General features: G+C 36.8%; 1 protein-coding gene across 1 annotated transcript; it reads right to left on the bottom strand.

Annotated features, from left to right (window-relative positions):
• Positions 1-186,964: 186,964 nt before the first annotated feature.
• Positions 186,965-560,414, bottom strand: KCNH8 (potassium voltage-gated channel subfamily H member 8). Its single transcript, XM_055295551.2, has 16 exons — positions 560,103-560,414; positions 462,917-463,150; positions 435,627-435,758; positions 372,382-372,509; positions 367,123-367,363; positions 332,759-332,916; positions 327,777-327,984; positions 282,866-283,063; positions 269,082-269,281; positions 267,976-268,225; positions 262,412-262,626; positions 214,504-214,542; positions 209,609-209,964; positions 207,515-207,621; positions 204,862-204,938; positions 186,965-189,287 (listed from the first exon to the last, which is right to left on the bottom strand). Exons 1-16 carry the CDS (start codon positions 560,176-560,178, stop codon positions 188,580-188,582), a joined length of 3,327 nt encoding a protein of 1,108 aa, XP_055151526.1. The 5' UTR covers positions 560,179-560,414; the 3' UTR covers positions 186,965-188,579.
• Between the last annotated feature and the right edge of the window lie 16,302 nt (positions 560,415-576,716).

Here is a 576,716-nt window from a genome sequence, read left to right as displayed (position 1 = left end):
TTTCCATGACCTCAAGATGGGACAAGCCCAGAGAACTTAAAGTTATAGTCCAGGAACTGACAGAAACTATATTTTCTCCTTGTGCTTTGTGTGCCTCTTCTAGATACAGAAGAAACAGAACATTCCATGTTCTCACTTGAGAATGCTGTCCTTAGTACCGAAGATAGGAAGCTTACAACGCTGGGAAAGAATGGAGTCAAAATGTCTGAGTTGGAATCTAGACCTTCCAATTTACTATTCATAGGGCATTACATAAATTATTTACTTCTGAATCAGTTTTCTTATATGCAAAATGAAGGAAACAATAGTGCCAACTCCATAGAGTTCCAGTGATGATTAAAGAAAGTGGTACACATAAAAGATTTTTAACATTATTCTTGGAAGACTGTAAATATTAGCATTTATTATTATCACCAGTCACTAGATTGGGCCTTAGCAACACACGGTTTCTATTGGCAATTACCTGTGCCCATTTAACAACCTCTATTGATAACAGCAGGCACTGCTCTAGACATCATGGGTATAATGATGAATACAAGAAGTTCCTTCTCTCAAATTACTCTCTGTTTTGCAGTAGAAATGGGATCATGTACAATAAATTTTAATATGACATAGTTGATTGTGTTCTAAGGTATAAAGCAAGAGTATGGAGGGACTGCATCATGTTCTTTTCCACCAAATTATGGGTTTGGGTGAAGGAAGTGTGTAAAGTGGGAACTTACCCCCACTGAGCAAAAAACCTGTAAGGTTCAGACTTGCTAGGACAGAAGGGTAAATGAGTGAAAGAATGCCCTGCGCATGCTGTGCATGAAGTCATAGCCTCATCATCAAAGGATATACTCTTTTCTTTAAGGTTCGGAATTATATATGCAATTCTCCCAAACTTGATACAGGAAGAGATTTATAAGAAGCTTTAATTTGGGTTGAATGGCTTATTCTTAAACCCAAAAGGCTGAGTAAGTAATTGGATTGATGTGTGAATGTAAGTGTGTCCTTGAGATACAAGTAAAATTTGGGGAGGGGACCTGAGTAGTGGATTCCGTTAATTCAGTTTATTTATTAAATAAATTATTTTCTGTTTTAAAAAGACATTGAGGAATATTTTAGGCAAAATTTTCTTACATGATGTCAATGAATCATAGGAACATTTCTTATGTTTAGAAGTTTTTTGTCAAGGCCAGGTGTGGTCGGCCTGTGTGTAATCATAGCACTTGGGAGGCGGAGGCGGGAGGAATGCTTGAGGCCACGAGTAAGAGACCAGCCTAGGCAACACAGTGAGACCCCATCTCTACAAAAAATAAAAAATTAGCCAAGATTAGAGGCACGTGCCTATATTCCCAGTTTCTTGGAAGGCTGAGGTGGGGGAATCACTTAAGCCCAGGAGGTTGAGGCTGCAGTGAACTATTGAAGAGTGAGACCCTGTCTCTAACAACAACAATAAATCAAGTGAAAAAAAGAGAAGGTTTTTTTTTTTTTGGTTGTTGTTGTTTTTTCATTTCAAAAGGAAGGAGGAGTCATAAAGTAGATTCAAAACCTTTCAGAAAAAAGAAAATAATTTACTGAATGAACATTATTATAATTAAATAATAATGGAAATTTTATAAAAGAAAAATTCTCTTCAACAAATGATCTTTATTTTCAATAATTTCTATCGTTTCTATCACTTTTGCCCATTTATACGGTGTCATTTATGTAGTTTCAACTATAGAATAGGATATAATGTTTTTCTTTCTCTATAATATCTTGGAAAGAAATAATATCTTTCCAAGTAATACATTCAAAGATCTCATATCATGTAGATTCAATTTATGAATTTGTCAAATGCTTTGGTTTTGTGAAGAGATCTATCCTTATCCATAAACAGTACCATTGAACTGTATTTAGTAGATAAAGGCATGTTCAATTTGTTATCTATTCTAGCAAGCCTAGGCTCCTAAAAGTAACAGTAGTTTGACTGATATTTACCAGATTTTGATTTCTACTTGTCAAGTCTTATTTGAAATTCACATCAATCAGAAAGAAAAGTTGTACATGATCTATATATTTTACTTTTTTGTTGCTTTCTTAAGCTGTCATTCACTAAATGATAGAACAAAAGCAATGTTGCTAGTTGAAGCCTTGGTGAAAAGCCCATGCTCTTGGAGAAGAGCTTTGGGTGAAATAAAGGTGTGGAAGAATTACTACTACATTGATGGTAGTGCGATCAGTATAAGAACCCTGGAGTTTCAATGATCAGGGTTCAAAACCTACCTCTGCTGCTTGCAAATTGCATGATTTTAAACAAATTAGATAGATCCTCTGAATATGTTTTTTTAATGTCAATATGGGCCATTTTTAGTATTATTTCTTACATAGTGAAAAGTTGGCATTTAACATTCTTAAGACACAGTCTCTTATCAAGGTCCAGATAATGGGTTCTGAGTCATACTGCCTCAATTGCTGCATGAATTTGCATTGATTTCTTAATTTCGATTCACTTCAATTTCCATATCAATAAAATGGGGATAATAATGTTATACACTTCATTTTATCCTTATAAGGGTTAAGTGAAATAATTCATGTAAAATAATTTAGTATAATACTCAGCCTTTAGTAGAACCTCAATAAATATTTTAATTTTCTAGTAGTGTGATATAATTTTAACCACTTTATTCTCGAAAGGCTCTAATTACTTGGCTTCCCTAAGAGGAAACCCTCCTGTGCCTCCTACCACCCTAGTGACCAATTCTTTTTCAATTTCTTTCAAGGAATCCCATCTTTTACTCTGTAAATGTTGGTCGTTCCTAGCAGTCTGTCTTTGGGCTGCCTCTTATTACTGTATGTATTACATATAATCTCCTCATCACTTTATTCATGAGCTATACTCCAATTAAACAAGAATTTATAACTTTTATGCCTGAGTTTTTCTGCAGGCTTTAGTCTTATACATATCCAACTGCCTTACCCAAATCTTCTCCTGGATATTTGAGCCAACATATTATTGGCTTCAATTTTTCACCCTTGTCTGTGTCCACACCCTTGCCATAGTCTCTTTGTGGGTAAAAGGTATTTTGACTTTGAACTTGGCTGTGTGTCTTGCTTTGGCTATTGGAATATGGAGGGAAGTGATAGCATACCGGTTTTGAGCCTAGGCCTTAAGAGGCTTTGTGTGTTTCTGCCTGCTCTCTCCCACCTCTGCTATCTTTATGGAAAAAAAAAAACAAAAACAAAACCCAAACATGTCTTGAATAGCTCATTGGTTCAAGGAAAATGAATAAAAGATGGAACAGAACTTTCCCATCCAACCCAAGACTTGTGGTGAGAAGCAGACCCACCCATCACATCCTAAATCAAAGGTGCCCATCTGAACCCAGCCTAGATCAGCCAAACTCCAGTCAGTCCACAGATATGTGAATGATGATAAGTAATCTTTTTTTAACTACTGAGTTTTGGCATTGTTTATTTTGCATCAATAGCTAGCCAATATAATGTTTTACAGCATCTAAAATTTAAGTTGCCTAAAATTAAACTCCCTTTCTACCACCCACCATAAACCTATTCCTTTGTCCTGTATTTCTTTTAATGGTTGATGGAGTCACCATTCATCACTCAGCCAGACATTAGGATATCATTCTTGACTTTAGCATCTTCCTTACTCTCTACATCCCACAAATCTGCAAATTCAGTCAATTTCATTTTCTAACACGTTCTAAAACCTGTTTTTTTTTTTTTCTTTTAAATACCCATCTTCAATGTTACCGTCAGGGTTTGTGGTGTAATAGTTATTCACCTGGGCTATTGGTCTAATGGGTCTTCCTGCTTCCATTATGTCTGATCCGTGATCCTCCACATGGTAACCAGAGTGATAGAAAATTTACCATGTTATTTTGCTGTTCAAATCTTTCTCTAGCCCTCAACATCAACAGATGTCTGAGGTGCTTAGCATGACTCCAGACTTTATCATCTAGTATTCATCTGCCTATCCAAATTCATTTCACACTTTCCTCCCATTACGTTTATTATCTATTTATTTAAAAACTATGTTAATTTCTCTCAAATATAGCATGGAGCTGCCTACTTGTGTGCCTTTGCAAATTATGTGGCCCTTAGAATGCTCTTCCTCCCTTCTCCATAGGAAAATCCCCTGTTCATCCTTTAAAATACATCTTAGGCATCAACTCCTCTTGGAAGCTTTGCTGGTTGCCTTACACAGAGTTAATCATCTCTTCTGTTACTTGAAAATGTTTACCACTAAACTTATCACACTGAATTATGATTATAATTGTCTATCTCTTCCACAAAACTCTGAGTACCATCTGGGCAAGGTCAGTGCCTGTAATTTGTAGTTTTTAGCACAGAGCTTAATGTGTAAGAGAATAGACAGTAAATACACATTTTCTTGGCTAAACAAATAGTGTTGTGGAAATGATGTCACTTTATTCAACTCTAGGGAGATAAGGAGGGCTGACAAGTTGGATCAGGCAGCTCCCCATGAGCGTCACATCCAGAGCCAGAAACAACACTCCCTGCCCCAGAGGCCAGCTGTGTGCAATCAGGATGGTTGTGAATGTGGAGCAGGCTTTTGGAAAGGAGGAGGGTATGAGGCGACTTAGAGAAGAAGGAAACCTGGGTGGTGACGGATGTGATCTCTTTCCGTTATTCCTCAAGCTTTAAAAGCCCAAGTTAAAGTTCCAAAAGCATGAGTGTGACTGGATTTTTTGGGTGTTAACTACTAAAGGGACAAGTTGTATCTACTCTACAAGAAAAGGTCTTACTGGGGTGTCACTCCCAGATGAAGGAGCTAAGGTTTTGAAGAAGTAAAGTTGGGAGTCACAGGAGTTTTGGAGTGTGTATTAAGATTTGCATAGGCTGTGAAAGAGCTGTTTCAAGCCTCTAAACTGAAATCTCTGAGGTGCAAATAGGCTCAAGTCAGATCTAGATTACAATGTTTTTCTCATAGAGTTGACGGTTAGAGAAAATATTCCAAAGTACCTAGCACAGGGCATGACATTTAGTACTTATCAGTAAAAGTAAATTTTCTTTCTTCCTAAACTTTCTTTCAGAAGAAAGAAAAAGACAAACCACTTTAGTTTCCTCTTTAACTATCTCAATATAAACCTAATTTATCTACCTAGGTTTTTTATGGTTTAATTTCTGTTAAAATGTAAATGTCCTGTTTATAGGGTGATATCTTAAATGTAACAATACAAATTGACAATTTACTATTTAACAAGTTCTTGAAAGTAAAAATGAAGAGAACTCCTACTGTTGAAATGCTTGCTGACAGGTGTAGTTGACATATCTTGTACCCTTCCTCACACCCCCTGGGCACACAATTTACCCCAGCTGTTCCTGGAGTGACCAGCTTTGTGCCAGTGTAACCTCACCTCGGCAGAATTTTCTTACTCTGTTTGTTACCTGTGAAGTTGTGGGAGTTCACCTAGTATTTGCATAAGGATAATCTGCAAATGCACTGGTGTTAGCATCCCCGGGATAACTCTTGATCAATGGGCATAGTAGCCAGGGAATAAATGTCTCCTCTTCTGTCCCTGAGGTGTTCAATTCTGAGGCGTGTTCCACATGGCTTTTCAGAATATCTCAGCAGGACTGAGGCCTAGGTGCCCACAGCAGTGACCAAGCCAAGACTGCACACTTACATTGACTTTCTCTCCTTTTCTGTTTCACGCTCACTGGGTCTTCAATTCTGTTGCTTAGAATCACTTCCCAAAATAACTACCTGTGTCAGACTGCTTTTTGAGAGAAAACTCAGGTTAAGAAAATAAGCCCCTGTAGTTTCCCAACTCATAAATAACCAGTTAAATTTTTGTGCCTTTTCTTAATTTTTAATTATGCAAGCATTCGTGCATGTATATACATGCAGGATCACATGTATAATTCCGTTCTGGAACTCTCCACCCACTTTTCATCCACTGAAAGTCTCCTCAGCCCTCAAAATCAGCTCTTTCAGAACCTCTTTGATGAGTTTCTCTAATTTTTCATGTTAGATATTTTCAGACACATTATATTTTGCGTTGTAATACAGTTTTATTTTTGTTTATAGGTACTTATTTTCCCAATTATAAACTTCTAGTCTAGAGGACAGAGTTCATTTCCAGTTAGTCTTTGAAATATCGTATTACCTGACTGAAGTAGTAAATTAATATTCAATAATTGAAGAAATACACAATACCGCCTATGCTTGTTTTTTAACACCATCATCACACTATTATTTCTTCCACATAATTATTTTATTACATACTTTTCTCCTTTATGAACCATTTCATCTATACTTGTCTCATTTTACCAATTAGATTGTAAAATTTCCAAAGGGAAGGACTTTTGCTTATATTTCTTTGTGTTCCCCATGGCATTTGTCACATTTTAAATTACAGAGCAGGTATCTGGCAAACCTTGGTTGATTCTCCACTGATACAGCCTAGCCATCAGATGCTGAGTATTTTTTTCCCCTAACCACTTCAAAAGCAGATCAAGTCTAAGTTTAGAATATGATTAGAATCTATATCTGTGATAATCCATGGCAACTAAAAGGGGCTTGTCCATGAATGTCTGAGAATGGTTGCAACTTATTTCTGATGATCAATCACTCCTATTGAGAAAAATAATCAAATGTTTACAGACACTCAGTAACTCCAGAGAAGTCAGCTTTTGAGAAAGTGTAGTTTCCACTGTTAAATGTCAGAACTTTTCAATATGGCACAATTGTTTGTTGATTTCTAAACATCAAAATTCACTTGTCAGAGAGAAAACACTTAACAAATTCAATATTTGAACAATGCAATTAGCAACAGCACTAACTTTCTCCAAAATGAGATATGGCATGGGAAGGTACATTCTGTAGTGGGTGCTGCCCCTCTCCCCATGAGTGGCATGAACATTTTTAAAGATATTACCATGAAAATTTTGAGTTAGCCCTGGTTCTACTTCCAGGTTGTCCATTTGCATCATGTGCAACCTTAGACAAGCCACTTACTCTCTGTATGCCTTGGTTTTCTTTTCTGTGTTACATAGGTAACACTGCTATGATCCGAATGTGTCCCCCAAATTCATGTGTTGGAAATTTGATTCCCAGGGCAGCGGTGCTGGGAGGTGGGGCCTTTGGGAGGTGTTTAGGTCATGGAGGTTCTGCCTTCATAAATGGATTAATGCTGATATAATAGGAGCTTGTGTAAGTAGGTCTTCCCTCTTTCACTCTTCTGCCATAGGAGGACACAGAATTTATGTCTTGCCCTTCTGACTTCCACTGTGTAAGGACACAGGAAGAAGGCTGCCATCAGATCCTGGTGTCTTGATCTTGCCTTTCTCAGCCTCCAGAACTGGGAGAATAAATTTCTGTTATTTATATAAATTACCCAGTCTATGACAGTCTGTTATAGCACTACAAATGGACTAAGACATCTACCTTATAAGATTGTTAAAAGATTAAGAATAAGGTAATCCATGTAAAGGACAGAAATATGACAATCTGTTACTAGTTTAATAAGTAGCTTTTACTGCTTATATTACTTTCTTTTCAAATTGTTAAAAACGAAATAATTTGGCACTCATTAATATTAAATTGAGCATTTTTTATTATCAGATTCAGTGTGCATGTCTCTCTTTTTTTTTTTTTTTTGGCCTTTTTCCCATTTTCCCTGTTTATGACTTTGCTATAGCACAGTAACTATAGCCACTTTCACTGGGGTTCTTAGGGTTGAAGAGGCTGCTGCCCCTCTTTGAATGAATCCTCATTAAACATGGCAAATATTAATTACTGACATTAGAAGTAGAAGGGCTGTGAAGTAGATAAAAGAGCATATTAGGGCAGTTAGCTTGATACAGTTTTTTTCTTCTGAGAAAATGTGAGCAAATGACAGGTATCATAAACTCATTAATTGTTCTAACATGGGACAGGCTCACAGGTCTTGAGCATGAAAACACTTGTATTAAAATTGGCAAAACAACTTGATTAAATGGTATTGTATACACAGATGTGAAAGGTAAATTTCATTAATAATTATTATTATGAATAAGAAGAACAATTCAACTCCAGACTCATTTTCTTTTCTTTTTTTTTTCTGAGATAGAAGTCACTCTGTCACCCAGGCTGGAGTGCACTGGTGTGATCTTGGCTCAGTGCAACCTCCGCCTCCTGGGTTCAAGCAATTCTCGTGCCTCAGCCTCCTGAGTAAGGGGAATTACAAGCACGCACCACCACACCCAGCTATTTTTTGTATTTTTAGTAGAGACTGGGTTTGCCATGTTGTCCAGGATGGTCTTGAACTCCTGGCCTCAAGTGATCCACCTGCCTTAACCTCTCAAATTGCTGGGATTACAGACGTGAGCCACTATGCCAGGCCTGGACTCATTTTCTATGAGAAAAGGTGAAAAATTAAGAACAAGTTGTGTAAAAATAAAACAATATTTAAATCTGTATGCACTTCCATTTAGTTAATAATAGAAGTAGACAAGCTAATAAGTGCAGTGTTATAAAGACAAGTGAATGCGTACTGACTTTGATGAGAGAAAATGCTCAGTTTAATACTAATGAATGCTAACTTTTCTTTTTTTGAGAGTTTAAAAAAGTCTTGTCTCCGTGCTGCAATGAAGCTCACTGATTCTGTCTTCAAATGCTTTTAAAAAATGTAAAAAAATTTTGCCTCATAGAGAAGACAATGCAGATGACTATTAAGATTTTTTTTAAACTCCCCTGATTCATGCTCTTTTTAAGAGAGGTACATGATAGCTCCTGCTTCCCACTTCTTATCAAATAATTGGCTGACCCTATTTTTGTTCTCTTTAATCTGCTTACCTCTGCAGAGCATTCCAGAATTTGTTCTGATTGGGAAGATCCTTTTACCCAAGGGGTTTAATTAAACAAAGTACAATGTTCACAGTCAGCAATGCAGAAACAGATGATGTGTAATATGTGAATAATACTGCCCAGGAACACTAACTGTAGGACTTGGAGGCCCTTCTCACCACTACCCACTGTGTACAGATATAGATAGTCAAGTTGCTGATCAAGTATTAGGCTTATATGTGAAGCTCAACAGGTGGCTTCAATTCCTGATGTGTTTCCCAGGAAACAAGTCATATACATAGATAAGCATACCTACTTCTCTGAATGAAGAGATACTTTTAATTGTTTGTCTTCTGTCACCTTCTATCTTCATCACTGCATGTATCTTCATCACTGCGCCTCTGACAGTTCGTGGCTCATGATGAAAGAAACGGCAGAATGGCTAATGGGTGCTGGGCTTAATACCTGGGTGATGGAATAATCTGTGCACTAAACCGCCATGGTGCATGTTTACCTATATAACAAACCTGCATGCACATCCTGCACATGTATCCCTGAACTTAGAAGTTGAAAAAAAAAAAAAAACAAAATGATTGAAAACTTAAAAAAAAAAAGAGAAAGAAATGGAGAGTTCTTTTTTTTTTTTTAAGTTTTGCTTTTAGGTGACCAAAACTCATTATCCCTTTTCTAAAGATATAGTGCTTACTGTTCACAATAGCAAAGACTTGGAACCAATCCAATTGCCCATCAATGATAGACTGGATAAAGAAACTGTGGCACATATACATCATGGAATACTATGCAGCCATAAAAGAGGATGAGTTCATGTCCTTTGCAGGGACATGAATGAAGCTGGAAACCATCATTCTCAGCAAACTAACACAAGAACAGAAAACCAAACACTGCATGTTCTCACTCATAACTGGGAGTTGAACAATGGGAACACATGGACACGGGGAGGGGGTGGGGCATCACACACTAGGGCCTGTTGGGGTGTGGGGGAGCTGGGGGAGGGATAGCATTAGGAGAAATATCTAATGTAGATGAACGGTTGATGGGTGCAGCAAACTACCATGGCATGTGTATACTTATGTAACAAACCTGCACATTGTGCACATGTACCCCAGAACTTAAAGTATAATAATAATAATAAAAAAAGATATGGTGCCTAAACTTTGGCATCCATCAGAATCCCCTGGTGAGCTTTTTCACAGGACACACAGTAGGGGTCCTTCTTTACCCTACTGAATCAGTAGTTGGGATTAGGCATGTGGCTTATGAAAAAAAGTCTCCAGGTGGTTTCCACGTATACCAAAGTAGAAAATCATCTGTTGATTTGGACAGATGATGCTGCATAAAGGTTTATGCTGCATAAACCTTGGACGATGTTGCTGCATAAACAACAGGAGTTTTCAGCTGCGTCTGCATAATGGAGCCACCTGGAAACTTTGAAAAACTGATGCTGGATTCCACCCCCAGAGATTCTGATTTAATTGGATATTGGGCTTTGAGAGTTATGAAAGCTCCCCAAGTGATTTCAGTGTTCAGCCAGTGTTGTAGACCTGTGATCTAACTACCTACCCAGCCCAGGTGAGAAGCATTTTGACCATTCAAAGTGCCCTATTTCATATGAATATATATTATCATTGTCTCTCACATTTCCCTTGATAGAACTGCTATATTGGAAGTGTTACATATAGGACTGCTATTTAACACTAGCAGGACAACCTATATTCATTTGTTAATTTGTTCATTTATTCATTTACACATTCATCACATATAGGTCCTACCATGTGCTGTGGCTCGTCCTAGGGATTGCAGCGGTGGACAAACAATACATAGTCATTGCTTTCATGGCGATTAATATAACCATGTGTTTTGAGTTCTCTTCATTGACTGGCTTCTAGGTTTGTTTATATCTTCTTCTTTTGACCTTCTATTACATGTTCCAGATACTCCATTTTTACTAAACTTGTGCTTTCCTGAAGGAATAACTGTTTCTCATCCTTCTTGTCTCTGTTGTCATCTTTCTGTCTGATGTCCCTTCCTCTTCCTCCTTAACTAGCTAGCTTCCACCCATCTTTCCACAATCGTTTTGGCTATCATCTCTTTTGGGAGTCTCTCTGGACTGGGGTAGATGTCTTTCCTTCACTCCCCACAGTCCCTTACACTGGTAGAACTGATCAAAAAAGAAATCTATTATATAAGAGGAAGAAAGCATATTGCATTTGATATCAAAACAATATATTAAATCAGTGAATTCTGGGTGGTCATTTGGAGAAAGAAAGATGATATGGGTAAGATTATTGAGTGCTTACAATTTTGTGGCCATACACATTAGATGAGCCAACTGCAGCATTGCATTCAACCTAAGGGGGCAGAGAATCTAAAAGGGGCTGAAATTTATAGGTTTCCCTCCTAGTTGCTCTAGGTCCTCCTCATTTTATGATATACTGAGAAAAGCTAAATGCAAACAATTCTAATAAGAGGCTGAAAAAGCAATGCTCTGACTAGCTCTATGTAATTAACAGAAGTAATTTTTGAGGGTTTTAAGCAATGCACAAAGGATAAGTCAAAGAGGAATGTTTCTTGCGTGTTAAGTAAATGGTTGAATAAAGCGTGTGAACTGGGAAATTTTAGAACTATTGCAGATCTCTTTTTTTTCCTGCTGTTGTTATAACCAGAATAAATAAATTAAATGTTTGTGAATTTTCATTGTCTCTTCTGTTCCAACTTGTGCCATCACTAGATGGGAGAAAACATAAGAACAGGGAAAGAATCAAGTCCATTGCCTCGATTGTATTCTTTATTCTCTTCTGCTACTGAGGAAGGTTGAACCCTTCCCAAGGGATTAGGATAGGCAGAAGATGAAGTCTCTACTCTTTGCTTTTCAGTGTTTTCACCGTCTATTACAATTGTTAGTTTGTTTCTTCTGTCCCCTACCCTAGATGTACATTTCTTGAAAGCCATCACCACGACCTTAACTTAATCTTGCTTGCCTGTTATGAGAACTAACATAGAGCAGGCATTCAGAAACATACATTGGTCGATATGGTCCTATTGCTATAGTGTTCATTAAAAGTTTTGCCATTTTGAAATATCTTGAGCAAAGTAAGTAGAGCACAAGGAGAATTTAAAAACCTAAACATAGTCTCTTTGTTGCTACTTCTTAAAACTTTATTTTTAACCTCTGGAGGCCAGCCTCTAGAGATCTTTATGATTTATACCTTGCTATTACTGAGGGACTTTCTGATTTTTTAAAACAGCCTATTCTTAGGCTGTTGTTCAGTGCCTGAGGGAGGTCCCTCAGGTTTTTCAACAGACAAGTGTAGGTGAATTTCTACCTTGGAGAGGAAGTGGATGGTGGTGTAATAGGCACACTGACATTTCCTTCTTTGAACATATTTATTTGTCTGTGAGATGGGAAGGGGAGTCAAAACAGTGAAGTGCCTCTCAAATGACTTAGATAGAAATAAAGGGACTAATACATAGACCTGGGAGAGTAAAACGATAACTTTGGATGGTGACTCAGTGGATCCCTCTAGAAATACATGAAATAAATTTAATAAAATTGTATGGGTTGGGGGTGGTGGCTTATGCCTGTAATTCCAGCACTTTGGGAGGCCGAGGCAGGCAGATCATTTGAAGCCAGGAGTTTAAGACCAGCTTGGCTAACATGGTGAAGCCCCATCTGTACTAAAAATTCAAAAATTAGCCAGGCATGAAGGCCTGCACCTGTAATCCCAGCTACTCCAGAGGCTGATGAGAGAGGATTGCTTGAACCCTGGAGGTTGCAGTGAGCTGAGATAGCCACTGCACTCCAACCTGAGTGACAAAATGAGACTCTGTCTCAAAAAAAAAAGAAAAAAAATTAAAATAGCCCATAGGTTATGAGTCTTGACTGAAAGTGCTTGCATATTTTCAACAAAGGTAACAAAGAGAAGTGGCTGGTCAACTTGGTTAATTAGGAAAGGAGGATCTGAGAGGTACTCTATCCATGCAAATAATCTCTAGGGTTAAAAAAAAACAAAACACCGTATCTTGGCAACTGACATGACCACTTGGTACCAAATGTATGTATGCTTCTTTTGTGAAAAATGGATACTTTGGATTACAATTTGGTAATAACCAAAGAATCATACAATTAATTTCTCTACCTTGGTCCCACACTCATCAAGAAATCGTCTATCTGTAACTTGCCTTTTCTTGGAACTCTACATATTGAAAGAAAATGTGCTTATTATATGAATACTGTATTGATATTCTAGGCTGAATAAAAATAATGCACATTGTTGTAAATGTAATAATTGATATCCTGTTTGTCCATCACTCTTTTTTGACTCTACTTTGATATTTACCTTCCTTTACATTCTGGTTTTTGTGTCATGTACCAAGAAGCATTGAACATGAATTAACCTGATGCAAAAAACTAGTGTGCAATCGCCATATATCCAGTACACATTTTTAGAGCTGACCATTCTGTTCCTCTCAAAAAGTTTGTTGTACCTTTTGTGTCCAGAATTGGTGGGTTCTTGGTCTCACTGACTTCAAGAATGAAGCCGTGGACCCTCGCGGTGAGTGTTACAGTTCTTAAAGGTGGCATGTCCAGAGTTTGTCCCTTCTGATGTTCGGATGTACTCGGAGTTTCTTCCTGCTGGTGGGTTCGTGGTCTTGCTGGCCTTAGAAGTAAAGCTGCAGACCTTTGCAGTATGTGTTACAGCTCATAAAGGCAGTGTGGACTCAAAGAGTGAGCAGCAGCAAGATTTATTGCAAAGACTGAAAGAACAAAGCTTCCACAGTGTGGAACGTGACCCAAGAGAGTTGTCAGAGCTTGCATGGGCAGCCTGCTTTTATTCCCTTATCTGGCCCCACCCACATCTTGCTGATTGGTCCATTTTACAGAGAGCTGATTGGTCTGTTTTACAGAGAGCTGATTGGTGTGTTTACAATTCCTGAGCTAAACATAAAGGTTCTCCAAGTCTCCACTAGATTAGCTAGACAGAGAGCACTGATTGGTGCATTTACAAACCTTGAACTAGACACAGGGTGTGATTGGAGTGTTTACAAACCTTGAGCTAGACACAGAGTGCTGATTGGTGTGTTTACAATCATTTAGCTAGATATAAAGGTTCTCCAAGTCCCCACTAGATTAGCTAGATACAGAGTGCTGATTGATGCCTTTACAAACCTTGAGCTAGACACAGAGTGCTGCTTGGTGTGTTTACAATCCCTTAGCTAGACATAAAGGTTTTCCAAGTCCCCACCATACTCAGGAGCCCAGCTGGCTTCACCTAGTGGATCCTGCACCAGGGCTGCAGGCGGAGCTGCCCGCCAGTCCCGCGCCGTGCATGCGCACTCCTCAGCCCTTGGGCGGTGGAAGGGACTGGGCGCCACGGAGCAGGGGGCGGCGCTCGTAGGTTAGGTTCCGGCCGCGCAGGAGCCCACAGCAGGAGGGAGGCTCAGGCATGGCGGGCTGCAGGTCCCAAGCCCTGCCTCTCGGGTAGGCAGCTGAGACCCGGCTAGAATTAGAGCGCAGCGCCGGCGCTCCGGCACCGCTGGGGAAGCCGGCGCACCCTCCACAGGGCCGGCCGGCCGCTCCGACTGCGGGCCGCCAAGCCCACGCCCACCCGGAACTCGCGCTGGCCCGCGAGCACCCGCGCGCAGCCCGGGTTCCCGCCCGCGCCTCTCACTCCACACCTCCCCGCAAGCAGAGGGAGCCGGCTCTGGCTTCGGCCAGCCCAGTGAGGGGCTCCCAAAGTGCAGTGGCAGGCTGAAGGCCTCCTCAAGCGCAGCCAGAGTGGGCACCGAGGCTGAGGAGGCACCGAGAGCAAGGGCTGCCGGCACGCTGTCACCTCTCACTTTCATGGGTCTCCATATTTTAAAAAGCTAAAGAAAGGACTTCAATTATGTCTCCAGGTTTGTAAAGCTCTTAAGCATTTATTCTCTCATTGGCTCCTCATAACAGCTCACGAATGTAGCTGGAACTAATTTTTATTTTTCCATTAGGTTTTGAGGTGGTGGTGGTTGTTCAGAGTCACGGGACTTTGTATTGTATAAGCAGAAGTTGAAAGCAAATTTATGTATCTTAAGCCAATAAAATGTCCACATCTCAAGTGTGAAAGAAAAATAAAATATCGACCCCAGACTCACTATGCCAAAGGGAAAATTAATCTTAGGAGCTGAATCTGCAAAAACTGCCTTCCTTTTGTTGCCAGATAGCTGTAATTTCACGTATTTACTTTATCTATGTATATTAAACTTTAGATGTTGACTTTTTCCGTCACTCCTCTCTTCACGTGTGAAATGTAGATTCAGTGGGCACTAATCAGAGCGTCACATGAATGTAACACTTGCCTCACCTTCTACTCCACTCTTTTCTTTTTCACCCTCTCCTTTTCCTCCTGCCCACTGTTTCTCTTTTAAATATTAAAGTCCTCAAAACCCTCTTTTGAAAAACAGGCCACAGATCCTACAGTAACTTGTATTTATTTTTCCTACGTGTATCCTTAACCTTGGCAAAATACACCTCTAAATCAATTAAGGTCTGTCTCAGTCAATTCTTGGTTTATGCAAATAACGTATCAGATTGGGGAACGGCGTAAACATTTCTCCACATTAGTCTCAATGAAGGATTCCATTGAATACTTTCTGTGATCATTCTAATAACTTTTGAAGAATCATTCTTCTATTATAATATTCTCCGTTCCTAGCCTTATTTTGTTTATTTGGTTCACTTCCAATTTATGTATTTATATACTTGCCTAACGAGAAGAAATCACTATTTAAAATCAGAAATTTTGAGGAGAGAGGATCATTGTAGAGGAAACCTTACGGCTTCTACTAGTCTTAATGCTGCCAAAACAGACTTGCCATTTGTTAACTCCTGATCAACTAGGGATTCATCCAATATAAAGCAGACTTAGCGGTACATTTAGAAATAGTAGCCAGAGAGAACTAAAATACGCTAAGTAAATAGAGAACTAAAATACTCTAAGAAAAATTGTTGGATTATAGGGGCATTTTAAGAAGGATTGGGGAAAGAGAAATAAGAAGAGAGGTGTTTAAAAAATTGGTAGAGTCTGGGGCATGAGCTAGAGAATGACAGAGGGTGAGCAATCTGTAGTAGTAAAGTCAACCCAAGAACTTTAGGAAGATTTTCCTTATAATCAATTTTAACTTTTTTTGTATTACTGTGCTACTTAAATACCTCTTTTTCTGCCCATCTCTCTAAAGCTTCAGTAAAGTCAGTTCTACACTTTTTTTTTTTCATCAGGAGAAATCAAGAGAAGAGTCCCAAGTTTTAAGTCTGGATCAGTACAATATTGGAAAAAGGTAAGAATATGAGTGTCATGGTAAAATTATTCATAAATTAAGCTACTTTTGAAGAAGCAGATAATGGGACACCTAGATGACCATAAGAACCTAGGCTCCCAGGCCATTTGCAGGAATCTTGAAGAGATTTGAACTTCCCACTGCTAGGGCATGAGGTTTAGTTCTTGTCTTGATTTTAACAGGTAGGGTGACCCTAGCTGGCTTCTAGATTACTTTAAAAACATTATTCTCATGATTAGCATAGCTCTTCCATAATCTTATTTGATTCACATTTTATTACCTTTTGGCCAAAAGCTGTGCATTAAAAATTTATCATTCAAACATAAAGGATTAATTTGTGCAGGGTTATGGCACGTTGTACAGTAAAGGCAATAGGGAGAAGTGATTATTTAATAAAGGAAGCCATGGACTTGGTCAGAAGCAGATCATGCTAGTATAAACTATTTTTCATACTATTTACTTGGAGTATTTTAGTTCTCCCTGGCTACTATTTCTAAATTTAGAACTCATCATCAATACAGTAAGCAGTTTTGGATTTCTTTTAGAGGTGAAATATATCTGTTAAATTATACTTGCAAATTGACACTAGTACATCTTTTTATACTGATTACCCTTCGCATTAAAAAAGCAGAAGTATAAATATGAAAAAGGTGAAACACCTAGGAATGCTGATTAGAAATATCAAATCCATGTGACGATACTATATATAACTACTACAACGAAACATTTACTATATACTGGGTCAGGGTTACAATTTTTAACATGTATCTCATTTAATTTTTGAAGCTTGGTAGAGAAGAGAATTATTAGTATTAAATTAATGAAGAAACAAAGGTTTGGAGAGATTAATAACTTGCCAAGGTCACGTAAGTAGAAAGTGTTAGAGTTTGGACTTGAACTTAGGTCTATTTCATTCTAAAACTTGTATATGCTAATGAATCCTGGCAAGGATCCAGATGAGACCACTTTAACAAATTCATATCACTTGGCATATATCAAAGGGTTACCACATGCTGCTAACTTCTATCATTCTGAATAAGCATCTATTTAGGAAACAAAGTAATCACCATCAACCTAGCCTTTGGAAAGCTGCCAATCTTAGCAAAAAATTAATGTTCCCCTTCTTTCTCTTGTATTCCATGAACCCTAAATTACATACTATTCTTTCAAATGTATATTCCTAGAAATTTGATCAGGTTAGGTAAACCTCTTCACATGTCATGTCTTAAATGCTTTCTAATCTTTGTCTCAGTTTGTTTACCCATGATGTCCTGCTTCTTGTTCTCTAAACTTTTCTTATCAATCAACCAATAGATACTGAGCGCCTATTTCATGCAAGGCACTGGAGGTGATAAAAAGAGGTATAAAATTTTTGAGGTGGATCCAGAAATTTGAGTGGAAAAAGAAAAAAGTAAAGGAGACAGAAAGGCAGAGGATAGACTGGGAAACGTAGGGAACAATTAAACAGTGTTGCCTAACATAAAGACTTAACAGATAATATTTTAATGAATGAATGAATGAATGAATGAACAAATGAGTGGATAGTCACATGAGTGAGTAGATAAATGAATGGATGGATGGAATAAATTGATTTGAAAAAGATGGATTTGGAAAAGGTGATTACAACAAACATACATTGCCTGTATGGACTGTGCCCTTTTAAGGATAGTCTGCTAACAGATTTGGCAATGGTTCTAATCATTTTAAAAGGACACAAAATTACGGATCTTGACTCATGGTCTTCCCTGTTGTTCAGGTTTAAACAAGTCAGAAGACACTTGGGTACTAGGTGGTAGAGTAAACAGGCTCTTCAGTGTTTATCTAAACACTAAAGGTTGTTACCTTGCAGGAAATGTTATAGAGATGATCAGATACAATTTGTTTTCAAATTGATATAGAAAACCTATGTTTTTAACTAAACTCTACTAGTATATATACTCCGATATTTAAAAAAATAGTGCTGAATAGAAAGAAGAAAGATGTTTACACAAAACACTCTTGACCCCAGATGAGAGAAAGAGGCAAGGATAGATACACACCTTAGCAAGGAAGAAGCTTATGGCTTTGGAGCTGGAAAACAGAACAAACTGTGTCTTGCCTCTGCTATACCAGCACTTTGCATCTCTATTAGTAACAGAAGATTACCCACTGGGGTGCTCTGCCAATCTTCTAGGCCCAACTAACTATGCAGAATTTTTCTTCTTCTTTTTTTCCTTCCCTGCTGTGCCAGTTTTAGAATGAATATTGTCTATAGTCAGATCTATGCAGATTTTTGAAATACGGTTCTTTTTATGTCATTGTCTTTTCTTAGACAACGATTGCTAATTTGAACATTGATTAAATATCATGTGGTATAGTAGAAAGAGATCTTTTATGATCTTGGGTAAGTTACTGAGCCTTTTTCCTCATCTATTTTATGAGAGTGATGAGACCTGACTCATAATGACGTTTTAAGCATTACATCAGATAACCCTGGTAAAAACCACTCATTTTCTAGACTTACTGTGACAACTTCATGAAATTCTATGGTCCTGTACAATTATATTAAGTCCTGTATCTTGAGGCTGGGTCTATCAGATAGATTTGCCTACTAGTTCATTGTGTAGCTGGAGACAGTAAATCACTTACCGGAACATGTTTTTATTTTATTTTTTTCTTTTTAATTTTATTGTGATAAGAACATTTGACATGAGATCTACCCTCTTAACAAATTTTTAAATGTGCAATACAGTATCGCTGACTGTAGTTATGTTGTTGTACATCTTTTGATCTTTAGAATTTATTCATCTTGCCTAACTGAAACTTCATGCCTGTTGATTAGTAACTCGCCATTTCCCCCTGTCCCTAGTCCCTGGAAACCACCATTCCACAGTTTGATTTTATGAATGTGACTATTTTAGATACCTCATATAGGTGAGATCATGCAGTATTTGTCTTTCTGTGACTGGCCTATTTCACTTGGCATAATGTCCTCAAGGCTCATTCATCTTGTCACATTTTAGAATTTCTTTTAAAAGAATCTGAATAGTATGGACATTGAACTTGTTTCCACAATTGATTTTTGTGAATAGTGCTGCAATGAACATAAGAGTACTAATATCTCTTCAAGATCTTGATTTCAGTTCTTTTGGAAAAGTACCAAAAAGTGGAATTGCTGCATCATATGGCAGTTCTATTTTTAATTTTTGGGGAAAACCCCATGCTCTTTTCTATAGCAGCTATACCATTTTGCATTCCTACTAACAGTGTACAAGGGTTCTAATTTCCCCACTTCCTTACTAATACTCGATGTCTTTTTGAAAAAATAATAGTCATCCTGACAGGTGTGAGATGGCTTTGATTTGCATTTCTCTGATGATTAGTGATGTCAAATATTTTTTTGATACACTTGTGGGCCATTTGTATGTCTTCTTTGGAGAAATGTCTGTTCAAGTCCTTAGCCCATTTTTAAGTTGGGTTATATTTTTTTTACTACTAAATTGTAAGGGTTTTACATATTTTACACTATTTTACATAGTGGTTTTTCTAGTTACATATGTTTTGGAGTTTAACCCTTTATTAGGTGTGTCTTAGGCTATTCTTGCATTGCCATAAAGAAGTACCTGAGACTGGGTAATTTATAAAGAAAAGAGGCTTAATTGACTCATGCATGGTTCTGAAGACTTAACAGGAAACATAGTGCTGGCATCTGTTTGGTTTCTGGTGAAGCCTCAGGGAGATTTCAATCATGATAGAAGGTGAAGGGAGAGCAGGCACATTACAAGCCAAAAGCAGGAACAAGTGAGAGAGTGTGGACTTAAAAAAAAAACAACAGATCTCACAAGAACTCACTCACTCATTACTAAGGGGATGGGCACTAAGCCATTCATAAGGGATATACTGGCATGATCCAAACACCTCCCACCAGGTCCTACCTGTAATACTGGGGATAACATTTCAACATGAGATTTGGTAGGGACACAGATCCAAGCTATATTAAGGTATATGGTTTACAAATATTTTCTCCCATTATACTTAAGTTGTCTTTTCACTCTATTGATTGTTTTCTTTGTTGTGCAGCAGCTTTTTAGTTTGATGTAGTCCCATTTGTTTACTTTTGGTTTTGTTGCCTATGCATTTGATGACATATTCATGAGATTATTGCCAAGAACAATGTGTCATAAAGCTTTCCCCCTATATTTTTTTCTAGGAGTCTTAGAGTTCCAGGTCTTAACATTTGTTTTTAATCAATTTTCAGTTGATTTTTTGCATAAGGTGTAAGATAAAGGTCCAGTTTCATATTTTGCAAGTATATATTGTCTTCCCAAAACCATTTGTTGAAGGAAACTGTTTTTTCCCCATTGTGTATTCTTGGTACCCTTTTTGAAGATCAGTACTATATATGTGTGAATTTTTTTCTGAGCTCTCAATTCTGTTCCATTCGTCTATATGTCTGTCTTTATGCCAGTACCATACTTTTAAAATCACTGTAGTTTTGTAATGTATTTTGAAATCAGAAAGTGCAAGGCCTTAAAATTTGTTTTTTTTCCTTGGGATTGCTTTGGATATTGTGATCTTTTATGGTTCTATTTGAATCAACTGTTTTTTTATATATCTGTAAAAATGTTAATGGGATTTTGATAGAAATTGCACTGAATTTGTAGATTGTTTTGGGTAATATAGGCATTTTTAAAAGTATTAAATCTTCTAGTCCATGAACATGAGATGTCTTTCCATTTGTGTCTTGTAGTTTTCAGTATAAAAGTATTTCACCCTCTTAGTTAAGTTTATCCCTAATTATTTTATTCTTTTGGGTGCTATTACAAATGGAATTCTTAATTTTTTTTAGATAGTTTCTTGTTAGTGTATAAAAATACAGGCCGAGCGCAGTGGCTCACGCCTGTAATCCCAGCACTTTGGGAGGCCAAGGCAGGCGGATCACGAGGTCAGGAGATGGAGACCATCCTAGCTAATACCGTGAAACCACGTCTCTACTAAAAATACAAAAAATTAGCCTGGCGTGGTGGTGCACGTCTGTAGTCCCAGCTCAGGATGCTGAGGCAGGAGAATCGCTTGAACCCAGGAGGTGTAGGTTGCAGTGAGCCGAGATCGCGCTACTGCACTCCAGCCCGGGTGATGGAGCAAGACTCGGTCTCAAAAAAACAAAAAACAACGGATTTTCGTCTGTTAATTTTATATCCTGCAATTTTACAAATTCATTTATGTTTTAGTAGTTTGTTTTTGAGTTTTTACAGTTATGCCATCCGCAAACAGCAACAATCTTACTTCTTCCTTTCTCATTTGTATGCCTTTCATTTCTTTTTATTACCTAATTATTCCGGCCAAAATTCCAAATACTGTGTTTCACAAAAGTGGAAAGAGTGGGCATCCTTACTTTGTTCCTGATCTTAGAGGAACAGTTTTCAATTTTTTTGCCATTGAATATGATGTTAGCTGCTTTTCACATATGGAATTTATTATTTTAAGATAATTCCTTCTATTTCTATTTTATTGAGAGTTTTTATTATGAAAGAGTGTCAGATTTTGTCAAGTGCTTTCTCCACCTCTATGGAGATAATCATGTAATTTTTATCATTTTTTCTGTTAATGTGGCATATCACATTTATAGATTTGCATATGTTGAAATGTCCTTGCATACCAGAGATAAATCCCACTTGGTCATACTGTATGATTGTTTTAATGTAGTGTTGAATATATTTTTATTTGGTTTGTTAGTGTTTTGTCAAGGACTTTTACTTCTGTATTCCTCAAGGACATTGGCATGTAGCTTTCTTTTGTTATAGCATCTTTGTGTGGTTTATGCTGACCTCATAAAAACTTTGGAAGCATTCCTTCTTCTCCAGTTTTTTGGGAAGAATTTGAAAAGAATTGGCATTATAGCTTCTTTAAATGTTTGGTAGAAATCATCAGTGAAGTTATCCAATATCAAGCTTTTCCTTATGGAGAAGATTTTATTACTGAGTCAATCTTCATACTTCTTTATACTTTTTTTTTATTTCCATAGGTTATTGGGGAACAGGTGGTATTTGGTTACATAAGTTGTCAGTGGTGATTTGTGAGATTTTGGTATACCCATCGCCTGAGAAGTATACACTGCACCCTATTTGTAGTCTTTTATCCTTCACCACCTTCTCATCCTTTCCCTCTGAGTCCTCAAAGTCCATTGTATCATTCTTATGCTTTTGCATCGTTATAGCTTAGCTCCCACTTATGAGTGAGAACATAGGATGTTTGGTTTTCCATTCATGAGTAATAATATTCTCCAATCTCATTCAGGTCGCTGTGAATGCCATTAATTCGTTCCTTCTTATGGCTGCATAGTATTCCATCATATGCATATATATATATGTTTTATATATATAAAATATTTTATATATATAAAATATATATATCACATGTATATATCACAGTTTCTTTATCCATTCATTGATTGATGGGCATATGGGTTGGTTCCACGTTTTTGCAATTACGAATTGTGCTGCTATAAACGTGTGTGCAAGTATCTTTTTTTGTACAATTACTTCTTTTCTTCTGGGTAGATACTCGGTAGTGGGATTGGTGGATCAAATGGTAGTTCTACTTTTGGTTCTTTAAGAAATCTCTATACTATTTTACATAGTGGTTTTTCTAGTTACATTTCCACCAACAGTGTAGAAGTGTTCCCTGTTCACTGCATCCACACCAACATCTACTGTTTTTTTTTTTATTATGGCCATTCTTGCAGGAGTAAGGTGGTATCACATTGTGGTTTTGATTTGCATTTCCTTGATCATTAGTGATGTTGAGCATTTTTTCATATGTTTGTTGGCCATTTGTATATCTTCTTTTGAGAATTGTCTATTCATGTCTTTAGCCCACTTTTTGATGGGATTGTTTATTTTTTTCTTGCTGATTTGTTTGAGTTTGTTGTAGATTCTGGATATTAATCCTTTGTTGGATGTTTAGATTGTGAAGATTTTCTCCTACTCTGTGGGTTGTTTGTTTACTCTGCTGACTGTTCCTTTAGCCATGCAAAACCTCTTTAGTTTAGTTAAGTCCCATCTATCCATTTTTGTTTTTATTGCATTTGTTTTTGGGTTCTTGGTCATGAAATCCTTGCCTAGGCCAATGTCTAGAAGGTTTTTTTTCAAAGTTATCTTCTAGAATTTTTGTAGTTTTGGGTCTTAGATTTAAGTTCTTTTATTTATTTATTTATTTATTTATTTTTGAGACGGAGTCTCGCTCTGTTCAAGTTCTTAGTCCACTTTGAGTTGATTTTTGTATAAGGTGATAGAGGAGGATTCAGTTTCATTCTTCTGCATGTGGCTAGCCAATTATCCTAGCACCATTTGTTGAGTAGAGTGTCCTTTCCCCATTTTATGTTTTTGTTTGCTTTGTCAAAGAGCAGTGGCTGTAAGTAGTTGGGTTTATTTGTAAGTTCTCTATTCTGTTCCATTGGTCTATGTGCCTGTTTTCTAGGTAAACAATCATATCATCTATCATATCATCAGCAAACAGTGACAGTTTGACTTCCTCTTTACCAATTTGGATGCCCTTGATTTCTTTCTTTCTAGTATCATGCTGTTTTGGTGACTATGGCCTTATAGTATAGTTTGAAATCAGGGAATGGGTTGCCTCCAGATTTGTTCTTTTTGCTTAGTCTTGCTTTGGCTATGTGGGCTCTTTTTGGTTCCATATTAATTTTAGAATTTTTTTTTTCTAATTCTGTGAAGCATGATTTTTTTTTTTTTTGACAGTCTTGCTGTGTCTCCCAGGCTGGAGTGCAGTGGCATGATCTTGGTTCACTGCAACCTCTGCCTCCTGGGTTCAAGGGATTCTCCTGCCTCAGCCTCTCAAGTAGCTGGGACTAAAGGCATGTGCCACCATGCCTTACTAATTTTTATATTTTTAGTAAAGATGGGGTTTCGCCATGTTGGCCAGGCTGGTCTCAAACTCCTGACCTCAAGTGATCCACGCACCTCAGCCTCGCAAAGTGCTGGAATTACAGGCGTGAGCCACCATGCCCAGCCTGCTGGTAATATTTTGATGGGAATTAAATTGAATTGTAGATTGCTTTTAGCAGTGTGGTCATTTTCACAATATTGATCCTACCCATCCATGGGCATGGGATGTGTTTCCATTTGTTTGTGTTGCCTATGATTTCTTTTAGTAGTGTTTTCTAGTTTTCCTTGTAGAAGTCTTTCACCTCCTTGGTTAGGTATATTCCTAAGTATTTTATTTTTTTTGCAGCTATTGTAAAAGGGCTTGATATCTTGATTCGATTCTCCACTTGGTCGCTGTTGGTGTATAGAAGAGCTACTGATTTATGTGTATTAATTTTTTATCTGGAAACATTGCTGAATTATTTAATCAGTTCTAGGAGCTTTCTGAAGGAATCTTAAGGGTTTTCTAGGTAAATAATTATATCATCAGCAAACAGTGACACTTTGACTTCCTCTTTACCAATTTGGATACCCTAAATTTCTTTCTCTCCTTTGATTGGTCTGGCTAGGCCTTCCAGTACTATGTTGAACAAAAGCGATGAGAGTGGACATCTTTGTCTTGTTCCAGTTCTCACAGGGAATACTTTTAAACTTTTCCCCATTCGGTATTGTATTCACTGTGAGTTTGTCATAGATGACTTTTATTATATTGAGGTGTGTCCCTTGTTTGCTGATTTTGCTGAGAGTTTTAATCATAAAGGGATGCTGGATTTTGTCTAATGCTTTTTCTGCATGTATTGAGATGATCATGTGATTTTTGTTTTTAATTCTGTTTATGTGGTGTATCACATTTATTGACTTGCATATGTTAAACCATCCCTGCGTCTCTTACGAAACCTGCTTGATCATAGTGAATTAACTTTTTGGTATGTTGTTGGATTTGGTTAGCTAGTATTTTGTTAAGGACTTTAGCGCCTATGTTAATCAGGGATGTTGGTCTGTAGTTTTTGTTTTTGGTTATGTCTTTTCCTGGTTTTGGTATTAGGGTGATATTGGCTTCGTAGAATGATTTAGGGAGGGTTCCGTTTTCCCCATCTTGTGGAGTAGTGTCGATAGAATTGGTACCAAATCTTTGAATGTCTGGAAGAATTCTGCTGTGAATCTGTCTGGTCCTGGCCTTTTTTTTTTTTTTTTTTTTTTTTTTGTAATTTTTAAATTACCATTTCAACCTCGCTGCTTGTTATTGCTCTGTTCAGGGTATCTAATTCTTCCTAATTTAAGCTAGGAGGGTTGTATCTTTCCAGGAACATATACATGTTTTCTAGGTTTTATAGTTTATGCATGTAAAGGTGTTCATAGTAGCCTTAAATGGTCTTTTGTATTTCAGTGGTGTCAGTTGTAATATCTCCCATTTCACTATTTATAGAGCTTATTTGAATTTTCTCTCTTCTTGGTTAGTCCTGCTAATGGTCTATCAATTTTAGTTATCTTTTCAAAGGACCAGCTTTTTGTTTAATTTATCTTTTGTATTTTTTTTTGGTTTCAGTTTCATTTAGTTCTGCTCTGATCTTGGTAATTTCTTTTCTTCTGTTGGGTTTGGGTTTGGTTTGTTCTTTTTTCTCTAGTTCCTTGAGGTGTGACTTTAGAATGTCAGTTTGGGCTCTTTCAGTTTTTTTGATGTAGGTGCTTAGGGCTATGAACTTTCCTCTTGGCACCACCTTTGCTGTGTCTGAAAGGTTTTGACAGGTTGTGTCGTTATTGTCCTTCAGTTTGAAGAATTTTTAAATTTTCATCTTGATTTTGTTTTTGACCCAATGCTCATTCAGGAGCAGATAAGTTAATTTCCGTATATTTGCATGGTTCTGAAGTTTCCTTTTGGAGTTGATTTCCAGCTTTATTCCACTGTGGTCTGAGAGACTGCTTGACATAATTTCAATTTTTAAAAATTTATTGAGGCTCGTTTTATGGCTTATCATATGGTCTATCTTGGAGAAAGTTCCATGTGCTGTTGAATAGAATGTGTATTCTGTGGTTGTTGGATGAAATGTTCTGTATACATCTGTTAAGTCCATTTGTTCCAAGGTATAGTTTAAATCCATTGTTTCTTTGTTGACTTTCTGTCTTGATGACCTGTCTAGTGCTGTCAGTGGAGTATTGAAGTTCTTCACTATTATTATGTTGCTGTCTACCTCATTTCTTAGGTCTATTTGTAATTGTTTTATAAATTTGGGAGCTCCAGTGTTAGGTACGTATATGTTTAGCATTGTGATATTTTCCTGTTGGACAAGGCCTTTTACCATTGTATAATGTCCCTCTTTGTCTCTTTTAACTGCTGTTGCTTTAAAATTTTTTTGTCTGATGTAAGAATAGCTACCCCTGCTCACTTTTGGTGTCCATTTGCATGAAATGCCTTTTTCCACCCCTTTACTTTAAGTATATGTGAGTCCTTATGTGTTAGGTGAGTCTCCTGAAGGCAGCAGATAGTTGGTTGGTGAGTTCTTATCCATTCTGTGGTTCTATATCTCTTAAGTGGAGCATTTAGGGCATTTACATTCAATGTTAGTATTGAAATGTGAGGTACCATTGCATTCATTGTGCTCTTTGTTGCCTGTGTACTTTGTTTTTTTGTTTGTTTTTGCTTTTTAACATGTATTATAGGTCCTGTGTGATTTATGCTTTAAAGAGTTTTGAATGTGTTTTGTGCTTTAAAGAGTTTTGACGTGTTTACAGGATTTGTTTCAAGATTTAGGGCTCCTTTTAGCAGTCTTTGTAGTGATGGCTTGGTAGTGGCAAATTCTCTCAGCATTTCTTTGTCTGAAAAAGACTGTATCTTTCCTTTATAGATGAAGCTTGGTTTTGCTGGATACAAAATTCTTGGCTGATAATTGTTTTGTTTGAGAAGGCTGAAGATCTGGCCCCCCAATCCTTTCTAGCTTGTAGGGTTTCTGCTGAGAAATCTGCTGTGAATCTGATAGGTTTTCCTTTATAGGTTACCTGGTGCTTTTGCCTCACAGCTCTTAAGATTCTTTCCTTTGTCTTAACTTTAGATAACCTGATGACAGTATGCCTAGGTGATGGTCTTTTTATGACAGATTTTCAAGTGTTCTTTATACTTCTTGTGTTTGGATGTCTCGGTCTCTAGCAAGGCCAGGGAATTTTACCTTGATTATTCCCCCATATATGTTTTCCAAACTTTTGTATTTCTCTTCTTCCCCAGGAACACTGATCATTCTTAGGTTTGGTCATTGAACATAATCCCAGACTTCTTGGAGGCTTTGTTCATATTTTTAAAATTCTTTTGCTTTTGTCTTTGTTGGATTGGGTTAATTGAAGACCTTGTCTTCAAGCTCTAAATTTCTTTCTTCTTGTTCAGTTCTATTGCTGAGACTTTCCAGATAATTTTGCATTTCTGTAAGTGTGTCCATTTTTCCTGAAGTTTTGATTACTTTTTATTCATGCTATCTATTTTCTTGAATATTTCTCCCTTCACTACTTGTATCGTTTTTTTGGATTTCCTTACAATGGGCTTCGCCTTTCTCTGGTGCCTCCCTGATTAGCTTAATAAGTAACCTTCTGAATTCTTTTGCATGTAAATCAGGGATTTTGGTTTGGGTCCATTGCTGGTGAGCTAGTGTAATTTTTTGGGGGGTGTTAAAGAATCTTGTTTTGTCATATTACCAGAGTAGGTTTTCTGTTTCCTTCTCGTTTGGGTAGGCTCTGGTAGAGGGAAGATCTGGGGCTGAACAGGATCTAGGGCTAGAACCTGTTCAGATTCTTTTGTCCCATGGGGTGTTCCCTTGATGTAGTACTCTTCCCCTTTTCCTATGGATGTGGCTTCCTGAGGGCCGAGCTGTAGTGATTGTTATCTCTCTCTGGATCTAGCCACCCAGCAAGTCTATCAGGCTCTGGGCTAGTACTGGGGGTTGTCTGCACAGAGTTCTGTGATGTGAACCATCTGTGGGTCTCTCAGCCATGGATACCAGCTCCTGTTCTGGTAGAGGTGGCAGGGGTGTGAAATGGACTCTGTGAAGGTTATTAGTGTTGGTGATTTAATGCACTGTTTTTGTGCTGTTTGGCTTCCTACCAGTAGGTGGTGCTTTCCAGGGAGCATCAGCTGTGGTACTATGGGGAGGAACAGGCGATGGGCAGGGACCTAGAACTCCCAAGAGTATATGCCCTTTGTGTTCAGTTACCAGGGTGGGTATGTAAGAAACAGTGGGTGGGAGCAGGGCTAGGTGTGTTTGAGCTCAGACTCTCCTTGGGTGGGTCTTGCTGCAGCTGCTATGGGGGTTAGGGGTGAGGTTCCCAGGTCAGCAGGGTTACATTCGTAGGAGGATTATGATGTTCTTTACTGTGTCATGTAGGTTGTCAAGGAAGTGGGAGAAAGCTGGTAGTCCCAGGCCTTACCCAGCTCCCACACAATCTGAAGGGTGGGTCTCACTCCCACCATGACCCCACCCAACAGCACTGAGTCTGTTTCCAGGTAGTGGGTGAGCAGGGCTGAGAACTTGCCCCAGGCTACCCACCTCCCAGCTGTGAAAGCAAATATGGCTTTTTTTTCTTCTCCCACCTGTGGAGTCTGCACACCAGATTCATGCCCACCCTTGAGTTCTGGCTAGGAGGCTTCTCAGTCACTTCAAATTGTTACGAAGTTCAGCTGGACATTTCCTTCTCCCTGTGGCCTTTTCCCAGTGCCTCTGTCTGCCCTCCCAAAAGACCCCTGTGAGGCCAGGCAAAAACGGCTTATTAGGGGACCCAGTGAGCTCCCAGGGCTTTTCCTGCTGCTTCCCCTAACCCTGTATGTTTCTTGGCTCTCTAAATTCATTCAGCTCCAGGTAAGGTCAAAATCGTCTCCCGTAATCTAGGCCTTCAGTTTCCCCAGTGGGAGTGTGTGTTTGGGAGTGGACAATTTCCCTTTCCCAGTTTCATAGTTTGGGTACTCAGAGTATTTGAGGTGTCTCCTGGGTCCTGAAGGAGCAATCTGCTTTCTTCAGGGGGTCTGTGGGTCCCCTCAAGTTTCCTGATTTATTACTGCAGTCATTCTGGAGCAAAAATTCATGATGCAAGACTCCACACACTGCTCTATCTGTCCGAGTTGGAGCTGCAATCTAGTCCTGCCTCCTGTCTGCCATGATTCCCTGATATTTCCAATCTCCATAGTTCTTATAGGTCTGCTTAACGTTTCCGTTTCTTCAATACCATTTGACCCAGCAATCCCATTTCTGGGTATATACCCAAAGGATTATAAATCATGATACTATAAAGACACATGCACATATATGTTTATTGTGGCACTATTCACAATAGCAAAGACTTGGAACCAACCCAAATGTCCATCAATAATAGATTGGATAAAGAAAATGTGGCACATTACACCGTGGAATACTATGCAGCCATAAAAAGGGATGAGTTCATGTCCGTTGCAGAGACAAGGATGAAGCTGGAAACCGTCATTATCAGCAAAATATCACAAGAACAGAAAATCAAACACCACATGTTCTCACTCATAAGTGGGAGTTGAACAATGAGAACACATGGACACAGGAAGGGGGACATCACTCACTGGGGCTTGTTGGGGAGTGGGGGGCCGGGGGAGGGATAGCGTTAGGAGAAATACCTAATGGAAATGACGAGTTGATGAGTGCAGCAAACCAACATGGCATGTGTATACCTATGTAACAAACCTGCAAGTTGTGCACAGGTACCCTAGAACTTAAAGTATAATAATTAAAACCTTTCTTCTATTTCTTCATGATTTAGTCTTGGTAGAGCATAGTTTTTAGAAATTTATTCATTTATTCTAGATAATTAGTTTGTTGGTGTATGATTATTTCTAGTAGCCTCTTATGATCTTTTATTTGTGTGCACTAGTTGTAATGTCTCCTCTTTATTAATTTTATTTATTTTTGTCTTTTCTCTTTCTCCTGGTTAGCCTAAGAATTATCCATTTATTTTCTCTTTTCAAAAAACAAACTCTTAATTTTGTTCATTTTTTTTTTAAATCTCTGTTCTATTTCATTTATTTCTGCTCTAATCTTTGGTATTTCTTTCCTTCTGCTAACTTTGGGCTCCCATTTCTTGAGATGTAAAGTTAGTTAGGTTTTTTATTTGAGATCTTCTTTTTTAAAAAATGTAGGTGTTTAATATGAGCTTCCCTGTTTGTACTACTTTTGCTGCATCCCATAACTTATGCTATGTTGTTTTCTTTTTCATTTGTCTTGAGGTATTTTCTAATTAAATTTTTTTTCCTTTGATTCAACGGTTGTCCAAGAGTGTGTTGTTGACCGGGTGCCGTGGCTCATGCCTGTAATGTCAACTACTTGGAAGGCTGAGAATTGCTTGAACCCAGGAGGCAAAGGTTGCAGTGAACCGAGATTGTGCCACTGTACTCCAGCGTGGGTGACAGAGAGAGACTGTGTCTCAAAAAAGAAAAAAAGAAGTGTATTGTTTAATTTATGCATGTTTGTGAATTTCATTTTCTTTCTCTTACTGATTTCTGTTTTTATTCCATTATGGTCAGAAATGATACTTGGTATGACTTCAGTCTTTTTAGATTTGTTAAGACTTGTTTTGGCAGTTAACATGTGATTTGTCCTGGAGAAAGATTCCTGTGTGCTTGAGAAGAATGTGCATTCTGCTGCTGCTGGGTGGAGGATTTTACATATGTCTGAATTTTAGGTCTGTTTAGTCTACAGTGTTATTTAGGTCCTCTATTTCCTTTTTGATCTTCTCTCTAAATGTTCTTTCTATTGTCAAAAGTGGGATACTGAAGTCTCTTACTGTTATGTTTTTATTTCTCCATTCATATATGCCAATGCTTATATATTTAGGTACTCTAATATTAAATGCTTATATAATTATACTTTTTGTATCTTCTTGGTGGAACAACACTTTTATCATAAAATGTTCTTTTTGTCCTTTGTGACAGTTTTTGACTTAAAGTCTATTTTGTGTTAAGTATAGCCATCTCTACTTTTCTTTCATTACCATTTGCACAGAATATCTTTTTCTATTCCTTCACTTTTAGCCTATGTGTATCCTTAAGTCTAAAGTGAATTTCTAATAGATGGTATATAGTTGGGTCTTGTTTTTTAATTCATTTAGATTCCCTGTATGTTTCAACTGGGTTTTTAAAAATACATTTACATTTAAAGTAATTATTGACAGTGAAGGATTTACTGTTGCCATTTTGTTAGTTGTTCTTGGTTGGTCTTGTGGTTGTTTTGTTTTTCTTTTCCTCTCTTGCTGTATTCTTTTGTGTTTTATCGAATTTTCTTGTGTGTGTACTTACCTTGGGGCTATATAAAATACTTTACAATTATAACAGTCTATTTTAAGTTAATAACAACTTAAGTTCAATTACACACAAAGACTCTACATTTTGACCACTCCCTGTCCCTACACTTTATGTTGTTATTGTCATAGTTTATATCTATTCATATTGTGTATCCTTTAATAATTTTTCAGTTAGAATTATTTTTAATAATTTTGTCTTTTAATATTTATTCTAAAATTAAAAATGATTTAGCCCACACATTACACAAATACATTGTTCTGTATTTGCCTATATATTTACCTTAATGAGTTTCATATATTATTCTGTGCTGTTTAGCATTCTCTTGCTTCAACTTGAAAAACTCCATTTAGCGCTTCTTATAAGGCAGGCCTGGTGATGATGAAGTCCCTCACTTTTATTTGTCTGGGAAATCCTTTATCTTGCCTTCATTTCTGAGGGAGCATTTTGCTGGTTATAGTATATTGTTCTCATGCCTCTCTAGCAACATTTTGATATAATTATTGTGTCCTTTATTTTCATGATTTCTGTTTGGTACTTTTAAATATTTTCTGACTTTGTTAAAGTTTTACCTTGTTTATGCTTTGTTTTCTTGACCTTGTTGAACATCTTCATGAGAGTTATTTTTAATTCTCCACCAGGTAAATCATATGACTCTGTTTCATTAAGGTCAGTTTTTGATTTATCTTGTTCCTTTGTTTGGTCTGTTTTTGCCTAATTTTTCATTTTCCTTGACTCTCTGTGTTGGTGACTACACGTTAGACAATGCAGGCACCTCTCTGTGTCCTTAGGGACTGGCCTCATACAGGAGGAAATCTCCACTAATCAGCCCATTCAGAGATTCTGGGGATCTTTGCCAAAACTTTTGCTCCCTAGAGAGAAGTAGACATCTGTGGTTGTTCACTTTCTTTGTGCTGAGATGAAGTTGGCAGGTGGCTAGGACTGGGGGGTTATGGCATCTATAGATGCTGACATCCAAGATGCTGCCTTAGTTCTCCCTAAGTTAGATAGAATGCGGCAGGCCTGCTAGAGATCAGAATTAGTGAGCTGGATATTCTTGTCTACTTGCTCAGTGTTGAGCAGGTGAGAGGATTAATAGCATCTCCTAGGCCAAGCGGTTACCTCCAGTCTCCCTCATGTGGCTAGACTGTGGCAGAACAATCAGGGCTTCAAGATGGGTAAGACAGAAGCCAGTCTGCTTGGGAGTCTCCTTGCAAAGTTGCAAACCAGCTTTGCAATCCAGAAGGGTTGGATGCACAAACCAAGCCCTTCCCTCTCGTGGGTAAAACTGGGAGCTGGGGAGTCTCTTTCTCATTATATGGCACTGCACTGGGGGCAGGGTCTCTGGCAGTGTCAGTGTCCCAAATCTCTCTATTGACTTCAGTGAGTCTGGTTTCATATTCTTCTGGGATGCAGGAGCCTTTCAATTAGTTTCTGATGTATTACAAAGGAAATATGCCCATGAGTTGTCTCTGAATCAGTATGTGAGGGGAAGAAGTGTCCAGGGCTTTCCATTTCACCATCTTGCTGACATCATTTCTCCCCAAAACTTTCTTTGCTTTTAGAATATGTAGTGTTTCCTCTTAGATATGTAATTGTAAGGACAATAGGTCCTTTCTGTAGCAGATCAAAGGCTGAAGAAGGTCACAAGTGCTAGGGTCATGGAGCCTCTGTAAGCAAAATTTCAAGGTCAAGACAATTTTTTTAATAGAAATAAACTAATAGATTAAGAGGATCTTTACTTGAAGACTCACTGGAATAAAATACACAATGAGAAAAGGGAATCGGCAATCATCACCCAATTTTAGTGCTAAGACTTTTGAGGGTTTAAGATTGGTATATGGTTGGCCAGGTGTTACAATGAAGTTAGGGTTTGGCTCAAAGTTTAAGAGATTATCCTTTATCATACTGGGAGATGAGAGTGAGACAACCAGAGTCTTCCTGTACTTTCTGTAATCTCAAAAAATTTAAGGGTGGGACAGACATAAAAAATAAGCAAAATGATTTTCTGATAATATGACGTGAAGCCCAAATACTTTACATGGATATAAAAAAGGGATAATTTTTCAAAAAAATCAAGTCTGAATCTGATCAAGCCTCTAGATCCACAGGCAATATAGAAATTAGTATAAATTTATAGGAAACATAGAGGCATAGGAATATGTTACATGACAATGCAGGATTATAATCAGGAAAATGTCAATAATGACAAGCTCTATGATACGGTTTGGCTGAGTCCCCACCCAAATTTCACCTTGAATTGTAATAATCCTGATATGTCAATGGCAGGGACAGGTAGAGATAATTGAATCATGGGGGTGGTTTCCCCCATACTGTTCTCATGGTAGTGAGTAAGTCTTACAAGATCTGATGGTTTTATAAATGGGAGTTCCCCTGCACATGCTCTCTTGCCTTCCACCATGTAAGACATGACATTGCTCCTCATTTGCCTTCTGCCATGATTGTGAGGCCTCCCCAGCCATGTGGAACTGTGAGTCAATTAAACCTCTCTCATTTGTAAATTACCCAGCCTTAGGTATATCTTTATTAGTAGCATGAAAACAGATTAATGCACTCTACAAGATGAACAACCTGGTTTCCACAATAAATAAATTGAAATGAGAATCAGAGTGAAAGAAAAGCTGAAAAGAGACCGTGAAGGGACATAGTAATCTGTTGAGTTGGCCTGTGGTAACATACAAACCTTTTGGATCCTGATTTGAACACAAACTGAAAAATGGATAGAATGGAGGAAGAGTGAAGAGAGTCTGAATAGTTATTAGATATTTACTTTTATTAAGAAATTAGGGATTTTCAGCAAGATGGCTGAATAGGAAGAGCTCTGGTCTTCAGCTCCCAGTGAGATCGACTCAGAAGACAGGTGATTTCTGCATTTCCAACCTGGTTGTCTTGCTGGGGCTGGTTGGACAGTGGATGCAGCCCCTGGAGGGCAAGCCGAAGCACAGTGGGGTGTTGCCTCACCTGGGAAGCGCAAGGGGTTGAGGGATTTCCCTTTCCTAGCCAAGGGAAGCCATGAGAGACTGTACTGGGAGGAATGGTACACTCCTGCCCAGATACTCCCACGGTCTTCGCAACTGGCAGATCAGGAGATTCCCTCCAGTGCCTGGCTCGGCAGGTCCCACGCCCAGGGAGCCCATTGGCTTGAAATTCTCGCTGCTAGCGCAGCAGTCTGAGATCGAACTGGGACGCTGGAGCTGGGTGGGGAGAGGGGCATCTACCATTGCTGAGGCTTGAGTAGGCAGTTTTATTTTCACAGTGTAAAGAAAGCCACAGGGAAGTTTGAACTGGGCAGAGCCCACTGCAGCTCAGCAAGTCCGACTGCCTCCCTAGATTCCACGTCTGTGGGCAGGGCATCTCTAAACAAAAGGCAGCAACCCCAGTCAGGGACTTACAGATAAATCCCCCATCTCCCTGGGACAGAGCACCTGGGGAAAGGGGCAGCTGTGGGCACAGCTTCAGCAGACTTAAACGTCCCTGCCTGGCAGCTCTGAAGAGAGCAGTGGTTCTCCCAGCACAGTGTTTGGGCTCTGATAATGGACAGACTGCCTCCTCAAGTGGGTCCCTGACACCCGTGTAGCCTGACTGGGAGACAACTCCCAGTGGGGATCGACAGACACCTCATACAGGAGAGCTCTGGCTGGCATCTGGAGGGTGCCGCTCTGGGATGAAGCTTCCAGAGGAAGGATCAGGCAGCAGTATTTGCTCTTCCGCAGCCTCCTCTGGTGATACTCAGGCAAACAGGGTCTGGAGTGGACCTCCAGCAAACTCCAACAGACCTGCAGCTGAGGGGCCTATTAGAAGGAATACTAACAGAAAGGAATAGCATCAACATCAGGAGAAAAGATGTCCACACCAAAATCCCATCTGTAGGTCACCAACATCAAAGACCAAAGGTAGGTAAAACCACAAAGATGGGGAGAAACCAGCACAGAAATGCTGAACATTCCAAAAACCAGAATGCTTCTTCACCCCCAGAGGATCACAACTGCTCGCCAGCAAGGGAATAAAACTGGATGGAAAATAAGTTTGATGAATTGACCGAAGTAGGCTTCAGAAGGTGGGTAATAATAAACTCCTCAGAGCTAAAGGAGCATGTTCTAACCCAATGCAAGGAAGCTAAGAACCTTGAAAAAAGGTTAGATGAATTGCTAACTAGAATAACCACTGTAGAGAATAACATAAATGACCTGATGGAGCTGAAAAACTCAGCACAAGAACTTCGTAAAGCATACATAAGCTTCAATAGCCAAATCGATCAAGTGGAAGAAAGGATATCAGAGATTGAAGATCAGATTAAAGAAATAACATGAGAAGACATGATTAGAGAAAAAAGAGTGAAAAGAAACAAAAAAAGCCTCCAAGAAATATGGGACTATGTGAAAAGACCAAATCTACGTTTGATTGGTGTACTTGAAAGTGACTGGGAGAATGGAACCAAGTTGGAAAGTACTCTTCAGGATATTATCCAGAAGAACTTTCCCAACCTAGCAAGGCAGGCCAACATTCAAATTCAGGAAATACAGACAACATCACAAAGATACTCCTCGAGAAGGGCAACCCCAAGACACATAATTGTCAGATTCACCAAGGTTGAAATAAAGGAAGAAATATTAAGGGCAGCCAGAGAGAAAGGTCGGGTTACCCACAAAGGGAAGCCCATCAGACTAACAGCAGAACTCTCTGCAGAAACCCTACAAGCCAGAAGAGAGTGGGGGCCAGTATTCAACATTCTTAAAGAAGAGACTTTTCTACTGAGAATCTCATATCCAGCCAAACTAAGCTTCATAAGTGAAGGATAAATAAAATCCTTTACAGACAAGCAAATGCTGAGAGATTTTGTCACCACCAGGCCTGCCCTAAAAGAGCTCCTGAAGGAAGCACTAAACATTGACAGGAACAACCGGTACCAGCCACTGCAGAAACATGCCAAATTGTAAAGACCATTCACGCTATGAAGAAACTGCATCAACTAACTGGCAAAATAACCAGCTAGGATCATAATAACAGGATCAAATTCATACATAACAATATTAATCTTAAATGTAAATGGGCTAAATGCTCCGATTATAAAACACAGACTGGCAAATTGGATAAAGAGTCAAGACCCATCACTGTGCTGTATTCGGGAGACCCATCTCGCATGCAAAGACACACATAGGCTCAAAATAAAGGGATGGAGGAAGATCTACCAAGCAAATGGAAAACAAAAGAAAGGAGGGGTTGGAATCCTAGTCGTTGATAAACCAGACCTTAAACCAACACAGATCAAAAGAGACAAAGAAGGGCATTACATAATGGTAAAGGGATCAATTCAACAAGAAGAGCTAACTATCCTAAATATACATGCACCCAATACAGGAGCACCCAGATTCATAAAGCAAGTCCTTAGAGACCTACAAAGAGACTTGGGCTCACACACGTTAATAGTGGGAGACTTTAACACCTTACTGTCAATATTAGATCAACAAGACAGAAAATTAACAAGGATATCCAGGACTGGAACTCAGCTCTGCACCAAGTGGACCTTCTGGATAATAGACACCTACAGAACTCTCCACACCAAATCAACAGAACATATATTCTTCTCAGCACCACATTGCACTTATTCTAAAATTGACCACATAATTGGAAGTAAAACACTGCTCAGCAAATGTAAAAGAACAGAAATCACAACAAACCGTCTCTCAGACCACAGTGCAATCAAATTGGAACTCAGGATTAAGAAACCCACTCAAAACCGCACAACCACATGGAAACTGAACAACCTGCTCCTGAATGATCACTAGGTAAATAATGAAATGAAGGTGGAAATAAAGATGTTCTTTGAAACCAATGAGAACAAAGACACAATGTACCAGAATGTCTGGGACACATTTAAAGCAGTGTGGAGAGGGAAATTTATAGCACTAAATGCCCACAAGAGAAAGCAGGAAAGAACTAACATTGACCCCCTAACATCACAATTAAAAGAACTAGAGAAGCAAGAACAGACAAATTTAAAAGCTAGCAGAAGACAAGAAATAACTAAGATCAGAGCAGAACTGAAGGAGACAGAGACACAAAAAATGCTTCAAAAAATCAATGAATCCAGGAGCTGGTTTTTTGAAAAGATCAACAAAATAGACTGCTAGACAGACTAATAAAGAAGAAAAGAGAGAAGACTCAAATAGGTGCAATTAAAAAATGATAAAGAGGATATCACCACCGATCCCACAGAAATACAAGCTACCATCAGAGAATGCTATAAACACCTCTATGCAACTAAACCAGAACATCTAGAAGAAATGGATAAATTCCTTGACACATACACCCTCCCAAGGCTAAACCAGGGAGAAGTCAAATCTCTGAATAGACCAATAACAGGTTCTGAAATTGAGGCAATAATTAATAGCCTACCCATGAAAAAAAAGTTCAGAACCAGACAGATTCACAGCCAAATTCTACCAGGGGTACAAAGAGGAGCTGGTATCATTCCTTCTGAAACTATTCCAATCAATAGAAAAAGAGGGAATCCTCCCTATTTCATTTCATTAGGCCAGCATCATCCTGATACCAAAACCTGGTGGAGACACAACAAAAAAAAGAAAATTTTAGGCCAATATCCCTGATGAACATCAATGCGAAAATCCTCAATAAAATAGTGGCAAACTGAATCCAGCAGCACATCAAAAAGCTTATCCACCGTGATCAAGTCAGCTTCATCCCTAGGATGCAAGGCTGGTTCAACAAAAGCAAATCAATAAACGTAATCCATCACATAAACAGAACCAACAACAGAAACCACATGATTATCTCAATAGATGCAAAAAAGGCCTTCAACAGAATTCAGCAGCCTTTGTGCTAAAAACTCTCCATAAAATAGGTATTGATGGAACTTATCTCAAAATAATAAGAGCTATTCATGACAAATCCACCGCCAATATCATACTGAATGGGCAAAAACTGGAAGCATTCCCTTTGAAAACCAACACAAGACAAGAATGCCCTGTCTCACCACTCCTATTCAATATATATTGAATATTGGAAGTTCTGACTAGGGCAATCAGGAAAGAGAAAGAGACAAAGGGTATTTAATTAGGAAAAGAGGAAGTCAGATTGTCTCTGTTTGCAGATGACATGATTGTATATTTAGAAAACCCCATCATCTCAGGCCAAAATCCCCTTAAGCTGAATAGCAACTTCAGCAAAGTCTCTGGATACAAAATCAATGTGCAAAAATCACAAGCATTCCTATACACCAATAACAGACAGAGAGCCAAATCATAAGTGAACTCCCATTCACAACTGCTACAAAGAGAATAAATTACCTAGGAATCCAACTTACAAGGGATATGAAGGACCTCTTCAAGGAGAACTACAAACCACTGCTCAACGAAATAAAAGAGGACAAAAACAAATCGAAGAACATTCCATGCTCATGGATAGGAAGAATCAACATTGTGAAAATGGCCATACTGCCCAAGGTAATTTATAGATTCAATGCTATCCCCATCAAGCTACCAGTGACTTTCTTCACAGAATTGGGAAAAAACTACTTTAAATTTCATATGGAACCGAAAGAGAGCCTGCATAGCCAAGACAATCCTAAGCAAAAAGAACAGAGCTGGAGGCATCACACTACCTGACTTCAAACTGTGTTACAAGGCCACAGTAACCAAAACAGCATGGCACTGTTACCAAAACAGATATATAGACCAATGGAACAGAACAGAGGCCTCAGAAATAACACCATACATCTACAACCATCTGATCTTTGACAAACCTGACAAAAACAAGAAATGAAGAAAGCATTCCCTATTTAATAAATGGTGCTGGGAAAACTGGCTAGCCATATGCAGAAAGCTGAAACTGGATCCCTTCCTTACATGTTATACGAAAATTAATTCAAGGTGGATTAAAGACTTAAATGTTAGACCTAAAACCATAGAAACCCTAGAAGAAAACCTAGTCAGTACTATTCAGGACATAGGCATGGTCAAAGACTTCATGACTAAAACACTAAAAGGAAGGGCAATAAAAGCCAAAATTGACAAATGGGATCTCATTAAACTAAAGAGCTTCTGCACAGCAAAAGAAGCTATCATCAGAGTGAAGAGGAAACCTAGAGAATGGGAAAAAAATTTTGCCATCTATCCATGTGACAAAGGGATAATATCCAGAATCTACAAGAAACTTGAACAAATTTACAAGAAAAAAACGAACAACCCCATCAAAAAGTGGGTGAAGGTTATGAACAGATACTTTTTAAAAAGAAGACATTTATGCAGCCAACAAACTCATGAAAAAATGCTCATCATCACTGGTCATTAGAGAAATGCAAATCAAAACCACAGTGAGATACCATCTCATGCCAGTTAGAATGGCAATCATTAAAAAGTCAGCAAACAACAGATGCTGGAGATGATGTGGAGAAATAGGAATGCTTTTACACTGTTGGTGGGAGTGTAAATTAGTTCAACCGTTGTGGAAGACAGTCTGGTGACTCCTCAAGGATCTAGAACTAGAAATACCATTTGATCCAGCAATCGCATTTCTGGGTATATACCCAAAGGATCATAAATCATTCTACTCTAAAGACACATGCACACGTATGTTTATTGTACCACTGTTCACAATAGCAAAGTCTTGGAACCAACGCAAATGCCCATCAATGATAGACTGGATTAAGAAAATGTGGCACATATATACCATGGAATACTATGCAGCCATTAAAAAAGGATGAGTTCATGTCCTTTGCAGGGACATGAATGAAGCTGGAAACCATCATTCTCAGCAAAGTAACACCAAAAAGAGAAAACCAAACACGGCATGTTCTCACTCAGAAGTGGGATTTGAACAATGAGAACACGTGGACACAGGGAGGGGAACTTCACACACTGGGGTCTCTTAGGGCGTGGGGACCTGGGGGTGGGATAACATTAGGAGAAATACCAAATGTAAATGACGAGTTGGTGGGTGCAGCAAACCAACATGGCACATGTATACCTATGTAACAAACCTGCACGTTGTGTACATGTACCCCAGAACTTAAAGTATAATAATAATAAAAAGAAATTAATGCTAATTTCTTTTTCTTTCTTACTGCCTCTATAATTGCATAAAATGTTAATTTTTAACTTGACGGTATTATTGTGATTCTTAAAGGAGTCTTTATCATTTAAGCTATAAATATTTAACACTTATATACTTAAATATTATTGAATGAAGTGATGAGACATAGTTGAGTAAGACAGCATGTCTTACTGGCACCCCAAGCTAGTATAGCAGGCAATGTATATGGCACAAAGAGATCACTAGAAAGAATTGTAGTTTCTTCCTCCAGGTATAGCAAGGTAGATACTCTTGAATTCCTTTTCTGAATGTCTCTTTCTTTACAATATCAAAAGTTTATTCCTAATGCATAATTTTCTGTGTTTCAGATATTATAATTGATTTCACTTGGTATCCAAATACTTTCTCCAGAAATGAGGTTATCTAGAGTTAGTTAGGGTTAGAAGGAGCAAACATTTTTGTTTACCATTATGCAGGAGGCAGAATGTGGTACAAATGCTAATGGCATGCATATCACTATTAGTGTTTATTTGTACTGCACCAAGCTTTTCAGTGGCTTCTTGTATTGGTTACAGTGTTTCTGCAACAGCATGAGCTCGGCCAGTGAAATGCAGCTGGGATAACTTTGGATTTGGTAAAAGATATATTCCTGTCGAGTCGTTCATGGATTCTAACGACTGTATGAGGCTCTCTGTTTTAGCTCTGAAGCATAAAGGAAATATTAAGTTTTTAATCTTTTCCCAGATACCGTTCTCTAATGCAAACTGTAGCTATTTTCCGTAATGGAAAAAGCAGCCTGGCTCGGATTCATCAAATCCATCCATCCACTCATTGAATTCGCACATCCGTTCATTCATACATACATACATAGATATTTCTTATTTATCTACTTCTTACCTACATATCTTCTGTGTAATTTGTTTGAGAATTTGATGTGACAAATTGAGTTTTATGCGATATGTCACAATGATTGATTATTAACATCATTATTTTGGGGGACATCTTCATATTTCAGTGGAAAAAGTTAGGTAAGGAGGAATCTGAGTAATCTTAAATATTAACTCGCTATATAACCTCAGAAAATCATAATTTTTTCTGTGCTTAATGTTCTATATCTATAAATCATTAATATAATACTTTTTTGGGAAAAATCTTTCTCAGGAAATAATTACTAATTTTTAAAAAAATTAAAATTTTTTTTGAGATAGGGTCTTACTCTGTCACTTAGGCTGACATGCAGTGACACAATCACTGCTTACTGCAGTCTCAATCTCTTGGGCTGAAGCAATCCTCCTACCTCAGCTTCCCAAGTAGCTGGAACTACAGGCAGGCACTACCCTGCCCAACTAATTTTTGTATTTTTGTAGAGGGCATTTTGCCATATTGCCCAGGCAGGTCTTGAAGTCCTGGGCTCAAGCGATCCTCCAGCCTTGGCCTCTCAAAGTGTTGGAATTACAGGCGTAAGCCACTGTGCCCAGCCTGATTATTTTACATCATGTTCCAAAGACTATTTAAAGAGATAGGATATTATGATAAAATGTTAAATTGAAAAAAATACTCTTCCAGCATTATCTCAAGTTTGTAATATATAGAATAAAAAATCCTGGCTGCAAATACATCAAAATTGGTATATTTCCCTAATATCTAAACTTGCTATAATTAAACTACACTTACTTGTCACACGGAAAGAAGATGTTCTAGGAAAAGAATCTTGAAGATATAATGAGGCTACAAGTGTGAAAACCTGAAGAGCCAACATAATGTAATTGTTTGCAAGTCTTGTTTTATTTAGCAAGCTGCTGAAGATTAGAGAAGGGTAATCCAGAGGGAGATAACATAGATAAATAATATTATTCTATTGTAGCCTTTCTAACTATATTAAGTTCAGCAATTACCTATTAAGGATTTTCCATGCATAAGACAGTAGGCTAGGTCCAACAAATGTTATTCAAATGAGTAAAGGTAAATTAAAGGAATGAGTTTGGTTTTCAGGTGGGTTATTTGAGATTAAAAAGAGATTAATTAGAAGAGATGCTTTTATAAGAAAACCCAAGTGTGAAATATGAGCCCTCGAAAAAGATCTAGAGTATCTAATCCAGCACCCATAATTAACGCAGAGGAAAAAAGACAGTATATACATGCTTGCTTAAATGCATACAGACAATGTCAGACTTAGGACTCAAACATAGATTTAAAGGCAAGATTCTATTCAGTGGCATTTTAACAGAAATCTATAGGCATTTAAAAATAAAGGGTATAATTAATTTTTTTTCTTCCAAAAACAATAAGAAATTTTGAGACAGATGGTTTAGGGATGGGAGTGGAGTTCCCTGATGCCATCAAAAAAACAGACTCCTTCACCTTCAGTTTCATGGAAGATGAAGAGATAGCACACTTCTGCTTACATTTAATTGGCCAACACTGAATCTGTATGGCCTCTTTAACCACAAGAGAATCTGCAAGGTTGAACTTTTAGCCTTCCATCTACTGTAGTTGAGAAAGGAATATAAAAGGAGTGTGAAATAGATGTTGAGTGAGCCAACCTTAAGTATCAGCTTTCCTGATTTTGGATACAGGGCTCTTCATTGACCCTTTATGTCTTACACTGAGCTTTGTTCTAAGGGACTGATAAAATACCAGAGTCTTAAAAAATGGATGAGGAAAGAAGGGCCTACTAACTTTCCTCAAATACTAAAAGTGTTGCTCAATATGATGGTATTTGAAGATGGGACCTGTGGGATATAATTAGGTTTAGATGAGGTCATGAGTGTGGGGCCCTCATGATGGAATTAGTGCCCTTATAAAAAGAGACACCAGAGAGGGTGCTCTCTCTCTCTGTTACATGAGAACACAGTGAGAGGGCAGTCATCTGCAAACCAGGAAGAGAGCCTCTGCAAGAACCTGACCATGCTGGCACTGTAATCTCAGATTTTCAGCCTCTAAAATTGTGATAAATAAGCTTCTATTGTTTAAGCCACTCAGTTGATGGTATTTTGTTATGGGAGCCTGAACTGACTAATACAGATTTTGGTACTGAGAAGTGGGGTGCTGTTGTAAAAAATACATGTGGAAGTGGCTTTGAAACTGAGTAATGGGTAGCAGGTGGAATAGTTTTGAGGTACATGCTAGAAATATGAACATTAAGAGTGATTCTTGTGAAGTCTAAGAATGAAGAATATGTTATTGGAATCTTGGGGAAAGGTGATTCTTGTTCTGAAGTGGCAAAGAACTTCAGTGAACTGTGTTACAGTGTTTTGTGTACGGTAGAAACTGTGAGTGATGAAACTGAATATTTAGCTGAGGAGATTTCTAGGCAAAGTGTGCGTTAGTCCATTTTTATGTTGCTATAAAGAAATACCTGAGATTGGATAATTTATTTTCAGCAAAGAGATTTAATTGGCTTACAGTTCTTCAGACAGTACATGAGGCATAGTGCCAGCATCTGCTTCTGGTGAGAGTCTCAGGAAGCTTCCAGTCATGGTGGAAGGTGAAGGGGAGCCATCATGTCACATGGCAAGAGCAGGATCAAGAGTGAGAGAGAAAGGGGAAGTCCAGACTCTTTTAAACAACCAGAGCTTGTATAAACTAACTGAGAACTCACTTATCATCAAGAGGATGATGCTAAACCTTTCATGAGGGATCTGCCCTCATGATCCATTCACCTCCCACCAGGCCCCACCTCCAACATTTCAACATGAGATTTGGAGGCAACAAACATCCAAACCATATCAGACTGCCTTGGGTCCTCCTGTGTTTTGGTTAAAAGACATTTTAACTGGGGTGAGATGATATCTCACTGTAGTTTTTGTGTGCATTTCTATGATGATCAGTGATGTTGAGCACTTTTCCATATACCCGTTTGCCATTTGCATGTCTTTTGAGAAATGTCTATTTGGACCTTTTGCCTATTTAAAAATCAAATTATTACATTTTAAAATAGAATTGTTTGAGCTCCTTATATATTCTGATTATTAAACCCCTGTCAGATGGATAGTTTGCAAATATTTTCTCCCATTCTGTTTGCTGTCTCTTCATTTTGTTGATTGTCTCTTTTGCTGTGCAGAAGCTTTTAAACTTGATATGATCCCATTTGTCCAGTTTTACTTTGGTTGCCTGTACTTGTGGGGTATTACCAATGAAACTATTGCTCACTCCAATGTCCTGGAGAATTTCCCCAATGTTTTCTTGTAGTAGTTTCACAGATTAAGGTCTTAGATTTAATTCTTTAATCTATATTGATTTGATTTTTCTTTTTTTTTTTTCTTTTTTTTGAGACGGAGTCTCGCTCTGTCGCCCAGGCTGGAGTGCAGTGGCACAATCTCGGCTCACTGCAAGCTCCGCCTCCCGGGTTCACGCCATTCTCCTGCCTCAGCCTCTCCGAGTAGCTGGGACTACAGGCGCCTGCCACCATGCCCGGCTAATTTTTTGTATTTTTTTTAGTAGAGACGGGGTCACCGTGGTCCCGATCTCCTGACCTCGTGATCCGCCCACCTCGGCCTCCCAAAGTGCTGGGTTTACAAGCGTGAGCCACCGCGCCCGGCCGATTTGATTTTTCTATATGATGAGAGGGGTCTGTTCTCTTTCTTCTGCATATGAATTTCCAGTTTTCCCAGCGCCATTTATTGAAGAATCTGTCCTTTCCCCAATGTATGTTCTTGGTACCATTGTCAAAAATGAGTTCACTGCAGAGTATGGATTTGTTTTGGCCTTTTCTATTCTGTTCCACTGGTCTATGCCAGTACCATGCTGTTGTGTTTATGCCAGTACCATGCTGTTGTGTTTATGCCAGTACCATGCTGTTTCAAATTATAGTACAGAGCTATATTAAGCAAAACAACTGAAGAGATGAGGGGACAACCAGCTGCAGAGAGGAGCCACCCAGTCTGCTGAGAGCTGAACACTCATTGGGACACCCTGGCTATGAAAAGGAGCTACCCACTGCCCACTGCTGGTCTCCTCTGAGCTGTTCTATTGCTCAACAAAACTCTTTGTCTTGCTTACCCTCCACTTGTCTGCATACTTCATTCTTTCTAGTCACAGGACAAGAACTTGGGACCTGCTGAATGATGACGCTAAAAGAGCTGTAACACAAACAGGGCTGAAACATGCCCCCTTGCTCACCACATTGAGGGCAAAGAGAAGGAGAGAAGACCTGCAGCCCTTCAGGAAGCCCAGACCTGGAGCTTCCCTGAGCCAGGGCTGTGACTCCCTCTTTGGAGCCCTGTGATTCCTGGCATCTTCAAGCTTCCAGGAGCCACCTCATTCTCCAGTGCCAGCTGAGGAAGTTGCTAGTGGTGCACCTGGTCCAGCTACAGCCTCACAGAGAGCCAGTGCCCATGCCAGCACCTAGAGCTGCCTACCCAGCAGCCAATGTGTCTGTATGCAGTGGCTGGACTCCATGCTCACTCACACCCCTGTACCACCATGCCACACTTGATTTGCAGTCTCCCTTGGAGGCATGGGATCCGGGTTGGTAGCATGAGCTGAGTGCAGCCTGTCAGACTGAGAGTGTGGAATGAGCCCAGCAGGCCCAAGCAAAACTCGGGCAAAGGCACCACTGGACACAGAGGTTCCTGGTCAGAAAAGTAACACCCCCAAAATCCCGTAACACTAGGACTTCCAGTATTATGTTGAATCACAGTGATGACAGTGGGCATCCTTTTCATTTTCCAGATCTTAGAGGAAAGGCTTTCTATTTTTTTCCATTCAGTAGGATACTAGCTGTGGATCTGTCATACATGACTTTTATTTTGTTGAGATATGATCCATCTATACTCAGTTTTTTGAGGGGTTTGATCCTGCAGGGATGTTGAATTTTATCAAATGTTTTTCAGCATCCATTGAAATAATCATATGATTTTTCTTCTTCTTTCTGTTGAAATGATGTATCACATTGACTGATTTGTGTATGTTGAATCATCCTTCCATTTCAGGGATAAACCCCACTTGGTCATGATGAAAGAAGAGAAATGTCTATTTGAGGTTACCATGAAGTCTGCAAATACTATCTTATAACTCATTATTTTAAGCTGATAACAACTTAACACTGCTTGCACAAACAAATGAGAAAAAAAAAGCTGATAAAATTGCTGTTCTGTAACTTCATCTGTCAACTTTTTAACTTTTTGTTATTTCTATTTATAGCTTATTGTACCATCTGTCTTGAGTAGTTGTTGTAGTTATTATTTTTGTTTGGTTTATTATTTAGTCTTTTTAAATGATAGTAGTTTACACACTACAGTTATAGTCCTATAATCTGTTTTTCTGTGTACTTACTATTACTAATGAGTTTTATACCTTCAGATGATTATTTATTGCTCATTAATGTCCTTTTCTTTTCAGTCGACGTTCTCCCATTAGCATTTCTTGTCAGACAGGTCTGGTGTTGAGGAAACTTTTCAGCTTTTTTTTTTTTTTTTGCATGAGAAAGTCCTTATTTCTTCTTCCTTTTTGAATAATTTTTGACTGGATATACTATTCTAGGGTAAACATGTTTTTCCCTTAAATACTTGAACTAGGTCATACCACTGTCTCTTGGCCTGTAAGGTTTCCACTGAAATGTCTGCTGTGAAAAGCATTGGAACTCTATTGTATATTATTTGTTTATTTTCTCTCGCTGCTCTTAGGAGCCTTATGTATCCTTGACCTTTTGGAGTTTTGATGCTATTTTCTAGATCTTATAGTCATGCTTCATTCCTTCAAGCTCTAATTCTTTCTTCTGCTTGATTCATTCTATAATTAAGAGACTCTGACGCATTCTTCAGTATGTCCATTGCATTTTTTTAGCTCCAGAATTTCTGCTTGATTCTTTTTAGTTATTTCAATCTCTTTGTTAAATTTATCTAATAGAATTCCGAATTCCTTCTCTGTGTTATCTTGAATTTCTTTGAGTTTCCTCAAAAAAGTTAATTTGAACTCTCTATCTGAAAAGTCACATAGCTCCATTTCACCAGATTTGGTCCCTGGTACCTTATGTAGTTCATTTGGTAAGGTTTTGGTTTTCTGGATGATCTTGATGCTTGTAGATGTTCATCAGGGTCTGAGCATTGAAGAGTTAGGCATTTATTGTAGTCTTCACTGTCTGCACTTCTTTGCACCCATCCTCCATGTGAAGGCTTTCCAGGTATTCAAGAGGACTTTAGTGTTGTGATCTAAGCTATATCTGCATTAGGGAGGACACCAAGCCCAGTAATGCTGTGGTTCTTGTAGAGTCTCAGATAAGATTCGGAAGAATTATCTGGATTACTAGGCAGAGACACTTGTTCTTTTCACCAAACAAATGAAGTCTCTCTCTCTGTCTCTGTGCTGAACCACTTGGAGCTGGGAGTGGCGTGACACAAGTAGCTCTGTGGCTACCACCACTGAGACTGTGCTGGGTCAGACCTGAAGCCAGCATAGAACTGGGTATCACCCAAGGCTCGCTTTAACCACTACCTGGTTACTGTAGTTTGCTCAAGGACCTAGGGCTCTATAATCAGGAGGTAATGAAGCACATCAGGCTTGTATCCTTCCCTTCAGGTGGTGAGTTCCCCCAGTCCCTGGGCAGGTCCAGAGATGCCATCCAGGAACCAGAAAACTTAGAAACCTAACTGATGTTCTATTCTACTGTAGCTGAGCTTGCATTCAAACCACATGACACAGTTCTTCCCAGTCTTCCTTGCCCTCTCCATGGGCAGAAGAATCTTACCCTGTGGTTACCACCATTACAGGCCCATGAGGAGTACTGCCAGATTACTTCCAACATTCACTTAAGGCCCAAGGGCTCTTCAGTCAGCTTATGATTGCTGTCAGGCCTGGGACTCACCCTTCAGGGCAGTGAGCTCCCTTCTCACCTAGGGCAGGTCCAGTAATGCTGTCTAAGAGTCAAGGCCTGGAATCAGGGACTCCAAGAGCCTGCTTGGTGCTCTTCTCCACTGTGGCCCAACTGGTACCTGTGGTGCAAGACAAAGTCCCCTTTAGTTTTCTGTCTGCTTTTCTCAAGCAGAAGGAGTCCTCGTCTGCAGCCATCAGAGTATGGGAGTATGGGAATATGTTGGTTCTTACCTGAAGCCAACATGTCTCAGAATCTCACCCAAGGCCAAGGCATACTACTTCAGTATCACTGCTGGTTCTTAGGGCCCAGGGGCTCTTTTGTCAGTAGGTGATAAACTCTGCCAGGATGGGTCCTTCCCTTCAAGGCAGCAGATTGCTTTCTGTCCCAGAGTTTGTCTAGAAATGCTGTCCAGTAGCTTAGGTCCTGGAATGGGAGCCTCATGATCCTGACTGGTGTCCTATACTTCTGTGGCTGAGCTGGTACCCAAGATGCAAGAGAAAATTCTGCTTACTCCTCATTCTCGTCTCCTCAAACAGAAGGAAGGGGTCTATTTTGGAGCTGCAAGCTATATAACTTTGGGTTAGGGGATGGGTGGTCCAAGCATTCCCTTTTTTTTTTTTTTAATCTTTATATATATATATTTTTTTTTTCTTTTTTTATTATTATACTTTGGGTTTTAGGGTACATGTGCACAATGTGCAGGTTTGTTACATATGTATGCATGTGCCATGTTGTTTTGCTGCACCCATTAACTCGTCATTTAGCATTAGGTGTATCTCCTAATGCTGTCCCTCCCCCCTCCCCCCACCCCACAACAGTCCCCGGAGTGTGATGTTCCCCTTCCTGTGTCCATGAGTTCTCATTGTTCAGTTCCCACCTATGAGTGAGAACATGCGGTGTTTGGTTTTTTGTCCTTTCGATAGTTTACTGAGAATGATGTTTTCCAGTTTCATCCATGTCCCTACAAAGGACATGAACTCATCTTTTTTATGGCTGCGTAGTATTCCATGGTGTATATGTGCCACATTTTCTTAATCCAGTCTATCGTTGTTGGACATTTGGGTTGGTTCCAAGTCTTTGCTATTGTGAATAGTGCCACAATAAACATATGTGTGCATGTGTCTTTATAGCAGCATGATTTATAGTCCTTTGGGTATATACCCAGTAATGGGATGGCTGGGTCAAATGGTATTTCTAGTTCTAGATCCCTGAGGAATCGCCACACTGGCTTCCACAATGGTTCAACTAGTTTACAGTCCCACCAACAGTGTAAAAGTGTTCCTATTTCTCCACATCCTCTCCAGCACCTGTTGTTTCCTGACTTTTTAATGATGGCCATTCTAACTGGTGTGAGATGGTATCTCATTGTGGTTTTGATTTGCATTTCTCTGATGGCCAGTGATGATGAGCATTTTTTCATGTGTTTTTTGGCTGCATAAATGTCTTCTTTTGAGAAGTGTCTGTTCATGTCCTTTGCCCACTTTTTGATGGAGTTGTTTGTTGTTTTCTGGTAAATTTGTTTGAGTTCATTGTAGATTCTGGATATTAGCCCTTTGTCAGATAAGTAGGTTGCAAAAATTTTCTCCCATTCTGTAGATTGCCTGTTCACTCTGATGGTAGTTTCTTTGCTGTGCAGAAGCTCTTTAGTTTAATTAGATCCCATTTGTCAATTTTGGCTTTTGTTGCCATTGCTTTTGGTGTTTTAGACATGAAGTCCTTGCCCACGCCTATGTCCTGAATGGTATTGCCTAGGTTTTCTTGTAGGGTTCAAGCATTCCCTTAGCTGTCTCTGCTGATGTCTCAGTAGCTTGAGTGCCCCGAAAGCCCACTGGCTTTGAGCCGAGCTCAGTACTTTAACTTGCCTAGGAATTGCAGTCCTTGTGGCCTAGACTGCCCCTCAAGTTCAATTAGGACCACAGAGCCCTTCAGCCTAAAGTGGCAAGGCTTGCTGGAACTCAGGCTCCCCAAGGGGATGGCCCTCTGGCTGGAGCTAGTCCAAATGCTCCCTCTATGGGTGGGTGTCAGCTGCATTCAGCCTTGTTTTGCTTTGTATTGTAACAGGGCAGCACTGAATTCAATGCTAAGACATTGACTTGTCTATCTCTTACTGAATCTCTATTTGGGTAGTGGCCAGATTAACATGGTACTTAGGTAAATTGTTAAAGGTAGCTGTCGAGTTGCTATATCTACATCTTTGCCTTCTAAAAAGTTCACCTGGACTACACAATTCAGAGATGAATGAATGATCACTTCCTGATTTGGAGTGCTGTGGAATGGTTGGTGAGGTGGGGCAAAGTCTTCCTTTGAAATCATTGCTCTCTCCCTTTCCCAAGTGCATGGATTCTTCATGCCATATGGCCATTGCCAGAGGACAAGGAAAGGGTGGTATCAGTAATTCAAGACTATATTTCCTGTCCTCTTCAGTCCCCTTTTCAGTGATATGAATTCAAGCCAGGCACTGTGAGTGTTCATCTGATTTTTAGTTCCTATGAAGGTGCTCCCTTTGTATAGACAATTGCAAAATTGGTGTTCTTGCTTGGAGGGATGATTGGTGGAGCCCTCTACTTAGCCATCTTGTTCTGCCCCTCTCTCATCTTTTATTGTTGTACATTTATTTTATATTCATAAAGATTTAATTTCTCAGTAAGCTGCACACAGCTGAGTCTACAACAATTAATTTAAAACTAAGCAAGGAAATACCACCTTTTCAATATTATGAATGAAATTTAATTCATAAATGAAATTTAAGCATATAATCCTAATGTTTATACATTCTATTAGACTATATCAGTTAACCGTTGTTTCATAAAAAATAACCACAAAATCTCAGTGTCCAATAACGAGCATTATTTTTCTAGTGCACCTGCAGATTAGCTGAGAGTATAGGAGTCAGCTGACGATTCAGGCTGGGATTGATCAGCTTGCTTTGTGGATCTTGACTGGACTCACTCATGTGTCTGTGGGTGCTGGTCTGTTGATCTAGGCTGGTTGATTGGAGCAGCTTGACTGAGTGGATTTGCTTCACATGTGCATCATCTCTTGGGACTAGTGAGCAAGCTCAGGCATACATTTTTCACAGAGATGGCAGGAACACAATAATGCAAACAGAAAAACACAAGGTGTTTTAAGACTTAGGCTGGAAATGAAATGAAATTTTATTTTTATCTAATTTATCTACTAACCAAAGCAAGTTACATTTTTAGTTCAAGTAACTGTAAAGTCACATGGCAAAACGAGTGGATATGGGGGACAAATGTGAAGAATTGGGGCTAAAGATGCTATTTACCATAAAGACTATCTGATCCAAGATTATTTAATATAATTAACTTTCTCAGTTTTCTATTTAAACCCAACAGTGATATTTCTTTGCAAAGTATTTACCAGAGCTGGTGTCTTCTGCAGAACATTTAGAATTTTATTTTCCTAATGTATTCTGAAACCCTATCTACTTTATCATGAGCAAGTTAGGAAAAAAGCTTTAATTCTAGAGTATTTGTATTCTTTTGCAAAAAATGCTGTTCAAAATGCTTTATTTCTTTGACCTCACTTTAGTACGTGCAAATAAGACTTTGTAATTTTAGAAATATACAAGTACAATAATTACAGACACATTAAACTGTAAGAATATTGCAGTTGAGAGGCAACACACCTGGGTCTTCACTAAACTTCATTAATTACATCATAAAAGCAAAAAACAACTAAAATTATTTTAAAGTAGCAGTCCAAAATTTAGCACTAGATTCACAAGAAGAATTTTCCTAGCTGACAGTTATATGAACTCTAAGAATAACCCCAGAGTTAAACTTCCTAGTGAAAGAGAATAAGGGGCTGCATATACCAGTGTTTCTATTTTTATAAAATCCATGGTCCAGGTGCTTTGATTTTTTGTTTTGTGGCAGAAAAATTTATACACACACACACTATATATATATATATATATACACATCTATATTCCTTTGTCTATATATCTGTATATATCTCTCTCAGTGTGTGTATTTTGTGTTTGTGTGTGTATCACATTTGGTGTATATGGGTATCACATTTTCTGTATCATCTATATCTATCATCCATCTATCTATATCTATCTATCTATCTATCTATATCTATCTATCTATCTATCTATCTATCTATCTATCTATCTATCTATCTATCTCTATCCTCTATCTATCCAATCTATATATGCATGTCTAGGGCAATGTAAATAGTTTGGTAAGCTGGACAAAAAGATAAATATAGTTGACTGCAAAGGTCAGTAAGAGCTAGTTTATGACAGATCTTGACTTTGCAGCAGAACCAAGGTTGTGCTCACTCTAAATTAAGATGTGTTCAGGGCTTCCTGGAAGGGCAGAGAGGGGGCTTACCAGGAGCCTATTTGTATGAATAATAATAGTGCTCCTGGGGAAGAATCTTTCTGGAAAGGTACAGCATGTTGAGAAAAACTGTACGTTGCTATGATAACAATCCCCAAGCATTAGTAGGGAGAAGGCAATTTAAAATCCTCAGGTACCATCTGCATATATTGAGCTGAGTCTTAGAGGCAGTGGCTACTAATGAGACTGAAAGTTAAGGTTCCCCAAGCTTCTTTTTTTGATCACATTCTAAATCTTTTTTTTTATTTCAACTTTTATTTTAGATTCAGAGGGTACATACGCATGTTTGTTATGTGGGTATATTGTGTGATGCTGAGGTTTGGGGTATGATTAATCCCATCACCCAGGTAATAAACGTAGTACTCAATAGTTCATTTTTCTTTTTCTTTTTTTTTTTTTTTTTTTTTATGAGACGGAGTCTTGCTCTGTCACCCAGGCTGGCGTGCAGTGGCGTGATCTCGGCTCACTGCAAGCTCCGCCTCCCGGGTTCACGCCATTCTCCTGCCTCAGCCTCGCCGAGTAGCTGGGACTACAGGCACCCGCCACTACGCCCGGCTAATTTTTTGTATTTTTTTTAGTAGAGACGGGGTTTCACTGTGGTCTCGATCTCCTGACCTCGTCATCCGCCCACCTTGGCCTCCCAAAGTGCTGGGATTACAAGCGTGAGCCACCACGCCCGGCCAATAGTTCATTTTTCAATCCTTGCCCCCCTTTCTCCTCCCTCACCCTTCTAGTAGTCCCTAGTGTCTATTGTTGACATCTTTATGTCTATGTGTACATGATATTTAGCTTCCACTTATAAGCAGTTTTCTGTTCTGTGTTAATTGCTTAGCATAATGGTCTCCAGCAGTATCCATGTTTCTGCAAAGGAAATGATTTCATTTTTTATGTCTGCATAGTATTCCATGGTGTATATGTGCTACATTTTCTTAATTCAGTCTATCGTTGTTGGACATTTGGGTTGGTTCCAAGTCTTTGCTATTGTGAATAGTGCCACAATAAACATACGTGTGTATGTGTCTTTATAGCAGCATGATTTATAGTCCTTTGGGTATATACTCAGTAATGGGATTTATGGGTTGTATAATAGTTCTGGTTTAAGTTCTTTGACAGTTTGAGAAATCTCCAAACTGCTTTCCACAGTGGCTGAACTAATTTACACTCCCACCAACAATGTATAAGCGTTCCCTTTTCTCTGCAGCCTCCCCAGGATCTGTTGTTTTTTGACTTTTTAATAATTGCCATGCTGACTGGTGTGGGAGGGTAGTTCATTGTGGTTTTGATTTGCATTTCTCTCATGATTCTGGCTGATATCCAGAATGGTATTTCCTAGCTTTCCTCCTAGAATTCTTGTAGTTTTAGGTCTTACATTTAAGTCTTTAATGCATCTTGAATTAATTTTTGTGTTTGATTAAAGGTAGGTGTATTTGTCCATTCTCACATTGCTATGAAGAACTGCCTGAACCTTGGTAACTTATAAAAGAAAGAAGTTTAAATTGACTCACAGTTTAGTATGGCTGGGTAGGTTTCAGGAAACTTACAATCATGGGGGAAGGTGAAGGAGAAGCAAGGCGCCTTCTTTACAAGGCATAAGGAAGGAGAATGAAAGCGGGAGGAACTACCAAACATTTATAAAACCATCATATCTGTGAAAACTCACTCACTATCATGAGACCAGCATGGGGGAAACTGTCCCCATGATACAATTACCTCCACCTTGTCTCTTTCTTGAAACATGGGAATTACGGAGATTACAATTCAAGGTAAGATTTTGTGTGGGGACACAGCCAAACTGTATCTGTAGGGATCCAGTTTTATTCTTCTGCATATTGCTAACCAGCTATCCCAGAAGGACTCCCTATTAAATAGAGGGAGTCCTTTCCCCATTGCCTATTTGTGTTGACTTTGTCAAAGATCAGATGGCTGTATGTGTGTGGCTTTATTTCTAGGTTATACATTCTGTTCTATTAGTCTATGTGTCTGTTTTTGTACCAGTACTATGCTGTTTTAGTTACTGTAGCTTTATACTATAGTTTGAAGTTATATAATGTGATGCCTCCAGCTTTGCTCTTTTTGCTTAGGGTTGATTTGGCTATTTGGGCTCTTTCATGGTTTCATATACATTTTAGAATTTTTTTTTCTAATTCTGTGAAAAATAACACTGGTAATTTATAAGAACAGTGTTGAGTCTGTAGATTGCTTTGAGCAGTATGAGTATTTTAATGATATTGATTTTTCAAATCCATGAGGATGGAATGTTTTTCCATTTGTTTATGTCATCTATAATTTCTTTTAGCACTGTTATGTAGTTCTCCTTGTAGAGATCTTTCACCTTCTGAGTTAGATATAGTCCTAGGTATTTTATATCTTTTGTAGTTTCCCCACGATACTAAGTGACATTGAAAGCACAGGTATTTACTCTTTTGAAACATGTAAGCGTAAACATATGTGCCTCATTCCTCAGGTTCCTGCTTCAGTACATAATGAGTTTAAGGACTGAGTGAACTTTTGTTCCTCAAGCCCTTTTGGAAATGTAGAGAAATACTTGTTTTACTTACTTCTACTAAGGTGGGGGTGGTTAAGTAAAGTAGCTAATTTGTTAGGCAGGATTTTGTTCACTGAGATTTGTCTATCAGAGGGAAGGGTATTCACATATGACATGCCTTCTCTACTCTTCCAGTTACTAGCATTTTTTGTCTCCTTGTGCTTTGCCTGGGAAGGGTCCACAGCCTGTCTTATGAAGAAGGTCTTGTGTGTTCGACCAGACACAAAAGGGGGTCTAGATTTGGGATTAGCAGAGATGACTTCTTTAATTGGTCCAACATTACTGTTACTTTGATTTACTGTGGTCTCAGCAAATAACATAAAAAAGATACATGATATTAAGGATGCCTGAAGATACACATAAAGGAAGCTCCCTAATGCATCCTTGATCCTCATGGAAGCATAGCTGAAGTTTTGTCTTAGTAAAGAATCCTCCAGTAAGAGAAGGGAAGGGTAGGAGGGAGATGGGCAAGTCAAACTACCTAAAATGAATGTTTTGATGTGCTATACATACAGACTCTCTCAGTTTATTTCTTGCTATATCTTTGGGAAAAGCTTTCATTCAGCAGTCTTAGTCATAATTGGCTTCACATCATCATTCTTCAAGCTCTCTCTGTTCTGCATGTAACTGGGTGTTTAAGGCAGGCCTGTTTGTGTAAGTGATATGGAGTCAGGTTTGAAGACGCTGTTTATGCCTCTGTGTGCATACCTGAGCATACAAGCTCTAAGATTTTTGTGTAGAATAGGAGGTAGGAGGCTCAGCTTGGGTCCCTCATCTTGCTTTCCAACTATAGTTTCCAACCATGCTTATCCAAAGGCGCAGCATTTTGCAGATTCCCATGTAAATAAACCAGTACTTTATTTTTTATTTGTCTTGCATGTGTTGCAGCTTTCATAACTGCTAACAAGGTACATTTAGCAGAGAACTACACAGGTGAGACCATCTGTTTTCTCCACTGTGACTGCAGCTGAGAATATAGAATGCCAGTGCTCTATTGAGGGCACTGGGCTATCAGCAAGGGAGGGCACCAGCCATATTGGAATTTTGGCAGCTTCAGCAAAGCACCACATGAGCACAGCATGACTTCAGCAGACCTTGACAGAAGATCTCATCAGAGGCAGCATCAGTGAAATCGCACATTCATCAGGCTTCACAGAGATTGGGATATAGCTCACATGGAGCCAGAGATGAAGTCACTGCAAGAATGAAGGAAGTGGTCACTAAGCCTCACACATCAATACCAGTGGGAACTCTTCAGGGGACATGCAGGAATGCTTGCAGGAAATTTTAAAGAGCATCTGGAAGATATTCAATAATAAGTGAGAGAAGAATTAGGAAACTACTGTGTTTCTATAAATATGACTCCCGTCACTCCCAAACTGGTAGAGCCTAAGGAAACATAGGTGCGAAAGAGTGTGAACAGGGGTTTTGCATATCTTTTCCTTAACTCTAGTCATAACTAATCTGATAATCAACTTGGGTGCTTAAATGAACTCTTGATTGGTTTGATAATATTATTTTCTTTTCTTTTTATTGTTGGCTGTGAATGGGGAGCCTTAACATCTATGTTCAGCATTTTGACAGCTTCTGCATTACTGATTTCTAAATCTGTCAATTAAAATTTTATTGGTTGCTATGTCTGCACTCTGTGTATATGTGACAGGAGAGGATGATGGGTGATAAATATGTATGCAGAGAAAGTGATATAGGCACAGGTGGAGGGGATTAACATAACACAGGAATTTCAAGTTTACCGTATTAGGTTATAAACCCCACAAAGACTTTTTTTTTTTCATTAACATTGTATTTTCAACTCCCATCACAGTGCATGGCATGCAGTATAGAAACTGTATTTTTGATGAGTAAAGATTTACTACATCTGTTAATTATTATATATGCAACATTCAAGAGAAACAGTCCAGTTGTGCTTGAGGGGACAGAGAGGAAACAGAACCAGGAAAAGGCAGAGAAAAAATTGAAGACAAAGTGGTTTGAAGAGGGAGCATGACATGAATCTGTCATTTTAAACCCTAAGTCTACCATCAATCAATTTAGCTGCTTTTCTTGGGTTTTTCTCTGTGTTGATTGCTTCCTCTTCAAACAGGAAAAACTGCATTTATTTTCTGGGAATGTTTATTCAAGAAAAGTAATTCAATCATAAGACAGAACAGACTCTTGGCTGCATATGAACAATTTGTTTCTAAAAATCAGATCTAAATGTTTTTGTATGTGATAAAATGAAGACATTTACAGGAGCTTTCATATTAAGGCCAGGATCTTCCCAGCCTTTTATGTCAACTCACATTGCTTCATCATAATGGATAGCCCTGTCTCATTTGTTAAGGCCATCAACTATGGGATGGGGAGAGAAGAGAAGGTGCTGAAATGGCACCTACACATTTTTGTGCCCCTATAGTCACCTCAGATAGCAGAGTGCCTACAGGTGCCATCAGAGTCATTGTAAGAATTCTGAATATTAAAAAAAAACTATCCTTTTTTGGAATGAAGAGCAACAGAAACCCTTGAAAAGGGACACAGCTATGGGCAGCCTGATGTATATTTTCAAGCTGAAATTGGGTTAGTATTTTTTTTCCCTTAAAAATAGACTTTTGTAGGAAGGCACGGTGGCTCATGCCTGTAATCCCAGCACTTTGGGAGGCCAAGGTGGGTGGATCACCTGAGGCTAGGAGTTTGAAACCAGCCTGGCCAGAATGGTGAAACCCCATCTCTACTAAAAACACAAAAAATTAGCCGGACATGGTGGTGGACACTTGTAATCCCAGCTGCTTGGGAGGCTGAGGCAGAAGAATCATTTGAACCTGGGAGGTGGAGGTTGCAGTGAGCTGATATTGTGCCACTGCACTCCAACCTGGGCAACAAGAGCGAAATTCTGTCTCCAAAAAAAAAAAAAAAAAAGTAGACCTTTGTCATAAGATAAAATGCTGCAACCAATTGTCAGTTTCACTGTTATAACTTGTTTAGTTCCTTGAAATTAAAATTTTGATTAAAACTTGAAGCAGACATGCTTTAATTTAAAAAAATGAAAGTATAAAATTGATAGAAGAAAGAATCTTCCTTTTCTTCTTGCCCAACAATCCTGGAGTGACAACAATGACAGTACATTTCTAAGAAATGAAAGGGTATATTTTGTTACCTTCATATGCTCAAAAGATACATTTTGTTTTTTGTGATGTGCTTCTCACAAATTCTTCTCATAGATGTTTTTTTCTTTGAGAACATGTTATGAAACTGTCACAATAAAGATGTGTTTATGTTGTTAAATTTTTTTTTTTTTTTAAAGATGGGGTCTCCCTATATCACCCAGGCTGGTCTTGAGCTTCTGGGCTCAAGCGGTCCTCCCACCTTGGCTTCCAAAAGTGCTGGGATTACAGGTGTGAGCCGCTGCACCTGGTCAAGATATGTTTACCTTCTTCTTGAATTATTTCATTGATGGTTTCCTGCTCTCCATTTTCTCTAATCTTTTTTTCTGGACATATTGGATGGATTGATCATTTAATGACTTCTCTTTTTTCCCCTATTTTCTATTTCTGTTTCTTTGTCTTTTAACATAATGTCCTTGACATTATATTTCAAGCTCTCTCTTGACTTTTTAATTTCTGTTATCATCTTTTTCATCCCTGAGGTTTCCTTATTATTCCCCGAATGCTACTTTTTGCTATTAAAAGTAATGGCAAAAACTGCAATTAGCTTTGCACCAACCTAATAGCATCCTGTTCTTATTTCATGTGTTCAATTTATTCTCTCTTAGAGTATATTGGTATGTGTATGTGTGAGAACCTTTCTTCTCTCAGCAATTATGTTTTTCTTGAATTTTCTTTTGTTTTCTATTTATTTGTTGTAATCCCTATCTTTCGTGTTAGAGACTTTCCTTGGATTTTTGTTTGCCAACACTTATTAGGTGTCAGCGACAAAAATGCTGATTAGATGCTCTGCAGACATATGTAGGCCTTGTTGATTGTGCACTGCAATATACAGTAATACAGTTGGAAGTTTCTCGGGAAGCTCATAATATGAGTATCTTTGCTTTTTCCCCTAGACTCTCAGATTCTATAGAGATTTTTCAGTTTCCTGCCTGGGTAGCAAATGTGGTTTCTGCATCTTATATTTACAGAAAAAACTGCACATTAAAGTTCGTAGCAGTTTTATTCATGATAGTCAAAAACTGGAAACAATCCAAATGTTCTTCAGTGAGTAAAATGCCTAAATAAAAGGTACATCCATACCACAGAATACCACTCAGCAATATAAAGGAATGAACTATAGATGCACGCATCCACTTTGTGGGATTTCAAAGGAATTATGTAGAACGAAAAAAGCCAGTGCAGTTTTCTGCATTTACTACCCAGGCAGGAGACAAAAATTCCAAGAGTCTTGTGGGGAAAGAGATTGGCTTTTTTTTCTCCACTCATCATAATTCTCTTAAAATCATCAAAGTTTTTGTATCATTAGGCTGTATAAATGAAATTATACAGTGTGTAACATTTTGAGATTGGCTTTTTCACTCCACATCATCCCTTTGAGATCCATCAAAGTGGTTGCATGTATCTACAGTTCATTCTTTTATATTGCTGAGTAGTATTCTGTGGTATGGATGTACTACATTTTACTTAAGCATTTTATTCATTGAAGGACGTTTGGATTGTTTCCTGTTTTTGACTATTATGAATAAAGCTGCTATGAACTGTAATGTGTAGTTTTTTTGTGTAAATATAAATTTCATTTCCTTAGTACAAGTGCCCAGAAGTGTGATTGCTGGGTAACATAGTAAGTGTATGTTTAGTTTCAAAAGAAACTGCTGAGCTATTTTTTAGAGCATGGTGGTATTTTGCATTTCCACTAGTAATGTATGAGTGACCAGGTTTTCCTGCAAATTTTCTAGAATTTGGTGTCTGTTCACTTTTAAAAAGTGCAATATCAATTTAATTTACTGGGATGCAATGATGATACTCAAAATTCTGGAGGTTTCATAGTTAAATACATTCATGTCACCATCACCCCAAATTATTACCATCTCAATTCCATGCAGCTCTTTTCCAGTCATCTTTCTCAACTTTAAAATATTGCATTGCCATAGTTTAGTTTTGTCCATTTTTGATTTATTTCTTTTTCTTCAACTTTTATTTTAAATTCTAGGGTACATGTGCAGGATGTGTAAGTTTGTTACTTAGGTTAATGTGTGCCATGGTGGTTTGCTGCACCAAACAACCCATCACCCAGGTATTAAGCCCAGCATCCATTAGCTATTCTTCCTGAGGCTTTCCCTCCCTGTGTGCCCCGCAGTAGCCCCCAGTGTATGTTGTTCCTTCCACCCATGTGTCCATGTGTTCTCATCATTCAGTTCCCACTTATAAGTGAGAACAGGCAGTCTTTGGTTTTCTGTTCCTCTGTTAGTTTGCTGAGGATAATAGCTTCCAACTCCATCCATGTCACTGCAAAGGATATGATCTCATTCCTTTTTGAGCCCTCTTGCTGGTGGGGACTCTGCAGATTTCCAAGGCAATACAAGGCATCACATGGCAAAGGGGCTGAGCATGGTGGCTGAGGTTTCTTTCTCTTCTTATAAAGCTGCCAGTTCTACTCCATGATAATCCGTTAATCTGTTAATTCATTAATACACGAATGGCTCTGCCTTTATAACCCAATTACCTCTTAAGGGTACTACCTCTCAATACTGCCACACTGAGGATTACATTTAAACGTAAGTTTTGGGGGGGACAAATATTTAAACCATACCAGTTAGTCTAACTAAGGGATTGTAAATTTTCTTTAGCTTTTTAAAGAAATAACTCTGTTTGTTTGATGTTTTCTCTATAGTTTTTCTCATCTCTACTTTTACATTTCTGCTTTGAAATAAATTTTATTGTTATTTCCTTCCTTTTGCTAGCTTTGGGATTTTTTTTGTTCTAGTTCCTAAAGGTGTAATGTTAGGTGTTTATTTAAGATCTTTATTCTTTTTTGGTATAAACAATTATATAAAATTTCCTCTTAAAACTGCTATTGCCGCTTCCCATAACTTTTCTATGTTGTGTTTTTATTTTCCTTTGTCTCAAGATATTTTTTAAGTTTTAAAAAATTTATTCTTTGAGCCAATAATTATTCAAGAACATGTTGCTTAATTTCTACACATTTGTTAATTTTCTATTCCTCTTGTAACAATTTCTAGTTTTGTACCATTGTGACTAGAAAATATACTTGATATGATTTTAAAATTCTTAAATTTGTTAAGACTTATTTTGTGGCCTAACATATAATCTATTGTGGATACTGTTTTCTATGAACTTGAGAAGAATGTGCATTCTTTTGTGGTTGGATAAAATACTCTATTAATATGTTTGGTAGGTCTATTTGGTCTAGAGTGTAGTTGAAGTTTAGTGTTTCCTTATTAATTTTCTGCGTGGATGATCTGTCTCTTATTGAAAGTCAAGTATTGAAATCCTCTATTACTATTGTATTGCAGTCTATGTCTCTCCTCACATATTTTAATGTGTTTTATACATTTAGCTACTCCAATGTTGGGTGGATATATATTTACAATGTTATATCCTCTTGATGAATTGACCCCCTTATCACTGTGTGATATTCTTTTTCTCTTATAGTTTTTGACCTAAGGTTTATTTTATTTAATATAAATATAGCTACCCCTGCTCACTTTTGATTTCCATTTGCATGAAACCTTTTTCTATCCCTTGACTTTGAGTCTATGAGTGTCCTTTAAGGTTAAGTCTTTTATAGGCAGCATGTAGTTGGGTCTTGTTTTTTTATTCAACCACTATATGCCTTTTGATTGGAGAATTTAATCCATTTACATTTAAAGTAATTATTAATAGGTAAGAACTTACCATTGCCATTTTGTTCATTGTTTACTCGTTTTTCAAGTCCTTTCTTCCTCTCTTGATTCCTTTCTTTGTGGTTTGATGGTTTTCTGTAGTGGTATGTTTTAGATCTTATTTTTTATCTTTTGTGGGCCTATTATTGACTTTGGCTTTGTGGTTACTATGAGGCTTAAATAAAACATCTTATAACAGGTAATTTTAAGTTGATAAAAGCTTAATTTTGATGGCATACACAAACTCTATGCTTTTACTCTCCTCTCACATTTTATGTTTTTGATGTCATAATTTACATCTTTTTTATAATTGGTATTCCTAACAAATTATTGTAGCTTTCATTGTTTTTAAGTTTTTTCTTTTGACCTGTACAGTAGAGATATAATTTATTTACCCACTACCATTACAGCATTAGTGTTTTGGATTTGACAATGTACTTACTTTTACCAGTGAAATTTTATATGTTTGTGTGTTTTCATGTTACTAATTTGTATTCTCTTCCTTCACCTTGAAGAACTCTCTCTCTATTACACTTTTTAGTTTGATTATAGTATTCTTTAGCTCTATGATTTCTGTTTGGTGCTTTTATATACTTTCTACCTCTTTGTTGAAAATTTCATTTTGTTCTTGCATTGCTCTCTTGACCTTGTTAAATTCTCATAAAGTGAGCATCTTTATAACCATTTTGAGGTCCCTGTTGGGTAAATCACATACTCCATTTCACTAGGATTGGTTTTTGGAGATTTTTGTTCTTTTATTTGGTGATACGGTTTGGGTCTGTGTCCCCCTCAAATTTCATCTTGAGTTATAATCCCCATGTGTTGAGGGAGGAACCTGGTGAGAGGTGACTGGGTGATGGGGACAGTCTCCCTCATGCTGTACTCATGATAATGAGTGAGTTCTCATGAGATCAGATCATTTAAAAATGGCAGTTTCCCCTGTGCTCTCTCTCTCTTCTGCTGCCGTGTAAGAAGCGCCTCGTTTCCCCTTCATCTTCTGCAATGATTGTTAAGTTTTCTGAGGCCTGTCTAGCTATGCAGAATTGTGAGTCAATTAAACATTTTTTCTTTATAAATTACCCAGTCTCAGGTTGTATCTTTATAGCAGTGTGCAAATGGACTAATACAGAGAATTGGCATCAGATGGGTGGGGTACTGCTATAAAGATAACCTGAAAATGTGGAAGTGACTTTCAAACTGGATAATGGGCAGAGGTTGGAACAATTTGGAGGCCTCAGAAGAAGACAGGAAAATGTGGGAAAGTTTGGAACTTTCTAGAGACTTGTTAAATGATTTTGACCAAAATGCAGATAGTGATATGGACAATGACATTCAGGCTGAGGTGGTCTCAGATGGGGATGAAGAACTTAATGGGAACTGAAGCAAAGGTCACTCTTGCTATGCTTTAGCAAAGCAACTTGTGGCATTTTGCCCCTGCCCCAGAGATCTGTGGTCTTTGAACCTGAGAGAGATGATTTAGGGTATCTGGCGGAAGAAATGTCTAAGCAACAAAGCATTTGAGAGGTGACCTGGCTTTTCCTGAAATCGTACAATGATATGTACTCAAAAAGAGATTGAAATTGGAACTTATGTTTAAAGGGGAAGCAGAGCATAGAAATTTGGAAAATTTGCAGCCTGGCCATGTGGTAGAAAAGAAACACCCATTTTACTGGAGAGAAATTCAAGCCAGCTGTAGAAATTTGCCTAAGTAACAAGGAGCTGAATGCTAATTACCAAGACAATGAGGAAAATGTCTCCAGGGCATTTCAGAGAGCTTCAAGGGAGCCCCTCCCATCACAGGCCCAGAGGCCTAGAAGGGAAAAATGATTTTTTGGGCCCTGCTCAGGGCCCCACTGCTCTGTACAGCCTCAGGACATGGTGCCCTGTGACCCAGCCACTCCAGCTCCAGCCATGGCTAAAAGAAGCCAAAGTATAGCTCAGGCCATGGCTTCAGAGCGTGCAAGCCCCAAGCCTTGGCAGCTTCCATGTGGTGTTGGACCTGCAGTGTGCAGAAGGCAAGAATTGAGGTCTGGGAATCTTTGCCTAGATTTCAGAGGATGTATGAAAATGCCTGGATTTCCACACAGAAGTCAGCTGCAGGGGTGGAGCCCACATGGCGAACCTCTACTAGGGAAGTGTGGAAGGAATGGAGCCCCCACACAGAGTACCTCCACTGGGGCACTGCCTAGTGGAGTGGTGAGAAGAGGGCCACTGTCCTTCAGACCCCAGAAAGGTAGATCCACTGACAGCTTGCACTGTGCACCTGGAAAAGCCACAGGCACTCAAAGCCAGCCTGTGAAAAAAGCCATGGAGCCTGCACCTTGCAGAGTCACAGGAGTGGACTTACCCAAGGCCTTGGGAGCCCACCCTTTGAATCAGCATGTCTTGAATGTGAGACATGGAGTCAAAGGAGATTATTTTGGTACTTTAAGATTTAATGAGTGCCCTGCCGGGTTTTAAACTTGCATGGGGCCTGTGGCCCCTTTGTTTTGCCAATTTCTCCCATTTGGAATGGGAGCATTTATCCAATGCCTGTACCCCCATTGTATCTTTTTTTTGAGACAGAGTCTCACTCTGTAGGCCAGGCTCAAGCAATTCCCCTACCTCAGCCTCCTGAGTAGCTGCAATTACAGGTGTGTGCCACCACACCTGGCTAATTCATTTTTTTTAATTATTTTTATTTTTTGTATTTTTAGTAGAGACTGGGTTTGACCATGTTGGCCAGGCTGGTCTTGAACTCCTGACCTCAGGTAATCCGCCCACCTCAGCTTCCCAAAGTGCTGAGATTACTAGTGTGAGCCACTGCATCCAGCCCCAGATTGTATCTTGGAAGTAACAAATTCACTTTTGATTTTACAGACTCCTAGGTGGAAGGGACTTGCCTTGTCTCAGATGAGACTTTGGACTTGGACTTTGGAGTTAATACTAGAATGAGTTAAGACTTTGGGAGACTGTTGGGAAGGCATGATTAGTTTTGAAATGTGGAAAGAACATGAGATTTAGGAGGGGCCTGGGGTGGAATAATATGGTTGGCTCTGTGTTCCCACCCAAATCTCATCTTGAATTGTAATCCCCATGTGTCGAGGGAGGGACCCGATGGGAAGTGACTGGATCATGAGGCAGTTTCCCCCATGCTTTTCTCATAATAGCAAGTGAGTTCTCATGAGATCTGATGGTTTAAAAGTGGCACTTCCCCCTTTACTCTCTCTTCTGCCACCTTGTGAAGAAGGTACTTGCTTCTCCTTCACCTTCTGTCATGATTGTGTTTCCCGAGGCCTCCTGAGCCATGCAGAACTGTGAGTCAATTAGACTTCTTAACTTTGTAAATTACCCAGTCTCAGGTATTCTTTATAGCAGTGTGAAAATGGACTAACCCAATTTGGAATATATTTCCTTTTTACTTCACTTTTCTTGACTCTCTGTGTTGGTTTCTGTGCATTTGATAAGACTACTGCCTCTCCCGGTTTTATCGGACTGGTCTTTTTCAAAAGAAGGATCTCACCAGTACCTGCAGCCAGACATTTTTAGATGCCTCTCAAATTTTTGTTTGTCCAAACTACTGTATCTGTTTTTAGTGGCTCTCTGGAGATTAGAACATGCCATGTCCTGTTAGTGCCCTGAGATTGGTAAGGCTGAAGCCGGACCCTCCAGATGGAGCTAGAAATATGAGGGTGTCAGATGGCTGTTCCAGTTTATTCTAGTCTTACAGTAAGGCTGACTACAGGAATTTCTCTCCTACTGTCTCTGCACTAAGCTAGGAGTTTGTGACAAGTTGCTGCACTCCCATTCAGATTGCACCCTCTGATCCTGAAGAGATAGCTTCTAGAAGTGGATCCATTGTATGTCTACTTATTTGTTTTCTGTGGTCCTTGGAGATGCAGGAATGCAAAACCCCATCAACTCCTAGAGCTAGGTTGTTAAAGAGATGGGAGCTATGGATAGGAGCTATAGAAGTTGTGAGACTTGGTGTATAAACAAATTTCCTTCCAGGAAAAATAGGTAGACCTGGATTTATCAGTAGGGTGAGCCAAAGGAAATGCTTGGGAAATGCCAAGCTCATGCTTAGGCTGCTGGAAGTCTACTGTTTGTCTGTCTCTGTTAACTCCTTAATGCAAGTTAGTTAAAAGCCAGGCCATAAAGTAGCCACTGGAAGATTATGCAGTAAACCCCTTCCAGAGAGAAAATGGAAGTTCTGTATTCCAGTCTCTTTTCTGAACTACTCCCAGATGGTGTGGTCTGTAGCTGTATTTGGACACTTATTTAAAACCACCTCTTTGTTCTGTGATCTAGGGAGACAGGCATATGCCTAATTCTCCCTGCTCTCAGAGCTAGAGGTATAGAATGCATCTCTTTAGGTTGAAGCTATAAAAGTTGTGGCTTTCAATGTGTGGACAAATTCCTTTCAGGAGGGATTAGTAGAACTGACATCCTGGGGTGAGCTGCGGGGGCGGGGGGATGGAGGGGAAGCTTGGGAAGTGCTAATCTGCATTTCAGCTGCCAGCAGGCTGTTTGCACCTTTGACTCTCCAATGTAAGTTAGTCAGAAGCCAGGTCATCATGTACCCACTGGAAAAGGAACAGCAAGCTGCATTTTCAAGCCCCTTTTCTGTACTACTCCCAGGTGATGAAGCCCCTAGATGTACTTGCATGCTCACATAAAATTGCTACAGAGACTTGTGTATGCCTAATCCCCGCTGCTCCCATTGGTGAATTAACAGCCAAACTGTGCATGACCTTAGAGTTAGGGAACTATATGTGTGGCCAAAACCCTTCTCTCCACAGAGAGAAGTTGGGCATTGAGGATTCCTTCTTAGTTTTATGGTGCAGTGCCCAGAGAGGGGATCTATGCCTGAGTGTGCCTCAGCAATTCCTGCCCATTCAATGTGGATATTTTCTCAGTTGCTCAGTGGGTGGGAGTCTCTTTACTGTTTTTCTGACTTCCTCACAGATGAAATTGATTCATAAATAGATGTTTATTCAGTGTGTCCCTGAGTGGAGGGAGAGCCAGGAGCCTCCTGTTCTGCCAAGTGGCTGACACCACACTTCTTAATAGTCTGTTTACCTTTAATTAGGTTGTTTGCTTTCTGATTACTGAGTTTTGAGAGTTCTTTACATATTCTAGATACAAATTATTTTTTTTGAGTTGGCACTTCATATTTTTAAATTAATTGATTTTTTAAAAATTACACTTTAAGTTCTGGGATACATGTGAAGAATGTGCAGGTCTGTTACATAGGTATACATGTGCCATGGTGGTTTGCTGCACTCATCAAGCCGTCATCTACATTAGGTATTTCTCCTGATGCTATCCCTCCCCTTGGCCCCGCAATCCCTGACAGGCGCCAGTGTGTGATGTTCCCCTCCCTTTGCCCATATGTTCTCATTGTTCAATTCCCACTTCTGAGTGAGAACATGTAGTGTTTGGTTTTCTGTTCCTGTGTTAGTTTGCTGAGAATGATGGCTTCCAGCTTCATCCATGTCCCTTCAAAGGACATGAACTCATTCCTTTTTATGGCTGCATAGTATTCCATGGTGTACATGTGCCACATTTTCTTTATCCAGTCTATCATAGATGAGCATTTGTGTTGGTTCCAAGTCTTTGCTGTTGTGAATAGTGCTGCAGTAAACATATGTGTGCATGTGTATTTACAGTAGAATAATTTATAATCCTTTGGGTATATGCTCAGTAATGGGATTGCTGGGTCAAATGGTATTTCTAATTCTAGATCCTTGAGGAGTCACCACACTGTCCTCAACAATGGATGAACTAATTTACACCCCACCAACAGTATAAAAGCATTCCTATTTCTCCACCTCCTCTCCAGCATCTGTTGTTTCCTGGCTTTTTAATGATCACCATTCTAACTGGTATGAGATGGTGTCTCATTGTGGTTTTGATTTGCATTTCTCTAATGACCAGTGGATGATGAGCTTTTTTTCATGTTTGTTGGCCACATAAATGTCTTCTTTTGAGAAGTGTCTGTTCATATCCTTTGCCCACTTTTTGATGGGGTTGTTTTTTTCTTGTAAATTTGTTTAACATCTTTGTAGATTCTGGATATTAGCCCTTTGCCAGTTGGATAGATTGCAAAAATTTTCTCCCATTCTGTAGGTTGCCTGTTCACTCTGATAGTTTCTTTTGCTGTGCAGAAGCTCTTTAGTTTAATCAGATTCCATTTGTCGATTTTGGCTTTTGTTGCCATTGCTTTTGGTGTTTTATTCATGAAGTCTTTGTTCATGCCTGTGTCCTGAATGGTATTGCCTAGGTTTTCTTCTTGGGTTTTTTTATGGTTTTAACTCTTACATTAAGTCTTTAATCCATCTTGAGTTAATTTTTGTATAAGGCTTATGGAAGGGGTCCAGTTTCAGTTTTCTGTATATGGCTAGCCAATTTTCCCAACACCATTTATTAAACAGGGAATCCTTTCCCCAGTGCTTGTTTTTGTTAGGTTTGTCAAAGATGATTGTAGATGTATGGTGTTATTTTTGAAGCCTTCGTTCTGTTCCATTGGTCTATATATCTGTTTTGGTACCAGTACTATGCTGTTTTGGTTATTGTAGCCTTGTAGTATAGTTTGAAGTCAGGTAGCATGATGCCTCCAGCTTTGTTCTTTTTGCTTAAGATTGTCTTGCCTTTGCGGGCCCTTTTTTGTTTCCATATGAAATTTAAAGTAGTTTTTTCCAGTTTTGTGAAGAAAGTCAGTGGTAGTTTTATGGGGACAGCATTGAATCTGTCAATTACTTTGGGCAGTATGGCCATTTTCATGATATTGATTCTTCTTATCTATGAGCATGGAATGTTTTTCCATTTGTTTATTTCCTCTTTTATTTCGTTGAGCAGTGGTTTGTAGTTCTCCTTGAAGCAGGAAGCATTCCCTTTGAAATCTGGCACAAGACAAGGATGCCCTCTCTGACCACTCCTATTCAACATAGTATTGGAAGTTCTGGCCAGGGCAGTCTGGCAACAGAAAGAAATAAAAGGTATTCAAATAGGAGGAGAGGGAGTCAAATTATCTCTCTTGCAAATGACATGATTTAGAAAAGCTCATTGTCTCAACCCAAAAACTCCTTAGGCTGATAAGCAACTTCAGCAAAGTCTCAGGATATAAAATGAATGTGCAAAAATCGCAAGCATTCCTATGCAACAATAAAACAGAGAACCAAATCATGAGCAAATTCCCATTCACAATTGCTACAATGAGAATAAAATACCAGGAATGTAATTTACAAGGGATATGGATGACTTCTACAAATTATTTTTTATAATAATTTCAATTTTTATTTTAGATTCAAGGAGTATATATATGCAGGTTTGTTACATGGGTTTATTACATAATGCTGAGGTTTTGGAATGATTGTGGATACGTATTCTTTCTCAGATATTATTTCCAAATATTTTCTCCTAGTCCATGGCTTGTCTTTTCATTCTCTTAACAATGTATTTTACAGAGGAAAGGTTTTTGATTTTGATGAACTCCAATTTATCGATATTTTTATTAATGAGCTGTGCTTTTGGTGACTTCTCTATGAGTAACTTAACCTAGGGTCACAAAAATTTTACCTTGCTTTCCCCCAGAAATTTTAAAGCTTTAAGTTTTGCATATATCTTTGACCCATTTTGAATTAATTTTTATATGTATTACAAGATATGGGTCTCTTTTTTTTACATGTGGATATTGAATTTCTTCAGCACAATGTTAAAAAGACAATTCCTTCTTTCTGGAGTTTTATCTTATATCTGTAAAAAATCAATTTACCATGTTTTTGAGGGTCTATTTCTAGATTACTTTTTTCCATTGATTTATATATTCTTTTGCAAATACCACAGCTTTATAGTAAGCCTGAAGTCAGGTGGTGTGAATCTTACAAATTTGTACTTCTTTTAAAAAATTGTGACTATTTTATTTCCTTCACTTTTCCATACACATTTTAAAATCAGCTTGTCAATATATACAAAAAATCCTGCTAAGATTTTGATTGAAATAGCAATGAAGCTGTAGACCACTGGGGGAGAATTTATATCCTAACAATATTGAATCTTCTAATCCCTGAACATGGTATATTGGTTTCATTTTTTGAGGTCTGTTATGATTTCATCAGTGTTTTATAGTTTTCAGCATGTAAGTCTTGCAAATATTTTTCTATATTTGTATCAAAGTATTTCTTATCTATGGTGCTATCATAAGTGGCTGTGACATTTATCATCATAGCTCAGGTGATTTTTTTTTTTTAGCTTTTAATCCTCAGTGGTGAGGACATTGTCTAGTATAGACTAAGAACTCATTAAATATTTGTTGATTACTGGCCTTAATGTTAGAAAATTTGAGTTCTATTCCAGGCTCTACTCTACTCATTGTGGTATGTTAGGTAAGACACCCAATTTCCCTGAGCCTTATTTTACCCATCTGAAAATAATGCAGTGGGTCTAGATGATGTCTAAGATTATTTGACGCCTACTTATTCTGTGAGTCTATAACTAAGCCAATATGACATACGTTGCCAAAAGCATGTCTTCTTCGCTTCTTATTTGGAATGACTGATCTGAGACAGAAGAATTAGCAGAAGATGAGGGTGGGGTAAAGGGAAAACTTACCAAAGTTTTTCTTAACCCATTCCATAATTTAGCTGAATTGAATACTCTTAGCATTAAATGTTCAAAATTTTAAAAATGTGTGTTTATTGGGATTAGTGGGTTGAAATAGAAAGAGTAGAGAGTCATGATAACACCTGTTTATTTTCTTCTTCATCTCACAATTCTTGGAGAATAATTTAGGGTGACACATTCTCATAGTCTGGGCATTCTCCAAGATGTACATGACTGGTGTTAAATGATCTGATAGTGATTACTCCTAGGTTATAAAGTTGATTATGCATGATAATCTTTATATCTAAAAGAGTCAGGTTGGTCTCATGGGCTCATGCAAAGTAGAAAGTTGTGGCAAACATAATTTTAATGACTTTCTCTCCTCTCTCTTCCATCTAAACTAGTACCTATTTTATTACTCACTGGTGACTCATTGTCTCAGGTTGTTACAGCAGAAGAAGGGACTTAATTTTCATTGGCTATTTATCCCTAAGAATATGTCAGAGAAGTGGTGGCCTAATTATTGTGGGCTTAAATATTTAACCTTACTTAAGGGGAGAAACAAGATTTGATAATATTGGAATTTAATCACTCTTGTGGGCTAGTCTCACTAGCCAGTACAGATAGTTATCTCTTTTTATTTACTCAAATTATTGTGTCTTAAATTAGAGCTGAGTATAACTGTCACACTTTTCCAAAGTCAAAATAATCACAATATTTTCTAAGAAAAAAATCTTTTTTTTAAATTGTCATATTCACTACTAGTACTTCTTCTCTACTTCTTTAAGATTGCATATCTACCATTCAGTGAAAACTGTTTTTGTAAAAGCTATCTGTAACTCTGTTTTTGTTTTCCTTTACTCTTAGATGCCTCTGAGTCATTTAAAGTCACTGGCCACAATTTCCTTGGCATTTTCTCCTCCCTTGGTTTCCATAACATTTATTGAAGTCATTTCTTTTACCTCTGTGGCTTTTTTTGTTACTTCTTTGCAAGTTTTGCCAGAACTGAAGAGACCTTGCAATTGTGAAGAGAAAAATGCAGCAGTGAGTTGGAACTGACGACCAGAGACCAGTTGGGAGGGCAGTCATGCTGGATGTCAGCAGGGCAATGATGACAACCCCAACACCTTGTCACAATGTAGCCCTTCTGGGACTGTGGCCACAAGTGAAACTGAAGTGGGCGGGGGAAACCTGAATCAACTGAGATTAATTTTTCACACCTAGGGAAACGGGAACTCAAAATTAAATTTAGTTATGAAAACAATTAAGTCGTATCTTAGCAAATCTCAGATTATGCTCTAAGATCTATGTGTACCCCATATAGCATTTTTAAATAGCTCTCTCTTATCATTGAACCCTGATAATGTTATTAAGAGGAGTCAATTATGGTTGCTCTCCACTCAGTTAAGCGACTTTTCCAAAGTCCATAAAATTCAATACTAATAAGGCAGGAATTGGATATCAGAACCTCTGATCCACAATGCCATGACCTTTCCATTGGATCATACAGACTTAAGAGTTAATCTTGTTATTTAATAATTGCAGAAAAAAATGTAATGATCCATCATCAACGGCACCAATCTCAAGTCAGATCCAAAAAGAAAGATGTCGTCCTCTGTAGCAATAGAAACTATGCTTATATGAAATACTTTCACGTCAAACCAGTTGACATAGCAATCAATAGAGCTGATTGCTCTTCAGTATATATTGAGTCATCCTACTTTGTCACTTTGGTGTTTAGAAAGATTGCTGTAGGTTTCAAAATAAAGAAATAGTATTTTAGAGTTGGATTTAGCCTCTTTTGCAGCTTCTTTCATTTCACAGGTGAGAAAAGAGGTCCAGGAATGTTACAATTTTTGCAAGGTAAGACGGTTAGTGATTAAAACATAGCCAGGACTAGGGTTTAATTTTCCTTCACACTATCTCACCTTTTCAAAAACTGAAATGATAGAATTATTTTTATTTTAGCTTATCTATACAGGCTGAGGAAGTACAAGACTTCTGCAAATTGGATTTACTGTGTCCCAAGATTCCTGAGCTAGATGTTCCTCCCTGCATTCTGCTGTCCATTATCAGAGTATTTTAGTAAGCTTAATAGAGGGTATTTGTATTATTAAAGTAATAACCTTTCCTTGGAAAATATAAATATTTTTACTTCTAAAAGTAGGGCTTATCTCAGAGTACTTGCTTAGGGTGTGGTGGGTGGTAAATGTATCTTCAGTCCATTAGCTACCAGCTTTCATAGTCATTTTAAAAATAGTTTTCTTTAAGAGAGTTGAAGTTCATGCATTTTTTTTTGCCAGACGTATAAGGCATCCAGATCTTAGATTCTTATTTTATTTTACTGTGGGATGGTCATGTAAATTGCTTTGTTTCCCATTTGCTTATTACTCTCTTTAATTTTTTTCTTTTCCTAGTGCTTTTCATTACTTTTTATCTCAATGGGATTATGTTTCCCTCTTTCTCCTCACACCAACCCCTATAACTTGGACAGCAAGTGTACTTCATTCCAAACATGGATACTGTCTTAATTCATCAACCATGTGGTCAATTAATTAGCCTAAATTCTTGAGCACCTGTTAAGTCTTGCTGAGTTGGCAGGTCCTTTTCCTTCCTTACTTTCATTTTATGCTTTGTCTTTTTGACTAGTCATTTGGTTCCCGTGATGAATCATGTGGTTTTGCTGCTTGTTAGAGTGTTTTTAAGTGGAAATATGAACCTATGGTCTTTTTCTACACCATACACAACATATTTAACCACAATTTGTCTATTTTTACTCAGTAATATACATAGTTTCCCATGAGTCAATGTGAATTACTGAAGTGTTAGGGGGCTGGATTATGGCTATTACTGCTGAAACCCAGGCACTTGTCAACCCTAAATGAGACTACTACATTAGCCTCCTAACTGGTCATCTTAAATCCTTTTTATGTCTGAGGATTACTTCTTCTCTGATCCTCCAAGTTTCTTATACTCCAGTATATTAAGACACTGAAAGGATAGAATTGTATGATTTTTCCCAAGAATGCTTCAGTGCATTCTTTTCCCCATTCTACCAACATTAAATGCTCACACCTTTTTCACCTATTGGACATTAAATGCATGAAGTCTTGCTACTCCCTGCTATTTACATTGGCTTCCTAGAAGCACAGCCTGAGGCAGAAATCCAGGTGCACATGATTTATGGTAGAGGTGCTCTTAGAAGGAACCCATAAGTGAGTGAGGAAAGTAGGATGGTGTATTAGTCCGTTATCACTTTGCTGTAAAGAACTACCTGAGACTGGTAATTTATAAAGAAAAGAGGTTTAATTGCCTCACAGTTCCACAGGCTGTACAGGAAGCATGGCTGGGGAGGCCTCAGGAAAGTTACAGTCATGGCGGGAGGTGAAGGGGAAGCAGCACAATCTTCACATGGCGGAACAGGAGAGAGAAAGTGAAAGGGGAAGTGCCACACACTTTAACAACCAGATTTTATGAGAACTCACTATCACAGCAAGAGAACAGCAAGGGGGAAATGCGTCCCCATAATCCAATCACTTCGCACCAGGTCCCTCCCCCCAGCATTGGTAATTACAATTCTACATGAGATTTGGGTGGGGACACAGAGCCAAACCATATCAGGTGGTAAAGGGGAAAGAGCCTAACAGAAAAGTCACACACCTTGACCTGACCCACTGGTGGTGGATGGCTGCCTCTAGAGCACAAATCACACCACAAAACTTTCTTTCTATAAGACAAGGGGTCCAGTCTTTTGTACCCCCACATCAACTAGTTCCGACTATGGACTGACTTGGTGGTTGATTGATAAACTTCCCAGCCATGTGGCTCTCATCAATAGAGGAGTATCTTTTTAACAACGGGGTATCAACTTTAAATAATCAAAAAGGTCAGAATCTAGCTTAAAGAGAGTTTATTAAAGTACAGAGGTTGAGGATAGGATCACCTGGAAAGCATAGATTTCAAGGAATGGAAATCAGTGTTCTAAAGTGTAGATGTTTGGGATTGCTTATACAGACAAAACTGAGGTAAGTTTCACAGAATTTCAGTATCTTTCTATGTAAGTCTTGATGCACAGTTGCAACTAGTGTGATTAGTCAAGGTGGTCTTTGCCTTTTGGAAAAGGTATATTTAATGTTCCACATGGAAGATGTCATTGTTATGGAGTGTTGTGTGCCATCTTGTCTGAGTTAGATATAACACAAAGAAGGAGGCAGTTAATCAATGACAAAGATCAGTGATTGAAAAGGGGAAGGTCTGCTCTTTCCTTGTCATTTACAGACGAAGAACAATGAGAAAGAAAGTTGAACTATAACCTAAAAAGCAGAATTGCAAACATGCTATGTGACTTAGTCTCCAGGGCTTAACTTCCCCTTTGACATAATAAATTTAGAGGGTCTTGAAGTTTTGTTTTCTTTTACAGGGATATTTGTGAGCTCTTTGCAGCTAAAACTTAGAGCAGCTGGGACCCAGTAAATGTAACAGAGAGTGCCCCCAACAGCATCTAAAACATCAACTAAATTGGAATTTTTTACATCTTCTTCTGTGTTTATACCCTATATGATTATTACTTGCTTCAACTATCATATGCCTCCTAAATTTCTGGTAAGTTGGAAGTATTCAGTGGCACCCAGAACAGTTTACTCTTATGTTAATATAACTTCCAAAGGTTTCAACACTAAAATCTTAGCTCAGATTTTAGAAAAAAATGCCTTTGATTGAGTTCTTCAGTTTGCAATGTGAATATAAATAAAAGCCAAGGTTTAAAATTTGTGACACTTGGGCTAAGAATATGAATAAGCAGCCCACAGGAAGTAACAGAAATAGCCTAAAAGCATGTGAAAAATTATTAGCTTAATGAATAATCAAAGTAATACAATTTTTAATAAAGGTAACAGCCACAAAATTGATAAATAGTACAAAAGATCCTAATATCCAGTGTTAGTATAAATGTGGAGAAATAAACCCTTTTGTGCATTGCTAATAGCTGTCTCAATTGGTGGTCTTTTTTGCGGGAGTGCCAACTTAGCTGTGTGCATCAAAGTGTATACTCTTCATTATAGTGGTTTCACTTTCTGGAATTCAACCTAAAGAAATACTTGAAAAGTACCCAAAGAAAACATTTTAATGACTAAAATACTTATTTTAGTATTGTTTATAAGAGTGGAAATTTGCAAACATTTTAAAATAAGTGATTAAGTAATCTGATATATTTATACACTAGAAATCTATTTAGCCTTTGAAATGATGTCAATGTGTTTATTGACATAGAAAGATACTCAGAAAAACACCAAGTTTAAAAATCAGGTTATTAAACAATAGATAATTGCCTTCTATCATTTAAATAGGACTCCCTGGCACTATAGCAGGACAATGGACTGGGTAAAGGAAGAATATGAATATATATTCATAGCAATGATGTTACATTAGATAATTACTTAGCTTTTCTGAGAATCAGTTTTCTCAACTGCAAAACTTCAATACTATATGATTTGCAAAGATATAAGAATTGGAGAAAATGTACTTAAAATACCTAGTGCAATGCTTGGTGCTTAGCAAACTTGCAGTAAGTGGGAAAAGCCATCATGACCACCACCATCGCTACCACCACCTCTATGCCAGTATCGAACAGGAGGGTGGTACACTTATAGACAGAGCTATTTGCAGGTAATTGTGGAATGGGGGCTACTCAGCACATACGCATTTTTACACATTTCATATCAGGCTAAATCAGAAACTCATGGAGTGTTCCTGCTGGAAGAGATATTAAAATTCACCTGACTAATCTGCTAAAAGTATAAATGAGCCTCACAAAGTTTAGATTATTTCTACATGATTTGTCAGGGTCAGAGCCAGGAGCAAACTCAAACCTTAAGGTTCCTATCCTGCACTCTGCTACAAACATAGGTGCTTTGCTCAAAAGGGAAAAGATGCTCCCAGAGATGCACATTGAGGAGTGCTCGGGGCACTGGAATTCTTTCTCTGCCCAATCCCTGAATTCTTCTGTCCTATGCACAATTGAGCGCCTGCTGTTTTTATTTCTCCAGAATCCCCTCACCTCTTCTCTTTGTTCTTTGGTAAACTGTTCCTTTCTCTCTAATCCTGGAGGGGGCCACCAATAATAGTATTCTGCAGCTCCTGGCCACAGAGTGTGGGGCATGTACTAAGCCTGGCCATTCATAGCATCTGTTTTCCTTTGTCACAGCCTTAAGGCTTAGTCACACTAAGAATTGGGTCATTAAGAATCCTTCCTTGTCATTCCAAAGTCTTGCTATCCCTGTCTACTGCATGAATGGCCTTCTCAGTTTTATGAACCAAATTCTCTCTCTCTCTCTCTGTTCTTAAACTACTTTGAGCTGAGGTTTTACCATTGTGAAACCACTAGCTGCCATCTATACTGCTAGCACATCACATTTAGTCCCTTCTCTGTTCTCAGTTATTAGCCAAGGCACAGGAGGTATCTTGAATCCCTCGTTTACCTCCTGTCCTTGTCTTTTGGCTACTCATGCTTTATTGAGGTGAGCTATTTGGAGGGGAGACTGGAAATCTGTTAGAGGAGTTATCTTTGATTTTCATCTCTTCCTCACCAACACTTCTTCCATTTCACACAGGTAGAGATTTTAGGGGTTAATTAATTTAGCTCCATTATTTTATCAATGATAAATCATGTTTTTAGAGGTGTTTACTAAGGTTAGAGGCAGACAATGACTCAAGGGCCACCTTTACTGTGTTGTCCGGGAGTCTTTTCACTACTGTATCCTTTATCCTTTCGTTCCTTGCTTATGAAGGACAGGTCCCTATCCTCCAACCTCAATGGAGTCATCCCCCTCTCCTGGAATCTTGTGAAAGTTCACTGCTGCCTTGGTTTTAGTTAGTGAAGGAAGAATTCACACCATATTTACAAAATAGACCAGTCCCCCTACATTCATATATTTAACCTATTTACACAAACTACACGTTCTGTAAAACTAATGTGAATGAGTGTGGGATATTTCACAAAGTCTGTATTAGTTTCATTTGTCAGTTTATCCAAAAACACTCAAAGAATAGAATATTTTTAGTATTTTTATGATTCTAAAAGTAAAAATGAACCAAGAATTAACTATCTCCCTCAATTTCCAAAGGGCTATTACTTTCTGAATATTCCACCTTTTAGTTCCAATGTAAACATTAATATTACAATGAATCTTTTTCTCTTACAAAGGGTCTGCTTATCAACTGCAACCAATAACACAGATTACAGACCTGAAAAATATATTGTTAAAATAACAAGTTAATTTGTTAGCAACATTAAAAGATTTCAAATCCACCACAAAATCTTTGTTAGGAAGTAAATTGGGATGGGCCTCATCCTTGCAGCACACATTGTAATATATTTTGACATCAAGAGCAGATTAATTTTCCACTTAAACCTGGGGAGCAGTGAACAAAGTTATTTATCCTTTCCTTTCATCCTCAGAAATAAATGGTCCTCTTATTCACATTTTTTCATGTATAAACTTCCCACATCATCAACTCTGTCTAATCTCATTCTTTTTATAATGTCCTTTTTGTTCCTTGCTTTATGAAGGACAGGTCCAATAAAAGAACTCTGGTGGGATAGTCAGTATCTTAATCTGTTTTCTGCTTCTATGACAGAATACCACAGACTGAGTAATGTATAAAAAAAGAGATTTATTTGCCTTATAATTCTAGAGGCTGAGAAGTCCAAGATCAAGGGACTGCTTTGTTAAGGGCCAAACTTATCCTTTTATCAGGAGCCCATTTTTATAATAACTCACCTACTTCCAAGTTAGTGGCATTAATTTATTCATGAGGGTGGAGCCTTCATGGCCGAATCACCTCTTAAAGGTCCCATCTCTTAATAGTGTTACAGTGGCAATTAAGTTTCTAGTACATGAACTTTTGGGGGACACATTCAAACTATAGCAGTCAGGGAGGGACCTAATCATCTTTTTTGTTAGAAAGTCTACGTGAGCAAGAAAGGCAAATCCTCTGAAGTCTTCATGTGAATTACCTGGAAATTCCTGAGGGAGGGAACAAACAACAAAATGTTACACTTTTTTCTAATAAAAACCTTTAGTTCTTAATCTCTGGAAAGGACAAAAATCATATCTTAGATATTCAGTTACAAACAACTTATGTGTTTGTAACTGAAACACAATTTAAAAAAAGTTTGTAACTTCCCAAAATATAGAAAGCTATATTTTCTATAGCTTGGGAAGATGCAGCTGTATAAGCTTGGAATATGGAAATCTAGACTGTCCTTTGATGCATATTAACTGCATGACAGAGGATGAACTAATACTTCAGGTCTTTAGATTACGCTCCCTCAAAGTACCCTTGTAATTGTAATATCTCATGACTATTCTAATAATGAATTGGGACTATGGAAGCCTGTCAGAGGCATATCTGTGGATGTATATACTATACAGAGCAAGTAGGCTCAATAATCTTTCTATGTGGTTAGCTCATTTCCACCTCCTCCATGTATTCCCATAGAGGAATAAGGACTCATCAGGACTCTGCTAAGTACCTGCAAAAGGATTTATGTATGTTTTTTAGAGACCATTCTACTATAGTCTTTGGTATTTAATTGGAAAGATTACTCCTTTCTGAGTCATTTTTGCTGATTTCAAACAGTGGCATTTTTCAGATTTTATCCCTTGAAACACCATTAACAAATGTTCCTCATTAAAAAAAATCTGTAATGAAATAGATTTCACAGACCCCATATCCTGTGATTGCCTTGGCAATTCACATTGTTCTTTAGATACTAGAAGGTAATGGAAGTTCTGCTGGCGAGGTCCCTGTTTAATTTCATTTAAAATAGCATGGTAGGCAAAAGAGTTCCCAAAGCTACCTATGTTCTAATCCTCAGAACCTGTGAATATGCTATGTTACATGACAAGGCAACTAAGTTGCAGATAGAATTAAGGTTACTAATCAGCTGACCTTGAGATGGAGAGATTATCCTGGATTATTTGGGTGGAGCCAATGTAATCACAAGAGTCTTTAAAAGCAGAAGAAGGAAGCAGAAGAGTCAGTTTTAGAGCTGGACAGAGATAAACTTGACTGGCTGTTGCTGACTTTGAAGACAGAGAGAGAAGTCCTCTACAAGCTGAAAAAGGCAAGAAAATGATTCCTCCCTAGATGCCTTCAGAAAGGAATGCAGCCCTTCTGACATCTTTATTTTTTTATTTTATTTTTTTTCAGTTTTAGTACCTTTTTTATTTTTTTTTGTTATACTTTAAGTTCTAGGGTATACATGTGCACAATGTGCAGATTTGTTACATATGTATACATGTGCTACATTGGTGCGCTGCACCCATGAACTTGTCATTAACATTAGGTGTTTCTCCTAATGCTATTCCTCCTCCCTCCCCCACCCCACAACAGGCCCCGGTGTGTGATATTCCCTGCCCTGGGTCCAAGTGTTCTCATTGTTCAATTCCCACCTATGAGTGAGAACATGCAGTGTTTGGTTTTCTGTTCTTGTGATAGTTTGCTGAGAATGATGGTTTCCAGCTTCATCCATGTGCCTCCAAAGGACATGAACTCATCCTTTTTTATGGCTGCATAGTATTCCATGGTGTATATGTGCCACATTTTCTTAATCCAGTCTATCATTGGTGGACATTTGGGTTGGTTCCAAATCTTTGCTATTGTGATAGTGCCACAATAAACATGTGTCCATGTGCCTTTATAATAGCATGATTTATAATCCTTTGGGTATATACCTAGTAATGGGATCACTGGGTCGAATGGTATTTCTAGTTCTAGATTCTTGAGGAATCACCACACTGTCTTCCACAGTGTGTTTACAGTCCCACCAACAGTGTAAAAGTGTTCCTATTTCTCCACATCCTCCCCAGCACCTGTTGTTCCCTGACTTTTTAATGATCGCCATTCTAACTGGTATGAGATGGTATCTCATTGTGGTTTTGATTTGCATTTCTATGATGACCAGTGATGATTAGCATTTTTTCATGTGCCTGTTGGCTGCATAAATGTCTTCTTTTGAGAAGTGTCTGTTCATATCCTTTGCCCACTTTTGGATAGGGTTGTTTGATTTTTTCTTGTAAATTTGTTTAAGTTCTTTGTAGATTCTGGATATTAGCCCTTTGTCAGATAGGTAGATTGCAAAAATTTTCTCCCATTCTGTAGGTTGCCTGTTCACTCTGATGGTAGTTTGTTTTGCTGTGTAGAAGCTCTTTAGTTTAATTAGATCCCATTTGTTTATTTTGGCATTTGTTGCCATTGCTTTTGGTGTTTTAGTCATGAAGTCCTTGCCCATGCCTATGTCCTGAATGGTATTGCCGAGGTTTCCCTTTGGGTTTTTATGGTTTTAGGTCTAACATTTAAGTCTCTAATCCATCTTGAATTAATTTTTGTATAAGGTGTAAGGAAGGGATCCAGTTTCAGCTTTCTACATATGGCTAGCCAGTTTTCCCAGCACCATTTATTAAATAGGGAATCCTTTCCCCATTTCTTGTTCTTGTCAGGTTTGTCAAAGATCAGATGGTTGTAGATGTATGGTGTTATTTCTGAGGCCTCTGTTCTGTTCCATTGGTCTATATCTCTGTTTTGGTACCAGTACCATGCTGTTTTGGTTACTGTAGCCTTGTAGTATAGTTTGAAGTCAGGTAGCGTGATGCCTCCAGCTTTGTTCTTTTGGCTTAGGATTGTCTTGGCAAATCGGGCTCTTTTTTGGTTCCATATGAACTTTAAAGTAATTTTTTTTTCCAATTATGTGAAGAAAGTCATTGGTAACTTGATGGGGATGGCATTGAATCTATAAATTACCTTGGGCAGTATGGCCATTTTCATGATGTTGATTCTTCCTATCCATGAGCATGGAATGTTCTTCCAGTTGTTTGTGTCCTCTTTTATTTCGTTGAGCAGTGGTTTGTAGTTCTTCTTGAAGAGGTCCTTCACATCCCTTGTAAGTTGGATTCCTAGGTATTTTATTCTCTTTGTGGCAATTGTGAATGGGAGTTCACTCATGATTTGGCTCTCTGTTTGTCTGTGATTGGTGTACAAGAATGCTTGTGATTTTTGCACATTGATTTTGTATCCTGAGACTTTGCTGAAGCTGCTTATCAGCTTAAGGAGATTTTGGGCTGAGACAGTGGGGTTTTCTAGATAAACAATCATGTCATCTGCAAACAGGGACAATTTGACTTCCTCTTTTCCTAATTGAATACCTTTATTTCTTTCTCTTGCCTCATTGTCCTGGCCAGAATTTCCAACACTGTGTTGAATAGGAGTGCTGAGAGGGCATCCCTGACTTGTTCCAGTTTTCAAAGGGAATGCTTCCAGTTTTTGCCCATTCAGTTTGATATTGGCTGTGAGACAAAGAACGCCTTTACGTAATAGTAAAGGGATCAACTCAACACGAAGAGTTAACTATCCTAAATATATGTGCACCCAATACAGGAGCACCCTGGTTCATAAAGCAAGTCCTTAGAGACTTACAGAGAGACTTAGACTCCCACACAATAATAATGGGAGACTTTAATACCCTACTGTCAATATTAGACAGATCAACGAGACAGAAGATTAAAAAGGATATCCAGGACTTGAACTCAGCTCTGCACCAAGCAGACCTAGTAGACATCTACAGAACTCTCCACCCCAAATCAACAGAATATACATTCTTCTCAGCACCACATCACATTTATTCCAAAACTGACCACATAGTTGGAAGTAAAGCACTCCTCAGTAAATGAAAAAGAACAGAAATTATAACAAACTGTTTCTCAGACCACAGTGCAATCAAATTAGAACTCAGGATTAAGAAACTCACTCAAAACCACACAACTACATGGATACTGAACAGCCTGCTCCTGAATGACTACTGGGTACATAACGAAATGAAGGCAGAAATAAAGATGTTCTTTGAAACCAATGAGAACAAAGACACAACGTACCAGAATCTCTGGGACACATTCAAAGCAGTGTGTAGAGGGAAATTTATAGCACTAAATGCCCATAAGATAAAGCAGAAAAGATCTAAAATTGACACCCTAACATCACAATTAAAAGAACTAGAGAAGCAAGAGCAAACACATTCAAAAGCTAGCAGAAAACAAGAAATAACTAAGATCAGAGAAGAACTGAAAGAGATAGAGACACAAACAACCCTTCAAAAAATCAATGAATGCAGGAGCTGGTTTTTTGAAAAGGTCAACAAAATAGACCGGTAGCAAGACTAATAAAGAAGGAAAGAGAGAAGAATCAAATAGACACAATAAAAAGTGATAAAGGGGTTATCACCACCAATCCCACAGAAATACAAACTACCATCAGAGAATACTATAAACACTTCTATGCAAATAAACTAGAAAATCTAGAAGAAATGGATAAATTCCTGGACACATAACCCCCCCAAGACTAAACCAGGAAGAAGTTGAATCCCTGAATAAACCAATAACAGGCACTGAAATTGAGGCAATAATTAAGAGCCTACGAACCAAAAAAAGTCCAGGACCAGATGGATTCACAGCCGAATGCTACCAGAGGTACAAAGAGGAGCTGGTACCATTCCTTCTGAAACTATTCCAATCAACAGAAAAAGAGGGAATCCTCCCTAACTCATTTTATGAGGCCAGCATCATCCTGATACCAAAGCCTGGCAGAGATACAGCAAAAAAGAATTTTAGACCAATATCCCTGATGAACATTGATGAGAAAATCCTCAATAAAATACTGGCAAACCGAATCCAGCAGCACATCAAAAAGCTTATTCACCACGATCAAGTTGGCTTCATCCCTGGGATACAAGGCTGGTTCAACATATGCAAATCAATAAATGTAATCCATCACATAAAGAGAACCAAAGACAAAAACCACATGATTATCGCAATAGATGCAGAAAATGCCTTTGACAAAATTCAACAGCCTTCATGCTAAAAACTCTCAATAAACTAGGTATTGATGGGACGTATCTCAAAATAATAAGAGCTATTTAAGATATCTTTATTTTTAACCCAGAGTAACTCTATTCTGACTTCTGACCATGAGAACTAAAAATAATAAATAATATATTTGTAACAAATATTTATTATTATTTGTTATATATATAACAAATAATAAATTTGTGTTGTTTTAAGCCATCAAGGTTATAGTAATTTGTTATAGTAGCCATACGACGTTAATATACACAATATTTTTCAAAAGTTATATGACATAACTTTTGGAAAATATTGGAAAATCATTTTCTTGCCTTTTTGAGCTTATAGAGGCCTCTTCCTAGTATCTAGTAGGTGATACTATCACCACTAGTGGCCATAATATCCCCTTCTAGTGTCTCCTGGATCTAGTGTCCTGGAGGACATTTGAGGAGAATGCTGATCTCAACCCATCTTTCTTCTCTAAATTATCACTATCCAATAGAACTTTCTGCAGTGATGAAAGTGTTCTATATGTATGTTGTCCAATATGGTAACCACTAGCTACAGGTAGCACTGAGCACTTGCAATGTGGCTGGTGCAACTGAGGAATGAAAATTTAAACTTTACTTCATATTACTTTAAGTTTGAATAGCTACATGTGGCTAGTGGTTACTGTAAAGGATAGCAGAGCTTTAGATCAAAGTTTCCAAATTCAGTTGCCTACAGGAGCTCTGTAGGACATGAAAATATGAGAAGTAGATAAAAGGTAAACAAGTCAGCAGTGAAAGAGTTATGATAAATGGTACTGACTCTTAGACTTCAGTGTTTCAGAGACTATAAGGAATAGTGGAGAATGTGAGGAGAGGTGTTCTTTACAGGATATGCCTTAGCTACAAGGTGTAGAGCTACTCTGCTCCAGCGTCTTATTTCAATGAGAAAACAAAGACTGAGTATAATCACAGCTCATATTTCAAAAGAAGCTAGAAATTTGGATTTTTGGCTCAATTACTCTGATTGTTCAAAGTTTTAGACAAAAGCAAGCATAGCTATGGGGCACGTCCACGTAAGACTTCTGGTTTAGAATTCCTGAACAAGAATAATGCAGAAATTTTTCCTTTATTTTGATTCTGAAATCCTGGTCTAAGGGAGAGCATTCAAGGTAGAGCTGTTGATGGTTGCATAGACTGGCATTGCACAAGAGCACACATCATGAGTCACCATTCACATTACATACAAAAGGTGTTTATATTTACCAATTTTTTGACAGATAGCAGTAAAGTATTTCACTCTAAGAAAGCCAGCTTGTTTTGATGATTTTCCAATAGATGGAAGTAAATTGCCTTGAAGAGAGGAAGTGTTTTGTTTGTCTTTCAATTTGCACAGTTGCGGTGTGGGCTAGTGGCAACTTTGATGAAAGGAAATATGAGTTCAAAGAATATCCAGGAAGGCTGCAAATCAGATAATATACCGCTTAAAAGCTGGGCTTTAGTAGTACAAATGAACCCATTGTTTTGAAACTGCTGAGCTGCCTTTTTTCTTATACACTTATTAAAAGAAAAGATCTGTATCTTTTCTCAAAGGGTACCAGATCCCTTATATATACTAAGCTGGGAATTCTTGCTCTGTCCTTCTTCCCAGAGAGTACTCAATTTTCATATCACTACTGTTCATTGAAATGGCTTATTTAATTGATTTGTCTTTATAGTCCAAGTGCCTGCTAATGCAGAGACCTCACATGGAATCTGCTCAATAGATCCTTGTTGAAGAAATATTCTTTCATATTTACCTGTTGCCCATTACAAGTGTTCATTTCCTTTCTAGTTCTATCTGTTTTGTTTTTTCAGCTCTCTCTATCTTTGCCTCTCTCCATCACTGTTTGCCTTGGACTCTTTCTCACTCTCCTTCTGCCTTCATCTTTATATCTCCGGTCTCCTCATTCCTCCTCTTACATTGTGCCTTCATTACCCACTGAACTGCTTTCACCTCTCTTTCACTTTTTCATTTTTCTCTCTCACTTAACTCTGCTTCACTAATTTCTAGCTCTGTTGGTCTGTCTTTGATTGCTTGTTTCTTCCAAGCAGGGATTTAGAATCCACAAAATTGACATAGCAAAAGATGTGACAACATCGGCCTTAATTTTCCAATTGTTTCTTTATCAGACATTTTCAGGCTTTCCCTCTTTCCAAGGGATAACGCCAGGTTGGAGAAGTGAGTGGCAGCTGCTTCCAACTATGAAAATCTTTCTTAAAAGCATCAGGGTAAGGCCATTTATAAAGTCATTGACCTTTTGCAGCAGGAGCCCCTGGTGGCAGCTTCCCTTTTCTCATTCCTTTAAAAAAAAAAATCTTAGAAAATACGTTGGTAGCATCAAAGTGGAATTTCCTGCTTTAAATGAGACTCAAACACCTGCTTATTTCAGTTTCCATGGAGCTGGCTCCTCTTAGTCCGGAAGAGGTAGAGAGCCAAGCATTCAGGGAGATGAGTCTGGCTGTACCATCAAACCAGCACCATGGGGGGAAGATAGCTGGGCTGAGGAGGTGAAAATGAAGACAGAACATTGGCTGGGCCTTGTATTCTTTCAGCCTTGCTTTCAGATGCTCAGCTGTGAAGAAACTGAGCTTTTGTCTTACCTGACACAAACTACTTTGCTTTAAATCATTCTTCACTGGGTCACAAGAGCCAGTAACAGGCGTTCAAACGAAAGGCTTACTTGGTTTCTCTAAGGGCTGTTTGAGATTTTAGAGGGATTTTTGTAAAGGCAAAATTTTTCCAGTTTCAATTCAGCATGCATGATCCTGGCATCAGATTTACATAGAGTAAACCTACATATTTATACCTGGTAGAACCTCCTAGTTCTACTAAGTCCCCTTTCTCTCATGAAGTAAGTGGAAATCAGCTAGTCATAGCAACTGACTTCAGAAGGAAGTTTGTTTGCATGGTGTGGGTACAGTAAAGTCTTGCTTTTCCATAAATGACAAAAGGAATCAGTTCATGAACCAGCAATGAGACATCTTATTTAAATTGTAACTGAGTTCAGCAAGAATCTTCCAGTTGGCCACCTCCTCATGTATGTTTCAATGATTTCCTTATAACCAGTCAAAATGACTTTTTTCCTTAGTTAATTAGTACTCTTGCCTTGACATACATTTGACCGAGCAAAGCTGGTGATTCAGAGAGTAAATGCATGCGCTCTCTTTTGGCCTTGCTTTTTTTATTCTCTTGAATTTGCCACACTTCTTCCTGCCACTGGAGCTTTGAACAGGTGATTTATTATTTGTGGACTGCTCCCTCTTATGTTCTTCTACTGCTTCATCTCTGTTCATCTCTTAGGTCCTCTCAGGTACTACTCCCTCAGAGAAACTTTCACTGACTTCCTGACTATTATTTATTTATTTATTTATTTTATTATTATACTTTAGGTTTTAGGGTACATGTGCACAATGTGCAGGTTTGTTACATATGTATCCATGTGCCATGTTGTTTTGCTGCACCCATTAACTCGTCATTTAGCATTAGGTATATCTCCTAATGCTGTCCCTCCCCCGTCCCTCCACCCCACAACAGTCCCTGGAGTGTGATGTTCCCCTTCCTGTGTCCATGAGTTCTCATTGTTCAGTTCCCACCTATGAGTGAGAACATGCGGTGTTTGGTTTTTTGTCCTTGTGATAGTTTACTGAGAATGATGGTCTCCAGCCTCATCCATGTCCCCACAGAGGACATGAACTCATCATTTTTTCTGGCTGCATAGTATTCCATGGTATATATGTGCCACATTTTCTTAATACAGTCTATCGTTGTTGGACATTTGGGTTGGTTCCAAGAGTTTGCTATTGTGAATAGTGCTGCAATAAACATACGTGTGCATGTGTCTTTATAGCAGCATGATTTATAGTCCTTTGGGTATATACCCAGTAATGGGATGGCTGGGTCAAATGGTGTTTCTAGTTCTAGATCCCTGAGGAATTGCCACACTGACTTCTACAATGGTTGAACTAGTTTACAGTCCCACCAACAGTGTAAAAGTGTTCCTATTTCTCCACATCCTCTCCAGCACCTGTTGTTTCCTGACTTTTTAATGATGGCCATTCTAACTGGTGTGAGATGGTATCTCACTGTGGTTTTGATTTGCATTTCTCTGATGGCCAGTGATGATGAGCATTTTTTCATGTGTTTTTTGCCTGCATAAATGTCTTCTTTTGAGAAGTGTCTGTTCATGTCCTTTGCCCACTTTTTGATGGGGTTGTTTGTTTTTTTCTTGTAAATTTGTTTGAGTTCATTGTAGATTCTGGATATTAGCCCTTTGTCAGATGAGTAGGTTGCAAAAATTTTCTCCCATTCTGTAGGTTGTCTGTTCACTCTGATGGTAGTTTCTTTTGCTGTGCAGAAGCTCTTTAGTTTAATTAGATCCCATTTGTCAATTTTGGCTTTTGTTGCCATTGCTTTTGGTGTTTTAGACATGAAGTCCTTGCCCACGCCTATGTCCTGAATGGTATGGCCTAGATTTTCTTGTAGGATTTTAATGGTTTTAGGTCTAACATGTAAGTCTTTAATCCATCTTGAATTAATTTTTGTATAAGGTGTGAGGAAGGGATCCAGTTTCAGCTTTCTCCATATGGCTAGCCAGTTTTCCCAGCACCATTTATTAAATAGGGAATCCTTTCCCCATTTCTTGTTTTTGTCAGGTTTGTCAAAGATCAGATAGTTGTAGATATGCGGCATTGCTTCTGAGGGCTCTGTTCTGTTCCATTGATCTATATCTCTGTTGTGGTACCAGTGCCATGCTGTTTTCGTTACTGTAGCCTTGTAGTATAGTTTGAAGTCAGGTAGCATGATGCCTCCAGCTTTGTTCTTTTGGGTTAGGATTGACATGGCGATGCGGGCTCTTTTTTGGTTCCATATGAACTTTAAAGTAGTTTTTTCCAGTTCTGTGAAGAAAGTCATTGGTAGCTTGATGGGGATGGCATTGAATCTATAAATTACCTTGGGCAGTATGGCCATTTTCACGATATTGATTCTTCCAACCCATGAGCATGGAATGTTCTTCCATTTGTTTGTATCGTCTTTTATTTCACTGAGCAGTGGTTTGTAGTTCTCCTTGAATAGGTCCTTCACATCCCTTCTAAGTTGGATTCCTGGGTATTTTATGCTGTTTGAAGCAATTGTGAATGGGAGTTCACTCATGATTTGGCTCTCTGTTTGTCTGTGATTGGTGTACAAGAATGCTTGTGATTTTTGTACATTGATTTTGTATCCTGAGACTTTGCTGAAGTTGCTAATCAGCTTGAGGAGATTTTCGGCTGAGACAATGGGGTTTTCTAGATATACAATCATGTCATCTGCAAACAGGGACAATTTGACTTCCTCTTTTCCTAATTGAATACCCTTTATTTCCTTCTCCTGCCTGATTGCCCTGGCCAGAACTTCCAGCACTATGTTGAATAGGAGTAGTGAGAGAGGACATCCCTGTCTTGTTCCAGTTTTCAAAGGGAATGCTTCCAGTTTTTGCCCATTCAGTATGATATTGGCTGTGGGCTTTTCATAAATAGCTTTTATTATTTTAAGATACATCCCATCAATACCTAATTTATTGAGAGTTTTTAGCATGAAGCGTTGTTGAATTTTGTCAAATGCCTTTTCTGCATCTATTGAGATAATCATGTGGTTTTTGTCTTTGGTTCTGTTTATGTGCTGGATTACATTTGTGGATTTGTGTATGTTGAACCAGCCTTGCATCCCAGGGATGAAGCCCACTTGGTCATGGTGGATAAGCTTTTTGATGTGCTGCTGGATTCAGTTTGCCAGTATTTTATTGAGGATTTTTGCATCAATGTTCATCAAGGATATTGGTCTAAAATTCTCTTTTTTTGTTGTGTCTCTGCCAGGCTTTGGTATCAGGATGATGCTGGCCTCATAAAATGTGTTAGGGAGGGTTCCCTCTTTTTCTATCGATTGGAATAGTTTCAGAAGGAATGGTACCAGTTCCTCCTTATACCTCTGGTAGAATTCGGCTGTGAATCCATCAGGTCCTGGACCCTTTTTGGTTGGTAAGCTATTGATTATTGCCACAATTTCAGAGCCTGTTATTGGTCTGTTCAGAGATTCAACTTCTTCCTGGTTTAGTCTTGGGAGAGAGTATGTGTCGAGGAATTTATCCATTTCTTCTAGATTTTCTAGTGTATTTGCGTAGAGGTGTTTGTAGTATTCTCTGATGGTAGATTGTATTTGTGTGGGATCGGTGGTGATATCCCCTTTATCATTTTTTATTGCATCTATTTGATTCTTCTCTTTTTTCCTCTTTATTAGTCTTGCTAGCAGCCTATTAGTTTTGTTGATCTTTTCCAAAAACCAGTTCCTGGATTCATTAATGTTTTGAAGGGTTTTTTGTGTCTCTATTTCCTTCAGTTCTGCTCTGATTTTAGTTATTTCTAGCCTTCTGCTAGCTTTTGAATGTGTTTGCTGTTGCTTTTCTTGTTCTTTTAATTGTGATGTTAGGGTGTCAATTTTGGATCTTTCCTGCTTTCTCTTGTGGGCATTTAGTGCTATAAATTTCCCTCTACACACTGCTTTAATGTGTCCCAGAGATTCTGGTATGTTGTGTTTTTGTTCTCGTCAGTTTCAAAGAACATCTTTATTTCTGCCTTCATTTCATTATGTACCCAATAGTCATTCAGGAGCAGGTTGTTCAGTTTCCATGTAGTTGAGCGGTTTTGAGTGAGTTTCCCAATCCTGAGTTCTAGTTTGATTGCACTGTGGTCTGAGAGACAGTTTGTTATAATTTCTGTTCTTTTACATTTGCTGAAGAGAGCTTTACTTCCAACTATGTGGTCAATTTTGGAATAGGTGTGGTGTGGTGCTGAAAAAAATGTATATTCTGTTGATTTGGGGTGGAGAGTTCTGTAGATGTCTATTAGGTCCACTTTGTGCAGAGCTGCATTCAATTCCTGGATATGCTTGCTAACTTTCTGTCTCGTTGATCTGTCTAATGTTGACAGTGGGGTGTTAAAATCTCCCATTATTATTGTGTGTTAGTTTAAGTCCCTTTGTAGGTCACTCAGGACTTGCTTTATGAATCTGGGTGCTCCTGTGTTGGGTGCATATATATTAAGGATAGTTAGCTCTTCTTGTTGAATTGATCCCTTTACCATTATGTAATGGCCTTCTTTGTCTCTTTTGATCTTTGTTGGTTTAAAGTCTATTTTATCAGAGACTAGGATTGCAACTCCTGCCTTTTTTTGTTTTCCATTTGCTTGATAGATCTTCCTCCATCCCTTTATTTTGAGTCTATGTGTGTCTCTGCACGTGAGATGGGTTTCCTGAATACAGCACACTGATGGGTCTTGACTCATTATCCAGTTTGCCAGTCTGTGTCTTTTAATTGGAGTATTTAGCCCATTTACATTTAAAGTTAATATTGTTATGTGTGAATTTGATCCTGTCGTTATGATGTTAGTTGGTTATTTTGCTCGTTAGTTGATGCAGTTTCTTCCTAGCCTCGATGGTCTTTACAATTTGGCATGTTTTTGCAGGGGCTTGTACCGGTTTTTCCTTTCCATGTTTAGTGCTTCCTTCAGGAGCTCTTTTAGGGCAGGCCTGGTGGTGACAAAATCACCCAGCATTTGCTTGTCTGTAAAGTATTTTATTTCTCCTTCACTTATGAAGCTTAGTTTGGCTGGATATGAAATTCTGGGTTGAAAATTCTTTAAGAATGTTGAATATCGGCCCCCACTCTCTTCTGGCTTGTAGAGTTTCTGCCGAGAGATCAGCTGTTAGTCTGATGGGCTTCCCTTTGTGGGTAACCTGACCTTTCTCTCTGGCTGCCCTTAACATTTTTTCCTTCATTTCAACTTTGGTGAATCTGACGATTATGTGTCTTGGAGTTGCCCTTCTCGAGGAGTATCTTTGTGGCGTTCTCTGTATTTCCTGAATCTGAATGTTGGCCTGCCTTGCTAGATTGGGGAAGTTCTCCTGGATAATATCTTGCAGAGTGTTTTCCAACTTGGTTCCATTCTCCCCGTCATTTTCAGGTACACCAATCAGACGTAGGTTTGGTCTTTTCACATAGTCCCAAATTTTTTGGAGACTTTGTTCGTTCCTTTTTAGTCTTTTTTCTGTAAACTTCCCTTCTCGCTTCATTTCATTCATTTCGTCTTCCATCGCTGATACCCTTTCTTTCAGTTGATCGCATTGGCTACCGAGGCTTCTGCAATCTTTGCGTAGTTCTCGATACTTGACTTTCAGCTCCATCAGCTCCTTTAAGCCCTTCTCTCCATTGGTTATTCTAGTTATCCATTCTTCTAATTTTTTTTGAAAGTTTTTAACTTCTTTGCTGTTGCTTTGAATTTCCTCCTGTAGCTCGGAGTAGTTTGATCGTCTGAAGCCTTCTTCTCTCAACTCATCAAAGTCATCCTCCGTCCAGCTTTCTTCCGTTGCTGGTGAGGAACTGCATTCCTTTGGAGGAGGAGAGGCGCTCTGCTTTTTAGAGTTTCCAGTTTTTCTGCTCTGTTTTTTCCCCATCTTTGTGTTTTTATCTACTTTTGTTCTTTGATGATGGTGATGTACAGATGGGTTTTTGGTGTGGATGTCCTTTCTGTTTGTTAGTTTTCCTTCTACCAGACAGGACCCTCAGCTGCAGGTCTGTTGGAGTTTACTAGAGGTCCACTTCAGACCCTGTTTGGCTGGGTGTCAGCAGCGGTGGCTGCAGAACAGCGGATTTTCGTGAGACCACAAATTCAGCTGTCTGATAGTTCCTCTGGAAGTTTTGTCTCGGAGGAGTACCCGACTGAGTGAGGTGTCAGTCTGTCCCTACTGGGAGGTGCCTCCCAGTTAGGCTGCTCAGGGGTGAGGGACCCACTTTAGGAGGCAGTCTGTCTGTTCTCAGATCTCCAGCTGCATGCTGGGAGAACCACTACTCTCTTCAAAGCTTAAACAGAGATGCAGAAATCACCCGTCTTCTGTGTTGCTCAGGCTGGTAGCTGCAGATAGGAGCTTTTCCTATTCGGCCATCTTGGCTCCACCCTTCAAAAGTCCTGACTATTATTTATAATAAGCCTTCTAAATGTAGGATTTCACATGATATGTATTCTTTATATATTTTTCCCTTATACAATTTAATATTACTTTCTGTGATTATTTGATTAATGTCTGTCTTGCCAGAGTATGTGCTGCACAAGTACAGGGGCTCGGTTTACTCACTTTGCTTCTGTAGTGTTTGGTGCTAAGCTTAGCATGGTGCACACTCAATACATGTTTTTTGAGTGAATGAATGGACCACAGGCCTAGAGCACTGCAATGCTATTACAGTGAATCAGTTTAGCCACTAGAAGAAGACTTAAAAAGACAGAAGAATGGATCAAGGGTCATCTGAGAATAAATCAAGGATAATCTGACAACATCCAAGGCTTCCCGCATTCTATGTGCATGTGCTAGTAAGTGCAAGTAAAATCTATTATTGCTTGCAGCTAGGGAATGATGGAAAATCACAATGAGATAGGAAAATGTTCATAATCTGGGGTCAAGTATCCAGGGTGAAACAAAAGTGCCCAATAATTGTGACCCCAACAGCTTCATTGTAATCAGACTGTTCCTATAATACAGTATTAGCCTGAAAAGAAATTTCCCTCAGTTCTTAAAATAGTTCTTAACTATTTTCTGAGTCTGGTTTTTCTGTCTTCCCATTGACTGTGTACTCTCTTCCTAATAACTTTCCTGATAATCTTCCAACAAATTATTTATCAAATCCTAATGCTTGCAAACAAGATATCTTGGACTTCTGTATGAAATGTGAGACAAAATGTCAGGAAAATGCTTTGTCTAATGAACCCCCTGAACAAAAACCAAGCAACCCAAATCTAGTATCCTACAATGGCCACAGGTGAGAAAGTGTGGATTCTCTTGGCAGATCAGTGAAGTCTTGGCAAGAAGAAATTCCAGAAGAAGCCCCTTGTGGTGCACGGTTTCCTCCATGGCATTTGAATTCTCTTGGAGATAAGTCTTCATGAGATCTATCTCTCTGACCACCAGACTGACTGCTGGAGCCTAAACACTCTTGGTTCCCAGAGTTGTAAGGGATAATCTAATTTAGTAATTTTCAACTGAGGCAATTATCCTTCTCCCCCGTCCAGACACATCTGGCAATGTCTGGAGATATTTTTGATGTCACAACAGGGGAAGAGGGTTGCCACTGGCATCTAATGAGTAGGGGCCAAGAATGCTGCTAAGCACCCTACAATACACAGGACAGCACACAATCAGGACTTATTCACCAAAATGTTAGTATATTGAGAAACTCTCATCTAAATAATTGTGCCTGAAACTCTTTCTTCTTAGTAAGATCTTGGATTGGAAAGCCTACACTTAGAGTTTTCTTTGATAATTTTTAAAGAAAAATGTTAATTTAGCATTCGAGGTAGTATCTGGAACTGCATTGTCTGATAGACACGTATTGCTATGGAGCACTTGAAATATGACTAGTTTAAATTGAGATGTAAGGCATGTGTAAAATACACTCTGGGTTTCTTAGCCTAAAAATAATATAAAATACTCATTGGCAATTATAAAATATTGATAACATGTTGATATTATAATTTTGAAATATCAAAATAAATAGATAATTCAAATTAATATCACATTTAAAAAAACTTTAATATGGTTACTAGAAAATTTAAAGTCACATATGTGGCTCACATTATATTTCCATTCGATAGCTTTGGCCTAGAAAAGGAGAAAATGGTGAATTAGAGATTTTGGACCTAAAATATTCTGCTCATACTGAAAAGAACAAGAGCTGAAAGAGTCTATCATTTATTCTTGAATTTCTTCATCTAGTAGACATTTTTGAACATATGCTATGTGCTGATCATTGGGTTTATTAAAGATAGGTAACTTTTCCTTTGTGAAGAACTCATAGTCTATTGAAGAAGTCAGAGTTAAAAAAGGGGTTGCAGAAAAAAAAACAAAACGTGTGTATAGTGTTTATCAAGAAAAGGTAATTAGCTTCTTGGATGAGACTGGGAACATGCCCACAGAGAAGGGTGTTGAAGTTGGACTGGAATCTATCTCTCCATTCTTTGAGTATGATCTTATCATTTCCGCCTCCTGGGGTTACCATCTGGAATGTGGTCTTCACTTCTGCCTGTCAACTAACATCCTGCCTATGTTGGGCTAAATGACTGAAGCATATCCGGACCACTGTAGTCCAAAGTGATTGAACTTCTTTGAGGTCTTGACTTGTTGACTTCAATAGGTACTTATTAATATAGTTTTTGTCAAGACTCTCCTGTTATATTGTAAAGTACATGAAGTACTGAAACAAAATTATGCAAATACATTTGGTGAAGGCAAGAAAGACCATTTCTAGAAGATTTCATTCCATTAACTCTTACTTGTAATTCATTCTTGAATTTGCAGGAAAATACAATAATACACAGTCAGTGTATAGATTTTTGCACTAAATGATCCCACTGTGTTCTCTCTCTCCTATATTCCCTTTGCAATTTTCTGTATTTCCTTTGACTGCACATGCCCTGTTTAGCCTTTAGGTCTCAACCATATCCTCCAGTAAGCCTTTTTTGACCACTACTACCTTAAAGTATTATGTACTTTTTCTCCCAAAGTACATAATCTCCTGAGAGAATGCTTCTCATATTTTACACTAATGTTCATTCGATTTTCATCTTCTTCATTGGACTGTGAGTTTTAAGCAGCACTGTCCGTGTCTGATTTGTTTTTCTTTATATTCTTAGCATCCAGCCCCAAGTCTGACACATGGTATGTTTTCTGCTCCAGGAGCAGACACCATGGTGAGGAAATGTGTGTAGATGACTTCCCAAGAAAGTGTTTGCAGGGGAAAGAGAGTTGGAGGAGCAGGAAGGGCAGGGGAAGGAAGCCAAGCAAAGGTGCAATTTCAGGTCATGTCGTAGCCTCACCCTGATCCCATTGAGAGCTCTGGAGTCTTATGCCCCTGAGTTGTTCCCAGTTGAAGTCAAGGGAGTTAGCAATCCACTGCTCAGTCATTAGAAATGAGCCATTCCTGGGGGACATAAACTCTTACACTTTGCAGGAAAAGCAGGTAAAGTGGCTCTGGTAAGCACAGTGAAGTTTTCTGAAGAGGATAGCAGGGGCAAGACATAAAAATCAAACACACAGATGTTGGAAGAAGTCTGGACAGAAACTGTGAAGGGAATCTGAAAGATCCAGCAGCAGCAGAGATAGTGTCCACTACATAGTAAATGATAAATAAATATTTGTTGTGTGAATAATCTAAAAATTCTCTATCAGGTTGACTGGCAGCAGCAAAGTTAATCCAAGTAGTTATGTAGATATTCATGCATAATATAATTGACAAAACTGGCAAATATGAAATTGTACCTTGTCAATTTTGGAATTAAAAAATTTTCTGTTATATTTTATAGAATGTGTGATCAGCAACTGATTAATCTACCTGAAAACAATTGTATGAAAAGTTTGGATAAACTAATTAGTTATAAATCCACAGTATGTTTTCCAGGGGAAAGTCAAGATCTTTCAAAGCATTTGTCCAATACTTTTAACTGATTTTAAAGAGAGAAACTACAATATCCATTTACAACTTTTCTTAATACTATAGTTATAGAAATATTTTGTTTGCTGAACCAGTAGCCTTACCTATTATGGCATTACTTACAGATACACCCGTTATAGACAAACACACAGAATGGCAATACTTGTAATTGTGGTAATTGTAAAAGAAAGTGATATGGCAGTTTACTCTGACTGCAGAGCTGAACAGAAAAATCTGCTGCCTGAAATCTTTGATCAGTATTTTTTAATGATTATGGCAACCATAATGCTTCCCTTGAATTTATGAGGTTGTGTGGCACCTGGTAGAGGAATCATTATTTATTATGAAAACAGTTTAGTCTCACCAGGATGACTTCTGACAGTGTTTATACTCCCAGAGTTTGCCTTTATACCAGAGTGCCTGGCAAAATATAAATAATGTGATGTTTACTACAGAAAAAAGAAGGGAGTGATCAATGTAATGGAGATTACAGGATAAATGGTTTCAGATCAAATGTGTGATTCTTCCTGTAGCAGGAATCTTATTTTTTTAATAGTTTTCATAGATGTCAAAATTGTGTGAGATTATTTACAGCTGTAGTGGCTCTAACTTCTCATTTCATTTATTTTAGCAACATAGACTTCATTAGAAAAAATAAAATTCAATACAAGGATAAATTAAGGAGAATGTTATTTCATCTGGAAGAAACCATTGATGTCACCTAAGATTTTGTCTTTATTCTTTTGAATGAGAGCAGTACTGACTTCCTTGTTAATGAATGAAAAAGCTGTTTTATCAGAAGAGTACTAGAGAAGACATAATAATAAACATATTTCTGTTTTCTGCAATGTACTATTATTAACCTTGTTATAAAGAAAAATTGCCAATAATAAAAATGTTTACTCATTCCAGAAAAAAATTAATGTTACAGATCTATGTGATAAGACATTAAAATTTGTATATTTATTGTGATGGGGTCCTTCAATTAAAAAGACGAGAAATCACAGGTAATATGAAAAAGAATTACATATATAGAAAAGGAACTAGTAAATGTTAAAAATAAACTCAATCAGTCAAACAAACTCTAGGCTGAACACAGATAAAGAATTACAGGCCACGTGCAGTGGCTCACACCTGTAATGCCAGCACTTTGGGAGGCCGAGGTGGGCGGATCACAAGGTCAGAAGATCGAGACCATCCTGGCTAACACGGTGAAACCCCATTTCTACTAAAAATGCAAAAAAAATTAGCCAAGCATGGTGGCGGGCACCTGTAGTCCCAGCTGCTCGGGAGGCTGAGGCAGGAGAATGGCATAAACCCGGGAGGTGGAGCTTACAGTGAGCCGAGATTGCGCCACTGCACTCCAGCATGGGTGACAGAGTGAGACTCCATCTCAAAAAAAAAAAAAGAAAAAAAAAAGAATTATAGAAACAGAAAGGAGTTCTGAGTGTTTCACTTTGAATGCAATAGAGAGAGGCAGATATCATGTATGAAAGAGCAGTTGAAAGATATAGAAAATAAATTGAGAACTTCCAACATATGCCTGCTAGGATTTCTGAAGAGAATGAAGAGAGTTTTAGATAAATAAGATTTGAAGCACTAATGAAAGAATTGAAGACAGACACAAGTACTTAGGAAGAAACTCACTTGTTGGGCAGAGCAAGATGGTGGAATAGAACACTCTGCTAGTCATCCTCCTAGCAAGGATACCAATTTAACAACTATCTACATAGAAAAAAACACCTTCAGAAGAACCAAAAATCAGGTGAACCCTCATAATACCTGGTTTTAACATCATATCAGTATAAGAAGCACTGAAGAAGAAATTAAAAGAAAAAACAGTCTTAAATTGCCAATGCCACCCCTCCTCCACCTCACAGCAGCTGCAGTAGGAAGAGCAGCTCTGGGCGCTAGAAGAGGGAGAACACAGCAATTGTGAGGCGTTGCACTCAGTGCTGTACTGTTAAAGCAGAAAGAAAAAATGGGCCAAACTCAGCTGATGCTCACCTGTGGTGGGAGCATTTAAGCCAGCCTTAGACTGAGGGGAACCATTAATCATAGCAGTCAGAACTAGAGTTCCTGCAAACCTCAGCACCGTAGGCTAACTTTCTTTGGGTCTCTAAATAAACTTGAAAGGCAGTCTAGGACACAAGAATTGCAACTCTTTGATGAGTCCTAGTGCTAAACTGGGCCCAGAGACAGTGGACTGGGGGGGGGGATATGAAACCTACTGAGACACCACCTTGGGTGGCTTATTGAGCACTACCATCACCCCTTTCCTAACTCCAGGCTGCACAGCTTATGGCTACAAAAGAGATCCCTTCCTTCTGTTTGAGGAGAGTGGAAGGAAGAGTGGGAAAGACTTTGTCTTACATCTTGAACACCAGCTAAGCCACAGCAGGACAGAGCATTGGTTAGAGTCATGAGGCCCTTGTTGCAGGCCCTGTCTCCTGGACAACATTTCTAGATGCACCCTGAACCAGAAGCGAACCCAGTCCTGGTTCAGGGGAGGACCCAGTCCTGGCAACATTTATCACCTGCTAACTGAAAAGTCCCTGGGAGTACTTCAGTGAGAAAGAAAAGGACACTGTTGAGCAATAAGCAATCTCCTAAACATACAAAACTCATTGGTAATAGTAAGTACACAGAAAAACACAGAATATCATAACACTGTAACTGTGTTGTGTAAACTACTCTTATCCTAAGTAGACAGACTAAATGATAAACCAGTAAAAGAAATAATAACTACAATAACTTTCCAGGACATAGTACAATAAAATATAAGTAGAAATAATAAAAAGTTAAAAAGTGGGGGGGAACAATGTTAAGGTTTAGACTTATTAGTTTTCTTTTTGCATGCTTGTTTGTTTATACAAAAAGTCTTAAGTTGTTACCAGGTTAAGATGATGGGTTGAAAGACAGTATTTGCAAGCTCCGTAGTAATCTCAAACCAAAAAAAATACAATGGATACATAAAAATTAAAAGCAAGATACTAAATCGTATCACCAGAGAAAATAACCCTCACTAAAGGAAGACAGGAAGGAAAGAAGAGAAGACCACAAAACAACCAGAAAACAAATAACAAAATGGCAGAAGTCCTCACTTATTAATAATAACATTGAATGTAACTGGACTAAACTCTCCAATCAAAAGACATACAAGGCTGACTGGGTGAAAAGTTAAGATCTCTTGATCTGTTGCCTATAAGAAATGCACTTCACCTATAAAGAAACCCACAGACTAAAAATAAAGGGATGGAACAAGATATTCCATGCCAGTGGAAACCAAAAAAGAGCAGGAGTAGTTATACTTATATCAGGCAAAATAGATTTTGAGACAAACACCAAGAAGAGGCAAAGAAGGTCACTATATAATAATAAAGATGTCAATTCATTAAGAGGATATAACAATTATGAATAAATATATATGCATCCAACACCAGACACCAAGATATATAAAACGAATATTAGAACCCAAAGAGAGAAATAAGTCCCAATACAATAATAGCTGGAGACTTCAACACGACTTTCAGCACTGGACAGATCTTTCAGACAGAAAATCAACAAAGAATCGTTAGACTTAATCTAGACCTAATGGACCTAATAGATGTTTACAGGACATTTCATCCAACGGCTATAGAATATACATTCTTCTCATCAGCACATGGATCACTCTCAAGGGTAAACCATATGTTAGGTTACAAAACAAGTCTTAAAACATTCAAAAATTGAAACAATATCAAGCATCTTCTCTGACCACAATGGAATAAAATTAGAAATTAATAACAGGAATTTAAGAAACTATACAAATGTGTGGAGAGTAAACAATATGCGCCTGAGTGACCAGTGGGACAATGGAGACATTAAGAAAAAAATTGAAAAATTTCTTGAAAAAAATGTTAATGGAAACACAACATACCCAAACCTATGGGATACAGCAAAAGCAGTACTCAAAGGGAAGTTTATAGCTATGAATGCCTATGTTAAAAAAGAAGAAAAATTTCAAGTAAACAATCTAATGATGCATCTTAAAGAATTAGAAAATCAAGAGCAAACCAAACCCAAAATTAGAACATAACAAATAATAAAGATCAGAACACAAATAAATGAAATTGAAGTGAAAAAAATACAAATGATCAATGAGTTAAAAAGTTGTGTTTTTTTTTGAAAATTGAAACAAATTGACAAACCTTTATCCAGGCTAAATAAGAAAAAAGAGGGAAGATCAAAATAAAATCAGAAATGAAAAAGGAGACGCTCCAACTGATACTGCAGAATTTCAAAGGATCATTAGTGGTTATTATAAACAACTATATGTCAATAAATTGGAAAATCTACCAGAAATGAACAAATTTCTAGACACATACAACCTACCAAGATTGAACCAGGAATAAGTCCAAAACCTGAACAGACCAATGACAAATAGCAATAAAGAAGCCATACTAAAAACTCTCCCAGTAAAGAAAAGCCTAGGACTTGATGGCGTCACTGCTGAATTCTACCAAACATTTAAAGAACTAATACTAACCCTACTCACACTATTTCAAAATATAGAGGCAAAGGGAATACTTTGAAACTCTTTCTATGAGTCCAGTCTTACCTTGATACCAAAACCACACAAAGCAGATTAAAAAAACACACAAAAACCAAAAACTACAGGCCAACATCTCCGATCAATATTGATGAAAAATTCTCAACAAAATACTGCAAACTTAATTAGAAAATATATTAGAAAGATCATTTAACATGACCAAGTGGGATTTATCCCTAAGATAGAAGGATAATTCAGCATACACAAATCAATCAGTGTCATACATCATATCAACAGCATGAAGGATAAAAACCATATAATCATTTCGGATACTGAAAAAGCATTTGATAAAATTCAACACCCCTTCGTGATAAAAGCCCTAAAAAACTGTGTATAAAAGGAACATATCTCAACATAATAAAAGCCATATATGGCAGACCCACAGCTAGTATCCTAATGACTGGGAAGAAACTGAAACTCTCCTCCAAGGATGATGAAGAAGACAAGAATGTCCACTGTCACCACTGTTGATTCAATATAGTACTGGAAGTCCTAACTAGAGCAATCGGACAAGAGAAACAAATAAAGGCATCCAAATTGGAAAGGAAGAAGTCAAATTACCTGACTTCAGGTCATACTACAGAGCTATAGTAAACAAAACAGCATGGTACTTGCATAAACGCAGACACATAGAACAATGGAACAACATAGAGAACCCAGAAACAAATCCACAAACCTACAGTGAACTCATTTTCCACAAAGTTGCTGAGAACACACACTGGGGAAAAGATAGTCTCTTCAATAATGGTGCTGGGAAAACTGGATGTCCATATGCTGAAGAATGAAACTAGGCCCCTATCTCTTGCTGTATACAAAAATCAAATAAAAACGAATTAAAATCTTAAATCTAAGTCTTTTAAATTAAATGCTTTATTGATGCCAATATTAATCCAAGTTAATGATGTAAATCTTAAAAACTTAAATCTAACGAGGCTAGTCTTTAACTTTACCGTAGTCTTAATTCTAACTTAGTCTTTAAGTCTTTCATAGTGTAAACCTCAAACTATGAAAATACTGGAAGAAAATATTGGGGAAAATCTCCAGGACATTGGTCTGGGCAAAAAATTTCTTGAGCAATACCCCACAAGCACCAGCAACCAAAGCAAAAATAGAAAAATGATATCACATCAAGTTAAAAAGCTTCTGTGCAGCAAAACATGCACCAACAAAGTGAAGAGACAACCCACAGAATGGGAGAAAATATTTGCAAACTACAAAATGGCCTTGCTGCTTTGTGCAGGTGCCCTGCTTGGGTGCTGCTTGGGACTTGGTGCCCTGCATCCCAGCTATGACTGAAAGGGGCCATACAGCTCAGGCCATTGCTTCAGAGGGTGAGAGCCTCAAGCCTTGGTGGCTTACACGTGGTGTAGGTGCACAGAAGTCAAGAATTGATATTTGGAAACCTCCACCTAGATTTCAGAAGATGTATGGAAATGCCTGGATGTCCAGGCAGAGGTTTGCTGCGGGAGTGGAGCCCTCATGGAGAACCTCTGCTAGGGCAGTGCAGAAGGGAAATGTGGGGTTGAAGCCCGCACACAGAGTTGCCATTGGGGCACTGCCTAGTGGAGCTGTGAGAAGAGGACCACCATCCTCCAGCCCCCAGAATGATAGATCCACCAACAGCTTGCACTGCGTGCCTGGAAAAGCCACAGACACTCAATGCCAGCCTGTGAAAGCAGCTGGGACAGGGTCTGTGCCTTGCAAAGTCACAGGGGCAGAGCTGCCCAAGACCATGGGAGCCTACCCTTTGTATCAGTGTGACTCGGATTTGAGACATGAAGTCAAAGGAGGTCATTTAGGGGTTTTAAAATTTTATTGCCCTGCTGAATTCCAGATTTTCATGGGGCCTGTCACCCTTTAATTTTGGCCAATTTCTCCCATTTGGAACAGGGGTATTTATCCAATGCCTGTACCCCCGTTGTATCTAGGAAGTAACTAACTTGATTTTGATTTTACAGGCTCATAGGCAGAAGGATCTTGTCTTATTTCAGATGAGACTTTGGACTTGGACTTTGGATTATGCTAGAATGAATTAAAACTTTGGGAGACAATAGGGAAGGCATGATTGGTTTTGAAATGAAAAATGGACATGAGATTTGGGAGGGGTCAGGGGCAGAATGATATGGTTAGGCTTTGTGTCCCCACCCTAATCTCATCTTGAATTTTAATCCCCATTATTCCCATAGTCCCCACATGGCAAGGGAGAGACCAGGTGTAAATAATTGATTCATGGGGGCTGTTTCTCCCATGCTGTTTTCATGATAGCAAGGGAGTTCTCATGAGATCTGATGATTTTATAAGGGGTCTTCTCACTTCGCTCAACACTTCTCCTTCCTGCCAACTTGTGAAGAAGGTGCCTTGCTTCCCCTTCAGCTTCCACCATGATTGTAAGTTTCCTGAGGCCTTCCCAGCCATGATGAACTGTGAATCAATTAAACCTCTTTCCTTTATAAATTATCCAGTCTCAGGTAGTTCTTTATATCAGTATGAGAACAGACTAATATACTACCCATCTGACAAGGGGGTAATAACCAGAATATATAAGGAGTACCAACAAATCTATAGGAAATAAATCTAATAATACCATTTAAAAATGGATAAAATATCTGAATAGACATTTCTCAAAAGAAGACACACAAATGGGAAATAGACATATGAAAAGGTGTTCAACATCATTATCCAAAAAATGCAAATGAAAACCACAATGAGATATCATTATACCATAGTTAAAATGGCTTTTATCAAAAAAAATCAGGCATTAACAAATGCTGGCAAGAATGTGCTGAAAAGGGAAAAAACCTTTGTACATTGTTGGTGGGAATGTAAATTAGTAAAGTCATTATGGAGAAAAGTTTGGAGATTCTTCAAAAAACTAGAAGTAGAGCTATCATATGATCCAGCCATCCCACTGCTGGGTATATAACCAAAAGAATGGAAATCATTATATCAAAGAGATACCTGTTCTTTTATGTTTGTGGCAGCACTGTTCATGACAGCTAAGATTTGGAAGGCACCTAAGTGTCTATCAACAGATGAATGGATAGAGAAAATGTGGTGTATTTATACAGCCATAAAAAGAATGAGATTCTGTCATTTGCAACAACATGGATGGACCAAGAGATCATTATGCTAAGTGAAATAAGCCAGGAAGAGAAAGACAAACATCACATATTCTCACTTATTTGTGGGATGTAAAGATCGAAACAATTGAATTCATGGACACAGAGTAGGAGGATGGCTACCACAGGCTGGGAAAGGTAGTGTCAGGCTTGAGGGAGGGTAGTGGGGATGGTTAATGTGTATCAAAAAATAGAAAGAATGAACAAGACCTACTATTTGATAGCACAACAGGGTGCTATAGTCAATAATAACTTAATTGTACATTTTAAAATAACTAAAAGAGTGTAACTGGATTGTTTGTATGCTTTAGAGTTTGGATACCACATTCTTTGTGATGTGATTATTTAATATTGCGTGTCTATATCGAAATGTCTCATGTACCCCATAAATATGTATAACTACTATGTACCCACAAAAATTAAAAATAAAAAAGGAAAGACATGCTAAATTTTGGCCAGTTAAAAACCCAATACCAAATGCTTGGTAGTGAAACTGCAGAACATAAATAATTAAAAAGAAGTTCTTAAAAGCTACCTCAGAGAATAGATGGACCACCTAGAATGTCAGTTAATGAGACAACAGACCCATTATGAACAGGATTATGAACAAGAGATGTCAAAAACAATCATAAAATATCTTCAAAGTAGTGAAGGAAAATAACTTATGACTTAAATTTTTACATCCATATAGATTATCATGAAAGAGTGAAGAGAGGGTAAAAAAAAGACATTTCTGACATACAAAGACTAAGAGAGTTTACTAGGCATAGTTTTTCATTTAAAAAGATACTGTGGTCCCCATTTACCTTCAGTTTTGCTTTCCACTGTTTCAGTTACCCAAAGTCAACTGCAGTTGGAAAATAGCTGGGCACACAATAGCACAATAAAATGTTTTGAGAGCAAAAGAGAGAGAAAAAGACCAGAATCACATAACTTATATTACAGAATATTATAATGGTTCTATTTTATTAGTAGTTATTGTTTTAAATCTGTTGCTGTGCCCAATTTATAAATTAAATTCTAACATTGCTATGTACTTTCTGGGAAAAATATAGTATACATAGGGTTTGGTACCACCTATGGTTTCGGGCATTCACTGGGGGTCTTGAAACATGTGCCTCTCACATAAGGAGGGACTACTGTATTGAATAGTTTATCAAGAAGAAAAATAAACACTAAGGGGCGTAAGCTACAAGGAATTGAATATTGATATGATTTGACTAGTTCCCAATCTTGTCTTATCTTGAATTGTAGTTCTTATCTAGAATTGTAGTTCCCATATTCCCATGTGTCATGGGAGGGAGCTGGTGGGAGGTGATTGAAACATGAGTACAGTTTCCCCCATGCCATTCTTGTGATAGTAAGTTCTCACAAGATATGATGGTTTTATAAGGAGCTTCCCACTTCATTCAGCTCTCATTATACTTTTCCTGCAGCCATGTGAAGAAGGATGTGTTTGCTTCCCCTTTCGCCATGATTTTAAGTTTCCTGAGGCTTCCTCAGTCATGCAGAACTGTAAGTCAATTAAACCTCTTTTCTTTATAAATGACCTTGTCTTGAGTAGGTCCTTCTAGCAGTGTGAGAATGGATTAATATAGTAAATTGGTACTGCAGGGAGTGGGGTGCTGCTATGAGGATACCCAAAAATGTGGAAGTGACTTTGGAGCTGGGTAACAGGCAGAGGTTGGAACAGTTTGGAGGGCTCAGAAGAAGATAGCAAAATGTGGGAAAATTTGGAACTTCCTAGAGATTTGAAGGGCTCAGAAGACAGGAAGATGTGGGAAAGTTTGGAACAAATGGCTTGACTAAAATGCTGATAGTGATATGGACAATGAAGTCCAGGCTGAGTTGGTCTCAGATGGAGATGAGGAACTTGTTAGGAACTGGAATAAGGGTTATTTTTACTATGCTTTACCAAAGAGACTGGCAGCATTTTGCCCCTGCTCTGTAGAACTGTGGAATTTTGAACTTCAAAGAGATGATTTAAGGTATCTGGTGGGAGATATTTCTAAGTGCAAAGTATTCAACAGGAAGCAGAGCATAAAAGTTTGAAAATTTTGCAGGCTGACGATGAAATAGAAAATAAAAACCCGTTTTCTGGGGAGAGATTCAAGCTGGCTGCAGAAATTTGTATAAGTAAGGAGGAGCCCAAAGTTAATCACCAAGACAATGGGGAAAATGACTCCAGGGCATGTCAGACACCTTCAGAGCAGCTCCTCCTATCACAGGCCCAGAGGCCTAGGAGGAAAAACTGGTTTCAAGTACTGGGCCCAGGGCTCCCCTGCTGTGTGCAACCTAAGGACTTGGTGCCCTGTGTCCCAGCAACTCCAGCTGTGGCTAAAAGGGGCCAACATACAGCTTGGGCAGTTGCTTCAGAGGGGGCAAGCCCAAGCCTTGGCAGCTTCCATGTGGTGTTGAGCCTGCAGGTGCACGGAAGTCAAGAATTGAGGTTTGGGAACCTCTGCCTAGATTTCACAGGATGTATGGAAATGCCTGGATGTCCAGGCAGAAGTTTGCTGCAGGGGCAGGGCCCTCATGGAGCACCTCTGCCAGGGCAGTGTGAAAGGGAAATGCGAGGCTGGAGCTCCCACATAGAGTCCCCAGTGGGGCACTGCCTAGTGGAGCTTTGAGAAGAGGGCCACTATCTTTCAGACCCCAGAATGGTAGATACAATAATAGCTTGCACTGTGCACCTGGAAAAGCCACAGACACTCAATGCCAACTCATTAAAGCAACTGGGAGGGAAGCTGTACCCTGCAAAGCCACAGGGGGTGAAGCTGTCCAAGCCCGTGGAAGCCCACCTCTTACATCAGTGTGACCTGAGTGTGAGACATGGAGTCAAAGGAGTTCATTTCAGAGCTTTAAGATTTAATTACTGGCTCATTGGATTTTGAACTTGCATGGGGCCTGCAGCCCCTTTGTTTGGCCAACTTCTTCCTTTGGAATGGCTGTATTTACCCAATGCCTGTACCCTCATTGTATTTGGGAAGTAACTAACTTGCTTTTGATTTTACAAGCTCATAGACAGAAGGGACTTGCCTTGTCTCAAATCAGACTTTGGACTTGGACTTTTGGGTTAATGCTGGAATGAGTTAAGACTTTGGGGGACTGTTGGAAACACATGTTTGTGTTCTGACATGTGAAAATGTGATATTTGGGAGGGGCCGGGGTGGAATGATATAATTTGACTGTGTCTCCACACAAATCTGTTCTTGAATTATAGTTCTCATAATCCTCACATGTGGTGGGAGGGACCTGGTGCAAGGTAGTTGAATCATAGGTGCAGTTTCCCTCATGCCATTCTCGTGATAATAAGTTTTCACCAGATGTGATGGTTTTTTTTTTTTTTTTTGAGACGGAGTCTTGCTCTGTCACCCAGGCTGGAGTGCAGTGGCGCGATCTCGGCTCACTGCAAGCTCCGCCTCCCCGGTTCACGCCATTCTCCTGCCTCAGCCTCTCCGAGTAGCTGGGACTACAGGCGCCCGCCACCACACCCGGCTAATTTTTTGTATTTTTGGTAGAGACGGGGTTTCACCGTGGTCTTGATCTCCTGACCTCGTGATCCGCCCGCCTCGGCCTCCCAAAGTGCTGGGATTACAAGCGTGAGCCACCGCACCCGGCCGATGTGATGGTTTTATAAGGGGTTTCCCCCTTTGCTAGGCTCTCATTCCTCTCTTCTGCTGCCATATGAAGAAGGATGTGTTTGCTTTCCCTTCCATCGTAATTGTAAGTTTCCTGAGGCCTCCTCAGCAGTGCAGAACTGTGAGTCAATTAAACCTCTTTCCTTTATAAATTACCTAGTCTCTGGTATGCCCTTATAGCAGCATGAGAACAGACTAATACAGATATATATGGTGCAGAAACTAAATCTAAAAAAAATAGTTTTAATTAACTACTGGAAGTAAAAATAATGCAGAAGAAATATGTATGAATAAAGTGAAAAGACTAATATCATAGGTCACAGTGACACCGTGGGTACAACACAGGTCATAGTGACAACATGGGTACAGTGTAGGTCCCAGTGACAACATGGGTACTTTGTTCTGTGGAGAGTTAACTGGTAATAAGACCAATGTCATTTTCAGGAGGAAGAAAGGAATCTTAAATTGCTTCAAACTTAGAAAAACAAAGACCTAAATGAGCGTATTAGAAAATTTAAGAGTAACCCCTACTTTTCTCCAGTGGAAGGGCACAGGGAAAGGAAGTATCTTAAAGTTCATTAATCTAGCAAATTGTGGCACAAGAGCAAAATATGATGATAGAAATAAAAAGGTAGTTCACCTCATGATACCTGCTGATTCCTCTTGTGGCAGCTTCAGTCCTTCCCAGTTTTATAAGATCAGGTGATCCCACATAGCATTATGTTCTTAACCTGGTAGTTCTTCCTGACTTCAGTTCCTGGCTAGGGAATGCTCTGGCATCTCCCTATAGTCCTACTAAGGGATTCACAGTCAGTTTTGACCTCTCAAATGAATATGAAATTAAGACTAGAGAACTTCATGGAAGCTTTATATTGGTCTTCTTCCACATTTTTTTTTTTGCCATCTTCCACCTCTCTCACTGGGATATGCAATCAAGTTCCCAGGAAAGCTAATCCAATTTACATCCCTTAGGGGACACATGTTTTGAACCCCAAATCATATCACATGATCTGATTAGTGCTGATTTCTATATGGGACTATGAGATCAAGTATTTATAGTAGAGGTGAGCACAGATCACTACTTAGACATATGGTCATTATAAATTACAGGAAGAAAATAAATAAAAGAACATTATGCTTTTAATATGGAAGAAGGACAAAACATACCTGATCTGCAAGATGATCAATAAACTTGTTGAACCATTGGGAAACTGGTTATCCAGCCCACTACACTACATATTATTGAAATATATTTTCTCACATGTATAACTTTCATCTCATCATAGTATTTACTGTTATATTACTTGATTGAAAAATGAATCTCCTTTTAAACTAGCAAATTTTAAATCATTGTGTTTTGGTAGAAAATATAGATAGATCAGAAAAGTTTAGTAAAAATACTACTCAAGACAATCACTATTAATTAACATTTTGGTATATTTTTATTTCAGTCTTTTAAGTATTTGAAAAAAATGTTGGCTCCCCTTTTCTTAAAACAAATTCAATATATAGTGGGTTTCTGTATTATACTTGGTGTCCCCACTGGCAAGCATATGGCAATCACTCAATGAATAATTGGATGGATGTAGAAATGAATGAAATGATGAATACATGAATAGATACATGCATAAAATTAATCAGGGTGAAAACCATGTATTCAAATTTAGGGCTAGTTACAGAGACCCTAGTACACAAAGAATAAAGAGAATAAATTGTAAAGGTAGGTTATGGATAGAGAATCCAAATGTCAGGGAATAACAGATCCCATTTTACTCTAAATATGACAGCCATAAATCTCAAATACAGAATTCATGTTTTGGGGGGAAAAATGAGTGATTTTCATATAAGTAATAATGACATCTATTTCATCTTCCTGAATTTCAGTCTGTGGAATTACAGATAACATATGCCAGCAAATGTGGCTATAAATAGGGAGGCTCCTCATTTTGTGCTACTATGGTTCATTTTGTATTCTATAATGACATCATTATACATCACATAAAGGACATCTGGGCTTTTCAGATTTTTTTGCCTACAGCTTCAGACTGTAGGTAAAAGAAATTTCTGTATGAAATTTCTCCTGCTGGTCTTAATATTATTTGGTCAATGTTTTTCCTATAGGTCTACAAATTATACATATCAAAGCTTGGCTTCTTGTGCGTGAGATTAATTTTGGAAATTCTTTTGCTTACCGATGAAATATCATCAGTCAGTTTTGAAAATATACAAATAGAAGGAAATTGCAAGCACTTTAGTTTTCAAACTTTATCTCTCTTTTAAACTAAACTTCTTTGCTGAGAAAACATGATTTAGATATTTGTTTTATTTCCATTGTCATTATTTAGTTTTCAAATATTTCTGTACAATTGAATAATAAGTATTAACATTTAGTAATAAACATCACCATTTATTGAGTGCCTACTATGTGTCAAGCACTGTATTAGGCACTGAATACTTCATATTAAATTTTTACCATAACTTTTGAAGTTCATGACAATTAAGTAGATTGAAAGTTACTGGTTGTTTGAGTTGGAATTCAGAAATGGATCTGTCTCTATCTACAGATCCTTGCTACAGAAGCCTTGCTGCAAATAAAGATAAAACACAGAAACACATTTCCTGATATCTGCCCTTGATTGATATCAATTCAGTATTCATAGACCATGTAAGAATTCAAGAGATAGCTCATTGGCTTCTCTCCTCAAAAGGCATTGTGTTATTATGAGAAGCCTCTGAAACAGGATTGAGGAGAAAAGCATTCCAGCACTGACTCTCTGAAAAAATATTTAATAAGAAGCATAATAATAATAGCCATAAGAATAATGTTGCTAATAGAGCTTTTAGTATGAATAAATTACATGGTATTGTTGGTGGTTGAATCCTTCCAGCTCAATGTGTATAGATTATTGTACTTATGCTAAGGGCCTAGAACACTACTGTGAAATCATAACATAAGTGATTTAATAAATGAGTATCTCTAGTCTCATGTCACAGCCACAGTCCTATGTTCTTCTCCCTGTCATTACTGCTATTAGAAAGAAAATTACATTAAGATATGTTTGGCCTCTAAACCAGCATTGCTGGTGATATAAATTGTGTGTAGGTACCATCAGTGTTGAATAAATCAAAAATTGAAATGATCACAAGACATTAGACTATGGGCCAATGTGAGCTACATGAAATTTAATTTTAAAACGTTACCATTAGTGATTAAAACAAATCATTATGTAATTTGATATGAAATTATTAAACATAAAAAATAACAACAAACCAAAAAACCTTAACATTAGAGGAAACTATCAGCAGTATAATCCAAAGGTGGCCTAGGGTAGACTTGACAATTCATGTAAAAGACTTGTGGGTTTTACAAATCACCTGGTCACTACAAGCTAATATTATGTTTTGACTGTGGAAAAGCTAACATGTTCTTAGGAAATAGAAATATCATGCCAAATCAGAGAGTATATATAGGACTTGCTTTATCTCAATCTAAAGAGAAACATCTGAATTGCTGGTGATGTCCAGTTTGGAATGCAATAACACCTCTAGAGGCAGGGAGCTACCTGCTACTGGTGGGATTCAAGGCAAGCCAGGAAGACCATATAAGAAGCATGAAGTTTACTTAGGAGGAAGGTTGAATTAGGTGAACCGAAGGACTGTTTCAATTCTAAAATTATATATTTGAATGGAAATTCCTTGAGCTTCAGTTTATCTGTAAAATGAGGGGTTTTTCAGAACATTTAAGGTACATGTACATAATATTTTGTAGAAAAATAGTGAACATGCTTAGGCAAGTTCAAAATGATAGAGCAAAATCCATGGTTTATCATAATGAACAATTTTCCAAATTATGCCATTGTTTTGATTTTTTCTTTTTTAATTATTGAACTTTGTACAGAGTGACATAGAATTTGTCAGAATACTAATGGAGCTTTAGGGGTTCAGAAAAAATAAGGGCTACTCTGTTGTTTTGTTTTAGAAAAAAGGGAGCTAAATTTGTCTTATTTGTTTTTTCTATATTTTGATAATATTCCTCATAGTGTCAGTCAAGTAGGGAACCCCAATTTCAGTCGTAAGCTAGATTCTACAAGGAAAGCTGAAACAGAAAACATTCAGCCCTTCTAAAGAGGCTATAGTTTTTTTTTCCTCCTTCAGAGTGGTCCAACTAAATAGGGCTGGAATTCTCTAGAATAGCAATTCTCAAAATGTGGTTCATGGGTTCCTGGGGTACTCAAGACACTTTTGGGACGTCTATTAAGTCATAACTATTTTTATAATATAATAATACTGAGGTGAGATTTATCTTTTGCATTCTGTTTACGTTTGTTCTGATGGTGCAAAAGCTGTGGTGTGCAACACTTCTGGCACATGAATCAAGGCAGTTTCGCTAACTCTATTAGTAGGTATGGTATTCCTCATTGCCACTGATATGGTTTGACTCTGTGTCACCAGCCAAATTTTACCTTGAATTGTAATAATCCCCCCATGTCATGGGAGGAATCTGGTGGGAGTTAATTTAATAATGGGGGCTGTTTCCCCCATACTGTTCTCCTGGTAATGAATAAGACTTATGAGATCTGATGATTTTATTTTATGTTATTTTATTTTTTGAGACGGAGTCTCACTCTGTCGCCCAGGCTGGAGTGCAGTGGTGTGATCTCATCTCACTGCAACCTCCACCTCCCGGATTCAAGCAGTTCTTCTCTCTCAGTCTCCTGACTAGCTGGGATTACAGGCATGTACCACCATGCCCAGCTAATTTTTGTATTTTTAGTAGAGACAGAGTTTCACCATGTTGGTCAGGCTGTCTCGAACTCCTGACCTCGTGATCAGCCCACCTCGGCTTCCGAAAGTGCAGGTATTACAGGCGTGAGCCACAGCGCCCAGTGATCTGGTAGTTTTATAAATGGGAGTTGCCCTGCACAAGCTCACTTGCCTGCCACCATGTAAGATGCGACTTTGCTCCTCATGCCTTCTGCCATGATTGTGAGGACTCCCCAGCCATGTGGAACTGTTAGTCAATTAAACCTCTTTCCTTTATAAATTAGCCAGTCTCGGATATGTCTTTATTATCAGTGTGAGAACAGACTAATACAACCACACATTTTCAAAAATGTCAGTTTTACATTCCTTATGAATGTTCCTTATGAAGCAGTAAAATTGCCAGTTTTATTAACTCATCCTACGTACACCTTTTTAGATATTTGGAGTAACAAAATGGGATGGAATGATGTTTAAAGCATTTGTGTGTGCTTTGAGTTGAAAGCTATAGGTTGGTGTAAAAGTTATTGCAGTTTTTGCCATTACTTTTAATGCCATTACTTTGGCCATTACTTTTAATGCCATTACTTTTGCCATTAAAAATAATGGCAAAAACCACAATTACTTTTGCACAAACCTAGTAACATAGCCACTTTTTCATGAAATTTAAAATTTCCATTTTGAAAGATCAACTGACAAACTATGGTTCTTCAAACTTGGATATTTGACAGATATTTTCTCAAAAACAAATGAGTTGTCACTCAAGCTTTCAAGTGAAAATTAGAAGAATTTTTAAAAACTGCCATCATCAGATATGTGATCTTGATTTTTCTAAAACTTAATAGACCTTTGTGATGAGATCAGTGGTGATATTTTTTGATATTATATAATAAAATCTGCCAACATTTTGAAGACCTGCATAACTCAGTGAAGCAGTGTTTTCCAAATGATCATCTCATGATGTTACAAAATCATTCATGTGTAAAAGATCCATTTAGAGTGCAAGAAAAGCCCAATGGATTTTAACGTTACAGAGTATGCAAAATTAATTGATATGTTTTCAGATTACTTATTGCAACTTAGCTTTATGAAACTACAATTTGAGTTTTGATGTAGTGTCAAAGGAAGAAATCCACAAATATATAAAAATGCTATTAAAATACTCCTGTCTTTCCTACTACATATTTGTGTGAGCCCTGATTTTCTTCATATACTTCAACCAAAGAAACACATGCCATTTGATTGAATGCAGAAGCCAATATGAGAATTCAGTGTCTCTTATTAAATTGGATGTTAAACGGATTTGCAAAAATGTAAAATGATACTACTTGTCTCTTTTTTGGGGGAAATATAGTTATTTCTGTAAAATATGTTATTTATGCTAACATGCAATATATTTTTAAATGAAAAATATTTTAAATATTTCTCAGTTTTAATTTGTGCTACTGTAAATATAGATAGATATAACCTAAAAAAAGAAGCTTTTTAGAATTTCCTCAATAATTTTAGGTGTAAAGAAGCCAGAGGCCAAAAAGTGTGAGAACTGCTGCTCAAGAATACCCTGGAGCTGCAAATAGGCAATTCTATCAGCACCTTTTTTTTTTAAAGCATTGACTCTGCTTGCCCTGATGCAGCCTTTTCTTGACTTTGTTCCTGGCCTTAAAATGAGATGTTAAAGTTGAGGGTCTTGATCACCATTAAAGCTTTTCTAAGTTGCCTTCAGATCCATGAACTTTACTGCCCTGACTAAATCCCTCTTGGGAAATTACAGCTTGTGGGATTTGGAAAGTCCTTTCAGCTTCCCTTGGACTTGAAGTAGTTCACTTCAGCAGTTGCATTTCCATCTGGTGTGAAATGATCCCTACATTGGACCCCTACTGTGGGAGTCATTACCAACCTGGAGCTGGAAAACAAAGCCAAAAATAGGGTACAAATGTGCTCTCAAAAAAAAAAAATTACACAAAAACTCAAACCTGAATAAGCCATCTTTTAAAATGACTGTCTTCAGAAAGACCCAAACTTAAAATGAATATTCAGATTTTCAAAAGTCATAAACAATTAACGAGCCATTAGTAATGGTTTCAAGTTTTTGAAATTACAATGTAAATCAAGGGGATAATATTATTGATTTATAGTAATTAGATTGATAGGTAACTTTCTTTGGAAATTTCTTTACTGCACAGTGATTTACACGTAAAAGTGTAATACAAACTGGATCCAGTGTCTTTAGCCATTGACAATGACTTAAACACGATGTTGCTGGAAATGAGTTATCTGGAAATCAAAATGATTCCACACATATTGGAAATTTCATTAGAGTATAAATTTTGGAGAAAATTTAATATCTTTCTCTTGAGAATTTATTTGAATGCTCACGAATATTAGTGCTAATGGGTAACTAAAAGTCAAAGTAATGAACGAAGTTGTGGTGAAGCATACTATCAGATTTATTTGGAATTAATTCAGGTACCACATATGGAGACATGTTTATTATTTGTGATCTCCAGCTTTTGATTAAGATGTTATTGTACTGCCCCAAAATTAATAAAAATAGGTAGCATTGATTACTTGCTATATATCAAATAGGTAATGTACTACTCTAAGCATTAAACAGATAATGTCTTATTTAATTCTTTCAACAAACACTGTGAAGCATGTACTACTGGTACATCCTTTTTAGAGACGAAAAAGCAGGAATTTTTTGTTTTGTTTTTTTTTTTGAGACGGAGCCTTGCTCTGTCATCAAGGCTGGAGTGCAGTGGCGCGATCTCAGCTCACTGCAATCTCCGTTTCCCAGGTTCAAGCAATTCTCCTACCTCAGCCTCCTGAGTAGCTGTGACTACAGGGGCCTGCCACCATGACCGGCAGGTTTTTGTAATTTTAGTAGAGGCAGGGTTTCACCATGTTGGCCAGGCTGGTCTCGAACTCCTGACCTCAAGTGATCCGCCCACCCTGGCCTCCCAAAGTGCTAGGATTTCAGGTGTGAGCCACAGTGCCCGGCAGAAGCAGGATTTTAAAGGCCCGGACAAAACCAATAAATTACAAAGTCAGGATTAGGACATAAAACCAGTAAGTTACAAAGTCAGGATTAGGACCCAAACAACCTACCTACACAGTCAATACTTTTAATCTGTATTGAGCAAGTTGTCTATGTGGCAGGATATGAGGAGAGATATACAGGCATATCTCATTCTTATTTTATTGCACTTTGCTTTATTGTGCTTCACAGATATTCTTTTTTATTTTTTTACGAATTGAAGGTTTGCCGCAACTATGCATTGAGCAAGTCTGTCAGTGCCATTTTTCCAACAGCATTTGCTCATTTCGTGTCCCTTTGTCCCATCTTGGTAACTCTCACTGCATTTCAAACTTTTTTATTATTATTATATTTATTATGGTAATTTGCAACCAGTGATCTTTGATGTTACTATTGGAATTATTTTGGGGTGTCATGAAGCATGACAATGATGGTGAATGTAACTGATAACGGTTGTGTATGTTCTGACTGCTCCACTGATTGGCAGTTTGCTGATCTCTCTCCATCTCTTCAGGCCTTCCTATTCCCTGAGACATAACAATATTGAAAGTAGGCCAGTAAATCAACCTACAATGGGCTCCAGGTGTTCAAGTGAAATGAAGACTCACATATCTCTCACTTTAAATCAAAAGCTAGAAATAATGAAGCTTAGTAAGGCATGTTGGAAGCCAAGATGGGTGGAAAGCTAGGCCTTTTGCACCAAACAGGTAGCCAAATTATGAATGTAAAATTAAAGTTTTTAAAAGAAATTAAAAGTGTTACTCCAGTGAACACATAAATGATGAGAAAGCAAAACATCCCTGTTGCTGATAGGGAGAAACATTTAGTGGTCTGGATAGAAGATTAAACAAGTCAAAACATTCCCTTAAACCAAAGCCTAATCCAGAATAAGTCCCTAACTCTCTTTAATTCTATGAAGGCTTAGAGAGGTGAGAAAGTGGCAGAGGAAAAGTTGGAAGCTGGCAGAGGTTGGTTCATGAGGTTTAAAGAAAGAAGCTGTTTTCATAACATTAAAGCTCTAGGTGAAGCAGCAAGTGCTGATGGAGAAGCTGCAGCAAGTTATTCAGAAGATCTAGCTAAGCTCATTGATGGAGATGGCTGAACAACAGATATTCCCTGAAATGAAATGGCCTTCCATTGGGAAAAAATGCCAACTAAAACTTTCCTAACTAGAGAGGAGAAGTCAATTTCTGGCTTCAAAGCTTAAAATGACAGACTGACTCTTGTTAGGGGCTAATGTAGCTGGTGACTTTAAATGGAAGCCAATGCTTATTTTCCATTCTGAAAATCCTGGAGCCCTTAAGAAGTATGCCAAATCCACTATGCCTATTCTCTATCAGCAGAACAATAAAACATGGGTGACAGCACATCTGTTTACAGTATGATTTACTGAATATTTTAAGCCCACTGTTGATTCATACTGCTCAGAAAAAAAGACTCCTTTCAAAATATTACTATTCACTGACAATGGACATGGTCACCCAAGAGCTCTGATGGAGATGTACGTGGCGATTAATGTTGTTTTCATGCTTGCTAGCACAACATTCATTCTGAAGCTATGGATCAAGAAGTACATTAGAATTTCAAGTCCTATTATTGAAGAAATATATTTGGTAAGGCTATAGCTGCTGTAGATAGTGATTCCTCTGATGGATCTGGGCAAATTAAATTGAAACTTTCTGGAAAAATTTCAGCATTCTAGAGGCCACTAAGCATACGTGTGATTCTTGGGAGGATGTCCAAACATCAACATTAACAGGATTTTGGAAGAAGTTTACTCCAACCGACGGGGATGACTGTGAGGAGTTGAAGACTTCAGCAAAGGAAGTCACTGCAGATGACTTGGTGGAAATAGCAAGAGAACTACAATTAGAAGTAGAGCTCCAAGATGTAATTAAGTTTCTATAATCTCATAGTAAAACTTTAACCTATGAGGAGTTGCCCCTTATGGATGAACACAGTGGTTTCTGGAGGTGAAATCTACTCCTGATAAAGGTGCTGTGAATATTGGTAAAATGACAACAAAGGATTTGGAGTATTACTAAACTTAGTTTAAAAGGAAGTGGCAGTGTATGAGAGGATTGACTACAATTTGGAAAGAAGCTCTGCTGTGGATCAAATGCCATCAAACAGCTTCGCATGCTATAAAGAAATCTTTCATCAAAGGAATCAATCAGTGCAGCACATTTCATTATTGTGTTTTTTAAAATTGATATATATCTTATTTGCACTTATTTTGGGAGAACATGTGATATTCTGACACCTGTGTACCAAAATATTTTGACATATGTAGCAAAATCTTGTGTAATGATTAAATCAGGGTAATTGGGAAATCCATCAACTCAAAGTTTTATTTTTTGTATGTGTGTGAGGAACATTACTAATCTTCTAGCTATTTTGAAATATACAGTAAATTATTAGCTATAATTTCCCTACTCTAATATAGAATACTAGAACTTATTCCTTCTATTTTACTGTATTTTTGTACCTCTTAACCAACTTATCTTCATCCCGCAATCCTCATCCCTTTCCCTTCCCAGCCTCTGGTAAACATCATTCTGCTATCTACCTCCATGAGGTCTACTTTCTAGTTCCCACATGTGAGAACATGCAATATTTGTCTTTCTGTGGCTGGATTCTCTTAGCATAATAACCTCTAGTCTAGTTCCATCTGTGTTGCTAAAAATGACAGGATTTTATTCATTTTGTGGCTGAATAGGCTTCCATTCTGTTTATCTGTCACATTTTCTTTTTTCATAAAAGTTTTTAATTTTTGTGGATACGTAGTAGGTATATATATTTATGATGTACATGAGATGTTTTTGATACAGGCATACAATGCATAATAATCACATCATGGAGAATGGGGTATCCATCCCTTCAAGCATTTATCCTTGTGTTACAAACAATCCAATTATTTTCTTTTAGTTATTTCAAAATATACCATTAAATTAATATTGACAATAGTCATTCTATTGTTCTATCAAATAGTAGGTCTTATTCATTCTAATGATTTTTTTGGTACCCATTAACCATCCCCACCTGCTCCCCACGCCATTACCCTTCCCTGTCACATTTTCTTTGGCCCTTCATCCATTGATAGACGCTTGGTTGATTCCATATTTTGGCTATTGTGAATAGTGCTGCAATAAACATGGGAGTGCAGATATCTCTTTGATACACTGATTTTCTTTCTTTTGGATATACATTCCTCAGTGAGATTGCTTAATTATACGGTAGCTCTAATTTTAGTTTATCGAGGAACGTCCATACTGTTTTGCATAATGGCTGTAATATTTTGCATCCCTGTCAACAATGTATGAGCCTTCCCCTTTCTCTGCATCCTTGCCAACATTTGTTGTTTTTTGTATGTTTGATAATGGCCACTGTAACTGGAATGAGATGATATCTCATTGTGGTTTTGACTGGCATTTCCTTGATGATTAATGGTGTTGAACATTTTTTTTCATATGCTTATTAGCCCTTCATATGTATTCTTTTGAGAAACGTCAATTGAAGCCTTTTGTCATTTTAAAATCAGATTATTTATTTCTATTGAATTGTCTGAATTCCTTAAGTGTTCTGGTTATTAATCCCTTGTTGGATGGACAGTTTGCAAATATTTTCTCCCATTCGGTAGGTTGTCTCTTCAGTTTGCTGATTGTTTCTTTTGCTATGCAGAAGGTTTCTAGCTTAATGTAATTCTGTTTGTCTATTTTTGATTTTGTTGCCTGTGCTTTTGAGGTCTTTCCCAAAATATCTTTGCCCAGACCAATGTCCTATAGCATTTCCCCAACGTTTTCTTTTAGTAGCTTCATAGCTGCAAGTCTTACATTTGTCTTAATCCGTTCTGCATGTATTTTTGTATGTGGTGAAAGACAAGGATCTCCTTTCATTCTTTTGTGTATAGATACGCGGTTACCCAGCACCATTTATTAAAGAGACTGTCCTTTCCTCACTGTATGTTCTTGGCATCTTTGTGAAAAATAAGTTAGATGTAAGTGAGTAAATTTACTTTTGGGTTATTTATTCTGTTTCATTGGTCTGTTTTTTATGCCATTATGATGCTGTTTTGATTACTGTAGCTTTGTAGTATAATTTGAAATCAGGCAGTGTAATGGACACCTTCAGCTTTGTTTTTTGGCTCAGGGTTGCTTTAGCTATTTGAGGTCTTTTGTGTTTCCATATAAATTTTAGGATATCTTTTCTCTTTCTGTGAAGAATGTCATTGGTATTTTGATAAACATTGCATTGAATCTATAGATCACTTGTGGTAGTACAGACATTTAACAATATTAATTCATCCAATTCATGAAAATGATATATCTTTCTATTTTTTTTTGTTCCTCAATTTTCTTCAGCAGTGTTTTATAATTTTTCTTGTAGAGATCTTTTACTCCTTTGGTTAAATTAAGTCTTAATTATTTTATTTTGTTTCTTCATAGCTATTATAAGAGGGCTTGCTTTCTTTTTTAAAAAATATGTTTATTTTTAATTTTCGTGGGTACATAGTAGGTGTATATATTTATGGGGTACATGAGATATTTTGGTACATGTATGCAATGCATAATAATCACATCATGGACAATTGGATATCCATCTGGTAAAGTATTTATCCTTGCTGTTACAAATAATGCAATTATACCCTTTTAGTTATTTTAAAATGTACAATAGATTATTATTGATTATAGTCCCCCTGTGGTGGTGTCAAATACTAGATCTTATTCTTTCTTTTAATTATTATTTTTGTATCCATTAACTATCCCCACCTTCCCCCACCCCCTACTACCCTTCCCAGCCTCTGGTAACCATTCTTCTATTCTCTATCTCCATGAGTTCAATTGTTTTGATTTTTACATCAAAGTAAGTGAGAACATGTGATGTTTGTCTTTTTGTGCCTGGCTTATTTTGATTAACATAAAGACTTCCACTTCTATCCATGTTTTTGTAAATGACAGTATCTTATTCTTTTTATGACTGAATAGTACTCCGCTGTGTATATGTACCACATTTTCTTTATCCATTCATCTGTTGATGGACACTTAGGTGGCTTCCAAATCTTAGCTATTGTGAACAGTGTTGCAACAAACATAAGAGTGCAGATATCTCTTTGATATAATGACTTTCTTTTCTTTTTTTTTTTTTTTTTTTTTGAGAGAGAGTCTCACTCTGTCGCCAGGCTGGAGTGCAGTGGCACGGTCTCAGCTCACTTCAACCTCCGACTCCCTCAAGCCGCTCTCCTGCTTCAGCCTCCCAAGTAGCTGGGATTACAGGCACGTGCCGCCATGCCGAGCTAATTTTTGTATTTTTAGTACAGATGGGGTTTCACCATGTTGGCCAGCATAGTCTCAATCTCCTGATCTCGTGATCCACCCACCTCCGTCTCCCAAAGTGCTAGGATTACAGGTGTGAGCCACCACACCCAGCCATGACTTCCTTTCTTTTGGGTATATACCTAGCAATGGGATTACTAAATCATAGGGTGGCTTTATTTTTATGTTTTTGAGGAATCTCCAAATTGTTCTCCATAGTAGTGGTACTAATTTACATTCTCATCAACAGTGTACAAATTTTTCCTTTTCTTCACATCCTCACCAACATTTATTATTGCCTTTTGGATGAAGGACATTTTAACTGGAATAAGATGATATCTCATTGTAGTTTTGATTTGCATTTATTTCATGATCAGTGATGTTGAGCAACTTTTTATGTACCTGCGTCCCATTTATATGTCTTCTTTTGAGAAGTATCTGTTCAAATCTTTTGCCCATTTTTATAATCAGATTATTAGATTTTTTTCCTATACAGTTGTTTGAGCTCCTTATACATACTGATTATTAATCTCTTGGCAGATGGACAGTTTGCACGTCTTTTCTCCCATTTTGTGGGTTGTTCCATCACTTCGTTGATTGTTTCCTTTGCTGTGCAGAAGCTTTTTAACTTGATGTGATCCCCTTTGTCCATTTTTGCTTTGGTGGCCTGTGCTTGTGGGACATGACTCAAAGAAATCTTTGCCTGGCCCAATGTTCTGCAGAGTTTCCCCAGTGTTTTCTTGTAGTAGTTTCATCATTTTGGGTCTTAGTTTTAAGTCTTTAATCCACTTTGATTTTGATTTTACTATATGGTGAGAGATAGGGATCTAGGTTCATTCTTCTGTGTATGGATATCCAGTTTTTGTGGCATCATTTATTTTAGACACTGTCTTTTCCCCAATGCATGTTCTTGGTACCTTTGTCAAAAATGAGTTCACTGTAGGTGAAATTACATTAATTATAGGGCCCCCTCTGGATCTGCTTTGGAACAGAGATCAGCAAGCTCATTAGAGAGTCTCAGACTCCAAGGCTGCAAGATATGGGTGAGTCTTCCTCTGGATTCTTGTGTGAGCAGCTCTGAGCTGGGACCCCAGTTGAGGGGGGCTGGTGCCAAGCTATAGGGCAACTTTCAGGTTCACTGCTGAGACCAATGGTAGTGGGCAAATGAGCCTTTTTGCCAAAGTACTAGCGTGCACAATTCTTTCTGGACCTCTTGGCAGATGGTTTTGGTTACAGGCTCAGGGCCAAACAGGGCTGTAACTAAGCCTCTCATAGGACTGGGCCTTTTCTGGGCTTGAACCCAGGAGAAAGCTCAGTGAATCGGCCAACTAAGTTTCAGTTTGCACTCTCAAAATGACACTCCAAGGTCTTAGGCTTCACTGGAGTTTCACAAACTCCTACTTGAATCCTGAGGCTCTCAGAGAGACATTTTTGATTGTAGATGGTTGCAGAGTTCTTGTTTTTATAAAGGGATATGAACAGGTTACTTTCTATTCTGCTATTTTGGTGATGTGGCATTGTTGTCTTAATTTAAGAAATTGCCCCAGCCACTCTAACCTTCAGCGACTACTCACCTTGATCAGTCAGCAGACATCAACATGGAAGCAAGGCCCTCCTTAGTAATAAAGTATTTTTGATTAAGACATATACATTGTTTTTTAGACATAATGCTATTTTACACTTAATAGACTATAGTGTAATATAAACATAACTTTTATGTGCACCAGGAAACCCAAAAACTTGTGTGACTTGTTTTATTGCAAAATTCATTTTATTGTAGTGGTCTGGAGTTAGACTGAAAATATCTCTGAGGCATGTCTCTAATATGACCCATATTTACTGTTTGTGTCTTTCTCTCTCTCTCTCTCTCCCTGTTTTTACAACAAGTTGAACTTTCATCCATCCTCTTATTTCAAATGCCATATTTTCAGTCTTCAATGTTGTCTTTTTCTCTTCCTTGTCTTTCTGTAATTGCTTTTTTATATCTTTTTAGTGAGAAATGTAACCTAGATGTGGGTTTACTTTGTGTGCCACTCTGTTTTCCTTTTAGGCTAACCTTAAGTAGTAGGTCTCCAGATTGCTTGGTTTCCTCTCTTGGCTCGTCTCTTACTACCACAATGTAGGAATCATAAAGCATAAAGTAACATAACATCGGCCGGGTGCGGTGACTCACGCTTGTAATCCCAGCACTTTGGAAGGCCGAGGCGGGCGGATCACGAGGTTAGGAGATCGAGACCACGGTGAAACCCCGTCTCTACTAAAAATAGAAAAAATTAGCCGGGCGTGGTGGCGGGCGCCTGTAGTCCCAGCTACTCGGAGAGGCTGAGGCAGGAGAATGGCGTGAACCCGGGAGGCGGAGCTTGCAGTGAGCCGAGATTGCGCCACTGCGCTCCAGCCTGGGCGACAGAGCGAGACTCTGTCTCAAAAAAAAAAAAAGTAACATAACATTTAGTAACCATTTCATGGTGCTAAACTACTTTCTGCTCTATAATACAAACCTCCACTGAAGTATGGGTATAATCCTGGAGCAGGGAGAGAAAATTACATTAATTGTATGTTAAGATATTATTCTACCACTCTGCATAGAGTACATGCTCAACATGTGATTTAATAGAATTTAATTTAATAGAATTTAATAGAGTTTAATTGATCTTATAAATATGTCTTAGAAATTTGGTCTGATCCAACATCATACTGCCTGGGCAAAAGCTAAAGCCGTTCCCTTTGAGCACTGGAACAACACAAGGAAGCCTACTCTCACCACTTCTATTCAACATAGTACTGGAAGTTGTAGCCAGAACGATCAGCCAAGAGAAAGAAGAAAAGGCATCCAGATAGGAAAAGAAGTCAAACTATCTCTGTTTGCTGATGATATAATTCTATACCTAGAAAATCCTCAAGACTATGCCAAAAGGCTCCTAGAACTGAAAAACTACTTCAGTAAAGTTTCAGGATACAAAATCAATCTACAAAAATTAGTCATTTCTTTACACAAAAAGGTTCTAGCTGACAGCCAAATCAAGAACACAATCACATTTATAATAGCCACAAAAAATGAAGTACCTAAGAATGCAGCTAATCAAGAAGCTAAAAGATCTCTACAAGGAAAACTGCAAAACACTGCTGAAAGAAATCAGAGATTACACAAATAAATGGAAAAATATCCCATGCTCATGGATTGGAAGACTCAATATTGTTAAAATGGCCAGACTGTGCAAATCAATTTACAGATTCAACACGATTCCTATCAAACTACCAACATCGTTTTTCACAGAACTAGAAAAAACTATTCTAAATTTTATATAGAACCGAAAAAGAATCTGAATAGCCAACGTAATCCTAAGCAAAAATAATGAGGCCAGAGACATCATATTATTTGATATCAAATTATACTACAAGGCTACAGTAACCAAAACAGCATAGTACTGGTACAAAAACAGACACATAGATCAATGGAACAGAATAGAGAACAGACAAAGCCACACACCTACAGTCATCTGATCTTTGACAAAGTCAACAAAAATAAGCAAATGGGAAAAGGTTCCCTAGTCAATAAATGGTGCTGGGATAACTGGCTAGTCATATGCAGAAGAATGAAACTGGACCCCTATCTTTCACCATATACAAAAATTAACTCAGGATCAACTAACACTTTAAATGCGGAGTCTCAAACAAAAAAATCCTAGAAGAAAATCTGGGAAATACCCTCTTCAACATTGCCTTTGGCAAATATTTTGTGACTAAGTCCCCAAAAGCAATTGCAACAAAAACAAAAATTGGGCATGGGACCTAATTAAATTAAAGAGCTTCTGCACAGCAAAAGAAATTGTAAATGAGTAAACAGACAGCCTATAGAATGGAAAAAAAATATTTGCAAGCTATGAATCTGACAAAGGTCTGATATCCAGAATGTATAAGAAACAAATCAGTAAGCAAAAACCAAATAATATCCAATTAAAAATGGGCAAAGGACATGAGCAGACACTTTTAAAAATAAGACATACAAGTGGCCAACAAACATATGAAAAAGTATTCATCATCACTAATTATTAGAGAAATGCAAATCAAAACCACAATCAGAGATACATCTCACACTACTCAGAATGACAATCATTAAGAAGTCAAAAAATAACAGATGCTGGGGAGGCTGCAGAGGAAAGGAAATGCTTATACACTGTGAGTGGGAATGCAAATTAGTTCAGCCACTGTGGAAAGCAATCTGGAAACTTCTCAAAGAACTTAAAAAAGAACTACTATTCAACCCAGAAATCTTATTACTGACTATATACCCAAAGGAATATAAATTATTCTACCCAAAAAGACACATGCTCTTGTATGTTCATCACAGCACTATTCACAATAGCAAAGACATAGATTAAACCTAACTGCCCATCAACAGTGGTTTGGAATCAGAAAATGTGTTATCTGTACACCATGGAATACTACATAGTCATAAAAAAGAACAAAATCATGTCTTTTGCAGCAACATGGATGCAGCTGGAGGCTATTATCCTAAGCAAATTAATATAGAAACAGAAAACCAAATGCTTCATATTCTCATTTATAAGTGGGAGCTAGAAACTGAGTACACATAGCAGTAAAGATGGCAACAATAGACACTGAGGTCTACCAGAGAAGAAAGAAAGAGAAGGGGGCATGGGCTGGAAAACTACCTATTGGGTATTGTGCTCACTACCTGGGTTATGGGATCATCTGTGCTCTATGCCTCAGCAAACCATGTAACTCAATATACTCATGTAAAAAACCTACACATGTATGCTCTGAATCCAAAATAAAGGTTGGAAAAAAATAAATTTGGTCTGAGATATAAATTTTAAAATTATTTTAATTTTAGTATGTAAGTAATGTGAATATGTCCTCACTATAAAAACTTAGGAAAAAGACCAATAACGTCCTTTGATTATCTTTTCTATCTTTGTTCTTATTATTTCTTTTCTTGCCTTATTATATTAGGCAAAAACTCAACTACAGTGTTGAATAGTAGCACTGATACTTGATATCTGACATCCTCTTATGGATGCCAACTTAATGAGCATTGTCCTAAAATTTCATCAAGATGTTGAAGTAGCTTTTGATTGGATATATTCTTGATTAAATTTGTTAAAGTTATAATAAATGAGTGTTATATTTTAATTAAATGTACTTTTTCATGTATTGCTATAATTAGTATTTTTTGGTTAATTTGTTAATATAGTAAATTATAATAAATTTTCTAATTTATCCCTTCTTCACATTTCTATGTGAAATCCTACCTTGACACAATGAATTATTCAATTATATACTTCTGAATTTAGCTGGAAAGTTGAAGAGTTAAAATTTTCCTGCTGTTGCTTAACTAGCCCCATAATTGTGTAAGGTCAAATCTTTATAATAAATCTCTTATTATGTATGTCTCCTAGGAGGTCTGCTTCTCTGATTATTCTCTGAGTGATACAGTTATTCTCCATGTGTCTTTATACAATACCCCACTGAAGAAAGGAATGCAATCATTATGCTCCGTATCACTCGCAAAACAGTGATTTTGTTGGAGTCACAGCCCTGGTAATTTATGTAGCTAGGACTCAAGTCCACTATTTCTGAGTCTGTGTTCTTTCGGCAGGATTATGTTGTTTTCTTTAAATTGTGGGAAATCAGAGCTGTCTCAGTTCATTAAAATGCCTTTCCTAAACATTTCCTTCCATGAAGTGCTAATGGTAATAACTATTTTAGCAATGACATAGTTTCTGAGTCAGCCACAAAGTATTTTTATTTTTCAGGTTGCCCAGATGACCTAACTGTTGTTTAGTGCCATCATAGCCATGCCAAAAATGGCCGATATGGAAGCAAAATGAACACTTTGTCCTGCCCCCATCATAAATAAAGATGAATATTATGTCTCAGAATGAGATAAACCAATAATAACAGGGTCACCCTGTGTAATTTTGCTCCCTAAAATAAATAAAACCTTGGGCATTTTCTCTAAATTACTCAATCTCTAGCAGAATAAGTGTAACCCAGACTTTTGCAAAGTTGATTTCTGAAGATATGTAACATCCTTTATGGATATGATAATTATGTGAGAAAGTTGTTGTTTATCTACTACAAATAGATTGGTGTAAACTATGTAACCTTGGTTATTTCACAGTTTTTCCCCCTTACATTTATGTTGTGATTTTTATTTGACAAGCTACTCTTTCTGAAGTCTGACTCCCCTGCCAACATTTTTGAAAGCAAGTCTCTTTTCTAAATGCTTTGATCTCTGAGTCTTCATCTCATACCAATATGTTTTTGTGTTTCCTAGGAGGGAAATGCTCATGATAGTGGGAGAAGTAAAAATGATAGCAGTGTTTTTCATTACGTTGAGTCCATATATCACAGAATGATATGCGAATTTGTCTACCGACAATATATAATCCATAAGCAGATGCAGACTAGGGAATTCATATTCTAACATGAATTTGGTGGGGGTATGAGGAGGAAAGATGGGACCAGGATGAAATCTGAAATGTTTGGTTTATTGCATATCCCTTTACAGTGTTTAAATTGAGACCAGCCTGGGCAACATGGCAAAATCCCATCTCTACAAAACATACAACAATTAGCCCAGCATGGTGGCACATGCCTGTAGTCTCAACTGCCCAGGAAGCTGAGGTGGGAGGATAACTTGAGCCCAGGTAGTCGAGGCTGCAGTGAGCCATGATTGTGCCACTGCAGTCCAGCCTGGGTGACAGAGCAAGACCCTGTTTCAAAAAAAATGTAGTTTTTGTTGTCATATTGCCTGAGTTTAAATGTGAACTTTCCAACTTAGTATCTGTAAGATTTTATATAATAAAAAGTTATTTAAATGTTCTATGACTCAGTTTACTTGTCTACCAACCAGGGAAAGTAACAGTACCTTCTTTCCAGTCTTGCAGTGAAGATGAAATGAAATAATGTAAACATTCAGGGTAGCACAGAGCCTGATATATAATAAATGCTCATTAAATTTTATTTATAATTATTAAGTTTTCTGATATTTTGGAAATAATTTCAGACTGGTTGGACTTATTCCTTGGAAAGGGGTGAAGATCCGTCTAGTTAATAGACCAGAAGTGTTAACCAGACAGCTACTGCCAGAGGTTAAAATTCAGGAGGCCAAATTAAGAACATCCTTAACTAAATTTGCCTTCAGGAAGAAGAGTTTGAGGATGTGTCAAGTGACAGAAAAATCTTCAGGGATATTAGAAAGTAAAATGCTGTGGAAAACAAGCATGAAATCCTAGTCCAATGGGCCAGAGGCAGGATCAAATTTGAGATGGCAAACAAGCTAGTGAATCAGATAGTCATGGGTTCGAAAAGAGAGTTGATTGGGGAAAAAGAAAGGAGGATGTGTAGAAAATATCTGAGATCAGTCTATCTTTTGCCTTTATTGGATGATGGTGTATGATTTGTGAATTGTCCAGCTGCTTTGTGAGGTAGAGGCAGTATAGTAGAGGCAATGTAGATTGAAACTAGTTTGGAGAAGTCTTTTTTTTTTTCAACTTTTATTTTAGATTCAGGAGGTACACATGCAGGTTTGTTACCTGGGTATATTGCAAAATGCCGAGGTTTGGGGTACAAATGATCTCATTGCCCAGGTACTAAGAAGAGCACCCAACAGTTAGTTTTTAACCCTTGTCTCCCTCCCTCCTCCATCTAGTAGTCCCTCGTGTCAACTGTTGCCATCTTTATGTCTATGAGTACCCAGTGTTTAGCTCTCATTTGTAAGTGAGAATACTTGGAATTTGGTTTTCTTTTTCTATTCACTGAAGATAATGGTCTCCAGCTGCATTCATGTTGCTGCAAAGGACATGATTTTGTTCTTTTTAATAGCTGTGTAGTATTCCATTGTGTATATGTACCACATTTTCTGTATCCAGTCTGCCATTGCTGGGCACCTAGGTTGACTCCATGTCTTTTCTATTTGAACAGTGCTGCAGTGAACATGCAAGTGCATGTGTCTTTTTGGTAGAAAGATTTCTTTTTCTTTTGGAAATACACCCAGTAGAGGAATTGCTGGGTTGAATGATATTTTTTTAAGTTCTTTGAGAAATCTCCATCATTTGGAGAATTCTTGTATGGGTGATGGAAATCCTCACATTGATAGTACATAGTAAGAAATTAGTACTGAGCAGCTGTACTTTACATAAAGTATTTCATCTTTATTACAAACTTATCTATTAAATATTTGTATTCTCAATTTCACAGATGAAAAAAACCATGGCTTAATGGAGGGAAATGTGTTAGTCATGGCTTTTTTAATTTATCTGACCAAAACACAGCTTGAACTTATTTAGGAAAGATGGGGAACTGGTTGTCATAACAATTGGTTTTCATGACAAACCATAATTGGTTTCCATGACACCCAAGCCATGGAAAGGAAAGGGACAACTCTTGTATCTGGGGTTTCTGAAACAGAATAGAGTAGTGATAACAGACCCCATTCTCTTACTGGCTCTCCCTGCATTTTTCTGCATATCATCTTCATTCCATTTCATTGATTTTGCCATATGGCTGGAGACATGGTCCCTGGAAGCTCTTTCTGTCACAGTTTTGCAATCCAAGAGACATAGGCAATAACTCTGAGTAGTCTGGTATGGGCCATATGCCCACTCCTGGACCACTGAAAGGCAGGGAATTGGGTACTAACACTGGTTGCCTCCACTATAGCAGCAAGTTTCAAGTGAGAAGAGAAAGGGTCTCCTCCCTCCCCTTAATGATTTCAATTTGAAAAGGGTGGAAAGGCTGGGAAAACAAAACCCATACTTAATAATTTACCCAATTAATCTGGGTAAATTATTCAAGGGCTCACACACTCTGTAAATGATGGAACTGGGATTAAAACCAGTTCTGCCTGTCACTGTTTACAAAGCCTTTGCTTTTTTTTGATCTGCCTCCATTGATCTAGTTTAATGCCCAGCATATGCAAGGTGTTTCAGGATTCTGGGTGAGGTGTTGAGGGGATAGTAATATAATCTTCATACTATGGTTTTTACCATCAAAAATGGTTTTCCTTCCCTCCAACTTCTGTAAAAATGATGCTGCATCTGTGTTACTTCTGTAATACTTGTCACTTATTACTCTCTGTTATTTATTTACAATGCAGTGTGCATTAATTGGTTGTGAGTCCTTCCTCTCTCTTTTATTGAATGGAAAGCTCCTGGAGGAGGGGGGATTCTGTCACATAGCACCCAGCATAGCCCTCTGCTCTTATTTAGTGCATCATAAATATTTTCTGTTAGATTAGTCTTCCCAAAACAGGTGGAATAGTGATTTCAGGTAGCTATCATTTACTTATTTGCTTTTACTGAAATATAATGTACATACAGAAGAGTGCACAAATTATAACTATACAGCTCAATGTAGTCTCACAAATTGGAAAACATCCATGTAGCCAGCCCAGACTTAAAAGAAACATAGCTAGTACCTCCAGAAACCCCTTCATACCTTTTGCTATTATTATTGTCTCCAGGAGTAGTGATTATAAGATGCTTATTGTTTTAAATAACTTCTAACAAGGATACCGTGTCTTTTAAATATGTTCTCTAAAAAATATAAAATCCCTATGACAATGCTCTCAAAAGACCCTCATCATGTAACCTTTTCATGCTTTGTCTCACAAGAATCTAAAACTGTTACAGGGTAGAATCTAGCAAGAAATAAAAACCTAATGAGATGTTCAGCTACAGATGCTCTTGTGAAAGGATTTTAAAGTTGCACAGATCATCTAACTCCTGGAATGGGCTTTCACACAGACTAAGCATTTACTTGTCTGTTTCTCAGGTCAGTAGTGGCCCGAAGAAAAGCATTTGCCTATGTTTTTTCTGATCGGATAAACTTTTATCATTTTATTTTTTGGTGTCTTCCTATGATACCTGATTTTCTTTGTTTTAGCAAATACTTTTTTTGGGTAAGATTGCTTATGGGGTATCTGGTACTTTCTGTACAAAATAGCATCTGGATCTTTTTATCTTCAGCTTTTCTGTCTTCGGCAAGCCACCCGGGCAGCTTACTTTCTCATTTAGCTATCCCTGAAAATATTGATTTTTGTTTATACATTATACATACTTCTTTTGTCATTAGGTTGAGATTAGATAATTCTTCATAATCCATAGTTCCAGTGTAACCAGAAAGGCCAAATATTATCTGATATTTTTTGTATTTTATTTTATTTTGTCTTCAAGTTAATAGGACCCTCAGTTCTTACTTAATGTTTGCCTAGTATTTGGTTTTGAATATTGTGTTCTGGATAATTTGATGGTTATTTTATTATTTATTTATTTATTTATTTTATTATACTTTAAGTTTTAGGGTACATGTGCACAGCGTGCAGGTTTGTTACATATGTATACATGTGCCACGTTGGTGTGCTGCATCCATTAACTCTTCATTTAACATTAGGTATATCTCCTAATGTTATCCCTCCCCCCTCCCCCCACTCCACAACAGGCCCTGGTGTGATGTTCCCCTTCCTGTGTCCATGTGTTCTCATTGTTCAATTCCCACCTATGAGTGAGAACACTCGGTGTTTGGTTTTTTGTCCTTGTGATGGTTTGCTGAGAATGATGGTTTCCAGCTTCATCCATGTCCCTACAAAGCACATGAACTCATTTTTTATGGCGGCATAGTATTCCATGGTGTATATGTGCTACATTTTCTTAATCCAGTCTATCATTATTGGACATTTGGGTTGGTTCCAGGTCTTTGCTATTGTGAATAATGCCACAATAAACATACGTGTGCATGTGTCTTTATAGCAGCATGATTTATAATCCTTTGGGTACATACCCAGTAATGGGATGGCTGGGTCAAATGGTATTTCTAGTTCTAGATCCCTGAGGAATCGCCACACTGACTTCCACAATGGTTGAACTAGTTTACAGTCCCACCAACAGTGTAAAAGTGTTACTATTTCTCCACATCCTCTCCAGCACCTGTTGTTTCCTGACTTTTTAATGATCGCCATTCAAACTGGTGTGAGATGGTATCTCGTTGTGGTTTTAATTTGCATTTCTTTAATGGCCAGTGATGGTGAGCATTTTTTCTTGTGTCTTTTGGCTGCATAAATGTCTTCTTTTGAGAAGTGTCTGTTCATATCCTTCGTCCACTTTTTGATGGGGTTGTTTGTTTTTTCTTGTAAATTTGTTTGAGTTCATTGTAGATTCTGGATATTAGCCCTTTGTCAGATGAATAGATTGCAAAAATTTTCTCCCATTCTGTAGGTTGCCTGTTCACTCTGATGGTAGTTTGTTTTGCTGTGCAGAAGCTCTTTAGTTTAATTAGATCTCATTTGTCAATTTTCGCATTTGTTGCCGTTGCTTTTGGTGTTTTAGACATGAAGTCCTTGCCCATGCCTATGTCCTGAATGGTGTTGTCTAGCTTTTCTTCTAGGGTTTTGATGGTTTTAGGTCTAACATGTAAGTCTTTAATCCATCTTGAATTAATTTTTGTATAAGGTGTAAGGAAGGGATCCAGTTTCAGCTTTCTCCATATGGCTAGCCAGTTTTCCCAGCACCATTTATTAAATAGGGAATCCTTTCCCCATTTCTTGTTTTTGTCAGGTTTGTCAAAGATCAGATAGTTGTAGATATGCGGCATTATTTCTGAGGGCTCTGTTCTGTTCCATTGATCTATATCTCTGTTTTGGTACCAGTACCATGCTGTTTTGGTTACTGTAGCCTTGTAGTATAGTTTGAAGTCAGGAGCGTGATGCCTCCAGCTTTGTTCTTTTGGCTTAGGATTGACTTGGCAACTCAGGGTCTTTTTTGGTTCCATATGAACTTCAAAGTATTTTTTTCCAATTCTGTGAAGAAAGTCATTGGTAGCTTGATGGGGATGTCATTGAATCTATAAATTACTTTGGGCAGTATGGCCATTTTCACGATATTGATTCTTCCAACCCATGAGCATGGAATGTTCTTCCATTTGTTTTTGTCCTCTTTTATTTCATTGAGCAGTGGTTTGTAGTTCTCCTTGAAGAGGTCCTTCGCGTCCCTTGTAAGTTGGATTCCTAGGTATTTTATTCTCTTTGAAGCAACTGTGAATGGGAGTTCACTCATGATTTGGCTCTTTGTTATTGGTGTATAAGAATGCTTGTGATTTTTGCATATTGATTTTGTATCCTGTAACTTTGCTGAAGTTGCTCATCAGCCTAAGGAGATTTTGGGCTGAGACGATGGGGTTTTCTAGATATACAATCATGTCATCTGCAAACAGGGACAATTTGACTTCCTCTTTTCCTAATTGAATACCCTTTATTTCCTTCTCCTGCCTGATTGCCCTGGCCAGAACTTCCAACACTATGTTGAATAGGAGTGGTGAGAGAGGGCATCCCTGTCTTGTGCCAGTTTTCAAAGGGAATGCTTCCAGTTTTTGCCCATTCAGTATGATATTGGCGGTGGGTTTGTCATATATAGTTCTCATTATTTTGAGATACGTCCCGTGAATACCTAATTTATTGAGAGTTTTTAGCATGAAGGGCTGTTGAACTTTGTCAAAAGCCTTTTCTGCGTCTATTGAGATAATCATGTGGTTTTTGTCATTGGTTCTGTTTATATGCTGGATTACATTTATTGATTTGCGTACGTTGAACCAGCCTTGCATCCCAGGGATGAAGCTGACTTGATCATGGTGGGTAAGCTTTTAGATGTGCTGCTGGATTCAGTTTGCCAGTATTTTATTGAGGATTTTTGCATTGATATTCATCTGGGATATTGGTCTAAAATTCTCTTTTTTTGTTGTGTCTCTGCCAGGCTTTGGTATCAGGACGATGCCGGCCTCATAAAATGAGTTAGGGAGGATTCCCTCTTTTTCTGTTAATTGGAATAGTTTCAGAAGGAATGGTACCAGCTCCTCCTTGTACCTCTGGTAGAATTCAGCTGTGAATCCATCAGGTCCTGGACTTTTTTTGGTTGGTAAGCTATTAATTATTGCCTCAATTTCAGAGCCTGTTAGTGGTCTATTCAGAGATTCAACTTCTTCCTGGTTTAGTCTTGGGAGAGTGTACGTGTCGCTGAATTTATCCATTTCTTCTAGATTATCTAGTTTATATGCATAGAGGTGTTTATAGTATTCTCTGATGGTAGTTTGTATTTCTGTGGGATCAGTGGTATTATCCCCTTTATCATGTTTTATTGCATCTATTTGATTCTCCTCTCATTTCTTCTTTATTAGTCTTGCTAGTGGTCTGTCAATTTTGTTGATCTTTTCAAAAAACCAGCTCCTGGATTCATTGATTTTTTTGCAGGGTTTTTTTGTGTCTCTATTTCCTTCAGTTCTGCTCTGATCTTAGTTATTTCTTGCCTTCTGCTAGCTTTTGAATGTGTTTGCTCTTGCTTCTCTAGTTCTTTTAATTGTGATGTTAGGGTGTCAATTTTAGATCTTTCCTGCTTTCTCTTGTGGGCCTTTAGTGCTAAAAATTTCCCTCTACACACTGCTTTGAATGTGTCCCAGAGATTCTGGTATGTTGTGTCTTTGTTGTCGTTGGTTTCAAAGAACATCTTTATTTCTGCCTTCATTTCATTATGTACCCAGTAGTCATTCAGGAGCAGCTTGTTCAGTTTCCATGTAGTTGAGTGGTTTTGAGTGAGTTTCTTAATCTTGAGTGCTAGTTTGATTGCACTGTGGTCTGAGAGACAGTTTGTTATAATTTCTGTTCTTTTGCATTTGCTGAGGAGTGCTTTACTTCCAACTATGTGGTCCATTTTCGAATAGGTGTGGTGTGGTGCTGAAAAGAATGTGTATTCTCTTGATTTGGGGTGGAGAGTTCTGTAGATGACAATTTGATTTTTAAAAAGTAGCCTTATGTTTGTTTGGTTTGTGCATCACTGTTGCCTCATGCAAATTCACTAGTGAGGACCCCAAATGATGGGAACTATGAACCTTAGAAAATGTGTTCCAGATTCTCATGGCTTCAGAGATGAATTTGACATTGTGTTACATTCTTACTTCCAGAAAAGATAAATCTAAAGACATTAGACATTTTATGTTGAGTTATTTTGTATAGCTTACTTCCTGTGCATTGGGCTTTACAGTTGCTCCTATAAAACATCTTGAATGGAATTCTTTACTTTTTGCTTCAATTTGTCCCCATATGTCTCCCCAGTTTTAATAATGAGTCTTTTACCTTAGCTGTTGTGATGGTTAATTTTAGGTGTCAACTCGACTGGATTAAGAAATACCTAGAGAACTGATAAAGCATTATTTTCTGGTGTGTCTATGAGGGCGTTTCCAGTGGAGATTGGCATGTGAATCTGATTATGCTAAGGGAGATTTTCTCTCAGTGTGTGGGGGCACCATGTAATTGTCTGGGGGCTAGAATAAAAACAAAGGAAAGGTGAATTATTCTCTCTTTCTTTCTCCTGGAGCTGTGATACACTAGTTCTTACTTTCCATGTGTACTAACTGGTTATTACAGTAGCTACTAGGATGTTGCTCATATGAATCAGAGTTCAAGAGGCTGAGGTACACTTGCATCAACTTAGGCTCCCCATGTCTGCACTGATGTGTTCAATCCCAACTCATCTACTCATTTTGCCCTTTCCCATAGCACAACCATGATCACCTTTTTCTTTTCCTTGGTCCTGATTCATTTCACCAGAAATAAAATTTGGGTAGTTCCTTGGGTCTGTGATAATGTCTACGAAAATCAGTAGTTCTTGGTTATAAATAGTGGTGTGCTGGTAAACATTCAATAGTTGATTCTGAAAAGCAATTTGATTTGTAGCATTTGCCAGTTTTCTTGGTGTAAATGCTTTCATCATAGCTGATTTCAAGCTACCAACTTCACTATACTGAGTATGAGGGTGGGAGAAATATGTATAGTAGACTCTCCAAGCCAGTGATAGACAGCTACTATCCTCTGTTCCTAGACTTGAACCATGCACTTCTCATTCTGTAGGCCATGTTCTATGTTCCTGATGGAGAACTCACTATCAAAGGAACTACATAGGAACTAAAGACAAATCAGTTCTAATGGCTCTTTGACCTGAATCCATACTATTTCTTTGTAGGGTATATTCTTCAGGGTGGAGATATAACTCACTAGTGAACTGGAAGTCCAAGTGAGTAGATTGTGTCTATAATTTAACTCTGAATTTGGACTCTGTATAATCTTATCTTCTTTGTAGCATATGTCAGTCTTTGAGGCTTTGAATCCATAAAAATTGTATTAGTTACCTTTTGATGCATGACAACTTACCTGAAAACTGAGCAGCTTAAAACAACATTTATTATGTCACAGTTTCCAAGGTCTGGGAGTCAAGTGTAGCTTAGCTGGATGCCTCTGACTTAGCATCTGCCTTCGAGCTGCAATCAGGTGTCAGCCAAGCTGCAGTCCTTAGGCTTAAGTGGAGGAAAATCTGTTTTCCAACTTTCTCACATGGCTATATCAGCCAAGCTGCAGTCCTTAAGCTTAAGTGGAGGAAAATCTGTTTCCCAACTTCCTCACATGGCTATGGGCAGACCTCTGGTCTTCCCTGGATGTTGACTGGAGACAGCAATTCCTCATCATGTAGGACTCATCATAAAGCTGTTCATAAAATGGCAGCCGGCTTCCCATAGAGCAAGTGAACACAAGAGTAAGAGAGGCTTCCCAAGATGGAAGCCATTGTCTTTTTGTAACCCAACTTCAAAATTGACATCACGTTACTTTGTCATATTCTATTCAGTGGAAGGGAGTCCCTAGGCTCAGTCCATACTCAAGGAGAGAACATTACACAAGGATACAAAGAAAGCAGGGATCATGGGCTTGTTATTGGCCCTATGACATTTTCTAACCATACCTGAAAGTGTTTTTCTCTAATTTCTGGTAGACAGTAGACTGGGTCTGTAATTCAAAAGTCTCCTTAATTGTAAATAAAAAACAAGGTCAAAATATCAGGTCTTAGTATGCTCAGAAGGGTAAAAGATTGGATCCAAGTCCCAGGATATCTGCACTTACTCCCTCAATTCTTCCGGAAAAACAAAACTAAACCAAAATCGTAAGAAATAGAGAGATCATTACATGTAGGTTAAAAACCAGTTTCCAGGAGGTGATTTCATAAGCAAGTTTTTAGATTTCCTAAATTTAGAGGATTTATATAATGCTGCCTACATCTGATTTTCTGCCTAGAACATACAATTTATAATGGTATTTTTCCCCAACTTGTCCCTCTGGGTTTGCAATGATATTCAAAGAACAACATTTGGTGCCTTGTGACTCATTGACACCATTCTCCTAGGAGTTGAGTTGGCATGGAGGGTGCAACACTACTGGGCTTGGATTTTTGTTATTGCTTTCTTCACGGGGCAGACAAGCTCCATGCTTAAGTTCATACAACCTGCACAGTAGCCACCAATATATAACCAATATAATCCCAGCCACCTGATGATTCAAGTTGCATTCAAAAATACCTTTCCACTGTTATACGCTTTAAAGAATAGTGTCAATATTTATTGTAGGTTCAAGGGGCAGTATAGCATTTTTATCCAATACAGCAAGCATTGTATAAATATATAACAAAAATTGAAAAAAAATACTCCATAGATGATTCTCTGTCCTTGTGTATGTTTTTTCTGCTTATGGCAACAGGTGAAAACGTTTTACTTATACTTTCATTCTTATTGCCCTGTCAGCACCTCCCAGCATCCTACTGACTTCCTCTTCCCCAGTTGCATACCACATGCAACACAATCTCCCAGAATAGCTGCGTGTGACCTTTGAGAAGATGGTCCTGTTCCCTGCTCTGCTGGCCTTTTTGAAACAATCAGGCACCAACTTGACCTTGGCATAGTAATTAATAAAATTCGCTATCACTATTTAAAGGGTGGTCATGAAGAAACTGAAGTTTGGATTTTGGTGTCTTTCTCCTTTGATTCCTTTCTCCCAAACTCAAATAAGAAGGAAGTGGCCAGTGTTAGGAGTTACAAAAGGACTTTGGAGATGTGATATTTATTCTAAGAACCAGCCTTAAATTCTTCATGTTGGAAGTTCTAAGTTGTTCTCCCCACTTCCCACCTCCTTCCATTGATCATTAAATTTTTAAAAATCAACAATTTTTAATGTTCAAATCACATAAAGTTATATTTAATATCATTTTTCCATACTACCTATGTGATATAGTTTGGCTGTGTCCCTAGTGAAAATCTCCTCTTGAATTATAATCCCCATAATCCTCACATGTTGTGGGAGGGACCTGGTGGGAGGTAATTGAATCATGGAGCTGGGTTTCCCCCAGGCCGTTGTCGTGATAGCAAGTGAGTTCTTATGAGATTTGATGCTTTTGTTTTTGCCTGCTGGCACTCGTTCTCTCTTCTGCTGCCATGTGAAGAAGGACATGTTTGCTTCCCCTTCCACCATGATTGCAAGTTTCCTGATGCCTTCCCAGCCATGTGGAACTCTGAGTCAACCAAACCCCTTTCCTTTATAAATTACCCAGTCTCCAGCAGTTCTTTATGGTAGCATGAGAACAGGCTAATACACTATGATTTTGTATTTGTGTTGCTTCTGAATAAAGAAGCTTAATAGATATTTTGGTCAAAATTTCAGCTATAAAGTCAGTCACAGCTGAGTTTGCTGAAAAAAGAAGAAAGACAATAAGAATGGACCCTTTCAAATGTTTTCTTTCATTCTATAGAAAGCATAGAGTGAAAATAAGAGAAAACAATACAGAAAGTATCAGGATTATTTTTTTCTTCTCATCTGGGTCTGAGTACTTATAGAGACTTACAGACTGGTTAGTAACCAAGTGTATTGCCCCTCAAATTTAAAAGCTATGATTTGTATCTGTATTTAGGGATTGTGCACATTTGCTTTTAATTTAGTATGTTTAGCTTTCTCACTTGTTTTTGACTTGCTTCCCTGCCTACATAGCAGCAGGTGTTTGGGTGATAACAACATTTAAAATAATTCTAGGAAAATGTGCAAATTGGCTGGAATGCAGTAGAAGCTATCATAATCTCCCCACCCCCATAATTTACTTCAACTAATCAAGTTGTAGCACCAATGCTGTTAAGTGCCTGGGACATGGAAGTCTTTGGTGCAAAATTGTGTGGGTGTTTTAACTGCAATGAGACCTATATAGAAAAGTTTTGAAGTTTGTGAGGGCTAGTGTGTATTCTAGAGGTGCCCACTACCAAAGATGACCCCAGTATAATAAGAATTGAGAGAAGAGCTTTTAATTCACAAAATTTGAACTATAAGATACATAACTAGTATTAATATTCATATCAGTAAGGAATGTATTCAGCCATAAATAGATAAAAATTCAGTGATGTTGTGATGTCGTTAAGACTCAGATTTCTTCCACTTTCCTACTCTACTATCCTTAGTGTGTGGGTCTCTGAATGGTTCTGTACCTCCAAGCATCAGGTTCATATCCTAGCCTGAATGAAAATAGAAACAGGAAAGAGGAAGGGGCAGGAACTATTATAGGAGTGTGAAAAACTCATGGAGAAATTTCTGTCAGATTCCCAATTATGTTTCCTTTGTCAGAACTGGGTCACAGGATCGTCTACAGCTACAAGAATGGCTGGAAAAGGAAGATTTTTAGTTGGACAAATTGGCACTCCACCAAAATTAAGGTTTTGGCTAATAAAGGAGAAGGGAGATTTGACATTTAGTAGGTAATTAGAGAGCCATGCAAAATCCCTTTTCTAAGAATAATCTCTCTCTCGTCTGTGTATGTATATATGTATATGCAGAAACATATGTTTGTGTGTGTGTGTATATCTCCTGAGCATGTTTGAGACTGTGGCCTTTGGCATCTGACAGAACTGAGTTTCGATTCTTTCCTACTATTTACTAGATGTGAGAGTTCAGGGAAGTTGTTTCACTAAGTCTCATATTCCTGAGATTACAATTGTATTTAATTCATGAAATATTTTTGTGATCATTAAGTAAGAAAATATATGTGAAGCTCTTAGCACAGTGATTGGTATGGTACATAGTAAGCTTCCAATAACAGGTATTGCTTTTATTATAAATATTGCTCTTACTGCTATTATTATTAACCTCCAGGTTTTCTGAACTGGCAGGAATTTGAGAAGCTAGGTAGGAGCCTGGATAGGGACTGCCCACCCTCCTGTGAAGGACAGTCAGAAGTGTGTGGTTCGATTGCCAGGAACATGAAGGTGTGGCAAATTCATATCCAAGGGAGATGGAGTAGAACACACATTCCTCCTCCCTGTTGGCATTTATAAGGTATGCCCACTGCAAGTGATGGTAAATCAACGGACGACACCCATGTGCAATTTGTGGTAAGGCAGATTGTATGGTTCAAGAGGTACTTTCCTCACTATAAAAAAAAATCCACCCAATACAGAACTGGTCTAGTCTAGAGCTCATTCTGCCATCCCACTCTTCCACCACCTGGAGCCATTTTTGTACATTTGCAGGGTAGTTGTACTAACTCCTAAGGAGGGGCATTAGCATGTCTACCTGCTCCCCATCATGTTCAAAGCTTCTTCTATGAAAGCTTACACTGCAGATCTCTTGCTGGAATCATTACCCAAAATATCACACAAGTGACCCTCTTATCACATCGATAAGCTCTTGCTGCTCAACGTCTACTGACCATGTTACCTCTCACTCATAGAGCTTTTACTTGCTGATATACTATCTCATTATTATTTAGAAGACCTATGCATTATTCTTGACTTCAGTTTTGCTGCCTACATTACCTATACCTGTCCACCTGTCTGCCCTGCAGTAGAATCATATCTCAGGCTGATACCCTGAACAAATGTTCTACTTGTAAGATGAATGCCAGTAAATTCCATAATTGAAGCTATAGAGCCCAAGATCTCACCAAGTCCCCATTTTCTGAAACTACATCTAAGTTCCCAAAATTCCATAGATATACAAACATAATAACTGAAAGAATGATGGACTAAATATGTTGAGATTATGCCAGTCTCATCTCAATCATCATTCAAGAAATCCACTATCAAGCTTCCTGACAAACTTGGTGGAACAAATGACTTCATGAAGCTAGATCAGGAGTGTGACTAAAACCTTTTCTATGTAGTCCAGTGACCCTGAATTAAAGAAGTTTCTTCCAAATGGAGACAAGCCTAGTCACGAAGTATTATTATTTTGGCCTACACAGTGACTCCACCATCTCCCAGTGGGTAACGAATAAAGGAAATTAAGCACAACTATCCTCCATATTGATAATATGCTCATGTACTTGATAAATGCAACCTCATGTAGACCTCTGGTTTGAGTATCTCTGTAGCAAGAATGATAGAACTACCGGGGTATCAACCTTGAGAAATTAACTTTGGATGCCAAAAAATGAAATACCTAGGCCATGTTCAGTCTATTCAACTTGTCTGCATGATGCCAAAAGGGTATTGGAAGTTTTTGAGTGTTCTTTATTGCATACAGATGGTCCCTGGCTTATGATGGCTCGACTTATGACCTTTTGACTTTACGATGGTGTGGAAGTGATATATATTTAGTAGAAACTGTATTTCAAGCACCCCTACAACCATCCTGTTTATTACTTTCAGTATAATATTCAATAAATTACACAAGATAACTCAATACTTCATTATAAAATAAGCTTTGTAGTGGATGGTTTTGCCAAACTGTAGGAAATGTAAGTGTTCTGAGCACGTTTAAGGTAGACAAGGCTGAATTATGATGTTTGGTAGGTTAGGCATATTAAATGCGTTTTCACCTTACAGTATTTTCAATTTCCAATGGGTTTATCATGAATTACAATGAGTTTATCACAACTTAACTCCATTGTAAGTTGAGGAGGATCTAGATTTGATGGGTTCCTGAAATAAGCAGTTAGGTGTCTTGTTTCCCAGGCTGCATTATTTGGGAATGAGTTAGGCAGTCTTGCCCAGGAAGGTCTCTAGTGAGCATTCATCCAGGTGCTCATGAATACCAGTGCCTGACTAAGATTCAGAGCCACATAGAGATGGTCTTAGGAGACATGTATGTGTACAGCTTCTTCCTTCATTGCTATAGCTTTGTTGCTGCCACCCCAAAGGGGTATGTCTATCCATTCAACATTAATATAATCCACAGAAACTTTTGATGGTTCACAACCAACATGATAGCTCTAGCATTTCTTGTATGACTCTTAACCATACGTTACAGACAAACTCAGCAGGCCAGAGGGTGCTCTGAACTCGCGCTAGACTCCTTAATCTCGTTGAAACAGTATCACAATAAATTTTATTTTATAGCCATGACATCATCCCGGAGACAGTGGACATTCACCAAGATTCTGTACACCATTCTCTGCTTTGCATTCTCCATTTGTATGAGCCACTTTCATCCTGTTTACATAAAGCATTTATCTCATTTTAATAATATAATTTTGACAGATTGTATTTGGATCTCCAGAAGGCATATGAGGAAGTTTTGTCTCAGATTGAGTTCTAGTATTTGCCCTCATGATCACCCCCACAATCTCCTTTATATTGGTTTGCATTACTGGGATTCTGAATCCTGGGTTTTCATCTTCCTTTCTTTTTTATTTTGCTTCTGAATCTTTATCCATCTTTTATTTCTTGTACTATCCCTGATAAATGAAAGTCTCTCCCGGTTATAAGATGGATATGAAATATTGGGTTCACGTAGCAGCTTGAGAAAAAAATAATAAAATAAAATTCTACTCAATGACATGACAATCAATTTGGTATATCCAGAAAATAATCCTGAAAGATAACAGCATTATAACCTTTTAGACATTACGTACAGTCATGCTTGATTGCTCAGCCCTCATTCTTGCTGAAGCATTATGACTCTTTATCCCCATTCCTTTTGTTTTCCTAGCTGCTTTGAGCAATGACAGTCATATTGAAGGTAAAGAATAAAGAAAGGTAAATAAATGCTAAAAATATGACTATCTGTCTGAATGTCAGTGACTATTTACAACCACTGGAGACACAGCCACCCTGACTGCATTTGAAATTTCAGACTTAATGTGGCCTCTGGCTAATGGAATTGGTGCTGACAATCTTTCTGCACAGTAGAAGAGGCGCCTTGGAACTAAGTCTCTGATTTTTTCTAACACCTAATTATCTGCTAGGTCCCATAGCTGTGGAAACCACATAAATGGCATAATACATTTCACTTAACCATGGCAGAGGTAAGAGTTCCTATGATTTCAGACCAGTGGGAAGTATTTTAAAATTGAGTTATATTTAATAGTAGAATATAAATTTGATGTCAGAATATTCCATATAATGTAAATGTAGTATGTGTAAACCCACTAGAAATGTTTATATAAATTTGGCTTAAACCATAACTAGTATTTGTATAAGTATCGGCTCAATTTATTTAATCAGGAGTGTTTTAATAATAATAGGCCTGGAAATTAGTGTGGACACAGAGAATAATAATTGATTCAGCTGAAAATCACATGCTTTAGAAAACTGATCTTATGTCAATTTATTCACTTACGACTCTACAACCATTTGCTTCTACAACCACTAAAATTTCAGTCTTATTAAATATGAGTCTAATGTAATGAAACTTTGGAAATGCAGGCAGAAAATAAAGAATCCATGCCAAATAAAAATAAAACAGAAAATTGATAACTTTGAGGGTTTCTATTATTATTACCTTTAGCTGGCACCAAAGCTATAAGTTAATACAGACTTCTACTTAATTTGGCTTGACTACCACCACTAATTCAGTGACTCTGTTTCTGTGTATGTGTGTGTGTGTGTGTGTGTGTGTGTGTGTGTGCATGAATGAATACAGGGCATTATGAAATGTTGGCTCAGTTACTAAAAGTTACTTCATAATGGTCATTGATGGCTGTCTTAAACATTCCTACTAGATATTTGAAAGTAGAAATTATACCATTATGTTTGCTATTACTTCTTTTTAATTTGATTGATGTCTACAGAAAATTGTTCCTGACAATAATCTCTATTGGATGATGTCTAGAAAGATAGTTGAATTAGGAAAAGCACCAGTAGATTTTCCCTTCCAATTTCTCAAGGAAAAGCATAGGCAATCATTTATCCAGAAAAAAATTACTTCACTGGTAAAAATATTTGCAATAGCTAACCTGCTGCTCTCCAGCCCCAAACTTGGTACTGCTTGACTAAAACATAGGTATGAGAAGGTTGCTGCTGGCTAAAGCTGAAGATCCTTACTTGGCCTCTTGTTAATCTGATGTCCTCCTGTGCTGGGAGTTGAATTATATCCTTTAAAAGGAAGTTGAAATCCTAACGTTTTGTACTTGTGAATATGACCTTACTTAGAAATAAGATCTTTGCAGATGATCAAGTTAAGATGAAGTTGTTAGGGTGGACTCTAATCCAATAGGACCGGTGTCCTAGTAAAAGGGGAAATTGAACATAGAGATAGACGTGCAGACAGAATTCTAGGTGAATATGAAAGCGGAGCTCAGGGTGATAAATCTACAAGCCAAGGCGGTCAAAAACTTCTAGCAAACCACCAGGAGCTAAGGAAGAGGCACGGAACAGAGTTCTCCTTCACAGCTCTCAAAAGGAATCAATCCTGCTGATACCTTGATCTCAGATTTCTGGCCTCTAGAAGAGTGAGAAACGATTTTTTCATGTTTAAGCCACCCAGTTTGTGGAACCTTTTTGTTAACCCTAGCAAACGAATACAACTCCAAACCTAACAGTGCTGGTCAGCTTTGCTTTGCTAACACACACCCCTAGATCTCAGTGGCTCCAGGCTGTTCTCTGCCCCTGGCTATAGTTCTGTTCCACATGTCTTTTTCTGGATTCCAGGCTGAAGGAGCAGCACCTGTCTGGGATGTACCATTCTCATGGTGGACAGCAGAGGTGAGGGAATGGTGGAGACTTACAAGGCCTTTTACAACTTCTGCCCAGTCATGGTGTATGAGAGTCACTGAGCACATTTCATTGGCCAAAGTAAGTCACATGGCAATGGCAAGGATGTGGAAACTTCTTATAGGAAATATGGTGGGAGAGTGAATAATTGTGAAATGTCAAACAAACACATTACTTCTTCCTCAATGGAGAAAGAATTGAGGGCAGGCCCATCAAAACTCTGGCTCTGAAATTCTGTGTATAAACCTGGTATTGCATGATGGGATGGGATAAATCATTCCAATGCCTAATCTGTAGATAAAACATAGAAGTGGTTAGGACTTAAACTTGATTTTCAGCACTGAGAGTGTGCCTATCCTTCAGTGACATGCCCACTGAATTAAATTTAATTGAAATAAAAATAGTAACCTTATAATAATGCATACAAGATGTATACAAGAGAAAATGATCAGCCTCTTTGTTTGCTTATTTTCCTCTTTTCCTTTCTCATTTGTATTTATTTATGACTGGAACGAGATAATTGACTTTTTTTTTGTTTCCTTATATTTCCTGAGATAATTTTCCTAATATTCAGATAACAAGACTTGAAATGGATTTTGTGCAGGAGAGACTCATAATGGTTTTTAGAAAATAACAGCTATCTATTTTCTTTGATAAAAGAGAATATGAGTATTGTGGAAGAAAAAGGTAGAATTCTGCTGTTGACCAATTCACATAATTTCTGAAAACAGTAGACAGCAAATTCAATGCTGCAGAAAGTCAGACTGGTGGAACATGGTGGGACATAAGAAAAGAACTGAAAGATGAAAGGGAATGTGAGAGATGTCAGAGCAGACATGGAAAATAGAAGTTTCTGAATAACAAAACAGACTATTAATCAATGGCATATAAGATAAAGAAATACAGATGTTAAAAAATAGCTGAGGTAGGAGACAACAATGTCTCACTTTATTTCAGATAAATAAAAGAAGCAAAAACACTCTATAAGATATACTCTGGCTATTTTATATCTTTCATAGTATAGAAATTTTCTTTTGCTCTTCTCATCTCAAAATTAAAAATAAATTATCAAAGGAATTAAAATCTGGGTAACTCCTATTTCTTTATCATACTATCACAGTCAAAAGATAGCAGAGCAGTATTTGAAATGTTTTCTAGGAAGAAGATGTGATGCAGGTATGTCACACCCAGTTGAAATGCTATTACTATGTGAAATACAGCCTAGTATATTTCAGATTTGTCTTCCAAAAACTTTAGCTTTAGTGATGATGATATTCAGATTTTCAATGATTGATTTTTTAAAAGGGTTGAATTTTGTAGCTATTGTGGAAAATACATATAAAGATATTGGAATCACTTACCCAATTTACAAATAAGTAAATAATTCTGTGAATTTGATTATAAAATAAGAGTGGTACAATTAGGATTAAGGGTAGAAAGAAGACATTTGCTTTTTCTAATTATACTAAAAATACAAAAGACAATGGAAATAGAAAAAGAAAAAGGAAATGTACTTCTCCAAAAAAGGCATAAGGCAGATACAAGTAACATAAATATTTGATATTCATACATAAAACACACAGAATCTTAGACTGTTTTTTATTTAAAAGGCCTAGTGATTTGTTGCTCTGAGGATATCTGCTGAAAGTAGACCAAAAGATAAAATGAGTTAGCAAAAATGGCAGAGTAAAATTAAAAGAAAAGATACTATGAGTGAAGAGGATCATGACAATATGATAAAATGTATAAATTATAATGAGTATATAACACTGATAATCTTACATGTACAAAATAACAGCAACAAAATGATGTGAAATACACAGAAAGGAAAAAATTAGAAGACTTTTAACTCACCTTAATGTATTACACACTTAATAGAAAAAATTAAATACATGGAAAAATAAACATTACATTAAGCAAAGTAAAAGATAATGTTATACGGATCATTTTGGGAACTTGAAGCTTCTAAAAATATATTTTCTATAGAGAAAATGTGCTATCAGGTTTCTTTTATTATTATTATTATTATTATTATTATTATTATACTTTAAGTTTTAGGGTACATGTGCACAATGTGCAGGTTTGTTACATATGTATCCATGTGCCATGTTGGTGGGCTGCACCCATTAACTCATCATTTAGCATTAGGTATATCTCCTAATGCTATCCCTCCTCGCTTCCCCCACCCCACAACAGGCCCCGGTGTGTGATGTTCCCTTTCCTGTGTCCATGTGTTCTCATTGTTCAATTCCCACCTATGAGTGAGAACATGCGGTGTTTGGTTTTTTGTCCTTGCGATAGTTTACTGAGAATGATGGTTTCCAGTTTCATCCATGTCCCTACAAAGGACACGAACTCATCACTTTTATGGCTGCATAGTATTCCATAGTATATATGTGCCACATTTTCTTAATCCAGTCTATCGTTGTTAGACATTTGGGTTGGTTCCAAGTCTTTGCTATTGTGAATAGTGCCGCAACAAACATACGTGTGCATGTGTCTTTATAGAAGCATGATTTATAGTCCTTTGGGTATATACCCAGTAATGGGATGGCTGGGTCAAATGGAATTTCTAGTTCTAGATCCCTGAGGAATCGCCACACTGACTTCCACAATGGTTGAACTAGTTTACAGTCCCACCAACAGTGTAAAAGTGTTCCTATTTCTCCGCATCCTCTCCAGCACCTGTTGTTTCCTGACTTTTTAATGATCGCCATTCTAACTGGTGTGAGATGGTATCTCATTGTGGTTTTGATTTGCATTTCTCTGATGGCCAGTGATGATGAGCATTTTTTCGTGTGTTTTTTGGCTGCATAAATGTCTTCTTTTGAGAAGTGTCTGTTCATGTCCTTCGCCCAATTTTTGATGGGGTTGTTTGTTTTTTTCTTGTAAATTTGAGTTCATTGTAGATTCTGGATATTAGCCCATTGTCAGATGAGTAGGTTGCAAAAATTTTCTCCCATTTTGTAGGTTGCCTGTTCACTCTGATGGTATTTTCTTTTGCTGTGCAGAAGCTCTTTAGTTTAATTAGATCCCATTTGCCAATTTTGGCTTTTGTTGCCATTGCTTTTGATGTTTTAGACATGAAGCCCTTGCCCATGCCTATGTCCTGAATGGTAATGCCTAGGTTTTCTTCTAGAGTTTTTATGGTTTTAGGTCTAACATGTAAGTCTTTAATCCATCTTGAATTAATTTTTGTATAAGGTGTAAGGAAGGGATCCAGTTTCAGCTTTCTACATGTGGCTAGCCAGTTTTCCCAGCACCATTTATTAAATAGGGAATCCTTTCCCCATTGCTTGTTTTTGTCAGGTTTGTCAAAGATCAGATAGTTGTAGATATGCGGCATTATTTCTGAGGGCTCTGTTCTGTTCCATTGATCTATGTCTCTGTTTTGGTACCAGTACCATGCTGTTTTGGTTACTGTAGCCTTGTAGTATAGTTTGAAGTCAGGTAGCATGATGCCTCCAGCTTTGTTCTTTTGGCTTAGGATTGACTTGGCGATGAGGGCTCTTTTTTGATTCCATATGAATTTTAAAATAGCTTTTTCCAATTCTGTGAAAAAAGTCATTGGTAGCTTGATGGGGATGGCATTGAATCTATAAATTACCTTGGGCAGTATGGCCATTTTTACGATATTGATTCTTCCAACCCATGAGCATGGAATGTTCTTCCATTTGTTTGTGTCCTCTTTTATTTCATTGAGCAGTGGTTTGTAGTTCTTGAAGAGGTCCTTCACATCCCTTGTAAGTTGGATTCCTAGGTATTTTATTCTCTTTGAAGCAATTGTGAATGGGAGTTTACTCATGATTTGGCTCTCTGTTTGTCTGTTATTGGTATACAAGAATGCTTGTGATTTTTGTACATTGATTTTGTATCCTGAGACTTTGCTGAAGTTGCTTATCAGCTTGAGGAGATTTTGGGCTGAGACAATGGGGTTTTCTAGATATACAATCATGTCATCTGCAAACAGGGACAGTTTGACTTCCTTTTTTCCTAATTGAATACCCTTTATTTCTTTCTCCTGCCTGATTTCCCTGGCCAGAACTTCCATAACACTATGTTGAACAGGAGTGGTGAGAGAGGGCATCCCTGTCTTGTGCCAGTTTTCAAAGGGAATGCTTCCAGTGTTTTCCCTTTCAGTATGATATTGGTTGTGGGTTTGTCATAGATAGCTCTTATTATTTTGAGATACGTCCCATCAATACCTAATTTATTGAGAGTTTTTAGCATGAAGGTTGTTGAATTTTGTCAAAGGCCTTTTCTGCATCTATGGAGATAATCATATGGTTATTGTCTTTGGTTCTGTTTATATGCTGGATTATGTTTATTGATTTGCGTATGTTGAACCAGCCTTGCATCCCAGGGATGAAGCCCACTTGATCATGGTGGATAAGCTTTTTGATGTGCTGCTGGATTCGGTTTGCCAGTATTTTATTGAGTATTTTTGCATCAACGTTCATCAAGGATATTGGTCTAAAATTCTCTTTTTTTGTTGTGTCTCTGCCAGGCTTTGGTATCAGGATGATGCTGGCCTCATAAAATGTGTTAGGGAGGATTCCCTCTTTTTCTATTGATTGGAATAGTTTCAGAAGGAATGGTACCAGTTCCTCCTTATACCTCTGGTAGAATTCGGCTGTGAATCCATCAGGTCCTGGACTCTTTTTGGTTGGTAAGCTATTGATTATTGCCACAATTTCAGAGCCTGTTATTGGTCTATTCAGAGATTCAACTTCTTCCTGGTTTAGTCTTGGGAGGGTGTATGTGTTGAGGAATTTATCCATTTCTTCTAGATTTTCTAGTTTATTTGCGTAGAGGTGTTTGTAGTATTCTCTGATGGTAGATTGTATTTCTGTGGGATCGGTGGTGATATCCCCTTTTTCATTTTTTATTGCATCTATTTGATTCTTCTCTCTTTTCTTCTTTATTAGTCTTGCTAGCAGTCTCTCAATTTTGTTGATCTTTTCAAAAAAACCAGCTCCTGGATTCATTAATTTTTTGAAGGGTTTTTTGTGCCTCCATTTCCTTCAGTTCTGCTCTGATTTTAGTTGTTTCTAGCCTTCTGCTAGCTTTTGAATGTGTTTGCTCTTGCTTTTCTAGTTCTTTTAATTGTGATATTAGGGTGTCAATTTTGGATCTTTCCTGCTTTGTCTTGTGGGCATTTAGTGCTATAAATTTCCCTCTACACACTGCTTTGAATGTGTCCCAGAGATTCTGGTATGTTGTGTTTTTGTTCTCATTGGTTTCAAAGAACATCTTTATTTCTGCCTTCATTTCTTTATGTACCCAATAGTCATTCAGGAGCAGGTTGTTGAGTTTCCATGTAGTTGAGCGGTTTCGAGTGAGTTTCTTAATCCTGAGTTCTAGTTTGATTGCACTGTGGTCTGAGAGACAGTTTGTTATAATTTCTGTTCTTTTACATTTGCTGAAGAGAGCTTTACTTCCAACTATGTGGTCAATTTTGGAATAGGTGTGGTGTGGTGCTGAAAAAAATGTGTATTCTGTTGATTTGGAGTGGAGAGTTCTGTAGATGTCTGTTAGGTCTGCTTGGTGCAGAGCTGAGTTCACTTCCTGGGTATCCTTGTTAACTTTCTGTCTCGTTGATCTGTCTAATGTTGACAGTGGGGTGTTAAAATCTCCCATTATTATTGTGTAGGAGTCTAAATCTCTTTGTAGGTCACTCAGGACTTGCTTTGTGAATCTGCGTGCTCCTGTATTGGGTGCATATATATTTAGGATAGTTAGCTCTTCTTGTTGAATTGATCCCTTTACCATTATGTAATGGCCTTCTTTGTCTCTTTTGATCTTTGTTGATTGAAAGTCTGTTTTATCAGAGACTAATATTGCAACCCCTGCCTTTTTTTGTTTTCCATTTGCTTGGTAGATCTTCCTCCATCCCTTTATTTTGAGTCTATGTGTGTCTCTGCACGTGAGTTGGGTTTCCTGAATACAGCACACTGATGGGTCTTGACTCCTTATCCAATTTGCCAGTCTATGTCTTTTAATTGGAGTATTTAGCCCATTTACATTTAAAGTTAGTATGGTTATGTGTGAATTTGATCCTGTCATTATGATGTTAGCTGGTTATTTTGCTCTTTAGTTGATGCAGTTTCTTCCTAGCCTCGATGGTCTTTACAATTTGGCATGTTTTTGCAGTGGCTGGTACCGGTGGTTCCTTTGCATGTTTAGTGCTTCCTTCAGGAGCTCTTTTAGGGCAGGCCTGGTGGTGACAAAATCACCCAGCATTTGCTTGTTTGTAAAGCATTTTATTTCTGCTTCACTTATGAAGCTTAGTTTGGCTAGATATGAAATTCTGGGTTGAAAATTCTTTTCTTTAAGAATGTTGGATATTGGCCGCTACTCTCTTCTGGCTTGTAGAGGTTCTGCCTAGAGATCAGCTGTTAGTCTGATGGGCTTTCCTTTGTGGGTAACCCGACCTTTCTCTCTGGCCGTCCTTAACATTTTTTCTGTCATTTCAACTTTGATGAATCTGACAATTTTGTGTCTTGGAGTTGCTCTTCTCGAGGAATATCTTTGTGGCGTTCTCTGTATTTCCTGAATCTGAATATTGGCCTGCCTTGCTAGATTGGGGAAGTTCTCCTGGATAATATCTTGCAGAGTGTTTTCCAACTTGGTTCCATTCTCCCCGTGACTTTCAGGTACACCAATGAGATGTAGGTTTGGTCTTTTCACATAGTCCCATATTTCTTGGAGGCTTTGTTCGTTTCTTTTTATTCTTTTTTCTCTAAACTTCCTTTCTCGCTTCATTTAATTCATTTCATTTTCCATCACTGATACCCTTTCTTCCAGTTGATCGCGTCGTCTACTGAGGCTTCTGCAGTCTTCACATAGTTCTTGAAACTTGGCTTTCAGCCCATCAGCTCCTTTAAGCACTTGTCTGCATTGGTTATTTTAGTTAAACATTCGTCTAATTTTTTTTCAAAGTTTTTAACTTCTTTGCCATTGATTTGAATTTCCTCCTGTAGCTCGAAGTAGTTTGATCGTCTGAAGCCTTCTTCTCTCAACTCGTCAAAGTCATTCTCCATCCAGCTTTGTTGTGTTGCTGGTGAGGAACTGCATTCCTTTGGAGGAGGAGAGGCGCTCTGCTTTTCAGAGTTTCCAGTTTTTCTGCTCTGTTTTCTTCCCATCTTTGTAGTTTTTTCTACTTTTAGTCTTTGATGATGGTGATGTACAGACAGGTTTTTGGTGTGGGTGTCCTTTCTGTTTGTTAGTTTTCCTTCTACCAGACAGGACCCTCAGCTGCAGGTCTGTTCGAGTTTGCTAGAGGTCCACTTCAGACCCTGTTTGGCTGGGTGTCAGCCGTGGTGGCTGCAGAACAGTGGATTTTCGTGAACCGCAAATTCAGCTGTCTGATCGTTCCTCTGGAAGTTTTGTCTCAGAGGCGTACCCGGCCGAATGCGGTGTCAGTGTGTCCCTACTTGGGGGGTGCCTCCCAGTTAGGCTTCTCGGGGGTCAGGGTCCCACTTTAGGAGGCAGTCTGCCCATTCTCTGATCTCCAGCTGTGTGCTGGGAGAACCACTACTCTCTCCAAAGCTGTCAGACAGGGACATTTAAGTCTGCAGAGGTTCCTGCTGACTTTTTGTTTGTCTGTGCCCTGCCCCCAGAGGTGGAGCCTACAGAGGCAGGCAGGCCTCCTTGAGCTGTGGTGGGCTCCCCCCAGTTCGAGCTTCCAGGCTGCTTTGTTTACCTAAGCGAGCCTGGGCAATGGTGGGCTCCCCTCCCCCAGCCTCGCTGTCACCTTGCAGTTTGATCTCAGACTGCTGTGCTAGCAATCAGCGAGACTCCGTGGGCGTAGGACCCTCTGAGCCAGGTGCAGGACACAATCTCCTGGTGTGCCGTTTTCCAAGCCCATTGGAAAAGCGCAGTATTAGGGTGGGAGTGACCCGATTTTCCAGGTGCCGTCTGTCACCCCTTTCTTTGACTAGGAAAGGGAACTCCCTGACCCCTTGCACTTCCCGAGTGAGGCAATGCCTCGCCCTGCTTCGGCTCACGCATGGTGCACTGCACCGACTGTCCTGCACCCACTGTTTGGCACTCCCTAGTGAGATGAACCCAGTACCTCAGATGAAAATGCAGAAATCACCCATCTTCTGAGTCGCTCAGGCTGGGAGCTGTAGACAGGAGCTCTTCCTATTTGGCCATCTTGGCTCCACCCCGCTATCAGGTTTCTAACCAGATAAATATCATGGTGCAGGAATTAAAAAGGGGGGTATGTAAAATTAATGGAAATAGTTAAGAAAGTGACTAGAAAAATTTTGTATGAATGTAAGTATAAATATATACACAGATATACATGTAATTACATTATATACACACAAAAATCAATTGTGTTCAATAACAATGAAAACTAGATACCTTACAAAGTCACAGTGAAGAACATGAATTTGTACATTACCTTGCTCTGATAAGCATTTAAAGTTCTTTTTAAAAAAATAACAAATATGTGAAATGGTAAAATAAAACAGAAAATTCCAATATGTAAAAAATGAGTATTTTTCAAAGAGGTAAATTTTGTAGAATCTTTGAAAAGGAAATAAAAAAACATTTTTGACATATTTAAAAGATGTGAATAAAGAAATATAGCTGGTTCCTGGGACTCTCCCCTCCTTGATCTTTAACAACATATATTATGTATTTTTGACTGTATGCAGTTTTAAGAATACAGAAAAGTGTGAAGAATGATGGTTAATACTCATATGCACAAAGCCAACATTTGTTTGTGGGTGAAGTATAGACATTCTTTTTAAATTCAAGAACAAAATAATAGTGATATATACTATCACTTTTCCTATTTACAATTGCATTTTATGCTAAAAACAGAGAAAAGGTCTGTAAAGTCTGCACCAAATTAGAAGCAACTAATTAGTTGTTCTTTTTTTTTTTTTTTTTTTTTTTGAGACGGAGTCTCGCTCTGTTGCCCAGGCTGGAGTGCAGTGGTGCGATTTTGGCTCACTGCAAGTTCCACCTCACAGGTTCACACCATTCTCCTGCCTCGGCCTCCCAAGTAGAGCTGAGATCGCACCACTACACTCCAGCCTGGGCGACAGAGCGAGACTCTGTCTCAAAACAAAAACAACAACAACAAAAAAGAAAACCAACAAACAAAAACAATAAAAAATAAATGAGCTATTAAGCCACTGAAATACATGAAGGAACGTTAAAAGCATATTGCAAAGTTAAAGAAACCAATCCAGAAAGGCTACATATTCATACTGTGTGAGCCAACTATATCACATTTTGGAAAAAGCAAGACTATAGAGACAATAAATAGGTGAGTAGTTGCCAGGGGTTTGAGGAGAGGGAGAGAGTGATAGATGTGTAGTGAAAGTGATGGAGAGAGGGAGTGGTAGGCAGAGTACCACAGATTTTTTTTTTTTTTTTTTTTTTTTTTGAGTTGGAGTCTCGGAGTCTAGCTCTGTCGCCCAGGCTGGAGTGCAGTGGCGCCATCTCGGCTCATTGCAAGTTCTGCCTCTGGGGTCTACGCCATGCTCCTGCCTCAGCATCCGAGTAGCTGGGACTACAGGCACCTGCCACCGTGCCCAACTAGTACTGGGGATTTTTAGGGCAGTGAAACTGAGAGGTGAAGCTGGCTGGGCTTCTGGTTCGGGTGGGGACTTGGAGAACTTTTCTGTCTAGCTTAAGGATTGTAAATGCACCAATCAGTGCTCTGTGTCTAGCTAAAGGTTTGTAAACGCACCAATCAGCACTCTGTAAAAACGGACCAATCAGCATTCTGTAAAATGGACCAATCAGCACTCTGTAAAATGGATCCATCAGCTCTCTGCAAAATGGACCAATCTGCACTCTGTAAAATGGATTCATCAGCTCTCTGCAAAATGGACCAATCAGGAGGATGTGATGGGGCCAAATATGGGAATAAAAGCAGGCCACCGGAGCCAGCAGCAGCAACCTACTGGGGCCCTCTTCGGCACTGTAGAAGCTTTGTTCTTTCGCTCTTCGCAATGAATCTTGTTGCTCTTTGGGTCTGCACTGCGTTTATGAGCTGTAACACTCACCGCAAAGGTCTGCAGCTTCACTCCTGAAGCCAGCGAGACCACGAACCAACCTGGAGGAACGAACAACTCTGGACGTGCTGCCTTTATGAGCTGTAACACTGACTGCGAAGGTCTGCAGCTTCACTCTTGAAGTCAGCGAGACCACGAACCCACCAGAAGGAAGAAACACTGGACACATCTGAATTTCTGAAGGAACAAACTCTGGACACACCATCTTTAACAACTTTAACACTCACCACGAGGGTCCGCGGCTTCATTCTTGAAGTCAGCCAGTCCAAGAACCCACCGGAAGGAACCAATTCCGGACACAAAATCATTTTGTGTTAGACTGTATTGGTAGATACATGACATTATGCGTTTCTCAAAATCTATAGAACTGTATAATACAAACAGTGAGCCCTGATATAAATGATGGACTTTAATTATATTGGTTCATTAATTGTACCAAATGTGCTGCACTAATGAAAGATGTTAGTAATAGGGGAAACTGTATGTTGGGATAGAGGGGAAGGGAAACAGTACATGAAAATTCCCTGTACTTTATATTCGCTTTTCTGTCAAACTAAAATTGTGCTGATAAAGTCCATTAATTTAAAAATCAGAAAAAGAATGATATAGGAAAAGAATAACTGACATATAATTATTTGTAAAAAAGTATTTTTAAATTTCTCCATTTTTTGTGTATAGTATTCTATATGATGCTATAGTTTTTGTAACGACAGTTAAATTTTTTTAATAAATTAGATTTATTCCTACAAATTTTATCTTATTTACTCCCCATTTTCTGGTTAGGAGCTGATTAAGTATTTAAATATTTTAATATAGTTATATTGTCTAGCTTTTCTAAATGTTTGAAGCACAATAGTCAGTTTTGCATAGTAACTCAATGTGCCGTATGAATTGTAAGTTCTCCAAGTTTAAACTTATTTTTAATTGACAAAAATTGTATGTATTGTACACAACATGTTGTTTTGAAATATTCATACGTTGTGGCATCCAAGTTTTTAAAAAGTATATTTGAAAGTATTTCTATCAAAATCTCAAAAGAAATTTTAAGAATTTTGATAAAAAAAACTTCTAAATCACTGGAAAAGTCAACAGGTAAAAAAAAATCAAGACGAATACATTAAGGAACAGCAATAGAGAGAAAAATACCTGCTATATATTGAAACCTATAATAAAGCAATAATATTTAAGACATTTTGATATTGGTAAAAAATAAAAATATAATGGGGTAGCATCAAGTAGGTATAAATACACCTCACAAAGATGGATACATTTACTAAACATGGGAGGGAAAAGGAAAAATTATTAAGTATATCACATTGGAATAATTGGTTAGCATTTTGAAATATTAAAAATCACATTATACTAATCACCAAAATATACTCTATTTGAATAAGGGCAGTGTATTAGTCTGTTCTTGTGTTGCTATAAAAAAATACTAGAGACTAAGGAATTTATAAAGAAAAGCAGTTTAATTGGCTCACGGTTCTGCGGGTTGTACAGCAAACATGGTACCATCATCTGCCTGGCTTCTGGAGAGGCCTCAGGAAGTTTACAATCATGGCAGAAGGCAAACAGGGAGCAAGCATGTCTCATGACTAGGGCAGGAGCAAGAAAGAAGGCGAGGAGGTGGGTGCTACACATTTTTAAACAACCAGATCTCCTAAGCACTCATTCACTATCGTGAGAACAGCACCAAGAGGATGGGGCTAAACCATTTATGAGAAATCCACATCCACGATCCAATCACCTTTCAGCAAGCCGCACTTCCAGAGGTGGATATTGCAATTCAAGATGAGATTTGGGCAGGGACACAGACCCAAACCACATCAGGCAGTGATTGCCATTTGGGTAGAGATGGGTGGGAGAGTGGGTGGTGAGGTGTGGAGTAATAGTAAGTGTTGTTTGCAGAATGATGCTGCATTCTTCATTAGGTGTAAGAAAAAGGAGTAGCTTTACAGCTATTATGCCAGTGAGAGTGGGAATTGTAATTTTATCTGTTTCTGCTTATGTGCTGAAGGAGAATGAAATGTCTAGATCGCATCAAATTGGAGAGTTAATTATAAAATATCAAATTGTAGAAGAACTGGCACAAGATAAAATAGTTTATGGAGAAATAACTTTTTCAACATCTAAGTAATAATAGGAAGAATGAAAATATGTTCATATATACAAGTTTAAAATATCCTTATGATGAAAATAGTAATGAAATAAGATCAACCACAACATGTTTACATCAAGTATGATACATTTTAATTTGATACTTATAAAATATTAAGGATGCATTCAAGTTATGAGAAAAATACTGAGACTGCAAAAGATAAGCAGGCAAGTGACATGAGCTGACAATTCAATAGGGGAAATGCAATTGGAAAATGATAATAATGAAATTGTTCATACTATCTAGTGATAACAATTCAAAATAGAGCAATATTAAGCAGAAAATTAAAAAAATTGATAGCTTCCTGTGCTGTTAAAGTTGGAGTAAAATTGCTACGTATATTTTAAATTGAAACAGTGTAATTTAAAAGTAAAGTAATTGGGTTGACAGTAGGTGCTCCTTACATCTCAAAAATACTTGCCTTTTCTGAGAGTTTAATTATTGAAAAATAAATTTGTAAATGGACAACAAATATATCAGTATTTTTAATTTACCTGAGAGAGTGGATTATAGCTTTATTTGAAGTCTTTATTAGTATGTATAAAGCTGCCACAGAGCAAATAATTCTTTGTATGATCAAACAGAGAATATAACAAAGGAAGGTAGTCATGGCAGCACGTAAGAATGGTCTTGTCTATTTGGAATATTTGCATCTTTATAGCTGTGTATGTTTGTGCAAATTATTTAATTTCTCAGAAAATGCAGATAAGGGTTTCTGTCATTACAGGAACCAGCATAATGATCAGGGAAAGATTGCAACAAACCCCAGAATCCGATGTCTCTGATTTGTGGTTGGAATTGTCCCTGAAGTCAGCTGAGGTTAAATCGTAAGGTTGTGCCTCCACCTGTGATGTTTTAACACCCCTCTTCTTGACTCCACTGTTGCTCTAGATTAGAATTCCTAGGATAATTAATCCTTCCATGAACTGACAAAGGGGTTCATATGGTTGGTGCTGATTTTTAAAGCCTTGGGTGGATATTTTAACAGGATTTCTAGCTAGAGAATCAGTAGAACAAAGGCTATATTTCCTGAGTTACCAAAGGTAACTCAGGTGAAAGCTAATCAAGGATTTTTCATTTCTTGTGTAGCTTTCTATCCTCTGTGTGCCTAGAAAAACTTGAGCAATCCTCTCAAGCTGTTATATCTGCTGAAGATGTTTGTTGTCTGGAACATAGCATATATTTTTAATTCTGAACATTTATAAAAGCTGTTTCTTGGATAATTGGACAGTTGTAAGTGGCATCTTTTTTTAGTGAGTTGTAAAAAGTTCCCTGTATTATTACCTTTGTTTCAGATGAGACTACTCTAATGAATCTCTTTTGTTACTAATAACTTGGAAGATGAGTGTGCCATTATAACTGGCTTATCAATCATTTGAGAAAAACTACCACCTAAACAACTTCTGCTACATCACTTTTTCTCACTTATTTGCTAGTGGAGTGAGAAACATTTTTAAAGTGATTAACTGGAAATTTTAGGAAATGCGGGTGACCGACTTTAATGGGTTTCAGCATTGCTGTAGTCCTAGAAGATATCTGTACCTCAAACTTCACATATTTTTTGAAATTCTGTTGCTCTTCTCTTTGAAGTAAAATGATATTAACTAACTTGGAAGTATAGGTTGCCTCTTTCTCTTCCTAGCACATTCTTGGTGACATTTTTTCAATAAAAATTTTTTCAAGATAGATTAATCATAAATCTTTTCAACAACCATATGACTCTTTCCAGAGTGACGTTAAATTCCCACCCATAATAAATAATTAAGCCTCTCACTTAATGAACAAATTTGATGAAACAATTTTATATGCCAATAGGATACCATAATGTTGTTATGTATAAAATATATTCTTGTACATAACCTTCTAAGAAGAAAAAAATTACAGTGTTCATATTTGCCACTTGCATATTGCACTCTCTTTTGAATGAATAGAAACAAAAGGGTTTGGTATAATTCTTTATGGGGTGTGTGTTGTTTTTCATGCCACAGTTTGTGAATTGTAATTGTGGTTTCCTATTTCATTGTCATAACTGGGCAGAAATTTTTTTTAAAAATCAATAAAAATACAAAGAAATGTTTAAGCAAAAAAATGATTATATGTACTTGGTTGAGAATATTTGTAGAAGTAAAATCTTTATCAGATTATATTTGTATGCATTTTAAAATTTGCCAGATGTTGCCAAATTGCCCTTTAAGAAGGTAATACCAATTTAACCTAGACTGACAGATGTTTATTAGCTACATGAACTACTTATCCTTGTTCTTTGTCAATTTTTCCATGGAATAACTTATCTCTTACTTTAATTTTTATATTTTTTCATGTATTAAGGAAATTAGCACTTTGTCCTTGGTTGCCCATATTCTCTTGACTGTTAACTTTGTTAATGGTATTATTTTTAGTTAAAAAATTTTCATTTTTATGAATCTCTTTATGGTTTCAATCTTTTTTAATTTTTAAGATATTAGGTTTTGTGTTCTGATTGGAATAAAATTCTTGGGCCAGATGTGTTGGCTCATACTTGTAATCCCAGCACTTTGGGAGGCCGAGGCAGGTAGGTCATTTGAGGCCAGGAATTCAAGAGCAGCCTGGGCAACATGGCAAAACTCCATCTCTACAAAAAAATACAAAAAAAATTAGCTGAGTATGGAGGTACATGCCTGTAATTGCACCTACTCGGGAGGCTGAGACACGAGACTTGTGTCAACCTGGGAGGCAGAGGTTGCAGTGAGCCGAGATTGTGCCACTGCACTCCAGCCTGGGTGACAGAGTGACACTCTGTCTTAAAAAAAAATAATTTACTCAAGGATTTTATGAGAGAGAGAAAAAGAGAGAGAGAGAGTGTGTTTCATACCTAAATCTTTGATTCTTCTGGGATTTGTATCTTGGTTGAAGAGGTGAGTTAGAATCCAGCTTACTTTTTAAAAGCTGGTTGTTTTAGTATTATTTATTGTCTATTGATATGAAACACTAGCTTATAATATACCTAATTTTCACCCATATTTGTTTATAAATCTAGCTTATTTTATATCATTAAGCTGTATATTCCATCTGTAGTACCAAGCTGCTTTAATGGCTATAATGTGCTTTCATACCTGGCAGAGCTCATTCTCATTCATTATTGATAATATGCATGTATATGGGAGATGAGGTGGGGCCTTAGTAAATCTGAGGAGAGTTTTATTGTACAATAAACTGTAAATCCTAAAACCTAGTTTTCATTTTGAAAAGGGCTGCTTTTGGTAACTAGTCCCTAAACCTCTTTTGTGATGGCACACCTCAAATGTTGTTTTGGCTCTTCATTTTTTCTTATAACATTGTGTGACTATTAACCCTTTTGGAAAATGGGTTTCTGGGATATTGGGACTGCTGTCACCTAGATAACCTCCGATCCCTGCTCCGAGACACAAATTTAAAAAGCTAGAGTCAAGATAAGCTGTATTTTTAGAATTCATGTGAGCATCCAGATTTTTCCCGTAGAGGAGGGGACACTAAGGAATGCCCATGGCTATGTTGGGATATAAGAACAACACCCATATTAGAGGCTTTTTACACTGACTGAGCATGGTTCTATGATTTCATGGTGCATTATATGAACTATAAGCTAGCTGTATTCACGATATCAAGAGTGCCAAATAAGCTTTATAGTGAATAAATTTGTACAGGTGACTCTCAGATATATTCAGGTATCCTGTCATATTTTGTTGAAATCTTATCAGTCTTTCAAGGCCAAATTTGAAGCCAGCTTTTTCCTGAAGGATTCACTGATCCTTTGCTCAGATAATATCACCTTTCCCTCCTCCCACCTTTCTCATCATCACTGTAGCTTTTCTGTTTTCAGATAGTTCCGATCTCTTCTTCCCTGTGTTCCAGCATCTGCTTCCTTCCTTTGAGTATGAATAACTTAAGCTAGGTTTTCCCCATGGTCTTGTTCATAATACTAACTCAAAAAATCTTTGATTGAGTGGAATTTATAAAATTTTAAATGTTTGGGATTTAATTAAAACTATTGTACTAGTGTCTGTGACTACTATAATAAATTACCACAAACTTGGTGAGTTAAAAGAAGAGAAATTTATTCCCTCACAGTTCTGGAAGCCTGAAGTCCAAAATCAGTATCAGTGGCCCCAAATCAAGCTGGGCTGCATTCTTTCTGGAAGTCCTAGGGGAGAATCCTTTTCTTCCTGCTTCCAGCTTCTGTGGCTGCCAGAATTCCTTGGCTTGTGGCTTCATCACTCCAATCTGTCTGCCTCTGCCTTCGCATTTTCTGTGTGTAATCTCCTTTTTCCTCTTTCTTATAAGGACTCTTATTGCATTTTAGGTCCCACCTGAATAGTCCAGGATAAGACCCTTAATCACAACTGCAAATATCCTTTTTCCATTTGCAACTTCCTGGGATTAGATGTGGTATGTTTGAGGATATTATCCTACCAACTATAGGTAACTAGCATCTATCTGAGGAACCACATACTAGGGAACTTCACAATTTTTTTTTAAACATTGAATCTGTTTCCCTATTTGAAAGTGAGGTCCAGGGTAAAAGATAGTCTCTGTGTTGACAGGATTCAGTAGTAAGAAATGAAGAATATATATATAAAATCACATAGTATATATTTAAAGTAATATATATTATTTTAAAAATCATATTTATTGAGATATAATTTATATACAATAAAGTGCAATCCTTTTAAGTGTTTTGATAAATTTTGGTAAATTTATTCCCATATAAACACCATTGCGATCAATATACAGAACATTTTATCATGCCACAAAAGTCCCTTGTGTTTGTCCCTAGTCAGTCCTCTCCTCTCTTTACCTTGGTTCCAGGCAATCACTGATCTGCTTTTTGTCTTTATAGATTAGATTTGTTTTTTTCTAGAGTTTTATGTAAGTGTCATCACATAGTATGCTTCTTCCACTCAGCATAATGCTTTTATGATCCATCTATGTTGTTGCATATATTAATAGATTATTTCTTTTATTGCTGAACAGTATTTTGTTCATCCATTCCTCTGCTTATGGGTATGTAGGATGTTTCCAGTTTGAGACTGTGATGAATAAAGCTATGATGAGCATTTGTATACAATTTTTATGTGTGGACATATTTTTTGTTTGACATATGTTCCTTCTTTAGAATCCATCTCCCCGTTTAATTTTCCGTGACTTTAGAGAGCCATCCCTTAAAATGTACAGACATGAGCAAACTTGGCAATAAATGTGGTGACAGTTTTTGTAGGACTTCCTGCCTTTCCTGTTTCTATAATAGAGACAGAGCAGCCACTTGAAAGACTCCTACTTTTCTTTCAGTTAGGATTTAATCCTTTCAACTAACCAAGCAGACAGTAATTCCATTGAGAAAACAAAAGAAATTGGAAGGGATGTGAGAGCTTGGAAGTATAAGCAAGTAATTATCTGATTCAATCAGAGGAAGAACCAGTCTTAATGGGGGTATTGCTTGCTAAATTAAACTGCAGGGAATCAAATGTGAATCTAACTTGAAATGTAACCAACTTTCTAAGCCGCAGAAAGTTCAGGCTCCATTAGTGTGCTTTGTTCTCTCTTGCCATGGAACTCTTAGAAGAGCCCCTTGACAGATGATATTAATATGGAACCATTGATCAATCATATGATTGTTTCTTTTTCTCATGACACAGGTGATTTTACAATGATTTGGAATATCAACAGTCAATGAATTCACACATATGCTGTATCTCAGTGGTTGTGAGAGTATCTGAGGTTAATTCTAACCTAGCTCCTAACTTTTGTTCTAACCCAGAGAAAGATACTGAATACATTAAGGTTCCTTTGAGAAGAGAAAGGTAGAACTGAGTATTTTAGCGCTGTGGCAACAGGTGCCATTTACATCTGGTAGTTTTATTCTCAGAGAAAAGAAAACTGAGCAGAACTAAAACTGAGAAATGAAACTCAGTCACAGAAATGGGAACAAGATAGAAGGAGGGAAGTAAAATATGTGGTCCCAAGACCTCTGGCTCAACCTCTGTGCAGAGGATTTAATAGCAATAAAGCCAGAATTCCCAGTATGGGGAATTTACATTCCCATCATTAATTATATCTGCATACTGAGCTACAGCTAAGAAATTTTGAGGTATTCTAAAACAGTGTTCTGATTCAATTTCCCCTAACAGATAAAAGATAGAAATTTATATTAAATGTAAACACCAGGTATCTTTCTATGTTCCCAATAGTAACATATTGGACTGTGAGAGTTAATACAACTGTCTCAATAGATCACTATTAAAAACACAGAATTTGAGAAATGGGTTATAATTCTTTGGTAACTGTGTAAATACATAACTTATTATTTTTCTTATTTCAAATGGCTGTGTCAAAAAATCAATGCTTTCTTCTATTGCCTTTCTCCTTTCATTTCCCACCACTTTCTGCATTTACTTTTTTCCTTTGTGTTCAAGTATGGCTGAACACTGGGTCCAAAACTGCTTTCAGGTTTTGGGGAAACTTTGATTCTATGTACATCATTTCAAGCTCTTTAGATAAGAAGTCTAGAAGTTCTGGATATTGATAATGGTCCTTTAGTCCATTCTGCTGAGTCAGAACCTGGAGAGTCAGAGGAAACTAGAGATTGGATCTCCTTTACCTAGCACAGCAGGTCCAGACAGATTTCAGATGGCCTTGCAGAATTCAAAGTTAACCCTGAGTTCTACTGGAAGATATATTATCTTACAAAGTAGTAAATATGGCAAATATAGAGAACATAATTTAGAGATTGGTTTGGTGTCAACAAAATTTCTGAATCTTACAGTTCCTATGATACAAAACATCTGATCCCAGCTTTTTATTCATTGATGTGTTCATTCCCTCATTTATTCACTTGTTTAACCACACAAATATTTAGTAATTTCTATGTTCTTTATGGATATAATAGTGAGAAAAATAGACAAAGTGCCTGCTCTCAAAGAGTTTACAGTGTGATAAAAAAAGAAACATTGATTGATAAAATAAGTAGTTACATTTTTAATTTAAATCCTTTGAAAAAAGCTCACAGTGTTGTAAGAGTATAAATCTTAAATGGTGACATTTGGGCTGGGACCTGAAGGCTGAATTGCCAGATGTATCTTATTAAAATTTCCAGTTTCATATTGAAATTGTAGTAGAATCTAGTCTGCACCCAGGTTGTGAAAAATAATAATTTTATGCAGAAGAGAATAAAGAAGGATTATAGTACCTACCTTTTGATATCTAAACTTAAGAGGGCATCCCAGCAGTTCTTACATCTTTTAAGATTCAATGCCATCCCCATCAAGCAACCAATGACTTTCTTCACAGAATTGGAAAAAACTACTTTAAAGTTCATATGAAACCAAAAAAGAGCCCGCATCGCCAAGTCAATCCTAAGCCAAAAGACCAAAGCCGGAGGCATCATGCTACCTGACTTCAAACTATACTACAAGGCTACAGTAATCAAAACAGCATGGTACTGGTACCAAAACAGAGATATAGATCAATGGAACAGAACAGAGCCCTCAGAAATAATGCCGCATATCTACAGCCATCTGATCTTTGACAAACTTGACAAAAACAGGAAATGGGGAAAGGATTCACTATTTAATAAATGGTGCTGGGAAAACTGGCTAGCCGATATGGAGAAAGCTGAAACTGAATCCCTTCCTTACATCTTATACAAAAATTAATTCAAGATGGATTAAAATCTTAAATGTTAGACCTAAAACCATAAAAACTCTAGAAGAAAACCTAGGCAGTACCATCAGGACATAGGCATGGCAAGGACTTCATGTCTAAAACACCAAAAACAATGGCAACAAAAGCCAAAATTGACAAATGGGATCTAATTAAACTAAAGAGCTTCTGCACAGCAAAAGAAACTACCATCAGAGTGAACAGGCAGCCTACAGAATGGGAGAAAATTTTTGCAATCTACTCATCTGACAAAGGGCTAATATCCAGAATCGACGAAGAACTCAAACAAATTTACCCCATCAACAAGTGGGTGAAGGATATGAACAGACACTTCTCAAAAGAAGACATTTATGCAGCCAAAAGACATATGAAAAAATGCTCATCATCACTGGCCATCAGAGAAATGCAAATCAAAACCACAATGAGATACCATCTCACACCAGTTAGAATGGTGATCATTAAAAAGTCAGGAAACAACAGGTGCTGGAGAGGATGTGGAGAAATAGGAACACTTTTACACTGTTGTTGGGACTGTAAACTAGTTCAACCCTTGTGGAAGTCAGTGTGGCGATTCCTCAGGGATCTAGAACTAGAAATACCATTTGACCCAGCCATCCCATTACTGGGTATATACCCAAAGGATTATAAAACATGCTGCTATAAAGACATATGCGAACGTATGTTTATCGCGGCACTATTCACAATAGCAAAGACCTGGAACCAACCCAAATGTCCAACAATGATAGACTGGATTAAGAAAATGTGGCACATATACACTGTGGAATACTATGCAGCCATAAAAAGGATGAGTTCATGTCCTTTGTAGGGACATGGATGAAGCTGGAAACCATCATTCTCAGCAAACTATCACAAGGACAAAAAACCAAACACCACATGTTCTCACTCATAGGTGGGAATTGAACAATGAGAACACATGGTCACAGGAAGGGGAACATCACACACTGGGGCCTGTTGTAGGGTGTGGGGAGGGGGAAGGGATAGCATTAGGAGATATACCTAATGTTAAATGACGAGTTAATGGGTGCAGCAAAACAACATGGCACATGTATACATATGTAACAAACCTGCACATTGTGCACATGTACCCTAAAACTTAAAGTATAATAATAAAAAAAAAAGAAAATTACTTATTGGGTACAATGCTCACTACTCAGGTGATGGGTGCCCTAAAAGTCCAGATTTAAAAAAAAGAAAGAAAGAAAAGCATTAAAACTTAAAACTTTGTACTTCATATAAGAAATAAATCTTTGCCACCTGCGTAAGAAATCATTGAAAAGAGTTCAGGAGATCTTGAAGATAAGGATGAAAATTTGACCTGGGTAGGGTTATAAAGCTGTCTCTAAGGTAGTAAATCACCAACAGGCTTCTTACTAGGCTCCTCTCTGGTTTTCAGGTAAGCCTGGCACCTGTTAAGTGTCCCAGCCCAAAGGCATTAATAATGTGAAAAGATATGTGAACCTTTTAAATTCTTTTGGAGACAGGGTCTTGTTCTGTTGCCCCGGCTGGAGTGTAGTGGCATGATCGTAGCTCACTGCAGCCCTAATCTCCTGGGCTCAAGTGATCCTTCTGTCTCAGTCTCTCAAGTAGCTGGACTGCAGGAACATATCACCATGATTGGCTAATTTTTAATTTTTTTTTTTAAGATAGGGTCTTGCTATGTTGCCCAGGCTGTCTTGAACTCCTGTGCTCAAGCAATCCTCTCACCTCATCCTCCCAAAATGCTGGGATTACAGGTGTTAGCTCCCATTCCCAGCCAAGATGTTTGAACTTTAGATAAGAACACAGTTTCATATAATAAATCTAGAAGCTATTTTTCTCTAGTACAGAAAAAAATCAGGAACTAATAAGAAAAACAAGTAAAGACAGTCAAGGACAATTTATTTCTTTTTGGAAATAAACATATGTTTATTATCACATGGCCTGAGGTGGAAAGACTGGTATCAGAACAGGCCTGGGAAGAGTCTTTCTGATTCTATACATGAAATCTCAGCAAGGAGGAGTGAACTCAGAAGAGGGCACACATCAAGAAATAAATTTAGTCACAGAACATCTGATTCATAATCATCTTTGGACATAATTTTGGGATGTTTTCAGGGGATGCAGCACTTCCTAAAGGCAGAAGAGCTCATGGAATGGATAGCAGATCACATGAGGGCCAATGTTCACATTAACTTGGGATTTAATATCACCATCACCAATTGTCCCACTGCCACAACAGCCATGAAATAACTAATATCTAACGTGTGTAGTGTTATTTAATGATGATGCTAAATGATACTGTAACACTAACAAAGAAACAAGACAGGAGAAACCAACTTCTGGAAGGAATTTATAGGTTTTAAGCATTTAAAAAACATACCCAGGACAGAGCAAGATGGTGGAATAGAAGCCTATATTATTTGTCGCCCCCTCAGGAGCAACAAATTTTAACAACAATCTACACATAGAAAAGCACCCTCATAAGAACCAAAAAATCAGTTGAGCAATCACAGTACCTGGTTTTAACTTACAGGCAATGGCTGAGTGGCACGGGGAGTCTGTGGACTTGGAGGAGGGAATGCTTGGTGACTGGGGGATTTTATATCGAATTCAGTGCTGCCTTGTGATAGCGAGAACAAAAGCCATACTGGGCTCAGTCAGCTCCTGCACACAGAGGGAGCAGTTGGACTAGCTCTAGCCAGAGGAGAATAGACCATGCCAATAGTTGGAACTTGAGTTTCTTGGCAAACCTCACCACCATGGGCCAAAGTGCTTTGGGGGCCTAGGTAAACTTGAAAGTCTGTCTAGGACCCATGGACTACAATTTCTAGACAACTCCTAGTGCTGGGTTGGGCTTACAGCCCATGGACTAGGGTGGCACATGACCTAGAGAAACACCAGCTGGGGTGGCTAAGGTAGTGCTTATACTATTCCTTCCCCCAACTCCAGGCAGTGCAGCTTACAGCAGTGAAAGTGACTCCTTCCTTCTGCTTGAGGGGAGGAGAATAAAGAGTAGAGAGAACTTTGTCTTGCATTTTGGATACCAGCTCAGCCACAGTAGGATAGGGCACTGGGTAGAGTTGTGAGTCCTCATTCCAGGCCATAGCTGCTAGATGATGGATGACATATCTAGACACATCCTGGGCTAAAAGAGAACCCACTGCCTTGAAGGGAAAGACCTAGGATTCATCACCCACTGTCTAAAGAACCCTTGGGCTCTGAATAACTAGCAGTGATATGCAGGTAGTATGCCATGAGCCTTGGACTCTGAGATGTGCTGGCATCAGGTGTGACCCAGTACATTCTCAGCTACGGTGGCTATGGTGAAAGACTCTTTCTGTTTGAGACAAGCAGAGGCAAAAATAAAGAGGACCTTGTTTTTCACCTTAGGTATCAGCATGGCCACAGTAGGGTACAACAACAAGCAGACAGTTGGGGTCCCCGAGTACAGGCCTAGGCTTTTGGACAGCATTTGTGGACCTGCCTGCCCTGGGCCAGAGTGGAGCCTGCTGCCCTGAAGGTTGAGTCCCAGGCCTGGGAGCATTCACAACAAGCTGATGGAAGAGACCTTAGGCTTTAAGGGAACATCAGTGGTGGCCTAGCAGAACTCTCCATAGGCTGGTGGTGGTGGCGGCTACAGGGAGAGGTTCTTCTGCCTGTGGAAAGGGGAGGGAAGAGTAGGAATGACTTTATGTTGTGGTTTGAGTGCCGGCGTAGCCACAGCAGAATAGAATAGAATAGCATCTATGGACTTCCCTGGGGCTTGAGGAAAATTGCTGCCCTAAAGAGAAGAATGCAAACCTGGCTGGCCTTGCCACCTGCCAATTGTAGAGCCTTAGGTCCTTGAGTGAACATAGTGGGTAGCTAGGTAGTGGTTACAGTGGGCCATGGGCAAGACTCACTGTTGTGCTGGCTTTAGGTCTGATCCAGTACAGTCCCAGTGGTGGTGGCCACAGGGGTCCTTGCATCACCACACCACCAGTTTCAAGTAGCTTAGTAAAGAGATAGAGACTCAGTTTGTTTGGGGTAGAGTAAGTTAAAAAGAAAAAGTGTCTCTGCCTGGTAATCCACAGAATTGTTCTGGATCTTATCCAAGACCACCAAAGCAGCACTTCCACAAGTCTGAACAAACCAAAGAACTATTGGGCCTGTGGCCCAACTTCTTTTGAATACTAGGAAAACCTTCCCAAAAAGGATGAGCACTATCAAGCCCAGACTATGAAGACTACAACAAGGACCTAACTCTTCTGTGCCCAGACACCAATGAACATCTATGACCATCAAGACCATCCAAAAACAAAACAAAATAAAACAACAAAAAAATGACCTTGCCAAATGAACTAAGTAAGGCACTAGAGACCAATCCTGGAGAAACAGAGATATGTGACCTTTCAGACACAGAAAACTGAAAGCAATTCAAGATAACGTAGAAAAAGAATTCTGAATTCTATCAGATAAATTTAACAAAAATATTGCAATAATTTAAAAGAATCAAGCAGAAATTCTAGAGCTGAAAAATGCAATTGACATAATGAAGAATTCATCAGTCTCCTGATAGCAGAATTGAACAAATGGGCTTTGGGCAAGACCCAGTGTTGTGCTGGCTTTAGGTCTGATCCACTGAAAGAATTAATGAGCTTGAAGACAGGCTGTTTGAAAATACATGATCAGAGTAGACAAAAGAAACAAAAAGGAAGCACACCACAATATCTAGAGAATAGTCTTAAAAGGACAAATCTAAGAGTCATTGGCTATAAAATGAAGGTAGAGAAAGAGATAGAAGTTGAAAATTTATTCAAAGGGATAGTATCAGAGAACTTTCCAAACCTAGAGAAAGACATCAACATTCAAGTGTTAGAAGGTTACAGAACGTGAAGCAGATTTAACCCAAAGAAGACTACCTCAAGGCATTTAATAATCAAACTCCCAAAGTCAAGGATAAAGAAAGGATCCTAAAAGCAGCAAGAAAAACACAACAAATAACATACAATGAAGCTCCAATACATTTGGCAGCAGAGTTGTCAGTGGGAATCTTACAGGCCAGAAGAGAATGGAATGACATAAAGTATGAGATATTTAACAAGCCAAAGGGGGAAAAAAAACACCTTTTACTCTAGAACAGTGTATTTGGTGAAAATATTCCTCAAGCACAAAGGGGAAATAAAGACATTCCCAGACAAACAAAAGCTGAAGGATTTTATTAACATAGACCTATCCTAAAAGAAATGCAAAACAGAGTTCTTCAATTTGAAAGAAAAGGATGTTGGCCAGGCACGGTGGCTCATGCCTGTAATCCTAGCACTTTGGGAGGCCGATGCAGATAGATCGCCTGAGGTCAGGAGTTCAAGACCAGCTTGACCAACATGGAGAAACCCTGACTCTACCAAAAATACAAAATTAGCTGGGCATGATGGTGCATGCTTGTAATCCCAGCTACTTGGGAGGCTGAGGCAGGAGAATCGCTTGAATCTGGGAGGCGGAGGTTGTGGTGAGCTGAGATTGCGACATTGTACTCCAGCCTGGGCAACAAGAGTGAACCTCTGTCTCAAAAAAAAGAAAAAAAAAAGTTTGTTAATGAGCTGGAAGAAACCATCTGAAGGTACAAAATTCCATCGTAATAGTAAGTACATAGAAAAACATAAAATTTTATAACCCTGTAATTGTGGTGTATACAGTACTTTTATCTTCAGTAGAATGACTAAATGATGAACCAATCAAACATATAATAATAACTACAACAACTTTTCAAGACAGAGAGAATAAAATAAGATGTGAAGAGAAACAACAAAAAGTTAAAAAGCAAGGGGACAAAGTTAAAGTGTAGAGTTTTTGTTTAATTTTTGTATATTTGTTTGTTTATGTAATAAGTGTTAAGTGTCATCAACTTAATAGGTTATAGGATAGTATTTTCAAGGCCTCAAATCAAAAAACATACAATGGATACACAATAAAAAGCAAGAAATTAAAGCATACCAGCAGAGAAAACCACTTTCACTAAAAGGAAGATAGGAAGAAAGGAAAGAAGAGAGAGAAGACTGCAAAACAACCAGAAAACAAATGACGAGAGGCAGGAGTAAGTCCTTACTTATCAATAATAACATTGAATTTAAATGGAATAAATTCACTAATCAAAAGACATAGAGTAGCTGAATGGATGAAAAAATAAGACACAGTGACCTGTTGCCTACCAGAAACACACTTTACCTATAAAGATACACATAGACTGAAAATAAAGGTATTAAAAAAGATATTCCATGGGCCAATGGAAACCAAAAAAGAGCAGGAGTAAGACAAAAACTGTAAGAAGAGACAAAGAAGTTTATTTTATAATGATAAAGGGGTGAACTTAACAAGGGGCTATAATGATTGTAAATGTATGTGTACCCAACATTGAAGCACCCAGATTTGTAAAGGAAATATCATTAAAGCTAAAGAAAGAAATAGACCTCAATACAATATTAGCTGGAGACTTCAAGATTCCACTTTCACATTGGATACATCTCCCAGATAGACAATCAACAAAGAAACATCAGACTTAATGTGTACTATAGACCAAATGGACCTAATCAATATTTACAGAACATTTCATCCAGTGGCTGCAAAATACACATTTTTTCTCAGCACAAGGATCATTCTCAAGGATAGACCATATGTTAGGTCACAAAACAAGTCTAAAAACATTCAAAAAAATTGAAATAGTATCAGACATCTTCTCTGACCACAATGGAATAAGACTAGAAATCAATAACAAGAGGAATTTTGGAAACTATAGAAACACCTGGAAATTAAACATTATATCTGAATGATTAGCGGGTTATTGAAGAAAATAAGAAGGAAATTGAGAAATTTCTTGAAACAAATGATAATTGAAACACAACATACCAAAACCTATGGGATGCAGCAAAAACAGTACTCAGAAGTTTATAGCTATAAGCGCCTATGTTTAAAAGGAGGAAAACGTCAAGTAAACAATTTAATGATGCATCTTAAAGAATTAGAAAAGCAAGAGCTAACTAAACCCAAAATTAGTAGAAAAAAAGAAATGATCAGAGTGAAAATAAATGAATTTGAAATGAAGAAAAATAAGCAAAAGATCAATGAAACCAAAAGCTGTTTTTTTGAAAAGACAAACAAAATTGACAAATATTTAGCTACACAGATGAAGAAAAAAAGGGAGAAGACTCAGATAAAAATGAATAAAGAGACATTACACTGATATCACAGAAATTCAAAGGATCTTTTTTTTTTTTTTTTTTTCGAGACGGAGTCTCGCTCTGTCGCCCAGGCTGGAGTGCAGTGGCACAATCTCGGCTCACTGCAAGCTCCGCCTCCCGGGTTCACGCCATTCTCCTGCCTCAGCCTCTCCGAGTAGCTGGGACTACAGGCGCCCACCACCATGCCCGGCTAATTTTTTTGTATTTTTAGTAGAGACGGGGTTTCACTCGATCTCCTGACCTCATGTTCTGCCCACCTCGGCCTCCCAAAGTGCTGGGATTACAAGCGTGAGCCACCGAAATTCAAAGGATCTTAAGTGAGCAACTGTATGACAATAAATTGGAAAATCTAGGGGAAAGAAATTCCTAGACACAACCTACCAAGTTTAAACCGTGAAGAGATCCAAAACCTTAACAGACCAATAACAAGTAACAAGATCAAAATTGTCATATAAAGTGTCCCAGTAAATAAATACCTGGGACCCAATTGCCCCAATGCTGTATTCTGCCAAACCTTTAAATAACTCACCTGTAATCCCCAAAATTTGGGAAGCTGAAGCAGGAGAATCACTTGAGTCCAGGAGTTCGAGACTAGTCTGGGCAACATGGCAAGACCCCATCTCTACAAAAAGTACAAAAATTAGCCAGGCTTGGTGGTACATGCCTGTTGTCCTAGCTACTGGGGAGGCTGGGGTAGGGAGATAGCTTGAGACAGGGAGTTTGAGGTTGCAGTGAGCCATGATTGCACCACTGCACTCCAGCTTGGGTGGAAGAGTAAGACCCTATCTCAAAAAAAAAAAAAAAAAAAGAAAAAAGAATATCTAATACAAATCCTACTCAAACTATTCTGAGAAATAGAGGAGGGAGTGCTTCTGAACACATTTTATGAGGTTAGTATTACCCTGATACCAAAACCAGACAAAAACACATCACAAAAGGAAACTATGGGCCAACATCTTTGATTAATATTCATGAAAAATCCTCAACAAAAAGTAGAAAACTGCATTAAACAATACATTAAACAGATCATTCATCATGACCAAATGAGATTTATCCCAGGGACACAAGGATGTTTCAAAATATGTGAATCTTTCAATGTTATACATCATATCAACAGAATGGAGGACAAAATCATATGATCATTTCAATGGAGGCTGAAAAAGCATTTGATAAAATTCAACATCCTTCATGATTAAAAAAAAAAAAACCTTTGAAAAACTGAGTATAGAAGAAACATAATACCACATAATAAAAGTTGTATATGACAGACCCACAGCTAGTATCATACTGAATCATAGAACCAGAATTGAAACTCAGGTATGTTAGACTTCAAAATCCTTGCCTTTCTAAGCTTTAAAAAAAGGCAAGAAAGAATGTTTGGGAAAGATTCTCAGGTACTGGATTCTGAGATTTTAACATGCTAGGGTAAAAGATCAGAAGGAATTTCTGGGGGGTCAGGGACCATAAACCCAAGAAGATAAGAGATTAGTATTACGTACAAGATGTTAGTGCAGAAATTGGTAGAAACAGGAGCTATGAGCACAATTCAGTGTATGTCTTGAAATTTATTTTATATTTCTACAAAGAATTGAGAAGGAATGGTATTGAGAAGTTGGGTGATCCAAGGGAAGATCCTTTGATACTAGATTCTATTATTGGTTCTTCCACTTGTATGTAATATGACCTCTCTCAGACTTCCTTATGAATAAAGTGGAGCTAATAATACTGTAGTTACTGGGGTAAAAATGAGATGGAAACTATGAAATCAGTGTAAGATGGACAGTGGAACCATTTGACAAGAGGCTTGGAAACCATGCAGACCAATCAGCATGGTTGGAGGGTTGCAGATACTGAGATAACTATGGGAAATAGAAACCTCGTCAATTATATTGTAATAGGATGGTCTGGCTGAAAGTGGCAAAAAAAACTCAGAAAAGTTTTCCAGTCCTGTCCATCAGAGGGAACATTGCTTTTTAGTCTTTTCTTAGACTAAGAGCCGTTCAGCTCTGGATGACATATCTTTTAAGGCCGCTGTATTCCTTTTTACCTGTGTCATGCTCACCAAGCAATCCTATGCCCATAACGGATTTTTTCCTTTTTTCTTGTTTTTTTTTTTTTTTTGTTTTGTGCTACTTTTATGCTGAGAAGGGATGTTTTGATTTCTGCTCAATTTAAAGGCATATCCCTGCCATTCTTATTGTATTAGTTATCTACTTGCTGTATAACAAATTATACTGAAATTTAGCAGTATAAAGCAACACATATTTATTATTTTACAGATTGTGTGGGTCTGGAATTTGAGCACAGCTTGACTAGATCCTCTGTCAGGGTTTCACAGGCTGCCATTAAGATATAAGCAGGGACTTTATTGCGCAGCTTGTGACTATAGTTAATAACAATGTATTATAGTCTTGAAATTTGTTAATAAAGTAGATTTCAAGTAACCTCACCACAAATAAAATACAAGTATTTGAGGTAATACGTATGTTATTCTACAATGTGTACATATTTCAAAACATCATGTTGTATACCACAAATATGTATAGCTTTTGTGTATCGACTTTAAAAATTAAAAAAAATATAGTCAGTGGCTTCAAGGTTGAACTCAAGGGCCAAGTGGAGAAGGATCAGCCCCAGGCTCACTCAGTGGTTGTTGATAAGACTCAATTCTCTTCCGTCTATTGGGATGAAGGCCTCAGTTCCTTACTGGACGTTGGCCAGAGGCTGTCCTCAGTCCTTTGCCTTGTGTTGCTTTCTATCACAGTAACTGAGAAGAACCTGAGAGAGAAAATAGCAGCAAGAGAGAAGTCACAGTCTTTTGTTACCTAATAATGGAAGTGATATCACATTATATTTGCTGTATTCTATATGTTAGAAGAAAGTCATTAGGTTCAGCCTACACTCAAGGGGAGAGGATTTCACAAGAGTGTGCACACCAGGAAGTAAGGATCATTGGGGCTATGCCAGAAGCTACTTATTGCACTTAGCTATCTACAACTGTTGTAGGAAAGGGAGGAGTCATGACTATTGAAACTAATGCAGATGGTTACTTAGAAAAAAATCTGAAGCCCCCTTTACTCTGTCAAATATCCTCTCTGTAAATGAAAAATTGAGCTGTGTGTTTCTCAATAAATGTATCACAGCAAGTGAATCACCCCTTCTGATTTGATTCAGAGCAATAAAAAAGCAATCACACTATACCTTTGCTTTTACTGTGGTGTCTGATATAGCCCTCTCTTTGAGTAGCCTACTTCTGATAAGACCCAAGTGAATAATGTAAGCCAAGGTCCCTTGACATATGGTTTTTAGAGTATATTTACACTCCATGTGAGTCAACAACCTTGATATTTGGCAGAAGTCTCTTGAGCAGATGATGGAAATATTTTATCTCACATTTAAGCCAACTCCCTTGTGTTGATATTTCAAGTATAGGCATGAATTGAAGAGAGAAAGGGAAGAGGGCAACAAGGAAGGAATGGGAGGAGGGGCGGCAAAGAAGGGCAGAGAAATTTTCTGTTTAGTTTCAAGCTTTATAAATAACAAGGGTTTGGTTCTAAAAGAAAGCTTCAGTGGCAAACCTAAGAATTTGGGACCTCCATAAAAAATTTATATTTAAACCAGAAATAGTTCAAGTGGGGACAACAAGAGTCACATTTAACCTGTGCCTGCTTTAATGAGAGACTGAGGAGAAAGGGGTCTGCCTATCTTGGATGTTTGTCTGTGAATGCCTTGCCATTTTGGCTTAGACAGAGGAATAGAGCCTTTTGTGTGTGTGTTTTTTTTTTCCTATTTACCACCAGCAGTCAATAGTCAGAGCTATTGACTTTAAGCATTCAGAGACCTTAAGCCTTAAGAAAAGATGCCATTTCCTTTGACTTCATTTTTTTTTTTTAAATAAGGATAGTAATGCTATGTACTCAGGTTATTTATTTGCTAGATGATTCACACTCTAAGGTATACAGATGCTCAGAAGCTTCTTCAAAGAGAGCTATTTTAAGGAAAGGGGTTCATAATGGTTAAAGAGATGCTAAGTAGAGATTCTGCTTGTCTCTGGGTACCAGTTTGAAACACAGATATTGCACAGATTTTCATTCTACCTTTGCTGCACAGTTGGTGGAAGATCTGGAAGCACAAAAGTAGATCTTTTGGAGTGGTTAATTTGAGTTCCATTTTAGTTATTTAGTTTAAATGCTTACTGTGTTATGGGAAGCTTTACAATGGCAAGTTTTTTATTAATCCCCATATAGGTCTAGATTTTATGGCCTATCAGTCACATTTTCTCAGTAGCCATTTTGCATCAGCCTCTGTCGTGGTTGTTGTGTGGGGATTAGAAATATATTGAAAGACTTTGGCCATCTTGGAAAGCCTTATAACCTAAAGAGGCACATGAGCAATAGATAAGCACAAAACTAGAATACAGTACAAGGCTAAGAGCAAGAGTTCTGAAACAAATATAATTGGGTTGGAATTCTAACTCAGCTACTTACTAGGAGTATGGTTTTGGATAGATTATTTAACTTATTTTATCCTCGGTTTCCTCAGCTATGAAATGAATATAATAGCAGTAACTACCTGACAGGATTATTGTTAGAACAAAATGAATTGATATCTAAAGCTTCAAGTATAGTGCCTGTTACTTTATAAGTACCCATTAAATATTAGCTATTTTCATGTCTTTCCAGTTTAGACTCTTTGTTTAATCTTACCTCAATATCCTCCTCTATAGAATAAGCCTCATTTTATATTTTATGCTCTGATGATACTACAGGTGTATCAGGAGACAAATAAAAACACTCACACTTTTAAGGCGCTTTGCAGATGTATGTGCTTTTCCAAGATTTGTTTACTAAGTTTGGGTTCAGGGCAGGGTAGAGTATGTACTTACAAACATCCAGAAGAGTCAGAGAGCGATCTGGTGACACCGTGGAGTTGTGCTGAGTATGGTTTTTGGAATCTAGAGGCACCGTGCTTCCTATTTGCTGCGGAAAATTGCATAGTTTCTCAGCCTCTGCTTTCTCATTCATGACAGAGCAATAACAAAGCATGTTTTATGGAGTTGTTGGGAAGATTAAATGTGACCGCATATCTAAAGTACCTGGCATATAGTAGACAGTCAATAAACATCCTTGTATTTTGATATGAAAAGAAGAGGAAAGGGTAAAATATGGAAGACCATGGAGGAAGATCACTGAACCCCAATATAGAGGCCCATTCCCACAAACCTCGATGGTTCAGCTCACATCTCCCCAGAGCTGTGGACATCCTGGGTGCATGAGGTGGGCATATTTCTCAAGTATACTACTTTTCATCTCTATTTACCTTTTATCTGCCTGCTGTCTCTTCCACAGCCCTTCTGTTTAACACCAGAAAGAGTCAGGTGAAGTAACTGATCCGGAGTCAGTCGTAGTATCAGAAGGATGTAGGGATTCAACTTTTATCTTTGTTAGTTCTAGATGCTGGGTTTGTTTTAGCTTCGAGAGATGGGGCATGAGCTACTTGACTATTTACTATCCAAATGGTTTCTCACTTTTGTGACCAGATAATCACCTTCTCTGTATGGACGATCAGTTTTAATTTTGGTTACGTCTGAGTAGAGTCCAAGTCATACATGAAAGTTTTTCTTAGACTTGCCTCTCTCTCCTTTTCCCAATGATTGGAACATCTCAAGCCAGAAAACATTTCAGAAACCACCTGGCCGAATGTAATTCATCCCATACATTACCTCCACAATGAACTTGACCAATGTTTATCTAGCCATCTTTGACTATTTTGTTACATTTATCTTTGAAATGCCACTTACTTTGACATGTACACAACTCTTAAAACAGAAATTGTGTTTCTATCCATGGTTACCTCTTGTCTTTTTGTTTCTGTGCCTGTCTGTTATGCTGTACTATTACATCCCTTTGATAGCCTTTGAAACTTCATGAAATAAACAGAAGGGAGAACAAAGGATGTTCTGACCTATCAGCACACCTGACAACAGATTGGTTTTCTATTTCTAAGAGTTGTAAGTGACTATGAACATCATTGGTAACTGAAAGGAAACAATAAATTAATAGCCAGAAGCACATTGATGGGTCAAGAGATTAATTCATTTAGAGGATAGGTTAATTGGATAGGTATGTGATAAAGACCTCTCAAGGAGATATTTTAATTGACATATCACTAGTGAGGAGAATAAGAGAGAAGAGTGTGATAAATTAGAGGATTTCAACTCAATTTTTTTTTTTGTAATTCCCCAAATAATTTTTTTTTATTATTATACTTTAAGTTCTAGGGTACATGTGCCCAATGCGCAGGTTTGTTACATAGGTATACGTGTGCCATGTTCGTTTGCTGCACCCATCAACTAGTCATTTACATTAGGTATTTCTCCTAATGCTATCCCTCCGCCAACCCCCGACTCCGCGACAGGCCCCAGTGTGTGATGTTCCCCGCCCCATGTCCATGTGTTCTCGTTGTTCACCTCCCACCTATGAGTGAGAACATGCGGTGTTTGGTTTTCTGTCCTTGTGATAGTTTGCTTAGAATGGGGGTTTCCAGCTTCATAATGTTTTTTTTTTTTTTCTTTTTGCACTGATCTGACTCTGTGCTAACTAGGGTGAGAGAAAAAGATGCGGTTTCCTGAAGAGTTTTGAGAGAGAGAAGCAAGGACAGTCCAACTGCCCAGTAATAGCTTTTTCATTTTGTACATAAACCATTTTCCTCACTTTTTCCATTGTCTATCAAAATTTTCTGTAAAAGAAATAAAAATATGCTAGAGCCTTTGTATTCTGTGGATTAAAATAAATATATTGCACTTATCATTAACTGTAGAAGAAAGACTTGATCCCCATTAAAGGAATTTTAGGCCATGAAAAATGTTTATGGATATGGGAGTCAATCTATGACATTTTTACAGAGAAGAAAACCTTGTTTAAAAGACCATATGCTAAAGATAGCTTTAAAAAATAATCAACCATGTTAGTGAAAAACATAGTTTTATTATAAATAGTAATTCCGATTATGTTTTTGCATACAAACACTCATTTAAAAAATACTATTAGGTTAGTGCGAAAGTAATTGAGTTTTTTTACATTAAAAGTAATGTCTTTTAAAACCGCAATTACTTTCACACCAAGTGTATCAAGGAGAATGCTATGGTTTGGCTATGGCTTGAGTTTGTGCCCACCAAAACTGATGTTGAAATTTTTGGCTCCCAGTGTGGAGGCATTGGAGGTGGGGCTTAGTGGGAAGTGTTTGGGTCACAGTGGTGGATCCCTCATAAATGGTTTGGCGAGTTCTCACTCAGGCAAGATGAGATTCGGATTCGTTCTCATGGGAATGCCTTAGTTCCTGCAGAGTGGGTTGTTATAAAGCCAGGATGTGCCGGCCCTCAGGTTATGCATCTTTGCTTCTCTGCTTCCCCTTTGACTTTCTCCCATGTTATGAGGCAGCAGGAAAACCTCCACCAGAAACTGAGAGAATGCCACTGCCATGCTTCTTGTATTTTCCCACTTGCAAAATCACAAGATAGACTTATTTTCTTTATAAATTACTCAGCTTCAGATATTCTGTCACAGAAACACTAAACAGACTAACACAGAGAACTTTACTGTTTAAAAAGTAATTTTAATACATGTTATTCCATTTACTTCATATTGAATGATCTTAGGTAAATAGTATTTCCTTGTGTCAGTAGTCAGAATCTGCCCTTCATTGCTCTGCTTGTGATACTGAACTGGATCTTGTAAATATTTCCTCTTTGTCAGTAGAGGGTGCTGGAGAGACACTGCAGAGGAAAGGGCTCTCTTCGTGGGTTCTGTGTCCTGCTTCTTTGGTTGGCTCATATGGTACAGAGTGACCAGTGGTGTGTTGAACACCAGAGCCATTTCTCACACCAGCCTTGGTCCGCTTGAACCTCTGGATGGATTTGCTGTTTGCCCAGCATGCATTTCCCTCTGGCCTCAGTCCAGTGATAATGGACCACTTCTTATCTAGGCAACCCAGCAAACCTCTCATTGGGCTATGTCTACCCCTTTTTCAGAAAGTCTGTATCCTAGCCTTGGAAACTTTCCAAATTTATTCCTTCCTTGGGTACCCTGTCTCCACCACAGGATGTTCTTTTATCTTTTCTTAGAAACCTATCTTCTATAATAATAATTATTTATTTTAAGCACTTCCTGTTCAAGTTACTGTGTGGTTTCTGGCTTTTGACTGGACCTGATACATACATACTTCATTTAGCAGATGCTTTTTGTGCTCTTCTCATATACACTCACAGTTCCAGGCTCTGCCTAAGACATTCTACTGCAAATTCCTGGGACTCTCTGCTAATGTTTTGTCTTTATATTTGCATAAGGACAGGCCAGATGTATAGTTAACATCTCTGGGTGCAGCCTTTAGCCATTGGGACAGATGGGACTTGGAGGATGAATAATCCAGCCTCTTCCTCGTTAGATCGTGCAACTCATAAGTCATGTTCTGTAATGTCGTCTGGAGGTCCTTAGAGTGATTGAACCTTAGTTGCTCACAATGGTTACCTGCTCAATAATACATCACTTTCTAGCTTCCTTCTTTCAGTCTCATCTTCCCATTCCCTAATCAGTGTTTCCTGAGTTCATCCTCCAAATAAACTATTTCACTAAAATTTTTATATCAGGATATGCTTCTAGGAGAAGTCATATGGAAATATCCCAGTCTCAGAGAAAAGGGAATGAAGAGTCTGAGAATTTGTTTTGTTCAAAGCCAAATAGTTAAGCAGTGAAGAACTCAGTTTATCTCAGCCCAAGTCTCACTCTTTATATTTACTTCAGAAAATGTCTTTATAAAGACAGTGTTAACTACGTGTTAGATAAATGCAGACCTATTATTGTAGTCTAAGTACATAAACCCTAGAGTACAGGTGCTGTACATATAAAAATAAATTTAACTTGTTTAAAAGTGAAACTCTGTAAAGGGTTGTCACATCAGCCACCTAGGCAGCAGCATTAAGACATAGAAACAGTTTCTAATAACAGAAAACTTTCTTTTTTCATTATTTCATGTACCTTATTTTATTGTCAGTAGATACCACCTCTCCACAGTCAGATAGTAGATTATCAGTTATTTTTTATCAATGTGGTTAAAACAGCACAGTGCTGCTCTTATGGCTTATATATGGAGCTGGTTTTGTGTTGCAATATAAAGCTCTGATTTCTGAACACAACAACCATGTTTAATCAAAATGAGGAAAAACATTAGGTTGTTTTTCCATGGGACACATTGTCTGTAGTCTTGAGGGAGGAACTTCTGTCTCAGCTCATGGTTCACAAGACCTACAATTGTGATCTCTTCTTGTAACCAACAGTTATTCTTTTCCCAAGCTCAGACTCATGAAACTGAGATGTGCCAGTGATATCTGAGGAATAAAATCCTTCACAATGATATCTCTAAGCTAAACTAGAAATGATAGAATAGACGGCATTATGGGGAGCCTATTCTAATCAGAAAGTGATATGTCCATCAACTAGTATGGTTTTAAAACATAGAGGAGTATTTGAAGTGGAAAGAAGATAATGAGTCTCCAGGAGGAAGGTTGATATTGATACACATCTTGTTATACACCTTATAACTATATGCACATTCCTTCCTGCTTAAACCCTACTTCAGCTGATGCTGGGTCCTTTGTCGACTAGACTAGAGCAGTAGTTCTCGAACTTTAGCTGGTATCAGAAGCACCACAGGTTGCTGGGCCCTACGCCCAGAGTTTCTGATTCTGTATGTCCAGGGTGGAGTATGAATTTGCATGTCTAACAAGTTCCTGGTGATGCTGGTCGCTGCTGGTTAATCCACCACATTTTGAAAACTACTGTTCTAAAGCAGTGTTTTCTTCAACCCTGGGTGTATACTGAATTAATGTAAACATTACCAATACTTAGGTACCACCCACACAAACTAAATCAACCCTTTGTGGTTAGAGCCAGGAATCCGTTTTTTAAAAGCAACATAGGTAATTCTAATGGGTAGCCAGAGTCAAGAACCAGTGTTTGTCTGGGTACTTCTTTTTTTCTTTTTTCTTTCTTTTTTTTTTTTAGATGGAGTCTTGCCCTGTCTCCAGGCTGGAGTGCAGTGGCATGATCTCTGCTCACTGCAATCTCTGCCTCCCGGGTTTAAACGATTCTCCTGACTCAGCCTCCCGAGTAGCTGGGACTACAGGCGCCCATGCCTGGTTAATTTTTGTATTTTTAGTAGAGACGGGGTTTCAGCATGTTAGCCAGGATGGTCTCCATCTCTTGACCTCGTGATACGCCCACCTCAGCCTCCCGAAGTGCTGGGATTACAGGTGTGAGCCACTGTGCACGGCCTTGTCCGGGTATTTCTAAGCCTTTAACATGTGCACAAATTACCTGAGAATCTTGTCAAAATGTAGATTCTGATTCGCTGCTCTGGGATGGGGTCCAAGATTTTGCATTTTTAACAAGCTTCTAGATGAAGCTGCTGCTGTTGTCCCGCAAACCACACCTTGAGAACCAAGAGTCAGAAATGTTGTCTTCTTTACCCGTTTTCTGTAGACGTGGTTTTTGTGTAAGTTAACAAGAGATATGCTAAGTGATCTAGGCCCAGGGCTCAAATACCTTTGGAGTACTAGAAGCCAGAGTTGACAATTAGATTTGGTTCCACAGGTTGTCTGATTATCGCAGGAGGAATTCTTATGACTCATTTTGTTCTATAAGTTATCATGGCAACTTTCGGAAATCTGTGTTTCCATGTGAGGGCTTCTGGACATCACTGCCAATCATAGCAAGAGGCCCCGAAGATGCTGAGTGTTGGCCATGTGGCTACAGCTACCCAGAGGGCTCTGTGTTCCCCAAAAGATGTGGCTGAGTTTGAGCCCCTTCCATAGTAGCATTTAATACTGACCCCCATGCAGAGTTCAGAAATAATTCTCTCTCAGGACAAATAAACCATAGTGAAGAATAAAGCTACAGGGGTAGCATAAAGTTCAGAGTCAGCACTGGTTAAAAAAAATTACCATTGCAAGTAAAAGTGCCAAGGCAAAAGGGTACTCTTTACCCTGGAGGAAATTCTTAAATGAAAATGGTCCCTTCAACTTAGTATATTAGTTCTTTACAAAAATAAAAAGCACAGACACACTTTTAAGTCTCACTTCCTCTTATTTTATTCTTTGTTGTACTCAAATATATCACATATGTATGTTCTATTTTTATCAAGCCAACTGTGAAAAAAAAACCCAGAAGCTTAGCTTCAGTGTCAGATTCCATCCCATTTCCAGCTTCTTATCTCCATAAAGGAAAAACCCAAGTTAAAAGGAAATAGCTTAAGAAGGCATAGTTTTGCCCTTTGGACACATTTTTCCCACCAGCTGTTTTTTTTCTGGAATGAACAGCTTATTTAATTACCTGCAATGACAGGTATGGAGGTGCTGGTCTATCTCTGCCTCACTGTGCTGTCCTCGTGTCTTTTATACTGTTTATTCAGGGCTCTGTTGAATGACACAACCCAAGGAATAGGTTCTTTCAGGACACAAGCTGCAGGGAGTAACATTTAGCTTATTCCCTCTGATGAGACCTACTCACACGATGGGCTACCAAGGGAAGCTTTGAAGGCATCTGTGTGAAGTGGCAGACATTTCATAAGCTCTGCTTCTAGTCAGAGGAACTGTGGGCAAGAGGGCAACAACATTTGCCACAGAGAAAGCTCTGAGGCTTTTGGTTGATAGTGCTCAGGTCTTCTGTGGCCAGGGATGGTGGTTGTGACATATATGTGTGTGATTTCTAAAGCAACAGCAAATCTCTATAGAAAAACTTTATGGGGAAAACATGGTATGTGTTTGTAGAATATATTTGTGTTAGTGAATAAACTTCCTGTATCTTTCTGTAATTAAAGAGTTCAAAATAAAACTTCACTGAAATTCAGATAGACATATTAGAAGCTACACGGGTTGGGGATAAGGTGGCTGGGGGCAGAAACCACACGTTTTTCTGCCCTGGTGGCTCTTTAACAACTTTTTTTAAAAAGGTAAATGTTGACTTGATTGTTAACACTGTGATGAATAGACTGTAGGGGACATATTATGAAAGCTACTTTGTGACCTAAGCAGAGAAAATGTCAAAGAGAGGACTCATTTTCCAGAAGGTGGCCTGGAACACTGAGCGAGAGGGAAAAGGAGGAAGCATGAGGAAGGGCCAAGGGGAGAGGAGGGAGCAGGAAAGAGCAAATGGAGAGGATGTAAGTGGGAGGAGGCTGGAGATAAAGGGAGAGCCAGGAAGAAGTTGGGGAAGAGGAGGGTGGGGGCAAGGAAAGGTGAAAAAATCAGGAAGGGGAGGGAAGAAGGAGATGAGGGGAGGAGGGGGAAATAGGAAAGGAACCAGGGGATGAAAGGTCAGGAAGATAAAGTGACATTTGTTTAGCGTTTATTGTACGTCAGGTAGTGTGCCTTCACAAAAATTACTTCATTAATTCTCACGAAGACTCTGAAAATTGGATATATTTTATTCTTCAAGTTTTAGATGAAGGAATTGAGGCTCAGATGTCTTAAATAACTTGTCCAGATCACAGAGCAAGAAACAATGGTTGGAGGCAAACACTCCTTTGTGTTCTTCCAAAACTTCTGCTCCTTTCTCAGCTGTTACTTATTTAAACCATTTGCCTTGGTATAAAGTGAAATAAATAGGCAAAAGAAAGCCTTTTGGAAGAGCCTTTAATAGAGCCTATGCCTGCACATGTACCCAAGCTCTATTTTCGGTGATGATGGTATCTACGAGAAGACTACATTTGAAACACTATATACTTAAAAAAGAAGACATAAAAGCAATGTCTTAAAAAAGATGACCTTAGAAAATAAGCTATATATGCCATGAGAATAAGTAGCTTTAGCAAGAACTATTTGGTGCAGGCTGTTTTCATTGTTATGAATAAAATCACAATCTTAACATTAGCAATTCCGTTTCACATAGGGGACATCCACAGCAACTGTCATCTGCTGACCAAATAGTTATCTTGCTTCACATACAAGTATGATTCCTATCAGATAACTGACCAATTTTTGAAACTTCAGAAGGTATTTTCACTTCTCTTTTTTCTTCTAGAAAATCTAAATGAAACAAGAAAACAAAGATCTGCAACAAATCAAGAGGTATAAGTGGTGCAAGACACATAGTAGACAATCATTTTTCATTGAAGTAATTGATGGGTGTTCAAAGCTCTCTTGGCGAAAAGATATCAATTACTTTGATAAAAAAAAGGTCATTGATGTATTTGGAACTGTAGAGAAAGAAACTTGTCAGTTTTAATTGGTTTGATTCTAGTTGGTCCATCTTCCACAGAACCAGCTCATTATAAAACGAAAGGTTGTACTTCTTAGGACAATGTTTTCAGAGTTTATTTCTTGGAACATATATACTAGAATCACTTGGGGACCTAGCTCATGTCTAAGGAGTTGGAGCCCTGAAATCTCTCTTTTAATAAGATCTCCCAGAAATACATTATTTGAACTAAAGTTGGAGGACTACTGATTTAGGAGTTAATCAGCCTTTTTTATTATACAGTTACAGACTCTGGACTGTCCTTAATAGAATTTCAGTGGTTGTCTACTTACATACAGATTAGCTAGGACTCAAACTTGTACTTCTATAGATTCTAGACCAATACTTCTCAGCCTTTAGTGTATTTGAGTCACCCAGGAAGTTTACCAAATTGTAGTTTTTCAGGTCCCATTGAAAGCAGCTGGCTTGAAGCTAGATTATCTGCATTTCAAATATATACCCCATGTGGTTGTGATGTAGGCATTCTGCTAACTTCACATCTAATGCACAGCCCTTCTGGAAACACTATTCCTGTCAAATACTCATGCAGCCTCTGAGAGGACACTTTGTCTATTGGGGATAAATGATAAACTCCATTTGTAAGTAGCTGGAATTATTAGGAATTTCTTCTTATATTGAATTAATATGAAGTTTTGCATAATCTTATCTGGTTTTAATTAGAATTGCATAGAAAATATTTATTCTCAATATAATTTTAAAGAAAATTACCTTGACCAAGAAAATAAGTGCTTTTGTTGCCTCTGGGTTCCTGGGGCTTTCCTTCAGCAGAGTGAGTAGGTGAAGAAAATGTAGGAGCTCAAAAATGCATCCCTGATAAGAAGACAAGGACCTTTGCTATTTGTGTAGCTACAATGCTTAGACAATTAAACATCTAAGAAAACTTGAAATTCTCACTTTCTAGAATATTGTTAGCACATACTTAAACAAAATAGAACTAAACTGTATCATCCTGAGCTGCCCTGGATATGGGAGAGTCCTATTTGTCAGAGTAGATGGGGGAAAGGGTTGATAAGGAATAAAATGCGGATGATTTGGATGAGGCAGAGGTCCTCATGGAAGAAATGCATGGGAGCCCTCCCTCCTTCCAGGTGCTTGCTCACTTTTGTCCAGCTGCAGCTCCATGCAGGTCAGGGAGCTTGTTCTCATGCCTGGTAAAGTCAGATGTTGAGTAAATACAGAGAAGGTGACTGGATAGAAAATATGGGCTTGTTTCCAGCCAATTCGCGGGTACATCCCCAAATCCCAAGAACTTAGCTAATTCATCCTATTTGTTTACTTGCATTGCAAAAATAACTCAGTTTATTCACTGATTTTGAAAAAGTTGTAGTTGACCCTTGAACAACATGGGTTTGAATTGCACGATCCACTCATATGTGGATTTTCTTCAGCTTCTGCTACCCCTGAGACAGCAAGACTCCTCCTCTTCCTCCTCCTCTTCAGCTTATTCAATGTTAAGACTATAACAATGAACACCTTTATGATGTTCCACTTCCAGTTAATGAATAGTAAATGTATTTTCTCTTCATGATTTTCTTAATACAATTTTCTTTTCTCTAGCTTTTTTTTATTGTGAGAATACAGTATATAATACATATAATATACAAAATATATGTAAATCAACTGTTTATGTTATCAGTAAGGCTTCCAGTCAACAATAGGCTATTAGAAGTTAAATTTTTGGAGAGTCAAAAGTTATATATGAATTTTTAATTGTGTGTAGGGCCAGCCCCCTTGCCCCTCATTGTTCAGTGGTCAATTGTAATTATTAGTAAAGTTTCAAAGATCAACAAGCATGCGTGTGAACATGAAGAGAGGGGTACTTAGAGGAGCCATGAGTCTATCAATCATTTAAAATAATGTGACTGGGGAAGTTAAAAAAAATCTGTGTCTCAATTGTTCACTTGTAAAATAGGGATAATAATAACAAATAAGTAACTGTTAGCATTGTTTGATTAATACACGAGGAAGTATAATGTGTATTAATTCCTAAAAATTGGCTGGTAGAAAGTCAGTATTCAAGAAACAGAATGCCAGTTATTCTTGTTAACATTAGTAATAGCAGTGTAATTTGCCAGAAGGACACTTGTGAGCCAACACCAGTTAGCTCTTTTTCAACTGCACTTAAAATGATTGATTACATAGGTCAAGAAGAGCAAAAGGGAGAATGCAAATGAATACATGAAATCTAGAATGTTACCTTTGTCTCAGTTTTCCCTTTAACTTAGGGAGAGACTGAATTTTGGAGAGGGGGAAAGTAGAAGGCATTGAGCCCTGAGTGACCTGCCTTATAAACATGTCCTGTGTTCGTTTTTCTTAGCAAAGATAAGATATCTTTTCTCCCTGCTGCTCTAGCCAGTTTTAAGGTGCAAGATTCATACAACATCAGAAGTCTTGGTGTGTTTAGATACTTTTAATTATACAATTCTCAGATTGTTTATTTTTTTGTGGTGGAAAATAAACAGAAATCCAGAATGTGAACCCAATATATCTTCCCAAAATGTCCAAGACAATTAGACTGTAACTGTTCTAAAACATAAAATAAAACTTAAGTGAAGGTGCTTAAATCATTGCCAATCCCAGCATCTGAATTTGCCTGTTAGTGTGAGATGTAGGGAGCATTATGGATTCTAGACTGTGTCAGCATCCTATGTAATCTCTGAGGCTTCCCCTGAGATTTATTAAAAATAGGAATGAAAACAACTGCACTGTATAGCATTGTTGGGAGCCTTAAAGAAAAAAGGTAAAGTGCTGACCCATTGCAAGCTGGTATTACTCCCACAAGTTATAGCTCAGAAGTCTTGGTTCCATTTGAGGATTTCCACTGGTCTACTACCTCTTGTAAGAGAAAAGCACTGGGAAAGGACACACCCAGGTTTTCTCCCTCACTCTGAGCCCAAAATTGCCCTATGTCCACAGACCCATTTTGGATTCTTGAGCAACAAAATACGATACCTAGAGGAGAGACATTTCTGCTGTCACAACGACCTTAAATCAGGTCATTGACATGAGTTGGCAGAGCCTAGATGGAGCCTCTCTACCCCCATGCCAAAGCTCATGTAGTTGATACTCAGTCCATGTTTTTATTTCATTAACAAAATATGACTTCACTTTTCTTTTATAATCCAGAAGCATGAGAATACATTTGTTGCAAACTGCATGCAGAAAAAATGGGGGATTCCTTTGGAAACTACATCCTCTTAGTAATAAATAATTTTTGATCTACTATACACAATAGTAGTGCATTTCTTGTTAAAACAGCAAGCTTTTTTTTTACCAAAATGAAAACATTCATTTCTTTATAAATATTTAAATAGTTTAAATACATATTTCATACCAAGGATATAAAAATAGCCTCTGTGTTTTTTTGATAAATAAAGACGTTTTCATTTACATGGCAAATAACGTGCGAATAGCTAACCACTGGCCACCAGCTCTATTTGACTGATTGTCTAGGAGATGACATGCAGTGATAATTGTCCCTTTGCCTTCACAAAAATAAAAATACATCAGCAGGAGCTGTGCACTCCTGAGGCCAACAGTGCTATGGATATTGTTCAGGAATGACAATCAGGCACTCATGAAAAACCTTTGCCATACTTCACAAAAGCCACCTGGGACAAAAGTCATCCACAAATTCTTTGTCTAGGACTTCTAGCTGCTCAGACCCTCAGGGTCTTTGGATTGTTACCAAAGTCTGTCAAACAGACCAGTAGTTTAATACCTGTACAGAAAAATGTTTCTATTATGCTTCTAGTATCTTGAAATTGTTTGCTACAGCATGGAGGTGGTTCTGCCTTTCCCTGGCTCCTCACACTCTTTACTGCAGGATTCCCAGCTTTGCTCAGTCTTCATGCCCACCAGAGGCAAAAAAGGCAAACTAGAACTGTCATGCAGTGGTAGGTTTGAAATTAGCTGCTGCATCATGGGCACTAATATCATACATTTATGGCTTTGTTATCTTTCACTTCTGCTGTGCTTGTGACAACTTCCAGTGGAAAGTTCTCCAAAGGTTTTGTAGAAGCTGATGCCATTCCTTCCTGGTTCCAAGATCCTGGTAAGTTTTCCAGACTGAAGGAACTCACAGTTCCCTGACTGAAGCTGCCCTCCTCTGATCTGCTTGGGAGAACTAGGTGCAAAGATGTTTCCGAAGAGGAGCAGACAGAAGATGATGAGAGAGTTGCTGAAATGGACTGCAGAGGCGTCAACGTAGAATCTGAATGTGGAGAGATGCACCTTAAAAATTGCAAATGACCTTCTTGGACAACCTGGCAGTGGGAAGGTGAATAATCAAGGCTTGGAGAATGATAAAGTTCACTGTCTGCAGGATTTTGCTCATGAGCTCCAGTTTGTTGGGGGCTGCTCCCCACAGAGGAGGGATCCACACTCCTAATGTCTGAGGTGATATTACTGCTACAAAGTTGTGCTTGGGTATAAGCAGCCCCGCCTGTTTGCAAGTGTAGGCAAGGCTGGTGCGCACTCCAGCTCATTCTGGTCTGTAAGCTCTCCCTGGAGGGACACACAGAGGTGCTGTGCACAGAGCAAAACCGTGAGGGCTGCTGAGGTGACAGAACGTTTTCCAGAAGGTGGATCACATTTCTCATGTCTTTACCCAGCTGAGAAACTTCCTGAGTCAATGTTGTTACCTATGTCGATAGAGAAAAGTGAAAGACCATAGTTAGAGGTGCATAGTAGTGACCACATTTCAGAGAAATGAAGCAGGGAAGTGATATTTCTTTTGGTTTTCTTTTATTCCTACTTATTTATTCTTAAATATTTTAGCATTTGCTTGGTGAAAAAGAAATTTCTTTTTTGAGACAGAGTCTCACACTCTTGCCCAGGCTGGAGTGCAGTGGCACGATCTCAGCACACTGCAAGCTCTGCCTCCCAGGTTCACGCCATGCTCCTGCCTCAGCCTCCTGAGTAGCTGGGACTACAGGTGCCCGCCACAACGCCCGGCTAATTTTTTGTATTTTTAGTAGAGACGGGGTTTCACCATGTTAGCCAGGATGGTCTCAATCTCCTGACCTCGTGATCTGCCCTCCTCGGCCTCCCAAAGTGCTGGGATTTCAGGCGTGAGCCATGAAAAAGAAATTTCTTAATAAGAAAGCCTGAAAGGCCGCTCCAACTCCAACCAAACCCAAGGGGTGAATGGGTAGGTTAGGCATTTGAATGAACATACATCCTGATCTAAAGACATCCTTATTCTGAAAGAGCCTAGAGAGGCATAAGTAGTCTGGGGATCTTAATCAGTGATTTGGGATTCTTAAACAGAATGAGAGATACAGATCCATCATCTCTTAAGTACTGATGATATCTTTTGGTTCCCCTGGGTGAATGGGATGCACGATAGTGCACAAAAATCACTGGACACTTCAAAACAATGTGGAGTGGCAGATATTGCATGTAAAGCACTCAGCACACTAAGCACTACTACCTATTTGGAGTAGACACCTGGTGAATGGTAGGTCTCACTCTTGCCATTTCTGTTTGAAGCCTATGCTTATTATAGGCCAGAGACAAAGTGGCCGTCAGTAACGGTGAGGATGCTACAAAAGAACTCATACCAGATTTGCTACAGAGAAAGTTTGCAGAAAAAGGGAAAGCTATGGAATGAGAGTTGGAAAGAAATAAAAAGACCTGCAAGATGGGTAAGTAGAGATAAGCACTGCAGGGCATCTGAGAGTCCTGGAACCCATCAGTGAACCCGAAACCCCATGGAATTATAAAACAACCAATTGTGTTGTAGGTGCTTCATTCAGTTTTCTAGGTGAGACATTTAGCTTTCATGGCCCCCAAACACTTAAGAATCATTGAAGAGTCTTCATTTTATACTTAAAATGCATATAACATTCATTAGAGAATTTATTTTCCTAACGACCACATCAGTATTTTAATCATGGAAGACCACCAGAAAATTGAATTTCACTTAAACGTAGCTTTTCTAAAAGATTTGTATTCTTCAAATTGAGGAAAACATATTTCAGAAAGCAGGACACACACATATATTTTCTAGTCTTTGGTTAGGTTCATAATACTAACATAATGTAATATTTTGCCTTCATTGCTATAATACTTTGTATTTTATAAAGGACTTTCGATGACTTTATTTTACTATAGCGAACCACAAAATGCTAATAGAAGCAGCTGAACCTATGGGCTCTATATAATCAGGAAACAAAAAGGTAGTTCAACTTCATTGACCTGAAGATTCATTCAAGACTGCTGTTTTGGGCAGACATTCTTCAACATTTAAGTACATATTCCTAATTCATCCAGCAACTTAATTCAGTCTACTTACTGTGAGTGCATTCTGAAACTAATTCTCCCTGGCAGGTCCATCAGGAGATAACACTGTTCAAAGTCAGGCATTTAAAAAGGCCAGAAGGAGGTTTTTCCATGGTTTGGGCAACCAACTGGTAACACCTGCCTTGAAATTGCCAGGCCAACACTATTTCTGCCCTACTGCTGGCATGAAACTCAAGGGATTCAACTGAATACTCGTCCAGGCTTTTCAGCAGATCTAAAACTTCTGAAGACAACAACATCTCTCAGACTCACATTTAAGAAGTGAAACAATGAATATGAGAAAAATTCAATATGCTTTGAAATCTTCACTACAGGTTGTCAATTTCATTACATGCCAAGCTTCAATTCTAAAGCACATGAGTCACACTTAAATCATTACCCCAGGATCTTTGCACTACCTACATTCACAAGGGTTCCATCTCAAAGTGATTAACTCTTGTATCATAATTTCAGAAGACAAGGCTGCCACTAAATGAGATGGTTAAAGAGGTATATTAGCCATCCATTCATATATGTTGCCCAAGCTAAATTCCTGTATGAAACTCACCAGGGCTACATTAGTTCATTTCCCAATAAAAATGCTTTGAATTGACCTTTTATTGAGAATTAAATAAAGGCACAGTCTCTGAAGAATAAGTTTGAATTTTAGGCACATCATCAATTATGTTATTCAATAAACGTTTGTATGTTTGTAAATTTATACAATGTGCTTTCAGGAACATTTTCCCTATTGGATCTACAAACAGTGCTAAGAAAGGCAGGGATGTATTATTATTTCTCAACTTGTAAAATGGGAGCCATAAGACTCAGAGGTGAAAGGACATTTTTAAGGTCACTTATTTCATGAATGACAGTCTTCAGTCTAGAATTTAGGACTTCTAAGTTTGGTATTCATTCTGCCATAGAATATTATCATGTGGAAAAAGAAATATTGCTTAAGAAAGCATTGAGAGATTTTTCCTAATGTAGTCAGAACATGTAAAGAGCACAATGACACAGAAAGGTAGCCTCATGAGTAAAAAGCTGTGTGAAATGTTAATTCAGCATTAAGTAAATAGCGTCATCTCTAAAAATATAGGAGACTGATTAAACACCGTAAAATATCTTCATAGCAAACTATATGAATGCAAAAATAGTTTGCCTCAGGGTAAGAACTGGAAACAGATATGTTAATAGACATATTTCTGATGAACTATTTTTCTAGTTTTCAAAATAAACATGTTTTTCCATGATTGAAATACCTTTGCATAGACACATTCTTTTTTTACTGATATATATTAATAATACATATTTATAGGATGCATGTGATATTTTATATATGAATACAGTGTGTAATGATCAAATCAGGATAATTAGTATAACCACTATCTCAAATATTTATCAATTTGTGTTGGGAATATTTCAAATTTTCTCTTCTAGATATTTTGAAATATACAATAAGTTATTGTTAATTATAGTCACTCTACTATGCTGTCAAACAGTGGCACTTACTCCTTTAATCTAACAGTATTTCTGTGCCCATTAACCAAGCTGTCTTCATCCTAACCTCTCCCTTCCCAGCCTCTGGTAATCATCATTCTACTCTCTACCTCCATGAAATACATTTCTAGCTCCCACATATGAGTGAGGACATGCAATATTTGTCTTTCTGTGCCTGGTTTACCATGCATTTGCCACAACTTTGAGGCCATGAACTTAGAATGGGAATCCAGAGTCTTGACAGGATCCAGGAACATAAACAAGCACTAACATTTTCAGAAAACAAATTACTATCCTAGCTTGAACTAAAAGGAGCAAGTAACTCAAGGTAACAGAGGTTTCTTTAACTCTAGAGGGAAATAATCAATTTGTGTTAGGGAAGATTCCTGTCACTGTGTCTCTGGGGATACACCCCTGAACCTTATTAAAGTTGCATGAGGGAATTAATTGTGTTAAGTAAGGGATCTCTCTTTTTACCATGACAAAGCCAGCTGTCACAGAAGAGATGGCATTTCCTAGAAGTAGAGACTGTGGTGACAGTAAAGGTGACAACATACTGCCACAGAAAATGCCATCGAGTTTTACTGCATTTTTGTTTACTGCTTCCTGCTGTGCTTGCTATCAAAATTTATTCTAAAACAGGAAAGACCTCAGTCTTGATCAAATGTTGAAGGCAAAGAATGCAGTGTTTCTACTATCTGAGGGTGGTGGCTCAAGTACTTCTCCATAGCATGGTAAGAAGACACGCATTTGCTAAAAAAGGATTGTTGGGGCTACTTTGTGAACAAGCTCTGTCCACTCAAGAAGACATGTATACATATGTAACAAACCTGCACGTTGTGCACATGTACCCTAGAACTTAAAGTATAATTAAAAAAAAAGAAGATACGTCTTCAAAATACAACTTAACTGCAAAGAGATATGTCAATTAAAACAAACAAAATCGTTCTGATCAAATGAGCCAAAGTTTTCCCCCTTACCTCAACAGCAGCATAAAATATTTAAATGTTTCTGACACTCATATTAGAAAATACAATCTTTTTGAGCAGGTAATACAAAGCCCTTCACAAGCCCCACTTTATTTTTTAATGGCTCTATGTCCTGCATTTTCTCCCTTGCACACCATCAGATACAGTGACCTTTACCCCTCACTGCCCTGGTGCATGCTGTTCCTTCTGACTGCGGGCTCTTCTCCTCTGCCCTTCTCTGTCTGGCAAGAAAATCTTCTCCTTCAAACTTCTTTTAATACTTAATTTTCTCAGCAGAGCATTTCTTTGGCTTATTGACACTCACATAGCAGTTTTAGCCCTGACCACTTTGCATCACATGAGACTGTACCAACCAGTCTTTGAGTTTCTTGAGGGTAGAAACTGTTATCTCAGTATCTCCTGGTCTCAAGGCAGTGCCTAGAATACAGCATGCACTCACCAAATCTTGAATGTAAAAATAAATACAATACCTCCATTTTGAAGGACTTTTGGTTGTTATATTGCCTTTGATTCTGATATTATTTTATATCATGATTTTACCGTAAATATTTTAGGGGAAAGTTGCCTGATATAAAATTGTATTGGAAAAGCTGTAACTGGCTATCTTCATTCCAAGTATATATACTAAAAGTAGGTATGACTGTTAGAATTCATATATACAACTTTCCTAAACCAAAGCCTTGACTATCCCTTCATTTTAAGTGCAGGTGGTATTTCTACTGTTAAGAATCTCTTTTCCCTTATTGTGTTTCCTTCATAATTGTAGAAATATGTCTCTGTTGGCCAAGGTTTCTACTGGATTTCACTTGTCTTATTGCTTTGTCATCTGTCCCAGCATAAACTTGATTTCCATGTGTAGTTTTAATTCTCTGGGAAATTTCCCCCAATGACTGATTCCTAGATCTCATAACTACATTATGAATGCCAAGTGACGAATTCCATTAAGTCATTAAAAGTTGTTAATCAACTGAAATTTGGCAAACATTTTGCATCCCTGATTGCTTCTCTGGATAGCTATTGTAGATGTGGCCTTCAGATTCTTTCTATTTATAAAGACAGTGCATAAAAGAAACATAACAATATACATTCTTATTTGTTTATTAATTTACATTTTCTTTATCCACTTTCCCCTCTTCCTCTTTTTTCTTCCCCTTTCTCCTTCTTATTCTTCCATGGATAAGAATCCATCAGCCTGGAATTTAAAAGTGTTGGCTAAACCAGTTTACCATCACCATCTGCATAACCAGTTGTTCACATCCAAGATTTCTCTATCTCTTCCAGAATCCCAACTGTTAAAAACAAGAAGTGATGAAAACACCATCTGTGCTTCCAAGTGGTACAGTTTTGTATCCAAAACTTTGAAGCACCTAAAGATTCCTCCCTTGTCTATTCTCCCAGCATCATGCATTAACCACACAAATCATTAGATGTTTTGCAGGCAATGCATTTGCTCTTGTTAAACATCTCCTGTCATGAATAAAAACCTACGTGACAACTGACTTGCCAACTGGCCATGATAATCCACACACTGATCCTTCCATACCCCTGAGAAGGGAATCATTGACTACCACAGCTTTTCTATTTCTGCTGTATCCAGGTTTCCTCAGAACTTCTGTTGGTTTAGAAATAGTCATTGTTGCCGGGCACGGTGGCTCACACTTGTAATCCCGGCACTTTGGGAGGCCGAGGCGGGCGGATCACGAGGTCAGGAGATCGAGACCACAGTGAAACCCCGTCTCTACTAAAAATACAAAAAATTAGCTGGGTGTAGTGGCGGGCGCCTGTAGTCCCAGCTACTCGGAGAAGCCGAGGCAGGAGAATGGCGTGAACCCGGGAGGCGGAGCTTGCAGTGAGCCGAGATCGCGCCACTGCCCTCCAGCCTGGGCGACAGAGCAAGACTCTGTCTCAAAAAAAAAAAAAAAAAAAAAAAAAAAAGAGTCATTGTTGCCCTACATTTCCAGAGTATCTGGTTTACTCCTCTCATGTTTAATCAGCTTTATTGGTGTAATGCTACTTCTCACCCTCCTCTGTGTCATATTTCCATAAGGGCCTTGTTGTGAGGATTAAATAATATAACAGATATAAAACTTCAGTCCCCATGTAACTGGTATCTTGTCAGAATTCCAGGTGGCTCAATTTGATAGTGGATTTGTGACACAGGCACTAAGCTTGGTAGAGAACTTCTGCAAGGCAGGGAATCCTAATCCAGAAAGTATTTAGCTTAAAGAAAATAGAAACTACCGTTATCTCTGTAACTATTTTTCTGCCTTAGCATGGAGAGATAAGCCATTCCTTGTAACAATTTTACATAACTAATATCAGAAGAAAAAGTCGAATTTTTAGCATTGCTTTGCATGGATTGTTGCAGTAGCAAGTAGAAACAGCAATAATTGATGCCATTGGAAATTGTAGATTAAGATTCTGTATTCCAAGTCCAAAGTTTGAGCAACTGCATTCAGATGGATTAAAAATTCTCTGTAAAGGATGTGTGAGCCAAAATGTAGGGATGTGCAGCCTGGTTTTGATCAGAATTGAATAAGGACCAATGTGGAGCTGGGGGGCAGGTAGGGCAGCTACTACATGTATTTATTGCTCTTCACAGTAGTCAAGCTCCTGTAAAAATCCTGCCACATAATAGAACTCTACAAATCTTTGTTGATTCATGAATAATTCAATGAATAATGAATTGCATGGTGAATTTCTTATGACTTTTTGTTATTTTCAATTGAACTTAAGTAACTCATTTTCATCAATCGCCCCTAAATATCACTGAAAGATAAAGAAGTATCAGTATATCTCTAGCAGGTAAGAATGTTGTTTCATATAATATCCACGTCTCATGGAAGTCCCAGCACTTCAAAATGGGAGCTTTCAAAACATTGTGTTACTAAATGGCTTAAATAATCTATCTGCGGTACTGGTGACCTATTATTCCAATAACACCATGTGTTGTCAGTGTCCACAGTTAGATTGTGTGCTTTTTGGTGTAAACACAGATTTACTGTTCTGGTGTGTGGTTAGATTGTGCCTTTTGGGAATAGAAGTATGAGTTTCTAATGCAGACCAGAGAAAAAGTGTCTGTGACAATACCTTTCATTTCACATAAAATGACATATAATATCATATAAAATAGCTTTACTTCATTTTACATACGTTTTATATTTCTCCATCTTGGCTATTGGCGTGATGGGTGTGAAATTCTTGCGCTTTGAGTATAACTGGAACTTCCGTTGATAGGCAGAGAAAAAATGTGATTTCCATTTTTGTGCATTCAGTGAGCAGATGGGGAATGCATCTGTTGACATAATCTTCTTAGCTTGAAGAGTTCTTGACTCGTCACTCAATTTTTGCCAAACATGTAGACATTTTCCTGCTAGACACAATTTTCCTAAGGTGTCCTAATTATACCAACCCTCCCCTGCCCCACTACTAATACATATACATTTTTACAAGCTATGATTTGGCAAATTAAATGGTTTTTCGTTTAATCCTTTGTTATGTTGCATATTTATCATAAGATTCAGACATGTTCAAACAAACTCCATAAGCAGTCAAAACAAAAAAGACGATTGGCATAAATTTCATTCTTGTGTCTTTTGCTTTACAAAGCATTCAAAACAAGTGATAGTCTTTTTATCTGTCAGCTAAAATAATAATCATACTCAACACTTGCATACATTTCATCCATATGAGGACCTCAATCCCATTACTAATAGAAGTTGTAAATCTTTGTCTACAGCTGGAGAGACTAGAATGTTGGAAGGTGAAGTGGCTTGTTCTAGGTCACACAGGACTACTAACCAGGGTTTTACTTTTGCAGGTGCAGCCGATGTCTCTTAAATTATAATTAGGGAAGAATTACAAGTCTAGCATTACCAATACAAAATGACCAATTAGAGTCTTGAAAGTGATTCAATGGCTTCGTTGAGTTTCTGCAAGCTCAGGCCTTTGGACATTACTTCAGCTGTACCATGGTAATCTATTATTTATCAACCCTTTGACTGCTTTTGTCATCTGTTTTCCTGGTTTCTGTAACAAAGTTTGATTAGTATTCAAATTGCTGTCTGGCTAAGGGATCTTTACTGCTATCAGTAAACACCAAATGAAAGTTTGTCTGCTCTCAGAATACTGGTTGTATACAACAGTGCTTGTCAAACTTTAATGTGTATAGGAATCACCTGGGGATTTAGACAAAGCGTATACTCAGATGCAGTAGGTCTTGGGCGGGGCCTGAGATTCTGCATTTCTAATAAGCTCAAGTTGATGCCAATGCTGCTAGTTCATGCTCTACAGACAGATCCTTAGCCCCAATATATTTTTAAATTTCTTTTTTATTTTGATTTTTTAAATTGATAAAAATTATATATATGTTATATTACTTGATGTTTTGATATATGTATACATTGTGGAATGACTAAGTTGAGCTTATTAGCATATCTGTTACCTCACATCCTTACCACTTTTTCTGTGGTAAGATCTACTCTTTTAGCAATTTTCAGATATACAATACATTGTTATTAACTGTAGTCACTATGTCACTACAAAACAAAAGAGCACAGCTTCTGACAACTGACCTTTTCCACCTAGCCTTCTCTAACTCATGTTTCTGTAACTGCTCTCTACTCTGGCCCCTTCTGACCTACGACTTGTGGTGAACTTCTGTTGTTATTATCGAGAGGGGTGGTTCTACCCCTTATACTCCACTAACTTCTTTGTAAATAACCTTTTAATTCAACATGCTAAAATTGCCCATTTGGAATGCAACATTGGTTTTTACTTGGGCCCTTACTGACATATCCATTTAGTCCTTTTATTCAAAGATGAGAAGAGTCCTATCTATAAGCAATCACAGGCAAAGAGGACGAAAACAACCAGTCTCCAAAAGTTACATGCATTTTAAATCCACACCTCACAGGAGAAGCTTTCTGAATGGCATACATTTTTTTTTCTTTTGAGAGATCCACATTGTTATTTAGAATTTTTTAAAGTCAGTAAAATTCTCATGAGAGTTATAAATCTGCCTATTTATACAGGCTTAAGAACTGGAAAATAACCAAAAGGAGTTCTATAAAGCATAAATTAGTTGGAAGCATTCCAGGTTAAAAACCTATGTCCACAAAACCTAGTATTAACATCAATAACACATATCTAAAAATTAAAGGAAAAACTGTTGGTTTTGCCAGCAGTTAAATGAATTTTGTCGTTCTAGGTCAAAAAGTGAATGTACAGTCTTTGTTTATGTTTTGCTTTGAAAATTGATGATCAAGAACTATATATGATCAGGATGAAGAAGAAAAAAGCCTATATAGATAAATCTTGGAATGACCTGACAATTCTGTCAGTGTGTTTCAGCTGACTCAATTGTCAATGAAAAGATATAATGGCAACACTAATTCAGAGGACTAAAGAATCAACTTTACCATAAGATATTACTCATGCAGGTTTCCTTATGTGAAATATTAGTAGTATCCTGTTTCTGTAGCCATTTAGAAAAGTAGTAAAGCAACTCTTAAATAAAAAACAGCCTCTCTTACTATTCCATCTCTTTGACTCAAGGAGATTTCATTAATCTATTAGCTTTGTCAAGTATAACCTAGACAACACTGAGATTCTTTCTCTGTTTTCCAGTGGAAGGCCTTTCATTGCTGGTATTTTTTTACTTTGATAATATATAATACACTTAATTGGGGGATATTTGGAATTGAATTTTGAGCAAAATTAAATGAGAAACAAAATTTTCCTATTAGCTTTTAGGTGCTATGGTAGATATTATTAGTGTTTGCCAGTATCCAGCTTTCTATTTCTTTTGGGATATACAAAAGCTTACACTTTCTCTTCCCATTGAAATTAACTGTGCCCATGGAATTAGTTCTGGTTAATAAAATACCGACAGAAATGATGTGTTTATCTTTCAAACCGAACAATTGTGCTCCACACTTCAAATGGAAAACAGCCAAGCAGTGACATTCCAGATGGTGCAGCCCCTTCTGCTGACCTGTGTTAGGCATTTTGCTTGAACGAGAAATAAATTTTAATCAATTTGGAGTTTGTTACCTCAGTATAATTTATCTTATAACAGTGCTTATCTGATAATGGTGGGACTCTTCAATATGTTAGAAACAGTAACTGGACTTTTTGAGGAGTTGAAAATGAGAAAATAAAGCTAAAAGATCCTGATATTACAAAATTAAGTTTGAAATCTAACCTTTAGGTTGTAGTGATGATATAAAATAATTTTCTCTAAAGCCTTAGAATAATAGTGCATATAAGGACATTTCTGTAATATGTATTTTTAAAGTATATGACTGACCTATTATCCAATTATGAAATGTAATGCAAACACAGTCATTCCTAAAAAAAGAGGCCTTTCTTTTGGACTCAATAGCAATAAGAGCTTGGTCTCTAAAATGCTAGAGCCCAAGTTGATAGGAATGGGCTTCTCATATCACTTAAAGTTAACAACGTGCTAATGTGTCATAGGAAACAACCCCATTATCACTCAGATTCCCAGCAAAGTAGTGAGCCTCAGTAATTGAACTCAGCTCTCTCAAATATTGGTTCTCATCACACATATACATATATATGTATAACTTACACTATACCAAGTTGTAAAGGGTAAAACTGAAATACTTTCTAAATGCTGGAGTTTGAGAAAGTGTTTATCTCCCAAAGAAAACCATGACAAATCTTTTGCTATGGGAAAATTTAAAAAAAATTTTAGATTCAATCAGAGCCTAAAAAGAATTATTATATCGCTAAAGGGGAAAATAATTATTCCCATCAAAGCAGTTTAGACATTGAAACAGGCCAATGACTTCAACTGTAAAGGAAGCCACTGGACTGACAAACGGAAGACATTTGTTGGATGTGATAGTAAATTTTGTATGCCAGCTTGACTGGGTCATGGGGTGCCCAGATGTTTGGTAGATTATTCTGGGTGTGTCTTTGAGTGTGTTTCTGGATGAGATTAGCATTTGAATCAGTAGACTGAATATAGCATACTGCCCTCCCTAATGTGGGTGGGCCTCATCCAATCAGTTGAAGGTCTGAATAGAACAAAAAGTCTAGGTAAATGGAAACTCCTCCTGCCTGACTGAGCTAAAACATTGGTCTTTCCCTAGCTTTGGACTTGAACTGAAAAAAAAAAAATCAGCTCTTTTTGAGTCCCAATCCTTTTGGCTTTTGAAATGGAACTGACACTACTGGCTCTCCTGGTTTTTAGGACTTCAGAATCAGAATGGAACTACACCATCAGATCTCTTGGTTCTCCAGTTTGCCAACTGCAGATTGTGAGACCTCTCATCCTCAATAATCAATTAATCCAAGTTGCTATGTTTCTACAAAGCTTTTTTTTTTTTGTTTAGGCATGTTACACATTTTATTCTCCTTAGTATGTTTAAGATTCAAGATGGATTAAAATCACCTAATATTAACTCTGACCCCTTTACATATACACAAAATAAAATGATAAAATACAGCAAGTAGAGTATTTAAATCAAAGCACGCTTGGGTGAGTAAGGATGAATTAACAAGCTACCTGTTTTCTCTCATTTTATAAATGCAGATATGGCTATGCTTACCTTTCTGTTAAGCTTGGCAGGTTGTTTTTCGTCTGGTTTTCATTATCATTCTGCCAATTATATGTTTATTGTAATATCAGGTAATGGTTAAACATTGTTAAACTAGTATATGAATCTATTTGCTACTCAATCCATAAGTCTTACAGAATAAGTGTTTTTTTAAAATAATACAGTAGCACAATTACAATCAAACTAGTTAAGATGCTTTGAAATATCATTAATCTGCCATTTTGTTTTCTATTCTAATTTCATATTGAGTATGTTTATAGCAAAAAGAAAGTCTCAGGTGAAAATAGTGATTTTCATAACCAAATATGTTCTTCTTAGGTCCATTCATTTTCATTTTATTCTATAAACATTGATCCTCTCTCACTTATTACTCTACTAGGCACTGTTAGGTAGAAAGAGGGTGCTTATATGAGAGTCACCGTTTGTTGAATCAAAGCATAACCTTGTATGAGGATGGAATCAACATTTATTGACCACTTACTAAGGGAAGATATTGTGCTCAGGGCTTTACATATGATACTAACTTCTCACAACAATCCTCGATTACAGGTTCTATTATTATCATTTAATAGAGGACAAATCTAAGCTTAGGAAAAGTAAACACCTTGTTGAAATCACAGAATAGGAATCTAAATATTTGTCTCTTTCCAAAGTGAATTCTCTGTCTTCCATAGTTTGTTTTATGCCTTCTGCCTGCTGTGCCAGAGCACAGTCTCCCTTGGTAAGCTTTGCCTCTGTATCTTTCTGGGTCAGCCAGATTTCAGAAATGAGAATGCACTCTAACCTTCACCTACAAACCTTTTCAGAAGTGGAGCATTTGACTTACACAGCCCATGGCCCCTATCATGACATTTTTGTAATTTTCAAAGAGTTTCCTTAGAGTCACACTATTTCATACTATGCTGTAAAGCAATGGCAGTGTGGTCAAAGCGTTCTAATATTAGCAGCTGCCCCACATCTTTTAAACTCTCCTAACTATTCTGTGAATGTAGGTAATTACCAATATTATTCCTTTTCAGATTTTAGTTCTGTATTTAGCTTGCAGATTATGATTATGAAATGTACACACTGATGAACAGTTTCTTTATGTCTTAAGTCTTTAAACAAATATCAGAATGGAGATTCTGCAGCACTCTGACACCTCACACAAAGCCCCACAGTCTGCGTGGCATGTGTCACACATATTTTGGGTTGTCTTTTTGGTGGCAGAGTTTTTTTCATGCAGTGCATCCCACATTTATTATCAATTCTTCTCTTGCTTGCTATTAACCAAATAATAGCAAAAACAAAGAATAAAGCAATCAAATGATGACATATGTTGTAGTAGAAAATAGGGAAAATGGTAAAATTAGGCTTGGACTTTTAAAAAGTTTTTTTCTATATAAACTATCATTTTACAGGAAAGATGAGGAAGAGAAAAATAGGTTAGAAGAGGGATAATTTTACAGTTTGAAGTCCATTTGTATTTTTATTCTGCCCATCTTACTGGGTTTTTATGCACTATCCAAAGGGTCAAAACTGTGTATAAATTATGTGTGAAGGATAAGATTTTTCTACTTAAGCTTCAACCATGAATAAATCAGGTATTTTCCTTTATGGAAAACCTAATTCTTTGGAAAACAATAGTTGGACCTTGATATTTTATCTTTCCCTTTTTATTTAAATGTTTGACAAGATAAAAAGATGTATGTCATCTCGGGGGGCTAGGGGAGGGACAGCATTAGGAGAAATACCTAATGTAGATGACGGGTTGATAGGTACAGCAAACCACCATGGCACGTGTATACCTATGTAACAAACATGCACGTTCTGCACATGTACCACAGAACTTAAAGTATAATTAAAAAAAAATCGTGAATACAGGATCATACTGGGAAGATATTTTGTTTTTAAAATGGTAATTTTTTTTTTGTTAATGGATCTACCCCTGATTCACATTGTCAAAGGAAAATAACGAACTGTGTGGATTTACAGCCCTAACTTGGAAAAATTATCTACATTCCTAAAGGTGAACATATAGACATTTTTTCTCAGAAGAATCACTAAGTCTAATATTTGAACTAAGATGTAGGTCAGTCAGTTTTTAAAATTATTAAATGCCCTTCTCAAATATGAGAGGAAAGAATTCAAATGGTATTGATGGGTGGTGTTAGCTAAGAGCAGTATTTGAAGGGAAACTGTTCAACAGAAGGTTAACATCCAGTTCTCCAGCAGGGAGTTGGATTAGTTTTGTTTTGGGTTTCGGTGTTTTTTTTTGTTTTGTTTTTTTGTTTTAACGAGAGGTTATTTGGGTGATCCGGTGCATGGCTGAGTCTTTGTGATTTAAGTATTTTCAAGCCAGTTAGTGGACCATCTAGTTTTCCTTTTCTGCCTTGTTAGTCTGTCCTTCAGCTCTCTTACTTCTTATTAGCAACAATCTCAGCTCCAGAGAGGGCAGGTGCAGAAGGGAGATGGTAGTAAAACATAAATCTCCACGAAGCTGAAGAAACACAGGTTTAAGAGAAACCTGCAGATTTTATGACAAGCTACTCAGTCTGCCATTATTACAGATAACTGGAAGCTGATTATATGAACTTCATTTTTCATAAATCTCATCAGTACCATCACGTGATTACATTTTCCCCAAGGTGTGATCAAATCAACTATTAATAAGACTTTACTTCTAGAAAAGGATTCTATTGCACTGTCTGTCCCTGCCCACATGCCCTTGCCTGGGTCTACCCTGGTCACCAAAGACAGGCACAGGTTTTGCTGCATATTCTCGCCTGAGCAATTTTTTTTTCTTCGGGCCTGCCTGAAGAGCCTCAACTCCACTTTTCCTTGCTCCTTGGTTGAGTAATTCTGAGTTATCCTACATAGTCTCTCAGAGGTCTCCAGTGGGATTGAGCCCCAGTTGTTTACAAGTTTAACTGTCTCACTAACACATCCTTCTGTTTTGCTTTCCATCCTTTTCTGTCTTACTTCTCTATTCTTTAATTATACTTCCTGTATCACTTTCCAAATAAACTATTTGCACCCATATAGTCTCAGAACTTGTTTTATTACATTTTTATGAGAGGCCCCAATTAAGACAGTAATCAAGAAACTATCTTATTTTTGTATTTATTTCTACAAAATTGCCAGAAAAGGCAGATTTATAGAAATAAAAAGTAGATAAGTAGTTGCCTAGGGCTGGACATAAGAATAGAGATTAACTGTAAAATGAGTATAAGAGATCTTATTGGGGGAAGAAAATATATCCTAAAACTGATACATAGATGATGGATTCAATAAAGTTACTAAAACTCACTGGATTGTATTGGTGAAATGCACAAATTTTACGATACATAAATATACCTCAATAAAACTGTCAAAAATGAACAGATAGTAAGATTTAGAGAGGTAAAGTACCCAAGGTGACACAAGCAAATACAAGTCAGAGGAAAGAACAGAGTTCAGGCCATTTGACTACACTGAGAAACAGCATTCTTCTGTGAACTTGTGACCTTGCTTTAACTCATTAAAAATGGAAGGTCACAAAAAAGTTTAAAACTTACCAATTAAACCAGATATGCATATATCTAAGACACTTTATGCTAAATGATTGACCTAGATTATTTTATTTAATTTCACAAGGGGCCATAAGGCAGGTATTATTATTCTTCCCTTCTTACACATGGGGAAGTGGAGCTTGAGAGAAGGTAAGTGACTTGTCAGAGGTCACACAACTTACATGAGGCAGAGCAGGGATTCACCCATGGTGGTCTCATTCTGGAATGCATGCTTGTAACTACTGTATTACACTGCTTCTGCGAGTAACTAGGATTTATATCTCCTCTTACTATTTAAGCATGACCAAAGAAAGAGCTCCATACCTCACTGTTGAGTTTGTTTATCTGCTGCTTGGTCTCCTCTGCTTTGATGAAGAGAACAGCAGCTCCAATCTCTGGATCTGAAAAGTGACACACACACACAATGAGTCCTTCAGGAATAAACCTCATATTTGAGGATTGAGGCAATTAGAATATGAAAGAACGTACACGCTATCACTTTTAACCTTTTCTGATGTCTGTGCACTGTACTGTCTTTTGGGGATCAGGCAAGCTTTTTGTATTCCTCTGGATGGCACCAGATATACTCTCTGGGCACACATCATGGTGGTGATTGCACCCACAGCGACTGGATGTGTCCATTGTAAACACCCCATTTCCCCGAGTACAGTCACCACCATGTTCCAAGATGGCACATTTTCTTTTCTTTGACCATTGTTTAAAACTGTATCATAGTCAGTGCTAAAGCCATAGAAAAGGGATATTATTTTTCTTCTCTTGTTCCATTCTAAACATTGATTCCTGTGCCCACGAGCATATTTGCCTCCCACATATATATCAGATACTAATATCCACTGCAGGTTGCCTTTCTCTTTCTGCATCATTCTAAAGGGTAATTTCTCCCAGTTTTTAGTTCTTCTTCTCCACTTTTTCTCTACTTTGCTCTTCCAAATATATTTATTTCTGTCAGGGACAAGAGTACAGGTGAGTCAGTGCCAGCTTGAGTGGAAAAGATTTGACAGATAAGACCATCCTAATTCTGGTCAATTATGAGGAGAAAATTTGTTGGTGGGGGAAGAAAAGTAATTCAAAACAGTCTGAAATAGAGTAATAAGAAATTGTTTTGCAGACATATCTTGCAGAGATAATCCATTCATTCAAGGAATGATTGAAGGTCATATACAATAGGCCAGCCCTCTTTTAGAGTAGATAGCAACCAATAAAGAAAATATGTTGACACTCATGGAGCTTAGAATCGAGCAGGAAAAATAAACATTTAAAAAGTAGGCCAGGCGTGGTGGCTCATGCTTGTAATCCCAGCATTTTGTGAGGTTGAGACAGGAGGATTCTTTGAGCCCAGGAGTTCAAGACTAGCCTGGGCAACATAGGGAGATCCATCTCTACTAAAAAAGTAAAATAACTTATATATAGTAATTATGCAATAGGTTTGAATTTCATACTAAGGGCAATAGAAAGCCATATTAGGGTTTTAAGCATAGGAATAGAGTAATACAAATAAATTTGAATTAATAAAATTCACTTTGCATGGAAAACAGTGTGAGGTCAAAGAAAAGACTTTGGTAGCAATGTAAGCAAGAGATAGATATAGCTAGAGAAGGAATGGTAGCAGTAATGGTAGAAAGTCTTAGAGAGAACTAAAAGATATTTTGGAAGTTGCTTCTAGAAAACTTGTTGCTTGAATGCGTAAGCATAGGGGTCGGTGATAGGCTAAGGAAGAGGAGGAAGCTAAGACAGTGGTAGGACTAGAAATATGTGGATGAAATGGTGAGTTTCTCTGCATTGTCTCTAGTTGAACCAAAAAGGTAAACATCCTGGGGTGTCGACAGGCTTTTATTGCAAATATACCAGTTTGATGATAACTATGATTTCTTCGCTCCTTGGTCCAAGCACAGTAATATCAACATATGTAAGTCAATTAAATCAATAAATCAAGACTGTACTCCTTATGCTTTTGCATTCTCCTCACTTCACACTCCCAATCAAGGAATTTCACAAGTATCCCTTAGTTTCCCAAGAAGATGATGAGTGCTGGAAAGAATTACTGATTCAGATGAAATGCTGGTATTCTACCAGAGAAACATCTCCAGAACTGTACATTCAAATGTCTTTCTTGGGCTTGGCTTTGTTCATAAAGGGATTTGCTAATTACCAAGACATTCTAATACAAGGATTTTAGAACTTGGTGGGAAGGGAAGGGGAGGTTGGGTGAGGATTGCTGGCCTTGCATTAGGTAGTTTGCTGGTAATTGTTTTGGATTGTCTCTGCCTATTCAACACATGTTCACTATTCTCTTTTTATCATATACAGGTGTGTCTTCTTTAGAGTTTATTTGTCATTTTATTTGTCTTGTTGACAGAATCCCTCTTACGAGCAACAAACTCAAGATTGAAAAGTAAAGAGAGGGATTTGGGCTAGAGTTGGAGGTACCTTCACATTAATTCACCATCACTAAAGGTTAGCACATCACATAGTTCTCCATCATTTCCAACATGCTTATATCTTTCCGAAGTTGTTTATCCTCTGGAAAACTGCAAGTATATAACCTCACACTGAATAAATTGGTTAAATATAACCAATGTTTTTTCCAGTGCACAATCAACATAGCATTTCCTCTAGATAATGTTTTTATGGATTAATCTAAATTTATAATAGTAAAACATGACTGTCCTCTGATGAATAGCAGAAGTTTGAGTCTCCTGGCATATCAGTTACCTTGGCTGCTAAATGGCAGCTCATCCAATCTGGACAGAGAAATGATCACAAATGACATCTTAACTTGGAAGTGGCATAAACTCATGTCAAATTATTCAATGGTATTGGTAAGGTTCTATGACAGGGAGAATATTCTAAGGACAGGAAAGCAAAAAAAAAAAAAAAAAAAAAAATGCCCATAGCAAACATTTACAAGTTAATAAGAAATATTATACCTTAGGAGAAGACTAAATATAGATCTTACCTCCAAGAGGAGGAGAAATTCTGGGCTCTGATCTGATTCGTTCAGAGCCAAAATCAAAAGTCTGACTTTCTTCACTGCTGTTTCCATCTTCAATTCCATCAACAATCCTACTTAAAATAAAGGAAATTGACTGGCTGTGGATTCATATTCATGGATTCTAGTATTTTTAAAGAGTTAAAAGATATTATGTTAAATTTCTAAATTCTAGATACTCTAGAGCTGAGCTATTCAGTATAGTAACCATTAGCCTTATATTGCTATTGAGTACCTGAAATGTGGTTTGTGCAAATTGAGATGTGCTGTAAGAATAAAATGCACACTGGATTTTGAAGAATATGGTTAAAAAATGTAAATTATTTCACTATTTTTATATTCAAATTTAGAATAATATTTGGAACATATTCAGTCAAATAAAATATATTATTAAAATTTCACTTTTATCACGCTTAAAAATGTAGCTGTTAGAGAATTTAAAAGTATATATGTAGCTCACAATTTTATATCACATTATATTTTTTATCACACACTACTGTTGTAGACAGAGGCTCTTTTACTTATTCTCAGATTCAAAACTTTAAGGTACGGTACAAAAGTCCTCTTACCTAAATTCATGTTAAATCATTACTCTCCAGCTTTTAACCCTTAGCATCACAGAAAATAAATTTGATTACACCTCTCCTCTAGACTTAGAGAAAACTCTAAATGTCAGAGTTAATTATATTTAAATCAGTATTTAGTCTTCTTTTCATGGTAAATAGTATCTAACCCACTCATTATTTTAAAAAAATACAAGTCTATTGTAGAAAATTTAAACATAAAGGTAACAAAAAAACAGAAAATAAAAATCACCTGTAATCTACTACTACAGTCAATATTTTGATGTATGTCCTCAAAATATTATTTTCTCTGTAAAGGAACATAAAATCTTTTTATAAATGTATGATTATGTTGTATATAAACCTTTCTTTCTCAGCTCCAGTACAGTCTCTTCCTATTTATAATTTATTATGTTTAATTTTAGTATAAACTTAGGAAGAAGAGTTAAGCAATATTTTCAAATTACTATCTCCAACTGAATTCTTGAAAATATATCATCCGCCTACTTTTTGCTAAACCTATTTTGTTTATCTTTTCCTTAATATTTTATCTTAATGAAAAAGAATGTTCAAATAAATAATAAAAATAAAGTATTTGAGAACGGTCACTGGCTTTATAAGTAGAAAAACAAACTTTGAATTCACCTTTCAATACTTAATATCTCTGAGATCTTCGATAAAATATTTACCCTTTGAGTTTCACTTCTTACAACTTTATAATAGAGATAACACAAACTACTTTATAGGATTCTGAGAAGATTAAATGCAATTGTGAATGTGAAATTATCTAGCAAAGTACATGAAACATAAAAAGTAATACATATTTTTTTCATGCTTTTATTTATTATTATTCAGCTATTATGTAATTTTGATGATGGCTATTGCTTTTCTACACCATGGCCTACCCCTGAACATCTTTGGAATCAGGATTTTTCATGCTTTCAATCACCTTTAGTGGATTCTAAAGTGATTTTTAAGAAATTAAAAATGGAACCATGCTATGTTACTTATTGAAGAGACCAGAAATAAAACTAAGTTTTAGCCACCCTTGATAATAAGGCAAGAATAGTATGAAAAATAAAAATCTGCATTTCATTTTCTTCCTAATTTCAACTCGTTGCTTATGAAACTTTTGGTAATATCAAGCATTGAGGGGATAACATTGATGGAGTTTGTTCCATTTCTTTTATTTTCACTATAAATCATAAAATCACAATGTAGGAATATACATTTAACATAATATGTAGTGCAAAATGAATAAAAGGAGTAAAGAAGGATTTATGAACATTTAGTATTTTGAGAACATACTTTGCCCATCCTGCATGCACACACACACTTGCACATACACTCAAAAAATTGCCCACAAAACTCAGAAAAACTGAGGATTCCAGGCTAGGAATCTGTGGAGTAGAAAGGCTCAGAAGGCTGAAGGCAGGTACTACTCTGTATAAAAGGCAGCCACGTTCACGTGAGAAAGTTATGTAATATGAACTCTTACCTTGGACTGAGGTCTGGGGGTCCAGCATTATTCAAAGTTGAAAGTTGCAATTTCAAGTTCTTCTCTTTCCTTTTATTATGGTTGGGGGGGTCAATTTCCTGCTGGGTTTTGGGGGAATTTGACCTGGAGACTCTGATAGGCGAGTGAAAGGGCACCGTTCCCGAGGCCAGTTGCTTTAAGCTTAAGCCCAGGTAGGTTTTATTGCTTCCAACCTTCTTGTTGCATGAAGAAGATCCCCTTGTGCAGATGGGAGAGAGGGAGACTGCCTCTTCTTCCTCCCCCTCCTCCTCCTCTTCCTCATCTTCCACAATGGATGGGAGTCGCTTGTTGATGCTGCCATTTCCCTTGGGCTCTGACTAAATCAGTGGATAATATAAATTAGTACAGACTGCAAAAACCGCAGAAAAGGTATATCATTAATGCTGGAGGTCTCATTTGAACAAAGTCAAATCTCTTAGAGACTTACTTTTCATTAAAACTGAAGTTTTTGCAGATTTTGTTATTATTTTATCAGGTGTTAAAGGTCTTCCCGCTTCTGCTCTTCTCCAGGTTTACTCTCTATGCTTTCTTGATTTTTAACCCCTGATTCTAACCCTTCTCTTGGTCTTTTAAACTGTCTTCATGGGGAGCCACGTGAAAGGTGCATTATACCAGGTTTGCAACTAGATTTTAATCAGCCTGTCATTTGTAATAGTATATGATGGCATGCTCTTAGAAATAAACACATTTTCCATTTTAATGGAGGGTCTTAGGCCTTGTTATTTAAAATTACATGGTCTGTACTGGAACTTTACATGGAGATTAACCAGCAAAATTGCATTATTCTTGAGAATAAAAAGCTTTCCTATTTTGGATCACATGAATGGAAGAAGATCAGAAGTATTCTCAGCTACTCTGCTTCCTGCTGTCCTTGTTCTTTCCAGTCACTAGCAAGAAAAGAAGCAAACCACCTGGTCTGCTTCCTTTGAAAAGCCTTGGAAAAGGAAGGAAAAATATTCTTGCCAAAACCCATCCTGTAACTACTGGACTCTTGACTGGGATCATTCAACTGTGTAGACTAAGAAGAGGAAAGAAAGAGTGTGGGAAAAGACAATTGAGGTTATGATGGAAGGGCCAGGGCAGTCAATGCAGCAAAGGCTAACTAGTGGCCTTCAACAGAGTCACTGTAATAGTGTGTGCTTCTTGCTTTGCCCCATACATGGCTTCTCTGCTCACTTTTCTGTGCCTCTGTCTTTTTTGAAAATTGAATCCCTTATATCAGATCATCAATAATTTATAATAAAAATAAGACAAAGAACTGAAAATCCCTAAGATTACTATTCAAACTCTGGGCTGTCATGTTTATTGACTTAAATTAATAGTTGTTTTTTTGGTGTATATGGATTTTGGTGTATATGGATTTTTTGGTGTATATGGTGTATATATTACAGGTATAATAACAGATCTAACATTGCAGTGACTTATAGGCAATAGCCCGTTCAGTTTAGGCCATAGGTGCTGAGTGAAATGTATAGTTTACTTATGAAGTTCTTGTACTTTAATCTTATTGGCTCAAAATTTCTTGAAGAAATGGCATTCTTAGACTCATCTTTCCAAATACGTATGGTTATTTTATTTTATTTATTTTTTTTTTTGCTGGGATAGTCATGATGTTACTCTTGTTTGTTTTCCACAGCATTTAAAACTCTGTGTTTTTAACAAAAATTGGGCCTACGTGGAATTACAGGGGAACATTTGTACACTAGCATCGTTGGATAGAAAAATTAGTTTACCCAGCTAAAGACACAACAGGGCAAACTTAATCTAAGAAATGAGAAACAATGAGCGCATTCTCTAATTAGAATTCTGTTTACATTTGCATTGGCAAGTTAATCATTCCTTTGTTTCAAGAAGCCTCTATTGGCTCTAATTGAATTCTCTGACTAATAACCTGTCAAGTATTTGTACTTCTACAAGTTTGTGGAAATTTCATACTTCCATTTTGTCATGGAGACTTGGTGTCTTGGACAAGTTGCTTAGATACTGACTCACAATCAGGGCAGCCGACATTACTTATACCGATAATCAATTATCTCACCTGCCATCACTGCAGACAGGACCTAAGTTTATTATATTATTAAATATTCAGTCTCACATTAGTCTCCGTGCAGGAGTATGAGTTTACTTTCTTCAGGCCATCTATATAGAAACAGCTGCTTTCCACATGTAGCTGGATTCACCTGTTATACACTGCCAAGAAGTTCAACCACAGATCTCTTCCTTCTCAACTGATGTATCTTTTCATTTTCTTCCTGGGAAATGCTTTATAATGAGGGCACTAGGGTTTTTATACTCATAGTTAAACAAATCTAGAATTTGGCTCATGATACTTGGCTGGGATAGCCACTTCAAAGTTACAAATGACTAGATTCCATCAAACCTGTCTTGACTAAAGGGGAAGCAGAACAAAGTCTAGTGGTTGAAATGCATGAACTTTCAGTTACACAGTCCTAAAAAAAGTCCTGTGACTTACTAGCTGTAACCTTGCTCAAACAATATAATCATTAAATTCTTGGTTTCTCCATGTGTAAATTAGGAATGGGGTGAGGAAAACACTAGATATTAGATAATGAAAATCAAGCACTTAGGAATGTGCAAAGAGTTTATAAATGCTTGCCTACACAATGCTGATGATCATAAAGAAAATGAAAACATTTATATTGTGGCAAGTGCTACAAAGGGTTCTGGTTACCTCCTTTTATGCACTATCCTCCCTTCTTTCTTAGTTAACGGAACTCTCAGCAGTGCACCCTACACAAAGATTACCTTTCTCAGGTTCCCTTGCCACTTGGTTTGGCCATAAGGCTAAGTTATGAGATGGTAGCATATAAGTGAACAGGTTTTAAGAAATTTTTAGAAAGGCTCCTAGAAACACGGTAACATCTGTCTTACTCTTGCACATTTCTTTTGTTTCTACTCTGAAATATGGATGAAGTGAATGTGTGTTCAGCAGCCACCTTGGAGAATGAGGACATCTTGGAGAAGGAAACCATATTTTGAGAATGATGAAGCAAAAATAATAAATAATACATCCTGGCACCTTATTGACATATGGGAGCTTTTATATTTTCCATTTCTGGACTTGTCTACGAGAGGGAAACACCACCAGTTATTCTGGTAGTTTTAACATTACAAATTAACTTTAGCCTAAATTATACAGGAGGATTTTGTTGTTGTTTAAAGTTTAGGATGTTGTAGTCTTGGGACAGATCTGCATTTTCACAGTTATATGAAAGGGAGAGGAATTCAAATTGAAAAATACAAAAAAAGGCTAATTAATTTTTTTCATAAGAAAGGGAATATAGAAAGGTCTGGGGTGAAAGCAGTGCAGTAGAAAGGAAAAGCTGTCTGATGAGAAGAGTTAAGACAAAGACATGTATGGACCATAAAGGCCATTTTTCTTGTTGCTGAGGAGGATTTTGTAGAAATGAGAGAAAAAAGACAACTAGTGCGAGGAGAAACTTGAATGAAAGCACTGAAATGCTTTAAGAGCTTCTAAGAAGTTTCCCAATGTAATACTAAAAGTGGGCCTGTAATGCTAGCACTTTGGGAGGCCAAGGCAGGCAGATCACTTGAAGTCAGGAGTTCAAAACCAGGCTGGCCAACATGGTGAAACCCGTTTCTACTAAAAATACCAAAAAAATTAGTGGTGTCTGGTGGTGCATGTCTGTAATCCCAGCTACTCGGGAGGTGGAGGCAGGAGAATCACTTGAACCCAGGAGGCAGAGGTTGCAGTAAGCTGAGATCATGCCACTGCAATCTAGCCTGGGCAACAGAGGGAGACTCATTCTATGATAAAGACACATGCACACATATGTTTATTGTGGCACTATTCACAATAGCAAAGACTTGGAACCAATCCAAATGCTCATCAATGATAGACTGGATTAAGAAAATCTGGCACATATACACCATGGAATACTATGCAGCCATAAAAAAGGATGAGTTCATGTCCTTTGAAGGGACAAGGATGAAGCTGGAAACCACCATTCTCAGCAAACTATCACAAGATCAGAAAACCAAACACCACATGTTCTCACTCATACATGCGAGTTGAACAGTGAGAACACATGGACACAGGGAGGGGAACATTACACACCGGTGCCTGTGAGGGGTCGGGGGTGTGGGGCTAGGGGAGGGATAACATTAGGAGAAATACCTAATGTAGGTGATGGATTGATGGGTGCGGCAAACCACCAGGGCACATGTATACCTATGTAACAAAACTGCACGTTCTGCACATGTAACCCAGAACTTAGAAAGTATAATTAAAATAAAAAGTAAACCCTATTTGACCCTTCTCCACCATCATCTTCAGTAAATTCTTCATGTCTTCATAATGCATTATGTAATTTGATCTATTTGCGTGCCTCTGTGTCACAGGATTATTGGTAATAAAAGTCCAGCTAATAATCTTAACAAATTAGTTTTTTCGGGAAACTTTCCTTGAAATTAGAGAGTTCTTAAAAGTTGAAACTGTTTTAAAAGCTGACTGAATCATAAAACATGGTTCCAGAATATCTCTCAACCATATTTTTAGCATTATGGAAACTTACAAGAAAAAATTTGCCAATTTTAAATTCAATGAAAGTACTTTTAAGATTAACACCTTAGGACTTTACATTTGGCATGTTTTGGTAACAAACTGCTTTATAACAATAACTATAAAATGCTCCCATAGAAATAGGAGTTTCAATTCTCCTCTATACTCAAACTTAAGCAAGTCAGTTGCCACATCTCTCATTGGGAAGTCAAGTAGGGAAAGTAAAATACATGAAATTCTGAAGAGAAAGACAGATTTATTGGTAATCCTCCAGATTTTAGATAAATATTTTGCTCTGTAGCAAAAGTCATACCTGTGAGACCGTAGATTTGTTTGATAGTCTTGATATCACCTGAAAGAACAAACAGAAGTATTAATCATTTTATATCTCCTGGTGGTTTGGGACTGGGTGAAATGCAGCAGGCAGAGGAAAGAGAAATTTGTACAGAGTTTGCGGGAGGGAAGGAGCACAGGAAGGGGTGTGGATCTACCTGTGCAGGCCAGAGAAGAGAAAACGCCTTCTACAATGTGCCAAAAACAACTGCCTCATCCTACCCTCTAGGACCACTACTGATCAGTGTGTGTAATGAGAAAAGGAGCACCAAGTTGAATGTCCACCACAGGATACCACACCTAGAAAATAATGATCACAATAGTGGGCTTATTGGCTGTATTTTCCATCTTGATGCTTCATTCTCTCTCCTTTTTTTTTTTTCCTCTATCTCCCTATTCTTCTTTCTTGCTACTTTGCTAAATTTACTCATCTTCCTTGATTTTTCTTTCTGGCTCTGTGGAAACAGAAATCTATGAAATCGTTTCTTATTTAATCTCATTACTTCTATTTATTCACCTCTCTTTTTGCCTGAACGCTCATGGGCATGAGCTATCCTTTCTGTTCCACTTGTTTTCCACTATCTCACTGTGGTAATCCCTGTGGACTAGGTTTCAGTTTACTGGGAATCCTAATCCCCTAATTGAATCAAATATTCCATTGATTACAAAAAAAGAAGAAAAACTGCTGCCAATCAGTGTTGATATACCATCAATTCTAAGACAGATTTAAATTTCAGAGATGCTAAAATGTGGGGAAAAGTATATATCTTATACACTTAGGCTTGAATCTCAGGACACATTTTGTATAAAATCAAACTATGGCACTATAGAGGAATATATTAAAAACATGCACCTTCCATGATGTACAAAGAAGCTCTGGAAATTATGACATGTCCTGGAAACATGCTTCTGATATTATCTACATTGTTTTTTGCTCAAATACACTTCTTTCATTTTAATGTGGTAATAGATGCTATTAATTAACATGATTTTATTCACACGAAAAAAAAATTTGTACTTGTAAATGATCTGCCTAGTAAGCCAGACAAATTTGGTAATTCTGTCACCCTCTCCTCATTTTTTTCCCTAGATGATTAGGGAAATAGATCTGTTATATTTATACAAATGCCAGGATCATTATTGCTGTGCAAATATATGTTTCATCAGTATTTAATTTTGTGATAGCAGTCAACTGATTCTACATCTGCTTAGCCAGCTAAATATGCATTAATCAGATGCATTTTAGACATACGTTTTGTAATAATTCCCTAAATGGTGACAAATAAAACAGCTGAATAATTAAAAATGTGAAAAATAAAATAAAATTATGGTGTTCTTGCTACTGTGGTAGATGTGAAAACATGTTTGTAAAAAGCCTTTCATTTATAGGTTGGATTACAGAAGGACATCACAATGGGATTCAAGAAGCCTGAACACCTCCAATCACAGATACCGTTAGAGATATAAGAGAAAGATGCTGGCCTTAGCGTCTTCTGATTTGAGTATGCTTCCAGCTGTGTGGTTTACCACTAGATGAGTTCTGTCAAGTTGCTGAATCCCAGAGTCATTTTTCTATACTAGTGCTTTTCAAACATATATGTGCACATGAATTACTTAGGGATCTCATTAAAATGCAGATTCTGACATGGGAGGTCTGAGGTGGGGCCTGAAATTCCTAATTTCTAGTTAGCTCCTAGGTAATACTGGTACTGCTGGCCCTGGAGACACATTTTGAGTAGTAAGAGCTCCTGATCAACATCACAGTTATTATCATCCTATTTCCTATCAATTATTTATTCATCATGTGATAAGCACCCTGATAAGTGTTTCCCAGACATTATGCCCATTAATTCCCACTGTGATCCTATAATATAGGTATTTTTAGTCTCTATTCTGCAGAAGAGGAAACAAAAGGACCAAATTAGAGTTAAGTGATTTGGTGATGACTGCAAAGTAATAACTGACTAAGCAGAGAAATGGACACCAGATTGGCTGTTATTAAGGTTAAATGCAATACTATATTTAAGTGTTCGGCATGCAATATATTTTTCTTCCTCCTACTTTTTGATACCTTTGATTACCTAAGGTAACCTTATCTCATCTTTTACCAAATGTACTGATGGTCAAGAGTCGAGCAGAATAAGCCTAGTACCAAAATCTGGAATAGACACAATGAAAACAGAAAACTTCAGGCCAATATCCTTGATGAATATAGACATAAAAATCCTCAACAAAATACTAGCAAACTGAATCCAGCAGCACATCAAAAACTTCATACAGCATGATCAAGTAGGCTTTATTCCTGGGATGCAAGGCTGGTTTGACATACAAAATTCAATAAATGTGATTCACCACATGAACAGAATTAAAAGCAAAACCCGAATGATCATCTAAATAGATGCAAATAAAATCAACTTCCCTTCATGATAATAACCCAGATTAGTCATCAGAGGAATATACCCGAAAATATTAAGAGCCATCTTTTGGGAAGGTAGCAGTTCCGTGTTTTTCTGGGACGGTGCTCCCACAGAGGCAAGCCCCATTTTTGCTGTCTTGCAGCCCTTGCCCCTGTTGCCTTCAGGCTTCCAGAAGGTGCGTGGTGACAAGGGACTGGTGCAGATCCCCAGCACAATGCAGCTTCCCTGTGGAAAAAGCAGCCAGACCTTTTTCCACACAGGTCTCCATTCCTGTTTCTCCTTACTGGGTGGCCCTTGTGACCTGGGACTCCAACACAACTACCCTGTCCCCACCTGAACATGTCAGTTGGAGGTGGCTCTGCAGTTCTCTAAGCAGGAACTCCCAGAGAAAACCCACAATCCCTCTGCCATTGCAGCTGCAGTGGTACTGCCCTAACTGCTCTGGGGCTGGAGAAGGAACAAAGGGCCTAGTCACTATGCTGGCCCCTTCAGCACACTACACACCATAAGGAGAGGAATCCAGACCCTTTTCCCTGTGAGTCCAGGCCCCCTACTCTTCATGAGGCAGGGCTTCTGGCTCCAGACCACAGATCAGCCTCCTCATCATAGCTGAGCACACCCACTGGTACTGGCTCTGAGGTTCCCTGGTGAGGGCTCCCAGAGGCAATCAACAGCCCTCCGTCATTGCCACAGCAGTGGTTCTGCTCCTGCTGCCCTTGGTATAGGGAAGAAACAGTCTGAGGGCTTCACCTGTGCTCCAGGCACACCACAGCCACCACACAGAGAGGAGCTCAGTCTCTCCTCCTTGTAAGCTCTCGAACCTCCATTCTTCACCAAGCAGGGCCCCCAGCTCAGGCCAGCAGTGCGTTTGTCTCATCCCCTGGCTGAACATTTCCAGTGGCAGGGGCGCTGTGTTTCTCTGAGGCAGACGTCCCAGAGACAACTGAAGGCCCACTCCCATGGCCACTGCAGGGTGGTACTGCTCTTGCTGCCCTTGGACTGGGGAAGGCAAAAAGACTGTGAGTGCTTTAATCACACTCCTAGGAAGCTGCAGTTGCCCTAAGGAGAAGAGGCCGGTCTGTCTACCCTGTGACCTACGTACCCTCCCTGTTTGTTATCAGGTAGGGCGTCCCCAGTGCAGCCACCCCAACCTTGACTGATTATACTGATTGGTAGCAACTCTGCATTTCTCTGGAGTGGAGCCCCCAGAGACGAGAGAAAGGCCCTCTGTCACAGTCACTGCTAAGGTCCTTGGCCTTGCCACCTCCAAGCTGAGGAGGCCACATAAAGCCTGAGCTTACCCCAGAATTGCAGTGTGCAGCCCAGGAGAGCCAAACCGAGATCTGCAGCCAGCACTCAAGTGGGAGAGGAGCCTACACCGTCAGAGCGCTGAGAGGGAGCACAGCTGCAATCATGAGGAAATACAGAGGAGCCACATGGCCAAGCAAGTGCCTACCTACTGGCCATTTCACTTAAGCACCACCTACTAAATCACAGCACAAACTTCAGCACCAAAAATACTTTTGGTAATATACTCCTCTGTGAAACCAAAGATGAGCTCAGCTAAAAATAAAGGCCCTGCACAAAGCCTCGGCCCTCTGAAAACATCCAGAAATGAAACCTACTGATTATACCCAAATTACACCACAGTTAAAGGAACACCAGCCCACACAGATGAGAAAGAACCAGCGTAAGAACTCTGGGAGCTCAAAAAGCCAGAGTGGCCTCTTTCCTCCAAACAACCACACTAGTTCCCCAGCAAGGGTTCCTAACTGGGTTGAAATCACTGAAATGCCAGAAATAGAATTCAGAATATGGATGGGAACATAGACCATCGAGATTCAGGAGAAAGTCAGTACCTAATACGAGGAATCTAATGAGTACCATAAAATGATTCAGGAGCTGATGGATGAAATAGCCATTATAAAACAGAAGCAAATAGCTGAAAAACACACTACAAGAATTTTACAATGCAACCTCAAGTATTAAGAGCACAATAAACCAAGCTGAGGAAAGAATCTCAGAGTTCGAAAACTGGCTCTCTAAAATAACTCAGTAAAACAGAAAATACATAAAAAAGAATGAACAAAACCTCTGAGAAATATGAGGTTATGTAAAGAGACCAAAATCTATGAATCATTGGGGTCCCTGAAAGAGCTAGGGAGAAAGCAAGCAACTTGGAAAACATATTTCAGAATATCATCCATGCAAACCTTCCCATCCTGTCTAGACAGGCCAACATTCAAATTCAGAAAATGCAGAGAACTCCGGTGAGATACTAAAGAGGAAGACATCCCCAAGACACATAATCATCAGATCTTCCAAGGTTGAAATGTAAGAAAAAATGTTAAAGGCAGCTAAAGAGAAGGGATAGGTCACCTACAAAGGGAACCCCATGAGGTTAACAGCAGACCTTTCAGTATAAACTCAACAAGCCAGAAGAAATTGGGGGCCTATATCAACATTCTTTTTTAAAAAAAACTTAAGTTCAAGGGTACATGTGCACGTTTATTATATAGGTAAACTTGTGTCACGGGGGTTTGATATACAGATTATTTCATCCCCCATGTACTAAGCCTAGTACCTATTACTTATATTTTCTGATCCTCTCCCTCCTCCAACCCTTCACCCTCTGGTAGGTCTCAGTGTCTGTTGTTCCCCTTTTGGTGTCCATGTGTTTTCACCATTTAGTTCCCACTTATAAGTGAGAAAATGTGGCATTTGGTTTTCTGTTCCTGCATTAGTTTGCTTAGGATAATGGCCTCCAGCTCCATCCATGTTCATTTAGAGAACATGATCTCATTCTCTTTTACGGCGGTGTAGTATTCCATGGGGTGTGTGTGTGTGTGTGTGTATACATATATAGAGATTGTATGTGTATATATATATATATCTATATATACGTATACAGAGATTGTATGTGTATATATATATAGTGTATATATATACACATACGTATATATAATACATATAAATGTGGGATATATATGTGTGTGTGTGTGTATATATATATATATATATATATCTCATTTTCTTTTATCCAGTCTATCATCAATGGGCTTGTAGATTGATTCCATATCTTTGCTATTGTGAATAGTGCTGCAATGAACATATGTGTGCATGTGTCTTTATGGTAGAACAATGTATATTCATTTGGGTATATACCCAGTAATGTGATTGTTGAGTTGAATGGTAGTTCTGTTTTTAGCTCTTTGAGGAATCGGCACACTGCTTTCCACAACAGTTGAACTAATTTACACTCCCACCAACAGTGCATTCTTCCTTTTTCTCTGCATCTTTCCAGCATCTGTTATTTTCTGACTTTTTAATAATAGACATTCTAACTGGTGTGAGATGGTATCTCATGGTTTTGATTTGCATTTCTCTAATGATCAGTGATACTGAGCTTTTTTTCATGTGACTGTTGGCCACTTGTAGGTCTTTTTTTGAAAAGTGTCTGTTCATGGCCTTTACCCACCTTTTAGTGGAGTTGTTTGTGTTTTGCTTGTAAATTTGTTTAAGTTCTTTATGGATGCGGAATATTAGACCTTTGTCAGATGCATGGTTTGCAAAAATTTTCTACCACTCTGTAGGCTGTTTGTTGATAGTGTCTTTTGTTGTGCAGAAGCTCTTTAATTAGATCCCACTCATTAATTTTTGCTTTTATTGCTTTCAGCATCTTTATCATGAAATCTTTGCCAGGTCCTATGTCCAGAATGGTGTTTCCCTAGGTTGTCTTCCAGGGTTTTTATAGTTGTGGGTTTTACATATAAGTCTTTAATCCATCTTGAGTTGACTTTTATATATGGTGAAAGAAAGGGGTCCAGTTTCAATCTTCTGCATATGGCTAGCCAGTTATCCCAGAACTATTTATTGAATAAGGAGTCCTTTCCCCATTGCTGGTTTTTGTCAGCTTTGTTGAAGATCAGATGGTTGTAGGTGTGTGGCCTTATTTCTAGACTCTCAATTCTGTTCCATTGACTTATGTGTCTGTTTTTATACAGTATCCCAGCATTCTTAAAGAAAATAATTTTCAAACAAGCATTTTATATCCAGCCAAACTAAGCTTCATAAGTGGAGGAGAAATAAGATCCTTTTCAGACAAGTAAACGCTGAGGGAATTCATTACCACCAGGCCTGCCTTACAAGAGGTCCTGCAAGGAGCACTAAACATGGAAAGAAAAACAAACAAACAAACATACCAGCCACTACAAAAACACACTTAAGTACACAGACCAGTGACACCATAAAGCAACCATACGAACAAATCTATATAATAGCAAGCTAACAACATAAGAGGATCAAATCCACACATATAAATGTTAACTTGGAATGTAAATGGGCTAAATGCTCCATTTAAAAGTAACAGAGTGGCAACATGGAGAAAGAAGCAATATCCCCTGGTATGCCATCTTCAAGAGATCCATGTCACATGCAATGACAATCACAGGCTCAAAATAAAGGGATAAAGAAAAATCTACCAAGCAAATGGAAAACAGGAAAAGGCATTTTCCTTTTTTCAATTTCTTTGAATTTCAGCTTCTGATACCAAAAACTGGCAGAGACACAACAAAAAAAGAAAACTTCAGGTCAATATCCTTGATGAACACAGACAAAAATCCTCAACAAAATACTAGCAAACTGAATCCAGCAGCACATCATAAAGCGAATTCACCAAGATCAAGTAGGCTTTATCCCTGGGATGCAAAGTTGGTTCAACATACACAAATAAATAAGTATGATTCATCACGTAAAGAGAACTAAAATTAAAAACCCATGTTTATCTGAATAGATGCAGAAAAGTCTTTTGATAAAATTCAACATCGCTTCATGTTAAAAACCTTCAATAAACTAGTCATTGAAGGAATATACTTTAAAATAATAAGAGCCATCTATAACAAATCCACAGCTAACATAATACTAAATGGGCAAAAGCTAGAAGCATTCTGTTGAAAACCAGAACAAGACAGGGATGCCCTCTATCATGACTCCTATTCAACATAGTACTGGAAGCCTTGGCCAGGATAATAAGGCAAGAGAAACAAAAGGCATCCAAATAAGAGAGAAGGTCAAACTATCCCTGTGTGTAGACAACATAATTTTATATCTAGAAAACCCCATAGTCTCTGCCCAAAATCTCTGTGATCTGATAGACAATTTCAGCAAAGTTTCAGGTACAAAATCAATGTACAAAATCAGTAGCATTCCTATATATGAACAATATCCAATCTAAGAGCCAAATCAAGAATGTAATCTCATTTGCAGTTGCCACAAAAAGGGTAAAATACTGAGGAATACAGCTAACCAGAGAGGTGAAAGATTTCTACAATGAGAATTATAAAACACTGCTCAAGGAAATCATAGATGACACACACAAACACATGGAAAAACACTCCATGCTCATGATTAGGAAGAATCAATATCATTAAAATGGCCATACTGCACGGAGTAATTTACAGATGCTATTCCTATGAAACTGCCAGTGACATTCTTCATGCAATTTAAAAAAAAATTTTAAATTTGTACAAAACTAAAAAAGAGCCTGAATAGCAAAGGCAATCCTAAGCAAAAAGACAAAGCTGAGGGTATCATGTTACCTGACTTCAAGCTATATTACAAGGCTACAGTAACCAAAATAGCAGGGTCCTGGTACAAAACCAGACATATAGACCAATGGAACAGAATAGAGATCTCAGAAATAAGGCTGCACACCTACAACTATCTGATCTTCAACAAAGCCAACAAAAACCAGCAATGGGGAAAGGACTCCCTATTTAATAAGTGGTGTAAATGGTGCTGGGATAGCTGGCTAGCCATATGAAGAACATTGAAACTGGACCCCTTCCTTATACCATAAACAAAAGTTAACTCAAGATGAATTAAAGACTTAAACGTGGCCGGGCGCGGTGGCTCACGCTTGTAATCCCAGCACTTTGGGAGGCAGAGGCGGGTGGATCACGAGGTCAGGAGATCGAGACCACAGTGAAACCCCGTCTCTACTAAAAATACAAAAAATTAGCCGGGCGTGGTGGCGGGCGCCTGTAGTCCCAGCTACTCGGAGAGGCTGAGGCAGGAGAATGGCATGAACCCGGGAGGCGGAGCTTGCAGTGAGCCGAGACTGCGCCACTGCACTCCAGCCTGGGCGACAGAGCAAGACTCTGTCTCAAAAAAAAAAAAAAAAAAAAAAAAAAGACTTAAACGTGAAACCCAAAACTATAAAAACTATAAAAACTCTGGAAGACAACCTAGGCAATACCATTCTGGACATAGGACCTGGCAAAGATTTCACAAAAAAGATGCCAAAAGCAATTGCAACAAAGGCAAAAATTGACAAATGGGAACTAATTAAAGTATGGAGCTTCTGCATAGCCAAAGAAACTATCAGCAGAGTGAAAAGGCAACCTACGGAATGGGAGAAATATTTGCAAACTGTGCATCCAACAAAGGTCTAATATCCAGAATCTACAAGGAACTTACACAAATTTACAAGCAAAAACCAAGCAACCCCATAAAAAAGTGGGCGGAGGATAGGAACAGCCACTTTTCAGAAGAAGACATACAAGTGGCTAGAAAACATATGAAAAAATGCTCATCATCACTAACCATTAGAGAAATGCAAATCAAATCCACAATGAGATAGTATTTCACAGCAGTCAGATGGCCATTATTAAAAGTTGAAAAATAAATGCTAGCAAGGTTATGGGGGAAAAGGAACACGTATATACTGTTGGTAAGAGTATAAATTATTTCAACTATTGTGGAAAGAAGTGTGGTGACTCCTCAAAGAGCTAAAAAAGAGCTACCATTTGATCTAGCAATCCCATTACCAGGTATATACCCATATACCAGGTATATAGCCATATAGACTTTTACCATAAAGACACATGCATGCATATGTTCACTGCAGCACTGTTCACAATAGCAAAGACATGGAGTCAACCTAAATGGTCATAAATAGAAGACTGAATGTATTAGTTCATTTTCATGCTGTTGATAAAGATATATCCAAGACTGGGCAATTTACAAAATAAAGAGGTTTATTGGACTTACAGTTCCACATGACTTAAGAGGACTCACAATCATGGCAGAAGGCAAGGAGGAGCAAGTCACATCTTATATGGATGACAGCAGGCAAAGAGAGAGCTTGTGTAGGGAAACTCCTGTTTTTAAAATCATTGGCCCTCGTGAGACCCATTTACCGTCATGAGAACAGCAAGGGAAAGGCCCACTCCCATGATTCAATCATCTCTCACTGGGTCCCTCCCACAACACATGGGAATTATGGGAGCTACAAGACGAGATTTGCGTGGGGACACATATCACTGGATAAAGTAAATGTGGTACATATACACTATGGAATACTATGCAACCACAAAAGAGAATGAGCTCCTTCCCTTTGCAGCAACATGGGTGGAGCTGGAGGCAATTATCCTAAGCAAACTAACACAGGAACAGAAAATCAAATACTACATGTTCTCACTTATAAGTGGCACTAAACAATGAAAACAAAGAATAGAACAACAGACACTGGGGCCTACTTGAGGGTGAAGAGTGAGAGTAGGCAAAGGATCAGAAAAAATATCTACTGGGTACTAGGCTTAGTACATGGCTGATGACATAATCTATATACCAAAACTCTGTGATACACAGTTTATGTATATAGCAAACCTGCATATGTACCCCTGAACCTAAAATAAAAGTTATAATAAAACAATCTATATTAATGGTTCATCATGTACTAATGTAATTTGTAATATAAATAACATAAGGAGAATAATGTTGTGTAGAGCAGGAAAAAAAAAATAATAAGACTCATCAATAATAAAGCCACAGCCAATATCATATGGAATGAGCAAAAGCTAAAACCCTTCCCCTTGAAAACTGGAACAAGAGAAAGATGCTGTATTTGTCAATTTTCACACTGCTATAAAGATACTACCTAAGACTGGGTAATTTATAAAGAAAAGGGATATAATTGACTCACAGTTCTGCTTGGCTGGGGAGGCCTCAGAAAACCTACAATCATGGCAGAAGGGGAAGCAGGCACATCTTGCATGGTGGCAGGCATGAGAGGGAAGCAAGTGTATGAGAGCACAGGAAAAACTGCCATTTATAAAACCATCAGATCTAATTCACTCACTATCACGAGAGCAGCATGGAGAAAACTGCCCCATAATCCAATCACTTCCCAGCAGTTCTTCCTCTAAACACCTGGAGATTACAACTTAAGATGAGATTTGGGTGGGGACACAAAGCCTAACCATGTAAGATGCCCACTCTCCCTGTTCCTGTTCAACATAGTACTGAAAGTCCTAGACAGAACAGTTAAGCAAGAGAAAGAAACAAAAGGCATCCAAATAGGAAGACAAGAGGCCAAACTGTCTCTCTTTGTGATGATATTATTGTATATCCAGAAACCCCTAAAGACTCTGCAAAGAGGCTACTAGAACTGATAAACAATTTTAGTAGGGTTTTAGGATACAAAAATCAAGGTACAAAAATCAATAGCATTTCTATACACCAATAATGTCCAGGCTGAAAGTCAAATCAAGAACACAATCTCATTTACAATAGCCACAAAGAAAATGAAATACCTAGAAAAACAGCTAATCAAAGAGGTGGAGGATCTCTACGTGGAAAATTACAAAAGTTTTCTGAAAGAAGTCAGAAATCACACACACACACACACACACACACACACACACACACACACGAAAAAACATTCCATGCTCAAGGACTAGAAGAATCAGTGTCATGAAAATGACCATGCTGGCCAAAGCAACTTACAGATTCAATGCTACTCCTATCGAACTACCAATATCATTCTTTAAAAAATGAGAAGAAACTATTTTAAAATTCATATTGAACCAAAAAAAAGCCCAAACAGCAAAAGCAATTCTAAGCAACAACAATAACAAAAATGAAGCTGGAGGCATCACACTACCTGACTTGCAACTACACCATAAGGCTATAATGAACAAACAGCATGGGTACTGGTACAAAAACAGACACACAGACCAATGGAACAGAATAGAAAACTCAGAAACGAAGCCACATGTTTAAAACCTCTCACCTTCCACAAGATCGACAAAAATAAGTAATGGGAAAGGACTCCCTACTCAACCAATGGTGTTAGGATAACTGGATAGCCATATGCATAAGAATGAAACTAGACCCCTATCTGTCACCACATACAAAAGTTAACTCAAGATGGATGAAAGATAGAAGTATAAGACCTAAAATTATAAATATCTTAGATGAAAACCTAGGAAGTACTCTTCTTGACATTAGTGTTGGCAAAGAATTTTTTGCCAAGCCCCCAAAAGCAATTGCAGTGAAAACAAAAAATGACAAGTCCGATCTAATTAAACTAAAGACCTTCTGCATAACAAAAGAAACTATCAAGAGAGTAAACAGACAACTGACAGAATGGGATAAAATATTTACGAACTACACATCTGAAAAAGGTCTGATTATCCAGAATCTATAAGAAACTTAAACAAATTTACAAGCAAAAACCAAACAACTCTATTAAAAAGTGGGCAAAAGACATGAACAGATTCCTCTCAAAAGAAGACACACAAGTGGCCAACAAACATATGAAAAAAAGCTGTCATCACTAATCATCAGAGAAATGCAAATCAAAATCACAATGAGATACCATTTCACACTAGTCAGAACGGTTATTATTAAAAAGTCAAAAAACAACAGATGCTGGCAAAGCTGTGGAGAAAAGGAAAAGCTGTTGCTGGGAATGTAAATTAGGTCAGCCACTGCGAAAAGCAGTTTGGAGATTTCACAAAAAACGAAGACCTATTATTTGACCCAGCAATTCCATTACTGGGTGCATACCCAAAGGAAAATAGATCACTACGTCAAAAAGAAATGTTCACTCATATATTCATTGCTGCACTACTCACTATAGCAAAGACATAGAATCAGCATAGGTGACCATCAGTGGTGGATTGGATAAAGAAAATGTGGTACATATCCACCACAGTGATAAATTACCATAGTAATACAGTCATGAAATAGAATGAAATCATGTCTTTTACAGCAACATGGATGAATCTGGAGGCAAGAATCCTCAGCAAACTAATGGGGGACAGAAAACCAAATACCACATGTTCTCATTTACAAATGGGAGCTAAACAATGAGTACACATGTACATAAACATAGGAATAATAAACATTGGGGACTGCTAGAGAGAGCAGGGAAGAGGGCCTGGGTTGAAAATCTACTTGTTGGGTACTATGCTCACTACCTTGGTGCAATATCCCCATGTAATAAACCTGCCCATGTACCCCATATATCTAAAATAAAGGCTGAACATTTTTTTGAAAGTGTGAGGCATAATCAAGTGTACTCCATTCACACACACACTCACACATATATATGTATATAATTAGTAATTTCCAAGGAATCTGATGGGCTATCTGAATAATTTCATTTACACGTAGTATTAATCACTTATGCTTAAAAAGAGCACTATAATATGTTTATTCAGATGATTAACACTTCATACCAATCCAGATTCTGCCCAGAGTATTTTTTTTTTATTGGAAACTCAGCATTTTAAAGCTAGAAGTGACCACAGACTGTCTGCTGAAATGATTTCTCTACTTGTCAAAGAATAGAATGTCTTGAGTAGCTTTCTTAAAAAAAAAATCCATTGTGCTAACTACGGTGAGTCTCTTACAGCTGGTGGTGGATGGAACCCAGTGATCCAGAGTTTTCCAAAAGTCTCCAGGTTAGATGTGAAACCACTGAGTTAGTCCAAGAAACAGTGTTTAGAAACACTATTGCCCAGGGAGATGAGATTACTTGCTCACTTTAAGGGGGGAGACCACCCCTCATATTGTCTTATGCCCAATTTCTGCCTCCAAAGAAAGAAGAAGTAAAAACTAAAAGGCAGAAATGAAATCCACAGGCAGACAGCCTGGTGCCACACCCTGGGGCCTGGTAGTTAAAGATTGACCCCTGACCTAATTGGTTATGTTAGCTATAGATTACAGACATTGTATGGAAAAGCACTGTGAAAATCCCTGTCCTGTTCTGTTCCATTCTGATTACCACTGCAGGTGCATGCAACCCCCCAGTCATGTACTCCCTGCTTGCTCAATCGATCCCGACCCTCTCACATGGACCCCCTTAGAGTTGTAAGCCCTTAAAAGGGACAGTAATTGCTCACTCGGGGAGCTCGGTTTTTGGAGATGTGAGTCTGCCGATGCTCCCAGTTGAATAAAGCTCTTTCCTTCTACAATCTGGTGTCTGAGGGGTTCTTGTCTGTGGCTCATCCTGCTACATTTCTTGGTTTCCTGACCAGGAAGCGAGGTGATTAACGGACGGACAGTCGAGTCAGCCCCTTAGGCGGCCTAGGCCTGCCCTGTGGAGCATCCCTGCGGGGGACTCCAGCCAGCTTGAGTGATGCAGATCCTGAGAGCACTCTCGGGTAGGCATTTGCCCTGGTGGAATGCCTCGTCAGAGCGGTGGACAGCAGGCCCTCGTGGAGGATCAACGCAGTGGCTGAACACCGGGAAGGATCTGGCACTTGGAGTCCGGACATCTGAAATTGGTAAGACTGGTCTTTGGAACTTGCCCACTCCATTTGAGTGGAAGCATGGCCTGATCACCCACGGTGTGCCTGTACCGGCACTTTGGTTTTTGTTTTTGGCTTGACTTGGATTGCTTGATACTTTGGTTTTGGTTTTGACTTCTTGATACTCTGATTTTGGTTTTGTTTCTGGTTTGGTGTAAACTGTGAAAGTGTGTGTGTGCCCTCTTTACCCGTTCTTTGTCTTGTGGTGTGAGTGTGGTGTGAGCGTGGTGTTTTGTCTGGAGGAAACATGGGTGAGGCACAAAGTAAGCCCATGCCACCAGGAACTATGTTGAAAAATTTCAAAAAAGGATTTAAGGGAGACTATGGAGTTACGACACCAGGAAAACTTAGAACTTTGTGTGAGACAGACTGGCCAGCATTACAGGTAGGTTGGCCATCAGAAGGAAGCCTGGACAGGTCCCTTCTCTCAAAAGTATGGCACAAGGTAACTTGTAAGCCAGGGCACCCAGATCAATTCCTGTATATACATATAGATTCTTGGTTACAGTTAGTTTTAGTTCCCCCACAGTAGTTAAGAGGACAGGCAGCAGCAGTACTAGTAGCAAAGGGACAGTTAGTTAAGGAAGGTTCTCGCTCCACCCGCTGAGGGAAGTCAGCACCAAAAGCTCTGTCTGTCCCAGCACCAGAAGAATCATGGCAGGAATTGGTACCAGCAATACCCCCTCCTTATTGAGAGGAAGGGCTCCCCACTCCTGAACCCACAGTACCTACACCTCCACAGGATAGCCACACTCCTAGACCACCCAGAGTAGACAAAAGAGGAAGTGAAGCCGCGGGAGAAACTCCTCCCTTGGCAGCTTGCTTACGGCCTAAGACTGGAATCCAAATGCCCCTGAGAGAACAGCAGTATTACTGGGGTAAATGAGGATGGACACGTGGTGGAAAGGCGTGCCTTTGTATCAACCTTTCACCTCTGCTGACCTCCTCAGTTGGAAAAATAATACTCCACCTTATACCAAAAAGCCTCAAGCTTTAATTGACTTGCTCCAAACCGTTATACAGACTCATAATCCTACTTAGGCTGATTGCCACCAGCTGCTCACATACCTCTTTAATACAAATAAAAGGCGAAGGGTGCTCCAGGCAGCAACTAAGTGGCTAGAGTAGCACATCCCAGCTGATTACCAAAACCCCCAAGAATATATAAGAATTCAGCTGTCAGGAACAGACCCCCAATGGGACCCGAACGAGGGAGACCAGACACGAAGAGGCTAAGACGGTACCCTAAGGCATTGACAAAAGGTCTAAAGAAAGGGGCTCAAAAGGCTACAAATTTAAATAAGGTCTCTGAGGTCATCCAAGAAAAAGAGGAGAGTCCAGCACAATTCTATGAAAGACTGTGTGAGGCTTACTGTATGTACACTCCTTTTGATCCAGATAGCCCTGAAAATCAGCGCATGATTAACATGGCCTTAGTTAGTCAAAGCGCAGAAGATATCAGGAAAAAATTGCAGAAACAGGCAGGGTTTGTGGGTATGAATACCTTGCAGTTACTGGAAATAGCCAATCAAGTGTTTGTGAATAAAGATGCAACAAGCCGCAGAGAAAGCCGAACGCCAGGCCAGGCGGAAACGCCAACTTACTGGCCACGGCCATTAAGGGAATTCCCCTGAAAGGAAAAGAAAAGGGGGGTTCTGGGAAGAATACTTAAGTCTAATCGCCCACACTTACAGTGTAACCAGTGCTCCTATTGTAAGGAAACAGGACATTGGAATAATAAGTGTTCCCAACTGAAGGAAAAACAAGGTGATTCAGAACAAAAGACCTCAGATAAAGATGAGAGAGCTTTGTTCAATCTGGCTGAAGGGCTATTAGACTGAAGGGGACTGGGCTCAAGCGCCCCCAAGGAGCCCACGGTCAGACTTACAATTGGAGGCAAGGACATTAAGTTTTTGGTTGATACTGGTGCTGAACATTCAGTAGTGACCACCCTGGTCATCCCCTTATCCAAGAAAACCATTGATAAAATCGGAGTAACAGAAGTTTCCACTAAGCAGGCTTTCTGTCTACCACGGACCTGCTTGGTGGGGGGACATAAAATAGTTCACCAGTTCTTGTACGTGCCTGACTGTCCCTTGCCTTTGCTGGGAAGAGGCTTGCTTAGTAAGCTGAGAGCCACCATCTCCTTTACAAAACAGGGCTCTTTACAGCTAAAGTTACTGGGAACAGGAGTTACCGTGGCCCTTACGGTCCCCCAGGAAAAAGAATAGAGACTTTTTCTAACTGAGCCAGGCCAAGAGATAAAACCAGTCTAGCTAAGCGATGGCCCCGAGTATGGGCAGAGGATAATCCTCCGGGACTGGCAGTCAATCAAGCCCCCGTACTCACAGAAGTTAAGCCTGGAGCCCAGCCAATTAGACAAAAGCAGTATCTGGTTCCCAGAGAAGCTCTTAAAGGAATCCAGGTTCATCTCAGGTGCTTAAAAGCACCGATAATTTAGAATTATAGTTCCTTGCCAGTCTCCATAGAACACTCCCCTCCTGCCTGTCCCTAAGCCAGGGACAAAGGACTACCGGCCAGTGCAGGACTTGTGCTTGGTCAACCAAGCTACAGTGACTCTGCACCCAACAGTTCCTAACCCTTACACATTGTTAGGGCTACTGCCTGCTGAGGACAGCTGGTTTACCTGTCTGGACTTAAAAGATGCCTTCTTTAGCATCAGACTAGCTCCTGAGAGCCAGAAGCTGTTTGCCGTTCAGTAGGAGGATCCGGAGTCAGGTGTCATTACTCAGTACACTTGGACTCGGCTTCCCCAAGGGTTCAAGAACTCCCCTACTATCTTCAGGGAGGCCCTGGCTCAAGACCTGCAAAAGTTTCCTGCTAAAGACCTAGGCTGCATCTTGCTCCTGTAAATGGACGACCTTCTGCGGGGACACTCCATGGCAGTCGGGTGTGCAAAAAGTATGGATGTCCTACTTCAGCACCTGGAGGACTGTAGGTAGAAAGTGTCCAAGAAGAAAGCTCAGATCTGCAGACAGCAGGTATGCTACCTGGGATTCACTATTCGGAAAGGGGAGCGCAGCCTGGAGTCAGAAAGAAAGCAGGTAATCTGCAGCCTACTGGAACCTAAAACCAGAAGGCAAGTAAGGGAATTCCTAGGAGATGTAAGGTTTTACAGATTATGGATTCCAAACTTTGCAGTACTAGCCCAACCTTTGTATGGGGCTACAAAGGGGGGCAACCAGTAACTTTTAAATGGGAGCCTCTACAACAGCAAGTCTTTTGTAAGTTAAAGGAAAAACTTACGTCGGCCTGTGTCCTAGGACTACCAGATTTGACAAAGCCCTTTACACTCTATGTGTCAAAAAGAAAAAAAATGGCAGTTAGAGTTTTAACCCAGACTGTGCGGCCCTGGCCAAGACCAGTGGCCTATCTCTCAAAACAACTAGAGGGGGTTTCCAAAGGCTGGCCACCATGCCTAAGGAAGGGCCTTGTCAGCAACAGCCCTGTTAGCACAAGAAGCAGATAAACTAACGCTTGGGCAAAAGCTGAATCTAAAAGCCCCCCATGCTGTGGTAACTTTGATGAATACCAAAGGACATCATTGGCTAACAAATGCTAAATTAACCACGTACCAAAGCTTGCTATGTGAAAATCCCCACATAACAATTGAAGTCTGTAACCACCTAAATCCCAGCACCCTGTTCCCATTATCAGAAAGGCTGGTTGAGCATAACTGTGTAGAGGTGTTGTGCTCAGTCTATTCTAGCAGACCTGACCTTCAGGACCAGCCATGGGCATCAGTAGACTGGGAGTTATATGTAGACGGGAGCAGCTTCATCAACCCACAAGATGAAAGATGTGCAGGATATGCGGTGGTAACTTTGGATGCTGTCACTGAAGCCAAACCATTGCCACAGGGCACTTCAGCCCAGAAGGCTGAGCTCATTGCTTCAACTTGGGCTCTAGAACTCAGTAAAAGTAAGACTGTAAACATCTACACTGACTCTCGATATGCCTTTCTAACCCTCAAGTGCATGGAGCATTATATAAGAAAAAGGGCCTGTTAAACTCTGGGGGAAAGGTCATAAAATATCAACAAGAAATTCTACAATTATTAAAGGCAGTGTAAAAACCTCAAAAGGTGGCAGTCATGCACTGCAGGGGACACCAGCGAGCCTCCACCTCGGTGGCCCTAGGAAACTCTTGAGCTAATTCAGAAGCTCGAAAAGCAGCATCTACCCCTTACCGGGCATCAGTAGCAGCCCCATTACTCCCTCAAACACCTGACCTGGTACCTACCTATTCTAAGGAAGAAAAGGACTTCTTCCACGCAGAAAGGGGGCAAGTGATTAAAGGAGGATAGATCAGATTGCCAGATAGGAAGGTAGCTGTGCCACAGTTGCTGGGAGCCACAATCGTATTGGCCGTGCACGAAACCACTCATCTAAGGTCAAGAGTCACTTAAAAAGTTGTTACGCCAGTACTTCTATATCTCACATTTGCCAGCCCTTGCCAAAGCAGTAGCACAACAGTGCGTTACTTGCCAACAGCACAATGCGAGGCAAGGCCCCACTGTTCCACCCGACATACAAGCTTACGGAGCAGCTCCTTTTGAGGATCTTCAGGTAAATTTCACAGAAATGCCGAAATGTGGAGGTAACAAGTATTTGCTGGTTCTTGTGTGTACTTACTCTAGGTAGGTGGAGGCTGATCCAACACAAACTAAAAAGGCCTACGAAGTAACCCGTGTGCTTCTCTGAGATCTTATTCCTAGGTTTAGACTGCCCTTCCGAATCGGCTCAGGTAAAAGGTTTGTGACTGTACAGAAAACAGCAAAGGCATTAGGAATCACTTGGAAGCTACATGCCGCCTACCGACCTCAGAGTTCCGGAAAGGTGGAGTGAATGAATCGGACTATAAAAATAGTTTTAAAAAAGTATGTCAGAAAACAGGATTAAAATGGATACAGGCCCTTCCTATGCTATTGTTTAAAATTAAATGCACGCCTTCTAAGAAAACAGAATACTCCCCTTATGAAATACTGTATCATAGGCTTCCTCCTATACTACAGAGACTTCCAGGCACTCCCGGAGAGTTAGGTGAAATTGAATTACGGCGACAGCTACAGGCTTTAAGAAAAATTACAAAAGCAATCTCAACTTAGGTAAATAAGAGGTGTCCCATCAGCTTATTCTCCCCACTTCATCCCTTCTCTCCAGGTGATCGCGTGTGGATCAAGGACTGAAACGTAGCCCCTTTACAGCCACCATGGAAAGGACCTCAGACCGTCATCCTGACCACCCCCATGGCTGTAAAGGTAGAAGGAATCCCAGCCTGGATCCACGACAGCTGTGTGAAAACTACAGCCACTGAAAACTAGCAGACAAAATCGAGCCTGGACAACCCCTGCAAAGTGACTCTGAGGAGGACGACAAGCCCTGCTCCAGTTACACCCGGAAGCTGACTGGTCTACGCACGGCCGAAGCATGAGGAGAATCATCGTAAAACTCATTTTCCTTATAATTTGGACTTGTATAGTAAAAACTTCCACTGATTTTCCCCGCATGAAAGACTACTCTCAGTGTATACAGCAGGTTACTGAGGTAAGGCAAGAAGGTAAAACAATCTTTCTGTTCTGTAGTTACTATGAATGCCTAGAAACTTTAAAAGGAGCATGTTTATATAATGACACTCAGTACAAGGTATGTAGTCCAGGAAACGATCAGCCAGATGTGTGTTATGACCCCTCTGAGCCTCCCATGTCCACAGTTTTTAAAATAAGATTAAGAACTAAAGACTGGTGAGGACTCATAAATAATACAAGTAAAGTATTAGCCAGGACAAAAAAAAAGATTATGCCCAAATGCATAATCTTGAAATTTGATGCCTGTGCTGTCATTAATAGCAATAAGTTAGAAAGGAAATGTGACTCTTTTAATTAAAAAAAAAAGACTATATGACCAAAAGTAAGTAAATTTGTCATAAATTAGGACGATATAAATATAAATGTAAATACTGGTCTTGTGTCATTTAGGCCACTTTAATAAAAAATAAAAATGATCCAGTCCACCTTCAAAAAAGAAAAAAATGGCCCTTCCTGTACTGAGGGACAATGTAACTCCTTAGAGCTAGTAATAACCAATCCCCTTGATCCTCACTGAAAAAAAGGGGAACGTGTGACCTTAGGAATCGATGGGGCCAGACTGGATCCTCGAGTAAATATCTTAGTTCCGGGAAAAGTTTACAGACGCTCTCCTGAGCCAGTGTTTTAAACTTTCTATGATTAACTAAATGTGCCAGTACCAGAAATTCCAAAAAAAAAACCCAAGAAATTTCTTTTTGCATTTAGCCGAGCATGTAGCCCAGTTTCTCACTGTCACTTCGTGTTATGTATGTGGAGAAACTGTAATAGGCGATCAATAGCCATAGGAAGCATGAAAATTAGTACTTACAGACCCAGTTCCTGAAGATTTCCCAGCTCAAAAAAATCACCCTGATAATTTCTAGGTCCTAAAAGCCTCAATTATTGGACAATATTGCATAGCTAGAAAAAAAAAAATTCACTCACCCCCTAGGACGACTTAGTTGTCTAGGACAGAAACTGTATAATGGTAACACGAAAACAGTCACTGGGTGGAGTTCAAATCACACAAAAAGGAATCCATTTAGTAAATTCCCAAAGTTGCAAACCGTGTGGACCTACCTGGAGTCCCACCGGGACTGGACAGCCCCCACTGGATTATACTGGATATGTGGGCATAGAGCTTATGCCAAATTACCTGACCAGTGGGCAGGTAGTTGTGTTATTGGCACTATTAAACCATCTTTCTTCCTACTGCCCATAAAAACAGGCAAACTCCTAGGCTTCCCTGTCTATGCTTCCCACGAAAAGAGAAGCATAGTTATAAAAAATTAAAAAAATAATAAATAGCCCCCTGAAAAAAATCATACAATATTATAGGCCTGCTACTTAGACACAACACAGCTCGTGGGGATACCAGATCCCATTTATGTGATCAACCAAATCATACGGTTACAAGCTGTCTTAGAAATAATCACTAATAAAACCAGCAAAGCCTTGACTATTCTGGTCTGGCAAGAAACTCAGATGAGAAATACTATTTATCAAAATAGATTAGCTCTCTACTACTTGCTAGCAGCTGAAGGAGGGGTCTGTAGGAAATTTAACCTTACTAATTGCTGTCTACACATAGATGATCAAGGACAAGTAGTTGAAGACATAGTTAAAAATATGACAAAACTGACACATGTGCCTGTGCAAGTGTGGCATGGATTTAATCCTAAGGCCATGTTTAAAAAATGGCTCCCAGTGCTAGGAGAATTTAAAACTCTTATAATAAGAGTTATAATAGTAACAAGAACCTGCTTACTGCTCCCTTGTTTACTACCTGTACTTCTTCAAATGATAAAAAGCTTCATTGCTACCTTAGTTCACAAAAATGCTTTAGCACAAGTGTACTATATGAATTACTATCGATCTGTCTTGCAAAAAGACACAGGTAGTAAAAATAAAAGTGAAAACTCCCACTAATGGGTGAGGTTCTCAAAGGAGGGGGAATAAAGAGGGAGACCACCCCTCATATTGTCTTATACCTAATTTCTGCCTCCAAAGAAAGAAGAAGTAAAAACTAAAAGGCAGAAATGAAATCCACAGGCAGACAGCCTGGCGCCACACCCTGGGGCCTGGTAGTTAAAGACTGACCCCTGACCTAATCGGTTATGTTATCTATAGATTACAGACATTGTATGGAAAAGCACTGTGAAAATCCCTGTCCTGTTCTTCTCCATTCTAATTACCAGTGCAGGTGCATGCAGCCCCCAGTCACGTACTCCCTGCTTGCTCAATCGATCACAACCCTCTCACATGGACCCCCTTAGAGTTGTAAGCCTTTAAAAGGGACAAGAATTGCTCACTCGGGGAGCTTGGTTTTTGGAGACGTGAGTCTGCTGATGCTCCCAGCTGAATAAAGCCCTTTCCTTCTACAAATTGGTGTCTGAGGGGTTCTTGTCTGTGGTTCGTCCTGCTACAACTTCATCCATCAAGTTAAGAACAGAATGTCTGTCATAGGCCATGCATCCTGACTCTCAGTATTCCTTATCCAACCATAAGTTTTCTCAGGTACTTTCTCCAGCAGTTCATGCTGTTACTTGAGCTGAAAGAATAAATGCCTGATGTACCGTATAATTTAATCCAGCCCAGGGTTTTGATGATTCCCATAAAGCCGACCCAAACAGCTCATGATACGAGGTTGCTCAAGCACTGCTTTAACCTTTTCTGGGTCATAGATTTTTCTGGAAATGTGATACATTACAGACATTCTCTCCTTCGGAAAAAAATGCATGAATATAAACTTTGAACAGAAAAACCTTATTGATCCCAATTTTCTTGTTCTAACATCTAGAAGAGGACTCAGAAGTTTTAAATGTTTTGAAGAGGGCAGTCTTATCCAATTTTGAGTCCCTTCTACATAAAATTTTTACATCCTTTACACAACATGAAGAACTTCTAGTCATCTCTAATCTCTACTGGGGATAACTTTTAAAAAAAAGACTAGACTTTTAGAGGTTGGAGTGTTGTAAACAAAAAGGAAGTAAATTAGACAAAAGAGAGAAATGGAGCTCACTGCAATGAAGCCTTTGGGGAGGCTAAGATATTACTTATGAGTATAACATATATTATTTAAGTGATAAATACATTAAAAGCAGTGATTCCCCCTAGGCAGTATATCTATGTAACAAAATTAAACTTGTACCCCATAAATCTATATAAATAAAAAACAAAATCAATGAAGTGTTGAGAGAGATAAAGAAGATTGAGGGTTAGCCTACTGAGACCTTAGAATTGTGCCCTTCCATCTATTAGGATGGAAGAAACCAAATGTGGGAAAGAAAGATTTGTCTTGGCACAATGTTATTATGAACAGCAGTAAGGCTTTATAACCTTATAGAGTGGGAAAGAAATATAATCTCAGCCACAGTCAGTTGATTTAAGAAGTTTCCACATAGCTTTTCTTCTCCTTTCTCTCCCAATCCTAACCACCTAAATTGCTCTATCACTTTGTGAATACAGTGGGAACTGAGAGGGAGGACTCTTAAATTGGAAAGATAATTGTTTTTTTGGCATGAAGAACCAGACAGAGAAAATATAGTTTCTTAGTACTCATACTATCTGTAACAAAAAAAGCAAAACAAATTCACAACTCTTTTTTTCTTAAACTGTGGAGAGAAGGCTTCAAGATTCTACTATTGAGCTTGAATTGCAAATGAAAGCAAGCATACCAGGCACATGGATAGCAATTTTAGAAGTGAAAAGTGCTATTGTATTCTCTAATGTTGTCTTTATTCTACTGAATGAAGACATTTCTATAAGAGCTCGCATAGGCTTATACCTGACTTTGGCTATTCAACCTATAATTGCCTTAAATTCTTAAATTCCTCAATGGTAAATGTTCGTAATATTAGAATTTCCACTAATTATTGTAGTTGGGAAGGCAGTCCTTTGATTTATTTCATCTGTTTCTCTAACTCATTAAATGCCTCTGAATCCTGACAGAAGATACTATAGTAACAATGTTTGGGACCCAGCCTTTTATGGGATGCTAATGCTTCACCTTTGGAAGGATTTTGAGTGGTTTTTCAGTCCTGTTGAGGCAGAAGGAAGCTTACTCTCAAGCTTCTTTCAAGAGGCTGAACCACCAGGAAGTTGACTACTGCGAAGCAGGAAAGAAGCAAACATCGCAGAACCCACAGCCTGGACCTATGAAACCTAAACTGTAATCTAGTACAACAGTGGCCCAGGGAAGATAGGAAATCTATTTGCATTGTTTACGTGGTGCATAGGTCAGAATTTACAAGCCCTTGTTTGAGTCTGAAAATGTCCTCTCAATAAGGAATCTCGTAAGACACTAAATGCTCCAGCAGGAACATTATCTACAGCTGAATGCTCAATTGGGAAGTGAGACGTGTGTTATAAGGCTCTTCTTTCTGACTGATTCATGATATCTTCTGCCTCAATAATAATGACACTGATTAAGTCACAAAGCAGATAGGAGGAACATGTGTTCCCATTCAGAAAAAGAGATCATTCCAAATTTTATCTTATTCACTGGACAGCAACATAACCAGTATTGGTGACTGTTTGGGATAAAGAGAATATGAATGAAGCGTACTCACAAATAAACCCACGACTCTCATAGTTGAAATGTCTACTCCTGCAAAATCATAATAAGTGTCATATAATAGAGACACAGCAAATCAGCAGGTCTCTTTCTCATTTCTGATCTGTTTCTTCCTCTTGTAGATTCATCTGGAGGTGCCTGTAAATAGTAAGTAACACCCATGGCAGGTGGTAATGGGAACAGTAAATGGAAACCTCCGGAAAAAGGATAGGCTTTGAATAAGGGAGCACTAATGTTCAAGTAAACAAATCTGACATTTCACCACCATCTAATCTAAAGAAGAGATTTTTTGAGGATGGCCTGAAACCCTAAGTGAGTAACACAGTCTCTACTATATTTCCTTTGCTTGTTGTGTAACTTAGAAATGACGTTTTTATGAAAGAACTGATGATATTTTAACATTTTCCAGTTTCACCCTGAGTTTTGAGATCAAGACTAACTATTAAGACTTAGAGGATAATCCTTTTCCACTAGGTAAATGGTATCACTTCTGATACAGAAGTACAAGTTAAGTAATTGAGCTCTAAATTTAGAGTTTATGGACGAGAGCTGGAGAATCAGCTACTGAGTTCATAGTGTAGGAGGCACCCCCCAAACTCTCCACTGCTGTATGTTAGTGTAAAAGGTCTGTGTGCCAGGGGATGGAACCCACTTAGGAGGTCGGGTAGCATAGTGATTAAGATTTTCCTAGTCCTGTCAATTATTAGCTATGTAACCCTAGGAAACATTAATTATGATAGAGGAGGTAATGCTAGGTTAACAATAATGCTCTAAATTTTACACAAAAGAACTTTATTTCTCAGTCATTTACAGTATTATATGTCCAGCAGTTCTCCGCTAACATAATCCCTAGGTGATTCAGGGACCTAGCTAGGCTTCTTCTATTTTGTGGTCTCATGATTTTTCTGATATTATCCAATGGGTAGCTCAGGAGACAGTATGGGGAAGGCATACTGGGCACATGACTACCCCAGCCTAGGGTGACACATCACTTCTATTTACATTTTAATGGCCAGAACTAGTCTTACAGTCAAATTTTGGGAAAGTTCATTTCCTCTTCTCAAAAGTGATGGCAATAACTGGAGTTGTTTTGAGAATTAAATGAGCTATATATGTGAAAACTGAATGGAGATCCAGTTGGCCACATTTGGCATTGTGTTACATTTAACAGAAATGCAGTATAGAAACCAAATGTAATTAAAATGTAATTCTAATTTTTGTGTGTGTGTGTCTTTCAAGACCTTAAGCTTAAAAGGGGTGCATTTCAAATTAAAACCACAATGAGATACCATCTTACATTAGTGAGAATGGCTATTATTAAAAGTCAAAGAACAACAGATGTTGTTGAGGATGTGGAGAAAAAGGAATGCTTATACATTGTTGTTGAGAATGTAAACTAGTACAAGCTTTATGAAAAAGAGTATGGAGATTTCTCAAAGACTAAAAATAGTACTACCATTCAATCCAGCAATCCCACTACTGGGTATATACCGAGAGGGAAGGAAATCATTACATCAAAATGATACCTGCATTCATAAGTTTATTGCAGCACTATTCACAATAGCAAAGATATGGAATCAATCTAGAATTCATAGGCCCATCAGTGGAGGATCAGATGAAGAAAATGGGCCTGTGAATCCTAAACTGTGTATATAAACCATGGAATACTACTAGGCCATAAAAAAATAAAATTATGTTTTCTGCAGTAACATGGGTGTAACTGGAGGCCATTATCCTAACTGAAGTGACTCAGAAACAGAAAGTCAAATACTTGCATGTTCTCACTTGAGAGCTAAACAATGGGTATACATGGACATAGAGAGTGGAATAATAGATATTGGAGATGAAAAAAGGGTGCGAGGGGGTGAGGGTTGAAAAATTACTTATTGAGTACAGTGTTCACTATTCAGGTGATGGCTACAGGAATAGCCCAGAATTCACCACTATACAATATATGAATGTAAGCAATCTGCACTTGTATTTCCTAAATGTAAATAATAAATAAATAGATTTAAAGAAGAGGATGTATTTGATAACTCATAGTAAGACATCTTAAGATTAACCCTCCTTTTTTATTAGCAATAATAATCATGCATCTTTCTCAAATCTCTCACTGAAACTCTTTCTGGATTCCTTGTTTGTTGCTTCCCCCTGGTCATAATTCTAAGCATTCCTGTTAGAGGTGTTAGTGTCATGCTAGAGGTGATAGTGTCATGCCTTCCAGGCCTCTCATTTCTCCAGAGAGAAAGCATTTGGAGCCTGTTGGGCAGTGTAAGCCTCATATCCCTTCAACTTCAGGGTCTCCTTCCACAAGGAATTCTCACATAGAAATTACAGTAAAAAAAAAAAAGAAAACCAAAAAAATCCTCACATTCATTGTTAAGTTCTCGGTCCAGTGTCTAGCATCAAGAGTAATTCTTGTTTATAAATATTAATTATACTTTATTGATATATTGATTATGAATAAAAGTTTTCTTTGAATTGAATTCATGTTGGGAATGGAGCATTATGATATTTTACATCAATCATTTAGTTGGGTGATGATTATCTCAACATTCACATGCATGGGTCCGTCCCACTTGCAATTAATAAATATGTAAAATGTCTTAATAAATAGGCCATATACTTAAATACCGGTTTTCCTAAAATTGTTCTCCCAGCAAAAGGGCTATCATGCCATGCCACAAAACACACTTTTCTTTGCACAACACTAGGAAGAATATATAAAGAAATGGCCAGGCATTCCATATTTTTCTTTCTCAATCCCTTCATGTGCTTTACTTAAAGTAAAACTGTTCATGGGTGTGAATACAGTCAATAAGACATTGATAATATACACAAATCAACTCAAGAATGATTATCTTTGGATGCAATTACCTAAACTACAAAGCTTTGAAACTGAAAGAAAATCGAAAGAAGTTTCTTGATACCTATTTAAAAGCTTAGAAAATGCAGGATGATTCTGAGGGAAAGAGGGTTATTTACTAATATGTGGCTCATATCATTCTAGAAGGAAAAAGGAGAAAAATATACACTATTATGTGAAGAAAACTGACTAGAAATGTCTCAGCAATGATGTAAGAGTTTTAAAGATTTCAAGCTTAAGAAGCTATGCCCCAAATCAATGATTCGGGAATTCAGCAGGGTAATCTGTGTGAAAAGAATTTACACATTTAAATTCATCATATTAAGCTGAGATCCCATGCCCCCCAGTGACCCGCTTCTGATTAGGGTACAATGGCTCCTGCTTAGCTTGTAAAGTCAGCTACTGTGTAAGTGTAAAGAAACACAATAGACGGTTTCATAAGATTTTCAGGATACCCACTGAGTATTTAGGTTTCAAACCAGGTCGGTTAAGAAAGATGCTCACTTTGGTGTGAGAAGTTTGCGCATCACAACTCCCTATGGCACTTTCAGCGTTAATGCGAAATGCCTAATTTGCTGCCTAGGAAGCCCATTGTCAACTATACACTGCAACAAAAAAGTTGAACCTCCTTGTCTGTTCAAGATAGTGTTTGAACCAGCAAACTGAAATAAACTACTTTGCTGATTTGAAATATAGTGCCTCGGTTAAGCTCAATTAGCCACAAAATAAGAAGAGGGCTAATAGAGGGTCATGATAGTGGGGTGATAGGCATCCTCCACATGACTAAATGCATAAATTTTTTACTTAAAGAAATCTTTGAAACTTAAGATTGAAGAATATTACTCATCATAGTATTAGCACTTTTACCAAATAATCATTTTCAGGTGAGGAAGATATTCTCACAATTAGTAGACATTGAGGCCAATCTTCTTATGCTACAGTATTGTACTCAAAGTTGGTGTGTGGAGCATCAGAAGGAAGATGTTATTGGCTAGTTATATATTGACTAAAAACGAGTCTAAGAGAATTCGTAATGGGATTACAAGCCACTGAAATTTAGAATGAAACACATCTGATTTGACATTTTTGCTCCCTCAATAGTTCTCCTAAAGAAGGAATTTCCCAGAACAAGAATTATGTCATAAATAAAATACGCCTGATAAATCTCTAGTTTCCTTCCCTGGGTCTCTTTCTCAAGAATGTTTCCATGTGGAGCATGTTTTCCGTGGGGGAGAAATTATTCTCCAGTCATTTACACAGTCTCGTGTATTTTATATTAATTTTTAAAGTGAGTTTATATTTTGAGCCTGAGCTTTCATCATAGGATAGACATTTTCTTAACATTTTGAAATAAACAGTGAGGAAATTAGGGACAAGATTTGTGGGAAGAAGGGTGAATCAATGGTTCTTTTCCTGAAATTGTACTATTTAGACAAGCATTGAGAGTTATCACATGGCAACCTGGTCACAAAGTCAGCATTTCCAAATTTGGGAAAAATCACAGGGATATGAGGAGCTTCTCTTTGTAAAAATGTGAACAGTGAACAAGGCATATTCACTTAGAATGGGCATAACTTCCGAATATACAGAACTACCTAATTTAGTTATTTATAGATTCTGTACAAACTCATCATTCATTTAGTTATACACATGAAGCCTCTTTTCAGAGCAAGCTTTTCTCTCCCTTAAGACTATTATTTTCATTTAGCAAAATATAGACAAGTGACCCCATTGGAAGGATGATGCCTTAATGAATATTTACAAAAATTTGTGCAATTCTGGCCCTTTAAGCTTACAATCTTTTGGATCAAACTGTGCTTGTTTAGTTGTTTCTTTGGGGGTTGCAAGAAACTCAAAGCTTTAGATTCTTTGGAGGAACAATTCTGGCCTTAGTTGTATGTGTATTGAGTCTAATAGTCAGGATTTCTGGATCCTCTTCATTGCTCTTTTTGATAGAATCCTATTTCATTGTTCTCTATATATGATGCTAACATTTTGTACTATCAAGATGGAAGAGTGACTAATAGCCTCAAAGGAAAATGTAAACTGTATAACCTAGGATATAAATACGCTTCATTAGCAATAATCAGACTCGGGACTGTTTATGAATGCTGGCAAAGCACAGTGACACAAATCAGTCATCATATGTTCTGCTTTCAAAGACATTAATCTTAACTGTGGAAAATAAAAGTGGAATTACCACATCATTAAATGTTTAGTATGTTGTATACATTCGTATCCGAATTTTCCTTAATTATTTTCTTCAATGACCTGGAAACCAAACCCTTTGAATCCCAATTCATTTGACAGAAATGCATCTTCCTGGGTCCCCCGACCCTTACAGAGTTGTCATCACCACATGCTGGCCTTCACATTCATAATTTCGAGGTACCTCAGTTTTCCCCTTAATTTGGCATTCAGCTTGCTTTGTATTTCTGATGACTTGGCTGCTGTTTCCTCCACTCAAAGCTGCCGCTCTTTTGGCATCCTGGCATGCTGGGTTTAAATGGTGAGCAAATAGATGCCTTGAATCTGATCAAACTGGAGGCCTCCAGATCTGCCTGCTGAGCACAGTCTGTGCTGCGTTGTAAGCAGACTGCCTCCACCATATGTCATCCTCTCTGCTGTCTATACCCTTTTGGGGAATTTTGTGGGAAAAGCACTATTAAATATGTTTATCCTGGGATTTTGCGATTTGTTTTAAATTTTAATTTAATTTCCATCAACTTAGCTCATGTACACAGTTTTAATCATACCATGCACTAAATCTAACAGTTGAGTTTGAGAACTGGGATTAAAGGGCTAACTGGTTTGGGATTTAGAGGGCCAACAGAAGAAAGGATGACCTGTGAAATGTTATTATCCTGGCACAGCCTCAAACAGTGAAATATTTACCATGATAAAACATTCAGGATTATTCTGAAAATCATGGACAAAAAGCATAATTCTTGGACAGAAAGCATAATAGAATTATGTTTTAAAAAGTCCTAACATATCCACAGGTAAAGTTTTGCAGGTTGACTGAAAAATGTGAACGAAAATCGAAATTAAAGATATTGCTTCTTTCACTTATGTTCTCAATCCCTCTACATAAATGTATGTGTGTGCATTAGTTTGTGTGTGTGTATACAAGAAGTTCTCAGAATGTGTTACTGGTTGGCGAATATGATACATTCACACTCCAAAGAGATTTTCATTTATTTCCACTAATAAGAAGACCTGCATCTTCTTACAGGAATGAAACAGTCTGGGAAGAAAGTAAAATACTGTTTTGTACATTTGAAATGATAGTGGAGTGGTGATTTCACAAATTAACTCTTAAAGATGGAGCAAGGGAAGGAAGAAGAACAATAATGTAAATAGCAGACTGAAAAACGTATACTTGAGTTGGAAGAAATTCTCCCAGAGCCAGTCTGTGACCATAGAGTTATTTAATAAATGGATGGATTTACAAGCAAATAAGAGCAGAAATACAAGGGGAGCGGGCAAGTCAAATGGCCAAGGTATGGATATTTTGTCACCTTACTTGTCCTCTTGTTAATCAAATGTCTTTCCTAAAATGTTTAGTTCCAGTCAGTTTCTGATGAGATATGATGAGCAATAGAATTAAGTTAAAGAAAATTAAAGTGAATGTTATTCCAGAAATTCAGTATAGCTTATGCTATAAATCAGAAGAAGACTAACCCATTTCTCTCTAATTTGTGGCAGATTATGTTAGTGGACAAATGTATTAGGCTTGTATGCAGAAGACCATGAGTTTGACTTGATTTTATTGTGTTTGATTCTTTCACTAATTTTGTAATCTCAGGCAGTAAACTACTTGGATACTCAGTTCCTTTGTTTGGAAAGCCAAAAAATAATCCAAACTCCCAGAAACAATGCAAGGATTAAAAGTTAAATAAGGTAATATAAACAAATTACCTTGCTCATAATACTTAATAACATTGACATTCTTACCTCTATGTAGCAAGTAGGTATGCTACTATTCAGTTGACAAGAGAAAGTAAAAAAAGATAAGATGTATTTTATTTATTTGACTAAATCTTATTTGAAACACATGCTTGATGTCCATGGGAGATTTATCCAAATGTGAAAGTCCTCTCTGCAAAGGAGATATTCTGATTAACGTAGGTTTGTAATTCACTTATAGTACGTATCTAACCAGTGACTGAATTTTTATGCCACTTGTTATCCAATTAGTCCATTTTCATGCTGCTGAAAAAGACATACCTGAGACTGGGCAATTTATAAAAGAAAGAGGTTTAATGGACTTACAGTCCCATATGGCTGGGGAGGCCTCACAATCATGGTGGAAGGCAAGGAGGAGCAAGTCACATCTTACATGGATGGCAGCAGGCAAAAAGAGCTTGTGCAGGAAACTCCTTCTTATAAAACAATCAGGTCTCATGAGACTCATTCACTATCATAAGAACAGCACAGGAAAGACCTGCCCCCATGGTTCAATTAGCTCCCACTTGGTCCCTCCCACAACAGTGGGAATTATGAGAACTACAAGATGAGATTTGGATGGAGACACAGAGCCAGACCATATCACCAAAGAAAAAGCTTTACTGGATGGTATATAAAGGGCCTTTGTGTTCTAACATTCTGTTATTCTTTGGACATCAACACACACACACACAGACACACACACATACACACACACACACACATGAATGAAGTGATTAAATTCCAATAAGCTTTCATCAAGCACATACTTTGTACCAGCAATCCCACTAAAAAAAGAATTGCAAAAATGAATTAAAATATAGTAATTGTTCTCAAGGAAATCATATGTGCACAACTGAATTATTCACTTGTAACGGTAGAATTCTTATAATTCATTTTTTAAAAACTTTCTAATTGAAGTATAGCATACAGAAAAAAGTGCATAAATCAAAAGTGTACAGCTTAATAAATTATCAAAAAGTGCTGTGCTTCATTTTTTACTTACGTATTTGGCTCATGAAGCTGATTTTCCCATGGAAACATGTTTCCTATGAATGCTCCATTAACTTAGCTGGCATTCAGTAATCACAGGATTAGGCAACTAATCCTGTGTTATTGACCATGAATCGTGTTATTGACCATGAATCCTGTGTTATTGACCATGTTATTGACCATGAATCAATAACTTTGTTTTGATGGATAAACTTATACTAAGTTTCAGCTGGGTTTTGAAGTCAGGTGGTTTGGGACTTAAATTCCAGTTCTTGATCTCCCTTGTTTACTTGCTAAAGGATTCTGGACCAGTTTTTTTTTCCTCTTTCATCCCTAATTAGTCTCCTTATCTAGAACGTAAACTTATACAACTTATTTCTAAAGTTGTTGTGAGAATAAAATAAGTTAATGTTTGTAAAGTGCTTAGTATGCAGCTTGGCTCCTAGGAGCTACTATACTATCAACAGTATGTACATCATCCTCTTTTCATGGAGCCTTTGTCATGAGTGTGTGGCTTTGTTAACCCAGCCTGCAGAAGAACTCTACAGAGGGCAAACACTGCACTTCATAGGTCTGAACAACTATCCAGAATGTAGCATGGAATGGACGACCCTTGCTCCACATCCCCCTCTTCCTGCCAAGTAACTGTAGAGAAGGTATGAGGATTCCTGGTGGATATAGCAGTAGGTTGTTTTTCATTCTCAAGGAATACATGTAAGTGGAGCCATGACTGTTTGTGGGTATGTGTGTGTATATGCAAATTTAACACTTTATTTAAGGCTGAACATCTGTTGTTCTGTTCAGGATGGAAGCAACCAGGGAAGAAAGGAAAGAAAAACTTTTTTGTCTTGTTCATGGTATGGCAGGTGGCCTTTTCTTTCTCTCCCTTTCCCAGCCCAACTAAACTCCCCTTCCCCATAAACAAACTTAAAAATCTAACTGCTCACTGTTCAACTTGCAAACATAAGTTGAAATATGCAGATGCCACTAAAAATGTGGTTGATCTCTTTGCAGGACATATGTTGTGCTCTTTGACTAACAAGAGGCCACACAGAAGAGAACCCAGAAAAGATGAAGCATGAGCCACTGCAGCATGTTTTAAAGCTTTTTGTGTGCTCCCTATTTAATATGCTTTTATTTTAACATATTTTTTATAAGGGATTGGGTTTCTATGAAAATGTTGCTGAGATATGATTGCATGGAGACAAACTATAATGCTACAGCACAAAGGAGACCCACAATTCATACAATTTCTATCTTTGCTTTATGTGTCCAGCCCCTACCTCTGCCTACCCACCCTCTTTCTCATTCTTGTCTCTTATCTCAACTCTTCAGCCCTCAGGGATTCCATGGAAACCACCATGCTACTACAGGGTGGTCTCTCTTCATCCTTGAAGCCCCCCCGATCACTCCGCCACTCACAATAATTAGTGAAAGCTGGATGGGCACGTGACTTAAATCTGAACCACTCAAGAGTCTTTCCACAAGAATCTAGAATCAACTAAGAAAATCCACCTTACTCTGCTCCTATTTAAATTGAAGAGCTGATGTCTGAGACCATATTTCTGCCATTTGGATGCAGGAAATAAGATGGCAAGTCTACTGAAAGAGAGAAGAATGAAGAGGAAATGCAGAGAAAAGGAAAAGTAAGAAACAGAGAGATAACGTTAGAGTTTGAAAGCCTGACTGTAAGAGTTCCTGAGATCCAGGGAGTACGTGTGTTATGTGTGCATGTGTTTTATTTGATCCCATTAGATACTTGGAATTCTTACATTAAATCCCCTTTCTTTTAATGCTATATTTGAGTTTAATTTCTGTTGTTTACAATCAATGTTCTCATTCTGAATTACCTCCAAACTTAACAGGATTCCCAGGATGGCCCTTTTGCAATGTCCCACACTAGTTCTATCCTAAAATAAGAATTAAAAAAAACTAAATATAATTTGAGAAAGGGTGAGAGTAACTTCTTTCCTTTGATTTACGGAGTATCAAGCTTTCATTTCTCTGAGGTAGGAGTCTAGAACTTCAGGGTTAGAAGGGAACATGACCTTGGACTCCAGTGGAGTCCAGTAGAGTCCAGTCCTCACTGAGAAAACAATGAAGATGGGAAGAAGGTAGATGATAATAAAGGGAATGAAGCTGTCATCTTAGGCAATCACTAAGAGGAGAAGGGGCACTGAGAGTCATTTTGCTGCAGTCAAGAAATAGGATGCATTAACAGGTGCAAGAAGTCCAAATTGATCTTTATTTCCTCAATACCATGAACATAAACACAAAACTAGGCTCGGGAGATGCTAATCAAAACACGATCTCTTCCTTCAAGATACTATGTTTGCCACAATCACTTCTGAATCTACTGAAAGACATCAGTAGGAGGAAAGTTTCAGAATATAAAAAACATGTGACGGGTGACTGTAATCCCAGCTACTTGGGAGGCTGAGGCAGAAGAATCACTTGAACCCCGGAGGCAGAGGCTGCAGTGAGCCGAGATCGCGCCACTGCACTCCAGCCCGGGCGATGCTGCAAGACTCCGTCTCAAAAACAAAAAAAAACAACAGCAACAACAAAAAAACATACTGGATCCAAGTACAATTCCCAGGCCATTATTTAATGACTTTTCCTATCTAACATTTTCTTAAGCAGCATAAAAGTGTAAAACAGTTCACTGTAAGATATTTCATGGAAGTGTTTTTGCTTCCTGAGGGAGAATATTTTAAAGTACACAACTGACAAAACACTTGTTGGGCCTGAGATAACAAGGAAAGCTGACATGATAAAATGACATGTGAGTCCTTTAGTATGCAATTTTCTAAGAACAATTATCTCAGAAAAGTGAAGAATTAATTATGTTCTCTTATTATGCAGGACTCTGCTAGCAGATGCCCACCTACACACAGGCTACTTTAGAAGAGTTACGTATCTGGGCTGTCAGATATGATTTTAAAAAATTATTAATATTCGATAAATCATTTTCAAGAAAATTGCTTCTAAGCAGCCCAATTTTATTTCAGACTGAAATGGGGACTAAATTTAAAATAAGTCCCTTCTTGGAATAGCTCCCTTTTCAGTACATTCTTGAATTGAATTAAATTGTAATATAGTCACATAGGCATCAAGAGATGTTTGCAAATCAAAAACATTATTCGAAAGATCTAGTCAGGCTTGTTTTTATCTAAGGAAGGAATCACAAAGTCGAATCTCATGGATATAGCACAGCTTAATTACACAAGAAATCGCCCAGTGCCAAGAGGTTCAAGTAGATTTAATTACACAAGAAATTGCCCAGTGCCAAGAGGTTCAAGTAGACATAACTCAATAGTTCATGGAAATTAGATGTAGAAAATGGGCGCATTAGCTGAGATTTGAAGGCAGATCTTTTATTTTAACCCTACTTACCATATCAAACCACCTGGAGAAATATTACAAAGATTGCAATCTTTATTTTTCCCCTATTACTCAGCTTAAATTCCTCATGTTGCTTTTGAAAATCTCTTTTCCTGAACTTAGGGGAAGTGAAAAATGTTGTTATTCAATTTAGCCGTTCTTTCAATTTCTTCTTTCAAATCCTAGTATTGATACTTTTTTTGGCTTTGCTATTTCTAACAGATATAATCCTAAATTGTTTTTTGCTTCTCATTTTAGATTCCACTTACTGGCCATAGAGGCCGCTGTCTTCAGGACTTTCTTCATTTTCTTAAAACTTAACATTAGTTCCAGGCACCAAAGTAAACTTACTGACATTTCTTCATTCATTCATTGAATATATATTAAATGTTGACTCTGCATTAGGCTCTGACCTAGGCACTGGGGCTATAGTATAGAACAAGACAAAGGTTTCATAAAATAGGTTTTGGTAGGAGAAACTAATCATGAGCAAGAAAATATACAAATTAAAATAATATTAGGTCCTGCTAAATGCCATGAAAAAGATAAGGTGATAAAACAGAGGATAACTGGGAGAGGGCAAACTCCAGAGCAGACTGTCAGGTAAGGGCAGAGGAGTAGCAGAGCAGGAAGAAAGATCAAATGCAAAGGCCCTGAGGCAGCAGAGGTGGGGAGGAGGGGAGGGAGGGAGTGAGGTGGGCGGAGCCTGCCTCCCTAAGGAAGGGAAAGCAGGCCAGTTTGCTGGAGTGTAATGCCGGAGGCAAGATGGCATCAGATGACTTTGAAAGGCAGGCTGGGGAAGGAAGGCTTAGAACCTTGAAAGTTACGATAAAAAGTCTGGATGTTACCACCAGCCCATGGGGATCTATTTCAAGCAGCAAAATGACACAGTTTGATTTATATTTTACAAAGATTACTCCTGTAGCCTTGAGGTCATAAGAGGATACAAGTGGAGGCAGGGAGAATCACTATATTGAATCTCATTTGTCATGGTCAGGTAGGTATGTTTCAGCTTCCACTCCCACCACGCCCCCTGTGCTCCCACAAACACATTCTTCCCTGCCCCCATGGGCTACTGAAGGCAAGTTGACTCATACATTAGAGTTCAGCTTATTCCTGACAAAGGATACACATACTTTGTACAGCTGGTGAATATAACTGTATCCAAGCTGCATGACTGTCATAAACATTTCACCAGATAATGCATACACAGTGTCTATCACAGAGAAAGCAATCAGAAATGGCAGCTGTTAATGATGTTTATCCCATGCATTCTTTGCAGGTTGCTGGGTTATATATTTGTGTGTGTGCACGTGTGTGTGTGTGTGTGTGTGTGTCTACTTATACATGAATCTGCGAAAGGAGATAAGGGCTACTATATTTCCCTCAGGATATTTTAACATGTATATTTTTAATTGGAATTTTATGGACTCTCTATATGATATTGAAAGGGTCAATGAATCCCCTGAAACTGAGTTATGATACTGGCATACCTCTGACCGCTTCCAAACCACTACAGTAAAGTTACTATCTCAATAAAGTGAGTCATATGAAATTTCTGTTTTCCAGTGGATATAAAAGTCATGTTTACATTATACTGTAGTCTATTAAGTGTGCAATAGAATTATGTCTAAAAACAACATACATATCTTAATTAAAAATATTTTATTGGCCAGGCGCAGTGTGGTTCACGCCTGTAATCCCAGTACTTTGGGAGGCTGAGGCAGGCAGATCACCTGAGGTAGGGAGTTCGAGGCCAGCCTGACCAACATGGAGAAACCCCATTTCTACTAAAAATACAAAACTAGCTGGGCGTGGTGGCACATGCTTGTAATCCCAGCTACTCAGGAGGCTGAGGCAGGAGAATCGCTTGAACCAGAGAGGTGGATCTCAGTAAGCCGAGATCGCACCATTGCACTCCAGCCTGGGCAGCAAGAGCGAGATTTCATCTAAAAAAAAAAAAAACCAAAAATGTATTGCTACAAAATGTTAACAATCATCTGAGTCTGCAGTACGTTGCAATCTCTTTGTTGGTGGCGGGTTTTGCTTTGATGTTGATGGCTGCTGACTAATCAGGGTGGTGGCTGTTGAAGGCTGGGGTGGCTGCAGCAATTTCTGAAAATAAAGCAACAATGAAGTTTGCAACATCAATTGGACTATTCCTTTCATGAGTGACTTCTTTGTACCATACAGTACAGTTTGATAGCATTTTACCCACAGTAGAACTTCTTTCGAAATTGGAGACAAGCCTTTCAAACTCTGCCACTGCTTTATCAACTAAGTTCATGTAATATCCTAAATCCTTTGTTGTCATTTCAACAATGTTCGCAGCATCTTCACCATGAGTAGATTCCAACTCAAGAAACCACTTTGCTCATTCATAAGAAGCAACTCCTGGCTGGGTATGGTGGCTAACACCTGTAATCCCAACACTTTGGGAGGCTGAGGCAGGAGGATTGCTTGAGCCCAGGTGTTTGAGCCCAGCCTAAGTAATATAGCGAGACCCCCATCTCTACAAATATAAAAAAGAATTAGCCAGGTGTGGTGGTGCATGCCCGTGCATGGGAGGCTGAGATTGGAGGATCTCTTGGGCCCAGGAGGTCAAGGCTCCAATGAGCTGTGATCATGCCACCGCACTCCAGCTGTGCAACAGAGTGAGGCCCTATCTCAATCAATCAATCAATAAAATAAAAAAAAAGAAGCAACTTCTTATATGTTAAAGTTTTATCATAAAATTGCAGCAATTCAGTCACATCTTCAGGCTCCACTTCTAATTCTAGTTCTTTTGCTATCTCCACCAAATCTGCACTGACTTCCTTCACTTAAGTTTGGAACCCCTCAGTCATCCATTAGGGTTAAAGTCAACTTCTTCCAAACTCCTGTTAATGTTGATATTTGGACCTCCTCCCAGGAATCACACATATTCTTAATGGCCTCTAGAAAGCTAAAATTTTTCCAGAGTGTTTTCAACTTAATTCACCCAGATCCATCAAAGAAATCACTATCTATGGCAACTATAGCTTTACAAAATGTTATTTCTTCAATAATAAGACTTGAAAGTTGAAATTACACCTGATCTATGGGCTACAGAATAGATGTTGTGTTAGCAGGCATGAAAACTGCATTAATATCCTTGCATATATCCATCAGAGCTCTTGGGTAACAAGGTACACTGTCAATGAATGAGCAGTAATATTTTGAAAGGAATCTTTTATTCTGAGCACTAGGTCTCAACAGTGGGCTTAAAATATTCAGTAAACCGTGCTATAAACAGATGTACTACATCTAGGCTTTGTTGTTCCATTTATAGAGTACAGGCAGAAAAGATTTAGCATACTTCTTAAGGGCCCTAAGATTTTTGGAATGACAAATGAGCATTAGCCTCAACTTAAAGTCACCAGCGGCATTAGCTTCTAATGAGAATCAGTCTGTTCTTTGAAGATTTGAAGCCAGGCACTGACTTCTCTTCTCTAGCTATGAAATTCATAGATGGCAACTTCTTCCTTAAATTGACAAGTTAAACTTATGAATTGCTAAAGATTTCTCCAGCATTATTGAAATATGGAGAAGCAGAATAAAAGAAAAGAAAATCTTCTAAGTAATGCCTTCAAAACTTTTCTTGAGTTACCAATTTATATTTCCTTTTAATTATTTTAGCATCTTGGGTACTATTTCTGCTAATCTCAATTACTTATCTTGATACTAATCATATCATTCTCACTATAATTTATTAAATTCTTTTACTATGAGCAATAGAGTAGATGATGGTGTCATTTACTAACTTAGAGAAAAGACTGAGGAGGGAAGAGGTGTACAAGAAGTAAATGATCAAATTTTTTTGGCCATTTGGATAATGGCAAGCGGCCATTTGGATATTGGCAACTTGAAAAGTGCCCGATCATGTTTGCCTCATTTTAAAAACTGAAGTATATGTCTTTTTCTTATTTTTCGGGGTTTTAATACATTCTAGATATTCTTTGTTTTTCAAATATATGTGATGCAAATATCTTCTCCCATTCTGCAGCTTCCCTTTTTATTCTGTTACTGGTGTCTTTTGATGAATAGAAGTTCTTCATTTTAATACATTTCTCTTTTCCTGGGCTTGGAAGGAACCGGTCCCCGAAGGTTTCTGCTTTTCTCGCCTCTTCTCCCTTTTGTCAGCTGAGCAGTTTGCGGTTTCTGTGCCCTCCAAGTTTCAGGAAGTATTCACAAAAGAAAAATACATTTTTTTCCCGAGGAGTGGGGCAGGGACAGTGGAGAGGGTGCTGGGAAATGAGTCCCCTGGGAAAGGGGGCCCGGCCATGATGCTAAATATCTTCAGTCCCAAGTGACTGCACTTCCCTAGGACCTTCAGACCAACAGACCTCAGACCCTCAGACCTGCCCCGGGGCCAGGTGGGGAAAGTGAGGGCCATAACAAGGAAGTGAAATTCTGAGTTGTTGGGGCTAAGCCTGACCCCCTCTCCATGCTCCCCCCACCAACCCACTCTGGCCTCAGTTTTTTTTCAGTTGTGGTTGTTGCCCAGGCTGGAGTGCAGTGGCGCCATCTTGGCTCACTGCACCTCCACGTCCTGGGCTCAAGCGATTCTCCAGCCTCAGCCTCCTGAGTAGCTGGGACTGCAGGTGCTCCACCACGCCTGGCTAATTTTTGTATTTTTAGTAGAGACGGGGTTTCCTCATGTTGGCCAGGCTGGTCTCGAACTCCTGGCCTCAGGTGTGATCCGCCCGCCTCTGCCTCCCGAAGCGCTGAGATTACAGGTGTGAGCCACCGTGCCCAGCCCCTCAGTAGGTTTTAAGGAGCCCCCAGACCTCCTCCCTTCTGGGCCCGACCAGCTTATACTGCTCCATCTTCCCCGGCCACATGTGCCGCCAAGTACTGCACAGGCACCCCCACCCAGGGGCCCTGCTCCATGAGATAATGTGAAATATGACTGTGGACCAAACACAATAAAACCTCTGTTTGTAAGAAGAAAAATAAATAAATAAATAAATTTCTCTTTCCTTTATTGTTATTACAGTCCATGTCCTCCTTAAGAAATATTTGCTATTCCAAGGTCTTAATGATACTCTGCAATGTTTTCTTCTAGAAACTTTATTGTTTTTTCTTTCATTTAGGTCTGCAATCCATCTGGAATTGAGTTTTAAATATCTCATGGGCCAACTTTTAGGCCAAGGTTTATTTTCTTTCATATAAGCTCTAAATTAATACATCATCATTAATTGATAGTCTAAACTGTCATTTTTTTCACTATAGCAACTTGTGATAAATCAGGTGACCATAAAGTGTGGGCCTGTCTGTGGAGCCTGTTTTTTTTTTTTTTTTTTTTTTGAGACGGAGTCTTTCTCTGTCCCCCAGGCTGGAGTGCACTGGCACGATCTCGGCTCACTGCAAGCTCCACCTCTCAGGTTCACGCCATTCTCCTGCCTCAGCCTCCTGAGTAACTGGGATTACAGGTGCCCGCCACCACGCCCAGCTAATTTTTTGTATTTTTAGTAGAGACGGGGTTTCACCGTGTTAGCCAGGATGGTCTCGATCTCCTGACCTCGTGATCCGCCCGCCTCGGCCTCCCAAAGTGCTGGGATTACAGGCTTGAGCCACCGCGCCTGGCCCTTGAGCCACCGCGCCCGGCCGAGCCTGTTCTATTGAAATTGTACAGCCTTGCATTCATAACCTCTTTGGTTGAATTACTGTATGTTTAGTTTCTAAAGTTTTGTTAGTGTGACAGCATAAATCCTCAAATTTTGTTGTTCTTCTGGACTGTCTTAGGTATTGACAGTCTTTGGTATTTCAATGTGTAGAAATTCCTCTGGTATTTTAGTTTATAATTAGCTTATAAAATTGTACACTGATTTATTTGAGTACATTTTAATTTATGCAAGTGGTATTGTTTTAGATATTCTGTTTCTTGTCAATAAATCCTACATTTTACATATTTATATATACTGTCACTGCTACATAGAATTCTGTTATGCACCATACTTTATTGAACCTGGTCTTTCAGTGATGAATACCCAGGTTGCTTTTAACTCTTGTCCACAATAAGCAGAGCTACAATGAACATCCCCATACAATTCCCTTTATAGACCTGTATGAAAAATTTTTGGATACATTTTGAAATCGAGAGGTCATAGGCTGTATATATATATTTAAATGGACTAAGTAGTGACATATTTTTCTGCCAAATGGGTACACAAGACTATATTCCACACCAATAACTGCATAAGTTCCTATACACTTTTATTAACATCCTCCATAAGGTTGGTATTCTAAGAATTTAAAAGTTTACACCATTGTTTTTTTTATTTTCATTTTTATATTTCTAATATTTTTGAGCATATTTTTATGTGCTTGTTGTCTTTTGTGTTTCTTCATCTATACATTGCCTGTACATATATTTTGCCCATTTTTCTAACAGTAATACTTTTTACTTTTTGACCAAACCCTATGGGTTTAGACATTATGGATATATTCTTCCATTTTGTCCTCTGTTAACTTTATGCATACTACTAGTATGAAACTTTTGCATTCAATTATGTTTATTTATATTTGTGTTAACTTAATGCATAAGACTACTCTGAAACTTTTGCAATGAATTATCATTATATAGGTACAGTGGTCCCTTAGTATCTGAGAGACTGGTTCCAGGATGTCCTGCAGATACGAAAATCCTCAGATGCTCTAAGCCCTGATATAAAATGGCATAGTATAACCTATTCACATCCTCCTGTATACTCTAAATCATCTCTAGATTACTTATAATACCTAATACAATGTAAATTCTATGTAAATAGTTGTTATACTGTATTGTTTAGGGAGTTATGATAAGAAAAAGTGTGTACATATTTAGTACAGACACCACTTTTTGACGATTTTGATTGGTGGTTAGTTGAATCCCACACATCTACAACCATCTGATCTTTGACAAACCTGACAAAAACAAATGGGGAAAGGATTCCCTATTTAATAAATGGTGCTGGGAAAACTAGCTAGCCATATGGAGAAAGCTGAAACTGGATCCCTTCCTTACACCTTATAGAAAAATTAATTCAAGATGGATTAAAGACTTAAATGTTCGACCTAAAACCATAAAAACCCTGGAAGAAAACCTAGGGAATACCATTCAGGACATAAGCATGGGCAAAGACTTCATGACTAAAACACCAAAAGCAATGGCAACAAAAGCCAAGATAGACAAAAGGGATCAAATTAAACTAAAGAGCCTCTGCACAGCAAAAGAAACTACCATCAGAGCGAACAGGCAACCTACAGAATGGGAGAAAATTTTTGCCATCTACCCATCTGACAAAGGGCTAATAGAATCTACAAAGAACTTAAACAAATTTACAAGAAAAAAACAAACAACCCCATGAAAACGTGGGCAAAGGATATGAACAGACACTTTTCAAAAGAAGATACTTATGCAGCCAACAGACACATGAAGAAATGCTCATCGCCACTGGTCATCAGAGAAAGCAAATCGAAACCACAATGAGATATCATCTCACACCAGTTAGAATGGCAATCATTAAAAAGTCAGGAAACAACAGATGTTGGAGAGGATGTGGAGAAATAGGAACACTTTTACACTGTTGGTGGAACTGTAAACTAGTTCACCCATTGTGGAAGACAGTGTGGTGATTCCTCAAGGATCTAGAACTAGAAATACCATTTGACCCAGTGATCCCATTACTGGGTATATACCCAAAGGGTTATAAATCATACTGCTATAAAGGCACATGCACACATATGTTTATTGCGGCTCTATTCACAATAACAAAGACTTGGAACCAACCCAAATGTCCAACAATGATAGACTGGATTAAGAAATATGCCACATAAACACCATGGAATACTATGCAGCCATAAAAAAGGATGAGTTCATGTCCTTTGTAGGGACATGGATGAAGCTGGAAACCATCATTCTGAGCAAACTATCACAAGGACACTCATAGGTGGTAATTGAACAATGAGAACACTTGGACACAGGGCGAGGAACATCACACCCTGGGGCTTGTTGTGGGGTGGTTGGGAGGGGGAGGGATAGCATTAGGAGAAATACCTAATGTAAATGACGAGTTAATGGGTGCAGCAAACCAACATGGCACATGTATACCTATGTATCAAACCTGCACGTTGTGCACATGTACCCTAGAACTTAAAGTATAATAAGAAACAAAAACAAAAACCAGAAAAAAAAACATGGCAGAGTTGCCACACGACTTTTTAAAATAAGGATGTATAGATAAGTTACATTTATGTTGTGTACATTTCCATTTTGCAAATGTTCCTCCTCCCACAACCCATCACTTAAATTTCCACAAAGGCTTTAACCACAGAAAATCCTGTGTGAGTGGACAGTTTTGGTTTTGTCTGTGAAAATCAAGGAAAGGGGCTGGGTTCTACATTTAGTCTGACACCAGAGTAGAGAACAGGAATTCATAATGTAATCATCAGAATACAAGTTCCCCTGAAAGTCACAGTATGCTTGGGGAGGGCACAAGACTTTTCCCCTAGGTACAAACTTAGAGAAAGAGAGGTCCAAACTTATCTAGCCCTTAGAGGGCATAGTATCCCCTAGACTCTCAGTTATATATGAATAGAAGTTTTGAGGGATAAAACCTCAGGAAGTATAAAACAATGAAGGTCCCATCTGCCTTTAAAATGTAACTTATAAGGAGTCTTCTTTGAAAAGAAGCAATACTTTTGGTTCCAGCCATAATGAAGTAACTTATATTGAACTAACCTTCCAATCAAGAGTAATATCAAACTGGACAAAATTAATAAAATAACTATGCATTAGTCTGTTCTCATGCCACTAATAAAAACATACCCAAGACTGGGTAATTTATAAAGGAATTAAGTTTAATTAAGTCACAGTTCAGCATGGCTGGGGAGGTCTCAGGAAACTTACAATTATGGCAGAAGGGGAAGCAAACACGTCCTTCTTTACATGGCAGCAGGGAGAGGAAGAATGAGTGTCCAGTGAAAGGGGAAGCCCCTTATGAAACCATCAGATCTTATGAGAATTAACTCACTATCACAAGAACAGGATGAGCGAAACTGCCCCAATGATTCAATGATCTCCACCTGGTCCTTCCCATGATATGTGGGGATTATGGGAACTACAATTCAAGATGAGATTCACAGTCAAACCATATCAAACTGCTTGAAGGAATTTGAGAGAAATCAACTCAGATAAGACTTGAAGGACGTGATCCCTAAGAAAAGAGAAGTGCACCAATGAGAGCATCACATTTGGCTAGGTATTTTTCTACAGGCATTTGCTATTTCATTGTAAGGTAGAACAGAAGAGATGAGAAGGAGACAGAGAAGTTCAGGTAAACCAAAGCATAAGGGATTTGAGGAATATAATACCAGTGAGAAGTAAACTGCATTGATGTTCCCTTTAAGGCATTAGCCAACTCCTAACTTGAACAGCAAGGGCAGTACTCTAAGAAACAGATTAAAATAGCACCTAGAAGGCTAAATTACAGGATAGAGATTTCAGCAGTCACGTGGTGTCGGGGAGATAGAGGCTGGAGCTGAAGCTCTGCTAAACAGGAAGAGCCTTGGTAAACATACTATGGTTTGAGCTGAGACCCCAGAAAAGCTGTTTTAGGAGTAAAGGCTAGACCTCAGGATTGAGGGCAAAATTGAAATATGCCAGCTTAACAAAGCCTAAAATAAACTATGGTCAGTATTAAGTTGGTTTGCTGATACTCTGCCTGTGAAAAGAAAATCTTATTTTGAGGAAAATGACATGAACAATCTTTAATAAGCAACATCTATATTTAAACAAAATTCAACACCTGCTTTTCCTTTTTTTAAAAGGGAACTAAATGACCAAAAAAGAACAAATGACTGAGAGAGACAGAAAAAGAGAAAAATAACAGACAATGGAAATAATTCCACAGATAATTCAGGTATACAGGGATTTTTAAATTACTATAACTAAAGTTCTAGAAAATAGAAAAAGAATCATGAAAATTTTATCAAAGATAAAAATTCCTTTTCCACATGCAGAAGAATAAAATTAGATCTTTATGTTACACCATATACAAACATAAATTCAAAATGAATAAAGACTTAAATGTAAGAACTGAAATTATGTAACTCTAAAAGAAAACAGGGGAAAGCTCCATGACATTGGTCTGGACGATGATGTTTTTGGATATGACGCCAAAGCACAAGCAACAAAAGCAAAAACGGATAAACTGAATTATATCAAATTAAAAAGCTCTGCACAGAAAAGGAAACAATCAACAGAATCAAGAGACAATCTACAGAATGGGAGAAAATATTTGCAAATCATACATCTGATAAGGAGTTAATGTGCAAAATACATAAACTCGACTCAATAACAACAATAAATACATAAACAACTCAATAACAAGAAAGTAAATAACCTGATTTTTAAAATAGACGAATGACCAGAATTAACTTTTCTTAGAAAAAGACATACAAAAGGCCAACAGTTATATGAAAATATGCTCAATATTGCTAATCATTAGGAAAATGTAAATTAAAACCACACCTATGAGAAGGGCTATTTAAAAAAAAAACACAAAGATAAATTTTGGCAAGGATGTGAAGAAAAGGAACCCCTGCACACTGTTGGTGCAAATGTAAATCATTATAGCCACTATGGAAAATAGTAGGGAAGTTCTTTAAAAAAATTAAAAATAGAAGTACAATATGATCTGGAAGTCCTAATACTGGGTATATATCCAGAGGAATGAAATCAGTATCTTAAAGAGACATATGCACTCCCATTTTCATTGCAGCATTATTCATAATAGCCAAGATACAGAATTAACCTAAGTGTCCAACAATAGACAAATGAATAAAGAAAATGTGGTATATTTACACAATGAAATACTATTCAGCCTTAAAAAATAAGAAAATCCTGTCATTTGCCTCAACATGGATGAAACTGGAGGTCATTATGCTTAGTGAAATAAGCCAGGTATAGAAAGACAAATACTACATGATCTCAGTTATATACTGAATCTAAAACACCTTGAACTCAAAGAAGCAGAGAGTACAGTGATGGTTACCACGAGCTGGGGCTGGAAGTCCAGAAGAGATTAGAAAGATGTTGCTTAAAGGATACAGCGTTTAAGTTAGGAGAAATAAGTTCAAGAGATCTGTTGTACAACGTGGTGACTCTAGTTAATAACGATGTATTGTACACTTGAAAATTGCTAAGGGAGGAGATTTTAAGTGTTCTCACCACAAATAAATGATAAATGTGAGGAAATGCATACATTAATTAGTGTGATTTAGCCATTCCAAAATGTATACATATTTCAAAACATCGTTTTGTATGCCGTGAATTTTTTTAAAAAGATAAGGATCCTTAGTAAGTCAAATGAAATAAAATAGAGATTGAGATCCAATATCTCCCACTTTCTATGCTGAGGAATATTAGCGATTTTTCTCTCTTTGCTAATTTCTTCTTCTCTTTGATTACTTCCACCCCCTAACTCACCTTTGATTTTCAAAACAGTTGTCACCTACTCTGCTGTTTGCTATCAACAATGGAGAGAAGCATATATGCAAAACTGGTAATCCTGAACCTCAGAATGGGATATTATCTACATACTTACTGTCATTAGATAGCCCCAACCAAGATAAAATAATATACAATTTACGTTTTCTTTCTACCTTTCAAAGCAGAGAATATTAATGATTGACATGAATATCTGCACAATATGGGTTGGTCAAAACCATAGCTTCTTAAGTACATAGGAAAAAAATCGAGAGTTACAAATATCTGGGACAGAGCTCAAGACGGCATATAAAGGCTTGTTGTTACACAATGCTATGCATGCCTTGGCTTGCCTTTCAACAATCATTCCTATTAAATCATGTGTCTCTCTGAGACATCTAATGAAGTCATGTTCACGATCGGCTTAATCACAGGATGCAGTATAGTATGTATTTTGACAGAAAAGCTGTTTATCTAATACAAAACTTGCAGCAAATATATAATTGCATAAAATGTTCATTATGCTTTCAGTGTGACAATCCTTGGCTTGAATCCTTTTATGCATATTTATTCACTTTAAGATAGACTGTTTTGTGTACCATTAAAAATAACAGATTATTTTTAAGCAAAATCTGTGTCAAGCAATTCGAGTAGTGAACAATTACAAACACAGCAAACTGAACCATATACTTCATCTGGAAATCTTTAAATTCTGGAGAAATCACACATCTCTACCTAATGTTATATATAACTGAAATCGATTGTAGTTTTAAGTATATGAAAATAAACAAGAAAGAAACTGAGTTGAGAAGTCATTCATGGAAAGTATTTTCCTAGAATGTTAATAACAAACTCTAGGTTTGGCTTCTAGCTAATTATTTAATTGCTTAAATGGTGGCTGAACATTCACGTCTTAGATATTCAGAGACTTTTTAAGGTGAGGTCATGACATCTGCCTTTACTGTTATAAACGATCTCCAGGCCCAATGTTATTAGGTCTAAGCACTAATTCGAAATGAGACTTACATCACTCTCATGACCTTCTCGGAGGTTGTATGTGAGGTCATGCTGAATGTCTTCGACGAATTTGTGAGCATATTCTGGGTAAAGGTCTAGCACTTCAAAGAGTCCTTTGAGGATGATGCACTGGAGATCACAGTAGGTTAAAGCCTTTACATCTGCATTGGTCTTGATCACTTGGTCCTTAATTGATAGATTTGCTCCAATTAAATCCCCTTTCCCTAGAAAGAGAGAGAGAGATCATTTAAAAAAAAAAGCAAGCTTAGAACTGATAACCTCATTTGACTTACAGGCTTCATTTTTCAGTGAGATTACACTGAAAAGAGAAGAATGTTTACCTTGGGGCAGGGTTTTTCAACTTTGGCATACAATAGCATCATACCTGGGCTTTAGCTTTTATTTGTTTTATGGCCATTATGCTCAATTTCATAAAGAACCAACAACTAACAAATTTTAACTAACAACAACAAGCATCAAGCAAGCTATATCTTTGGAATGTTATTATGACAAATGGCCTCTACTTCCCATTCAACATTTTTTTAACTTTTAAATTTTTTACTGTACCCAGCATTGTTTAAAATTTTTATTTTTTATTGTGCCCAGCATTTGTGGAAGCAAAGTCCCTGGTATGTAGCAGGCTTCAATACAAGTCTGTTTTATCAGATTTGACAGTAAAAAAAAAAAAACATGTCAAATTGACTATGAATATCTGAGTTTTTCATAAATATGTATGTCAAATAAAAAATAGAGTTTTAAAATTATTAGATTACAACTAGGTATTATCTTCAAGTTAGTACTGGACTTAAACCTTGAAATTTAGCCTATTTTGGTAGAAGAAAAAGTAGACTAAAATCTATATTTATATACACTAGGAATAGTACATAGCCACATGGTGTGGAAGAATTTAAGTCTGATTTATTGTTGTCAATATTGCTAAACTTGGAAATTTTGTTTCTTGTATATTTCATTAGAAATCTAACTTGCTGCTCAAAACTCAAAGTTGGGTACTGATGCAGGATGTAAATATAGCCAAAATGTTTTGAATACAGCAAATTTTTAAATTTTGTATATTTGAGGAGAATTTGTCATGATGCAGTCTCTTGCACAATAAGCATTCACATTCTCTGTTAAGCAACCAGTGTCTGCAATAACTTTCGGGTCATCACACTTTCATACTTTGGGTTGCCAGGGTATGGCTATTTCAGTCACAATGACACTAGCTATAAAAGCAGCACCAACATCCTGCCAATCTTGGCATCCTAGAAAGAATTCCACTTTATTTATTCGTTCAGTGAATATTTATGGAGAACTGACCACGCGTGCTGGACCTTGTATTGAGTCCTGGCAAGCAGGTACTGGTGAATACCATGCTGGTATTCACCTCATTACCTAAAACTACCTCACTAATTTTACAGTCTTGTGGTCTTCTTACTGTCTAGATTTAGGATCTTTAGTCAAGTTTTTAAGTAACTTTGGGTCTCAGTATCCTTATTTCTAAAAGACGAGAAAGATTTCCTTGTGGGCTCCATTTTTCAGCATTATACTATTGATCTTTGCTAATCAGTTCTCTTTCACTGAAAAACATAAGGTGATGGGATGCATCTGCAAACCACCCAGGTTAGAGCTATAACTTACGTTTAGTTATACTTAGGCAGACTAATGTTCTGTGGAGAGTACATTTATTTGTGCTTTGCCATTTTCTTTTAAAACAGTGAAGAAATTGGTGGGGGAAACACTATTACCTGGACATGAAATCAAGGTGTACAAGGCAAACAAATTCTAGCCCCATAACAAATTCCTGCCCCTACCTTTTTCAGGTATCAGATTAAGAAATGTCTGCACGTATTGACTGGACAAGAAAGTTGCTAGAATAAGTTTATGGTTGGACAGCTGTTGTTGTGAGGAAGAAGAACATTAATTTTTTTTCACAACATGTGCTAAATATCTACAGGTCAAGTATAATGTCATGTACTTGCTAAGTTTATCAAAGTATTATTGATTTGAATTAGCCCTATAAGGCAATATTGCCATAGGGAAAGTAAAATAATCAATCTTTATTGAAATAATGTTAATCACAGAAAGTAAATGTTATTTATTGTCTTTGAGTTTAGTCCCAGTACCACATACCAGTGTTTAGAATAGTCACGCAGCAATTTGCACTTTTGATATATACATGGTAGAAGCAAAGATGTGAAAATGTTACCCATGTTAATCACAATTTATGGAGAAACTTGGGGCCAGGAACCAAAGATAATGAATTAGGTCTTTCAGCCATAAGTAGTTTTTTAAAAAACATAACAAGAAATATCCAATTGAATCATATTTGACTAGCGATGAAAGTTACATAGAAGCCACTAAATTTGTACTTATTGTGCTCTAGTGTCATAGATGATGCCTTCATATTCTATTCCTAAAAGTGTTGCTAGCTACCATAATTTAAAATACACCACAATTATAGAAAAAAACACTTTATATCTGTTTAGAATGCTGCATTGTATTTGCTTACATGAATATCAAACCATAAGATTCTAAAGAAAAAGTCTAGATGCCCTCTTAAAAACAGGCTGAATCATTAGGCAGGCTATAAAACGTTTAGTGGTACTAAGGAAAATCAATAAAAAATATTTTATGATTAAGGTTAAGTTTTTGAAATAAATTAAGAATAACTATTAATTCTAATTTAGAATCACAAGATGATAGGGTGACTGGCCTTTAACTTCACAAACTTGAGAAGAGGCCAGGAAGAGTGTTAAATTCTCGCCTTAAAGAAAACACACACACAGACACACACACAGACATACACACACACAAACACACACACACACACGGAGCCTTACTCTAATATTGAGTTACTCTATTATTGAGCCTCACTTTAATATTGATAAAGAAATGACCACATTAATAGTAAACTCTGAGTTGCTATTTCATGCCTTTTTATTGAGGAGAAAAACATAAGAGGATGAGACAACAACTGAGTCACAAATTTGAAAGACAAACCCTACCTTTACTCTAAGTGGTAAACAAGTCAACATGAAGCTGTGAAAAGCATATGGGTCTTTCATCATTCACTAGTGTCTATCTCGTCACATTTAATTTTGGAAATAATCATCCTGTCTTAGTCTATTCAGGTTGCCATACTGTAAACTGGGTAGCTTATAAACAAAAAAATTATTTCTCATAGTTCTGGAGGCTGGTGTCTGATAAGGGCTCATTTTATGATTCACAGATGGCACCTTTTCATTGTGTCTGCACATGGGAGAAAGGGCAAGGTAGCTCTCTTGAGCCTCTATTATAAAGACACTAATCCCATTCACGAGGGCTGTGCCCTCATCACCTATTCACCTCTTCAAGGCTCCACCCCTAATACCATCATATTGGGGATTAGGTTTTGACATACCGGTTCTGGGGGGACACAGACATTCAGGTCATAACCCACAAATAATAAAGTTGCATGATTTAAATTCAATAATGGGCATAAAACACCCAGTTCACATGAGGGATTCAATACATATTAGTTCTCTTTTTCTCTTCCAAAATATAATCTATTTTGAAGCTTAGTAGCCAGAATCCATTGATAGAAGGCCTACAATGATTATATAGAATAATGGTTTTTTAAAATTTGCATGAATTTAAAGGATACAAGTGCAGTTTTGTTACATAGATATATTGCCTAGTGGTGAAGTCTGGACTTTGAGTGTAACCATCACTTGAATGGTGTACATTGTATATTAATATATTTTCATCCCTCACCCCCCTCCCCCAGTCTTCCACTTTTCCTAGTCTCCCGTGTCTATTATTCCACACTCTATGTCCATCTGTATACTTTATTTACCTCCCAATTATAAGTGAGAAGATGTAGTATTTGACTTTCTTTTTCTGAGTTATTTTACTTAAGATAATGGCCTCCAGTTCAATCCATATTGCTGCAAAATACATGATTTCATTTTTCTTTATGGCTGAATAGTATTCCATTGCATATATGTACCACTTTTTTAATCCATTCATCCAATGATGAACACTTAGGTTGATTCCATATTGTTGATATCATAAATAGTGCTGTGATAAACATATGAGTGCAGGGTTTTTTTTAAATTAGAAAAACAGATATTGTTTAGACATGGAAGGAATGCTGAATACAGAGTCCAAAGTCTTAGGTTAGCTTTGACTTTAGAAAAATCAGAGAAAATACCTTCACCATCTGTCTCTCTGTATTGTAAAGGCTTAAATGAGACCTTGTGTGTGAACACACTTTGCAAGTAATTGTTTACAAATATAAGGTTCTTAGAAATTAAAAATAAAAAAGTACTGAATTCACCCCCTTTTATTAGCACAAACTCTAAATATTGTGTTTTACATTGGTGTTTGAAATACATCCTGAATTCACCTGCCTCTCACCATCATTACTACCACCTAGGCTGGTCTCAGACCCCATCATATCCTCCACTTCAGTTTAATTTTCATGCAGGCAAGGATTTTGGCCATTTCTTTTTTGCTGCATTATCATTGTTTAGACCAGTACTGAATTCATTCATAAGTCCTCAATAAACATTAGGTGAATAAGCAAACAAAAATTAGAGTGATTTTTTTTGAGACACTGTCTCTCTCTCTCTGCACTCAGGCTGGAGTTCAGTGGCTTTATCTTGGCTTACTGCACCCTCCACCTCTCAGACTCAAGCAATCCTCCCATCTCAGCCTCCCAGGTAGCTGGAACTACAGGCTGCTGTCACCGTGGCCAGCTAATTATTTGTATTTTTATTAGAGACAGGATCTGTCCATGTTGCCCAGGCTGGTCTTGAACTCATGGGCTCAAGCAATCCACCTGCCTCATCTCCAAAAGTGCTAGGATTACAGGCATGAGCCACCGTGCCCAGCCTAGAGTGACTTTTAAAAGAGCCCTACATAAAATTGTAAATAGGATTTTTAATACATTAACTCTGCATGCCATTTTTGTCAACTGCCTTTTATATTTCAATGGAGACCAATTATGTATTAATATTGAGAGTCAACTCTGTGGCACAAAATTTTCACAATATATCTCGTAAGTTTTCTTTAAGGAAGTAAAAAGAGCCTATAGTCACCTTGACAGTGTTTGGTTAATGACTGCTATGAGAGCTTTTTCTTGAAACATAGTCACCTCTGTTCTATTTCTAGTACAGATACAATTTAATTTTTGTGTTCTCTGAATTAATTTTCCACAAAAATAAATGCCTTCTTAAAACTGAGCAGCTATTTCACCAGAAGGCAGTATACATCATGATTAATAATTTGGCTTTAGGAATAAAAAATAACTGAGTTTATTTTCTTACTAGGTGATCTGGGCTAGTTAACTAAAGTACTGTTTATTCATGTCTAAAATGGAGATAATATTTATACTACTGGATTTGTTTGCAAGAATTAAATAATACGTTGGATATAACACTTAGGCACACTAAACTCATATGAAGAATACTCCTGAGTTCATGTCTTCATCTGTTCTTTTCCTACTCTCAATAGCAGTTTTTTCCCCATTTCATCTTCTTAATTTATGCTCCCGAGTCAAATTTCATAGAAGTTTTTCAATTCAGACCTACCAAGGATAGCCAGCACCATGCTGTCTTTAAGAACTTCCATGGAGCCCGAGCATACAAAGTAGATGGCCTGCAAAGCATCCCCTTGACGCAGCAGATATTCCCCCGGAGCACAGAAAGAGGTTTTGATGTGTAGAGACAGAGACCTGAGGCAGCCCCGGCTGGCACATTCAAAAAGGGACAACTGTAAGATCTCCTTGTTCAAGTGCATAGTGATGTCAGAACGCAGTTCATCTGGAAAGTCTTTCAAAAGCTGTCAGAGAAGATGAAGGAGGAAATCAAATTGGGGTAAGTGTAGTCTAACTGATTTACTTTGCAAGACAGCAGGGATGCTCTTCCTACTGTCTCCTGCTGTTTGGCCATCCAGCATACAGAAGAGGAAATCTAAGTATGTATAATCCTGGAGAGATTTCTCAGTGACTGTGATTTCAATTATGTGCTACTGAATAATCAGCTGATAAGAAGTCTGGAGAAATAGAACAAATTAAAAAAAGGCTCTAGCAGGAAAACATATAACTCATTGTGACTTGCTTCTCACAGAGAGTCCTAGTCAGGACAGAAGATATGGAATTTGGACCCACTGGTGATTATACGAAGAGAGGAGAAACCAATTAATCACTACTAAAATGTTGGTTACAGGTTTGGCTGGTGGGTTGATGAAATGGTTGGTTGATTTATATAATACCTTTTTTATAATGGCAGTCTGGGGCGTTTCTGGAAGTATAAAGATAACCCCTTTGATGGAATTTTTTAACTTTATTGATGTTAAGGGAAACAGAAACTTGATTAATATAATTATCCCAGATTACACTGTTAAATTATTGTAAGAATTGATTCCTTCGAAAAGAGACAATAAGAAGGAAAATAAGTCCACCTGATTGAATAAGCAGCAAGTTAATATAAAACTTTGGTCAATCCAAATTGGCATTGTGAACACACAAGCCAAAGCAAGTGAAAGAAGATGGATTGTGATTCATGAATAATTAAAAAAGTAAAGGAATAAAGAAGTTGGTATGCTTTTCACTTCTGATAACCTGCATTAGAGCATGTTGCTTTTACCTTAGAATATGTGCTTTCTGCCTGAAAACAACATGAGAAATGAACATTACCTCATTTGAATCTATTCCATTGTTGACTGACCAGGTTGTTTGAAAATATTCGAGCATCCTCTGCTTGAGTTGTTGGGGCAAGTGATGGACACGGATGAAATCTTTCAGATCCTTAGTTCTAGTGTGATAGAGGGACCATCTGGAGTACATCCTCTGTATGATTGCTGTCACGTTTCCAAACACCAAGGCGTGCATCAAGGCTAGAAAGAACAACACAGTATATAATGGAAGAGAAATGTGACGGTGGGGCCCACCACTTAAATATAAATTTACAGTTTATCCTGGATCAGAGCAGAGCGTGCTTACATGGCCATGTTGATACAGCTATTTTGGTACAAGCATTTTGGTGCAGACACTGTGTCACAGGGTACATCCTGAAGCAGTCACTTTGATTCCATATGGCTTGATCAGAGTAAAAATATCTTTAAAAATAATCATATGCAAAATGGGCCCCTTTGATTTACATTTAATCTGCTAGCTGCCATTCTATGAGAAACTTTTATTTGAACTCGATTTACATCTATATTATTTTAATAGTTATGTATAGTTTAATAGTTACAATAAAATAGTGTTCATAGTTTGATAGAAAAGCTATAAAGTTATAGTTTAATAATTACTTTTATAATAGTAACAAATGAAATAAATTTTTGAAAGAAGTCTATTTTAATTAGTTAGCCTTTGTGGGAATTTTAGTCTCACCCCCTCAAAAAGCCATCATTTAAAATTTGTTTTAGAATATTAAATATGATACATTTATATTAATGCAGATATGGAGGAAGTTGTTAAAAATGTAATTGAGGATTTCTTGAGCAGTGTGAAGCTCCAATACCCAGCCCAACCCCAGATCTGCAGTTACTTTAATTTTGAGGGAGATACCAGAAAATTTGAGACCATTCAAGAAACAAATGAATTCACAGAGAAAAAGAGGTATTCTGCTTAGAGTCGTTGTTGCCACCATGAGATGCACCATATATATATATGGGACTCTTGTTTCAATGAGGTTTGTCAGCCAGATAGTATTTAACCTCCACTTTGTTGCTAGGCCTGCCCTTTGAACCTGTCCGAAACCTACCATCAAAGTGTAATGACATGAAAAACTTTGTTCACCAGAATTTGAGGGCATATGGAGATTTAGGGTGGGTATTTCTTCTGGAGAACAGTAGAGTGAAAGCATGGACCTCATTTTCCAGGAATTACCCACTTTGGGAAGCAGCTAGGTATCGTCAAGTCAGAGAAGGCATGACAGGATTTTGCACTCACTAATCATTAGCAGAATGAAACTGAAATGGTTTCTAAACAGACGCCAGCAGATAATCCAAGAAGGCCTTGGACATACCTGGAACTGTGAACTAAGAGAGATATGAGGGTCAAGCACATTCATATTTATGGATAAGTCAACTCTAAGTAATATTCAGATTTTATCCCTGATCCTTATTCTGGGACACGATTAGGAATGAGGTGTGAAGCTTATGAGTGGGTAAAATCATCTGTTTCAGTAATTTGGGGCTTGAAAAAAGACTAAACATTTAGTAGCTTGTCTATTAGGATCTATCAAAATGCACATGTATCAAAACCTTAGTGCCCAAGGAGCTATGTTAAAAATTTCTTAACATCATAATGGATACATTAGTGCAAATATGTCAACATATTATTACTTCTATCTTTCTATTTCAGGACCTCCCCAATTCAAATCTTGTTCTCCCCCTACATTTATCAGAAATTACCAAACACTGGCATACTAATTTAACTCTAATCTCACACTGGAATTAAAATTATTTCCCAGGTAATAGAATAATGGTCACTATGTCTATAAAATCACTCCCTTCATAACAAGACCTCAGTATTTTGGAAAAGTTATTGGAATAGGGTTAAACTTAGGGTCTATATACAAGAAGAAATATAATGTTGCAGAGAGAATATGAACTTCAGAATCAGACAGATCTGGATTTGAATACTGATTTTGCTACTTCTTAATTGTGTGAACTTGGTAAGTTACGTAATTCCTTTAAACAGATTCATGTTAAATGGGCATACTCATTATGTTAAATAGCCCTTACTCATAGGGCTATTTCAAGATTTAAAGACCTATGTATTTTTAAAAAAGTACCTAGTATATGTATGAAAAACAGTATTTGCTCAATTTATGTTAATTTTCCTTATGAAAGTGAAAAATGTTATGAATTTTCAGCATGCTCAATGCAATTAAATTTGGGGAAAATGACTCAGATTTAAGGTTTTCCTGTAACCTCTTAAATAGTAAAGAGTGGCTCTTAGTAGGCATAACTTATCGATGAAATAAATTCAAAACATACTCAATAAATGCTTGATACATGCAAGAATGTATAAGTATGTATGATTCCTAAATGTTCAAAAATGAAATGTTTCCCAACAGGTCAAAAATATTACATGAAAAATATATATCATGTAACAACTAAATGTTGGATTTGTTCTTTGTAGATTCTAAATAGAGGTTCATTCTTCTGTATTGTTTTAGAAGCACAGAAGTTCTGATGCTTAAGTCTTTTATTTGGAAGATAAGAGCTCTACTTATGATAGAAACTCACCAAAGAAAATAACTGATTCTTCTCCAAGTCAAAGAAATTAAACATCGATTTCAGGCTCCCTTAATGTACTTATGGGCTAAGTGTTTGGAAGCCCTACCATCCTTAACACTATGTAATAGTCTTTTCATGGAGATTAAATCGAGTACAGAGAACAATTCTGTTTCATTTAACACTGCTTTCCTTAATTATGTGTATGATTTTAACTTTGCTTTGCTTAATTATAATGTGTAAAGCACTTAAAGTAAGAGAAGTAATATGCTCAGATTATTTAGCATCCTAGTTGTATTTTATTAGTAAAATGAATTACTGGATTAATTGTAGCATTCATAAGTTGCTGAAAAGTACTAGTCTATGTCTGAGTCACCACAATTTCAAAGTCTCATTTCAGCATAGATAACTACTTCTAATTTAAGTAGTTAAAAAAATAAAATTCTGGCCCTCATAGCCTTTCATTTTCCAAAGTTATTATGACCATTCTGTCACTGGTTATCATTTCACCCTGGCAAAGAGTGTGTGTAACTGTCAGGAAAAATCATTCCATCTGTCATGAAAGTTTGACTCAAGAACTTCTATATCCAGGTCATTTTGGAAATTATCACTTACTTTTCCTTTATTGCTAGCAAATTTGATATATATAATTCTTGAGTGTTAGACCTGCTGAGTGTGTGGGCGTCTCTTTTTTTGTGTATTGGCGTTTTGCATAAAATGCATTTTGTAAAATCTCATCTCAGTATCAGGTCCTGGAAGGAACCTCAACAATTGGCATCTAAGAAGAAAGTAAGCGGTTCTCAAATGAAAGAAGAGCTTCTATAGAACTGCCTGGCTTTTTCTTTCTCTTTCTCTTTCCCTTTCCCTTTGTCTTTTCCTTTCCCTTTTCATTTCCTTTCCCCTTTTTCTTCCCCCTTCTCTTTCTTTTCCTGAATTTTGTACAACACTTACCTCCTGGAGTATAATATCATTGCTAATCACTTTAGCCAACTATTTTGCAATGGCTTTGGAGGCTAAGTAGGGGGTGTTTTCTACTGATATAAAAGGAGGCCAGAGCTCAGCTTTTGGGTAATCTTAGCTGCCCTCCTTCTCTTTCCCACCTCCTCATTGCCCTGGAAATTTCCATTCTTGGTTATAAGTACACTGGCTTGTGGATGGCAGATGGCAGAGTGAATAGAGATGAGAAAAATTTCTTAAATAATGAATTTAAATGGCAGTGCAAAGACATCTTGAGAACAGCCTGAATTTGTGAACACAATTGCTCATCATATGGGTCCAATAAAACTATGTCAGGGTAGTGTGTGTGTATTCAGTGGGGAGACCCGAGGGAAGCCTTGATTACTTTGTGATAATAATGCTTCATTGAAACTGAATATGTTCTCCGTGATGAACGATCTTTACTAGGAAGCTTTATCCAACCTCCAAGGCTGTGCTGATGACTCTCTCAACTGGGGCAAACTCATTAGGTGACTATAAGCAGTCACTGCTTAGTATGATAGAATTTTTAAAGACATAAGAAAATCTTTTCTGTATATTTTGTCTGGTTGTGAAAAATATGAAGTTATATATACATATTTCAAAAAATAGTTATATATGTATGGAAATTCTGGAAAACTATCTTTTCATAATGAGACTATGTGTAATTTTATTTTTCTGTTTGTTTTCCAGTCTTTTCTAAATGTGCATTATAATAGAAAAAAATAGAAATAAAAAAGAAAGGACATCATCTGCTTAAGTACCTATTTCCATTATTAAACTCTGAACTCCTTGAAAGAAAGTATCATATCTTAGTCATCTTTGTTTTCCCTGCATCTAGCATAATTTAAGTATGCCATAATTTAAGTATGCCATAAATATTTATGGAACTGAAATGTGCCTCTGGTAGTTTGATACTTTCTTTAAAAAGTTTTATAATTGTAAGCAAATGGTTTAGAAAATCTATGATAAACAGTTCAGCCCCAAACCCATCCCTTCATCCCCATCTCACTTGCTAAAGTCAACTTTTAAAATGATTTTTTTGGGTATTTTTGCAGTTATCACCAAAATTTTGGACAATATAATTGTACTCCATTGCTTGACTCATTATTGCTAAGATAAACCTAAAAACAATCTGATATGAAAGGCAAGAACTTGGCTCACTATTACCCAGCTTCTTAACCCACGCTTGATAAATTATTTTTAGCTCGTCTATTAAAATTTTACAAGGTAAAATTAAAATCAAAGATACATATAGAACAAGTTACACATTTGCTAAATGTAAAGCTCACTGAGATTTTTCAAAGTAAACGTAGCTATAGAATCACTACCTCCCACCACCCCAGATAAATAAGCCAAATATTAGTATCCTGGAGGCTTTCCTGTGTCCCCTTCAAAATCACTAACCAATCCCTTCACCAAAGGTAACCACAGTTACCAATTATATTACAATTAATAAGCTTTGCCTATCTATGAACTTTCTCTAAACAAAATCATACAGTATGTACTTTTTTTCTGTCTGGCTTCTCTGCTGAGCATTGAGTTTATAAGATTTATCCATAAGGTTCCATGACATAGTAGTTCATTTACTTTTATCAGTGTATAATGCTCTCTTGAATAGGTATTTCACAATTTGCTTATTTATTCTCCTATTAATGGACGTTCCCAGTTTGAGATTCTTACAAAAATGCTTTTATAGACATCTGTGTATATACCCGGAAGTATATATGTATGCATTTCCATTGGTTATATATTCAGAAGTGGAATTGTTGAATCACAGAGTAGAGGTATATTCAGATATGGTAGATGTTGACAAAGTTGTATCAACTGACATGCCCATCAACAGTATAGGTGAGGAGGTCAAGGTGTTTCATTATCCTCTCAAACACTTAAGGTTGCAGTGTTTTTAAACATCATTTTGGTGAACAAAAATGGTATTTAATTTTGGTTTTAATTTGCATGTTCCTGATTAATGATGTTAAGCACCTTTTTATATGTTTGTCATCTACTCAGGTATTGGAAATCTACTTTTGAAGTGTTTTTTTTTTTCAAGCTTTTGCCCATTTCAGGGAGTTGATTGATTTTTTCTTACTGATTTAACAGTTCTTTATATATAGTAGATGAGAGTCCTTTGTCAGATAAACATTTGAAAATATCTTCTCCTATCCTGTAGCTTCTCTCTTCACATTTATAATAAGGTCTTTTGATAAAAAAGAAGTTCTGCAGTTCAATTTATCATTCTTTTCCTTTATGGCTAGGGCTTTTTGTGTCATGATTAGGAAACCTTTGCCAAATCAGAGGTCATAAAAATATTCTCCTATATTACCTTTTAGAAGTTTTATTGTTTTCTCTCTTAAATTTAGATCAAAATCCACCTGGAATTAATTTTTATGTACAGTTTTAAGAGGGACCAAGGTTGTCTTCCAACAGGTAGATATACATTTGACCCAACAACATTTACTGAAAGTAGCATCCATATCACAAATGAAGTGACAACATATGTGTGAGTCTGTTTCTCCTCTCTTCTCTTTCATTGGCCTACTGGTCTGTTATTGAACAAACACCATACACTCTTAATTACTGTAACTTTGAAATACATTTTGATATCTGTAGCACAAATCTTCCAATTTTGTTCTTTTTCATGATAGCTTTGACTGGTTTTAGCTCTTTTCCACTGATTTTTAGAAACAACTTGTCAATTTTCAAACACACCCACACACAAACACACATCTACTGGAATTTTTATTGGGATTGCACTGAATCTTTAGATTACTTTGAATACAACTGATATTTTCACAATGTTGAGTCCATTGTTAGCAACCATCACCACTGTATATCCTTCCATTATTTTCTCACTAATGTTTTGTAATTTTTTGTATAGAAGTCTTACAAATTTTTGGTTATAATTATTCATACATATGCAATTATTTGTAATCATTTTTTATATTTTATTTCTAATTTGTCACTAGTATATAGAAATGCAGTTGATTGTTTGCATATTGATCTTGTGTCCATAAACTTTACTGAATTTGCTCATTAATTCTAATATTCGTCTGAAGCTATTAGGATTACTTATTTGTTTTGGGTGTTCTCAAAGTTCACATAGTTTTGTCTATGTATAATTTTTAGAAATTATTTTTGCTTTAAATCGCTCTGATTTATAGTTTTAAATATTCCTCCCATATATTAGTGGTTTGTACACTCTATAATTACAGATGCTTATATGGAAGTTTATATGGCATCTTAAATGAAAACTTTATATATATACATATATATAAAGTTTACGTTTATATACATATACACACACGTGTGTGTATATATATATATATATGTGTGTGTATATATTTGTATATATATATATAAAATAAAACCTGTATAACTCCTGTGGAAATTCTGGTGGGTTCCCAGAGGACTCCCAGGTGGATCCATTCAGCATTTTTTCACCCGTTTCTTCTCACTGAACAATATTATCTCTGTCCTTGATAATTATCTGGAGTTTTGCCAGTCCCCTTTCTCATTTAATATTGCTACTGCCTATTTTTCTAGTATATTGCATCCTTGCCATCAGCAATTTCATCAGCCTTGTGTGGGGGGCTCCTAGTGAGATACCCTAGACTTAAGTCTATGGTAACACAAATTTTAGATTTTTCTTTTTAAAAATAAATTGTTTATATTTATAAAAATTAAGTAAATGAAATAAATTTATAGTACATAATAAAATGAATATTCTAGAAGAAGTTTGCCAGGTCTTAGTGAGTCCTTGATTTAAACTCACTAAATCTCTTCTGCCTTATGTCTAAATTGGGGTATTAATAATCTCTATCTCACAGTATTATGAGAATTAAATGAACAAAGTGCTCAATAGTGTGAGCTCTTATGATTAGTTCTCAACATTTTACAATTAATTAGTTAATTAGGAAATATTAAAATGCAGGCATCATTTTTCCTAGCCAGGGTAATTTTCACAATAATATAAAATTATTTCCCCACAAACACAAAAATGAAAAGCTTTAACTAATAAATTCAAGCCACTTAGTGGCTTTGAATTTGAAAGTCAAGCCGCATTTGACTTTCAAATGAATAGTTTCCTAAGTGCTGCTCGGGTCACCTAAAATTTTTTTTTTTATTATTATTATACTTTAGGTTTTAGGGTACATGTGTCACAATGTGCAGGTTTGTTACACATGTATCCATGTGCCATGTTGATTTCCTGCACCCATTAACTCGTCACTTAGCATTAGGTATATCTCCTAATGCTGTCCCTCCCCCCTCCCCCTCCCCGCAACAGTCCCCAGAGTGTGATGTTCCCCTTCCTGTGTCCATGAGTTCTCATTGTTCAGTTCCCACCTATGAGTGAGAACATGCAGTGTTTGGTTTTTTGTCCTTGCGATAGTTTACTGAGAATGATGGTCCCAGCCTCTTCCATGTCCCTACAAAGGACATGAACTCATCATTTTTTATGGCTGCATAGTATTCCATGGTGTATATGTGCCACATTTTCTTAATACAGTCTATCGTTGTTGGACATTTGGGTTGGTTCCAAGTCTTTGCTATTGTGAATAGTGCCGCAATAAACATATGTGTGCATGTGTCTTTATAGCAGCATGATTTATAGTCCTTTGGGTATATACCCAGTAATGGAATGTCTGGGTCAAATGGTATTTCTAGTTCTAGATCTCTGAGGAATCGCCACACTGACTTCCACAATGGTTGAACTAGTTTACAGTCCCACCAACAGTGTAAAAGTGTTCCTATTTCTCCACATCCTCTCCAGCACCTGTTGTTTCCTGATTTTTTAATGATGGCCATTCTAACTGGTGTGAGATGGTATCTCACTGTGGTTTTGATTTGCATTTCTCTGATGGCCAGTGATGAGGAGCATTTCTTCATGTGTTTTTTGGCTGCATAAATGTCTTCTTTTGAGAAGTGTCTGTTCATGTCCTTTGCCCACTTTTTGATGGGGTTGTTTTTTTCTTGTAAATTTGTTTGAGTTCATTGTAGATTCTGGATATTAGCCCTTTGTCAGATGAGTAGGTTGCAAAAATTTTCTCCCATTCTGTAGGTTGCCTGTTCACTCTGATGGTAGTTTCTTTTGCTGTGCAGAAGCTCTTTAGTTTAATTAGATCCCATTTGTCAATTTTGGCTTTTGTTGCCATTGCTTTTGGTGTTTTAGACATGAAGTCCTTGCCCATGCCTATGTCCTGAATGGTATTGCCTAGGTTTTCTTGTAGGATTTTAATGGTTTTAGGTCTAACATTTAAGTCTTTAATCCATCTTGAATTAATTTTTGTATAAGGTGTAAGGAAGGGATCCAGTTTCAGCTTTCTACATATGGCTAGCCAGTTTTCCCAGCACCATTTATTAAATAGGGAATCTTTTCCCCATTTCTTGTTTTTGTCAGGTTTGTCAAAGATCAGATAGTTGTAGATATGCGGCATCATTTCTGAGGGCTCTGTTCTGTTCCATTGATCTATGTCTCTGTTGTGGTACCAGTACCATGCTGTTTTGGTTACTGTAGCCTTGTAGTATAGTTTGAAGTCAGGTAGCATGATGCCTCCAGCTTTGTTCTTTTGGCTTAGGATTGACTTGGCGACGCGGGCTCTTTTTTGGTTCCATATGAAGTTTAAAGTATTTTTTTTCAATTCTGTGAAGAAAGTCATTGGTAGCTTGATGGGGATGGGTCACCTAAATTTTTTAATGCCACTTACCAATGAGCACTGATTTTGCACCAGGACATTTGTTCAATAAACATTCAACAAACAAGAAACAAAGTGACATTATCAGATTATTTCCCATATCTTTTGGCCTTGTGATCAGTGTCACACCTATCTACAGAGAACAGCAGGGAATAGTTTTTGTGCATTAACAATTTTTGATTCAGTAGTATTCACAATACAGTAAGTGGATCAATAGAGAATAAGCTCAATTACCTTATGGATTTTTTGAAATGTCAAATTAGTAGAATTAGGCTGTGAGCATTTCCCAAAATTATCATCAGGAGTAGAAGAAACATGGGCAAATATTAAATAAGTATAGACTGTGTTTATCTGCAAAATGCTTGTGATTTTGCTTGGTTGAAATATAGGATATCACAGAGAATGGAAATTATAAAAGTCATAATACTGGATATGAAACAGTCACCACAGGGCCTGGCACATTGTAGCTCTTCAGAAAATGAGAATTCCTGTTCTCTGCTCCCTAGGCTATCACTGCTCTACATCAGCCAAGAGCTTGTTACAGTTGCTGCAGCCCCAGCATGCTACTTCAACAACTGTGCCATGGCACTGTCTTTCCAAGAAGCTCTCACTGCTTCTGAACTTCCTAACTGATGTGGCACTTAGCATCTACTGCCTAGTATCATTAAAACTCTTTCCACATGTTTAAGCCTATCTCCTCCAAACTGGATCATAAGCTCTTTGAGGGAAGGTTTGTTTTTATACTTCTTTGATTTTACTGTATGCTGCATGATCAATTGCTTAAGACCCACACACTCATATCACATCTCTCATGCAAGGAAGCCTGTAGGAGCCATCTCCTATTATAAGGTTCAAAACTCAAAGTGATATCTTGAATTAAGGTCATTAAGAGGACATGCTAAAACAGGCTCTGAGGGGAATATTGTGGGGCCGAAAATATTAACAGAACTTTAGCCTAAAAGAATGCTTACTTGATCAAGGTAGACTTCAACATCTCTTAATACTCCATCATAGCAGTCTCATAGTTCAGTAAAGTTTCCCTTTACATATTTCAGGAGAGAAGTAAGTATTCACCTGGGTTCAAACCTTGCATCTTTACTAACTGGTTGTGTGGCATTGGGAAAGTTACTTTAATTCTCCATACTTTAGATTTGTCATCTAAAAATGTGGATAATATCAATCTGCATCAGTTGGAAGGTTTAGAAGAAAGAAATTATACTAAATATTTCAACAGCAGTAATTCAGTATAGAGAATTGCTTTTCCTGGGGTTGGAAGGCTGAATAAATAAAAAGGGAGCATAGAGGTAACATGGACATAGCAAATGTAGAAGGCTCAACCCTTACGGCTGGATACACAAAGGGAAGAAGTGCAGTTATCAAAACATAGAAACACAGAGCAGGAGCTGTGAGGAGTGTCAGGGAGCCAGGGTTCTCTTTGGACAAGATAGTGCCTCTGACTGATGCAAGATTGTCTGAGGAGGTCCAATGAGTTTGGTTCTGAGAATGAAGGCTGAAACCACCTGCTGCTGCTGAGGTGCCTGCCTCCACTGAGGGAACAGCATGTGCACCAGAGCAGGCAATCCCTCCTCCCCTCCTCCTGCCTGCCAGTCTTTCCTTGGTTCCTCCTATAAGAGAAAGCAGCTGAGGTCAGCTGGCAAAGAAGAATGAGTTTTGCAGAGTACAAACCCTGGCATTACAAAGCAAAATAAATAAAGGTGGGTTTGGAGTCCAGAGAAAATAGTATAATAAATTGTCTATTTGTTATATGAAATAATAATAGTGCCAACCCCATAGATTTGCTTTAAAAATTATGGTATTGGGTTAGAACACTTAGAACAGAGAATGGAACATAAAAACAACTAATAAATGTTCACTATTTATTACTGTATTGGTGTTGGCATATAATAGACATTCAATAAGTATTTGGTTATACACTTGATATGGTTTGGCTGTGTCTCCAACCAAAATGTCATCTTGAATTGTAGCTCTCATAATCCCCACGTGTTGTGGGGAGGGACCCAGTGGGAGGTAATTGAATCATGGTGGCAGGTTTTTCCAGTGCTGTTCTCCTGACAGTAAATAAGTCTCACAAGATCTGATGGTTTTTTTTTTTTTTTTGGAGATGGAGTCTCGCTCTGTTGCCCAGGCTGGAGTGCAGTGGTGCGATCTCAGCTCACTGCAAGCTCCGCCTCCGGGGTTCAGCCATTCTCCTGCCTCAGCCTCTCCCAGTAGCTGGGACTACAGGCGCCTGCCACCATGCCCGGCTAATTTTTTATATTTTTAGTAGAGATGGGGTTTCACTGTGGTCTCGATCTCCTGACCTCGTGATCCACCCGCCTTGGCCTCCCAAAGTGCTGGGATTACAAGTGTGAGCCACCGCGCCCAGCTAGATCTGATGGTTTTACAATGGGCAGTTCCCCTGCATGTGCTCTCTTGCCTGCCGCCATGTAAAATGTGCTTGTGCTCCTCCATCGTCTTCCACCACGATTGTGAGGCCTCCCCAGCCATGTGGAACCGTGAATCCATTAAACCTCCTTTTCTTTATAAATTGCCCAGTCTTGGGTATGTCTTCATTAGCAGCGCGAGAATTAACTAATACAACATTTGAATACATAAATGGTTGAATCAAGCCTGTTATTTTCCTTCCTTTCTATTGTGCCTCTATCTAGCTTGTTCTCTTCTTCCTGCCTAAAAAAATTACATGCAATAATTCATGTTATCAAAATTTTTTTTAAAAAATTTTGTAAAATGCTATATAGTGAAAAGTCTTCCTTTGAATCTGCTGACTCTTATTAAAATTTATTTATGTATTAACAAGCAATATACATATGTTGGTTCTCCTTAGCCTGCTTTCTACTGTTAGAGTTTTCTCTACTCTTTTTAAGTTTGTTTCTTTCTGTCTTTGTCACTCACTCTTTTTCTTTCTTTTACCTGCCTGCCTGCCTGCCTTCCATCCTTTATCTCTCTCCCTCTCCTCTCTCTGTCTCTTTTTGTTTTTTCTATCCACTTTTTCTTCCTTCCCTTCAGTTCCTTTTGCTTTCCTTCTTTTTGTCCTTTATGACTCATTATATTCTTTGCAATATCTATTCCCTTTTTTTCCCTTCAATTTTATCTTTGTGCCTAATGGCTTTGCTTTTTTCTTTTACGTCTTTGCTTAGCTATTTTAGCTTATCTTTAACCTCTGTTGTTATATCTTTTCTAAGATACTTTTTGTTTGTGGTCTTCTTTAATAACAGCAATAACTTTATTAATATATTTTGAATTATTGTCTGTTGTTAGCATGATCTCTGCAAATATGAACGATCCGTGTGATTCTTTGTGAGTTGAGCCTTCTCTACTTCACCAAACTTGCTCACTTGGTGCTCTTACTTCCAATAAAGGAGGGTGATAGCTTTTGCACTTTGGATCATGAACCTCAAACTTAGGAAGCATATTTTTGTTGATGCTTTCTAAGATTTGACATGCTAAACCCTTTGTCAAGTCTTCCCATCTCTCCTCACGTTTGCCATCTATGAGTCTCAGTTTTTGCAGACTTTATGTATATTTATGAATCATAGCTGTCTCTTAGTTAAACAGAATATTGAACTTACTGGCTTTAAAAAATATTCTTAATGCTTTAAATGTGATTTCTTTGAAGAGAAATATAAAATGTACACTATTTCATTATGTTCATATAAGAAATATTTGTTCGTGTTTTTGATTGTCATAAAATTCTCTAGAGAGCATCTTGGGCAAATTTCCTAATTTTTTAATGTTTTGAGCTTTCCAAAGTAAGTGTATTTGGGGCTTTCATTCCAGGAGTGGGGATAGATGTTTGCTGAATCAACCACCCTCTTTCATTGAGTCTTATAAAATGAGTTGCCTAGGGAGAGAAGTGCGAAGACTGAAAATACAATTCACATCTAAATGAAATTTGTTTTGTTATTAGGAGAAGTACTGCTGGATCTTATTAATATCCTTGCTTTATAGAAAGCAATGTTTATTTATGGTCATATAACATTACATCAGAGATAGAAAGAACCACAGTTGCATCTTACCTGATACCTCATTTGAAAGATGAAGAAACTGAGGGAAGAGTCTGAAACAGACTTGATCCATAGTTTCAAGGCCACAATGTGGACCAGAAAGAGGGCATATGTAAAAGTAAGTTGGAGGATCTAGGAAAATTCAGGTTCTAAGCCACTGTCCAGAGTACATATCCTAGTGGGCAGGGCAAATGTGTATTATAAATTTGCCTACATAGCCACCTCTTACTTCATCTTACCTTTGCAGGCTAAAACAGTAAGCTGGATGAGGTAATGATTCTACATAAGAGGAGCCCCACGTATTAATCTTGCTCCATTCTTCTTAAATGCATGCTCTTGTGTGTTAATCTCTCAAGTCTCTTTTTATATGGAACCACAGAGACAACTACAGCTTTGCATCTAGACTATCTAATTAGTGCTTTTAGAATCTTCCAATGTTAATCAGTTTATCTGTATTGTATTTAAGGACAGAACAAACAGGCAGTGACAGGCAGGCATAGTTCCTCTTCTTGGTATAAAATAAGATGCTCTCTTACCACCAATCAGCATGGTGCAGATGGAGAAGATCTTTTCTGCATCTGTATTAGCAGAGACGTTCCCAAAACCCACGCTGGTGAGGCTGCTCAATGTGAAGTACAGAGCGGCAATATAGGCACTTCGGATCGACGGGCCCCCCAAGGTATTGTTGCCATAGTATGGAGATTCCAGTCTCTTTCCCAACTCATGAAGCCAACCTGCAAAGGAGGAAATAAAGCAAATGAGAGAACAAAAAGTAAAGTCTCAGTATTAACACATGGGAGTAATGATAAATGAACATTTGGGGAGGTAATTATTTGCTCAGAGGAAGAAGAAGATAAAAAGGAAATTAAAGGCAAGCTATTAGATTTCATTCTTTAAAAGTGAAAATATAATTTTACTCATGCTGTTCTCTATAATACACACAGCATATAAATATGAATTCCAGAGTGGATTGATGGTCAAAGCTAAACAAGTTACTCTAATGCAAGAAACAAACTGCAGGGATGGCTACTCTTAGAAACAGTGTTGTTTATTTCACTTGCCCTGTTAAGCTCATCTCATTTGGAATTATAAGAAGAAACAAAGAAATTGAGTAAATATTTCAAAACCCAATGTGATGATAAGTTACAACAGCCATGAGTCTAGATGTCAGAGGTGAGACGTCTAGAAGTCTAGGTGAGATAGACTTTATTTCCATTCTGTAAAACTCTTCCCCTTTGTATTCACTTGGGCAGGTATCCAGTTGTCTTACAAATCTCAGTTCATGTTACTTTACTCAGGAAGCCTTCTCTGCAGTCCCATTTTGAAATTAAGGTTGGAAAGGGGAAAACTTGCACAAGTAATGAATACCTGTAAACTGTTAGAATTGAAAGCCCCTCTACAAACTGTTTTATGATACTATGTATATATGTGTCAAAATTTATCAAATTAAATGCTTTATAAATATGTATAGTTAATTGTATATTAATTATGCTGTCAGAAAGCTGTAAACAACCTATATTAATAAACATGAGAAGATAGCAAGTATAAACTTAATAATATTATCTAGAATTTAAACACAACACAAAAATCACTTTAAAATTCTTTATTGAAAATATTTGTCCCTTAAGATTTTATATTTTATAATTCTCTCTTTCTCTCTCTGTGTGTGTGTTGCAACAAGCAATAACAATGCAGCTCAACTCATAAGATCCATAAGGCTTTTTGTAATGGATACTAACTACTACTTTCTAATAAACACTTCATTGAATGACTGCTCAAGAAGAGATGAAAAACCATTACACTCTTAAGCAGTAATAATATTATCATTATCCACTAAGTTTATATATGATAAAACTGTGCTAGGTAATTAAAATGCAAATTTGAAGCAGCTGGGAATTCCTTGAGACCAAGGAGAAGTGCTTAAGGGCATGTACTATACCTTATTCCTTCTGTGTTGCTACAGAGTATTTTTCAACCTTTAGCTTGCATCAGAAACACCTAGAGGGCTTGCTAAAGAGGGTCCAAACCAATAATTTATTTGGTTGTTTTGGTCCTGTATTCTCTGAATGAAATCACTTTGCATATCATTTACTTTCCTTAATAAAATAGGATAAAAATTTGTATTGGAATGCACAGATGATATGCTTACTCAATGTCTGTACATTTATACACGTGTGAGATGGTGTGTCTCTCAAGTGGTTCAGGGAGCAACACACAGACAAACAACTGACCTAATTTTGTTGATATCTCTTTTCTGTTTAGCCAACTATTTTGTCTGTTTTGAGAAACATCTCATTCTTTAAAAGGATTACCCTAAACTGTATTATAGCTGATGAAGCAGATGCAATGATGATGATGAAAAAAACTGGTAACACAGAAAGGAGGTAACACCCACAAATCCAGGGATTGGCTATGTGGGCCAAATAAAACTTTTTCACAGAATGGCTCTTCTGAAATGAGAACACATGTTCCACGGTAACAAGACAACATGTGACTGTACTATTACAGAAGAAGCAATTTAACCAATTTGGAATCCAATCATTTTTTATGCTGGAGAAACTCATGTCTCTAAAGGAAAGGATGTCCTAGAACAGCCTGTTTCTGCTCAAATTTTTTTTTCCTAAAGAACATTTTGAAGGAAAAAGCATACACAACATAAAGTAGAATCTAAATATACTGAGGACACTGACTTATGATAAAAACAAAAGATATCATAAAATAATCTCATAATTAGTAAAATAGATTCCATGAATACAATAGGTTTATGAAATAAATAATCAATTTCAAAGACAGAATGACGCTCCTAGAAGAGTTTATCATTAGCATGATAATTCAGTCGGTGTATTTTTTATTGCATACTTACCATGGACCCAGTATTTTGCTTAATTACATACTTTTAACTCTAAATAGGAGTTTATTATTTTACTCTTTAGATTTCCTACAATAGTATACTTTGGTTTACTATTTATATGTGTGCATTCACAATGTGTACAGGTGTGATCTGTTTTATACAACAGATGTGTTCCTAAAAACTTTGATTTATGTTAGCATTTGGTAAATTAACATGTTTTAGGTTCAATATAAGGAATGTGAGCATGTTATTTAAGGAAAAACTATGGAGAATCTCTGTGGTTATATAAAATACTTCAGTAATAGGAAAAACCACCCAGTAAAAGATAAGCTTGTTAAATCAGATTTAGATGTTTGCCAAATGATATGTGTGTGGAGAGAAAGGGTAGAAATAATCAGCAAGTACTTAATCACACCTATAATTCAAAATGGTGTTCTACTTAATATGGTATGAATGAGCCATGTTGTAAAAGAAGTTAGCTAGCAGCAAGAATGGAGCCCATGTGAGGGTTTCCTTGTTAGCAGGTTAGCACATGGTCAACATTTTACTAAGTGCTACCTGTGCTCTAGATACTCTGCGAAAATGGTACATCCCATCTCATTTACGTGTACTAACCCTATGGAATAGGTAATTACAGCCCACAGTTTGGTTCATTATTTCATTAATAATCACAAAGACTTAGGAATTGTTATCTCTACTTTAAAGATGTGAAAAATAAGGCTCAGGGACATTAAGTAACTTGTTCAAAGTGGCATTATCAGAATTTTAATCCAGAAGTAATAATTTTGTTGTATTTTTTTTCCTCCAGTGGTCTTTTGGGCATATTTTGATTCTTTTTTTCTTCAGTTTTATTGGGGTATAATTGATAAATAAAAATTGTATATATTTATGGTATACAACATGATGTTTCGATATACATATACATTATGAAATGATTACCACAATCAAGCCCAGTAACATATCCATCAACTCACATTGTTATCTTTGTGTGTGCATGTGTGTGGTGAGAACATTTAAGATTTATTCTTAGCAGTTTTCAAGCTTTAAATACATTATTAACCATACAAGAGTTCATTTGTAGTTATCTTGTGATGCTGTATAAAAGATCATTTCCAATTATCATTTTAAATTGTGCTGTGTTGAGATCATTATTAAATAGGTTTGCACTTCTGACTTTAGTGGGAAAATGTGTCCCAAAAGCATAACATCAAACCAGAGAAAATAGAATTATCCAAACGCAACCTACAATATAAACATAATATGCCTTGGTATTTAGAATCTGGATATTACTTTAACAGTAATTAAGAAGTGTCAAATGCAAATTCCAAGCATAAAAAAATACTCTTACTAACATTTGTTTCCCCCCTCTCCACAATTCTGAAGGTCCACTTAATCATCCTCGTGGACTTCATTAGGATGAGAGGTGGAAAAGCACCGTGATTTTTGTGATGCAAAAGGTGGCAGGCAGTTTGCTGGGAGAGGCAGAGCATTGGAAGAAAATGATTATGATGGGGCATAACATGGGAGCTTCTCCACCCGCTTCAGCCTCCTAAGCAAGGGCCAGAAGCATGGGACTACTCAGCTGCAGAAGTGACTGAGAGATATCAGGATAAGTTTCAGAAGTCTGAGTGTGTGTGTGTCTTTATGTCTGTGTAAGGGAGATGAGGGTGGGGTGGTTATTGGTGAAGTATTTGTTACTGCTACGAATACTTAATAAGAGCAAATATCAGAGAAAAGCTTGAGATTTCATCTCTATTGCTCTTAAAATATCTATACTTCATCGCATTGATTACAAACATCATTGATAAGAAACATACTTACATATCTGTCTCTGTGCTTCAAGGTTAATCTAGTGCCCATGACTATAATTTTTGGGGTGTTTTTGTTGTTGTTTTGCTTTAAAAACACTTTTTGTTTTGAGATAAGTTTAGATTTACACAAAAGTTCAAAGTGTACAGCGAGCACCTGTGTAGCCCACATCTTTCACCTAGTTTCCTCCAGTGCTGATATCTTATGTTATCACAGCACATTTGTAAAAACTATAAAATTAACACTGGTACATTACTATTAACTAAACTATAAATTTTTCACATTTTAATTTAAGAAACAGAGTCAAAGAGGTTCAAGACTTGGTTCCCAAAGCTTACTCTCAACCCTTCACCCCTTTTCCATTTTATGAGATGTGATCAAGGATAAGGCTAGAATGGCACAAAGCTGTAACAGCATTTAGTGTTGATTTGTTGATTTACTCAGAAGGCATCAGTAAATTTAGGTCCCAGTTTGACAGGAAAGCAGTTACGACTTGGAATTCCCACTAATGTCAGACTGATTCTCACAAAATAAGAAGTGTCTTACATTTCTGAATTAGTACAATCTACTTTTGAGATAAACATCTGAAACAAAAGTAATTAATCATAAAATAGTAAAGACTGGACTTTGAGTCAGGAAATTGGGTTCTATGCTTGGTCTTGCTACTAATTGAGTAGCTCTGTGATCCTTCATAGAATTCAGTTTTTTAAACTTAAATATGAAGTGATTGGATTGAGTAATCTCTAGGTTTGCTTTCACATCTAAGATTTTGTGAAATAATATTCTGTAATGCTTCTTCACAAATGATTGACCTTTTTTAAAAGCAAAATTCTGTGTAAAAAGTATGACTTTTTGAATTTATCTTTCATTTGTTTTAATTCTTTGAGGGAAGATCCATCAGCAAATATTGATGGGATAAAGATGGCAGATTTTCACATTCTCATGTATGCATCACTTGTGCTCTATTTCCATTGCTGAACAACCTTCCAGAGCAAGCAATATTATATACTGTTAGTACTGTCAAAAAAAGTGCCAGTTGTATTAAACTAGTCCAGAGGTTGCCAGTTCATAATAGTCTATATAAAAGTTGAAAAGTTTATACGATAGGAAGTTTTTGAACATTGATTACTAAAGTATAGCATTTCACTTAAGCAATGATTAATTGAAAGATTGTACAGAATTGTAAATTGCCAAAATAGGCCATCATCACGTGTACAAAAAAACCCAAAAAAACAAAAGACAAGCAAACAAAAAAACCCTAAACAATCTGAAGCCACAGTTGAGCAGCTACTGTAGAGCTCTCTGGTTGATTCTAAGAAGAGAAAGAACAGGCCATCTGTTTCCAGCTAACTGGGGCACTTCCAAATGCCTCTTAAATCTCAGCTAATAAAAGAAAAAAGTGTAACAAAGATTAGGCTCATGGTTAACTTGGCAGAACATAAACTATGAACTGTTGCATTTAACCTTCCTACATAAAATACTTACAATTCACAATGCTTTCAAATCTGTTCCCCAACATGGGCATTTATTTCATGGGTAGTTGCTCTAGTGTTTCTCGTGGCTTAAATAGGTTTGTGGGACACACATTTGTGTCTGAGCTCAGAGTATCATTTACAAAGGAAACTGTTTACTCAGTAAGAATTTTTTAACTGAAAGTACTCATCACTTGCATTACATCAGGACAAAAACATGTTTTAGGAAGACAATTTGGGATAAAAATAATTAAGTCCAGGCAAATTATTTTATTACTGATATGCTAAAGTTTACATTAATAATATGCCCCAAATTTCCTCCTTGTCCTCTCTTTTTTCTCAAAGTTTCAGGCTAGTGAAAAGCTAGAGAGGAAAAATGAAGTGACAGGTCTCATCTCAAATTTGCACATCATTTCTCAACCGTTTTTGGTAGTTTCCTGCCAGCCATTTAACTTAAAGGGATAGGGTTTTATTATCTATTGAAAAGGAATCTCAAGTTTCCCTGGTTTGCAAAACTGCACAAGAAAATTCTAATTACATTTCTTTCCAAAAATATTGGAGGGGGATGCATTTTCTAACATCTCAATCATAAAAGTAAATGTAAAATAAATTAGACCATATAATATGCTTGAATATTGTATATAAATAATCTGTTAAAAAGTTCACTGGGTTTTGTTTACCTTAGCTTGGTATTGAAACTGTTCTACCAAGAGCAAACAAATCCCAAAACTAGCAGAAGTTAAAAAATAACAAAAATCAGAGTCGAACTGAAGGAGTAGAGACATGAAAAACCCTTCAAAAGATCAACAAATCCCAAAGTTGGTTTTTTAAAAAAATAAATAAAATAGACCACTAGCTAGACTAATAAAGAAGAAAAGAGAGAAGATTCAAATAAACATAATCAGAAATTATAAGGGTGATATTACCACTGACCCCACGAAGAAACAAAGAACCATGAGAGAATGTTATAAACACCTCTATGCACATAAACTAGAAAATCTAGAAGAAATGGATAAAGTCCTGGGTATATACACCCTCCCAAGGTTGAACCAGAAAGAAATTGAATCCCCGAACAGGCGAATAACTAGCTCTGAAATAGAGGCAGCAATAAATAGCCTACCAAACAAAAAACAAAACAAACAAACCCATGACCACACAGATTTCTGGCTGAAGTCTACCAGATGTACAAAGAAGAGCTGGTATCATTACTACTGAAACTATTCCAAAAAACTGAAAAGGAGGGAAGGAGGGACTACTTCCTAAGGAGGCCAGCATTATCCTGATTCCAAAACCTGGCAGAGGTAAAACAAAGAAAGGAAACTTCAAGTCAATATCCTTGATGAACATCGATGCAAAAACCCTCAACAAAATACTAGCAGACTGCATCAAGCAGCACATCAAAAAGCTTATCCACCACAATCAAGTAGGCTTCATGCCAGAGATGCAAGGTTGGTTCAACATACACAAATCAATAAATATGATGCATCACATAAACAGAACTAAAGACAAAAACCAGACGATTACCTCAATAGATGCAGAGAAGTCTTTTGATAAATATCAACATCCTTTCATGTTAAAAACTCTCAATAAACTAAGTATTGAAGGAACATACCTCAAAATAATAAGAGCCATAGGTGACAAACCCACAGCCAACATCAGGCTGAATGGGCAAAAGCTGGAACCATTCCCCTTGAAATGCAAAAGACAAGGATGCCCTCTCTCACCACTCCTATTCAACATATTATTGGAAGTTCTGGCCAGGGCAATCAGGCAAGAGAAATAAAGTGTATTCAAATAGAAAGAGAGGAAGTCAAACTGTCTGTGTTTGCAGATGATATGATTCTATATCTAGAAAACCCCATCGTCTCAGCCCAAAAGCTTCTTAAGCTGATACACAATTTCAGCAAAGCCTCAGGATACAAAATGAATGTACAAAAATCCCTAGCATTTCTATATATCAACAATGGTCAAGTAGAGAGTCAAATCGCAAACAAACTCCCATTCACAATTGCCAAAAAAAGCAATAAAATACCTAGGAATACAGCTAAATAGAAGAAAGAGTTCTACTAAGAGAACTACAAAACACTGCTCAAGAAAATCAGAGATGACAGAAACAAATGGAAAACATTCTATGCTCATGCATAGAAGGAATTAATATTATTAAAATGGCCATACTGTCCAAAACAATTTATAGATTCAATGCTACTCCTATTAAACTACCGTTGACATTCTTCACAAAGTAGAAGAAAACTATTTTTAAATTCATATGGAACCAAAAAAGGGCCTGAATAGCCAAGACAGTCCTAAGCAAAACAAATAAAAACAAAAACAAAAACCAAAGCTGGAGGCATCATGCTACCCAACTTCAAACTATACTACCAGGCTACGGTAACCAAAAGAGCATGGTACTAGTACAAGAGTAGGCACACAGACCAATGGAACAGAATAGGGAATCCAGAAATAAGACCACACACCTACAACTATCTGATCTTTGACAAACTTGACAAAAGCAAGCAATGGGGAAAGGATTCCTTATTTAATAAATGGTGCTGGGATAACAGACTAGCCATATGCAGAAGATTGAAATGGTACCACTTCCTTACACCATATACAAAAATTAACTCAAGATGGATTAAAGACAGAAATACCATTCAACCCAACAATCCCATTACTGGGTATATACCCAGAGGAATATAAATCATTCTATTGTAAAGACACATGCATGCGTACATTCATTGCAGCACTATTCACAAGAGCAAAGACATGGAATCAACCTAAATGTCCATTAATGACAGACTGGATAATGAAAATGTAGTAGATATACACCATGGAATACTATGCAGCCATAAAAAACAAGATCAAGTCTTTTGTGGGAACATGGATGGAGCTGGAGGCTATTTAGCAAACTAACGCAGGAACAGAAAACCAAATGCTGCATGTTCTCACAAGTGGGAGCTAAATGATGAGAACACATGGACACAGAGAGGAGAATACCACACACTGGGGCCTTTCAGAGGGCAGAGGGTAGGAGGAGGGAGAGGATCAGAAAAATCAACTAATGGGTACTAGGCTTAATACCTGGGTGATGAAATAATCTGTACAAAAACTCACATGAAACAAGTTTACCTATGTAACAAACCTGGGTTTGTACCTCTAAACTTAAAAGGTAAAAAAAAAAAAACTGTTCTAAAGGAGTTTTCTTCATGTTTCTAGGAAATGTCCAAGTCTCAAAAGGAAACACCAATTTTGAGGTGTCAGCCTTTGTTAGAAGAGTGGATTCCAGCCAGGCGCGGTGGCTCACGCCTGTAATCCCAGCACTTTGGGAGGCCGAGGCGGGTGAATCATGAGGTCAGGAGATGGAGACCATTCTGGCTAACATGGTGAAACCCCGTCTCTACTAAAAATACAAAAAAATTAGCCGGGTGTAGTGGCGGGCGCCTGTAGTCCCAGCTACTCCGGAGGCTGAGGCAGGAGAATGGAGTGAACCCGGGAGGCAGAGCTTGCAGTGAGCCGGGATCGCCGAGATCGCGCCACTGCACTCCAGGCTTGGGGACAGAGCGAGACTCTGTCTCAAAAAAAAAAAAAAAAAAAAAAAGAGTGGATTCTGACTCATACGCATTTAAAAACATATAAGTAACTTTGTTTCATGGCTTGATAGGTGTGAAAAACAATAAGTAGTGGGAGTTTGCCTGAACATTTCAAAATAAGTTTTCAGCCAGCGTGTGGTGAAGCGATTGGCCTTGAAGTAAACACAGGGCAATGACGTTGTCTCGGAGAGACCTAAAGGGGAGCACAGTCATTTTGAAAAATAAGAAGTAGATAGAATGCAGAGAGACAACACACAGGAGAACAAGAAACACAGCGAAATGCAGAAGAGAAATATGAGTAGAGAGAAATGTGTCAGACCCCGGTAATGCAGTAAACGTTGATAACCCAGAGGGCAAGCAGTGCATTATATAAAAGTGCATACGCGATCTTGTCTTGGAATTATGTTGCCTCACTTTTTTATGTCTTAGTTCTGCCTCTTAGTGGTTATGTAATGTAAGTTTACTTGTTCTTTTTCTGTCAGTCTTCTTCTCACTAAAATGGAGAACACAATAGTAACTCACTTCATAGGCTGTTGTGAGGTTAAGTGACATGATTCACGTAAAGTGCTTAGCAGAATGCAGTATTACATGTAGCAAGCATTCGATATAATGCTTTTATTATTGCTAGTGCTGTTGTTTTAAATATGGGATTTCTGTTTTACTGCAAATTATGCAGACTTCAAAAATCCTTCATTATTGAAAACCTATATATTAATTCAGCATCCCAATTCTATAAGTAGAAAATAATGTACACAATTGCATCATTCTCAGAAATCAAAGATCTTGCAACACTCTTATTTACAAATGACACTTTCCATTATGAGGTACCGAAGTCACTAAATGGTTGAGACATAGACTCAGAATATTTTCTGGCATTGATTTGTTTTGCTGTTACTTGATTCCCTATGATAAAAATAGTATGTTGTAATGATCTTTTTTCTGTGTTTGTCTAGGAGACCATGATCTGATGTGCTAAGTACTTTATATACTATTTAATTTAACCCTACTATGTATTACAATCTGAAATGTTATATTAAAATACTAGCACTTAAGAAGGTTAAAGCAAAACAACAAAGAGTGGACATCTATTAGGGAGAAGGTTTTGAATCTGGATTTGTCTGAATTGAAAGTCATTACGCTTTTTAATATGCTTCTATCTCCTGATCCTTCTTGTTAGTCAAGGTTTTGATATTAATGAACTTCTGATTGACTTCATCTCTTTCACAGAAATAGCTACCCTAGTAGATTTTTCTCTGCTCTCTCCTTCCACCTGCAAATAGGAATTTCTCATGTTGTCTACTGTCTACTTACTGTCTCCATCATCTAGGACATGTGGTCTGCAGACCTTGCGTTATTTTTATATTGATCATGAAAACTTTTCTGAAAACTTCCCCAGCCCTTCTGCCAGAAACCCTAGCTATTATTCCAAAGGCAGTTGGCGGGAGGGTGTTTTAATGTTCTGTGTATGCAAAGATTTTGGTAACACAAGACCTTTTTGGAACCACAGACTGAATCTCAGCAACTTCCCAATGACTCATTTTGTAGGAATAGAGCTCTTTGGTTACTGTCTTGTGAACTTTGCAAGATATTGATATAGGTCATACCTGTGCTGTGAAGAAATTTATAAACTCATAGCTTTTGTTTATAAGAACCCATTTTTCTTTTTTTCTTTTTTTTTTTTTTTTTTTTGAGACAGAGTCTCGCTCTGTCGCCCAGGCTGGAGTGCAGTGGCACAATCTCGGCTCACTGCAAGCTCTGCCTCCCGGGTTCACGCCATTCTCCTGCCTCAGCCTCTCCGAGTAGCTGGGACTACAGGCGCCCACCACTACGCCCGGCTAATTTTTTTTTTTTTTTTTTTTTGTATTTTTTTTAGTAGAGACGGGGTTTCACCGCGGTCTCGATCTCCTGACCTCGTGATCCGCCCGCCTCGGCCTCCCAAAGTGCTGGGATTACAAGCGTGAGCCACCGCGCCCGGCCAAGAACCCATTTTTCTATGTAATTTCTTGGACCGTATCAAAAATATTGAATAAACTAAGAACTTCAAATCCCATTTTAACCATACCATTCATTGATATTTGACTTCTAATTTCACTTACAGACACCAACTATCTGTTTAGAAATCCATTATTTGGCAACTATAATGCCTTTTCAATGGATTTGAAACAATGGAAAGAAAGACAAAAAGTGGTTTAGCCTCCAGCATGGCACACAAAAGCTGGTTTAATTCACATTATAACCAAACTACAGTATCTAGTTTTAAATAGATAAACCTAACTAGAATTGACAGTGGTTTTTTAAAAAGCACTGTCAGAACAATGGGCCAATATCCTTTAAACATTGAAGGATATGACTAGTTGATATCTAGATCTAACTCCTCATCTTCTTTTGAAGATAGAGGCTGCTTACCCCTTTTGCATTAATTTTTATGTTTCTGTTCCTGGCCATGTCCATTGGTACCCTTTAGTGCTTTGCCCTGTGACACTTATGATATTATATGAGATGAGACATTTTATTAATCAAAACCATTGATAAATCTGAATCACCAACTCAACACAAAAGGGAAAGGAAAGGAGGTTTGGGAAAGGAGAAAGATACACATTGCATGAAGAAGGAAATATTTATTGACTAAAGGGCAAATGTATAGAATGAAAGGGACAAATGCCAAAGGATAAAGAACAATGATATTTTTGATTCAAAAGTAGGCAAAAGTGGAAAGAAGAACAGGAATAAAGTGGCTGATTGCTAAGAAGCAAAGTCACAGTTTTGGGTGTTCAACCTCCCCTATTGTTCAAGACAGTGTCATATCACTTGGTCATGAGGCTAACAGCAAACTCAGCGGCTATCCACTCTAATATTTAAACTTACAACATTCAGTCAAATAACATCTAGCCCCTGACCATCTATGGCAAAACAAAGTTTACTTCATATTTTGTATGTCACATCAATTTTAGGACAATTCTGATTATCAGAAAGTTATTTCCAGTGCAGGGCACATCAGGGGCCCCAATATGCATATCTACCTGAGTGGTTTGGGGATATCAAAACCATACAAGCCAACAGAAATTTAATTTACACACTTGCCTAAGTCTTGACCTACTAATTTGGAAAAATGTCCATTATATGTCATTGGGTGGTATTTTTAAGAAACTCCAATTTTGAAGAGCATGTTTTAATTTCCATGTGGCAAGTTTTACAGGTGTCCTTCAGGGACAGAGCTCTCCACCTTTGGCCAGGTACCAGAAGTGGCAAGAGGCACAGCAACAATGGGAAAAGGGAAGTCCAAGAACACCAGAGCACAGCAGGAGCATAGCCCACCAGGACCAAGGGAGTAGCATCAGTGATTCTCAGGGAGAAGCTAAACAGCCAGGGCTCTGGCTGTCCCAGGCCTTGGTGGAAGGCAGAGTTTGGCTCCGGTTTCCACAAGAGCTAAGAATCCAGGAACACATGATTCTCTGCGTTGTCACAGCCCTGACACATATAAAGTCTAGTGTTGAGTCCAAACCTGCCTCCGTTGCTTCTCCACTCTCTGGCCCTATTTCTATTCTCTTAAGTAATATTACAGCAATTTTCAATGTTTAAAAATACAATTGTCAACACCTCAGCTCCAACCTCTTCCCTCTATATGGTAGTCTTTTTCAAGGTCATATGACACCACTTCCTGTGCCTGCTTTTCCTTTTCTCAACATTCTGCAGATTGTCAAAGTCTATCTTCGATATTTGGTACTAGAACTGAACTGAACACAGTCAATGTTGTTTTTTCTTAGTTCGTTTTGTTTTTGCCAGCAATTGCCCCTTCATGACAAGATTTGATTCCTAAATGTTCTGTTCTCACATCCTGTTCCCAGTCAAGTTTACCTTCAGACCAGTTCCCTTTGCATTTCCTTCCACTACTACTGAAGGGGAGACTTCCCTTGAACCAGGAGACTAAAACATTACCTTCACTGAGTCCATCTCTCCAATAGTCTCTAGCCTTTAATTAGCTAATTAAAAATTCTCTCAATTAAAAAATATTTAGTGACCATGCACAATGTTCAGGTTGTTGTATGAAATATAAAAATAAGGGAGAAATGTCTTTATTATCTTGCAGTCTATTTGGGAAACTCTAATACAAGTGTAAATAAGGCAATACTAAGTCCTCTTAGTTGGAGCAACCAGAGTTTAAAGAAGGAGGAAAATATTCAAACTGTTACTGTACAGGATGAGTAGAGTTGGATGAACAGAGATAGAGAAAAAGTACATTTAGGACAGTTGAAAGCACATGAATAATAATTACTAGGCCAGGTAAATATAAGGCATTTATGGAGAAAGAAATTCATATGAATTGGCTCAAGTTAAGGGTATGGAACAGGAAGTCATGTAAAGTATAGTTAACTTACAAGTTTTCAAACTTTAAATGTTTTCCTTTTCTTTCAAGGTATCAAAATCAGAAACATAAGAAAAGCTGGGTTTGGACTGATATTTAATATAATGGCTAACTCATTCTCTTCGTGTGTGTGTGTGTGTGTGTGTGTGTGTGTAACAGGGAAACCACAAATGATGTGGGGATGGGTTTAGTATAATTCTTCCTAGAATCAGGGAGTTCGTTCAACTTTATTTTGAAATACTCATGATGCAAAAATTAATGCACATTTTAAATTTTAGAAATAATTTGGCCGGGCACGGTGGCTCACGCTTGTAATCCCAGCACTTTGGGAGGCCGAGGCGGGCGGATCACGAGGTCAGGACATCGAGATCACGGTGAAACCCTGTCTCTACTAAAAAATACAAAAAATTAGCCGGGCGTGGTGGCGGGCGCCTGTAGTCGCAGCTACTCAGAGAGGCTGAGGCAGGAGAATGGCGTGAACCCGGGAGGCGGAGCTTGCAGTGAGACGAGACTGCGCCACTGCACTCCAGCCTAGGCGACAGAGCGAGACTAAAAAAAAAAAAAGAAATAATTTTAAGAGACTTTTTTTATATGTTTGTTGGCCATTTGTATATCTTCTTTTGAGAATGGTCTATTCATGTCCTTTGCCCACTTTTTTATGCGATTATTTTTTTCTTGCTGATTTGCCCGAGTTCCTTGTAGATTCTTAATATTAGTCCTTTGTCAGATGCATAGTTAGAGAATGTTTTCTCTCACTCTGTGGGTCATCGGTTTACTCTTCTGATCATTTCCTCCTTTTTAGTTTAATGAGGTCTAATCTATTTATTTTTTGTTTTGTTGTGTTTGCTTTTGAGTTCTTGGTCATGAACTCTTTGCTTAAGCCAATGTCTAGACGAGTTTTTCTGACGTTATATTCTAGAATTTTTATGGTTTCAGGTCTTAGATTTAAGTCTTTGATCCATCTTGAGTTGATTTTTGTATAAGGTGAGAGATGAGGATCCAGTTTCCTTCTTCCACATGTGGCTTGTCAATTATCCCAGCACCATTTGTTGAATAGGGTGTTCTTTCCCCACTTTATATTTTTGTTTGCTTTGTTGAAGATCAGTTGGCTGTAAGTATTTGGGTTTATTTCTGGGATCTCAATTCTGTTCTATGGTCTGTGTGCCTATTTTTTACCAGTACCATGCTGTTTTGGCATCTATAGCCTGTTGTATAGCCTTGTAGTATATCAGGTAATGTGATACCTTCAGATTTGTTCTTTTTGCTCAGTCTTGTGTTGGCTATGGAACCTTTTTGGTTCCATATGAATTTTAGAATTGTTTTTCCTAGTTCTTTGAAGAATAATGATGGTAATTTGATGGAATTGCATTGAATCTGTAGATTGCTTTTGGCAATATGGTCATTTTCCTAATATTGATTTTATAATGAGATACCACCTTACTCCTGCAAAAATGGCCATAATTAAAAAATAAAAAAATAATAGATGCTGGCACAAATGTCATGAAAAGGGACTACTTTTACACTGCTGGTGGGAATGTAAACTAGCAAAACCACTATGGAAAACAGTATGGAGATTCCTTAAAGAACTAAAAGTAGAACTACCATTTGATCCAGGAATCCCACTACTGGGTATCTACTCAGAGGAAAAGAAGTCATTATATGAAAAAGACACTTGCACACAAATGTTTATAGCAGCACAATTTGCAATTGCAAAAATATGAAACCAGAGTAAATGCCCATTAACCAATGCGTGGATACAGAAAATGTCATACACACACATACATACACACACACACACACACACACACAATGGAATATTACTTAACCACAAAAAGCAATGAAATAATGGCATTTGCAGCAACCTGGATGGAATTGGAGACCATTATTCTAAGTGAAGTAACTCAGGAATGGAAAATGAAATATTGTATGTTCTCACTTATAAGTGAGAGCTAAGCTATGAGGATGCAAAGGCATAAGAATGATATAATGGACTTTGGGGACTCAGTGGGGAAGGGTGGAAGGAGGGTGAGGGATAAAAGACTACACAATAGGTATGCTATACACTTCTTGGTGACAGATGCACCAAAATCTCAGAAATCACTACTAAAGAACTTATTCATGCAACCAAAACCCAACTTGCCCCCAGAAACTATTGAAATAAAATAAAAATATAAATAAAAAGAAATAATTTTAAGAGAAATAATACGGCAAAAGATACTGAGGCTTTGCGAAACTGCAGTAGAAACCTCTTGGAATTTATTTTAGGATTTATCTTAGGGTCATGCAGTCTGACCCAATAAATGTACAATCAGGAGAGATGCTTTTCAGTCTTTAGAAAAGATTATACTCAAGATTTCAAGTTGCTGGCATTCAATCCTTAGGCTGGTGTTGAGATAATAATTTCTAATCATTGTGGATCATCATCACTATGATGCAACAATTATAAATATTGTTAAGGATCTTTCAGGATATTGCAAAATTCTTTCACCTGCAGTGATTTCATTTAGAGTATTTTTATCCCCTTTCACTTTTCAGTAAACTAGGTAATCCATTTTTCATTTCAATTACTTAATCAATTGATCAAGGTAGGATCAATCTCTTGGTCCTACCTTCCTTAGACTTCCCACCCCACTGGAGGTCTCAACACACTTTAATTTCTGGTTATCTGCCAATAGGTAATACTAGGCTGACTGCTTTGTGAACATAGGGATTATGGTCTCTCTTATATACTTGATTCCCAAGCCTAGCTCAGGATGAGGCACCTAATATGCACTCAATTAATATTTGATAAATGATAAAAAATGTCTTTCTAAATTGTAAATACCACAGAATAGATACTCTTGCTTTGCATATAAAACAGGATTTGGGTTTGCAGAATGGTTTGAACTGCAGCCCCCACAACTACTTAATAATTTATCTTTAGGTAAGCTAACTCTCTAAGTTTCAGCTTTTTCAGCTAAATATGGAACTAAAAACGCCTTCTTGTTTGCTGAGAGCATTTAAGAAAATAATTTTGTAAAACATCTGGCACGGTGCCTGGTATATTGTTCCTGCTTAAAATGACAGTTCTTTTTTCACCTTTTCTGCAGTCTTCTATTATTTTGCTACAAAAAAAAACTGTATTATTTAAACATGTTAGCTTTCTGATTTGGAAAGTTATTTGACAATTTTCATTATAAAATATGTATATATCTACAAATAAACATGTGCCAGTTGGGAAATTCAAATGTTAAAATACCATGATCTGTATATGTAGATAGAAACTAAGATATAATGACTATTTCCAAGACATCAGTATCATATAGCAAAATCATATACTTTCTGACTTGTTCCACTGAGGTGTCTAATATCTGAAGGAGGATATTTTGACCCAACTGTTTTGATTGCAATGCCATTTGACCTCCATCTCCACCTAGTTACCATCATTTGTACTATCTCATGTTCTTTGCATCTTGACCAAATAAATAAACACATATTTTAATTATTATATCCAATTAGTAAACACAAGTGGCAGCAATGAGGCAAATACAGTTGAATATGTTTAAAACAGAGTATGGCAAAATTGGTTAGTCCTCCAAACAAAACAAAACAAAAAGACCTGATTGAGATTATACATTCTTTAGAAACATTAAAGACAGCAAGGATTGATTTTTTAAAAATTAGACTTAGTAGAAATAATAAAAAATAAAATTAACAATGGCTAAAAATGCACAGATTAAAATTTGTAACTGACCCAAAATTGATGAAAGAATAACATTTTCTTGATGGAAATGAGGTCACTAAAACTTAAATTGACAAAAATTGGGCATTGTAGAAATGTTACTAAAAAAAGCTCAGTGTATCTGATATGAACTTTTAAAAATTGGTTAGTGAATTAAATCTTTAGTAGTAAAGTTTATACCAAAAGAACTTAATAAAAAATAATTTCAATAAAATCAAAAAGGAAATGTAAAGGAATTGTTTAACTCTGCTGTATAAGAATTTAATTAAAAAATTAAATTAGTTTAATGAAATTGTAGAAAGTATCCTTTACATAACAGTCATACAGGTTGCTATCATTCTAATGAGAATGTCTGTATTAAGAAACACACAATAGAAATGTCCTTAGGGATTAAGACAGTGAAGACAAAAACATCTTAAAATGGGAGGTTCAAAATGGTAGATCAAAATGTCTTGTACTTTTTAAAATATATTGAGTATTTGGTCAAACAAAGATTTTTTTAAATTATCCAATTTATACCTCTGAAAGTAATTATTGACTTACATGAAATAGAGCATTTTATTAAAATAATCCCATTTATCTTGTTACCCAAAGATGTAATATGTCCTTTCTAAAGAATAAAAAGTAGTTGTTTCACCAGTTTTTAAAAAAGTGTCAAATTCTACCAATTCTATAACTTGGCAGTGACAATGAATTGCAGTTCTTCTTTCTTTTCTCCCTCCTTCTCTCTTACACACACGCGTGCATGTGTACACACACACACACAGTCAATATAGTCATGATATTTGTAAAGAATGACCACCATAAGATGGCTTGCTTATACCATTCACTAAGCATGTTGTTGATGGAGAAATCACAGTCACATATCCTCAGTTGCCAACAAAATAATACTAGATTTTCATTTAAGTATCTCTAACTCTTCTGAATCCTGATGTACCATGGTATTATTTTTTGGATTTTGGCAGATATATTTGTATTACTATGCACATTTTTGTATGAAACATATAAAGCACTGTATTGGAGACTAGAATCATGTGCTATAATCATGTGCTGTCACTTGTAAATCAGACACTAATCAACTCTTTGAAATCATTTTTATGGATTACTTCTGAGTGGGTCACAGAGTCACGACATATTCCAAAATATACCATTTCAGTCACAAAATAGCTTTTCAATCTGTAAACCTAAGCCAGTATGTTTTAAAAATTAATGAAATTAGCTAGCACTAAAACATTTTATGGGCAGATGATAAAATTAGAAATACCACCCTCCCTCTGTGCGTCACGGTCCAAAAAGCCAACCTTGACAGAATTCCATTTAAGACTAGAAAGATTGCTAAAAATAAGCCTTTAATCCCTGACCATCAGCAGCAGGTTTTTGGCAGAGACTGTGAGCAATTCAGGCACTGGCTTCAATATAGCAAAAAAGTTACATAAAGTTTATCGGGAACAAAATAAGCTACGACAGTCATTTAAATAAAATGTCATCATGTTAATAATAGCAATGATAGTTAAAACAACCACAGCAGCAGTGGCAGCCGTAGCAATGAACATATATTGAGCATTTAATCACTTTACATCACTTAATCCTCATAACAGCCATGTAAAGTAGCTAATGCTGTTGCTATTTTACAGGCGGTACTTTAGACAGCCCGTAAAATTTAAGTATCTCATAAATTTCAATGGTAGTAAGTACAGGGTCTAGGCTTTGAAGTCTGAACTTAAAACATACATTCTTAAAAATTGTCATACGACATTTTATCCTATGAGACTAAACACAGGTTCATTGAGAGCTGTCAAGCCAAAGGCGAATTTTAAGTATCATTATAATAGAAAATGAATTTAGAGATGTTGAAAGCTACATAAAGCTAAATAGGAGTTAATTTTTATTTTTGCCTTTAGTACTTCAATTGACTGAACCTGCTGGTATCCCATTTCTGCTTGAGTTTGGTGTAAAGGATAGGAGTATGGATAAATATAGTAGGATGTGAATCCACCAGTTTTTAAAATGGGGGCCTTCATAAATATTTTCTATCTTGAATAAGGGTCTGGGCTCTGAGTTTCTGAGAAATTAAAATTGGGTTTTGTTTCTATCTTTCCTGACTAATCTCAATGAAAAAATAACAAAAAATCCAAAGACTCTCATGTTCAAGTAAAGGCTATGTCAGCATAGACATTTTGGCAGTAGCTTCTTTAGGGCTGAAGGCCACATAGCACATTTTAATTACTTCTTTTTGTGACTAGATGGAAAAATGCTAAATACAAAGCAAACAGCCACATATACATGCATGATGAGAAAGGAGAGAAGAAGTATTAACATTTTATTCCAGATGTCTAACTAGTTTAGATAAAATGTTTATCTTTCATTTCCTATCATCTATCTATGAGTTATGTTCATGTTTGTTAACATCTCATATGGGGAATGTATTACGGTGGAAATTCTTTATAAATGCCAAAACCCTGTTATGGAAATATTCCCACAATTAGTGTAACAGAGAATACCTTTTCATTAGTGCAAGTATAGACAGCATGAGACCTTTACCTAAAAACAGCATTGGTATTTCTTTCACAAGAATGTGCAGCTGGATGAAAACTGTTTGACAAATATTGTGAAGAAAATCACTTTCAGTGTTTCTCTCAAGTTTGCATTAAACTTTCTAAATTATTATATCAATCAAGAAACCTAGTTACATCTTCTCTTGTTCTCTGTCTCGGTATGTCTTAGGGGTCATACTCAGACACCTCAGCTAAAAGGCCAACCCATCATTTTGGTATTATCCATTGTTTTCACTTACTTTGTGTCTGGGATGGCAAATTAGTGACTAATAGGCTTGATCAGATCCACAGATTTTTTGGGGGGCTTTATACGATGTTTTCAAGTTCTGAAGTATTTGCCAATGTTTAAATATTAGAGATTTATCAAAAAATCCTGATTCTCAAATTCTCTAGAAAACTCAGATGTGGCCAAACAAGCTATATTGGTGCTGGAGTTAGGTCATGATTAGTTCTTTCAGATGAGACTTGCATCTCCACCTTTTTCAGAACTTAATTTCATTAACCTTTAGTTTAATATCCGACCTACTTCATCCATGTACACCATGTCTGTTTCTCCTTTAGGTTTATTTATCTTGCAAATTCAGCTATTCATTAAATTTCTACTATAAGCCAACTGATCCACTCACAATTCCTCAAATACACTGTGAGATTTCCTTCTTTCATGCATTTATTCACACTGAGCCTCTCACCTGAAATGTTCTCTGATGAATCCTCCAAAATAATACTCACCTTTTGAAGCCCAGTTCAAGTGCCACCTTCAGAGAGATTCAGAGTTATTTCTGTGTCTTTCTGAACTTTTAAGGAAATTTCTACTTGTGCAAACATACATCAGACTAACATTTTTGTCTTTTTACATTGTATTTTACTTTTTACAATATTTTTGTGTCCACCTTGATTTTCTAATGGGAATACATTTAAAGGAGGCAGGCTCTATTTTTCAATTCTTAGTATTATTCACAACAGTATGTCTATCTTAGGTAATCAATAATTATTTATTTTATAGTAAATACTGAAAACCTTATAGGATTTAACTGCAACAGTCTCAGAGCCTTGGTTCTTTTTCTGTTTTGTCTTTCTTCATATCTGTAGTCTCTTAGACACATAATCTGCAGTATATTAACTTGTCATGCATTCCAAAGGAATTACTATGATTAAAGTAGCAGTTAGAAAAAAATAATTGTATATTAAGCATATTTTATGATCTCTTCTCAATTCAGAAGCATAATTTATATTCTTGGTAACCGAAAAACTCTGTTTGAAGGATTGAAGATTTGAGGTCTTACATTTAAATGATTTTCCCACATAAAGATTTCCCTTTATGTGGGAAATCTTACTTATAAGATTACTTATAAGTATAATAATCTTGTAATAATCTTACTTATTCCGAGCAAGAATAAGGTCCAGAGTAATTAACCCTTATTCAGTTGGCCTTTTATGGGTAGATAACAACCATTCTTATATTTCAAACAAAATATATAACAAAATTGCACTGGAATTTAGGCTCTATTATTTCAGCAGAAATTAATACTGTGGTTCTGGCAAGATCATAAATTTAGTTAATGTGCAAGCCCTTCTGATAAAAACACCTATAAATACTGGAAATATATATATATATATATATATACACACACATACATATATGAATATATATATTCTTCCAAAATATCTAATTTAATATATATTAGATAATATATATAACTTCCAAATATATGTAATATTTGGAAGTGAAATTTCCATATTAAAAATAAGGAGTAGGAAGTTAGTTAGCTGACACCATGGTGGTGGTGCTGACAGGGGAAGAGATGGGAAGCTAATCAGCGGTAATGATGTCAGTGGGCCTGAGTTTCATGTGGTTGCAAGGCACAGGAGATAACTCTTAAATCCTACAAACACTGGAACTTACACCTTTTATAAAACTGGGTTAGTGAAAGGGTGAAACATGCAGGGAGAAAGACAGAAGTAATTTACCTACCAGCTTATGGGAATAACAAAGAAACTTGAGCTTTAAAAAGTAGTCTCTTTTAAGCAAATTTAAAAATTCGGCCTTGTGCTTTGCAAGCACACTATCTATGAGGCACAGGAATTCTGATGCTAAGTTTTTAAAAATTTGATCCCAGGGCAGGTGATAATATTGGTGTCATTGAGAGAAGCAAAGACATAAACAATCACCACCAAAATTCTGTACATTTTCACAGGTCAGTATGCACAGCATTTCTACAGAAAGAGCACTGTTGAAGATGAGCTCAGAATAAGAATTTTTTAAAAATTACAAAACACATGAGGGAATAATTTATCACTCACAAGGTTAGCAGAACAGAAACTTAGAACACAATGAATTTGAATTAATGAAACAAAAATGGGGAATAAAGGAAGGTAGTATGTTTTAACTATTTAACTTCAATTCAGAAGCTTGACCTAATAAAAATATTTGAACTATAAAACACAAACTGAACACTGTAGAAAGTGAATCGAAATCTGAAAAAGCACCAAATAAAATTTCTTTATATATTTGATCAGAAAATAATTAATAAGGTCTTATAATATGTGTATAATCAAATTCGAAAGCTTGATCTAATGGAAATATATAAAACACTAAGAATTAATGCATAGTCTGTCCAAGTACACAAAGAATATGTACAAACTAAGCCTCAATAAATAATGAAAAATCAGTATCATGTAAACCAAATTCTGTGGTGACCAATGCACATAATTAGAAATCAGTAATAAGAATCAACTTCAAAAGTCCCACATAATTTAAATGATAATTAAAAAATTTTTACACTTAAAATATATAGCTTTAAATAGATTACTTAGGAAAGAAGATAACCTGCAACTTAATGAGCTAAGTGTCTAATTCATCAAAGAGAAACAGTACTGGTCAAAAAATATATGAAAAAATATTCCACCTTACCTATTCAGGGAAGTGGAAATTAAAATAAGAATTAAGCACTATTTCATACCACCCAGATTTTTACAAATTGAAAAACACTGGTAACAATTGCTAGTGAAGATCTGGGGAAAGAACATATAAAACTACCAAAAGATACATTGGCACAACTACTTCAGACAAGAATTTAGCAATATATTAGTTTGGTGCAAAAGTAATTGTTGTTTTTACATTACATTAAAGAAATGGCAAAATTACTTTTGCACCAACCTAATATGTTAACTTTGCAGATGCACGAGCATTTGGACTGAGCAAGTACACCTGTACATATCTTACCTGGAGGAATTCTTGCATGTATACAAGGGAACTCATAATTGATTGCTCATTGCTCTCTACTTTTATTAATAAGTGCAAAATAAGTAATTGTGCCTCAGTAAGGAGATAAATCAACCAAAATGAATAAATCAACAGCCGATTGTAGAATAATAAACATAAATAAATAAATATGTAAGATTTACATCTATTATCATTGGTAAATCTTAAAAAAAAAAAAAAAAAAAGCTCATTGAGAAAGTAAAAATCCCAAAAGGAAGACAGAAATCCCAGCTCTCATGTGTACTATCTGTGTGATTGTGATTTAGGACAAGTAATTTAGTCTATGGTGTGTTTTCTTACCTGTAAATGGGAATAACTATTGTATTGGGCTCATAGAATTGTGACAATATTAAATGAGTTAACCCATGTAGGTACCTAGAACACTGCCTGGCACTGAGGAAGCCTCATGTATGTCTGCTATTATTATTATTACCATCATTTCTTTCATTTGTGATTATTCACATAGAAGTTAATGAGACAAAATAATGCCAAATATTGGTTTACTAACACATTTGTGTAATAAAAATAGTATCTAAAAAATCTTACGCATCAAGTTTATAATAGTAGAGGAGAGAAAGAGGGAGCACGTGAGAATTGAAGGGCTTTATCTGTAACATTTTATTAAATTTAAAAATAGAAATTAAGCAATTATGGCAAAATGTTAAGACAATAATTTCTGGCAGGTTTCTATTATATTAATCATAAACTTTTTCATGTTAAGATATTTGCTAATTTTAAAGGATGTCCAGGAAATCTCAAGCTTTTCAAGTTTTAGTTTCTTTCTTATAAAATGGGCTTGAAATTATCTGCCTCATGGGATTGCAATAAAGATCAGATGAAATAATGTACAAGAATGTACATATTGCATGGAAGAATGTACTCTTCCATGCAATAGTTTGTGATCAATAAGTGTAAGCACAATATTAATTTGATATAAAACAATTATTTTTTAATGATTAAAAAGAAAAACTTAAATAATTTTACTACTCATTGGGTTTATTTTCAATCCTTTTGTGTGTGTGTATTTCCTTTTTTATCCCAAATAAGAGTCATGTAATATGTAAAAATCTGTTTCCTGAGTTCTTCACATGAGATAACCTGAGCTGTTTCCTATGCTTTAAACATTCTTTAAAATCATGGTGTTTATGACCTACTGTTTCTTACATTTGTATTTTCTTGATATTTCCTTTTTTCAATCTTTTTCCATGTGTTTCATGATTTGTTTGATTTGTATGTTTTCTATTTTAAATTTTATTTAGTGGTGACTTTTAATTTTTCAAAATCCGATTATAGCTATATTTTCCTACTTATCAGTAAATATTGACACTTTAACATTTGAGTATCTCCTTTCCTTGCTCCAAACTCTAGTTGAGAAATTTTGTAAACTTTAATGTTTCTTTTACTTTTGAATTGAACGACAAAGCTACTGGGCCTAGCAGAGTGACTGTTACGTTTTAAAGCAATGTCTAAGCCGTAGAGGGATGATTGTCCCATTTTCTTGCAGACCTCAGCTCTCTGAATCAGAGGGCAGAGTGTGAGTATGGGGCGAAGGATTTCCCATTAGAATAAGTATCTTAAAAAACTCAAGCTATCTGCTGTTTATATTTTTAAAATCCAATCCTATTTACTTGGCTTTTAGTGAAAATTCCTTTGCTTTCTTACAACATATCAATGGTTGACACTTAACTTTTACTGATGATTAAAATGTCATATTATGTCTTCATCCTGGCCTTCGTATTAATTTTAAAGGGAAAATGTGAGAGGCTGCAATAAGAGTTGTTTTTCAGATGAACTCTTTTGTTTTTAAAACAGAGGAGGGCATTTTATTAGTTTTCTAGGGCTTCTGTAACAAATACCACAGACTAACTGGCTCAAAAAACAAATTATTTCCCCCAAGTGCTAGAGGCTGGAAGTCTGAGATCAAAGTGTCAGCAGGATTGGTTTCCTCTAAAGCCTCCCTCCTTGGCTTGTCAATGGCTATTTTCTCATTGTGTCTTCACAAGGTCTTCTAGCCATGTATATTGTCTCTGTTCTAATCTCTTCTTTGTTTTCTTTTTCAACTTTTATTTTAGATTCAGGAGGTACATGCGCGGGTTTGTTACATGGGTTAAAAAATGTTACCCATGACGCCGAGGTTTGAGGTATGAATAATCCCATCACCCACGTAGTGAGCATAGTACCCAACAGTTAGTTTTTCAACTCTTGCTCTCCTCCCTTCTTCCCTCCCTTCTCTAGTAGTCCCCAGTTGCTACTGTTCCCATATTTATGTCCATGAGCACCTGATGTCTAGCTCCTACTTGTGAGAACATGTAGTATTTGGTTTTCTGTCCCTGCACTAATTTAATTAGAATAATGGCCTCCAGCTCCATCCATGTTGCTACAAGGGGCATGATTTCATTCTTTTTTTTCTTTTTGGCTGTGTGGTATTCCATGGTGCTTATTTACTACATTTTCTTTATCCAATCCACTGCTGATGGGCACCCATATTGAATCTATGTCTTTGCTACTGCATTTGAATAGTGCTGCAATGAACATGCAAGTGCATATGTATTTTTGATAGAAATGATTTGTTTTCTTTTGGATATATATCCAGTAATGAGATTACTGGGTCAAATGGTAGTTCTGTTTTAAATTCTTTGAGAAATTTCCAAACTGCTTTCCACAGTGGCTAAGCTAGTTTACATTGCCACCAACGGTGTATAAGTGTTCCTTTTTCTCCACAGCCTCATCAACACCTATTATTTTTTATATTATAATAATAGCCATTCTGACTGGTGTGAGATGACATCTCACGGTTTTAACTTGCATTTCTCTTATGATTAGTGATATTGAGCATTTTTTTATATGTTTGTTGGCCATGTGTATATCTTCTCTTCACAAGTGCCTATTCATGTCTTCTGCTCATTTTTTTTAAATTGAGTTACTTGTCTTTTGCTTGTTGAATTGTTTAACTTTCTTACATATCTCGGGCATTAGACTTTGTTGGATGCATAGTTTGCTAATATTTTCTCCCATTCGGTAGGTTGTCTTTTTATTCTGTTGGTAGTTTCTTTTGCTGTGCAGAAGCCCTTTATAGGGTCCCACTTGTCAATTTTTGTTTTTGTTGTGATTGTTTTTGACTATTTAGTCATAAATTCTTTCCCAAGGCCCATGTCCAGAATGGTGTGTTCTAGGTTTTCTTCTAGAATTGTTATAGTTTGAGGTCTTACATTTAACTCTTTAATCCACCTTGAGTTTTTGTATATGGTGAAAAGTAGTAGGTCCAGTTTCATTCTTCTGCATATGGCTATCTAGGCATCCCAGCACCATTTTACTGAATAGGGAGTCTTTTCCCCCATTGCTTATTTCTGCTGACTTCATCAAAGATTAGATGGCTGTAGGTGTATGGCTTTATTTCTGGGTTCTCTATTCTTTCCCACTGGTTTATGTGTCTGTTTTTGTATCAGTATCACGATGTTTTGTCTATGGTAGCCTTATAGTATAGTTTGAAGTCAGGTAATGTGATGCCTTTGGCTTTGTTCTTTTTGCTTAAGATTGTTTTGGCTGTTTGTACTCTTTTTTGGTTCCATATACATTTTAGAATTTTTTTTCTAATTCTATTTTTTTCTAATTCTAAAAGAAAATGTTGGTAGTTTAATATAAATAGTGCTGAGTCTGTAGATTGTGTTGGGCAGTATGAACATTTTAATGATATTGATTCTTCCAATCCATGAGCATAGAATGTCTTTCCATTTGTGTATCATCTATGGTTTCATTTCGTAGTGTTTTGTAATTCTCCTTGCAGATATCTTTCATCTCCTTGGTTTGATGTATTTGTAGTTTGTGTGTTTGTGTGTGTGTGTGTGTGTGTGTGTGTGGCTATGGTTAATGGGACTGTGTTCTTGATTTGGCTTTCAGCTTGAATATAACTGGTGTGTAGGCACACTACTGATTTTTGTACATTGATTTTCCATCCTGAAACTTTGTTGAAGTTGTTTATCAGTTTCAGGAGTCTTTTGGCAGAGTCTTTAGGGTTTTCATGGTGTACAATCATATCTCCCCAAAAGAGAGTTTGACTTCTTCTTTTCCTGTTTGGATGACTCTTATTTCTTTCTCTCGACTGATTGCTCTCTATGACTTCCAGTGCTATGCTGAATAGAAGGTGGGAGAATAGGTATCCTTGTCTTTTTCTAATTCTCAAGGGGAAAGTTTTCAGTTTATGCCTGTTCAGTAAGATATTGGCTGTGGGTATGTCATAGATGGCTCTCACTGTTTCAAGATGTGTTCTTTTGATGTCTAGTTTCTTCAGAGTTTTTGCAACAAAGGGATGTTTGACTTTACCAAAATCTTTTTCTGTGCCTATTGAGATGATCATATGGTTTCTGCTTTTAATTCTGTCTATGCAGTAAACCACATTTATTGTTTTGTGCACGCAGAACGAACCTTGCATCCCAGGAATGAAGCCTACTTGATCATGGTGAATTAACTTTTTGATGTGCTGTTGAGTTTGGTTTGCTATATTTTGTTGAGAATTGTTGTTTCTATGTTCATCAGGGATATTGGCCTGTAGTTTGATTTTTTTCATTATATTCTTACCAGGTTTTGGTACTAAGGTGTGCTAGATTCATAGAATGAGTGAAGGAGAATCCCTTCACCTCAATGTTTTGAAATTAGTTCTAGTGGAATTGGTACCTGGCTTTCTCTGTACTTCTGGTATTATTCAGTGGTACATTCATCTGGTCAAGGGCTTTTTTTTTTTTTTTTTTTTTTTGCTTGGTAGGCTTTTTATTACTGATTCAGTTTTGGAGCTTGATATTGGTTTGTTCAGTGTTCATTTTCTTCCTGATTCAATCTTGGGAAATTTTATCTTTCCAAGAATTTATTCATTTCCTCTAGATTTTTAGTTTGTGTCCGAGAGGTGTTCATAACACTCTCTGAGAATCTTTTGTTTGCTGTTTCTGATTGTACTTATTTGGATTTTCTCTCATTTTTTTTTCTTTGATAATCTTGTCATCTGTTGACCTTGTTTATCTTCTAAGAAACTAAATTTTGGTTTAGTTGATTTTTTAAATGGATTATTAGGTTTTAATTTTATTCAGTTCCACTCCGATTTTAGTTATTTATTTTCTCCTGCTAGCTTTAAGGTTACTTTGTTCTTGTTTTTCTAATTCCTATAGATGTTAGGTTAGATTGTTAAAATGAGATATTTTTAACTTTTTGAGGTAGGCGTTTAGTGCTATGAACTTTCCTCTTAACACTGCTTTGGCTACATCCCAGATATTTTGGTATGTTATGTTTCTGTTTTCATTTATTTCAAATAATTTTTAAATTTCTGCCTTGATTCTTTGTTCACCCAAAAGTCATTCAGAAGCAAGTTGTTTAATTTCCCTATAATTGTGTGGTTTTTGAGAGGACTCCTTGTATTGATTTCTATTGTATTCCACTGTGGTCTGAGACTATAGTTTGTATGATTTTTGGTTTTTAAAAAAAATTTATTGAGACTTACTCAAGTACTTTTTAATTTATTGAGCACATGATTTCTTGGAGTATGTTCCATGTCCAGATGTCCAGATAAGAAGAGCATATATTCTGTAGCTGATGGGTGGAGTATTCTATAGATGTTTATTAGGTCCAGTTGGTCAAGTGCTGAGTTTAAGTCCAGAATTTCTTAGTTTTCTGGCGTGATGATCTGTCTAATGCTGTTGGTGGGGTCTTGAATACCCCCACTATTCTTGTGTGGCTAAGTCTTTTTGTAGTTCTAGAAGTTCTCGTTTTATGAATTTGGGTGCTCCTGTGTTTGCTGTGTACATATTTATGATAGTCAAGTCTTCTTGTTGACTTGAACAATTTATCATTATGTAATGTGCTTCTTGTCATTTTTTACTGTTGCTGCTTTAAAGTCTGTTTCATCTGATATGAGAATAGTAACTCCGACTCTTTGCTTTTTGTTTTCTGTTTGCATGGTATATCTTTCTCCAACCCTGTAAGCCTATGGGTGTCAGTACGTGTAAAACAGATCCCTAAAAGAGAGCAGACAAATGGGTCTTGTTTTCCTATCTAACTTACTACTCTGTGACTTTTAAGTGGATCATTTAGACCATTTACCTTCAAGGTTAATATTGATATGAGAGGTTTTGATCTTATCATGAAGTTGTTAGCTGTTTGCTGTGTAGTTTCTATTGTATTTTTGCTTTATGGGGTCTGTGAGCTGTATACTTAAGTGTGTTTTTGTAGCAGCAGTTATCATTCTTTTGTTTCCATGTGTAGAACTCCCTTAAGAATCTCTTGTAAGGCAGGTGTAGTGGTAACAAATTCCCTTAGTGCTTGCTTGTCTGTAAACTATTTTATTTCTCCTTCATTTATGAGTTCAGCTTGGCAAGATATAAAACTTGTGATTGGAATTTCTTTTCTTTAACTGTTAAAAATAGGCTCCCAATCTCTCTTGGCTTGTAAGCCTTTTTCTGACAAGTCTGTTGTTAGCTTGATGCGGTTCTCTTTGTATGTAATTTTCCCTTTTCCTCTAGCTGCCTTTAAGATTTTCTCTATAGTGCTGACCTTGGATAGTCGATTGGCTATATGTCTTGGTGATATTTGTTTTGTATAGTGTTTCACAGGTGTTCTCTGAATTTCTTATATCTGAATTTCTACCTCTCTAGCAAGATTAGGGACATTTTCTTGAATGATTCCCTCAAATGTATTTTCCAGGTTATTTGCTTTTCCTCCTTCTCTCCAAGGAATGCCAGTAATTTGTAGGTTTGATCAGTTTACATAAGCTCATATTTCTCAAAGACTTTGATCATTTTTAAAAATTCTTTTCTTCTTCATTTTTGTCAGACTGGGTTAGTTGAAAAGACTGGCTTTCTGGCTCTGAGCTTCTTTCTTCTTCATCCAGTCTATTGATAAGATCTTCAATTGTATTTTGAGGTTCCTCAAATGAGTTTTTCAATTCCAGAAGTTCTGATTGATTTTCTTTTTAGGGCATTTATCTCCTCCTTCATTTACTGCATTGCTTTAGGATTTTTTTTGTGTTGATTTTCCACCCTTTCTTGGGTCTCTCAGTGAACTTCCTTGTAATCCATACTTTGAATTCTTTGTTATTTCTGAGTTTCTATTTTGGATAGTGACCATTGCTGGGGAGCTAGTACAGACCTTTGGTGGTGTCACTACATTCAGATTTTTCATGATGCCAGCGTTCTTGTTTTGGTTCCTTCTCATCTGGAGATGCTGGCACTTCTAATTCTTATAATTATGTTCATGCAGGTAGGATTTTTTCTTTTTCTTTCTTTCCCTATAATGTTATTATTATTATTTTCCTTCCCTTTACCTTCCCCTTCCACCCTAGGGGCTGTGGCTATAGAGAATGATGAGGGTCTTTTGGCTTTGCTTGTATAAATTCTATATCTACGTACTTCTTTCAGCAGGTTTTAAATTGGGCTGTGCAGTTTGTCCTACAAGCCCATAGATGACACTTATAGGTAAGATTTGGTTGTGACCAATGTGGCTGGGTATATACTTGATCCTTGTTTACTGGCAGAAGCTCCCTGCTGCCTCAATCAATGCACTGACTCATGGAATGCACAGTGGTCTGAACTCTCTCCTCACTCTCCAAGGGGTGGGAGCCATGAAGGGTAGGGCTGGACCAAGCAAGTCTGCCAGCAGGTTCCCTGATGGCAGGCACAAGCACCAGTGCCAAAGGAGAATCCAATGGGTGGTCACCATGTACCCAGAAGTGTGCCCACATGTGGAGCTGAGAAACCTTGGCTTCGAGATCTCTGCATGGTAATGTGGGCAGCTGAAGCTCAATCTAGGAGAGTGGGTGCTCTAGATACCTGGAGATCTTCCTAGGCATGGGGCAGAGACAGCACCCCTGCACCAAGATTTCTGCATGGAGGGGTGGTATGACTCAGGCTGCTGAACCAGGGAAACAGGTGCTCTGAATGCCTCAGGATCTGCCTGGACATAAAGCAGAGAGGATCTCACTACACCACTATCTATGTCTAGGAATGGTGGGGCAGGTCAGGCTGTTGAATCAGACAAGTGGGCACTCCAAATACCTGGATATCTGCCTGACCATGGAGCAGAAAGGGTCACCTCAAGATCTCTTCACAGGAGGGGTGGGGCAACTCAGGCTGCTGATCCAAGTGAACAGATGTTCCAACTTACTGGAGATCTGCGTAGATGTGGATCAGAGGGATTCCCTCTGCACTACAATCTATGTCTAGGCAGGGTGGGACAGCTCAGGTTGCTGAACCAGGCAATTGGGGGCTCCAGATCCCTCTAGCAGATAAATTCTTATCTGAATACAACATTTGTAAATTTAGCAGGAACAGGCATAGAAAGATAGGGAAGATATGAACTTGAGAAAAAAACTACACTTAGATTATATTTCCATTAATATCACACCTTATTTTCTATTACTTGTTGTAAATATTATCTTTAATTTCCAATGCTGTAAATTAAAAATACTATGTTTGGGCTTGAGAATAGAAGCATATAGACTACAAAGTAATTTTTAAAAAGACATATCAGGTCAGACTTACTCCTTCTTTGGAACAAGGGTCAGAAGTCATAAAAGCCATTTATTTCATGGATGTTTGGAAGTAGAAAAATATATTTCTATCTTCAGAAATATTTTGGAGTAGAATAATTCTACTAAAAGAGCTGTTGTTCCCCTCTTCTTCTCATACAAATAAGAGAAGTTGATGTTTTAAAGATTTTGGAGATCAATTTGATCTGAGTAGCTCATTTTACAGAGAAGAAATCTGAGGTGTAGGGCCAGGATAGACTCTTAATTTTATAACACTCAATCCATGTTCTCCCCACTACATTATGAGGCCTTATCAAAGGAAACAATCAAGTCAAATTAGGGATTTAGAATATATTGTCTCTAAAGTCCTTTCTTACGCGAACATCCTATGCATCTATGGGCTACAGTGGCTTAAATAAAAGAGTAACTCACCCGGAGCCAACTCAGTTGCATAAGGTTATTGAGTATGGGAGTTGAAAAAAATACAGCAGTTAAAGAGTATGTTGTGAAGAATCTCACAACATCTGGGCTAATTAGAACATTGCCCAAATGACAGAAGTCTTAAAATACTAGGAATCTCCCTTGCTTCTTACTATCCTTTAGAAATTAAACCAGAAATGAAATTTTGAACATTTTAAAACAGGTTATTTTTATATCCAACCTGAAGAGTGGTTGGTTTCTCTCAATTTAAGAAACTACTACATTTCTGAAAAGTTGCATGTAAAGCGAAACTGTTTATTAAGCTTGTTTGAATAGCAAAATTGAAAGTTCATGGCTATAGCTAAAAGTCTCCAAAGGTTAAGAACTTTGGGAAGAAATGGATTAAATGAGAGGGATTTCACAGAAGCATATTACTATATAGAATACAATTATACTTTAATGGTATAAAACCTGAAAGAATGTAAAGACTAAAATGTTTTACTACTGAGTTATGGCAGCTGTTATGTAGTTTTCATTTACGACTAAAGATATGTCAATAGACTAAGGCATTAGTTGTTCAACAGACCTAAAATTCATATGCAAGACACATTTCTTAAAGGTAATGTAGCGAAATATTCCTTACGTTAAAAACTTTAGAGATCAACTAGCTCTCAGATGTTTTTGTGTGTTTTGTTTACTAGGATCCTATGAAAGAATCTAATGAAACATAAAACTATACTTTAATGCAAATATCATTTATATAGGATATATTAATTTATCATTGGATATCTATAGCTTCCATTCATTTTCCAAAAGGATTTATGATGCAAGAAGGATTGAAACTCAGTAAGAAGCAGTCAAGTATCTCATTTTGAGAGAAATAATTGAGACAAATATGGTTTGATAAAATGTCCTAGGTCAAACGGCTAATTAATGGCAGGGCTTGATTAGGATAAAGGATTCCCAACCTCCAGGCTAAGAATTGTTCTATTATTTCATGTTCTTTTATGAAATACATTTTTGAGAACCACAATATAAAGTTCTGTGGTATATATCAAGCATCAATGTATATCAAGCATCGATGATAATGCCTGTCAGTGACTTATAAAACATCCTTTCAGCAAAATCTCTTAGTGAAGTTACAGTACATATTTAATAAAATACATCATTTTCTCAAGCTAGTAGCTAAAAAGACTATGGATATTAGAAGTCAGGGAGAAATTTATTAGTATGTATATATTATATGATTGTCTTTCTAAAAAACTCAGAAAATATAAAACTTATCAAACATTATTAGATACATATTATTTGATATTTCTATAAAATAATTTAAAGTCACTAGATTTTCTTATACAGTAATGACTGAAACAAAAATCAATGAAAAATAGATCTCATTCACAGAAGCACAACAATGCATAATACTTAAAAATATACTTAAGAAATATGTGCAGCCTGTGTAAAGAAAATTACACGATTTCACTTAATTATATAGAATAATATTTTAAATAAATGGAGATTAAATATCATGAACTGGACAAAAATTATCAATGTTCTCAAAGCATTCCTTTCCCTAATTTAATTTCTAAAATTAACTCCAATTAAAATGCCAGTTAGATTTTTTGGGGCAGGGATGTTTTTCCTAATATTTATCTAAATAAGTAAATGAGCTAAAATGTCCTCTATTCTTCCTGCTATACTCCAAATTTTAAAGTACAATAATCAAAACTATGTAATATTTTTATAAAATTATACTGTCAACAGAAGAAAAATGAAGCCTAGTAAGAGCCATAAGTATGCATAATTAAGCATGATTAAAACGCTATATTGAATTAGAGGAAATAAATGGATTATTTGATAAATGATACTAGGAAACTGAGTAGGTGTTTAGAAAATTAATTAATTAATTAGGTTAGATCCAAACCTCAAGTCAGTAGATCACATTGCTCCCATTACCAAAAATAAATCTCTTTTCATTTTATTCTTTGAATGTTCACATTACCTTTTAGGCCGCCCTAAGATCAGTAGTTCTTATGTGAGACATGTCTTCAACACTGAACTCATTTAAACATAGAAGCCCATGACACTCCCAGAGCCAGAAGCATATTACTTGTCCATGATCTTAACAACTACACAACTCAAGAAAATCCAGTAGAATAGAAAAACAGTGATTGAAGTCATAGGATCCTTTCAGAGAAGCAGTGGAGCCAATGAATGGTCAGCAAACTATCACCTTAAAACAAAGACTCCTTGGAGAAAATACTCAAAAAAGACCCACTCTTCTAAAATCTAGGTCCAAGGCACAGCCTAAGATGTTTAAGAGCCAAGAGTATTCCTTGAAAGCTAAGAAACCAAAATGAGACTGGGAAGATGAGACTAGAAAGCAACAGCTCTTTGGAGGGATTCTGCATCCAACAAGAGCTGTAAGCAGTGCCAATCTAAATTTATCTCCAGCTAGAAGATGGAAGCATGCTTGAGCCATTTACTGAGACAGGAAATACAGAAAAAGCAACAGGACACAGAGTGATGAGCAGTCAAAATGACTAGTTCTCTTGTAACCCGGTGAAATTAAAGTTCTATAAAACTGAAATCATTGCTTATCCTTTCCTTTATTGATGCTATCACATAGTAAGAAATTCAAAATACATTTACAATTGACTGATGCACTGCAACCTCACACAAATTTCAGGACATCTGATGAGGAATAGGGCCTCTAAAATCCACATATTAAAATGTTATATGGGGCATAATGTAAAACATACTACACAGGTTTCAATAAAACATATACTAGGTGCTTTAACAAAGTCCAGATAATGAAAATTACACAGTGATTAGCATCATCACTACAGAATGACAATTAACCTCAGTCACTAAGGATTAGCTGATTAACACTTTTTTATCCTTAGGAATACGATGACATTGTGGTTATGATTTTTATTTTCATCATCAAAGCTAATTTGTCTTTGTTTTGGTTAAAAATATATCAGTGTGAGTGGTTCAAAACCTGCGCTTTTCTATAAGCACATTGAAATTTCACACTTTACATTTCAAATCAGTGACTTACACTTAGTATTTAATTCTTATACCTGTAGTCAGTACCCATAGACTTATTAATCTAGTAATTTTTTTCACAATAAAATTATAAATATTTAGAGTTTGCAATATGTTCTTCCAAGAAGGGGGTACTAGTTAAAGATTGTTCTTTAGTAATACCATAAACAGAAGGATTATATATATATATATATATATATATATATATATTCTTTACATATGTATTTCGTAGGGGGGGAACAGAAGAAAGTGAGTAGTTGTTTGTATGAGATTGTCAGTAGATGTGAGGAATATGTAGAGTATAGATTGCAAGTTAATTATTGTATAGAAGGTCAAAGATTTTCAAAAAAGAGCAAGGACAATGTAGGGGCAAGGTATACTTGGATACTGTTTTATAAATCAGAAAACCAAACCCCAAGTGGATTAATTTGTGATACTTATAAATGCTTAATACAACTTATATTAATAATTGTCAGGTATTATAAGATCTTTTGAGAGAAAACCAAAACAGTTTCTCAAGTGTCATCTGAATACTAAGGGACTTCAGTATTTGGGTAGCCAAAATATCCAAAAGAATAGACTATTCAATAGAAATAGAATCCTGACTTTTGGTTTCCTATAACTTTATTGTCTATATTTTAGGCAAATCAGTTTTAACCCAATGACTAATGAGAATGTGGCCTATAATAGTACAGTATAAATGATGAGATACTATAAGGAAGTACAGAACAAGCATAACTTCCAAACACTGAAGGAAGACTGATTTCAGAATGTCTTCCTCTTTTAAGCTAAAGGGTGACCCAATAATAAGGTACAGAATCCCTACTTGTGGTTCACCCACTTATTCCTGCATCCATTCACTCAAATACATGTATTGTGCATGTACTCTCCACATACATGCTAGGATCAGTATCGTGGAACACATGAAGACAGGAATTTGTGGTATAGCATATACACATTCCTGTCTTTCTTTCTTATACATGCATAAATATACATATACACATGTATGTATATCTGTGTGTATACTGTTAGCTATGACCCAAAAATAACACATCATAATTCTATAGCACTTTTCAATTTGCAAACTGCTTTCATATATACTCTTATTTACACTCACCAGTGATTTTCTAAGTAGGCATTTTTATATCCATTTTGTAGTGAGAATAATCTTGCTCTCTATTTTTGTAGATTTACTGTGGGATGATACATGTGATATCCTATATTTTTAAAAGATTAAAACCATGATTATTCTTCCTATTATGATATTGGTTTTAGTCACTTTTCCTAAGGTGTGTTTTTAAAACTTCAAATTCATAGGATAGGATGTTAATAGAGTATTAACAATATGTACAAAAAAGAAAAAGATTATGATAGAAAATAAATTTATGCAACGTTTCTTTTAAATAAAGTTTAATCAATTTCTTCAGAATTTCTCTGAGCTTATATGCTGCTAATATACCTTCTCAGTCTTTACAAACAGGGATGCGGTCTGCTACATTTCTCAAACTTACATGATAACCCAATCTTTGTTGCTTGGAGTGTTTGGTAGGAAGTGTGAACACATTTGGAAACTGTGGTGCAAAGATTCTGAGTATATTGTAGGTTCATTCCTTTCTAGGTATAAGTATTTTCTCCTCTTAAGCAACCATGGCAACTTGAAATCATATTAACTCCCTGTCTGCTACCTGAAACCCAGAAATTCCCTTTCAAAGGACTGAGAATATTGTGCAATTAAATGCAAATTTTTGTTTTTCTTACTATCTAAATGCCCCAATAATCTTTAAATACGAGATCAGACTGCAGAGATAATGCAACTTCATAACGGGACATTGCTATATATACTTTACTTCCTCAATTTTTATAATAAGCAAAGTTTATTGCTATACTTAAAATATAAAAAAAATGAGTCTTTAAAATATACCATTTGCTCCTTATGACAAAAGAGTAAAATCTTACTTCTAAAACGTGGAAATATTTTCTGTTTTCTAGAAGTCCTTATGAAAATAGAACACGGCATTGACAAAACTTTTAAAACAGATGGTATTTGATTTGAGTTTTCTGGAACTAACAGTAATATAAATTGTTTGTTATGACATTTTAAGTACTGTGTTGTACTACTTCAGTATTGAGGTTAATTGCTTTTAGATGGACCTCCTTTGTCCATCAGAAATAAACTATGTCCAAATAAATTTGCAGATGTGTTGGGGATTGAAAAAGTATAGGACAGTGGAAAAGGATAGAAAGCACTGAATTGTTACTGGTTAGTGTTGTTTACAACTGGGAGTATTAACTTCCTCAAAAGTCTCAAGACATTTTAAAAACCTTGCCACCCACAGTGAGGTGTGCAGGACCAGTGACACCAGCATCACTTTAGAGTTTGTTTAAAAAAGGAGGGTCTTGACTCCCCCTCAGACTTCCTGAATTAGAATTTATATTAAAGGAGATCCTTGGTTCATTCCAGTGCACATTAAGGCTTAAGGTACTGGTTTTTGTTTTTAAAAAAAATAAATCCAGGAGTCCTTCACTAGTGTCCACTTTAATGGCTGGAAAACTTCATTTTAGATTTTTTCCTCTTTTCTTTATCTCATGCATTCTTAAGAATGCGAATCTACAAGTAAGGCTTAGCTTTAAAAGTTTTTATAATTCTTTATGTAAACCCTGAAAAAGTAGAGTTAGCAAATTCAACCTTCTTTAGGAAAACTGATGCAGTTATTGAAGTAATCAGCTCACAACATCATAAGCCTGGTCTTTTTTTTTTTTTCTTACATAAGGCTTGTAAATGCTAAGTAGTTAATAACTAGAGAGCCGTTCAAATCAATCAGCTTTTATGAGGTTTTATCCAACGAGGATCAGGAGATTTAGGATTAAAATTGTCAATGAAAATTTGAAAATGATGTCTGACTTAATCCTTTTTTTCCCATTCTAGATTCTTGGCCTTCCCACCCTACCCCGCATGATACAGATACACTTTTAGGCATCTGCAATGGATACGCTTGCTCCAGCCAAAGGGTAAGAGATAAAAGAGGTTCCTCTCTATTACAAAATACTCTTTGACCTTTGAAGTAGATTATTTATTTTAAAGTTCAGATTGTCATTGTCTTAGAGGTAATTTTGAAAAAGAACATAAGGTAACATTTTGGCTATAAAATGGGAGCTACTGACCAAGACACAATCTATTATAGCTGAGGAAACACAGATTGGTAAGTAGGATTCCACTGTTAGACTCACATAAGGAACACAGATTTGTTACAGTGAGCAAGATGCATCAAAAATACCACTTCTCCATATTTCAGCTAATTCTGTCTGACATTATGATGCTTTTTTTTTTTTTTTGCTGGCTAACATCCTATCTGGTAGGGGTATGGGTGGGTTCTTCATTGTATATAGTAATGAGGAGACACAGGGCTCCACTTTCCATCATGGAAGGGTAAGATGGAAAGAGTCTTCTTGTCCTGGCTGTCTGTGTCTGAGCATGTGATTTAAGCTTACAATTGAATTGTTCCCTCAGGCACTGTGAATCAGAGGTGCAGGGGAAGTTAAGACTCCTGCACAGGATCTACAGACAGAAACATGTTCAGGCCATCCTTGTGAAATGTCACAATTGAACTTCTTGGATTGGCAATCTGGGGCTACCTTAGCTCATGTTCTTTTCCTAGTCTTGTTTTGTATCCTTCTAATTCTGAGTCTACACGTCCTGCTAATGAATTCCTTTTTTGTTTTTACTTGCAATCAAGAATCATGACTGATACAAAAATATCACCTCTTCACCAGACTTTAAGAGTATTGCTATTTCAGTTCTACATTGCTCATTGATATAAGTTTGAACAGGTGGCTGGAATTTCAGAGGGCTTCAATTAACAGTAAGAGCAGGTGGTGGTGATAATGCTGGCAGTTACCAACTACAAGCACACACTATGTACCAGATACTATCTGAAGTGAGTACTCATGAGAGTCAGTATTGCTACACTCATAGACGACAAATCTGAGATTGTTTAATGAAAAACCACACACTGAGGTCATTTTGGTCAAAATCCCATGCCTGATTCAAGATCACATTCCTGAAGCAGGATTCAGACCTGCACCTTTTGAGCTGCAAATCAGAACTCTCATTAGGATGCTAATGGAGTTCTTCAGAGATTATTCAGTATCATTGATAGAACTTTAGAAGTGATAGTAGCTAAAATAACATATACATATATTAATTGAGATATAAGAAAACATGCAAGGTCTACTTGTACATTTTTAGATATTTATTGACGTCCTCTTGTAAACAAATAAAGCATCCTCCACTCCTTGCAAAGAGATCCTTCTGAAACATTTCTTTGCAACCTCCCAAAAATTAAACTGTAAAAAGCACTCTCTGATTCAGTTGTGACATGTCTCTTTAATACAGTGTTTAATCTTACCCTTGAAGCACTATATCTAAATTCCATAAAAATTTGATATATCCTAACAAGCTTATAAGGTTGATATAGGACTTGCCTCCTAAATGAACCTGAAATAAAAATCTCCTACGTATGTGCAATTGTGAGCGTATGTAAACATTTTTCAGAGGCTGACTTTCCAATTGAAAGGTGGTACAGATAAATTACTTTGAAGATATGCAAAAGCAATTTTTGTCCCGCACCAAACTAAACCGCAAAGGCAATACTTTTAAAGCTATTTCTTAATAACTTCCGTATGTAAAATGATAAGTATTCACTAGTCATAGTTCATGGTACTTTCTTTCATTAGAAGTAATTGTCATAATACAATGATAATGAGAATTATACCAGCTGTTACTTACTGAGCAGTTACTATGTACCAATCTAAATGCTTTATATATGTTGCCTGATTTAATACTGGTAACCCCACTGAGGTTGGCACTATTATTATTGTCAGTTTACAGTCATGGAAAATGAAGCACAGTGAAACATCTCCCACTGTTTGGTGGTGCTCTGTGGTCAAAGGATCACTGTTCAAAAGAGAACTTTATCCCTCACTGTATCTTATGATGAAGTCCACACTCTTTTATTTTTTTATTGTACTTTAAGTTTTAGGGTACATGTGCACAATGTGCAGGTTTGTTACATATGTATCCATGTGCCATGTTGGTTTGCTGCACCCATTAACTCGTCATTTAGCATTAGGTATATCTCCTAATGCTATCCCTCCCCCCTTCCCCCACCCCACAACAGTCCCCAGAGTGTGATGTTCCCCTTCCTGTGTCCATGTGTTCTCATTGTTCAATTCCCACCTATGAGTGAGAACATGCAGTGTTTGGTTTTTTGTCCTTGCGATAGTTTACTGAGAATGATGATTTCCAGTTTCATCCATGTCCCCACAAAGGACATGAACTCATCATTTTTCATGGCTGCATAGTATTTCATGGTGTATATGTGCCACATTTTCTTAATCCAGTCTATCGTTGTTGGACATTTGGGTTGGTTCCAACTCTTTGCTATTGTGAATAGTGCCCCAATAAACATACGTGTGCATGTGTATTTATGGCAGCATGATTTGTAGTCCTTTGGGTATATACCCAGTAATGGGATGGCTGGGTCAAATGGTATTTCTAGTTCTAGATCCCTGAGGAATCGCCCCACTGACTTCCACAATGGTTGAACTAGTTTATAGTCCCACCAACAGTGTAAAAGTGTTCCTATTTCTCCACATCCTCTCCAGCACCTGTTGTTTCCTGACTTTTTAATGATGGCCATTCTAACTGATGTGAGATGGTATCTCCTTATGGTTTTGATTTGCATTTCTCTGATGGCCAGTGATGATGAGCATTTTTGCATGTGTTTTTTGGCTGCACAAATGTTTCATATGGAACCAAAAAAGAGCCTGCATCACCAAGTCAATCCTAACCCAAAAGAACAAAGGTGGAGGCATCATGCTACCTGACTTCAAACTATACTACAAGGCTACAGTAACCAAAATAGCATGATACTGGTAACAAAACAGAGATATAGATCAATGGAACAGAACAAAGCCCTCAGAAATAACGCCGCATATCTACAACTATCTAATCTTTGGCAAACCTGACAAAAATGAGAAATGGGGAAAGGATTCCCTATTTAATAAATGGTGCTGGGAAAACTGGCTAGCCATATGTAGAAAGCTGAAACTGGATCCCTTCCTTACACCTTATACAAAAATTAATTCGAGATGGATTAAAGACTTACATGTTAGACCTAAAACCATAAAAACCCTAGAAGAAAATCTAGGCATTACCATTCAGGACATAGGCATGGGCAAGGACTTAATGTCTAAAACACCAAAAGCAATGGCAACAAAAGCTGAAATTGACAAATGGGATCTAATTAAACTAAAGAGCTTCTGCACAGCAAAAGAAACTACCATCAGAGTAAACAGGCAACCTACAAAATGGGAGAAAATTTTCGTAACCTACTCATCTGACAAAGGGCTAATATCCAGAATCTACAATGAACTCAAACAAATTTACAAGAAAAAAACACAAGCCCATCAAAAAGTGGGTGAAGGACACGAACAGACACTTCTCAAAAGAAGTCCACACTCTTAAGCTTAGCACAGTCTTTAAAGATCTGGTATCTACCTACCTACTTCTTTGGCCTCATTCCCTTTCTACCACACCTCCATTCACCTTCAGTGAGAGTGAATTGCTTAATATATTAATAACCCTGCTGTCACAAATGGCTTTTCCTCAGCATCTATACAGACAAGACCTATTCACCCTTTAAAACTCAGGTCCTCTCTGAGAAGCCTTTGATGATATTCTAATTAGATTTAGTATCACCCCTCTATACCTATTCCTTTTATAAAATATATTGCACTATAATATACCCATTAAATCTTTGTCTACTTTTCCCACTAGATTTTAAGCTCTATTATTTGTTTTGGTATCCCCAGTGCCTAACACAGAACCAAGTATGTAATAGGGACTTAAATATTTCATTTTATGGAAATTAACAATAATTAAAAATAAATTTTATCCTTTGGGAAAATGAACCTATTTTTATACATCTAATGTTAAACACAAACATAAGGAACAACATGCTCTCTCATCAAATGTTATTTGTATGATAAATTTTTGGATTCATGATAATTGGACCCAAAAAGGTAAAATTTACCATTAGTGCACAGATTACAGGGTAAAAACTAAAGTAGCCTAGACTCTCTGCTACTTCATTATAAAGTTAGGTAGGGAAGGTCATGATTATTTAATCTGTGTTCAAATCTCAGCTGGGGAATGTTTTAAATGAACATTTAAATGATGCAAGTAATTTTAGGAGAAGGGAAAGTCTTTGTAGACAATATTTACAACTTAATTAGCATACTGTCTTGCAAGTCATATCCCAGTAGGTGTTTGGACAGGAAATCTAATTCTCTGAAGATAAATTTTGGGTCATTTTTATCATAAATGAGTAAGATTATCAATTATTTGACATGCCATGATCATAGGATGTACTTTCTAATATATCCTCTGATGGTTTATGTGGATACTGACCCATAATAAGAAAAAAATATATCTACACACATATACATGTGTATATATATGTGCGTATATATATATACACATATGTGTATATATATGTGTATATATATATACACATGTGTGTGTGTATATATGTGTGTGTTATATACACACATATATACACACACACACATATATATATATACACATATATATATATATATGAAGCACATTTTGGGGTTTGTTTATCCGTGATAATCATTACTCATGAAACCAGAAATAGACTTTCAAATTATATGGTGAGCTTTTTCACATTGTAGACGAGGAAACTGAGGCCCAGACAGGTGAGAAAAAATATGGCAAATCTGACAGCTGATTAGCAGTGGAACCATGATGACAGGAGAGGTCTATTGCCCCCAGCCCAATGCTCTTCTTGCCACTACTTCATGACAATGCTGTCTCTGTGAGATTGGTTTCTGGCTTACAACCTCCTACTCATTACATTGAACTATAATACAAGGACCAAGAATACAAGTAAGGGGGTAAATATAGAAGCAATTCAGGTTGTTTTTTTAAATTGACAAATAAATATCTCTATATGTTGTGGGAAGAAAAACAACAGCTAGATTGTAAGTCTGCAGCAAGCCTGGCATGTTGGAAATGAAACAAAAGGCTTTGTTCATATAACTAAATTTGAGAGTGTGAATAAGCTAAATTTCCCCATCTGGAGACTCTCAGACTAGACGAGACTTACAAATTAATATGAGTGTATAGGTCTGGGGCCTGAGGAAAATTAGGTCAGGTCTAAAAAGGAATCGGGTGCTGACCACAAGTCAGAATTTTAATATGAATTCAAAACAAAGAGCAGAGATCTAATGCTGCAATTTACTGAACACCATTAGGATGATGACATATGATGTGATGAGGAAGCCTTCAAGACAAAGTTATAGAGAAGAAAACAATATTGAAAGATGGAAAATGTTTTAATCCACATACAATTCAGACCCTGATCCTCCTTTTAACCAACTCTTCTCTCTTTCTCCTTCTCTTATTGGATCTTATTTTTATCTAAGATATGTTTGCTTTCACTTGGTAGTTTTATTTCCCCATTTTCTTTGTTTCCTAGAATTGAGGACCCACAGCAAGACATTTAAAAAGTGCTTTGATAAAGAAGATAACAAAAACATTCTAAGATAAAAATTATAAGAACACATCAGTTGTTTTGTGTAGCTCAGAAATAAAATTGGGATGTGAAGAGGTATTTTTAAGAACTTGGACAGGAGCTTATTCCCTCCCACCTGCTTTCCTAAGGTCTCCAGCTCTTCCTCCAGTGCTGCCTTTGAAGACTTTGTATATGTCCTATGCTGAGAGTTTGCCATTTATGAGGGCCAACACAGGGATGTTCCAAATATGTCCAGCCATTAACTGCTGGTATGAAAAGTCTGGGCATTTTTCTTTCTTGGCAGTCTCCTATGCAAAGGTCTGAGCTTCTTCCAAAAGTTCAAGATTGATTTTTGGTAGAGAAGGTAAGTGAAGGATTTTCTAGCCAACTAAGAAGCAGATTCTTTTGATTAAATGTCAGATTAATAAAAAAAATATTCTACATAAGGTATTGTGACAATTCTCTAAAGGGTATGACTGAGAGAAAAATGCAGATATTTTGGGATAGAGAGTTACAGTTTTGAGAATTTTCATTTTCTATAAATTTACTGTGGTTGACATAAGTTTAAAAATGTGTTCATGTGCATAGTGTTTCAGCTTCATTATGCAGATTATGTAACATTTTAAAAATCTCCCTTAAACTCCTATGTATTATGGGGACTCAACACTATAAATTATGTTTGTAAATATCCAGTCCGTTCTACCATCACAAATTCTCAAAGTGTGCTAGATGTGGAGAAGGTGTTATTATGTTTACTTTCGCTCCCATACTCTCTCTCTCTCTCTTTTTAAAGGGAAGGATGGTAGGATATCTTTTCTATTAATACGCCACCTCAAATATAAGTGATCATTTTCTTATTAGTTATCGTAGTGATAGGCCATAGGCCAGTTTCCCAGTGATTTACTATTACTAGCCCTGCATCAGAACACTTCAAGATAAGATTGAACATTATTTATCTAAACACTTCTACAGCCAAACTGGTCATTTTGATTATATATAAACTTTATAAAGTTTATAAAGTTTATATATACAATTTATCAGTTTAACCCATTAATTTTTGAAAAAAATGTAACGTTGTTCCAGAAAAGCTTATTGAAATCAATTACTTGTATATGGATTCAAAAATAGAAATTAATTAGACAAATTGATAGTAAGAATAAATATATTTATAGACTTATCTTTCACTTCCTCCAAGTTCTTGATACTTTTTTTTTAATTTAAAAATGGAAAATGTGACAAATGTAAGCCCTTACCAACTTCCCACTTCAGAAGGCTGTTGTCTTCCCTCTCCATTTTTCCAATGACATACCAGATACACGCCATCCAGTGTGCAAGGAGTGCAAACATGGACATGAGCAGAGTCAGGACGATAGTACTGTGTTGGGAATAGCGGTCTAACTTCTGCAGCAGACGCAAAAGACGCAAGAGGCGCACTGTCTTTAGAAGATGCACAAGAGACACCTGTGGTAGGAGACAGAGCAGCACAACTTGGTGCATGTGTTAAATTCACACCGCAACATTAACTTGGAGCAATTCTAAAAATTCTGGAAATGAAGTATAATTATTTTAATATTATTATTTTTATGAATTGTCTTTGTTCTTGACATATTATATCAGAAAGTGATAGGATTAAAGAGGCTGGAATAAAGGATAGGATAGGAAGGACAATTTAATTTATTTGAGGAAATACCTTTCTTAATTAGGGGTTATCTTTTTTCATTTCCTGTCTGATTTTATACTATAGTTTACATTCTGATACACAACTGAAACACACTATGGTATCAGAATTGTACATATCTCGAATCCCCTACACATACTTTCTTTCAACCCTACATTCCCTTCCCTGTGTCACGAAATTGCTTTATAATAACAATTCAGACAAATTGAAGTAAAGGCATAGAAAGTGATAATAAAAATACCTTAGAGATTATTTTTTAAAATAGGTAGACCCATAAAACTTGAGTAAGTTCTAGGCCGGGCGCGGTGGCTCACGCTTGTAATCCCAGCACTTTGGGAGGCCGAGGCGGGCGGATCACAAGGTCAGGAGATCGAGACCACGGTGAAACCCCGTCTCTACTAAAAATACAAAAAATTAGCCGGGCATGGTGGCGGGTGCCTGTAGTCCCAGCTACTCAGGAGGCTGAGGCAGGAGAATGGCGTGAACCCGGGAGGCGGAGCTTGCAGTGAGCCGAGATTGCGCCACTGCACTCCAGCCTGGGCGAAAGAGCAAGACTCCGTCTCAAAAAAAAAATAAAAAATAAAAAATAAAAAACTTGAGTAAGTTCTGCCCACAGGTACCAGTAGCATCTTCTGCCTCATGTACTATACTTCCAACATTATCAATGGACAGAGGAAACATTTGCCTGAAGCTCACTCTCTCTCTCTGTCTCTCTTTCTCTCTCTCAGCGCTCTCTCAGACATGCTTAGGGAATTAAAATGAAATGGACAAGAATTTCTGAAACGCCTCCTAGTGCCTTTGCATCCACTATAGCAGTAGACTTGTAGCTGAGGGGTTATTTTATTGACTTCAGGGTCCAACTGAAAAATGTGCATCATTGGTGTGGACCAGAATAGTCAATATCACCATTACTAAGGGGTGCACATAACACACCTTCTTTTCATATCTTCAAATAACATTCTAAAATAGAAACAACAAATGAAACATTAAATCATATGGAAATGCAGTTTGACAAACTTCTTGATGTCACCTTTAATTTCTTTGGGGAAAGCATAAGTAGAGAAGGAGTAACTTTATGGCTTTAACTAACTGCACTCTTTCCTTTACAAAACTGAATCAGACACAAAGTCAGCATCGGGAGTTTGCTTTTTGTATTTATCTAAAGTCAGTTGACTTCTAGTTCTTTCCTCTGCTAGCCATATTTATCTCTAAGAAAAACATACCTAGAACAGTACCTGACACATAGAAAATGCTCAATAAATATTTATTAAATGAGTGAATGAATAAATTATCAAGTTAAGATGCAAACACTCCAAGCTCAGCATAGAAACTGATAGCCAACAAAATTATATTCAGTTGTAATCTTGTGAATTATTCTATATCGAATACAGTAAACTCTTAAGGGCACTTGAAGAACTTAACAGCTGGCTGTGCTCTTTTATTTCCTTTTGTCATTCTCCTGTGTCAAGTTTTACTTTCTTCTCCTTTACAGCTAAGTTCTCATCTATCATTTCTCAAGCTGGTGGTTAGCTAGATGGTCAGATGCCAAGATTTGTAATTTCTATTCTGTTATTTAAAGATATTACTGGGGATGGAGTTTATTTTACAGGTAGATGAATTTGATGGTTAGGTGACAATTTTGTATGTGAAATGAAAACTAGAACGGAAGTCCCAAATGGACGAGGGCATCTGCACACATAATTTTGATAGTCTCCCCATTTTCTCTGACCAGAAAGGGGATGTTTGAGCAAAGAATGTAGAGCTGCTTGTACATGAGAACAATAGTCATCTGCAAATATTAAGAACATGAACCTAGGTGTCCAGATGACCCAGATAGTTCTGTGTTCATTCTTATGTCAATAAAAATTGGCATTAAAGAAATTATGCTTGCTCCCATCGAGTCAGTAGCTTCTTGCTAAAGTTTTAATGTTTTCTCTTGAAGAATGACAGGAGAAAAAAGCGTATTTGACTTAGATGTAAATATGTATCTGAAAAAGGGAGAGGATTCTTTTGACTCTTTGGATGCTGTTTCGAATCTGTCACTGATGAGAATTATAAGCCACTCATAGACAGGTGCATTCATCAAACCCCCCTATAAAATCCTCTTTTACCAAATGGATGTGGCCACCTCCTAGCTATCACCCAGAAGGGAGAAAGAGAGAGAGAGGAGGCTAACTAACATGTTGTGAAGTCTTCCTAGGTTTTAGACATCTAGCAAAGCATTGTATAAATATGTTGCATTTTCAACATAAATATGTTGCATATCTGGTCAAAAACTCTTGTATTATGCCCATTTTATGGATATTTTAATGTTAACTTCCCCAAGTAAGTTACTCAGATGGTAAATGATAGAACTTGGATTCATACTTCTGCCCTTTCTACTCTATCAACATTCCTATGTCTTATTCATAATTGTATCTCTTACAAGTGCCTTCTACAGTGATATACATACTAGTTTTCAAAAAGCATGTGATCCGTACTTAAAAGAACTGCCATGAGCAATTGTGAGCAGAGCCAAAGACAAAGCTTATGCAGTTCTGAATGTCACCTATGGAGATGCATTAACTGGACATATTTTAGATTTGGGAGACAAACATCTTTGGTTATTTGTTTCTTTTTCTAAGTCTTTGTTGTAAAAGAGCGTAACTCGTAAGTTATTTCTCATAACTTATGTTTTCCTGAGAAGAAAACATAATACCTTGAACAAGCTTTTCTGTTCAAATATTATACAATATTTGGTCCTGACTAACTTGTTTAAGAGGGATAATGAATTTAGGTGCCAACTTTTTAAATGCTTATATGCTCACTCCTGTGAAAAGCAGAACAAGTATCACTGGTAACAGATTTCTTCCTTCCCCCTTTTCTTTTTTTTGACACAGATGTTGCCCTATACCTTGTATTATTTATAAAGCATTTGTGTTAGATTACATAAGATTGATGAAAAGAGAGCAGGAGTGTAGTGAAAGTATATAAATATTTAAAATTCGTCAAACATGCAAATTAGACTTTAAGACATTTCTTCATCCATGTTAATTTTGAGGAATGAGAATGCTAATGATATAAAAATGTATGTTATATATACCTATAATATAATTATATATTATATATACATATTTAAAATATCTTATTTGCTCAGTACTCAAATAAAAATGGAACATAAAAAATGTATTCATTTTTAGTAGCAAAGCAGCAAATTAATTTAAAATGGAATTGTATTAAATAATTAATGAACAATTTAAAACAATTTGCCAGGGGAATTTGGAAATTTTTTTAACCTTTTGTGAATTATATACTTATTCTGCAGTCTTGCAAAAACATGGTTTTAAGCCATTATGGTTTCATGATGGTACACTTATCTAGTCAAATTCAATCTAAAAAGCACTGTAGAAAGCCTAGGTAACAATTCAATGTAGCAGTGATTGATATATACTAGACTTTTCCTGGGAGCTTTCCTTTCAGTTGAGTCATAAACGTTTTAAAGATGTTGGCACTATCAACCTCCCAACTTAAAAAGAAAAAGAATAAAAAGAAACTATTGTACAGGCAGTTAACAAATGCACAAGTCTGCACTAACAAGTCAGGATCACAATTCTATATTCATTCTGAAGTTAATAATAATTGTATTTGAAACTGTGATTATTGTGTTTAATATTTAAAACTATGCCCTTAAATTTTTGAAGGAGAATATGATTTCTATAAAGCACTGTCAATTGACTAGAATATCTGCTTAATTTGAACTAATGTTTAATAAACTTTTACATGCCATAATTGGTTACTCTAGCAGAAAATTGTATTACTGCTTCACAAATAGCCTCCTTAAAAGTTTCTTTATAAGGGAGCATTTAATACTTTTAAGAATACCAATCATTAAATTATAAAAATGGCTACTACTACAAGTGATATGCTTTCTGTCCTGGGAGGCTACATGAGGGTAAGGGATTTAGAGCAAGAAAAAGAAGGTACCAAGATTCTTGCAAATTCAAGAGAACCCTCGAGTTTTACATTAGTCATATCATTTAGATTTTTGCTACATCCAACAGTTTTACAAGGACTTCTAAGAAGTGGTTGAATTCCCTCATTTAAATTCAATAGTCCTCTCTATCTTGATCAGTCTTCAGTTGGTTTTGCCAACGAATAACAAAATACTAAAGAAATGAGAGTTAAGGGTCATAAAAGCAGAAAAAAAAAATCTTCAAACTCTCTAGCAAATTCTTGAGACATGTATCTGCCTAGGTAATATAAAGTGATGCTTAAATTCCTACAGATGATTTCCTTATTAAAGAATTTGTTTAGTGGGTCAGTATTTATGATAAATTCAGCATTTCTGTGTTTCCTGGCTCTGGGTATTTAAAAAAGCATGAACAGGTAATATGAATGTCAAAAGGAAGTAACTTCATCAACCGAAGAATCTGGCCTGCTTATCACTGGGCATCAAGGCATCTTTATTGAAGAAGGCACAAAACCCTGGAAGCATAAATCGCCACAACCATTTAAAACCTAAACATGGGAAAAATAAATCAACCTTAAAGGCCATGTGGCGGGGAGCTCTTTACTCACCACTGTGACGTTGAAAGCATACAGGAGATCAAAAGGCAGGGCAGCGATTAAATCAATGATGAACCAGGTTGTGACATAGTGGATGCAAATTGATCTTGCTTCAAAGATAACTTGGCCAGACTTGCTGACATAAGTTGTTCGGAAATTTAAAATAATATCTGCTTGGGAAAAAAAAGGTTGAGAAATAAAGGGAAGAGATAGAGAAGAATAAAGAAGATAGGAAAGACAATGAAAGAAAGAAGAAAGGAAGGGAGACAGGCAGGCAAACAAGCAGGAAGGAAGGGAGGAAGAAAATCGTAGAAAATTAAATAAAATTAGGCAAATGGCAACCACTTAGCCTAGTTCAGATTGATAATATCCAAAATATTCTCCTCTACAGATCCGGTTCAACTAAACAGATACTGAAGAAGGGTGAAAGTAATATTTTCTGAGCACATAATGTTCCAGACATGAAGCCACATGTTAAGATTATTAAAATAAATAATCGTAGCAATAGCAACAATAGTCATCACTTACTAAGTGTTCATTATGTACCCAATATTGTTCTAAGAGCTTGGCATAGGATATTTCACTTAATCCTTAGTACATCTCCTGAAGTAGACAGTGTTACTCTGATTAAAGAGTCAGAAATCAAGTCCCAAGAAGAAAAAGTAATTCATCCAAGATCATATTGCCAAGAGTGGCAGAGTTAAGTTTTAATACAGATACAAGCCGGGCATGGTGGCTCATGCCTGTAATCCCAGCACTTTGGGAGGACGAAGCAAGAGAACTGCCCGAGCTCAGAAGTTCAAGATGAGCCTGGGCAACAAAACGAGAACTCATCTCTATTAAAATTCAAAAAAATTAGCTGGGCATACTGGCACATGTCTGTAGTCCCAGTTACTCCAGAGACTGAGGTGGAAGAATCACTTGAGCCCAGGAAGTTGAGGCTTCAGTGAGCCATGACTGCACCATGCACTCCAGCCTGGGCAACAGAGTGAGACCCTGTTTCAAAAACAAAAAAACAAAAAACCCACTAAATATAATCTGAAGTCTATATTCCTTATTTTATATAATATTACTTATTTCCAAAGTTTTACTGATCTCTATGTTGATATGGAATTCAGCCCTGCCCTGAAGGCACTCCTATTAACAAAGTACTGGTAGTTTCTTGTGTGAATTTCTGGGTTAAATTCTATTTTAATGAAAGATGTAATTGTTTTCAATCTTTCCCTGCATCATTATTTAGTTATATATTATGGAGCGTTTTACAATATATGAGGTCCTCCTGAGTGCTGATCAAATGACATCCCTATGAGCTTCCAACAGCCCTATGAGCTTGAAAGAAGACCCTGAGCAGGAGAAAGGAACACAACTTAGCTGACACTTTGATGTCAGCCTTTTGAATTCCTGATCGGAGGATCCAACTAAGCCATCCCTGGACTTTTGACATATAGCAACTGTGAGATAGTAAATGGATGTTGTTTTAAGTTGATAAGTTTGCTATGCAGCAATAAAAACTAATACAATACTTATTATGTCATTTGATTCTCAGTATAGCCTTGTGAAGTGAAAAACACAGGAGTTATGACAAGAAAGATTAGTATTATTGTAGATAACACACAGGTTCTTCGTATGAGCCCAGTACAGTTCTAAGTCCTTTATCATCATAATCTCATTGATGCCTTACAACAATGCTAAGAGGTAGTCATTTCTATTATCTCCTTTTACAGATGAGGAAATTGAGGCATAAAAGAGGTCAAGTGACTTGTCCTGGGTGATACATCTGATAAAACTGAAGCACAGGATTACATCTTCCAGCAAGTTAGTGAAAGAGCAAGACCCAAATCCAAGTCTCCTGAATTCCAGTTCAGGACTTTGGGTTTTGGTACCTTCACAGAGATTAGTCTTATCTCAGGTCTGGAGGCAAGTTCTGGGTGACCCAAAAAGAAAACAATCATTGTTCTAGTCTATTGTGAATGATATAACTTTTAAAAACTGAATTATTAAAAGTGATATTTTTGTCAAAAAATAAAAATATCTAGGTAATTTTATTGTTAATATTGAGAATATGAAAGAATGAAGCTAATTAATAAAGCACTCACATAGGATAAGAACAATCCCAGGTGAATTCCACTGCACAGTTAAAACACTATCGTGGCAAAGATGGACCATGGAAGCAGGGCCACTGTGAGGGAGACAGGTCAATGTAATGACATCAGACTGTAAGAGTAGCATGTGAACATTCATTCTTCCTCTTTATTTTTCTAGGCTCATGTACTTCTGCATTAGCAATGCAATTTAGTACCTCAGACCACCCACTTTGAAATAAAGCAAAGATTTCAATTTCATGTTTTCTAAAAGGAAGCACAGGTGAAGCATTTAAATTCTCATGAGTAAGAAAACCCAGAGTTGTTTACTAAGCTCATTAGTGATGTTTGGTTTCCGCAATATAGGCTAAGGTAAGCCCGTAAGTTCTTTATAAAATTAAAGGGGATAAATTCCTTGAATAAGTGGCCATGGGATCTACCACAGTTTTCACGGAAAACCCATTACCATCATGCATATACATCCCAGAAGCACTCCCATGAATGGAAGAATGAATGAAGTGAATGACCTATGGTTGACTGATATAGCAACATTTTTAAAGCTATGTGGTTAGTTACGTGGTTGACTACAGAACAAAATAGTGGTTCAGACTTCTGAAAAAAAAAACAACAGGTATTTTCTTGGATAAGTCATTAGAGAATATTTGTTTAAAGAGCTTTTTAAATAACAATTTATTATTCAATTGAGTTAATGGAATGAAAAGAAATATGCTAAATTTAGGTTTAAAAAGAAGTAATTATAAGACTTTTACACACAAAGAGATAATAGTAAAAGAATAAAAGACTTTAAAACATCTATACAAATCTATTTTTGAAATACTTAAAAATTTTTTGGTTTATTTTCAGGGGAAAAACCTAGATATATATTATTTTCTAAGATTTCTAGGTCTATGATACACTTATAAAGTGTATGGTACACTTGCAAAGACTGTGTATGTTTATCCAATCAATATTATTTTTTCAGTAACTGATTTCAAAGCGAACAACTACTTCTGTCGTACTTATAAGAACAGACAGTTCTGGTATATTTACGAAACACTTTTTCACATTCATTGATTTGAATATTTCCCATGCCATCCTCTCAGGTGGACTACTATCACTTGCATTTTAACAATGACACAGGAGGTTTAAGTAAAGTGTTTGAAGTCATACAGATAGTAAGCAACAGAGACAGAGGATGTCTTTTGACATTCAATCCCATTTTCTTTCCATTATCTAAATGATTACTAAACTTCTAAATATATTTTAGAGGAAATAACAATGTCAGTGCAAGTAAATGCATTTCTGATTGCAGTCCTTTGATCAAATTCAGCATCAGCACTACCCAGGTAAAATAATATTAAATTAGGGTCACAGAATTAAATGTGGTGAGATGAACTGTCTTTGATTCTGGAAGTACAAGGGCTAAGCTTTTGTTCAGGGATAACAGAGAAGTCACTCTGTTTTCTATCCAGTGGTGAGGATGTGGTGGTGGTGTTCACGAACCAGGATAACTCAATGTTTATAAATATTTCCTTCCATTTAAGAGAACTGTAGAGATGGGCAAGTACAAGTTCTTCTTTGAAAGTGAAGGAAGCACAGAATAAAAAGATTGTGATGAGGAAAAGAGCTTTCTAGATCTGGTGTCCCTCATGACAGAATCATAGAAACAGAGTGGAGCTTCACAAACACCGAATGTAGCTGCTCCTCCCCCTGTAGCTGTCTCACTTCCTTTAAGATTTTTGTATTTTTGGCTAATTAAATCAGCAATTTATTTAAATATTACAATAAGAATATGATCTCCAGACAATCCATAACCCATCTGAAAAGCAGCAGTCTAACTTTCATTTTTCAGAGTCTAGAAGCATAAGTAAGCTTTTCAGCCTTACATTGAAAAATACATAGAAGTGTATTCATTAATATCTAGTTTTATATGTAATTTTCTTGGTAATATCATTAATGAGCAATTTGCACAATTGTCCATAAGTACAAAACACACACATATACACACAGTTTAAATTTCTAAGAAATTTCAAAATCCATAACAAATTAACTCAAAAGGATTTTTCACCTAGAAACCTTAATGTCTCCATGTGCTTATATATGCATAAACAATCCTTTATGGCACATGTGCTTATATATGCATAAACAATCCTTTATGGCACATAATGAGTAAATAAGCAGGGTAATACAGAATTACCATACATACTCTATGTGGTTTATAGAATTTCCAAAAAACTAATCATAATATACCCATCCAAAAGAAGCAGAATATAATTGAATTATCTAATGCTTCAGATGACAGTTAACTATTTTGCAGAGTAATCAGTTTGCCTTATTGTATTTGAGTTTTACATAGAATGATTAATAAAAGACAAATAATCAAGAGAAAATGTGTACATATTCTATTTCCATACTGTTAAGGCAGCCACAAGTGAGTATTTCAGTTATCTTCCACACTGTCTATTTATGTGGACTAAAAAGCAGAAAGGTTAAATCCATTTTTTCTAGTTTGATTTCCTCAAGAACTATGTAACTAGAAAGCACAAAAAAAGAGGTTAAATTTAATATGGCATAAATTAGTAGGTTTCTTTATTAGCATGCATGACAGATGGGAAATAATTTTAAAATCATATTGGCTTACTTGTTAAAAAGTAAATTAAAATACAATAGTGTGCATGAAAGCATATGCACCACATACAAATAATTAATGTCTTCATTTAGCCATTTCTTTAAAAATTAATCAATGTAGTACAGTGTGGGCGGAGAGATATTTAATTAAACCAGCTGCCGACTAATAGTTAAAGATACTCTGTTTTTTTCATTGCTTATGAGGCACTCTTTCAAACACAATATGATATCACAGCAAATTTCAGCTAGAAGGTGTGAGACGAATGAATAGAGAGCTGATTAATGAAGAGAGGCTTGAGGAACTAACAATCCTAAGAATAATTGCAATTGATTGCCAATATTAGTGGATGAGAGTTTCGTATCACTTGACCCTTGCTTATCTTGTCAGAATTGTCCCTCTTGCTTACCTGAAGTGAACGATTAATGGGATAGAAAGAGCAGTAGACCCAGTGAGAAACAGCATTTAAGAACAACTGCATTCAGGAGAAAAAATGAAGCTGACAAAGGGCAATCAGGTAGATTGTGGCGTAGTTGATGCTGGTATTGGCTTTTGCTTTGTATCTGTAGGGTCAATTATTCATAATTGCATTAGTTGGCTATATCCGTCATTAGGTAGTTATTTTTTCATGTTTTAGAAAAATTTTTTTTTCTATCGATATATGACCAATGTACATCTTTTGGGGGTGCATATAGGTTAATATATTCATATAATTTATAAAGATCAAATCAATATAAGTGGAGTATCCATCACTTTCTTACTTTTCTCAAGTTAGAGGAAATGCCTTCTTTAACTTCCTTTCCTTTATTCTAGTTTTGTTCTCAGCAGCAGCACAGAATACATTGTCCTCTCCCAGCCCAAAGCTCTTTCTATAAATATCTGAGATCAGTTGTCAAGTTCATCTCTCAGTTCTCAGGTTGAATATCTTCATTTCTTTCAACCATCTCTTACTGACATGGTTTCCTCTTCATAGGCCCGATGATACTCTCTAGTTTGGTGGTTTTCACAGAAGCCTCATGGAAGAAAGGAAGGATTTGGGTTCTACCTCCACCCACCCAGCCTTTCCAATTTTCAGGCTGAGCTTTTATTCATTTTACATAGTAAGCCTCCTCATCAATTTTGATTTTGAAAAGGAATTTTCAAGTCTTTAATACAATAAAGAAAAGAAAAAGAAAACTGCTCTTGTAAGGTACTTGGAATTAAATTTCCCATCCCAGAAGCGGTCTGGCCAGTGTGGGAGACAGGAGCAAATACGCACAATTCCCACCAGCATTGTTTTCAGAGTTCTTGTTACTCCACAGCCTTGCTAACACTTGATGTTATAAAATTTAAAAATTTTTTGCCTATTGGGTGGGATAATAATAATTCTAATGTGTCTAGAATTATTTTAATACTTCTAGTAATGCAGCCTTATTAAATTGTCATGGTTAAAAAACCCTTTTATTACTATATACCGAAGTGAACTTTTGCCAACTTAAAGCCCCAAATGTTATTGTTTTTCATACATATTGGTCCTAATAGACTGCTTGGGTTCTTATTGGAAGAGCTAAAGCATAGCTATACCTTTCATCTTTTCAATATACTTAAGTATCACAAAATACTGCTATTGAGGACTTGTGTTCTTTGCCTTGTGCAGAGCCCCTGGCACTCAGAGATGAACAAGGCATCCAAGAGAAGCATGCCTTTTTCTGGTAACCATAGGATTTCATAATTTTATTAATCTGTAATCATTCCAGCTGTAGATACATAAATACACACTATCTGTGATCTTGATTGCAGGTCAGAGGAGACAGTGCACACTACCAGTGGATCTTTAATATTCCCCACTTATTGTCTACGACTAATTATTTGTGTTATACTGGTCTTGTGTATTGCTTTTATTATATAAGTTTACCATATCAAAAGACTTCCACATAACATGTCCATTGGCATGTGTACAGGCTATCTATTTTGACTCCCTATATTCGCTTTTTCAGGGATGAGTAACTCCAAATTAGATACTGAACTTTGGAAACATTTAATAATTTTTAATAAAAATAATTTAATGATTAAACATAAACATACTGAAAAAACCTTAATCAGTCTTAATTATATAAAGTTTTGACACATTTATTCTGTTTATAGGTATAGTTATTAGGTGGTAAACTTTCCAAGTTTAAGTAAAAATAGAAAATATAAGATCTAATCTATAATATTCAATCATACAATTAAAAAATTAACAATGGGGGTTATTAATTTCATTTGAAGTAAATATTAATTATTCAAGTTACAAAGCTTGGAACTAATGAACACTTGGCTGGGTGCGTTGGCTCACACCTGTAATCCCAGCTCTTTGAGAGGCCAAGGCGGGTGGATCACATGAGGTCAGGAGTTTGACATCAGCCTGACCAACATGGTGAAACCCTGTCTCTATTAAAAAATACATAAATCATCAGGGTGTAGTGGCGGGCGCCTGTAGTCCCAGCTACTTGGGAAGCTGAGGCAGAATTGCTTGGAGGTGAAGGCTGCAGTGAGCCCTGGGATTGTGCCACTGCACTCCAGCCTGGGAGACAGAGTGAGACTCTCATCTCAAAAAAAAAAAAAAAAAATTAACGAACACTGAGATGAGTAATAAAAAAAGTGTTAATATAATTGATGTTTGTCCCAAAATGAAATCCCACATGTATGCTCAAAAGAGACAAAAATAAATTTAGGTTAAATAGTATCTCTTATAGTTACATAGTTCTTTGCATTTTAATTATAACTATTATGTTCATTTTCACATTTGAGGAAAATAATATTCTTAGCATTTGTGGTAGATTTTTAGTGCTGTTTACAAAATATTATGGCTCCTTATCTCCTGGAAAGATTATATTTCCTTACCATCTGAAGAGATTAAGTGCATCCCTGTGATTTGCTTTGGCCAAAATTGTGAGAACAGGGGTAACCTGGAACACTTTTATGCAAAAGTTTTGAGGACTGGGGCATAATTTCTCACATTTTCTTCTCCTTGCCTTGATAATTAGGGAAGCATATGACAAGATGTTGATCTTCTGTCAGCCTAGGTGCGTGAGAGGTTCTGCCCTCTGTACAAAGGCTCTGCCCATTGTATACAGCATGAGTGAGACATAAAACTTTACACTATATCCCACTGAGACATTGAGATTGCTTGTTACTGTAGCCCACCCTAGCCCATCCTGACTGATAGGTGTTTTTGTAAAGCCATAGAGCAGAGGGACTAACAGTGTAGAATCTCGAGTCCAACTCCCTAGGTTGTGGATCACTGGGTAGGTGTTGTCATTATTATTACTATTACTACTGCTGTTACTACTACTCTATATAGGCTTCAAAACTGACAAACAGGGTCAATGAATGACTTAATCTAAGACTGCATCACATATTAATAGTTTTATTTTCATTGTTACTTTACAGACCGAATATAGTGGTGTTAAAGTGACAACAAAATAATAATCATCGTCAAAGTAATACAGCTAACATATTAAATTACTTTGTGACAGGAATTGTTTAAGTACTTTCTATGTATTAACTATTTTGGTCATCATGTAGTCACTTTAAAGTAGGTAATATGTCTATTTAATGATACATTAAACACTCAGACAATTAACTTTCTGAAGGTTACCCAACTAGGCAGTGGAAGAGCTAGAAGTTATACTTTAAGAGTCTGTCTGTATATATGGCCACCAAAACATTATTTACTATAATTCTTACCCTCCTTCCAGCTCAGAAAGAGGTTCTTTTAGTAATATCTATGAATTGTTTTTTGAAACTTAGTTAATTTTTAGAATCATATAAAGATAATATATAGCATTTAAACTATAGGTTTCCATGTACTAAATTGCTCAACATTTTTTTAAATGTTGTATTTCAAGAATAGCATATATACTGTAAAATGCATTAATCTTAAGGCGACAGTTTAAAGAATTTCCCAAAGCTAACCATCTTTGTAGCCAACAATGGATAGAGATATAACTGGAACCAGAACTCCAGAAGCCTCCTTTATGATCCTGTCTAGTCATTAACTTTCAAAATATAACCATTTTCCTGATTCTCATTGATTAATTTCATTTAAATCAGTATGGTATGTATGTCCATTGATTCTATTAATCCAATTGCTGGGTGAGCAAGTATGTATATATTCTAGTTTAATAGACACTGGCAAAGAGTTTAATAGAGACACTATACTAATTCACATTCTTATATGCAGTGTATGAAATTTCATGTTGCTCTGTATATTCCTCCAATCCTTGGTAATTTCTGATTTTTTTCTCTTTTTTTCCCTTTTACCAATTCTTGTGGTAGTGAAGTTATTTTCATTTTCCTTATGATTAATAACATTCAGCACAAACTACTTGCACATTTATATACTCTTTTTTGTGAGTATCAATTCAGAACTTTGTCTGAGGAAAATCTCCCCCACCCTCCAGCATTTTTTCTCATTTGCAGGAATTGTGCTATATTTTCATATAAATTGTGTCACATTCAGGTAATTTATGCCTACCCCAAGGTCATTAAGATATTCCACTGTGATGTCTTCTAAAAGCTTTATTTTTTAACTTTTATAATTTGTCTACAATCCAACTGCAATTGATTTTGTATATGGTGTGATGCAAGAGTCAAGATTTACATTTTCCAGATGGATATCCAATTGATCCAGCACTATTTTTGAAGACATGATTTCCCCAAAACATTGCAGTGGCACCTTTGACATAAATCAGGTGTTCATGATCATATATGTGCAGATTCATTTATGATCTCTGTATTTTGTTCCAATGGCTTATTTGTCAGATACTAGTTTTTCCACATTTTCAGCACAGTCAGAAATAGAAGTGTTCACAAACTATTTTTAAGTACCCTTAAGAACATTTAAAACATAACTAATATATTTGACTCTAAAAGTAAAATTTAAATATGATTTAGTTATAAATACGAGGTGTTCTATTGAAAGTGAAATAGAAGAAAATGTTCTATATTTGAAATAACAGAACTATGCTCAATTAAGAGAAAAATAGATTCTCCCTTGAGCACATTATGATTTCATAGTTATTTTTATGAACGCCATCAGTAGAAATTGCTCTATTTTTGTGTTTTGCTAGCATTTTATTTCTACTTGTGGTTACAATAATTCAGTCTATTTTTAGTAATTGTGAACAGTAAAATCATAAAAAGATCAATAGTATCAAGCCACACCCATGTGATTTCGGTAACGTATGAGCTCAAGCAATAATGCCAGACTTGCCACTGAGTGCTCTTCACTCTAGCTATGTTATAATCCAGGTCACTGAAACCAAAAGGCAAGTTGGGAAGCAAAATAGGGTTTACGTTTTATTAATTCTCCCCCAGAGTTACTTAAGTAGAGGGTATAGCCTAATGACCAGTCAAGTCACTATCACTAGGTATTTAAGAGCCAAGAATTTCATTGTGGTAGCTTGATCACCAAAGCCAAGAAGAGAAACAACAAGATAAACAGAATTCAAAATCCAAATAGCCACAGGAACTCAATAAGAAATAACAAGAATTGAGTGGGCCAGGAGGAATTACAGAGCCTGTTAGTGCCGAAGTACACCTGGCCTATAGTCAGAATTAGGGTTGAAAACATGCCTCAGGAGGTAAGATTCATGGGTTGGAAATATACACCATCAAAAGAGTCGCCAATTAGAGCCAGAATCTCCAAAAATGTGAAGTTGCCAGTCATTTTTATTTGTTCATATTTCATGTTTAAAGTTTCGTTTTTAGGTTCTTACATAGTTTATCCTCTTATTCTATATAATTTCAGGAGGGAAGGAAAGACACTGTTCCTGTATCTGTTTATATAAATAAATTATAGTATCTAGAGTTTCTCAGTGATAATCCAGAGGCAGCAAAACATAACTCTCAAAACTTACCAATGCTGTGTGTTTCTGTACTTATTCTTCACAGGGTATAGGTTGTTGATATAAGGATTAATAAGCAAAACTTTACATAAGCACAGCTATTTGTTAGAAATGATCTACTCATATACTCAGGAAAGGTCTTATCCTCAAAATAATCTTTTATTACACTGAGATAGTTTTACTTTTTTTTTTTTCTCCTAGCAATATGGATGAAACCAAATTGTCTTCATTGGGGTTAGAGTCAAAAGTGCTACAATATTTAGTTTACTCAGGACTGAACACTGCCACAAACTATAAGCCTAAGCTTTTATTCCAAGGAATTGTTTTCTGAGGCGTAGCTCCAAAAATTGAGTAATGCAAATGTGATATTTGGCTGTCGCTAGCATGTTGCTTGACTTGGGGTGGTTTTGATAAATTATGTTACCAAGATAATGTTATTTTCTTTTTTTTTTTTCTTTTTTTTGAGACAGAGTGTTGCTCTGTCACCAGGCTGGAGCGCAGTGGCACAATCTCGGCTCACTGCAACCTCCACCTCCCAGGTTCAAGCAGTTCTCTTGCCTCAGCCTCCGAAGTAGCTGGGACTATACGTGCATGCCACCATGCCTGACTAATTTTTTGTATTTTAGTAGAGACGGGGTTTCACCATGTTGGCCAGGATGGTCTCGATCTCCTGGCCTCGTGATCTGGCCACTGTGGCCTCCCAAAGTGCTGGGATTACAGGCGTGAGCCACTGGGCCCTGCCTTCTTATTTAGCATTTGAACACTTGTCATTACTAATGCTATGCTAAATACTTACTTAAATACAAGCAAGAATATCTCCTTTGCCATTCAAGAGATTCAAACATAACTTCCTCTTAATTTGTTTAAGGATTGCTACTGGTCATGTACTTTGTATATTTAAATTGTAATGAGGCTTTTCATGTGTATTGTCAATTCAGATTTTCAATCTGCTATGAAATAACTTCTCCGTGATTAGTACATATTAATTTGGATTATTTTAATAAAGTTGCCCAAGATAGTACCTGATCTGATCAAATACACCCTCCAAAGCTGCTTACTATTTTTCTTCTTACTTTTATGTGGTACCTTTAATGAACATGTAAATTACTTGCCCTTGTGTACCTATAGACCTCACTACTTGGGAAGAACTGTCTTGGTGTCTGTGATGCATGAGACTTGAAATACGTTTAAAACATGCAACAGCTAAACTCTAGGGAGTGTGAAGAAATAGCATATATTTATTTGTTTTGCAAGGAGAATTTTTTATGTTGATATTAGGTTCTGAAGTTTGTGAGTAAAGGATAATTCATATAGTCAAAATTGTGCTCCAAAGAACTTGTCACCATAAAGTATATCATCATATCATTTCTCATTAAATCCAATATATCACCTTTTTCTTCAGTGTTAAAATAGATTATGGTATCTTCAGTTAAATAATAGATGAAGTGGTTGACTTATATCCAGTGGTCATGTTGTTATGTTCCTTAAAATACTAAAATCACATTCAAATCATAACATTCCCACTCTATGAGAGAAACAAAGAAACTAAGAACAATACAGAGCATGGCAGAGCGTGCTCACCTATCTCACATTTTACCTCATATTTTCTTTGAGTCAAAATGATGGGAAAAATTGCTTCTAATACTTAAAACAGTCCCTTGTTTTCCTTGTCTACCTTTCCTTCTATCTAAAAGTCCTGTAATGCAACTCTATTGTACAATGAAAAACACAGTGGCAAAAAATAACTGACCATCAAAATTCATTTCTGCTTTCTCCAGAGCAATAGGATTGTAGCTGGAATGACATTTCCCAGCCATCTTTGCAACTAATTATGGTCACATGACTGAGCTCTTGTAATGAAAGTGATATGTGAAAATTCTATGGTTTGCCCATAAAATTGTGCACATTTGCTTTTCCACACGCTTTTGCTGGCTGGGATGAAGAAAAATAGAGTGACATTACAAGCCACCCATTAAAGATGGTAGAACCACTGTCTGTCTCAATCCCTAAAAGATTATCTAAGAGAACCACCCCCAACACGCACAACTCCCCCCAACACATATACCTCTCCCTACTAGCCTTCAATACGCTACCCAGAACATTAGGAGAGAAATAAATTTTCATATCCCATAATGCACTGAATTATTGTTGAGCACTTCTTCAAACAGCTTATTAACACTAACAAACAAAGCAAAAATCACTGCTCTATTCCTTCCACTAACTTAGCATTTTAATGGTTCTCAGCCTTTTGAGAATAGTCTTTTGATGGTTGGTCCTGAAAATCCAATCAAAATGTGACCTTTTATCATTATGAACAAGGAATTCACACAGTTCTCTACCATCTACCATGGATGGCAGCACTCATAAATAAGTTTTTCTTTTTCAATGCCCAGTCAAATGTTGATCGGCATCATCTCAATATATACCACTCTTGCAGCTCCTCCTGGGCATTGAAGCTCTTAGTGTTGTTTGCTAAAACCAAGGCATTAATATGATCTATTGAGGTCACCTCTGTATACTTGCCAGATTTAGCTAATAAAATATAGGACAGCTGTGGAACTTTGAACTTCAGGAAAAACCAGATCATTCTTTAGCATAAATATATTGGATAAAAAGAAATTGTCCCTACGTCTGATTTAAATGGCTATAACCACCCTTGGACTCTTAATCATCTCAGAATACATCCAGATTACCTGAAATTGACCATGTGTTCTCACTTCTCCAACAAATGTGCACAAATCCACTCAATGCCCTGATCAGGAACCTTAGAAAAGTGTGTTTATCACTAGATGGATCCTGATGTGGATCCTGTACAGCAGAAATGTGTTTCAGCAACCAACAGAAAATACCATCTTTTCATTTGTCTCCTTGCCACTAATATCTTTTATTTTAGTTCTTTGAAAACAATATTTTTGTTGGCTGCTACAGCTGTTAACCTCCCTGCTATTTCTTCCAGGGTTCATCATTGCCTAGCATAGCAGATATATACAACTTACATTCCAGATTCCCATTGTATTCTAGACATTTGTTTCTATTGACAACTTATACACAATAAAAGACATTCTGTCTACCTTCTTCCATGTATGTTTATGGTTGTGCCACCTCATTCTCTGCTTACCTGTGCACAGCATTGCTGTGTACCCATCGAATGACCTTTTTATGTCTTCACATATTTTTTTAAGTCAGTAATTTTGGACATCTCCTCTTTGTTCACTATTGGTCTCCCAAAAAGGGGAATGAGAGTTGCTTCTTGTTTAGTATCCCAAACTTTTGTTCCACTCCAGTGAGTGTGAGTCTCTTCACACTTCCCATTGCACTTTTTGGATTATCCAATGTAAATAAAAATGTTCAAAGTTTCCTCCAAAGAAATAGCACCAAAATTACTGATTTCCATGGAAACCACAATAATAATCAAGCTGTGGGCAATACATTAGCAAATTTAAAATATGTATACAGTCTTTGTATTTTATTCTTTAAAATTATCTTAGCTTATTAATAATATTATATGATAAAATGTCATGCGATGAATATTGGCTTTAAAAATATAAAATAAAACGTTTACAAAATAAAATGTGTCCTAATCCAGCTCTCTCACTCAGTAGCAGTATGTCCTATGGAAAGTTAATTACCTTTCCTAAGTTCCAATTTTCACTTAATTAAAACGAAACTAATAATGGTTGCCCTTCAACTATTTATTCAACTAGTATTTATGAAGCACCTAATATGTACATGTTTAGCTGAATTCTGGGAGTACAAACATTGTTTCTGTATTAAAAGAAATTGTAGTTTAGTAGAGGATACAGGCAAGCAAATAGATAATTATAAAGTTATGAGATGAATTTTATGGGAATGCCAAAGAAAAAATAGCTAACACAGACTTGGGAGGTGAAGCTTGAGGCAGGCAGGCGAGAGATAACAAGCGAACTATATCCTAAAGGATTAATAACAGTTATCAAGGCAAAGAGGAAGAAGGTGGAGGCAGCAAGTCTGCATTTATTTAAAATTAAAGAGTAGCAAGTGATGGAAGGGATTCAAGCAGAGACATGACATGATCAGGCATACACTTTATTAAAACAGCAACAAAAACCTATTTATAGCATAGTAAATAAATCCCAAGACTAGGTAGAGAAGGAAGTTAGTCAGGGATTGTAGTAGTCTAGACAGAGCTGATGGTGACTAAAACTAAAGAAGCAGCGTCAAGAATAATAGGGGAGAGTGCAGAAATAGGTGGTTAGGAGGTGGACCATACAGGGTTTCCAGTTTGATTTTATCAAGGGATGGAGGAAGAGACAGAAATCTGTAAAGGGCCCTAAACTTATGACTTACTAGATCATTCACAAATATGGGAAAATCCAGAAAGGAAACAGGTTGTGGTTTAGTGGGAAAAAAAGATGAGTTCAATTTCCAACCTGTGGTATTTTGAGTAGCTATGTTTCATTGGAATGATATCCTATAGATAGTTGAATTCACTTGCATAAATTTAGTGAATGAATCAGACTCAAGATATTGTTTTGGGGGCCACCAACATTGAAATGCTAGGTGGCGAAACAATCTCCCATGATGAGTGTGTGATACAGCGGAGAGAAAGGAGAGAATCAAGGTTAATACTCAGGGGAGGAGTATCATTTAGGATACAGGAAAAGGGACAGGAGGTCATGAAAGAGACTGAGTAGAAACATCCAGCAAGGAGAAGGAAAATCAAGAGAGCACAGTATACAGTGGAAGCCAAGGAAGAGAGGAGGGGTCACTAGTATCAAATATGGAAAGAGGTCTAGTCAGATAAAGACTAACAAGCACTCTTTGACAAACAAGAGGCTACAGGCTACAAGTGACTGAACACTCTTCTGTATCCTTGTTACAACCATTAAAGGAAATAATAAATATAAAAATATTGTTACCTCCACTGTTCAAAATATGTTTATACCTAATTTCCAAACATATTTCCTTTAAAAAAAAAGTGATTTAAACTCTCTGAGTTTCAGTTTCTGTATCCATAAACTAAGACGAATATTATCATGCAATTTGGCTCCTAATTATACTATAGTAGGAAAGGTCAGCCTTACAAATATTGAGAGAGAGAAAAACCAGAAGGGAGTCTTTTCTGAGTTTTTATATGTTTCAAGTGAGAAAATACAAGTAACTAAACTTTAAATACTTTGAATTTTTGTGGCTATAAAGTAAAATAAATTTTTAAAATTAGACAGCATCTCACATTTTTCTTGATGAGACCATCTGTTTTATCTAGGCCAATATATGATCAGCCCAAGGGAATCAGGGTCTTATTTACTATTGCAGTCAATTCCAAGACACAATAACTTTCAAACACGGAGCATAAATTTGCTGACCAGCTATTATATTGCAGATAGTAGATATCTAGCATGTTGATGCTCAGTCATGCTTCTAAGTATATAATCTTTATTCAATGGCCTTATTTGAGGACGGTCTCTTGAAACATTCCACTCCAGCCATGAATTTCCTTTAGTCTGTAGTAAGGCTAGTCTTAGGTGTAATTATGAATGGGTAAATAATCACAAATACAGCTTCTTTCTTGTTGCCACCTTAGTAAGCTCCTCCTCATTCCAGGTGCTCAGCACTCATGGTCTCTGATCACACTTTCTTATCCATTTCTCTTCTCTGATCATACCTTCAAATTCAGTGACTAGTATGGACCAGCCCTACATCAATTTCAAAATACACCACAGATATCTTTCCTACACTTATGGAATTATACTACACAACTTGAACAAAGTTTCCACTCTTCTTATACTATTCACTAAGAGTTTTCCATGCTTAGGCAAATTTTCCTAATCACTGTATAGGCTTCTTGAATACAGGGAGAGTGTCTTCAACTTCTTCAATATGCTTTTCATAACCCAAAGCATGACATCAGATTTATATCAGGCCTGCTATAATTAAATTATTTAGCAATGATTAGATAATTTTTATTAGTTATTTGATAAGAAGGATTTTTAATTGCCTGGTGGCCAGTATGTGTAGCAGAGTTGAGACTGCAGCATCTTCTTGGTCCTCTATGTGGTCGTAAGTCTCCCTTTTAGGGTTGTCATCCAGGAAAGGATGATATCCTAACACCTAGCATTTAGATTTGCTGGGCTAATCCCATGCTCTCTATTGTAAGCCAACACTAAGGGGGTCCGTGACAAGATCTTGATGTGTTTGCAAGGGTCTGGGCCCAGCGCCAAAACCTGTAGGATTTCCCAAGTTACCTGCTCTTTGTTGAATGATACATGACTTGTTAAGAATTAGCAACTCTAAAGTAGACTGTGCTGTTTAAAAATTAAAAAACAAAAAACAAAATTAGTTACCTGTGAGGCCACATGAAACAAACAAACATGCAAGCCTACCTTTGGAAATAAGGCTGTTGTTCAACTCAACAAGCTACATGTCATATTTTGTTTATCTGAACTATGCTGGTCAGGAGACATATGTTTAGTGCTACATATTCATTATATGATGGAATATTATGCAAATATTAAATATGTTATTAAATACTATATTTGTTGGTGGAATTTGAAAAATAAATGTATTGCCTGGTCCACGTTCTCTGAGAGCTCAAAGTTTATTTCTGATATATATATTATATATATATATATGGAGTGGGGGTACACAATTATAATATGGGGTTAAAGAATGGAAGAAGGAAATAAGTTAAATAGTGCATGATGGAAACCTAACCCAGACTCATGGTAATCGGGTTAATAAGGGATAAAGAAAGCTTTACAGAAGAGTTCACAGATGATACTTCAAGGATAAGAAAATTTTAATTGTGTAAAGAGGAACTAAGGAGATGTCTTGCCATTTTTATTTTCTGGGAGTAGAAAGTGCAAAGATCATGAAACGAGGTGAAAAGAATGACACAGTTGAGGAAGTGCAAATGGTCAGTATGGCTGGAGCCACAAGAAGGAGGAGCAAGTGGTGATAGATAAAAGGATAGAAATAAGGAGTCAAGACCCTGAAGGGTCTTCTATGCTTCTAAGTAATTGCCACATCAGCTCTCTTGGGTGACATCATATTGGTCCTCAACAAATATTTAATACATTGACTACATAAAGACTTACATCCACACACAGGTAGCCAGAATGTTTTCTGTCATCTAAAAATATTTAAATAACTTTTCACTATATTCAATATGTATTTGTTTTTATTATTACTTATGTATTTACTGATCTTAAAACTATTGGAGTGACCAGAAGAGGAGGTTATTCCAATAGCAAATGCTAACACCATGGACTGAGATGGAAAATACAAACCATGTGAATAATGCCTTTTCTATTTTGAGAGCAGAATTTTATTTTTTTTTAAACTTTAAGAAAACATACTTGAAAAGTGGAAAGAAGAGAGAATGACATACCAGAACTCATGGGGGAAAGAGGGAAAAAAACCCTTTCATTACATTAAGTTTCTAAATCAAGAACTCATAATTTTCTCCTGGGTTTCTAAATTTAGTAACATTCCATTCTTAATATCCCTGCCTTGCTCAAAACAAGCACCACTATTTCATATTTTATGAGCACATGCTCTTCCCTTAGTCTATTTACAGTAATATATGTCATAAGGCAGAATCATTCTCAGACACATGCTAAGACAATTTTCCTTCATATTTGCCATCTCTCAAATATTTCAAATTTAAACATTCAGGTACACTTTGAAATAAGTTTTGAATCCATCAGACAGATACAACTTCATTTTCCTTGTGGCATTAAACCTAAGGAAAAAATAGGAATAAGTAACAATAATGCAATATGAATATTATAGTATCTGAATTACTCCATCAAATTAAGTGACTTTAAGTAGTATAAAAAATTCAGAAAGCAGCATGCAACCTATATTTCACAGTAGCTGTCACTATGAAAATATTAGCATGGACAAATGGCATTTCAACTAGAGCTTTACTGACCAAAAATGCTCGAAGGAAAATGTAATTTTTTAAAAAAAAGATGTGTTATAAGCTGTATATATTAACATTCTTTGGCCTAATAATTCCACTCCTTCTTAAAAGAACTCCAAATGTGGGAGTAAAGCATCTTGCTGTCCCCTTTGCTTGGAATGTTCTTCATCAAGAGATACAGTTGACTGCTTCTTCATTTCTCGTCTGTCTCTATTTAAATGTCATGTTCTCAATTATACTTTCCGCGACCACTGATTTAAAATTGCAGCCCATTCCTTCCCCCTTCTTTGCTTTATTTTTCTACGTGCAACTTGTCACTATCAAGCATGCCACATATTTAAATTAATTGTATTGTTTACTGTTTGTCTCCTATCAGGATGTAAATCATATGAAGGCAAGAACCTGTGTCTGTTTGCTTCACTGGCCTATCTCCAGCATCAACAGTACATGGCAAATGATAGGCACTCAGTACATATTTGCTTAGTAAATAAATATATTTTTCATAGAGATGTTCATTACAATTTGTATATTTTAAGTGGCAAAAAATCAAAATCATCTTAAATGTGTAACAATTAAGATGTGGTTATATAAACTAAATAATCCATTATATGATGGAATATTATGCAAATATTAAATATGTTTATAAATATTTATAAAACACAGAGAAATAATTATATTAAAATGTTATGAGAAAAAATATTCCCCAAGTTTGCATAGAATACCAGCACAACTACATTAAAACAAGTAGAAAAAACAACACACAGAAAAGATTTAAAATGGAAGCAGACATTGTTTTAGAATAGCTGTAACTGACAGACATTTGTTTTTCTCCACTGCTTCTATTTTAAAGTTTAGATAATTAGCACAGTATATGCACAGAGGAAAATTAAATCACAAGAAAATACCTTAAAATGTAATTTGTAGGTTTATCAAGAACATTGTCCTTGAGTATGATTTTGCTTATAGTAAAGAATAGTGGGATTATTTCCAAAAATCCATGTCTGTCTAACAGAAAGTGATGGTGAATAAAGTAATTCTTATAATTAAACATAAGCCTATTACATCTTACCTAAGGAAACATCAATTTCTAGGTTTGAAACAATCAAATGAAAAATAGTCTGCTCTGCAGTTTCATATGGTTAAGGAAAATGTAGTGGTTACACACCCTGGGTATCCGTTCAATAGTTAATTTATGATAGCGTTTCATCTTCCCATAGTGAATTCTGAAAAGCCTAATGAAGCAATACTTGAACTGATAGTTGATTTGCAAAACAAATGCAATTTTAATCTTTGCTTAAGTGCTTAAGTAGGTACTTTAAAGTCACCTAATTTGAGAGCTCTTAATAAGAATGATGAAAACAGTACCTTACTTTTCAATGCACGGTCTTTTCCCACCAAGGTATTCTGACATGTAAAATCCCTACATTTTTGAGATAAGACACTTACTACCTTACACCTCACTGGGAATCTGAAGTGGTAGTGTAGTTTTCTGTTTTTTTTGTATAATTATTGCTATATACTCAGGCTTAGATTTATTCACCAAAAAATAGCTGGCCAGTAACCAAGTGGGCAGTAGTTCATTTCTAGTCAAAGATCAATGCTCAATATAATACATTCCATTTATTAAATGTTCCAAATATATTATCTTGGCATATAGACACTGTAAATATTCTCATAGCTGCATTATAAATAGCTTTGTGGGACAAAGGTCAAATCTGAGCCATGAATGCCGTATTGAGGTATTGTTAGTGAGAGACCCTATTACTCAATCCTAGATTAGTGTGAATGGCTAAACAGAATAACTGGAAGGAGTCTCCTCAACATGCTTAAGGCTTTGTGTTGTGGAGGTGTGGGCATGAAGACGTGGGGGTATATGGGTATACGGACCTCCATTGCCACCTTTTATCTAAAAGGTGTACTAGGAATAGGTGGGAGAATGTGAGTATGTTAGTAGTAGGGGAGGAGGAAAAATGAGATTTAAAGAGGAAGAGAGGAAGGGAGAGAGGGAGCCAAACACTAAGAGATGAATGGATGTTAACTCATCAAAGCTTAACTATGTAGTCAGGGTATACCAGAATGTCCAAGCAATTCAGGGGTAAAATTTATTTAATTTTCTCCTCATCATAAAACTTCAACTTCATTTATTATTAGATGTCTTTGCCTTCAGTATCCAAGTCAGTATCTTTAATTTTAGCCATTTTACCTAAGGAGGAAATGACATCTTTGCAGTTTTCGGGAAAGTGACTATACTATAAATTGGGATTTGCTTATACAATGAAATAACATTAAAATGTCCATACTCTTTCAGGGCCCACTGATGTTTGTGTATTTACTCTGATAGAAAAAGACATCCAAGAATCCTAGAATTAAAGTGCCTTTTTGGGGGCTACTAGTGTAACAAGCATTGATATGAGTAGAGTTCAATGGTACAAGAGCACTGCCCCTTAGTTCCATTTAACATGAAACTGAGATTATATAGGTTATGCACAAATAAAGAGGGGATTTGGAGAAAAGTTTTTTGAAGCAAATATGTATTTGTAAATGCTACTAAATATTGAACTCAGATCCAGCAAAATTATGAAGCTGTTGTTAAGAGACCTCTTGAATACTCAAGTTGGTGATTAAGCCTTTAGCTAATGACTTGCTTCTAGACTGTGTTACTGGAAGTCCCAGTTGTGCCTTTCAGGCCTCTTCAGAGCTGTTCAGGAAAAAAGGAGGAGGAGCTGAAATGCTGATCAGCTCTTCTCCTTGTTCTTAGAAGTGCTGACAGAAGATTGGAAGGGAGAAGATAACTGGAATGATTACTTCTAATGTTGTTTGACATCATTCAATGCATGTCAGTCCCTAGAGTATTGCAGATAAAGGATGCCCAACTTAGGTAGATATAAGATGATGGTCTTTAAGAGACCTTCGCTTGGCTTTTCAGAAAGATGCTGAGCCAAGTCTGCATAAGTACCTGAAAAAGCCTCCGCTCCTTTAAGTAGTAAATGAATCCTCAGACACTTGTGTTCCTGAAAGCTTTGAGTTGTGCAATGTTCTGGTGTATCTTAGTCCCAAGATTAGCTGGATTATTAAGTATGTTTCAAAGGATGCTAATTTTCTAAAATCAGTAGATATTAAAACAAACCAAGGAGGCTGGGCGCAGTGGCTCATGCCTGTAATCCTGGCACTTTGGGAGGCTAAGGGGGGAGGATCACTTGAGCTCAGGAAACTAGCCTAGGCAACATGTGGAAACCCGATCTACAAAAAAAACAACAAAATTAGCCAGGCGTGGTGGCACATGCCTGTAATCCCAGCTACTTGGGAGGCTGAGGTAGGAGGATCACCCTGGGAGATGGAGGCTGCAGTGAGCTGTGATTGCGCCACTGCACTCTGGCCTGGGTGACAGAGTGAGACCTTGTCTCAAACAAACAAAAACAAAAACAAATACTGAGGAAATACAGGCTTGATGACCTTGAACATGCCACCTCAAGATATGCTGCTTTGTTATATTGATTATTTATAGCTGAAGGCATTTGAGAAACAGCAGGTGCAGGAAAGTTTCCCTGACCTTCTTCTAAATGCAAATCATAAAATTTCCCATGAGACAGGTGCTTTCCCCGTATCAGAAAGAAAAAAACATTCTTATCACTAGAGACTGGGAGTTGAAGCTGAGATGAATCTGGACAAACCAATCTACTAAAACAACTCATCTTCCATTAATTTCCCCCATATATTTCCTAGTCACTGCCCCACAATTTGCTTCCCCTGTCTTGTCACATCCTCACAACGTTTAACACATTTTTATAAAAGCTATTTAAGCTTTGGGGCCTAACAGCTTATTTGGATTTTTATTTTCTTTATGAAGACTGCTGTGTGTATGGAAAAATATTTAACAAAATTTGTATGCTTTTTTCCCCCATTAGTCTGTCTTACATTAGTTTAATTCTCAGCCACAGAATCTAAGAAGATAGAAGGAAGATTTTCCTCCCCTACATTATTGACAATAATCATCATTATTGATTGAACAGTGAGTGAGCTTATTTCTTAATATAATTACTTCACCAAATTCTCACAATAATGCTACTTCTTTGCCCATTTACAAAGGAAACATTCAGGGTTTTAGCTCTAGCTTCGTCAGTAATTAACCAGATCTTGTATAAACTTCTTACTTTCCCTCCCTTTCTCCTTATGTATACAAATATATACCTGCCCTAATTATGCCACAAAAGTTATACTAAAAATTAAATGATATTCAGAAATAAAGATTTTGAGATAGAAAAATTTGGGTATTTGTAAGTTAATAGAAGTATTGGTCAATAAAGCATTTTAAGCAAAAGGAGAAAAATAATTACAAACAATGAAAATGTGTATATATGCTTATACGAAATGCTGCACCAATGGGAATTCTGCTCATTTGTTTAATTTTTACTCCATTTGCAAATATGTAAATTGGTATTACAAACACAAATGCTATACCAAATAATAGTAATGCTGATTGGTGAATTAAAGTCAAACCCACGTGTTTCTAAAGTATCTCCCATGGTTGGTATTGCTCCTCTGAGAATCGGCAAACTAGAACTACTCAAGTGGATGTAGGAAATAACCTTAAAATACAGCATTGAATATAAATGCCAAGTATGTATGGAATATTTTGAGTTATAATGATTGGGAACATTACTGGTGTGTAGTGGGCAAGGACGCGAGATGTTCTGGCCTGGACAGGATGATCTACCCAATGTGATAGCCCTTTACTCCACACGACTTTCAACCGTTTGGGCAGAAAAATGTGGGATCTCCTTTATTTTAAATAATGAAGAAATACATGAGAGAAAAAAATCCATGATTCTATTGAAAAACCATTAGGAAAATTTAATTTCATGACTTCTTTTCCTTGTTGTTTTTCCCCACTCAATTGTTTCTCCTGTTATTATTTATTTATTTTGATTTCATCACTATCCACTCCAGGTCTGAGCACAGGAATTGTTAGAATACTACATATAGGGATAAGGGCCAACAAATTTGCCAGAAGACTCAGTTTCCTCATTTTTTCTATTTTCATAGACTGAAATTTGTCTTAGCATGCTATCCTTACCTGAGTTAGCTATTTCTCAATTTCTGTTGTCATATATTAATGTCTGCTTAAATGAATACTCATCGTAATACTAGTTCTTATTCTATGTCCACTTGTACCTCTACTCTTAATTTGCCTGTACTTCCTCAGTGGAATTATTGTAAATTCAAGTTTGTTCATTATAACTAACTGCAAGTATTATCTCACTATGCATTTTAGTATCCTAACGCTACAGCCCGTATGAACTGAAATACACAAGAAATTATTATAAATGATTTCTTTTGTGTTGTCTCTGATATTACAGTATCAGAGACATATAAAATTGTATCAATTTTATTTTTAAGGTGAATAGGTAGAGAATAAGAAGGCATTATAAAATATTTGTTATGGAAAAGGCAATGGTGGGTTAGAAAACATTGTCCTAGACCAGGGGTTGGCAAACTTTTTGTTTAAAGGACTGATTGTGAAGATTTTAGGCTCTGTTGGCCACACAGTCTCTGTTGCAACTACTCAACTCTGCTGATATAGTGGGAATGCAACAATAAAACATATACAAAAGAATATAAGTAATTGTGCTAACAATAACTTTTATCTATAAAAACAGGCAGAAGTATTTGGCCTCTGATACTTGGTTTGCCAATCCCTGCTCTATATTCTTTTTTCTCTACTGTGTAGTTTTTCATTATATACATCCACCCACCCACCACACTTGATTTATACTCTATTCCCGGTGAATATAGACTTTGTTTCCATTATTTTGCTTCTGCAAACAATAACCCAGCAAACCTTTTGCACATGTCTGCAAGTGATTCGCCACCTAAAAAAAAATAAATGCTGAATCCTAGGGTATCTTGCCACATTGTTCTTATTTTTGTTTGCTATCTAGGGTATAATTTCTGTCCTTATCTTTATGACCTCCTTTAGGCTTTTGCTCATGCTTTTTAAAAATTCTGGAGTAATCACTTAACTCTTATATATATGTTTTTTACTTTAATTTTGTTTATTCTCTATTTCGCATTACAGTTATACTGCTCAAAACTTAAAAGTCCACAGAAGGTATCCAGTAAAATCTTCCCTTTTCTGTGCTCAGTACCTTGTGGTTCTCTCTGGAAGCAAAGAAGCTCAGCAATACCTTATTTAAATCTCCAAAGACAACCTAAGCATTGTCAAGTAAATATATACACACATACTCTTTCACCACCTCTTTTGTATATAAACGTTAGCATACTATATATACACAATTAATCTTGCTTATTTCATTTCACAATATGTCTTGGAAATTATAATAAATGCATAAATTGGCAATGCCTAGAGGCAATTTTGATTGTCACAACTGGGTAGTGGGTGTTACTGGCATTTAGTGGGTAGAGATCAGAGACGTTGCTAAACATCTGGCAATATACAGGGCAGCCTCCATAACTTATGATTATCCAGCCCCAAACTTCAGTCATCCCAAGGTTGAGGAACTCTACTTAAATGATATTGTATCAGGTGTCAGTCACGTTTTTCAAATCTCCTATAGTCTAAAAATATTGATGTGCAAGTTTATCAGTTTCTGATACTGTGTTATAACAGCTATTTTTATTTTCTAAAGTAAGTTTCTCCCTCTCTCTTTCCCTATGTATATACACATGCACACATAACACACACATATATAAGTACATATATTTATTATGGTTATATCTTCTTAATAGTTTCTTTTATTAACATGTAATATTACTTACTAGCCCTATTAGTATCTTCGTCTTAAATTTTATATCTCAGCTATTTATATTCTTGCACCTCTTTTCTTTTGGTTAGTATTTACATGACAGATCTTTTTTCCAATTCCTCTAGTAGTTTTGTATTAGATTTAATTCTATAACTGGCATATTTTTGACTTTAAAAAATCCATTGACTGTCACTTATTTTAGCATGTGAGTTACTACCCAGTAAGTGTTTACATTTGAATATTTGTCATATATCTTGATTTACTGCTGTTATTTTTCATCTTCTAATCCCCATATTTTTCTTCCTCATTCGTTTTTCTCCTTTCCTTTTCCTTGTGGATTAGTAATATTTCATATTTTCCTTAGGTTTTTTTTTCTGGTTGTTTTGAAATCACTGGGTCCATTAATAGTTTCTTTTTTATTTTTGCACAGTTACTTTAAAAATTTTAATACACACAACTAATTACAAAGTTTTCTAACAATATTTCCTAGGTTCTAATGTATTTACTCTGAACATGTTAAAAGGTGACACACTGCTTTTTAGCCACCTACCATCACCTCCATATGGTCATCATTGTTCAGAATTTTGGTTTCTACGTATTTAAAAAACATAAAACACCTTAATATACTTTCAGTCAATAGTTAATTAAATTTATCAACATGTTTTAGCAGTATCTGTTATAATTTGTTTTTATTCAGTCCATCGAAGTGGTCTGGGGAAGAATGAGTTCTGAGGTAAAAATAAATTTGAGAGGTGCTGGATTAATCATATTTAAATAAATTTCTTTATCATTAAATTTCTTAGAAGACCTACAGTGCCAAAGTGTATTGTGACTCTCCAAAGGAGATATATCATCTCCCAAATTTGACTGTGGGTCCTTTCTTCATGAAACATTTGAATTATTTCTCAATTTAAAATAATCATATTGCCTTATATTTTTGTATGGAGTTGACATGAATACCAAAATATTTTTTAAAACATCATCTTGTAGTTCTATGAACACCTTTCCTTCCCAGACCCTTTTTGTACTACTTTTTAACAATTCTGCCCTAATTGATTATAAGATGCCAAATTAATAATACTATTCCAGAAATAGAAAATAAACAGTATGCTAAATATACATGTAAATTTTACCACACATATTAATTTAGTAAATATATATTTTTTATTATACTTTAAGTTCTAGGGTACATGTGCACAATGTGCAGGTTTGTTACATATGTGTACATGCGCCATGTTGGTGTGCTGCACCCATTAACTCGTCATTTACATTAGGTATATCTCCTAATGCTATCCCTCCCACCTAACCCCACCGCATGACAGGCCCTGCTGTGTGATGTTCCCCACCCTGTGTCCAAGTGTTCTCATTGTTCAATTCCCACCTATGAGTGAGAACATGGGGTGTTTGGTTTTCTGTCCTTGCAATAGTTTGCTCAGAATGATGGTTTCCAGCTTCATCCATGTCCCTACAAACGACATGAACTCATCCTTTTTTATGGCTGCATAGTATTCCATGGTGTATATGTGCCACATTTTCTTAATCCAGTCTATCATTGATGGACATTTGGGTTGGTTCCAAGTCTTTGCTGTTGTGAATAGTGCTGCAATAAACATATGTGTGCATGTGTCTTTATAGCAGCATGATTTATAGTCCTCTGGGTATATACCAAGTAATGAGATGGCTGGGTCAAATGGTATTTCTAGTTCTAGATCCTTGAGGAATCACCATACTGTCTTCCACAATTGGTGAACTAGTTTACAGTCCCACCAACAGTGTAAAAGTGTTTCTATTTCTCCACATCCTCTCCAGCACCTGTTGTTTCCTGACTTTTTAATGATGGCCATTCTAACTGGTGTGAGATGGCACCTCATTGTGGTTTTGATTTGCATTTCTCTGATGTCCAGTGATGATGAGCATTTTTTCATGTGTCTTTTGGCTGCATAAATGTCTTCTTTTGAGAAGTGTCTATTCATATCCTTTGCCCCCTTTTTGATGGGGTTGTTTGATTTTTTTCTTGTAAATTTGTTTAAGTTTCTTGTAGATTCTGGATATTAGTCCTTTGTCAGACGGGCAGATTGTAAAAATTTTCTCCCATTCTGTAGGTTGCCTATTCACTCTGATGGTAGTTTCTTTTGCTGTGCAGAAGCTCTTTAGTTTAATTAGATCCCATTTGTCAATTTTGGCTTTTGTTGCCATTGCTTTTGGTGTTTTAGACATGAAGTCCTTGCCCATGCCTATGTCCTGAATGGTATTGCCTAGGTTTTCTTCTAGGGTTTTTATGGTTTTAGGTCTAACATTTAAATCTTTAATCCATCTTGAATTAATTTTTGTATAAGGTGTAAGGAAGGGATCCAGTTTCAGCTTTCTACATATGGCTAGCCAGTTTTCCCAGCACCATTTATTAAATAGGGAATCCTTTCCCCATTAGTTGTTTTTCTCAGGTTTGTCAAAGATCAGATGGTTGTAGATGTGTGGTATTATTTCTGAGGGCTCTGTTCTGTTCCATTGGTCTATATATCTGTTTTGGTACCAGTACCATGCTGTTTTGGTTACTGTAACCTTGTAGTATAGTCTGAGGTCAGGTAGCGTGATGCCTCCAGCTTTATTCTTTTGGCTTAGGATTAACTTGGCAATGCAGGCTCTTTTTTGGTTCCGTATGAACTTTAAAGCAGTTTTTTCCAATTCTGTGAAGAAAGTCATTGGTAGCTTGATGGGGATGGCATTGAATCCATAAATTACCTTGGGCAGTATGGCCATTTTCATGATATTGATTATTCCTATCCATGAGCCTGGAATGTTCTTCCATTTGTTTATGTCCTCTTTTATTTGGATGAGCAGTGGTTTGTAGTTCTCCTTGAATAGGTCCTTCACATCCCTTGTAAGTTGGATTCCTAGGTATTTTATTCTCTTTGAAGCCATTGTGAATGAGAGTTCACTCATGATTTCACTCTCTGTTTGTCTGTTATTGGTGTATAGGAATGCTTGTGATTTTCCCACATTGATTTTATATTCTGAGACTTTGCTGAAGTTGCTTATTAGCTTAAGGAGATTTGGGGCTGAGACGATGGGGTTTTCTAAATATACAATCATGTCTCCTGCAAACAGAGACAATTTGACTTCCTCTTATCCTAATTGAATACCCTTTATTTCTTTCTCCTGCCTGATTGCCCTGGCCAGAACTTCCAACACTATGTTGAATAGGAGTGGTGAGAGAAGGCATCCTTGTCTTGTGCTAGTTTGCAAAGGGAATGCTTCCAGTGTTTGCCCATTCAGTATGATATTGGCTGTGGGTTTGTCATAAATAGCTCTTATTATTTTGAGATACGTCCCATGAATACCTAATTTATTGAAAGTTGTTAGCATGAAGGGATGTTGAATTTTGTCAAAGGCCTTTTCTGCATCTATTGAGATAATCATGTGGTTTTTGTCTTTGGTTCTGTTTATATGATGGATTATGTTTATTGATTTGCGTATGTTGAACTAGCCTTGCATCCCAGGTTTGAAGCCAACTTGATCGTGGTGGATAAGCTTTTTGATGTGCTGCTGGATTTGGTTTGCCAGTATTTTATTGAGGATTTTTGCACTGATGCTCATCAGGGATATTGGTCTAAAATTCTCTTTTTTCGTTGTGTCTCTGCCAGGCTTTGATATCAGTATGATGCTGACCTCATAAAATGAGTTAGGGAGGATTCCCTCTTTTGCTATTGATTCAAATAGTTTCAGCAGGAATGGTACCAGCTCCTCTTTGTACCTCTGGTAGAATTCGGCTGTGAATCCATCTGGTCCTGGACTTTTTTTGGTTGATAGGCTATTAATTATTGCCTCAATTTCGGAGCCTGTTATTGGTCTAGTCAGGGATTCAACTTCTTCCTGGTTTAGCCTTGGGAGGGTGTATGTGTTGAGGAATTTATCCATTTCTTCTAGATTTTCTAGTTTATTTGCGTAAAGGTGTTTATAGTATTCTTTGATGGTAGTTTGTATTTCTGTGAGATTGGTGATGATATCCCCTTTATCATTTTTATTGTGTCTATTCAATTCTTCTCTCTTTTCTTCTTTATTAATCTTGCTAGTGGTCTATCAATTTTGTTGATCATTTAAAAAAAACAGCTCCTGGATTCATTGATTTTTTGAAGGTTTTTTTGTGTCTCTATTCCTTTAGCTCTGCTCTAAGTTATTTCTTGTCTTCTGCTAGCTTTTGAATGTGTTTGCTCTTGCTTCTCTAGTTCTTTTAATTGTGATGTTAGGGTGTCAATTTTAGATCTTTCCTGCTTTCTCTTGTGGGCATTTAGTGCTATAAATTTCCGTCTACACACTGCTTTGAATGTGTCCCAGAGATTCTGGTATGTTGTGTCTTTGTTCTCATTGGTTTCAAAGAACATCTTTATTTCTGCCTTCATTTCGTTATGTATCCAGTAGTCATTCAGGAGCAGGTTGTCCAGTTTCCATGTAGTTGAGCAGTTTTGAGTGAGGTTCTTAATCCCGAGTTCTAGTTTGATTGCACTATGGTCTGAGAGGCAGTTTTTTATAATTTCTGTTCTTTTGCATTTGCTGAGGAGTGCTTTACTTCCAACTATGTGGTCAATTTTGGTATAATTGCGATGTGGTGCTGAGAAGAATGTATATTCTGTTGATTTGGGGTGAAGAGTTCTGTAGATGTCTATTAGGTCTGCTTGGTGCAGAGATGAGTTCAATTCCTGGATATCCTTGTTAACTTTCTGTCTCGTTGATCTGTCTAATATTCACAGTGGGGTGTTAAAGTCTCCCATTATTATTGTGTGGGAGTCTAAGTCTCTTTGTATGTCTCTAAGGACTTGCTTTGTGAATCTGGATGCTCCTGTATTGGGTGCATATATATTTAGGATAGTTAGCTCTTCTTGTTGAATTGATCCCTTTACCGTTATGTAATGGCCTTCTTTGTCTCTTTTGATCTAAAGTCTGTTTTATCAGAGACTAGGATTTTTTTTTTTTTGTTTTCCATTTGCTTGGTAGATCTTCCTCCATCCCTTTATTTTGAGTCTATATGTGTCTCTGAACGTGAGATGGGTCTCCTGAATACAGCACCCTGACGGGTCTTGACTCTTTATCCAATTTGCCAGTCTGTGTCTTTTCATTGGAGCATTTAGCCCATTTACATTTAAGGTTAATATTGTTATGTGTGAATTTGATCCTGTCATTATGATGTTAGCTGGTTATTTTGCCCATTAGTTGACGCAGTTTCTTCCCAGCCTCGATGGTCTTTACAATTTGGCATATTTTTGCAGTGGCTGGTACTGGTTGTTCCTTTCCATGTTTAGTGCTTTCTTCAGGAGCTCTTGTAAGGCGGGCCTGGTGGTGACAAAATCTCTCAGCATTTGCTTGTCTGTAAAGTATTTTATTTCTCCTTCACTTACGAAGCTTAGTTTGGCCGGATATGAAATTCTGGGTTGAAAATTCTTTTAAGAATGTTGAATATTGGTCCCCACTCTCTTCTGGCTTGTAGAGTTTCTACTAAGAGATCTGCTGTTAGTCTGATGGGCTTCCCTTTGTGGGTAACCCGACCTTTCTCTCTGGTTGCCTTTAACATTTTTTCCGTCATTTCAACTTTGGTGAATCTGACAATTATGTGTCTTGGAGTTGCTCTTCTTGAGGAGTATGTTTGTGGCATTCTCTGTATTTCCTGAATTTGAATGTTGGCCTACCTTGCTAGGTTGGGAGGTTGGGAAAGTTCTCCTGGATAATATCCTGAAGAGTGTTTTCCAACTTGGTTCCATTCTCCCTGTCACTTTCAGGTACACCAATCAGATGTAGATTTGGTCTTTTCACATAGTCCCATGTTTCTTGGAAGCTTTGTTCATTTCTTTCCAATCTTTTTTCTCTAAATTTCTCTTCTTGCTTCATTTCATTCATTTGATCTTCAATCACTGATACCCTTCTTCCACTTGATTGAATTGGCTACTGAAGCTTGTGTATCCATCACATAGTTCTCGTGCCATGGTTTTCAGCTCCATCAGGTCATTTAAGGTCTTCTCTATGCTGTTTAGTTGGCCATTCATCTAATCTTTTTTCAAGGTTTTTAGCTTCTTTGCAATGGGTTGGAACATCCTCCTTTAGCTTGGAGATGTTTGTTACTACCGATTGTCTGAAGCCTTCTTCTCTCAACTCATCAAAGTCATTCTCCAGCCAGCTTTGTTCCATTGCTGGTGAGAAGCTGCGTTCCTTTGGAGGAGAAGAGGTGCTCTGATTTTTAGAATTTTCAGCTTTTCTGCTCTGGTTTCGCCCCATCTTTATGGTTTATCTACTTTTAGTCTTTGATGATGGTAACGTACAGATGGGGTTTTGGTGTGGATGTCCTTTCTGTTTGTTAGTTTTCCTTCTAACAGAACTCTCAGCTGCAGGTCTGCTGGAGTTTGCTGGAGGTCCACTCCATACGCTGTTTGCCTGGGTATCACCAGCGGAGGCTGCAGAACAGCAAATATTGCAGAATGGCAAATGTTGCTGCCTGATCCTTCCTCTGGAAGCTTCGTCTCAGAGGGGCACCCAGCTGTATGAGGTGTCAGTTGTCCCCTACTGGGAAGTGTCTCCCAGTTAGGCTACTCAGGGGTCAGGGACCCACTTGAGGAGGCAGTCTTTTCCTTCTCAGATCTCAAACTCCATGCTGGGAGAACCACTACTCTCTTCAAAGCTGTCAGACAGGGAAGTTTAAGTCTGCAGTAATTTAATAAATATTAAATGGTATGAACACTACCTTCACATTGTAAAGATACCATATTACAGGCAATATTACAGGCAACTATTTTGTCCCCAGTATTTTAACTTATTTCTCAATGATCACTTTTAGGCCACCTTTTTGAAATATTTTATAGAATAAAGGTTTAGGGAAACAGTGAAATATTAATTTAAGCTGTTTTTCTAAATATGCTATAATAAATTGTAGATATGCTTAAATTCATTTAAAAGAAAGAGCAGGCAGATAACAGCAGGAAAGAATAGGAAAGTTTTTACTGCTTATAAAAATAAGTTGGTCAACAAGAGATTTCAGGCAGGAGTCACACTAGAACTGCTTGCAGACCAAAATTTCAAATCCTAAATGAATCTTTGCAGGAAGTAAACTGCAAAAAAATTGGAATGGGTTTTCATTCCTTTGCATGTAGCTAGTAAGGGATGGGTATCGCCTGCTGGGAGAACCATCTTGCTGCCTGAAGCACAGTAGAAATGACAGTAATAAAAAAACACGGAAGAATTTAGGGGTTGCTATCAGGGGAGCAAATGAGTCTCCATTGGTTTAGTAGAGAAAAGCAGCCTTGAAACAAATAAACAAAAACTTTTAAAATATCTCCGTCAAAGGTATGAGTTTTTATGGGAGTAAGTAAGTCATCATCTGCTAATGAACACGTGGTAACAGAAGTGGCTTCTAAGGCCAAAGAATTACAAATATCTAAGAACCAAGAAGAATGGAAAGGAATGTTCAAGATATAACTTGACTTAATAACAAAGTTGTAAATAGCAATAATAAGATGATTAAGTATTTGTTAAGCAGATACTTACATCTATTATTTCACAAAACCCTATGAAATCATTACTACAAAAAACGAAGGCTTAGAAATGTTGAGTGACTGCCCAAGTTCTTGAGAACTTTGACCAGGTCATGGAGAGCATTTTAGGATGCTCCTCCCACCCACCCATGATGCACACATAAATTAGCATCCTAGGATGCTAATTTATGTGTGCATCATGGGTGGGTGGGAGGAGACGTCAAATGTTGGCAAAGTAAAAGGATACAAAACCATAGACACACCCAATCTGTCTACCATTTTCATTTTAAATTCTTGTTCAAACTGGAATGTTATTTTCCATTTAACCATTATTTAATAGATCCCTCTATGGTTACATCTTTCTAATAAAGGATAGCTATATTTTAAAATAAAAAAATTAAAAGTAAAATTGCCATCTGCCTAACTAGACAACATTGCCATCTAGTGGCCTAAACACATTACAGCTACCACTTCTGGGGTGACAGCAGAGGTCCTATCAAGGCTCTGAAGGGTGTGCCCAGTAGACACAATGTTAATAACGACGCCAAGCCATACCAAGAGCACACAAATTCATCCAAAGCACACGTGCTGACATTCAACCAGAAAACCCACTCTAGCCTCAAAGATTTAACAGCTTCACTGAGCAAAAACCAAAAAACAAAACAAAAAACAAACAAACAAAAAAAAACAACTACTACCACCATTGAACCAAGGTTTTGATGTCCCTCACTTATTTATTTTTCTTTGAAATTTTAAGATCCATTTCTCACTCCTTTGTCCACCTACCTGCTTGAAAATGTTTCCAAACATCCTCTCATCTTTACAGTAAGAACATAGCCCTCTATCACCATGACCAAGGAAAGAAGCAGGTATCAGCTGCTAATGACAGTCAATAACTCAACAGGGAGTCAATCTGTGACTTAAAGACCCAGAATCTGTCCTAGAATGAGCAAGCCAGAGCTAGGCTTTGGTCTAAACAAGATGAAGATGTAAGGGACAGGAAAATAGGAAAAGGCTTACAAGATTGGCACAGATGCAGCTTTAACTGAGGCACACAATATTCTAGTGATAAATTATCTTAGCAAACATCCTTTGGGGCCTTTTCTTTAATTAAAATCAGATACTCACTGCTTCTCCAGATTTACAGCAAGGCTTATGTAACCCTTTGTTTCTGCAACCAGGTCATTTATTGAAACCATCAACATGCTGAAAGGGCACGGAAGGACATGGAGAAAGAACACGTCAAGGAGTGGACCACTGTCACAACACCACTGGTGGGTTTTTGTCAAACCCCATCTCTGACCCTACAAGTTTAAGATCATGAAGGATGTGAGAGTACAAACAAAACAGCTGTTAAATCTTTTTTAGCCCATTTTTGATGAAATAAGTATAGAAACACAGGAGATCAGTTTAGATCTGTTTGAATAAAGGGACAGGAAAAGTTGGAAGAGGCAATTTTCAGAAATCCAAATACAGTATGTACTTCTCCAAAATTTGCATCAGAGGCTGAATCATGCCCATGCAAATGGATCTTAGTTCAAATTCATGTCAGAAAAATCTGGAACACACTTCACTTCTCATATACAAATATCCTAGGAAAGCAGCTGTTTGTTCTTACCTATAATAAAAAGAATCTCCACTGCAATGTCACTGACGGTTGTGCTCCGAGTTGTGGACAGGTCGTCATTGCCAATAAAGCAAACGTTGTAAGGTACAGTCACAGCAACATAAAACGTTGCCAACAAAATAAGCCAGTCCCAGCCAGCTTTAAAAGTGCTAAAATGCAAAAGTATGAATTTGGACTTTTTTGCATCAGAAACTTTGTACTCCGGAAATGCTGGTTTATCTACAAAAACATTCTGTGGATGAAGACAAAAAGGAGAGAAAGGAGAAACACAACATTAGAAACAAGGATTACACAGCTTGAAACACACACTTTTGTGAGTAGGATCATTCACTACACAATGCAATATCTTACAAGTGACTCTTAAAAGTTGGTGATGCAAAGCATCTAAACATCTAAAACTGAGCAGAGATCTTTGTTATAAGGAACAGGAATATGCAGAGTTTAGTCATGAAGCTAAGTAAGTAACCCAGATTTTGTTCATTAAAAAATAAAAAAGACCATTACCTAAAATGTCATCAAAAAACATTCACTGTTACATGTAATCCTATACACATTATAAACACAAAGCTATATTTACATTCCTATTGTCATGAGAATATTCTGTATACTTGCAGATTTCTGATGACAGTCATTATCTAAAGACTATATTTGACCTGATATTTTACTGATGACAGCAGTGGTACTTTTCTTTCCAAAAAGAATAGATATATGACCAATATTATATTGTAAACAGTTTACATTTCTTTCCAAATATAGCCAAGTGGTGCTAACTACTTTCATTTTTTGCATTGTGGCTGTTGGTGAGGTTGGGAACCAAAATCTCATTACCTTGACTGACACAGATGCAGTCTGACATGGGCCAGACATTGTTCAGATGGTAAAGTAAGAAACAGTTACTTAAGAGTTATTAGTCAAGTCATGGGAGGAGAAAGCCAATGTTCACTGTGCAGCTGATTAAATGCAGAATAGCTGGAGTTTTTGATAACTGCAAAAGCACTTCACTTTGAATGCAGTTCAAATTGATGAACAACTCACTTGCTGCTAGAAGACAAAGGGAGGCCCAACAACAGCATGTGTGGAAATCTGACAAGCCTGTGACCAGATACTTGCAGACCTGGCTTTGACCTCAATTAATGGAAAATACAAGATAGGTAATGGAAACTTATATTTGAAAGTTTAGTTGAATTAACAGAGCAGTTATAAATTCCAGAATACATATTACTTGTAGGTCACAATGTTGTCTTCTTGTCTCACTCACTGAGGGAAGAGCAGATTAATGTCATGTGTTTAGGGATCCTGAAGTACCTGAGGATTCAAGAAAGGTTCAGAAAGATCAGGAACATCTAGCTCTAAGTGGTGACTGTCAGTGATTGAATAGTTCTGCTACCTTAATATTAACGCACCCCTGTCTGGCATTTCTCTTTGGTAGGTATTTTCAACCCATGTTTCTACTTCCTGTTAATATTCTCACTCAACCCACACAGGCATCTCATAATGTCAGTACTTCGTGGTGGGTCACTGTTAAACTACTTCCAGATAGTCCTTAGATGCCCATCTGCCACTGCATCTATGTTTCATACAATTCCCTGATATTCGTCCTGTCTCCTTTGCCTCATTCTCTGGTTTCAAGAAACCAGTTCCAAAGGTAGACTTTGGCATAAAACAGAGAAGGGGAGACGAAGTAGCCCCGTTGGGCTTCTCATAAAAATTCAGGCTATTACATTGGAAGAGGGAATTAATGTCTATAACCATTAATCTTCTCACCACTGATAAACACTTCAAGTTGTAATAACATAATTGGTTCTAATCCAAATTTTCCCTGAATATTTACTACAATAAAGAATTATCAGAAGCCATGGGAAATATCTCATTTTCTATTCACATAAGTTTCTTCTATCATGTTACAGAGATTAAAATTTTACATTGTTTGAGGTAACACCCATATCTAGGGTAATGATTTGGGAAAACTCAAAAAGTGAAGTTTTTGTTTTTGTTTTTGATTATGCTGATTATATGAAGCATTAGTGATTCTGTCACAAAAGTTCAGCAATATATTAGTTTTCTGTACAAAGCAGAAAATAAATCACGTGGTTTCATTTTATAAGCTACTTAGAACATATTTTAAAAATATTTTAAAAAGATACTGAGAATTCAATACATCTGAGATTAGATTTAAATTTTGAAATGTTAACTCAAATCCTGCAAACATCTTTACATAATCACCTGAGTGAAAAAAAGTAGATGCTTCTCTTCTTCCATCAGCTTTTGTAATGTTTTATCAAAATCCTTTTGAATGAAAAAAATTCTTAAAATTGTAAAAAAAATTGTACACAATTGTAAAATTATGCTTTTTAGCAGGAAGTAGGGGGAAAGACATGTTATTTATAACTGTCAAACATGGAGTCTGCCTAGTCTAGACATTAAGTTTATCTTATTTATTAATCTTCAAGCATATTTCTTTAGTACCAATGGTGTTTTAGATGTTTAACCTCTAACCTATGAGTTATTGAAACATACTAGTTAACTCCAGTGCCTAATTAAGGTAATTGTTTCCTAAACTATTTTTGCAATAGTTCCTTTCAAACTATCATCTGAATGAGCAAGAGAATGTGAAAATGTTTCTACAGTCACTTCAGTGAGTAATCTAAACCCAGTGTATGCCTTTGATGATCATCACTGTCTCCTGCCAGAAATATGCATTTGTAGCACTCTCCTTTCAAGTTTCCAAGGCTCTAGTGTGATCTTTAATATTTCTTTGTGTTGAAAACATTTGCATCATATCATTCTCATTTGATTGACAGAATAACAAATCAAGGAAGGCAGAATTTGAAAACACCTTTTTCAAGGTATACCAGGCAAAGTTAGAGCCAGACTAAAATATGTTGCATCCTGATTCCCAAACCTGCTAATGACCTGAGGAGTTCATTTGACTATGGCTGAAGCATATGCTCCTTTTCCACAGAACTGTATCTGAGAAGCAGCAAGGTAAGAGTCAGAAGCACGATGGCTTTGAATTAGAAGATTAAAGATTGGGTACCACAACTGCTGCTTCTATTAAGTTGGTTTTTTTTTCCATCATTAAAATGGAACTAATAAAAATCAGACCTAGTACTGGCTTGCTATAAGAATCAAATAATATGATGTAAGTAAAAGGAATTTGTAAATAGCAAAGGGCTATAAAAAATGTTAAGAATTATTTTTTGTGTGTGCAAATGTTATTACAGCAAGAATTTCCAGAAAATTTATTGTTTATTCAATAAACTATACAAGTCATTTCCTCTTCTCCCTTCTGCCTTCCTTCTATCTGCCATTTAGCCATCCTACCCTGTTATCCTTGAAAGGAGATGGTGAACAGGTGAACAGGGCAAATCCTGATTCTATACTTTGCTTCAGGAATAAGATATTACCTGTAGTATTAGAGTTACTGTGCTGTTAGGCATCTTAAATTACTATGTATTATTTTAATGCTCTACTCTGATGTTTGTATTTCTTAAATGAATGGCAATTAAGCAAATTAGCTAAGTAGTGGGAGTTACAGTTTTTTTGAAATCAGATTTTTAAGTACTGCTTTGTACTTTGTTGAATCTAAGGGAAAAATAGCATGCCCAGCAAATGCATTTTAAAGCTCACTAATATTGCTATGTTTAAATTCTCCACTAAAAGCTAGACAGTGTCAGCTTTCAGCCTTACAGAATCTGTGGATAATATTTGTTTAGGTGCTTTGCTGGTTGATTTGCATGGAATCAAGCCCAAATGTGGTTACTTTTGTTTCTTCCTATAACTTGCTTATGTCACTAAGGCTGACTTGGTAACTGAAAGGGGATGTAAATAGGCACCAGTGGAAGGATCCACAGATCAAGTGGTGTGCACTGTTTCAAGCCTCTCCCTGGATTCCCAGGAAATCAATATAACACTAAGGCACAGGTATCCCTAGAGAAACTTTATATTGAATTAGGACCAAAAAAAAAAAAAATCAAAGCGTGACCCTCCACAGTGGTACATGGCAGACCAGCACGGACATGGTTGATGGTCCTTGGAGGATAAATGATTCAAAACATCTTGTTTTGGCTTCCAGAAAGTTGCACTGAAGTAGAGCCAGGTTTGAAGCACTTTCATGTCAGATCTCGCTCCTCACCCTGGGTTCATACATCTTTCTTTGTTCACTACAATCAGAGAAATGAATACTTTGTATGTCTGATGAATGGTCCTGTTTTATCAAAGCATGTGTATGTCAGATTAGGTAGTTCTTGAGCTTGCTATGTTAAAAATGAAATGCCAAAGGATCCCCCCTCTGTCCTTAACTCCCAGAACTTCTGGATCTTAAATCGATTCCAAAATAGATCTGGTTGTTTCATGTGACTTTTTCTTGTCATTGGCAAGTTAGATGCTGGTATTTAATCTGCCACCTATGGTCACACAAACCCCCATACATGTTCTGATGATTCCATAAGGCAAATCAATGACATTAACATGATTTTAAAACTTTGAGTATCTACAACTAAATAGACAATGTTCTAGGTTTCCCAGTGAAGTCTCTTAGTGATAAGAACCAATTACAAAATTCAGTGTGAAATCCTGAAAGATATATGTCATGTAAAATGGGAAATAATCACCTTATATAGGCATAGTTATTTGTTGTGGTTTTGACAGATAAGACACCATATTTCAGAAAGCAACTATTGTAATTTACTAAAAGTGTGACTTTCCAAAATTGTTTAATGTATGGTATGCAATTGTAAATCCAGTGTTTTACTGTAAAATTTTCAACTGTGTTTTATATAAAATGTAAGTTTTTTAATGGAGTAATGACTTTGATTTGGTCATGTTCCTCATGGATAAAAGCATTTGTAGAACTAGATAACGTGCAAAACAGATGGAACTAAAATTAAATTTGAGAAATTTTAACCAATAAACTATGAATGTGTAATATGACTTGCTGCATCATTTCTGTTTCATAAAATGTAACCAGTGTGTCCTCATTTGCAGTGTCCGTAGTACCATATTGTACTTCACTGCAATAATATTCTAATCTCCAAGCTGTGATAACACTATGATTAAGCACTTTTATTATAGAAATGCCTCATGACTGCTGACCTTTTCCAGTTTGTTCTCTATAGAAAAGCACAAACCAAAGTGGAAAAAAAAATCTAGGCAAGCCAATAAATGGGTAATTGAGGCCTTTCTTTAGCGCATCAAACATTGCCACCAGGGGAAACACTAGCATTCATCCTGTACACACATACCACCTACGTTATTTATTTTCAATTTGTTCTTTTCTCTTCTTTGCAGGTGCCCAGAGATGTGATAAAGGACTGCTCGACTCCGTCTCCGGGCTGAGTCAAAGTGGGTCCCTGCTCTTGATCTTCCTTTGACTTTGTCTGGGGGAAAATAAAACTCATTAGACACACATGCATGCATCATTTCACCTCAAGAATGTCATTTTGACAGTTCCCTTTCAAGAGCATATTGTATATGTTTTCCAGTACCTAAAATAATCTGCTGGATCCTAATGACATTTAATTTAATTTTAGTCCTTTACGATTTATATATTTTTATCATCATATTGACTGCATTAATTTTTAAAAATTAAAGTAAAACATACATGAACATAGAAGAACTTTCAAATAGTTCAGGAAATCATTAATGGATATTACTCCTTTCTTCCTGCTATTCCACACTGAAATCCCTAATTCTACTCTAACATTTAAAAACATTCTTTCCAGAAAAATTTCTAATATGTACCCTATATCCACATTTGTAATTATTTTTTCTCTGCATAAATGTAAGTTTACAGTGAAAACTGTTTACTTATTACTTTTTCCACATTAAAATACTTGTAAATCATTCCATATTTGTATATTATAGTTCTCTCCTATTTTTTAAATGGCTAATAGCATACTATGTTAAGATTATAACTAACCTTATTAATTTTACTATTTCACTATCATGAAGATTCAGATTTATCTAAGATTTTCTGTCAAAATCTGTGTGGCCAATCCTGCAAAGAAAATTCTTAAATGCATACAGCTTTGAGTTTATTCAGTAAATAAATTACTGGCAGTGGTATGTACATTTTAAATTTTGGTATACATATTCCAAATTTCATTCTAGCAATTTACAGTACCAGCAAGTGAATAGATGTGCCTGCTTCACCACACGCATGCCAAAACTATAAACTATCAAATGAATATTGGCCAATATTTGGTTAGTTGAAAAATGCCATATTAATTTATATTATAAAAATCATGAGTGTGGATGAGCATGCTTTAAATATTTACTGTTCATTTGTATTGATTTTTCTGGTCTATTCATTTTTGTCAATTTTAGAATCAAAGTAGTGTTTTTAAATTTATTTGCAATAGCTCTTTGTATACGAGAGCAATGGCCATTTTCTCATCATATGTGCCACCAAAAATGTTCCCAATTTGTTGCTTGACTTTGGAATTTGTTTATGCAGTTTAAAAATTTTAAAGTATCTGTTGTCATGTTAGAGTAGGTAGTTAGTCAGACATGAACAGTGCAGGAGAGGACCACCTCCCCAGAAATGTCAAGCAAACATTAGTTGATGGTCTGGTGGTGGCTAAACCATCTCTCAGAAATGATAATTGGCCACAGCCAGTGCTAGTGGAAGATAATCTCCTGATAGATAGAAAACACCTGAGCTGGTGATCTTAGGCGGTGAACGAGTGGGCTCAAGCATGCACACTAAGAGGCAAAATGGTGGAGTTTAACCAGTATATAACCTTCCTCTGGGAATGCACTACTGGTAAGGGAAAGCACCTCAAGTGAACATGTGCACAGCTTCAGTAAACACACTGTGCATGCAGCCCCTCCCTAGTGCTGGCAGGCCACTGTGCATGTGGACAGCCCACCTCAAGAGAAGAATCAAGAAAAGAGAACTGGAAACCCTAGAACCATGCCAATGTGTAAAACCCCAAGTCAAGGGCTGAACAGGGAACTTAGATCTCTCAAGTCACGTGCTTGGCCCACTTCCAAGTGTACATTGCTTCCTTTCATTCCTGCTCTAATACATTTTAATAAACTCTCAGTCTTAAAACTTGCCTTGTTCTCTCCCTCTGCCTTAAACCTACTTCTGCCCCTTGGCTGAATTCTTTCCTCCGAGAAGGCAAGCATTGAGTTTGCTGCAGACCTGTATGGATTTGCCACTGGTTTTAGTCAGACTTATCCTTCTATTTCTGGTGTCTAGACATTATGCCCTGCATAGCTAAACTGTCGTCACACAAAAATATACGCAGGTTTCTTCCAATATACTTTGCCCTTACTTTCAAAAGTTTTAACATTTCAATTTTTAATCCAATTGCACTATATTTTAGTAAAAAAAAGTAAGGCTCTAGCTATATTACTTTCTTTCTAAAGGGCTACTGTTCAAGAAAAATAAATAAAGTGGTTATGTTACATTAATATTTAGTCATTTTTGATCAAATGGTCAGCATACAATTTCATCCTAAATAAATTGAATCTATGTCACAATTATTGCAAAATATAAAAACGTTAAAATCTGTTTAAGCTTCATCATAAAATCTCTCTACTATTATAAAAACTCTTTGATATCTCTCCTTCATAAAAATAATTTGGTTTAGTTGCTATGTCATGGAAGCCATATGACTGTTGTTGATGCCTACTGTGTGCCAGGCTCTGTTCTAGATCTTCCAAATTTATTATTAAAATTGATCCTCATAAATATCCTATGAAATAAGTATTATTATTCTCCATTTACAGATGAGAAAACTGAAGGTCTAATAACACATTAGATGGTCACACATCTAGTAACAGAAGTAGAGTCATTATGTGAATTCAGATTGGTCTCGAGTCCCTCTTCTTTCCACACACAGAACCAAGTCTCTTAGTGACTTCAGTGTTCGGGACTGCTGCTTTTTATCGACTTTCACATAGAGTAACAGGTATTATAATTCCTGCCCATCTGAGACTTCACTCCAAGTCTTTCACGGACTTTAATTACCCCCACCTCCAAAATTCCCACACCACTCTGGGATGCTTTAATGACCAGCAAATGGGGTGTTTAATTCACCGCAAAAGTCTAATTGAATGTTACTTTTAAAAAAAGCATTCACCTTTTGCTCCATACTTGAAAGAATATTGAAAATAAAATTTGCTACATTACTATAGACTTGAATCACTAAAAGTAGATTTTAAAACACCCAGAATAATATCAAAAAGGACACTTTTTAACAACTTGTGGCTGAACAAAGCACATTTCATTACTGCGAAAAGTTAAGATCATATATTCGTGTGTTAAATTTTTTGACCTACATAGAATCTTTGTAAATTACATTTGAAAATGTAATTATTACTCCAGCAAGGAGTAATTTTAAATATATTTAAACTTGAAAACAGCCAGAGTTTTCAGACAATCTCTACAGAAATTTGGTAAGTATGGCCAACAGGCTGCTTATACAATATCAATTGGCTTCAAAATGTCAAGTGGAATTACAATGCTAATTACAAAATGAACCAGATTAGATATTTACAACAGTCAATAAGCCAATTCCCTTCTCAGTGAGACATCTAATTAATAACAGATTTTCCAAATCAAATGATTGCAATTTTATCATCTTAGAAAAGGTCCCCTCAAAGGGAAGTGTCAAAGAATAATCTGTGTTAGTCTTGACTCTAAATGGAAGAAAAAAAGTTTTCTGTGAAAATATTTAGTCACAATTGAACCCTCAGGCAAGATTGGGTTGAAAATCATTCTACTTTACTGTAATATTCATGACAGCAATATTTCTAATCTGCATATCTACACAAACCACAAACACATCAGTATGTACATATATACATAACATATGGGTGTCTGTGTATGTATAACCAGAAATAAGCCAAATGTCCACAAATAAAACAATGCATACAGGTGTAGTAATCACCTAGAATATCATAATTCCATTAAACTGAACTTACATAGGAAATAAATGGGAAATGAATGAGTGTCTTCCTATTAACACAGAAATATCTCAAAAACATAATATTGAGTACAAAAGCAAAAAATGAAACATCACAGAAAACATGGCAACATTTTAACAATATTCAGACATGTAAAACTAAATAATATATTGTTTAGAGAAATGTACAACTGCTGTAAAACTGTATGTAATCACATGACTACAACCAGCTGCACAAGAGGCTAGAAAATAGAATCTCCAGTTGACCACTGTGCCTTACTAAATGGTATTAGTACAGTTGTATTTCTTAAACTGGATTGGTGGTATATAATGATTTGTAATAATATTTTATACTTCATATATATTTTAATGTAAAATTATTTCACCACAAAAAGGACAGTAATAAAGTGATATCAAACCATTTAACAGTGAAACCTGATAAAATTATACAGCGTGGTGGTGGTAGTAGGGAATAAACTGCTTGAGATGGATGACCCAGGGCTAAAATCTGAAGAATCACTAGTTAATAAGATAGGGTCAGAGGAGCAAAGACAAGGTGTGAGGATCTCAGGCAGAAAGGAGTTCAGCATCTTTGAAGAACTGAACAAAGTCCAGAAGAGTTAGTATATGGTGAAAGGAAGGGAGGTAAAACGGGAAACTAGAAGGCAGGCAGAAGTCAGACAGCTCACCCAGCGCCTTTGAAGCCACGCTAGAATTTTTGCTCTTGACTGTAAGTGCAGTGATAAAAGTATTAGGAAACAAACAAAAAAGCCTAAATTATTTTTTTAAAGCCTAAAATATATATTTGTAGCGACTTGAATAAGAAGATAACTCTCTCTTTCTCCTCTCCCTCTCTCCTCTCTCTCTCTCTCTCCTCTCTCTCTCTCTCTGCGTGTGTGTGTATTTTTTTTCTGTCTCCCTCACCCTCTTCTTGTTTCCTATAACAGAGCAGAGGCCGGGCGCGGTGGCTCACGCTTGTAATCCCAGCACTTTGGGAGGCCGAGGCGGGCGGATCACGAGGTCAGGAGATCGAGACCATGGTGAAACCCCGTCTCTACTAAAAATACAAAAAATTAGCCGGGCGTGGTGGCAGGCGCCTGTAGTCCCAGCTACTCGGAGAGGCTGAGGCAGGAGAATGGCGTGAACCCGGGAGGCAGAGGTTGCAGTGAGCCGAGATCGTGCCACTGCACTCCAGCCTAGGGGACAGAGCGAGACTCCGTCTCAAAAACAAAACAAAACAAAACAAAAAAAAAACAGAGCAGAGATTAGCAAGCTGCAGTGCTGGAGCACATGAAGCAACAGCAAGATTTTAAACTTTCAAATGACATGAGAACATTTGAGTTTTCAAAAGAACAAATTGACTTGTAATGTGTGATTTTATTAGAAAAAGACAACAGAAGTTGATAGGAGACTACTCAGGAGCCTGTTTCAGTAGATCAGTAAAAACATGGTAGGCTTAGACTAAAGTGGTAGCTAGCAGTAGACGTGGAGCAAAGCTGGCACATTTGAAATATGTATAGAGATAAAGTTGCCTGGCTTTGTCACTTAGTTGATTATGAAATTATCTAGTAGGAGTGTTCAGAGTAAAAGGAGAAAATCTAAGCCCTCCCTTTTTCTTTCAGTGATGAAAAGGTGAAGATTTCAATTGCCATCAGGTCAATGAAGGTAAATGAGTAAAATACAAGAGGAGGAGGTAGTGGTCAGTAAGCAGGATAATTTAATAAGCCATTTTAGTTACTAAGCAACACTGAGAGATGAAAATTTTCAGGAAAAAAGTTAAAGTTATGATTAGACTCCACTGAGTTAGGACTTCTGAACAAAACATCATGTATTAGCAATATTCCCTTAACCTCCATCACGTTCTAGGCATTATGCCAGGAACTTTGCCTTGGTTCTTTTTTAATCCTCACTTTGTTAGGCATTAGTTTTTCCATTAACTGAAAGGGAAAAAAGCATAAAACAAACCTAAAGATCATCAAAATTGTGTACTTGTCCAAATTCACACAGTAAGTGGGAGGGCTGATATTTGAATTCTCAATGAACTTGCTTGAAATCACATGTTCTTTCCAACTCAACATAGTAAATAATAGATCATTGAGCTGTGAGCCTGTCCGATTTTTTTACTTATCTGTGTTATCATGTTGGGTCAAAATGGAGCTCTCCTAGGCAGGAATTATTTTCTCTGCTAGACAGGGTCTTCTATTGTTTCGCTCTCTTTCTTGCACTAAAAAGGACATACGCTGAAATACACACTCTCTCCAGTTGTCATTTTAGGTTTTATTTCCTTTCCACTTTCTCTCATATCCCTACTTTTACATTGTAAACTACTTTTATAACATGCTTTTTTAAAAAATAGAGCACTTGTTCCCACTTAAATATCAATGCAGAAACTTCTAGTTCAAGATGCAAAGGAAAAGTCCTTTTTAAAAAATTACAATAAAATTATAAATTTTTATGTTCTAAATTATATAGCATTGAAAAACGTTAAAAACACAGGAAATCTGAAAATCCAAAATCATAGTGAAGTAACTTCATCTGTCTCAGAAATTGATAGCTGTGGTGGCAAAAAATAAATAAAATTATAGGGAATGTTAATACATTGATTTACATGTAATGTTAATACATTAATAATGTTAATGTTAATAATTATCTATAATTAATGAATATCTATGGTATCTACCAAAGAAAGAATTTGTCTTCTTTTCATATGCTCATGGAACATTCATAACAGTTGATTTTTTTCTGCAAAGACAATTTCAAAAATATTCCAAAAAATAGAAGTCATGTGTATGAAAACAATTCTCCATATAATGACTTAAACTCTATTTTGATTTATTAAATTTTTGTATAATTTTTTATATTAAGAGAAATTAGTAAGTAAATTTGTAGACTTTTGGAAATAAAAGACTGTTTTTAAAAAGAAATAATGTTAATAGGCATATTTGATATCCAAACTCAATGGATGTAATCAGATGAATGAGAGAAAAATTAATACTTAAAATGTATCTATTACAAAATATATAAAAATATCTAATACACGAAACAAACTATATATTTAAAACGTTAAATATGTAGAACTTTAAGATACCAAATAAATATAATAATTTAATAGGAAAACAACAAATAAGAGTAAACTAGGTTATAGAAACAAAAAAAAAATGAAGCAGAAAACAAAATTTTTTTTAAAAGGTGGCCAATTAAATGGAAAGAAGATAAGGGAATTAAACTTTTGGCAACTGTATTTAAGGAAAAGAAATAAGACCAACACAAATAATATTCAGAATGAAAACAAGATCATGAATTTGGAAGACTTTAAAAATTATAAAATTATTTTGTAGAAAATTATATTTTCATAGTTTTTTTAGCTTTAATGAATACTTTGAGGGCAGGAGTCAATTACCAAAATAGTTCCAAAAAGTAGTAAAAATTTTGAATAGACCAGTAATGTGGAAAGAAGCACAGAAAGAGACTATCACTTGTCACTTACCACCCCTCTCTGAGGCCTATTTCAGAAGGTTTTAAAGTCAAGATTATCAAGCTTTAAAGGAACAAATAATTCTTTTAACAACTTCAGAGAATAAAAGAGCCAAAAAATTTCTGAATACGTCTACAACTCTGGAAAACTTGGTACCAAAACTTGATGAGTATAATAAAATATATACCACTTTCACTTATAGATGCAAAAATCCTAAATAAAACATTAGTAAACTGAATATAGAAGTACAGTAAAAGAAAAATATATCAATCTCATGTAGCATTTATGCTAAGGGTGGTTCCCTTTTAGAGAATCAATATAATTCAGCAGATCTGTAAATAAAAAAAAAACACACGACCATCTCCGTAAATACCAAATTTTATATATAACTCAGTAAACATTTGTGTTTTTTAAAAAGATCTTTATAATAAACAAGAAATGGAAGGACTCTTCTTTAAAAATATTTGACAGTAACCAAGGGAACAGCCTTATTTAGTGGAGTGGCAGTTTTTATAACTTATAAAAAGGCTAAAATCTAAAAATTATATATATTTTAGAGACAGAGAATAAAGGTAATTTAAACTCATTATGGAAAATTCGGAAATACAGAAAAATAAAAAAGAAAGAATGCCTGATTGGCTTCAATATCAAGAATTTCATGCATTTCCTTCCAAATTTTTATTGCATCTATTTTTTATAAGCTCAACTACAATTAAATAGTATATACACATTTCTTCCTTGCATATTAAAAATAATACATGTGCATTTTACTAAATTTAGAAGTGAAAAACAGTGTAAAGCAGGAAATGAATCTCTTTCATTATACCATCTCCCAGTAATAATTTAACATATTGGTGAATTTATCTTTTGGCTTTGTTCTAGGCTTTTTTTTTTTTTTTCAACATCACTGACCTCTTACAAACTAATCTTAAACATAATTAACACAGGAATAATTATAGATCCTAGATATAAAGAGGATTTAAGGAGAAAATATCTGCCAATGAACATGAGACTGGACTTTTAGTTTTGTTCAATTAAAAAAAGCCTGTGACTCAGTTCATTCAATATAAATTTTGAATATATACATCATATATATATGTAATCATTATTAGAAGGCTTGAAATGCAAATGGCTACAAATTAAGCCCTGCTTTGTTTTGTTTTTTAAAGATGAGGTTTTGCTGTATGGCCCAGGCTGGAGTACAGTGGCTATTCACAGGTGCAATCATCACAAGCTATAGCCTTGACCAACTGAAGCTTTGCTTTTGTGATGGGAAATAAAAAGACAGGTTCTGCTTGCTGAGTTGTAGTGCGTGTTATGCTACACTGCCCAGATGCCTGCTCAATACTAAAAGCCTGAAGTCTATAGCTGCTGGGAGTGTACCTATCCAGAACTATCACCTCTTAGGCCTCAGTCCACTTAGGAGTTTCCCTCAGGTGAAGTGAGTGACTCTTCCCAGAACATCCTGCATTCAACAACGGTCCCTACAGGACTGTAATGAGGGGCCCCTGCCCAATTCGAGACAACTCTGCAGAGCACCCAGTTTTAGCTGCTGGTGAACTTGGAGTCAGCAAATATCTTATAACTGCATTGCAGCCCAGCTTGTCCCTCTGCCCACTCTTCTTCCTTTTACTCCTTTATATAAACCTTTATCCCAAAAGTGCTGCTAAAAAAATTTCCTGTATGAACTGTGGGGGAAAAAAGTGTGCCCCAGAAAAACAAGTTGCTGATACACAAAAATGACTACAAGTGAAAGAAGAATCATGTAGGGAATTGATGAAGGGTGTTGTTTACACTGTGAACTGAAGAATGCTTCTGGATTAATATATAACTGGTCCAAATTTGTTCAGGAAAGACACAAATTTATATCTTCCACTTTCTTAAATTTATAATTTTGAATCGTTTCTGTTGGCTGGAATACATTGCCATTTTTTAAAGAAAAGTATATGGCTTGTGTATTTTATCATTTTCCACGTATTGAATTGTACAACAGTCTATTGTGAATTTTGTTACTATGAGAGTGTTACAAAAACCTGCTAATCTCTAGGTCTAGCAAGAGTAATAGCATACTGCCAGGGTCAGGGCAGGGGAAGCACTCTAAACCTGTGTAGGCAACAGTGGAAGTGTTGTCTGCAGAAATTTAAAAACGATAATAAATCCAACTACATTTGGTCAGCTTTGTATTCTTACCATGCATTTGCAATTCTAAACAAAAAATCTTTTGTTGATGTAGGTTCAAAACAATTGCATAGTTACTGTTAGATTCTGATAGTATATGGAAGCTTCAAATTAGCACATCTATAGTACAAATTACATACTGGGAAAAATATTTCTAAACCACTCATCTGACAAAGGACTTAGATGTAGAATATATAAAGAACTCTGAATACCAACAATAAGAAAACCAAACAATCCAATTAGAAAATAAGCAACAGACATTTCACTAGAGGATATAAGAATAGCAAATAACCACATGAAAAGATGTTTAAAAACACTAACCATTAGGGGCATGCAAATTGAGACTACAGTGCGATATCAGTATACACCATATGAGATATCAATACACAATAGCTAAAATAAAAAATAGTTACAGTATCAAATTCTGGTGAAGATGTGCAGAAACTGGATCTCTCACACATTGCTGGTGGAAATATGAAGTAAAACAGTCACTCTATGCCAGGTTCAATGGCTCACGCTTGTAATCCCAGCACTTTGGGAGGCCAAGGTGGGCGGATCACTTGAGGTCAAGAGTTCAAGACCAGCCTGTTCAACATGATGAAACCCTGTCTCTACTGAAAATACAAAAATAAGCTAGGTGTGGTGGTGTGCATCTGTAATCCCAGCTACTTTGGAGGCTGAGGCATGAGAATCGCTTGAACCTGGGGGGCAGAAGTTGCAGTGAGCCGAGATTGTGCCACTGTCTCAGCCTATGGGACAGAAGGAGACTCTGTCTCAAAACGGAAGAAAAAAAAAAAAAGAAAAAGTCAATCTAAAAAATAGGTTGGGAATTTCTTGAAGAAAAAAGCCTTAAACATACACTTAACATACAAGTGAGCAATTGCATTGTTGGGCAATTATCCCAGAGAAATGAAAGCATGTCTTCATGAAGCCCCATGCACAATTGTTAAGTAAACTGGTCTATCTATACCATGAAATACAATTCAGACTTAAGAATAAACAATGGATGTAGGCAGCAACTTGAATTGATCTCCACGGCATTATGTCCGGTGGAAAAAGCTAATCTCAAGAGGTTACACATTGCATTGTTCCATTACAGCATTCTCTAAATGTTGTAGATGGAGAACAGTTAGGGATGGTAGAGGGTGATGGGGTTGGTATGACTGTAAAAGGGTAGCAAGAGGGAGATTTTTGTAGTGATAGAATTTTTAACAAAAGCAAAGCAATGTTTATTGCTTGTCTGGAGGACTGTAAGTGAACCTGAAACTGCCCAATATAAGCAAGTAGGCCTGAAATCTTGAGTCAGTTTAGTTCACGCATGTGAAGTGTATGTGAAAAAAAAAAAAAAAAAAAACCTAATGTAATGCAAAAATAGGTGATATATACATCCTTAAAGTACTAATACTTAAAAAAATTTCTCCTACCAAATATTCTGATATTGGCCATTTTAAGTATGGATCTTCACAAGTAAAACAGTTCAGAGTCTGGGTATTTCATTGTATTTGACTTACAGTTAGTTTCATCATGATAGAAGACTCACCATCGTACACAAATATAGTCAGAATAAACAGGAGCTAGTATTTGATAGCACAACAGAGTGATTACAATCAATAGTAATTTATTGTACATTTTACAATAACTAATAGGGTATAATTGGAATGTGTGTAACACAAACGATAAATGCTTGAGGGGATGGATACTCCATTTACCCTGATATGACTATTATGCATTGTATGCCTGTACCAAAATATCTTATGCATCCCATAAATACCTACATCTATGATGTACCCATAAAAATTAAAAATAATTGGCCGGGCACGGTGGCTCATGCCTGTAATCCCAGCACTTTGGGAGGCCAAGGTGGGCAGATCATGAGGTCAAGAGATCGAGATCATCCTGGCCAAGATGGTGAAACCTCATCTCTACTAAAAATACAAAAAATTAGCCAGGCGTGGTGACACGCACCTGTAGGCCCAGCTACTCCGGAGGCTGAGGCAGGAGAATCACTTGAACCTGGGAGGTGGAGGATGCAGTGCGCCGAGATTGCGCCATTGCACTCCAGCCTGGCTACAGAGCAAGACTCCATCTCAAAATAATAATAATAATAATAATAAATAAAAATAATTAAAGAAAGAAGTCCATCTCAAAATCTAAGTCTTCTCAAAGTAAACATGTAGCTATTATTGTTACCAACATCAGAAAGCCAGAAACTTAGATTATAAGAAAAAAATCTCAAAAAATTCCCCCTAGTATTAGAAAATGATACGAAGTATGAATTTTGATTTTTAAAAAACTTTATTTATACTACCTTATAAGAAATAGTCTGCCTACAGTGAACTGATTATTACTTGGTATCATTGGCTGGAGATTTATGTCCTTCTGGGAAGATGGCAGATACTGCAATTTTGAATCTTACTTCTTCAGTAGAGAATATGACATTTTAGGAAAAAATTGAGAAAATGTCTGGTGGAATTCAGCTTTGAAAGTTCAAAAAACTAGGCACATCACAATACATGATTATCCTTTGCCTACAGGTGATCCTCTAAAGTTAAAGTTATGAAGAAATGAGAGTTTTCCTCCTTACAAAAATATCATAACATTTGCCTAGGAAGTCCTGACTATGGGAAGACCCTCCTATGTTTGTACTATATGATACCAAAACAAAACCAAAAATTACCCTATTAGTGGTTAAGAATAAAAGGAATGTTTTGGTTTTCCTACTCCTTGCATTAACTTTCTGACAGTATTTCCTAAATATTGTGTTTGTAATGTCCCCAAATGGCACAATTTCAGGATAACTTGATGTTCCCAATATTAAAATAACTTCAATTCAACTTAAATGTGAAAAATAAATATGACTCCCACAACAGTTTCACAATAGATGTTGGAAATTCATTGTCTTCTTATAACCCAATCAGTTACAAGGAAGATGCTGTGAGACACCAAGCTCATATAAACAATTTCTGACTTCGTCGAGATCATATATGGTTGGGAAAATAGATGTAATTGAGGATATGGTGGTACATATGAGCACTAAATGGAACTATTTGTGGAATAGAAGGAAGACGTTTATAAGGGAGAACAAGAACAATAAAAACATCAATAGAGAAACTGGCCTCTGGTCTGAGCCTAGAAAACATACCTTTGGCCAAGCTTATGGAAGAAAGAGAATTCTAGACTGAGAATGCTTGAACAAAAATATGTTAGAATACTTTATCATCTGAGAAAAATATTACATACATTATGCGTGGTGGTGTGTAATGGATGCTGCGGGAGACAAAATTGAGAGTAAACTTTCAGCAAAATTTATTACAGATCTTGGATAATAGGCTAAAGAATTTAATCCTAACTTTTTTTTTTTACTTTTAGAAAAAAACTTTATTAAATACTCAAGAGCATACTTCTCAAAATCACAGAAGAGTTTCCAAATACAAGTGTTAGAAGGAAAAAAAAAAGCTAAAAGCCCATCAGAAACAGTTCGGAGTGCAGAGGACTGGATGGGGGACTGGGACTGCACATGGGAAGAAGCCACTTTTGTATTCCATAATTTGATCTTGGTGTGCCAGAATGCATGCTTTTTTTTCCTCCAAATGAGGAATTCATTTCAAATCGGAATTTCTTTTATTCTCCTGGAACTGAAATGCTTAGTGCTATCCCTAACATCAACCACAGGATTTTTGAAGTTATCCCAAATTTGCAATGCAAAGCACTTTTATGTATCTTCCAGTTGTAAATCGGAATAGCAAAAGGGAATGCTAAGACCAAAGTTTTTACCCTCCTAAAGAAAGACATTCCCTTCTAGAGAGCAAATCTATCATAAAATGTCGAAACTAGAAGAGAATAAAATGAAAGGAAAAAAACCTAGAAAAATATCCTAAAATATCAAATGCGGTCATTTCTAAATATAAGCCATAATTATAGCTTTACCTATTGTTCTTATGGCTCCTATGCTGCTTCTACAATGTTACATCAACTACACTTAGCTTTACTCTCCCAATGGTGATGAAGCCTTCTGTGTGCTTTCCAAGCAAAGATAAGCTTATAGTAACATCAAAGATTAGGTGAGGTTTATAGAAAGATATACATCCAGGCTTACCAAAGTATTAAGTCAAGAATATAGTATGTGATCAGCTTTCAAAGCATTTACAAGTGCTGCAAGTTAGTGAAACAGCTGTCTCCATAAACAGAGGAAATGTGGGGAAGCCTCGGAATGCCCTTCTGGTTATGGCACATCGGAATCCTAACTTTTAAAAGAAATATTGGGGTTATCTAGATGAGGAAGATGTTATCTGACTTCTGCTTTTGGATTTGGAGTGATGTATTTATTAAAGAAAAGTTTTAGAAGCAGAAAGACCAAACAAATGGTGCTAGCTATAAAATCTCTAATGGATTGGTAAGAACTATCCTTTGGTTATTTACTTTTTAGAACATATTTCTGACAGCATTTATCAAGGACATAAATAAAGAAATCGCCCAGCAACACCCACTAAAAGAAAAAAAGTCCCTGCATATTGTATCTATAGCAAGTATAATAATATGATAGAAACAGGATTCTTTTATTCACTATTTTATTCTAATGCTTAGTCAAATATTGGTTAAGAGTTTCTTTTATGGAAATTCTAATCACACAAAATAATGTATGAATCAAGAAAGATAATGTGTTTTTCTCAATTTTTTCTTTTCAAAAATTGCAATCACTCAATTGTCCCTAATCATTGCTATTACTTTCTATTCATATATTTTTTTCCATAGAATTTATGAAGATATTGACTAATGCTGTCTCTGGAATCTTTCATAGATAAAATGGCCCTAAAAGCAATTTTTATTGCTTCTCTGGTTGTGCAATTCGACACGTTGTTATTGCAAAGTTGCCAATTGTTTAGTTCTATTTACAGTGTGTGAAATTTAAAGTGAGTAGTGGGGGGATACATGGTTTAAAAGACCCCTAAATTCATCATGGAGCATAAAACTGATGGAAATGGTTTGGAAACAAATAGATTAAAATACAATGTTACAAATATTATTAATAAGCACCAGAAACATTAGACAATGCTTCTGAAAAAGAAAAGATTTCATATGGATTTAGGAATAGGCAATGATAGTTTATTTGGCAAAAGGAAAATATGAGCCAAGGCTTAGTAGTAGCAATAACACGGAAAACTCAGGAAAGAATAAGGCATCCAGCATAAGAGAATAGTAACTGTCAAAATGCTTAATAAATCTTGAAGCATTTTTTGAACACTATCAGTAAGTTTACGACAAATATGTTTGATTGTTATAAACAGTGGTTAGAAATTTTAAAAATGTTTTTCTTCTAGGAAAAGGTAATGGGACAGAAAAAAAATGAGACAGAGAGACATGTAGAAACAGGAAGAAATAAAGTAACACTTACTGAGCATCTCTTAAGTTTCAGTTAATCACTATGCATAAACTATATTAATATAAATCTAATACTAACCCTTTGGGGTAAGTTTTGTCCCCTCTATTAGTTAGTAGAAGAGAAGACTTGAGGTAAAAGAGCTTACATATTTTTCTCAGTGTCATATTGCTAGAAATAAGTAGACCTGGCATTCATTTGGAGGTCTACATGTTTCTAAAATCTGTGTCTTTTCCACTAGGCATATTGAAATAGAAATAATTATGACAACACTCACTCCATATAACCTGAGAAACCAGTGACATCACTGAAATTGTCAGGAGAGACATGAAAAATAAACAAGGAAAGATAGGAGAAAAAGGTGGAAAGTGTAATAAAAGGTTAGATTGTCTATAATTATGGCCATGGGGCCAGGCGTGGTGGCTCAGGCCTGCAATCTCAGCACTTTGGGAGGCTGAAACTGGCAGATTGCTTGAGGTCAGGAGTTCAAGACCAGCCCAGCCAACATGATGAAACCCCATCTCTACTAAAAATACAAAAATTAGCCAGACATGGTTGTGTGTGCTTGTTAACCCAGCTACTTGGGAGGCTCAGACAGGAGAGTTGCTTGAACCTAGGAGACGAAGGCTGCAGTGAGCCTATATCACACCACTGCACTCGTCTGGGTGACAGAGTGAGACCCTGTCTCAAAACTAAGTAACTAAATAAGTAAATATGGCCAGCAATTAGCCATCACATTCTTATTCATATATGCTTTTCTTCCTACCAATAGATAGAGGTTGTTTTCTCTCCCCTTGAATTTGAGCTGGTCCTGTGACTTTCTTTGACCATTAAAGTATGGCAGAAAAGACTGTGTGTGACTTCTGGACTTATGCAGCTTCCATATTTGCCCTCTTGAGATCCAACCATTATGTAAAGTCTCAAAGATCAACTACTGAATAAGAAGAGAAAGCAAGACAGAGAGAGAGAACTAGACATCTTAGACAGTGGAATGACCCCCAGTGATTCTACCCTCCTCAGTTAAGGGCCCTGTTAATACACCAGATATATGAATGAAGTCCTTCAGAATATTCTGGCCCCAGCCAAGTTCCAAGCTGATAGCAGCTACATGAATGACTCCAGCCAATACCATTTGAAATATAAGAACCACGTAGCTAACCCACAGAATCATAAAATATAAAAACTATTTTTGTTTTCAATTTTTCAGGTTTTGGGGAAATTTGCTATGCAGCAAAGACTAATTGGTACAATGAGTTTGGGGATCTTGAAATGGAGAGAACAAGTCATCAGGAGGGTAGTGCCACCTTAGTCTCTATGTTTATTCAAAACTTGAGCCTATATCTGATATTAACAGCTACTTCTATTAAAATATAAATACTCTCTGGAAGAAATAGCTGCTTAGCAGGAATTAGTTGACAATCAATAGAATACTAACGTTTGGCACAGAATGAAGGGAATGATTTTACCTAAGCCTGACTCAGAAAAAGGAGTTTAAAAAGTACCAGAGACATTTCATGATTTTGCAGAGCCTTGGCTCTGGTCATGTCTAGTTAATATCAACACCATTACCTCCAAAATAAATCATAATCATTTATTATATATATATTTTTAACTTTTATTGTAAGTTCAGGGGTACATGTGCAGGCTTGTTACATAGGTAAACATGTGTCATGGCAGGCGGGGGCAGGGGTTGTTGTGCAGATTATTTCATCATCCAGGTATTAAGCCTAGTATCCTTTAGTTATTTTTCCAGATCTTCTCTCTCCACCCATCCTCTACCCTCCTATAGGCCCCAGTGTGTATTTTTCCACTCTCTGTGTCTATGAGTTCTCATCATTTAGCTCCCACTTATAAGTAAGAAAATGTGGTATTTGGTTTTGTGTTCCTGCATTAGTTTGCTAAGAATAATGGCCTCAAGCCTCAACAATGTCCCTGCAAAAGGCATGATCTTGTTCTTTATTATGGGTGCATGGTATTTTGTGATGTATATGTACATTTTCTTTGTCTAGTCTATCATTGATGGACATTTAGGTTAATTCCATGTCTTTGCTATTGTGAATAATGCTTCAATGAACATACATGTGCATGTCTTTATAATATTATAGAATGATTTACAGTTCTTTAGGTATGTACTCAGTAAGGTGATTGCTGGGTATAATGGTATTTCTATCGTTAGGTCTTTGAGGAATTGCCAAACTGTCTTCCACACTGGTTGAACTGATTTACACTCCCACCAAAAGTGTATTAGCATTCATTTTACTCCATAACATCACCAACATCTGTTATTTTTTGACATTTCACAGTGGCCATTCTGACTGGTGTGAGATGCTATCTCATTGTGGCTTTGATTTGCATTTCTCTAATGATAAGTAATGTTGAGCTTTTATTCATGACTGTTGGCAACATGTATGTCTTCTTTTGAGAAGTGTCTGTTCATGTCCCTTGCCCATTTTTTAATGGGGTTGTTTTTTTCTTGTCAATATGTTTAAGTTCCTTATAGATGCTGGATATTAGACCTTTGTTAGATGCATAGTTTGCAAAAAATTTTCCCCCATTCTTTGGGTTATCTTTCTACTCTATTGATAGTGTCTTTTGCTGTGTAGAGCTCTTTAGTTTAATTAGATCCCATTTGTCATTGTTGCAATTTCTTTTCGTGTGTTCATCATGAAATCTTTGCCCATGCCTATGCCCTAAATGGTATTGCCTAGGATGTCTTCCAGGGTTTTTATGGTTTTGAGTTTTACATTTAAGTCTTTAATACATCCTGAGTTAATTTTTTAATATGGTGTAAGGAAGATGTCCAGTTTCAATCTTCTGCATATGGCTAGCCAGTTATCCCAGCACCATTTATTAAATAGGGAGTGCTTTCCCTATTGCTTGTTTTTGTCAGGCTTGTTGAAGATCACATAGCTTAGTGATCTTAAGTAAGTAAGCATGTGGTCTTATTTCTGAGTTGTCTATGCTGTTCCATTGGTCTATTTATCTGTTCTTACATCAGTACCATGCTCTTCTGGTTACTGTACCCCCGTAGTAAGTTTGAAATCAGGTAGCCTGATATCTCCAGCTTTGTTCTTTTTGCTTAAAATTGCCTTGGCTGTTTGGGCCCTTTTTTGGTTCCACACGAATTTTAAAACATTTTTTTTTTCTCGTTCTGTGAAGAATGTCAATGGTAGTTTAATGGGAATAGCACTGAATTTATAAATTGCTTGGGGCAGTATGGGCATTTTAATTACATTGATTGTTCCTATCCATGAGCATGGAATGTTTTTCCAGTTGTGTGATCTCTGATTTCTTCATGTAGTAGTTTGTAGTACTCCCTGTGGAGATCTTTCACCCCACTAGCTAGCTGTATTCCTAGGTATTTTATTGTTTTGTAGCAACTGTGAGTGAGAATTCATTCATGGTAAGGTTTGATTCTGTGTCCCCACCCAAATCTCATCTCCAGTTGTAACTCATATAATCCCCACATGTTGAGGAAGGGACCTGATAGAAGGTGGCTGAATCATAGGAGTGGTTTTCCCCATGCTGTTCCTGTGATAGTGAGCAAGTTCTCATGAGATCTGATGGTTTTATAAGTGTTTGGAAGTCCCTCCTTTACTCTTCTTTCTTTCCTGCTGCCTTGTGAAGAAGGTACTTGCTTTCTTCTTTACCTTCTGCCATGATTGTAAGTTTCCCAAGGCCTCCCCAGCCATGTGGAACTGTGAGTCAATTAAGCCTCTTTCCTTTATAAATTGCCCAGTCTCTATCATAACTCCATCCGCCTGGAAACCACACTCCCATCACCCACAGCAGCCACACCAAGCCCTGCCCAAAGAAAGTGTGAGCTCAGACACACATAACCCTGCCCCATTGGATGGCCTTTCTCTACCCACCCTGGTAGCCGAAGACAAATGACATAATCTCTTGGGAGCTCTATGGCTCCACCCACTGCCTGATCCTATACTACTACAGCTGATGTGCTCTTGAAAATGCCACCATCTGGCTGAAGGCCAACCAATATAAAACCAGTGCACTTAACAAAAATACAACCAAGAACCTTCACAGGGTCCACTTCACTCCCCTGCTACCTCCACTGGAGGAGGTGATGGCATCCATGGCTGAGAGACCTGAAGACGAATCACATCATAGGACTCTTTGCAGACACTCTCCAGTAACAGCCTAGAGCCCAGTTATTCCACTGGGTGGCTAGATCCGGAAGAGAAATAACAATCATTGCAGTTCAGATCTCAGGAAGCCCCATCCTCAGGGGAAAAGGAAGAGCAACACATCAAGGGAGCACCTTGTGGGACAAAAAAATCTGAACAGCAATCAAGAGTCCTAGATCTTCCCTGTGACATAGTCTACCCAAATGAGAAGGAACCAGAAAATTAATTCTGGTAATATGACAAAACAAGGTTCTTTAACACCCCAAAAGATCACACTACCTCACCAGCAATGAATCTAAACCAAGACAAAACCTCTGAATTGCCAGAAAAAGAATTCAGAAAACAATTATTTTATTTTATTATTATTATTATTTTTTGAGACAGAGTCTTGCTCTGTTGCCCAGGCTGGAGTGCAGTGGTGCCATCTCAGCTCACTGCAAGCTCTGCCTCCCGGGTTCACACCATTCTCCTGCCTCAGCCTCTCGAGTAGCTGGGACTACAGGCACCCACCACCATGCCCAGTTCATTTTTTGTATTTTTAGTAGAGACAGGGTTTCACCGTGTTAGCCAGGATGGTCTCGATCTCTTGACCTTGTGATCCACCCGCCTCAGCCTCCCAAAGTGCTGGGATTACAGGCGTGAGCCACCATGCACGGCCCAGAAGCCAATTATTAAGCCAATCATGGAGGCACCAAAGAAAGGTAAAATCCAATTAAATAAATAAAAAAATACAGGATATGACTGGAAATACCTCCAATGAAATAGATAACAAACGTAAAAAACAATCACAATTTCTGGAAATGAAAGACACACTTACAGAATTGCAAAATACATGGGAAAGTCTCAGCAACAGAATTGAACAAGTAGAAGAAAGAACGGCAGAGCTCGAAGACAAGGCATTTGAATTAATGCAAGCCAATAAAGACAAAGAAAAAAGAATAAAAAAATTAACAAAGCCCCCAAGAAGTTTGGGATTATGTCAAAAGACCAAACCTAAGAATAATTGGTGTTCCTGAAGAGCAGAAATCTAAAAGTTTGGAAAACATGTTAGAGGGAATAATCAAGGAAAGCTTCCCAGGCCTTGCTAGAGATCTAGATATCCAAATACAAGATTCTCAAAGAAAACCTAGGAAATTCATTGTAAAAAGATCATTGCCTAGGCACATAGTCATCAAGTTATCTAAAGTCAAGACAAGGGAAAGAATCTTAAGAGCTGTGAGGTAAAAGCTTCAGATAACCTATAAAAGAAAACCTATCAGATTAACAGCAAATCTCTCAACAGAAAGCTTACAAACAAGAAGGGATTGGGGTCCAATATTTAGCCTTCTAAAACAACAATTATCAGCTAAGAATTTTGTATGCAGTGAAACTAAGCTTCATCAATGAAGGAAAGATAAAGTCTTTTCCAGACACACACACAAAATGCTGAAAGAATTCACCACTACAAAGCCAGCACTACAAGAACTCCTAAAAGGAGCTTTAAATTTCGAAACAAATCCTCAAAATACACCAAAATAGATTATTCATAAAGCATAAACCTCACAGGACCTATAAAACAATAACAGAATGAAAAAAAGGCATTCGGGTAACAAATAGCACAATGAATAGAATAGTACCTTGCATCTCAATACTAACATTTAAAGAAAATGGCCTAAGTGCTCCAATTAAAAGATACAGAATGTCAGAATGGATAAGAATTCATGAACTAAGTATCTGCTGTCTTCAAGAGACTCACCTGACATGTAAGGACTCACATAAACTTAAGGTAAAGGGGTGGAAAAAGATATTCTGTGAAAATGGACACCAAAGATGAGTAGTAGTAGCTATTCTTATTCTTATATCAGACAAAAAAAAAACAAACTTTAAAGCAACAGCAGTTAAAAAAGACAAAGAAGGACATTATATAATGATAAAAGGACCAGTCCAATAGGAAAATATCACAATCCTAAATATATATGCACCTAACACTGGAGCTCCCAAATTTATAAAACAATTACTACTGGACCTAAAAAATGAGATAGACAGCAACACAATAATAGTGGGGGACTTCAATACCCCACTGACAGCACTAGACAGGTCATCAGGACAGAAAGTCAACAAAGAAACAATGGACTTAAACGAAACTCTAGAACAAACAGACTTAACAGATATTTACAGAACATTCTACCCAACAACTGCATAACATACATTCTACTCATCAGCACACAAAACATTCTCCAAGATAGACCATATGATAGGTCACAAAAAGTCTCAATAAATTTAAGAAAATAGAAATTATATTAAGTACTGTCTCAGACCACAGTGGAATAAAATTGGAAATCAAATCCAATAGGAACTCTCAAAACCATGCAAATACATAGAAATTAAATAACCTGCTCTTGAATGATCATTAGGTCCACAATGAAATCAAGATGTAAATTCAAAAATTCTTTGAACTGAAAAATAGTGACACAATGTATCAATACCTCTGGGATACAGCAAAGACAGTGCTAAGAGAAAAGTTCATACCATTAAATGCTCACATCAAAAAGTTTGAAAGAGCAAAAATAGACAATCTAAGGTCACACCTCGAAGAACTAGAGAAACAAAAACAAACCAAACCCAAACCCAGCAGAAGAAAAGAAATAACAAAGATCAGGGCAGAACTAAATAAAATTAAAACAAAAACAAATACAAAAAATAAATGAACCAAAAACCTGGTTCTTTAAAAAGATAAATAAAATGCATAGACCATCAGCAAGATTAAGCCAAAAAGAAAAGAGAAGATCCAAATAAGCTCAATTAGAAACAAAATGGGAGATATTGCAACAGATATCACAGAAATTCAAAAGATCATTCAAGGCTACTATGAATACCTTTACGTGCATAAACTAGAAAACCTGGAGGAGATGAATAAATTCCTGGAAATATACAACCCTCCTAAATTAAACCAGGAAGAAACAGAAACTCTGAACAGACCAGTAACAAGCAGCGAGATTGAAATGGTAATTTTAAAGTTACCAACAAAAAAAAAATTCCAGGACCAGATAGATTCACAGCTGAATTCTATTAGACATTGAAAGAAGAATTGGTACCAATCATATTGACACTATCCCAAAAGACAGAGGAAGAGGGAATCCTCCCTAAATCATTCTATGAGGCCAATATCATCCTAACACCAAAACCAGGAAAGGGCATAACAAAAAAAGAAAGCTATAGACAGATATCCCTGATGAACGCAGATGCAAAAATTCTCAAAAAAAAAAAAAAAATACTAGTGACCCAAACCCAACAGCATATCAAAAAGATAATCCACCATGATCAAGTGGGTTTCATACCAGTAATGTAGGGATACATTCATAGGTATGTATACATTAAGGATACATAGGTAAATAGATATGATACACCACATAAACAGAATTAAAAACAAAAATCATATCATCTCAATAGATGCAGAAAAAGCGTTCAACGAAATCCAGCATCCCTTTATGATTAAGACCCACAGCAAAATCAGCATAGAAGGGTCATACCTTAAGGTAATAAAAGCCACCTCTGAGAAACCCACAGCCAATATTATACTGAATGTGGAAAAGTTGAAAGCATTCCCTCTGAGAACTGAATCAAGACAGGGATGCCCACTTTCACCACTTATATTCAACATAGTACTGGAAGTCCCAGCCAGAGCAATCAGACAACAGAAAGAAATTAAGGGCATCCAAATCAGTAAAGAGCAAGTCACTCTAACTGGTGTGAGATGGTATCTCGCTGTGGTTTTGATTTGCATTTCTCTGATGGCCAGTGATGATGAGCATTTCTTCATGTGTTTTTTGGCTGCATAAATGTCTTCTTTTGAGAAGTGTCTGTTCATGTCCTTTGCCCACTTTTTGATGGGGTTGTTTGTTTTTTTCTTGTAAATTTGTTTGAGTTTATTGTAGATTCTGGATATTAGCCCTTTGTCAGATGAGTAGGTTGCAAAAATTTTCTCCCATTCTGTAGGTTGCCTGTTTACTCTGATGGTAGTTTCTTTTGCTGTGCAGAAGCTCTTTAGTTTAATTAGATCCCATTTGTCAATTTTGGCTTTTGTTGCCATTGCTTTTTGGTGTTTTAGACATGAAGTCCTTGCCCACGCCTATGTCCTGAATGGTATTGCCTAGGTTTTCTTGTAGGATTTTAGTGGTTTTAGGTCTAACATTTAAGTCTTTAATCCATCTTGAATTAATTTTTGTATAAGGTGTAAGGAAGGGATCCAGTTTCAGCTTTCTACATCTGGCTAGCCAGTTTTCCCAGCACCATTTATTAAATAGGGAATCCTTTCCCCATTTCTTGTTTTTGTCAGGTTTGTCAAAGATCAGATAGTTGTAGATATGCGGCATCATTTCTGAGGGCTCTGTTCTGTTCCATTGATCTATGTCTCTGTTGTGGTACCAGTACCATGCTGTTTTGGTTACTGTAGCCTTGTAGTATAGTTTGAAGTCAGGTAGCATGATGCCTCCAGCTTTGTTCTTTTGGCTTAGGATTGACTTGGCGATGCGGGCTCTTTTTTGGTTCCATATGAACTTTAAAGTAGTTTTTTCCAATTCTGTGAAGAAAGTCATTGGTAGCTTGATGGGGATGGCATTGAATCTATAAATTACCTTGGGCAGTATGGCCATTTTCATGATATTGATTCTTCCAACCCACACCAGTTAGAATGGCCATCATTAAAAAATCAGGAAACAACAGGTGCTGGAGAGGATGTGGAGAAACAGGAACACTTTTACACTGTTGGTGGGACTGTAAACTAGTTCAACCATTGTGGAAGTCAGTGTGGCAATTCCTCAGGGATCTAGAACTAGAAATACCATTTGACCCAGCCATCCCATTACTGGGTATATACCCAAAGGACTATAAATCATGCTGCTATAAAGACACATGCACATGTATGTTTATTGCGGCACTATTCACAATAGCAAAGAGTTGGAACCAACCCAAATGTTCAACAATGATAGACTGGATTAAGAAAATGTGGCACATATACACCATGGAATACTATGCAGCCATAAAAAGTGATGAGTTCATGTCCTTTGTAGGGACATGGATGAAACTGGAAAACATCATTCTCAGTAAACTATCACAAGGACAAAAAACCAAACACTGCATGTTCTCACTCATAGGTGGGAATTGAACAATGAGAACTCATGGACACAGGAAGGGGAACATCACACTCCAGGGACTGTTATGGGGTTGGGGGAGGGGGGAGGGACAACATTAGGAGATATACCTAATGCTAAATGACGAGTTAATAGGTGCAGGAAATCAACATGACACATGGATACATATGTAACAAACCTGCACATTGTGCACATGTACCCTAAATCCTAAAGTATAAAAAAGAAAAAAAAAGAGCAAGTCAAGCTGTTGCTGTTTGCTGATGACATGAATGTATACATAGAAAACCCCAAAGATTCATCCAAAAAACTCCCAGAACAGGTAAATGAATTCAGTAAAATTTCAGGATACAAAATTAATGTACACAAATCAGTATCTCTGCTATACACTTGTGACCAGGCTGAGAATCAAATCAAGAACTCAACCCCTTTTAGAATAGTTACAAAAAATTAAAATACTTAGGAATATACTTAACCAAAGAGGTGAAAGACCTCTACAGGAAAAACTACAAAACACTGCTGAAAGAAATCATAGACAACACAAACAAATGGAAACATATCCCATGCTCATGGATGGGTAGAATCAATATTGTGAAAATGACCATACTGCTAAAAGTAATCTGCAAATTCAATGCAATTTCCATAAAAATTCCACTATCATTCTTCACAGAAGTAGAAAGAACAATCCTGAAATTGATATGGAACCAAGTAAACAGCCTGCCTAGCCAAAGCAAGACTAAGCAAAAAGAACAAATCTGGAGACATTACATTACCCAACTTTAAACTACTTATAAGGCCACAGTCACCAAAATAGCTTGGTACTCATATAAAAATAGGCATACAGACCAATGGAAAAGAATTGAGAGCCCAGAAATAAACCCAAATACTTACAGCCAACTGATCTTCAACAAAGCAAACAAAAACATAAAGTGGGGAAAGGACACCCTATTCAACATACAGTGCTAGGATAATTGGCAAGCCACGTGTAGAAGAATGAAACTGGATCCTCTTCTCTTACCGTACACAAAAATCAACTCAAGATGGTGCAAATACTTAAATGTAAAACCTGAAACCATAAAGATTCTAGAAGATAACATCAGAAAAACTCTTCTAGACATTGGCTTAGGCAAAGACTTCATGACCAAGAACCCAAAAGCAAATGTGACAAAAACAAAGATAAATAGATGGGACTTAATGAAACTAAAAAGCTTCTGCAGAGCAAAAGAAATAAACAGCAGAGTTAACAGACAACCCACACAGTGGGAGAAAATCTTCACAATCTATACATCTGACAAAGTACTAATATCCAGAATCTACCAAGAAATCAAATAAATCAGCAAAATAAATAAATAAATAAATAAACAAACAAATAATCCCATCAAAAAACTGGGCTAAGGGCATGAATAGAAAAGTCTCAAAAGAAGATATACAAATGGCCAACACGCATATGGAAAAATGCCCAACATTACTATGTATGAGGGAAATGCAAGTCAAAACCACAAAGCAATACCACCTCACTTCTGCAAGAATGGCCATAATAAAAAAATCATAAAGTAATAGATGTTGGCATAGATGTGGTGAAAAGGGAACACCCTTACACTGTTGGTGAGAATGTAAACTAGTACAACTACTATGGAAAACAGTGTGGAGACTCCTTAAAGAAATAAAAGTAGATCTACCGTATATATGTGTGTGTGTGTGTGTGTGTGTGTATGTATATATATACATATATACATACACACACACACACACACACATTTACCATGGAATACTACTCAGCCATAAAAAGGAACAAAATAATGGCATTTGCAGCAACCTGGATGGAATTGGAGACCATTATTCTTAGTGAAGTAACTCAGGAATGGAAAACTAATAATTGTATGTTTTTACTCACAAATGGAAGCTAAGCTATGAGGATGCAAAGACATACGAATGATACAATAGACTTTGGGGACTTGAGGGACAGGGTGTGGGGGTGAAGGATAAAAGACTACACATTGGGTACAGTGTATACTACTCTGGTGATAGGTGCATCAAAATCTCAGAAATCACAACTAAAGAACTTATTTATGTAACCAAACACCACTTGTTCCCCCAAAACCTATTGAAATAAATGAAATGAAATAAAATAAAATAAATCAATTGCCCAGTCTCAGGTATTTCTTTATAGCAATGTGAAAATGGGCTAATACAGCTTGTGATTTGGCTCTCTGCTTGTCTGTTGTTGGTGTACAGGAATGCTAGCAACTTTTGCACATTTGTTTTGTATCCTGAGACTTTGCTGAAGTTGCTTATCAGCTTAAGAAGCTTGGGGGTTGATATGATGGAAATTACCAGATACAGGATCATGTCATCTGCAAACAGAGATAGTTTGACTTCCTCTATTACTATTTGAATACGCTTTATTTTTCTTTCTTGCCTGATTGCCCTCATCAGAACTTCTAATACTGTGTTGAATAGGATTGGTGAGAGAGGGCATCCTTGTCTTGTGCCAGTTTTCAAGGGGAATGTGTTCAGCTTTTGCCCATTTAGTACGACATTGACTGTGGGTTTGTCACATATGGCTATTATTTTGAGGTATGTTCCTCCAATACCTAGTTTATTGAGAGTTTTTAACATGAAGGGATGTTGAACTTTATCTTAAGACTTTTCTGCATCTATTGAGATAATCATGTGCTTTTTGTCTTTAGTTCTGTTTATGTGATGAATCATATTTATTGATTTGCATATGTTGTTTATTATGATTATGATTCACTTACAACTACCCACTTAATGCAACTGCTTTCTTGGATCATATTTAATTTAATTTTCTCTATTCTCATAGTTATACTCTGAGGTAGACACGGGCCCATTTTAAAGATAATAACATTGAAGTTCAGTAGGTTTAAATAGCATGTCCAAATTAATGTTTACAAGCGTCCACATGACAATTAACACCTAGTTCTGCCCAGTTCTAAAGCATCTTCTCTTTGTCTTTATCATGCAGTTCTGAAAGAAAAGTATTGGTAACCGATTTTGAAAAGTAATTAAGTTCTATATAAAATTGGCCCATGTTTTGGAGTTATAAAATACATTAAAAATAATTAAGATGAAAAGCAAGTTTATAAGAATTCTAGTGTGAAAATTAAAAATGTTAAGTCAGCCTTAATAATTTGTAGCAGTAACAATTTTGTTACAGTGATGGTAGGTATTGAAATAATACAATATTTTCCCACTAGTATTCTCCAATGTCTTACATTAAAACTCCTTAGTACTTTTTGGTTCTGGGCACCCCTTTTGCTTATAGAAGTTAAAGCAACAAAATATTGGCCATATCTTGAGTGTGTAAGAATAGAACAGATTATCTATGAATAAATCAAGCTACCAAGAAGTAGTCAGGAATGAATATAGGACTACAGGAGGGAGAAGGAAGAACAGAAGATGAAAACATGCTGACTCTGTCTGTAAGATCAACGAATAGATTCCGCCTATTCATCCAATTTCGAAGCATCTATTTATCTTGTGCCAGCAATGGAGCTGGAAAGACAGAGATAAATACATCATATTTCTTGACCTTAAGGAAAAGTAGGCAATCTGATTTATCCAGACAAAAAGTGTGTTGAGAGACTTGGAGGTAACTCAGCTAATTCACAGGGTTCCCAAGATAAGGTCCAATTCATTTTCTATTCTGAGATGTAACTCCACCATTGCTGCTCTACATGCAATCTCTGGTTGAAGAGCAGAATCAATAATACAATCTTCTTATTACAACCTTAGCATGATATTGACAACATGATATATAAGAGCTGGAGGAGCAGAAAGATAGCCCTTTATGGAGGATTGCTTTATTTCTAAATATTAGGTTTCCTTAGAAAGTCTTGTGTAATAATGCACCACTCAAAAATACTAAATAACACAAATAAATTCATTTCAACACCAAAATTCAATTTTTAAAGACTTGTATTATTAATAAGATCCTGCTTCTATTCCTTAATCTTGCATGTTATAGAGTTATGGCCTGGTTGTTGTATACCAGTGCATTTCAACCAGGGGAGATTTTACCCCATGGGGCTATCTGACAATGTCTGGAGATAGTTTTGGTTGTTTAAACTTGTGTATGGGTACTACTGGCATTTAGTGGGTGGAGAACACGGATGCTGCTAAAAAATCCTACAATGCACAAGACAGTCCCCCACAACAAATAATTATCCAACTCAAAATGTCAATAGTGCCAAGGTTAAGAAAACCTACTGAATATCAGTTTTACTTGAACTTAAAAACCTTTCCATAAAATTCAACCAAAAAATTATGCAATCAATCATACATACACAAAAGATGAACTACTCCTAAAAATATTTTCAGGTTTATTTTTTTTCCAAAATAATGAAATGACTTGAAATTAAAACATGACTTAATTTCTTTTAAATCTTTAGGTCACACACAATAAATGGAGTAATAATCAGACATAATTCAATTTAAGGACAGTTAACTTTCAATTGATTCATCTTTCTCCAGTCATGTTTTTCAAGTCACCAAATAATGATCTAAGTTTCTAACATCCTTAGAGAATTTTTTGAAGCAATTTTTATATACATGTGGCCAACTATAAAATATTCTCCTGATTTTTTTCCTTAAAAGAAAAATTATAGTGCCTCAACCATTTGCATCCAAATTATGAATCGATAATAATCTCAGTAATATCTAAGATAAAATTGCCTGACTGAACGAACTTTGATAGTTCATATAGGTCAGGGGATGTATTTTAAGTGCACAAAAGAACTATTTTGAGGAATACTTATGCATTCCAGATGGGCCAACATAGTACCCAACTACTAATAGACTATTAACACATTTTTAAGTCATCTAAATAGATCTACAAAGGATATCTGATCTACGAATGATGTTTGAAGGTCAATATTTATGGTTCTACCTCTATCTACTATGTGTTGGGTAGCAGGAAGTACCTAGATGCCTTTAAGTTTTATGAAACAACAAGCCAGCAAAAAAAGTCCCTCAGTTCATTAAAATAAATTCTTGGATAAGGCAAAAGCTGATCAGCATTTGTAGAGCTATCACAGAGAGTGCAGGCAAGCTTTCCTTTCTCATTACCTTAGTTGTGTCCCCCAGTTTCTTGGGCTCCTAATACTTTGCCTTTTTGACTGTAGGGTATCCTTGGACCACCTGCATAGACTTGGATGCCCTGTCATCCTACCTCTTGGATCAGAAATAGAACCTTCATTTTCTTTACCAGTTCTGGCATTGACACTTCATTCCCCAGTTTCAAGTTTGCACAATCCTGGGCCATGTTTGTTATGATTCTAGAACATGCTCACTTTTGTGATGAGAATGGAGGAGCTCTTTTCTTACCTCTTTCCTATCTAGACCAGAAATATGGCCCAATTTATCAGAATCCTAACCTGATCTTCATTTAATGGTACAGAAGTTCCTGTGACCTGATATTAAAGTATTACACCAGATATAAAGCAATACCACAACAAGTCTTATTAACTCGTAGCTAATACAATTTAAGAACTAGATATGATGACTGAAATAAGCTCCATATCAATGAGAATTTCGATGGGATTATGTGTAGTCAATGTCCAGTAATTAGAAAAGCTATAACTGGGAGCCAGCTATTCAGTCCAATGCTATTTTCAATACGGAATGATCTGGGATTGGGAGAGGATTGAAGGAGAAATCACTTGTTAATTACCTAGATCAAGTATCTGCCAGCTTTTGCTCACCAATGGGTCACCTGTTTCAGTAAATAAATTTGTATGGAACATAGCCACATGCATTTGTTTACAGATTGTCTACGGCAGCTTTCCTGCTACAGTGGGTAAGTACTGTGGGGTTTTTTTGTTGTTTGTTTGTTTGTTTAGAGACAGGGTCTTGTTGTGTAGCACAGGCCAGACTGCAATGTCATGACCATGGCTCACTGTAGCATCAACATTCTGGGCTCAAGCAATCCTACTGCCTTAGCCTCCTGAGGAGCTAAGACTATAGGTGCTCACCACCATGCCAGTCTAATTGTTTAATTTTTTGTAGAATCAATGTCTCTCTATGTTGTCCATGCTCTCAATCTGCTGGTCCCAAGCTATCATCCCTACTTGGCCTCTCAAAGTGCTGGGATTACAGTGCTGGGCTCCTTTGTGCCTGGCCAAGTACTGTAGTATCAATAGACTTTTATATGGTCCACAAAGCCCAAAATATTTACTATCATATCTTTTACATAAAAAGTTTGATATTTTCTAAACTTAGATTGTAGAACAAATGAAAAAGAAAATCTAAATAAACAATTTTTCTAAATATATTCCTATTTGAGAACCAAATTTCTGGAGGAGAAAGTATGATGACCCAGCTTTATTGAAGCTTTCAGAAATTAAACTTTACATAATTGATTCTAGGTTTTTATATGTAGGTGGTTTAAAGGGGTGGGGGGAGAACATTTGCAAGTACATTTGAAGTTCAAATATTTCTCATTTCTATTCATTTCACCATTATGTAACATCAAACACTCTATAATATATAGGGTTTATGAAAATCAAACCATTTAAGGACTGGCATTGAAATGCAAATTCCCACTTAATTCACCAAGAATACTAACATCTACTTTTATCTTTCTGCTGAATAGGACCTTAAGGTAACCAGGGACCCATGGAAACTTTGTATGACCATCTATAATCTTATGCATGACACTTCTTAGAAAGCGTTTCTTCATTTTCAGTTATTGAGGTTTTTTGTTTGTTTGTTTTTCCAATTGAATCTCAGGGAGCATCAGAAAAAAGAATGTATACTTCAATTTCAAGAACTTAGGCTAGAACGAGAGTGTTTTCTGGCCGGTAATACTGTATGTGACAAACACACTGAATGTTCACTGGCTCTGGTGACTTCAGATGGGAGATTTGGAAAACAGGGTCATCAGTTCCCAATCTGTAAGTATGGTTCTGGTTCTGTGTGGTCACACTTTTGTGTCATATAGTGTGATTATATAATTTTAGATCCTTACAATAAAATAAGCCTTAGAAATGTTATATTCCAATTCTTTTATATTGTAGCTGCAGAAATTGCAGTTAGGGAGGCGAAAATGCCTGGCCTAAGATCACAGTGCTAACTAGTGGCAGAGGCAGGACTTGAACCTGTAACTCCTGGGATTTTTTTTACTATACTGCAGAGCTATCAAGCTGACTTGTCCCAAATAAAATGATGAAATAGAGAAATGCTGTCCTCAGACAACCATAAATAATCCTAAGCCCCCTTTTGAGTGCCTGCCTTGTCAGGACTCACACACTACATAATAAAGACCAAACTCCTTAGCACAACCCACAGTTGGAAGCCTGAATTACCTTTGTGTTCCCCATTCAATGCAACCACTCATATTTTTGGAATTCTAGAGCAACTTACAGGCCAAGACATCTCCGTGAAAGCTAAAGCAGCCAATAGCAGTTATGGAGAAAACTAGTATCTTCAGAAAATCCTGGACACTAGAACTTATCCAATTCTGAAATCATAGGTATCTAGAACAACAGGAAGTCATCCTTTTAAATGGGCCCATCTTGACTACACAAGGTACTCTCAAATTTATTCCAGGAAATGACCTGTGTCTTTTCACAAGAAGGTGGTGCTGGAAGAAATCTTGTGGAACATCTAACCCAGTGATTTCCACAGTTTCAGTTATGATCCATAGAAGCAGTGAAGGAGCAAGCTCTTTAAGCAAATTTTAATTTTGTGTAAGACCTGGGAAAAATATTTTATCCATTATAATACTAATAAGAGCCATATAGATCAAGATCATACTCTCTTAATCTAGATTTTATTTAGAATAATATTTACTAATGTCACATGACCAGAAGCTGTGACTGGCCACTGAGGTGCTCAGAAGCATTTCTGAGAAGTGACTGATGGTTCAGAAACATTCAGGTAGTCAGAGTTCCCATTCTTTTAAATGCCAAGAAGTAATGTAATCCAATATATTCTGAGTATGTATGAGGAAGCTCAAGCCCAAGACTGAGAGAGTATTAAAGGCCCACCCAAGCTTATACGGCTTGCCAAGTTTCCCATTTCCGAGTGGGTGTCCCTTTCACTATAGTATACTATTTCACAGCATGCAAAGTTTTATAGCAAACTGATCACATAACGCTGTTTTCCTCATGTTCTGAAATGAAGAAAGAAATAATGAGGAAAAATAGAAGGGGTAAAGATAACACTAATTTAGCTTCTTTTTATGCCACTGATTGGCCCGTAAACATATAATTTTTAGAATTATAATTTCGAATGAAGTTTAAATCAAATTCACAACAAAGTTAAACTAAGGTCTGTATGTAAGCTGCAGCATACTTGGCATGAATTTTGGGTTAATATATTAATTCAACCGATTTTCAAAATGGATTCAATCAGTATTACATAATATATAAGTGCAAAACACTGCAGAAGAGTTTGAGAAAGGCAATCCATATGTCTAAAATTTTACCATTTAATCTAAGAGAATCTGTCAGCCTTATATCAATTAGGATGCTTTATACAACAATTGACAGAAAATCTAGAAAATTCCAAACTGTTTGAAAAAGAGAAAACAGGAATTTTGGTCAAGACTGTGTTAACTCAGTTCTCAGAAAGGCTCCAAGGATGTGCATCGTCTCAGTTTCAAATGTAGTCAAAAGTATGTATGTCTGCATCTCATAATGTCTCTTTGGCTCTGGTGGGGTTGTGTGTCTAACCTTGAACCAGTTTCTATGTCAGAGGAGTGTACAGCTCTGTTTGGCCTGGTCTGTATCAGATAACACTCCTGGAGTCTGTGAGGGATAAACTGCACTCCACCAAAACTACAGTCTGAGAGTGAGGAAATAGTGGATCCTTCCCTCTATGTTTCTGGGTGTAGGACAAATTAATACAAGATGGCAAGAGGCAAAACATGTCTATGACATATACACAGTAAAAATAATTAAATATATATTTAATTATTATTTAATATATATTGCAAAAAAGTCAAATAAAAGGCAAAGCTGCAGAGTAAATAGCTATAGTAGTTAATAGCTCTGCAACCAGACTGTACAGGTTCAAGTTGTCTCTCTACCACTTGCTAGCCACTAGGGCAAATTACTTAACCTCTTTTGGTTTCAGTTTAGAATGGTGTTAATAAGAATACTTATTTAGAGGTATTTTGTGACAATTAAATGTGGTAAAAACCATAAAGCGTTTAGAATAGTGCCTGACTCATGGTAACCACTCAATCAATGTTAGTTGTCATTATTATTATTATTAGACATGAGAGGCAAATATAAGGACTGTAAAAAATCAGGGAAAGAACACTAATAAAGGGAGTTTGAGTAGGGTAATCTGTGGACCTGCACTAAATGGTGAAGAATGGGTAACCGTGATAAGCAGACGAGAAAGGAGGTGACCTTCTGGTTGCTAGGAACACTCTATGCCGAAGCGTAGCTGTATGAAAGAGCAAAAGTCACAGTAGAGCAATCAACTTGATAGAGTGAAGAGGAAAATGTAACAGGGTTATAAGTGCTATCCTTTCTTCAAAAATACTGTGCATGGATAATTCTCCAAGGCTGTGATCCTGAAGTATTATTAGAAATTGTATTTTTTTGCCTTATGTTTATCATCTTTTATTATGAATAGTTATAATCTCCTGTTTTATTTAATTCACTCACTAAAAATAGCTTTGTAGGCACCATTATATGATTTTATGATATATTCATAAAATTACTCTGTTAAGAAATAGATTGTAACAACTCATCCCTTTGAACTCAAGAATAGCTATCTATCTTGCCAACAAGAATGTTAATCTAAGGATTATTATTCTTATTTTAAAAGCCTCTTACCTTACTGATAGCTCTCACCTCCTCCAGATCTGCTAACTTCTTTCTCACAGTCTTTCCTCAGAGACTTCATAAAAACAATATTGTTATGATTCTCAAGTTATGAAAATCCATAAATAACACAAAAAGAAAATCACATCCTATATATTGACATTTCATGATATGTTATATCTGTCCCTGGATAGGATTCAGCAACATTTGCTAAAGGGTAAGAATTCTGTACCACATTGGGTAAATATTTTAGTAAGTTGCTTTATATTAAATAAGGCATTATTCTTTAACAAGTAGTAAAAAAATCTTCGAAAAGATCTAATGAATACAATGAAAAAGTTTTATATTAGTCACTTATGTAAGGCAACACTGAAATTTTACTTGGATAAAAAATAAATAAAAGGAAAATTCTTCCATCTCAAATACAGTGGTAATCAGTATGCTGATTGTTCGCATATTCATGCATTCAAAAACATGTTTTGTTTTCTTCTCTCCTTTTAAATAGACATAACTACTATATTCAGGTACAATGCTAGGAGCAAGAATGCAAAGGCATAGCCCTGCCTCATAAATATTTTAATATTTTTGAGATGCAGAGTTCCTATTTCTTTTCCTCCCAGGAGCTTCCTGCATGTAGAAGATCCAAAAACCTAGTTATCTAGCAACAAGCAAGGCCCAAGAAACACAGAGATGATGGGAGAGGGGAGATACTTGACCCACCAATGAATTGAGCCCTGTGCCAAAGCAAATAGTCCCACTGCATCTCTATTTGGATGACAAGATTTTCACATAGTTTCTGATTCAACTATTATGTTAAGTGGTTTCAGAAAGGACATGGCTGATGGTTGCAAGAATGGGATTTTTGGTTCATGTTTTGCTGTGGTTATATCTATCCAAATGTTTTCCTTCTGAAACTATCAATTCCTTTGAAAATTCTTTCCTTCATTTTCCTCATCCTCCTCCATTACTACTCAGAAATCATCACTTTCTTAAAACACTTTTTTTGCAGCTTTTACTATATAGAACAATATATGTTAGTTATTAGACACTCTCCAATTGACAGTGGTTTATGTAAAGGTAACATTTTTCCTTTTTCACCTTTCTGTGTCTAGATGTTTGGTGACTCTTTGCTGAATAAATGAGTGCAACAATGAATCTATGCATTCAGCTAAATTTTAACCTTTTAAATAGCATGCCTATGAAGATGTGCTCTCTGATTTTATGAAACACCATAAAACCTCCAAATAATTTTTCCACTGAGTCAAGTTTGATATTCAGGCAGTTCTTCTCTATCCCTTGGTAATTTACATAAAATGGAAGTTAACTAGCATTTTGAGGGAACATCCCTCTCTCCTTTTAGCTACAGGGAAACCCCAGTCTTTCTCAGACAATGGCAGCACTTGCTGTTGGGCCCTCTGGGAGAGAAAACAGGACACCAGTGGATTGAAAAGGGAAACCACTGAACTCAAATTAATAATAATCAAAAGTCAACCAAGCATGCTAAGTCTACAAAAAGAAAAATACTAGAAAATAAGCATTTGGCTGGTATAAAGTTTTAATCTTATTGTCACATTCTGATTCCACTTGAACACTACAGAGTTGTGATTTGGTGTTATTTCCAGGCCTGAAGCTGTTGTTCTCCTTACTAATTGGTGTGTGTTAGCATCACTGGAATTTATATTAAGACAGTGTGGCCTCCTCCCTTAAAAACAGATTAAATTTAATCCACGGTTTTCGTGGTAATGAAAATAAAATTTGCTCTGAGAAAGAGGGAGGAGGAGATAGAGATAGATGAGATAGAGAGAGAGAGAGAGAAATTGGTGGTATAGGTTGAGTAGTTCCCCAGAAAGCCAACTAAAGAGAAGAGGTGCTTGCACGCAGAGCTTTAGAGAGTGTGCCCTCAGGGTCAAAATCTTTTAGGGAAAAGAACAAAGCAGGATTGGGTAAAGAGAAAAATAGAGCTGTGCCATCTTAACAAAAACCCCTCCCAGTTTCATGGGGCGTTCTGGAGTTAGGAGGCTCCTTCAGAAACGCTCAAGGTGGAGAAGAGTATTGTGCCTTTATACTTGTAGACTCCTCAGCTTTCCCACCTGCAACTCCCACACCTAATACTGACTAGTCACTGTTCGATGAAAGTTGCTAGGGAAGGAATGTGACCATGGAGAGCTCCTCTTTTCAGCCCAGGTAATTCCTATAGAGGACTAATAGCTCATAGCAGTCAGCCAGCAACACTTGCAGAAGCTGGGGAGTAAGTTCTGTCCTGAAGAAGACTGGTAGCATAACAGAGTGACCTAGGTAAAGGAACAGCATTTAAAAAACTGTATCATTTTAAATAATTGTTTTCTGTCAAAATCTTGTGTTCAAGAGATGGCAGTAGGAAAGATCATTGAGGATCAACAAATTAGTAATTTGAATATTCCATTTTTTTCTTCCTTCCTTTTCCTGTTCTTTTTTTTTTTATGAGATAGAGTCTCACTCTGTCACCCAGGCTGGAGTGCAGTGGCAAGATCATGGTTCACTGCAGCTTCGACCCCCGACTTCATGTGATTCCTGCCTCAGCCTCTCAAGTAGCTGGGATTACAGGTCTGTGCCACCATGCCAGGTTAATTTTTTATAATGTTTTGTAAAGATGTCTCTATGTTGCCCAGGCTGGTCTTTTTTTTCTTTAAGTAAAAGCTAGAGTCTTGCTATGTTGCCCAGGCTGGCCTTGGCTAAAGGAATCCTCCTGTCTCATCCTCAGTAGTTGGGACTACAGGCACAAGCCATCACGCCCAGCTCCATCTTTTCTTATCTAAAAAAATCACTTGAAAACAGTTATTCTAAGCCTGAGCAACATGGGAAAACCCCACCTCTACCAAAACAACAACAAAAAAATTAGCTGGACATGGTGGCTTGTGCCTTTAGTCCCAGCTACTTGGGAGGCTGAGTTTGGAGGATGGATTGAGCCTGAGAAGTAGAGGTTACAGTGAGCTGTAATTGTGCTGCTGTACTCCAGCATAGAAGACACAGCAAGACCCTGTCTCAAAAAAAAAAAAAGTTATTCTATCTAGAGGTATTTGAAGTGATTTTGTTTATTGTTTGATTTGTTTTTATTTTATTTTATAACTAGTCTTTGGAAGAAAAAGATGTTTTTCAATACTCATGAAATTACAGATATTCATATTTTTCATATGAAAAGGTGGTAAAAATTTGTTTGTCATCTAATGTCATTTATTCTGAAATTACTTCTCTGTCAATTATTACAGATTTAAAACGGAAAGTAATCATTTCTTCTTTTCCCAATAAACTTAGAAGCAAAATGACCTTCTTTGTAGAGTGACTAATTTCTACTCAAAATTGGAAGATATTTGAAAAGGAAGGAGGATGCATTATATCAGCAGTTAGCACAGTGCTTTGATGTTTGATAATTCTTGTCTTGACAAGATTCCCTTATGATACAATCTATCTGATCACCCAAAGGCCCCTGTAGGACCACAACTCCCTATTGAAATGTAAAGAAAAACTTCACATGACACAGAAACTTCATGCCATGTCTACATGGGTCATATTCATGCAGAAAAATTGTACTGCAAGTAAGGCTGAAAAACCAACTCACTGATATCTTGACCTTCTTGTAGATAAAAATGCAACATTCACAGGGTCTTTTCATGTGTGGGCTCGTTAGAATTAAAAAAATATTTTGGAAACTTTTAGTATTTGAACACTTCTGCTGTGGTGGAACTGAATTTAGTGTGACATTCTGGATTTCACCAAAATATGTGGAAGATTGCGGGGAATCATCAAAAGTTTTATTTTTTTGAATTGACAAACCTTGAAATATCCTTCTTCCCAAGGTAACTGATTAGGCTTCAGTCATGAAATATAACTCTCAGGGCTTAGGTTAGGTAGAAGCTGTCAATTTAAAGATACTATGCACAGATTAGTTTGAGGTCTACTGATAGTAGGCCATATGAATTCTAATCATCACCCTTTATTTTTTTTAGTGAGGGAACAATTCCCTGTTCCCTGTTTTATGTCTTAGAAAATTTATAAACTTTAGAGGCTAGACCTTCTAATATACAAGTAGCAATTCTTTAAAATTTAGTTTATTTAAATTGACAATAATTGTACATATTCCTAGAGTACATACTGCTGTTTCAATACGTATAACATATGGCAATCAGATCAGAGTAGCATATTCATCATCTTACACATTTATCATTTTTCTGTGTTAGGAACATTCAATGTCATCTTTCTAGCTATTTAAAACTACAAAATATATTATTGTTAACTATAGTCACCCTACAGTGGTACAGAACACTAGAACTTATTCCTCCTATCCAGTTATAATTTTGTATTCTTTAGCAAATCTCTTCCTGTTCCTCCCTTTCACCTACCCTTACCAACATCTAGTATATTCTGTTCTACTTTTTACTTTTGTCAGATCAACTTTTTTTTAGCTTCCACATATGAGTGAGAACACATAGTGTTTAACTTTATATTCCTGGCTTATTTCACTTAACATAATGTCTTTCAGTTCCAACCATGTTGCCATGAATGACAGGATTTCTTTCTTTGTAATGGCTGAATAGTATTCCATTATGTATATGTACCACATTTTCTTTATTCATGTATCTGTTCTTAGACACCTAAGTTGATTCCATATGTTGCCTACTGTGAATACTATGGCAATAAACATGGGGGTGCAGATGTCTCTTTGATATAATGATTTCCTTCCCTTTGGATAAATTCCCAGGAGTGGGATTGCTGGATTATAAGGTAGTTCTTTTTGCAGATTTTTGAAGAACTTCCGTACTGTCCTTCATAGTGGCTGTACTAGTTTACATTCCCCTCAACAGTGTATAAGAGTTCCCTTTTCTCCACAGCTTTGCTTTTTTTGATAATAGCCATCCTAAGTGGGGTAAAATGATATCTCATTGTGGTTTTGATTTGTATTTCCCTGATGATTAGTGATGCTGAGCATTTTTCATATATATATTTTTGGCCATTGGTTTGTTTCCTTTTGAAAAATATCTGTTGAAATCATTTGCCCATTTATAAATTGGATTGCTTTTTTTTTCTTTTGTTTTGCTGTTGAGATGTTTGAGCTTCTTGCATATTCTATATATTAATCCCCTGTTATCTGAGTAGCATCCTTTATTGAAGGAACTCCTCAGTGAGTATTCTAGGCACTTTTGTCAAAAATCAGTTGGCTGTAGATATGTGGATTCGTTTCTGGATTCTCTATTCTGTTCTATTGGTCTATGTATCTCTTTTTATGCCAATACCACACTGTTGTGGTTACTATAGCTTTTTAGTATACTTAGAGGTCTGCTAGTGTAATACTGCCAACTTTCTTCTTTTTGCTCAAGATTGCTTTGGCTATTTAGGGTTTATGTGTCTGTGTGTATCCAGAAAAGACTTAGAAAATGGATCTTTTGTTGATAATTAAAGGATATAAATCTATACTATTTAATCCTTGATATGATATCACATTTCCTGATAGGTGAAAGGAGTCAAATGAGCCACATATTCACATTTTGCATATTGCTTCATTTTATTGGCAAGGAAGATGGAACAATAATTCTGGCTCTGGGGCTCCTGCTCCCGTGTTCTCTCCACCAATTTGCCTCTGTGCCAGCCCTGATTTTGCTCATTCTTTGGAAAGAATTGTTTCCTTTGTCTTTTGAGTCAGCTCAGATGGAAACTTAGGTAATAACTAGCTGTAGGACCTTAGGTCAGGCTTTAGTGAGAGATCACTGATGAGACTAAACAGCATATTGCCTGGCATGCAGTAAGAATTGAACATCGACTCTTTCTCTGCAGAGAACTCCTGGTCCTACCAAAACCATTGACCCTCTTCCCTCATTTGTTTTCTTTATATGAAGTCTACTTTAAATGTTATTTTCCCTTTTGAGTAATAGATTGTTTTTTCCTAATATGATGAAGGGCTACCTCATCAATTTAAGTGCCTGATAGAAAGGAGACATATTATTTGTATTTAGTTTAGTTTACTTTTTTTATAAGATTTTAGGAAATGTATTATTACTCACTAATACATTAGGACAAGTTTGATAATAGCCATCCTAATGGGTGAATTCTGAATGTGACTGGTGCTATTCACTTGACCTGAACATTTTTCTTTGATAAATAAAAGTTATACATGCATGTGGCATAACTTGTCCAATAGTTCATAGAAAACCAGAAGTTCCCAGATCCTCTCCTCCCATTTCTTTCACACCAGAAACAAAACTTTTCAAGAGTTTTGTCTATTTATTTTTAGTAATCACTTTCTTACAACTAACATACCTATGTTGCCATTTTTTATTTTTTACTTTTTGATTTTCAAGGCATTACCAATTAGTTTCCCATATAACAAATGAGACTTTGGCTCACTTATATCCCATCCCCTAACCACACATATCCTCTTTCCATCTCTTCGTTTTGCAGCAAGGTAAGATTGTTACTTTGCTTAAATCAATATTCAGTGTTTACAATATTGTGACAACTGAGCCATTGGTGTCTGATAAATATTTGTTTTCTACACAAGTTTTTGTTTTCTTTGGAGTTAACAATTATCTGGATTTTTTTGGTTTGCTTTGTTTTCTATATGTTTATTGCTACTAATACTACTCTAATATGTTTTTCATTATTACTAATAAAAATCCAAAGTCTTCTCCAATTGTGTGTGAATTTTCTCTCAATAGCTTTTGATACATCAAGTGGAATATTAACTAATCTTGAAAACTCCCAGAGCCTCTGCCTGCTCTGGGCAGGATGGCTGATGAACCTAACTTGTAGCTCTCACCCTGAGCTGACCCTTGATCATCATTCCAGCAGTGCCATATAGTACTGTCTTGAATTCTGTCTTCATTTCCTTAATCTCATGTTTACATTTTCTTAGCTTATTGCCTCCTTTTGATGCACCACATCTTCTAGTAGATAACCTAAGACAAGGTACATGAAAGGGAGATACATTTTAGAGATGTTTCATGTCTGAAAATCTATTTTTTCTACCTTTGACTTTACTGGCAATTATGCTGGATATAGATTCTGGGTTGGAAGCCATACTCATTTAGAATTTTTAAGACATTGCTCTACTGTCTTCTAGCTCCCAGTACTCCTCTTGAGAAGTCCAGTGTCATTCTGGTTCTTGATCCTTTGTATAGTACTGTTTTTTTATTTTTTCCCTTTTTTCTGGAAGTCAAAAGAATTATCTTTTTTGTTTGCAGTTAACACTGTCATGAAGTTTAAGTCTGGAAACTCATGTTTTTTAGATCTGGGAACTTAGCTGGCATAATGGACTCCTCCTTTCCAACAAGTTTCATTCTATTTTATTTAATTTTTGGTACTCTTTTTAATTTAGTTGCTTAGCCCCCTAGATCTATGCTTTCCAATACAGTAGCAGCTAGCAACATGTGGCTTTTCACATTTGCCTTTAAACTGACAGATATAAATTTTTAAAACTAACTTTCTTAGTAACACTAGCCACATCTCAAGTGCTCAATAGCCACATGTAGCTAGTGGTTACTGTACTGGACAGCACAAACACAGAACATCTCCGTCATCACTGAAAATTCTAGGGCAGTATAGTCCTTGATAGTCCTCTAATTTTCTAATTATTTCTTTTTATTTTTCACATATTTGTCACTTTGCTCTAATTTCTGGAAGATTCCTCAACTTAATTTTCTAATCTCTCAACTGTTAAAAAATTCTATCGTTATCTTTTAATCTTCACAAGTTTTTTAAAAATTTTATAGTTTGTGTGCTTCTTTACTTCATTATATCCTATATTTATTTCATGAATATCATATTTATTCTTATCTACTTAGAGATATTAAATATTTAGCTTTGTTATTTTTTGTTAGTTTCTTTTTATTTAATGTGATTTTTTCCTCTTTATTTTGATTTTATACCTTTTCCATAAGAAGCTCCCTGTAGAAGTCTTGGCAGTTTTTTACATCTGCTCATATTTAAGACTGAAGCAAGATAAATCTGAATAGAAAGTCTGAGCACATGTGTGGAATGTGTCGAATTTGTTCCTTGCTATAGAGTGATGTGGATGGACAAGGTTTGATGTCAGTATATTGAGAAAAAAAGCTATTTTGAAAATCTTCTTCTAAAGCCTTATTGAAAGGGTATAGACTTCTTGGCTGCTAGAATTATAGGAGCCAAGTTGAGGAAGAGGACTGGGGGTCTTACCATTTGGGATATAAACTTTTGCTTATTTTCTCCTTTTTTAGTACTGCCTGATTTTCTTCAGTCCAGAGACTTTCTATTTTACCTTCACAAAAGGACTCAACTTTTCTGCCAAAAAGTGATGCACTGGATAGTTTGTGGTCCCCCTGTATTCACCCTCAAAATCAAGGGTCTATTTCCCCAGCTCTTGGGAGTGCCCTTGGTTGAAGAGGATCACCTTGCCCATGATTATGCACTATTTGTAAGGTCAGCTTGCCTACAATGACTGTTCAGTGTGAGTGTTTACAAACTTCCAGGTCCTTCACTCATTTCAAGAGCATTCTGAAACGTCATGCTGGCAGGGAGGCTTTTTTTGTGACTATATCAGAACCCAATGACTTCTGCTTAGCACTGCTTTCCTCCTTTCCCACACAGATACTGATCCCACTAATTTTGCTTTCCAGGGAACGTGATAGCTTTGGAAGGACAGTCTCAATGCACATATCAGGGGGGTAAATCTATAAATATAGACACTCCGTAAACATGCTTTCAACTTATCTTTCTGGTTTTAGCCTTACTGTCATAATCACTTCCAAAGGTACCAATTTTTGAACTTTTAGAGGGACCTATAGTGAAAATCGTGTTGCTTGTTAGCTCTTTCCACTGCCAGTTAGGATTTAGGTTTCTCAGATCTATTAAGTCAATTCACACTCATCTGTTTGCTTTCCAGCTTCTAAAATTTTTTTTGTTTATTATTATTATTATACTTTAAGTTTTAGGGTACATGTGCACAATGTGCAGGTTTGTTACATATGTATTCAGCTTCTAAAATTTTGTTCTTACTATCTTTTCTATTATTTTTGACCTGTGGGTTTATGTCTTTTTAAAAATTTCCTCATGGTTGTTTTAGTGATGTTTTGGAAATCCATGCATTTAATCTGCCAGTTTCCACATATAAACTTCACTGTGCATTTAGAACTTCTGACATTTTTATTTGCAGGCCATACTGTATAGTAACTAGAAATATTCATCATTCAAGCTTTCTGATTGCACTAATCCAAGAAAGAAAAGTGAGTAGAAAGGGGGTTGTATATCTTGAAATTTGATATATCCCTGAGGAAGTAAGTGGTCGGAAGCTATCAGATTGAGGTTCGGTATGGATGGAGTTATTACAGGTTTTGCAATCATAAGATGATATAAAAAGACTGACTATAAACCGTAAAGTGGACAGTATCCCAAGGATTACAGTGGCTCGTGACTTGAATGACAGTCATAATTATTTTTGAGTCATTCTAATGGGGTAGAATATATAAAATGGAGACACTTAAAAGCTATTCTTTAATTAAACTCAGTAGTGACGATACATAATGTGCATTAGCATGTACTGTTCTAGACTCAAGAGGAATAGAATGAACTTCAAGAGGGCTTAAAGGAAAATAACAAATTGATAAAGGATTGGGGATGAAGAGAGTCTAAGTAGGAAGCAGAAAAGCCTGTAGTTTATTCAGAAGAGAAGAATTAGATGACTTTCTAACGGCTCTGAAGTATATGAAGAAATACTCATTCTTTTACATCTTCCTAAGTGCTTTTTCTGAGAAAATCTAATGGGATGATTGATGAGGGAAAGTACCTTATTGATAGAAGGACGTTTAATGTTGTCTTCACAAAGAATTCAAGCATGATAAAATGGTCTTTAATTTCAACATGAAGAAATAAAGCTTTAAAGAAGAATTTCCTAGAAGCCAAGATTATTACAGATGGGTTTATTGCCTTAAAATTTACTAAAATTTACAAAGAAAAAAATGGATGTGTGACATTTTAATAAGAAATATATATTTGGTCTTCCTCTCTGGTTCCTGGCATAGAGGTTCCTAGTATTTTTGGAATTTCCAAAGGGATGGAGTGAGAGGAATATCTTTTGTTATTCATAGTAAGCCTCTTTCAATCATATTTATATTTATGCTAATGAGATGACTCCTGAAAAATGGAATCTGGCTTCCAGAGGAACCAATCAGTTGACTGGAGGGTTGGAACCTTCAGTCTCACACCCCAAAAGAAGAGGGATTAGAGATTGAGTTAATCACCAATGGCTGATGTTTTAATCAATCATAGTTACATAACGGAACCTCCATCAAAACCATAAATGCGAGAGTTTGGAGACCTCTGTGTTGCCGAATACATCCATGTGCCACAAGTCTAGTGCACCTTGTTCACAGTAACAGAAGCTCCTGTGCTCAGGACCCTTCTGACCTTTTAACTTGTCTGTTCGTTTGTATCCTTTACAATATCTTTATAATAAACTAGTAAATGTAAATAAAGTGTGCCCCTGAGTTCTCCGAGTAGCTATAACAAATTATCAAACCTGCAGAAGGTGTTGGAGTAGTTGTAGTAGCCCCATTTGAAGCCAAGTTGGACACAAGGGTGTGTAACCTGAGACTTGCTACTTGTGGGTGGCATCTGAAGTGGGCACAGTTTTATGGGACTAAGCCCTTAACCTGTGGGGTTTTCACTAACTTCAGATAGTTAGTGTCAGAATTGAATTAAATTACAGGACACCCACTTGGTGTCCACAGAGAATTGGAGAATTGCTTGATGTGGAAAAAACACACATTTGGTGTTAGAAGTGTTCTATGAGTAGAGACATAATATTTTCTTTTTGGAAAGAAAAAATTACGTGAAAGATGGTTTTTCTGAAATAATAAGCCCATTAATGATGGATTTCCTTGGTTCAATTTTTCTTTATATTTCTAAATTTATATTTATGTAAATATAAAATTATATATATTTATATTCATGCAAATAAATATATATTTATTTTATAAATATATAATATGTATTTGTATTTTCTTTATATTTCCCTAATTTTACATAAATGACCATGTAACATTTTAAAAATGGATACAAATTGTCACTATTTTTATTTTTAATTGCAACCTGATATTACATGTATATTATTTTACACTGTGATATAGAGACCTTATAGGGTAGAGGTTGTAGGAGTCGAGACTCAAGCTTAATAGGGCTTGGGTTCAAGTCCTAGCTTTGCCACTTTTTAGCTTTGTGACCTTGGGAATGTTACTTAACCTTGGAAAACACTGATAATAATATTGCTGATACCACAGGGTTATTGAGAGGATTATATTAATAAATATATAGAAAATACTTAGAAGAATATCTTGTAAGCACTCAATACATGTTAGATATTATTTTTTATCCCTAAAGCATTTCAGGTAGCTTAAAAAATACATTAGAAAGGCTTAAAATAAGAAAAAAGATTTAGGCAAAAGGTAGAAAATAATGAAATAAAGCTAAAAGGAGTTAAAAATTTAATGTTTTAAAAATTAATATTACTTAATAAATATAAAATTTCTAGCTCTCAATTGAAAAGAAAAAAATGTGGTTGGATATAACATCTAAATGCCTATCAATTGAAAAACCATCAACCAAAAGTCATATCCTGACCTAAATGTTTCCCCAGGACTCTCATAAAGGAGTCATTGGGATATATAACTTATTTATTAAAAACTGTAAAACATTATGTAATCTCTGCTCTTAAATACCTTGAAAATTAAATTTCTAAATATTGAGCACCTAGGGGTCTAGGTTTCCTTAAGCATATTTTCTGTTTTCTAAACTACAGAGATCAAGCACAGCTATATGATAAAAATACTCCAAAGCAGGAGCTTATATATGCCCCACTGAGTTATAGGTAAACAGATCAACAGCTAGACAGAGCTCTAATGCTTTTGAAGTTAACTGTTTCTCTGTCTTCTTTTGGTATTCATCAACTTGCCCCATGGTGAGTCTTCCTATAATTGACAAATGCGTCTCAAATTAGTCATTCAAATACTAGCTTCCTTATTTTGTCATACTTATATAACACCTGTTCATATTTTCTTTTCTTTTTTTTTTTTTGAGACAGAGTCTTGCTATGTCACCCAGGCTGGAGTGCAGTGGTGCAATCTTGGCTCACTGCAACCTCTGTCTCCCAGGTTCAAGCGATTCTCCTGCCTCAGCCTCCCAGGTAGCCGAGAATACAGGCACATGCCACCATGCCCAGCTAATTTTTGTATTTTCAGTAGAGATGGGGTTTTGCCGTGTTGGCCAGGCTGGTCCCAAACTCCTAACCTCAGGTGATCCACCTGCCTTGGCCACCCAAAGGGCTGGGATTACAGGCGTGAGCTACCATGCCTGGCCGATATTTTCTTTTATATATACTTCCAAATCACTCCTTTATTTTATTTAGATCATTTTAATAATATTCATGAACTAAAATATTAATATGAAAACATTAAAATAATAATGTTTTCTAATACATATTAAAATAGGTTTTTAGCTTTATAAAGTTATTGATGTGTCATCCAAAATCACTACTGGTATACCACCAGCAATATTCATTACTTCTGCTACTCTTTGGAAAATATTAGAATAGAAAAATTATACTTTGACATACATAGTCACATCAAAACTTTTTTTTTTTTTATTTTTGTTTTAATTTTTTTTAAGTTCAGGGATACAAGTGCAGGTGTGTTACACAGGTAAACTGTGTCATGGGGGTTTGTTGTAGAGATTTAAAAATGTGAATAATCATCTCTAATTTGGAAATGAAAATTGTGTTTCCTTGTTAAATGAAAAACAAGAAGAGACATTTTTTGTTGCTGTTGTTTTCTTTTTTTGGAGATGGGGGTCTCACTATGTTGCCCAATCCGTACTCGAACTTCTGGACTCAACCAATCCTCCCACCTCACCCTCCTGGGTGGCTGCGATTACAGGCGGGAGCCACTGTTCCTGATTTAGAATGGAAATTTTGAGGAGCCCATCAGCCACTGTGTCTGGCCAGAATCACTTTAAAATTTTCAGCTAGAATTACTCCATATTCCACATGCATTATGAATTCAGGCCCCAAACTTAAATGACTGTGAGACTGCGACTAGAAATTCTTAATGAAATTTTTCTTTTTATTTTCTCATGCACTACCCAGAACCAGGGTTTAAATAAACAAGTCTCTTTTGGGACATCCCTACATCCCTACGCCAAGTGACACTGTCAGTGTCACCTTTCAGTTGTCCCAGATTTATGCTGGTGTCTTCAATTTGACCTCCCACTCTGCTCAAAACATCGGCTTTGTCTCTTCCTTCACCAACTCCAAAGCACCCCTCTTATTTATAACTTTTTTACCCCTCAAATCTAATTGTTTCTCTTACTTTACCATCAGCACAGCCATACTGTAAAATTTTTATTTTATGCAGCAACTTTAAGAATTCCGTATGTCTTTTCTGCACCCCCAGATCATCACATGATTTTTACTTTCACAATTGATTTCTTTATAATTATAGATTTTTGATAACTCAACTGTAACCCACAGAGGATGGGTTATCTTCATTTCAAAACTATATGAAAGATATACTACTTTGTATTTATGAGTTAACCCCACAAGAGAAGGCTTGAGGTCTCCAACATTCTACTCGTTATAAGAATGACACTGCTTTCCTTAACAGCAGGTATGGCAAATATCTGCTTTGCTTGTGACTATTACCTTCTATTCTTCCATCACCATGACCTGGCAGACTTCAATAATTGATCATAACACCTTTCTCCTATGAGATAAGATGTTACCTTAGAAAGGTTTTCAATGTAAAATTCTAGGCAGCCATTACCAATCACATGACATTAGGTCATCTAGTAACTCTTTTTTGCTGTCCCTGTTTAGCTAATCAAATTCACTGTATTTTTCTTCTTAGCACTATTATTTATTATTCTCACCTATTAAAACTTTATCTTTTGACTCCAATGGTGATGTACAATTGCACAAGAGTGATAGTCACCATGGAGAGACACCAAAAAACACCAACAAAAGACATGCCACACTTTCATTTAACATAGGTGATTAATAAAACCCCTATCTACAAATCTAGAAATTGTTACACGGAATAAAATGGCTAGCCAGCAGTACTTCTGGAGAGCTTGATAAGCATCTGCAGCTTTCAAGTTCTCATACTGGCCCATTGCTGCCAATGAAATCACTTGATTGAAGACAGGCTTTGAGAAACTCCTTTCACTACTTCACCACTTCCCTGTTTTGGGTTATGTGTGAAGTTGTAGATACCTTCTAGCCCTTTTCCACTCACCAGTAGCCAGCATACTTCTGAGAGGTTTGTAGGTAAATTAGAAAATTGAAAATCAATTTTCCAGGTGTGCCATACCTTCAGTAGACTCAGGTTTGAGCTTATCTGAAGTCATATTCCTTTACAGAAGGCAATGACAGAACACTAATAGGAATATATTTCACCATAACTTCAATTTAGCCAATCAATCCCTCTTTCAATAAAAAGCTGAACTATCTGTTCAAGAAGTCATCATCTAGTGGCATAGCTTAATTTTCTGTACTTATCCTGTAATTTATGTAAACAAACTGTTAAATAACTTATATTTTCATCAATGTATCATCTAAGTATTGCTGAATCCTATTGTAAGATGAAATATAGTTGTAGTACCATTTGGGCTTTATAATTTAACTACTTCCTTAAGCTCATATTATAGCACTCTAACCATGCGAGGGAACATGTACTTAAAAAATCAAATCAGGATTCTCAGCCATTCTAATGGCTGCTTCTCAAAACTGTGCTCCAATGTGATAAGAGCTTTGCCCTATTCTTCCCTTCTGAGTATCTCAGTATTTTTTTTCTATGCTCTTGAGTAAATTTCTTAATGCTTGCATTACTCTGAACCATTTTCTTGAGAGTTTGATACTTTCAAGTGTCTATCTCATACTGTACTCTAATGTGTCTGCTTTCATATTCCATCTGGATATGTATGTTTTTCTACCTTTGCACTAAGATGGAATTAATAAATATTTTATATCTGATATAATTGGAAGATTACATTTCTAATTTTTAAAATTAAATAGACTCACTACTTTTCTTCACCTGTAGTTAGTAGAAGTTGTTCCTTTTCATGTCTTTTTTTTTAAGAAAAAAATATATATTTAATTTCATAGGTTTTGGGCGAACAGGTGGTGTTTGGTTGCATGAATAAGTTCTTTAATGGCAATTCATGAGATTTTGGTGCACCCATCACCTGAGCAGTATACACTGAACCCAATTTGTAGTCTTTTATCCCTCACTCTCTTTCCACCCTTTCTTTCAAGTCCCCAAAGTCCACTGTATCATTCTTATGCTTTTGCATTCTCATAGTTTATTACAAATAACCACAAGACTTCTGAATCTTTTAATGCCACTCAATAAACTCCTCACACTTCAGCCTAAATTACTGGGATCAAAGGTGAATCAGACATGACATCTGTTTTCACAGAGCTCATAGTCTAGAAGAGGAAAGGAACGCATGAAAAAACTAGAGCACAAACCAGTGTGCTCATAAGCACCATTTGTAAGTTCTGAAGTTTTCATCAATGCAATCAGTCATTTTAGCAGCTTTCTAGTTAATATTTGTTCAGCTCACCTCCCACATGGCATAAGCATTCTTAATATGAATGTCTGCTTTGAGAAATTAATACTTGGGCAAAATAAATTGGGGAGCAGTCTCCTAATTATGTTTGTATGTATTTTTCTCATGAACTCCAAGATGTATTTTTGAAGTAGATCAAATAAAATTTAATTGCTATATAATATTACAAGACTGAAGCAACTATGTGAACATTTCAGTAGACATTTGCCTTTGAAACTTCTATATTGTCCATGAGTTAAATTGTTCCCCCACACAAAGTGTCAAATAAACACATATAAATATCTGTAAAGCATCATGGAATTTTGGGGAGGCTCACTGGGGAGATAAGCAGGATTGATACATAGCGACTCCTGGACATTTTTTCCTACTGTCTGAAAAGCTAGCTGGGATGCAAAGCTTATTTTTACTGAAGCATGAGGCAGAAACTAGACTCAAAATCCCCCAAAACTGGGGACCCTATCTTTCCCATTCAGGGTACTCAGTGTTTCCAAGCCACTTCTCCAAATAATTGGCACCTATGCTCTTGGTACCAAATAGTCTGTTTTTTTCCCACTGGCAAAGTCACTACCTCAATAACCCCATATAAAAACTCAGGCAAAAAAGGCAAAAGCTCCACACTAGCCACACCACCCATTGAAGTACAAACCCACAGTATTTTCTGCCATTCCCCAGCATGCTTCCACAGAAAATGCCAGGAGGCCAAAGAAAAGTTACCTAGAGACCCTTCTGTAGGTCTCCAGCCTGTCCTCAGTGACACTGTTATCATCCATGACAGTATCATAAGAGCTGTAATCCCCAAACTGGGAATATTCCTTAATACCAATGTCTAGGTAAATATTGCTGGATATAATGAACATCATCAAGAATGTATATCCATACAGGGGGTCAAGTTATATGACTCTGGCTGTTTTAGTTCTCAGCCTGAACTCTACTTACTTACTTACTTTACTTACTTATTTATTTATTTATTTATTTACTTACTTACTTACTTACTTACTTATTTATTTGAGACAGGGTCTCTCTCTGTCACCCAGGCTGGAGCACAGTGGCATGCTAACAGCTCACTGCAGCCTCCGCCTCCTGAACTCAAGCAATTATGCCACCTGAGCTCCCTGAGTAACTGCCACCACAGGTATGCACCACCACACCAGGCTAAATTTCTTTTCAATTTTTTGTAGAGACAGTGTCTCCCTGTGTTCCCCAGGCTAATCCTAGGCTCAAGCAGTCCTCCTGCCTCAGCCACCCAAATTGGGATTACACATGTGAGCCACTGCATCTGGCCTTAATCTTCTTAATACCATATTTGCCTGGTGTTTCAATGAATTGGTCACTTAATTGCAAAAAGTTTTTTAATATTAAATTCCAAAACGGGGCAAAAATGATGTTTTAATCTTAAAGTAATAAAACTAGAAATATATTGTATAAAAAATAAGGCTAATGAGATAATAGCTTCAGAAAGTTTTGTCCGAGGATCACAAGCTACTCACCATCAGAACAAATGCAATCCACGAGAGTATTTTGACTGGCTGCAGATATTTTAAATTTTTCTTTCAAATGGAATGACTTGGTGAAGCATGCCATGACTATTATGCCTAGTCCTTACCACAGCCTATGGCAACATCTTTCTCATTACATCATACTGTGGTCTCTAAAGGCAACTTAGTTTATGAACCCTAGTTTGCATTATTTGTCTTTAAAAGGTTTTGGGAGAAAAAGACATTAGCGAATATGTGTAGAAACTCCAAAGATCATTTTTTAAACACAGGTAATAAAATAAAATACAGATGTGCTTAAAATTTTTAAATCACTTTAAGCATCTATATGAGCTCTTCAGTTCCAATGTCATCACATATCTGACAAAGACTTGGTATAGATGTCCCTGAGGCAGAAATCTATTTCCTGGGATAAAGTATCAATTTTTATAATAAACCTTTCATCAGGCAACTTCTCTTTACTAGAAATTTTGCATGTTTTTTTCCCATTATGCAAACAAAAGAAAATCAGGCAGAATACTTCAGCAAGTGAAAGGAACATTATTGCAATGTTCCACATTGAAAATTAAAATATTCGAAGTACATAACAATCATCATAGATTTAATTAACATCTGATCAGTCTCTTAATGTCTTTCCTTTTGGTGAATTTTTATTTTTTATAACAAATAACTTCAATTATCTTCAAAATTTTGACCAAATTGAGATTCTTGTAAACTTAACAACAGAAGAGTCAATAAGAACAAAAAATTAACCAACAACAGAGATTCTATTCAAAGCCAAAGGGCCATTCAATACTAGCAGTAAGAACACATTTAGAGAGGCTAAGACTAAGGTAAATACATGAAAAATCGTCTTTGAATTAAATCAAGCAGAACAAAGCCAAACAATACAGTTTTCAGAATGTGCACCTGAGACATGCAGCTTTTATAATTTTGATCTGGTTATTTTGAAACAGCAAGAATGCTATGTGGTTATCTACCCCTGAAGAGCCAAGTATCCTAAATTAGACATCATTTATGCATTCATATACTCATCATCCATCTATCAAATATTTATTGAGCACTTACTATGTGTCAGACACTCTATCCGCAAGTGTTAGATCCTCAATAAAAGCAAAGTCTGTTCCCTGATGAAACATAAATTTTAGTGGAACAGAAAACAATTACAATTAAAACCAACTTTTTAGTAATGTTGTTTCAGATAGGCATACATGCTATAAAACAATGAACAGCATGATGTAATGGAATGGCTGAAGATGGATTAGCTTAATCTAGATGGTTGGGGAAGCCTTCTAAGAAATGTATATGTCACAGGGCTTCTCAAAATTGGATATGCATGTGAGTCACCTGAGCTCACTGAAAGGCAGATTCTGATAGAAAGGTCTAACCTAGGGCCTGAGATTCTGTATTTCAAACGAGCTCCCAGGTGATGCTGATGTGTCAGTCCCTCAGACCACACTTTGAATAGTAAGGATTTTAAATAAGAAATGAAAATGGTAAAAATAATTGCGATAGGATCGCCACTTCAATAACAATTGCTTGTAGGGGTGTGGGGGAAGAAACAGATAAGCCCAGCTTTCTTCCCACCTCATTCCCAGTTTCCTCTCACTTGTTTCCTTGGAGGTCCCCTTGTGGTATAGTGGAAATATATAAGCTCTGAGACCAGATGGCCCTGAACTTTACCCTGTCTCCACCTCTGCATAGCACCAAGGCATTGGGCAGTTCACTTTTCTAAGTCTCATTCTTCTACATTGTAGGATCCTGGGATAATATGTGTGGCATATAGAAAATAATCAATAAATGATACCTTGATACACACTCTAGATTTCCTGACCCAGTCTCATTCCAAGACTCTTTCTCTTTTGGCTATTTCTATTTTAGAGATATAAAAGCTTAGGGAAAAAACCCAAACCTTGATTTATTGGCATTCCTTAGAGCTAGAAATGGCCATGGCCATGTGACAAAGTTATGGTAAATGACATATTGACAGAAATCCCTGGAAGGAGAAAGAGGTAAGGGGAAAAACATTCCTTCCTACAAACAAAGGAGAATCCTCATAGAAAGAGGCCCTTGGCTTTTGTCCTTCACTTTTTTTATTGTCTGCACCACAGACATGAGTTCTAAAGGTGCAGCAAGCATCCTGAACCATCAGGTGACAAGCAAGATGAAGAAAACCAATACATAGAGGACAGCAGAGCAGAAGGGCCAAAAGAGCTTGAGTGCCCACCAGTATTGCAGAGCCACTGTTCCCAACCACAGGCTGCTCAGTCCCATGCTCTTTGAAATATGAGGAAAATAAGCCTTTACTGTTTAATCTTGTGTTAGCTGGGTTTGCAGGTTCTTGTAGCTAAAGGCAATGCATATCTAATTGTTTAGAATAGCTGTTTATTATTTTATTTCTTCTGAAGTCAATTAGTAATAAGCAATGGTATCTGCAACACAAAACTTTTACCAGTGTAATTAACAATGCCAACCTGTTGCAGCTTGCCACTTAGACTACCAAGAAATGCCACTGCATTGGAATCTTGATTTGTATTACCACTAAAGATAATGTGAAAAGCTTCACACATAAACCCCTAAATCCTCAAAACAAATTTGAAGTGCTCACTTTTTAGAAATTGTAATTGAAATCCCCTCATTCTATGATAACTGATGTTGTTATCACATAATGAATAAGCCAGCATCAACCAACATTCCAAAGCAAATCTGGGACACTCAACAAGAAATAAACAAAAATAATTTCATTGGGCTCTGTGCCAGGAAAAACAAGGCATGTATTATTATACTCAACTGGTTTGAATGGAAAACCAAATTAACATAATAAATGAACTGCTGTGAAAAATGTTTGGAAAATTGACACAAATGCAACTGAGTGCAGAGGAAAGGAACTTATAAAAGACATTAGACACTGTCACACAGGTGAGGGCAATGGAATACAATTAATTAATAAGAAAGTATTTACTCAGTTTCTATTATGTTTAAGGCAATGTAGGAAATGCAAAGAATGAAGCTGTATGCCAATTTCAAGGCCCATAATGACTTGGGAATGACAAGATAACAGAATCAACGAGACAGAAAGTTAACAAAGATATCCAGGAATTGAACTCAGCTCTGCACCAAGCGGACCTAATAGACATCTACACAACTCTCCACCCCAAATCAACAGAATATACATTCTTTTCAGCACCACACCACGCCTATTCCAAAACTGACCACATAGTTGGAAGTAAAGCACTCCTCAGCAAATGTAAAAGAACAGAAATTATAACAAACTGTCTCTCAGACCACAGTGCAATCAAACTAGAACTCAGGATTAAGAAACTCACTCAAAACCGCTCAACTACATGGAAACTGAACAACCTGCTCCTGAATGACTACTGGGTACATAACGAAATGAAGGCAGAAATAAAGATGTTCTTTGAAACCAATGAAGACAAAAACACAACATACCAGAATCTTTGGGACACATTTAAACCAGTGTGTAGAGGGAAACTGATAGCACTAAATGCCCACAAGAGAAAGCAGGAAAGATCTAAAATTGACACCCTAACATCACAATTAAAAGAACTAGAGAAGCGAGAGCAAACACATTCATAAGCTAGCAGAAGGCGAGAAATAACTAAGATCAGAGCAGAACTGAAGGAAATAGAGACAAAAAAACCCTTCAAAAAAATCAATGAATCCAGGAGCTGGTTTTTTTGAAAAGATCAACAAAAATGATAGACGGCTAGCAAGACTAATAAAGAAGAAAAGAGAGAAGAATCAAATAGATGCAATAAAAAATGATAAAGGGGATATCACCACCAATCCCACAGAAATACAAACTACCATCAGAGAATACTATAAACACCTCTACGCAAATAAACTAGAAAATCTAGAAGAAATGGATAAATTCCTCGACACATACACTCTCCCAAAACCAAACCAGGAAGAAGTCAGGTAGCAGGATGCCTCCAGCTTTGTTATTTTGGCTTAGGATTGACTTGGCAATGCAGGCTCTTTTTTGGTTCCATATGAACTTTAAAGTAGTTTTTTCCAATTCTGTGAAGAAAGTCATTGGTAGCTTGATGGGGATGGCATTGAACTGATAAATTCAGGTAGCATCATGCTCCCTGACTTCAAACTATACTACAAGGCTACAGTAACCAAAACAGCATGGTACTGGTACCAAAACAGAGATATAGACCAATGGAACAGAACAGAGCCCTCAGAAATAATGCCGCATATCTGCAACTATCTGATCTTTGACAAACCTAACAAAAACAAGAAATGGGGAAAGGATTCCCTATTTAATAAATGGTGCTGGGAAAACTGGCTAGCCAGATGTAGAAAGCTGAAACTGGGTCCCTTCCTTACACCTTATACAAAAATTAATTCAAGATGGATTAAAGACTTACATGTTAAACCTAAAACCATAAAAACCCTAGAAGAAAACCTAGGCAATATCATTCAGGACAGAGGCATGGGCAAGGACTTCATGTCTAAAACACCAAAAGCAATGGCAACAAAAGCCAAAATTGACAAATGGGATCTAATTAAACTAAAGAGCTTCTGCACAGCAAAAGAAACTACCATCAGAGTGAACGGGCAACCTACAAAATGGGAGAAAATTTTTGCAATCTACTCATCTGACAAAGGGCTAATACCCAGAATCTACAATGAACTCAAATTTACAAGAACAAAAATTCCCATCAAAAAGTGGGTGAAGGATATGAACAGACACTTCTCAAAAGGAGACATTTATGTAGCCAAAAGACACATGAAAATATGCTCATCATCACTGGCCATCAGAGAAATGCAAATCAAAACCACAATGAGATACCATCTCACACCAGTTAGAATGGCGATCATTAAAAAGTCAGGAAACAAGTGCTGGAGAAGATGTGGAGAAATAGGAACACCTTTACACTGTTGGTGGGACTGTAAACTAGTTCAACCATTGTGGAAGTCAGTGGGGCGATTCCTCAGGGATCTAGAACTAGAAATACCATTTGACCCAGCCATCCCATTACTGGGTATATACCCAAAGGATTATAAAACATGCTGCTATAAAGACACATGCACACGTATAATTATTGCAGCACTATTCACAACAGCAAAGACCTGGAACCAACCCAAATGTCCAACAATGATAGACTGGATTAAGGAAATGTGGCACATATATACCATGGAATACTATGCAGCCATAAAAAATGATGAGTTCATGTCCTTTGTAGGGACATGGATGAAGCTGGAAACCATCATTCTGAGCAAACTATCACAAGGACAAAAAACCAAACACCCCATGTTCTCACTCATAGGTGGGAATTGAACAATGAGAACACATGGACACAGGAAGGGGAACATCACACACCGGGGCCTGTTGTGGGGTGGGGGGAGGGGGGAGGGATAGCATTAGGAGATATACCTAATGTTAAATGACGAGTTAATGGGTGCAGCACACCAACATGACATATGTATACATATGTAACAAACCTGCACGTTGTGCACATGTACCCTAAAACTTAAAGTATAATAAAATAAATAAATAAACTAGCTTTAACACTTAAAAAAAAAAAAAAAGAAGTTTGATACACTGGTGCAAGGTTTAGAAAGATGACTCCAGCAGCAAGGAATAGAGTGTTTTAAGGGAAGGACACTTACTATGAGTTAAAGTAGATCGGGAAAATCTGACTATACAGAAAAGAAGTGGGATTTTCATGATGAATAGGTGACAAACATATATTACAAGTGAGGGAAAATTCTCCTGGGTAAGGAGAAAGAAGAGTGTGAGCTGAAAATGAACAGAGTAGCTTGACTTGTCCCAAAGTTTCAAAAAAGTTAGAAGGTGAAATGGTAGTTAGAAAGTGGGGTGTGGGGCCGGGCACGGTGGCTCACACCTGTAATCCTAACACTTCGGGAGGCCAAGGCAGGTGGATCACGAGGTCACAAGATCGAGACCATCCTGGTCAACATGATGAAACCCTGTCTCTACTAAAAATACGAAAATTAGCTGGGTGTGGTGGCGCATCCCTGTAGTCCCAGCTACTCAGGAGGCTGAGGCAGGAGAATCACTTGAACCCAGGAGGTGGAGGTTGCAGTGAGCCGAGATCATGCCACTGCACTCCAGCCTGGCAACAGAGCAAGACTCCATCTCAAAAAAAGAAAAAAAAAAAAGTGGACTGTGGGGAGCTTATTAAGCTGATTCTTAAGTAATTTGAACTTAAAATCTACTTACTTGAGCTAAGAGCATATAAGAAAGTGCTACAATTGTGTCTCCTTAATTTTAATAATGTGATGGCCCAAAGTGTTGGAAAGTTAGTAAGATTCTCATTATTGGCTTTCTCTCTCAGCTCTCTCTTGAAACTGCTTTTAGCAGCAATCCTGTAACCTTTCAATTAAAAAACCCAATGGACACATCTCTGTCCTCATTTGACTTAATTTCTCTATTACGTCTGCTTCTGTTTTTCTCTAATGTCTCACCATTATTAATCTATTTCTTTTAATGATACTCTCCTTCTGGTTCCTCAAATGTTAGTATGATCCAGGGTCCTACCCTTGACCTACTTCTTTCCTCCCTCCTCTTGAAGTTTTTCTTTAGTATTCCTAAACAATCTCACCTATGATCTTTTTTTTTTTGCATTACCATCAACATATTGATGGCTGTCAAATCTATGCCTTCAGTCCATAACTCTCTCTTGATCACCTGACCCTCCTGTCTATTTGCCTACAAGACATGCATAGAAACCTCATACAGTAGACCCAATACTGAATTCATTAATGTTCCTCAGAAACTTATTTCTCTTCTGCATTTACCATCTGGATTAAAGTCATTAATTATGTTTGCTAGGGCTGCTATAACAAAATGCAGTCAGCCCTCTGTATCTGTGGGCTCCACATCCACGGATTCAACCAAGTGTGGATCAAAAATGTTCAGAAAAATAATGGATGGCTTCATTTGTACTAAACATGTATAGGCTTTTTTCTTGTCATTATTCCCTAAACAATACAACACAAAAACCATTTTCATAGCATTTACATTGCATTAGGCATTATAAGTAATCTAGAGATTTTTTTAAAGTATATGGGAGGATGTGCAAAATATTACATCATTTTATATGAGGAATTTAAGAATCAGTGGATTATGGTATCCTCAGGATGTAGTGGAACCAATCCAATGACACCAAGGGAGACTCTACCTCAGACTGAGTGGCTTACACAACAGAAATTTATTTTCTTACAGTTCTGGAGGCTAGAGATTCAAGATTAAGGTTGGGTTGGCAGGTTGGTTTCCTGAGGACTCTCCTTGGTTTGCATATGGCTGTTCTGTTCCCATGGTCAGCAGTCCCTCTGTGCATCCACACCCCTGGTGTCTCTTTGTTTGTTCTAATCTCTTCTTATAAGAGTCAGACTGGATTAGTAGCAACCCTAACAACTTCATTTTAACTTAATTATTCAAAGGCCTCAAATACCATTACATTCTGAGATAACTGGGGGTTAAGGCTTCAACATATAAATTTGGGAGTGACACGAATCAGTTCATAACAGCCCTTAAACCAGAAAGAGGATCCCAAAAGATCTCCTTTTCCTTCATCTCTTATGTCAAGGCCAAGCTGTTCTAACTCTGAAATATATCTGCATACCACCTAAACTCCTTAGGGTTGAACTTCAACTTCATGACTTTTCTTATGAACAAAGGTCAACTACTTGCTGTTTCATCACCTAAAATTAACATTCTTTCCTTTCAGTCTTACTCCACACACAAATCATCTTTCAAGATTTGCTTCAATATTATTTCTCCTGTGAAGTTCTCCTTGACTCTGCTCTATCTCTTGCTGACCCGCTCTATCTTGTTTCCTTGTCTGAGAAGAATTTATTATTTCTGTCATTCTACTGAACATACTGTATTGCAAAACAGGATCTGTGTCCACCATAAGATTACGAGCACTTTGCAGAGGGCAAGTGAGGGAGAAAAAATATAATGTAGGCTCTGAGGTTGGGCTGCATGAGTGTAAATCCTAGGTTACCATTTTTTTTTTTTTACTATGTCAACTTTGTCAAGTCATTTAAATTCATCAATAAATGGGAATAGGAATAATACTTATTTCACAGAGTTATGAGAAGTAAATGAAGTCACCTATGTGAAGCACTTAGCATGAAGCAGAGACTCAATAAGAGCTAGCTATTTTTATAAAAACCTATAGAATATAACAACCATGACCACATCTTTTATTGAACATATTCTATATGCCCTGTGCTACGTGAATTGCATATATTATCTCTTATAAACCTATAACAAATGTAGGAGATATGTATGAGTACCTCATTTTATAGATGAGGAAACTCACTTCCTGAGACAGTAAGCAGCTTCTAGAAGGACTAGCAGCCAAAATTTAGTGGAAAGGTTTTAAGCTGAGACTTAAGATGTTTCCAAGCATATTGTCTCCATTTTGACATCTCCAAATGCTAATGCAATGCTGGGGTCAGAGTGGCTGCTCAATAAATATTTTTTGAATTACTTAATATATTATTAATCCACTTTTAAACTTACATTAAATTTTAAATATAATTTTTAAAACTAATTAAATTAAATTAAATTAATTTTAATTAAAAATATTAAAGCCTCCTGCTGAGGCTATTTTCCTTCACTCAAAGGAAACAATTCCCTCTGAACCACTCCATCCAAAGGCCCTCTGTTCTCAGCCCTGTGAATGTTTTTCCTAATCCTTCCCCACCATTGAGGACCTGGTGTCCAAAAAGACTTTGCCTACCCTGGCTTCTTATACTAAGTAGACATTCCCTTCCTTTTTCTTTTTTTCTCTTTTCTTTTCTTTCTTTCCTTTTCTTTTCTTTTTTTTTATAAAAAGGACATACTTAACTGCCAGCCAAGATTTCTGATCAGCAACAAAAGAACCTCAATTGCCAAGCTGATTGACATATAAATCCAAATTTTATATCAAAGTATTTCCTAACTGATGCTGAAAGATATAAACAGGGCCTCGTATTAAATTTACTCCATAAGTAACACTTGACATGAACATAGAAGTAAGTGGTGTACACACTATTTTTGGAATAGAAGTAAACTATGTGCCAAAAAGGAAGTTAGTTTTAAAGGTGATAAAAGCCATCAGATTTCTGCTGAAGGCTGTCTCTCTCTCTCTCTCTCTCTCTCTCTCTCTCTCTCTCTCTCACACACACACACACACACACACACACACACACACACACACACCATCAGATCCACCAGCTGAAAGCTATTGTACATACAAATAGTAGTTTGAATTTTGTGCTCATCTTCCACCAATGCTGTTCATTGATAAAAGGCCTACATTATATCTCATACCTTGTTAGCCTCTTCTATAAAACAAGTTCGTCCTCATTTAAATAAACTCCCCCAAAACATGGAAAAATGATTAAAGTATTTTTAATAGAAGTCCATGCCATTTATCTCTCTTAAATGAAGCCCATCATGTGAACCTCAGTATTAATTAATTTAATTAACATGAACCTTATTTCTACAACTTAGATGAACTTCAGTGATGCATTTGCAGAAGGTGCAACACTGGGTCATGTCATGCACTTATTTAGTATTTTTAATGTTATGACACAATACTGCTACAGTTACATGGTGACATTTTAATAATCAAACACTTATTTGGAAGTTTTAAAAATATCATATGTTAAGGTGTGCCTTTCCTGCAAGACATGTCATCAATTGGTGAATTTTAAGGTGTTTTTCTCCATTAAGGGCAGGTAAAAATATTTTTTTTCTTTTTTTTTTTTTTTTTTTTTTTGAGACAGGGTCTCACTCTGTCACCCAGGCTAGAGTGCAGGAGTGTAATCACCAGTCACTGCAGCATTCACCTCCTGGGCTGAAGTGATCCTCTGACCTCAGCCTCCCAAATAGCTGGGACTACAAGTGTGCACCACCATGACGTGGCTAATTTTTAAATTATTTTTTATTTTATTGTTATATATTTTTTTGGTAAAGACAGAGTCTCCCTATGTTGCTCAAGTTGGTATCAAACTTCTGGGCTCAAGCAGCCTCCTGCCTTGGCCTCCCAGATTATTGGCTATTTTTAAATTATCATTTTATAACCATGGTGACTTACAATAGTTACTCTTTCTAAAAATACTACATACTTTCATGAGACATTTATAATAAGGTAGCAATAGAAAAAACTGTTCTTGAGTGTTCAGTATATATTAGAAGTAATATTTTTATATGAGATAATGTTGAGATAAAAATATCTAGGGACTTACTAGCAAATATTTCAAAAAATTAAATCATATTTTACACAATATAATTAATGTTAAAAGTGTTTTTTTTTATTTAAATCTTGCAAGAGATAGTCTTTACATTGTACATGTTCCCTAAACAAAATGAAAATATTATTGAATATATGAATACAAATGTAAAACTCATTTTAAGATAGAACTTTGGATTACTTTGTTATTGGTTGCACAGTGTTCAAATGGATGGCCTTCACTTCCAAATGACAGGTGTAATCTTTCAAGTGCAAGCAGCTCTACTAGTGTGACATGCTAGCCTCTCTCTGCTCCTTAACTTAGCTATTTCCAGGAAAAGAAGAAGAATATAATTTGGTTAAGTTTGGAAGGCAATATGGACATGTATAGGATGACCCCTTTGTCTTCTCTCTCTTTAGGGAGCAACTGTTCTGCTCTGGTTCTCCAGACATTAAGTTACACAGTGAGAGGCTCTGCTTTGTGACTGCGGGGCAACTTCGCCTAAAACTAGAGCTCACTAGAAGGAAGCCCACTTGGAGGTAAAGATATTTCATGTTTTCCTTTATTAGTTTCATCAAAAATAAAGGTGATACTTTGGTCTCCAATCTACTCATTTTTCTTTTTCAGCTGATTCAGAACGTGGATGGCAAAAATGAGTATTTTTATTGAGCTCTCTCAAACTCCAAATGAAAAGGTATACTTTACCACTGTTATTCACTGCAGTCCACCAAAATGGGGATTTCTCCCCTATCACGAGACATAAGGAACATAAGTCAAAGATAATTAAGGAATTTGTATAAAACCATTAGGCATGGTCCTCATATTCTAAACAAGTCAGTTAAAGGTCAATCAAACTGCCTTCTTTCAAGCAAAAAAAAAGTCATGTATTTCTTTCTAAGGATTGTGTTATATTTCTATTTATCCACACATATTTGTGAATGTACATAATATGAATATATACTTATATGTTTGAATAATTTTATTCAAAGGATCCTTACCCTCTGTGTTTCTATCTTACAAAGAAAATACTAAAAGCAAAAACTGTACACACCAATTTTCATACTTATCTTTGTGGAACTTACATTGGACAGGTACTACGCTTGCTCTAAAATTCAAGTAACTTTAATTTTAATACGGCTCTCCCCTTGCATATGTAAAATACACTACATAATTTAGTCATGCCAATATACAGCAAAACAGACATGCGTTTGCAAGGCTTTCAAATGCTAGAAGTGAGAGCACCAAACTATGGTATCTGTTCATTTGGGTTGTCATTTCAAGAAACATAATGTATTGAAAACAATCACACACATTTTAAAAAAGAGCTGGAATAAAGAGTCCATTCCTAAAAAGACATAGCTGTTGAAATGTCAAGTAGCTGATTCTAAAAAAGAACTTACTACATAGGAAACCCACAAAGGATAATTGCTTTTTCTCTGGTGACTAGAATCCTACTTCGGTTTAAAACAAATAATATCAGCAGTTTTTCAGTGTTAACTTTTGTCAGCTCATATAAAATGCAAAGAATTTCTTAATAAATTATTATCAGAAGATACAAGGTAAACAACACAAATTCTCAGACTCCTTTAAAGATAACTGAAAAGCTTGTTTATGTCTTAAAACAAAGTATTATATTTTTATATATGATAAGGTACAGGATTCACATTTGTTTGCAACATTCTATTCTAACAACCACTAAGCTAGAGTTCTTAACTTTGTACATAACTACACTTTGCATATCTAAGTTTTGAGCTACGGCAATCTAGAGGAAATGGAGAGATGTATTTTTAATCACATCCTCCTAAAGTCACTTATCCCATCCATTAATTTTTGCCTAATACAATGAAGTGGTGTTAATCCTTATATTGTGATAAACTGTTTTCTCATCCTCATCATATTAGCGTAGGAATATGAACTTCTAGTTCCTGTCAAGTGAGTCTTTATTATAAAGACGACAGAATGTAAATGCATGTGAGTCTGTGATTTTGGAATATGCACCAAATGCTGACTGTTAACAGTTATGAATATTTATCAGTTGCTGTTATTAAAAATGCATGTTTTTCTCCGAGAGTTTTTAAGTAAACAATTTCAAAATGTTACTCCATCTGTCAATGTTTTCTGAAAACGGTACAAACCTTCTTTTTTATCTTCTGGAGTAATCTTCACTTTTGTATCTGTTATATCTTTGAATGAGGCCAGAAAAAGTACTACATCTCCTTTCTCATTCTTTATGGGAACGATATCCAGTAGGCACCAAAATGGAGACCCTGCAATAGTAAAGAAAAAAAAAAATACAAATCAACCATTGCCTTGTGTTATTTCTATGGAAATCTCAATCATTAATAAAAATAAAGCCCTTAGTGTTTTCTTCAATCCCACAACTCCCTCCATCTTAAAAATGTCAGTTTTCAGATTCCATAAATTTCTATCTTATATACATCTCTCTTCATTCCAAAGGAAATGCTTTTTCTGAAAATAAAGAAGTATTTTAAACAAAAACACTTGTCTGTGCTGAGATATTTCTGCTTACATTATTCAAACTGCATTTCCTCTTTGAACTTGTTGATGCTGAAGCATTCCACTTTACGAGAGATTGCCCCTTCCCACCCCCAGCACACACTCGTTCTTCAATAAAGACCTTTGTTTGGTATGAGTTTGCCAGAGGTTTATTTAGTCAATTTAAAAATCAAAGCTTGCCCAACAGAATGCTAAAATAAAAAAGATTAAAAGTATCAAGTTTTGGGGAGTGTGCATAGCCACTTAAACTCTCATACATTGCTGGCTGATTCAAATTAATACATCTACTTTAAACGCAGGTAGTATTAAAATTTAGTCTCACAATACAACATTATACATCAGTGTGAATGAGTGACTTACAATCATTTGAAACCAAATAGACGAATATCACTAATATAATGTGGGTAAAATACCTAAACACAAACAAATAGAATGCAATAAGAATTTGTTTACATTCAGTACGAAAACAGGCAGAACTAATCTATGATGTTAAAATTCAGGTTAACGGTTACTTTGGGGAAATTGTGATTAGAAAGGCATTCAGGTCTGGGAGTTGTAGGAGGCTGGTCAAGTTTTGTTACATGATCTTTATGCTGTTTACATAGGAGTGTTCAGTTCTTAAATGCTTACATGTATTTTTCAGTAAGCATGTCACATTTCAAAAAATATTTGAAGAAATAATCAAATTCAATTCAATTTTTGAGCAAAAAACCATGAGAAATGTCATTAAGATTCAAGTTCAAAATATAGCAGCCAAATGATACTGCCTAAAGCTTATATTTTCAATTTTTAAATATATTTTAAAATATGTATTTTAGAAATATGTAAAAAAAACCTTGCACTACATTTCCTACTGAAAGGCATTCTGGACAGGGATATTTGAAAATGATGATAAAGTTGTTGTTTAAAAACTAAACTATTAATCTATTCATACATAATTTTCCTTCATTTTCTTTTGACGAGGGGAAAAAGACTTCAATACTGTGAATTCTTGTCTTATTTGGGTGTTGATTTCAAAGTCAGGGTATAAGACAAAAATATAAGAGGGTCAGAAATATCCTTGATATTTCGAGTTGTCTTGCATACACTGTATTAGACCTCATAATTTCCAACATAGCTATGTATTCATCCAGCCTTGGGATCTATCATTTTTTTCTGCAGTTAAACACCAGGTGAAGCCACTAATTTATATTTAGGAGCCATCTGATATAAAAGTCATATTTTATTGTAGCTGCTGCTGTATTTGTTTAAAAGAATGGTTGGATGATGTATGATGTGCTGCTCTCATAAGTTACGCATGGAATATAATAAAATATGCTTGTTCCTCTGTATTCTCCCAATAGTTTAAGAGTCATGATTTCCTTTTTTTTTTTCAAGCCCTATGGTATCCCATTTCATTCATCTGCCCCAATACCTATGCCATGACAATCTCATTTCAATAGCTCATTACCAGGCTCTAGAAGACCTAGGATATAACCACGGTTCTAACACTAGCCATGAAACGATAGGGAAGTTGATTAACCCATCTGGAACTTGGTTCCCTTCATTGTAACATTGTCACATCCTTCACTCCATTAGTGAATACAGTGACCCCCAAAATGCTGAGACAATAAATCAACTCAAGTGTTTGTGATTCATGGAGAGGCCTCATAAATGAGCCATACCAATAGTCAAACACTGCTATCCTCGTCATCCCAGAATGGTTCTTAATTGAAATTTTATCTATGATCACCATTTCAGATTGGGAGCCTTTTTCAATGCTGTAGCTGTGATAGAAACAAAAAGAGCCATCAGGCTAAACTAATAATCAGAACTTAGAGAAAGTAATAGTGGGGACACAAAGAAGGGTATGAATCTGACATTTTGGTTGACGTTTTAAAGCACCTTTCTGTCAATTACCTTGCGAGAACATCACCAACTCATAACCAAGGCAATTAATTTTCCTGAAAATCTTCTATCTGTGTACTCAGACAAGTATCATTACTGTCTCCAAAGAGCCTTTGCATAGGTGCACCAATGTATTTTGGAGAGAGCCAAAACCACATGAGGTGAAAGCCAAGGAAATAGCTGTTGATATGGCAATATTCACTGATCAGCCCTTGAGGCACAGCCATCATTTCACATTATATTCTGGGATAACTGAAAGTTTACTTCGAGATTTGTCTTTTAAGTTACAGTGATGTGATCACTGACATTTTATAAATTCAATAAAACTTCATTAATTCAGACCTTTCTAAATTCAAGCTTTGGAATGATTTTACATGAACTAGGCTGATGTCTACCTTCCCAGTGCCTACATGACAAAAAAGTTTATGAGAGAAATAGTGTAAAGGGCATAAAAACTATTTCCTTCCTTCCCTCCCTCCCTCCCTATTTCCCTCCTTCCTTCTTCTTCCTTCCTTCCTCCCCTTCCCTTTCCTTCCTTCCTCCCCTTCCCTTTCCTTCCTTCCTCCCCTTCCCTTTCCTTCCTTCCTGCCTGCCTGCCTTTCTCCCTCCATCTCTCCCTCCATCTCTCCCTCCTTCCCTCCCTCCGTCCTTTTTTCCTTTCAACTGTCCCTCCAGATTTATCCACACCAACAATCTTACGAATATTCAGGTATATTTATGCTTTTCTTTCTCAACTTTAGAAGAACGCAAAGCATATACAAACTGCATTTTCTTCTAGAAAGATAATAGATGCCAAAAGCTACCAATCATGTTCAATGCAAGACCCTTTATACTTAGCATGCTCGCTTATCCTTTGCTTCTCTGCTTTCCTAAATCTTCCCAGCAAGCCCTCCACCCTGCATTTCTAATGACACCTCTCACCTCTTATGAATGCAATAATTCAAGGCTATTCTCCAGGATCTGGCTCTTCCTCTCTTACCTGTGGGCACAATGATGATCAACTCTTTCAGTCAAGAGCAATTCAGGCCCAGTGCAATGAATCTCTTAGGGTTAAGGTGGGAGGCTGCAAGTCCCTCAGCCTCAAATTCAGAGATGTGAATGATAAGAGCAGAGTTAGAGGGCAGCCATTTCATGAGAATTTTAACTCCTTCTTTATATAGCGGCAGTAATTACCATGTGGGTTGGAGAGTGCCAACACAGATGAGGCTCTGACAGGATTTAGGTTAACAACACCTTTAATTTCTATGGATAAATACAATTGTGGAGAGAAAACAAGGGTTTTACCTTACACGGGAAAATCTATTTTTGGAACTGAATAGTTACACAAAAGCTTAAATCTGGTGGAATGTCCCTTGTCTCCATTTTGGTACTTTCTTTTTCTTGATTGGGAAACAAGGATGCAGGATAATTTGACTTGCTAATATTTTTGTTTATTTCTTTTTATTGAGGTAAAACATAAATATATAGTTTACTACCTGTGCCTTTTTGTTTTTTAAGAGAAAGTCTTACTCTATCACGCAGGTAGGAGTGCAGTGGCATGATCACAGCCTACTTTAGAGTCAAACAATCCTGCCACCTCCGCCTCCCAAGTAGCTAGGACTACAGACGTGCACCACCATGCCTGGCTAGTTTTAAATTTTTCTGTAGAGATGGGGGTCTCACTATGTTTCCCAGGCTGGTCTCAAACTCCAGGCCTCAAGGGATCCTGCCACCCTGGCCTCTCAAAGCGCTTGAATTACAGGCATAAGCCACCATGCGCAGCCCATCTTTACCATTTTTAAATGTACAGTTCAGTGATAATAAATACCTTTATAGATATTTTTCCCTTCATCCCCCTGCCTCCCCTTCCTAGTCTAGGGTAACCAACAGTCTACTCTCTATCTTCATAAGATCCACTTTTTTAGCTCTCAAATATGAATGAGAACATGCAATATTTGTCTTTCTGTGCTTGACTTCTGTCACTCAACATAAGGGCCTCCAGTTCCATTAATGTTTCTGCAAATGACAGAATTTCATTTTTTTATGGCCAAATAATATTGCATTATGTGTATATATCACACTTTATCCATACCTTGATGGGCACTTAGGTTGATTCCATAACTTGGATATTGTGAATAGTGCTGCAATAAATACAGGAGTGCAGATATCTCTTTAATATATTGATTTCCTTTCTTTTGGATAAATACCTGGTAATGGAATTGCTGGATGATACGGAAGTTTTATCTGTGGGTTTTTGAAGACCATTCCATACTTTCCTTCATAGTAGCTGTACTAATTTTTGCTAATATTTATAATTATTAGAGAACTCATATGCTTTCCAGACACCAATAAAATATATTTGTCAATAGATAAAAACTCATAATAGCTAATAATAATGTTTCTAGTATGGGTTTATGGTTTAATAACTTAATACGAGGAGGTGCAGGTATAAGGAAAACTGACTTGTGAGAGATCCCACTCTCTTTAATGACTGTGCTATCATGATGGGAAATAGTACATTGCTCAATATAACACAACAGGTCAAAGTGCAAAGAGGACACATTTGATGTTCTCTTGTTTCTAATATCAAGCAGGATTTTGAATAAATTTTTAGTGATAAATACATAACATCTTTATTTTTTGAAATTATAGCAACAATAACATAATATCCCAAGGGTTAAGAGCATCAGGGTTATGGGACCTAAACATTTCCAGGTGTTCCTCCTAGTTCACGTTAAGTCTGATGAGTCTTGTTCTCTACAATCATTGTCTCAGTGCTACTTAATGATAAAATAACAGGCTTGCCAGTTTTTAGAAATTAGTCCAGAGAAAATACATATACATATAGACACACACACACATACATACATACATATTGGGGTGGGAGTGGGGAAAGAGCTGCAGGTGAGTAAACAAGGCTGCTATGAATCGTGGCTGGGTGAAGGGACACTCATTTCTTCAGCAGAAAGATTGGGGCAGTAATTCAGTCCTAACTGAATCTACCAGAAAGCTCCAAGTTGCCCCTCCACTTTATCATATTTGCTACTGTTTTGTTCGGTTTCAGTCATCTCTTGCCCACTTTTCCAAAGTATTCTTCCTGCCTCTAGTCTTCCTCCCATGCTACTGCCAACAACCTTTGAAAAATACAGGATCCTGATTAAAAACACCTGACGGCTTTTCACTGTTTGCTCAAATCAGCACAACATTCCAGACTCTAATCAATATGGAAAGTGTCTTTCAAGCGACTAGAAAATACGGGAATGTGATGGACAGTGCAAAGAAGTAAACTAAAAAAGGTGCCATGTTAAAAAGGAGGGGAATGTTCCCTGGAATACCCAAAGCTGCTTGGCAAATAAGTCTCTACAGCATCATCACCAGCTCTTCCTGATGTTTGTACTATACTAAGAGATGAAAGTAATGGTTCTTTAGAAAATATGAGGTAAAAGCTTCACCTTATCTGCAGTGAACATTTCTTCCAGGGACCATCTATCTACAGTGCAGCTCATACAGGCTGCCAAGTCTTTGCTCAGTCCTCATTGAATTTATGTTGGGTCAATACCCCTCCTCCAAATGCCCCAGGATACTAGTGAGCCAAAGTAAATGGCACCGGTGCCCTGACTCCTTGTGTAACAGTGGAGGGCAGCGTGGGGGTAGACAGGAGATGAACTGAGACAGCTGGAGAGCTCCCTGAACTGGGCGGTGGCTAAGGACACCCTTCATTTCAATGTTTAATGAAAAATAAAACACATTGTGTTTTAAATTTCTTTTTGTGTTAAAAACAGATGGGTAGAATATGCATACTATACTGATTTGAAAAAAGACTGGCAGAATACACATAAAATCCACAATGGTGGATTGTAAATTATGGTTTAATTTCCTTTTCTTCTCAGCATCTTTATTTTCAGGTTTTCTAGAATAAGCATGAAGAAATACACAGTGGGATTCTGTCAACTCCAGTGATTTGAGGTAGAGACGTAAAGAGTTCAAGACTGGGGCAGTAAGAATGATGAGGTCATATTTCTGGGGAATAATTTTTTATATATTCTTGATAATTTGAAATACGTTCTAATGGATACTTCCATTTCAAACTTTCGAGAAAAATGCTATTTTGTTAAGCCAGAATATCTGACAGAGAGAAGGAGAGGAAGGGGAGGGGAGGGGAGGGGAGGGGAGGGGAGGGGAGGGGAGGGGAGGGAAGGGAAATCAAGTTATGCGTGACTGATTTAAACGTGCCAAGTTTTTAATCCTCTTTTCATTTTGATCCAAGTTACCTTTCTCCTTAAATAAAAGTACTTTATTCATTTCCCAGGTGTATGTATAGCCACCTTTCAGAAATCTCTAATAATTAGGAACAAGAGGAGCCTGGAAACTTCAGGTGCAAAAATATCCCCAAGACATGCTTTAGTCAATACATCCAACATCCTTGCTCAACAAATTAACTGGAGTTATTGACCAGTAGAACTAATACTTGCTTTAAGAAAACCAAATTTATTGTCATGGTAAACACAGATAATTCTTACCTACAATTGAAAGGAGTTTCCATGTACAGTTAAACACAAATTCAGCAGCAACAGCTTTATAGTAGGAAATGGAACAATGGAGTACAGTCCAATGAGAAATGGAGATAAAGAGGCCCTGAAAATAACACACACAGCAAGAACCTAGTGATTGCTGTACTCTATTAAGAGTGTATTATGTGCTAACATTGTGCAACACGTCTTGCATGTATTATATCTCAGTTTCCCATTGATCAACCTGACCAACATATTGCTGCACTGAACTATATTTTACAATTATGGAGATTGAGATGTGTAGTATTTTCTTCAGGTCACACAATAGTCCTGTGACGAAATGGAACTTAAACACAAGTCTGAGTTTGATTTTCTAATTCTGCCTTACTATTAATGTAATATTCTGGGAATGATCCTCTTCTATGGACAATGTTTTAAACATTGAGTTTCGAGTCAATTTGATTCTCCTTTCTACATATACTATAGGACATGATTATACACATGCTCTAAAAAATATCCTATTTAAAGTGAAAAAAATGCAGTAAAGCCTTTTTATAATAAAAAGAATTTCACTCTCAAACCAAGAATAAGAGTAGAACCACTATTTAAAACAAGATTCAGCTATTTTAGTTTAAGACTGAAAAACACCCTTCATTAAGGTATATGTGGTGTTAATTTTTAAATTTGCTTGAGTATCCAATGAGACTGGGATCAGAAAAACACCACTGGTGCTGCTGCCAGTCCCAGGTTGAGACAGAGAAAATGTACTTATACAAGCTTGTGATTACAGTATCTAAGTGTAGTTACCTAAGTTGCTAACATACAAGGCACCATATTCTGACCTCATTCACAAAGCTTCTGCATGCTTCTGCCTCCCAGTATGTTTTTGCTTCTTACTCTCTTAGGAAGCTTCAGAAATGGTGATCTGTATACCATGGCAGCTCTGTGTAGGATGCAGAGCAACATCCCCTAGATTCATCTGCTAAGACTGGAAATAGCAAAGAGAACTGAGCCCCAATTAACATCTGAGTCATGGCTCTATCTTTTCAATGATCCTTTGGAGAAAAGAAGGCCACATGTGATGGACAATTGGTAGTGACCAGAAAAATGTCTGATCTGACAGGTTTGGTTTCATGATTGCTACTTCTAAGCCACTTCTTTGTGAGAACAAGGCACTGAAACAAACCCACTCTCTTGATACTTTAAAGAAAAGCAATTTAAGATTTCTTCAAACTTGCAATTGTTCAGTGAGAAATAACTTGCTTTAAATGAGAATTTGAGGATTAAGTTAACCCTCTCTAACTGCACAAGGCTTTAGTTGGAGGAATCTATGGCCTTTGCAGAGCAATGAGAATAATTGTTGGTTCCAATAAACATAATGTCTGTATGAACTCAACATTGTTATGAGGATCTGGGACTCTGGGATTATCTAGTTTAGGATCCAAAAGAAACCATTTGGAAATTACATTGCAAGCAATTGGACATAAAGTTATTCATTCATTCAGTACATATTTATTGAGTGCCTGCAATGGCAGGCACTGTTGTTAACTGTTTGGATACATCACTGAACAAAACAGAATAGATCTCTGTCTTATCCCTGAAAGGACTTATATTCTAATTGGAGTGAAAAGCAATAAATTATAAATGCAATATATAAGCAAATTATATAGTTTATTAGAAGGTCTTAAATGCTATAGGAAAAAAGAAAAAGGAGAGCAGGGTAAAAGGAGAAATGTAGGAAAGTGTGGGAGAAGAGGGTGTAGGATTGTAGCATGACATTCTTAAAGAATTATTCATGAAAATGCTACTTAATGTTGCTTTTGAATATTAATGAACTATTTGTGTGTTATACGAGGTCTTCTTAGAAGCAAACTATGAGAAGACCATGATGCGGTTTTGATGTCAAGTGAAGGAGAGAAGAAGGAAGAAAAACTGAATGAAAGGAAGCGTCTAGATTGCAGCAGTTCCTCATTTCCCAGGAACAGACCCGTCTTAGCAACTCTGCCTCACTCAGTCAGTGGCTGGAAGCAGCCCATGAAAACTTTGGCTGATCCGGTGATGCGTTTCAGAGCACCGCAGCTGGGGCCATCAGCCAATTACTCTCCTGTAATCAGAGAGACGACAGCTACATTCTGAGGTGACACAATTAGTATAGTTTACCTCTCATATTTTTGGCAGAATATCATCTGTGCCCCCTTCCTCTTGTCATTGTACCTTGAAATTTTACTGGGAATCAAACCTCCTTTCTGCATGCAGCCTTGGTAGAATCAACTGGTGCTCTGCAAACCCTCACTGGAGGAATGGGCAAATCATCCAAAATGAAGCAATCAGTCTTTCTCTTCTGGTAATTTTAATCTTGATTTGATGAATCCAAGGTCAAAAATGAAGGAATTATGTTCATTCAATAATGAAGCCTGGAAAAACCTTTCCAATTACTGTCGCTACCTAGAACTTACAGAACCCTACTGCTTTTTGTCTTTTTCAAGGCTTAGATTCTCATTAATTTCTTTGATTCGATAAGTTCTGCCATATATTTTTCAATAAATTATTATTTTTGCTTAAGATGATCAGAACCAATTTGTGTTACTTCCAAAGAATGCTAAATACAAAACTGTAACTTTAGAAAAGAGTCAAGATGTAACACGAATATGCAGGATTTAGATGGCGTTGCATGTAGTCAAGTCCCTGGATTCATCTTCTAAGACTGGAAATAATAGTCATTTATTTTGCCATTTACTTGCTGAATATTCTCAGGTATAATTTTACACCTGTTCATACCACATCTGCATACTGGATATATGGCTAATTCTCATGGTTAAGAGCTTTGAGCAGGCCAGGGTTAAGAGCTGTGAAGTATTATATGCATTTTAAATAGTTATATAAAGTAAGGGCTTTACCTGTATATGTAATGCTTTATTTATTTAACCATAAAAACAACCATGGACAATTATGGCTTAGTTTTAATATATCTTAAAGTTAGGTGGTGGTGTAAAGTGGATATTTGTTGCAATAATTTCTCTTTTGTGTATGTATGGAACATTTCATTGTTAAATGAAGGAAACACATATCATACTCCACTTTAAAAATGGAGAATTCTTTGAACATCTAATATAATATTAAGTTGAAACACACACAGACATTTCAGATTGCTCGAGTTAAAAAAGATCTTAAAAATGATGAGATGGAACTGTTTATTGTAAAGATGAAAATCATGAGTTCAGAGTGGTTCAGTAAACTGAAGTCAAAAATGTTAATTGTTTTAAGAGTTGGGACTAGACCTCAAATCATATGACTCTCAGTTTCACAAGCTTTCTGCCAAAACACAGTGAATTTCAACACGTTAAAAGAAATTACCAAAGGAATCATTATCACAGGAGTGAACTATCTATTTTTGATATATTAAAAAGGAAAAATTATGGTTCACATATTGCTATTATTTTATTGATGACATAAGCTAGGACATGTAACAAATTCAACTTTGATATAGTCCTTTTTAAGAAATTAGTTTCAGAAATAGTTTCAGAATTTGTGTTTAAAAGGTTAGACAAATACAGTGAAATGAATGAAAAATACATCCTATGTAAGAAAGCAGAAATATTGAGATGAGAATTTGGAAATAAGAAAAGAAGTAAAAAGAAATGGTTAAGGATCTCATGACAATTCTCCAGTGTATAAATATATGATTACAGTTTTAGGTGGCAATTTAGCACTTTCCAAGAATATGCAGACAACAAACATACTGAACATTTCTTCCACTGTGCAAACTCAACTCTTAACGAAGACTTGCGAACACTGTGCCAGATTGCCCTGAGTCACAACTTGGCAGACATGTGAGGCAAAACAGACATCTTCCTCAACTTACTGCTTCTCTCCTAAAATAAAGTGGGCACCTCACTAGAACTTGAGGCCAAAATCCGGTGTCCAGGTAGGCATCACTGTACTCAGACTACTCAGGTGAGGTATCAGCACCAATAAGCTTATCCTTGCATTACTCACCAGACACCTGCTCTAAGACAGAAATTGTTTTGTGAAAAATAAATTTGTGCAAAACATTTTCCCATATGATTACAGGCATTTTCCTACAACAGAAAAAAAAATACATTTTGAGACCATATGTGTCATTAAGAAATGAAAATTCAGAATCCTTCTAAATTGTGAGGGTTCCAATTGGGTATGCAACCTAACAGATTTGGTTATTCATCTTCAAAGGTCAGCAAACTTGTTCTGTAAAGGACCAGAGAGGAAATATTTTTGGCTTTACAGTGCATATGGTCTCTGTCTCAACTACTCAACTTTGCTTTTGGAGTAATAGCCAATACATTAAAAACTGAGCATGGCAGTTTACCAGTAAAACTTCATTTGGAAAAACAGGCATCCTGCCAGATACAGGTCATAATTAGCCAATATTTGATGTAGAAGCCTAAAGATTACTGTACACTAGGAGTTAATTCTTGATTCTTTGGAGATTTAAGAAGACTGTATACTACCAAAGTATATAAGAAGCACTATTTGTTAGTGTAAAAATCATATAGACAGTTTTTCTTGAGAAGGAGCCTAGACTATGTCATAGTGGTGTCTTGTAAAAGATCATCCAATCAGACAACACTATTTTCCTAAATAAAGGCTAGTCATTTTCTTTCCAATTTGATATTGAGCATATAATTAACTCTCCTTCACTTGAAAAATAGGGTTGGCCACCAACGGCCTAGAGGGATCTCTGATAAGGCTTTTACTTTGAAATCCATGAGCTGAAGCTGCTTTGGGAATTATGGCACTGAGTAGGAGCTTTCTCAGCTGCATTACAAAGCAAAAGATATGTAAATCAGGGGTCTAAAGAAGTGAAATGGAGATTGTGGTCTGAGTCTATACAGAGTCAGATCAAAGCAACTAGAAAGTTAAAAACGTGAGAAATGTCCACTCTGGCTATCTCTTATATGCGTGAAAAAGAATAGGCACCTTTAAAAAATCATTATAGACATTATATGGAGTGTAACAATCTTAGGTGGTCAGCGACTTTTTTTAATCTCAAAACACATTCTGAGTTTAATGTTTATCCTTTTAATAGTATATTATCGTAGTAGCATTTTAAACAAGATTTCTTTTACTGTTTCACTCCCAGTATAGTTCTGAAAAGGTATTTTTTTAAAAATAGTGGAACATGATGTTTCAAAAGATAATTTAGGGGACTCAAAATTGAGAAATTTTGGGAAAGTAAAGACTTAAAGAAAAATAGCTCTCCTTATCATAGAGGATATGAGGTCTCCAGTGATAATTTGCTTATATTGCCAATTGGTTGAGATGGTCCAAGTTATAAGTTATTTTTTTCATCTGAAGTCATTTTTTATAATGATGCTTCTTAGATCTTATCAACAGTGCTCTGTGGATTAGTACATGCTTAAACAAACAAACACATGTAAACCAAAATCCACACCCTAGTCCTTCATCTTCTCTAATCTCAAAACAGATATATCTATACACACAACAAAGTATAAAAAGTCAGATTAGATGGTTTCTTTAGATGCACAATTTAGAGTCATTCTTGATGCTTCCTTCTTTCTCATTTCTCAAAGTAAAGATATTGCCAAATCTTGTCAATTCTAGTAGATAACCTCTGAAATTGGTTCACTGGCTAAATCCTAGACCAAGCCATGGCTTCTCAACCTTTAGTGAGCATCAGAATCACCTGGAGTGCTTGTGAAAAGTCTTTACTTTCCCAAAATTTCTCAATGAGTGCTGGGCCCCATCCCCAGATTTGATTTGTAGGTCTGGGTGGCACTCAATAAATCCCAGGGTATGCTGATGCTGCTGGTCTTCAGATCATACTCTGAGTAAGACCTGCCTTAATGACCATCATCTCTTATGTGGATTACTCATATGGCGCAAAAATGTTCTTTGTTAAATGAAATTTTCATCATGTGACTTTCCTGCTTGAAATACTTTGACTGCACTAAGTTGACTCTCAACAGCCTGAGCATAGTTGACAAAATCCCAAGTGATCTAACTTGGTTTACCTACCTTCTCCTATGTGATACACAGCTATCTGCCCTCCAGCTAAACTGGCCTTCCCTCCATGTCTCAAATAAGATAGTCTCTCCCAGGAACTTTGCATACATGGCTCTCTTTGACTAGAATGCTTTCATTCTTTCCTCCATTAGTCAATTTCTGCTCATCCTTCAAAAGTCAACTCAAATATCATTTCCTTGATGAAGTTTTCCTTGAACGCCATATTTGGTCAGATCCCCCTGTTATTCTCTACCACAGGAGCCTGCAACTTGCCTTCAAACTTCCTAATATGTTTGTGTGATTATTTGATTAGTCCTTCTCTCTTAATAGACCATAAGGTACAGGAGGGCAAGGTTTATGTTTTCCCTTTTCTTGTACTCTCTTAGGTGCAAAACAGAGGGACTGACCCAAACATAACAGGTACTCTAAACTCTGTGTTCAGATAATGAACTAAATTATTATAAGATGAATTCAAACTTTGTAATAGTAATACTATTGGTTACAAGAGTGACAGTTAACACTTACTGAGCACATGTTATGTGTCAGACACTGTGCAAGGCACTTTACACTTCACTTAAGCCTATGAAACAGATGCTATTACTGTTATTGCCATATTACAGAAGAGAAAACTGAGGCTCGGGAAGTTGAAGTTAATTGCTCAAAATCACACAGTTCATAAGGGACAGAAGCCTTTTGGTCTGGTAGATATGAATGTAGACTCTGAGAGTCAATATAACAAGCATTTATGTGTTTCTTTATATTTTCTATAGCTTACTTTATCTGATTCTCTTAAATGCTTTTAAGAGCTAAATATTTCTGCTTGCCTCTTACAGGCAAGATTAGATATTATAGGGTTAAACAGCTTGGCTAAGATCACCTACAGCACCTTGGTGACTGTGCAAGGACTCAAACTCGAGCCTTCACACACAAAGGTCATATTTTTTTCCATTCTAACCCACTAGAAATGGTTAAAAATGCTTTCTATGATAATTTTTACTACATTTTTCTTCTCAAATATGCATCTGAAAATGTGAATTCCTTCGAACATCCTGCAAAGTTGCTAAAGGCCAACACTGAACTACTTCTTAGAGAGCAATTTCAGCCTTCAGAGCTATTTACATGCCAAAGTTTCTAGGTAGAGTAAAATACTTATTCTTTTCACATTCAGAGTGGTCCCATTGTCTCCATCATCAGGCATGGGGATTTCTGAGTTGTGTGCAAGTTGCTGGCATCAGCTGCATTCTAGCGGCTGTCTTCTCAGGTGCTTTCCCCTGGCCTTTTCTTGCCAGCATGCTCAGGGGACACACTCACTTCTCTCAGCTGCCTTTTTTGTTTACCTCCTTTGTGCCTTTATTGGCCCAACCTCCCAGAGGCAGCTGTGACAGACAGGACTGAGGCAGAGCAGAGAGATGTCAATGAATAATCCTTCAGACCCCAGTCTACATGCCTGAATTAAAATGCCTTAGAACAACCCGGTCACTTCCCATACAAACAGATGTTAATTTATCAACCCAGCAGAAAACTCCAGAACACCAATCCCTCTCTCTGTGTAAGACAGAGAATTGAAATGTGTTCTCTAAGGAGAGAAAAATAAAATATTCCAGCAAAGGAACTAATGTCTAGTAATAGAAAAGTGAAGGATGAGGTCAGAGGTCTTTCTTTGGAGGAAAGGTAACCATAAAGTTGAAATAGAAAAGCAAAATGAGTTTATATGAGAATATAGAGAGACGTATACAACATCTCAAGGCTATTCTAACATGGAAGCAATATAGGGCTTCAATTGAAACAGCAAGAAAAACTATTTATTCATTCGCCCATTCAGCAAATAGCATTTACTATGTATCAGGAACTATTCTAGGCACTGTAGATAACAAGATTAATATGGTACCAATGTCACCCTCAAACATGCATAATGAAACAGAGATGTATAAAGAGAAAGTTATAACACAAGGTGGTGCCTACTGTGATGCATGGAAACATCGTGTGAAACAGAAGGTCATAGTTGAAAGACTCACAGATGAAATAGGCTTGAATTGAATCTCAACAGTTTTATTAGCTTAATATGAGGACGGAATTTGGAAGTGGGGAGTAGCATTCCTGGCAGGGGGAACACCGAGTACAAAGGCACAAGGCAAGTTAGAATATGGAAGATTTTTTAAAAAACAAAACTATAAAATAATTAGGCTGAAGTCTGGGATGTGCTGACATGGGAATGATGAGAAATGAAGGGAACAGGGAGGATAGAAACAGGGAAGGATGAGTTTAAAGAGACTGTAGGTTGGGACTAGCTCATGAATGGCTTTATATGCCAGAGTGAAGAGTTTTTATTTATCCTGAAAGGCAATGAGGAACTCCTGAAGGCTCTGTCATAAGACAGTAGCATGTGTTTTGTGGAGAGGCACACTTGGGGATTGCAGGACACACTTCACGAAGGCAGCTTTGGAGACAGTGAGGAGAAAAGACTTGAGGGTGCACAACTGGAGGTTGGTCTGCAGATTGAGATGAGTTATTGTAGCTCTGGACCAAAATTGTGAGGGTCTGACCTAAGACAGTGTCAGGAAGCATGAATTTCTAGTGCCAGTGATTGCGTAAATTTGATGGATGACATAGAGTAAAGGCTCATCACTGAAAACTAAAGCACTGTTTTAATATAATTGTAGCCAGTTGATATTATATAATTATTCATGTTGCTAGTATAGTTTAAGCATGTGTAAATGATGTAAATTTTGTGTTAATTTTATAATTCCTGTCCAACTCAAGAGACATAGGTCCTCTTGGCTAAGACCTCACAAAACTTTTGTGGGATCTTGTTGAAGATGGATAGATATTCATGGCTTTCTGATAAGGTAAGGGAAAACTAGAAACCAGCCCACAGGCCAGGGTTCAGAGTTAGCCAAGGTCCAAGCATTAGATTCCAGGCTCCTTAATGTGAGGTTCTGAGGATCCAGCACTCTGAAAAATGGGAGCAGGCAGGTTCTTCTGGTGGGAAGAATATCAGGGGTGGAAAGAATATTCATTAAATGGCTATGATGTACAAGGCCACTCTCATGGGCATGCGGTCTGTGCAGTCACATAGACCGCATGCTTATAAAGGCCCCATGCTTTCATTTAATGCTCTGCTGGTGCTGTCTTGAAATTTTTAGCAACTTTTTAACAAAGGCTTCTGCACTTTCATTTGCACATTATGTGGCTGTTCCTGATAATGTGTGCTGAAAAATGGTTATCTCATTTGGCCCTTCGTAAGACATCTATAAGGATGATATTGGATCTCTATTTTAGTGAAGATCAAGCTGAGGCTCAAACAAGCAAAGTCACTGAACTAGGATACATACCTACTGAATGGTAGAGAGCTGAGATTCTACTCCAAAACGTTCTGATTCTAGCTATTATTGAGCTAATCCTTCCTTGATAGTTTGTCAATCACTCACCCCAAGGGGTATGTATAGTCCCTGGCATGCCTACCATCCACTGTCATAGACTAAGGGCAGGTGAGGGAGTGTCATGGGCTTCCTAGGTAGAAAGCTTAGGTTTGCCAGGTGCATGAGCATGACTTAGTATTTCAGAGTACAAGGGGTCAGGAATCAGAATTGCCAGGACTTGGATCCCAGCACTCCCACTTAACTTCTCTGTGAATCAGTATCTTTAACTGTGAAATATGATAGTAATAGGATATACCTCAAAGGGTTGATGAGAGGATTAAATTGAAGCAACAACACAGGCAAAGAGCAGAGCACAGAGCTTGGCCCACAGTGAACACCCAGTAAATGTTAGCTGTTTCTATTTTATGAAGTTGTCTGTGCTAAGTCAGGTAGGTGCTAAGGCTGACTTTGAAGAAGTGAAAGTATGGAGGAATCTAGTTAGGCAGTATCACTGAACACTAAATCTAAGCAGAACAAGCTAAGCTAAGCAGTTTCTGATGAATGCACTGTGACCTGATCTCTACGTTTGTCTCACTTTCTTCTCATCATTCTGGCTGCAGAGCGTGGGTCAGTGAAGAGCACTTCAAAAGCTGGACTTATGTAAAACCTCTGCTCATTGATTAAACAATGCAACTTTAGTCATGACCATAGGAAAAGAATAGGCTCTCTCAGAGTAGCTTGTTCAGATAGACGAAAAGAAAAGACAGACTGCCTATGTTTACAAATACAAAGCTTATGTGCAAATAGAAAGATAAACTGCAAGACAGACTCTCCATACAGGCTGTATGTGCTACCTTCAGCACACGTACTTCCTCAACCCTTTGCCTTCCTGTTACCATGACTTTGAAGTTGTCTTCCATAAATGCATTTGTGAGATTCACCTCTTGAATGCAAAAGGCCTAAGAGGCAAATATAAAATATTAATCTCCTATCAAGACTGAAAATGTATATTGGAGAATCTTCATAAAATCTTTTAACATAAAGAACAATGCATGCTTTCTATTTGAGGGCATGCAAAGTCTCAGGTAAGGCTTCAGATGAATCAAGCTGGAGAAAGCAATTGAGAGTAGTCACAATAATCTGACCCAACATTTTCGAATACACTTAGTTGAAAGAAGCATCGTAACTGTTTGGTGGCCCTATAGACTTTATGAAAACTGCAAATTTTATAAGCTTCAGAACCAAATGCTCTCTTGTGTGTTGCTACACACACACTCATCCCCAAATGTGTTTCTATGAAACTAGATATTGAAGTTGTACAACACAACTTCACATTCTTTGACACTCTTCTTATCAAGAGGTAGAATTTTGGTCTCCTTCCCATGAATCTGAGTGGAATTGTGGCTGCCCCACTCAGTATGGTATGGCAGAAGTTATGCTATGTAACCTCCTAGATGAGGTCACAAAAATTCTTGCAGCTTCTGCCTGGTTCATGAAACACTAGACTACCAGACTAGCGACTACCCAAACCCACCATGCTGACGAGGCCTTGGGTAGGCACTTTGGTTCACTGTCTCAACTGATTTCAGCCTTTCAAGATGTCATACATGAGTGAAGCCATCTTATACCTTCCAAACAGGTGCATTTCCCCACTGAACACCATCAAATACCAACCTCTGCTAACTCCACATGGAAGAATAATTAGTTGCCCATGGCCAACTTAAATTCCTGACCCACAAAATTGTAAGATATAGTTATTGTTATTTTAAGTTGCTAGGTCCTAAGGTAGTTTGTCATAACTGTAACACTAGATAAACTGTTTTGAGTTTGACTCTATAACCCAGTGAGTAAAAATATGGTCATATATATTACACAGGAAAAATATTACAAGGTCTCATATTCAGGAAACCAAGTCTCCTTGGGGCTCTTCACAAGTACTTCTAACACTCAGAGGAAATGTCCCTATAATCTAGTCCTCTTGGCTTCCAAAGAAGTAAGAATCTAAGTTTTATACTGTCCTCCAGGCTCACTTGGATGCTTTCAGTTGCTGCCAAGGCCACCATTTATATAAGCCTAATGCCCATGGTGCTAATGACTTTAACATTCTCAACAGCCTGAGGAGAACTTTATAAAAAAATATTGCATTTGCTGTTGTATTGCCTTTCTCTTGGCTTGGACTCTGGTTTGAATCAATGGGAGGGCTAGGTGGAAAGATAATTTTGTTTTGCTCAGAATGATATTTCCTTTCTCCCCAGGTCTCACTCAATCTTAGAATAAACTATCTTTTTATTTTGTGTGATCTCAAGCCTGGTTTCACTAGCTCTTGATAAAATTAATTCTTGGTTCTTTAGACGTGGTGAAATTCTGAAGCAACTACAAGTGTTGTCCATGCTGGGAACTCTGGTATTCAAAAAAACACTCATTTGGATACAACATATTCTATTTAAAAGTACATTCTTGCTGTTGTTCATTTATTAAATGGGTGGGCATGACATCTTTTGCTCTGAAATTTGTATGTTAAGTGAAAACATTCCATATGCAATGCTACGAGCCCATTACTTAACAGCCAAATGGGGAAGTCACATGTGCTTCAAATTTAAAATTGTTATTTTGGGAATACTCTGAAATTTTACAACCCAAATCATTGTCTCTTTTCCTATTTTGAGTTCCAATTCTGAAATAACTAGATGACATAATCAAATATTCTAAAAATCTTCCAGTCATATTGAATAACTAAATGTAAAAGAACTCATTAAGAATATCTTCTTAGTGTTAGAAGCAAAATAATGGATGAGAAAGATATCTACACTGAAAGCTATACGACACTGATGAAAGACACTGAAGAGGAGACTAATAATGGAAAGATAGTCCATGCTCATGGACTGGAAGAATTAATATTGTTAAAATGCCCATACTACCCAACACAATATATAGATTCAATGCAATTCCTATTAAAATCTCAATGACATATTCACAGACAGAAAATAATCCTAAAATTCATATGGAACCACCAAAGACCCGAAATAGTCAAAATGATTCTGATCAAAGAAAAAAAAAGGTTGGCAGCATCTGACTTCCTGATTTAAAATTATATTATAAAGCTATAGTAATAAAAATGTAATAGTGCAGGCATTAAAAACAAAGAACAGGGAAACAGAATAGAGAGCCCAGATATAAATCCAAACATATATGGTGAACTAATTTTGACAAGGACATCAAAAAGACACAACAGGATAAGGAAAATCTCTTCAATAAATGATACTGGGAATAAAAACTGGACTTCCACATTCCAAAGAATAAAATTGGATCCATATCATATACCATACACAAAATTCAACTGAAAATCAATAAAAAATACCTAAATATAAGACCTGAAACCATAAAACACTTAGCAGAAAATATAGAGGAGGAAAAGCTCCTCTCCAAGACATTGGTCTTGGCAATGATTTCTTGAATCTTACACCAAAAGTTCAGTCTACAAAAGCAAAAATTAAATAAACAGGACTACGTCAAACTAAAAAACTTCTGCATAGCAAGGGAAACAGTCAACAAAATGAAAAGGTAACCTACAAATTGAGAAAACAAATTTCAAACCACACATCAGAGAAGAGGTCAATATCCAAGACTGATAAAGAACACGTACAACTCAATGGCAAGGAAACATATAACACAAATAAAAAATAAGCAAAGGACTTGAATAAATACTTCTCCAAAGATGACATAAAAATGACCAATAGATATATAAAATGGTGTTCCACATCACTAATCATCAGGGAAATGCAAATTAAAACCACTAGGCAATATCATCTCACACCATTAGGATGGCTATTATCAAAAAGACATTAGATAACAAGTGTTGGCAGGGGTGCAGAGAAAAGGGAACCCTTCTAAACTGTTGGTAGGAATGTAGATTGGTGAAGCCATTATGAAAAACAGTATGGGGGTTCCTAAATAAATTAAAAATAGAACTACCATATGACCCAGAAATCTGTCTTATGAGTATATATTAAAAGAAAAAGATATCTGCACTCCCATGTTCATTGCAGCACTAATCACAACAGCCAAGATACGGAAAAAACTTAGGTGTCCATCAATAGAAAAACTTGATAAAGAAACTGATATATATATTTAAATATATGAATATTATTCAGCCTTAAAAACGGAGGAGATCCTGCCATTTGTCACAACATAGATGTAAGCTGGAGAACATTATACTGAGCTAAATAAGCCAGACACAGAAAGAAAACTTGCATTATCTCACTTATATATGGAATCATAAGGTGAAAAACAGATCAAATATATAGAGACAAAGAACAAAACATTGGTTAACATTGGGGTGGGGAGAAGAATTTGGGGGGATGCAGTCCAAAGGATACAAAACAGCAAATATGCAGCATGAACAAGTTGAAAGATTTAATGTACAACAAGAAGACTATAGTTAATAATAGTGTGTTGTACTTGGGATTTTTGCTAAATGAGTAGCTTACAGCTGCTCTTGCTACAGGGGTGGAAGTGGGTAACTATGTGAGATAATGGATATGTTAATTTGTTCCACCCAGTAACCATTTTACTATATATATATATATATATATATATATATATATATATATATATCCTATAGAGTAATATATATATTAAATATACACAATAAAAATTTTTTTAAGTAAGTAATGTTTCTTACTGTAATTATCTGTCATGAATAGCTCATTGTAAAAGAGGAAGGTTATGAAGAAATTTGCTTCCTTTTTGCTTTTATCATGATCTGAAATCGTAAGACTGAATATGAATATACCTGATTCAGACAGCTTATGTGTACACTTGCATGAACATAGCGTGTTGCCCAAATAGTGGTACGAATAATTCTGGTGGTACACAAGATTATTTTAAGGGGAAAACATAAATATCTTACATTTGAATATGTACATATTAATTAAAACGTGTATTTGAAGCTAAAATATGCAGCTAGCATATCAAATTTACCTTTAGACATGTTGATGGATAAAATACCATGAGATCACCACGTTTCCCCATTTATTTCCTTTGCTCTCTCCCCTTTTCTCCTCTTTTCTTCCTATCTTTCACAGTTATTCTTTTTTTTCCTCTACCCATCCCAATGCTAAAGAAGCGTCTTCAGCCCTCCCTATTTCCACACAACAGTTTTTATTTATTCAACAGCTTAGGTCAGTTTGAGATTTGCTTCATACATATCCAGCTTGTAAACAGAGGTTCCCCCTTTGGAGGCATTCTCCCTTAAAAAAGAAAGGCAGTTAATTATAAATAAATTATTTTTGCTGTAACAAGTGTGTGTGTGTGTGTGTGTGTGAGTGTAAACACACAGATATATGCATATATATATATACGTACATATATATGTGTGTATGTATCCATATATCCATTTCACAAACAATTGAATACCTAACATATTAAAAAGAATTGGGCTTTTTGGGGCATTTTACTATGTCATCAGATAATTAAATTTTAAAATGTAAAAATAAATAAATTGAAGTGCATCAATCTGTAAATAAAATAAGGGACAATGACTGGGGCAACAAATTGGGACCTGTTCATGACATAACATTTAGACCTGTGTATAAGTCATTTTTCTACATCATAGTTTCCTCATCTGTAAATAGGAGATGATCCATATTTATTTGAAGGGTTACTGGGAAAATTAAATAAAATAACATATATGCTGGTTGGCATAATAAAATTGATTAGGTCTATTATTACTTGGATTTCCCAGTATACTTTTTACTTTTCTAATTTACAAAAAAGCTTAAAAGCAATGTTTTCATTTAATATTTATTTATGTTTGCCTTCTATTTGAAGTTAGTGATCCTGGTTTTGTTTTCATGGTAGTGGCTTAGTTTTCTTTTGCTTACAATTTATTTAAGTAAAATGAAACAGTGAATCAGAATAAAGAAAAACATCAAGTAAGCAATAGCTCAGGAGGTATAAACATGGAAATGGCAAATCTTGATGGCGACGTGAGAATGAATGCGTTTGTGAGTACAGAGTTATCCATAACCTTATCAAAACCCAAGATTCTCTTTTAAAATAAATAGTTGTATTTCCTTTTTTACTATTTAGAAATAAAAATCATCATAACAAAACTTGCCTACCTATACACATTATTTTCAAATATACATATATATATATAGAGAGAGAGAGAGAGAGAAACAGAAAATAAAAATGAAGTTATTTACTCTGCAATATATATCTCAACAAGAAATGCTGAGGTATGACCAACTAGAGCAGAAGATATAATAAAACAGTTGCATAATTGGACCAGTATGTAGAATCACTGCAAATGCTATGCCTCTGAGTGCAGAACACCTGAATATGCGCTCCATCAGACCAACAAGTGCTGTGAGCCACTAAGATTCTCTTACATGGTGAAATTCTGAATGTGATAAAGCTCAATCTTCATTCACTTACACTATGGTTTTATTTTTGAAAATTCAGTGGGAAATAAATCCTTTCAAAAAGCACTTTGCATGTTAAGTTCAGGATTCAGGTAATTAGAATCCAGTGTTTCATGTCCTGGAAAGTCTGACTGGACATTAGAAAGTCATGCAAGAAACTGGACAATTCTTCAATTGCAAGATCATTCCACACCTTACAGTATATTTAGCAGCTCTGACTCTTGCCCAATAAATGACAAAAGCATTCTCCTAATTACTGAGTCAAAAACCTCCAGAGATTTGCAAACTTTCCTGGGAGATGGTAGCATCTCCACCTCCACAGAGAATCAGTGGCTTAAGAACAAGGACCTTGAAGTCAAGCAAGAATGTTTATGCATTTGGGGTTTTTTATTTACTAGTTTGTAATCTTGGGCAAATGACTTAACTTCTAATCTATTCAATATAAATGTAACTAGATGTTTTAGGTTGAATTTTATCTTCCCCAAAAGATATGTTGCAGTCTAATCCCCAGTACCTCAAAATGGGACCTTTTTTGAAGATAGGGTCTTTACAGAGGTAATCAAGTTAAAAGGAGGTCATTAGAGTAGGACCAAATCCAATGTGACTGATATCCTCATTTAAAAGGGAAAATTTGGACACAGACCATCACATAGGGAAACCTATATGTAAAGATGAAGGCAGAGATCTGGGTGACACTCTACAGGCCAAGGATCACCAAAGGTTTCCAGCAAACCACCACCACCAAAGTGAAAGGCATGGGACAGATTCTTTCTCACATCCCTCAGAAGGAACCAACCCAGCTAACATCTAGAGGAACTACTAGCTTCCAGAACTATGAGATAACACATTTCTGTTGTTTAAGCCACTCAGTTTGTGGTACTTTATAATGGTAACCCTAACAAACTAATACACCACAATAATATTTTTTGCAGAATTGGGAATATTATCCTAAGAACAACCTTAAATCTTTGTTCTCTACGTTTTTCTTTCCAGGAAACTGATGATATTGGACCTACTAATATGCAACTAGGTTTGCAAAATTAGCTTTCTGTAGAGAGGATAGATACGTTAAGATAAACATATGAAAGCTAAGGCTGGTAGATCCAATCATGATGGTCTTTCATGCTATTAGAGAAGACACAACTTGTTGATATTAAAGTTCTGCCAACAAGCTAGAGTGAGGAAGAAAACAAATAGGACATGACATCTCAGTGTGTCCATCTCAGCTTGAAGGATAACGAGAAAGAACAGGGAAAACCAGAGATGATCTCCCACTATGTGGTTTTATAGCTCTGAAGCATGGAGAAATTGTATTGGATAGCTTTTTCCCTATCACTTTTTCTGTAAGGTCAGGAGAGCAATCATAGCATTAAGGAACAAATAGGCAAAGCAGCACAATCACAGAATGTCAAAACGTATCTGGGAAGGATAAGATAAGCATCTGCTTTCTAAAGCATATTAAAAGAAAATGATCCTTGAAGAAAGGAAGGAGGACACTTGAAGTCATAAGCATATTTTTTAAAACCAGAAATCCAGACATATTTTTAAGTACCCATACGCTAATAATCAATTTCAATTCCCTTCAGCAAGTATTTACTAAGAAACTACCATCTGATGAACACTGTTTGAGACCCCAGGCTTCAGGCACTGGGGATGTAGAAGTGTGCCTTCAAAAGCTCACAACTGTATCTACAGACAGATATTTATATAAATAGCTATAATGCAGTACAATTAGCCTATGGTAGATGGCAATTTTCAGTCTTGTAACTGGATCAATTAGTTTTCTTAGAATGTCAGGCAATTCCCCATGGTGACTAGCTTAAAGGGAACTGGTGCCTTTAATGATTTCTACCCAAGTGTGTCTAAGGCTGCAGAGACATCTGATTAAAAAACTGAGCTCAAGAAATTCTTGCTCCCAACCTGTACGCCATACTTTCTACCTATCTAGCCTATAAGTCTCCATTGTTTGGTCCTGACACCTAGATTCGGATATTGTGAAGAAGCTTAAAAAGAAAAATACTCATATGGATTTGGAGTGACCTACACAAGGCGCCTATCTTAAGAAGGACAAGTCTGCAGTCAGCGGATATTTCAGACAAAGGAAATCCTTTCCCCTTTGTTCCAGCGGATAACAGCTTTATCACTCTCTGCCAGTCTGCATTCTCAGCAACATCCTCCATTTTCTTTTATCTCAGTCCTCCTTTCAATGATTATAGTATAATTACATAGAGCTGGAATCCTTTTGTTTTATCATATTTGCTATGTAGGCCTTATGTATTGACAGTGGGAAGGACACAATGGTCTGAACTGTGTTTTGAGGTATCCTGTCCCAAAGAGATAGTCTCCAATACTTCATAACTACTGTATATCCAAAATCCACATCATCAGGGAATATCCTCCAAGGAAAAATAACTTACAAAAGGGGATCACATTTCCATACGCAGGCTCTCGTTTTTGACATTGATCTCAATACCTCAAAGTAATGAGTAAGATATAGAAGCCAGGGATGCTGCTAAGCATCTACACTGCACAGGACAGCCTTCTACCACAAGAATTACTGACCCAAAATGTCAACAGTGGCAAGGTTGAGAAACCCTGTGTTAGAGTACAATTTAAATATTGTTACACAAGACCCCAAAATAAGTGACTCAAACAAGATAGAAATGCAACAAAACAAGATAGAAATTTTGTTGTCTGGGGTGGAAAGTGGATCTATAAACATACCCAGGTTCCTTCTATCTTGTTGCTCTGCATTTCATTATGTTATTGTCCTTGTCAAATGGTTGAAACTGGCTTTCCAGCCTTGTCTTAACTTTTTCTTTTTAAGGGAAAGAATAAACATCATTGTAATATTGTTACAACGAATAAAACTGAAACTATCTTTTTTTTTTTTAGAGCCAGTAAATAAACTTTAGCAACACCTTAGCCATTATTGTTTCTATTTCAAATATACAATTCCTTTTCGTCTTTTAATTTTATTTCATTTTAACTTCCAGGATACATGTGCAGGATGTGCAGGTTTGTTATGTAGGTAAACGTGTGCCATGGTGGCTTGCTGCACCTATCAATGAAGCATTCCCCTTGAAAACCAGCACAAGACGAGGATGCTCTCTCTTACCACTCCTATTCAACATAATATTGGAAGTTCTGGCCAGGGCAATCAGGCAAGAGAAAGAAATACAGGGTATTCAAATAGGAAAAGAGGATGTCAAACTGTCTCTGTGTGCGCATGACATGATCCTGTATCTAGAAAACCCCACTGCCTCAGCCCAAAAGCGTCTTAAGCGGTCTTAACTTTTTAACATATGCGTATTAGTTTGCTTGGGCTGCCATAAGAAAATAACATGGACTAGGTAGCTTAAACGATAGAAATTTATTTTATCACAGCTCTGGAAGCTAGAGGTCTAAGATCACGGTGCTGACAGGTTTGGTTTCTCCTGAGGCCTCTCTTCTTGGCTTGCAGACAGCTGCCTTCCTACTGTATTTTCATGTGGTCTTTATTTTGTGTGTGCACACCCTCAGTGCCTCTTCTGCTTCCTATAACGACTCTTGTCATATTGGATTAGGTCCCCACTCTTATGGCCTCATTTAACACTAATTATCTTTTTAAAGGCCCTATCTCCAAATACAATCATATTGGGGGTTATGACTTCAATATACCTACTTTCTAGGACACAGTTCTGTCCACATCACGGGAAAGGGAAAGGAGATATATTAGAGAACAAACAATTTCACTTTCAGTTATGTTACCAGAGATTGCACAAAATACTCCTTCTCATATATCTTGGCCTAAAACTTTAGTCACAAACTCAACCTAATTACAAAGAAGGCTGGGAAATATTTTTTTCTAGTTTGGTAGCCATGCACTAGCTAAAACTCAGGGGATTATGTTACTACAAGGGAAAAGGAAAGCTATTGAAGAAAAAATGAGAATTTTGGATACCAGGAAAATAATAATTTGTTCTAATTTTTGATCTAGCGTTTCTCCCACTTGTCCCTCTTGAATTTACCCTAAGTACCAGGGCTCATTTGCTAATGATATGTATTCCTACATAGAACTCAAGGACTGAGGACACCTTACACACCCCTAGATCCTCTTTCATTTAAAAGAGAGTCACAAACTGCAGCCACAGGAAAAGACCTAGTATTTCCCCAGAGGGAGTTTGGAGCCCAAGAAAGTTTACTCTAACATGAGATGCTATGTGTCTCCTGTTTTGTGTTTAGAATTTAAGAGCATAGTGAGAAAGGCTCTGTGGCTAGGTAACTGGACAAGAAAATGCATATGCCGATTTTTTTTTTTTAACTGACTTCCTTTTTTGCAGGGAACACACAGATCTCTGTCTTTAATGACTGGAATTGAGATGTAGCTCTTTAAAGGCATAAAATTTGAGAAATACTCCTGGATAAAAGTTATTAATATACAAATAACTATTATACATAACGTATAATTTAAGAATTACCAAAATAGTAACATACTTTATTTTAACATATATTAAGTCAGTTAATATATGTTAACTATTCATTGACATTGAAGAGTTATAATTCTAATTCAAAATTTCTAGGCAGTTTATGCTGCTAATGGCTAAAACAAGGCTATCATCCAAGTCATTTCTGGAACTTCTATAACAGCCTGCATGTATGTGAAATGCCATTAAGCCTTAATGGGAGTTGCGGAGCAATTACTAGGTTGAAAGAAGACAGCCTCTCACTACTCTCCAGTGAGCACGAAAGAAAGCCAACTCACCGCTTTTCTTGTAGAACATAATTTCTCCTTTGAATTCTGTTTTCTCCTCCAGTGACTTTTCTATTTGAAGCATCAGTTGCTCATTGGTTTCAACCCCAAATAAGAACTTGCAGCTACAACTCTTCTGCATGACTTCAGTTCGGGCAAATCCAGCAAGCTCGCAGAAGCCATCGGAACAGTAGACTATGGGGAAACCCTTAGCCACCTGGGCATTGGCGAGGATGAAGTTGCTATCTATAGAAAGACAAGGAGAAGATACTCAGCAACTAGATAAGTGTGATGAGATTTTATACACAATTCCTGTATAAATTATAAGCATATGTGTTTAGCTGCCAAAAGGCACGTTCTGATGTGCCGCAGTGGAAAAGAGACACTCCAAAACATAAAATGGACTTGACCAGCAGAAGTATGCATTAAGTTCTGACTTAGGCTTGCATTTTGAAACACACTGTGGAAGAAACATACATGTTCAGTGGTCTGCTATGTGGCACCTACCATCTAGTTGGCAGTAATGGATGATGCTTTTGATCATGGTTTCTGGATTCATATACTGAATCTGCCATGTAATGTATAGGTGAACTTGAAAAAGTTACTCAAGAACTCTAAATCTCAATTTCCTTAAATCTGCTTTTCCCAAAAGCAAATCCTGAGACTAAGATTTGAGCATAATGAGTTTATTTGGGAGGTGATTCCAGGAAGAAAGCAAGTAGTAAGTTGAGATAGGGAAGAGATGAAAGATAATAAAGGGTAAGTTAAAAAGGGGTTCACTGCTGTGGGCAAAATACATGGGTCCTGAAATAATTGTGAGGAGTACAACTAAAGGTTGTCCCACAAAGGGGAGAGAAAGCAGAAGTATTTATCCACTAATGTCCACACATAATTGGTTAAACTTCACTCCTGGGATGTCAATACGTTGGCACGTCTGACCTACCCACTTGAGCTAAGTACACTCTCCAGAGATCACTCTGGCAGCAAGATGCCAGAAAACAGTGCTATATAAGGAAAGGATCTGGATACGATCTTCAGGTGAGTCTAGGTGATATTGGCTGGGCAATGACAGGTATGCTACAATAATAATAATGTTATTTACTTCATAGGTGTGTTGTAGGAATTAATGAGATTATACATATTATGTGCTTAGTGAAGTGTCTGGCACAAACAACTACTCAATAAAAAATTATTGTTAAGAGTGCTATTCAGGCTGGGTGTAGTGGCTCAGGCCTGTACTTCCAGCACTTTGGGAGGCCGAGGTGGGTGGATCACGAGGTCAGGAGTTCGAAACCAGCCTGGCCAATATGGTGAAACCCCATCCCTACTGAAAATACAAAAATTAGCCCGGCATGGTGGCGGGCCCCTGTAATCCCAGCTACTCAGGAGGCTAAGACAGGAGAAGCACTTGAAACTAGAAGGCGAAGGTTGCAGGGAGTCAAGATCACGCCACTGCACTCCAGCCTGGGCAACAAGGGCGAAACTCCATCTCAAAAAGAAAAAAAAAAAAAGAGTGCTATTCACATATTTATGGTTATAATATTAACACAGAAGACTTAGAGGACAATCAAAATAGTAAACTATTAAGTAATTAGTAATGGTAAACTATTATTAAGTGCCTAGAAATAACTCCTGGGGGAGACACAGTCAATATTCAGAGAAGGTTTCCATGGGATAAATTTTTTGAGATTTAATTTGAATATAATGTCGACAGGGAGAAAAAAGATGCATGTTGGAGATGGGGTTTAAGATAAGGCATTCATAAAATGTGTTGGTGGGTGACTCTTGGGTTCACTATGAATGAATTAGATACTATTATCAAATTAATCATTCATTCATACATGAAACAAATGTCGGACACTTGGTATACCAACACTGTTAGAGACTGGGATTTTAAAGATAAAGATAAAAAACTACAGGATAAGCTGTTAATTTGTTAAAAAGCAAGATTCAGTATAGTATGTTATTATATGAGCTATTTGAAATAAATACATATATATATGCACATGTGTTTGCATACCAAACATGAAATATTTTTGTATACCTAAAAATAAATGGAATCTGGTAATTGTGTTGTCTCTAGAGAGAGCAACTATAGGCAGAGGTGGGAAAACACTTTTTTTCCCTATATACCCTACTGTAACTTTTGAATTTTACCCCACATGCTTTATATACTGCCTATTCAAAAAACAGTAAGTTTAAATGAGGTTTGCAGCAGACAGACTATCTTTCCTGCCATGGGAAAGAAGGTACTCCAGCTACTTCTTGATGGCCAGCAGAAGAAGTACTGAAAATCTATTCCATGTGTTTCTCCATCTCCTTTTAAGCTTTTGTTGTTTGTTTCCAAACATAGTCCACCATCGGCTGGCAGAACAAAATCCACACTACTCAGCTTTGCTCCAATCAGCGCCTAACCCCAGAGTACCAAGTGTAATGTAAGCATCAGCATCCTGCCTCGGCCCAGCTGGCTCTTCCACCTTCCCAGCCACTCTCTCCCTCTGAAAGCATGAGCTAGAGACACACACGGAGAAACTCCAATTATACATTGTTTTGAAGCCACAGGAGTGAGTTGCATTACCCTAGACTCATAATTAATTCTCTCACACTTTGCAGAATCACTTATTGACTATACATTGTTGTTGGACTTTGTTTCAGGTGTGGATGCAAAAAGTTCATCAGATGTGGTCCCAGTCCTTAGCGATCACATAGTCATAAACCTGTGGGAGTCTCCAGAGGGGGCACCCTCCTACTGGGGATTGTGGTCTCGGTCTCATCAAGAGTCCCGCACAGCTTTGGGTCACTTTAACAATAGTGTGTGTCTCTCCCCAACTCCATTTTGTAATTTTGGCTGGAAGATTACTTAGAAAATGTAAATACATAGCATTGACAAAGCACTAAACATCCTAAAAAAAGCTTTTAATGCACTTTCAGAAGCCATTTTTCAGTTGACTGCTGACATGTTTATTAACTTTCTATTATATGATAATGCCGGGTAACACAATTTTACCAGATGGCAAGCCCTAGGGTGAGGTGACAGGAGGTATTTAAAGAAGAATAAGCATGATCTCTAGCTCTAAGATACTCTAATTTAGTTAAAGAAACACATGTACATAAATAACACTAAAACACATCATGTAAGTACCAAATCAGTGGTCCACAAATAATAGGTACTACTAGAGCTGAAAGATCAAACATCTGGGCTTTGGAATGGTTAGGTTGGAATAAGACAAAAATAGATCGAGATGGCCTATCGTAAGTCCTAGAATGTTTGAAGCAGATGCTTGGATGAAGTAGGGTCAGAGAATGAATAAGGAAACAAGAATTGCAGGCAGAATAAACACTGCATTTTATCCTAAAGTCCAGTTCTTAAACTATATAGATATAATAGCTTTTTTTGTTAGTATTTGTCTAGTATATATTTTCCCATATTCCTACTTTCAGGGACTTATGTTTTAGTTTTATCTTGCACATGGCATATATCAAGTTTTAAGTGTAATAGAAAAATACATTCTTCAACCTAAGATGGATATATTTACTTTTATTATTATAAGTATATTACATTGGGTTTTTTACCAACTTAATTTTTGCATTCTCTTCACTATGTTTTGTCATTTTGTCTCTTCTATTTTTTTTCTTTTTTTGAAAGAAAGGCTGGAGTGCAGTGACACAATCACAGCTCGCTGCAGCCTCAACTTCTTGGGCTCAAGTGATCCTCCCACCTCAGCCACTAGAGTAGCTGGGATTAAAGGCACACACTACCACACAGATTTTTCGATGCAGAGATTATACATTAAAAATTCACACCTGGCTAATTTTTGTAGAGATGGGGTTTTGTCATGTTGCCCAGCCTGGTCTTGAATCCTGAGCTCAAGTGGTTCACTCACCTTGGCCTTGCTGGGTTTACAGGCATGAGACACCATACCCAGCTTGCCTTTGCCATTTTTAAAACTTAGGAAATATAGGATACCCCATAAAGACTGTATAATATTATTAAACAATAATAAATATCTGTAGATCATTCATGCAGTGAAAACCCCTGGGTATACCATACAAATTGTATTTCCTTCCTTCCCCAAAAAAGAAGCCCATAACTTGAATCTTTATAATAATCACTCACATTTATGTAGTTTTCACCCCTTACTTATGTATCCTCAAGCAACATAGTGCCTATTTTTAAATATTTAGGACATATTTAATGATACTCATTTGGTATGTTTCTCAGTTACTTGCTTCACTTATTAATTTCCTTAGCATCTTTATAATTGTTTATGAATATAAGAAAAGACCAGTCCTTCAGAGCTACAATAAACTTTTGACAAAAGATGCTGAAGGATTCACCAAGTTGACTGATCTGTGTTTCAATTAAGGATTATAGTGTGTTTGAGGTGGTTAATTCTTTCTGCAAATATAGTGCAAAAACAAAGGAAAAAATAAAGGCATGTATTTGGTCTTTTCTGTTTATATTTAGCACTTGTCCTCGATATGTAATTGCATTTCAATTCTAAAGAGAATTTAGTGGCCGTCTGAGCTTCATAAAGCTCACTGTACTAGCTACATGAATGGTCCTTGTATTTGGGAAGAGTAGCCTCTCTTGCCCAGCTATCTACTTGGAAACATATGCTTTTCTGAATCCCAGTCCTGGAATCCCTAAAGAAGAAACATAACATTTACTTTAGAATTATGTAAAACAAAGCCACTGCCATAATACTTACGAATTCATCATGGGTATATCACTATCCATACATATGCTAAGGGTATTTAACCTTTTAAGAAATCAATTATGCATATGCGATATGCATCTAAATGCCACACGGCTTTTCTCTGCTTGTTTCTAGGTCATTTTTGTATATATATTCAGTTTGAAAGTGAGAGTAAACAGTAAGCTATAAATGTACCTATACACTAGGCAGTTGACTATTTCTCTAAATGCTTTCTTAGCAAGAAGCTTTCATGAATCTTCAGAGAGAATCTCATGATTGGTAAACACCCAGGTCACTGAGTCTGATCTCCTAATATAGAGCACCACTTTCCCCTTCAAATGAAGATGTACTGTTTATTGTTAACTTCTTAAGCCCAAAGAGAATGGGGGTAGGAATGGAAAGGTATAAAAGATGAAAATAAAAAAGAAGAGCAGAAACATTGATCCACTATTAGCTTCTTTCATCTTTGTACTTGTCCCACTTTTCAGAGAACACAGACCTAGAGAACTTTAGTTTCCTGTCTAAGATCCAGTGCTGGAGATTAAAACTCAGTCTATGTGACTTATTTTACTACACCACCCATTCTGTAAAGAAGTGACTTGCTCCCTACTAGCAGGAGAAATGGGTAAATTGTAGAAAAAATATTTTTACCTATTTCAGCCTCCAAAAAACCCAAAGACACGGAATTTTCTCTCTAGAGATTATACGTTAAAAATTCATTGATGACATCTCCTAAGCCAGTCTGGAGGTGTTAGCAAACTCTATGTCACTTTCTAATTTCATGCAGAAAATCAGTATTTCAGTGGTCTCAAAATGTTTTGCATACAGCCACTCTGGAGTCTCACAGGCGGCCAGAAATGTCGTTTCTACTCAAATAATCTGGTCTCTAATCTCAAGTGCTTTTAATGTATTTCGCAGTATTTCAAAGTTTCCCGCTGAAATATCCTCCTACTGGTCAATAAATTTGTATTCCACGGGGCCTAGAAGCATAGCCGTAAGCCTGATACTGTTTTCAAATCTTAACGTTTAACTTAAAAATTCATCAGAATTTTTCATCATACGCTTTCATATATTATTGCTTGTTGTAGTGTTATTTTGTTTTGATATGGGCCTGTAAAACTTTTAATTCAATTGAAACTTTGAAAGATTGTGTTGTTTCTACTATGACTTGTGCATATCATTTAGTATACTACTACATAATTTAGGTTTGAGAATCACAACTCTAAGTAGAATAGCGTATGCTCAAGAAGATTAGGTAGATACAAACCATTCTCCCTTTGTAGCCTCAAATATTTAAAAATAACCATCTCAGCACCGAGTGTAATAACTCTCCATATGGCAGATCCCTGGAGCCAGTCAAAGCAATGGGGTCGCTGATACACAATGACTTGGCATCATACAGAAACCTGTATTCTCTTGGCTCTTTCTGCCAATTATGCAGAAATTGAGACATTTATAGTTCAAATCTTTATTTCTGAGGAGTATCTTTGATATTGGTTCTCTTTTTAAAAAGAATCCTTGTATTGGGTTAGCAAGTACTCATAATAACATACACTGTTGACACGGAAGGTAGACAAATATAAGTCCTCCATACTTCACTTTCCTGCACAGAGCAAGAAACAAACAGGAACTTTTGACATTGTTTTGTGAGTTGCCCCCCTATGCTTTCAGAATTACCTTTAATACAGGTTCAACAAAGACAACGTTTGTATCCCCTGTGATATTGAACACAGTCATTTCTGGAAACTACTTTGTATAGGAAGATAGAATATTAATGTTTATGACTTCAAAATATTTAAATGACCTTTGCACTTTATATTGATTTCAGGGAGCTTAATTGCATCATTTCCAAGTATAATAGCATCTTTATTAGATTAATAGTACTGGCTCCAAGCTAAAGTTTACAGCAAGACTTCTGCCAAAATTTAGGAGGTTATCTTTATTTGGTAACTTTTCTAACCTTGTTTAAATAGCAGATTAAAAATTTGTAAAAAAGATTTCTCATAGTCCTTGTAATTTATACATCATCCAGTATCAGGCTTCATATTGCTAGGTTTCATTCTTCATTTATGGTTTGATTTTTTAAATAGTGTATAGATTATCACTTAAGACAAAGATTGGAAGAAAGCTTTGTAACAATGCAAAGCTCAAAGCTGGAACTCTAGTGCTGAGGTAGTAGTAGAAAGCAGAAAACTGCATCTGTTTATGAGACTATCTTGCTCCCTTCAGTCCAATAAACAAACAAACAGAGAGGCAAATGGAAACAAATGTCCTTCACAACCTTGCCATTGGGTGCATAGTCCTGGGCCAGCAACATCAGCCTCAGGTGGAAATTCAGAATCTTAAGCTTCACTCCAGACCCAGTGAATCTTAACCCACATTTTAACAAGATCATTAAAGTTTGAGATGATTCTTTAGAACAGCACTGGAAAGATCTACAAGAACCTAGTGACAGTAAATGATTGAAGGAAAGTATGTGGCTGAGGATAAAAAAATAAGAGAGACTTATTTTCATTATATACCCATTTTAACTTTTGAATTTTCTGTCATATGCATGTAATATATACTCAAAAATATCTTCTTGGCCGGGCGTGGTGACTCATGCCGGTAATCCCAGCACTTTGGGAGGACGAGTCAGGCGGATCATGAGGTCAAGAGATCGAGACCATCCTGGCCAACATGGTGAAACCCCGTCTCTACTAAAAATACAAAAATTAGCTGGGCATGGTGGCATGTGCCTGTAGTCCCAGCTACTCAGGAGGCTGAGGCAGGACAATTGCTTGAACCTGGGAGGCAGAGGTTGCAGTGAGCCGAGATCACACCACTGCACTCCAGCCTGGCGACAGAGCGAGACTCCATCAAAAAAAAACAAAACAAAAACACTTCTTAAAGTTATTTAATCATTCATTTGAATGGTTTAATAAAAATAACTTAATTTTAAAAACAGCAATCTTATTGAAGGAAAAACCTTATATTAACAAATTTTAAAACTTTCATTAAACAAAGGTGAAAGCTCATTAAGATAAACAAACTTGAAGCAAATTTATATACTCCTTCATAATTTAGAATTAGCAAAATCATCAATAAATTTTGTAAATTTCACTTTTCCACCTATATGAGCTTTAGTGTTGAATTGTACTAATTCTTGTCAGGTTTATTGTCCCTTAGAGTTCAATAAGTAAGTTTCATATTGAAAAATAATGCAAGAGAAAAATAAAAAGTTATTCAAATGGGAAAATAAGTCAAACTATCTCCTTTGCTAATGATATTACTCTATACCTAGAAAACCCTAAAGACTCTGCCAAAAGGCTGCTAGAACTGATAAACACTTTCAGTATGGTTTCTGGATACAAAATAGATGTACAAAAATGAATAGCATTTCTATACACCAATGTCCAGGCTGACAGTCAAATCAAGAACATAATCCCATTTACAATAGCCACACAGAAAATAAAATACCTATGAATACAGCTAAGTAAAGAGTTAAAAAAAACTCTACCATAAAATTTGGCTGAAAGAAATCAGAGATGATATAAATAAATGGAAAAACAGTCCACGCTCATGGATTGAAAAAATCAGTATCTGTCCATACCATCAAAAAGAATTTACAGATTCAACACTATTCTGATGAAAATACCAACATCATCCTTCACAGAATTAGAATAAAATATTCTAAAATTCATATGGAAACAAAATATAGCTCAAATAGCCAAAATAATCTTCAGCATAAAGAACAAAGCCAGAGGCATCACACTACCCAACTTCAAAGTAGGCTATAAGGCTATAGTTACCAAAACAGCATGGTACTGGTACAAAAACAGACACATAGACCAATGGAACAGAAAATTCAGAAATAAAGCTACACACTTACAACCATACAATACTTGACAAGACCAACAAAAACAAGCAATGGGGAATGGACTCCCCTATTTAATAAATGGTGCTAAGATAACTGGTTAGCCATATGCAGAAGAAAGAAATTGTACCCCTACCAGTCACCTTATACAAAAGTTAACTCAAGACGGATTCAAGATTTAAATGTAAGACTTCAAACTATAAAAATCCTGAAGAAAACTTAGGGAATAGCCTTCTCAATATTCGCCTTGGCAAACAATTTCTGGCTAAGTCCACAAAAGGAATTACAACAAAAATAAAAATTGACAAGTGGGACGTAATTAAACTAAAAAGCTTTTCCATAGCAAAATAAACTGTAAACAGACAACCTGCAGAATGAAAGAAGATATTTGCAAACTACGCATCTGACAAAGATCTAATGTCTAGAATCTATGTGAAGCTTAAACAAATCAACAAACAAAAAAACCCTACTACAAATGGGCAAAGGACATGAACGGACACTTCTCAAAAGAAGACATACAAGTGGCCAATAAAAATATGAAAAAACATTCATCATCACTAATCATCAGGGAAATGCAAATCAAAACCCACAACAAGATACCATCTCATAGCAATCAGAATGGCTATTAAAAAGTCAAATAACAACAGATGCTGGTGAAGCTGTGAAGAAAAGGGAATGCTTATACATTGTTGGTTGGAATGTAGATTAGTTCAGCCACTGTGGAAAGCAGTTTGGAGATTTCTCAAAGAATACAAAACAGAACTACCATTCAACCCAGCAATCCCATTACTGGGTATATACACAAAGGAAAATAGATCATTATAACAACAAAAAAAAACAAAAACAAAAACCAAAAAAACACATGCACTCATGTTCATCACAGTGCTATGCACAATAGCAAAGACATGGAATCAACCTAGGGGCCCATCTATAGTAGATTGGGTAAAGAAAATGGGGTCAAACTTTTCTCCTGCCTTTGCAAAGAGCAAGAAGGAGACAGCTTATTCTTTGCCATAGCTTCCCCCTTTCAACATACAGAAATGAATAATAGATAAAAATTGTGACTTCCCAACCCAGAGGAAAAGGAAAGGTGAAGAGTTAAGGAGAAAGTGACAGGGCCTGTATTTTCTGGGACAATTTTCATTTAGTGTAATTTTATTCTTTTAAATAAACATAAGTTTATGTGGCTAAGTGTGATTTTAATTTTATACCTTTTAAAAAACTTCTTTTAGAAGTTTATTTAAAAACAAAGTAAGACCACAAGACAATTTTTTTATTCAAAAAACACAGTTATTTATACTGACATCTTATTTGGCCTACTGAAAGGCAAGTTAAGTGGAATCTAGCAAATGAAACCAGCCATATTCTATGAATAATAAGATTCCCAAAATATTTAATTTAACTTGTCCCCCGATTCTCCCGAAGCAGTCTAGACTTTACTTGCAATTATATTTAATTCAAATAATACTTTTTAATTTCAAACAGACTGGAATAGCCTCTTTACTTCAAGCATACATGAAGATTTGAGGAAAAAAATGGTTAATTCAGTCATGTTTTAGTCATTTTATTACTTTTACACTTATAGGTCTTTTAAATTTGAATTTTTGAAGACAACATACACAAATTAGTATGCCCAATCCATCAGAGTGGACTGATCTTTCTCCATTTAAGTTTTGTTTATATTCTGCAAAAGCTAATGGTATTCAAATGTTTTCCATAATTTGGTAGCATTTTCCAGAACCTCATCTGTCTCCTGCATAGTTTTCTCTGCTTTGCAGTACTCATGTTAGATTAAACAGGAAAGATGAGTAGCTTTACAAGAGATAATTGTAAGTTAAGTAACAGGAAACACAAGACTAAACTAATTTGATGGTCATAGCTATTCCATGGCTGTAATATCGGAGTTTTCTTCTAGAGTCATTATAATAATGCAGAGATGGAAAAAAAAAACTTTAAGGTGATACTTGCTTAAGGCAAGTCTCTGGGAGTCTGCAAGAGAGGTCGAGGCAAGAAGAAGACAATAATTGAGAAACAAACCAACACAGGTGGATGCTGACTCTGCATTACAGAATGGAGATGAGTAGTAAGAAGGAAGCCAAATAAATTAGGCTGAAATAAAGCAGATAATAGCTTTTGTTTATTAAGCAGCTGTGATACGCCAGACGCTCAGGTCAGCATTCTGTATTTTGAATCTGTGGCCCTCACAATAGCATCTTATGGTAAGTGTCATTATAGATGAAGAAACTTTGGCTCAGAAAGGTTGCATAACCTAACGATGCTAAACAGCAAGTTAAACCATCCTTAGAGCTGTAATACTCCTGAGTTCAGTGGAGGATGGCTAGAGGTGAACTAGAGCTAGGATCTAAATGGGTTTTGTTTTTTTTCTTTTGTTGTCACCAAGCCCACTGTTTCTCAAAGTACAGTCCTTGTTCACTTCATCCACCTCATCTATTGGAATCTCCTGGGTTGCTTATTATATTCGTAGTTTCACAAACCTTACCTCAGGTCTACTGAAACAGAACCTCCAAGGCATAGGACCTGGTGACCTTCATTTCAAACAAGATTACTCAGTGAGAGATATCACACAAAAAATTAAGACCTTCTGCTCCAATGGAAGGGGGTTCAGATTATATTCCACAGCTCCAGCGTGTGAAGGGGGATATCACCTTTCTAGATAAGTATATAATTGATTTCTATGGTTTGGGGAGAGAGGGGGAATTCCCTTCGGAATAATAACCCCTTTGATCTTATGGTTTTCCTTTATTCCTAAAGATATTTTCAATAATTAGCTTAGTTCATAGAACTATGGAAGCTTAAAGTTTTGGAGAGGATCATAAAGGTCAATACATAACCTCATGCCCAACCTATAATCCTTTAATCCCCCTCTATCATATTGTCATAAAGTGGTTGCCCAGCCTCCTCTGCACCAGTACCCTAGTGATGGGGATCTCACTCTTTCATTAGTTAGTGATGTCAATGGTATGACTGTGGAATGGTGCTAACCTAATCCACATATGGATTTAACACCTGCTTTTGGTTGTACTGCCTAGAAATCTTTGCAGAAAAATCACACTATCACCCTCCTGTTTTAAATTCTTTAAAGATTTTCCATTGCACTTGGAATGAGATCTAAACTACCTCTTTCATGGCCTGGAATACCCTGCCTAAAACTTCACTCACTCCTCACACCTGGTATTTTACACTCAAGAATGTTCTTCGCAGCTCTTTCCGCTTTCAAGGCTTTTGCCCATGCAGTTTCTTCTCCCTGTTTTATATATTTCAGGTCTTGGATTAAATGTACACTTCTCAGAGTCCTTCCCTGATCATCTTCTCTAAGTAGGTCCCTCTCTCAACTATTCTCTATCATCATGGCCTACTTTTTAATTAAGACTATTACAATGTTCAATATTGTAGTTTTGTTATTTATGATTTGTTAGCCACACATACCTGAGCCCCTTATACAAAAAATTATTAATGCACACTCAACTGTATACTTGCTCCATCAGGAAGGGGTTTCTCTTCTATCAAGCATGTGTGTGTGTGTGTGTCTGTGTATTTTTATAACTGAATATTACCTGAGACACACATACACACACACACATTTTTCCAAGGCAATGTTGTCAATACACCTGAGTTATGTTGATATGACACCATGGAAGCCACCTAATCTGCAATTTACAAAATTGTCTTTTCATGAGAAAACTCATTTCTGTTGATGATTAGATTTTGGGTTGAGCACCTTTTAGACCTAAGTCATGAGGAGGTTTACATATTAGATATACTATATCTAGTAGATATTTTCTACTTTGGAAAAACACTAGTCTACACATGAGATATCTTAGAATTGGGTTTCAATTCAATCAATAAAAAACTATGATCATGCTCAAGTCACCTCTCCTCTCTGGACCTTACCTGTCTCATGTGTAAGGTGAAGTAGTTGAATCGTATGATCTCCAAGATCCTTTCTATCTCAGACAGGTGGTGAGTCAATGAATTATGGATATAGAAGTTATGTATGAACAGTGACTAGAACTTAATGACTATAATGAACAATGTAAAAACTGCATACAGTTTTAATCTTAAGAATAAAAGGAAGGAAGAAAAGAAGAGAGGGAGAGAGGAAAGAAAGAAAAAGACAAATACAAACAGACAAAAGGAAAACAGCTTGAATATTAAGATCCAGCAGAAGTATCTTAATTAGCATGAAATATCTCAAATCCTAAATTTCTTCCACTTAACAAAATAGGATAAGCTATAGAAGAACAAGAGCCAGACTGGGAAGACTAGTAGAGGGTTATCATGACAGTCCATAAAAAAACATGAGGTGATTTTGGACCAGAGCAATACCAATAATCATGTTTTGAGTCTGTAAACACTGGGAAAGGCATTGGTTGTGATATTGAATATGCTCTAGCTAAAAGGATGATCATAAAGATACCAGCATGGCTTCCCTGCTCCGTTCCCTGCTTTGGTTAAGTATAGGTGTGTGGATGTGACGTCAAATGGGATACTTGATAAACCAATGAATCTGTCAAGTAGAAGTCTAATATCTTTAAGGTTAAATAAATTTAATTTTATTATAAATGCATGATTTAGTTATCTAACTAAGGTAGCCACATTATAAAGCATTAGGAAACTAGATAGATAGCTTAGATAGATAGGTAGGTAGGTAGGTAGGTAGGTAGGTAGATAGATAGATAGATAGATAGATTCCATCATTCTACTTTCCTCAGCTACTGGTAATAATTTTAGACTAGTTTCTAAAATTTTTCTCCATTAATATTTTAAATAAATATCATAGCATAGCCATAATTGTGAAACTGATATTTTCACTTGCCATTATGTGGCCAAGTTAACAAGTCCTGTCCAATGAGATATTTGGATAAGTCGGTTTGAAAGTATCTAGGTTAAAATATTTTCATTTCTATTAAAAGAGAGCTATGAGAAGAGAAATGTTCTCACCATCCAGGCCATTATGCTCTTCTACCTTTTCTGCCCCTCATCCATGCCTGGTAATGTGATTGTGGTGTCTAGGACTGTACTAGTTATTTTGTGACCTTGAGGTGACATGCCTGGATATGGCATAACTAAAGGATGGAAAAAATCCTGGATTTTTGATAATATCATTTAATAGTAAAATAGGCCAGCAAAAGCCTATAGCCAGATGTTTTATTGGGTGAAAAAAAAAGTCCTATTTGTTTGAACCACTGATATATGGGTTCTCTTGTATTTTAGGCTGAAAGCATTCCTAACTGAAACACACAATATCATGAGTATTTCCCTATTTATTCCTGTCTTTATAACTACAGTTTGAATCGTGATGTAAGAATCAATATATCAAAAATTACTTAGCTAGTCCTGTATTCTAATAATTACACACATTTTCTGGGAACTTTCTAGGTTTGCTCCTTTAAAATTTTAGTGTGAGTAAAAATTAAAGCTACTATTTTGGAACATCCTCTGGAATTAAAAAACTGTAAGACATGCTTCTCCTGCTCACTGCTAGACACTTGGTACCAAATGACCTTGAAGACTTGTACAAATTCTGTAATTTTCAACAAAAGCTCGAGGAAAAAAACTCAGAATGTGTACTTTATGATATAAACATATGCTAACATATGCTAAGAAGTAACATCATAGTAAGCTTTATTTTTTTCCCTCTACTTCATATGAGACTACAATATTACAAACAAGGAGGACAGGTAATTGGTTCTTTTGCCTTTGTAAAAGCTCTTCTGGCATTGTTATTCATCCACAAATTGGAAAGCAAAATGTATTTTCTCAGCATGTGGTTATTAAATCACGAAAAGAGAGTTATTATTCTACACAAATTCTCATAAAGGGGTGCAAGTGTCTGCAAAAACAAAGACTTGGAATAATCTCTCTACTTCCTGGATATTTTTTTCTTTTTCAGTTTGTTTTACCATTGTCTAGTCTACTATTTTCTCAGTCTTGAGACAGGGAATTTATACCATTTCATATGTCTGCAGCATTGTCACATAGAAGAGAGAGCACTCCTATTCTAGGTTTGTCCAGGAAACAGAAGCAGAGCCCATTGATGGACATTACAAGGAAAAGATTTAATCTCAGCATGAACGTAACTCTGTCTAGTAACTAAGGCTATCCAAAAGGTCACAAGCTACCTTAAATACGGTGATCTCCCTGTTACCAAAAGAACTAATACTAAGATGGATGACTCGCACAAATGCAACAGAAAGCAGACTACCACGAGGTGCAGAAACAGCCTAGATGACTTCTGAGGCCATTTGAAAAATCTAAGAAATAATCTTGCCATGCTTTTTGAATTGTGTTCCCAACAAGCCCTGAATTCGGAAGATCTTTATTTTGAAATATACTCCAAATCCAACTGCTAAATATCTCGTCATAAAATTTATAGAACATATGTAAATTTCATATAAATATATTTATCCCTTAGCCAATAGTTTCAAAATGGACCTTTAATGGCATTTTTTTCTTAAGCAATGGATATGTAATTTGGACAAAAATTGCTTTGAAACAAAAGACATACACACGTTTGTGCACATGTGTGCCCTGCATATACATTATCCTTTGATTCTGTTCTGGGTCCCTCAGTGGTTCATGTACTTTAGTGAATCAGAGCTGATATACTAATTGCACGGATTTCTCAGTCTTGCTATTTTCACTTGCTCCAAGTTCAGTCTGTAAAGTACAGGGTCTTCGTTGTCTACATTTACATGACTCTAATTATTCATTTGTGTTTGCCTCTGTACAGATTACTGTAAATCACTGAACTCAAGGAAAACACTAATATTCAATGCATGTGCCCACTGCAGTTGCCCTTTGATACTCAGGTGTGTATTCCTTGTACTAATGTGAAGGAGAGGGTTTTATAAACCATCACAGATTTTGGAGAACAACCACCAGGGCTGTAACTGTGAATTTGAAGCACCTGAGACCCTCTGATGGCATTAAAAAGGTAACAGCACCTGCATTTTTTAACAAAAATCCACTAATTTGTTAGTATTTAAATTTTCCACGTAAAACAGACTTACATAGATGATCATTGTTATATCTTTATTCTTAAGTATTCAAACATAAAAATTGAAGACAGTAATGTGACCAACATTCAGGGCCTATCATCCAGAATTAACAAATATTAACCATATTTCCATATTTGTTTCTAATTTGATAATATTCCAGATGCAGCCAACATTGCTTCCTCAATTTTAGTCCCTCTCATCTTTCCCCAGAAGATACATATGTATGCCCCAGAGGCACACATAATTCTGGAGTGTATATGTAATCTACTCACCTCTGTTTTATACTTTCATCATATTTTTGTGTATATAAACAGCATTTAAAAATCTTTGATGTGCTTGTAAAATTTACATAAATTCTATCATTCTATATGGATTATTTTGAAGTTACCCCCTCCTGATGAACTTTGTTTTTGAAATCTATCACATTGGTAACTATATAGTAAGTCTCACCTAATGTCATTGATAGGTTTTTGGAAGCTGTGACTTTAAGCAAAGCAAGGTATAATAAAACCAATTTTACCATAGGCTAATTGATACAAACAAGAGTTAAGTTCCTATGGCACATTTCTCCTAATGTCACCGAACTTCTAAATAAAAAGAAAGACACTTCTAATATTAAACACTGAAATAAGCGTGAACTATACACACATTTAAGAAAGGTTAATAAAAACAAGTAAGATCATTATTTACCCAGTTACTTCAGTTCAGTGTCACAGAGTGGCCAGAGCCTATCCCAGAAGTTCAGGGTGAAAGGCAGAAACCCACGCTGGACAGGACATCATTCTATTGCAGGGTGCATTCACACCCACCCACACTCACTCAGACTGGGATCATCTACGCAGGTCAAATTGAGCGGTGACAGCTGCTGGCAGTGCTCACAGCCCTCGCTCGCTCTCCGCACCTCATCTGCCTGGGCTCCCACTTTGGCGGCACTTCAGGAGTCCTTCAGCCCCCCGCTGCACTGTGGGAGCCCCTTTCTGGGCTGGCCAAGGCCGGAGCCGGTTCCCTTGGCTTGCGGGGAGGTGTGGAGGGAGAGGCGCGGGCGGAAAGCGGGCCTGAGGGCGGTGCTTGCGGGCCAGCGCGAGTTCCGGGTGGGCGTGGGCTGGCGGACCCTGCATTGGGAGCAGGCTGCCGGCGCCACCACCCCAGGCAGTGAGGGGTGTGGCACCCGGGCCAGCAGCTGCTTTGCTCAATTTCTCGCCGGACCTTAGCTGCCTTCCCGCGGGGCAGGGCTCGGGACCTGCAGCCTGCCACGCCTGAGCCTCCCCCCGACTCCCTGGGCTCCTGTGCGGCCCGAGCCTCCCCGACCAGCGCCGCCCCCTGCTCCACCGCGCCCAGTCCCATCGACCCACCCAAGGGCTGAGGAGTGCGGGCGCACAGCGCAGGACTGGCAAGCAGCTCCACCTGCAGCCCCGGTGCGGGATCCACTGAGTGACGCCAGCTGGGCTCCTGAGTCTGGTGGGGAGGTGGAGAACCTTTGTGTCTAGCTCATGGATTGTAAACGCACCAATCAGCGCCCTGTCAAAACAGACGACTCGGCTCTACCAATCACCAGGATGTGAGTGGGTCCAGATAAGAGAATAAAAGCAGGCTGCCTGAGCCAGCAGTGGCAATCCACCCGCTTGGGTCCCCTTCCACCCTGTGGAAGCTTTGTTCTTTTGCTCTTTGCAATAAATCTTGCTGCTGCTCACTCTTTGAGTCCACACTGCCTTTATGAGCTGTAACACTCACCGCGAAGGTCTGCAGCTTCACTCCTGAGCCAGCAAGAACACAAACCCACCAGAAGGAAGAAACTCCGAACACATCCGAACATCAGAAGGAACAAACTCCAGACACGCCGCCTTTAAGAACTGTAACACTCACCACGAGGGTCCATGGCTTCATTCTTGAAGTCAGTGAGACCAAGAACCCACCAATTCCGGACACAAAATCACCTAGTGTGTACATCTTTGACACATGATAGGAAACCAGAGTACCCAGAGAAAATCCGCACAAGAGAACAAGCCAACTCCACACAGACAGTGGCCCAGGCTGGGAACTGAAGTTTTTTTCTCATCAATGTTATAATAAATGACTTGAATGAAACAATATTATTCAAGGATCTGCTGTACATCTATTTGCTCCATTTGAACTACTCAACTGTAGGATAAACTCTAACAGTTTATCCATTCATGAAAGAATATTTAACTTCTTTCCTTCTCTCCTATCTTCTTTTCTTTCCCTATAATAAACAAAGCAGCAAAGCACAGAAGCATAAGTTCTAGAGTTCCTTGAAGCTCACTGTAAGCATTATAACCTACAAAAACACTACATGCATTTTTGTAAAGTATTTGTCCAGTAATTATTCCAATTGTTTCATGTTTCTAGGTATATTTAACAAATAATACTAGTGACTCTTCTGCTACAAACTTTTCACTGGTTAAAAAGTCCTTCACCTACTATTGTGTCCTGAAACTGGCACCCACTCAGTGTGCTGACAGTAGCAATAAGATCAAATCAAAGTTATTTTCAACAGTATCAAGAATTAACAGCTCCAGACAGAGATGGCTGCCCTTTAAGATAACAGCTCAATTTATGTAGTGGGGGCAGAGGGGAGGAATATCAAGACATTGAGGTGTAAGGATAAGAGACAAGTAGTATTTTAATCAAAACATCAGAAAATGGCCAAGCACTACTAATAGGGGACTCATTTAGGTTGAATCATAGAAAATTGCCATTTTATGTGTCAAACATCAGCAATACATAAAAATCAGCTGTTCCTCATGCTTTGAATTGGCAACAGCATGAATAGTATTCTCTGAAATGGCCAAGAACTATTTCTGAGACCTGTAGCTACATGTGACCCATGCCAATTGAGATTTGGATGTGTTCCCAGGTGCTACAGGGCATCTTTCATACCATACCTCTCAGATGCTTCACACAATTCTCATACATTCATCCTTTACCTAAGGGCTGCTATCCCGGGTTGTGCATTTGTGCATTTCACAAAGAATCTAAGCCAAACGGGAAACAGTGTGCCAGTGACTAACCTTGCACCCCAGGATCCACTCAAGGAGGTTCTTTTTCCTAACTGATTTGTCCACCAGGAGTGCCTTTTTCTAATTTTTACAAAAGCATCCTATAGGCTAATTCCTGATTATTTTTTGAATTCTATACAAACTTGGACATTAAAGCATAAGATTAGCTAGGTAAGAAAACAGTGGGCTGAACCTTCATAACACGTGCAAATAGAAACTCCTTTATTGCACTGGATCCTTGGTTTTCTTGTAGCTAAGATTTTCTACATCAAACATCCCTTTGATGAAAATGTTGAGGGATTTTCTCCAGATTCTCAGTGAAGGATATGGTTGAGGAAATAAAACCAAGAGTCAGATTATCTTCTTGGCAACCAAGCACAGATGACGTATTCAAGTTACATTAGGACATTTGCAATCTATTGATAGAAGTAAATAAATCTGGAAGGTGTGTCTTGTTTGCTAACCATGCAAGAGGCTTCCATTTGATCCTGAATTTTTCTTTGAAAAGGAAAAAAACACTAATTCCTGTCAATTATTTTCACACTAAAGAATACATTCCAATCAAGATACAGCAGCAAACATTTCAAATGCATAATTCAAAGATTGTGAAAGCAATTCAGCATAGTGACCTCTGAATTGAGCTAGAGGCTGTGTATTCTCTTTTGGTGTCAGGTCTCAAAACTCACGGCAATTAATTTGATGTATTGATTTAATATTTCAGGAAGGAATGTATTTACCTGGCAAAGGCACTGTGGAAGATGTTTTGAAGAGAAAAGAAATGTTTGCAAATGAAGACAAGCTCCTTTGATGAAAGGAAAGCTGAGAGTGAGTAGTGTTCACAGAATCAGACCCCAAACACTTATTACTTCAAGGCTCAATTTCCCAAATTAGAGCTAATAATGATTCAGCATTGCACTGTTGGATACTTCATTCTGTAAAAGAATACCATCGGGTAGGAAGGAAGCCAAGCAACAGATATGATCTTGTAGGCTGGCCCATTAAGAAAGGGTTATTTAAACTAGAGCCAAATTAGAAAGAACCATTTCAACACTATATATCTAAGCCAGCAGTTTTGGAGAAAAGCTGCCATCTCTCTTTTTCAATATATAAATTTACTATTACTTTTTAAATTGTCTGTTCTGATTATGTAAATAAGAAAGTACTAAATAAAATATAAAATGTAAAAAAAGTATAATTTCATTATACAAAGACCACCAGATTTTCTCTCATCTTTCTTATTTATTCAAAAGAAGTTACAGTTTATCTACAACATACCAAGCATTATGCACAATAAGGACACTACACTAGTGAATGACACAATCCTTTCCCTTGGATTTGTTTGGTGTAGTGGGGAACATGCATAAATAAAAAAGAAAATGTAGTACATTTTAATCAATGTTATCACAGAAGTATAGAGGTATATATGTATATTATATATTAATAAATCAAATTTTTTTTTTTTTTTTTTTTTTTTTTTTGAGACGGAGTCTTGCTCTGTCACCCAGGCTGGAGTGCAGTGGTGCGATCTCGGCTCACTGCAAGCTCCGCCTCCCAGGTTCACGCCATTCTCCTGCCTCAGCCTCTCCGAGTAGCTGGGACTACAGGCGCCCACCACCACGCCTGGCTAATTTTTTGTATTTTTAGTAGAGACGGGGTTTCACCGTGGTCTCGATCTCCTGACCTCGCGATCCGCCCGCCTCAGCCTCCCAAAGTGCTGGGATTACAAGCGTGAGCCACCGCGCCCGGCAATAAATCAAATTTTTAAGAAAATAGTTCTTCTTTTTCAGTTAATGAATATGTTCCCCCAAGATAGCAGATATACATTTTTAACATCATGTTATTGATTGCAAAATAGCCCACACCTTGGATATACTATAGTGACTATACTATAGTAACATAATTGGATATAGTATGTTAGCCATTTTCTTATACTTATTTGTTCAGATTTTTAAAAATGTTTCATTCATATCTAACATAATGATGAACGCATTTTGCATCTTTCTTAAGGCAAATTCCTAGAAGTTAAAAGTTTTGATTCAAATGGTAATGACATTTCCAAAACTCTTGGCACATATTGCAAATTTGCGTTCCAAAGAACAAAAGCATTGTGCCAAATTACATGCCCACCAGGAATGGAACGTTATGAAATATACACAAGTACACACTCATAAATCACACTGTCGTTGTTTTCTTCAGTTTGTAAGTTTTCTAAGTGCAAACAATCTGTTTTTTCTTGAGCACAAGTGAATAAATGTTTACAGTACATAAAGAGTTAGAGATGATAACTGATTTTGTTTTAATGTAAAAAATACCTATTTCAAAGTTTTTTAAGGTACAGCTTTGGTATTATGCAACTAATGACATAGTATGCATTTTCTCTATAACCATTTATCACAAATATCTAAAACTATCTTTCAAGATAGCATAGTAGCAGATCTTTATCTTCTCTCATTATCAAGTCTGGTATTTATGCTATCTGGTTCTGAGTAAGATGAAAGAGTCTGCTGCTTATTTAGATTTTATTAAACTTCTATGTTTACTGTTTGCAACTGTAAAATTTAGATAACCACCAAAAAATGAGTGGTTGGAAATTAAGAAAGTCATCTCTCCAACTTTTATACAAACTTGGAATAAGATTTATTGAAAGCCTTGAATTATTAAAACAAGTTCTTTTTGCTTAACATCTGATATGGTTTGGCTCTGCGTCCCCAACCAAATCTCATCTTGAACTGTACTCCTATAATTCCCACTCCCATAATTACCCTGAGATAATCTGAATCATGGGGCCGGTTTCCCCCATACTGTTATTGTGGCAGTGAATAAGTCTCACGAGCTCTGATGGTTTTATCATGAGTTTCCAGTTTTGCATCTTCCTCATTTTCTTTTTCTGCCACCATGTAAGAAGAGCCTTTTACCTTCCGCGATGATTCTGAGGCCTCCCCAGCTATGTGGAACTGTTAAGTCCAATTAAACCTCTTTTTCTTCCCAGTCTCAGGTATGTCTTTATCAGCGGCATGAAAATAGACTAATACAGTAAATTGGTACCAGTAGAGTGGGGCATTGCTGAAAAGATACCCAAAAATGTGGAGGCAACTTTGGAACTGGGTAACAGGTAGAGGTTGGAACAGTTTGGAGGGCTCAGAAGAAGGCGGGAAAATGTGGGAAAATTTGGAACTTCCTAGAGACTTGTATTGCTTTGACAAAAATGCTGATAGTGATATGAACAATAAGGTCCAGGATAAGGTGGTCTCAGATGGAGATGAGGAACTTGTTGGGAACTGGAGAAAATGTGACCCTTGTTATGTTTTAGCAAAGAGACTGACAGCATTTCGCCACTGCCCTAGAGATTTGTGGAACTTTGAACTTGAGAGAGATGATTTAGGGTATGTGGCGGAAAAAAATTCTAAGCAGCAAAGCATTCAAGAGGTGACTTGAGTGCTGTTAAAGGCATTCAGTTTTAAAAGAGAAACAGAGCATAAACATTTGAAAAATTTGCAGCCTGACAATGCGATAGAAAAGAAAAATCCATTTTTTAAGTAGAAATTCAAGCCTGCTGCAGAAATTTGCCTAAGTAAGGAGGAGCTGAATGTTAATCCTAAAACAATGGGGAAAATGTCTCCAGGGCATGTCACAGTCCCTCCCATCACAGGCCCAGAGGCCTAGGACAAAATGTTTCTTGGGCTGGGCCCGGGGTCTGCATGCTGAGTGAAGCCTAGGGACTTGGTGCCCTGTGTCCAGCTGACCCAGCAGTGGCTGAAAGGAGCCAATGTAGATCTTGAGCCCTGGCTTCAGAGGGTGCAAGCCCCTAGCCTTGGCAGCTTCCATGTGATGTTGAGCTTGCAAGTGCACAAAAGTCAAGAATTGAAGTTCGGGAACCTCCACCTAGATTTCAGAAGATATATGGAAATGCCCGGATGGCCAGGCAGAAGCTTGCTGCAGGGGTAGGGCACTCATGGAGAACCTCTGCTAGGGCATGGAAGGGAAATGTGGTGTTGGAGCCCCCACCCCGCCCCGCAGAGTCCCTACTGGGGCACCACCTAGTGGAGCTGTGAGAAGAGGGCATCTTCAACTATTTTGTGAGATACGAAGTAGTGGCAATATCATTTACATCTTCAGCTACTTTTGAACATCTAATAAACTACACACAGAAGTAATAAAGTCAAATAATCGGTAATACTTAGAACAACTAATAACAGACAGAAGTAATAGAGTCAAATAAATAGAAAGAAAATCCTTTGTCCAACTGGATGAGTAATTCTAGACTAATTTACAACTTGCAATTATAAATGTCCTATAATGTTTTACAAAAAGATCCTGATTTGGAGTTCCAAGATCTGGCTTGGCTGCACGACTTGCAGTGGTTATTTTACTTCTAAGCCTTGAAGAGTAAAATGAGTTACCTCCTGTAAAAGTGCACAGCACATAGTAGGTGTCTTAAATATAATTTTTTTCATAGGTAGGCATATTTGTTTTTTCTCTGGCCTTATTAGCTAAACCATTAAGCATGTAGCTTTATTCATAAGTTTCTAGTAAATGTTCTGCTTTTTATCTGCTTTGGAAAATAACCTGATGAATACAAATAAATAGAAATTAGCTAAATATATTGGTGTCATAACACACAAATAAATATAATTTTATTTGTCAACAGATACATTTCTTAAATGAATCACAGAACTAGCAATGCTGTGAGTAAAACATTTATCATGCTTTCCCGCAATACATTATAGAATCTATTTTATGGTTTTACTGAGCTGCCCCTAAAATTTCACATCTGTGCCACATTCATCCAAAATGTTTCAGATGTTTATTTTTATCTTAAAACTCTCACATGTTACAAAATAAGCCACGAATTATAAAAGTGCTCAATATAAGCCTAGCATGAGCTTGTGAAAAAAGAACAGCCCTGAGGCTAAGAATGTAGATTTTAGAGTAGGGATTAGCAAATTCTTCTGTAAAAGGCCAGCAACTAAATATTTTAGGCTCTGAAGGCCATATAGTCTGTCACAAATACTCAACGTTCATAGTACGAAAGCAGCCACAGGAAATATGTAAACAATTATTGTCATTAAATAATAATATCATTCTTTCGAACATTTATTAATATAACTATTGTTCTTAGCTCACCTGTTCAAAAAAACAGGAGGTGAGCCAGGTAGGGCCCACAAGGTATGCACAGGGTACCGCCCTAGGGTCGTACCGTTTGGATTCCAGTTCTGGTTTATGCCTTTGTGGTTACGCGATCCTGAACAAATTAGCCTCCTCTCTCGGCTCTGGAATCTAAGTAGGAATGATAACCTATACCTCATTTACATGATTATTATGTGATCTCAGTGAGGAATACATGAAAGTGCATAACATTATACATAAGGAGCACATGTTTAACCACCAAAAGGGTGGTTCCTTTCCCCTGGAAACATCTTTCGTTTCACAGGCATCATGTATAGTGGAAACACAAGATCCTTAAAGTCAGACAGACTTGCAACCAAATCATGACCACCAACTTTGATCCTTGTCGCCGCTCACTGAGCCTACAACATTATCTATACTTCACAATTGCTGCGATTGCATGGTGCATAACAGATACTGAGTGTTTCCCTGAATCTATAGCATAAACAAGATGTTCACAAATTCTGGTTACTTTTGTTTTACATTAAACTCATTTTCTTATTCTTCATAGGCCATAGGTAGTTGATATGTCTTATATCTTTGTATCATTTATAACCTATGTGTCCCTCTGCGTGTGTATAGTCCTTCTCAAGCTCTGGACTGAGAACACTTTCACAGAAATAAAGCACCGATATTCAAATATAATCCATAGTGATGTTGGGAATTCTTGAGTTCTCTTGTATATGTTGATCTTCAAGCTAGACAATGGGTCACCTCGAGGAATAAAAGTTCTCAATAAAAGTGTCATGTATACTATCTTATTCCCAATCATCCCCCTTCTCTGAGACATCATAATAGAATAAAACACTGGCTCATTAGATGTACAGATTAGTAACACTATGGAAAATAGCAACTTGGCCCGAGGTTGAAAGAAATGAGTGAAAGGAGGGATTAAGGACAACAGAGTTGCTAAAGAAGAAAGCACAGAGGGGAATGGATGTCTTGTCTGGTTTTCAAGATTAGAAGGAAACCCAGATTGAGGTGCCCAAAGAGTAATGTTGGCTCTAGAGAGTAACAGTGATATCTCCCATGTTTATGCCTGAATATAAACAATAAATTCCAGTGATTGCAGTGATTTGAAAGTGTCACTGGACCTATCCAAGCAAAAGGAGTCCAGTGAAGAATCCAGGTGAAGACTTGAGGTGAACACAGCTCCAAAAAATAGACCCTAAGTCTTGAGGTCTAATGGACAAGTCAGAGATAAGAGACGGAAATTGTGGATCTCCAGAATTGTATACAAACCATAGATCTAATGTATATGGGTGTTTTTTCCTGTTATTGAAAATCTTTTGGAAACATTTTAAGATATGTCCTGCTCTTGAAGAGCACTGCAGAGCCCCAGAAGGCACCATTCCAATTATAGGCACCATATCCTAGGGGGTCTTTTGTGAATGGCACCCAACTGAGCTTTGCAGAGCACCGCCTGAATAGCCTACATCAGTAAGTTAACAGCTGTCTTTCCTGCAGTGAATTTTCCCCTGCGTGTGTGTGTGTGTGTGTGTGTGTGTGTGTGAGAGAGAGAGAGAGAGAGAGACAGAGAGAGAGAGAAAGACTGAAAGAGAGAGAGATGGTGGAGCAAATACTTTGATGCCAAAGAAGTATGATGCCTCCAAAATGTAACTCAGTCTCTTAGTGTCAAGACCTTACCAAGACAAGGATTATAGAAACCACACTTTCTTCTGATGACCTTGCTTATTATCCAGGAAATATCAAGCATGACCTTGTAATGTTCAAGGCAGAGAGTCTCTGTTAACTACTACTACTAATTATCAAAACTACCTTTCATAGGGCTCAGAATGGAAAATTTTATCCACATGTATACACATACAAACATATATAATTATACCAAATATGTGTGGACATCATATAAAATAGCTAACTGTAGTAGACACTGCTTTTGCCCAAAGCTGTTTTGCCAACCCTACGGGCAGTTGAAGCACTGCTCAATAAAATTTGTATTCTCAATATAAAGGCCTTAATATTTTTCAAATTATGCCTTATAAGACAAGCATTCAATATTTATTCCATTGGAACATACATCTAAGACTGGGGGAAGCCCCACATGGTCAAGAAGAATTTCATATCAAAAGAATTACTTCAAAATACATATTTTCAGTTCCTAACAATGTGTGTTGCTAATGATATCACTTTTCATAAACACTGAATTCATAATAAACACCTATGAATATAAGACTTACTTCTGAAATCACTGGCATGTTATGTATAGCTGACCTAGCACACCAGCCAAAATAGCTTATGGAGGAAAATATCACTCACAAGTATTCTAAATGAATACATTTAATTTTTGTGAATTTTAGGCCCATATTGTGGACATAAATATTATCCGAATCAGCCATCTATGAATGCGGGAAACCAAGAAATAAAATAACTCCCAGAGTAGATAGAAAAGCCAATTTCTAGTGAATAAATATTACAATAAATTGTCAAGTTCACATGAGCAAAACGTACCACTTTCCACAAGTCATGGAGTGAGTCAACAATTTTCTAAAAAGGGAATTATAAGAATTTTTATATGAAGGGCAAATATATTAACATACACACCACAATCATATGTCCAGGAGAAGATTCTCATTCTTAGAAGCCCATAGGAGAAGAACAGATATTAAAAAACAATGACAACTAGGCCTGTATCTACATATTCAAGATGTAATAACTGCTGAGGACTTTGACCTTGAATAGCCCAATATAGCCTAATATGATCGAAAGATTTCTAGGCTGGAAGTCAGCAGACTTGGGTTTTTGGTCCCACTAAGCTACTGATATTGTATGCAACCTTTGGTAAGTCACTTCCAAAAGTCACTTCTGTGCCTCAGTTTCCTTATCTGTAAAATAATGGATTGGATTTTTATGGACCCTTCCATAATAGAGTTCTGATTTTTGTGGGTCCATAAAAATCCAATCCATATTAGAGTTTTGCTACGCTATTATGTCTCTACAAGTGTTCCTTCATATTACCATCCGATTTCAGGTATTGAGAGTAGAGTCTAAATCCCTCAGGTTAGTATTCAGTGTATTCCATGTTTTGACTACAGCCTTTGTCTTAATTTTTATCTCATTCTATTCCTGAAACCGTATCAACATCCCATTCATATCCCTTTTCTTTCTCATTCTTCATCACGGTTGCCTCTGTTTTTCTTTCCTCTTCTTCAACTTAACTGTTTTACTTCATTCTAGCATTTGCCAAAGCCATCTCTGTGTTAGAATTCTGTAATGTCTGTCGTTACTACAAGCCCCTACATGCTGGAGGCTGGGCTTTATGCAAGGTGTCATCTGTTTGTACAGTACTCATTAACACCTGGTCCAAAATATATCCTTGGGAATGACTGGTAATTCTAATCTTGGTAACAGAAAACAGCAAAATATCTGATTCCAGTTTAATCAATGACGCATTTTGTCAAAAATCAAAACAGGCTGGGTGAGGTGGCTCATGCCTGTAATCCCAGCGCTTTGGGAGATCAAAGTGGGAAGATCATTTGAGCCCAGGAGTTCGAGGTTACAGTAAGCTATGATCATGCCACTGCACTCCAGCCTATCTCAAAAAAAAAAAAAAAAAAGTTCAAAACGAAGTACATCCTCCTTAATAAAAGTTAGTTCTTCTCAACCTCATAGGAATAAATTATTGGAAAGGAGGGAGAAAAAAATACACTTCAAATCATTAAAAATGGTTTGTTTCTCTTTAAACATTGACTATTTAGGTTTCATAATTTTCAAAGCAAGTATGGTTTAGGTAAATAAAATAACCATCACTAGACTAATTTCTTACAGGCTCCATGGCAACTTTTAATAAATTACATTTTCAAGTGCTCCAAAAACTTAATGATTGAAATAAGGTTAAATATTTTCTAAGTTGGAATATATAATGTACTCATTATTTAAAAATGTCAGAATTTGTCTTTATTTAATGTTCAAGAAAAGTTGGTCTGTTTGAGTTAGGCTACTCTATTTATGCCAAAAATAGAAAAAAAGCTTTACTTTGAAATCATTAAGAGAAAAACCACTCCATGCCAATTAATCTTAACAGAAATCTTGGCTCTGTCTTTTAAGATGCACACACATTCTCTTATAGGGAAGCACAAATCAATATAAGATGTGTCACTATAGATCTTAATTGGTCTGTATTTATTCCTCTGTACATACCAAATATGATTTCAAATAACTTACTTTACATCTTTCCTTCCCCGACATTGAATACCTTTTTATCTCAGAAAAAAATATTAAAGATTAAAGTCTTTGAGATAAAATTAGAAAATGAAATATCTATATAACCTTTAAAAAGGCAGCCATCACTTTTTAAATTTCCCCCCCAAAATAGAAGAAAATGGCAAGTGGTGTCAATGATAAAGTATTGAGGAACTGGGCTAGAAGTTAGAGGTTTTGCAGTCTCAAATGGTAAAATAAGAATAGGAGACAAAGATGATGTCACAGAAATGGTCCACTCTAGCAGTGTGATTTAGTAATGAATGGCTGAGAGAAATCTTCACCATTAGCAGTAAACCTGGAAAGCACAGTGGAATCCAGGCCCAAATAAGCACATTTAACTTACACAAACTTAATATACAAGCTCAGCATGAACACATAGATAAGTAAATAAATAAGCAAATAATTAAAAAGAGAGGAAAACCGTTGGAATGATTTAAAGATAAACTTTATTTTAAAAAAATATATAATATGTCCCCAAAACATAAGGCAACTATTTTATTAGAGGCTGAACTCAAGAGTTAGTTACCTATTCAATACTGGGGAAAAATCTGACTACATTAATGAAAGACAAAAATGTCAGTCTGCAATAGACTTACTTCATAAAGGAGAGTGGTAGGTAATTTTGACCATATGCAAATTTAATTTTATGTTGAGACCTTAGTACAGAGTTGTTGAATAATGTGTGAATCTGTTCTAATGCCCAAATTTGGAGTTGCTGACCTCAAGCCAGGATTATCCCCTCTAGTAACTCTTTCCCAAGTATTAAACAATAATTCAATGGAATCCCAAGGGTTTCAGTGATATCTTCAACTCCCATAGTACTCTGTTATACCTAGAGTGCTAATTACTCTTCTACTCTATTATGGATCTGACCCACTTAATATATGAATAAAGACAAAACACCACAGAATATTTGTGCCAGAGCTCACAATATATAAAATAAGGAAACTGAGCTCTAAAGGACTTAAAGGATTTGGTCAAGGTCTACACTTAGCATGGGGTTGTGCACCTTAGAGTACTTGGTACATCTCTAAGGACAGGAAATGCAAATACTTCTTCACTAGTAAAGTAAAATGTAGAGGTTTTCTTTCATTTCTCCTATAGGCTTCATCCTAAAAAATATCCTGAAATGAACCAGACATTAGTGATTTATCTGTGGTCAAAACAGAACTCCGAAGATTTCAAAGGCTCTGCAACTGGCTTACACTAGATCTGGAAAGTTTTGAATTACTTTTATCAAAACTTATTATCACTCTATTTCTTGATGGTACAATTTATTTAAAGGGTGAGCTTGTATTATTTGTCACACTACAGTTTTCAAAGCTTTACTGATATCTTCTAAATCCATTACTGCAGTTAGATTGATGACTGGAAATGCCAAACAAAATTATCCTCTGTATACAAATGCACATGCTTTGACCTGTTCTAATTAGTCAACTCTAGTTCAAGTAGAAATGCTTAAAACATTTCATTACCATCTTTCCTTACAGAAAATTTCAGAATATTATGGCTATCCAAAACATTCATTTTTCACCGAAGTATCTATTATATATGTAGAATAAAGGCATTCAGCAAAAATAACACTTAGGAATTCTCTCATACTATCTGCAAATAATTAGGAAAAAAAAACATGTTTTATTTAGAAGGGCACAGCCCCATGTAGAAGGCAAAAATACAAAAACCCTGGGTAATTCATAGAGCTTTTGAGCTATGAAAATCTACTGCTATTGCCCAATTCCACTTATTCTATAAATATAGGATGCTAGGCCGGGGGCAGTGGTTCACACCTGTAATCCCAGCACTTTGGGAGGCCCAGGCGGGAGGATCACGGGGTCAGGAGATCAAGACCATCCTCGCTAACGTGGTGAAACCCCATCTCTACTAAAAATACAAAAAAAAATTAGCCTGGCATGGTGGCACGTGCCTGTAGTCCCAGCTACTCAGGAGGCTGAGGCAGGAGAATCGCTTGAACCTGGGAGGCAGAGGTTGCAGTGAGCCAACATCGTGCCATTGCACTCCAGCCTGGGCAACAGAATGAGACTCCGTCTCAAGAAGAAAAAAAAAAAAGGATGCGAATGTTATTTTTTTCTTGCACTTAAAGACTTGATAAGGACTAGTTATCTAATATCTGTATGTTTTTAGAAGTTGTTGAGAGCAGTGAAATTACTAATAATAACCACCAAATGACATTAAACTTTATATGACATTTTCATACATTAGGACCAACAGGACTTTTCAAAATTTAACAAATTAAAGAGAATTGATAAGGCCGTCGAAGGGACAATCCATGTTTTGGAAGTCTTAATGTTTTTTTAAAATAGGAAAAGTTCTGTAAGAAAAAAATACAAATAAATTAGGAGTGAAGATGAACATTCATTTAAGATGAGAAAAAAATCACCCAAGTGACAAATTACAAAAAGTTGACAAACACGAACATCATGAAATCCAGAAAAATAACATAATGGCTTTATTAATCACTGACTGCCGAATGTATCTCTTATAATACTTTTCCACAGATCTGTTTTTGGCTATTTCAAACCTTCCTTCACCTTCCCCATTCACACAATTCTGGTGCAATGCACTGCAGGAGCTATCCATCCTGGGGCAAGATCTCAGGCCCTGCACCTTAGTGTCCTAACACTCAGTGAGTCGTGAAGCAGGTAACTCAAGTATTCTCGCAAGCCCATTTATTCCTACACCAGGATGACTAGCAACAGTTATACTTGGAAATTACTGCAAACTACTTAAATATATTCTGCTCAATCTAACCTAAATAAATGCATTCTCAACTCAACATTCCCTTTTAGCTGAACCTCAAAATTGCCTGCAGCCATATGAAGATAAGTGGCAGAAGGGAAATCAGAATGGTGAGAGACAGTAAAACAAACCTATTGTGGTTAAAATATATTCCTTTTGAAAATTTTACAAACAAAAATGATTGCGGCACATGGTAAGGCTCCCACTAGGGGAAGTAAAAGGCCCCAAAGCTTAGGCTTCATTAGGTTCTTGATAAAGCTTTGTCTGCAGAAAGAATCCATCCTCATCAAAAGGAACTACCTCTGCACTAAAACATGCCCAGCATTTTCTTTTAAATGGACTTAATGTAGATAACACTGATAGGATGAGAAAAAAAAAAGGTTCCATTGTTCAGGAAGTATATGATGGATGGCCAAATAAGGAATAAGATGGGTTTATTACCTGTGGATTGAGGGATCAAATGTGCTGCTTTGGTCAATGATGCCTTTTGATACCACTCCTGTTTTATGGTTAGTCATGGATAATGTTGCCATCCATGAAAGAGCATGGCTGAAAAAAAATCAATGTCACGTTTCCCACATCTGTGTAGGCAGTCCTTCCTCTTTGAAGACTCATTCATTTTAGATGCATTGTTGACAGGTTTCACCACCTGGGGCACATCAGAAACACCCTTTCAGGCTCTCCTACAGGTCACCAATCTTACCCCTGCAAGAAGAACTTCTTAAGCAGTGTTTCAGCATTTATTTTTGCAAGCCATTCATGAGTTTAAGGAGAAACTAAACCAAAGAACAAAGGCATGGACCATGCCACTATGATACCTAACCCAGGTAGCTGGGTGGTGATGCAACCTGCATGAGCTTGTGTGGGCTGAGCTCTGAGACTGTACTTCAGCTGGGGTTTAAGAAGGATTTTCCAAGCATTTTCTATATACAGTATCTATGCTGGGCGCCAGAATGAAAAACAACAATGGCCAAGACATGCTTGCCTTCATTAGCCTCCACATTCTATGAGGTAGAGGCTGATAACAAATAGACAATTTTAATATAAAATGGTGACTTGGCTAGCTCAGCAGTTCTGCTGGGAATCTCTCCTGACATCGGCTACCAGAGAACCATGAGAGACCTTGATGTGATTATTAAGGCAAGTGGATGTAACATCTGTGGCCCTTTAAACCTTATTTAAGAAGGTTTAAAGTGAAGCCAGAGAAATGTCTCTCAGAGTACTTTGTGATTACTTTAGGAGCTTTTTGCTTTTGATGCTAGTGGGAAAAATCACAGCAAGTCATGATGCCTGAATTCTTGACCTGAGTAATAGGTCTCTTCTTGAGAAAGGGAGAGAAAAAGTTGTGGGTTGTCAAGTAATTGGAGTCACATGGGAAATTTGGAGTCATACTCTAGTAGGTAGCATTGAGTAGGCTAAGAAATCCCCAAAGGGATCTGCATGCAATGGTCAAAAACAAACCACAAAATCAAAATTTAAGCTGGGATCATGGAAAAGAGACAATTAGATCCAAGACCTGTTGACTTGTCTGCTGAATCTTTCACTGTGTTTTAGAGCATCTGAAAATAGAATCAGTTGAAAGAAGCTGTTCTCACATAGTGTTAGCCCAATTATCTTTCAATCTCTATAAGTCTAGGGCCTCATGGTTCTCCCAGGTCTCTGAGCAACCCTTCAATTGCCTCCACCCCGTTCCCCAATAAGTGCTAGTGTGTGGTGGCAGAAATTATAAACAAATTGTTATGGCCCCCACTCATAGATTATTTACCTAAAAGGCATTCAAGTATCAAGATATCATCTTAGTTTCTGTACCTTAGTAAATGCCAGTGCACAATTCCCAGGAAATGGAGAACTAGTCTACCCCAAATAAACCTGATGGGAGAATAGCAGTGTGATTTAGCTAGATATGCAGACTCACTTCAAGGAACTGGGAAGGTAGAGCTCCAATTAGAATGCTGGCCCACATTCTAGGGAAGAGATACAGGCCCAAGCCAGTAACAGCAGGGTATGTGTAAGCCCCATGAAATAGATAATGTGCATGCAGACCTATGGCAACAGTGGGCACAGGCCTTAGATATTGTTGCATCAATAATCACACATTTCAGTCTGATCTAATGGCAGACCTTTCTGCAGGCCAAGGTGGCTCAGCATGGAAGACATACTGGATTAATGAGAACATGTTGAAGGTGAAAGATTATCTTAACTATGAGACAATGCTGGTTAGAGAGCACAAGATTTGGAGTTAGACAGATTTGGTATAATTACTAACTTCACTATCTTCTAGTACTGTGTCCTTGGTACATGTCTAACATCAGCTTCCCCAGATGCAGAGCCTGAGGCAAAGGCTAGGATATACCCAGTTTATTGAGGGAATACTCTCAGGAAAGACACGTAAGAGAATAAGGGAAGTAGGATTGAGAAGGAGAGAGAAAGCTGAGAAAAGACATGGTTTCTGGTAGAGTTTAGACTTGGTCTGATCCACAGGGAAAGTTAGGAGGCAAAGTGTACCCACAGAATTGTCCTTGCCTTAAGTCAAAGGAGCTGGCTTTTATCGGTTAGTCATTGGCTCTAGCCCATAGGTGGGAGAGAAGGAAAAGGTGGCTAACCTCCTGAGCTAGGCAGCACCCACTAATGAAGGGCAATTATCTAAGGAAGAGGACAGCTATGTGTTTTGTGGCCAATGCTCCTAGCAGCTATGGGATGGTCCTATAGCAATCTGGATCCAATCCGGATAAAGATATCACATGGTAAATTAAACAGACAACATTTAAAATAGAGAATTATTAGCTCTGATAAAAGAGTAACTATATATTATCCTAGGGCTTAGGGAAAAAATCCAAGGGAGGGCAAACTTAGAGAAAGTGCAGTTCAGCTCCCAACGTCGTAGAGAATTACATAGGTATGGCCAGGCCAGAGGTGGTCTGGAGTTGCTGGGCCAGCAATAGGCCATCACCCTCTAGAGTGCTGAGTGCCAGCCCAGAGCAGATGATCAGCAACTAATCCCATGGGCAGGCGGGGGTGGTAGAAGCCCAGGTGCTGTCAGCAATAGGAGCACTTCAGTGGGTGCTAGCCATGACTACCTCTGGTTTCTGTGTCAAGAAGGCTGAGGAAAGGCTATGGCCATGCTGAAGCTGCAGGCTTGCAGAGGGATTGTGTTTTGAGCTTGATACTGGAGTCGACTTCACTAGATGTCCTCCTACCCATATGGCCCAAACCAGGACCAGTCTGAAAAAGGCAGCAAAGCCTTTTCCTCCTCTAGTGTCCCTCTAGCACCCTCTACTGAAAACGATTAACATTATGCTCTCTTTAAAGGGGAAATACTTAAAGGAATTCCATTATCACTGAGCATATACTGAAGGCTGCATTCTGAGCTGAGATGCAATAAACAGATGACTGAAATAGTACCCCAGGCCAGTAAAGACACATCAAGATGACTTCTGGTTTTTGGCCCAAGCAACTAGAAAAAATAAATTCTCAATTCAAGAGCTGAAGAAAACTGGCGGATGGGGGAAGCATTTTGGTGGGAAAGAGAAATCAAGGCTTTGTTTTTTGATATTAATCGGAAATGCCTACTAGACATCCTAGGGGGGAAATACCCAGTAAGCAGTTATACATGGGCCTCGAGTTCAGAAGAGAAGAGGCTGTTCCAGAGATACAAATTTCAAAGTCCTAAGTTTAGAGATGTATTTAAAGGCTTGAGACTGATGGGATCACAGAATGAGGTGCATATGGATGGAAAAGGGGACAAGTTCAAAAACAGAGTCCTAGAACACTCCTATTAAAAAACACAGGATTGCAATGTTCTCTTGGGTTTAATAGAGGAAATATCCTCTTTAATTTAAGAGAAACAGATTACTCGTAAAGGCAATGAGTTCCTGTTCCATGTGCACAAGCAGCACTTGTTGACATCAGTAAAGGATGCTGTAGAGATTCCTACATTGGGTGCAAAGAAGGAGTCTATGATCTCCAAGCTCAAAGCCATCAGTATAGAAGATAATTGATGAGAAATTTGAGAGACTTTTAATTAAAGACCTGCCTTAAAGTTGCTCTGTGGCTTTATCAAATCATGAACCTCCCTTAGTCTTCAGTTTTCTCATTGAAAAAATAAAGGAGTTGGATGAGATATTCTTCAAGATTCTCTTGTGAGATCCAAAAGTCTGTAATTATTAGGCAACCATTTTTGTGCTACTTAACCCAGATGTTACAAAACCCAGCTATAGAAAAAATACAAAGTGATTTAACTGAAGAATTGCTGATATGCTCAAAGTTAATTAATTAGATTCTTGGAGTCTGACAAAGGCAAATCCTTTCCAGGTAGTTCCTGAATTATCTTTGCCAGAGCTCCTGTTCCCACTTCCACTCCAAGGTGGTGCAGCTGTACTTCTGTGATAAGCTAAGGCAAAAGGAGAAAATTTAGCTCAATTCAAATATGAGCCCCAACCATGAGACAAGTACAGTGCTAGATGCCTTGAGACATGTGAACAGGCCTTTTCAGGATTTATAAACTAGTCAGTAGACGGCCAAGTATATTCTAATGAAGAGAAGAATAAATTACTACCCAGAAATACATAGTGCTGGCTGTGTGAAGGCCAAAGAGGACATCAACTATCTGTTGGAAAGTGGGGCTCACACAGAAAAAGCTGGTATTCACGTTGGGGCTTGAAGATAAAGAGGGTTGCCAGGCATGATGAAGAATAGAAGTTTTGGAGTCAAGTGGGTCTGGGTTCCAAACCCAGCTCTATTGGCTATTAGCTGTGAGACCTTTGGTGAGATTATTCACTCTTAAAATCAAGCTAATACCTTTATCTTAATGTAGTTGTGATGAAAGATGTAATAATTATATTTAAGATGCTTAATAAATATGTGAAATCTGTGAAGGAATCAATAAACCACAGCTATTACTATCTGGATAAAAGAGGTGATAATGTAATCCCAAGAGAAGGAACGCCATGAATAAAGCTCATGAGTCTAGCATTCCCTGCTCTTCTGACCTATTCACAACCAACCAGTCTTTCTAATCTTTTTCTGGCTACTGTCCATCATGACTCTCCTTGTTATCACATGGAGCCACCTACCATCCTCAGTGTTCTCCCAAATTCAGTAATTAACATACCATCCAAACAAATTTTGTCCTAACACTGGTATTATTATTTGTCTCTACTTTTCCTTAAGTTGCCTAAGGTTTTCCTTAAATACATTTATTTGATTAAAACATTTCACACCACAATTTTAAATGGAAATCCAGCATGACTTTCCATAAGATTAAGATAACTAAAAAATAAATGCAATCTGAAATCAATTTTATTATAGTTACTGTTGTCTGACACAGTCTTGGAGCCTGAGGATTGCTGGCTACGTGTTAAAGAATAGGGGGAATTAGGAGGAACTGGCTAGCTAGCAAGTAAAGCAAGGAGTTAAAATATCAGACTGAGGTCTATTTTTTTCCTGAGTAAAAGAAGTTTTGAAGAGAATTGTAAAGAAAAAACATTCTCACCGATGGTTCAACATTATTTAATGTTACATCTGTCTACCGTGCATATCAACAGTGGTACAGTGACTACGCCTTGAGAAATACTGCCTTTGTTCACACCATCCTGCCTCCTTAGTTTATCCCAATCCTTCACATCTTTCAATGCTTCCTCCAGCCCCACCTCTTCCATGAAGCCTGCCTTGACTATTCCAATCAACAGACAAGTAGGCTCTCCATCTTTTAAATCAAAATACTTGGTGTTAGCAAACCTTTTTGGAAATAAATCGTGCACTTCTACATGGTATCTGTTCTTTGACTGTCATACTCACATTTTGCTCTTGCATTTTTATCATTGTATATGTTTTTCTTCTGCCTCCCCAATGTAAGTCACTATGGGTGGAAACTATGTCTTTTCTTTTCACCCACAATACCTTTCTCTCATGTACTTTAAAAGATGAGAAGCATAAACATATGTAGAAAACTAATGAAAATATGTGGTCAGTGGGACATCATGTATTTATGACTGTATTGGAGAACTGAAACAACCTAGATGAAGGGTAAGGATAGTGGCATCAACTAGGCATTATTGAAATAAAAATATTTGAATATTGGGAAGTATGCAAACATCTTCCTAATTTTAGTTTCATATGGATGTGAAGAAGGAAGCTGTCAGCACTAATGCAAAAAGGTCATCATACTTTCAGGGTCCAATATTATCAGGGCACTGCCCAGATGGTGCTGTCAGAGGAATCTACTTTGTATTCTCACCATCATTCTTCATTTTTATCTCTCATTTGACTCACTGGGAAGTATGAATGACTCCTATTTGAACATATGTGACAGCCCAGTTTTTCTAATCAATTTTTTTTTACTGATAGGTTTATGAAACTTAACCTGCTATAACACTAAAGCAGCCATTCTACAATGTGTCAGAACCCTCCACAGCAGAATTTCAGGAGTAAAAGGACAATCTTGACGAGAGCAATATATTTTTTTAAAATGGGCATTCAGAAAGTGTGATGCACAAGAAGATAAAATATGAAAATGAATTCTCTTACATCTTACACTTCAAATGAGATTGAAGCACCAAAAAGAAGGCTTTATTCAGCCTGGTGGTAGGGTTTTTGTGTTATTTTCTTACTAAGTCCTATGTAATAATTAGGATGTTAATCATCCCACAGCTAGGTATACAATTTGAAAAATACAATTTCATTTTATGCATTTGGGTAATATCACTTTAGAATCACATAATTGAAAAAGAAAAAAGTAGAAGAAAGAAAAAAACATCATTGAGAGCCTAGTGCTACTGGTCCATCTCTGATCTTTCTCTCTTAATTTTAAAATGTGATGGCGAATCTCTTCACTCACAAAATGTTTCCTAGAAATAAATGGAAATTAAATGGCTTTCCTAGAAATAAATAAGAAATTCTAAATAACCTTTTATTAGAATGGGAAGAGATCTTGGAGACTGCCTAATTTAAACTTCACATTGTACAAAGAGAAGACCAGAAAAGAGTATATAAATTGTCTAAGATCACTCAGTGACTTTTGGCAAAGGGAGCTCTGAAATGCAGGCCTCTCAAGCCAAATATCTAGCCTTGGTTTATGCAGTATTTCCCCCCCAAAAAAATCTCTTCCCAAAGCCCACCTGAAGGCTTACCTAGGGACTACACATTACACTGAGGAAGGACAACTCAACAGGTACCTATAACTCTCCCAGGAATGGTCCTGCCAGATCTTTAAAAAGCACATGAATCCTGTCTGACTTCTCTTCTTGGCAAATGGAGTGAACAGGCAGTGCCTCCCTGTTTTAAGTTTCATGCTACCATTGACAATACACCTCCCTATATGCAAAGCTGATTTTTGTTCAGAATTCAGTAAACGGAGCTGTGCTGTGTATTCATGGCAGATGTGAAGCCACAATCATTTGCTTAATTCTGCAGGGGAATTCAAATATCTTGGATAATTTAAGGTGGTCTACATGACTGGTTTGAATGCTTTACAATGTAATAGTCAATCTCTGAGTGAGTGTTAGAAACTCTACGAAAATCCCAAAGACTAAATTAGCTTTGTTTAGAAGAACCTACTTTATTTTAAAATGATCCAAGTATTTTCTTAAATTTATCAGCATTACTTTCTAGATAAACATATCTCCTTGGCCTCAGAAAGTAAAATAACACTTTCCTCAAGAAGTAGAAATTATTCTCCTAAATGAGAAAAGCATGTTTTAGTGATTTATTTTCATTAGTAACTTCTAAGCATGAAATAGACTTGGTTTGCATGTGTGGGCAATCATAGTGAACCTTTTTAAGTAAAAAATGCATACTGCTTTAAAAGCTATTGCCAAAGCAGCTAAGGGATGGGAATTGAGAAGGTGTAATATATATATCACATATTTATTTACTCCTTTATGGCTATACATATATTTTTATACTTTGCACACATATATTTATGAATATAATAATATGAATATATATGTGAAGTGTGTATTCTATATTTATATACTATATATAGATAGGAGAGACAGATATATAGACATAAATATAGATAGATATAGATATACATATATCCTTGTGATTTTGTTTACTGAACAAGGAAACTATGAAAAATATCCCAGGGATCCAGAAATATTAAAGAGCTGACATCTCTTGATCCCTTGCTTTAACACTGAGCTCCTCTGAAAGGCAAAGTCAATCCCCCTTTTCCTGTCTTTTCTACCCATAAAGAGGAAAAACTTCTCTTTGGAGTATTACCAACATCAACAAAAATAGGAAGACCACCATATCTGCCATGAGTCTCTTTTGGCTTCCTTAATTCCCATAGATCTCTCCTTTCCTTAAATGCTTTCCACATTTGCACCAAACTTAATGGTGCTCAGCATTTAATTGTCCTCTTATTAATTTATATAGGGTTCCTTCTCACCAACGGGCTTGGAAATATCTGAGCATAAGGACTATAATTTATTATTTATGCCTTACGGTAGCCAGCGGTGTATTAATAGTATTTGATTAATAGTATCAAATCATAACATCTTGATTGAGAATCACACACCACTCTTTTCAATTTTTTAAAGTTGTTGAAAACATATATCCAAATGGAGTTAGGATGTTAATTTAATTACAAAGAGAGAGTGAATTTATTCTTTGGTAAGACCCAGACAACTTCTGAACAGATTACATATATTTCATTATATATTGAAGACGTGCAATAGGAATAAACATAATAACATTTGAAATGTTAAATGTGTACTTTCTGATAGCAAATACAAATAATAAATATCTTCTTATGAATAAAACATAATGCAGTATTTTGCAAATTGCCAACATTTTGCTTAGCTCCTTTTTCCCAACATTGACAAGAAGAGTACATGACTAATTTCTTTAAATTGTGCTTGAATCTTGGGAAATGAATTTCTGTAGTATTTAGCATCTGAAACTCTCAACTTGTGGAATAAGTGGATAAACAGGCAAAGGCTATTAGTGCTAGAGTTTTATTAATTCAACTGAAATTAACATCTTATTTTAATAATTCTTAGTAGAATTGCCAATTGATATTAACTAAACTGAGCACCCTGAAATACGTTTTTTTAAAAAAATTCTTGAAATCCATACCAATTACATTAAAATCTCACACAAGAAAACATTTTTTCCCTCTTTGATATCTAGAACACATTCTGTTGGTGATGAGTTTAATATCCCCTTTTTACATTTTTGGTGAGAAAAGCCATTAACTGTATGAGACAGCTGTTCACAGTCTTCTAGACACAACTTGGCATATTTCAAGACACACAAATGATCATTTATAAATTAAATGAGTCCAATTACACATTGCACTTATTTTGTCACTGGCTTAATTCAGCTATCTATTCATGCATACTGCTATGAAAAGGAACATCATAAAAATATATCCCTGGAATGTCTATTTGTGAGAGTCTCAAAAGACTTCATATATATTAACTGATTATTTTGTATTATCATAAATTGATCAAATTAGAAGCATTAATCATGTCCACTTTCTTAGGTATGGTATTGATATATTATAATAAAAGACTATTTGAATAATCTAGGCCCACAGACCCGCTTTATTTTCTTAAAAGAGGTCCTTTATTCAGTATAACTCATTATGATTCATTTATTTATTCTTTCGTTCATCTGGCAAACATTTTTTGAATACACACTATGTGTCAGCCACCAAATCTACAAAAGAAAATAACAGTCTTCATTTAGTATTGTATTTTCTGCTCAAACTGCTATCTCCAAAAATATTTTTTATTTCCTGTTTGAATGCCCCTTTCTTTACCATTGTTACTAAGACACTTCCTTCCCAAAAAGCTTGAGATAATACTCCCAGCTCTTTTCTTACCCCTGACCCTTCGTTGTCTTTGATAAGTTTCTCTCCTGCTGCATACTCTTCTACTTATGTTCCCAAAAGTTCAATTGCCGGCCCACTTGTTTTGCTTTTCTATACACCTCCTTCCTTACTTTTACTAACAACACCCAAATCTTTTTTTCAAGACCAAACTTCTTCATGGAGTTTCAGATATGTATATTCCACTGACTGCCAGACCCATTTGCCTGGAGGTAACTCAGGCACCCTGAATTTTCAAGTTCAAAAACCAAACCCATGATTTCCTCCAGTCTCCCCGTCTTTGCGTTGCTCTTTCTCTTCTTCCGATATTTTCCATCCCAGTATCTCTCAAATTATCTGCCATATCTGGCGGGCTTTTCTCTCTAAATTCTTTCTGCATTTGGTTCTGGTTTCACCACTTGTCTTTCTTCCTTCAATTTATCCCCGGGTGATTCATCCAAAACACTGGTTCTCAACTTAGGGCAATTTTGCTCCTCAGGGGACACTGACAATGTCCAGAACATTTTTGAATGTCACAACTGGGTAATGCTACCCTTATCTACAGGGTACAGACTAGAAATATTGCTCAAAATCCTACAATGTACAGGATAACACCCCAGCCCCCACAAGATGACAAATAATTACCTGGTTAATAGTGCTAAGGTTGAAAAACCTTATCTAGAATAAAAACTAACCATGTCATTATCATCCCCACCACTTAAAACCATTTCAATAGTCTTTCAAGCTTCTTGAAATTTCATAAAAGTCCTTGCATGACAGATCCCAGCCTTCCACTCCAGTTCATCTACTGCCCAGGATGCCTTTCCCCTTATGCTTTTGCAGCCCAGATACTTGCACACACATTTTTATAGCAGCACAATTTGCAAATGCAAAATGTGGAACCAGCCCTAATGTCCATCAATCAACAAGTGGATAAAGAAACTGTGGTGTGTGTGTGTGTGTGTGTGTGTGTGTGTATATATATATATATATATATATATATATATATATATATATATATATAATGGAATACTACTCAGCCATAAAAAAGGAATGAATTAATGACATTCACAGCAACCTGGACGGGACTGAAGACTGTTATTCTAAGTGAAGTAACTCAGGAATGGAAACCCAAACATCCTATGTTCTCACTCCTAAATGGGAGCTAAGCTGTGAGGATGCAAAGGCCTAAGAATGATACAATGGACTATAGGGACTCAGAGGAAAGGGTGGAAAGGGCGTGAGAGATAAAAGACTACAAACTGGATTCAGTGTATACTGCTCAGGTAATGGGTGCACTAAAAATCTCACTAATCACCACTAAAGAACTTACTCAAGTAACCAAATACCCCCTGTTCCCCCAAAACCTATGGATGTAAAAAATAAATAATAATTTCCCACCACACTGTTTGTCACCTTTATGCCTCTGCTCATACTTTTCGTGCTTCCTGAAATGCCCTTTCCTCCCTTCTTTTATTTGGTTAATTTCATACATATTTTTAGACTTTTCACAGAGATCTTCCTTGATACTATTACTGCTCCCTACCACCTCAGGTCAGGGTGGATGCTACTTCTATGTATTCCTGTAGTATATTAAGCATGTTTCTATCAGAAAATCAATGGGGGGTTTTCAACAAATCTATGCGTACCTATACCCCCTTGCTTGAGTGTAAGGGTGGTGTTTTATCAGTTTTCTCTGTACCCCAGTGCCTGGCTTATAAGTATTCAATAAATATTTGTTAAAATTAACTAGAATAGTTAAGTAGAGTTTGACTGACTATATACACCTGAAGATCAGAACTTTATTAGCATAAAGAGTAACTCTAAGATGTTTTCTAAATTCTCAGAAAAGAACTCATCTTGCCCAAAGCAGTGGAATATAAGCAGAAATCTGGCTATATTGGAATATATTTTTTGGCATCAAATCTCTACATTAGACTATAAATAACTTAAGATCAGGGCCAGGTTCTTATTTTTTTGCCATTGAAATATATTAAAAATATGCATTTATCAACTATTAGATATATGAAAGAGTGAATGGATGGAATAGGTAGATAGATAGTTGGGTAGGTGGATAGGTAGTTGAACAAATAGGTAAATAGATGACTAGTTTGGGGGTGGATGGGTGGATGAATGAGTGAATAGACAGCATAAACACTATTCTTTTGATCTCTATTTTGGTTTCCTTTTTATGACCATCGGCCTCCTAATAGGTATAGGAAACACTCTTTGTACTTCTTTATTTGACGTCCTTGTCCATGTATTTGTCCTCCATGAAGACAAGACTCAGGAAGATCAAGCGCAAAGATTTCTGAGAGCATCTGAATGAATGGTTCAATATTTAGAGTTCATTAAAAGCATCTTGATTTCATTTATAATGAATGGAGCTAAGATCTCTTTAGGTCTTTCATTTACAATTCCATACCCTGACTGGGGAGTTGCTCTAGGCTGGTGTATAATAATTTTCTGCATTATTTGGATTCTAATTATGGCTATCATAAAAATAATTCAGGCTAAAGAAAACATCTTTCAAGTGAGCGCATTATATTTTTTTACATTTACAATACGTTATGGTTCCCTCTCCAACCTTGATATTTTTTTCTCCCAACTTGTTTAAAATGTTTTTGTTACATGCTTTTTAAAAACTATTTTGGCTAAAATATGAATCTTAGAAGGAAAGTAAAACTGAAAACCACTTACCTGAAAGTAGGTCTGTTTATTTTTAAATCGCGTTCAGAACACACACACACACAGACTCTCTCTCTCTCTCTCTCTCTTCCCCCACTCCCAGCAAGAGAGAGTACCATAGTTTAAAGCTATTATTTTCAACTTCAAATCAGTTAGCAGTAGATAGCTGTGTAGGGGTTCTTATCCAGCCACCTCTAAGAACTGTTCCATTACAGACAAATGGGCTCTCACAGACACATTAGTCTATGTAATTCATTCCCAAGATCACACATGCTTATGACAGAGGAAAGACAGAGACAGAAAGTAGTAGCTTCAGTTGATGGTAGAATCAAGTTCCTGGTCCTAGCCATTATGAGCAGGGAGGCCATGTGATTTATCATCCAAATCAGATGATATTTAACATGATATTTGACAGTGGGAGCAATGCAAATAAATTATATAATTTTTGAAATGATTAAAAATTGAAAATTTGGTTTTAAAATATATTGGTGAAGCAATAAAATGTACTATTCAATACCTATTCTCAAAATGAAATTCTTTCTAAAAATAAAATTGGCACTTATTTTACATAGTACACCAACATTAAAATATTTCTTAAATCTTATCTGAACAATAAACATAGCATAACAGTCAGTTTCTGCTTCTAGTAATGCATTGATTTTATCAAAGATGTTTTAGATTTTAAGAATGCTAAAATATTTAGAAAATATTAAAAAGCATTGTAAAGCCTTTTAAAATATAGTGTAAGAAATTAGTCTAGAAAAAACATAAACAGAGGAAGCATTTTTGCATACCTTTATGTACTTTGAAGAGTTTCTTAGCTATTTCTATCCCTACTGCCATGTCACTAATATTATTTTGAAAACGTTATCTCAATGTGGTGATATTATTTTTGCTTTTTTATAAAACTACCTGCAAACTTCCTCAAAGATGCATTTTTATGAATAACATATTAGAAATTGTGAACATTTTCAATTTACATTTTTTGTAAACCATAAAATTTTTAACTGCAAAATTTTCTTTGAGTTGTCTGGTAAGCAAAAAGCAAATTATGCTACATAAAATATGTTCTGAATTTTAATATTTCTATACTGAAATATGTAAATATTCTTATAGATTTTTGCTTTTAGAATATTTTATTTAGAATATTTCCTTTGACAAATATTCTATAACAAAAAAGCATCAACGATTTGTCTCTATTCTGATTATTTTGAATCTTTAGCCAAATTTAAGTGCTTCAAATATATGAGTAACTCAAAGATGGGAGCTCTAACAAAACATCCTTCCCATTACTCAAGATATTTTCAAGTGCAATTATAAACTTTCAAATTAAGTCTTCTACACAAGGGGGGCTCTCATTATTTAATTTGCTTAGTTTCTCCTTTTGTAATGATCCATTTTAATATGTTCCTGTTTGCATGCATTGTTCACAATAATTATAGCTTATTACATATTCAAAATACAAATATATTGCTACTCCATTATTTGAATACGTTGGTTCTAAATTTCTAATTAATTTTGAACAAAATGCAAACAGTATTTGAAGTGGACACTGATGCTTCTTCAGCAAATTTGTATCTTCGGGTGGTCGGGTGGTTAGTGATATGTGTATAGTCCCCATAATGGGCAGTAAATGTCAACAAACTTTTTGTGCACATTACATGTTATCATCAACATTTTTTAATAACTATAAATTTAGTACCTAACATTTCAATAAACACATTTCTTTTTTTACTCTGTTATTGAAGCCAAAAGGGTTGATTCCAAAATATAAAAGGTTTTCCAAACAATGCAATATAGTTGTAGACGTAAACATACAAATAATAACAAAAAGTTACAGACTACTCTCTACAGAACAGGACTGTGCATCCTCTTTTCCATACATATTTCCCATACCAAAAGCATAATTTCTCATATTTCTTCCTAACTGCAATCATTGGTGGCTTGGCAGCTTTGTGCATCTGGCACAGGAGTTAGCTGTTCTCAGCCCCTGAGGACTGAGAGGTCTTTGTATTATCGGCAAACACAATTCACATAGTCTTTGGAGGGAGATTGGAGTTGGAAAGGGTTGAGAATAGAGGAACAGGCTGGTCATTGTCTATCAGATTTAACCACATGTTAAAATTAGAAATGACTTCATTGCACATGGGAATCACAAACTACTAGTTCAAATTATGGCAGGAGACGCAAACAAAGTAGAAATATATCAAACCCAACCCAGCTCATCTTAATAAAATAAATAATAATAACTTGTCCTTAAAAACCGAAAACTTCAAATACATGCTAAACCAGATAAAATGATGGGACAATAGGCATAAGCCAGGACTGGCCTAAGCAAACCAGGACATATGATTACCCTCCTCATGAAGTCCCTTTTCACTGCCCGTCCTAACTTAAGAGGGACATTTTTAAACCCAACTCTCCTAACTCAACTAATTTGGTGCTGCAAATACATTTATGAAGTGATACTGTTGGATTTTATCTCTAAAATTAGTGAGAAATCTGCCAAACTCAATCAATTGACCTTTTTACTTTTTAGCGTTATTTTGTTTTTAGAATGAAAAGGAAATTAGTACATTGTTTTCAGAGCAGTAGAAATTAACATCTAATGGTTTTGATATTAACTGTGAAAGCCATCAACTTATCTCCCGAGTAACAACATAAGTATTAATAAAATATTTAAAGATACATTAGAATGGAACTTAGTGAGGCAAAAACTCATGTCTCCATGTGAGCGAGTTGAGATACCATGTACTTATTCTGTCTTGGACTGATAATTCAATGGATAATATCAGTATGGATAGTTCTTCAAGGTACCCAGGAGATTATTAAATAAAGGTGGGGGGCCCAGGTTAGTGACAGAAAAAAATCAGATTTAAATAGGGCATTCATTAAGGTCATAGCTAAGGGCCATTGAGCTGTGTAGCAGCTGGTGAAGTAGAATATAAAAAAAAGTCAAAAAAAGTATGTTCAAGTTCCCCCACTGTGTCACTTACTATGATCCTTTCTCATTGTTAAACCACAATTTTCTTATGTATAAAATGGACATACAGCATCCTTAGAGGAGAGAAGGCTGTAGGATTAAATGACACAATGGCACATAATTGACCTTTTAAAAACATTTGTTAAATTTTGAATGTTAGAAAACAACTAGATGAAAATGAAAACTTGAAACTTGAAAAGGAACAAAATAAACATGTGATAAAAATGTTAGCAGCGTATATGAGTATTTACTATAATTTTCTTTTCTTTTTTTTTTTTTTGAGGCAGAGTCTTGCTACTTCACTCAGGCCGGAGTGCAGTGGTGTGATCTCAGCTCACTGCAAACTCCACCTTCCAGGTTCAAACGATTCTCATGCCTCAGCCTTCCTAGTAGCTGGGATAACAGGTGCCCGCCCCCATGTCCAGCTGATTTTTGTATTTTTAGCAGACACAGGGTTTCACCATGTTGGCCAGGCTGGCCACTAACTCCTGACCTCTGGTGATCCGCCCATCTCAGGCTCCCAAAGTGCTGGGATTGCAGGCATGAGCCACGGCGCCCAGCCATATTTACTATAATTTTAAGAGAATAACTGCTTATATATAATTTTTTTTACATACTTGAAAATATCCCAATGATTTAGTGTGCTTATCCTGAGAATACATTCAAAATTAATAAAAAAGCAAAACTTTAAGGACAGAAATTTACTAATGAACTCTCACTGTAAAAGTAATGGTTTGGGAGAACTTCATGTATTAAAGTTTGATCAAAGTTTGATTTTGGGAGATTCATAGGTCAAAGCTACCATTGCTATAAATTGGCAATAGTATATACCATAGGAAGACATCAAATCTTTAACAAAAATTAGTTAATAAAGATGAAGCTGAACTAATGTTAATTTAAAAGTTTTTTTAAAAAATAGGTAAAATTGAAAACCATGGTTAGCTGAAGATCACACTGATTATGCCCTGATAATAAAACATTCTTCTAGGAAAAAAAAAAAAAAGGTGGAAATCGCAAGTGTCTATGTAGTAAGAGCTTCACAATTTTGGTTGGGTGGCATAATATTCAGGGCTTTCAGTAAATTTTGAAGACATGCCAATTTTGTTTTACAATATAAAATTTTATAAACTCTATTCATTTAATAGACTATTATTAGTTATCTCTTAATTCTCTTTAAAAACAGACACATAAAAACAAATAAACTACCAGTTATTTGTGCTTATATTTCGGTCTGAATACATTTTCAGCCACATTTAGCAACTTCTCAAGATCATCTTTTATGTCAACATTATCTTGCAACTCATTTTATTTTTTAACTTTACTTTTTTCACCACTCTTACTTCCACCCATTTTTTCCTCTTGTTTTATTTTTATGTAGAAAAAAATTTAATCACATAAAAATCAAACTTTATTTTAATCACTTAACAAAAGTAAATTTTATTTTTAATCACTTACTTGTATCTCTGAAAGCTACCTCATATCAGTTTCTGGAATGATGTGAACAATAAATTGATAAATTTACTTAAAAAATTTTTTTAAATGCCAGGCTTAGGAATTCATTGAAAAAGATATTATATGCTTCAGTATCACAGTAAAAACTTGTACCAAGATATTCACGTCACATAGGAATTTATAGCAGAGCAGTTTAAAAAGAAATCCTACTATGAACTTCTTCATAATGAACTGTGGCATTAGATCAGGAAATTTGCTGAATAAAACCCAGTTCATATGGATAGAAAGGACCACTCACTTTTTAAACTAAAATAGTAATATTTATGTCACATATTACCGTGTTTCAGTAACACTATCTGCCATTTATCAATATAATTCTCAGTGATTTACATATTTTACTCAATATATCCAAAAGAAATATCTTGTTTATAAGGATAAGAGCTAGTCCCTTATAATTAGAAAATTTAGGTACTCATTGCTAAGACATTTAAAAACATATATCTTATGTATATATATATTTATATGTACATAACATAAAAATATATAATACATCATCTATTTTATTTATATAAAATTTAAATATATAATGATTATATATGAATTGATTCTAGCAATTAATGATCAAAGTACATTTCTGCTTCATGAATTACATGAATAGCAGTTTTTGTCCAGCAGTTTTTGTCACCACAAGAATTTTTGGTATTACAAGATGAAATACATATTTACAAATTGAGGGTAGTGTTCTTTTGTTACATGATTATAAAGGATGCCTCTTAGGATGTGATGGTCTTTGTTTCTGATTACGATTTATGTAATATTAGTGAATAGCTTCCATAATGAAAGTTTATGCTCTGACATTTGTGGAACTTACTGTTCTAAAAGCACCCTGTCAGATGAAAAACAAAGGGTAGAATTAAGTTCAGTTCAACACATAACATGATTTATTTAAACGTGATTAGTCACAAATAACTATCAGACTTTATATATTAATAAGATGACACAGTACAATGAATGCAATAATATGCGGCATGGTAAAAGTTAAATATTTGAGGGGAAGGTAAAAACAGAAAATATCGAGCTATCTCTTCTCACAGCATATTTCCTATTTTATAATGTTCTTCCATAAATATGAAGCTGCTATTGGCAGTTCTTGGTCAGCCAGTCAGTCTTTATCATCTGTTCACCTCTGACGCCTGCCACTGTTTGAGGTTCTGACTAGTTTGTGGCTCTTCCAGGCAGTGGCCTTGTTTGAAACCCCTCTTTTCTCATCCATTCTCTTTCTATGTTTACTAACATGTATCTCGTTTCTGCAAATCCTAATTCATCTCAAAAGCTGTGGCATACTTAATGGAACTCAACATTCTAAGAGATACCCTAGAAACTAAATATAGTGTATTCCTTTGTGTTAAGAAAAATTTGAAAACATCAGTGGGGAGTGGGTATTGGCATTGGTTGTTATAATTGTTGTTTGGAAAATTTTTTTGTTCTTGGGGTAAGGAAGGGTCACTATCATATTAATTCTGTCCATGCAATATATATCCTTACTTCAATAATATTAAAATGAGGCAAAACAGAATCACAATAGTCTGAAAAAGTTATTGATGACTTATTTTAGAAATTCAAGTCTGCACACATTCTCTATTGGCTGTAGGAAAGGGTCCAAACCTTTTTTTTAATGGCAGGATGGACCTTTGTGACTTCTCCAGCTTTATTTTGTGCCACAGCCAAATCTGAACCCACTGCAGTTGTCTTGCACTGCAATGTTGGTTCCGCCTTGTTTGCTCTAATTGCTTGGTTGGAATAGTACCCCATTTTTAACTCCCAACTCCTCCAGTTCAAGGCTTAAACATTACTTCCTTCAAGAAACCACCATTATCTTACTCTGCATCATGTCCCTATACATAAAGTTCAGCAATGGACTGCCCCTCTTTATTCATTTATTAATTTTTATGTACTGGGTGTTAAATGCTCTGAAGATTGGAATGGTTATTTGTCCATTATGAATCAATAGGTTTTATCTCTATGTCAGGCACATGATGAATACTCAATAAATGTTTGCAATTGGAGACCTATAAAAAATTATAACATGTTAGAATTATTGCAGCAGTCCTTAATCCAACCTTTCCGAAAACCTTTCCCATACCTTGCTGCAAACTGTTTAAACACTACCTTTGATACACAAAACCCTGCTCAAAAGCATTTGTCAATAGCTCCTCTTTACCCAGTGATTAAGCATCAGATTTGTAAAAAATACTGCACAAATTTTTAAAAATTATTTCTTTCCACAAATAACTTAAAATTTATTTGGAAAAAAGTAAGCCAAGTAATAGTAAAATAGAAATAATATCAACAATAACAGTAAAATTTTATACAACTTTGAGGCAAATATATCTGTAAGGAATTGACATGTATTAATTTATGTAATTCCAACAACAATCCAATTACATAGGAACTCTCACGGTTCTGCTAAAAAAAACCAAACCACTGAGAATTTGTATAACTTGCCCAAGGTTGTAAAGAAAGGAAGTGGCAAAGTTGGGATTTGAAGCCAGGAAGTCCAGCTCCAAAACCTGTATTCTTTACTACTGCACTAAATTGCCTTTAAGGACATGATGCACAAATGCTTACAAACCCCAAAGACAATTGTTAAGATTAACTGCTAAATGTCTAAACAGACACATGCTAACTTTTAGAGGAGGCAACGATGGCTCCAATGCCAGATAGACTTGGGGAAACTTTATGGGAGAGGTAAAAATTCACTGAAAATGATTTTTCAAGGTTTATTAGGTTCAGCAAAACAGAGTACAAGAAGGCCTCATAACAGAGAAAACTAAATCTGAGAAAACAAAGATGAGTAAGAATAAGGTGTGTTGCTTGTGAGATAATATTGGAGGGTATAGAGGGCAAAATTGTTGGGGGTGGATTAAATTCTGGAATCAATAGTTCAAAATATTTCTAACTGACCACAGAAGTCACTGAGGGGAAGGACAGAGAAATAAAGAATTTTTTTCAGAATAATAATCTTTCAGTAGCTTGTAAAGCAAAAATCAAAGGCAACAGATTGGAGAAAATGAGCTCACTTGAACACTAATGTACAGAGTTGGACAGAAGTAATAGGACCCCTGTTTCACCTATCACTTCTTTCCTCTGTAAATTTGAATTTGGAAAATTCTGAATTTGAAGTTGGAAAATCTGGATTTAAATTCCACCTCTGCTATTTATTAGCTATGTTTACATTACTGGATACTAAAAGTGTAATATTTCCTATTTGGTAAAATCAAGTTGTTAAAGGATAATTTTTTACAAGATAAAATCCCTCAAACAAACATAAAGCATATAGGTATCAAACATTTTATTTAACTTATTAATTAACAAGATAATCAGTCAACTAGTTGGATTCTTTTGGATTCTCAAAGGAGAATCCAGAGAACCACACAAATAAACTAAAAACCGGGTTCTTCCACGGCGGAGAAAGGAAGTCAATCTAGCCTCCACCAAGCATGATGTATTCACACATCCACAGACAATAATCATGTGCACTTCTATCCACTTTCCACAGTTTACAGAGTTGTAACTATTTTAAAGACAATAAACAGTACAGAGACCTCCATATAAACGTAACCAGGAAGGATGTGCTAAGGAAAATCTAGTTTTCCACTGAAGCCAAAGGTCTATTTTTTTTTTTCATTTCAGTCTTTCACTGAGTAAAAGTACCCATCTCATTATATTGGTGCTGAGCATTAAGTGATAATACCTGTGATATTGGATTAGAGCAGAAATTTGAAACTTCCTAACATATGGGATTAGATGTCACTTTTCCTCTCCTCACCTCCTAAATAGTACCTAATCATTTTATCAATATATATGTGAACTAGAAGATTCAGAAAAAGAGTAGAGCTATTTCTTTTATGAGGTTTAGGCATATGCAAATATCCTGGCCACTTTTGGAGTGGTAGAGGAAGACAGTAACTGAACAAAGGAGAGGCTTGAGTCTCTTAAGGAGAATCTGGCACAAGAAAAGAAATGTCAGCCTGGCCCAATAAGCCAGACTGGGCAACAGGGTTTTGAGTTTCAGACAGAGTACTTTCTTGTAAGAAAAATAAACTAACTTGGGCTATTTTAATTTTTTTTAAAAAGCAAATGAACAAAATGTACTCAGGAAGTTGATAGATATTAGATTTACAGAATCTGCAAGAAGGCTAGAAGAAGATGCAAACTGAAAAAAGACCAGGACACAGGAAAGATCTTAGCTGGAGGACCAAGGAACAGGAAAATCCAATTACAAGACTGATGATTCTGAAAGAAATGACCAGTACTGGAAACCACTGACATCGAAGCTAAATCATTCACCACCAATAGTTTCTAACTGATCTTTCTTTCTTGAGTCACTTGCTCTAGAATTAGTTCCAGGCTGAAACATCTGATTGGCTAAGCTTGGGGTCACAGGCCATGCTCTGACTCCTGGGTAATTATCAAGTAGATGGAGTATCTTCTCCTCTGCTTTTGTAGTGACAGGCGAAAAACTGCAGCACACCAATCCTATAAACAGGGCCAAATTCTGCCAAAATATAAAGGGAGTAAAAGATGTTCCATTGTTAAATGATAAAGCAGATGTCCAGAACTGTCTAGGTGTTGAGACCCAAGAAGTTCTCTGCTGGGTATGAAGAGATGAGACATGAATTCCTCTCTGATTCATCTACCCTGTTGACATGAATATACTGTGAGGGAAAAAGGGGCTATGGGAATCAAGAAAATGAAAAGCCTATGATACCAGAGCCAAGAAGTTCTGCTGTGTGATCCCTTCTAAAAAGTCAGAATAGAATAGAGACAGGAAGAATCTGACAACCAGCAAGGGGAATTATTAACACACTGGCATCTTAGAACTTCAGGAAGCCCAGGCAAAGCTGATGACTGGAACAGGGGTTAGGGCACAGATGTAGATAATGACAGCAGAAAAATGGGGTTATGAGACTCCCGGCAAGCCTCAAGCTGGCAAAGAGGTTTTTTTCAAGTGTACCTATACTATAGCTGAGGGTCAGGGAAAAATTTGATCATAGAAGTTATTGGTATTCTCCCCTAAAACATATCATGTCTTATTAATTATTTTTTTCTGTCACTTCAGTTATGATGGCCTTGCTCATAATACTTTTAACCTACCCTGAAGGGGCCTTCTACTCCTTATCTAACTATATTTTATAACTTTTAGATAATTGGGCAATTCTACCTCTTAACCATTCCTTGACCTAAACCAACCCATATTGTTTTCTCCATTGTCTAAATAATCAAAGCTTTTATCACACCACTTAGTATTTAAAATGAAACACTGTATTACGACCTTCTCTCATTTTTTAGCTTATATTTTAGATTCAGAGGATATATGTGCAGATTTGTTACATGAATATATTGTATGATGCTGAGGTTTGGGGTATGATTGATCTCGTCACCCAGGTAATGAACCTAGTACCCAATAAGTAGTTTTCAACCCCTATCCCCTCCTTATCTTCCTTCTCTAATAGTCCCCATTGTCTATTGTTTCTAACCCATAAGATTTATATCTCCAATTAACTTGTGCACCCTATGGAGAAACTGTACTATCTGACTTTGAAATGTCCTAGCCCTACAATAGGTGCATAATAAGCACTTTTTTCATTAGGGATTTAATCATGGTAGAGTAGAAAGAAAACAGAAGTAAGGTAGTGTGGGTTAAGCCTGTCACTCATTAAAAATTGGATAAATAATTCATACAACTTTTGATCCTTACTTCCTCACCAATAAAAAAGGAACAATATCTACTAACACTTGCTCAAATAAAGAAAAGGAATAAAGACGATGAAGATAACAATACCATCACCAACAGCTAGCACAAAAAGTTATCAAGAGCCAATAAAAATACAGCAAAGCACTTTCAAACTTGAAACTGCTGCATTTTAAAAAATACTATTTTTGAATGCATACTATTACCTACTATTAGCATCAAACAGAAGCAATTTCTCTAGCAGAATTTTAAATGCCATAACAAGTTGTAGACAGAAGATGTTTCTGGAAATGAAGTCCATTCGAGCATACTTCAAAATATATCATTTAGGTAGTTATAATTTTGCTTAAAATTTACTTTCTTTTCCTTTCCAAATATGCTCGGTTCTACACCTTATCAAAATTGTTCCATAGTCTCTCAATATCACCTCCCTTCACAATAATAGCACCTTATATTTATGGAGTACTTTACGGTTTACAAAAAAACATTCACACCTACTGTCTCTTTTATTTTTGCACACACACAAACAAAAACTACAAGACAGAAGTGCTAATACTTAATAAGCTTCCCAAGATGTCTGAAGCTTTCAAGTTAAAAAGAAATTTCTTCAATGAAACAATGCTTGCTTTGAGGAGTCTCCTTCTGCAATATAGTTATCTCCAATTTAATACTCAGTACTTAAGACAACAATCTGAAAGTTTTTAAGCCTAATTTTATAGCATTTTCCCCCATTCAAAATTTAAATTGATACTGTATATCTACCTGTACCTTTCACAACATCTTCTATTATAAGACAATTTTACAGAATATTTTTATACCTTTCTCATCTGATCTTTGCATGGAAACAAAGGTCAAGATAAGAGGTAAAAATCATGTCTTATCTATTCATCATTGTATCTCTTGGGTCTAATACAGTGCCAGGCACATATAAAATACTGCATAAATGTTTGTTAAATTAAACATAAAAGAACAAAATGAAGAGAAGCAGGGAGAAAAGGGAGAGAATGGCATGACTGAAAGACAAGGAAATATTAGTGTCCATGGAGATAAGATTGTTCTTATTTTTATCTATGCAGAAACTTTGCTAATTTACATTCATAGTCAATTCTTACACATAACCTTTGTGTTGAGCACCAAATCACAGGTTTTGCAAATAAAGAACTTATTAAATATCGGCATTAGAAAATGTTTAATATTTTTTTAAATGGCATGTATTTGAAAATCTAAAACTTTAAGTATAATAAAAAATGAAAATAATCCTTGAATGGGATCAGTTTCCACTTTCAAATTAAACTCTCTCATTACTAATGTTTTAAAATAAGAAAGTTTCAATGCATCTATAAATGAATCTTTCTAAAAATTTATGTAAAAACGTTAAATCACTGACAATCTTGCCCTTAAAAGAAGACTAATGCTTCTAATAATATTTGATTGGGTTAAATTTCCAGTAAGTTTGTAGACCTTTTCTAAATACACCTGCTACAAGAATTTCAAACTGAAGCAAGATAAGTAGTCATTTCTTTTATTGGAATCAGACTGAGTGAAAATAAATATAATGGGATCAAATTTAACCACAAATCCAAGCCAACTCCATAGGAAGCTTAAAAGGAGTAACTTGAAAAAAATATAATCAGTTACTCAAAATGACAATACCATTTGTTTAACTAGAGACATTTTATGTCAATAATAAAAGAACTGTGGTCTTCTTAGTTCAAATAGAAGATTACTGACTGAGCAAATCTCCTCGCTTCCCAAATATCTTTGAAAAGGACAAGTGAAAAAACAAAAGTAAATACAAAAGAGCACTGGTAATATGGGACAACTGTGAATTTCCAGGAAGACATAAAGCAGATGGAAATAGACTAGTATCAAAATTCAACTGAATTAAGACTATCTCAATCAGATAAGGCCTTAAACAATCCCAAGATAAAGGCATTCCTTGGAGAAAGATTGGGTGATAAGCGGTCAAGAGAAAAATAAATCATGTTGGAACCCCAGTGAGAGTAGCTGACTCTTTAAGATTGGTAATTACTATGTTTGCTACCTCAGAAAATGAAAACAAACATGAGTGCATTCTATCAAAGCAGGAATTCTTCCATGAGAGACTCCAAGAGTGGGCAAAAGTGCCAGAAATACGAGACAAAATCCTAGGTAACACATTTTCTAGGACATACAAGAAAACTATAAACTGGTTGAAGGTTATTGTCCCCCCCAAACAATAGTAAGAGGGAAAATTCCTGTCTTTAGAACTTGCATTTGCTGTCAAACAAAAAGGAATTATCATCCAGTCTGTGGAATTATACTGAAGCTACTAAGACTGTACAACCTGAGACCAGTGGAGAAAACCATCAATTTGAAAAGGAGATACCAATCTACTATCCCAAGGAAATCTGAATAAACAGACTAAAAACAAAATTAAAAGAAAGATTAAAAATGGGTAGAACTAATGTCCTAATCACGAATATCCAAAAGGATAGTGAGAATAAACAAAAAACAAAAAATTATACACCACATAAATAGGTTATTATAAAAATCATGAACACCATAATTAAAATAAAAACAAAATACATCAAGCACTAAATAGCAGGATGAACCCTGACAAAAAGCAGTAATCTGGAAGACTGAGCATTGGGAACTCCCCGCCGAATGCAGTGGACTAGGGTTGGACAGTAGAGGACAAAAAGTTTAACAGTATGAGAGAGCAAAGTTAAAAGATGTATTGATTAGATATTGAAAGGCTAACATGCATCTAATAGGAGTTCTAGAGAAAGGTGACAGAGAAAAAGGAATAATCATAGTAAAGAAACAAAAAGGAAAATTTCCCTAAACCTTAGAAAGACTCTATAAGATAAAATTCATGCATACAAATAAACAAAATCTGCCCATTAGTTAATTCTCAAACTGATAAGAACTATGCTAATTACACAATTAACATGTGAAAGATGTTCAATTTCATTACTAATCAGATATATCAAAATCATAACAACATGACATCACTTTTTGTTCATAATATTAACAAATATTTAGAAGGCTGATAAAATACAATGCTGACAAGCTTACGGGAAAACGGATGTTCTCACACAACTACAGTGGGATCATGATTAATTTGGCAGGAAAGTTAAAGAATGTATTAAAATATTAACTGTGAATATATTTTGACCTATCAATTCCATTTCTAGGGCTCTATCTTGTGGAAGTACACACATATTCTAGAATGTATAAACTTAGGTTTATGGCACCATTTTTGAAACAAAAAAGATAAAAGTTTCTTTGAAAGTTTTAAGATGTGATCATCTTAAACTGACGTTAAACATCTTAAATTCCTCAAAATAATCTAGCTCAAAAGGTTGATGAAAGTAATCTTATAAAATTAAGAACAATTAAATTATGTGACCAACACTTTACTACAGTATGCCTATCAAAAGCAGTATTACATATGTTCATTTCCTTAAAAATGAAACTAACACAGCATACTTGAAATAAGGCCATACGAACTTGTAGAAGCTACTCTACCTTCGTGAGATTCGTGTTTGAGGGATTTTAAGTGGAGGTTTGAAACAGGAAGCTACAAATGAATACTTCTTCCTGTGCACAGTCCTAAACTCCACCATCCATTACACATTGTGAAAGCCAATTTATTGAAACATTATCAATCTCACTTGTTGCTTTAGTAAATTAGCTCATTTCCAACAGCATCCGATATTCTTCCACATTAAATCCATCAGGCTTCTTGTCCATGCAGCTAATTTTTCGTTGCCTATAAATACATTGGACACACATTATTCCCACAAAGCTACTACAGGAAAAATATTCCATCAAAGCAGCCAGGTTTATATATTTTATCCCTTATAACTCATCAACAGTCAAATTAATTTCACCTGGGCTGTTTACAGCTTTCCAAATATTTCTAGGATAAAATAAAATACAAAAACAATAAAAAACTCAATCTGCTGAAGGCAAGTGGCCTTGACTAGCCAAGAATAGAACTACATTTAGTGAGGCATCTGTTCAACTTCTGCTCTTGGCAAGACCTTGGATCTCCTCAGAGAACTAAAGGGAAGTTTATTTGTTACCAAGAAGAACAGCTGCTGATACAATAAAAAGGAAATGAATAAAATTTTTCCCTTAGAACTTCTGTTAAGTGCAAAAAAATGAAAGAAATCGTTTATCAGTTTCCATAGTTTCTTGAATCAATGGAAAACCTGTGAACACCAGTTTTAACATGTTTACTTAACTACTGGACTTTACAAACATACTGATTCTGACGTCTCACCTTAAGTATTCCCCCCTCAGCAAGCAAAGGTATTTTAAAAGTCTCCCTTAACTAGGCCATCTCTGCTAGCACTAGATCAATTTTGCCCAAAATCAATTGATCAAATAATCACCAACCTTTATCAAATGTATCAACTCATAAGAAGTATGTTAATGAATTTTAAAATTATAGTCAATAGCTACATATTTTTAATGAATCTAAGTAGCATCAGTTTTAATTTTGTATTTATAGCAATTAAAATATAAAATCTCAGCAATTGATATGTGATGGAATTGTTTTGGGCTGTTTTCAGTTTGCACACATTCTTTACTATTTCATATAAGTTTGTCATCATTTCACCAAATGGCATACCAGTCATAATTTTGTAATTAATAGGAAGATCATTAACATTTGACATTAATGTGTTTCTAGATAAAGCTATGTTTCTGAAGGTGACTATAGGTCAGATTTGGGATGCTAAATCTTATTCTAAATTTTGGTTACTAAATATGAATCACATATTTCTGAATATTAAATGAGAAATTTTTCCTAAGAAAACCAAGTCATACTATGACCTTCTAAAAAGTCTCTTTCAAAAAACTAATTATTTAAAATATTGCTATGAAGACCAAAAGGCCAAAAAACTGAAACTTCACAGAAATTTTAAGAAACCATTATTTTAGCCCCACAATATGAACTGCTATATAATTATAAATAATTAAAATAAATCTAATCAATGTTACTTGACTTTTAAAAGAATTTGAAAGAGATCACAATATACTAATTTTCATATGAAACATTTGTTAGATTCACTTAAAATAGTAAACAAAACAATATATTTATAAATGTATTCATAAAAATTAATTTACTATTGAATATTCATTGAATATGTTCAAGAACAATTAGATTTTTGCTGGCAAGCTTTTAAACTTCCTTTCTGGCCTGTCAGAGAATGTATCTTAACTGTTGTTGTTTCTTCAACCAGACACCTTTGATTTAACTGACACCTAAAATTCCTGCACTTATAAGCTGAGGATGAAAAGTTCTGACCAATATCTAGGGTTTTAGAAGCAGTTTATTTAGTAACTCAAATATATATATGGGTTACGGCTATAAGTCAAAAAGAAAAACCACCCATAGTTTGTGTTAAAAAAAAAACAAACAGACTTGTGAGCTGGAAGCAGTGATGCACGCCTGCAGTCAGCTACTTGGGAGAATGAAGTGGGAGGATCACCTGAACCCAGGAGTTTGAATCCAGTCTGGGCAACATAGCAAGACCCTCTCTCTAGAAACAAAATCAGTCAAACAAGCAAACAAACACTTGTGGAATATAGGCTGGTTTTCTTCAAGAATATGCTATTTATTTTTTAAAAAAGCTTTAAAAACCTAGTTCTTTATTTTAACATAAAACATTCATAATAATGTAATTTTATATTGTATTTGTATAATGGAAGCACTACGTAGCTAAGCAAATAATGGCTTCCTAATTTACCTCTGCAAATGTGATGCTTTATAGAATCATTTGTTAAAGAGTACATATTTATAAATCGATTTTCATTAAATTTTTGGGAATCATCAGATGTTCAACAAGAGTTAGCAAACTGAGGCCCTCTGGACATAATCACCCCACCACATGTTTTTGTTAATAAAGTTGTATTGGAAACTAACCACATTCATTTGTTTACATATTGTCTATGGTTGCTTTCATGCTACAACTGCCGAGTTGCATGATTATGATGGAATTCTATGGCCTGCAAAAGCTAGAATATTTAGTCTCTGGTAATTTACAGAAAGATTGCCAATATCTCTGCTCTAGAATATATTTGCATACTCTACAACAAGAGGCCAACTGTCACAGCTAGACAAATATTATCATAAAAGTTACATTTTAAAGCATCATCTAAAGCCCACTAAAGAAATAAACACAATTACAGAAACAAAAATTGTGCAGCAATATTTGGTCATAAAGTGGGAAACCATAGACAATATGTAAACAAATGAGTAGGGCTATTTTCCAGGAAAACCTTATTAACAAAAACATGTGGTGGGCTGATTACATCCAGTTAATTCATAAAAATAAAAATGTGTATTTGAAGACCTTAGAGTGCTCATGGACCCTAAGAATATGTCTGGTGACGCTGGTACGTGTATAGTGGTTACAAAACACAGCAATAAGTAATATAACAATAAATATATTAAAGACATAATTTTATACCTGTACCCAATTCATGAAATCTTATCAGAGTATTCAGCCAACAAGTAGATGAGGGCTGATAAAAATTTGTTCACAAGGACTTTTTAAACTATCTGGAAAACTATTACATTATATGTACAATTTAAAACATATTTAATAAAATGAAAATACTCATATTTATATAGTTAACTTACATAAAGAGGTTCTGTATCTTATGCATTTGTTAACACTCAGGTTCTAAGTTTTGTTATGTTCCCCGTGCACTCAAGGAAAGCTATCTGTTTCAAATATGCTTGGAATTCCATGTGAATTTGGTAAACCAATTGTGAAAGAGAATACTTCTGGGTAACTGATCACAGAACAGTATTTTTTACTCCATCAGGTCGGGTTAGTCTTATGTAAAGTAAAGTGGGTGATCAACTGAGGTGATATAACTCCAGTAATACACGTTAACAAGGTATGGTCATCTGTACTTAAGACAACCTTGGTTTTTCCAACTGTTTTAGCATAGGCTCCGTTGTTGTTATTTTATGACAATTATTTATTTATATTATATATATGCATAGATAGATATGTATGTACATAAGTATATATATATCTATGCATATATACTATGTACATATGTAACAATATTACATTTATTATGTATACTAACTTACTACTATAAATCTTATACTTTGCAAATCTGTGCTGATTTTAGTTATGAGTTTTTCAGTATATTCTCTGTTGGTTAAATGTTAATCAAATTTGCTTTGCAGGCTGTTTTTGTATGGTTCACAGCAAGGACTAGTCTTAGATTTTTAAATGGTTGAAAACAAAAAAAAATAAAAAGAACAACATTTCGTAACATGAAAATAATATGAAATTTGAATTCCAATGTCCATAAATAAAGTTTTATTCTGACAGAATTATGCCCATTTGTTTATGTATGATCGATGGCTGCTTTCATGCTACAACAGCTGAATTGAATGGGAGACCATAAGGCCAACAAAACCTAAAATATTTACTATCTGGCATGTTACAGAAAATGTTTGACAATCCTTGCTTAAGAAGCAGAAAACATTACTGGGTGTCTCCAGTGAAAAACTATACATTGTCCTCCTTCACCCCTCTCTTAATGGAAAAGCCAGTTTTATCTCCTTTTGTACAGTGATTTCAACATTACTTTGCTCTATAAAAACTTGGGATTCATTCGCTTCTCCTTTGAACTTTGTAACATCTGCCTAGCTCCCTTTTTAATAATGAATTAAACAAAATCTTTAACATGTTTATTTTATGTCTATATGAAAGTTATGATTTTTCTTTTTTAAAATTTATCTCTCAACGAAACAAAGAAACACATCAAAGAATACGTCTTATTCTCCCTGCCTCCACCTCTTACATCATGTGAGGGCAGGGCACAGAAAGGTGATCTGTTTATGCTCTGCCCTTTCAATATATGAATAAAAGACAAGGGCCAGAAAAAGTGCCCTTAAGCAGCACAATAATTTGTGAAATGCCAGGTGTTTCAACAAGGTTTTCTTTTGGAGAGACTTTTGAAAATGAAACAAAAGGCATATGCAAGTGTAAAGGACATTCACTTCAAGCTCAGTAATGGCAGGTTGCAATTTTTTTTCTTTTTTTTTTTTACATTTTTTAAAGAGGAGCATTCCATGTAAAATAAAGCTATGGGAGAATACACTCCTATGAATTGTGCGATGCAGCAATATCTCCTAGACAATCAGAGAGGTGATTCAGTAGACTTACCTATTCCAGAAGGTTTTAATGCTGATTAAACTAGCTCCTGTGGAAGCAGTTGACTTTTAAAATTGTTTCTTACTGCTGTTTTTTAAAGCATACTTAGTAATAATTTTTATTGTTTTTTAACTAAATCCCTATTTTCCATGAGACACTAATCTTACCAACTAAAATTTGTCCAACAACTATGAGGCTAACATCTGCAATTGGTAAAATATTAACACATTTTGAAGCAGAGAAAATGAATGTGTGTGCATGTGTATATGTACATCGAATGCAGAGGTTTACCACTCAGAATGCAAATCATGAAGAAAACTTTAAAGAATGTTTTAAACAACACTTACTTTGGGGGAAATAAATGTGGAAAGTAAATATAAGACCATCACTTTGACAGAATTACCAGTAATTAGAATGTAGGAATTCTAATACATTTGAATTAGTATTTTTCATAAGATTTAAATCCCCAGCAAATAAATCATAGGAACATAAGCATGCTACCTACCTAAATTATCAGTTACAGTGATAAATGGTCCTCTTGTAAATCATCTTTACAGCAGTACTTTCTGTCCAAAGTAATATCATGTGAGAGATATGAAACACATGAAAATCAAGCCCCACTTAAAATTATGTTATTTCTTACAGGAAGAAAATATATGCAAATCCTATATTTGGTAAAGGACTCATCCAGATTAGAACTCTCATAACTCAGTAAATCATCATCATCATCATCCAGTTTAAAATATGGCCAAAGAATTGGATAAACATTTCATCAAAGAAGACATCAAATAGCTAATAAGAACATGAAAAGTGTTCAACATCATTCATCTTTAGAAGAATGCATATTAAAACCACAATGAAATAACACTATACACTCACCTGAATGACTATAATCAAAACACAGATAATGAAAAGTTTTGGCAAGGATGCAGAGAAACTGAAAATATTACTGATAGAATTGTAAAATTGTATTGCCACTCTAAAAAATCATTTGGCAGGACTTTAGAAAGTTAAACAAAGCTTACAATGATCCAACAATTTCACTTCTATGAATCCACCCAAGAGAAATAAAAATACATCTCTCTACAAAAGACTTATACAAAAAGTGTTCATAGCAGCATTATGAATAATGCTAACAGCCAAAAACTGTGAACAATTCAAATAATCGACAACTGGTATACGGATAAACCAAGTATGGTATATCCATATAGTGCACTACTATTTGTCAATATAAAATAACAAAATATTGATACATCCTACAACATGGAAGAACTTCAAAATGTTATGTTACATGAAAGAAACTGGATATAAAAGACTACATATTGTATGATTCTGTATGTATGAAATATTCAGAAAAGATGATGGTCTAGACCTCAGGCACTTGCACTAAAAAATAATTTCACATCATTTTTTATTTCTAGATTTGCATTTCTCCCACTTGTTCTGCAATAATCTAGTGTCTCCATACATATCCTCAAAATTCATTCCCTGATCAAATGCATTTGAAACATGAGAAATACTACTTTTACCTTTTAGAGAGTCACAGTGCATCCTAGGGTCTGAGAAATCCAACATCAGCTACAATAGAATTTAACTTTATTTAACACCATTTTAAAATGAAATATCATTATCATCCGTAAAGTTATAAAGAATGTATTTTTGTCAGCCAGCCTTATTAAATGTTAAGATTTTTCCGTTTTTCTTTATATTTTAAATTAGAAAAATTACATATACAATTGAAGTGCTTATGTATCAAAATCCCATCCTTTTTCCCAGCTGATCCACTATCCTAAGCTGGTGTTTATTATTACTATGCTTCTTTTTATACTGTTATCACATAGCTGTGTCTATAAACAGTATACAGTATTTTTAATACGCTTTAAAATTTTAGCTAAGCAGTGACGTACTTGTATTTTTTCTCTCAAAATTATGTTTTTGAGATTCTGCCATGTTTAGGTGGTTCACTTTCATAAGGGCTTGTATTTAAGTATATGATTATACTGATAATTTACTTATCCAATTTACAGTAAAATTTGCTATTATAAATAATGATGCAACAAGCCCTCTGAACATACCTTCTTGTGTACTTGTAGTGGATGGTTTTCTAGAACATATTTCTAAAACTGGAATGTTCGGTCAAAGAGCATGCTTATGTTCAAGTTTACTGTAACTTGACAAATTGCTCTCCCAGAGTGGCTGTTTGAATTCATATGAACATAAGCATGTTTAAAATCCGTTTCTCTAAATGCTTGCCAATACCGTAAATGTTACATTCAAACTTTTAAAAACACACTGGCCATATAAATGCGAAATGTTTTAGTATGCATTTCCCTGTTTGCTAATCAGGTTCAGCATCTTTCTCTTTCTTATGCTGACTTACCATTAGAGTTTCCTCCTCTGTGATTTGCGTTTGTCCATTTCTCTTTCAGACTAACCAGAAGTTCTTTTAAAATTCTGTATGCCATATTTTGTCAGCCACGCGTGTGACAAATACCTACTTCCAGTCTGTATCTTCCATTTCAAATATGTTTATCACAAGTTTTGTTGTGGTTGTTAAATACTTTTATTTTTATTTATTTATTTATTTATTTATTTTATTTATTTTTTTTTTTGAGACAGAGTCTCGCTCCCTCGCCCAGGCTGGAGTGCAGTGATGCGATCTCGGCTCACTGCAAGCTCCGCCTCCTGGGTTCAGGCCATTCTCCTGCCTCAGCCTCCCGAGTAGCTGGGACTACAGGGGCCTGCCACCATGCCCGGCTAATTTTTTGTATTTTTAGTAGAAACAGGGTTTCACCATGTTAGCCAGGATGGTCTCGATCTCCTGACTTCGTGATCTACCCGCCTCGGCCTCCCAAAGTGCTGGGATTACAGGCGTGAGCCACCGCGCCTGGCCTAAATACTTCTAAAATTATAATTTAAGGGCATTTGTAAATCTTTTCTTTATAGTTAGTCAAATTTTAAAGTTGTTTATTTAAGCCTTTAGTCCACTTAGAATAGCCACTTCATCTTTTCCCAACTCATCTGTAACGTTAACTCTCCCTTATATCAGTTTTTATAAATATCTAATTCTGTTTCTTGCCTCTATATTCTATTCCATTGTCATTGTTCCATGCATGCACGATACCTTCTTACCTACTTACTATAATTTAATGTATAATAAACCTTGCCATCTGGTAGAGTTGGTCTCCACACCTTGTTATTCTTTAACATTATCTTTAGTGTGCTTTTTCGTTCTAACAGTATTTACATTCTCCAGGGCTTTCCACATAGACAATGATATCATCTACAAATAAAAATACTATTTTTTTCTTAATTACAAATCTCATTTCCTTTTTTATTATTATATCACATTGGCTAGAACTTCCTGTACAACATTAAATAGGAGAGGTAATAGCACAATTCTTCACTGGTCCCAAATTTTAATGGGAATGCCTAAAGCTTCACTACTAAATATATTAACTGTACATTTTACATAAATACCTTTAATCAATTGAGAAACTTCTACTGCTATTTCGCTATGATGTTTTATAATGAAGCAGCATTGAAAACTACTTAAATTTTTTCTGTACCCAAGATCACTCATTAATGTGTCATTTAGCTTTTGTTAAATGTAACAAATTGCCCAAAACTGTTGTGGCTTAAAACGACTATTTTTTTATCAATATTTTTCAAATGCATTTCTCACGAAAAAAATAGTTGTGTGTTGGCTGAGCATTCTGTTCTTTCTTACGCTCACTCATAAGGCAGAATATATTCAGTAAACAGGCCTACTAGGGCTCAGCTAGTACTACCGGGGCCTCTTTCCCTATCTGTCTTTTCACTGTGCTAGAGGCTAGTCCATGCTTCTTCACAGGATTATATCAGGGCTCTGAGCAAAAAAAAAGGCAGAAAGCTTGATACACAACCACTTTTTAAGCCTCTTCTTTTCTTGGGAGGATGGAGCCTCGCTCTGTCGCCCAGGCTGGAGTGCAGTGGCACGATCTTGGCTTACTGCAAGCTCTGCCTCCCGGGTTCATGCCGTTCTCCTTCCTCAGCCTCCCGAGTAGCTGGGACTACAGGTGCCCACCACCACATCTGGCTATTTTTTTTTGTATTTTTTTAGTAGAGATGGGGTTTCACCGTGTTAGCAAGGATGGTCTCGGATCTCCTGACCTCGTGATCCTCCCGCCTCGGCCTCCCAAAAAGTGCTGGGATTACAGGCGTGACCCATCATGCCCGGCCAAGCCTCTTCTTTAATGAGATTTGCTAATGTTCCATTGGCCAAAGCAAGTCACACAGCTGAGCCCAGATTCAAGGGATAGAAAAGCAGATTCCATCCATCTCTTGATGGGAAGAATAACAAAGAATATATGGCCTCTATTTACAATCCAGTCTCTTTTTTTAGTTAGTATATAAAAGAACAGTTTTGGGGTTTGGTTTTTTTTTTTTCTGATGAGGAACCATACTTTTCCTGTGTTACAGATACCCAGGAATTTGGTCATTTTCTTTTCTATACAAATGTCACACACAACACTGAATTCACTTTGTTAGTATTATATATGTTTGTATGTGCAAAAAGGATTGGCCCCTAAGTTTATTTTTATTACTATTCTTGTCCAGTTTTGTAACAAGATTTCTAGATCAAGGATATTTCACTCTCTCTCTGTTTGTTGAAACTGTCAGCCAAGATTAGGGATCATCAGTTCCTTGAATATGTATGCTCATAATCTTTCTGTTGTCTGTGCAAGACAGGGAACAATGAGGACAAACTATAAATATTTTTGAGTTGATTTTTTAAATTTGTTTGTTTGCTATTTGCTTATTCAACTTTTCTATTTTTTGAGTCAATTTTGGAAATTTACAATTTATAGATATTCATCTATTACATATAAGTTATTATATTGGCTCAAATTTGCTCATGGTAATCATAGGGTGTTAAAAATATCTGTTCCCCTTTTTATTACAAATTCATTTCTTTATGCCTTTTCTCTTTTTTTAGATTAATCTTGACAGATATTTACATATCATTAATTTATTCAGAAACCCATGCTTGTTTTGTCGTTCATCTTTTTCTTTCCCTTATATTGAATATTTCTGATCTATCTTTGTTCCTCCTCATTTCTTTCTGCTACTTTCTTTAATTTTATTCCATTTTTCTTTTTCTAACTTCTGGAGTGAAATGAAATATAGAACAAAGCAGGAAAACGGCAAGGAATAGATCTGAGAGGAAACAGCAAAGACCAGCACACAATCCTTCTGGGCTCAATTTTCCTCTTGATAAAGTATATCCTTTAAAAATTATTTTCTGAATGTTTATTGGGGATAAACTCTTTCAGTATCAGTATGACTAAAAATGTCTTGCCACAAAAATAGGCTTTGACAAATAAAAATATATCATGTTACTGGAAAGAAATGCAACTTCATAAAAATGTTAATCCTCTCTAAAACAGTTTATGTTTATTATGATAATATTCAGGCCATCTTGAAAATTGCATGCCTTTTTATATTACCATGTTATATTTCTGTCTCTATTCTACCAAAAAATTTAATTTCTATTTTATTTCCTTTGACCAATATCCTTTCTCTGTGATCACCCTATGCAATTAGATATGACAATTACTTGTCAGCAGAAGTATCAGATGGAACGTATTTTTTAAACTTTGTGTAATCATCTAAAAATATGCTCTCACAGAATATTTTACAAAGAGTATATCCTCATAGCCTATCAAATGGTCTTTCTGGGGAGATTTAAAAGATCAAACCAAACCAAACAAACAAAACAAATAAACAAACAAAAAAACCATACAACTTTGTACTGATTTGCTTTGTAAGTATAGTGAACCAGATTGTAAAGCCACAAGAGCAATTTTGAATGCCTGAAGTCAAGTTCAGAAAATACATGAACCTGCCCGAAATAAGGCAACTTTTAGAAGAGTCGAACTTAATGAAACTGCTAATGGCTTACTCTTGTTATAACACTGGCAATTCCTAATCTCCAAAAGTGTAATATTCCTAAAGTCAAAGCTAATCTTCCATTTTGACAGCCTTCTGTTTATTCCATGATAAATATCAGGCAGTTCAATAGTAGCTTTCATAATTGTTTCAACAAGAAGCATGTCTCTGTGAATACTTTGAAATAAATACTTCAAAATTCCTTTAGCTCTGATTGGAAAAGTCTGTCTTGGCCCTTTGAACAAATGTAGGTCATGCCAGATCGCCTTCACAAAACTCTCAAAGTAGGTAAAGGATTGAAATAGTTTTATAATACATTCTAGGCTATCCTAGCATATTTTCTCTAAACTTTTCAGCAGAAAATATTGATTCTGAAGCATGATTTTGACTTTTAAATGTTTTGAGGGTTCAACCTTTAGTAATCAGTACAAATTTAAGAAAACTTCTTGGTACGAAAGCTTCTCTGTTTTTCCTGTGTGCTCTGATTCTGGCCATGTTTAAAAGCATCAGTCTTCGTCAGAAAACCTGCCCTTCTGCATTTTATTAAATAATCATACTTTTACTAGGGTGTCTCTTCAAAAAGTCCTTCTCTTCCTACTTAACAACTCTACTGCAAAACCACCACAAATGTCATTTACATAATTTCCATCTTTATAATCTTCCCTACTGAGATTAGAGCAAGAATATAGAGTGCAATGTGTATGGATACACACTTCTCCTCTACCTAGAGTTTCAGCATCTTTCAACAAGCATTAATATCCTGTTTCCCCTATGACTTTACTTAAATAACACTATCTGTTATTTCTTTGGGAGCAATAAAGAGAATGATTTTATTGTAGCTGTTACTATTATTTCATTCTGTTAAATTCTCTGCAAATCTTGTTCAAAAATAATTATATTTTAACTCTTTCTCACAAAATTTGTTCTGAAATACTACCAAATCTTTCAAGCCCCTGAGATGAGTTAGAATGTTTCTACTTTTAACTAAAATATCTGCCAGAAATATTTTAATTGTCCCTGTAAACACTCATCTTGGAGAGAAATAACTGCAACAAAAACGGATCATAACTGATATTCTTAATGTTGACAGTAAGGCCCATGATATTAACTATCTTTCAAATGACCAGTAAAGATTAAATTGTTAATCAGCGTAGTTTTTTTAGCATTAAGCCAAATATTTTTTCTTTATTACTCAAAATGGATAATTCATATATGGTATTTTACTCTCACCACAGATATGCGTTATTTGGCAAGCGTTAGAGAAACAAATAATAAACATTCTCCCAACCCCAAATAAAACCAGATCAACAACAAAAATAATTTACCAGGAGCAAATTCTCTACAAAAACTAAAGAATTCTAGTTTAGGGTAAATAATCTCTCAGCCAAGAAAAAAAAAATTGTTTATTACACTAAAAATATATCATTTCTCAACAATATATCTCATATTTATCCCCAACTTCCTAATTCAAATTTCCCACTCTGGTTCAGGTACCAAAATACTATGAATACAATTCCTACCTTGCTTCTTTGCTTTTAGTGTCACATCTTACCTAACCCATCTAATGCACAGCCTCCTGCCTCAGGAGTGAGCCCAAGTGAGAACAGAATGCTCAGCCAACACACAACTTCTTCTTAAAAGCAAGACTCCCTGCCAGTTCAATATTTTGTAATAGCTCCAGTTATCTATTTATTAAAGTCTAACCATATTACTTGACATGCAAGACCTGAACCATAAGTCCAAATTACCATTTCAGCTTTCTTGAAATTTGCCTCCCTATGTTTGTCTTCAAGAATTTCCTGCTCCAGTAAAACCTGCTGGAGGACCACATTCCCTTTCTAGCTAACAGATTCTACTCAGAATTCAAATCTCAGTCTAAATTCTCCTTTCTCTATTCCCCTTATGAAGTAGGCTTTCCATTTGCCCACTCATATTCTTTGTTGCTAGGTTTTTGTATAATCTTTCCATTTTATACTGTGTTATAGTAATGCCAGTCTTCTCTCTCTTACTGTAGTGTTATCTTGAGGAAAAGAAACATTCATCCTTCTATTGAAGCAGCTCCCTTAGCAATATGTAACACAATGATTTGCAGAGTAATTTTTGAACTTATGTTTTCAGCACTGAGTTAGGGCCTAAAGATTAAGAGACTGAAAGAGAGCACTAGCCCTTTATTAGCTATTCACAATTTTTTTAATGAGCAAAAACTTAAAATGACTAATGATTTCTGTTCTCCAAAGATAGAGCAATAAAAAAATCTCCAGTTATGAAATATAATACAAATAAGTAATTTTTTTTTTATTTCAGAAGCCTCAGTTCTAAATCTTATTAACAATCAAGTGCAGAATTTTCTGGAATTGGCAACCCAATTACTGCATTTACTTCCCTGTGCTATTCAGTGTCGCTAGAAGGCATAAATTAATTTTGATAAATGAATAACGAACTGAGTTGGTAATATACTAAACAAATGTTCCACTGACTTTAATATTAAGAAAAAAAGTGAAGCAAAGCATCACCTTCTAATATATAATGACACGTTCAAATTTAGTAGCTAGAAGTGTGGCAAAAACTGAATTAACCATGTCAGAAGATGGATGACTTCCCATTAACTGCATTTTAAAACAGTGTAAGATTATATTAATTATGAAGGCTTTTCATTTTAATTGTCTATAAACAGAAGAGGTTAAGTCAATTTTATGTACATCAAATAATTTTTAAGCAGGCTGCTACATTAACACATGAATAATTAGTTCATTCATGATTCTTTAAAATGACTTTCTTTTGCACATCAACACATCCTTGTTCTCCTTTCTTTCTCACTCTCTGTCTCTGTAGGTGTATAAAAATAATACACATGTATTTAAATATACATGCATTTAAATACTCAAGTTTTAATGCGTATATATTTAAAAGATAATAAATATTACACAAAGAGGTATTTCCCCAAAACCAATAATAAGTAGAAGCACAGAATGGGGGAGGCTGCTGTCTACAAAGTATTTTGAATTAAAAGATAGAACATAATAGAAAATAATTCCTATTGTATATTAACCAAAACATGTCATAGATGCGTGACAATCACTATTTCTGGATGTCTTATTTGTGAATTTGGCTACTCATTAAAATTTATTTATAACCACAAAATCAGTACTCATGATGAATCTTTTAAAATTATTTGCAGACACACACAAAGCATTAAAACATTTGAATTACCTGACACATTCCCACCTGTGGCGGAACAAAATGATGCTCTGCCTTCTTGGTTTAGCTCTCGTACTGTAAAAACAAGTGTCTTTTTTGTGTTCTATTTAGTGCCGTGTTTTTTGCATTTTTGTGCTTTTTGTTGATAATTTTCTTTTTTAAACTGGCTCAGAAGTATAATGCTGAAGTACTGTCTAGTGTTGCTAAGAGCAAGACTGTGATGTGACTTATGGAGAAAATGCATGTGTTAGATAAGCTTTGTTCAAGCATGAGTTATAGTGCTATTGGTTGTAAGTTCACTGGTAATAAATCAAAAATATATATTAAAGTTGCCTTAAATAGAAATACACATAAAACAATGTTATGTATTGATTGTTTGACAAAATTATTGTGACCAGAGGCTCACAAGAACTTAACTCCTATATTTCCTTTAGGAGAAATGGTCAAGTATTTGCTAATTCAGTGTTTATACAATTTTATAGAGCATAACTAACACAAATAATGAGAGTCAACTGTATATCATATACGCACAAAACCATAAATGGAATAGAATATTCTGAAATAAAGTTATGAAATTAAACAATCAAAAGATAGGTAATGTCAGAAAAACTACTTTTTTCAACTATATAACACTGCATGCTCAAAATCAGTATGTTCTGGTCAAACTGAGTATATATTCTCTGTTAAAGGAAGAAAATATTTCTATTAATTTCTCTGATAATTTTAAAGATAATAATAGTCGTGAAAGAATCTTAGGAAAAAAGAGAATGTGTCTTCCATATTAAAATTATGCTGAATGCACTACTAACCACAATCTCATCGCATTTTCAGATATTTCCAACACTTTCCATCTCGGTAATGTTCTTACTTAAACTAGAAAGGTCTCCATTAAATGAGAATACTCTTACCTCATGTTTATAGAGCCTCATACTGTTTAGCTGAATATTTTCAGTAGAGTAAGGGCACAGTGTAGACAATGGTCTCTATCCTAAACAGCTGTGCCTCTCTAAGCCTCCAGTTTCCTTACCTTCAAAGAAGAAGCTGAGCAAGGTAATTATTCAGGTCTCTTTCAGGGTGTTAGCAAAAAATGAATCCTGAATCTACTTGAGAGTAAAACTGGAGTAAAATATTAAAGGACAAATATTTCACCTCAAAGTCAGCTGGACATATTTTCTGAGAAAATTCTAACAATAGGAAACCAGTCTAGAGACAGTACTGGCATCATAATTTGAGTTTTTATCATTTTGGTATGCATTATTTCTAACAAGCTAACGTAGCTAAATTGAGCCTAAACTCCCACACAGCTGCTGGAAATTTATTAGTTGAGGAAAATGTGAAATCTGAGTGCCATACGGGAACTTGGACTTGTATTCAAATCTAAATATAAATAGCTCACAGATTTTTTTTTTTAGCCCCTCTGAAAAGTCATAGAGAGTATTAGGTTACCCAATTTATATTCAGCCTTTACACTTTATTGAATAAATATATGATCAACAGAAGAATCAAGATGACAAATCAAATTTCATTTTAGAAGCTGTGAAAAGGAGGTGATTTGACAGTATTTCCAAAAGAAACATACAAGGAAGTGTATAAGAACTAGTCATTGTATTCTTTGTAGAGTTTATAGGAAATATAATCATAAAACAGTATTTTAACTGTTTAGTCACATAAAATATGGCAAATTCATTGCCATTCTATGGATCAATTTGAAATAAAAGAAATAGTACAAAAAAGCATGACCGATAAAATTACAAAACAGTTATTGTGCAGGTTTCAAGTCAACAACTTCTTAGAGAAATGTGTAAATAAGAACAGAGTATCTCTATATTACTATAGTTAGACAAAGGCAAACTATTAGCAAAAGTCTGGACTCAGAAAATACTGGTTTCTGGTGTGAAAATATCCTCTAAAACTCATGCCACTTCATCCAAGGTTAAGAGGCCAAATTCATTAATTAAAAATATACTACTTTATATTCTGACTAACTGGTCAAAGATTTTACATAATAAAACAAAATTATTAGTGCCTAATTCAAAAGGGCGTATTTCTTCCTTTCATTTACAATGATTTTCATTAATAGAAACAAAACAACCATGGATGGACTCAAATATTCCTTTTCTGAAATAAAACAGGCACATACTATTTACTGTTCAGAAATAAAAATACTTTAAATTGTATATATTTCTTCTTTTTAACCCTCTAGACTTTAATAGTCATGTCCATCTCCTATGCTAGACACCACTAGGAGAATAGTGATTATTTATTCTTTACTTTTATAATTATATCCGAAAGCATGTAGTAGATGCCTAATTGAATAAAGAACATGTTTTCAGACACAATGCAAAAATAAACTCACTAAAAACTTGCAAGTTCAGTTTTAATTTAGTTCTTAAGATTGAGAATGTAAAATATAATTAATATTCCTTCATAACTTGAATGAGGTCCAAATCAGAACTTTTTAAATAAATCCTTGACTATTCACTAGCTTGCTTGACCCCATTCTATTTATTTTTCCATTTCCCTAAAGATAGACAGAATACTAAGATATGTGAACTTGTCAAGATGTCCGTATGATCCTTTGGAGACATTTTTAATACTATTTTTGAGGAAACTGCCATATTTGTGTTTTAAAAATTTATTTTATTCAAATGTATTTGAAAATATTCAGAAAAATAAAATCCCTAGAAATACAGTTGCTTTCTAAGGCCTGCAGCTAATGCAAGAAGTAGAGATGCCAGAACATTACTGAAAAAGGGGAAGAAATCCATTTCTGTAGATATGGGGCCTAGTGGTGAGCTGTGGGAAGAGCAAGGGGGAAAATGTTACCTACCACAGGGTATCTTTTTCTTACTTCTTTTTATCAGTAAAGGAGACAAAAGACAGAATCAAGCAGTGTAGAGTGGGAGTGGCCAAGTGCTGGGGGTGGTGAGCTGGGGAGGCAATGTCAGAGTGGTTAATAGGGGAGAAAAAAAGGAATGTGATTATAACACACAGATACTAGATATTACAACAGATTAAAAAAATCAATAGACACCTATGACAACAGTCAGATGCCAAAGTCAAACCTGATAAGCACAGTTACCCAGAATTTATGCTTAGATGAGTCCTGGGGACACAAAGAGAATTATTTACTTTGAGGATAAATATGAAGATGTAGAATATGCAACGATCAAGAGAATCATAGTCATAACTCCTTTGTTCTTTTGTGAATTTATTTAAATTGTGGTCTAAATGTTCTCTCATTTTTCTCATAAAAAATAAATTATGAGTAGCTTGTATTAATGATTTAGTGTGCTCTCCAGACATTTTATTTGTGGGTGTGTGTGTGTGGGTGTGTGTGTAGTTTTATGTCTTTCTCTCCTGCACTGACTTCTCTAAATCCCTTACTCTATGAAACTTACAAACTGGGCACAGAACTAAGACATCAGAGCTGAGTATGTTGTGAACAAAGTGGATATACCTCAAAATTTTAATTATAAAGAAAAATTAAATAGTTCTATTGGTTGAACTATTTCCCGTTTTTACACTTGCAGAAGTGTAAGCCCTTGCACATTGTATGGCACATAGCAGATACTCAATAAATATTTATTGAAAAAAATAACTAGGAAAATTCTGGGCACTGTCCAGGCATCCATTGCTCAAGGCACCACCACCATTGCCCAAGGCACTCACATTGCCGGTCCAGTGCTCAGGGAGAAATCACTTCTTCGTCACTGTCTCACAGACCTAAGCCCTGATTTGCTAACCAGGTTGCACATAAGAAATACAGCATGGCATTTTTTTTTTTTTTTTAATGAGATGCCAGGATCTCTCCTAAGGGATTCTGATTCAGCAGTTTTTGGACAGAGCCTGGGAATCTGCAGTTTTCAAAAACTTATTAGGCAATTCTGATATGTAGCCTGAGTTGAGAGCCATCTAGAATGAAATGAATCTCCATATCTAGGATTGTGTTTTTTTTTGTGTGTATATATATATATATGTGTGTATATATATATGTGTGTGTATATATATGTGTGTGTGTGTGTGTATATATACATATATACACACACACACACACACTTTTATTCCTTTAATTAACCTAACTCAGATTTTTTTTCTTTTCAATAACATACATCCAAGAAGGCATGTAGTTAAGCAGATAGCAGGAGATAGGATTAGAGCAATTAAAAAACTAACAAAAACTTTATTGTACAGTCAAGAAGAATGATGGAGGGGAGGGAGAAGGTAACTTCTACCACAACTACAAGGTAGATAAGAACTTAAACCTAGAACAAGACAAGTACAGAGTTTAAATCATGACTCTGCTACTTGTTCAGCTGTGACAAATTGCTTGCCTTCTCCATACCTCTGCTTCTTCAGTTTTAAAATGGAGCTGAGGTCAATATCTCATAAGACTGTTGTATGGATTAAATGAAGTTATGCATAAAACTTGCTTAACAGAGAGACTGGTACTTAATAAGAGACCAATAAATGAGATGTGAGATGATGACAAAGATGACAACAGTGATGACAACAACAATGCTGGTAATGATGGCTCCTGAATACAAGTGATCAAGGAGTTTTATAAACTCTAAGAAATTAAATAGAAAAACACTTTCTATTATTCTTCTTTCACACTTATCAGTTTAAAAACTTTTTTTTTTTATATCTACTGTGTTTTGACACTCTGCAAGGCATTGGAGAAAAAAATCATTAAAAAGACAAGACTGTCTTTAAGGGGTATGTATTCTTATGGAGAAGAGAAGTATATAAGTAAAAATAATACCAAAGTAATGCCATAATGAGTGCAAACAAGGCCCCCCTCTTTCTCGGAGGTATATACAGTTCCAAATACAATTTTTTTGCAAAGATAACCTAGATACTAAGAGGTAGCAAATTTACAATAATATTTGCTCTTTTGTTACTTGTACGACCCAGGAAGGCAAAGTATTCCCATTACTGTGAAGTAACAGACGTCAGAAGAAAAAGACATTTTTGCCGAGAAAAATCCACTGACAGACAGCAACTATCTACACAGTGGGAGTCTTTCTCACTCCCTCCTACATGATTGAGAAAGGGAATCACTATACTCAGATGAGATTACCCCATTGTCACACAATGAGTGCAAACACCGTCAAGTTCTTATCCTCATTCAGAATGAAGATCCTTGACAATTGAGTAAGCAGAGAAAACCTAACAAGCTAACCAACACCAACATAGTAAAATTGCATGTGACTTGCTTTCAAAACTAATCTAAGTTTCTCACTTTATATCGTCAACCCAGGGCCGTGTCTCACTCTGGATTAATGAGATAGTTTTCATTTTACCTATAAATTTAGAAGTGAAGGTAATTAGCACGTTTCCTTGCTCCCTTCAAAAATGTCACAGATACTAATTTTAAAAGTATACATGAGATCATTTAAGTAGATCTAGTAATCAGAGGAGCAGAGCTGTCATTCATAGCATCTTGGTCTTGATAGAGTCGAGCTAATGAGTATCTACTCAAAAATTGAAGAATAGAAGAAAAGCCACATACCTCTACCATGTTCATCTATCCTTAACAGATGACAACTTGAAAAAATGGATTGTAAGCAGGGATCATTCATTTTTTCTGAATCTTAGTTTTTATACCTCTAGTCACTGAGAAATAAATAGATATAGAGAGATAAATGAATAGGAGCAAAAATATAAGCTGTAGTCTCCAAGGGACCTAATTTAACCTAGAAAACTTGGCAAGTGAGAACATTTTTCAGAAAGTAGAAAAATTGATTTTTTTTAAAAACTTATGTTTATTTATATGATTAATTGTTCCAGAAAAGAAATTACTCATATTGCTAACAAAATATATATAATTTACAAAAAATATATGTGAGGAAATTAGAACAAGTAAGAATGAGAAAGAGACTATGTGGCCAAGGATATCATCTTTACTTAAAATATATGCCCCAAGGGGCCGGGCGCGGTGGGTCACGCCTGTAATCCCAGCGCTTTGGGAGGCCGAGGCAGGTGGATCATGTGGTCAGGAGATCGAGACCACGGTGAAACCCCGTCTCTACTAAAAATACAAAATATTAGCTGGGCGCAGTGGCGGGTGCCTGTAGTCCCAGCTGCTCGGGAGGCTGAGGCAGGAGAATGGCGTGAACCCAGGGGGCAGAGCTTGCAGTGAGCCGAGATCACTCCACTGCACTCCAGCCTGGGCAACAGAGCGAGACTCCATCTCAAAAAAAAAAAGAAACAAACAAACAAAAGAGTGAGATTAGGAGATTTAGGGTGGAGTTTCTAAGAGACAGGTCATGAAACTTGGCCTAGATGTCATCCAAGTGGAAGGAAAGGACTGGCTCCATAAAAATGAGTTTGAGCAGACAGTTGAGTCTTTGGGTGCTCATTTAATAAAACAGTGACAATTATATAATGTTTAGGTGACAGATTCGATGTTTTCAAATTTCTTTTCAGCCACCAGAACTCCTACCTCAGAGGAAAACTAATGATCCCAGACTTGCTCCTGTTGGGGGAGGGATGGTGAGGAGGAAAGTCAGGAGAGGTATGTAGCAGACCCCTAAGAGTGCTGAAGGATAGTTTGAAAATCGACTCTGAGATGTCTTCAACACCTTTGGATTTTAATTTTTTTATTGGAGTGATGAAAATTTAGTAGATCCACAGATTTTTCTGAGGAAATCTCATGATGAACTTTAATACTTTAAACATTTTTAATCCTTTAAACACTTCCTGAAAGCTGTTATTCTTCATCCTTCATATTTGAAAACGATAGTTACGTGACTGGGAAGACATTCAAACACTCAGATGGCACATGCCCTCATTCTAAGGTTTATAGCTGCTCACATTTACCCAAGTCTGTTGGCTCTTTTGGGGTGCATCACCATTTGCTTAGACAAATCATCTTAGCCCTTGAGACCTGCAAGTCCTGAGAGCCCATTCCACACAATTTATAGAGGAAGAAACTGGAGATAAACAACTCAGCAATTAAAAAGAAACTATTGATATAGGCATGTATCAACTTGGATGAATCTTAAGGAAATGATGTTTAGTGGAAAAGTCAGCTTCAAAAACTACTTACTATATGATTCCATTTATATAATGTTCTTGAAATGACAGAATTATAGAAGTGGGGAACAGAGGGCCGGCCGCAGTGGCTCACACCTGTAATCCCAGCACTTTGGGAGGCTGAGCCAGCAGATCACCTGAGGCCAGGAGTTAGTGACCAGCCTACCCAAAATGGCGAAACCCCGTCTCTACTAAAAATACAAAAAAAAAAAAAAGTTAGCTGGGCATGGCAGCAGGCACCTGTAATCCCAGCTACTCAGAGGCTGACACAGGAGAATCGCTTGAACCCAGGAGGCAGAGGTTGCAGTGAGCCAAGATCGCGCCACTGCACTCCAGCCTGGGCGACAATAGTGAAACTCCATCTTAAAAAAAAAAAAAAAAAAAAAAAAAAAAAAGAAGTGGAGAGAGGTGACTATGGCATGAAGGATTCTAGTGATGAAATTGTTCTGTAACTTGACCTTGGCGGTTGCTCCACAAAACTACACATATAATAAAATGGCATAGAACTAAATACAAACACACACACTCACACGCAAACACACACAAATCATTCCATGTAAAACTGGTGAAATCTGAATAAGGTAGGTGAATTGTTTCAATGTTAAATTTCTGGTTGTGATACTGTGTTATAGGTGAATACCCTGGAAGACACTGGATGCAGGGCATCTGTAATTTCTCTGTTATTTCTTATAACTGCTTGTGAGTCTATAGTTATCTATAAAAAATAGAATAGAAAAATACCAGAATCTGTGTACAGTAACTGGATTGCCATTCACTTTTATGATTCTCGTGCCTTAAGTATTTTCATTAATAAGAGGATATTGACTTGTAAAAAGTCCTAAAAAGCAATGCAGGAATACCTTATTTTGAGAGGGAAAGTAGAATCACATTCCTTGGTCTCAGATTTACAAAAAAATATAATTCAATAGATAATCCTCCCTACTGATAAATTTTCAGTTTATAAATTGAAAGAGGAATCTTCATTTTATAAAATGATTCACATTTAAATGGGGGAAATCTTACAAATGTTTGGATTTATAAGAAGAAATGTTTTGAATAAACTATGACACATCAACATTAGCAAACCCAACATTGCTTCAATGCCTATGAGATTCAATTATTTAAATCTTTTCAATTCCTTCATCAACCCTTTTTGGTAACAATATGATACAACTTAAAACACACATCTGACAATTAGGACAACTGGCCCCAGTGTTGTCTGTGTCGTTTACTTGCTGATGACTATAAACCAAATAATGTTGAATTTCCTCATCTGTAGAATGGAGATAAAATGTCTTCCATGTCTCTCTCATTTTGCTATGAAGAACAAATAAAGGAGACACTTGTGACAGAGAACATTTGGAAATATTATGCAAACATACCACAATATCTAAAAATGTAGGAGGCTGGATATAACCTCGGCTAGTTATTAACAGCAGACATTCCAGCACCACAACTGAGATACTTTAAACAGAGCTGCAATACTTGTATACTAACCATTAGTGGCCTTGTCACCTTGGGTCAAATAGCTCACATTGGTGACTTTGTCACAGAACATTTAAAAATTTATTATTCAGTGGATAAATCTATAAAACTTGCTTTAAGCGTACTAGATATCCCTGCTGCTTTATAGTGCAGCATAGAGTTTAAGATTACATACAATCACCATCCTTGATTTGACTTTCAAAGAACTTACTGATTTTCTTATTGCTGTCCCCAAGCCTACTGTCCATTTTTTGGATAGCATTCCAACAATTTAATCAAATTTGGCTCCTGTAACTAGAAAAGTTCTTCACTTTATGAAAGCTTCCAATGAGGCAGGCAAGTTTTTTTTCGTATTTTACAAATTCAATCATCCAACACATATTTGAACTTTGGACTACGTACTACGAACAATGCTGGGGACAAGGTATACACTGATCAACAGGATTGAGTTGACTGCCATCCTTCTAGCTTATATTCTTGTAAAAGCAGGCTATGTGAAGCATTATACAAAAGTGTATATTTTTTGCATGTGCAGTTTTTAATCATATTGAAATATCAGAACTCTCTCCTTTTTGACAACATTTTTATGTATCTCACAGGTAGCATCATAAATTTTGTATTCTATGACATTCATTTTAAACATTAACTGCATGTGTATGCGAGGAAATAAAAAAGCCATTTTAAGATACAAAACTCTCATTTTACAAAAAAAGATGTCTAACCTTTTTTAAAATAACTTTTAATTTTTGAAACGTGTTATTTTTTTCCCAAAGATAACAATAATAAGGCAAATATGATGGATTTTATTATTGACTCCAATTATCCTTTGAAACATAACTTTCAGCGCCCACTCACTGTGGGAGGGCATCATTCCCAAGCCCATGCTTGTCCATGTGACTTACTTTAGCCAATGGGATATTAACGAACATGACATAAGCAAAGTCTTGAAAATCATTTGTGTTATTGGGCTGCCTTTGTTCTACTTCTGCCGACAGGATCATGCTCAGGATTTCAGGAGAGACATCTGGAGGCGAAATGCCCTAGTTAAGCTTCTCCAGCCAAACCCACACAGGAGCAGAGCCTGTAGACAATCTACATACACATGACTGAGTTCAGCCAAGATCCCAGAGCAACCCAGCTAAGCCCAACTTGGATTCGATTACTCCCCAGCCAACTCACAAACGAGTAGATAACTAATACAGAAAACAAGTCTGTAGTATTGACCAAAAAAAATCAACACTAACTTTAATCTAATTTTACTGTTAAAACAATAAGTTTGTATTATTAATTTGACTATGTTCATTGTTAACATTACTTGTTTCTCAAGTAATAGTTTACATTCAACAGTTTGTATCTGCACAAACAGTAATACTCCAGAAAAGGCTGCTCATCAGAGTTGAGAAAATTGAATGCAGAGGACGTGTCATTCTATTAGGTTTGTGTGAAAGTTATTGCTATTTTTGCCATTACTCTTGCACCAACCTAATAGTGCTGTAGTTTTAACTCTACCCTTCTCTCTTCCACCCCAGAAATCATTTTTAACAGCATTTTTGAAGTACAATTCATGTACAATAAACTGCAGTGTACAATTTGATAACTTTAACAGATGTATGAGCCCAAAACCACCACAATCAAGACAGTGACCATATCCATCACCCCCAAAAGTTTCCTCTTGTCTCTTTGAAATTCTACCCCTCTTGACCCTGACCCCCACCCCTAAAGAACCACTGATGAGCCAGAAGCATTTTAAAATTCAAGTTAGTGTGACATTGCTTTACAGATAACTCTGAATATATTATAATATTAACAAGCTTTGGACTTACGGCAGAGCTCTCAATTCTCCAACACCAGTGGGTTATTACTCCTTAGGTAAAAACAGCGTTTTGGGTACTTTATTCTAACAAGAGAGGTAAATTCCTGAGTAACCTACTAAATACTGTTGATAAAACATCGCCAGTTGGCGACTTTATGGGTTGAGCTTCCCAGATAATGTCTTCTTAAAAAGCATAAAAATAGCTTGTAAGTATCTCACAGTGAAGTCACATATGATCATCAAGTTCTTAATAATAAATTTAATGCCTTACACTTTAGATCCAATTTTTGCCTTTTATTAAACAGGGCCTGCCATTGTCAAAACCATGTGCATTGATTCCAGCTTCACTACTTATAAAATGTGTGACTTTTGACAATTTATTAAACCTTTCTGGGCTTCAGTTTCCCAATCCATAAAGTCAGAACAGAAACATCTAACTTGCATTGTTGCTGAGATTAAATTAGCTAATGAAGGTGAAAATATCAAGTACAGCATTAGGTCCAAATTTGCCTATTAAATGTTAATTCTCTTCCCTTTTCCTCTTTTCAAACCAAAATCTCAGTAAAGTTGAAGGAAGAGCATGGGTTTTGCAATTAAGAAGAGAATAACAGCCAAGCCTTCTCCTGTTCTAGCTTTGAGACAAAAATACTTAGCCTCTTTAGGGTTCTCTGGCTCCTTGTCTCTCAAGTGAGCACAATAAACACGTCTAAGAGCAATGACAGGTCAAAAGAGACACACGTCATCTGCATGTCAATGTTTCTAGCATATGAAAATTAAAGAGATATCAGTGTTATATCAACTGTTGAATATTTAATATTTACTGTTGACCCTTGAACTAGTGGCACCTCCCTCCAGTAGAAAATCTGCATATAACTTGACTCTCCCCAAATTTAACTACTAATAGCCTGCTGTTGACTGGAAGCCTTATTGATAACACGGTCAATTAACATGTATTTTGTATGTTATATGTACTATACACTGTATTCTTACAATAAATTAAGCTAGAGAAAAGAAAATGTTAATAAGAAAGTTATAAAGAAGAGAAAATAGATTTACTATTCATTAAGTGGAAGTGGATAGTCATAAGGTCTTCATCCTTATCATCACATTGAGTAGACTGAGGAAGAAGAGGAAGAGGAGAGGTCAGCCTTGTTGTCTCATAGGAGGAGGCAGAGGTGGAAGAAAATCCTTGTATAAATGGACTCGTGCAGTTCAAACCTCTGTTGTTCAAGAGTCAACTGTGTATTAACAATTAAAATTATGGAGTAATTTTTTGTCAATTTGATCAATCTACTTCAGAAGATAATATAAAAATTAAATTATTTTAAAAGTCTACTTTTTGGAAATTTGTGCTTGGCAATCTGAGGCACACCCAAAACCCCTGCGTAGTTCAAATGGCTTTGAAAATGATTTTATAAAGTGAGTATAAAATAAGGTATAAATTAGGGACTGCTTTGAGAGTGAAAGTAAGTATTAAAGAACAAAATAATATAATTCTTTAAGTATTTGTTTTTAGTTTTGACTAGTTTTATTATATTGATAAACCTATAAAATTTACTTTTGCAAAAATATTTTAAAAGTAAAATTATTTCTGTTATATATATATATTTTTATATATACACATTACCAGAAAATAAAATAGTACACTAAACACAATAATATTTTATTATATTTTTTCATATTTAAATCATGTATTTAGCCATATCTGTCTCTTATGCCAAGTTGTTGGTGTTATTTTGAAGACTATGTTTTTGCTTTTCCTCTATGTAGTATCATTATTTTTATTTTTTCCATAAAATTGCCTGTAATTTTCCTCAAAGGTGCATTTCATAGTTAATAAATTTGAAATTGTTGACATCTTCAATAAACTATTTGCAACAGACCATAAAAAGTTTAATTGAAAAAATATTATCTGTGGTTGCTAAAATAACCTGTAGGCATACAGCAAATTTTGCTAAATAGAGGATATTTTAAATTCTACTTTTCCCCCAAATTTTGATATGCTACGAATTTTCTGAATTATATATTTTTTATATTGGAAAGTGCAAACATTTCAGTCAAAATATTACCTCTTATTTTGCCTCATTCAGGGTAACTACCTTCAAAAACATTTTTGTAATATAAAAATTTATCATAATAGGTGTCTGCATGATTCTTTGTAATGTTGTTCCAGATTTAGAGATTGCAAAATCAGTACGGAACATACATTTATCTAATTAAAAACAAATTCCACCAAAATATTTTCTAAGTTAAACTATCTCAAAGAAAAATTAAATAATTTTAACATTAAGTCTAGTAAATAGTTTGAGCTCTCATTGTTTAATATTTTTCCCTTCCTTATCTAGTAATATATTTCTTTTTTTCTTTTTCTTTTTCTTTGAGAAGGAGTCTCACTCTGTCGCCCAGGCTGGAGTGCAGTGGCGTGATCTTGGCTCACTGCAACCTCCACCTCCCAGGTTCAAATGATTCCCATGCCTCAGCCACAGACATGCACCACCATGCCCAGCTAATTTTTTATTTTTATTTTTTTGTATTTTTTTGTATTTTTAGTAGAGACAGGTTTTCACCATGTTGACCAGGCTGGTCTCGAACTCCTGGCCACAAGTGATCCACCTGCCTCGGTATCTCAAAGTGCTGGGATTGCAGGTGTGGACCACCACGCCTGGCCTTCAGTGGTACATTTCAATGTGCTTCTATCTGCAAGTTTTGTTTTTAAAAAGTTGCTATTTGTTAAAATGTTTAAAAGCTGAAGTTTTTAGTGTTTTCTTTAATTACAAACCTTGGTTAAATATTTTCAAGTGATTTCAAACAAAATGAAAAGAAAACATAAACGGCTCATTTAGAAAAGACTAATAACTTTGTTGAACACTTAGATTGTTTACAAGTAATAATTCAAAGGCTCAGATATTTCAAAACTCTGACTGACAACAGGCATTAAAAAAAAGAAATCATGTAGTGTCATGCCAAATAGTTTTTCTGTATTTAATGTATCTAATCACTTAGTGTAATTACTGTACCTATAAAATATATGGTAATTTTCACCAATCCAACTTCTATAGTGATAACACAGAAGTGAATTATGTGTACACTACATCAAGTCCAAGAACATTTATGCTTCATACATTTTATCAATTTAGAAAGCAGTCTTTGCCATGATACTGTGCTCTACCAAAATTTACATTTGCTTTGTCACCATAAAATTAATACCTTTATCTTTAATGACCTTTTAAACTGAATTTACAACAACATTTACAGAGAAATATAACTCACCTACAGAATGAACTTTGAAAAGTTTTACTTCAATTAGATACAAAAGTTCAACCATTATTAAAGTTAACTGGTTTTCCATTGGAAACCCTGATGACATGAATACTTGCCAAGTGCTGTTACTAATAACAACATATTAATCACTGGTGCTTCATTGTTTTCTACACACAGAAGAAAACTTAGAATCAAAATGAACAAAATTTTCAACAATAAAACAGAACAAACTACTGCTTCCCTCAAAAAAAGGATTAAATTGCAAAATCATTTATCTAAGTGAAAGAAGGCAGACAAACGAATGCTACATACAGTAATTCCCCCTTACCTGAGAGGGATATGTTCCAAGACCACCTGGTGGATGCCTAAAACCGACGATAGTACCAAACCCAGTTGCCCTCAATTGGAACATGTTTCTGTTCATGTATTCTGCCCACAAATGTAATGCCTTTTTCATCTTAACTAATCACTTATCATGCATTGTGGCTGTAACTTTTGCAGTTTGAAGTGTGACAGCAAGACTAGCACAATTTTTTTTCCTTCACAATTTCACAGATAGGTTTATTCATACTGTGGATCTTAGCAACCTCAGCATATTTTTTTCCTCTTCTCACTTTTTTACTTAAAGGAAGCACTTTCACTTTTTTACTTAAAGGAAGCACTTTCTGACTTCTTTTGGTGATGCCGAATCACCAGCATCACCACTCTTGCGCTTTAGGGCCATTATTAAGTAAAATAAGGTTTACTTGAATACAAGCACCGTGAAACTGCAACAGTTGATGAGATAACCAAGATGCCTACTATGTGACTAAAGGAGAGGTAGCATGTAGAGCATGGATACTCTGAATAAAGAGAGAGTTCATATCCTGGGTGGGATGGAGTGGGATAGCGTGAGGTATCATCACACTACTCAGAAGGGTGTGCAATTTAAATCTTATGGATTGTTTATTTATGGGATTTTCCATTTGATATTTTTGGGATTCAGCTCACAGAACATAACTGAAATCATGGAAAGCAAAGCTGCTTGTTAAGGGGCCAGGTACTGTATATAATTTCATTAATATTACATATTAAACAAAGGAAATTTTAGGCATAAAAATAGATTAGTAGCTGCTATGTACTGGAAGTGGGAGGAGGGTACTGACCTTTGGGGCTGAGGATGCTGTTCTAAATCTTGACGGTGGTGGTGGTTACATGATTGCATATATTTTGCAAAATTCAATGAACTCTGCACTTAAAAGGAGTGATTTAATATATGTAAATTATATCACTACAAACCCTTACCAAAAAAATGAATAAATGAAATTCATTTGGAAGAGCAGTCCTTTGATCTAAATGAAAAGTCATGCTTCACAAAATATGTCCAAGATACCTTCTGCAGAATGAATCATAATTTTTAAGTACAGTCTTCTTAAATTGGTTACTAGTTTTTAAAATACATGCTGATGCTTATTCAGCAGATTTATGCATTCTGATTTTAATGTGGTGAGTTACTATCATGCAGTCAATGTGGGCACCCATGACAAATGTAAATGTCTGCATTTTCTCCCAGTTATCTATGCATCATCAATTTTTTTAGAAATGAGAATTTAATAATTCATTCAACTTATTTTTCATTTTTGTGAGGTCATTGATCCCAAAAAGGTTTATTGTAGGATTTTTTTAATACCAAAGATACTGATAAGCTCTAAACATATTGCATGTATACATGCACTATAATTTCCCATATTTCCAACTGACTCCACTAACTTGTGGGCTGGTAACCTTAGGCTCTCACAGACTATGAGACATTACTAGTTGGTGTACAATGTGCATGTTGTTATAGGAAAGGAGATGATATATATAGATATAGATACAGACATAGATACAAATGTTTCGTATCTGAAAAGTGTTTAGATACAAAGGTTTTGTGTCTGAAAAATATGTGACTTTGCTGGGCGTCTTTCAGATTTAAACACACATTGAAGTAAAAACTATATTCACTACACAAACGTTTGAGACACTATTAGACAAGGCCATAGCCAAAACTATAAGAACTAACCGGAGATCTGCCAACCAATTTTGGCCCTGTTTTCATGCAACAATGAATAACAATGCCTTATTACAATACAAAAAATCTGCACAAATGCTAAACCAGGTGGGACCACCTTATAATCGGCACAAATATGAGTGTGTAGTTTTCTTACCAAAGTCAAATAATATACACGTCCAAGAAAAGAATGTAAATTCCAATATGATAATATATGCACAACATATCATATATGTGTATATATATACACCATATTATATTTGTGTGTATATATATTTTTACATATATATCTCTTTATATATATTCAGTGTAAAAGTCCTATTAGTGGAGAGAAAATCCAGCAGCATAGCAAGTAACTTTTATTGAAGGGATGCAAAGATAGTTCACTATTATGAAACCTGTTGAATTCATTATATTAATTGATTCAATAACACAGAAAGAATAGCCTTGATAGGTAATAAAAAGACAATTGATAAAAAGGCTTAATGAAATAGGAATACATTACAAAGTCTTCTAATAAAGCACAAATATATAATAAAATATTTACCTCTCAAACGACAAGCCAGAAAACACTCATTAGAAAAACAATAAAATAATACCCCTTAAAGTTAAGAAGGAGAAGGGTTTTCTTTATGGTCACCATGTTTTAACATTGGTCTTAAAATGCCAAAGCAATTAAACAAAAGGGAAAAAGTAAGAGTTGCAAAAGTTAGAAACAAAAGGCAAAATTTTTATTATTTAAGGCCAGTATTATTTCTTATCTGAAAACTTCAAGAATCCAACACCAGAATTATTACAAAAGATAGGAGAAAGTCAGTAAGCTGGCTGGTTAAAAAAATTAATAACATATAGAAGTTAATTTCCTTCAAATAAACAAACATGATTGAATTAGAAAAAGCAAAACAGCGAAAGAAAACTTTCTATTTTTCATAGCAATTGCAAAGATAAAATTACTAGGCATAAGATAAGTACAAAATGTTTTATTGAGAACTCCCTCAAAAGGTGTAAACAATAAAAATATCTAGTAAGTTTCTGAATATGAATTTTCAACATCACAAAAATATCGTATTTCCTGTAGATTAGTCCATTAAAAATACCATCAGGATTTTTTTCAATTAGAAAATCTGATACTTAAAGTCATATAGACTTCCAAATAAGTACAATTAGTCAAATAAAAATCTGAGAACAAAATCATAGAATGAGAATTTTAAGAACATATCACAAATATTCTATAATTAAAATTGTAGTACTAAAATATACAGAAAAAGATCAGTTAATATAATAGGACAGAAAGTCAAGAAATAGAATTACATAGAGGAATATAAAATATGATAAACTAGACATTTCAAATTAACATAAAGAAGATGAATTGTTGAATAACATTGTTGGGAAATTTGTCCAATTCTTAAGTCTATACACTCTTAGGATAGGAATTTGAAAATAAAATAATTTTGATCCCTATATTACACTCAGTAGATTAAATTACAGAACTTATTAATGGAGGAGAAAAAAATTGAATACATAAAATAAAACTATAGTAGAACATATGGGATATGTTTTAAAAATTATACACCTACTATGTACCCACAAAAATGAAAAATTAGAAATAATAATAATAGTAATTTCAAAATAGGGAATGCCTCTCTATGACACAGAATCTAGATATCATAACAGGGAAATTTATTAATTCATCTATATAAAAATCAAAAGACCAACCAAAACTGGGAAAATGTATACAATTCGTATTACTAATAAAGTGTTCCATTTTTAAAACTATATAAATGGCTCAAAGATGTCAAAAAAGGGAAAAACAACAATTCAATTAATAAGAGACAATGAATATAAACAAGTAATGCTCAAGAAAGCCTTTAAATATCTCTTAAACATATTAAAAAATTCTGAACTTCAATTATAGTAAACAAATGTACATTAACAATCACAAGAAACCACTTTTGATCCATTAACTTGAAAACAATTCAAGTGATGACATAAAGAATGCTGAAATGCTATACAAATGTTAGCCATTATTAATATCTACCAAATAATTTTATAAATTTTGACTTGCTAGAACCAATAATACAATATATAATATGAGTACTGTACAGAGAAACAAGAGGCCTAAGTTTTTATTAATGATGTATCCTAAAACCTAAAACTACACATTTGTTGAGAGAGAAGGACAGGCTCATTTTCAGATGACTGAGATGTAGCCTGACCAAAACTATACCAAATTAATACAACACAAAAGCTCCTTCTCATTGCCGCAGGCCCAATACCCTCATTCTTTTCCATAACTCATCGAATCACAGTAAAACATTTATCCAGATGTTAAGGTAAAAACCTTGCCCAATTTTACCTTCTACTTTATTCTCTCCATTGAAGGAATAGCCAGAACACCACAGGTAACAGCCATCTACTTCTTGTCAAACTGGATATTTGACATTTCAATAAAATCTGAACTTCTTATGGGGATCCTTTTTTCCACAAAATCAAATAAAACATGGCAAGACTGGTAAGTGCTCTGGTCTCTGTTCCCTCTAGTTCAATAACTGGAATAAGAGATTCATTTGGACTGACAAATACCATAAAGATGTCTGTTCAAAATACTTAACAGAAAAAAAGAAAACCTTTTTTTTTTTTTTTAAAAAAAAAAAGGCTTTATAGCCTTGAGAGTTGGAGGGCTCACTACCCTTACTTCTTCCTGTAAGTTTACTGTGGAGAAAAAGTAAACTATTTCTGTTAAAAGATGTCAATAGTACCTGACATTGGAAAATATATTCCTCCCAATAAAAGCAGACTCAAAATACATGGAAGAATTTCCTCTATATGACCCTAACAAGGTAAATATCCAAAATGATGTCACTATAATAGCTATGAGAACTAGAATATCTTCACAGAGAGATTAACCTCACAACAAAAAGAAATCACTAGAGAGTACTACAGTCAGCAAATTCTAAGCAGAAAAATCTCAAAGAAAATGGATTTCCTTTTTTAAAAAAAAATGGACACGATTTTCTTTGATGAGCAAAACTGCTTTCCATGGTGAATGTATTTAGTAGTTCCAGTTATGAATCTTAAATACCAATTTTAAAACATCACTTAAATGACAAGTATTTAAAGCATAATATATCCAAAGGGGAACAAACAGCATATAAACTAGAAATGGCTAAAATCTTTAAAGAAATATCTTATTTGCAAGAGCTAGAAACTAGAAACAATACCACAAACCACCCTAGTCTGTTTACACTTGCTATACAAGCACATTTTAGAGGCAGTATGATATAGTAGAAAAATCACAGGCTAATACAATATAGTACAATTCTGGGCTTGAATTTTGTCATCTTTGACTCAAAAAGTGGGTGCTGCCTTCCACCTTGCTGGGTTATTGGGTTGTGGTAGGAACAGAAAAAGCACCAGCAAAGTACACAGCATGCATGTAGACATGCCCAAGATGATAGACACTATTATCACTAGAGTTCGTAAAAGAAATTTGTGCTTAAACCATGTGAAAATAAGAGGCTGGAAGGCAGTCCAGTATTCTCTCTCAAAACTAAAGGTAATCATGCAATAGTGAATAAAAGGAACACCAGGTACCACTAAAGGGAGATAAATATAATTAATATACAGCCCTGGCCTTCAAAGAAGTTGAAATTCTTTTACTCAAAGAAATATTTACTGAGCAAAGACCATTTCAACTATAAGCCTAAGCAATGGGAGTAATGACATAGTTAAGGCTTCAAGGAGTTCATGGTTGAGTGTTAAAATATGAAAGCATATAATTATAGCACATATAAAAGCTGATTAGAGGAATGGGCAAGGCCATGTGGAAGTATAGAGGAAATGTCATGTAACTTTACTCGGAGCCTCAGAGAAGGAGTTTGATAGAATGTAATCTTTAGGATGGATCTCGAACAAAAAGCATCTTGCTCTTCAAGTGAAAAGCAGAGTCCCAAAACCATGAAAGAGCAGGGAATTTAGAATGAGTATGTGTGTAGCCTGGGAGACAGTGGTTGGAAAAGATTCTGCAGAATCATCTTGGGGTCAGATGATGCTAAGGACATTGGACATTATCCAAAAGGCAGCAGGGAGCCAATGCATGGCTCTAAGCAGGAGCGTTACATGATTAAGTGGTAATATTGTTTTTAATGGAAATCACTCTGGGAACAATGGAAACTGAACAAGCGGGAGTAGAAGGGACTGATGGTCACAGGGGTCTAGTTAGAGAAAGGCTGCAATTGTGGAGATAAGAAAAAGATGATCAAAATTAAAACAGAAGCAATAAAGAGGGAAATGAGGCGCCAAATTAGGGCATTTCTGCAGTAAAATATTAAAAATTTGATAATTAATTAGATGTGTAGGCAGTCAAAGCCAACTCAGATTTGCAGCTTGAAGAACTGGATGGGTGGTGATGCCAATAATGAGGCTGGAAATGTAAGAAAACAAATAGGTTTCAAAGGCTAGAAAAGATTATTAGTTCATTTGGGGACACGTGGCATTTGAAGGGTTTATGTGACAAAGAGGGTTGTATTAACAACTATAAAGGAAAGCAAAATATATCTTCCAGGGAATTTATAATCCAATAACTATATTTGCCTGTTTAAATTACTGAGAAAGCTCTTCAATTGCTCCAGTTGCTAAATATGAACTAGGTCATAGGTGAAGATGAAGTCTCATCTTTGATGTTTGTATTTTGGATTTTAAACACAGCATTTAGACGAGATCAGCAAATATACACTGCCAGGGTGAAGCATACTATCTTTGCAGCAGTTCCAACTCTTTACCTTTTACTGTTGGGATTTCTCCAATCAAGTTCACTGGCACTGAATTCCAGCAAACCCTCAATTCTTTTTCTTGACCAAGGACATAACTCTAGAATAACACAGGGGTAAACCGCCCTGGAGGAGAAGAGTAGTCAGCTATGTGGTGAGAAATAAATCTATCACTTCCTTAAGAGAAAGTTAACTCCCTGGGAGAAAGAAACATTCCTAAGAAAATGAATACATCAACTTCACTGCATTCTATGGAACCTTTATTTTAAAAAGTATTATTAGAAGAGATAGTGAAAAGAAACATCCCAAGTCTAAAGTTGGCATCTGCTGTAGTGTGCTTTAGACTGTGGAACATGGGAAGGTTGAGCATTTGGGGAGTTTTTTAACTAGACATAGATGGCACCATAGTTTTTTACCAAAATATGGATCTATCACTTCCAATGGCTTATTATGACTAAAAGCTGTGGGTTTAAAGATCTTTTATGGCTGGTCTAACCTACTTTCCATTGCCCTCTTACTTCTACATCGACCCCTTAACACCCTTTAAAATGCCTCTTATTCTCACTAAAGGCTCTTTCCAGCCTCAATGACGAGTACTGTACAAACTGACAAATTAAATAGAATATTGTTTTTGCACCTATCATATATGATACAATCATTCCCACCCAAAGTTATTTGTTATACGAAGTCCTCTCAGATCATTCCTGCACAGAAACTATTCCTCCCTCACCCAAATGTGCATAGCCCTTTGTCTGCACCTTCCAAATTACACTTATCTTTTTCTAATCTATATTATAGTAATTTGTGCATGTTACATTGCCCCATTTGAGAAAAAGATAATCCTGATTTATTCCAAATATCCTAGCCTAATGGCTTTGTGTATAGTCGGTATTCATTGAATATTATTAGAAAAATGATTGGGTCAGGGGCAGTGGCTCACGCCTGTAATCCCAACACTTTGGGAGGGTCAGGTGGGTGGATCACGAGGTCAGGAGTTCAAGACCAGCCTGGCCAAGATGGTGAAACCCCGTCTCTATTAAAAATGCAAAAAAATTAGCCAGGTGTGGTGGTGGGCATCTGTAATCCCAGCCACTCGGGAGGCTGAGGCAGAGAGTAGCTTGAACCCAAGAGGCGGAGGTTTCAGTGAGCCAAGATCGCACCACTGCACTCCAGCCTGTGTGACAGAGTGAGACTCCTCTCAAAAAAAAAAAAAAGAAAGAAAGAAAGAAAAAGAAAAGAAAAGAAAAAGAAAAACGATTGAGTGAATGAATAAAGTACACATTTCTTTAGAGAGACTGTGCCTCTTCCAGAAGTATGTTGAGTCTAGGATAGCTCAGAAACTAGTAACTCAGGATCCTCAATATGCTTCTGTAAAGACTTTTTGTCCTTTGCCAGTCTCACTGGCCAGAAGAGGTCTCATGCCATGGCCTTTGAACTGAAAGTAATGAAAAATGTTAGAGCCTAGAAAGACTATATCGTGGACATAATTTCAATTTTCAGCATATTGCATATCCATTTTCTCTATATAATAATGTCAAAATTATCTGATGTTAGCTTTTAAGACTGTGCAATACAACTTTTCTTATTATTTGTATATATCACTAATCAAAAGAAAATCATTTCTGGTAAAGACATAAATCCAATTCCTGTCATTCTAACACTTTCTTCATTGTAGTGAAGTTATCAGAACCCCTGTGATAAGTCCTTTAGAGGGCACAGAATTCATCTACAAAGTCAAGAGTATGATAATGCGTACATTATCCTTCGCCCTATGCTTCTAACATTAAGAGATCTATGTACCTTGATGAAAGCAAAAAGATAAAAAGAAAAAAAAAACACTGAGAATTTCCTCTGTAGAGGAAGTATTTCAATTTTAACAAATTTCTTTTCTTTTTTCTTTTACTTTTTCTTTTTTATTTTTTTTAAGACAGAGTCTCACTCTGTCACCCAGGCTGGAGTGCAGGGACATGATCTCAGCTCACTGCAGCCTCTGCCTCCTGAGCTCAAGGGATTCTCCTGCCTCAGCCTCCCAAGTAGCTGGGATTACAGGTGCATGCCACCGCACCCGGCTAATTTTTGTATTTTTAGTAGAAACAGGGTTTCACCATGTCAGCCAGGCTGGTCTCGAACTGCTGGCCTCAAGTGATCTGCCTGCCTCAGCCTCCCGAAGTGCTGGGATTACAGGCGTGAGCCACTGCGCCTGGCATCAATTTTAACAAATTTCTTTGGACCATTTCAAACAGGCTATATAGAAGTGCATAAAATATATGCAAATATTAATGAGTTTCTAAACAACCATTATTTCGAATACTTTGATTGGAATCTTCTTGATGGAGTCCACTGGGCTACAAACTTCCTTTAAAACTTAAATTTTTGTCTTAGTAACCCGAAAGGGAAGAAGTAGTCTGGCCAAATTTTCATATGCCTAGAAAATGTAAGCTAATCCACCATTATGTTTGAAAATGGATACTTCCCTCTGAAAGCTTTGTATCTTTTTTAAAAAGCTGTTTTTCTCAAATGGTATCCTGTGACAAACAATTGTACTAAAAACACTATTTTTTCAAATATAAACACATCGGTATATATTTTCTCAAATATATACCAATGTGCTCCCTTATTGTACTTTCCCTTTGTCCAAATTAATATTTACTTAAAGCAAAAGTCTAAACAGAAAAGATTTTCTTAAATTACAGTAAATATGTTTAAAAAAAAAACTATGGAGAAGTGAACTAGTTGCAGGCCATAACGTTAGGAGTGTGTGTGTGGTGTATGTGTGTATGTGTATGTCTTAGAGTGGTACAAGTGAGTGGTTTTTGCTATGTGTAATCATTCAAAGAAATTCATTGGAATTACTTTTCCTTTTTCCCCCTAAGTGGGGTATACATATTTAAGATTTCTAAGGTTCTTAGTTTTCCTAAGTCTTATTACACTTCAGTTAAACACAAACCATAGAACATATTTCAAGAGTAAATACATTTAGTGGTAATTTTATATAATATTTTTCAATAATGGTTGCAAATTATATTGCATATCAGCATATCAGAAAAAAATAGCTTCAATTAATAATCCACAAGTGTCTTTCAATCCTGACAGAGCTCACTTTTTAAATATTAAAAAGAATAAACATTATAATATGTAAAATAATAAAGTGTCACTAAGTTATAAAATGTATTATTAACTTCTGTTACGTTGCCCTGTGATAATATCTCAACTGATAAATAGTAGGATTATGTTATAGAGTTTTATGTTGTCATATATTTATTTTTCCTGGGAGGATTTTCAGATGATGTCTTACATTGTTTCATTATTTTCCAATAAAATAAATTAATAAGGCTAATAATAATACTGCATGTTGGGTACGTTAGCAAGGCAGTTTGCCAGGGTTGTTGTTTGCTGTCTAATTTTTTTTTCATAAAAATTGTCCAAAATAAAATAAGAAACTAGCATTACTGTAAAATATACTTCACAAATAAGGTAAAAATTATACCAACTCAGCATATTACATATTGAGTATAATTAACATTATTCACTTTCCAGCAAAGTTTTTGAGCAGGTGGCAATTTTGTAAATTTAAAATTTGTAAATAGTTTTCTCTTGCAAAAGAAAATAAATGACAGCTATAAAAATCAAGAGAAGTAAGGATTATCATAGGAAAATAGTTTCAGAGACAGTAATTATAAAACTGTATCAACAAGAAACAATGGCATAAGAAGATACAGTAAATAGCTAGCTGGAAAAATGGTATACCCATGATTCTAGATATACCAAAATTTGTGGCTAAAATTTTGTTTAAGGTATTTTAAGTTTCAGATTATTCAAGTCATCCTGCAATTCAAAACGAAAAAAAAAAAGAAAGGAAAAGAAAATGAGAAAAGAAAACCCTCTTTCATTGAGTGGGGTTTCTTGGGAGGAGGGGTATTCACTAAATGTTGTAAACAAAATCTTGCCAAAGTCAACCTTTGTGTTACGTATCACCTTCAAATTTGCTTCTCTGATTGTCAGATTTCATGCAAACTGGTTCCCTCCAGGAATCCCCCAGACGCTGTGGAGCACAGACCAAGCATGGTCTCCAAAAGACTTTTTGATTTCTCACTGTACTAAATACAGGTATGTCAAGACGGTCTTCTTTAAAAATAAGGATTTAAAGTATCTAACCTATCTTATTAACATTAACGTGTAGCCAACATAGAAAAAGAACTATTCACAAGTACATCCATCTCTCCCTACATGCCCTCCTGCTTATCATGCATATTACTATAGTCAGAGTCAGAGGCCAAGATATTTCCACGCTGATGATTTAAAGCCCCTCTCATTAGCAATTGATAGCTGAATGTATCACTGTAGTAATTCCCAAGGCTGTGCTGGGATGATTGACTACACATTACACTTCATTCAACTTTAAATGGCAATGAGATAAACAATGACCATTTACCAATTACCTCATTTTCAATAGACAAATTCAGGATCAATGTTTACAGCCTTTTAGTTTTGGATGTTCAACTTCAAAAAAAAAGCATCCACGTGAAACTGATCAGTACCTCAGGTAATGAATAGTAAAATAGTAGTACCCGCCATCATGCATGGTAAAACACAGCAGTGGTGATTTTGTGTGGAGCTTCAGTGGTGTGGTAGTGGCAATGGCAGGGACTTGAAGTTTTCCTATAATATTTATCATTATTATCTAAAAAAGACATACATAATAACATTACACCTCATACATAACATCTAACACATTTAGAATATAAAAGGGAAAAGAACGGCTAGATGTAAAGATAAAAACCCTTATGAAGTGACCAAATATCCACACCAACTACCATGATTAGGCTAGATGTCAAAAATAAAAACTGAACAAAATTAAAGTAAGTGATTCATTTCTCTCTCATGTAAACTTTTCCAACTATCCCTGAAGCATAAGTCCAAGGCTTGCTTCCCACCCAAAGATAAGACTGTATATTTAGACTACTGGAGTGGAAATGAAATTAGCATTGCTCTCCCATATCAGCTCCAAGAAATATACAGAGTAAAAGCAATGACACTTGAACCACCAAGGACTTTAGGATAAATGAGTTTCTCTGAGTCTCAAATAACAGAAAAATGGAAGACAGTGCACAGAAGCAGGATAAGCTAGAAAGAAGATGAGGATATTCGTAGTGAAACCAACTGAGAGTATTTGTTAGGGGTGGTAGTACAGACTCCTAATTACAGGGTTAAAGCCAGCTAGGAAGATCCACAGGGTCAAGTAGAGAGCTTGAGAAGCCTGAGAAGGAGTGGGGACCTGACCGTGGTCCTGAAAGAGAACAACTTGCAGATGATAACGAACCGTCTGCTAGCAACCACACAACATCCTATTTTTTTCCTACTGTAGCTTAAATGAGCTAAATGTCCAACAATATTCTTACTCAAAAAAACTAAAAACTTTCTCTTATCATCAAATCAGTCTTTCTTCATGTCCTTCTTCCTGAACAGCCTCTGCTTGAGTGTTAGGCTCATTTCAGGATTAAAAGATAGGCTATTCTAGCTCAAAAGCAGGAATCAAGGTTCTGACAAACTCACAACACTTAAAATTCTACAGAAAGCTTACACTTGGCAATCCTGCATTTCTTAAACTCAGAAAATCATACCTATCCGAAAGATATCACGGAATGAAGCTCCAAGAAAGAACACTCCAAGCTCTCCATTTAATCTAGGGAGACTTGAAACTCTAGAAGGATTAGGCACACCGATATTCCCCTTTTCACCTCGGAAAATTACAACCAATTCCCTAAAGATAAACCAAAATGCAGGTCCCACGGTGAATATGGGCGTCGGTCTTTCCTCAGGCTGCGTTTCAGTCCTTAACAAACGCAAGAACTCAAGAGAGCCAACTATTACACCAATACAAAGTGTTAATACTACACCAAACCATGAGGGGACAAATGTCTCCGCACAAAAGATACCTTGGCAAGAACAGAAGAAAATTCACTCCGCTGGTACAAAAGGGAAGGTGGGAGCAAAAGTAATGTGTACGAGAAAAATCAGTCTCAGAAAATGCCATACCACTCGTCCAAGTGTAAGACTTACGTGTTCCGTCAAAACGGGTGGCGATGGTGTCCAGGAAGGTGTTTTGCGGCGCCAGTAATCCTTTCATAACCGGCATTTTTCCAGCGTGGTGTGAAATTCTCCATCAAAGTTTGTCCGGAAGGATGGTTCGAAAGGAAAGTGCCAAGAAGGGAGAAGGGAAACCTGATGACGGCAGGGAAGGGGGACCCGGCCTGACGGCGGGGCCGAACAGGGGAAGTGGAAGGATGGAGGGAGAAAGGGAGAGAGTTCCAGCCGCCCTGGCTGTGGCGGGAGGAGCCCCGAGAGCGCTCCCCGAGCCCGCCCCGCACCTCCAGGCTCAGCCCGGCGCAGGCTCCCTCTCCCGCCCCCTCCACCCCCGCCAGCTGCTGAAACCCCCCCCACCGTCCCTCCGCGGGCAACAGTGCCCGCCAGGCGCCGCCGCGCGGTGCCTCGCCCCCTACGTCGCCCGCCCGGAAAGTGCCCGCAGTGGCCCGGGGCGCCGCGCCCAGACCGACGTCTCTGGGGTCTGGGAGGGCGGCACTGAGAGCTGGGAGAGGCGCTGAGCCTCCCGGTCTCCAAGGGGCGCCGGGAAAGGAGAGCGAGCGCAACTCCCACCCCCCGGGAGCCAGTGAACAAAGACCCCTTTGTTCCCTCTCCGTCCCACTCCCGGGGAGACTGGAGTCCCGTGGGTGTGGTATTGGAGAAAGGGAGGAGACAGGTCGGGGCAGGTATCCGGCCAAAGCCTAGAACTTAGGAGGGGGAGGCCCTCCCAGTGGTGTCCAAGGGAGCAGAGGCAGCCAGGAGCCCCACGGGGAGGCGGCCCCCTTCCGGAGCACCTGCCATTGCGAGCCCACGCGACAGGGGCAGGGCAGCCCGAGTTAGTTGTGAGGCCCATCCCCAGTCACCAGGGTCTTTTAGTCCGGGAAACTGGCTCCGAGCTCCAAAAAGGGGTGCTTCAGCCCTTCTCCCCAAATTGCCATTGGCCTCCGCAAGCCATCCCAAACTTTAAAAAAATAGCCTTTTGAACGGACAATGGATGGTTTCCCATTCTCCGGTAAAATGTGAATAAAGCATTTCTAGAAAAGTTTGCTATTTTTATTAATTTGCAAAATACCACGTAAGTAAAAACAGTAAGGCTGCCTTCCAAAAATAGCTTCAAACACAAATCCCCTAGCCTGTCCCCCTTTCCCCAGCCCCCACTCCCGAAGACTGACACCTCCATGAAGAAAGCCTGGCGGACGGCCAGGAACTGAGGGCGTCTCAGAAAACGAAAGTGGTCTCTCCCAGTCCTCCCCTCTGGCCCCTCGCGGGGACTCCCTCTCGGCCGACGTTCTGTGGGGAAAGTCGCCCAAGCCTGCGGCACAGCCCTGTGGGGAGTGCAAGGGGACACCCCGAGCCCGAACTTCACAGAAAACTCTGCAAGGGAGGAGGAGTGTGGAAGGGAAGTTGAGAGCCCCAGGATAGAAAAACAAACGTAAGCCCAGGTGCTAGTGCACCCGGAAGGAAAGGAAGGAAAAAGCAAACAGGTGTCAGAGCCGCAGCGAGGCAGCTCTGATCTCCAGGGACCCGGGCGTGGCGGGAGGAGGGAGCGCCCACCCCCCACCCCCTTACTGTGGGTAAGGGGGTTTCTTGTTTCAATTATCTCGGCTGTTGGGACTTCGGGGGGGACCCCGCGGGTTTCGTCACGTCTGCCCTGGGCTCCGGGAGGGAGGGGGAGGAGAGAAAGAAGCGGCATCCCCCCTCTCCCCGCCCCCAGGCCCCCTTTCTCGTGATGCACTTCCTGCGGCCGAGGATTCCCTTTGTGTTGAAATTCGAGAAGATCCGGCAAGAGGCTCGAGGCTAGCTGGGCGGGGGCGCGCCGAGGAGGGGACGGGATTCCGGAGTGGGCGGCGCTGGGCGGCCATCCCCGAAGAGAAGCTACCAACGTGGGGTTCCTCGCCCAGCTGCACCCTGCTTCTGCCGCAGGTCCGTCCCTGTCCCCCCCTCAGTCCCTGTGTCCCAACCCAGCTTCGCTTTTCGGAAACCGAGCTCACGCGGGTGGAGTCCCCCACGCGGCGAGCCGATCGCAACTGCGGGTGGCTATGTGGCTCAGTCTTGGGCGGAGCTGGGGAGAAAAAGATGAGGGAGTCCCTGTTGTTTGGGTGGCGCATCGTGTCCCAGAAAATTCAGGCTGTTGCTGCCGTTGTAAAACGGAGATAAACGCCACCCGTGAACTGGCTCGAAGTTCAGGATGAAATTTATTAGTTGTAAGCCATGACTCGGGTTCATACAATTTGCACTGTAGGGCCGTGTGTGTAAAAATTGTTTCCTCGTGGTCCTGATCTATGTTACCTAATATATGAAATCACTGCAAGAAGCAAGCCACAGAGTGGCTTAAAAATAACAACCCAAAAGAAAGCCCCAGTTTCATGGCAAAAGGAGCCTGGCATTTATCATTCACTGTCTCCCCTCCAACACCTATTATGTGTCAGGAACTGTGCTAGGCATGGCAAGATCCCTGCCCTAAATTCAAATTCAAGCCCTGTATCCTACTGAACTACAGTAGATGGACCTAACTGTCTCTTATATCCTTTGCCCACCAAGAAGTCTTTCTTAATGAAGACTGCCATCACCACTCTGGTCTTGAGTTCCAGGCCCTTTTTAATGTTCATCCTAAGGGTTTGTGGCATCGGTGAGGCCAAATTGTGCCATTAGAACATGACTTCCATCCAAGTTTAAGTATATTAAATCCCTTTAAACATGTTTTGCCACCTGGAAATCAAAGACCATGAAAGAAGCACCATGGGAGTCTAGAGTTTTCACTATCATCTGCCCCAAATCACCAAATCTCATGTGCTTTCCTTAAGGAAATTTTCCCACTGTCCCCACTTACTGACACAGAAAACCCCAACTCATTTTGTTGCAACTCATTTTATTGACACAAAAAACCCCAACTCATTTTATAGTAGATGACACACTACAGGGATGTGATCTTTCTCTATGGCCTAAACCAGACAATGCTACAAGAATACAGGATAACCACACAATAGAGTAAACTTAATGCCCTCATTAAAAATATTGATGTTCATGAGAACACATGGATATAGGGAGGGGAACATCACACACCCAGGCCTGTTGGGGGATGGGGGCTGGGGGAGTATTAGGGAGAAATACCTAATGTAAATGATGAGTTGATGGATGCAGCAAACAAACATAGCACATGTATACCAATGTAACAAACCTGCACATTGTGCACATGTACCCTAGAACTTAAAGTATAGCAATAATAATAAAAAATTGATGTTCACAGAAAAGATCTTTTTCTTTGACTTTAAAATGTAAAGGAAGGCACAAAATCCCTATATCCAGACCAAGGTACTCTATTATGTACTACAGAAGGCCTCTTTAGGTAAAACCAACCTAGGCAAAGTTCACTGATGCAATAAACTGCCCCAAACCCTATTGACTTAAAATGACAACAATATTATATTTTGCTTTCAGATCTCCAATTTTTACAGGGATCAATGGGACAGGTTATTTCTGAGTACACTTAACCTGGAACTGGAAAATACACTTCCAAGATGGTTCACTCAAAGTGATGGAAATTTGGTGCTGGCTCTCAGCTGGGAGCTCAGCCAGTGCTAGGGCCTTTGGGCTTCAGTTATTGGTGTAGATCTCTCCAGGAACTACTTGGGCTTCCTCACAGCATGGTGGTTTCCAGAGTGTCTAAAGAGACAGGAAGTAGGAAATGCCAGTTTCTTAAGGCCTGATCTAGAAACGGCCAGATTGAAAGCAGGCACAGAACCCAGGTTAATCAGAAGGGGAAAAAGTCCAACCTTTAGATGGAACAAGTATCAAATAAAATGGAGCCATGTTTTAAAATCTTCCTATCAATTTGTTAATATTTTGAGTTTCAAAGGAAGTTGCCTCATAACAGCATTCCTTAATGTGATTAAAAATCCATTTTTACCTATTCTTTATGTCTCCATAAGTATTTGAGATTTATGGGTACAAGATCTGGGTTCACCTCTATAATTCCTTATAGGGAAAATGTAACACACAAGAGAGAAAATAGACGTTAAATTCACTTAAGAGTTATAAGCCACAGATAAAGCAATTTTTATTCTTATTATTTTATTTAAGACTGACTGACTCTCACTAGCATTTGATGTTGTCTTTTCAGACTGACTGGAACTGGGAAGAGCTTCAGGGCTCTCCATACTAGTTTGATGGTTTTAGGTCCGCTTCATGTCTGTTTTCTAATCATAGCATTCATCTAATACCGTGACACAAAATAGCTGCAAATGCCTTGCCTTATTGATGCATATGTATTTGACTGTAGGCACTGAAAATATTCTTAAACTTTTTCTGGCAACAAGAATTTTAGCCTTCGTAAGAAGGAAATATTTTAATTTACAGGCATCTACTCAGATGTATTGAGTTCTAGTTTTGTTTCAACCACTTATCCCCTTTGTCATTTAAACTTTGTGGGTTTCCATTTCCTTAACTGTAAAACTGGGATAATAATACTTTCCCTACTTCCTCCACTGAGTAGAAGAAAATATTTGTGAAAGCCTTTGAATCTCATAATATGTGGCATACGATAAAACGGATGATAATAATCATTGTTCTCTTTTTTTGTGTTCTAACATATCTAATACAAGTTGTTTATCCACAATAAATATTGTTGACCAACTATTACAGTTTATGGTCCTGTTAGCTCAGAACACATTTATGTATTAATAATTTGTTACAACCTATGACTGGTGAGCTTTTCCTTCTAAATATAAATGACTTTAGAAGCTCAGAAGGAAAATCAAGCAGTTGATTTCTTTGACTAATGCTTTCAAATTGTTCTGCTCTTATATCCAACCAAGCTGGATTCCAATGGTATGTTCACTGCCTCCTCTTCCCCAGTGTTCACTGCCTCCTGTTCCCCAATGGTCACTGCCTATTTCTCAGTGTATGTAGAAACTAAAATACTCCAGCACAATCTCCAAAGCTATGGTTTCAGTCAGACTAATCTAGATTATGCCTCAATAAAAAACATAATATCTCAATGGCTTATTACAATAATGCTATTTCTTGCTCAGTCTACATGTCCCACCTGAGTTGGCAAGAGCCTGCTCATTATTGGGGCCCAGATTGATGGAAGTTCTGCTCAAAAGGTATTTTCTTTGAAGAGAAAAAGATAATCCGGCAAAGCATATACTGTTTTTTCAAACTTCCACTTACAAGTTAATGACCAAAATAAGTCATATGGCCATCCTAATTTTAAAGAGGTGGTAAAATACAATCCAACCCTTGCCCTCAAAGAAAAGGAACTCTGGAATATTCAAGAACTGACATTTGGTAGCAATAGAGGTGCACTGTTTGGATCTCATGTCAAGAGAACCTGGTGGGAAAAGTGTTGCTGATGACAGTCTTCAGCTGCCACATCTTCAAATCTGCCACACTGTCCATGCCAGCCGATGACCAAACGTGATGCCAATAGTAAAGCTCAGCCCTTTCTATCCTGTATGGGGCTCTTCTAATAGGTAATCTCCGTGCCAGGATTCCTCACTAGCTTGACAAAGACTTTCTCAGTAGTGCACCATTCTTCCTACCCACTGTTCCTTCCCTCTCCTTGCCAGAGGTCAACCCTGCATCACAGTCTGAAAACTCTTCCTGCCCCTCCACCTACCTTTATCCTTTACATGCTCTTTCTTCAGTGTCAACTCCTGTCTTGGTGTCTGCTTGACAGAGGATCCAGATTGACCCTGGCACAGCAGGGAGGTTTTCTGAGAAGAAAGAATCATGAGCCCATTTACTAAATTCTACAGCTAACTGAATCTTGAATAGAAAACAAACAAACAAACAAAAAACACCTCACGTATATCTTTGTTGCCTTCACTCCAGCACATCCTTTTCCTTTGCTCCCTATTTTTCGTCCATGATTCACCACTAGCCCAAAATACAATCTGGGAACCAATCTTGATTATCCTCTCTTTACATTAAAATAAATAATCTTTCACTAGTTTCTACTACCTCTCACTTCATAAAATCTGTAGAGTCTGTCCTTTTTCCATTTTCCACTGTCACTCTTTTAATTGATATACTCATTATTTCTTACTGTAACTATTTCTCTTAGCTGGTCTTCCTGCCACAAACCATTCTTCTTGAATTCATCCTTTATACTGCAGCCAGCGTGCTGTTTTTCTATAATATAAATTAATCATGTACTCCTTCCTTAAAATCTTTGTATCTTTGAGGACAGAGCAAAATTATATCACCTATCAGTTAAAGCCATTCAGTAACGTTCCTCTACGTAGCCCTCCAGCCTTATCTTTTATGCACATAACAAGCTAACTCCTCCATGATTTTATGTTTGACACTTGCTCAATTATGTACAATCCCCAGAATATGATATCTTCTTTCAGGCCATCTCTTTAACATGCCGTTACCCTTATTTCAAATGACTATCTCATACTTGCTAACTTTCCTCATCAGTTGAACTCATGACCCAAAGATTACCTTGAACACCACTTCCAGTGAAACCTTTGAATTTTCTAATCAACTTAAGTACTCATTTTGTATGTGTCCCTATATTAACTCGCATATGCCTCTGTTATAACCCTTACTTTATAGGTATAGGTATGTGCCTGAATATCTACATAATATAAGTGCCTTATATTAGCTAGCATTCTGCTTGTCTGCTAGTAACAGAATACTTGCCTTAAAGTGGGTAAGAGTGGCTTGAACAAACAGGGTTATTATTCTCTAAAATAACTGGTCCTGGGGTGGTTAGTTGCAGATATAAATTCAAAAGCACAACAATATCAGTCATTATTTCTGGTTATCTTGACCTTTTCCTCATGGTTGCAAGATGGCTGCTGAAGTTCCATCCAGTACTTCTTTGGCCTACTATCAGAAGTGAGGAGCAGGTAGTGCTGGCTGAAACCAGCTCTTTTTATTAGGAAAAGTTAAAGCTTTCTTGGGAAAACCTCCTCTTCCTCTCAGGACATTTCTGCTATTTCTCATTAGCTAACACTGTGTAATAAAGACGTCTTTAGCTACAAAAAGAATGTGGAAGTGATTAGTTAATTACCCAGGATTTATAAAAGAAAGAAACAAGGTCTAACAGTTTAAGAATGAGTGTGGGTCAACCAACCTACTTAGAGCTTCTGCCACATATTCAGAGGCAGTTAGAAACAAGGTGTGACATAAACCAACGTCCATAATATGGATGACATGCAGGTTTTATATACACTTCAATCCTAAAAATTAATAGCAACTACTAGGCTTTCTGTATTGAAAATAATTCCTAGATGACTCCCAGACTCATCAAGACAGAGTTGAAGAACAATTAGTAATGTCTACCATGGGCATGGTAGAAAATCTTAGGGATTCAGATCACTGCAGTAGACCTAGAGCTGTTAGCTGTATAGCAGATTCCTAAGAGCTGTTATTTCTCCCCATCTCTCCATCGCAGAGGAAAGTGAAGAAGTACTTACTTACCCTATGATTTAGTGCTATATCTCTCATTTTGATCACTTGTTAGTCAGGCTATGTTAGATTATATTGTGGTAGCAAATTAATACCCCACCTCAAGTTTAAGTAAATTAACCACCAAAATGTAATTATCACTTACAAAGCAATAGAAGGGGCTCTTCTTTACACAATTACTCAGGCTCTCAGGCTGATGGACACTCATCCATGTTACAGTTGCACATCCAGAAACAGAGGACTCCATCATGATCACTGAACAGAAAAGTCACCTGCTATCCTGTGATTCAGCCCAGAAATTATACACATCACCTCTTCCTAAAGCTTACTGACCAGAATTACTCATGTGCTTTTACTCACCTATGAGAAAGAGCACCCGGAAAGTACTCTGCCAAATCCCCTCTATAAAAATAAAAGATGATACACCAACTCAGACTTTTTGTGATAGTTTAATGAGTGAATAATATCAAACACACAGAATGATGACCAAATTACAGTAATAGCTCAATAAATGCAAGGTATTACTATTTTAGGTAATTCCACATATATTCCCACCTTCAGAATTCAGGTCACTGCAATAGACCTTGGGCAATAGTTCAGTAGTAGATTCCAAGAGGTACATGGTTTCAACCAATAGTATTCTCAACTCTTATACATTTTCACAGTGGTCAAGCTACATAAGGAGGAATACATTCTATATCTTACTGCCGTTCAATGAATCTGAGCCTCTTTGGAAGAGTGGAAGGTGAAAAGTGGAGATAATACTGCTTATTTACTTATTAAATCTCACCATGTTTCTCTTGTTTTGAAAATTTCCTGCCACAGGAAACAACATGTCCCTCAGTGCCTACCCAATTTTCAATACTCTGTACAGGCTTGTTACACAAACACTGGAATACCAGTCTCATCAGACCTTAATGGTAAATTCCTTCCATTTTTGCTCTCTCCTGTACCAGTGTATTTATAACTGTGTCCATCCTACTTTCTTTTCTTCCAGAAGATTAGGTGTTCTCTCCAAAAGTAATACACAGCCACCGGAAATTTTCATCGTCTGTTTCCAGAATCATGTCCCATTTGTCCTCCTCTTCTCTCCTATATCTTTATTTCTGTCTCTTTTTCTCTTGCTACTTGTTTGTTCTCTCAACCTATAAATATTCCAGCTATTCTAATCCTGAGACATATCTTTCCTTGATCTATCTGATCTTTCACATTTCTTTTACGTGTAAATTTCCTGAAAATCCATCTAAAATTATTTTGATCTTGTTGCTTCTTCAACCATTCTAAAAAGATGTCTTGGCCGGGCGCGGTGGCTCACGCTTGTAATCCCAGCACTTTGGGAGGCCGAGGCGGGTGGATCACGAGGTCAGGAGATCGAGACCACAGTGAAACCCCGTCTCTACTAAAAATACAAAAAAAATTAGCCGGGCGTGGTGGCAGGCGCCTGTAGTCCCAGCTACTCGGAGAGGCTGAGGCAGGAGAATGGCGTGAACCCGGGAGGTAGAGCTTGCAGTGAGCCGAGATCGCGCCACTGCACTCCAGCCTGGGTGACAGAGCGAGACTCCGTCTCAAAAAAAAAAAAAAAAAAAAAAAAAAAAAAAAAATATATATATATATATATATATATATAAGTCTCTTATCAAAGTCAATAATGACACAATTTTCTAAAATAATGGACATTTTCAATCCATATATTCCTAATTTTTTGTTGTCTTTGACTCTGTCAATCCCTTCTTAAAACTTTCCAAATTTCTAAAATAGAAAACTTTATTGTTTTGAACAGAAAGAGTCTTTTCTGTTGAATGGTTGGGTTTCTTGAAAAGAGAAAAAAAAAAACCCGCTTCCCTTAGCCAATCTTTATATTCTAGTCTCCCTCAAGACTCCATAAACTGGGCCACTAAACTCTACATTTCAGTTACTGTCATATTTTAATATTTCCTTTCTGAGAACATTTTCCTAATCTTTTTCTGAAACCCAGGCCTCTAATCTTCTGACAATACCTAATTGTGCTCTTGATATTACTCCTTATTTATTTCACATAAACTTCTGTGTACACCAGCAAGTAATCTATGTGAGATCCCAAGTAGTCCTTATTCTTATATCTAAGAGCCATATTTGGCTCCAGTCTGTTGCCCAGACTGGAGTGCGGTGGTGAAATCATAGCTCCCTGTAACCTCTAACTCCTGAACCCAGGTGATCCTCCCACCTCAGCCTGCTAAGTAGCTAGGACTACAGGCATGCACCACACACCCAGCTATTAAAAAAAAATAATTATATATATATATATATATATATATATATATATATAGTAGAGACAGATCTTTGCTATATTGGTCTCAAATTCCTGCCCTGAAGTGATCTTCCTACCTTGGCCTCCCAAATCACTGGGAGTACAAGTGTGAACCACCTTGCCTGGCCTCTAAGCCTTTCCTTTACAATGTAGCTAGCATGATTTTAATAAAAGGCAAATCTGAGCATGTCACCCTTCATTTTGCCTCTGGGATTATGAGCCCATCTTATCTGCCGTGGCTCATTTCTCACCATCCTCAAAATTTATACTCAAGGAAAACACAATTCCTAGAAGTTCGTAAAATACACAGTGCTCCTCTAGAGACTATGACTTTGATTATGATAGCCTCACTTCATGGAAAGTGCTTCCCAGACCTTCTTTGCATGACTAACACACACATACCCACTTTCCACTTCAGCCTAATTTGAATGCCACTCAAAATAGAAGCATTTGCTTTCATAATAGATGTTGTATATCTTCTGACCTAGTTTTATCTGCGCAGTTTTAGGCAAGCCTTTTCTTAGTTTCATGGAGATTATAATAACACACATTTCACAGGGCAGCTGTGAGGGATAAATGAAATAATATAGAGAAAATGATTAGTACAGTATCCACTGTTTGTTCACCATTGTATGCCCAGTGGCTAACATATCCCTGGTACATTGTAGGCACATGAATATTTGTTAAAAAAAGTTAGTTAACATAATTATTATCTCAATCATTTTACCACCACATTGCTTTATATTTATTAGCTTATCTCTCTGTCTGTTCCACAGCACCCTGAGCTTCATATGGTTTATTATCTTATCCTGTCCAACCTTTACTTAAGGTTATCTACAACACAGGATGTATTAGACAATGTTTAATGAATTAGAAATGAATATATAAATAACAGAATTAATCTATAGCATGTCTTTTTCAGGAGCAAGTGTCAACATTGACTTTATGTCTCTTTTATTACAATTCTCTTTTCTATACAATCTTTTTCCCTTGGTTTATTCATACCCTGAATGTAGGGGTATATGTACATGTGAAGGTGTGTAAATTTTATTTATTGATTTATGAATCATGCAAATGTGAAATTAAAATAATATTCCTACCATTTTCCCCCATACTGCTGAATTGATTATTTACATGAAAAAAATGAGTCAAGGAGTTGGTATACGATCCAAACTTCCTCATTCAAATTAGGCATTTTCTATTAATGTGTGTTCTTTAAATCACAACATTTTAAGGCTATAGAATCTTTTTTAAATCTATAACTATTCACTATGAGGCCAAGCTCCCATGCCCACGTCCTGTACTGGGGCTTCAATCTCATCATGACATATATATATATATATATATACACACACACACAGATTTTATATATATACATATATACATATACATATATACATATATACATATACATATATATACGTATATATGTATATGTATATACACACAGATTTTTTTTAAACAAGGTCTTGCTCTTTTGCCCAGGTTGGAATGCGGTGGTAGTCATAGCTCACTGCACCCTCGACCTCCCAGGCTCAAATGATCCTCCCACCTTAGCCTTCTGAGTAGGTGGGACTATAGGTGTATGCCTCCATGCCCGGCTAATTCTTTGATTTTTTTGTAGAGACAGAATCTTACCATGTTGCCCAGGCTAATCTTGAACTCTTGGAGTCAATCCTCCTGCCTTGGTCTCCCAAAATGCTGGCATTACAGGCGTGAGCCACTGCATCTGGCACAACATACACATATTTTTCAAAAGGCTCCCTTTTGTTGGATGCCTGTTAAGCTATATGAATTAATGGGTGGATATTTGTGAAAAGTGAGGTGATGTAAGTTCTGCTTAAGAAAATAAATTTTTCTGTAAAGTAACTCCTTTCTATTTTGTAAGCTATCTCAAGGCAGCTTACAATCAAAATATATATAGAAATTATTTCAAGTAAAGTAATATGAACTGATAAGATTATAAGACATTTTTGCTTATTTATACTCGGACATGTTTTTCAAATTTTCTATAATGGGTATACATTATTTTAAAAATGAAATTCAAAATACATTGGAAAAAAAAAACAGAAAAAATCAGGAAGTATAAAGGCGGTGGCTCACGCCTATAATCACAGCACTTTGGGAGGCTGAGGTGGGCGGATCACAAGGTCAGGAGATTGAGGCCATTCTGGCTAACATCCTGAAACCCCATCCCTACTGAAAATACAAAAAAATTAGCCAGGCGTGGTGGCGGGCGCCTGTAGTCCCAGCTACTTGGGAGGCTGAGGCAGGAGCATGGTGTGGACCTGGGAGGCGGAGCTTGCAGTGAGCCGAGATACCGCCACTGCACTCCATCCTGGGCAACAGAGAGAGACTATCTCAAAAAAAAAAAAAAAACTTCTACTTTTAATATTTTTCCACTTTGACCATCACTTTAACTTGAAGTGATTTAAATCTTGAATATTGTACAAGGAATGTGGTTTACTCACCTGAGCATTAAATTAAGCTCTCAGGTAGAGAGTAAAAAATGGCCTAGTGATGGCGGGACGTAGTGGCTGATGCCTGTAATCCCAGCACTTCGGGAGGCCAAGGCAGGCGGATCACAAGGTCAGCAGTTTGAGACCAGCCTGGCCAACATGGTGAAACCCCGTCTCTACTAAAAATACAAAAATTAGCCAGACTTGGTGGCAGGCACCTGTAATCCCAGCTACTCCGGAGGCTGAGGCAGGAGAATCGCTTGAACCCAGGAGGCAGAGGTTGCAGTGAGCCAAGACTATGCCATTGCACTCCAGTCTGGGTGACAGAGCAAGGCTCCATCTCAAAAAAAAAAAAAAAAATGGCCTAGTTAAAATTATCATCTTGATTATTTGGATGAGATCAAAACATTTCCTGGTAGTAAGTTCCAAGAGAAAACTCTCACTTGTTTTTTATTGAAATAGCAAAATACCAGACATGAAAACTCAAGTTCTCTACTCCAAGCATATTGTTAACTAATTTTGAGACCTTAAACAAATCACTTAACATTTCTGAAATTCATATGGAGGAAGAAAGACGGAAGAGTAAGTTCAGATTTCGGAAGTCCCTTTGGCTTTAATATGATCCATGTTCAGATAGAAAATTTCAAAATAAGATTGGGAACTATTTCTTTTCATGTGAAAATTGAACCCCAGCAACAATCCTTGCTGACCCTGAGAACTTGAAAGAAAAACTGTATCTCTTTGCTCACATACAGATAAAGACAATTCAGAGTTTTTCCTAGTGCATTAAAGATGAAAAGAGTGACTCTCACACCCTCCTTTTCTTCCCTAGATTCTACCCCGGTTTCTGTTTTTAGACTTTCACGCAAGAAAAAAAAAAAAAAAAAAAAAAAAAATATATATATATATATATATATATAAAGTCAGTCTTTTCTAAGTCTCCTGCTGCTCCTTTGTATGTATTTAAACCCAATGTTTTAGCAGAAGATGAGAATAGATACTGAGTGCTGATGTAAATGGCAATGCCGTCATCACTCAGCTAAAAGAAAAAAGAAATCAAGGGGAGGGAATGTGAGCAGTTCTAAGTGTTGATGAAGTAGACGTTTAAAAACTGTAAGTTCTTAGTGGTCAGATATCATGCTATCCACTTCTTTTTTATTAACTCATGGTACTAGCTCAATAATCTCTTTCTTTTCAGAATTATTGTAGCACTACCCAAATTCTCTGTCTGGTAATGTCTCATGCAATATCAAGGCATGTCTTCTTTTGATGTCCTGACTTCATTCTATAAAATATAGTTTCATTATTTTCCAATGCTGTACATGTTAGGTCTCCTACTAGACCAGAGGTAACTTAGGGGAAAGGATTATATTTTAGATTATTTCTATCTTTCATAGTACCTATCCTGAACCAGTGTTCTTTGTAGGTTTTCAATACAGACTTGTATTCTCTGCACATGCTGGGTTATTTAGGCAGTGTGTATTGATGAGGTGAACTTAGCTAGAGCCTCCATATTGCCAGTTGCTTCATTCTAGTATTTAATTGAAAATCTTTGAACTGCAGATTCATTTCAACTACATTTTTTATTACTTCTTCAACTCAATCCCTTCTTTCTTTTCTTCTTTTTATTACTTAGCTACCATCTTCTTTTCCAGATTTTGCTGAAAATTCACCTTCTTTAAAAATCTCCTACTTTTAGGCCAGGCACGGTGGCTCACGTCTGTAATCACAGCACTTTGGGAGGCTGAGGAGGGCGGATCATGAGGTCAGGAGATCGAGGCCATTCTGGCTAACACCGTGAAACCCCGTCTCTACTCAAAATACAAATAATTAGCCGGGCATGGTGGCGGGCGCCTGTAGTCCCAGCTACTCCAGGGGCTGAGGCAGGAGAATGGTGTGGACCCGGGAGGCGGAGCTTGCAGTGAGCCGAGATATCGCCACTGCTCTCCATCCTGGGCGACAGAGCGAGACTCCATCTCAAAAAAAAAAAAAAAAAAGTCTTCTACTTCTAATCTTTTTCCACTTTGACCATCACTTTAACTTGAAGTGATTTAAATCTTGAATATTTAGTGTTTCCTTTGTTGCTGCCATCTTGAAATGTTTCTTACGTAATTTCACTCTAAAAACACTGCTTCTAAATAAACTGTAAGGAGCAGTCTTGGGTCATTTCTTTTTTATTGCTGAGTATGCAATGAGTGGCAAATTATAGTAGCTAAATAAATGCTATTTTCTTCCCTTTGCAGCAGCCCCAAAATAGCAAGCAGTTAAAACGTGTTTTAAAATTACACTGTAAAAACACTTTCTGGTGATGAGGTTGGCACTTAGGGAACATTGCCACTCTACTGTGTTTGTTCATTCAAAGTGGAATGTTGTAAAATGATAAGAAATTCAGTAAATTTTATAATCACAGGATGGCAAAACTAGAGAAGACCATAGAAGCCATGCAATGACTCTAGCAGGGGAGAGATGGCACACTAAAAAAGGCTGTGACTTTTCCAAAGTCAAACAGCCAAGTCAAGAGAGAGTACTTAGATCTAAATTGTCTTAGAATACTCTTGTGACATTGCTTTTGTAGCTCTGCTTTTTCCTGGATCAATATTTTTGAGACTGTTAACATGGTGTACTTCTTGATGCACAATCTCTCATGTGCCCATGGAAGGTTAATTTCCTCGTTTTCTTTTGAGTTAAATTATTCTGATAAAATATTTATGGCAGTTAATCTTTTGTAGACCACCTTCAATGCTTCGCAAACTGGCATATATGTGCCTTTGATAATTCATGGTATGTGGTAAAGTTATTTCTGAAGACATAAGATAAACAAGGCACATATTCCAGAAACGTCATTTTTGTATTAATGTACAGTGATATATTTCCTTTTAATAAAGGAATTTTTTAAAAATTCAAAGTTATGGCTGTCACTTCAGATCATTCTCCCTGGTATATGCATTCAGGCTACCTTGAGGTTAGCAGAACTCAAGAAGAAAAATTGAAGTAGAGAATGTAACAATATCTAGTGAATTGCAGAATATCTGCAGCATCAGTTTATAAAACTACCTCAAGTTATTACATAACCTGTTGTTTAACCTTCACTTTCTATCTATTAATCTTATTATTTGTGTCCCCTACCATTTAACTAAGTATGGAGCATATACATATTTGTTGCCTATTAAATGTAGAATATATAGTAAGGATGATAAAGAGTTATTGAGACTGTAAAGTTAGAGGACTTGAAGATTCTGCCTTAGGAAATATGCAAATCCAGATATGACAAAATAGTATCAAGGAATTTAGAAGTTACAACACTTTGAGAATATTTTAAGCTCTAAGAAAAATTAGAAAAGAACAATTCTGGGTTTCTTTTACAAAAGCTTTCATTTTAAATTCCAGATGTGAGAGAAAACAGATGGAAAGTTCAATAAAGCCTATTAGGCACATAGTTTATAATAACAAGAATTAAAAGCTCAGTAGCTTCTACATGCACATTAATTGATCATTCTATTATACAATTATCTGATCATATATGCTGTCTTATTCTTTCTAAGAGAGACGCACATAAAATATAACATTAAAGATAAATCAATCACATTTGAGTTTTACTCAAAAGGAAAAATGAAAACATTCAAATAATGAAGTTAATGAAATAATAAAATTATTAGAATTTTGTATTTTTAAGCTTATAGATTTTTTTAAAATAAAAAAGTCAACACTTTAACATTGTAGGGCAGAGATTTTAGAGATATTATTTTCCAAAATAATGATACATTTTAAAAGAATATAATTAATAGTTAACTTTCACTAGTCCTTTCTTTCAGCTGATAATTTTATGTGACAATAACAGTGTTTTTTGGGAAGTTAGAGAGTAGATCCAAAGAAACAACTTATACAAATCATTGGAAATACTAAAATATATTTGATAGGGTGAAGCTGTAATGGCTTATTCTTTCCATTAAAAAATACACAAGGATCAATATCATGGGTATGCTTAATGTACAAAATAATTCAAAATGAAAACAATTCACAAAATTATTCAGGTACTACAGAGATGTGATTGCCTCAATGAGGACTGAGTGAATGTATGAATGAATGAAGGAGTGGAGTCAAGTACTGCCTGATGAGGCAGCAGGTCCCTTGCCTCAATGTGTTATTTGCTTCTGTAGAGTATGATGCAGAAGTGTGAGTTTATTTGAATTTTGGAAATAAAGAAATTTTTTTAATCAACAAGCCCACACTCTAGATCCTTTATATTAAGTTCAGTTTCAACAGTTAAACATTTCCCTTGATAGCATTTTGTAAGCTTACTCATTCTTCTTTGCTAAAGACAAATACACACACACACACACACACACACACATGCACACACACACACACACACACATATATAACAACAAAAAAACAAGAACAGCTATCAGTTTTATTCTAATTGCT

This window comes from Symphalangus syndactylus, chromosome 10 (assembly GCF_028878055.3).
Source record: "Symphalangus syndactylus isolate Jambi chromosome 10, NHGRI_mSymSyn1-v2.1_pri, whole genome shotgun sequence".
NCBI lineage: Eukaryota > Metazoa > Chordata > Mammalia > Primates > Hylobatidae > Symphalangus > Symphalangus syndactylus.
Note: the sequence above shows the minus strand (reverse complement) of the source record. Positions and strands in the feature narration are given on the sequence as shown.

What these genes read in the sequence shown, in the direction of transcription:
- KCNH8 (XM_055295551.2), bottom strand. Translation starts at nt 560,178, where the DNA reads ATGCCGGTTATGAAAGGATTACTGGCGCCGCAAAACACCTTCCTGGAC. An exon ending in CACCCGTTTTGACGGAACAC is followed by an intron (nt 463,151 to 560,102) that starts GTAAGTCTTACA and finishes GTCTTTCTATAG; the next exon opens with ATAGCAACTTCATCCTCGCC. An exon ending in CCCCCAGACCTCAGTCCAAG is followed by an intron (nt 207,622 to 209,608) that starts GTAAGAGTTCAT and finishes TATTTTAAGTAG; the next exon opens with GATTGTTGATGGAATTGAAG.